General features: G+C 35.4%; 13 protein-coding genes across 22 annotated transcripts; 8 read left to right on the top strand and 5 right to left on the bottom strand.

Moving 5' to 3' along the window:
- The first annotated feature begins 4,091 nt into the window (after positions 1–4,091).
- Positions 4,092–18,514, top strand: LOC129003701 (pickpocket protein 11-like). Its single transcript, XM_054431999.1, has 8 exons — positions 4,092–4,154; positions 5,348–5,490; positions 5,899–6,032; positions 6,796–6,849; positions 9,759–9,870; positions 11,193–11,287; positions 12,804–12,909; positions 18,290–18,514. Exons 1-8 carry the CDS (start codon positions 4,092–4,094, stop codon positions 18,315–18,317), a joined length of 735 nt encoding a protein of 244 aa, XP_054287974.1. The 3' UTR covers positions 18,318–18,514.
- Positions 18,493–60,155, bottom strand: LOC129002178 (OTU domain-containing protein 7B-like). Of its 4 annotated transcripts, XR_008491551.1 has the most exons (12): positions 59,950–60,155; positions 54,763–54,965; positions 46,645–46,800; positions 42,010–42,171; positions 37,270–37,418; positions 33,783–33,862; positions 32,915–33,032; positions 32,018–32,180; positions 30,987–31,156; positions 28,401–28,673; positions 26,643–26,779; positions 21,484–21,595 (listed from the first exon to the last, which is right to left on the bottom strand). XR_008491551.1 is itself a non-coding variant. In XM_054429787.1 (11 exons), the coding sequence occupies exons 2-11, from the start codon at positions 54,938–54,940 to the stop codon at positions 21,320–21,322; spliced, it is 1,725 nt and encodes a 574-aa protein (XP_054285762.1). In that variant the 5' UTR covers positions 54,941–54,965; positions 59,950–60,153; the 3' UTR covers positions 18,493–21,319. The 4 variants fall into 4 exon arrangements, 3 of the variants coding, with proteins under 3 accessions (XP_054285762.1, XP_054285763.1, XP_054285764.1); XM_054429787.1 differs by lacking the exon at positions 26,643–26,779 and having other exon boundaries at positions 18,493–21,595; positions 59,950–60,153; XM_054429788.1 differs by lacking the exon at positions 26,643–26,779 and having other exon boundaries at positions 18,493–21,595; positions 28,401–28,631; positions 59,950–60,152.
- A 3,680-nt stretch (positions 60,156–63,835) lies between these two features.
- On the top strand, positions 63,836–66,773 carry LOC129003031 (aspartate--tRNA ligase, cytoplasmic-like). The gene has a single exon (XM_054431232.1). It carries the CDS (start codon positions 64,043–64,045, stop codon positions 65,648–65,650), a length of 1,608 nt encoding a protein of 535 aa, XP_054287207.1. The 5' UTR covers positions 63,836–64,042; the 3' UTR covers positions 65,651–66,773.
- A 5,372-nt stretch (positions 66,774–72,145) lies between these two features.
- On the bottom strand, positions 72,146–125,336 carry LOC129003794 (probable ATP-dependent RNA helicase DHX34). Its single transcript, XM_054432095.1, has 19 exons — positions 125,307–125,336; positions 123,936–124,272; positions 114,524–114,895; positions 107,455–107,621; positions 106,152–106,355; positions 102,902–103,034; positions 99,424–99,572; positions 98,122–98,326; positions 95,113–95,327; positions 92,391–92,585; positions 91,907–92,095; positions 88,868–89,110; positions 88,355–88,471; positions 85,008–85,174; positions 83,376–83,486; positions 79,138–79,259; positions 76,241–76,472; positions 75,086–75,207; positions 72,146–73,274 (listed from the first exon to the last, which is right to left on the bottom strand). Exons 2-19 carry the CDS (start codon positions 124,264–124,266, stop codon positions 73,141–73,143), a joined length of 3,408 nt encoding a protein of 1,135 aa, XP_054288070.1. The 5' UTR covers positions 124,267–124,272; positions 125,307–125,336; the 3' UTR covers positions 72,146–73,140.
- Positions 125,337–132,999: 7,663 nt separating this feature from the next.
- On the top strand, positions 133,000–218,267 carry LOC129002077 (zinc finger RNA-binding protein-like). 6 transcript variants are annotated; one of them, XM_054429603.1, is made up of 21 exons: positions 133,000–133,137; positions 142,235–142,398; positions 142,983–143,126; positions 152,699–152,877; positions 156,562–156,739; positions 158,284–158,513; positions 171,225–171,398; positions 174,213–174,387; positions 180,502–180,648; positions 182,306–182,383; positions 186,720–186,861; positions 187,835–188,039; positions 189,309–189,516; positions 189,854–190,085; positions 190,432–190,615; positions 202,676–202,826; positions 204,837–204,934; positions 205,656–205,751; positions 209,278–209,487; positions 214,771–214,924; positions 217,742–218,267. In XM_054429603.1, exons 1-21 carry the CDS (start codon positions 133,088–133,090, stop codon positions 217,810–217,812), a joined length of 3,270 nt encoding a protein of 1,089 aa, XP_054285578.1. In that variant the 5' UTR covers positions 133,000–133,087; the 3' UTR covers positions 217,813–218,267. The 6 variants fall into 6 exon arrangements, with proteins under 6 accessions (XP_054285578.1, XP_054285581.1, XP_054285583.1 ...); XM_054429606.1 differs by having other exon boundaries at positions 214,771–214,909; XM_054429608.1 differs by having other exon boundaries at positions 174,213–174,339.
- A 5,269-nt stretch (positions 218,268–223,536) lies between these two features.
- Positions 223,537–250,810, bottom strand: LOC129003100 (interferon-related developmental regulator 2-like). The gene is made up of 9 exons (XM_054431335.1): positions 250,628–250,810; positions 245,082–245,192; positions 244,225–244,396; positions 243,495–243,696; positions 242,689–242,903; positions 237,977–238,220; positions 237,016–237,111; positions 224,236–224,358; positions 223,537–223,726 (listed from the first exon to the last, which is right to left on the bottom strand). Exons 1-9 carry the CDS (start codon positions 250,656–250,658, stop codon positions 223,640–223,642), a joined length of 1,281 nt encoding a protein of 426 aa, XP_054287310.1. The 5' UTR covers positions 250,659–250,810; the 3' UTR covers positions 223,537–223,639.
- A 2,551-nt stretch (positions 250,811–253,361) lies between these two features.
- LOC129003702 (extended synaptotagmin-3-like) lies at positions 253,362–255,117 on the top strand. The gene has a single exon (XM_054432000.1). It carries the CDS (start codon positions 253,474–253,476, stop codon positions 255,115–255,117), a length of 1,644 nt encoding a protein of 547 aa, XP_054287975.1. The 5' UTR covers positions 253,362–253,473.
- Positions 255,118–269,168: 14,051 nt separating this feature from the next.
- LOC129002805 (ATP-dependent (S)-NAD(P)H-hydrate dehydratase-like) lies at positions 269,169–282,595 on the top strand. Its single transcript, XM_054430876.1, has 2 exons — positions 269,169–269,365; positions 280,854–282,595. Exon 2 carries the CDS (start codon positions 280,868–280,870, stop codon positions 281,894–281,896), a length of 1,029 nt encoding a protein of 342 aa, XP_054286851.1. The 5' UTR covers positions 269,169–269,365; positions 280,854–280,867; the 3' UTR covers positions 281,897–282,595.
- An 8,037-nt stretch (positions 282,596–290,632) lies between these two features.
- Positions 290,633–361,101, bottom strand: LOC129003011 (uncharacterized). The gene is made up of 8 exons (XM_054431198.1): positions 360,745–361,101; positions 321,274–321,422; positions 320,493–320,650; positions 298,574–298,730; positions 296,998–297,147; positions 294,842–294,988; positions 293,110–293,428; positions 290,633–292,471 (listed from the first exon to the last, which is right to left on the bottom strand). Exons 2-8 carry the CDS (start codon positions 321,419–321,421, stop codon positions 291,652–291,654), a joined length of 1,899 nt encoding a protein of 632 aa, XP_054287173.1. The 5' UTR covers position 321,422; positions 360,745–361,101; the 3' UTR covers positions 290,633–291,651.
- A 7,351-nt stretch (positions 361,102–368,452) lies between these two features.
- LOC129003703 (uncharacterized) lies at positions 368,453–370,983 on the top strand. The gene is made up of 4 exons (XM_054432001.1): positions 368,453–368,517; positions 368,701–368,858; positions 370,495–370,620; positions 370,858–370,983. The coding sequence occupies exons 1-4, from the start codon at positions 368,472–368,474 to the stop codon at positions 370,981–370,983; spliced, it is 456 nt and encodes a 151-aa protein (XP_054287976.1). The 5' UTR covers positions 368,453–368,471.
- On the bottom strand, positions 368,795–394,819 carry LOC129004401 (45 kDa calcium-binding protein-like). 2 transcript variants are annotated; one of them, XM_054432972.1, is made up of 7 exons: positions 394,376–394,819; positions 392,555–392,694; positions 390,921–391,034; positions 379,004–379,153; positions 378,193–378,356; positions 377,012–377,194; positions 368,795–368,877 (listed from the first exon to the last, which is right to left on the bottom strand). In XM_054432972.1, exons 1-6 carry the CDS (start codon positions 394,672–394,674, stop codon positions 377,018–377,020), a joined length of 1,044 nt encoding a protein of 347 aa, XP_054288947.1. In that variant the 5' UTR covers positions 394,675–394,819; the 3' UTR covers positions 368,795–368,877; positions 377,012–377,017. The 2 variants fall into 2 exon arrangements, with proteins under 2 accessions (XP_054288947.1, XP_054288946.1); XM_054432971.1 differs by lacking the exon at positions 368,795–368,877 and having other exon boundaries at positions 376,690–377,194.
- A 9,074-nt stretch (positions 394,820–403,893) lies between these two features.
- LOC129003704 (proton channel OtopLc-like) lies at positions 403,894–417,594 on the top strand. Its single transcript, XM_054432002.1, has 11 exons — positions 403,894–403,987; positions 406,151–406,313; positions 410,524–410,632; positions 411,053–411,170; positions 412,038–412,184; positions 412,622–412,797; positions 413,413–413,587; positions 414,089–414,208; positions 414,832–415,045; positions 416,233–416,482; positions 417,024–417,594. Exons 1-11 carry the CDS (start codon positions 403,894–403,896, stop codon positions 417,339–417,341), a joined length of 1,884 nt encoding a protein of 627 aa, XP_054287977.1. The 3' UTR covers positions 417,342–417,594.
- A 22,676-nt stretch (positions 417,595–440,270) lies between these two features.
- LOC129003705 (baculoviral IAP repeat-containing protein 7-B-like) lies at positions 440,271–440,792 on the top strand. Its single transcript, XM_054432003.1, has one exon. The coding sequence runs from the start codon at positions 440,271–440,273 to the stop codon at positions 440,790–440,792; it is 522 nt and encodes a 173-aa protein (XP_054287978.1).
- Positions 440,793–459,231: the final 18,439 nt, after the last annotated feature.

Genomic DNA, 459,231 nt, shown 5'->3' on the forward strand with positions numbered 1-459,231 from the left:
ACGTGCTAGAGACTTGGAATTTGGTACTATTGTAGTAAGGGATCATAAGTTTATGGCAAATTTTGCAAAAGTCCCATTTTTAAATTTTACCCACCTTAAAAATCCAAACTGGCGGACCTCTAAAAACGACAAAACCCATTTTTTTTCAATCGCCTATAGCTCGAAAACAGTAAGAGATAGAAAATATTTGAAAGGATTTTCATGAACGGGAATCAAATTTTCTACAAACCTTTAATAGGTGTTTCCCGGAAATCGCACTCCTTAACCTTCAAAAAACGCCCTACTTTCAAAATTTGGTAAATTTCTTTACATTTTTACCGGTTTTCGCCATTTTTCATACTTAAATAATTTGTTTTTGCAAAAATTAATATTGCTTTGTATTCTCCTTACTTAACTTTAAATTTTAAACACTACGTGTTTTTTCGTAACTTTACTCCTTGACCCCCAAAACTTAGGTTTAATGTCAAAATTTGGGGCCCCCCAATATTATTCCTACAGGTGCATCGGTCTAAATCAATTTTAACCAATTCTAGATTAGCTAAAGATGTGAAATTTGGCTCAATTGTAGGTCTTGCGCCATGGCCCATTTGTATTTACCCCCAACCAAAAAAGGAGACCTGGGGGCGTCGTATTTTCAACCCCCCACCCAAATATTGAATCCTCCCCCCCCCCTAATGTTATTCTTACAGGTGCATAAGTCTAAATCACGTTTACCCATTTCTAGATTAACTGGATATCTGAAATTTGGCATGATTGTTGATCTTGCGCCCTTTTCAAAATTGACATTTTACAAATATAACTCCCCCCCTCCCTCGAAAATTAGAATCCCCCGATGTTATTCCTACAGGTGCATCGGTCTAAATCAATTTTACCCACTTCTAGATTAGCTAAAGATCTGAAATTTGGCTCAATTGCAGGTCTTGCGCCATGGCCCATTTCTTTTTATCCCCAACAAAAAAAGGGGGCCTGGGGGCGGAGCCCCCAGCGAGCCAAAGGCGAGTATTATGTATACAGGCCTAAATGGGGTGTTATATGCACTAATGCACCAATATTATGGAAAATGAATAATGATTAAGAAATGTTTATTCACACTGCAAATAGAATAACCAATAAAGTGGACTATATCACAGCATCACCTGGCTTGTTAGGACGACAATTTCAGAGACAGCGAGGGAGGGTCGGTTTTAGTTCCTTCGTAAGAGAACAGTTTGGAATGACTTTCTTAAAGCCGACAAGTGTCCCTAGCAAGAATTTGTAACTGAATTTGCTACTTGAAAATTCTAAAATTCTATTCTACATATGAATGATGACAATTGTAACAACCTCTTACAGTCTTGTGCAGCATTTTTTTTGCATAAATTTGTTACAGATGATTGCAAGCTGTAAAGAACTTCTTCACAATTGTAGTTTCAATGGAAAAAACTTTGACTGCTGTGAAAGATTTCAACTGTTACAAACAAAGAAAGGGATCTGCTACAGTTTTAATTCTGAGATGACAATGTAAGGCTTATTAAATAAGTTTTTCCTTTTATAAAAATGCCTTAAGCTTACAAACATGCTGTCAATTTGTTTTTTCGGGTACCATAAACAAACAAATACATGTTCCAAGACCCTAAAATGACCAATTCATTGATTAGCAGAAATAAAATGTTCAAAAATACGTAATATGCTGATTGGGCATTCTACATTCTACCATTGGTTGATTATATTCCCCTTTTTCCAAAATAGTCTTATCATCCTTATGGATCAACTGAAGATAATTTTAGTAAATGTCTGTCATGTTTCAGTGTGTTGAAGTATTTTATTTTTCAAATTTAAAGTCCATGTTTTTAGCTCCTGAGCTGTTGGATAATGTAAGATTAAATTACTTAGGCGATTCCTACCAGATTTTTCAAAAACAATGAGCGCGTTCTGGAAACACTAACCGGTGTAGCGGTACAGGACCGGTGCAGAAAATGTGTTGTTTAGGTAGACCGTTGAGTTAACATGGCAGACAGCTATTTCCTGTTTTTTCCTCCACCGGTGCAAGATTCATGCACCGGAGAAATTGTACGGTTCATATACACCAGCGGCCTTTGATTGGTGAGTTTTTTTGTTGTAGCTACGGCTGATGGCGGGTCCATAGAATAAATGATCAATTGTTTATCAGTTTGATGGATTAAATTAGGTAATAAGTGAATAATACATCAATAACTTATTCTGTGAGGGCAAGTTTGTTGAATTTTAATATTATTAAGTAAATAGTAGGTTGATGTGTAAATTACAATCCGATGAGCACCATTCGGTGACTAACCGTTCTGGGATCCCAAGACTCTTGCCTTGAGGCAGTACCCAGAATGCGCCCATTATGCTTACCCAGGGCATGTTTCAGTGTTATAACCATAACATTATTTATGAACTAATGAACAAACAGTGTCTGACTGTATGTGTTAATGTGTTTATCCTTCATGACAAGGATTCCAATTTAGCTACTTAACAAAAATCGGAAGTTGACAATGGTGTTCTAAGACCGAAACATGTCCTGACCAAACATCTTTTGTTTTTAGGTGTCTGGCAGGAATTGATTAAGTAATCTTTTGTTACAGTATATTACCTTGTACCTTGTTTACAAGACCCTCAATAACACAGGTCAACCTTAATAAGTGCACTTTTCAACTCCCCAAAGCGCAACAGTACATAATGTTAAGTTGACATCATATAATGTTAAATTAACATTCATACTCAGGTAGACTTACTAGAACAAGTATAGACTTTAAACTCCGACCCCAAATGACTTTTTTGTCTGGTTGGTTTCACTGTGTTTTAACGTAAAAATTAAATGATGGTTTTTATTCACAAACCATTTTGGGAACCGGAGTTTATAGGGGGTTTTATGGGGTAAAAATTGGTTTTTCCTATTTTTGACCCTGAACTGAACTGAACTCCTTGGCCACTCAAACCTAAGAAGGTTTTTGGCCTCGCCAACAAGCTGCCTCCACTGCTGCCGGTCTGCCGCCATGTACTGGTCAAATATTTTTGACCCTAAAAACATAAAATTTTGCAATTTCTTTCCAAACAATTTTGTAGAGCTTAAAAAATAAATAATTTAGTATATTGATGTGTTTTTATTCGCTTAACAGTTACGGAGAAAATAAAAGTAAACTGTAAATTTAAAATTCCCATTTTATTCTTATAAATAAACTATTGTAGTTTGCTTGTTTATTGATGTATTTCGATAACATTTGGCAAATTAATTAATTTTATCCTATACTATTAACATTTGATCAAAAAACGCCTTTTCCCTTCCCTTTAGCAGCAAACCTAAGTACTCGTTAAACTAATGTTATTTAGATAGGGAATGAATATGTCTTTTTAAGGAGATATTTTAATGAAAATTCCATCAGGCAAATGGAAATTCACTTAGTCTGCAGGTTTGTTGCGGCAGGGGTATTTGACTTTACTAACAATATTAACAGTAGTGCTCTGTAAATTATAATTTAAAAATAAACGTGTTAGCATAAGTTTTTCTCTGAAATTAACTCATTATTAAGATACACAGTGCTATCAGTAATCTTGATAACATGACTGCTAGCTTATTACCATGTTAACACAACCCTCAACAAGAAGGTCATCACCTTGATGACAAAACTGATGCCCTAATCTCCTTGAGACACTTATAATAATTGTAAACCACTGCTTGACCTCTAGTATTACAACAGTGCTCATGCGTGCTCATGGGACGTGTCCAGGCGGCAAACAGACATGTTTTGGGGGTTTGGGGTGCAAAATAAAGGAAACAAAACAAGAGCATTTATTTCTCAGAAGCCTAAGCTCAAGCACATAATTGAATCAATACTTGGCGAGAGTGTGGATGTCCTTTCAAGAATGGCTACTTACACAAAACTAGTCAGTCGCCATACAGGAGTTAGGAATAGCTGGAATAGTTGTGAAGTGCCGGTGTCAAAATTGAGCTTGCTTACTGGGTTGGGACGTTGGGTCCTCGAAGACCATAATTTGCGGACAACCTCATTTGTTTAATATTTAAGCCTTAAATTGTATTTTCATTTAATCAACATGCAAATTACACATGTTTTTTTAGAAATACCTTCAAAATGTCAGTCAGCCAATTTGCAAAAGATGCTGCTCTGGACTTTTCTGTAAATTTCCCAGTTCAGGTAAGTTTTCTATTTTCAATAACTTGAGTAATTTTTGTTCGATTTTGGTGAAATTTGGTTGAAGGTGTAAGGCAGGATAAACTTGAATGAGTTTGTGAACCAGCATGATCGGGCGATGGGAACGGGGTTTATAGGGTAAAAATTGGTTTTCTCATTTTTGACCATCAAAACATAAAATTTTCCAATTTCTCTCTAGACCATTTTAAAGAGCTTAAAAAGGCAAATAATTTAGTATATTGAAGTGTTTTTGTGCAGTTATTTGTTATTTGGCAAATTTATTTGTTTTATACTAGGCTATTAATATTTTACTAAAAACACACTTAATTAGCAAAACCTTTATGTAGCAGCAAACCTAGGTACTCGTTTAACCTAATGTTATTTAAATAGATTTAATTGTATATCAATTCAGGCAAACGGAAATTCGCTTAATCTGCAGGTTTGCTGCGACAGGGGTATTGGATGGCTTAGAACTGGACCCTGCTCAGCTATATTGGGATTACATAATAAAATTTCCTGGCTAAAGAAACAACTGATCTTAGTCAATAACAAAAGCTATACAAGACTCACCCTACACAAAGTGTGTTGTTGTCTACTTGAAGTTATTAGAAAAGATCTAGTCCCATTGTCTTTGTTTATGTATATTGTTTTGTATATTTAAAAACCTAATTTGTTCACAGCATAGGGTCAAAATTATAATGCTTTTCTAAAATATGCGAGGATTTAGTTGATGCAGATCTTAAAGCCACCTAATGTTTGGGCCATGTGATGAAAATAACTGCTATTGTATTTTGTAACAAACTATGATTTTTATTATCTGTTCTCTTATTAAGAGCAATTGATTCAAAAAATTAAATTTGAAGAAAGAACAATTATTGCATTTCTGAGTGTTTCTAGTGGTTGGGGTCCATGCCTTCCCTCCTTAAGGCACAAGGTTCTAATCCCACCAATCACCAATGGTTTTGACCTGAAAGATAATGCCGAAAAATGGGGATTTGGAGCTCTAGCTGTAGGTTCACAGTAACAAGATATCTCTCTGTATAGAAATCCCTCCACTAAAGGAATTTCCAGCTTATTTAGTCAGTTTAGAGTTAAGTAACATGATTTAACATTGTAACTAACTGAAGAATACATTTCTTAGCAATATTTTCCATATCCATAACACCTGAAGCTGCTGCTACTCAAGTGTTTTGTAGGTGTTTATTCACGATGTCAAAGAAGTGATGTTTCTAAACAGCAAAGCCCCAGTCTTAGACCCTGACAGCTCTCTAAGGTTGCTCTACAGTGTGAGAGAAACTGTGGTGGACATTTCAGCAAGAGAACTCTCTACTGAACAGAGGTATCCATACAATCTTGTACATTTATGATTTTATACACGGTTTATCAAAAAGTTTTTTTAACAATTAACTTTTAGGTTTAGAATAACCTATAAAACATATCATAAACGCTCTCAGGTGTTGGGGGTTTTCACCATTAAAACCTCTCAGTATTTCCATGAGAATCTTGTTTAGGCAGCAGTTATAAACACTTCTGGGAACAACAGTATTAAGAGGTGTAGTTGCACACGTCTTTACAAACTTACTTTAAAACTAAACAAGGAAATGTATGAGTCCTCGCCCAATGTACATGTAAGCCTGCTCTTCCTGTCCAAAACAAAATCAAACCTTTTCTGGCATGGATACATTTATCATGTGCATTTAATACACTTCAATACTTTCTTTAAGAGCCCCTTATGTAATGTTTCAAGAGGGTGTGTGGTGGAGGGGGAGAGAAGTGTCCGAGGTTACCCAGTGTACAGTCGCAGCAGCTGTCAGACGGCTTGTCTAGCTCAACATCAGCTGTCTGTGTGTGGCTGTCATCATCACCTGATACCAACACCAGGTCAGGTAGCATTCTCATTCATCTATATTTCGTTTTTAGATAAAACTTACAGCTATTTAAAATAGATATAGTAGATCCTCGTTTACACCACACCTTCAACTACAAGGGCACCTTAAAAGTCCCCTTGAAAGTGCTGTTTTAATAAACTAAACCTTTAAACATGACAATTTCATTCAAAACAACCTCAGTAACACACCTTTTTTTTTAAATCACAAAGCAATTCAAAACCTTTTGAGAAGTCAGCCTTAATAAATAACAGTCGTTACGAGAATTCACCAGTATGTATGTTTTCGTTTTGGAAAAAACACCATAAATTCAGACTCATAGGTATTAGAACAAGTCTGGGCTCAAAAACCTCCACTCCTAATGCAAAAATTTATAGTCAGTACAAATAGATAGGATGGTACAGTAAGACCCAGACCCAGGACCGATTTAATTTGATGTCCCCATAGAAGCCAGATCACTATTCGTTCAAATCCTATGATGCCATTGTCCTTCAATGGCACTGGTAAATCTTGCCACTGATAAGTCATTTTATGGTTCTGGTCAATCATTTGCAGTCATACTCAGTTTAAATATGTAGACAAGTTACACAACAATTATTGGCTTTTTTAGTGAAGTTTGAAGTTATCTAACATCAACTTGTTCCTAGAAATCGTCATAAATAGCATTAACAACACCTTTAAATGAAGGTTGTTAAATTGAAATCAATGAAGGTATTTATGCATAACCAACTCTGTCAATTATTTTATTTTGATTACAGATAACTCCAGGTATTGTGACCTGAAAGGACTTCAATGTATAGATGACGATTTCAGTAAGTCCCCTGTAGGTTATATTTAAAACATAATTTAAAAGTTAAAAAATGTACAGTCACCATAATATTTATTATTGGGATATTTTAAAAGTTTACTGAAGACACAATGAGAACAATACACATTTTAATAATATTTTTGATATTATTTTATTTTGTATGACCTTTAAACCAGGACTCTAAATTTTCTCATATAAGCTAGCCAAACTTTGTGTCCCATAAAAACTATTAAATCCGGATGGCTTTTCTTTAAAATCTGTATAGTGTAGCTCAAATTGTTTTGGACTGCCTAAATTAAAGGTGTAACTATGTTAAACACAGTGTTAAATCTTTTACAATTAAAGATGAGATTTTTTTTAAGAAAAAAAAGCTCTTTCTATTCTGAACTAATCGATGGGATCATACGTTGTTCAGTTTAGCAGAAGTTTGGAACAGATGGATTTAATTTGGATTAAAATAAATGGTAGCAGGGAACTGACACATACTTTCTCCCATTAGCTTGTCAAAAAACCCTTATAATGGGTAAGCAGTGGGAGTTACTTTGATATTTTGTGGGTAAAATCACAAACATAAAAATAGTGTTTGGAGAACCATCATTTTTAGATACTTGGGGCTGTACAATTTTGTTAAGAGGATTTGTTAAAAGGACCATAATTCTAAATTTAAATCAAAATTGTTTGAGCTGTTTTATGAAAATCTGATTTATGAGTTTTATGGGGAAATCACCATTACAGTAGACTCCCTCTTTTCCGCCGAGTATAGTCCGGTTAAACCAATGTCCGGTTAAAAGGTGTCCGGATAAGAGGGAGTCTACTGTATAAAAAAAAAATTCCCTGCCCAAAAACCTGCAGACTAAACGAATTTCCATCTATCTGGCTGGAATTACACTAAATTATTCCCTTGAAATTGTCAGATTTATTTCCTATTTAAATATTATCAATTTTAATGAGTACTTAAGTTTGCTGCTACAGGGAAGACATAACGCATGTTTTTTATTTAAATATTGATAGCTAGTATGAAGTACCGGTAAACAAATTTTCCAAATTCTATTAAAATATGTCCATAGACAAGCAAGCTGCAACAGTTCATTTATTCTCCAAAACAATAACATTGTAATTTTAAATTTAAAATTTTTTTCTATTTTTTTCCGTAACCATTAGGCATACAAAAACGGTTCAATATAATAAATTATTTGTTTTTTAAAGTTCTACAAAATGGTTTGGAAAGAAATTGCAATTTTTTTGTTTATCTCCATAAAACCCCCCATAAACCCCTGTTCACATAGTCCGATCGTGCTGGTTTGCGAACTCGTTCAAATAAATGTAGGTTAACATGTTTATACCACATTACATCAAAATCGGATAATTTTTGCTTGAGTTAACGTGTTAACGGACATATATATGAATTTGAGCGGATGGTGTTTTTGGCCTCTGGACACCTCAAAACGAAAAAGTAAATCGGACATGGGTCCAGGTCTTGCCATGAGACCTATGGTAATAGCTAGGGCGGGGCAGGACGGACAAGATGCCAGACTTGCACTTCCGTGCTGCTGACACACACCGAACGAGGCGCGGCACGAAAAGTTAAAATTTAGCCCCCATAGACCTGAAAGAAATATAGGAAGTTTTATTACTGAGCTTCGAGCCGACTCAGCAAAATTTTTAAATTATTGCCGGATGTCAATTTTGACATTTGACTTAAAAGTTGAGAGCAGAATAGAAAAACAAAATACCAACAGTCATACCTCCAGAGAAGCGGCTTTTGATAACCGTAAGGAATGTACTTGTATGTTGGTCCTCTATTTCCTCAGTGTTAAAACCAAGATTGAGTATTAGTTATTCAAACACTGTAGTAATAGCACTGTACAGTCATATAAATCTTGCCTTACATGTATGGATCATCAGTAGCCATACATTGTATCAGCTGTAAAATAATCAAATAATCCATATCAAAGTTAGCCTGTGAGAGAATAAATCACGTGACCGTGCATGCACAGAAAGTTTTGCCCGGCAGCGACTTGCCTTGGGGTATAATCTTGGATAGCTTCGCATTTTGCCCTCGGGCGTCTTATCCACACCCTGCCTCGCCTGGTCCTGTGTGTGGCGCTCCATAAGCGCCCGTACAATTCCCATCGCACGATACGCCCCAGGGCAAAATCCCCTGTCGCGCCCTGCCCAGCCCGGTTCTGTGAGTGGCCAGACTAAATGTTTTGGAGACTTTTTCCCCTTGATCTGCATTTAACATGTGTATATTTATTTATCATATGTTATTATTTCTTTCTGTTTACTTTTTTATTACATTGTTTTTATTGCTCAAGTCAACATGGTTTCTTTTTTATAATCTTAATTTTACCATTTCCCAATGCAACACTAAACATTATTTAAAATTGCTTAAATGGAAATGTCTAAACCATATATTAGTGTTATTAGTATTGGATTCAGGCCAGTTACGTCATGTGTTTGTGTTTATGATCCATACCGGTTTATGTTCTAATATTCGTGCCGCAAACCATAATGTTGTTTGGACCACAGGTATAGGCTGTAGCTCTGTACACATCCACAAATACAAAAACCACTTTTTGGGGTTCAGGGAGACCCAAAACAGATATTTCCACCAAAAACTCGAGTTTTTACTAAAACAATACTTTCTCTTTAGTTCATACATTATGTGTAGGGGGGAAGGTAAAGATTAACTTAAATGTATAAAGTTGTTTGACATTGTATAATAAAATGCTAGGACATCTGATAGTCAGATCTGTACATTATCACCATAACAACGCTGTGTTAATGCGACAATGGCGGAACATGGATATTATTATTATTTATAGTCTGTGAAATGGAGCTTTCATTTTCATTGTTCTTTTGACATCTTTCCTAAGCATAGGATAATAAGATGCTGCTAACTATTTTTAGGGAATAAAAACCAAACAAAAACAAGGAAAAGATCAAACATGTACAAGAAATGTGAGTGTCTACAATCCTGCGACCAGCAAGAAGTTAAAGTTATATGGGGCAGATTGAAACGGTAATCACTTTTTAAAATTTATTTTTACAAAGGTTAAGTTCAGATATATATGAAACAACTAATTTTAACTCCAGTAGGTTTATATCATCATTGAAGTGACTGATGAGACTAATCTATTTGGTTTATAGTAGAACTTTATAAAAATAAACTACTGTAATTATTATTATATGTATAACAGAATAAAAAAATGTAAGGTCACATCTGATGTGTATCTGATTTAAACCTGATAATCTGATTACAGCATAGGACTTCTGCCCTGGAGGCTCGGGTTGAAATTTTAACATTCATTTATAAGTTTTAGCTATGTTAGACTGTTCTGCAGATGATCGTAAGAAGTGAAGTAAGTGTAGAGTAAAATATCCCCTGATCTATTGAACACTCATCCTTCAGTAATCTTTACCTTAATAATCCTGGTATGTAGTCGTACAAAGCTAATAAGTGATAATGCCTTCACCCAGGAGTTTAGATCCACCTTAAGCTGTAGTTTATCCATCTAGCAAACAAAAAAAGGAAAGGGCTCTCAAATGAAGAGAACTTTTTTAAAGAGGTTGGTGGCCTCTTTTAACCTTGCATTTGCCCGTCCACATAGGCTGGATCTGTGCGTGGAACGTATCCAGCAAAGCAAGGGGTGAGCCGGTACAGTACAAGGTTGAACTGTACTGATAAAAAGTAGCGGCAGCCTTGGACCCGAAGTCTGTGACGCTATCGACTCACCAAACTGACATTCTTTGTATTGGATAAATCGCACCTCTACAAATCCTAAGATATTAGTTCTGTTTTCCTGTTGGTTTCCATTTGAAAATAATCATTTTAGTAGACCAAAACTGGATATAAAATATTTAGTAGTAGGAAAACAAATAATTATTCCTAGTTTCTTTTTCATGAAACATTGAGTATGGCTAAATAAATTGGACGCATATCATATTTCTTATTAATTTCAACTACAGGACATCCAGTGGTCGAAAACTCAACCAAAAATATGTAATATACAGACTTCTCTATTTTCACCCCACTCTGTAAATAAAACATGTGATTAGAACATCTTCCATTGGTTTTGATTTTCTGTTTATATTTCGTCACCAGCATGGCTAACCATAAGGCCCATTTAAATTTTTTTTTAATTTTAAATTAATTTTTTGTGCATATTTTTTAGTCTATTTTAATTTATAAAGGAATTCTACACATCTACAGCAAAATATATTTCTAACAGTATGCGTAGATTTTCTCTGCATTGCACACGAGCAGAGAAAAAAGGTTTTCACAAAACATGTTTGCCTATTAATATTTAGGATATTTTTTTTTTAAATATATTTTTTGTTTAGAAATGAATCTGATGCCACCATCCATATTCAACTAGCTGCCCCACCAACAGAGCGTTTGGTTCTGAAATCTAGAGTTAACTTCTTAGACATTCTGGGTGAGTTAACTTATTTGTCAGTAACAGTGTCAACTTTGATCCCCAACAGATAATTTCAGGAAGCACTACCTTCACAAGGTCACAACTGATATCATAGATATCACGGCTCTTATTGCTTTTCATATTTTTCACTATTTTAGCCACTTTGTCACTTGACACTGGTCTAAGCGTGAAGGTTCGAAGACCGTTGACAGGCCGTTGAAGGCTTCTCGAACAGCTGGGACGCCTCGGTTACAGATGTAATCTACCGAGGAGAGGTCAAAGAAGTCATTAAAGATCTGGGGTGTCAGCGAGTCAATCGAATGGGATGTCACTCTGCACTTAGACTTGTTTATTAGCTCCCAAGCCCTTTTCCACTGGTTCAGTGCTGAAGCAATCGATTCCGCATTAAATTTTAATTTAGCTTGCTCAAGAGCTTTCTTATATCTGGTTTTGGCTTCAGTGTATCTTCACTTCATAACATCGACCAATACATTATAATTCAGTGCCCACTGCCAAAAGTCATACAACTTCTTGGCTTCCATGCACATTTGAGAAAGTCAGTATTGTACCATTTCACTGCTGATTTCTTGCGGTACCCCAATGCCTCAGGCCTAACGACCTATTTCGGAAAACAAACTTCCATGGCATTTATGAAAGTGGAGAAAAATACGTCAAAATCAATGAAATTGCAGTACTAATTCCAGTATATACTATAGTGCTAATTTGAAGTAGTTGACATTAGATGAGTTAAAGCTTCTAATAATCTTCGTCTGGTGCTGTTTGGTACCACTCATGGTGTTATTGCTATCGACCAAAAACAAGTCAAGAGGGCTTTTTGGTCCGACAAAGGGGAAAGAGAACAGTAGTATTAATGTTCCCCACTGGTAAGTTGGTGAAAACGTCTGGGCAGGTCGACCCTCTAGTAAGTTTCCAATTCAGGCACTGGCAATCCAGGGAACAAAGTAAATCAAGAAATTGTAAAGAGTGTATTAAAAAAATGTTTACTTTATGTTTGTAAGCAGGACAATTACCATTTAAGGGTATAATTCTATTCTATATTGTACTTCCCGAATATTAATTCTAAAATTTTAATTAAATGTTTTTTTTTTTACTGTAAAAGTTAACTTTACTAGTTTCAACTACTGAGCCTAAGACTTGGACATTAATTCTCCTCAGTTAAGTTTTAGACACTACTCCACTAGTTCTCAGATGCTAGATGCTCTTGACGTATTGAACTTTTTTTATAAGGTTGGCGGGCCTCTTTTAGTCTTGCGTTTGTCCGTCCACATGGGCCAGTGCGTGGAACGTATCCAGCAAAACAGGGGACTCGCGGGTAAACTGTACTGATAAAAAGAAGTGGCAGGTACTAGGATCCAAACCCACGACATCGCTGACTTGGGCCCAAAGTTCGTGGCACTACGGACTGAGCTACCGTCTTACCCCCTCCTGTTGTAACAAACCATTTAAAATAAACCCAATTTACGTTTCTGTTTCAAAGGCATATGTTTTTTAACGTTATAATTGTCTGTTGCAGTTGGGTTTGCTTGTTTCACGCGCCTGTTCACTAGCATCAGTTTACTTGATGTCATCTTGCTTCTGTTCACATGGATGTATCCTAGAAAAGTGTGTGTGTCTTACAGGCATGTTTTATTTTAATTAACATTATCTAATCTATACTAATAAATAAAAAATAAGAAAAACCTTTTAAGAAAAACCTATTATGTATATAGTATAGATAAGTTCTTAACTGATCAGAATGTGTAGTAATTAATTTGTTTTTAATTTTAACCATAAATTTATTTGTTGTTTTTTTTACTAGAATTCATGGAAATGGCAATTTTTTTATGTGTCAAAAGGAGTAAGTCTTAGAAATGAAATATAGGCTACCATTAGACAAATTTATGATTTTGTTCAAATATAGATGACAATTCCCTTTTACGGAAAGTAAATAAAAGAAACTTCTTATAACACTTAAAACATATATTTACGCTTATACTGTTACTCACAAGACGGTAAATATACAAAAAAGATGGTAAGTGGTGATCGATTTCGATTGGACACTCCAACCATCATCAGACCCAATAGGCGACAAACTACATACACCTATTGGGTCATTGGGTCTGATGACGATTGGAGTGTCCAATCAAAATCGATCACCACTTACCATCTTTTTTGTATATTTACCGTCTTGTGAGTAACAGTATAAGCGTAAATATATGTTTTAAGTGTTATAAGACGTTTCTTTTATTTACTTTCCGTAAATTTAATAACACGTACAATGCTGATCAAGAAGTTATTTAATTCCCTTTTCAAAATAGTCTTCATATTACTCCACATTTTTGTCAAATAAACCAGTAACAGTAGTTATCATGAAGTTTGTTTTAGTAGAAAATGTTTTCTGTCCAAATATTTTTTTAAATGGAGTTTATACTCAAAAGATTAATAAGACTATCATGTTAGAAAACAATGGCTGGTGGCTTTTCTTTTTTTTTTTTGTACATTTTTCAAATATTATAAAAGAATTCATATGCTCCTTAGCTTTTTCTTTCATGACTACCAAGAAAGATATATAGAGCATGTTCTTTAATAACTTGAAAACAAAAAGGTACATAAATGTAAACAATACTTTCTCCATATACTATAGGCTAGTACTAGTGTACATGTTGCTCGAATTCGAGCAATTGCAAAGTATTACAGGAGTTATTTCAAAACGAATAACAGTCATATTTACAATGTGTTTAAAAGAGTCAACTCAAAGATTACCAGTGTGTAACTCAGACCATGTTTATCTTCGTTATTGATAAACCTAAAGCATTCCGGCCGGTTTTCTCCTTCCCAAAATGCCTCGCTATACAGACAACACAGGTCATTGATAGAGGGCCAATTGAGAACGAAAAGTCGTTTTGAGGTAGTGTTAGGGCGCATTTGTAACCTAATAGTTGAGATTGTCCAGGTTCAGGTGCTGACTGTGATGAGTTAAGCCTATTACGCGCCACTGTTCTGTAGTTGCGGTCGTTATCACGATTACGCCTCCTGTCTATGTTTCGTTGTCGTCGCGTCGGAGGCATTAGAAAAAAAAAAAAAACAACAAATAAACAAATTATAGCTACACAAAACAACGACAAATGCACAAATTTAAATTACAATCATGCTAACACGATCCGTCATAGCGACACAAAACAACGATAAATACACAAATTTAAGATACAACCATACCAACACGATCCGTCTTGGGGGTTATGTTTACACAAACTCAAATAGTAAATAAATGTACTCAATGCGTTTCATTGAATTTAAACAAAAATAACAGCAATTAAATTATACAGCTGATCAAAATGTAAACAATTATGTTCTTCATAAGGATAACATGGGAACTTCCATGGGAACATGGGAACATGGGACAACATGGGAACAACGCCACTGGGGCAGAGCCCAAGGGAATTTTTCAAAAATGTAAGGCCAGTTTGCAAATATACGCGACACGCTCTTTCCAATGAGACGTCAATGGATAAAATCGGTTAAGAAATGGTTGAAGTTTCATGCAGCGTATTAATTACATAGATAGGGGGAGAAAGTAAAAATTAATGTTTGAAAAGGATTTGTAAATAAGAATAAGTAAAATGTTAAGTAGACTTTATTAATACTCTGGACCTGTACAAACTTTGAACATTTTTAGCTGGAAGCTATCTCTGGCAGTTACAAATCACTATAGAAACTTCACGGTATTTTATTGTAAAATAAAACAATCTTGGATATAGCAGCTGGAAAATGATCTTTTCGTCATACTGCAGCAAAACAAACGTTTTTAATGCATGCGTTTCAAGTCTGAAGTAGCATTTTTTCACTCTCAAGTGAGTAAAAAGCAATTTTAGCCCATAGGGAGTAAAAATCTGCTGTTGTCAACTCAGTTGTAAATTTCAATTGTAAACAATTGCATGTATCAAAAGTATGTATCGATTGTATAATCGATTGTAGTTAATTGTTGCCTTATTGTAAAAATTTTGACATATTGATAATATAATAGTACACTAACACAATCGTAATAGAGGAAGCGATTGAATCACTTACTAAACAGCTGCTTGTTTCCATTAGCAAATTAAAATTAAAACAAGCTAGAAGTAGTTTTGAAAGGTTTATCTATCTTTGAATGACAACTATTTCAGTTTTGTAACATAGTTTGTTCAAATTATGGTGCAATATGACGAAAAATATAGTTCACCACACGGGCAAAAAGTGTCTTTTCAACCCTCGCTTGTTTTACGGAGCTCGGGTCGAAAAGAGTCACTTTAGGCCCTAGTGATGAAATGTCTGGCAAAGTACAAAAAGGAATCAGCTGAGTTTCTAAAACATGTGCTGAAAGGCTGGTAATGTTGTTCTGATGAATTGTTATCAGAAATACTGTATCAAGTATTTTTTGCAGTATTATTTTGCAAAATATAAATTCAGTAATTCCTTATAATACACTCCCAGACAATAATAACATAAGTAACACAGAAAAATAAATAAATAAAAATAACACAATTTTCTCACAAATTTACTATATGGAAATTGTAACCTATGGGAGTCAGACAAATCCTTACAGTAAAACGCTATCAAGAAAGCGGAAAATATTGTTAATTGTTTCAAAAATATGTGTTAATTGAAAAATGAAAAATAGTTACAAACTAAAGTGAATAAAAAAATGTTTGTATTTTTATTTTTTATTATATATGTATAATAGCAGCAGTTTTTACAGTCAACAGTTTTTTTTTATTTAAAGCAAATTTACATTTTTAGCGAATTTCCCATATAGGGAATAAGCTATTACCGTAGTACTCATGGTAAGACCTGGACGCGGGACCGATTTTTTTTTTCGATTTGAGGTCCCTAGAGGCCAAAAACACCATCCGTTCAAATTCATATATATATATATATATATTTATATATATATATATATATATATATATATATATATATATGTGTCCGTCAGCACGATAACTCGAGCAAAAATGATCCGATTTTGATGAAATTTGGTACAAACGTGTAAACCTACGTTTATTCGAACGAGTTCGCGATCCAGCATGATCGGACCATGGGAACGGGGGTTTACGGGGGGTTTTATGGGGTAAAAATAGGGTTTTCCCATTTTTGACCCAAAAAACATAAAATTTAGCAATTTCTTTCCAAACCATTTTGTAGAGCTTAAAAAAACAAATAATTTAGTATATTGAAGCGTTATTATGCGCCTAATCGTTACGGAGAAAATTCCAAAAAATTGTAAATTTAAAATTCCCATGTTATTCTTATGGAGAATAAGTAAACTGTTGTAGTTTGCTTGTTTATGAACATATTTTGATCAAATTTGGAAAATGTTTTTATTTCTTACTAACTATTAACATTTTACAAAAAAAAAATAGTTAAACCCTCCCTGATGCAGCAAACCTAAGTACTTGTTAAACTAATTCTATTTAAATAGGGAATAAATGTTATTTTTTTAAGTAGACATTTTAGTGTAAATCCAATCAGTCAAATGGAAATTATATAGTCTGCAGGTTTGCTGCGGCGGGGGTTTTGTATGGTTATTGGTTACGGATAAAATTTTAAATTAAAAATTCCCATGTTATTCTTATGGAGATTAAGTAAACTGTTGTAGTTTGCTTGTTTATGCATATATTTGGATCAAACTTGTCCAATCTATTTATTTTATACTAAGCTATTAATATTTTACTATAAAATATGTGTTTTTTTTTTAAACACACTTTATTACACTGTAGGCAGTAAACCTAGGTGCTCGTTCGTTATACCTAATGTTATTTGAATAGATTTAATTGAAAATCAAATCAGGCAAAATGGAAATTCGCTTAGTCTGCAGGTTTGCTGCGGCGGGGGTATTTTTCATATAACAGCCATTTCAATTTTTTTCTAACCTCTACGTCTGAAAACAAGACTTAACATTAGAATGCCAGCTTGCAGTCATTTGTTGGTAACTTTTGACTGAAAATTTGAAAACACAAAGCTTACTTGTGACTCTACTGGGACCACCTAATAATTCCTCAAAAGAAGGGAAAGGGAGGACATTTTTTAGATTGAATTGTAATCCAAAGCAAAGTTTTGTAAACTTCAAAGAAAAACATAAATAATTGAAAAGCAGTTTCAAATATACAGAAAACGCCTTGCCATACAAATGCCAAGATTACGGTAACTGGCCAAACCAACAATATGCAGTTCAAAACTATCTCTCTCTAAGGTAGTTAGAAAAATAGTAATTAGCGGTTATTTGAACATGTCTATAAAAATATTATAATTATTTTGATAGCTACAACATAATTTACACAAAACATTTGTAATATTAGGAAAATATTTGAATCAAGAGGCACAATTGTTTAACACAGCTTACACAATAAAATATTTAACTGTAGACATTTGCAGCTATGATGTACAGTACAACCATAGTTCAAACTACACATATGGTGTTTATTATGCAACTATAAATTGGATCAAAGAGGAGGAAGTGGTAATATAAAAATGAGTATGGCACTTATTAATATATACAATACACAAAGCAAAATTGAAATTAGAATTTTCAGAGACAGTGGTAGTCTAGGACGAATTTGCTAAGTATTATATCAAATGTGTTTGTGATTCTAACAAGCGAAATTCAATAGACAAGTTTGAGGTACTATACTCCGAACAAGAACTGTAGGTGGTTTTAGGGGAAGAAATCTATCCCCTACACTTGATACTACCTGCACCACTTGTCAATCAGCTGCAACATAACACATTAACTGAAACCACCTACATTTCGTGATGAACATACATCATCTTGTGATTAGAAAGAGTGTATATCACTTCTATTAAAATCAAAGGCAATTGTAGTAGGGGATCTAAATACTAATAACATTCAACAACTGTATCAAGGATTGAACAACCAGGTACAAGCAAATCTGAAAAAAAATCACTTTTGAACCATTTGCAACTTATCTTGTAATTTTTATTTCTTTAACTTTTTAACCTATCTACATTAATGAAGTGGTTGTACAGGGAATGTTTCAAACACAGCATGGAGTGAGATGAAGCAAGGACAAAGAGGAGTGAGCATTGTGTAGTGGTTGCTATATACACACAGGAATTTTGCTACCAACTTTTTATATCAAGTAAAACAAAATGTAACATTTCTTATTTATCCTTCCTGAAATTTGTAAAGCTTGTATATCTTGCCCCAATACACCCCTGATGATATGGTTAACTTCCATTTATAAGAAATAAAAAAAAGTTTAAGCCTTTTCATAGTCGCCTTAGTTGCGTTTTGTTAAAAACATGGTCCAGTGCCAAGCATTTAAATAAAAAAGTACAAGCTAAAACAACAACATTAACAATAACAAATTGCAAAACAATAGTTAAGCAATATCCTAAATTCTATAAATAAGTGCAAATACTTGCTGTTAAAGTAAAAGAAATAAAACCAAGCAAAAACATAGAATAAAACCAATATCCTAAGTATAGAATAATTTTGTTTCCCATCAGAAAAGAAAAAAACTTCCAAAATATTACTTATTTTTCACCTTACAGCTCTATTGCTTAGTAATCAGAATACAATGTAGGAAATGTTTTAGGTGTAAACACATGTATTATTACAACACCAAATTAAACTGGAAATATTGTTGAAAATGTTTACATTAGAATGAAAAATTATTAAACTCATTAGTAAGTTTACCTAATTGGGCAAATTTGCCTAAGACTGGTTACACGTTGACATAGCATTCATGCATAACAGTGCATTTATAGCGCCATTGAAACTACTCACTGATTCAATGCAAAGGTTCTCATTCATAAACAATTAGACACTTGCAAGATGAAGGAGCGTAAGTACATATTAATATGCTAAGGACTTATACCCATTCATCTTGCAAGCGACAAATTAATTGTCTAGCATGAATTCACTAGCACTGCATGCTATTCCTTCAACATGTTATCTGACTTATACCATTGTATTGTGTACCTAATATACCTTTATACTTTCTTTAATAAAAAAGTATAAAGTATAATCTAAATAATCTTACCGTACACTAATGTAAAAAAATAAGTGAATTAGTAAACAAATATTTCGTAATTAAGTAGTAGTCCTACTTTTTTTTATAGATATCAGTTTTTTGATACGCTTGCTTTTACTTGCAGCATAAACTAATGCCCCAGAAAAATGAAAAAAAAATTGATCTTATCTTCTACTTGTACTTACATGTATTTACATCAACACTACTGACTAGCAACAAAAAATGTGATGGTCGACCTAAGCAATGCAAAACGATTCTGTAAAATATGCAACAAATAGAAATAACTGACCAAGTTAGTTGGGGGCCAAACTTTTAAGATCCAGAGGATGAGAAATCTATGAGTATGTTTAATCCAAGGTATTATCATTGACTATTGGATACTGAAGTATGTAGACATCCTATCTATATGAACCAGTTATGGCCAATTTTGTATTAAAAAAGAATGTAGTTGTCTTAGCTAGTCACAGAATGCCTAGTGTCTAAAATTCAATTTTCTACCTTATTTTTTCTTGCTGACCAAGTTGGGTCATAAAAGTTGCTATAGCTTACAAGTAATTCCATTAGTTTGAATTGGTAAAAAGGTCTGTGTATTCGTCAGAAATTAGTAGTTTGGATCATCACAATCTGTCTGTGGCTCACATCAACTATGCCGATTTTGATAAAAAATCTGCCGACAAATTGAACATGGGGATGTTTCTAATTATGTTGCTAAAACAAATGTTAACAGCGAACTAGGGATTTGTATGGGCTCAACACATAGTAAACAGAAGTACTGAAACACAACTGCAATAGTACAGTTTGTACTTTGTCTGTGAACGTGTTGTAAATTTAAATAGCAAAAATTAGTGAAAAAATAATTTTTTTCATTAACAAACCGATTAATTTTGTTTCCAAATTTTGATGTGGGAAAAACACAATGGCAATGAGCCATGGTAAACAGCTTCCAAAACTTGACCATGAGTTGCTGCAAAACGATAAGTTTCTTCTTAGATTTGTTACTCTGTATTATCAACTGACGGTTGATGACATATTATTGGTCTGATTATGCCTGAGATTATAAATCTCACAGATATTTCATCCGACCTACAAAGTTTTAAGTTTTTGGATCAACAAAGGTTTCTAACATACTCCACACCTACCACATAACAAAGTAAATAAATACCCACACAACAGAGTGATTTATGTTTAGTTTAACTACAAAAATATACTTAACACAGTTTAACATTTAACAAGAAAACATTTATTTTAAATAACAGATTTTGAACATTATCACACATTTGGTGATAAAAAAAAACAATAAAACAATAAAATATACAGACTAAAAACATCCCAAAATATTGTATGACACAATGAATATATCTGAAAATCATTAGTGCAATGAAAAACAATATTAGAGACAATACTGTGATATGGTAAAAAAAATTAAAGTTAAATAAATATTGTCAGTAGTTTTTTTTTAACAAACTACATAAAAGTTGAAGACACATGTTGATGTGTTAACACTGTGGCTTGGGATTTTTACTTTTGTGTTCAAAACAATTGACTTATTTCAAATCTCTTCTTGATAAAAAATTGTTTAAAATCATAATATTTTAATTCAGTACAACATAATTGAAAAAGCCACAGTTTAGTTTGAACTTGATGCTCTTACATTTAACCTGATGATGTCTCCACGATTGCACTAGATTCTCAGATAAATAGGCTATAAAGCAGGGATTTATGTACAGGTTAAACACCAGCAAAATCTGACAGAAAATCAGGTACAGCGTACCGCAACACCGGAACATCCACTGAAACACTTACGTCTCTTTAAACTGTTAGTTGTTTGAATTTATAACTCTTTACATTAGATCAGTACTATACACTTATGACTTGACACACTGTAACAGTTCTCAAAACATTCTTTTTACACTGTAACGGTCCAGTACTTACTCTACACATTAACAGTTCTATACACTTACGACTTAAAAACTGTAACAGTTGTTTACTTACAACCCTACACAGTAACAGTTCTTTACACTTACGACTCTTTACACTGCAACTGTTCCCGGAAACACTTTGAGCAGTAGTTCTGTGTTTGAGGATTGCCGAAGAACGGACATCCTTCTGCCCGACACATCTCGCTCGGTTGGTAGAACGTTGAGTTACAGAGGTACACAGTGTCGTCAGAATTGGTAATTGGCTTTACGGGAGTCAGTTGACTTATGCGCTCGTGAGACTCTAGGTCTGCCTCTGTGTAGAACTGGCTTTTGCCTGCGCCGTAGCGTGGTGCCGTCGCAATGCCGCCGTCCTTGTACTGCAAGAAAACGTAAAATATAATACATAGTCAATCAAGTATTTTGTTCCTCATTTGTAAAAGATAACAGTATGGAACAGAGTAGAACTTGTATTCAACTCTCGGACTCAGATATACAGTTCATCATTAACTATGTAGACAATACACAAACATGTAAAATACTGTGAAAATATTTTGTTATTGACATTACATTCATTAAAAACTCAGACGCATGCAAAGTTTTTCAATACTTCCTTTTCAAATATACTGTACTTGTCGTGTAAAAATGAAATTATGCAAAATTATTGTGTCAGTGTCATAACTGCACCAATTTACTGTGTTGCATACAGTCTGTATCTTCTACAACACCGTTCTGTACAATTTAATCTAAAAAAATAAGAATATATATGGTACGGAAAAAGACATACACAGTTAAATTAGTACAACATTGTTAATGTATTTATTAATTATGTTATAGCAATATGGTACAGGGTTCCCGCGGACAGTCTGGAAAGTCAGGGAAATAGGTATAGGGTCAGGGAAAATTTAAAAAAAGGCTATGTTAAGTTAGGGAAATTTACTAAAAACTTCTATAGATTGCGTTAACTTTTTTTATGATTAGTTATTATTGAAATGAGATAGTTGCGGAACAGATTACATAGTTCTGAAAAATCTGTGGTGTGTATGTAATTTTTATTTCCATTTTTTTGTTTTATTTAGAGCTGTAAGTATTTTGAATTTTATTTCTTATTTGGTATTGTATTAATAAATATCCCCACCACAGCAACTTTCAGATTAAGTGAATTTCCATTTACAGTAGGCCCCCTATTAACCGACCCTAATGGGACCGGACCTATGTCGGATAACTCAAAAGGTCGGTTAAAACGGGCAATCCCTTAAATCATAACATAAAGAAGTGCTATTCATTTGGAATTATATAATCATTATTTTGAAGTCATACTTGATAAAATAAACTACTCTTATCTCCTTTTTCGTATTGATAGAAAAGTCACAAATAAACACCAAACACGGTTAAGTCAAATAGGCCTACTTTCAGTGGAATATATTATAGTACTAGGCAAGAGTCAATAAAAATTCCTATTTAAAAAGATGTAGTACCGTACTGTAATGTATTAATTGATGCTTTCCAAATCCATTGTAATACAGTACAGAACCTTTTGTCAAAGATAAAGATACAAGCAACCATTTTGTTACAAGACAGGATATTTATTTATAGCCTCTCACTGGAGGCTCGAGGCACAAAAACTATCTTGACCTTGGAGTTGTTAACCCCCCTTCCCTGCCCTCCCTACAAGTTGCATTGTTTGTTTACTCCAGCTATAAGATAATCAGTTCTCAAAATAGTAACGCACTTTACGATGTTATAAATTTGCCGCACTGATAACAAATTAGATCAGATAAGCTCGCACTATGAACGATGATGACAAACTGACAATATGCTATTTTTTTGTGATCAATATAAAATAACTTTTTCTTAGTCATATCCTGTAGAGATAAGCGTATGGTTCAGTTCTCATCACCCAGCGTGGGAGCGGAAATGTCAAGATTCCTAGAAAGCGGCGGTTAAACCGAACTGCTCTCAAAGCAAGGTCGGTTAAAACACACTGTATTATTTTACGACCGAAGGCGGATAATCCGATTATCGGTTAATACGAGGTCGGTTAAGAGGGGGTCTACTGTACCTGGCTGGATTTTTAAAATATTCCTTTAAAATTATTTCCTATTCAAATAAAATTAATTTTAACAAGTACATTGGTTTGTTGCTACAGAAAATATAATAACGAGTGCTTTTTATTAAAATCTTGATAGCTTAATATGAAATAAACAAATTTGTCAAAACAAAAAAAGTAAATCGGTTGGCGGTCTAGGTCTTATTATGAGACCTGCGGTAATAGCCTTATTTCCTATATGGGAAATTCACTAAAATTTGGTGTAATGGCGGCTATGGGGATGGTGGAGGCCGTATTAAATAAAAAGTTGTTTTTTTAAGCGATAAACTTATACCTAAATATTAAGAAAAAACTCACAGTACTTAAAATATGCTGTGGTCAGGGAAGGTCAGGGAAAGTTAGGGAATTCACTTGGAACCCTGGGTAAACCCCTATTAAAACTGACTCGGGAGAGCCATTTCATAGCAGTTAATCAAAGTATTAATCAGCTATGCTAGAACTGCATCACTTGCTGAAAACTACACATTATTGGTCCGTAATATTCTGTTTAATAGTCATGTGTGTGTGGATTCAACTGTACGATTGAGAAGAGTTTGCAGTAGGCCTACCTGCCTTCGTCATGGTTACTATAAACTAAAATGTTGGACATTTACTTTAAAATATTACTGTTTGCATTTTAAAATTACAAATACACTAATATTTTTGTTGTTGTAAAAAGTATTTTACTGTACAAATGTGTTTACCCAAACAGTCAAAAAATAGTCCCGATGTTTGTCATAGTTACGATTATTCTATTTAATCCTAAATTAGTCTGCATTAATAATAGAGTTTACTGTATATTCGTTTTTAAAACTAGAAAAATACCATTTCAAAACAGATTAAAAAGTAAAATAAATTTAAATCTATATCTACAAAAGAGGAACTATGTATGTATGTATGTATGTATGTATGTACCTTATGGACTCCGAAACCGCTCGACAGATTGTAATGAAACTTTTAGGCATTATTAAGCATTATTCAAGGATGGTTTGTGTGAAGTTTCGTGCAGATCCGTCAAAAGGGCTCTGCCCCAGAGGGTTTTATGTGGGCCATTGTCAGACTTTTTGAACTACAATGTTTACAAATAAATATAACTAGCTGTTACCCGGCAACTGTTTGTAGGTTTGAATAATCACAACATGCTGTATTAGTCATGATTTGAAATAGTGCCACAATGTTTCCACAGAGTTCAGCACAGAAACTATTTTACTTTTGATTTTTTTTTTACAAGTATTTATTTACAATTTATTCTATACTAGAACAATAAGTAAATTTCATGACAGTTTAACATGGGTTAATTACACTCCATCAAGTGCACTAACGTCAAAAAGCTTATAAAAAAATTAATTAGAAACAATTTGGAAGGTCTATTGGATTAACTCTTTTGAGCCTATATGTAGCTTCACTATTATCGAGGAGGTCAACTACCAGGAAATTTGGATGGCTTTCTAATTTTCATTGATATTTTTCGCTTTGTTTTTTATTTCTTCTCTAATATAGGGTAATTTTGACATTATTTCTGTATTTATATACAATATGAATAATGGTTTTGGATTCTGATTCTTTTGAGTTTAATCAACTTGCGAAGATACATGTTCATAGGATCATCTATTAGTCTAAAATTAGCCAACAACCAAGGTCAACCATCCACCTTTCACAATCACAACACATTTCCTCATCAATTGTTCTTTAATCTTAATGGAACTTATCTTTGCTCAATGAATTCACAAAACACATTTTCATTTAATGTTATTGTAAATTTATACCTGTTGGATACTAATATTGTAATAATAGGATAATAGGTTAGGTACACAGTTGTTCACTGTGACATACACCTTGAAATTGTCTCAAGTTGTTCTGTAATGATAATAATTCATTCTATGGGGATGTGTGTTAGAATCAGCAATCACATGAGACCAATAGTTGGAGCACGCCTATCTAACTAACATTCAAGCAGCTGAAACCAGGTCCGCCATCTTACTGTAGGATAGAAGCTTTAGATGCTGATGAAAACAGCAGCAAAACTCAATGTCCCACTTCAAAATAACTTTACATTTAGCCTAGTTAGACTAAAGGTAAATCGTTGAAACTTCGTATGAAAGATGTCAATAAGTCTAGGACACTATTGGTTCTAATTAAAAGTTAATATTTTAATATTGGTTAATATTTTCTATTTTAAATCTTCAAATAAAGTCGGTTCTTTTAAATGAGTTTTAAAATATGACATGAAAAAGTTCGTCGGCTGCTAATTTTTTTATTTATTGGTCAGGTAAGTTAAAAACGGTGGATTTTGTAGCTAAAGAGTTGAATTTTTTTGATCATATTTATTAAATTTTTAGTTGGCGTAGTTTGGTTGTAATTTAAATTGTACTATAGGGGCTACCCGCCGTGCCACGTTGCGTCATGCGGGCAGATTCTATCCGATCCTGCCTACAACCTCACTTGTAATACAGTTCAGATACTCAAGTTTGGAACTATACAAAAAAATTACTAAACTAATTAAAAAAACACAGAGTTCATATAAGTGTTCTTCGTTTTATTCTTTGTATTCATCTAAAAATTTTAGCTCTTTCACAAAAATGAATACGACAGTTAGAATATAAAGGAGAGTTGTATAACGAGTTTCAGAAAATGTCTTAGACTTTGAAAATTCGTACATTGTAAACGAAACGCCAGAACTTAATCAAACTTTAATACGAAATAGATATATTATAAATTAATTTGTAGCTTTTCAGAATTTTTCTTTTGCCCAAAAAGTTTTTGTTGTTAATTATGTAAATAACTTTTTCTAAGAAAGGGTAAACGCTAGAAGAAAAAGCGTATTTTGAAGGTCATAGTGTTAGTAATAGAAATATTTATAATACAAAGGCGTATTGTCACGGATATCATTGATATAAACTAACATTTAATTAGTTGTGCCTGCTATTAGGGCTCCATCTTTAGCTAGGGCCCCCATGTTTAGCCGCCATCTTGGTGAAGAATAGTCGGTACTTACGTATTAAACGGAGGCCACATATTTTACAGCGCGCTGCAGCGGTTATGTTAGGTTGGGTTATCATAAATATATGTTTTTTTATCAAATTAAACTATCTTAACCTAACCTAACCAACCAAACTTGCTGATGGTGAAGGTTTACTAATCAAATCGAATCTGTAGGTTAGGTGGCCTCCGTTTAATACGTAAGTACCGAATAGTCACTGGCTTCACGTCGCGGCCAAGGTGCTCCATCTATTGGTCTTATGTGATCGTTGTTAGAATATATGGTTTGACATAGAATTATCATAAAAACCTTTCCCAAAATTAACTTACTAACAAACGGAAAAAAGCAAAATTAATACCTGATGATTAAGTGTTCCAGTGATAAGCCAAATACTTCATAAATGTTCATCCAAACCCAGGCTCAAATGAATATCATACAACAAGGGGTTTAAGCATACAAAGATCAGATATATATTGCAAGAAGAAGGGCCGATGACTGAAAAGGAAAACATTTCAGGCAAGAATGTGTTATATTTACAAGGCAGTAAGCATGCTAGGATCTTTGTCTTAACACTTTAGAAGTTTAAGTACCGGTACTAACTTCAACTTCACACAATAGAAAAAATCAACTTTATTTTAAACTGCTACTATTTCTTTGTTATTACTATACTAACATTTGTAGTGAAATAAGAAATTTCAAATTTTCTTATTTAAAGATTGTGTAAGTAGAAAATTCTTTTTCTAGGCAATTTTATCAAACGGCTATTGGTTCTTCATTTTATAACAATAAAAGAAAATATGAGCATAAAATAATTCTATGAGAGACATAGAGTTATAGTTACAAACCATTCCATTTAGCCGTAAACATTTAGCAGACATGGCTTGATCTCCATATCAAATTTTATCTTACACAAATCTTTCAGACATTAATATTACAATCAGGCTATTATCAGTTGGTGTTAAAATTACAAATGTCATCGTTAACTATTATTTGACGACACTACATTTCAAATTAAACTGACACATTAAATTTATATTGGCAAAAGATTTTTTTTTGCTAAAATGAAAAAGGCCATAATAATATAGACCATTTACTTTCGAATTCATATTTTAATTTAGCATCCTTTATCATTTCTCAGCTTTGAATCTCTTCTCAATCCTACATTTGTTCTACTAATACAGTAGACTCCCTCCTGTTTGAATTTGTTTTGTTTGAACTTAGAACAGAAAGAGGCATATGACTTGCACACTCACACATGCTTCTTACATAGCCTTTAAAACCATCAATTCACAACCTTAAATCCAACCTACAGTTTCATTGTTATTGTTAAGTATAAAAATATAGTACAGCATGTGATTTTAAAACGTATCCATTCATTTTTTTTTTTTTTTTTTTTTTGTACAGTAGAGCATGACTTTGAACTGGGATATGACCAAACCAACCTTAAATTCTTTTGACTTACTGAAAAAATAGCAGAGACATAATGTACCCTTAAAGTTTGCAGTATGTGCAATCGATTTTCAAATACTTTATTGCCACCATACTTATCTAACTCAAATGTTGAATTATTCTTAATATTTCTTGATCATACAATTATTTTTCGGTTTTCAGATACTTTATTGCCACCAAACTTATCTAATTCAAATTTTGAGTATATTGTTACAATGATATCATGATGGTTGAACCATCCAAGTACCACTTTATTATCTTCTGATGGTTTAGAATTTAAAACATTCTGGCAAGGGTCTGGTCCCGAAGTGTGGAAGAGGGAGTCTATTGTAGATAATTTTTCAAATTTGCAACTAAGCACCACAGTAAAATGTGACTGATTTGCCATGCAGTGTGAGGTTACAGGCAATACAAAGCTTCCTCATATCACCAACTTGATAATAAAAGGCCTACTTGATTTAAAGCCTACTAGTTGGTGATAAATGTTAAATTACTGGCAGTGAGTCAGTAGAAGACTCCGAATAAGCAGTTCAAATCCACTACGAAGTCTTCTTCTGACTCGCAAACTATTGCTCTGTTTTGCAATATTTAGTAGGATGAGGGTTGTGAGGAAGATAGAGTGAGGATGGTGACCATGCTACAAAGATGTAGAGGGTATGTTGCTGACCAACTGATCCTGTTGTTGGTTGAACCGCACACGCGCTGTGTGCAGATAGTTCTTGATCATAGTATCGTGGTACTCATGTCTCTTATCTGTGTGCAGCTGCGCACACAGTATCCCAGTGTTCTTGCAGCCTCTCTGAGAGTTGCTGCGAGTCAGCTTCAGCCGCAGCTTCTGCCCAACAGACTTTCCGATGCTTCCCAATTTCCCCAGGTTCTTCGCTAGACCTTCTCCTTCCTGCAGCAAAATATTCTCTTGTTGCAAAGTATTTTCTCCTTCCTGCATCAATGTAATGTTAGATATCATTTTAATTGGTAATAAAATAGGAAGTTTCTAAGAATTAACTAAGTTACGTACACTAGAGATCTACTAATCCGAACCACATGTTGAGAAAAATGATTGCCGTATTTAAATTAAAAACAATAGTTATTTGTGCAACTAGTGAGAAAAGTGAGCAATTGACTCACTCGAGAGAAATCCTTACTCACGAGCCGTAGGCGAGTGAGGAATGGTTTCTCGAGTGAGGCAATTGTACTTTGAACTCGAGTTGCACATTATACTTTTCCTACAGTTACCATAAAACAAAAACATTTGTGAAGAAACATGAAGAAACATAACCTATTTTGTACACAGAAGTGAACTTTTAATATAACATTTAATGTGCAGTGACAAATACAACAGTACAACAGCTGACCAGCTGATTTACAGCCAGTGCTGCCAACGTATTTCGCGCGCATACGACGTTGCCTGCATGTTACGCGCTCACTATTTCGTGCCTTCACGTTGCAAATCTGGAGTGAGACAAAGTAATTAGAGTGAGACAATGTTAATATTGTCTCACTGGTGAGCGAATTGGCCACTTTGCTTTCTCAAATCAGTGAGAGAACATGTACATTGTTAGGTAACTGTAGGAAAAGCTATATGTTCTGGATACTAACAAAGGTGTTCAGCCGACAGGGAAACCAGGTACCGTTTATTTCATACCATAGGAACCAGGAAAAAGTATGTGAATTTGTCATGGAAGAGAGAAATTTGGAATCAAATCAATCTTTATTCAACACATACAAAGAAAGAGTTCATGAATGTGTCATGTTATTATTTTTTTTTTTTCTAATAACAAAACTAATATATACAAGAATATTTACTGCAATTTCTTATACACAATATTGAACATCATATAATTTGTAGAACATTTTATACAATAAATTAATTATATAGGCCTAATTTAAAAAACATGTTTTAAGCTATGTTTTTATTAGTTCTTCTAAATTATAAAATTCATGGCCAATCAGCAATATTTTAAGTGTTTTTTTTTATTATTTGTTGTTTTAAATTTTTTATATAATTGCCAATATCCCATGGCCAAGTGTCCATCATTCACTAAGAGTGTTCCGTTGCGTTATCTGTCAAGTGATTTGGAAAGATTCTCTTTTAAGGTAATCATGCAGTAAAATAGCACTAATAAAATAGGAGATGATGATATATTGCCAAGATTGCAGGGAATGATCATGATTTTGTCGTAATTCATTATGTGTTTCAATTATGTGTTCATAATTGTGGGATTAATTAATTATATAGGATATTTAAGGTCATATAATTTTTGTTTATGCAGTTTGACTGTATTTATATGACTGACAAGAACAATTAGGTTATCCAAGCAGAGTATGGTTCCGATAAGTTCAGATAAGCGGGACTTTAGTGTACCATGCTATTCATTGTTATAGGCCATAAAACTGCAACCAACCAATATACCTGAAGTCAACAGTTCCAATCGGTGCACATAAGGGTATGGTACTGGAATGTCATCAGCAAATGAATGTTTAAAACACCAATGTTGGCATATAACTACTATTCTATGAGGAAACACAACTAGGTGTACTTTTACTCAAATATGAATGGAAGGCAGATGAAGGACGAATGAGACGCCTTGTATAATAGCTTTGTTCAGACTAATATCAATTTGGACCATTTAGTACTAATATTATAAATGTGAACGTATGGATGTTTGTGTGTAACTCTGCAGTTCCATCACATGAAAACTAATGGACCGATTATACTTATATGCCAACCCCGTATGAAGGACGGGTACTCTGCTAGTTGATTATATGGTAATTACTATTCAATGTACTACAACACCGAGTCACGCCAGGGAGTGTAGTCTTAGATGAGTATTGAAGGAATTATGTGACATCCTCGTTAAAGAGTAAGTTTAGTTCTTTAGACTTGATTCAACAATGTTCTTTAAACAGAATCATTTATTAAAATCTAAATTTTTAATAACTACTGACTTATCCCATAATCAAACTGGCGTTTTGATAACACATGTTAGCGTAAGTAACTTGTAGCAAAAGTAAAAAAAACTAGTCTGTTATCTCAAGCCTAACTGGCTGAAAAGTGTAGGCCTTCATTTGACTACACAATTAATTGTGCTGCATTGTCCTATTTTTATCTTAAGTCAATTTACAAATTCCATTTCAAATTTTCAAGCTGCCACAGAAGAAGGATTAAAATGTAAAATCTGCCAAAAAGACAAACTCTTACTCAAAACCCAGTTACGTTAATTACAGTAATAGTTTTCAGCTAAACACTCACGTGCAGATCTATTGTGAGGACATCCAAGTATTCCTTCAGTAGGCCAAGACACTCTGCTTGGCCCAACTCCATCTTCTCTCCAAAGTCCTCCCTCTCACCAGGGTCGATACAGAACTGAATTGGCAACAACTCATGTGTTACGTCTACCAGGGGGATGGCTGAAGAAAGCACTGAAAAAACAGACAGTCAGAGAGACTATATACATACTGTAATAATATAAATCTCTCAGGGAAACTATTTTAAACTTTTTGTAAAAATTTACTGTATTTTTTATAAAATGATTTATAAAAATACGCCAAGGACTACAAAAAAAAATAAAGAAAAACAAACTTTTGGATCAAACCAGGAATCTCTTAAATCTTGGTCTACTGGATTTGACTGTGTCGTTAAACAGGCTAAACAAAAATATTAACATCCATCAATTGATAGAAAGAAATATGCCTTTATCAGTTTAGGTGTAGTAACCTGAAGATGAATTACAGCAACGCATCTGAAGCGTTAATCAGTATTATTGCTATTTCCGTAAAGTGGTCAATCTCTGGAAGAGATGAGCCAATTTTTGGTTACCATGAAAGCCTTCTTTATTGTTCACTGTATATAACTATTTTCATAATTTACTCACTCAAGGGCTAACCAAACTACTAACTACTAACTCAAAGATAGATCCTCTCATAAAATAAAGCTTTCTAAGGGATTCTACAGTTAACTTTGACTATGAAAGTCTATAGAGAATCTAACCTATTTTTTTACCAAATACCTATTTTTTTTATCAGATGTACAATGTTGCAAATCTGTTAACTCTTGTTTTTTAACTAAGCTCTAGCTCAAGATTTGTTTTTCACATTACTTCAGGTTAGGCCTAGTGGTTGTGGCATTATCACTTAGATAGAATCCATAGTAAATTGTTGGGATTTGAACCCGGCACTTCAGATCACTATTTTTTGTTTTTTGTAACCGAAGTCCCATGCTCTCCACTGTAACCTACAATAGAGATATGCTTATTTTTCTCAGCATCTGAATGGTTTACTCACCAGTGGTGTTGTCAGCTGGAGTGTCCATGGCCACCAGAGCACTGAAGTGTCCTCCGTCGTAGGCCAGCAGCAGCGGGGAGCGATGACACTCACTCGGAGAACACTCCAGAGGCAGGTAGATGCCACCGAATGGGATAGGCGCTAGAGGCTCTCCATTCATGTCCTACAGTGATAAATGATAAACATTCCATCAGAACATTGAAAACTCAGAATATTGAACAGTATCTCAAATACAGTAGGAACTTGAATAGTTCAAACAACTATACCAGGGACTAGTAAGAAATATAAGATTGGTAACAAATAGATTGAAAATTAAAAAGTGACATTCTTTATTGCACAACTGTGCTGGCAACACAAGTGATGTGTAAAGTTAGAAGTTTAATAATTTGGCACATTAATCTTCGTTGTCAATTATCAATGGTCATAGTATTTGAATTAACCAACATTATATTCAATTAACCCATGATATTTCTAGTTTCTACCCTGACTTTATATGGTAGTTATAGGGACCAAGAGGAGATTAAAATTGAAATAGTTTTTGAACTAGGGGGATTTGAATCAAGCACATTCCACTGTAACAAATCAATGATACAAAATGTAGTCCTCAGTTTACACGTAGAAATGTAGGCTAACCAATATGTTGCTGGCAGCACCAATCAGTTCTTTTTTTGCAATAATTCCTTCTTTGCGGCACTTCATTGTAATATATATACTGAGAAAAACGAGAGCCACCCATAGTGCTGGTTTACATCTTTCATTAAGAAATGTGGAGGTTTAACACATTGCAATGGCCAATCTTAACTGACTGATACCAAAAGTATATACTAATATCTCAAGAATGCCCTCAGAATGCTACTATTCTACACTCAAGTAAAATACAAATTCAGAATCACTCACCCTCAACATTGTGTCTGACACAACAATGATCGGACGTTTCAAAACATGAGCCAACGCTAATACATGGATCTCTTCCAAACTCTCGTAAATTGCTCCAGCGATCTCGCCACTATGGTCGCTAAATACACAAACCAACAGATATTACTAAAGGAGGTAAAGAATTAAAAGACAAAATGGAATTGTGAATATAAATGGATTGCCTCAGAGTCCAGAAAATAAGGAATTGAAAGACTTCATTTCCATGTCATACTATAACCAGTTATCCATTTATATTAAAAAAATAAAAGATATCTACGTTATGACTCGCTACATTCTTTCTTTTAAATTGCTCTAGAATTGTATCAGACAATGAATTGTACAATGAATGTTGTACAATGTTGTACATGTACATGTTTTGTACAATGGTACAATGAATTGAAGAATTGTACATTAAGGTAGCAGAAACAGATACACAGCTAACACAAATAAATCAAGAGTTCCATACAGCAGGATGAAGAACTCCCCAAATGCCCAATAACCCAGTCCTGCCAATCTTGAGTTGCTAATACTGATTTAGACAGCTCAAACAGAGTAAGTGATGTAACGTACTGCCATGGTGCAAAGATATCCAAAACCAATGTCACTGCCTTGAAGGGATAAAATATGTATAATCGTATAAACGGGTTTATTAACTATAAACTACTTTAAAATCTTTTCTCAGGTAGGTGACTTGGCTGTGAATCCATTCCTTCTTCCTTTATGCATTCGTAATTTTTCTTCGAAAAATCAAAGTTAATAATGTAGTTTATTCTACACAATAATAACATCTGAATGAATGAACCTTAATAGAATGAATCACTGATGATAAATTTCCCTGTCATTCCCTCACCTGGCAACACTGAGTCTCCGCAACCTTGGCTCAGTAGAGGCCATGTTGACAATGGCGTTCCACTCCCTCCTCCACTCCACCTGATCACATCATCAATTAAAATAATTTTTTCAAACTCATATCTTTAACAAAACAAGTGTTCTTAGGTTATAGTGTTTGCCTTCAAACAGGGTTCCCACTATTTTTCTTCAACAAAATTAATGGTGTTTTCACGGTTCTCACAGTCTGCTTTTATAAATTTCACGGTCCCCAAACAATGTAAGTTATAATGACAAAACTTTATGTAATGCATTTTCTAACCAGTACACAAGGTTTTGTAGCCAATTAATATGACACCATTATTAAATTTAACATTGCTTGGATCTATACATGCAGGAAAACACAAGACCATGAAATCCTTTGACTACTCTTTGAAATGAAAAGTTACGCAATTACTTTTGACAAACGGCAAAATAACAGATGACTAATCGGTTACATCTTTCAACCTAAATCGAACGGTCGGTATACTTTATTTGGACGGTAAATATTATTATTGGTTATTTATGGTTGTTGTAGGTACACTTGTTAATTTTAAAATCATTGATTGATAGTATAGTCAATGGTGGTATACTCTGTTAGACAAAGACATAGACATATTTTATTTGCACATAACATTCTTTACATGTGTTGGTACATACAGAATAGGTGCATTGTCAGAGTTAAATTATTAGAATATAAATAATGAAATAGTAATCAGGAAGATAATTTTAATTGACAAAATTGAATGATAAAACTATTCTAAACTAAAGGGTTATTGTGAAAATCTGCAATTAAATAAAAGGCTCTGTCAAGTAAGTGTTCACCTATTTCATCTTTAAAATTATTTTCACTTAACAATTTATAGTTTGCAAGCAGCACATTGTACAGCCTCAGCCCAGCATATAGCGGACTTTTTTCATAAAGGGCTAAACGGTGCCTTGGAAATCTAAAAATGTTTTCATTTCGAGTATTATATCTATGGTTGATTTGAATTGATTCCGGGCGGAAGTTTTTAGCTGAATGAATGTAGTTTAGTGATTCCAAAATGTACAATCCTGTTAGGGTGTGGATTTTTAAATTTCGAAAAAGGTTTTTGCATGAATTACGTGGATTTGAGTTGGTCATAATACGGATAATGCGTTTTTGTAGCCTGAATATTGATTTGACTCCGGTAGCCTGAACCACAGAAAATGTACTACTATAACCCAGAATGCCAACCGCATAGTAAAAAGCATTAAGCGGTTTGAGAGAGCTTTGCCTGTCAATCCGTAGGCAGCGCCACCAGCGTTGCCATGCAATAGCATAGCAACGCTGGTGGCGCTGCCTACCGATTGACAGGCAAAGCTCTCACAAAACACTTAATGCTTTTTACTATGCGGTTGGCATTCTGGGTTATAGTAGTACGTTTTCTGTGCCTGAACCCATAAGATTATACTGTACCTCAATACTGATTCTACATAAGCATGATAAACCATTTTCAGAGTTTCATTAGGAACAGAGTCCCTTAAAGTGCAGAAATACAATTGACATGGATCTAAGTTTACTTTTTAATTGATTCAGATGTACATCCTATTTAAGTGATTTATCTGTGTAAACACCTACAAATTTATGAGACGTTGCCAATTTAAGGGATTCAATTTTATTACCATTGTTTCTGACAGAAAATTTTATTGTTTGCGTTTTTTCAAGATTAGGTTTTAATCCATTGTTCAAGAACCAACCCTCCATGTCATGAACCACATTTTCAAAAGAAGATAGCATTTCAGAGGTACTATTATTTTTTATCAAGGCTGTTGTTTCATCTTCAAAAAGAATTAGTTCCTGATCAATAGCTTAAGGGAGGTCATTAATGTAAATTAGAAAGAATAGAGGACCTAAGATTGAACCTTGGGGCACACCTGCCGATAGGTTTTCCCATGGCGAATAGTACTTGATCTTATCCAGTGTTATTACAGTTCTTTGTTTTCTATTAGAAAGGTAAGAACTCAATAGAGAGTGACAACTTCCCCTAATACCATAATCACTCAGCTTGAACTGAAGGACTAAGTGATCAACACAGCCAAAAGCTTTGGACAGGTCACAGAAAACACCAGCTGTAGCCTGTTATTTAATCAATTTTTTTAATAACATATTAAATACTAAACATCAATTCAATCCACAGTCGAGCGTCGTTTCGATTGGGAACCGTATTATGTAAATCGTACGTTGTCTGTCTAGAGTCTACACTACAGTACAGTTCCGCCATTGCTTGCTACACGAAAAACAAACACAGATAATAATAAATACTTATTGCGGTCAAGTCAATACCGGCAATAATTGCTCGCACTGAACTAGGGCTACAACCGAAGGCAGTACTGAATGCGAGAATTGTGAGACGTTTGCAGCCATTTGTACTGTAGTAATAGTACTTTGGAACTAGGATATTGTGGGAATGCAATTAAGCCAACAGCGAATGAGCTGGTTGATTCTTTTAGTGGTACCAACATAACAACATTTTACAACGTCTCGGTTTTCTAGCAGAGTTGCTGTGCCAGTGCTACATCAATTTTGATGTTTTTAGTCTATGACTATTTCGTTTCGTAAAAAGCAAGAGCGGTTCCCTGATTCCGTTTACTTATCAGACTTGGATACGATATTTAACTGAGAGTGCACGATAATTTTGGGCTGGCATGAGCTCGCTCGTTGTCTGATTCAGAATTTAAACGAACAACAAAACATTGACCATGGCAACTTCCTCCTTAAATATGAGTTTTTATATGGAACCGGTATCAAGAATCGTGGAGTAATATTTCAGAACTGGTATCAAATAGAGAAATTATGTTATCGGCCATTCCCTATTTAAATACAACTAGGACATAATTCAAGCCATGGCCTTGAGTTTTGAGACCACTATGAGCTTTGATGCACTAAGACTAAACTGTCTCTCTCCTCTGGCACTCTCTCTCTTTCACTCGTTCTCTCTCTCTCTCTCTCTCTCTCTCTCTCTCTTTCTCTGTGTATCTCCCACTCACACACACACAACAGTCTCGATATCACTGCATTCAGTTTCACACAACTTGCCCCTTGTGTCGTCTCCAGGTGACATATTTGAGGTTTTAAGGTTTCAAAAACAAACTCACGGCTAAACCAAGGTCTTTTCACGGTTGACCTAATTCATGGCTAATTCACGGTTTTAAGGTTTTCAAGGTTGAGTGGGAACCCTGTCAAATCTGAACATCGCAAGTTTGATTCTAAGTGAGATCGCTCCTGGACCCAGATGCCATTTTTTGTCATTTAACTATCAATTGATGACAGATGCTATTTAACCCTTTGGCTATTGTGAAAATCTCTGCCCTCTCCAGTGCTTGCTCATGTGACTTATCAGTACTTTTGCTGTATTCACAACACAGACTAATTGTCTGAAGTGCTGGTGCTGGTTGTGTATGTTGGTTTATTTTCTTTTTAAGAATAATGACACCCTTTGCTTTACCTCTGAGTAAATGAGGCCGGCTTGGGCGTTCAATGCGCTCTGTTGTCTTCTCCAGCGTCTCCATAAAGCCTCGTGACGAGGTGAGGATGACAAGAACGCATGTAGAGACTTGCGCAGAGTTAACAGTCGGTCATGGAACCCCCACATACCTTTGGAGCAAATGTTCACATAAAGCCTGAATCATTCAATAACCAATAACCCTTACCATTAATCATTATGTTCTACCATTAACTCTGAAGAAAAAGTCACAGACAGTTAACATGCTCAAAAAGGTCACATAATATAACTAATATTTTCTCCTAAAGGTTTTTCTAATGTTAAGTGTAGGAGGAAATGGTTAGAACATTTTCATAGAGGGAATAAGCTGTAGTTCTCATGATAAAACATGGACCCAGGACCGATTAACTTGTTTTGTTTTGATGTCCCTAGAGGCCTTAAATACCATATGTTCAAATTCATATTTATATACAGGGTGATCAACTCAAGGAGGCCACCATTGGGATATCGGAAACGGTAATAATTAGAGAAAACTTTAAATGGGGGACATTCCTTTATTTTTTGTGGCAGTTAAAAATATGATTTTAGTTTTTCAAAATTCAGCCGCCATTTTCCAAAATGGCGGCCAACTTTGAAATTTCTTATGGAACACCCTGTATTTTATCATGTTTTCGGATAGAACAAGAAATTTAAAAACTTTTTTATTCTTGACATTTTTTCGATAAACCCACTCGTTTAGGAGTTACAGCCTATGGAAAAATTACTTCCGGTGTACATTTTACATCATGTAGCTCCAAAAAAAGTAGGTTTATAGCGAAAATGCGAAGAGGAAATAAGTCAAATAAGTCTTAAAATTGCATCCACATTCCATTAAGACCTTAAAATACACAGTTTTCCTTTTTTTCATTTTTGCCGCCATTTTGGAAAATGGCCGCCATTTTGGAAAATGGCCGCCATTTTTTAATAATAGAAAATATATATTTTTAACGAATTTTATGGACTTTTTGGAATGTGGATGCAATTTTAAGACTTATTTGACTTATTTTCTCTTCGCATTTTCGATATAAACCTACTTTTTTTGGAGCTACATGATGTAAAATGTACACCGGAAGTAATTTTTCCATAGGCTGTAACTCCTAAACGAGTGGGTTTATCGAAAAAATGTCAAGAATAAAAAAGTTTTTAAATTTCTTGTTCTATCCGAAAACATGATAAAATACAGGGTGTTCCATAAGAAATTTCAAAGTTGGCCGCCATTTTGGAAAATGGCGGCTGAATTTTGAAAAACTAAAATCATATTTTTAACTGCCACAAAAAATAAAGGAATGTCCCCCATTTAAAGTTTTCTCTAATTATTACCGTTTCCGATATCCCAATGGTGGCCTCCTTGAGTTGATCACCCTGTATGTGTTTGATAGAATGATAATCCAAGCAAAAATCATCCGATTTTGATTAAATTTGGTACAAACATGTAATTTTACGTTTATTCTAACCAACGATATAAACAACTCATAGATTGCTGCTCCCCCACTCTCTACTGGCAGAAGCCGGCGCAGCCCATACACTCACCGTATAAAACACACCTTTTTAGATGCTGCTCTGTTTAAATATGTAGAGATGAAAAATTGGTAATGCATGTCAAACTCTTTTTACAATTAAAAACTTAATGTATGTTTTGTTTCTTGCATAGAATGAATAACCCATTTGAACTCTTTAAAACTACACATTCACTAAACTTGATTTTAGATGTTTTTTCACACAACTGTCATGACTAGTTCAAAACTATACATGGTAAAATAATAAGTTATTGCAAAGAAAGGATAGTAAGTACAAAATTTGTCATTTCACACTCAATTAACTAATGAAAACATTAAATATTTTTGAATAAAATAATTTTGGTGAGTTTCTGTTGCAGACCTATGTTAGGCGTAAACGTGATACTTTTTCATTTAGCTGAGTGGTGGCAATATATTTTAATAAAAAGGTCACAAACAAACTTAATTAATTGCTATCACATGATAGGTGTCTTCCCCAAAAGAAATATTCTCGACGTGCCTCTTAAAAATAGTGCCCACAAAATGGGAACAGGCGGCTACAAATAGTCTTTTTGTGTTAAAGTTTCCTTTATGTTGAAGCTGACGAGTTGATACATTGTAAACGTACTTAACTACCTTAAAACATCTTTGTGTACCCTAATGAGCTTACTTTTAGTTACATAATCAGTCAGTTGTGTATAATAACTCAAATTGCCTTTTTCTTTTTTTTTCTTTTTGAGTAGGGATATATTGCACAAGATGTGAATAGTACATTATACCTAATGAATATCATTCCGACCTAGCATCATATAACGTATAGTGTTGACTGACCTCTGAGAAAATGAGCCCGGACGCAATTATTTCATTGTGCATGTTTTACAATGTACAGTTTTAGTTTAACCCTATCAACAAAATAAAAACAAATTTCAGTTAAGTAAATTTCAGTAGGTAAGTTTCAGTAATGTCATGCTGTATCGAGTTAAGGAATCACTTACTCAGACACCTTGTTTATAATCTATTAGATTAGGTACTTTACACGTGAAACGAAATGCCACTGCCTTTCTGTACCTACTCTGTTGGTGCAGTTGTAAGCGGAACAAGACACAACCATTTTAAACACATACTTAGCGTACAATTAAAGATATTGATAAATTTTAATCACAGTTTTAAAAACCGCACACTGTTACATCAAACAAGTGTTGAAATGGGTGCACGTGAGGTACGCCGCCGCTATCTTGCCAGTAGAGAGTGGGGGAAGCGAGCCCGAAAACAGCGCCCACTACGCCACTGAGAGCGCAATCCAGTAGTTATTTACATCGTTGATTCTAACGAGTCTGTGAACGCGCATGATCGGACCATGGGAACGAGGTTTTAGGGGATGAAAATGGTTTTTACGTTAGGTAGGTAGCTAATAGAAACCTTTTTATTAGCTCGCTTTCTTATCTGTTTGGTACAAATTTTGCAATCGATTTTAAACTATCTTCCCGATGAACTAGAGACTTGAAACTTGAAACATCGCTCACAAATGGATGACAATGCAATACTAAATCATTTTATTTTAATATTTCCCTTGGGATACGCCCCATGGGCTTCCAAATTTTTAATGTTTACATTTCAATGTAAATATATCAATTGAAGTCAGCTGTGAATACTTTATTAGCAGCAGTTCCACAAGATTATATATAATGCCAAAATCAGGTCAGGAGAACAACACCATGTTTGGAGGTTTGTGTTTTTATGTTCACCAAGATTACTAGGTACCTATATAAAAAGTACATAAAATGTAACAATATAGTTTTACCAAGTCTTCCTCATTTATGTTCAAAATAATTCAAATAGCTTTCTATAAGTATTAACATATTGACCAGATTTGTTTTGACGCATCCCAAATTATTTAATTTAATTAATTGTTTAATACGGCCAAACCGTATGATGGATGAGAACGAATGTGTGCAAAGTAGATATATTTTAAGGTTTCAAAGATGTATAGAAATGACAATCTTTTTAGAATAGAATTGACCATGGTAGTCCCAACTTAGGTGGCAGTCAATGTTAATGGGGTGTAAGTCTATGACTGACAGACAAATAACTAGGGATGTTTGAAGTCTTGATACCACCGATTTGACGTTGGTATCAGTATCGGGAATTGATCATCCAAAGGTTAATTGGTGATTGCACAAGACGACGATAACGTTTCCGAGACTGCGAGAGTTGATAATGATGTCTAAATGGCCGCACGAGATTGTCAGAATTTTGCCGCGATTGCGCAAGACTATGGTAATGTCTACATGACTGTGGGAGATATTTGTGATCGCGGGAGACGTTGATAACGTTTCCATGACCGTGTGAGACGATGATTGCGTTTCTGTTACCGCTGTAGCAATATACAAGATTTTGCGGGTCTGCAAAATATAGTGATAATGTTTCCGTGATTGAGGAAGATATTCGGGATATGGCATTGATCCCAGAAGATCATGGTGTCACCAAGACCGTGTTTGAGATCACAATATTACCCCGAGTTAGACTTGACTGAAAATATTAGGCACATCTGCAGTAATAATAACATTTTCATTTTGACTTTAGTAGTTAGATCTTTATTTACCTTTTATATTGTTGGTTATGTATTTATAATAATTAAATGTGTTTATAAAGGCTTAAAACTTCAATTGGCTAGTTAGTAATTTGTATTGCTTCATAAATTTTTTCTTGACTTGAAAAATACCCCATTATCTCAAAAATACGTTATAGGAGGATATAAAGACAGTGGTTGGTGTAGTATAGCCAATCCATTCAGAAAATTTAGTAAAAACTATAAAAAAAATTGTATTGGTATCGAGAAACGATTTTACAGGTGTGTACAGTATTGGTATCGAGAATCGATAGATTTTGGTATCAACACATCACTACAAATAAACTAAGTCTTGCTTGAGCCACCATCTTATGTAAACGTCCATTGTGTTTGTCTCTCTACTTGTATTAATTGTCGTTTTATTTGAGGATTTTTTTTTTCTTGTTTAGACTACAATTTAGTTCCCTGTGTTTTTTATTATGATTGTCCAGCTTTGACTAAGTTTAAGAACTGATTGTTATGTTTTACATACTTCCTCACCAGAAGACAGGATAAGATTCCAGATTCCAAAAAAACACAAATCTTGTTTTCACTGATCATAAAATGTCCACAACAATCCCTCAAATAAGATAAACTTACCAAGAGACGCAGCATGCAACAGACAGTTTCCGTCACCAGAGGTAGACAAGGGCCACAACCTCTGACATACAGCCGACCACCAGTTTAGACGATTGGCCTGCTCCAGCGATTGCTGTGTTGACACAGCAATTAGGTCCTTCTCTAGGAACTGTCGAAAATCCTCTGAAGAAGAAGAACAAATTACATTGAAATTTTAAAATCATCCCTATAGCATTATTTGTCATTTATTATCAACCACTTCCTGTTTAGGCAAAAATTAAGACTTGTAGATTTTTTTCAAGATAACGTATTTTACGAGACTTTGTCGATCACCGCAAATGTTACGCACACTAAATATTGTTCTAATTATGATAGCAGTTATATTGATCTGTTAGTGCTACTAGGTTCGTTTATATATGAAAATAAGAGCTCAGAATCTCCTCTTTCCAACGGTATCAAAATTATTACGCTTCTGGATAATTTTCATTGCGTAGTAAGCGTTTGAAAAAAAAAAAGCACAAACTAACGGCAAACGGCAGTTGGGCACCGAGCGCACACATGAAACCGCCAGCTAAACGGCGAAAGGCAGTCCTAGGGTTTATCGGGAATGTGAGCTATCACCATACCAAATTTCAACTCAATCCGACCAGAATCAAGAATCAAGAATCAAGAACTTTATTGTCATTGACCTTTTACAAGGAATAGACATAGTCAAAACTAAAACTATAAAAACTATAAAAAATACAGTAGTGGGTTCTATATTAAAAATCAATGTCAACATTAGAAAGTAAATATTCTGTTATACAATAAAATGGATTTTTGATGAGCCACTCAAACATTTTTGACCTAAACCTATTAAAAGGAACCAGTTTGGCTGCCAGACCTAATTTATTAAAAAACCGTATACAATTTATTTTATGGCAGTTATGTGTTTTGGCCAATCTATGGGCAGGGATTTCTAGATTGGATTTGCCTCTTGTATTGTAAGAGTGTATACTATCTCTACAAGTGAATTGATGTAGATTAGCTTTAGTGTAGAGGAGTATGTGAAAAATATACAAATTTACTACAGTCAAAATTTTAAGGTTTATAAAAAGAAGTCTACAGCTATCCACAGGGCCAACCCCACAGATTGTTCGTATAACTTTTTTTTGCAATAAAAGAATTTCATGGGTGTGGGGGGAGTGTCCCCAAAGTATAATCCCGTAAAAAATATGGGATTGAAAAAAACCAAAATAAGTAGTCCGAAGGTATTCATTACTAACAAAATCTCTGAGTTTCCAAATTAGATAATTTACTCTGGAAATTTTTTTACATGTGATTTCTATGTGTTCTTGCCAATTTAATTTTGAATCAATTTGGAATCCTAACAATTTTACTGATTTTAATTCATTATCAAGTGGGGATAGACTCAAAAGAATTCTCTGTGTTTTTTCTTGATTACACATCAATTTATTTGAGGAAAACCAATTTAGTGCTGACGTTATTGATTCATTAGTAATTAAATCAAGCTCATGGATATCTCTATGTGTTGCAATCAAAGTTGTGTCATCAGCATACACAACAGTGTCTACATCAACATTCTTCGGCAGGTCGTTTATCGAGATTAAAAACAAGAAGGGTCCCAAAACTGAGCCCTGTGGAACACCTACTTCAACCAATCTTAAGTCAGAATGACTGCCTCCAACAGATACATACTGTTTTCTAGGGATGGTCAAGTCTCGAAATTTCGGGAAATTTTCGGGAGATTTTAAATCTCGTTACACGAGACGAGATTTCTTTTTGGCTGAGATTTTTATCGAGACGAGAATAAAAAAAAAAAAATAAAAAAAAAATTTTAAACGCCTGCAGAAAGTCAATGCAATACCCGCAATACAGGAGCGTGTTGTAGTTGCGTTTCCTTTGCGAAGGCGTTCTTATTTAATTAATTCTTTAAATGTAAATATTACTTTAATTATTTTAATAACATTACTTTAATAACATTTGAGAAGTTTTGTTGCAGTGTGAGGAATGTTTTATTACTATAAAAAGTCAAAACAAGTAACTATTTTATCAAAACTAATAATTGCTTTTATTTTATGATTTATTTTATTTTAGGATAAGTTGAACTCTATCCTAACTGATATCACTATGTTTCCTAATCGTAGGCATTTTTTATAAGTTAAGCGTGATTAATAAAAAAAATGTTATGCTGATGTTTTTTAATAAAAGATTGTAAATATTCTTGCCTATTATCATTACTTTTGTATTTAAACAGTCATCTAACAATGTTACAAAATCAGGTAAAAATTTTGAACGTGCATTTCCCGTTGTGTATGAGAAGGGAAATCCCGTCTCGAAATTTTATGAGAAATAAAAAATCTCGTCTCGTCTCGTCTCGAACTAAAAATCCAATCTCGTCCATCCCTACTGTTTTCTATTGGTTAAATAGGATCTTAAAATGTTTAAAGTTTCACCTGTAATACCGTAAATTCAAGTTTTTTGAATAAAATATTAAAAGGTACAGAGTCAAATGCTTTTGTAAGATCAAATAAAGTTAATGAAACAGTTTCTTTATTTTCAAATGCATTTAAAGATTTATTAACTACTTCTAAGACAGCTGAAGTTGTTGATTTACCCTCACGGAATCCAAACTGTGAATTTGTCAATAAATTGTTGTTTTCAAAATATTCATTAATTTGTTTATGCATGAGACATTCAAAAATTTTGGAAAAGATTGGCACTATTGAAATAGGACGATAATTACTAGGAAGATTTTTATCGCCTTTTTTATATACTGGAGTAATTTTAGAAATTTTGAGAAGGTCAGAGAAATAACCAATTTTCAGACATTGATTAATGCGTAATTGAACTTCAAACAAACAAACACATAAACAATTACAAACACACAAACTTTCACATTTATAATATTAGTAAGAGCATAAATAAATAATACCTTCACTTCATACATAATAATGACTAAAATATTATTTTTATTTAGTACATTAACCCTTTGGCCGCCACGGTCCGATATATTGGACGTTGAACAGTGATCATGTACGTTTGTAGATAACTTTTCAAGATTTGTTAGTTGTTCTGAAGCGTTTTTAGTTAGTAAATTATGACTAAACTTGGTCAAAATAAGTTGTCAGTGAGTAGAGACACAATATTTCATAACTTGACAGAGATTGGTGTGCAATTAATTGGTATGATGGGTTAGCCTCTGGATCAAGATTATGCAAAATATAAAAGGTTTAATTTACCTGTTGCGTCAATTGATCCTTGTGTTATAAAATAACTATAGCTGTTTTGTGCTGCTAAGTGAGCCTTGAAACTGAACCTACCTTGATACTGAGATAAACACGTCCTTACATTTTTTGGACGTCACAATTACAAGAACCGACCATTGCCTGGATTTTAGAATTTATAGAAAACTTACCACAACAGACCAGACAATTCATTTTACATCCCATCATCCACAAAACAGCTGCTTATAACAGCTTTGTACATAGGCTATTATCTATTCCACTCTCACCAGAAAACTATAACAATGAATTACATATTCTAAAATATATCGCAGTATCCAACGGATACGAGAGCTCACTAATAGATAAACTTATAAACAAACAGAAAAATAAAATTAAAGAAAACCAAGAAAAAGACCCCAAGAAATATGTCTTTGCAGAATACGGAGTTGTACTTAACAACACACTGAGGAAAGAAATGGCGAAACATAAAGTACAAGTCGCATATAAAACGCCTAACAAACTTTCTTTCCTCCTCGGGGAAAGAAGAAAGAAGACACTTGATAAAGTAAACAGCACAGGTGTTCATAAAATTAAATGTGACGATTGTCAGAGTTTTATATCGGACAAACTGCCCGTTCTTTCACTACAAGGTTCAAATCTACCAAGGAGAAACTCCAAATCTGCTTTTGCTAATCACCTCATTAATTCAAACCATAACTACACCGATCTACACAATATGAGTAATTTAGAATCATACATCTGCATAGGTCGTAGACGATGTTAGACCATTTAAATTTGTTAGGCTAAGTGTATGTATATAGTTTTATGTTGTAAATAGTTGGTGTTATCTTTATTCTTTGGCATAAAGAAAAACTGTAGGCTTCTTTCCTTTTCTTGTGCATGATATGGCATTAGACGTTATATAGCGCATTTGAGTGACGCGAAGACATCAAAACTCTCTGAAGACAATTTATTTCAAACCCTGAAAAGAAGCTTATTTTTCAAGGTAGGATTTTCAAATTTCGTATGCTTGCTAGCAAATGTGTGAAGTAATAAAAATAACAGGAATATTGATAAACTATTTTTTATTTATATAGTTACCTTGGTTGTACTCAAAGTTGTATTTATTTATTTTTATATTTTTTACTTATTTGGTAACATAAAAAATCCATTCAAACCTTTATAAATATTATATTTTTATAAAGGCAATTTTATTACAATTCTAGAAGAAAAGTGTTACCAAAATATTTGCAAAAATAAAAAAGTTATAAACATTGCGTTTAAGTACAAAATGGCCTCGGCGGTTCTTGATTATACAAATGAAAAATGCTGGCAGCGAAAGGGTTAAGTAGATACAGACCACACTCACTCATACCAACAAATTTAAATGAGACACAAAATCATCCTGTTATGAATTGACCCTACTAACCTGCATATACTGCAAAATCTGGCAGTGTAAATGTATGGATAGGAGTTTCAATGAAGAAATCTTGTTCAATGTTGTCCAAGACAAGTTCGCAGCGCACTTGTGAAACGAGATTCACATTATCTGTAGCACGGGATATTCCTCTGTTGAGCTTCTTATCTGGAAATAGTAAAATTTTGAATTTACAGAAATTAGCTAGGCTAAGTATTGTTACCCTAACTTAAGTGTTAACCAATTTTTTAAATTACTCTTGACGCCATTCCTGTATCTATGTATTGTACTTTAATGAATAAAGTTATATGAAATGAAATTAAATGAAAGTGTGTCATCAAGTTTTTCAACAAGCTTCCTCGATATGATTTGGTTCTTCAAAATGGCTGTGAAAGATAGTGATAAAAAAGACCCTACATCACTGCTGAGTAAGCTGGAGCAGGGCAATTAACTATTTATGGCTGTAGCTCAGTGGTTTTAGTGCTCCTCCGGCATTAGAATAGAGAACAGAATCCCTTGCTCGTAGTAAGAGTCGACTAAAAAGGGGGGAGCACCCCCATTTTTTTAGTGTCCCCTCTGCATACCAACATATCCCATTTAAAATCAATAGACCAAATTTTTCCTAATCACTCTGGTATATTCTTGTGTATGGCTCTGTGTCCTTTTGTCTCCCAATGTGTAGGAAGTCCGTTCAGGGAGAGGATACAGCTTAAAAACTGGGTCATTCTTGCACATCCCAGGCTGCTGGATAGTACAGGGGCCCGGGTCAGCTTAGCCGGCAATGACCTGGCTGCCCTATCATCCGGCGAAAATTTCTTTGGCCCCAGTAGTGCCGGATGGCAACCGGATAGGGCCTTGCTGCGGCCTTGGGGGGGCTCTGCCGAGGCCACTGCCTTGTCTGGAGCGTTCTGGGTTTTGGGGGGCGCAGGGCATGGAGTATTGCCATGCACGATGTGAACAAGGGTAACATTCTCACGAGGGCACAGCATAGGGGGGAAACAATTGAAAAATGGCAGAACACAACCAAAAAGAAAAACTTTCGGGTTTCCTAACCCAAAAAAGAGGCAGAAACGACACCTGAAGTGGACTTCGACCCGTTCAGGAAGAGCTCACGTTTGAGTTGCTCCCCTGTTCGACCCCGTTCTTTCACCCTGAGTGCCGATCCATTGTCGCTCTCAGAAACTCTGCCAGAGCAGGGCAGTAAGAAATCGGCTTCGCCATACGAGGCCGTGAACCTGGCGAGGCAGGAGGAGGAGGACCTCCTGAGGAAGTGTTTGAGTTGATACTCTCAGTCAGATGAAGTCTGCGACACGCAGACAGAGACGTTGAACCAAGACGTTAAGACTGGGATTACCAAGCTGGAGTCCTATCTTAACCACATCCTCCACCTCCGCAAGTCTTGGAAGTCTTCTTGTGAAAGGACCCTCGTCTCTTCGTCGACGCAGACTTTGCCACGACAACAGACGACAACCGTCCTCAACTGCGGCCAGCTCTAAGCGAGCCACCTCAAGCCCAGCTGAGCCTGTCACTAGGAAGAAAAAGAAGGTCGACAAAAACAAACCAGAAGAGTGGGTGACAGTTGCCAAACGGAAGGGCAAGCAGAAGAACCCTCCTCAGCAGTCAATGTTGTCCAGCCTGGTGACGAGACGGCAAAGAAGCCCAAGAAGAGAGCCTCTAAGAAACGCCTTGACGCTCTTCTAATCAAGCCGACAATACGTCAAAAGGCGAAGCCCGAAGAGAAGGGAGCTGTCATCAAATCGCTCAAAAAAACCAGAGCGTGTGACCCCCTAGTAGAGCTTGGCCATTCCTCCGGGACGAAGGCAGATTTCGGAGCCGATTTGCAATCCATCCTTGGTGCAAACGTCTCAGTACGAATTCTCGAGCCAAACGTTGGAAGTAAGGGACATCGACAAAGTCACGACTGAGGAAGAGGTCTCCACTGTAGTCAAGTCTGTCCTCGGGGAACCCATGGTGATGAAGATCTTCGTCTCGAAGACCAACTCTCGAGGAAGGAGATGGTGATATTGACGTTGGGAGCTAGAGATGGGAGAAAACTCCTAGCTGAAGGGCTCATGAAGGTCAGATGTGTGAGATGCCGGGTCTGCGAGAAGCTCGTAGCCCCCAGGTGTTACAAATGCCTGGGGTTCAACCACATAGCTAATCGCTGTAAAGGTCTCGACAGAAGCAATATGTGCTACAAGTGCGGCGGCCAGGATCACAGGGCCAGTGTTTGCAGCTCCGCTGAATCTCGTGTCCTTTGCACAGAGGCCGGCTTGAAGAACGATGCCATCAAGCACGATGCGGGATCAAGCCGTTGTGCTGCTTAAGCAAGCACTGCAGAAGATCCGCCAATCCACCCAGAAATGATCAGCGCCGTTCAGGTTAACATTCAAAGGAGCAGGACAGCTGACGGTCTGCTGTACCAATTCGCAACCGAGCAAGGCGCCGATATTTTGCTGATGAGTGAGCAATATCAGAACTGACGCTTCATCAGTGGTTGCCTGATGTTTCCAGGACGGCGGCCATCTGAGTCCTCGACCCTGGGAAGGTACTGATCTTGGATTCTGGTGCAGGAAACGGTTTCGTGTGGGTGCGGAGCAGAGGTCTAACTTTCTTCTCCTGCTACCTCACACCCAACCAGCCCATTGCAGAGTACTGCCAGATGGTCGACTCTCTAGAGGACGAGATTCTAAACGTCGATGGTGGGGCAATTGTTTGTGGAGATTTCAACGCTAGGGCGGTGGAATGGGGTCTACCCCAAACAAACACAAGGGGACGATATGTTTTAGAGATGGCAGCCAGGCTGGGTCTTCATATCCTAAGCCCGGGCAATATCTTCACTTTTCCGTCGCCTGAGATATAGAGAAACGATTCCTGACATCTCTCTGCCATCTGAAGGCCTAGCCATTGGTATCTCTGACTGGCGAGCCTCCTAAGACTACTCTGCAAGCGATAACCAGGCAATTGTTTTTTGGGGTACTTCCTGAGCGCAGGCGTCCATATGCCAACTCAGCCCATCTGCCTTGACGTTGGAACCTCGGTCGTCTTTGCCAGATCGGCAAAGCACAAGGTCACCGGAGTAAGGTCAGGTGCTGGAAGCAACTGTGACAGAACGTCGACAACAACCCCTGGGAGATGGGCTACAAGATAGTAACCCAAAAGCTAGGGACTGGTTCACCAGCCTGTAGTCATGGAACCTGCTGCCATGGCTGCTGTCGTCGACTCGTTGTTTCCAAAGCACCCAGCACGACCAACTTGAGATTTCAGGGATCTTGTCGCGTTCCCAGCCTTTCAGGAAGAGGAACTTACCTCCGCTGTCCAATCCCTGAGAAATCAAAGAGCACCCGGTCCTGATGGCATTACTGCGGAAATCTTCAAGCTCTTTGTTGAGTACAATCCAAAGCTACTGTTGGATATGTTCAACGCCTGTTTGGCGGAAGGCGTTTTCCAAATGGCGAGGAAGGTGGAAGAGTGCACCGGGCCCCTCTTCTTACCGCCAACTGTGTATACTTGACACCGGCGGCAAAGTGAGGGAGAAGTTAATTTGTGTCAGACTGACCGAGGCTATTGACTCTGCGGGTGATTTGTCCCTGCAGCAGCATAGTTTTTGTTCTGGTCACTCGACCATTGATGCCATCCGAGAGGTAGTTGAGCAGTGCAGAGTGCGGTGAACTACAGTCATTGGTCGCGCCGCTTAGTTCTCCTCGTCACTCATGACGTGAAGAACAGGTTCAATTCCGCCAGGTGGAGTGACATGCTTCGGACGCTCGAGCACTCATTCTGCGTTTCTCCTTACATCTTGCGAATAATTGAGTCCTATCTTTCAGACCGCGTCTTGCTTTTTGACACCACCGAACGTCAGCGCCGGATCTCTGTCACTTCTCGGGCTGCACAGGGATCGATCCTCTGCTAAGACTCGGAATGCCAGACGAGACCCGCCTCGTTGGCTACGCTACGCTGACGACGTCGCTGCTTTGGTTGCAGGCAGAAGCGTGGAAGAAGCAGAGCTTAAACTTGGTGTAGTTATGGTCCGTGTCAACGAGTGGATGCAGGACCACGGCTTGTTGTTGCGGTCAAAAAACAGAAATTGTGGTCCTAACCAAGAAAAGAATTCCCACCGCTCTTCCTTCCTCCGCAAGTAGGCTATGCCCAGTTAGAGAACAAGCCGTGTGCTAAGTACCTTGGTGTTATGATTGACAGAAAAATGTCTTTCGGCGAGTAGATTAAGCGAACTGTTGACAAAGCCGCTAAGGGAGTTGTTGCCCTTAGTAGGCTTTTTCCAAACGTCGGCATCCCCCGCTCCTGCAAGCGCCGCCTACTGATGTCTGCCGTCCAATCAGTTCTCTTGTACGGCGCTGAAGTCTGGGCTCATGTGCTGGAGAGGTGTGTCTTCCGTGACAGGCTCTCCCGTGTTCAGCGTCGAGGGGCCTTGGGAGTTGCTTCCGCCTACCGCATGGTCTCCGAGCCTGCAGTCATGGTGATTGACAGTGTCATCCCCGTCTTCTATCTCGCGAGGGAGCAACAGGCGATCTACCGCAGGAGACCTAAAGTATCTCTGACTGCTGCCAGAGAAGAATGCGACCACAGTTTCGACCGCTGGCAGCGCGAATGGGAGGCCGAGTCTCGGGGACGTTGGACCGCAAGGCTCATTCCTAGCATCCGACCATGGGTGGAACGGGAGCATGGTGAGGTTGGGTGCTCCGTGACTCACGAGGGACTCACGGGGTCACGAGTACTTCCGGGCCTTTTTGCTCAGAATGGGGAAGGCTGCCAGCCCGGACTGTCTGTACTGTCCCGGCATTGCAGACACGTACCTTCTTATTTTGCAACAAGTGGCATGTCCGCCGAGCCTCAAGATCTCTGAGATCGCCGTCGATATTACTCCTGACAACATTGCTGGAGCTATGCTCCAGGGCGAGAGAACCTGGAACTGTGTAAAGCAGTTAATCGAGGCCATACTTTGGAGTGCTCTGAGGAGGAAAGGAAAGCGGTAGTGTAAAAGGCGTAGTTTAAACGGCCTAGCCCGAAGTAATGTGCTAAACAGTTCCAGGCTAGTGTCCTACGAGATGAGGGGGTTGTATTAGCCAGTAGTCCGTGGACATTGAGCCCGCCGTCCAGCACTACTGAGAGGCCATTGAGCATCTCAGTGTGCGTAAATGCATTTTTACCTCCTCCTGCCTAGTAATCAAAAGGTGGCTGGATCGATCCTCAAACGTCAGTAGCTTTTTGATGGTTCGAAACTAGACCTAATTATTATTTTTACATAATTACATTTTTTATTATTTAGTTTATAATTTTTTGTTTATGTTAGTTTAATGGCGCTATTGAAGACATATTGTCTAAACTTGAATAAAGAATATTTGAATGATTGATTGATTGATTGACCCAGCTGTTCCTGATCATTGGGCTTTGAATAAATTATCCTGACTGATGAACCAGCTGATCTTAAGGCCTATTTTTCTTGGAGCGATTGCAGCAATAGTCGCGTAGAGATAGTAGTTGAGCACTTTTCTAACGGAGAATGCGTTGTCCTGTTTTGCTTAGAGCAATGTTGCAAGAGTTGCTAGCTACAGTCGTGGACCACTGCCCTGAGTACCAGTCTTGCGATAATCAAGCCGCGACTGATACGCAGCGACACATGTGCAGAACCTCAAAACAGTGCTATTCACTTAGTAGGCACATTAATAATAGGGGTTAAAATAAGCATAGTTTACTTTTTGTTCAAATTAATTTTTCTATTCATGTGCTATTTTGATTGTGCAGTTTTGGTTATATTTCCTTACACATTCATTTTGTTTTTTACATTAAATTGTAGAAGAAACAGGCGACTCTTTATTTCCAGCAAACTTTGCATTAATTGGTCATTGCTCAAATGGTTGTTTTTAAATTTTTTTTTTGGTAATCCTCATCTTTTCAAATTTAAATATAAAATGTTTACTGTTTCAAGTTGACTTTGTGTTATTTACGTAGTGTGGGTGTTAATACTGTGTATCAGTTTTTTTTTGTATGAATAAATCTTTTTTATTTAGATTCCAGGTTTTATTTTCTGACATTCATGTACTCTTATTGATATCACTAATTTTTTAATTGATATAAATTAGGCTATATATTTTTTTAATTGATATCACTACAGTTTTCTATTTATATCCTATCTAGTGACGTCTAGTGATATGTATCCGTCCCAAATCCTACGTATCACCATTATCACTATGTATTTTTTATCGATCAGTCTATTGATACATCCACTAGGGTCAAGTAGAGCTTCGTCTTCTAACTCCTCACTGAGGAGTATAATTTTAAAAGGTTACAAAATGGACTCAAAACTTCACAAATGTGAGTGCTGGTATTCAACAATCTATGAAACATTGTGCGGCGACCGAAAATTAATCGATCTAAGCAAAACGGACGCCGCAACAGCGATATTAGCTGAGCGATAATCGCTGTGCAACTATCGCTACAGTCGCTCCAAGCAGAGTATGCCTTTAGCTAGTAACACAGCTACAAAGATCATCTCACAACATTCCAATGCACAACATAGAAATTTCTAATAATAATATAGGCATAAATCAATATGTTCCCATGGTCACAATCTCCTAGATAATTACCACAGTTTTCCCCCACCCAATAACTCCTGTCCCCTCATATCCAGCCACCACAGGACCAAGCCCCTGGCCGGATACGGGACATAACAATTTGGCCGGATAAACCAAAATGCTTTGGTTTAAGAACCAAAATACTATGCCAATGACAATTCATACCTAATAATAATATGTAAGACAAAAGTATCATTCAAGTCTGCTCTATTTGTGGCACAAAATGTATATAAGTTAGAGTTATACAGTCTAACCTTAATATAACAAACCTCGATACAACGAATTCCTTGATATAACAAATTTTTTAAAATCCCCTAGAACTCTCCATAAGACACAATGTATATTTTACCTCTACATAACGAACAAACCATAACAACGACCTTGATTTAACGAAATTTTCATGATTTCGGCTAAAATAAGACACCTCAATATAGCGAATTTATCATTGTCAGAACCTCTACATTGCGAATTTAACCTCTGCATAACGAATTGTCTACGTCTTTCCCTCGATATAACAAATCCCCCACCCCATTATTGTTTTTAAAAATCTGTTTCTTTATCAAATGAAATAGAAAGGTGACGTAATCGCTTGCGCTAACATTCGTCTGCTCCGTTCTACACATCTCTGTCTGCTGTCGCTGCGCGCGCTATGTTGCAACTGAGAACTGATTTCATTCACTAAGGACTGATGACGACGTAATGTTTAGTAAGCTGTGATTGGGCGATAAGTAACTATGGTGAATTGTACAATTTTTGGATAAAGAGAAACCTAAGAAAGAATATAAAAAAAAACCAAAGAGAAAGAATAGCAACATCGTTATTTTAACATTCCTTTTTCGAGTGTTTTTATTACTGGTATCTTTAAGTTGGCTATGATTATACACTTTTATAATGACTTATCTAATAATTTATTGTTTTCAATACGATTTGTTTCAACTAGCAACACCAATGCTATAGTTAATGATTATTATTGACATTCCTCTGTTGTGATAAATTAGTACTGTACTGTAAGTAGCCTACCGGCCTATCGCGAGCAGTAGCTTACAAAACTTTCTACTACTGTTTTGTTTGTTCTTTACATGGTTTATTACTACGCAATAAAGTGTTTGGCTAGGTTTTAGGAGGGTTAGAACAAGCTGTGATTTTTAACTTACAGTTTTTTTAACCTGTACCAAGGTCAATGCCATTTTCATGATTGCGCAATATTCAAGATCCCTCCCCTTTTTTATGCCGGATAATTTAGGTTCTACTGTACAATGTAAACACTGTACTGTAAAGTATTGTAGCCTATGCTACTTTAATTGTGTTTTAATGAATGTCTAATCCCGACCTATATTGACCGACGCTGGTTCTGAACCTCGACTTAGCGAAATTCCTGCAAACATAACCTCTATATAACAAACCTCGTTTTAACGAAATCCTTGATATAACGAATATTTAGTTCGGTCCCTTCAGATTCGTTATACTGAGGTTGGACTGTATTATCAAAGAAATTACAATCAAAGTTTAAATTGACTTTCCCTTTACTCGTACTTACAATCAACAACCTCCACACTCTCAGCCTTCTTTAGGGAAGGTCTAGGCGGGGAATTTCCGTTTGGCAGCATAGTAGCTTCAACCGTGTTCCCATTCTCTTCATCTTGAGTTGTTCTCCATTGGCTCAAAACAGGAGATGGTGTTGCAACAAAACTTTGGCTTTCAGTGGTTCCGGCCATTTTTTATCTGTAAGTTCTATAATACCTGCAAGGAAATCATATTTAAATTAAAAGTAAAAGTCTATACAAATTCAATAAAATGAATTGCAAACAGAGGATGCTGCAGGCAGTGCATTAATTCCTTCCCCAATGGGTTAGTGCAAAAAAGTTTGTATGCTGGAAAAAGTATTCATAGGAGGATTAAGTCATATGTCTGTGTAACTTTTAACCCTTAGCGGACGGGTAACGAATATATCCGCCTAAGTCTTTGGCGATAAATGACGGGTGACAGATATATCCGCATATGTTTGTTGATGTTCCGGACGGGAAACCAAATTATCAGCTGATTCTAATATATTACATGTATACTAATAATGATATATACATGTTTGTAAAGCTAATAAAGTAAGGAATCCAAAAAAGTCAAAAAGTTTATGGTAATAGTTATTTGTGTAACTAGAGGTGAAAGTGGCACTTTGCTGCACACGAGAGCAAGAGGCGAGTGCGGAATGATCTCGAGTGCAGCAAAAGCCTTTTTCACTCGTGTTACACATTATATTTTTCCTACAGTCACTATAAAGCATATAAATAATTAGTCTTTCAAACACTATAAAACACGTTTTTAGGTTCAGCTGGCAACACAAATGGTGCCCTAGAGAAAGTAGTACCCGCGGTCCGTATCACTCCGCTATTTTTCCTCGGCAAGAAATGTGCTCCGCGTTTTGAGAATATAGTTCCGTATGTTTTTGTAATTTGAAGTGGTTTCCGCGCCTAAAAAAATGCTTTAAAGGTATTTTCTTGTTTATTAAGATCGTAGGAATGTTTTAAAAACGTTTAAAAGAAAAGTCCAGAAAGTTGAGAAATACCGAAACTATAAACACGAAATGACAGGTTAAATCGTAGTTATAATAGTCAATCAGCTGCTCATATTATTATTATCTTTAAGTGTTGCCAACCTATTTCCAAGCGTACACGGATTACGTGCATAATAGAACCACGCTGTTTTGTGTTGTTTCGTTGGAATCCTGATGTGCAGCAAAGTATAAACCGTACGGCAAAGTATAAATATGCAGCAATTAGTAGCTTTCTGTACTATAAACAGTACAAGGAAACCAACTTTGTCGGGTGACTGTAGGAAAAAACAGTTTTTTATTTATAAATAAAATAATATTTTTTTATTTTAGCGATTTTGTAAAAAAAATTTCATAGTGTAGGCCTATTTAGTATAATACTTTTGTACAACATTTTTTTATTTCAAACCAACATAATCATCTTGTAGTGTATTCAATTAGGCTACCTACATAAAAATGTATAACACGTTCGGTAAAAACTTTTTTTTTACGTGTTAGGAGCATAATAATATAAATAAACGGAAAACCGCAAAATACAACCGCAAGAAAAATCCAAACTTTAATAAACACAATTCCCCACTATTCAGTAAATATTCATGCGTAGTAAAATGAATGAAGATTACTGTTATATACACACACATTTCCCTAACAATACAAAATAATAACGAATTTAATAATAAATCGCGGATAAAACTAGAGCGACAACTCACCGGCAGCAACAGCAATGGCGAATACAAGGCACTTTGTGTATGAGACCTTGACAGTAGTGATGACTTGACTTTCGTTGTCTTAGTGAGAGAAAACGGAAATAACCCTGAGCGCAGGGCTGCCACTATCACAAGCTACATTTCTTCCTCTTCAAAATTACATATTATATGACTAGTAATAATAACTTACGGTAGGCCTACACTGTTTGTCATTCGTATTTTCCGTTCTAGCGTATTACCTACGCTGGTTGGCCATTTGTTAAAAATTTAAAACACAGCTGTTTTCATAAAATCGGACCTATTGTGCAATCAATATTTCGTTCTAAATCAATACCACAATGAAGATAAAATCAATGGCTATCCAGTGGTACCACTTGCAACATTCCAAGACGAAAATACCCGAGCAGGGTAATGCCAAACGAGTTGTGTTTTGACAGTTCGCAAGTGTCAGCTGCTAAAGTCGTGCCGCGCCAAAAATTCATTTGATTTCTAATCGTCCTGACAATAGCCTACCTGCTACAGTGTTTAAGTGTATAAGTTAATAAAATGAAAGTTCAGAATGTGATCTTTTGAATGGTATATTGTTCATATCAGAGTTGATTATAAGCGTAAAAAAAATTTCGGCCCATACTAGCGTATTACGCTGGTGGCCATTCTAGGCGTCACGGCGAACGAGCGTATTACATTCGTTGGCCACTGCTAGGGTTAATGATCGGTGCAATTAGTAAGTTAGTTGGTGTACGAGTCATTGCATCATTGTAAGTGGCAATGAGAGGTTATAAATGGAAACATAACCTCTCTTAGAAGCTAAGAGTGATTGTTAGTAATTAAAAAACTGTTGTAGGCCTAGGTAAAGCAAGTTAGGGCTGCACTTTACTTGACGTCCTACACTCATTCGAATGAAAATATCGATCGATATATCAATTAACCCTAGGAGTATGTGCCGCTGGAGTGGCGGGCGACAGAATATGTCGATTTATGTAACGTTTTTTTCAGTTGCATGTCAAGCACATTTAAAGTCGGTGAAATGTCATAACCCTTATACCAATGGAAAGATAAAATTCCGTAGTTTCATTTTATTATAAGAATGAACCTTTATAACATAAATATATCGATCTTATAATGAGTTACATTTAAACGAAAAATACGCGCGAACTCGCGAACGCCATGTTTTGTTGCGCAATCGTAAATGATGAGTCATTTCAAAAATAAATAGCAGACGTAATTTTTGTCTCTGACAAAAGCAAGTGGTACCACTGCATCAAGCATGAAGAAATCTTTTATTCTGTATAAAGTATAACGTCATAATACATTCCAACAGCTGATAAAAAATTTTTGTAAATAGCCTATTTTTACATATTGTTCATGTGGCGGATCGACATAAAATGTCGATTTCTAAATCGCATATATATAATGTGAAAAGTACAAAAACGTTGTTTTATATACTCTCTTGTAGACGCAGGACAGTAGAATTCAATGTTGTTAGGCTTGTCACACAAATAGAAGCTTTTGATTTTTCAAAGCTAAAGGAACAGAACACTTGTCATCGTCTAACCTAAAATGGCGGCGTCGTCGTGAGTTTTTGTCCGATAACAAAGACGAAGTGTGGGTTTATCCCTAATTTTACATTGTAATGTTCGTTTTAGTTTATTATTTTGTATTAGGCGAAATATTTATGCATTATTTTGCATAAATATTTATACATGTGTGATCCAAAATAGGATAAAAAGTCAGTGAAGTTTTGTGGGCTATAACAGCTGATCAGTTGTTTTGTTTACATTTTTGCTTTTGTGAAAACCAAATATTCTATTACTTATCTTATTTAGTTATTCTTATATAGAATGATATTATTGGCTTCAAAAAAATTTATGGTTTTATCATATTGATATAAGCATATTGATTGTAGGGGGCATTTGTGGATCTATCAACGTGTAGTTGAAGAATTTGACGTATTCCAATTTTCCGTATTATTGCTAGTAAATCTAATTATTTTGTGTAAATTATGATATGTCTATGTAGAAGAATAAATTCTGAACAAAATGCATATTTTGAATTGTGCAATAAAAAATTACGTTACATGTGACACGTGTTTGCTTTTGAAATAAAATTTGATAAATTTATAAATTTTATTTTTTTTACTTTTTTCTAAAAATCTACCTTTCTAAAATTGGTTTGTATTATTATTTTTGAATTCTATTGACTATTACGAACAAAATGAATATACGGTTCAATGGTTTATCTCTACATACTAATTTTATACAGATTTTTGAAGAACTCCCTTACAAATTCACCAAAATGAGCGTGCCACTCCACAAAGCACATACTGAAAATCGGTCTCGCCACTCCTAGGGTTAATCGATTGCTTCATTCGATATATCATTTGGTTAGTTAGGTAAGGTTAACCTAACCTAACTAACCAAACGATATATCGAATAAAAGAATCGAATGAAAATATCGAATCAAAAAAACCAATCGAATGAGTGTAGGACGTCAAGTAAAGTGCAGCCCAAGTTAGTGTAGGCTACGCAACTTGTGTAAATACAGTAGAGTCCCGCAAACTCGGCGTAATGTGGACTGGAAGGGTGCCGAGTTTGTGAAATGCCGGGTTATCGGGAACTAGGGTTAAAAATAAGAACAATACAATTTTTATTCCTTTTAGCTGCCTTATTTATTTACATTTATTTCACAAGTAGGTATTAAGTCATCAGATATAGTACAACAAATCCTTGGTACGAGTTGCAAATGCTTTGACTTGAGCCCATGTTTAACTTAACTCGGACTCAAAAAATCAATAATTTTCTGAGCCAGGTGATGGCTGAGTTATCCAGACTGCCGGGTTATCGAGTGCCGAGTTTGCGGGACTCTACTGTAGTCTTAAGACTTAACGACGCTCCGCTCGGAAAAGTTTTTAAGGCACTCGCCATAAATATCTAGGCCTACTTGTATCGTTAACACCATCTTTACGTGATTGTTGTGTAAACTAGGCTGCTATTTCAGTGCATCTTTAAATTGGCAAAAATTTAAATCAATCCAACTTAATTAAGTTATCTATACAGTATTATGTTTAATAAGGTCTTGCATTAAAATTACAATGACTAAACATTTAAACACAGTAAGTTAGGTATAAGTTAGTGAATTTTACATTAACTTAAGTGATTACTGCAAACTCCAGCAAATTGGAGCTACAAACCCTCAAGGTAAAAAATTTAGGCTAGGTAAGTTACACTTCATTAGTTTAACCTTGACATGAACTAGCTTTGAGAACATAGATTCAATTTGAACAGCCAAACCAAAACTTTCATAACAATTTTAAACACAATGATAAATTGTAAAACATCCAAATCATTTAGCTCTGTGTGTAACAATTCGTAAACAAACAGTTGAAGGTTACAAAATTTTGGGTGTAAACATTAATGTGACAAGAGTAATTTGTTTACAAATTTTAAGATTTTATTTAGGCTAGGTTACTTACTGAAAGCGTAGTCCCTAACTTATTTCCAAAACATAATAATCTTGCTTGTGTTAACTGATGCAGCATAGATTCCACCAGCCCAAACGAGACGAAATCGAAATAAAGATGAAGACAAGACTGAAGAACCGCCCAGCGCAGTTTACTTTACTTCTCGTTCTCACTTCAATCAATCGTTCAATCAGTCAGTCAAGCCGTAACTATCACGAATCACGACGCTGAATCTCTACTGTATCGTTTATCGTTATCGTTCTCCCTTTGCCTGGTTGGTTTTGGTTAGTATTCGTATTGTATATTACAGTAATTGTATTGTAGATTCCACAACAGACGGCGTAGTTGGAGTTGGCACTTGACACTGGCAGTGGCAGTGGCAGCAGTGTTTCCACACGACCAAAATAATAATCCCGCTTACTGGGTCGTGAAATCCCGTTTTATCCCGCTTTTAAATTGGTGAAAAATCCCGTTTTATCCCGCATGATTTTTTTGGTACAATTCCTAGTATTTAACTTTACGTATCAATTTTATATGTTGTTTAAACATCACTATTATATTTTGCTACAGTATTTAAACAATTTCAGTTAGTTTTTCTCTGAAATTGAATAGAAAAAAATAAAAATAGTCGTCACAGCCGAAAATCCCGTTTTATCCCGCATCCCGTTTTAATCCCGCTCAAGGTCTAAAAATCCCGTTTTCGGGATAATAATCCCGCGAATGGAAACACTGAGTGGCAGGCCTTGGCCAATAAATGGCGCGCGGACGCGACCGCGATCACATGTCTCAGGTTGATAGGTGGGCAGATTTTCCCATCCTTGTTAGTCAGTCGTGACGTCATCGTTGATGCGATGCAGTTATCGTACTGGTATCGCATAGCTCCACAAGTCAATAGTCGATATCGAATACCCCTAATTTACTTTACTTGAGAATCGCTGAAACGAAACGCTTCCATCTTCTTTCTCGAATCTTGCTTGGTTAGGTTCAGGACTCTAGAGATTCTCGTTCTTTGGTTCTTTCTTTGTTTTTGTTTGGTTGGATTGCATGTAATGTCGACAAGCGTAACGAAAGAAAAGTTGTTAATCGTGTTTTCAGATATAACTCACTAGTTTAATTTTTAATTTATACCCGTACTTAACTTACGAGAAGTTGTTTTCTGGATAGGCCTAGGCCTAGTTTAACTTAAATTATACATTTTTATATTTATATGACTTAAGTATTAACTTAGGCCTAGGCCTATTAGAGGATTTTAAATGGAGGCAACAGAAGCTAATAATGATGGTGATCAAGTGGAATCGAAATTACACTTTGTTAATACATACGACCAATTTTCTATTAAAATTGCAAGAAACCGAAGTATCTACGTATAGCAAATTTGTTTGCAGGCGTGCTTGTAAGCAGGATTTTGGCCATAACCTGTATAATACTATAATAGCTTCAAGTTCTTGTTTATCTTTTACTTGGTCACAAGCCAAGTCCAACTTGGTTATAAGCTCCTTATTACCGATAATACAATTAGATTTGCATATGAGCGGTAAATTTAATTTACAGACCGTTCTATAACTTTAGTTTAAAAGCGTTTTCTACTGTGACTATCACAATCATACTTCATATTCATAGATTGTAGAGAAACAACCTAAACCTACATTAATAACAACCTACAACCATAACCATCAACCATGATGTTATGTTAACGAATTCGACGCGAATAACGATCAAATATCGATAGACGATATTTAGAACTACATCGACTTCCCGAATCGATCGAATCAACGTGACGTCACGACTGACTAACAAGGATGGGAAAATCTGCCCACCATACAGGTGGATACAGATGGCAACTATTTTTAATTGCGCAGCTTAATAAAAAGCTTCGGATGTACTATGTAGAGAGGAAGCCAAGAAAATCAGTTCAAGATGTATACGTAACAGAGTACATATTCATATCTTATGAATTAGATCCTGTCCGAGTGGAATGGAATGTAACTTAGGTAACTTATTATTATTGGATTATGTTTCATTGATGGTGTTATCAAGGTAGTTATTTTTATCAAGTAAAAAAAGTGATAAGTCAAATCATTTGAGTCAAACCATCAATGAAATAATCTGCTGTTACTCTCAAGTCAAAACAGTACAAAAACGTTGTTTAAGTGTCCTTTGTACTTTTTTCTGACTTAGCCAATGGAATTGTTTTGTTAATTTGTAGCGAAATAAACGAATTTGAATATTTATTGTAGCAACACATTTACAATGTATGACAACGACAAAAATACTGTAAAACAAATTGCTTACAAATAAAACACATCAGTCCATTTTACAATAATTTTCAATTCATTCGAAGAATATACACTGAGCTGCAACAAAATGAATTTCAACGGTTTCATACATACATACATACATACATACATACAGGTTCCTCTTCTCCTTAGCCTTGAAGGAAGGTCGGAACATGTCGGCCTTAGTCACTAACAAGACTACAAGATCGCGCCACTCATCCTACACTCATCCTTCACTCATATTTTGGTTAAAATACGCACATAGTGGCGTTCCCATCTTAAATAATTGATAATTGAAGACCAGGGAATTGTCAATCCCCAGGTGCATTCTCAATCCCCAAGTTGCATAAAGATCTACAGGTTCTAGACTTTTAAGGCGAAGTGGTGACATATTAAACGAACAGAGTTCGTTCGAATCAGAGGTTTATTTTCAAAGCAGACGACATATACCCTTGTATAAATTAATAATTAATGTTAAAAAAAAGTGTTGACACGTAACGTATCTAGTAAACAGTAATTCAAGACTTTTTTTATGGAAATTTCTTTCTTAGCTGTGGGCGGAGAGGAGTATCCACTATTCAACTGAGTACGTGTTTATCAAAAAATCAATTACAGTCAACGTAACAAAGTGTGAGAAACCTTAATTTCTTGTTATTTGTGTATGCCAGCTATTATAAGGGGGTTTAAAGGTAGCTTTTTACATTGTTAAAAACGTAATAATATTAGTTGGGAAATCTGAATATTATAGTTGGGAAATTTGAGTAATAGTTGCGAAATACGCACACAGTTGGTAAATTCCAAGTGTCCGCATAACGGGTTCGTTCCAAATTAACAGAAACAGCTATTAGCCACAACTTGTGTTACGTTTCCCAACCGTTACATTACATTAAAAGTAACCGGACTGTTTAATTGTCAATATTGTCATTTCTACAAACAGGCGCTCCTGCTAGCGCACATGCGCGGCACAATACATCCAGACGCTCCGTAATGGAATGGAGTTTTTGGGGTTCACAATCACACTTCACTGTTTCACCATAGATAAAACTTGAATCAGGCAGGACGCTGAATTTTTATTTCAGGACTAGTTTTGCCAACAGTGTCATTTGGAGGCTTCTGATTGGTGTTCTGGGGGGGGGGAGCACCATTACCGCAACGATACGGTGTAACGATATCGGTCTCGGTGGTCTTCATTATCAGCAAGTTTGGTTGGTTTGGTTAGGTTATGACAGTTTAATTTTATAATTAAAACATTATCAAATTGAATTTGAGCCATTTATAGTTTTATTTTACGAACAAAACTATTTTTTCGATTAATCCTTCATTCGATTTTTTATTATCATCAAGTTTGGCTAGTTTGGTTAGGTTACGACAGTTTACTTTTTATAATTAAAAAATATAAAATTGAGGCATTTTACAATTTTATTTTATGAACAAAACTATTTTTTTTTAGTAAACATTCATTATAGTCAATCAGAAACAACCAAATGACACTGCTGGCAAAATTAATCCTGAAATAAAAATTGTGCATGCAGCACCCACCAGCACCTCACTACTCACTCGACACTCAGTCATTCCATTCCATTCCAGGGCCAGTTAGCCTCAGCCAAGCCTCAGCCGTACGTATCAGAACAGAATCAGATCAGCCATCAGATCATGAGATCATAAGTTTATTAACAGTCTAACCTCAATACCTTAACCTCAAACAATTTTATCATCATCACCCAGTGTGCTATTTTACACACTCTACCGTATGTTACTTTTATCTATTTGTCCTTAACTTGTATTGTAATCATAATTCATAGCTTGGTTATTGTATTCTCTTGCCCAAGATGGTTGTGGAGAGTAAAGTAGAAGATACTGTGAGTGGAACAGAAGACCCAAAGTCCAAAAAAGCTCTAAAGAAAGCAGCCAAAGATGCAGAAAAAGCAGCCAAGAAGGAAGCAAAGAAAACTTCAGGACAAGGAGATATCAACAAGGTAGAAGAGGATGTCTCAGAAGGTAAATATGGTTCGCTTGGAATCATTCGAAGTAGTGCAGAGGATATGAAGAGAAGCAAAGAATTTTATCATATCAAAGACCTTACACCCTCTATTGAGAACAAGATAGTATTGGTTAGAGGAAGGCTTCACACCAGCCGAGCAAAAGGTAAACAATGTTTTATGGTACTCCGTCAACAACAGTTCACTGTGCAATGCCTTGTCAATGTTTCTGAAACCATTAGCAAACAGATGGTTAAATTTGCTTCAAACATAAATAAAGAAACAATTGTAGATGTTGTCGGAAAAGTGAGCAACGTCCCCAAAAAAATTGATTCTTGTAGCCAAAGCCTGGTAGAGATACATGTAAATGAGCTGTGGGTTGTAAGTGAAGCCAAAAGCCAACTTCCTCTCCTGATTGAAGATGCGGCAAGACCGGTTAAAGATGATGACCAAGAAGGCCTTAATATAAGAGTCAATCAGGACACGAGGCTGGACAACAGAGTTCTTGATCTAAGAACACCAGCCAATCAAGCTATTTTTAGGCTAGAGGCTGGTGTTTGCAAACTATTCAGGGATATTTTAACCAACAAAGGATTTGTTGAGATTCACACTCCAAAAATCATTAGTGCAGCCAGTGAAGGTGGAGCAAATGTCTTTACTGTATCATATTTTAAGACATCTGCATATCTTGCACAGAGCCCTCAACTGTACAAGCAAATGGCTATTGCTGCTGACTTTGACAAGGTATTTACTGTTGGTGCAGTTTTTAGAGCTGAAGACAGTAACACTCACCGTCATTTGACTGAGTTCGTTGGACTTGATCTGGAAATGGCATTTAAGTACCACTACCACGAAGTTCTAGATACAATTGGAAATACCTTCACTGAAATGTTTAAAGGACTTCGAGACCAATATAAGACTGAAATTGAAACTGTTGCTCAGCAGTTTGCAGTTGAACCCTTCAAGTTTCTCGACCCTCCTCTCCGTTTGGACTTCTCTACTGGCCTGAGCATGCTTCGAGAGGCTGGAGTAACCATCGGTGATGAAGATGATTTGAGTACACCTGATGAAAAGCTGTTGGGAAGGCTTGTCAAAGCTAAGTACAATACAGATTTCTACATTTTGGACAAATACCCTTTAGCTGTGCGTCCTTTCTATACAATGCCCGACCCTGAAGATTCCAAAAGATCCAACTCATATGACATATTTATGAGAGGAGAAGAAATCATGTCAGGTGCTCAAAGGATTCACGATCCTGAAATGTTGACTCAAAGAGCTCTTCATCACAATATTGACCTTGAAAAAATTAAAGCTTACATAGATTCATTCCGATATGGATGTCCACCTCATGCTGGAGGTGGTATTGGCTTAGAACGAGTTGTTATGCTGTATCTGGGACTCGATAATATTCGTAAGACATCCATGTTCCCCCGTGACCCGAAGCGTGTTACTCCATAAACACTTTACAGTAAGATGAGATTCGCCACTTATTGTTTTGGTAATGTAGGCCTATAGTTTTTATTTTAATCTCATCCTTAAGTGTATAATAAAGTACATGTATGGCCTAACTGTTTTCAATCACTGCATTTATACCTCTGTATGTGAAGTTAAATTTGTAAATTATAACTCAAGTAGGTAAATATCAATTGCCCTACCTAAATAAGGTTTTATGTTTTTTTCACTCCAAGCTAGGCTATGTCTGCTTTAGACCTACGCTCTTTCTAAATGTTGGAATGGGTATTAGGCTATTTTTATAAATTATTGTGAGGTATGGTAACTGTTTTATAAATAAATATGGCCCTAAGCCAGAGTTGTTAAGGATTTTGTGGATAGGTTTAACAACAGGCTGTCCTTTCTGACAGAAATAAATGCACAAAATGTTATAGCCTATATGTCAGAAAACTAATGGGTAAAAATTTTAGTAGGCCTACTTACGTAATATACTGACCACACCGATAAACCGAGTTCCTGATGACCACACCGATAAACCGACTTCCTAATAAGTTTTTAATTAGTTTAAGTAACAAAATCTTCATAACCTAATCCAATTACGTCATAATTATTAGGTTTGTTCGATACAATACGTAAGTACCAAAATTTCAATCACAAGATGAAAATGCTATGTATTTATTTGCACATTTTCATCTAGGCTATTTTTGTCAGTAAGGTAGGGAATCCTAAAACCAGTTGTGAGTTATCTTTTTCATTATGGAAAAACTTCACATTTTTTATCGGTTTTTTAATTTATATCAATTTTGAGTAAACAGGGAGAAGGAATTCACTTTATATTTGTAAATAACTGTACAGTACCAAACTTCAATGAACTTAATTCAATAATTTTATTTAATTGACAGAAAATGATTTATTTCCAGATTGGTTATCTAACTCTTACTGTGGATTCAAGTTAGAATAGTTAAGCTACTTGCATGTCATTTTTATTTGTTTTGAACTTTATTTCTATGCTATTTTTTAAAACATTCTTGTTTCATTATGATTATTTCAAGCTTTTCATATTTTGGGGTTGTAATCCTAACCATGTGTGTGTTTATACTTTCTGTTCAATAAACAGTTTATTATTTTATTCTTTGGTTTACTTTTCAAACCACATCCTTTGAGACAATAGAGTTTTTCTTGCAGTCACCCGACAAAGTTGGCTTCCTTGTACTGTTTATAGTACAGAAAGCTGCTAATTGCTGCATATTTATACTTTGTCGTACGGTTTATACTTTGGCGAACATCAGGATTCCAACGAAACAACACAAAACAGCGTGGTTCTATTATGCACGTAATCCGTGTACGCTTGGAAATAGGTTGGCAACACTTAAAGATAATATTACTATGAGCAGCTGATTGACTATTATAACTACAATTTAACCTGTCATTTCATGTTTATAGTTTATGTTCTCTTTTCGGGATTTCTGAACTTTCTGGACTTTTCTTTTAAATGTTTTTAAAACATTCCTACGATCTTAATAAACAAGAAAATACCTTTAAAGCATTTTTTTAGGCGCGGAAACCACTGCAAATCACAAAAATATACGGAACTATTTTCTCAAGTCGCGGAGAACATTGCTTGCCAAGGAAAAAATAGCGGAGTGATACGGACCGGGGACTACTTTCTCTAGGGCACCTATTTGTGTTGCAAGCTGAACCTAAAAACGTGTTGTAGTGTTTGAAAGACTAATTATTTATATGCTTTATAGTGACTGTAGGAAAAATATAATGTGTTTTAACACGAGTGCAACATCCTCCCTGCTCAGGGGGGCCTTTGCTGCACTCGAGATCATTCCGCACGAGCCGCAGGCGAGTGCGTAAACGTTGCTCTCGTGTGCAGCAAAGTGCCACTTTGCTCACTAGTTACACAAATAACTATTTACTATTCAGCCTAATCTGCTGTGACAATCTTGAATTTGAGCTAAAGTGTCAAATTAGAAAGAAAATAACTAAAACCATTTTTTTAAATGTTAAATATTATATTTAAATATCAAAAGCTTACAAAATAGGTACTTGTTAAAAGCTACGTAACAAATAGATTAAATTCAATTATTTTTGTTTCATAGCTATCAACACAAACTTATGTCAGTACGAAGTAAGGGTAGTAAAGATTCATACACACGGATTTGATGGACTTTGATGCGTTTCTAATGTATGTTGGTATGCAGCATGGGAAAATATAGACAAGAGCCACGGCTGCTTTTAACTCCAGGCCGCGTCCTTCAAAGTGGCAACGTCGCAAGTAGGGTTGTTATAGCTGTTTAGTTTGGAAGCAGCTAATAGTATTCGTGTATTTACGAAAGCTTGGTTACTGGACAGTGAAAATATTGAATCCACTTTAAATGTACAGATTATATATTTTCAATGCATATGGTTTTGGTTTTCAATTCCGTATGTTTGATTTTAAATATTTTAATAAATTTATGTTCATAAATTTAAATCAATAAAATGTGAATTAATGAGCTGATGTCACTGTCTGCCATGTTATCGTATGGGACTTCTCAAAGTCAAAACATTCTTTATTCATTATAGTTTCACATTACATGAACTTGAATAGAGTCATAAGCTAAATTCAAAATTGCTTACTGCTAATTAAATACATAAAAAGAGTACTAAAATTACTTTACTTTTACTTTTAACAAAACCATGACTTTAAGGATTACAGTATTTGGAATTCAAATTAAGTTATGCCTAACTGTTTTTTACTAATACTAAAGAATTCTGTTACTGAGTAGCAGGGAGTTCTTAAAAAATATTCTTTTAAGAGCTGTTGAATTTATTAAATTTTGTTGCTTTACGGATGTGAGTTGGTATAGACTGGAGAAATTTTAGCCCTATGTAAGATGTCTTTTTAGTATACAATTCGAGATTATGCTGAGGTAGGTTAATTTTTAATCTGGTGTTATATACTAATTGTTCTGTTGAGATGGATGTCTGACACTAAACAACACTACTTGCAATGTTGCCAATTCTACCAGGCCGCGGCCTGGAGTTAAAGGTTGCCGTGCAAGAGCAGGGGCCTAAAGCCATGTGTATTTTCTAAGTACAGTCTGCAGTTGTATTAAAGACTGTCTCAATTCACCTGTTTTGATGTTTAAAATGATGCCATTAGGAAATAGCTTGTGATCTCATAGTGGGCAATCATTTACAGGGAGGTCAGATAACAAAAGTTTTGATAGTGATGATTAAACCGTAATGTTAACCAAACCTACATCGTCTGTGAATTGATACTTAGGTGCCAAATTTCCAAAATATCTGGTATGGTATTTAGGTATTTTAAATTCCCTAGAATATTGTCATATTGCAATGATTTTCCCTCAGACGTTAACCTAATTTATGAAACGCTGTTCAGGTGAAATAAATTGCCTTATTTAAAGTCTTAACATCCTTTATTCACTGCCTCTTAATAAAACCTAAAACAAAAATATATACTATCTTCAATATCCAAGAGTCAATGCTTAAACACAGCAGAGGTAATAAACCGTAATAGACCGTAACAGTCATGATTGATGACTCACAAATTGAACAAGTTCATTCTTTTAAGTTTCTGGATCACCATTGACCGAGGGCTCACTTGGAGTAACCACCTTGACGTCTGTACGAAAATGTCTTCAGGCTGTTTTGCCTTAAGAGTCCTCTCAAAATGTTGTCCAGAAAATGTTTTGCTAGCGGCCTACTTTGGCCTTATTTACCCTCATCTTTCTTACGGCATTGCACTCTGGGATGGATGTGCAGAAGCGGACTTCCAAAGGTTGTTCCGCCTTCAAAAGAGAGCACTCAGAATAGTGGCTAAACTACAGGTGAGAGTCTTGTAGGGCTTCAGGGAGCTGGGCCTACTTACTCTTGCCTCTCTAGGTAGCTGCCACGTTTTCTAAATTTAAATGCAGCCTAATACAAGGCCAGGCAGGGTGTCCACATTCTGGAAAGTCATGGAAAAAAATTCTGGTTATTGAAAGTCATGGAAATCTCCAATGATGGATGGATTTGAGGGGACCATTCAATGCTCTAGTCGGCCGTAACCCCGACTATTGTAGCATTTTTCAGGATTTTTCACAAATGTTTGACCATTCAATTTATTACTGTTGTATTAGTTTATGAGTTTTGAGTTTGTAGTAGTTCATTGTTGTACAGTAGAACCCCGGTTAACCGAAATAAAAGGGAGAGAGCCGTTTCGGATAACCAATTATTCTGTTAACCCCGATGCTAAAAATAGCCTTTCTATTACCATGGTGTGTAGGAAAAATGAATTCAAAGCAATGTCTCTGTATAAGCAGCCATAAGCTTGCCGCCTCAGACGGGGGTGAGATTCCTGAATAGGCTTCCTGAAAAAATAAGAAAACAGAGGAACGAAAAACAATTTAAAAAGCTTTTAAAAAGATTTCTGATTGATAAGGAATACTACACTGTGGGTGAGTTTTTTTTTAACACAAATGAGTATAGATGCGTGTTCGGCTGCTCTGAGATTCTTAATCAATCAAATGATAAGTTTTGAGTAATTTTTTAGTGATGAGTATTTTGAATTGTTGTATGCTGTTATATTTATTTGTTTTGCTATCATTTGTTATGCCTATGACGGATGCCATGTAATTGTTATATTTGTTTCACGGCAATAAAGATATTATTATAAAGTAAATTAATCATATCTCATTTATATTGTCTTTTAACGTGTAATGGTTGATTGAGATTTTCAATGGTTTCTTATGTCTAACAATCAATTTTATTTATTCAAATATAGGTAATCCAAAATAAAATAACATGGTATGATTTTCAATGCTTTCAGAAAGATACATTGCTCTATTAACTATTTGTATATTTTTAAATTCCAGATTAAACAAAGACACTTCAAACTTGTTTCTACATTATTGTAGTTTAGCAAAGTTTTCAGGCTGAGTGGGAAGTTTTACATTTACTACTAAATCCTCATACAGTTTATCCAAATATTCTGCCAAGCAGTTCATTTTATCTATAAAGTTTAAGATAAGATTTAATAAATTTGCAAACTGAAGTGTCTTATATAAGCATAGTTAAAATTTATACTGTAATTGAAACTGGTTCAATTACATGCTGATTACATCTTAGTACTTAATTAGTGTAGAGTTCAAAAGTCCACAATTAATTAAACTTTGAACAGGATTTTCTATTTATACATTGTTTCAATTTCTCTATCCATTCTTCTTTCAATTGAACGTTGAAGATTTTCTAATGACTATTACGAAATTCTATAGTTGTTGTAAATTTTATTTGAGAGGATTTATTGAAGTTTATTAATAATGCTAAGACTGAATTGGATTGTAATTCAAATCAACAACTTTTAAACAAAAAATAAATAATAAATTATACAATAGTAAATCTTAAAACAAAAAAAAGTATCTTAAATAGTACAGTGAAAGCTTAAAAAAGAGCACATAAAAAAAGTTCCAAACCAAAGTTGGTGACTAACTCAGAGGGTTTAAAATTAAAATGTAAATGCAGGTCTCCAAAAATGCCTAAAATTAGTAAAATTACATCTCTGTATTTTTTTACTCCCCTTTATTACGAAACAACGTGTAGCTAATCTAATTACATCAATATTTATCTTTACACAAATGTTCTCTTAACTTAATATTGTAAGTAAAAAATAATTATGAAGCTCGATGGTGAAGATCAATAAAAATATACAGTATATGGAACCCTGATGACTCCACTCAATTGTCTCTGCGAATGCCACCTAGTTATTTAGAACAGTGGGTTTAGTTTATTTTAATTTTAAAATCAATATAAAGGAAACTCACAATTTATTTACAACTAGTTTTAGCAATTACGTTTCAGTGGAATTTCATTTTATTATGATGGAAATTTAAACCTGACAATTTTCAACACATTAATTTATTTTACAGTCAATGGTGCGGTAATATAAAATCACTTGTTATAATAGCAAGTTAATTTGTTTGGATCAGCTCTGTGGAATTGTAAAACAAAGTGAATTTTAAAGTTCTACTGGTTTACATTTAAATGTCCATGAAAATGTTAACATTGTGAGTTGTTGACATAGAGACCAATCAATATTTACTTTTAAAAGCCTCACCTCAGAACTTTTGAAAGCCCAGAGGGCAAAGCCTTAAGTCAGACAATATCAAAGCAGGGATAGCTCTAAACTGATCCTCGGTACTGTAATCATATATTTATTATTTGTGAAATTTAGGTCCAATCCGTTTAGTAATTTATGAGTTTATCCTGTACAAACAGACATACACACACAACCATCACTCTACTTGTTTTTTCAGCGTTTTAAAAATGGCAGCGCAAATCAAACATCTTGCCATATGTGAAGTACGGAGTGTAATCAGCTTTCAAAAAGTTAAGCCCATTGGAATTTATAGGCAAAATAAAGCTGTCTATGGTGAAGATGGGATGAATGAGTCATCAGTAAGAAAGTGGTGTATCATGTTTAACCAAGGAAGGACTAACGTGTATGATGAATATCAGTGCGGGAGGCCATGACTAGTCACAGATGAACTGAAGCAAAAAGTTGAAGAAACCGTTGAGTAAATCAATAAATCAATATTTTATTTTGACGACTTTACATGACACTTTTCCACAAATTTCACCACCACTCCTACATGAGATAGTGACAGATCATCTTGCTTAAAAGAAAGTGTTTGCTCGGTGGGTGCCTAAGAACTTGATGGACAACCATAAGGGCACCCCTTGAATTTTTGACACAATATGACAAATATGGAGTATTAGTACAGTATTAAGTTTTATCATTAGGGAGTAGGTGACAATACCGACAAGACTTTTAAACTATTCTTTACATTTAATAGCCAAATTTTCTGTGTCTGATACAAGAGGAAACTCAAGCTTAATCGGTGCCTTCACCCTTCTCTTAACAATTTTGTCATAAAAGAATACTTTACCTATTACACAGGTAAACTGAATTAATTTTACTCTTTGAAACTTTTTAACAACACTATTTTATTGTTATATACAAGTTTATTTAATGTAAATATGTATATACACGGTGAGTTAAAAACTATGTACATACTCTTTTTACATAAAAACTTTACTAGAACTTTTTTAAATTCTTACTGTTTGTTTATGGCTTGCATGGTCTGAGACAAAACTAAAGAACACAAAAAAATAAAATCAATAATTGGAGGAAAAGTGTTTTTTACAATTTATACAAGAAAATTAAAATGGAACAAAATCAAATCTTATTAAAACGAAAAAAGTATTAAAGACACTCTGGTACTCAATTGGGCTACTATGAAGCCACCGTACAACAATTTTATTTATTTTTTTTTATATTTAGTTAATAATCTAAAAGTTAGAATTTGATAGAATTTTTAAAATTAAAGTCTATCTGGTAATCAATATACCACAGTTGTAGACAGGATAGTTAGACAATGAACTAACTTGTCATTAAGACAATAAAACAGGCCACACTGTAACTTATCCATCTATACAATGTGATGTTAAGATTTAACATGAGAACGTTTGTGCTTCAACACTTCTACTGGGGTGAGATGCAAGGTTCTATCACACTCCGGACAGTTGTACGGAATACTGTTGGGTTTGGGAGCTGAAAACTCTTCAACTTCTTTGTTTTCTGAAACATATAAATAGTATGGATTTCATGGTCAGCCACTACAGTAAATAAAAGAACAAATAATACTGGAGGTATATTGTATCGGCATAAGTGAGAAAATCTATAACTGCCTAACTGGTTATAAATAAATAACATAAATGTATTTATGTTGGCAGTGGCAAGGTTCGATAAGCCTATAAAGGTAGGATAACATGTAAAATAGAAATAGCCTTTGTAAACATGTTAACAATAATAAAGTTACTGATATTGAAACCTTTTAACTCAAGCCCTGCCACAAATAATACAATAAAGTAGTGCAACCATGCGGCTATATGCGCCGCAAAATTATTAAAAAAAGGAGAATAACAACTTTAATTGAACAAAAATGTTGTCAGTCAAGTAGCACTTCTTCGAACACCACGTACGTTAGATGTGGAAAAACATCCATCTGGAAATACCCCCCCGGAGTTACCGGTTTCGTCGATGAAAACTTTAGTGCCATTGAATGACCTAGACCTACTAAGGGCAACATAAAGCTGGCCATGAGTGAATACAGGCTTAGGTAGGTAAATTGCAGATTTGGTTAGCGATTGGCCCTGTGCCTTATTAATTGTCATAGCAAATGCTAACAGGAGAGGAAATTGCAATCTTTGCATCTTAAATGGTAGATTTGTCTCTGATGGACACATTTTGATTCTGGGAATGAATATTTATGTTGTTCTCCCTCATTGGTTCCTGTTAGAAGCTTGCATTCTACAATGTTTTTGTGTAATCTAGCTAACTGTAGGTGTGTGTCATTTATTAAGCCTTTTGCAGTATTCAACAAAACGACTGCACCAATTTTCAAACAAAGATGGTGTCTTGGGAGGCCACTAATCTCAACACTGTTGAGTAATTTCGTTGAACATTCCAGTTGTGCATCCATGTTGTCGGCCAGCAATGTGTCAACACTATCGTAAACCTTAGTTTCGCCTTGAATGGTGGATAAAACATCATTATTTATTATGTCATCAAAAGTTGGCAAAAACCTTTTCCCCATCATATACACCCATATTCTTTGTAAGTTTCACTTTTTTATGCAGGGCCACAATGGGTTATTTTTTAGACAATTCTCAACTATGACAGTACGTCCTGCATGAGGTACCAAAGGTAAAGTTTGTCGAAAATCCCCTGAGAATAACACCACTTTTTCTGCAAATGGTAATTGCTTAAGATTTGGATCCAATGACAAATCTCTAAAAGCCAATCAATTGCTGTAATAGCATTAGATGGCGTCATGCTCATCTCATATATTATGAGTAAGTTAAACTGAGTTTAAGTATCAGCCATGGTGAGAGTTTGTGTCAAAATAGTAAAAGTATTGGTACCTAAAGTGTGAATATGCGATTTCCCTGGACACTAAATCATAAACCTAGGCTCATTAAAATAAATGGCCTAAGTTTATACTTTACTGTCCAGGGAAATCACGTATTTACATAAAGTTTCAAGTCAGTAAGTTAGTAGCCTATTTCCACCAGAACCGGAAACCAAAAATGTATTCAACTGTTGATCTACCCTGGGATCAACCCAATTATCAATCACTTTTAGTCCTATTATAACACACCCCTACTGGTATTTTCTTGCATTTTACAACCATATTAGTTCTAAATTTTCCTCCAAGGTTGAACCCCATGCCGGTGATTTCCTTAGAAGTTTTTATTGGCTTGTGCTTACATATACGTAAGTGAAAAGTTAAGGTTTTATTACAATGGCAAACACTTGTTCTTTTGTCTCACTTGTCACACAATACTCTCAACGTCTATTAAACCAAAAATTTGAACACATTCACTAACCAGAACTCTGAGTAGTAGGTTGACATTCCATCAAGTGCTGCTCTTTCTCTAGGAAGCTAAGAGCTGCTGTAAGCTCACACTTGTCACAGGTCCAAGTTTCCAACATGAAATCATCAACCAAGCTGAAAACAACCTTTTAATCAGTCTTCATGAAAACCCCTAGTTAAAATTGCTGATGTAGAACATTCTGAAAACTAGAAATTTCCACTCTGCTACTTGTAGTTTATAACGAACTCAAATACAACAAGTTCAAGTTAAATATTAAATGTTAGCAAATTGCCTAGAAAAACATACTGAACTAACGTAGTGGGGGTTGCGCAACTACATCAATTGATGTAGGCCGGTAGGAGTGCTCGTGGCGCAACTACATCAATTGATGTAGTCAGCACTGAACGTATTAAAGGACTTTATTAGTAGATTACAATGCCGTAAATTTTAGCTCAAAAGAACAACTAAGTAAAAAATGGCACCCGTTCAAAGATTCAAAATAGCAGATTCAAGAAATCTTTTAACGGCTACCATTTTTTACTCAGTTGTCCCTTTGATTTCGGGTTTGCGGCATTGTATTCTACTAGTAAAGTATTCACCTTTAATTGCATTTGCTTATCAACTTATGCTTACATTTAAAATTTCTTCTGACCCCTATAGTGGCCATCCCCCTGAAGAGGTAGCATCACTTAATAATGTGTGTGTGTATTTCAATGCTCAGTAACTGTGTACAAAGTTTCGAAGCTATTTCTTTATTACTTTTTGAAGTATTCAACTGCCTCGAGACTTTTCCCCCCCTTTATATGCTTATAAGCCCTGTTAGCGCCCATAGGGTTCAATGTGTTAAACCGATCCTCAGTAATGGTTCTGTCTTCTCCGATGGAATTCTGTCCTGACAACGAACAGACAGCTTTATTTGAAGTATATAAGTTTTGCCACATTTATAAAAACTGTTATAGGCTTTGCCACATTTCTATGGTTATAAGTTATGAACAAATTTCTATTTCCATTATAAGCTATGCCACATTTTTACGATTACAAATTATGGAACAAATTCTCAATTATAAGGTATGCCATTATAAGCTATGACACCCAACCTGCCGCTCAGCTGTAGCTTTTTTTATACCCCTTGCCCCCCCTTCCATAACGAGATATACAATTACTAACCAGTTGTATGTGAGATACGGAGTTAGAACAACTCCACCCAACTTAGGGTGGTTGGTGACTTCTTCTCCAGGACTGAGGGGGTTGGAACCTGATGCAGTGTTGTGACCCACACCCACAAACAGCTGTTTGAGATCAGCTGCTAACAGACGACGCATGCTGTACACCACCTGACTATTCATCAGGTGAACCAAATCCTCTGTCAATTCCTTCTCTAGGCTGCCACAGTCTTCATCTGTAATATATAATTATAGTAACAAAATTGACAAACTCAATGTTGGAGAGAATTAAATTTGTCGTAGGTGTAAACATAATTATACTACAGTAGCATTCCCCTAGATTGGTGTTCCTTAACAGCTTAACACTTCATAGTTAAAGTTGTGAAAGTTAGTAAAAAATTCTAACTAGTTGGAAGTTATTAGTTAGTCCCGTAAAATGTAACTGATAGAAGTTATTAAATAGTTTAAAAACTAACTGATAAAAAAATAAAGTTAGTTTTTGTAGAATTTAGCTGTTTGTTGGGTGGCTGTTTTAAAGGATTTCGTAATGACACATCTTGGTTACTAATCTATACTATAATATGAGTAAAGTTTGTGCACAATGATTAAAAAATGGCTTCTACGATTTCCTCTAATTGCAATGCTATTGAGAATTGCTTTTATAATACATTTGAATTGTATGATGTATTACTAACCAAAGGGATAATTACGACTGTTCAAAAACATTAAGTGTTTTACCGCAAAACATTAATCACTGATATTGAACTAAAAATCTAAAGGAAAGGCCAAGGACGTTTTGTAGTTTTCGACGATGCGCCGCACGAATTGATTCCGCGATACCAGTGACTTAATGCAATAACGGTCTACCGATAACAGATGTTATGTATCATGAGTTTTATATTGATTGATGCTTATTGTAGGCATTTTTTAGATTGCTCGTCCACATGAAAAAGTTTGTAAGGTAAATTAAGGATGAGTGGATGTCTAACGAAAACGAATTGACTTTACAACTTAATTCATCTTAGTAAGACTAAAAATATTTGTAGGCTTATAAGCTTTATTTTTTACCTCTTGAACAAATCAAACACCTCGAGCAAGCTCGGTCCCCTGGTACTTGTGTTTTAATCAAACATTGTCACATTTTACATTACTACAACAGAAACAAATGACTTAAAACTTGTCAGATAATGAACATCAACTGAAGACAATGTTTTGACACTTGAGATGATATATCAATCACCAAACCGACATTCCCCCTTCCCACCCCTCAGTGCTTGGGGTGTTGGCCGTCACTGCCCTTCCACAGGCACACTGTATTCCAAAGCAACTGGACTTTGACTTTCTCTTTCCCCACCCCCCACGTTGTTTGTTTACAAGGGCGCTGACCTCTCACGGCTGCACGCCACCCTCACTGATCACGTGAAATAAATAACCCGAATTTGAGAGGCTTCCGCATAGTTGGGAAAGTTAGTTAAAAATTCTAACTAGTTAGAAGTTATTAGTTTCTCGTGAAAAGTAACTGATAGAAGTTATTAGTTAGTCATATTGCTATTTGTTAGAATTTCTATTCGTTATTCCCCAAGTATGTGTAATACTTTGTGTAGTTTAGTGGGTGACTGAAAGCGCTAAAGTAGAATTGGTAATTTTAATTTTGGCTCCCTTTTGTTTGTAAATACATTTTTTTATTAACGATAAAGAGCGAGTTGGGTTGCTGTTAGGACATGCTAGGTTTGTTGTGCTAGCTCGGCATAGTTAGCAGTATTGCTACATAGGTTGCACTGTACTTTGTTCAGTAGGGATTAAGCAATCTAGTCTAATTGTGTCTAGCAATACATACTTTGAGGCAATGTTTAAACAATTCATGTTAACACAGCGTTCTGCTATCACACTTGTGTGATTTTAGCTGTTTAGCAATAGGTTTAGTGCGTAGGTTTATGAAAATGTAAAAGTTAGTTTTTAAGCATGGATCTAAGTTTGTCAGATATTAAAAATTTAAAAAGGGATAAGGACAAGCAATTAAATTTAAATTAAATATTTTGAAAGGAGCAGATTTGGAATTTTTGAGATCTAGCCTTACAGTAGGTTAATTAGATTAGTGACCCAAGAGGGACAGAATAATCAATTTTGACAGTTTTATGAGGATATTGCGAGGTGGAATAGGAGGGCTAGTTTGATTCAAGAGAGATTTGGTAATAGTATAGAGTAAACGGAAAATTTCTACAAAAATGTTTATGATTATGAGGACGTAGATGATTTTAGTTTGTCATCTATTTCAATCGATAGTCAGGGAGAAGAAGAAGAAGAACCTGTGGAAATGGCGGTAGCACAGAATAAGCTCCCATTTTTTCATCCAGGGAATTATTCAGGGACTCAGTCAGAGTCCATTGTATCCTTTTTTTTAATACGAAAGGGCAGCGACCGTTAACAATTGGGACGATAGGAAAAAGAAAACCTATTTCCCCATTTATTTAAAGGAGACGACCCTGGATATTTTTGAAAATATCGAGAGGTACTGGGTGCGTAGCTCAGGAATAAAACTCAGCACTCGCTTACAAAACCCAAATTTAATAATACCCAAAACAATACAAAGTACTCAAAGATAAATATCAAACTAAAAGGTAGAGTAGGCTGGAAATATCATTAACTTAGAAACTGAAATCCCAATTTGGGAAAGTCTTCCATACAAAGTCCTCCAGGGGACGAAATATTGTGTGTTCAATTTATCTTCTGTTGTGTGTTCTGCCTACCTACACCTTTTCAAGGCAAGCTAGCTGCTATCCTCCTTATTCTACAATTATAAATCCTGGCCTAGAGCCTCTACTTGAACAAAACTACACAGGGTTTGACTTGTTTTATGCACAGTTAAACATTAACTGCTTAGATAGGATGGATGATGAATACCTTTGAACCGCATGTTGAGTAGGTTGTCCCAGTGCGTCCTTGCCCGCACTACTCTCTTTACTAAGGCCTGAGCCACATCTGGGGCTGGGAACCTCACCTCCAGCCAGTTGTCACACACCACTCTGGCCACACAACACCAACATACTAATTAGTAAAATTGTAAATTAAATATTTATCCTGTAAAAATATTTGACACAATATTTTCACATGTCAATCCATAAAAGATTTCCTTAACCCTCCAAGTGTCCGTAGTAATGGTATTAATGTGGGCCCATTTATTGCGCAATCACAGGGTTTTTTTTTTAAAATGTATAGAAACTTAAAAACACTCTAAAGTATACTGTTTTATATATAATTTTCTTTGAATATAATTTTGTTTGGAAAATTATGGGCTTCAATGTAATGTACAAAACCTTACAAAAAAAATTTTCAGCAATTTTTGTGTGGTTAACATTTGTCAAAAAATATTTAAAAAATGAAAAAAATGTATGTTTGCGCTCAATAAGTTTTTATAATTTATAGGTCTACAAATATTTTAAAATAGCCACTTTGATCTTAATTTTATAAGGATTACAAAAATATAATAATAGCTAAGAATGCATAGCCTAACCATAGCTAAGAATCTGGCGGATAATTTACATAATATCACTACCTACTTCTTCAGGATCATCAACCAGCCCTTCAAAATCACTTTATTCTTCTTATAATGCACCACGTATATAACTACTTTTTATTTTTAACACTAAAACAGTGTTAAACGTAATAAAACACATCAGTCATCGGTGCGAGGTTAACCAAGTTGTTTACAAATACGCACGTCAGCTGTCTGCTACAATATTTTTGGAACTAATATGAAAAGTGTCTATAAACAGACATCAGGAGAAAGCTTAGAATATGCCGAAAATAGCGATACCAATCTCGATCGAGTTCAATCTGATTCAGTCAGTTCCAGAGCCTTCGCCGTAAACGATGTTTGTGTGTCACAAAAGCGACGCATAACACCACGGCAGGTGTGTTGTGCGTCGATTACGCAACGCTTAACAATCGGAGGGTTAAATCTTGTCACTACCTTGTCTGAAACTGATGAACAACTGAAGCCGACAACGTCAGGCAAATGGTAACAGCCTTCTCTAAAACTACCTTCACAACTCACACAAATTTGTTCACACCGTGCACCTTTTCTCCATTTTGAAACTCTACAGTTGGCAGTGTATTTCAAACGTATGTAAAGTGTATTTCAATTGGGCGGCCAGTTAAATTCATTTCTCAAGGTCTCAGTGGAGTTGAACAGAGATACGCTCAAATAGAAAAGAGGCTCTGGGTTTAACATGGGCTTGCGAACGACTTTCTCAATTTGTGTCAGGGTGAAAGTCTTTTGATTTGATTACTTACCGCTTGTCCAAATTCTTGGTGATAAGCCCATCAACAGTCTTCTTGCCCGCCTTCAAAGGTTTCAAACGAAGTTGCTACCTTTCGCTTTGATATCCATCACGAAAAAGACAAAGACGTCTTTATTCCTGATATTTTATCAAGGAACCCGATGGCTCTGAGGGATGAAGACAACACTGGAGATATCCTAAACGAAATGGAAATTCACGTTTTTCAAGTAATGTCATCCATTTCTGTCACTGACAGGCGATTGGCAACAATAAAGAGTGTCCAAGCTGAGGATACCTTGTGTGGGGTATTGAAAGATGCGATTCAATTTGGTGATTGGACGAAATTGAAGAAAAATGCATTTTTTAAAGACAGAGGTGATTTGGTGCTTCATAACAACTTGATTCTCCATGGCAGGAGATTATTTGTTCCTAGTAAAATCAGAGCAGATGTTCTGAACATCATTCACACTGGACATCAAGGTGTTAACAGGTGTATTTCAAGAACTCGTGATGCCGTCTGGTGGCCGGGAGTAACTAATGATATCAAACAAAAGGTGGAGGGATGAGGGATGCCTTATTTGCATTAAAATTCACATATTTCTTGTGAGCTCCTCCCTTCACTTTTGCCTGATTGACCGTGGCAAGTATTGGGAGCTGATCTGCTTCAGCACGAAAGAAAAGCTTATCTAGTCATTCAAGACTATTTTTCCAAGTACATAGAATTGGTCTAAGTGAACAAAACCAATGCCCCTTCAACAGCCCATTCTATTCAAGAGAGATCAGGGAGTTTGCTAAGGAATGCCACTTTGAACTGATTACTTCCAGCCTGATGTTTCCACAAAGCAATGGACAGGCAGAGCAAGTAGTTAAAATTGCTAAAAACATTCTAAAGAAAAATCAAGATCCTTATGAGAGCCTATTAGCATATTGTTCTACCACTAAGTTACAGTCCAGCTGAGCTTCTTTTTGGTAGGAAAATCAGAAGCACTGTTCCTACTTTGGACAAAACATTGGAGCCAAAGTGGCCAGACTTAAACAATAGGCAATAAACTCCTCAGTAAAAGAAAAACAGAAGCGAAACTGCGACAAAAGACACTGTGTAAGAGAGCTACCCAAATAAAGAGCGAGTGAGTTTTGGTCATGGGTGTCTAACTTTAAGCGATATGGACTAGTGGTTGGAACAAATTCCAACACTAGAGATTATATGGTCAACATCGATGGGAAATTGTATAGGCCTAGAAGGAATAGAGTATTTTTAGCTCCCACCAACTCTTTTTAGATTCCAAACATATGAACAGGGAAAATAAATGAAAACAAATTTAGAGAAGGGAAAGTGTAGAGACAGCTGGATTAATGTTTTTCATTTAATTTGCCAACACATGTTATGATTATTGTTTGTTGTTTATATTTAAGTTTTTACCTAGTTAAAAACCTTAAAAACCACAAAAAACCAGGTGTACATAAAAGAAGTAACAACTTTGTACATCAATTTAACACAATCTACGTTTTGACATAGCTATTGGTACCACTGGGTTTTTCTCCACACAGCTGTCTGTTGTTAACATTGCCAATAATTTTGAGAAATCGTTATTTATTGATTTAGTTAAAAATGGTCGATACGCTTAAAGAAAAGTCTTCTTGTGTGCTGGAGTTTGAAAGAACTCGATCTGCTACCAATGTTTAACATCGTTTTTGGAAGAGTTATCATAGAGTCCCTCCGAATAGAAAGTCAATCTACGACTGGCATCGGAAGTTCAAGGCCACAGGTTACTTAGGAAAAGGAAAGAGCTCCGGGAGACCAGCAACGTCCTAATGATCAGCTTGAGTTCAACTTTAAACACTTTGAGATATCAACGCAGAGGGTGGGTATGGATCTTCATCTTAACGTGGGCATGATTTGCTTGTGGGGTAATGTCAAAGACACAGTTTTTGTACCTTCTTTGCTGATAAATCTCTTGGGATTTAACCATCGCTTTACAGCTGTAGTGCAAATTGTTGATGAGGCCACTCTTTAAAACGTTTGGTCAGGAAATAGATGTCTGCAAACCAAGCTGTGGTTCACATATTGAACACTTGTAGTATATAGGAAAAAACTTGAGATTTAGTATCTTTCTTATGGTGTATGTCACTCTTTCTAAGTTAGGAAAACTTCACAGTCATTTTTGAGCCAAGTTGTTGTTTACTTATTTTGTGTACACCTGCTATAATTGAAGAACATTGTTTGTTCATGCTTGGCAAACAAAAAAAAAACAACACATCAAAAACAAAAGTCAAAAGTCAATTTTCCTTTTCACAATTCCAAAGCTTCTACCACGATACTGAGTAGTTGAGTATCCCACATAGATGTGTGCTTAAGTAGTGATAGGGGAATTAAATAACACAATGCTACTGTCAGATTTGAAATAGCTCTCTCTGCTGAGACGGGAGCTTGTCGGAGACCTAACTGATATTTCAGACTCAACTACACTTTCCCAAAAACATACTGGTTTTTGTGGTTATTTAAAGGCAGTTAAATAGGTTATAATGTAACTTGTCTTAGGGGAAAGCCAGAGATAACTGTAGCAATGAGACAACAAAACCATCTCATCTTGTACCACCTAAGTCTTAACTCGAGACGGTTGATTATCACTGAATTTAAGAAAATTCAAAAAGCTTTTTTGTTTTATAATAAAGTTTTTAAAGTCAGAATTAATAAAAATTTGGAAGACATTATTTTTAATAGGGACTAGGATATACAAAATTGAAAAATCATCCCATTGTTTTAATTGTTGAAGTAAAACTGTTCAATGATGCTTAGAGAGCTTTTGTGATTTAAAATAATAAAATTGTTGTACTAATTATGAGCTGAGTATTACTGACCTTGTCAAATCAATGTTGGTGTAAAGATCGTGACAGAAGATAAGCAGAGTCTGGACGGCTGGCATCCTCAGGGTGTTCACCAGAAAAGCCTTTGTAGTCTCAAGCAAAGACCTACACAACAAAAAATGACAATTTACAAACTTACCTGCAATGCAACTGAAATAAACTCAAATAATAACCAATTCTATAGGTAACACAATCCAAAATTATAATGTATCCCTCTGAGTGGGAGTTCTCAGTTGCATTGAAACACATTTACAATACTTTGTTCTTCACTTGGACCTTGAGGTGATGTTGTGCGGTACACCTAGCGGATTATAATCCAGTGATTTGGTGATTGGACGAACTGCTAGGGCTTTTGTAAAGGATGTGTGGGGTGGAAATCTGGAAGGAAAAACCTCTAGGACGACCTAAGAAGAGGTGAAAAGACTGAGTGCATAAATACAAGATGAGTTTTAATTTAGGTGGTCACGTAGTAGGGCTGCTGATATATTAAATTATAGTAGTAAATAAAGAACAACTGAGCTCCCTGAATATCAAGATGAGATTTAGTGAAGAAGATGCTGAGGAACAGAAGATATGGAGGTAGATTATTTGTGTTGAAAAATTGTTGTAATTGTAAGAAATCAGTAATTTACAATAGTGCACTGTGTCAGTGGCTCTATTCAACTTTGTCCATTTTGATTATAAAACTAGCGATAAGCTTAACATGGGAATGGAGTGTCTAGTTCTTCTATCCATAGACAAAGATAACCGGGGGCGGATCAACCTTGGTCAATAGATGGCTCTAAAATGACGTATCATAAGCTCATTGTCCAAGAAAAAGACCTATACCTATAAATTGTGTTTCGTTAGTCTGTGTTGAGACTATGTGTTTAGTATATTTAACCATTTCTGCCCTTTTGAGAAAAGTAAAATGGAAGCAAAACAAAGAAATGTCAAGCATAGCTTCAAGGTCAAGATTTCCGCTTGCACTGACAATCATCTGTCTGCTGTGCGCTTGCTATGTCACAACAGTTTGTGATTGGGTATTTGGTAGCCATGACAATTTAGTAGCCTGTGATTGGGTGATTACTAACCATGGCAACTTGTTGAATGTGTGGATGAAGAGAAACTCAAGAAGGAATAGAAGAACAAAGAGAAAGAATAAATGTTTTCATGTCATTGTTATCTTCATCGTGTATTTTACAACTTTTGTTATCATCTCTAAGTAGGCTACGATTATTTTAATTTTTTTTATGTTACAGCGTAGCAATAGCCTATTACTAGCAGTAGCAGCTTACTATTGTTTCTTTCTATTGTTCTGTACTTTATTTTGCTGTACAGTGTTTGACAATTTTGTTGTTTGAGTATAAGTTTGAGAAATATGTGATTTTAAACGTTACAGTTTTTACTACTGAACCCAAGATTAATGACTTAACACATTATCATGATTGCCCAATAGCCTACTAATTATATTTTGATTATGTAATAAGCAAATTATCACATTAACATCAATTTATACAATATTAGGAGTTGTTTATGGGTTAGTAATAACTGTTTTATGTCATGTTGGATTAACCGTGGTTTTCAGTTATCTGTGGTCTCCCTCCCCCCATTATCCCAGATAATCGAGGTTCTACTGTACTTTACATGTAACAGAGTAGCTGATGTCGGTGACTGAGAGGGTGTTTCCCTGGTCCTGGCACAATATCACCATCCTCCAGTTGTAGAACAGAGGAGTTGTTGCCAAACATGCTCAGAGGGTGCAGTGAGACAAACGGCTTAGTCTGGCAGTGGAACAACTGCTCACTTACTGTCTGTCAACATTGTTATTTAGCTTTCAGACACGAAACACAACACTCAATTCATGTCCATGGAGAACAGTGAAACAGAAAGTGTCACAGACAATTTATAAGTAATTTGTTATGAATTGAGTTGAAAAAGGGTAGAGTTCGGCAAGCTTACTAGCTAAAAAATCCAACTGTACACTGTCTTTGTATTAAATGCATTGATATGCATTTTGACTATTACGATTGTGTTAGTGTATATTATATGTTGAACATTGATGAGTTGAACTGTTAAAAAGAATGCAATTATAAGCTACAACCAGTTAATACTAGCGATACATACTTTTACATGCGATTGCTTACAATCAAAGTTTACAACTGTGTTTAAATGCTTTTTACTCTCTCGGGAATAAAAATTATTTTTACTCCCTAGAGACTAAACGACCTACTTTAGACCCATAACGCATGCTTTAAAAACGGCTGTTTTTTGCTGCAGTATGACAAAAAAGTAATTAAATGTAATACCATATGATCAGTGTTGGGAAGTAGCGCGCTACAAGTAGCGACGCTACAGTAGCGCGCTACTTTTTTTGTAGCGTTAGCTGTAGCTACGCTACTTTTAATATTTTGTAGCTTTAGCTGTAGCTAGCTACATTTTTAAAGTAGTTGTAGCGGAATTTTAGCTACTTTTCTCGCTACATTAACATTTGTTTGAGATAGTGATTTTTATCATAACCTCAACCTTACGTGAAACAACCTCTTTCAAACTGAGATTTTCAAAAAGATTAGGCCTACTTTCTTGGCTTCAAACAGCTGGTTGCAGCCGCTTTATTCCCTATTACAACGTTGTGTGGACATAGAGGCCATTAAATGAGTGTTATCCACATTTTTGGCTCTCATTTCCTTAATTTACTACTCTATGATTACTGTCAGATAAAATAAAATCGCTAGATGCAGACGACGTTTAAACGGTACCGGTGACAAGAGAAGCTATTGAATTGAATGCTTGCAAGTGATTGACAGGACAGGGGAATTAGTAATCAATTTAGTTTCTTTATTATATCGATAATGCTTCAACTTGGGGTTTAATGGAAACCAACACACCTTGAAATAATGAGAAAGATGGTCTATCAACCTTTTGCTTCAGCTGTTGATTGTGGTTTATCATCACAAGCCCTTCCTTGGTTAGATTACGAAGATTTTTCAAAGGTTTACTAAATTAGCAAAGAGGAAATTACCTGATGAGATTTAAGATATGCCTAGACTACATGATAATTGTAATGAAAAAATCTCCATATAACATGAAACTTACATTAAAAAAAAATAGCATAGTTTGCTCCTGCTAACAGCTCTTGTATAGGACTGAGGCTATGGTTTAAGACGAATACCAAGTTCAATTATTATGAATATATCTGTTTAGTCCTTGCAAGGACAAGCCTACTATAGCCAACTTGTTACATAGCCAAGTAGGCCTACATGTTATTTTTACTTTACAAATTTCATCATATTTAAATTAAAAAATCCGATTTCAGGATAAGTTGCTGAACACTGTTTTCTCTACCAACTAGGTTGAAGCACAATTTGCCCTATGCATAATGACAATAAATGACGATTTCTTGACATTGAAAAGTGTTATTCGTAGAATAAGTAATTTATCACTTTAAAATCTATAGCAATGTTGTTTTTAACATTAAAAGTAAAGAAAGGCAATAAACTCCAATTTCAGTAGGCTAGGCTCTGTAACACAAAAAGTATTTTTAAATAATCTTTTTGCAGTTTTATTGGTGTTTTATTGGTTTTATTGGTTTTATTGGTCTTAATATATATCTATAAAAGAGGAACTATGTATGTATGTATATATATGTGTATATACGTTATGGACTCCAAAACCGCTCGACAGATTGTAATGAAACTTTCAGGCATTATTAAGCATCTTTCAAGGATGGTTCGAGTGAAGTTTGGTGCAGATCCGTCAAAAGGGCTCTGCCCCAGAGGGTTTTAAGTGGGCCAATGTCAGACTTTTTGATCTAGAATGTTTACAAATAAATATAATTTAAAAGCAGATGTTTACTTTCACCAACTGTTTTGTACGTTTGAATAACTACAACATTCTGTATTAGCATTAGTCATGATTTGAAATAGTGCCACAGTGTTTCTACAGATTGCAGCACAGAAAACTATTTTACTTTTGAATAAGTCCAAATGTATTAAACCCCAATCGCAGCACACCTGTGCACTTAACAACGTTTAAATTCTCCAATGTTAAATATTAAAACATAAAAACCTTTATAAAAGTACTGTATTATGAACAATAAAAGGGATGACTTTTTAAATTTATGACAACAGCTAATTTTGGAACCAAAAGGTGAGTGAGCGTAGCGAACGAACATCAACCTGGAGGCGAGTAAGCGTAGAGAACGAGCTAACCTGAAAAAAAGTGAGCGCAGCGAACGATTTCCAACCTGAAGGTGAGTGAGCGTAGCGAACGAACTTCAACCAGGACGTGATTGAGCCATGCGAATACTTATGAAGTTAAGCGGGGCAAAGCCCGCGGGTACAGCTAGTTGTTGATATAAAACATCTATAAATGAATCTATATTAAATTAATAAAATTAGCTTTTAAAATATAGTTTGGTTGTATGTCCTTTGGACTTAATGAAAATTACATTTTAAGATGCTTAAAAATAATGCAATATTTAAAAATAATTACTAAATATGATGGGACACCCAACTATTTGGTTCTGTTGTTGTAATGTTAGGTTTATAATACCAACAAATTAAACAATCTAGGAATAATTTGTTTTCCAAGTAATGTTAGATACAATACTGAAATTTTTTTCAAATGTTTGTTCAATAAAAATGTAGTTGCAATTAATTTTACATTTACCTAATGTGCGTGGAATAAAAATTAACGTCTTTGAAAAAGTAGCTAAAATTGTAGCTGTAGCTACATTTCATTGTAGTTGTAGTTGTAGCTAACTACTTTTTTGGAACTGTAGCTGTAGCTGTAGCTAAGCTACTTTTTTGGAAATGTAGCAGTAGTTGTAGCTATTGAAAGCTACATTTTAAAAGTAGCTTCCCCAACACTGCATATGATCTAAAAAAATTTAAAACAACAAAAGAACTTTTTGTATAAGCTTTGATAAACAAAACTGTGTACATCACTGAAACAGCTTAGATTTTTCAGAATGTAAGAAGCAACAAAGTTACCTTGCAGTGGTTAAACTCATCAGCCACAGCCAACTGAGGGTAGAAACCACTGGTGAGGATGAGCTTCAGCATAGCCAGGTCTTTGTAACTGCAGGCGCTTGACCCTTGTAGCAGATCCTGAAACATCAAGCTACCTCTAGTAAATGAAAGAAAATTAATCAAAGAAAACTAGTTTGATAATTTAACCCTCCAACTGGCAATAGGTAAACTCTGTAGTGGCAAGGCATTTTTGGCGATTTTACAGTCATATTTTTGAAAATTCATATAAACTAAACCAACAGAGCAAACCTATTGAACCGTATACTTTAATCGTTCTTAATGAAATGAAGAATTTGTTCAGCATAATATGTTCTGCATTAGGTAGAAAAAATATAAAAAATTTGTTTTTGAATTTGGAAATTTTGAATGTAAAACTTTGCAAACAAAAGGAATTAAGCCTATTTATTTAAATCAGCACATGAACTGGCAAACCTTTAGGAATGACATTTTTGCTTCACTGCAGTTAACGTTTACCTGAATCTGTGAGTTGTCGTTGCGAAGACGGAAGTCAATATCTCGTAAATCAACCGCAGCTTTGTCCTCGTCTTCAGCAATGGTCCAGGAGTCCGGCTTGAGTGTGCGTCTAGTGCGAGGGGCTGCATCTTGTATCGAGCGCTTTAGAGACTTAAGCAGCTTAACCTCACCATGCCTCAGTGTGCGCTCAGCACTCGACAGACTGGCACTCGGACGCTCACTGGCTTTCAGTAGACCACAGTCCTGTGAACAAACCTAGGTAATTATGGAGTAAATGAGGAAATTTAAGTATGAGATTGTTAAGATTTTCAGGACCACAATAAGAATACTAGGCGACTGGCTTTTTTGCCCGCTCTTTGCTTGGGTAAACTATTAAATAGTAAAATAAATTCATCACTAGTAAAATATAGCTGTGAAATTGGGAATAATTATTGGATGACAGCAATTAACTACCAATTAACTGGTTAACTTATCCTAGCACTTTTAGAGTAGGAATTAAGTTGCTTTCAACAATTTGTTTTTTCCTAAACAAAGTCATCTTGAAAACATTGCTGTATTTCCTTGATTTGCTAAACAACTTTACTCTCAGGGTGATTAGGTTATGAGGGATTTGGGTAGCTTATCAAGGTGGCTAAGGCACTTTCCCGGTGCAGCAACAATCCATTGATTACAAACATTAGACATGAACACTTTGAACCAACAACAACACAATTCTGATGCTCAATTTGCATGTTGAACCGTATGTTAACGGCTGAAGCATTGATTGCTTACGATATAATTATATACTGTATCGCTGGGAGTCCATGATCTCACGCTTTCAAAGTTGTTCAAAACATGGTCAAGACCTCATGTCTAACGTACTGGCTACAATCACTGAGCTACCTTCCATAGATCAAATGTCTAATAGCATAAAGAAGGCAAGACACTGTTTCCATATGAGGAGGTGTACAAACTTCACCAAAAAGGTAAAAATTCTTCACTTCTTCACTTTGTTCTTCAGGTAAAAATTCAAGATATTTATAAAAAAAAATAAAAATAAAATTTAAACACACACATTTAGAGAAGAAATAAAGAACTGTTAGTACCAAAAGTAGAGTTTATTGTTTTACAAACCAGGTACACCTAGATTATCCCAAGTTGGAGAATTGGTGATGAATAAGTCATTGAGTGAGGGCTTTGCATTTTTCATGTTTAGATTAATTCACTATTTGTGTGTGTGTGTGTTCTTTTTATAATAAATATTGTTTTAAAGCATTGAATGAAAATTTGATTTTTTATTTCTTGATACGTACTAGTTCTACCGAAACGGTATTGTTAAAAAAATAAAAATGAAAATGTACAAGGGTCATGGTCAAATTTAACTACACATTATTATTATACAGTGTGCAGCAAAAAAACGGATCTATTTTCTGCCACGCACTGTTCAGCGACAGGTCCTCTGAGGGTGGTGGGGGTAGGCTCATTGGAAAGCCTACACACTGCCATTATCTGTATTTATAGAAGAGTGGTCGAGCTACGTGTGTTTGTCATCAAGTCTTTTAAAAAGTAACAATTCAGTCATTGCAACTCAGCGGCAGTTCCATTCATTCTTTCATCTAGGTTGACATGGAGAGGTTCCGTTGCGATTACCTGTATGGATAATCTAGAAATTTAAATATATTAATTCAAATTTAGTTTATCCATAGGGAGGAATATTATTAAGTTGTGTATCCAATTTGTCAAAAATATTCAAAGTAGCTCTGCTTGTATCGAATGTGCTGGAGTGTCCAGCTCTAGCCTGCAAGTTACAACAACATTTCCAACTAATCTACAGGGTGTCCCACGAGAGGTGTCTCAAATTGATTACGGAAAAACGGCTTAACGTACAAGGATGAAATAAAATTATTTGCTGCTAAATCGACCCCGAGGAATCCCGTAAAAATATTTTTAACTTTTTTCCAATACAGGTGTGCCAAAAACTGAGGGTCACTAGTTTGAATCTCGGAATATTCAAATGTAAAGATATGTCATGTTATACATCATTTTAAAGGTATTCAATAGACAAACATTTTGGCGAAAACATAAATTAATTATCTTTTTCTGTTTCAAAATGGCGGCAGTTTTTTTGAAAAAATCTATACTTTTTTTAATATTCTGTGGGTCCTATACCAATGCATTTAGCCCTTCTCCGGTTGAATTTTCTTACTCGTTATGAAATTAGCTTTACTGTGATATGCGACAAGTAACAGTTTTTTTAAATAATAAAAATTCCCAAAAAGTTTATTTTTGAACATTTGCAAATGCTCATTGCTCAAAATTTTTAAATAGCAACATTATGTCAAGTGGCACTTCATTTTATAGGTTTTTTAATTCATAACAAATTTGTAATTTACACTTACTTCGTATCTCTTTTAGTTTTTGTGTAAATAACAAAAAACCTAATTTTCCTATATCAAATGCATGTTATTGGGTTTAACACTAAGGGCCCCATTTCATTTAGTGTTCAACCACGTCAAACCCAAATAACATGCATTTGATATAGGAAAATTACGATTTTTGTTATTTACACAAAAACTAATAACATAAATTATAATATTTTTATATTGCAGAAAATAAAATCCAGACCGTTGCAATTAGCTTTTATGATGTAAAATAGTTTACACTGGTTACAATATAGCCTAAATTCCCCCCCAAACAAATTTTGCCAGTTACATCGAAACGATTTAGTCGCCACTCATTAACAGTACTTCGATCAATGTTTAACTAAGGACTGACATTTTAGAGTTTAGACTGATTCCACCTTAGCCATCATCTGCAATTTTCAAATGATATTTTTTTTAAACACCCCAAACTATCTGGCGGCCATACAATGATAATATGAGGGGTGTTATGGGATGTAAATGTGACCTGGCCAGATGGATATAGATTCAAGATGATACTATTAACGCATAACCCAAAAGAAAAACTTTTTATCCACCATAGAAAAGAAGACAAGTAAAACACTACAACCATCTTCCTTGAGTTAAAAATAAAATTCTTAATCATGAATCCAAACCTAACCTGTAACAAATCCTTGAACTGCGCCCGCAGCTTGGTGGCCTCATAGAACCGCTGCTCCTCCAGACCTCTCTTACGACACCAACTCCGTGATGCTGCTCTCTCCCCCCGCTTAACCTCCAGCCACTCTCGGAACACGTTCAACAATGTGATTGGGTCTCCATGGTCTGACTCTAGCTGTTTGCGTAGAGTCTGAAACAATCACTGAGTACACTGCATGGGTACAAATGTTGGATGTTTGAAGAGCCAGATTAATTTTTTTATATATATATTTTTTTTTTTTTTTTCAAGAGTTCTGACTTAACATAAATGGCTGAGTAGCTGAGAGGTAATAGTGAATGAGTGGTATTTTTGTTCATAAGTATAGATGGAATTTATACTGTTTGAAACCTCAAATAGTCTTGGACTTTGTGACACTTTAAGTGTCAATTTGGGCACTATGGGAATAATTTACTATTTTTGTCGATCACATGTCAGAAAAAGTTACCTGACAATCGATGTCTCTGTAGGCCCGATGTGTGAAGGGTGTCTGGACGGACAGAACAGCAGCCAATGACAGTACAGGCTCTACTTGGTGGAACAGTGAGCCCATGATCAACATCTTACCTAGAGGTATGTCAACGGGTAGAGCAGATAATAGTTGACCTACCGTTGTAAGCTTCTCTTCACTGGTCAGAGCTCCCTGCAAACCAAAATGCTGAAAATTAGTGACATTAATAATAACGTATTCATCTTCATTTATGTCTGACTGAAAACCAAACAAATTAAACAAGAAAGATGTGGAGCGCAGAATGTTTGTCCTGGAGGTATAGGTTCAACCCCCCCCCCCTCAAGTTCATTAAAATATATAGTTTTATTGGAATGCTGTAACTTAGAAGTTCAGAGCCCACTTTAATCTGAAAGTCTGTTTATCTAGAAAACAAAAAAGGTTGGCCTCCAAATAAATTTATCAATTTGTGAACCCACTCCACTAAAACCACTTGTGATCACATAACAAATAATTGAAAATCCAATCAGGCCAAAGCTTTGTCTGCAAGTTTGCTGCGGCGGGGGTATTTTTTTTTTTTAGAAATTGAGTTTGGCTACTCACATAAAAGTATGCAAGTCATTGGGTATACAGATGCACAATCAGGTCACTAATAAACACTCAGTTTGCCTCCTAGTGTAGCATTTCCTTAGAAAATAGATTGATGAGAAATGTCACACCACACCACAGCAAACCTGCAGATTAAGCAAATTTCCTTGGATTTTCAATCAAATCTATTTCTATTAACCCTCCGTCGGTGACACCACAGAGTCTTCCTCCGGGTGAATTTGTTTTTATGGAAAAATATGTGATATTGGCAGCCAGCAGCTTTAGGACCTCACATGCATCTTTCTAGGAACAAATTGAACATGATTTTGATCTCACACCTCTCCCACTAAACCCCGATTAATCAGTTGAAGCCCGAAGAGTCACGTAGCACGGAGCCCTCCGTGAGTGATGGCGTTGTTGTTTTTGTTTGCTAAATATATATTTTTATAAATATTAAATATGTAAAGTAATAGTTTTTGTTCATTTCATGTACAATTTTATTGATTATACATGTTTTAATAAGTTTTTGTATTGCATGTTTCAAGTATTTTTGACTAATGTTTTAACACCCCGAAAAAAAACTCTGTGTGTCACCGATTGTGTTGTTTTTGTTTGCTATATCAAATTCGAATATATTTACTATAGAAATTACAACAGCATGGCCTCTCCAAGTTTAAAAAACTTGTCGGTGAGGTCCAATTGATGCATAAGGCTAACAAACAAAAAGTTAGATTTTTTTTTCTAGTACAAAGTTTTCTTAAGCACACTAAAAAATCTAAAATGTAATGACATAAGTAATTGCTTTACAATCTACGGAATACTATTTGGATTGCTCATATCTCGTTCTCTATGTTTTTCAAGGTTCGTAGACCATGTTTGAACTGTTTGCACAGCAGACTGGCAGTGCCGGCTGAGCTGAGTTGATTGAGAAAAAAAAAAGAAAAACCTGAAGCTGAAGTCGTTTGGTTTGAACTTGATCATAACCTCTCACTGTGAAACGCCCATGCATGTATGTATTCTCACAAAGCATAGAAAAAATAGTGATAATAATAATAACAATTATAATGTGTCAAAACTTGTATTTCTTCCCTATAAAATATTTAATTGTGTTGTGTCCTTTACATAGTGGGTTTGATGTATGTTTGTTTGTAAAATAGGAGTTTTAATTGATTTCATGTGCAATTTTATTGATTACACATGTCAATCATTTTAGCCTCTGGATTGCTTATCCATTGCAATCCTTATTGTGGTTATCCGATATTAATTTTGGACCCGTAGGTCCATCTTCAGTCGGAATAAAAACCTCTTATTAGGATGGGAACTGACTTGGTAAAAGATTTATTGATGATAGTTGCTAACGGAATTACGAGTTGATTTGCACAGTGTTTTACAGCTTTAGCTGGGATCTCATCAATTCCACATGATAGCTTGGGTTTTAAGGTCGCTATAGCATATTGAATATTCACAAAATTACTGACTGAGTTGGAGATAAAATTTAACAGTCATCTTAAAACTATTGTTTTATGATAAGATAGAATAGGAGAAAGTCGTAAAGGAATAAAAGTGATAAAACTCAACAGTTCTTGGAATTATTGTCGTAATAAAATATTAAAGGATTTGGGATTGCTAATGGGGTTTTTATTGCATCACCATCCTAGTAATAAATTATGAAGATCATAAACAAACGTCTGATAGCCCTTTAATGTGCTCGGAACCAACTAACGTTGACTACGATAGTAATTTATTATTATAATAGGCTGTACAAAACCGAATTCCTACAGCGTAAAATGCTGTACCAAACCGATGACCGTAATTAAGCCAGAACCGTACCATACCCACTTTTTCGGTGTACCGCAGACCCCTACTTATTCTCCATAATAATAACATGGAATTTTTAATTGACAATTTTTAATACTCTCCTTCTTCCCTTAAGGGAAATTGGCTAAAACAAAAAAAATACTTTTTGAACAAACTGTTTACAACAAAATATCGGTATTATGTGGAGTTACTTTTTCTATCTCTAAGTCCCCAGACTCAGGTGAGCTGGCTTAACTCTATCTCTTACCAATAACAACTCCTTAATTAGCCGTTAAGTAATTTCTCAAAAATATATTTTAGAAACATTCACACTTACATGTTGCTTCAGTGATAGAATAGCTGTCTCGATGGTGTCAGTGGGTGGTGGTTCGATGAAAGGGAACTTTCTAGCATCAGGAAGACCCATAGAAATCATTTGTAGCAGTAGAGAGTCTAGTGGAACTCGCTGAATCTCGGGAGTTGTGTAGGCTGACATTGCAGCATAGTCTTCCTCTGAATACAAGCGGTAACATACTCCAGGCCCAGTCCTGCCTAATAGTCGACGTTGATTAGTCAAAGTTTACCACACACAAATTTCCATTCTGATAGTAGTAAAATGATTGTTTAAAACAAGACTAAACTGTTCTTGGTTAAAATTATAACTCAATCACAACCGGCTGGTTAGAGACCACACATGCAGAAGAACTTGACAGCTGGTAGGAGACACATTTAAAAAACGTTTTTCACTACTGTTTTGATGCAGGAATACCTTGCATGATTTTTGCCCCTTAATGACTCATGTTTATCTATTGTTTCTGTCTAATAGATAAATTCATTTCGTGCTTCGCAACGGGGCAAGAATAATTAAGAGAATAATGTAGGTCTCGAAATCTACTGTAAAAAACTGTTACACATACTAATCATGCGAACTATACAGGCAAATCTCAATCGTACTTATTGATTTTTATAGATGAAAATCTTTTATTTGCTTTAAACTGTGTGACAGAATCAAAAGATTAACTCAGGGAAAAAATAAACAAACTATAAATTTAAAGTATTTAAACAAATGTAACAGCTGATGCATCTTCAATATTATTTAACTTTCATATGTTTTGTTAGTTAACGAATCTAAATAAAATTCTTTCAAAATCCCTGACATGGGTAAACCTACTCCATGAAATTCTACATGTGCAGCAGAACCTCGATTAATCGGGGGCGGATCAACCGGGCAGTGGCTTAACCATGGTCAATGGATGCCTAAAAATTAGATTACATTAACCTCATTGTCCAAGAAAATTTTATAAAATATGTATGATTAGACTAATGTGTTGGAATACATTGTTTCAAATTATTTATTTGCAGCAGGCTTCTACAATATTGCTTTTTACTGTCATTGTTTCTTATAGGCTCAATGCTTTCCACACCACAATTTTTATTTTTATTTATTGTTACTGCCCAACTATTAAATTGATTGTGCATTGAATCAATTCATAATCATGTTTGTCTATTTATTTGGTTTTGTCTTGTTTTATTTCTTGGCTGAACTTATAACCTCATTCTTGATTTTGTCATATGCACGTATCTTGCAAATTATGACAATGGAAGTTTCTGATTTCTTTTGAAACATCACAATTCATTTGACAAAAAAATAAAACAGAGGCAAGAGAAAGAAGATGATAGCTTCAAGGTCAAGCTGTCTGCTCCTTACACATCTGTCTGATGTGCGCTTGCTATGTCATAACAGTTTGTGATTGGGCAATCAGTAACCATGACAACTTTAGTAGCCTTTGGTTGGGTATAAGTAGCCATGACAACTTGTTGAATGTTTGTATGAAGAGAAACCCAAGAAAGAATTGAGAGGAAAAAGATAAATAATAAGCGATGGTTTATGTCATTGTTATCTATATTTTATTTTAGGACAATTATTATTATTGTTAAGTAAATTGACTTACTATGATTTTATACTTGTTTATGAGTTATCTAATGTTTTTATTGACATTCTTCTGTCCTAAAACAGCATGAAGCAGTAGCCTGTGACTAGCAGTAGATACTAGAATGTCCATTAATCTGTTCTTTACGCGATTTCCCAATTTCTCTCTAGACCTTTTTAAAGAGCTTCAAAAAATAAATAATTTAGAATGTACAAAAGTGTTTTTGTATGATTATAGGTAACAGACAAAATTCTAATTATTGTAAATTTAAAATTCCCATGTTATTCTTGTGGAGAGAATATTTAAAATGTTGTAGTTTGCTTGTTTATGGATATATTTTGATCAAACTTGGCAAATTTATTTATTTTATACTAAGCTATTAATATTTTACAAAAAAATACACTTTATTAGTTTCCTTGTAGCAGCAAACCTAGGTAATCGTTGAACCTAATGTTATTTAAATCGATTTTTCATAATATGTTGGTGCAAACAAGCTTTGTATGGTTTTTGCACCTATTGTATAATATGCATGTATCCATTATTATTGTTCAATAAATAAATTGATTGATTGGTAGATTTAATTGAAAATCAATTCAGACAAACGGAAATTCGCTTAGTCGGCAGGTTTGCTGCAGCGGGGGGTATTTATTACTACTGAACCAAGGTTAATGACTTAAAATATCATGACTGGGCAATAGCCTACTAATTGTATTTTGATGATGCAATATTTAAATATTTATTACATTAACGTCCATTTATACAGTTTTACGCTTTTTTATGGTTTTAAACATGCCATGATGGATTAGAGTGGTTTCAATTATACGTGGTCTCCATCCCCCTCATCACCCCTGATAATAGAGGTTCTACTTGTATGTACCAAGTTTCGTGGCCATCTGTCCAGCGGTGTCTGAGTTTATCACTGCCAAACAAATATACTAACATACCAACATCCTCTTTTATACTTATAGATTAAAAACTCACCCTTTAGGCATCGTCCCCTTAAAATATTCATCCTGTTGTGTTCACATCAAACAAACCAAACCCAACACTAGAAGGTCTTCTGCATACGACAAAGTCAGAGACAGAAACTTATTACTAAATACTTGGCTTTTGGCCTTGTTGCAGACAGCCATATTCAGAGCAGTTCACCGGATTATGTGTCAAGCGCTACTACTGGGTTAGTGTGTCGCTTCTACTGCACTACTACTAACTACTACAGGTGTCAGTAGTTACTCCTAACACTTGTTCCAGTGAAGCCTTACTTCCTATGTTAAATACAATCATTGACTATTGGATACAGAAGCAATCATTGTTGTATTAAATAGTCAAAGATCCAATCTAATCTAATATATTCTCATGACTTTTAATTGTTAACCAATTAACAAAATACTTATTTCCATAGACAAACACCTCACCAGCTCGTCCCTTGCGCTGCTCCGCACTGGCCTTGCTGATCCAGAACTCTTTGAGTCGCTGCATCTTGCAAACTGCATCGTAACTCATCTCCTTCACCTTGCCAGAGTCCACGACAAAGCGGACACCGTCAATAGTCACTGATGTTTCTGCTATGTTAGTAGACACGATACACTTGCGGATACCTTCAGGCGCATAGTCAAACACCTACACAGTATTATACGTCATTCTTAGCCACTGTAGTACGAACCATAGACTCTCCTGCTCGACTCTCTACATTTGAGTTTAGAATCCCGATGACTTAAAAATCTCTTTTGAAAAATTGTCCTACAAATAAACGTCATGCGACATGGCATTGTATAAACCCACATAATTCTGTAAGCAATATAAATGTGACAGTGTTATCAAAAGCTCTTTGTTAAAGTAAATTGCTAATGCACTTTAATGTCTAGACCTGTACAGAAGTACAGTTACGATAACAATACGTAGGCCAATTAGCCTAGACTGATTGGCCTGAACAGCAGTCCAGTTATAACTAAGCTTACCTGTGATATGATATGATATTCCGTTGATTTTCCCGTAATAAGAAGAATTATTACAGCCAGGAGAACAGCATGTTGACATTTTTTATGTCAGGTTAGTAATTTACTACAATCTAACAGGTTTTACACTAACACAGTGCAGGCTCAACAACTCAAATTAAATGTTGTAGCCTAAAACAAAAACATCTTTTATAATTGGTTTTAATAATTTTGTTGTCATTTATTATGAATGTATTTTATTTACTCATGCTGTAATTTATATGCCAAGGCCTTAACAAACACATCTTCATTTCAAAAGGTTGTCGTGTGATACTTCAAAGTAATCATTAGACTTCTGCAGGCCTCGGCCTATGTAATGGTTACATAGGTATTGTAGCTGACACTATATTTACAGATTTACCTACACAGAAAACTACCTAAAAGATTTACCAAATTTGCATTTTAATACAATTTGAAAAAAAAAACAATTGGACTGAATTTATACTACAACGGGTTGTTGCATTCTTACATTTGAAAGAAGAAAAAAACTGTCTTCTGCAAAAATCATGAAAATCTTCCGCAGCCGAGTAGACATCATCGTATCCCACGGTCACAGAAACGTCATCGTCGTCTTGCGTGTTCACGGTAAGTTTTCCGGCGACGGGTATCAGTATCGACTTTTGATGATCCGTTCTCGATACTGATACCAACGCAGATCGACACATCCCTACTACATATGGAAATGAACCAAATCATACAAAGTGTGATGTAGTTTATGTTTACCTTATCCTGATCAGATATAGACAGAGTGCTGTGTAGTGGCAGGATGATCCAGCCCTGGGTCTTCTCATTGTACTGTTTGGCTGCATCCACAACAGCTGTTATCTCACTCATCCCAGGCAGGAAAATCAGCAAATCTCCTCTCTCGTCCTCTACAACAACATTTTATTAAGTAAAATTTTGAAATTCAATAATAATTTAAATATATCAAGATTGGAAAATAAGACAAAAGTTCTTTATTTAATGTAACCTACTAAAGACTTTTGAGGTTATTGTTTAGCAACACAAAACATGACAATACCATTGAACTATATAACACAACTGGAACACCGGGTAGATAGGAGATTTGGGATGAAAAGCGCGCCGTCTCAGCAACCTTCCCCTGCCACAAAGGGGGACTCGATGCAGATATGTCAGTTCCTCAATCGTGCACGCGGTTGTTAATACGCTCCTGACCGTGCATACAATAGGTTGACTGCAATTAAAGTTATATATTCGGAATCTGCATTAACTGCAGAATCTGACAGTATAAATATAATCTTATTTAAATCGTAATTCGAATTTTAACAACTAAAAATGTTAAACAAATATCACACCTTGACATGAAAAAGTTACTAAGCGAGGATTTTTTTTATTTTTTGGTCAGAAGCAAACTTCAAGCGACAAAATTGTAGCTAATGAGATGATCTTCAGCATATAACCAAGCAATTTCAAATAAAATGTTCTAGTCATGTGTAATGGAGTAATTAGTAACGCAAAGAGGTTTGTTATAAATCGCGCCGCGGGCCGTCCTCCCTGGTTCTGCTGATCTTTATGTTTACGGTACTCCCAGAAACGTTTTATAGTTATACTAAATACATTTTTAATACAGGTAACACATAAGTACATATGTATTAGAACTGTGAACTGTGTTACAACTAAACTGTGTTACAAATAACCCCCTTTGTTTAGTTGTAACAAGGGATCTTTTAATATATGCTTTGTTGGGTAATTAATGAGAACTTTCAAATATTAAGGTTCAGAGCAATTAATTAATAAGGTCATGAATTCTAAACCTAGAAAGTATCTAACGTAAAGGCAATAACAACAATTGAATAGTAAATTTACAAATCAAATTGTTGGGCTCGTTCCTTTGACAATAGGAGTACAGTAGACTCGCTCATCCGGACTAATGTGGCGGGCGTCCGGTCCGGATTACGAAAAATCCGGACTATCGAGAGTCGAGCAAATACACAGTGCTGTATATAGCCGTTTTTTCAATTTAGTTCCAGGTCCACAGTAATGATAGCCGTGCATATGCACTTCCACCGGTAATAATCTTTACGGCTGAATTTTGTTCCAGGTCCACAGTAATGATAGCCCGGGTATATGCACTTCCACCGGCAATAATTTTTACTGCCGTGTTATCCGATTTTTTTCATTATTCAAGGTAGTCTCAGTCCCGTTTTGCTTGGATAATCTGACTTCTACTGTACTGTTCCACTAAAGAAAATCACGATTGCCGATCCGGACTACTGGGAGTCCGGACAAGGCCGATCCGGATGAGCGAGAGTCTACTGTATTTGTATATTATTGCAAAGACACGATTAGTAAAAAAAATGTTTTGAGTGTTATTATTATTCTGTATGTGTTTTAAAATTCATATAATCACACTTAATGGAAAAGGGGTTGGTTAATAATACTAAACTGAACTTCTAAGAATATGTATTAATGTCCACAATCGTGCTTAAATACATGTTGTGAAACAAAACCAATTTCTTAAATTTCTGTTTTACACCTAACTTATTTTTATTACATTCATTCATAATGTTTCTCGCATTGGAGAAACAAACTGTTTTATAAAATAGTGTCCTTATCAGTTTCATTAGTTTCAAAGGGTGACTTTCGTCAGAAATGTCATTGCTTGAAACATGGTTTGTAAACAAATTATTTCCTTGAAATTTCATGCATGCTAATAAAATGCATCTATTATAAAAAAATATTATTATGATTATTATTATTACTACTTACTTACTCCTGTGGCCACACAAATCCCAAGTGATTTTTGGCCTCGCCAACAATGCTCCTCCACTGCTGCCTATCTTCTGCTGCCTCCAAACTTGCTCCTAACCTCCTGAGGTCCTGCCTCACTTGGTCATTCCATCTTAATCTGGGCCGTCCCAGCGGCCGTCGTCCTTCTGGTTGCCCCATCCATACCTTCTTAATCATACTGTTATCATCTCTTCTATATACATGTCCCAGCCATCGTAATCTTCTGCTCTTTACCATTGCTATGATATCTGGGTCATTAAAAAGTTCTCTTAATTCTTGGTTCTTCCTTATCCGCCATTCACCATTGTCATTAATAGGACCAAACACTCTACGTAAGATTTTATTTTCAAAAACTATCAATTTCTTTTCATTTTGCTTTGTAAGTGTCCAGACTTCTGCTCCATATAGTAGAACTGGTTGTATTATTACTTTATACATCTTTATTTTAGTTCTTCTGGTCAGGAGTCTACTTCTAAATAGTTTTGTTAGACTCCAATAGCACCGTTGAGCTGCTGCTAATCTACATTGGATTTCGTCGTCTTGTCTGCTTTCACTTGTTATTGTCACTCCCAGATATTTAAAATTGTCATTTGATTATTATTATTATTATTATAAAATATAGGAATTAGCACACAATTGTAAATTGTATTACGTTGAGTATTTCATTCAACGGAGCGGAAAAGTCGATTTCATAGGGTTTTTTCAACTCAGCGGCAGCCGATCAATATACTGGTATTAGTATTTATCTTCTGCAAATAAATAAAATATATGATCACATCCATAGAATAGTTAAATTCTTTAACTTGTATCAAATATTAATAAGGTTGAAATTTATTTAGCTTTACAATGATCGAGTAGCAAAAACATAAAGAGTTGCTGGAGTGAGGAGGTTGGTGCGACATAAAATCAACCTCGTCGCGCTATTAATCACTATACTACAAACAAACTGCACACTCAATTGTAAATTGCTCGATCACATGTTAAAAATAAACTCTTCAACTACAACTTTGTCGCTTAAAGTTTTCTTCTGGCCCAAAAATAAAATACTTCCTCGCATACTAACTTTTTCATGTCACGATGAAGAAATTTTTGACTCTTTTTAACTATGGAAATTCTATTTCAAATCAAAAGTAAAAATGATTTATACCATTACATTCTGCATTTGATGCAGATTACAAATATATAAACATTGTTGTACTTAATCTTTGTTATAGAAGGCTAGGAGCGAGTTAACAACTTCGCGCACTATTCGATGAATTGGCTAAAATCCGCTGGGTCCCCCATGGTGGTGGGGGAAGGCTGCCACAACGGCGCGCTTTCGTGAAGACGTACCTAGCATTCCAGTTGTTTTATATACTTAACTAACAGAACTAACAGAACATAACTAACAAAAGAAAAATAAAGTAGCTTACCCACTAGTTTATTAGTAACTGAAGGATACTCAACTTACTAGGGTACTTCTCATCAATAAGCTGCATGATTTGAACGTATGGTCCAGGGTTCAATCTCTCAGACTTGGATGCACGTTCCTCCACAATGATTGGTCGATAGTGAAGTTTAATTGGATGTAATCTTCCAGGAACCTACAGTTACAATGCTGTTTAACTTCAACTTACTTTAGAGTACAATAGAAAAGACAAGCATTGTGTTGGTGCTCACTTCTTAGCCAATACATGGACAAAGGTTACCAGTTGTTCAGAGCTAAAATAACTAAACATTTATACAAATTATGAAAGAAAGTGCAGCCTGAGCTATATATTCTTTAAAAAACCTGAAGGGAAGGGATATTATGAGTGAAAAAGTACAAAAGAATAGGCCATTATTTACCCATAGTCCATATCCCCCCCCCCCCCCATTGAGTAAGGTAGTTGGGTTCTACCTCATTCACCAACAATAAATCATCAATACTCTATTACAAGGACCCCAATGAGACGAAAATCACCATAGACTCTTGTGGTCATCTAGATATCACAAACAACTTTAGTGGTGGTGGCTAATTTCCTCAAACTCAATGCTTTTGTAGCAGTAATTACAATCAATGGGAAGTAGTAAATACACATACCTTTGCCAATGGTATTGTTGTATTTAGAACATGTCGGCTAAAGTAAGAATATTGAGTGTATCACAGTTTTGGGATAGGCTACTAAAAAGGTCACATCCCTGTACAAAGTAACCCTGTACATTGTTTTTTAATCTCAAAACATTAATATGAGAGGGAATATTAGTGTCTTTTTGTAAGATAAACTCTATGGCTTTAACTTATGGGTGTCCCATCTATATGGACCAGCTTTAGCTCATTTTTTGTTTCAATAGAACAGTAGGAAAAGTTTTTTGGCTGATAATTTGCATTATTTACAACAATCATCAGCTATGGTGACTAAATTCAACTAAATTCACTTTTAACTTTTATCAATAGTTTAAAGCTTTACAGTTATCTATGAGTTACGTTTGCGCACAATGATTTCAAAAACGGCTCCAACGATTTCCTCCAATTTGATAGAAATATCTTAGTTTTAGGCTAAAAAAAATATCCCTTCTAGGCTCTGTTCTGGGAAAATTTGTTTTTCGTTAAAACTTAAAATGAAATTTAAATATTTTTACATTTGTTAAATGGATTGTCAAGTAGGCCCTAGCTATGGCAGTTTTAAGAAAATGTAAATAAACAAATTGTAACATATGCTTGTAACAAATCATCTACAGTACAGAAGCAAATTACTAAATACAGAACAAAAGAAAAGAAGATTCCAACGAATACTATTTAGCATTGATTATAAATACAATTGCGGTGTATTACTAAGCAAGGGATGAATACAAGTATTCAAAAATGTAGTCTTTTACCGCAAAACAATATACGCTATGCTAACATTGAATTAAAACCCTCAAGGAAAAATAGGAATAGACGTTTTGTAGTTTTCGACAATGCGCTGCAGGCACGGCCACCTTTAACTCCAGGCCGCAGCCTTCAAAGTAGCAACATTTCAAGTAAATTCTTCTTTAAATATGTACAAAAATAGATTTTCAATTTAAATATTTAGGCTAGTCAATCTAGTGTAAAAAAATCTAGTGTAGCATAACATCAAACTTAAGGTAAAACAAATAAAATATATGGGATTTTTTCAATAAAAGTGTCCACAACATCATACTAAAAATCGAGAAAAATCAAAGCGGCGGAAAGCCGCCATTTGGGAAAAAACTTCCGCCATATTGGATTTATGTAAGCTTTTAGTAAAACAGCAATAGTTGGGACAACTAAGCGTCTTAAAAATCTGCGGTTTGCCTTATTAGCTTTCTCATTAAGTCTACTTTAAGATAATAACAACTTTTATACCATTTAATTATTGTTTTATTTAAATGAGACAGCTTTAAATTGAAACAATACCAACATTTGAAATTTTTTTTTTTGGCCATTCAAGATTCTTGTCATTTGCCTATTTGGTCTGATGGTGATTGGAGTGTCCAATCGAAATCGATCACCACTTACCATCTTTTATGTATATTAAGTGTCTTGTGAGTAACAGTATAAGTGTAAATATATGTTTTAAGTGTTATAAGATGTTTCTTTTATTTACTTTCTGTAAATGTTATTTGAATAGTTTGTTTTATTACATATTTTAGACTGTATTCCAATAAAATAAAAACCATTTATTGCCATCAACATTAAATACTCGTACATGTATAGCAACGTCAATGTCCTACTGTTATGTTTCATAATATCATGGATACTAGTGTACATGTTGCTCGGATTCGAGCAATTACAAAGTATTACAGGAGTTATTTCAAAACGAATAACAGTCACATTTACAATGAGTTTAAAAGAGTCAACTAAAAGATTACCGGTGTGTAACCCAGACCATGACCATGTTTACCTTGGTTATTGATAAACCTAAAGCATTCCAGCCGGTTTTCTCCTTCTCAAAATGCCTCGCTGTACAGGCAACACAGATCATTGATAGAGGGCCAATTGAGAACGAAAAGTCGTTTTGGGGTAGGGCGCATTTGTAACCTAATAGTTGAGATTGTCCAGGGTCAGGTGCTGACTGTGATGAGTTAAGCCTATTACGCGCCACTGTTCTGTAACTGCGGTCGTTATCACGATTACGCCTCCTGGCTGTTTCGTTGTCGTCGCGTCGAAGTCATTTAAAAGAAAAAAAACAACAAATAAACAAATTATAGCTACACAAAACAACGATAAATGCACAAATTTAAGTTACAATCATGCTAACATGATCCGTCATAGTGACACAAAACAACGATAAATACACAAATTTAAAATACAACCATACTAACACGATCCGTCTTGGGGGTTATGTTTACACAAACTCAAATAGTAAATAAATGTACTCAATGCGTTTCATTGATAAATAACAACAATTCAATTATACAGCTGATCAAAATGTAAACAATTATGTTCTTCATAAGGATAACATGGGAACTTTCAAAGCCACTGGGGCAGAGCCCAAGGGACATTTAAAAAAATGTAAGGCCAGTTTGCAAATCTACGCGGCACGCTCTTTCCAATGAGACGTCAATGGATAAAATCGGTTAAGAAACGGCGGAGGAGTTCAACCGACAAAGTTTCATGTAGCGTATTAATTATATAGAATTGTAGATATGTAGGACTAAGTTTATTTAACGTCTCAAACAAATTAAGCACAACAAGCAATGCTCGGTCCCCTGTTACTTGATATTAATCACATTACCTGGATAACACGAGTGTTATCTCCAAAGTAATCACTGAAGAGTTTGATGTTGATTGTGGCAGACATGAGTATAACTTTGAGAGTTGGCCGCTGGAGCAGTAAGCATTTGACCACTCCCAGCAGGAAGTCTCCGTGGAGGTGACGCTCATGGACCTCATCCAGCACTAGGACGTCATACTCTGATAGATGTCCTTCACCTGCAGCCTGGTATAACAAGTCCAATTAGGAAACACACTAGGGAAGTCGTTCAACTTGAACTAACATAAGATAATTTTGACCCGATACTCAGTGAGATTTCGGAAAGAAAATATTCTACAGGTTTTCCTTGTGATGTGGGATGAGTGAACCTTTACGTCATACCATTGACTTAAGGATACTGAAGACACATTGCTGATTTTTGATGATATATATCATTGACTTTTACTTTCTCCCTCTATACATAATAGTATATGGAAAAAGTACTGTAAGTAAGTGGTTTTCGAAGTGATGAGTGTGTGTGTCTGTCTGTCTGTATGTATGTATTTATGGATGTGTATAGTGCTACAGACCACACATGTAGTCCTTTCCATGATGGTTTGAAGTATTTGATTCTCTTGAAAAGCATGATGAAACAAATGACTAAGAGGGGAAGCGAGCTGGTCTAGTGGTTAAAGCGTCGGACTTCAGTCATTGAGATCCCAGGTTAAATCCCACCAAATCAATTCACCAATGGATATTAATATTATTTAAGTGACAGTGCCACAACCCCTAGGTCTAGTCTAAAGTAATGTGAAAAACAATCCCGGGCTCGTGCCTAGTGTCCTAAAAAAACCTCAAGTCCGATTTTGATGGGATTTGGTATGTAGGTACTAATCCATGGTATCTCCAGGATTTTTTTTTAAATTTAGATTTTCCCATAAAAACTTATAAAATAACGGAAATTTTTTTTAAGCTGATTATGATTGGGATTTGTCTGTTATGGTCCTTGTAGTTCTTAAAAATATAGTGCAATTCCCCCTTAGTAAAAGTTATGGTTCAAAAGCTTTTGCAACTTTTGTGATTTTCCCAGTAAATATAATAGTTACTCCCGTCCCATCGCTTACTCATGATAAAGGTTGTTGACAAGTGAAAGGGGTAAAGTATGAGTCAGATTGCTGATACTGTTTATTTTAAACTGAATTAGACATCCCAAGCTATAATCTATGTTTTATAAAAAAAGAACATGGCTGAATGAGCCACTCAAAAAGTGTGCTTTAACCTCACAAAGTTTTAACCAATCAAAAGGTGCTTTAGAATTTATTTTTAAGAAACCCCATGGATGTACCTGTCTCAATAGCAGTCCTTCGGTAATGAAAACAATTCTTGTATCCTGGTTTCGACTTCTCTCAAAGCGAATTTGATATCCAACCTTGCTTTTGTACTCCGAAAGAGTTTCAAATGCAACTCGCTTGCATAGGGAGATGCATGCAATGCGGCGAGGCTGTGTGCAAGCTGAATTGAGAAACCAACAAATCATTACACTTTTACAATACTCGACAATTCTAAGATACAACATTAAAGTAGGCCTACCTGAGTATCAAATTTTTTACCTAAGAAAAGCAAGATAAGTATGTCTTAGATGAGCAGAAAATGAACCCTGCAGTCCTTCATCAATGGGTTTTTTAGGAATGGTCCAATCTAAACAAAAATGCTGACCTTATACAGTAGTTGGTAAGAAAGCTACACAAAGCATCATCTCTTAATTTAGAGATTAGATTCATAAGACTTTGACCCACTATTGTGTGTAATTAAAAGTGAAGATAAGTGTTGAATGAGATGATATAATTTTCAACCCAGGACTTCAGACCAGAGCCCCGCACTATAAGACTAGACCGGATCACTCCTCCCATGTAGTGAAAGGGGTAAAGTATTTATACTGTATAAGATCAACTAGTTTATTGGTTAAAATCTATATCTATATCTATACTTATTTAATACGCAAGCAGATCTTTTGTGACAATTACTCCTCCAAAACTACTGAACCGATTGTCATGTTTTTGGTGTCATTGGAAAGAGCGTAATGTGAAGTTGTGCAGGAAACTTTCTTTTTAGGGAAATAATGAGAGAGTGAGGCCCTGGAGCCCTTTAAAGTTTCTTATTTCTCCATAAGATTAACATGGGAAACAAAAATTGTTATGAAACTCCAGCTGTTGTCAGAAATCAAAAGTGAGAAGAAGAGCATAGGTTAATTGTAAACAGTCAATAGGTTTGCTAATAAAACAGTTAGTTACAAATATTTGCTGACTTGGTTGAAGTTCGTTTTAAAATAACGCCTGTAATACTTAGCAATTGCTCGAATTCGAGCAACAGGGACACTAGAACTTATTTAATACGCAAGCAGGATTTTTGTGACGATTACTCCTCCGAAACTACTGAACCGATTGACATGTTTTTGGTGTCATTGGAAAGAGCGTAACGTGAAGTTGTGCAGGAAACTTTCTTTTTATGAAAATAATTAGAGAGTGAGGCCCTGGGGCCCTTTAAAGTTTCGTATTTCTCCATAAGATTAACATGGGAAACAAACATTGTTATGAAACTCCAGCTGTTGCCAGAAATTAAAAGTTAACAGAAGAATATATGTTGATTGTAAACAGTCAATAAGTATGCTAATTTAACAAATTGCTACAAACACTTACTGACTTGGTTGAAATGAAATATTTACTTTTTTGAATTATGGTTGGCATAAATATTACAATGGAAAAAAACGAGAGAGCCTGGATAATTTGATATACTAAAAAGAAAACTGAATTAACACTATGCTGCATTTCATAGTAATTATTGAAAGAGCCGATTTGCAAACTATGGAAACATAGGAAAGTCATAGAACACCACCAAGGAGAAGAAATAGAAAAAATGTATTTTTTTATGTATAATCCTTATTATGGACAACCTAATGCGGTTATGAGTAAGGCTTTTTGTAGAAAACACTAAAAAACAAGATCAGCTTTTGAAAAATGATAAGATATTTACAAGAAATGTTGATTATATCGATCTGTTATATACATCTTGAGTATTGTTATGTATCTTTGAGTCGAATCTTTTAAAGTGAACAGAAATTATGATTATGAAATTATGTTATTCGTTTTACAATAACGCGGTTTTAAAATAATACTTAGCAATTGCTCGAATCCGAGCAACAGGTACACTAGTCATCCTTTAAAAGTTTAAAAGACAAGGGCAGCTGGATTCAGTATCCAGCCATCAAAATCTTAGATTTTGATAATCTACTGGGACTCACTTTTCTCAAGATTGAAGCTGCCACTTTCTGATTTGAAAAAGGTACTAGCCTAAAACCGTCACTTTCCCAAAGCTACTCAGAAAAAAATACCCCCGCCACAGCAAACCTGCCGACTAAGCGAATCACGGGCGTCGCCGCCATAGGGGACATGGGGCACGCGTCCCTCCCAATATTTGAAAAGTCAGTTTTGTAAATTTAAACGTACATTTCGTTCTTAAAACACACAATGCCAAAAAACAGACATCATCAATGTAGTTTTTATTAAACTTATAAGCGATGGCAGGAGTAGTATTAAGTTCCACATGGATAAACTTTGTGGGCAATAGCACAACGAATAAAACAATATTACGCTATGGAAGGTTGTACGCATCATCCAATTTTTACAGCAGTCAGCTGTAGACATGCTAGGGCAAAGGCGAGCGCAGAGCGTGCGAGCGAGGACGGCGAAAAAGCTGATTTCCTGATGTTCCATACTCATAGGCTATTTAGTTAGTTGTGAAATTGTCTGCTAGCCACTGACTTTACACAGGCATCAATCAGCAATCAGCGTACTACCAGTAGACTATTACCATTGACTATATAAAAACTAGTATTAAAGTTTATATAGTCAATACTATTACTGAATTCGATACTACAGTATACATATTGTGACAGATCTATGAAATGGAGAAAAACGTAAGGTTAAAAAACGTGTATCTACTTGCTTGCATGGCTATAACAGGTGAAATGGAAGGTTTTAGGACAATTAGGCACAGTTCTAGCCGTTAGAAATGGCATTATAAAGTCACGATACGGCTTTTAGGATTAAATATATGGCTTTGTAGTCTACAGTAGGCCTATGTTTTGAAATTCATGAATACAAGTTCATAGTTTGATTTTTTAAATGTCTACTTGCTCATGACAAAGACAAATAACAGGTGAAACGGGAGGTTTTTGGACCGTTGGACACAGATATAGACATTAATCATATAGACTAGCTTTAGAAAGTCAGTAAACAGCTTTTATGAGGATACGGCCGTAGCCTACAATATGTTTTGAGATTTATGAATGCAATCGTCATACAGTGCAACTTGGTTATAACGTCATTTAAGGGACCACACAATTTTTGACGCTATATCAGAGTGACACTATAAAAGGGTCATAAAGCTTATTATTAAATAACGTAGGAGAAATAATAATCTCTGTTTTTATAAAAACATACTTTAATGACATTATTGGTGTAAATACAACTGAATTTATAAATTACAGTTAAGTGTATAATAAAAGTTATAAATTGCCAAAATAATGTATTTAGGTTATGGTTTTTTTATCAAGAAATACTTTACAGTACTGTAGGTTTATCCTACATAAAAATCAAATGAATAATGAAGCATAATATGAAATGGTTAGTAAAAATGCAAGCTTACAAATGAAATCCTACTGCTGGAAGAAATCTGTAATTTTCTTCTGCACACCCCTCTCAGAAAAGTAGATTTTCTCCGTCATTTTGTGAAGGTGCTGGGTAGCTTCAAGTGTAGTAGCAGAAGCATCCCTGAAGCGGAAGAAACGACGAAGTGTCTCAGCTGCTTGGAAAGCCTCTTGCGTAGTCGGACAGTCGCCATCTTCTTCCTCGCCTTCATCTTCGTCTTCTTCTGCGTTTTCCTCTGTTTGTAAATTTTGTACCTCGTTGACAATTTCTGCGTCACTAAGTATTTGGAAAGTTTCAACGTTGTCGTCGACTGATGCATAACCATCAAGATCTTGCCCAAAATCAAGTTGGTTAGTCTGAAATTGCTTGATCCATTCTGAGATTGGCAACTCATCTTCTTCTTCGTCCTCAGGAGCAGCAGCTGAAAGTCCTGCTTTCCTGAAGCATTTTGAGATTGTCCTTGGCGTCACATCCCTCCAAGCGTTGTCTACGTACTGGATGGCATCCAACACAGTTATGTTCACTGGTTGTGCAGTGTCCATGCAGAGTATCATTTTTTTCAAAAGCTGCTTTCGGTAGTGGCACTTAAAGCTTCGGATTACGCCTTGGTCCATCGGCTGCAAAATGCTTGTGCAGTTGGCCGGGAAAAAAACCAGCTCGATGTTGTCCAGCTTCAATTTTGGATGAGCTGCACAGTTGTCAACAAGGAGAAGTATTTTTCTATTTTTTGATGACAGCTCCCTGTCCCACTTCCTTAATTCTTCTTCGAATATGGCAGAGGTCATCCATGCTTTCTTGTTGGCTGTGTAAGTTACAGGTAGCTTTTTTACATTTTTGAAACATCTAGGTCGTGCACTTTTCCCGATAACTAAAAGTTTCCTTTTTTCTGAACCCGTCATATTCGCACAAACATAAGCGGTCACTCTTTGTTTTGACAATTTTCCACCGACACATTTTTCATTTTTAAACTGGAGGGTTTTGTCCGGCATCAATTTGTAAAAAAGTCCTGTCTCATCTCCGTTGAAAATGTCCTCATCTCTGTAGTTTTGCCGCACTACTGGCCATATTTCAGATAGCCAGTCACTAGTGACACTTGGGTCGACGGATTTAGCCTCACCACAAATTTTAGCAAATGAAATTGAGTGCCTTGCTTTGAACCGGTCAATCCATCCGTTTGAGCAAACAAAATCTGTTCCAAACATCTGTCCAAACTCCGATGCTTTTTCTTTTAAAAGTGGACCACTCACGGGGATGTTTGAACTGCGGCATTGTTTAAACCATTTTAGAAGAGCTGCATCGATATCACTACGATCACATCCTCTGATTCTTTTCACATTCTCCCCATCTTCTTGAAATGCCTTCAAAATTTTGTCCTTATTCTTCAAAATTGATCCAACAGTGGAATTGACCAACCCAAACTCCCGACACACGTCTGCTATCTTACGTCCGTCTTCACACGCTCTTATAACACGCACTTTTTCTTTTATCGGCAAAACCTTTCGTTTAACACCTGCCATAATTGCCGGACACCTACTGTAATTTACTGTATGTTTAAGAATTCGGCACTGTTCAAAACTAAAAAAAAAACTGTCCAAACGCACGAACAAAGATTTTTACTTGTTGACACGAAACCAGACGTAGTGACACTGACCTAGAGACAACGGTACTGTAACCACCTGCTAAGCTGTCTACGTGCGAGATGGATTCGGGACAATGGCAGTGGGGGTGGGGTGTGTGTGGGGGACAGGTTGATGCAACGGGCAATGACCTTGTGGGGTGGTGAGGGGGGTGATGCCGCGGGACGGGACAGCGGCCGTGTTGGAAGGGGGTGGGGGTGGGGGTAGATGCGATGACGACTGCACAATGAAGTGCTCAAGGCCGTATCCAAAAATAGACTGGTTCGTGACTAATGAATACGTCGGTGATGCACTACATTGCGAGCATCGCTCATTTCAGCCATTTACACAAGGTTACTTTGTTGTTAGAGCGGAATTTCTTTGACGTTATATACGAGGTTTTAAAATATTTTGACGATAAATCCGAGGTTTTACCAATGCTTACACTTTAAGTTTGGCGGGACTTAGGCTTGAATGACGTTATATCCGTGTTGACGTTATGGCCAAGGCCGTAATAACCAAGTTGCACTGTAGTTAGTTTTAAAAATTTCTACTTATTCATGACAAATAAATGGGGAAATGGGAGGTTTTGCACACAGTTCTAGACGTTAAAACTGGCTGTAGAAAGCCACCCAACGGTTTTTAGAAGGATATGGCCGTAGTCTACAGTGTGTTTTGAAATTCATTAATGCAATCGTCATAGTTTAATATTTAAAATGTCTATTTGCTCATGACAAACAACAGGTGAAATGGGAGTTTAATGACAATTGGGCACGGTTTTAGGTGTCAAAAATGGCTTTAGAAAGTCACCAAACGGCTTTGAAAATTCAAAATTTTCCCGGACCCCCAGCCTTATTGGAGGGTGCTACACCACCCAAGCCCCCCGGTAGCCCCCCTGACAAGGTCCTACATTTGTCCCCCTTAAAGATTTGATGCTGACGACGCCAATGAAGCGAATTTCCATTTGTCTGAATTGATTTTCAATCAAATCTATTTAAATAACATTAGGTTTAACCAGTGCCTAGGTTTGCTGCTACAAGGAAACTAATAAAGTGTGTTTTACAGTAAAATATTAATAGCTTAGTATAAAATAAATTTGCCAAGTTTGGTCAAAATATATCCATAAACAAGCAAAATACAACATTTTACAATATTCTCCCTAAGAATAACACAGTAATTTTAATTTTTTTTTTTTTATTTTCTCTGTTTTACCAATAACAAAAACACAAAAATACAAAAACACTTTGATATACTAAATTATTTGTTTTCTAAGCTTTTTAAAAAGGTCTAAAGAGAAATTGGGAAATTTTGTGTTTTGAGGGTCAAAAATGAGAAAAAGCATTTTTACCCCATAAAACCCCATTCCCATGGTCCAATCATGCTGGTACGCGAACTCATTCAAGTTTATCCCGCCTTACACCTTTAAACCGAATTTCATCAAAATCGGACAAAAATTACTTAAGTTATCGCGTTCACGGACGCATATAAATCTATATAAAAATTTCAACGAATGGTGTTTTTGGCCTCTGGAGACATCAAAATGAAAAAGTAAATCGGTCCTGGGCCTAGGTCTTGCCGTGCCACCTACGGTAATAACTACTTCCATTGACTAATCAACACAATTAGACTCCTCATCCCATTGTAAACTTTGAAGCTTGTTTTTTGAGTCTAGTTCATGTACGTCCACATTGATCGCTGTGGTAGACGAAATTTTGATTCTATTATTTTAGCATTATTTTCATGATTTGTGCTTTACTATTTGGTGATATAACTAGGAGACGAGTTATTGTTTATGATTATATCATTTTATTTGGTTAAATGAGGTTTTAAACGGCTGAAATAACAAAAAACAAATTGTAAACAAAACACGATCCCTACAGTTGGACGTACAGAAATAACAATAAAATTGGCTTCAGCTGTTCTATAAGGATGACAAATCTACTAAAGGGAGTATGTTTTATCTATGCTACTTTCCTATAGGAAAATTTGTTAAAAATAGGCCTACTGGACTAAATGAGATGCTAAAATTTAGCTTGAAGAACAAAGTGTACATTTAGAAAAAAAATAGGCCTAATCTTTATAAAATGCTTACCTATTCGTTTGTATCCAGCCTCCATAAGATACTGAGGTACCTGGGTGGACTTTCCACATCCCGTGTCTCCAGCAACAATCACTACCCTCTCTTGAGCTGCTGCCTCCACGATCTCCTGTTTATGGTTGAACACGGGCAAGTTTGCTTGAGTCTCTCTCAGCTTCCGTAACTTGTTGAACTTCTCTTTCTGCTTGAAATCAAGGTAGGAAAGAAGAATCGATCGAAAATCCAAGAGGTCTTGTTTTGTCAATGGGTCGTCATGGTGAGGAGGAAGTCTTCCCTCCAACTCTTCTACTTTAGTTGTCAAGACTAGGTTGATTAGACTGGATTTATCAAAATTTGATTTTTCAACTGAGGATTGTGCAGGACCACCTGTAATAGTATATTACGTTACTAGTCCTGAAAATAAGTGTTTACCGGACGAGTGTGGTCGTTCCCGTGCGAGACGAAGTCGAGTACGGGATTACCATACGAGTCCGGTACACACATTTTGGACGAGTGACGTACGATAGTTTACGCCATACTACTAAATCTGTACAAATCCTTATATATTTCCACCAACTATAGGACTAAAAATCACTAGTCATTGAGAGGTTATGTTTTTGTTTATAACCACTCATTGCCACATAAATACTAAATACAGTACAATCAGCTGATTGGTGTCCGGTAAAACTCATTGCAGCACAGTAGTACGCAATGAAACCCCATTTGAATAAGCTGGCGGCAAACAGCTGTTTTCTGGACTAAATACTTGCGTGGGAAGTTCGTCAAAATAATGTAGTGTGGCGTAAAAATAATTTTAACTATAGAAACTCAAAAATGCTTTGACCCATTGGCCTTGTATCATGGAATAGTTCCGTTATGAGTACAATGCCACATAAATTAATAATTTTGTCTTTGTGTACCACCCAAATATTTTTAATCATGAATAAAACAATGTAGGCTATAAAGACATAAATGAAAGTAGCCTATTAACAGAACTAAGGTTCAGTGTAAAAAATTCAATTAGGCCTAATTACATTTTATGAGCTTGTACTTTTTCGCCTTATTACAAGGCCGTTGCGTTGGTGTGTGGCAGCTTCACATTGTGCATACATTTCATTATAAACTAGTAGTACGCTTATTCTGCGCGTAACGAGATGATTGAACGTGAGTGCAACAAAAGAAGAATTCACTCGCACTAACTTAACGGTGTCACTGGTGAACACAATGTTATTTGTATGGGCAAATTAACCAAATCTCGGTTAACAACAATCCTAACTTCTCGTCCATTAATTAACCAAAGTCATTGGTGATATACGTAATGGATTTCCAACAATTATCGATAGGAGGTAAATCCATCGTTCCTGTACAAAATGTCTTTTGATTAAATGAAGCCTATTTCCTTATTTGTTGAGGCCTATCATAAACAAAACTAAGCCAAACTGAACTAATCTAACTTAAACTAATTGCCGCCGCAAAGTGTAAAGGCCTTATATCGTATGGCTTATAATGATGATGTATAACACATACAAATGATAGAGCTATTATGATGATATATAACAGATACAAACGATAGAGCTATTATATCACCTAAAAATGATTAACAATCCAATATATGTTTATCTAACTAATTTATCTAAATGCCATAAACGGTTCCCACACTCCGCACTGCATGCCTTTACCACTTCTTTCGCCACTACCTATGTCGTGGACCTGTTACCCTCCCTTCCCATATTTAAGTATTATCCAATTTATTTATCTGCCACAAAGGGTTCCCACACTCCCCACTGCTCGCCTTGAAAACTTGCTTCACCACTTCCTTTGTAGTGGACCTGTTTCCCTCCCTTCCCTCAGCATTTTAGTATTGCATGTACATTGATCTAACTGCCACAAACTGTTCCCACACTCAGCCTTTACCACTTCCTTCACCACTTCCTACGCATCGGAGTATAAAACACAACTTGTTTTATATACAATGTTGTGTTGATATACTTCGATGTTCCTACGACGTGGACCTGTTTCCCTCTCTTCCGCTAGTCTTTTAGTATTGCAGATACATTAATCTAACTGCCACCAACGGTTCCCACACTCCGCACTTCTCGCCTTGACTACTTCCTTCACTTCTTCCTACGTCATGGACCTGTTTCCCTCCCTTTCAATAGCATTTTAGTATTGCAGATACATTAATCTAACTGTCACAAAGGGTTCCCACACTCCACACTTCTCGCATTGACTACTTCCTTTACCACTTTCTACGTCATGGGCCTGTATCCCTCCCTTTCAATAGCATTTTAGTATTGCAGATACTTTAATCTAACTGTCACAAAAGGTTCACACACTCTGGATTGCTCCCCTCGACTACTTCATTCACCACTTCCTACGTCGTGGACCTGTTTGCCAACCTTCCCATTGCATATTAGTATCGAAGATAGATTAATCCAACTATCACAAAGGGTTCCCTTCTGTTATTTTTGTAGTTTTACTTTTACTTTTATTACTTTTAATTGTAGCTTTTAACATTTAAATAAGGACATAGCTGAACTTGTAAAAAACTTTATTTCTATTCAAACCATTCTAATTATTTATCTTATTTACAAAACACAAAACCAAAAACATATGATATTAAACTATTAACTATTTGACAGTTTCTAGGAGGCAGAACATTTTGCCATTACACAATAAAGTACTAGGCCTATTATGTAATTTCAACATTCCCACACTCCGCACTTCTCGCCTTGACTACTTCCTTCACCACTTCCTACGTCGTGGACCTGTTTCCCTCCCTTCCCATTACATTTTTAGAATTGCAGATACATTATTCTAACTGTCACAAAGGGTTCCCACACTCCGTATGCTTGCATTGACTATTTCCTTCACCACTTCCTACGTCGTGGACCTGTTTCCATCCCTTCCCATAGCATTTTTAGAATTGCAGATACATTATTCTAACTGTCACAAAGGGTTCCCACACTCCGGACTGCTTGCATCAGACTACTTCCTTCACCACTTCTTACGTCGTGGACCTGTTTCCCTCCCTTCTCATAGCATTTAAGAATTGCAGATATATTAATCTAACTGTCACAAAGGGTTTCCACACTCCGCACTGCATACCTTTACCACTTTCTTCATCACTCCCTTCGTCGTGGATCTGTTTCCCTCCCTTCCCATAGCATTTTAGAATTGCAGATACATTAATCTGTAACGGTTGTAAATTTTGACCGGCTCTAAGTTAATATTTACAACCGTTAGCTTAGCAAGCAAAAGGTGTTAGCGGCGCGGACAATAAGCGGGTTCAGGGACAAAGGTAATCCCGATAACAACCACTAGCCTACGTAGCCGGCCGCTGAACACGGAAGTAGTTCCTGTAATCACCGTTGGAGCTCGCTACTTCTGTGGCGAATAAAACCAGAACTGCTAGCCGTTCCAGGGCAGTCAGTTCAGTTGAAATCGGTTGAAACCAGTTGAAGTCCAACCAACAGTCTAAACATCAACCTGACCAGGTAGGATTAGCCAATTGAAACTCCAGTTAATTTTCTGTGGTGTGCGTATTTTTAATTCTCCAGTCAAGTAAGTTTTGTCAGACTGTTTGTGAATTAAAGGAAGACTTGCAGATTTCAGCTATTGAGACATTTTATTTAGAAAGACCGGCAAATGAGCCTGGCATTAACGATTGGTATTTAGATAATTAAATCTAGGGCTTACCTTACAATCCAATTTATTATTATAGTGGAGACCTAGGTTTCTACCTCAAAACGTTATCGTCAGTCCTTTGTCTCATAGGCCCAACTAAACTTCTTGTTTCTTCTTTTTTTTTCAAACTTCTTGTTCGGAGGTTAGGTTTGATAAAGATCATGGCCATGTATCTAAGTTGTTTTAATCTATGTCTTTGTAAATATTCATATGTGTTCAATGTTTGCACAAATTATACTAAATCAACAATATCTCAAGTAAGAGATGGCAAACAAGAAGTTTAGCTAGCCCATGAGACAAAGGACTGACGATAACGTTTCGACGTAGAAACCTAGGTCTCCAAATAATAATAAATTGGATCGTAAGATAAGCCTTAGATTTAATTATGTTCAATAACGATCCAGAGGCTATATCTCCAAATGGTATTTAGAGTTTAAAATTATTTTATTTAAAAAGACTGGGGAATGAGCATTGCATTTAAGTTTGATATTCAGAGGTTAGAATTGTTTGATTGAAGAAAGACAGGCATGTGAGACTGGCATTAACGTTTATATTTAGAGTTTACAGTAATAATTGTTTGTTGAAGAAAGACCGGCGAATCAGCCTGGCATTTAAAGTTTGATTTTAGTTTATTAAATTCTATCTATTTCAGAAAGACCCGCGAGTTAGCCTGGCAAGTAGGAAATTGTTTTAGTTTATTAAATTATCTTTTATTTTAGAAAGACCGGCAAGTTAGCCTGGCAAGTAGGGAGCTATTTTAGTTTATTAAATTCTTTTTATTTTAGAAAGACCGGCGAGTTAGCCTGGCCAGTAGGGAATTGTTTTAGTTTATTAAATTCTTTTTATTTGAGAAAGACCGGCAAGTTAGCCTGGCCAGTACGGAATTGTTTTAGTTTAATACATTCTTTTTATCTTTGAAAGACCGGCGAGTTAGCCTCTCAAGTAGGGAACTATTTTAGTTTATTAAATTATTTTGTCTTCCGCACTTCTCGCCTTGACTACTTCCTTCACCACTTCCTACGTCGTGGACCTGTTTCCCTCCCTTCCCATTACATTTTTAGAATTGCAGATACATTATTCTAACTGTCACAAAGGGTTCCCACACTCCGTATGCTTGCATTGACTATTTCCTTCACCACTTCCTACGTCGTGGACCTGTTTCCATCCCTTCCCATAGCATTTTTAGAATTGCAGATACATTATTCTAACTGTCACAAAGGGTTCCCACACTCCGGACTGCTTGCATCAGACTACTTCCTTTACCACTTCTTACGTCGTGGACCTGTTTCCCTCCCTTCTCATAGCATTTAAGAATTGCAGATATATTAATCTAACTGTCACAAAGGGTTTCCACACTCCGCACTGCTTACCTTTACCACTTTCTTCACCACTCCCTTCGTCGTGGATCTGTTTCCCTCCCTTCCCATAGCATTTTAGAATTGCAGATACATTAATCTGTAACGGTTGTAAATTTTGACCGGCTCTAAGTTAATATTTACAACCGTTAGCTTAGCAAGCAAAAGGTGTTAGCGGCGCGGACAATAAGCGGGTTCAGGGACAAAGGTAATCCCGATAACAACCACTAGCCTACGTAGCCGGCCGCTGAACACGGAAGTAGTTCCTGTAATCACCGTTGGAGCTCGCTACTTCTGTGGCGAATAAAACCAGAACTGCTAGCCGTTCCAGGGCAGTCAGTTCAGTTGAAATCGGTTGAAACCAGTTGAAGTCCAACCAACAGTCTAAACATCAACCTGACCAGGTAGGATTAGCCAATTGAAACTCCAGTTAATTTTCTGTGGTGTGCGTATTTTTAATTCTCCAGTCAAGTAAGTTTTGTCAGACTGTTTGTGAATTAAAGGAAGACTTGCAGATTTCAGCTATTGAGACATTTTATTTAGAAAGACCGGCAAATGAGCCTGGCATTAACGATTGGTATTTAGATAATTAAATCTAGGGCTTACCTTACAATCCAATTTATTATTATAGTGGAGACCTAGGTTTCTACCTCAAAACGTTATCGTCAGTCCTTTGTCTCATAGGCCCAACTAAACTTCTTGTTTCTTCTTTTTTTTTTTCAAACTTCTTGTTTGGAGGTTAGGTTTGATAAAGATCATGGCCATGTATCTAAGTTGTTTTAATCTATGTCTTTGTAAATATTCATATGTGTTCAATGTTTGCACAAATTATACTAAATCAACAATATCTCAAGTAAGAGATGGCAAACAAGAAGTTTAGCTAGCCCATGAGACAAAGGACTGACGATAACGTTTCGACGTAGAAACCTAGGTCTCCAAATAATAATAAATTGGATCGTAAGATAAGCCTTAGATTTAATTATGTTCAATAACGATCCAGAGGCTATATCTCCAAATGGTATTTAGAGTTTAAAATTATTTTATTTCAAAAGACTGGGGAATGAGCATTGCATTTAAGTTTGATATTCAGAGGTTAGAATTGTTTGATTGAAGAAAGACAGGCATGTGAGACTGGCATTAACGTTTATATTTAGAGTTTACAGTAATAATTGTTTGTTGAAGAAAGACCGGCGAATCAGCCTGGCATTTAAAGTTTGATTTTAGTTTATTAAATTCTATCTATTTCAGAAAGACCCGCGAGTTAGCCTGGCAAGTAGGAAATTGTTTTAGTTTATTAAATTATCTTTTATTTTAGAAAGACCGGCAAGTTAGCCTGGCAAGTAGGGAGCTATTTTAGTTTATTAAATTCTTTTTATTTTAGAAAGACCGGCGAGTTAGCCTGGCCAGTAGGGAATTGTTTTAGTTTATTAAATTCTTTTTATTTGAGAAAGACCGGCAAGTTAGCCTGGCCAGTACGGAATTGTTTTAGTTTAATACATTCTTTTTATCTTTGAAAGACCGGCGAGTTAGCCTCTCAAGTAGGGAACTATTTTAGTTTATTAAATTATTTTGTCTTAGAAAGACCGGCAAATTAGCCTGGCACTAGACATTTGAGAACAACACTGCGTTGACAATTGTTTTAAAAATGATCAATAAAGCGTTGACATCGTTGACCCCCTGTGGTGAGGTGTCACTCTGAGCTTTATCAGACAACAAATACGGTTTGTTCAAAATTAAATAGTGGAAGGACCTTGGAGTTTCCCAGCTCGACTTGAGCAATTCCGAGCATTTTATTTGTAAGGTGATACAAATAAAATATATCTACTGACTGCCCTGGAATGGCTAGCGGTTCTAGTTTTATTATATTTAGAAGAGCCTCAGTACGGGAGAGCCTCAGATAGAAAGGCCGCGACCCCGGCGCGCCGTAGACCTTACAATCAAACAAAATTCTCATGTTCATAATACAAGGAATAAAAACGTTGCTACCATAGATTTTTCCAGACTGTCTAAAACTCTTAAAAGCCATATTGTAATCTCACTAAAAATATATAACATGATAATACATTTAATACAAAAATATCCTGATAATACTTTTAAAACTAAATTCTACAGATGGCTTTCGAACAACCCCTTCTATTCTCTAAATGATTTTTTTTTAAGAAAACGATTATGCAATTGTAATATTTAAATTATGTATTGTAACATGTCTCATTTTGTCTAAAGCTATATTGTATTTATTAACTGACTATGCTATAACTTTAGCTGTTTTATGACATTGTCAATAATTTGGAGAAATTCAAAGGACAATAAGCACATTTCATTTCATTTCATTCTTTCAACCTGATGATGTGCTCCATTTGAAGCATGAAACAGCTGTAGTCTTAACAAACTACAAAGGATCGTTCCGACAATAACAATAGTCCAAGCAAACTAAACAAACTTACATAGGGATCGTTAAAAAAATTGCAAGAAAACGTTTTATGGTTTTATTTTGTAGAGTTGGGTTTGCAGAATGACATACTAAAAGTTGCCAAAAATCGGTGCACGAGAAAACCACTAAAATCACAATTTAAAATGGCAGCTTTTTCCAACATTGGACAAATTAAAAAAACATATTTCACATGCATTTGTTATGCACATTTTTTGAGATATCAAGAGCTCAAATTAAAGCCCTTACATTACTGAATATTTTAAGCCTAGAACGAACTACAAGCGTCAATAAGAACTGGAGATATAAGAAAAATAGTTTTAAAAAAATTATCAAACTACGAAACGTCCATAAGAAATGTATGGTGGAGAGTTTTCGTTTGAATGTATCTTCTAAATGAATAAAGATATTTAAAAACGGATTTCGGCATTGAAATCAGTGTAAAAATGTAGTTGGTAATGATGGGTCACAACACTATCATTACATTGAAAAAAATTATCTATGTCCAATATGGCGGATCGAAGATGGCGGCCAAAAACATGTTCCCTGTCAAAATGAAGTACTAACCATCCAAAAAATACAGGTGGTGGTCCCAAGTCAATATCTCGAAAAATGTGCATAACAAATGCATGTGAAATATGTTTTTTTAGTTTGTCCAATGTTGGAAAAAGCCGCCATTTTAAATTGTGATTTTAGTGGTTTTCTCGTGCACCGATTTTTGGCAACTTTTATTATGTCATTCTGCAAACCCAACTCTACAAAACAAAACCATAAAACGTTTTCTTGCAATTTTTTTAAGGTCATATCCTATATTTCTCCGACTACAAGGTTACTATAGTTATGTATCGTAGTAGTGTTACCGGTACTGTATTTTTGAAACGGCATCAAAGTCCCTTTGCTTTTACGAATTGAATCGTTGTCCACAAATTGTTATTAAGGGTTTGCTTTCACACTGTCAAGTGTAGGTACTTAGTTTTGTTTCTTTTGCATCGGATGTAAACAACTAAGACAGCTGTTTCCACTCCACAAACCTTTCTCCTCTTTAAGTGTTAGTGGCCGCTAGAACTTGGACTTGCCCAAACCACCACTAACTTGGATTACATCGAAAATTAAGTTTGTTAATTATAGCCTAGTTATTTAACTGTACGGTCACTTATAATACCTCCCACTTATTGCATTTTCGGATTCAACGTGCAAAAAACTGTAAGTAGACATATCAAAATTATATTTTTAACCACTGTAGCCATACAGAATAATTACCAGGTAATGGGTTGTACCCTATATATTCACCCTATGTCCTACATTTTGCCAACTTGTGTGACAACTTCAGGGGGTTGTCTTATTTTCATATCACTAACACTACAATCGGGTACTGAACAATACGTACCTAACCATTTTATTTATTTTAGCAAGGAATTAAAGTCATACCGTATTTAAAACATAATAAATGGTTTTAAGTTACCTTTGTCAGTAGCTCAAATGGTCGTTAAAATTCTACAACCAGGTTTCGATGCTGAGTTGCACCATGATCACGTAAGTCAGCAGGATAACTTCTTGCTCACATGTCGGTCAAGTTGACGTCGTTAAAAAGTTTATAAAAACAATACATTACGTAAAAAACACATACATTTAAACACGAACAAGTACAAAACATATTACGAACGAGATCAATCTATCGAACGGGCCCGTCACGGTTATCGGCGGCAGGAGGACTCAAAAATTCCTCCTGCCGCCGATAACCGTGAAGTTATCCTGCTGACTTACGTGATCATGGTGCAACTCAGCATCGAAACCTGGTTGTAGAATTTTAACGACCATTTGAGCTACTGACAAAGGTAACTTAAAACCATTTATTAAGTCTTATAGCTCAGGGGCAGAAAAAACAAAAATGTTTAAATTTAAAACATAATTAAATATATGTATCCAACAAATAGTGATTTGTTTGTAATTTACTGACCTCTTTGCTTTTCTGCAGCTCTCTTTTTAATATTTTCATACTTCTCTACAAACAGCCAAAAATCGTCAATATCTTGAACAAGATCAGAGTCTCGACAGAATACTTTGTTTAGTTCATATTTATATTTATGAAATGAAAAATCGAGTGGTCTTGAACGACTAGGCTTAGTTGGCACTTTTCTTGCTTTTGGGGTGTCCAAATGGTGGTTTTTACTATATAGAAAGTCGTCTCTCTCATGCTTTCTCCTGTTTGGACGACTAATTTCATCTGAAGAGGGAGTCAATGACCTGCTCCTCCTCCTCTTCTTGTGGTTACTTTTTCTTCTTTCCATTTTTGTCTAGAAAAAAGAGACACCTAATTTTAGATATGAGGTAAACCTTCCAATTACCAAACACCCGACAAATACCGAACGTGCTGGTTTTAGCCTCAAATTATAAGCAACTTCAATTTATCAATACCAACTGAAGAGTAGGGGAATACATTTGTTGACATTTCATATGTCCACAGACAAATGGGTTGGTATATTGTCATTCGGTTGCTAGATTCAGTGAGCCTTGATTGGTCAGACCAGACTGTCCTCAGTTTTTAGGTTTAGGCCTACCTTAAATATTCCCAAGGCCTACATATGAGTCTGAAAATCCATTACGAGTAGCTTACAGTTATACAAAAAGTTAACTTAGGTTTCCTGTACCTCAAATATAGGTTTCTAGCAGTTTGGATGGCAGGACGAAGGTAGACTTCCGTATCTGTTGTCAAAAACAACCGAATGAAAATATTGATCGATATATCGATTGGTATTGCAAATTGTTGTCGGTTTCCTTAAGAAAACGGTTCAATATATCGTTTGGTTAGTTAGGTAAGGTTAACCGAACTAACCAAACCCAAACGGTAAATCAAAAACAATCGAATAATCAATATTTTCATTCGGTTGTTTTTGACAACAGATACAGTAGTCTACCCCAGAACGATTACCGTACAACTGCACTGGTTAAATAAGTTTCAGATTAGTTAAGCTAAACTTAGGCCTAATTATAAGCTAGCCTAGTCAATGTTTTTCCGTATTTTATTCTTAACAATTTTTAACAATCATAGGCCTACGTTAGATTTGTGTTATTAGTTAGATTTCTGTAGCCTATCAAATGAAAATAATAGTAGACTTAGGTCCTTTATTAAGTTAACCTTATTGTTTGGGCCTATTCATCATTGGGGTAGGTTAGGATATTTTTGTATTTGCTTTAAAGGTACTCGGTACTCAATAAGGTTTCATATTAAATATACTTATTCATCTTATGTCAAATAGGCCTAGCCTAATTTCAATGAACAAATAAATCATTATGAATTTAAAGTAGTATGAGGGGACTTGAACACAACCTGCACTTTTTAAATGTGTTTCAATGCCTTTAACTTTTCAAAGCTTTTAGCTTATGTTTGTTTACAAAATTAAAAATTAGGCCTAGCCTACGCATTTTATTTCGCCTAACCTTTTTTAAGATGAAAGAATACACAATACAGACTAATAATACAGACAGTGAGACAGTCCAAACACTGAAGAAGCAGAACCGATGATGAAGGAATGAAACCATTGCTTTTATTCACTCGAGAGGTAGGCTTATATTATATGCAGTCTCGTTGTGCACTCTACATTAATATTGACGATTCTGTGGTTTTCATTGGTATTTCAGTAAGGGTTCACTTACACTACAAATCATAGACACTATGAGCCTCCAAATATGTAATTCTTAAAACACATGGGTCACTTACTCTGCAGATCATAGTCTCTACGAGCCTCGTAAATAATATTGAAGGTTCATTTGCACTACAGACTCGTATACTATACGAGCCTATCGAAAATATCAAATAAAAAGAGGGTTCACTTACTCTACAGATCATAGTACCTATGAGCCAAACGTATGAATTATTTTTTAATTCAGGGATAAGCTCTTATTACCTTATTACCTTATTACCTCCTCCTTGGCTTGATACCAGCATAAGCTGGATAGGCTGCGTCAATATTTACAAAAACTATTTACAGTATATACAGACTTTCGTATGGTCATTAGACCAAAAGAACTTAAAAAACTTTATGGCGGTAGATTTAGAGTCCTGTAAGGTCGTCCTCAAAGAATTCCTTGAGTGAGTAATACGGCCTAGCTTTTAGCCAACACTTTAACCTTGCTTGAAACTGATTGTGGTTTAAATCCCTTACTGCAACCGGCAACTTATTGGTCAGTCTGAGGGCCATGACAGGGAAAGCGTCTTTTGTCCTGCTGAGCCTACAATAGGGTACGTCAATGTGATTTTTGCGTCTGGTGTTATGCGCATGCACCTGCTGTCTGGTGGTAAAGGTATTTACATTGGAGTGTACGTAGCTGACACATTGAAGGATGTAGTTACTATGAATGGTGAGTATGCCCAAGTCAGCGAATATAGGCTTGCAGTGCTCCTGTCGCCCGCTGCCAGTCATAATTCTCAGAGCTTTCTTCTGCTGCTTTAGGATTCTGGAGACATTAGCTGCATGACCCCATAGCTGGAGACCGTAAGTAACGTGGCTGTGGAATAAAGCGTGGTAGACCACAACTAGGTAAGCTTTATCAACTAGTCTCGTTAACTTCCTGAGAAGATGTGTTACTCTCGACAACCTCTTAGCCACGTTATCCACATGGTCTTTCCAACTCAGCTTTGGGTCAATCGTAAAGCCTAGCAGATTTACCTTGACAACGTCCTGAGCCAAGTTTGAATTAAGTGAGCACAGGATTTTTTGTGTCTTGTCTTGGTTTAGTTTTAATTTGTTTGTCTCAAACCAGTCCTTTGCTGCCCTAAACATCACTTCAGCTCTTTCTGAGGCAGTTCCTGGATTGTTACCAACAGAAATTAGGGTAGTGTCATCAGCAAACCTGAGTGCATTGCCACTTAGCTCAAGATCGTTTATGGCTATCAGAAAGAGGACAGGGCCCACAACCGATCCCTGAGGCACCCCGTGAGGAACATTGAGAGCTCGGGACTTAGCTCCAGCTATCGAGACGACCTGCTGTCGGTTCTCCAAATATGTCACAAAGGTGTCGTAAACTGCACCACGCACCCCATATTTATTTAATTTGGCAAGCAGAATGTCATGTGAGACGCAATCAAATGCCTTGCTCAAGTCACATAATGTCAAGGCAACAGTGTTGGTATCCTCAAAGGCTTGTTGAATGCGATGTACGAGCTCAGAGACGGCAGTGACAGTTGATCTGTCTTTACGGAAGCCGTGTTGAAGATTGGACATCAGGTTATTGCGCTCAAGATAAGAGACTAGCTGGAGTTTGATGGCTGTTTCAAAGACCTTAGCGAAGCTCGTATAGTATACGAGGAAAAATACTGAATTTATTTAAAGCACAGGAATTGGCTCGTATACTATACTTACTTACTTACTTGATACTTGTATTCTTGATCCTTGACTGACAATGTCAGATAGATCGCGTCATGTCTTTAAAAATGTAAAGACTTGATTTATTTCTTTAAATACTGTAAGTTACTATAATAAAACTAATATTTACAACTACTGGTGGTATGGCGGACGTTTTTACTGTGAAGGGAAGAGTGGTATCTCATTTAGCTCCCCCAGAGAATATAGTGGCCTATTCACGAGGGCCTTATGAACTTTTTTAAAATTCTGTCATGCCCATCTCTCGAACTTGCGACGGCAGCGTGTTGAAGATTTTTATGGCCGACCTAGGGTAGGACTTCAAGGTCCGTTCGAGTCGACAGCGCGGAAGGTCCAAATCCTGAGCTCTTCGAGTGCTGTAGTTATGATGATCTTCCCTTTTCATGAAGTCGCTCCTATTTTCTTTCAGGAGTGTGAGTATGTTGTAAAGATACTGACTGTACACTGTGAGGATCTTCAGTTCCCTAAAGATAGGCCGGCAATGCTCATAATACCCAGATGATGTAATGACTCTGAGTGCCATCTTTTGAAGTAAGAGAACATCCCTTGTAGCAGGGGAATGCCCCCACAGTATCAATCCATACATCACGTGACTGTGGAAGAGAGAATGATAAACCGTTGTAAGGTATGGCTGAGTTATTAAATCCCTACGTTTTCTTAGAAGATACAGCACTCTTGAAAGTTTGACACATACCTTGCTTATATGGTGGTTCCATGTGCACCTCGAGTCGACCCAGAAACCCAGTAGTTTGACCGGTTCACCCTCTTCTACCCCTGCACTCAGAGTGCATTCGAGGGATTGGGTTTTATCCTCGTTTACCTTAAACTTGTTTGATACGAACCAGGCCCTTGCTTCCTCCAGTAAGTATTCAGCCTCAATGCGTAGCTCCACCAAGCTCCGACCTCTTGTGATGAGGGTGGTGTCGTCTGCAAAAAGTAATGTACGACCATTAAGATGTAGATCATTAATCATCACTGAAAATAGCAAAGGGCCAATGACTGATCCCTGAGGCACTCCATGGGGTAAAAGGCCTACGCATGACGAGGTCCCCTCCAGTGACACTACTTGTTTCCTATCTTTGAGAAAACTCTTTATTGACTCTAGCACACAACCTCCAACTCCATAATGCCTTAGCTTAGCCACCAGGATGTCGTGGGAAACAACATCAAACGCCTTGCTGAGATCGCAAAGGCTTAGATGTACGGACTCACCATTTAATATACTAGCCTATTTCATGATAAATATTACAAAAACAGAAGACGGATCACTTACACTACAGTTCATTTAGCTACACGTCGTGCGGTTTGCAGCGCATCGTTGCAGGCGTTTATGGTAAACCAATACCGCCGTTCTGCCTCTGCCGTTCTTCTTTACTTCTGCCGTTTACTAGTCGTGCAGCGTGAAAGAGAGCTTAGCTAAAGCTAAATCGTGTAGCTAAATGAGCTGTAGTGTAAGTGAGCCAACTAATATTATACCGCACATTCCTATTCCTATAATTTATAACGAAGTGACTATTCGCACGTCAAAATGATCTACAGCCCGTTCCCGTTCCAGTATTCTGCTACAGTTCCATTATTACAAAATTATGCAAATGGAAGTTTGAGTTTCAATTACTTTTAAGAAGCCTTGAAACGCTCAAGAACAATCGTTGGAGCCAGAAAGAAAGGTGTTAAAAGTAAAAAAAAAAAACACATAAATGATAATTTGAAATATTATCAATTGACTTACAGATGCATAAACAGTGGTACAAGGTAAAGTATGTACAAGCTCGGGAAAGTGGCCAAATCAAAAATAAGATTTTAAGTGTAGGCCAATTATAAGATTTTACTTGTAAGCTTATAACATTGACTATGAATCCTTAGTCAATGCTTATAAGTTACTGTACAATGTCAAGCTTTAAGCCGATGACAGCCTAATGATTTATTAATATTTTATCCTAATGCCTAGCCTACTTCTGGGCTATCTAGGCCAGCATAGGCCTACCAACCAATATAAGCCCTACCTTTTATAGGCCTAGCCTTTGATTGGTAAAGCGGTAAAGGTAAAGTAGGCTAACATCAGGCCTAGGCTTAAGTTTTTTACGATTCCTATACCGTATTGAATCTTTTAATGTGTATTTCTAATAAACATCGTATTATTGGCCAGCACCTACATTTTTGATTGCTTTATAACCTCTTTGGCTCTGTTCAACTCTTTTACATTTTTTTAGTTTTATAATATTTTTTTCTAATTTTTAAACTCTCATTTTGTCCGTATTACAAAACTGCAGCTGAAATAAAAATTGTGCCGTCTGGAGTCGAACTGCATCATGGGAATGGGTATTCGCGCTGTTGTTTTGTTGACTCTGTTTCAGTGCGGAATCTATGAACTCAAAAAAGGGCAGTATTTTGTTGTCCTTGAATCTAGCCACTCCTAATATTTGCAACCTTGAATTGTGAATGCAAATACAGTAGGGAAGTTTACCTTGAATCAAGGGTCCTTGCTATCTGGGAGAGTATGGAGAAATCACATGGTCTGGGTGGAGGGAAATTTTTCGCTATTTTACAAGTAGCTTAAATCTGGCAGCTTTGTTGTTTACATTCTGACACGTTGTTGTTTATTTATTATTTATATATTATTTTTTATTATATTTATTATTTATTTAGAATTTATTTGGTACGTTTAGGCTATGGCTGAGGCATAATAAAGAAGAAACTTTTAGCCTAATTCAACAAAAGTATTGCTTTTAAAAATATCGTCATATTTTATAGTTAAGATTGATTTTTTCATGAATACAAGCTATTTATGAATTTATTTTTTTTTTATTTGTTTAGGTGCAGTGGTAGAACATGCGATGGCTATGATAGATGTGTCGTTATACTATATCATACGTAAATTTAATGAACAAAATTTTATCCAACTGTGTCCTCCCCCTTGAGTATAACTAATAAGCATTTTATACCACCATGCCAACCCCATACGAATGACGGGTGCTTAACTAATAAATTATAACGCAACTGTAAAATAAAACAGAGTTAAACATAAACTACTATAAATATTCAAACGTAATCCGGAGGCTAACAACCATCATCATCTTGAAAATGAAATCTTACTAATATTATAAATCTGAAAGTATGTGAGTTTGTGTGTATGTTTGTGTGTTGCTCAATCACACATAAACTACTGCACGGATTGGGCTGAATTTTGGCATGATGATAGCTCACATTCCCTTTAACATTTAGGCATATTCTTATCTCAAAAATCCTTTCGGGCTCCGCCCCAGTGGGTCCGTAGTTCCCCATGTTAACCTTATAAGTATTCATATTTAAAGGGAATTAAAGAATTTAGTCAGCTGTTTCAACTTTACAAGTTGGTTCTATAATATGCAATAGCATTAAAAAGTTATAAGGTTTCCCAACGGGGTGCAGCACTATTATTATTTTGTTTGTGCATATATATGACAACAGGTGAAAACTGGGGTAAGACAGGGTGACGGTCTATCCCCTATTCTTTTTAACATTGCCTTGGAAGGAGCACTAAAAGAGATAAGGAAAACTGATTTTGGAGTGAAATTAGGAAGGTGAAATTAGGAAGGAATATATCAGTGCTCGCTTTTGCAGATGATGTGGTATTGATGGCAGAAAGCAAAGAAGACCTTAAAGACATGACCAAAATACTAATTAAGGAAACCAAAACAGTAGGACTTAAAATCAATGCAGAAAAGACAAAATTCATGCACTTCGGACGAAATCAAGACCATTCTAGAAGCCTATCTATTGAAGGTTACAATTTTGGAAAAGTAGACAATTTTAAATACCTTGGCACAATAATAAGAGCAATTAACACCGAACATTCTGAAATTCAAAGCCGAATAAATGCAGCCAATAGAAGTATGTTTGCCTTGATTAAACTATTATCATCAAAGCTGTTTTCTGTCAACACAAAACTAAACATTTACAAAACTGTGATTCGTCCAATTCCACTGAGCTATAATTCTAACTGGAGGTAGCACTGAATGTCAAAGATGCGTGTCGCCAGCCGCCATGTTTGCGTGAGGTGTGAGTTAAAATGAAGCCATGTTATTGGATGAAAAAACTCACTGCTATGCAAACCTAGTTATAGAAGCCATGTTATTGGATGAAAAAACCTGCTGCTATACCAACCTAACAAAATCAGCGACACGCTTTTGACAGACTTCTGCCATGGCAGTGCTACCTCCAGTTATAATTTTAGCTCAGTGTCCAATTCTGCTTTATGGTTCTGAAACATAGACTCTGGACAAAAGTACTGAAAAAAAAAAACTTGTCACCTTTGAAAATAAAGTACTAAGAAAGGGTTTTGGACCAACAAGAGAAAATGGTGAATGGAGGATCAAACATAACAGAGAAATTAGAGACCTGTATAAAGCACCAGATGCTGTGGCGGAAGCAAAAAGTCGACGAATAAGATGGCTCGGGCATGTGTCAAGGAGAGAAGATGATGCATTGATAAAGAAAGTTTAGAAAGAAAACCCTGTTGGAAGAAGACCTCCTGGGCGTCCCAAAATGAGGCGGAAAGATGAAGTGACCAAAGGTATGAGGAAGATAAGAATAATGGAGGAAATGAAATGAAATGAAATGAAATGAAATGAAATGAAATGAATGAAATGAATGAAATGAATGAAATGAATGAAATGAAAAATGTCTTTATTTAAGAGGCGAAGTTAGGACTAGCAAGTCCTCTCTACCACTTAACCTCTAAAAACATAAATAAACTATCCACTTTATAAGTAAAATTAAATAATCTAAGGTACCATATTATAAAAATGTTGAAATTAAATTAAATTAAATTAAATTAAATTTAAACCCAAAAGTCCATTCACACAAGCCGCCAACAACCCGCCACACCAGCGCCAGAGACTCATTCATGCCTGCTACTCAAAATCATAGATTTTATCTCCAAACTGGAGGAAGATGCTGAAGATCGGAAGAAATGGAGGCATTCAGTTGGCGAGGCCAAATACCAACTTGGGTATCGATGGCCATGGGAGTAAGAGTAAGTAAGTATATATGACAACAGCTAGCTAATTTGAACTAAGCAGCAACAAAAAGCTGTGATACACAATGAGAACTGTAAAAGTAGGATTGTTTACAGTTAGGTTTGAGTTTTTAATTTAATGAATAATTTGTGATATTGTGCGAGTGTTTGATCATTTATTTTTTTCTATTGTTTAGGTGCAATGGTAGAACATTATGGCAATGGTAGATGTGTTATACTATATCATACCGTAAATTTATGAACCAAATTTTATCAAACTGTGTCCTCCCCCCATTGCAAACGCAAAGCTTGAGAATAACTGCGATAAGCATTTTATACTTATGCCAACCCCGTACGAAGGACGGGTGCTCTGCTAGTTTAGCATAAAATAGTTTCTTACATATTATTATCCGACTCTTCGGGTTGGGTTTAGTGTTTTCGATTAATATGTTGGCTAGCATGATTTTGTATGATGATAAAAAATGTATTCCTAAGAATTTGTATTGTTTTGTTTAAAAATTCTCTTTTTAATGCGAAAGATAAAGCATTCGAACAAGCTGAATATAACTTTTAGGCTGGTCTTGCCATAAAAATCTGAATAATATTAGAATAGAATAAATTCTAAAATATTATGTAATTTAAAGAGTGCGCATAATCGAGCCTCCATCTTGTTCTTTTCAAGCCGGCATCCATCTTGTTCTTCCAACAGTGTGACGAACCACACAGGGAAGTATGGCAGCCAATAATTATTTTGGATTTACTCATGGAGGAACACAATATGCGTAAGTAAATTTAACATAATTTCCTTCTATAATGATATTTCTTTCAATTTAATGCTTCAATACTGGTCTAAGATTTTATTTTACAACAGTTACCGGTAATTTCCTTGGCCCTCCACGAAACCGGCGCGTGGCCATTATTCTTTCTCCTCTGACCAAATTCTGTAAAGCGTAACAGTACTGCCTTTTTACAGTGCAATCAAACCTACAGTACTTATCACTAATGCAAATTATTTAAATGTGCTACGTAATTTGTTTACTCTTATCAAAGTGATAGGCTAACTTAGTAAGCTTTACAATGCCGTGTTCCTTGCTGGTTTGAAGGAAGTTGGTCAACTAGGCCTAGGTTGGTCTTGTATGCACCATAATGGTCTTGTGCATTGAAACCAAACAGATCAAAGCGTTGTTGTGTTTATATAAACTTAAGCTACGAATGGGTTGTCTATAAGTTATTGAAATAACTTCTGGGTTTTTGGGGTTAAGGAGGTGTTATTTGGGTGTTGGGTCTACTCAATTGTTAGGCCTAAGTTAGTCTAGGTACCGGTTTAGTGAGTCGGTGGCTCAGTCGGTAGCGTCGCGGACTTAAGGCCCAAGGCAGCGATGTCGGGGGTTCGGATCCTGGTCACTGCCGATAACATTTTATCAAACAGTTCACGGTAATTGTGTCGACCTCCAGTCAACGCTCTAAAAATTATTTTTTTTTTAATCTGTCCGTTCTTTAGTGCTGATTCCAAAAATGATATTCATTTTTTGCGGAAATGTCCCGTTTTCCCGGAAAATTGGAAAAACGGGAAACATCTTTTTTGCCAAAAATCCATGTTGTCGGTACTCAAATTGTGCGGAATGTCCTCCTGAACAAGGATATGCAATTTTTATTACCATCGGACCACTAAGTAATATATCACCGGAAAAGCTGCCGCTGGCTAGGCTACTTATGTACTGCCGGATCCGGCGCTAGCATTGCGGGTGACTCTAAGCCATTGTAGAATATGGGCTTTATTTTGGGTTAGGATTGGTTAGGTTAGGCTAGGTTAAGTTAATTTTTGTTAGGTTAGGTTAAGTTTGGTTTGGTTAGGTTAGGTTAGATTAGGTTAAGTTTAGTTTATCAATAACATGAGTATTGTAAGTAAACGAACCTTAAATTGTGGAATGCGGGATTTATTTTAGGTTAGGATATTTTAGGTTATGTTAGGTTAGGTTAGTTTAGGTTAACCCTCCGAGTGTCCATAGTTTAGGCCTTAATGTCCACCTATTTTTGGCCCCTTTGCAAGGTTTTATTAAAACGGATCTGAGAAGCTTAAAACAATGTTAATTCTAATGTTCTATATACCATTTTGTTTGGAAAATCATGGGCTTCAATATTATATATAAAACATAAGGAACATTTAAAAAAAAAAAAAATTTTTAGGTAAAAAAAAAATATAATTTCGAAAATTTTCAAAAAAAAAATAAGTTCGCGCTCAATGAAATTGTATAAATTATAGGCCTATAAATATTTGAAAATAGCCACTTTGTTCTAAATTTAATGAGGATTACAAATATATAATCATATAGCGAGGTAAGTTATCAAATAAATAAGTTATGAGCGAAATACCCCCGCCGCAGCAAACCTGCCGTCTAAGCGAATTTCCATTTGTCCGAATTGATTTTCAATTGATCTATTTAAATAACATTATTAGGTTTAACGAGTACCTAGGTTTGCTGCTACAAGGAAACTAATAAAGTAGTGTGTTTTTAGTAAAATATTGATAGCTTACTATAAAATAAATAAATTTGCCAACTTTGATCAAAATATATCTATAAACAAGCAAACTACAACATTTTACAATACTCTCCATAAGAATAACATGGGAATTTTAAATTTACAATTTTTTTAGTTTTCTCCGTAACCAATAACCGTACAAAAACACTTTGATATACTGAATTGTTTGTTTTTTTGAGCTCATTAAGAAGGTTTAGAGAAAAATTGGGAAATTTTGTGTTTTGAGGGTAAAAAGTGAGAAAAACCCATGTTTACCCAATAAAACCCCCCATAAAACCCTGTTCCCATGGTCCGATCATGCTGGATCGCGAACTCATTCAAGTTTATCCCGCCTTACACCTTCAAACCAAATTTCATCAAAATCGGATAAAAATTACTCAAGTTATCGTGTTCACGGACACATATATATATAAATCTATATATATACCTATATATAGGCCTATATATATATATATACATATATAAAAATTTGAACGAATGGTGTTTTTGGCCTCTGGGGACATTAAAATGAAAAAGTAAATCGGTCCCGGGCCTAAGTCTTACCATGAGACCTACGGTAATAGCTACTTTCCTATAGGGAAATTCGCTAAAACGGATTTCAGTACATAGCGTTTAGCTAAGAATGCATAGCCTAACCATAGCTAGGAATCTGGCTGATAATTTACATCAATATCACTACCTACTTCTTCAGGATCATCAACCAGCACTTCAAAACCACTTAAATCTTCTTATAATGCACCACGTATATCACTACTTTTGATTTTTAACACTAAAACAATGATAAACGTAATAAAACACATCAGTCATCGGTCCGGGGGAACCTAGCTGTTTACAAATACACGCACGTCAGCTGTCTGCTACAATATTTTCGGAACTAAAATGAATAGCGCTTAGAGACAGACCTCTGGAGAAAGCTTAGAATATTACGGAAAGAACGATACCTAACTCGATCCAGTTCAATCCGATTCAGTCAGTCATAGAGCCTTCGCCGTAAACGATGTTTGTGCGTCTTAAAAGCGACGCGTGACCCTACACAAAGTGTGTTGTGCGTCGTTTTTATGACGCGTGACATTCGGAGGGTTAAGTTAGGTTAGGTTTTTTTGATTATGTTAGGTTAGTTTAAGATTGGTTAGGTTAGGTTAGTTTATCAATAACATGAGTTAACCTAAACTAACCTAACCAAACTCAACCTAACCTAAGCTAACCTAACCTTACCAAACCTAACCTTAAATAAAGCCTGCATTCCACAATTTTAGGTTCATTTACTTACAAAACTCATGTTATTGATAAACTAACCTAACTTAACCTAACCAAACTTAACCTAACCTAACCAAACTTAACCTAACCTAAACTAACTTAACCTAACCTAACCTAACCAAACTTATCTCAAATTTTGAATGCTAAGTTTAACTTTTGTTAAAAATAACCTTAAAGGTATTCAATACTTTTATGTAGACAGTGAAGAAGTAGCAAAAAATGAATTAGAACTTCGATTTTAATTCTACTAAACAAATACATCATTGATAGTGTATTATAATATAATATTATGCTTCCTACGCTATTACACATATAATGCTTATTTGAGTACTTTCCAATGTTTCATAACTTCAAAACCAGTTAAGTCCACAAAATAAAATTATTATCGTACAGGATAATACTCTTACTTAGTAGGCCTACTATATCTGAGCCAAATTTGAAATTTTTATTTTCATGCCCAACAGATAACTTAGGTCCCCCCTAAAAACGTTAAATCTGCATTTTCATCAATAAGCATTATTAAATATGTAGCTGGTTGTGTTACAGCTACACCGTTCCTAATAATTAGCCTATACTGAATGTTAATATATATCAAGTTATTGTAACATCTGACATTTGTCAATATAATAAACATATATATATATATATATGTAAACATACTGTTGAATATGTTAATGTCTCTCAAGATGAGTTGGCCGCCGAAAACCGGTCCCGGGCAGGGAGAACTCCCTGCCTGCGAATCGATAGTGGTACAAATTTCACGCACTACTGCGTTTCAAATCTGCTTTGATTATACGTACATTTTAATTATTCAATGCCAATTAGCAAATCTGTAACTTAACTTTTCATTTATATCTTTTTATGAGCTTTAATTCAAGCTTTCGTCGTAGTTTCTTACTTGTTCCGTACCTGAAATAAAATGCCTTTACAAAAACCACAACAGAATTTTTTTAATGGATGAAAAATTCTTAAACTTACAGATATCCATTATAAGTGTGTTCTAAAGGCTGTCAAAGTTTCATGGCGATTAGATCAGTAGTTTTTTTGTTATAAAATTTTAAAGTCGCCCGTTGTTAGAAAAGTGCCGAAAAACGTGTATTTTTTCATTCAACCCGCTGAAAAGATGAGTTGAAACTGCATTAAAAATTATTAACCTACACACTTAAAAGTAGAAATAAATTTGTAAAATTAAGATGTAACTTGTATTTTTATAAGTCTACTGGTTACGTTGCAATAAAAGCTCAAACTCGAGTATCTATACTTTTTGACCCGACAGTAATGCCCAAGCTAAGAATCAAACAGTTCGCTCAATAATAGTACCATATAATAATACAAGTGCACTATAGTCAGAGTGACTAAACCTCTAGTAGCTGGTCTCAATAAATACCAAGCTAAACAAGCAAAACTAGATGTCAATTGCACTACTATTAAATTATTGAGCTAGCCTACTTAGTAGCAGATAAATAAATATTAAATACGTTCCAATCACTAGATAAATATGTTATCTGATAGCTGGTACTACGCTATCCAAGCTACCAATATAACGTACGCTGGATTACTAAACAAGCTCTGTAAATTAAAATAATTAAATGGTTAATCAATAACAACCTTACTCCTACTAGTACTACTGCTACTATATCAACGCTATATTACTTAGCTGGGCTTCTGTTACTAGGCTAATAAAATTAGCCTACTAGCCTACTGGCCGCGTGCTTCCAACTACGCACGCCAAATCGTGCAGCCTAGGTTTGTCGGGCCTCAGAGTAATTAGTAATGTAACTAACTCTTGGTACAACGCAAAGTAATATCTACCACAGTCAATAACTTAAATTATTTGCGCTCTAGCGCCTGCCCAGAACCGTAGGGAATATACTTTAATATTATTCCTGATTAATAAATAAATCCTAACTACCAACAGGCTTTGACCAGCACGGTTGCAACTCTAACTCTCGCAATAAAATCAGAGATTAATATTATCAAACTAATAATAACGGTTGCAACTCTGACTCTCGCAATAAAATCAGAGATTAATATTATCAAACTAATAATATCAACTCCTTAAGCCGAAATGTAAAGAACGTCGTCCACTCACCACTAGTGGGTCTCAACACCCAACTTGATCACCGACACTCACTGTCACACCTCGTACACTCAGTACCACCAACGTACGCCAGCCGTCTCCAAAGGACACTGACACTCACTTCTTCACTCTTTGGGATCCACCACTAGAATGTCTCTGTCCTAGACTGTGCTGAAGTTCCAGGATATCCCAGGCTTATCCGAACTGATAAGCCGGGTCAAAGGGAGCTAGCTAGGTTCGACGCCGCCGCTTGCTTACCTCTACAATCGGTACGCGGCCAAATAGCGAAAATATACCCCCTCTAGGAAAAATAACTCGTTACAAGGTACCTATATAAAATGTCTATATAGACAACACAAATTGCACTGGTGCTGTATAGAACTAATAAACTACTCTGGAGTTAAAGTTGTTAGGCTATAAAATGTCTATATAGACAACAAAAATTGCACTGGTGCTGTATCGAACTAATAAACTACAATCTGGAGTTAAGTTGTTATAAAATTTCTATAGATAAGAAAAATTTTACTGGTGCTGTATCGAATTAATAAACTTGAGTTACGATTTTCAACATAAGGTAGGCTAATTACTATTTTACAAAATCTTTTTAATTATATTGTCAAGTTAATATCATCTAATACTATTCGTGCCTCTACTTAAAATCAGGATTATTATATGCTTAGCGGTAAAAGAATAACATAAAACATAAATGTAGCTAGATTACTCTAGCAGATTACTAGATTACTGAGCAAATAGGTATATAGCAATATAGACAATTTTACTTGTAAAAGTATTTTAACTAGGAACATTGAATCTTTTCTCCATTTAACACACAAGACATTTTTACAACTTGCGTTCTACATTGAGACAAGGGTTTTATAAATATTTGTTACCTATATTTTTTTTACTTAGGCGTGGGCCCGGTGCGGAAGGTTTCTAAGAGTGGTTTGAATATGTTAAAAATATCAACATATGCTTAGTATTAAATGAATAACTTAACATAAAACATAAATGTAGCAATAAAGACACTTTTTCTTGTAAAGTATTTTAACTAGGTACATTGAATCTTCCCTCCATTTAACACGTAACCCTTTTTTACTTTCTTCCCCTATACCATAGTTTGGGGGAGTTAAATAAAGGAGAAAGTATTGTTTTCGTCAACATTTTCGAGTTTGAGTTTTGAGTGGATATATTCGTTATGGGTCCCCCTAGGCCCAAAAAAGTGGTTTTCGAAGTGATGTCTGTGTGTCTGGATGTGTACAGAGCTAGGGACTACACCTGTGGTCCGATTTCGATGAAATTTGGTTTGTAGGTTCTAATCCATGGTATCTCCAGGCGTTTTTTTAATTTTTTGAAATTTTGATTTATAATGGGGATTTTCCCATAAATACCCATAAAAACCCGTAAAAATAGGATTTTCTAAAAAATGGCCCTAACGATTTTGATAAAAAATTAGTATGTTGTAGCCCTTTAAATACTGAACAAAATGGTATAAATCCCATCTCTGTAAAAATTACGGTTCAAAAGTTATTGTAAACTAGGCCTATGTTATTTTCCCATAAAAACCCCATAAAATAACGAAAAATAGGACTTTAGAAATAAAATTCCGTTTTGATTTTACATAGTATGTTATGGTCCTTACAATTTTGATACCTACCTACCTAGTTTTTTTCATTTTTTGACATTTTGATTTTTATGGGGATTTTCCCATAAAACCCCATAAAATAACGGAAAAATAGGATTTTCCCAAAAATGGCCTGAATGATTTTGATAAAAATTAAGTACCGGTATGTTATTATAGTCCTTTATATTCTGAACAAAATGGTACAAATCCCATTTCTGTAAAAATTACAGGTTAAAAGTTATATTGTAAATTATGTTATTTTCCCATAAAATAACAGAAAAATCGGATTTTCCCAAAAATGGCCAGAACAATTTTGATAAAAATTTAGTATGTTGTAGGCCTAGTCCTTAAAATTCTGAACAAAATTACAAATCCCATTTCGGTATATTTACTTTTACTGCTTACACATGATAAAGGTCGTTGACAAACTTATGGGAGAAAGTATGTGTCAGAATGCTGATACCGTTTATTACAACCTGGGTTCTACGTTGCGGCAAGGGTTTTATAAATATTTGTAAAAAGGCGTGGGCCCGGTGCGGTCTTGGTCTCTAAAAATGATTTGAATATATTAAAATTCATCAATACCCCCGCTGCAGCAAACCTGCCAACTAAGCAAATTTCCATTTGCCTGGATTGATTTTCAATTAATCTATTAAATTATCATTTACCTATCTATGTTTAACGAGTACCTAGGTTAGCTGCTACAGGGAAACTAATAAAGTGTGTTTTTTATTAAAATATCAATTAGCTTAGTATGAAATAGGCCGAAATAAATCCGCGAAGTTTGTTCAAAATATATTCATAAACAAGCCAACTACAACATTTTACAAAATCCATAAGAATAACATGGGAATTTTCAATTAACAGTTTTTTAAATTTTCTACGTAACCAATCACCGTACAAAAACACGATATACTAAATTATATTTGTTTTTTAAGCTCTTAATAAGGTCTGGAAAAAAATGGATAAATTTTGTGTTTTAAGGGTAAAAAAATGAGAAAAACCCATTTTTACTCCCTAAAACCCCCCGTTAAACCCCGTTCCCTTGGTCCTATTATGCTGGTTTGCAAACTCATTCAAGTTTATCCCGCCTTACACCTTCAAACCAAATTTTATCAAAATCGGACAAAAATTACTTAAGTTATTGTCCGGACGGACACATATAGGCACATATATAGACCTATATAGGTCTATATATATATAGACCTATACACCTAGAAATATACATATACCCCGCCGCAGCAAACCTGCAGACTTAGCGAATTTCCATTTGCCTGATTGGATTTAAACTAAAATGTCTCCTTAAAAATATCACACTTATTCCCTATTTAAACAGAATTAGTTTAGTGAGTACTTAGGTTTGCTGCAACAGGGAGGGTAAACATTTTTTTTAATGTAAAATGTTAAAAAGTACTGTGGTTTAGTACAAAATGTACTTTCCAAATTTGATCAAAATATGTTCATAAACAAGCAAACTACAACAGTTGACTTATTCTCCATAAGAATAACATGGGAATTTAAAATTACAATTTTTTTGAATTTTCTCCGTAACAGTTAGGCGCATTATAACGCTTCAATATACTAAATTATTTGTTTTTTTAAGCTCTACAAAATGGTTTAAAAAGAAATTGTGAAATTTTGTGTTTTTATGGTCAAAAATGGGAAAAACCTATTTTTACCCCATAAAACCCCCCATAAACACCCGTTCCCATAGTCCGATCATGCTGGTTCGCGAACTCATTCAAGTTTATCCCGCCTTACACCTTTAAACCAAATTTTATGAAAATCGGACAAAAATTACTCAAGTTATCGTGCGGATGGACACATATATATATATATATATATATATATATATATATATATATAGATATATAAAAATTTGAACGAATGGTGTTTTTGGCCTCTGGGGACATCAAAATGAAAAAGTAAATCGGTCCCGGGCTTAGGTCTTACCATGAGACCTACGGTAATAGCTACTTCCCTATAGGGAAATTCGCTAATATATATATTTATAAATAAAAATTTGATCAAATGGTGTTTTTGGCCTCTGGGGACATCAAAATGAAAAAGTAAATTGGTCCCGGGCCTAAGTCTTACCATGAGACCTATGGTAATAGCTACTTCCCTATAGGGAAATTCGCTAAAAGGAAGGTCAAGATTTGCTGTTTAGTTATCAATAACGTTGAAGGTAAACAGAATATTAGGTTTTATATGGTCTATGGACAATAGAACAAAAACACTTTGCATGTTAGGGCCTAAATACAGTATTTTTAAAACCGATCTCTCATAAGCTTTTAAGTCAAAGGTTAATATTATTGGTTAATATCAATGGCTACTTGCAATTGAAGATATATTTTAATAAAACCTATTTTTTTACCAGTGCTACAGCTACTGGTGCTCCTGCTTACCAACCTACTCAGACTGGTTACGCAGTAGCACCTACAGCTGCGGCTGCAGCCACCTACACTACACAGCGCGCAGCTCCTGCTTACGACACTGCGTATCCTACTGCTGCGACTCACACCACTCCTGGCACATATGCAGGTATCTTTGGATCCACATTGTTCAATATGTAAACATATCCTTGTCGAAATCGAGGTCCTCAGATAAACTCTTGCAGTTGACCATTAATTAAGGTAGCCTAAGGTAGTTAATTATATTCTATATAAAGCTAATTCTTAGTAGGCTAACAAATTTCTTGAAATTAATGTAATAATTAATATTTAATTCTATTAACTTAGAATTTATTGACGTCGCCAGTTTTATCCTGAAAATAATTAGGCTTACCAGTAGTCTACAGTATTAGCTTTTTGATGTTTTAGAACTGAGCCTAGCTATCCTTGATCATTGGGCTTAATAAGTAGTCCTGGATAAATAAACAGCTGATCTTAGTCAGTAACAAAGCTAGACAGTCACTCCATTCTACGTGGTGTCCAGCCGGGCGGTGTACGTGAATTTTGATTACCGGGGAAAAATCTGTGAATTGTACGAGAATTTTTAAAATAACCGGGAAATTTAAATATTTAAATATTGGCTGAAATATTGGTAAATCCAATCGATAAAGTCCAAATTAACAATGGGCGTATTGTACCCGAGTGTTAATGACTATATTTAATAAGTAAGCGTAGTGGTGTGTTCAGTACCAGCTGGGTCTACAGCGGCTCCTACTACTTATGATTACGCCTACCCTCGGTCTGCTTACGACGCCACCAAGACCTACTACCAGCAGCCTACTGCTGCGGCAGCAACATACTCCACCACTGACTATCAAGGTTGGTACACAACTCTTCAACTTAAATATACAACAGATTTGTTCCACCTAATAGGCTACTCTAAAATAGGCATACGTCTAAATGTCAATAAAAGCATTTAGGCTATATCTTACAAATGTTGACAAACTAATTATTTTGGATTCACATATGGAAATTGACATGCATTTTGCTTCATTATTCTTTATATTTTACTGCAAATGCTTCTCACTACTTGTGCTCTTAACACTAATTTGTATTAGCCCTCGTGTGGCCTTAAAACGGGTGTTGAGATGTTCCAAATTATCCTCTTTGTTTACCTTTCAATTTGTATGTAATTTGTTTATAAACCATGTGTTATCTATCTGAACACCTAGGTCTACTACTATAGTTCGGCCGCTTAGACGACCTCCTCTAGAATTGGTTAGCATTAGCACGTAGGTCATTTTCTAAGCGACCAAACTATAGTTAAATTAATATCTCTGAATCATATGTTTCCATGCAGTAAAATGGCAAAAGATTTCACATTTTGCAAATTTTCCATATTTCATATACACCTCAAACATTGTCATTTATTATTTATTATTTGTTATTTAATTTATTATAAGCTAAAATTTGTTATAACTGGAAGTTATTTTTACTAAAATTTAAGGCACATACCTTCACGCCCACAGTTCATAGATGTATGGTCAAACCCACTACATGTTTCGCCTATACATAGGCATTGTCAAGTGGTCCTTCAAGAACGTTTCGTCACAGACAATGGAAACCCAGACGTATCACTGCGCGATGCTTAGGGCCCCGTCACATCCTGCCTCTAGCGGAGAATCGAGGAAACACGCAGTCTCGCGCTCGCTTCGCCATTCCCGGCATGGTCGGCGGTCGCTGGCTTGCAATTAATTGCAGCACTAGCAGTTCAACTCAACGCCAAATTCTCGTCTATCATTCCTCCTCCACAACTCGCGCGGTCCACCGATACCGTACTCCCTACGACTACCCGTGCATCCATCTGCCTGCGGACAGCATTTATTTTTCATTGTGTGATTATTTTAATCACATTTGCGACGAAGCTTAGCAATAAATTAAACATGGTGTTCAAAAAAGGTGGGGGACATATTTTACCCCCATATTTTAGTATGGGGATAAAATATGTAGTCCCCATACTAAAATATGGGGGTAAAATATGTAGTAGGGGACATATTTTAGTACGTTGCAGAATTGACTGGCAAATAAGTAATCCAAATTAATGTTATCATTGCTTATACTGGCTTGATGATAAATCACGATCAGCTGTATTGAAGTAAACAAAAATCAGCAGTAAATGGATTCTAATGCTTTTCTTATGGAGAACATTTTACGTTATATCTCGTTTTATGGTAACTTTATGGGAATTCTGCTATTTTTCCCGAGTCCCTGGGGTCAAGACCTTTAATTTAAGACATCTCCCACTTTTCTGCGACCTACCAGACGTCCACAATTTTCTGGTAAAAATTGTGTCTTACAGAATTATATATAAGGATTTTAATTAGTATTATTTTAATTATCCTGTAGCATTTTTAATTATCTATCAAACGATACCAAGTTCAAATAGATCAAATAAAAAATAGCTGTATATTATAATTTTTAGTTGTAAAAGGGGCAAACCTGACTATCTTCTACCTTATTCTACCCCATTTCAGCAATACATTTTTTTAGCAATAAATTTTATTCAGTGTGTAGTACTGTAATAGAGCGGAGCGAAGCGAAGCTCGTTGGGATCGGCTTCAATACAAACTTACCATAGACACAAAACAAAAACAGAAATCACTCAAAATGGCTTAACTTATTTTAGCCAAACTTTCCATGATGCTTTGTTTCCACAACTAGGAATTCGGAAGATTTAAGACCAAACAATTTAAATTGTTGATAATCTATATAAATACAATTACAGTTTTGTCTGTACATTGTGTAGAATCATGCAGTGTTTGGTTAATTTTACGTTTCATAGCCTAAGAAAGCCGAAACGAGTCTTCTCAATTTCTGTCTGTTTGTTTGTCTGTCATTGTGTCATTCTGTATGGACTCAAAATGTTAGTTTTTACTATGAAAAAGATAAAACATAAAGTGAAAGATTTTTTTTTAGCAAACCATCATGAATTTTTAAAACTTTACGTTGTTAACGTATCAATTTTTTGTGGCCTTTGTATTTATTTACTTATTTATATATTTGCCAACGGATTCACACGAATTTTACCGTTGGATTACAAGTTGTGAATTGCTCAATATGACTAAATAGCCTATAAATAAAACGAATATCAAAAGTAACAATAATAAGAATACAGTACATGCAAATACTTGGACAAAGAAAGAACTAAGAGTAACGAGAAGTAAATACACAAGTTGGTTGAATAACAATAATAATGAAAATATGTATACAATAAATGTCACATTGACCAATCTAGGAAATAATAAATAATAAAGATAACAACAACCATGATGAATAATTTCGTGAAAACAAAAATAATATGGCAATGATAAATATTTGAAGTGAATAATTATTGTACATGATTACCCATCTAAATCTTCTTTTGTACTTCGTTTCATAATTTATGCCGTAATTTCAACAACATTTCGAGCCATTTTCGGACTAAGCAAAGCAAATATAAATTGTCATTCCATACGGCATTTTCACTGCAGGATAAGTAGGCCTAAATACGATTATCATAAAATTTGACGACACTATCAAACATTTCAAATAATTATTTTGTAAATACTTTGCTTTGGTTGGTTAAAACGTAGCAAATCCCCTAATTCAATTCTGTGTTTGTGTGTGTGTATGTCTGTTGGTAACGCATTAATGTCCTTATATCTCAGTGTTTCGTGGAAAAGACAAGAGCATTATTGGAAATTACACGACATTTTGGCTGTAAAATGTGGTACAAAGAGAAAATACTATTTAAGCAGCTACTGTCATGACAGAAATATCATATTCCTTTTAAACTAGATCACATAATCCTAGATACGTTGATTAACAATATGTAAACGTCAATATATACTTAACAGCCAATCAACAATTTTTTTGCTGTTTGGAAATGTCCCATCGCCATGTAATCTTTGCATTATTTGTTGACAATGAAGCCGCAAGACCAAATGAACTAGGAGGCCCCTAACAGTTCAAGAATAAAAGCCAACTTCACTTCTAGTATTCCACTACGCCTAACATTCCGTAGAGAGATTATATTGACAACGTTATGTTATTGATAAGGCTGAGACAACTAACCATCGATATATAACTACTTATATAGTTATATATCGATGCAACTAACTGACATCCAAGGAATTCCAGCTTTAACAGTAACCCCACAATCAATTTCTCAAAACTATGCTAGAGGGTTAATTCATTGGCTCAGAAGTACGATATGAACTGACGCGACGTGACGAAGGAAAAATAAAACTTACACTGTAACGGATATACCTCCCTTTGAAGTTAGAATATGTCTTCCCAAAAGATATTTTCTTTTGAAATAAAATTATATTACACTGATGAAATAACGGAAGTGTTTAGCTACAAAAGATCCACCAATACTATTTTAATACTATTTAAAGGTTCTTCCAAAGGAAGAGATACCAGGTAACATACTAATAATAACTTCGATGACGGTATGGGGAATATTTTATTCATTGAATGATCAACCAAATTTGGCCAAAACTAACACAATTAATATCATTATTGTTTTTACACGTATTACTCTTTAAACAATGCTAAATGCTCAAAATATGTATATTTCACCCAATTTATCACAGTTAGATGAATTAACGTAAGCATTGAAAGTAACCGTCGATTTCGACGGGTTTCACCTAGTAACATATATTTTTCCACACCTCAAAATTTTCTGAGCCCTTTAATTGTTTAAAAACACTTGCAACACTGTCTACATTCTGGCACACTACGTGGGTGTCAACTTTTGATTATAAACAATATTACAACATAAAATAATAAAAAAATAACATTATTTTATATGGGTACAAATAACAGTTACCAAGTGCGGTGTTAGTATGAAACAGGTACCTGCCCTGTTCAACTAAATATCATCATTTCTCAGCTGTTTGTAATGGGATCGTTTAAAACTTGGTGGCGTTTGATAGGGTATTTTAAATGCTAATTAAAAGTGTCCATGGCTTTTTTCATAAAATCAGCAATTTTTTTTGTAATTAAAGATATAAAGTTTAAAATACCCGTATTTTGAAACAGAAACATATTTTCAATGACTATTTTTTCTTAAAAACATGACAACGTATTAAAACTGTATACCAAGTTTCATAAACATATCTTAAATATCTTCAAGAAGAACTGGTAATATTGGAATTAATATAAATTTGAAATAAAAACTTCACCAATAAATTCAGAAATATTGGTGAAGTTTTTATTTCAAATTTATATCTTAAATAGTTTTCGATCCCCCACCCCTACCCTGTTAAAGGGGTTAAAAAATATTGTTGATGTAAAAAAATTGTGGAACCTATGTCAACAATTAAATCGACAAACAGAATATTTCTATCATTTCGGTTTTACAAATACAGATTTGTTTTTATATTTTTGAAATTGGTGCTTTTTCACATACATTAAATCGCATTTTGAAATATTTTGTCATTTTGGCTAGGGGTGAGATATCCACCAAGGATTGTGTCATTATGTTTCTTTTGATAAATCCTTCAAAATGAGGGGTCACTCAATAGGGGTTGTTATTTGAAAACAATAAGTCACCCCACACCCACCTACCATGTTAGGGGGGTTAACAATATTTTTGATGTAAAAAAAAAACGGAATCTTTATTAACATTCAATGCCACAAACATAATATTTTAATCTATTTCGGTTTAAAAAATACAGATCTATTTCAAGACTTTATTTACACACTTTATATGAATTTGAACTGTTGGTGATTTTTGACTCTAGGGACCTCAAAACGAAAAATAAATCGGTCCCAGGTCCAGGTCTTACGATAAGTACTACAGTAATAGCTTATTCTATGTGTGGGAAATTCGCTATAACACAGCAATTTTGAAACAGGATCATATTTTTTAATGATTATTTTTCCTTAAATACATTATGACGTATTAAAACTGTATACCAAGTTTCATAAAGATATCTTAAATAGTTTTCGAGAAATATCTCATTAAAAGCGCGTTCATTCAAATTTAAATAGAATCCCACGGCGCCACTCGAGGAGGAAACGCTTCGCGTCTTCCGCTACAGTGGCGCGGCAATACAGCCGCATCATGAAACAGCGCCTAGCGCAGATGCAGCTGACCGTCTGCATTAAAGTATTATATTGTCTGTGGTTTCGTCCATTGTAGACTCGTCAAAAAACATTTAAATAAATACACAAAACACGATACGAAACATTTAACACTTAGTAGGCCTACTATTTACCGGTCGCAGTACGGAGGCAGACTGGCTTGAATTATGTAACCCCGACCCCTTCTCCGTTATCAGTCGTACTGCAAAGGTCAAACTGTTCCTGTCTATTGTTGTGAGCTATTATGGCGTTAAAAATTGAATGAGATTTGAAGTTGAGCTGGTCATTTAAAATATGGTTTTTATTGTGGATGTCTTGGAAACTTTTATAGATTTCAAATTGTTCTAGAGAGTCTAATTTGTTACCTTTGTTACAAATGTGAAGGATTTCCAGGCTATTGTCAATTACATCTACGGTGTGATTGTTATCCAATAAATGTTGGGCAAAAGTGGATTTTTGTTTGTCTGCTCTGGGGTCGGGGCGATGTTCTTTGTGCCGTTGGGTGAAGGTCCTACCAGTTTGTCCAATATAAAAATCAGGACAATCCATGCATTTTAGTTTGTAGACCCCAGACTTTTCAAGCTTATTTTCATCAGTAATTTTATTTGACAGAGATTTTACAGTCTTATTTGTGGTCCTGAAGTTTAATTGAAGCCCATGTTTCTTTAAAACTTTGTTGAGCCCATTGTGAGCTATGTGGCTGTATTCTATACAAATGTATTTCTTCTCGGGTTCATCTGATAGGGGTTTATTTGGTTTGTTCTTGAATTTTGTTACTATTTTATCTACGATGTTTGGTTTGTATCCATTGGAGATAGCAATATTTTTAATTATGTTCAGTTCTTTGTTGTAATTGTCAGGTGAAAGCGGAAATTTGAGTAGCCTGTAAACTAGGCTATTGTAGGCGGCAAGTTTTTGAGAAATAGGATGGTATGACGTGGCGTGTATTGTTTGGTTTGAAGTCGTGGGTTTTCTATAAATACTGAAGTTTAGTTTATTATTATCCTTCTCAATAGTCATATCTAGAAAATTGATCTTATTATTGACTTCTGTTTCTATCGTAAACTGTAGTTTGGGTGCGATGTTGTTTAGGTAGTTTAGTAATAAGTTCAGTTGTCGAGTATTGCCATTAAACAACATAATGGTGTCATCAACATAACGGTTGTAAAGGGTGATCCTGTTTCTGTATTTATTTAAATTAACATATATTATTTTATTAGACTCAAAATTTAAACTTTCATCTTTGAAAAAGTGTCTAATTGCACATTAATTTGTGATGAACATTAGGCCTATGTCTATCAAAAATCACGTAAGTCTGCTTTGAGCCGGCACGATACCCCTAGTACCCTGAGATATAGAGAGTTTCATCGTACAATTTATAATAGCCTATAATTTAGTTGGAGCATTTCTCAAATATGTTGTAAAGCAAGAAATTAATGGAAAACATGGAGACATATCAGAATTAAAAGATACTTTATTGATTCAAACCCTACTAAGTTAACCCTACTTGTAAATTTTGATTAATACATGGTATGTGTTTATTATTGTAAATCCTAAACAATCCATTTATCCATTTATTTATATACCACATATAAATGAATTTTGCAGTGTGTATCCTTTTCTTTTATGTAGGCATAATAAATTTGTAAAATTACATATGCAGTTGTTCAGGTTTAAATGTTTTTGTTTCCTATATATTTTATTGTGATGTATAGGTACTTTTTGCAATCGGAATCTTATAAACTAAAATAATGATAATGCCTTTGCTAAGTACCCTCATTGTTTGTTACTAAATTTTTACAGGACCTCCTAAATAATTAGGTCTAGGCCTGGTCTGGCCTAAAATAGGTAACACCTTGGTCTTAACTGTGTTTCTTTCTTGACACAATCCTGTGTTAGGGGTAAATGTCTTAGTATAGCTCGTGCGTTTCCTGGTGAAGCCTGGGGGATAGGTGGTTAGAGTGGCTGTGAACCGGTTTTGTATGAGCTTTAACCCTACCCCCAGGCTTCACCAGGAAACGCACGAGCTTTAATGTGTGGTACTGTAATTGTATTGAAATTTTAAATAATGGTTTTAAATACACTTCTGAGAAGAAAACAGCAAAAATACTGGTACCGTACCGTACCAATATTTTGCTGAGAACAGAGGTACAAAATATTGTACCGTATCGAACCGTACTGACCTTAAATTTTCTGTACCGCATACCCCTACTATAAATATTTTAACACTTGACTTCCTTCCCCAATGGGTTAAACTAAAAATGTTTTAATGACTTGCTGATTTTGATAGCAAAGTTTATTAATCAAACGTTGAAACTGAGCTGTCAGCCAAACAGATGTTTACAATACGTTTAGTCAAGTGTTATATTTGATGTTGTCTTTGCTGAACTGAATGATGATTTTTAACTTAATACATTTATACTTCAAACTTTTAGTTTTGATTTATAATGTACCAGCAAGCTAAGCTAGTGGTGTGAGCTAAATTTCTTTGATTTATTATGAGTTAAGAATTCTTTGATAAGGTTTGTGTAGCAATTATGTTTTCTTAATCAGTTTAATATTGTTACATTAGTCTGATAAAAGACAATAAGATTATTTAATCATATTATCAATTGAATTAATTTTAAAATGTGTGTCTTTGAAGGCTACATGGACTATTAAAAATTTGAAACATTTTTAAAGATAAAAAACATTGAAAAAAATCATTTTAAACAATGAATTGACAATTATTTTATCATACATTTATTTTAATTTGATATTGACTTATTGTAATAAAATTCAACAAGTGTAGCTAACAACAAACAATTGCTTTTATAGTATTAGTTAGTATTAAAAGATTGTTTATAGCAAGTTTTTATATCCTCATCCATCATAACTTTCCCATTCGAGCTACAATAGAAATGCAATGGTATTAACTGATGGTTTCCTTTTACTTTCTCCCCCTATACATAGAGAAAGTAATGTTTTTGTCAACATTTTTGAGTCTGAGTGTTGAGTGGATGTATCCATTTTGGGTCCCCCTGAACCCAGAAAAGTGGTTTTCAAAGTGATGTCTGTGTGTGTGTGAATGTGTACAGAGCTACAGACCACACCTGAGGTCCGACTTTGATGAAACTTGGTATGTACCGGTAGTAGTAATCTCCAGGTATTTTGAGTTTTTTTTAAATTTGGATTTTTAATGGGGATTTTGCCATAATACCCACAAATTAACGGAAAAATTGGATTTTCTCAAAAATGGCCTGAACAATTTTCATAAAAATTTAGTACCTATGTTATAGTCCTTTAAATTCTGAACAAAATGGTACAAATCCCATTTCCGTAAAAATTACGTTTAAAAAGTTATTGTAACTTCCGTTATTTTCCCATAAAAACTACAAAATAAAACAAAAATTTGATTTTTGGAAAAAAGCTGGTATTGATCAAAATTAATGTGTTATGGTCCTTATAATAAAAAAAAAATAGTACAACCCCCCATTGCTGCAACGATTACGGTTCAAAAGTTATTACTACCATTGTGATTTTTAACTATAAAATATCATATTTACTCCCACCGCTTACCCATGGTAAAGGTTGTTGACAAGCTTATGGGAGAAAGTTTGTGTCAGAATGCTGATACTGTTTAGCCTATTTAAAAACAAATCAACTGACCATCACCTATGACTACTGATATGTGTGGTAATTTAAAGACAGCAAGTATTGTTGCGGTAGTCACGTCAATGCCAGTGATGACAGTAGTGCAGAGAGCGGAAAGTGAACCAGCTTCATCTGGCTTATCAGACAAATTCCATTGATTTGCTGTGGTTTTAACGAATTAACAAGAACGTTTTAACGAATTAACAAGACATTGTACATTGCAAATTCAACTCGTAGTGTTTGAAGTTCAAAGAAATTTTGTTACTGTAGGCTATGAGTGTTGACTGTAAATTGTGGTCCCAAACAAGCTAATATCAAGACAGAGTATATGCTAGTTAAAATCTGGCACTAGAAAATTGTTGTATATTTCCCAGTTAACATCTACTACAACTATACTAAGCGAGTTAGAGATAGAGACCAACTTAAAAAATAGTGGGGGAAGTAACAGAGAACTGAACCAACTTTTTCTGTTTTACTTGAAGCTCATTGGAGACCTTAATCTAGCTAATAATAGGTAGGCTAATACTGAGAATTTGTTATACCAAATGGTAACTGTTCAAAACTCCCTCATTTTTTAAAAGAGAACCACAAGATTTATCTGTTACTTAATTTTAATCCAAGCTTCTTCACTTGTCAACCCCGCTTGTGATTGGCTTGTTGGTTGTAGATTTTTAACGTATGATCAGTGATTGGTGTTACAGCGGCCGGGCCTAAACCTGCGTACAGCGCGACGTACACAACACAGACGACTCGTCCTGTCACGCAAGCCACACCTGTCAAGATACTCGGAACTACGTCCTACAGTACTACCTACCCGTCCCAACAAACTCAGGCTAGCAACCATTATAACAATGTTATTAAAGTTGTGAGTATAGTGCTTTCTTTGTCCGCCGTCTTTGAACAGGTTGTAGGTTGACTGGTGGCAGTGCTGTGTGCTTGCATGTGTGCATTGCCTTGCTGCCCACAAACTGTTTAAAGACAATCCCACCATGCTAAAGATTTTAAAGGAGTTCATGTAGCGTTGATTTAGGCCCCTATTATACTCTGCTGCACGCGTTCGACGGCCCTGTAAGTGTATTGAGTTAAATGGGTGCTTTTATACTCTGCGGCGGCCGCCGCATGATGCTGCGTTTGGCTAGATGCACCACAACGCACCTAGGAGTCGCAGAAACGTGCAGCTTCTAGGTGCATCGCGTTATATTGGAGCTTTTATACTTTGCGGCACGCCGCAGCGGCGCTGTCAAGTGCTGCCAACTGATCAAAACAAACTCAGTTCAACACGGTACTGCCTTGCCTCTCCCCATTTCACTTTCTGTTGCCACTAGTTAGATAGAGAGATCGAGAGAGAAAAATTCTTTATTTACAACAAATTATTTTACAGCACTAGTGATGTGACGAGTTGAGTACTTTCCCGACTCTAATCAATTCGACTCGATACCGCAACTACTTGAGTCAGCACTCAAGTACTGGACTCGATTCTTACCTGTATAGCACCGAAGCTCTGTTGACTCGTAGCTGCGAATCCTGGAAATGAATCTTGTCTTGACTCGAGTCCATTTACTCGAGTCAGAAGTCAGATAGACTTGGTTTGGAATCGATGTATACTCTGTCTGTATGTGTAGATTTAAGATGAGAGCGAGATCAGTTATTCATCTCACATTGAGTTGATCATTAACTATGGGTTTTATTGGTTATTGTAAAACTTTGTTGGATTAACGAAATAGATTTAATAACGAACAGTATCTTGACTCAAGTAAGCCATTAACTCGAGCGCTATGTACTCGTAGCGGATGGTTTTGAAACTATATCTTGAACAGTCAACAGTGTATTATTACGAACTGTCAAGCACACAAGCGCTGTCGACTCGTGGCAGAATCTGGAACAACATTGACCCGATTAGACGAGGATTAAATGCACCCAACCCAAGCGCTATGGACTCGTAGTGGTGGATCTAGTGAGCACGTAAGTAAGTTCACAAGTAATAGTACTCTAGTATCGCCGATTTGGTATGGAGTCGAATCGATACTTCATTGGACTTGATACTTACGAGTAAAGAACTCGACTCGTCACATCACTAGTTGCCACTGTGGTAGGTGCTTTCTTTTTCTTTTTTTCCTTTTCTTTTCATCAGTTTGCATGTTATGTGTATGTATAATTACATATAGTACTCATGGTAGAATTGGCAACGTCCCAAGTAGGGTTGTTTAGTGTAAGACGTCCCAGATAACATGGCAGACACTTCATCAGCTTGTTGATTCACACTTAATTGATTTAAATTTATGAACATAAGTTTATCAAAATATTGAAAATAAACCACACAGAATTAAAAACCAGAACAATATGAATTGAACATCTATCTAATTGTGCATCTTTACATTTAAAGTGGAGTCAGTATTGTCATAGTCCAGTAACCAAGCTTTGGTAAATACACAAAATACCATTAGCTGCTTCCAAACAAGACATCTGTTACAACCCTACTCGTGACGTTGCCACTTCGAAGGCCACGGCCTAGAGTTAAAGGCGGCCGTGATAGTACTACGATTGAAGTAAATATAGAAATCTCTTAGTTAGTAGGCCTGATACTTCCACCGATGCCATGATGCCATGCCGTACAAACATGCGGCGCGGGGCGCCGCAGAGTATAAGAGGAGCCTTGAATAGAAGATTTCTTATTCTGGTGTAAAAATTTCTTCCCAACAAAATAAGCTTGAACCACACAATAGCTGTATGCAAATAATGGTACTGTCAGTTTTTGATTTGCGAATAAACGAACAAGGTAGATTCTGATTATTGTGTCTTAAAATATAGGGGAGGGGCTCGAATCAGTGATAAGCCTATAAGTTATTGAATATTCATCATCAATATTGAATATACCTAATAAATAATTTATCTTTATAAAGGTCATAGACAATGTCAGAGAAAGAATTTAATGATTCTAAAACACAATTGGACACAAGGAATTTTTTCCCCAGGTATTGAAACATTTGACAGACAAAGAAATCGATCACCACTTGCCAACTTTTATATGTATTTACAGTCTTGCGAGTCAACAGTATAAGTGTAGATATATTATTACAAGTGTTATTAGGCGTACATCTTTTTGTTTTTTCAGGTGTTGTTACTCTCGAAACTTCCGATCGGTTAAGGCCTAATTTTCTATAAAGATAAATTTTAATGGAGGAAAACTTTGTTGTGACCCCTATGAAGGTTTAAAATCAAAATTATCGTTATAACGATCAGAATTATTAATTATATACCTCATGAACTCCTTATTCCTGTATCATTAAGATTTGCAGTTTCATGCTCACTTTTTGGTGTTGTAACATTTCATTGTAGTTTCACTCAAAGTAGTTGTATATTAGTGTTTTGTGTCGTGTATTGTAGTATGACAGTTTATTGCTTGGCTTTATCATAAAGTATGCAATTTAAGTTCATTACAATACAATTTTAATATCTCACAATATCTATTGAGATTTAATAAAACCTTATTATAAATTCATATAATGCGCATGTGCCTAATGCTTAAAACTGATGCTTTTTACAATAATTAATTGTCGCTGGGCCTAGTTATAAAGGCAGTGGTTTAGAATCTTTAAATGAGGTGAGCTATTCTAAATTGCTTGAGCTTTACTGACCTACTACTTTGTGAGTTTCATTCTTGAACAAATGTTGTATGCTAAAGCCCAGAAGATATATTTGAGTAGTTTGGTGCTTATTAAAATCTCTTGAAAGCCGGAAGCCTTTTGCACATCTATACACACTCGCAGAGATCATTCTGATACCACTTATCCCTTTCAAAACCCACTTATAACTCAAACATGGAATTGTTAAAATAGGAACATTCCATAGTAAATCAATCGGCAAAGAGTAATCTGTTTCCTTGACCTTTTTAAAATTTATTGCACGTTTAATCATTCATGATAGTAAAGAATATAATGGAACTCCAATCGTATCCGTATTTCAAATATTCAATTTACTTAAAAAAATAATTTAAAAAACTAAAAAATACAGCAATAAGAACAAAAATAGTTTCAGCAATTAAAACTTCAGTAATAAGAGGCAAACTCCTGAACACCTCCCGTGGCTGTGTAGGCATCATCATCATTTCCCGCAGTCACAGAAACATCATCATTGTCTTTGGTGATCAAGGCAAAATCTTGAATATTGGTCACGGGCCCATGGTCATCGTCTCCCGCAGCCACGGAAAATCATCGACATTCTCCGTGATCTTAGTAAATCGTGAATTTTTCTATCGTGAAATCTTGGCAGCCGCGTTCTGAAATCATAGTAGAAAAAGCTCGCCTCCACTTTGTGTATGTTCTATAAAATACCCCAAATTTGGCAAGAATGCAATTACAGTATTAATATTTTTGATTGGGCCTATCTGAATGTGATATGGTCCCAATCGATTTGGTTAATTGGAGTTCTACTTTACATTGAGGAAGAGGGAATGATTATTCATCAAGAGCAATATACTTTTGTGGAATTAATATGTAGGATAAATGGTTTTAATTTTTAAATGCGTGTTTAACTGTATTTTGTTTGACAGGTGAAGAAAACCTTTCACCCTCAGCAGCAAGGCAATACGGCCACCTCTGGCTCGTATGTTCCTCAGCAGACGTACAGCTCACAGAATAGCAGTGTGTCTGTCGTCAGCACGAACTACAGTCAAAGCTACTCTACTCCCACCTCCACACCACCTACCACCACTCCTAAGCCTAAAGCTGGTGAGTACTGTAGTAGTAGTTGGAGGGGAGCTAGAGAGCAAACCCGTAATCCTCCCCTAGAATCCCAATACATGAATAGTAGAGAATATATATTAATCCATTTTTTTATACAACTTTTAGTTTAATTATAAAATATAACATAACAGATATATCATTAAAGTTTTGTCATTGTTTATGGATTATTTATCGTTCTATGAGCCCCACTGATAAAATATACAGGGTGTTAGAAAAAGGTGGGGACATAATTTACGTAGTGATTCTTTGGGTCAAAATAAAGAGATAATCAAGAATAACAATATTTCCAAAATCACTTCGCAGATATCCGCCATTTTGTATTTTTTATATAAACATTTTTATCTTTGGATTTTCTCAACTGATCTTTATGAAACTTGGTATGTATGTAGAAGAGACCAATGTTGGGAAAAAAATTCATCTTGATTTAACTTAAAATTTCAAAATGGCGGCCATTTTATTTGTTTAAACTTAAATTACAAAAAAATGGCTGATTTGATAAAAAAAATGTCAGGAACACTTTTATTTAGCATTTTCAATTCCTTATCAAACAATACCAAGTTCGAGTTGATATAAGTGTGCCAGCTGTTTTATTCAAAAGTTATAGGAGAAATAAAAAAAATGACAAATTGTGCCTTAGATAAAAAAAAAAAAAAACTGGTCCAAGTTGGAAAAAAATTTCTTTCCCTACAGTTACCTAACAATGTACATGTTCTCTCACTGATTTGAGAAAGCAAAGTGGCCAATTCGCTCATCAGTGAGACAATGTTAACATTGTCTCACTCCAGATTTGCAACGCGAAGGCACGAAATAGTGAGCGTGTAACATGCAGACAAGGTCGTATGCGCGTGAAATACGTTGGCAGCACTGGCTGTAAATCAGCTGGTCAGCTGTTGTACTGTTGTATCATTAAATGTCATATTAAAAGTTCATTTCTGTGTAAAAATATGTTACGTTTCTTTACCAATTTATTTGTTTTATGGTATCTGTAGGAAAAATATAATGTGCAACTCGAGTGCAAAGTGCAATTGCCTCACTCGAGAAACCATTCCTCACTCGCCTACGGCTCGTGAGTAAGTGTTTCTCTCGAGTGAGTCAATTGCTCACTTTGCTCACTAGTTGCACAAATAAATATTAACTTTGATTTTTCTTTCGGAAGACCCTGCATTTTATGTTTTGTCATGTGCATTATTTTTATTCTTGGCATTTTTTGTCTACACTTATATGGAGTTCCAGCATGTTACAATTAAGAAAAAATTACTTGCAGTGTACATTCTGCATCATGTAGTTCCTAAACGAGTAAGTTTAGAGCAAAAATGTGAAGAGTAAATAAGTCTTACAATTGCATCTACATTCTAGAAAGACCGAATGTAGATGCCATTTTAAGATTAATTTACGGCAGTTCCGTACATTCTTTCAATCAGGATGACATGAAAAGGCTGCAAAGAATAGTTTTTTTGTTGCAAAAGAAATTTTGATTTTATATATAAAACCTTTAACTTAAGAAGCGTAATACAAAGATTTTTTTGCAGCGACAACAACATACTCTGGGTATGACGCTGCGCTATACAGTGCTGCTACCATGTATGTCGCTCAGCAGTCTACCAACACTACGACTGTGCCTACCAAGACGACCAATACCTGGCAGAACTTCAAGAAGCCGATGGGGTTTGGGTTCAAACTGAACAGACCAAAGGGTCCTGCTAAGCCCCAACAACTTCACTACTGCGAGACTTGCAAGATCAGCTGTGCTGGGCCACAGGTAAACAATCTGACTTGGCTTAAATAGTATAATATGGAGTAGTTCGGTTGTCCTTGTCATACCCAGTTCTTGGTTGAGAGCTTTCGCTTGAACGGGGGATCCACATAACTGCAATAGTTCAGTGCATCTGCCTGTGAAACATCATATGCAAAAAATAGCCTTGCTTTGTTAGGGTTTTTACAGTCTTAAAATAATTGAAGTAGGTAAAAAGTTGGGCTTAGTTTTTGTCATACGGGCTTATAAAATTGATTTTGTACTGAAGGCAGCAGTTGAATAAATTGCCCTTGTAATATTGTTTAGTTGATTTCTAACTGCAGTTTTTGTTTGTCCGGCAAGTTTGCTACTCCTAATATTTAGGAACAAGAGAAAAATAAATATTGGGACTAGTGATGTTTCTACCAAAATGTTTAAGATACAGTAGAACCTCTTTAATCCGAACCCCCGTAATCTGAACGTCCACTAATCCGAACACCTCATTGCTGTACTTTATACACAGTACAGTAGTGCTATATTGTATACTGTATTTAATGTACAGTACTGTTTATTCACTATGTTTACTACTGCATTATACAGACTGTCCCAAAAGTCCCGGACCGATTTAATATTTTCTAAACGACAACAGATAAATCAATAAGATTTGGTACATCAACATTACACCTAAAAATCTACTTTTTTATGGAAATATAAATTTTCTGTCACATCATGGGGACGTCCCGCAAGGAGTCAGAAGGAAATCTTAAATAGAAGCATAGGTTGACATGTACATCAAATTAAAGGGCTTTACTAGCAGAATATAATGCTGCAAATTTGAACTCAAACGGACAACCAAGTCAAGAATGACAGTGGTTCAAAGATTCATTTAATTTGCATTTGGGGGCACAGCCCTAGGAATCGGAAAAAAATTTTTTACGTAAGAATATGTCGATATGCACATCAAATTAAAGGTCTTCACTAGTAGATTACAATGCCGTAAATTCAAGCTCAAAAGAACGCCTGAGTAAAAAATGGCAGTCGTTCAAAGATTCAAAATGGCAGGTTCAAGAAATCTTTGAACGGCCGCCATTTTTTAACGGGTGGTCCTTTCGAGGCGCGGTTTCCGGCATTGAACTCTGCTAGCTAAGCCCTTTAAATTGATGTGCATACTGACCTATGCTCCTATTTAAGATTTCCTTCTGACTCCTCGTGGGACGTCCCCATGATATGACAGAAAATTGATAGTTCCTTAAAAAAGTAGATTTTTAAGTGTGGTGTTGATGTGCAAAATCTTATTGATTTATCTGTTGTCGTTTAGAAAATATTAAACCGGTCCGGGACTTTTGGGACAGTCTGTATAAACACTGTATATTACTTTATAAAGCATTTTTTAACTTTTCCAGTAACAATTACGATCCATTTTAGCCTTGTTTCAGCTATTGTTATGTAAAGAAAACTCTGTTCTGTAATCCAAACTATTCAATAGTCCGAACTACCCCCGGTCCCAATTAGTTCGGATTAAAGAGGTTCTACTGCACTGATAACCTGAAAAATCTATTCACGGCTCCCAGTACCAGAATACCATTTAAAAAGATGTTGCTAAATGTTCTGTACGGATTGTTTCTACTACATCAACTCCTATCTCCTCACACAAAAGTGAGCTGATAGATCTGATTTCCAGCAAACACTAAGCAATTTTAAGGTAATAGGGATGTTTTCTAGCTGAATGAAAAATTCTAACTAATTAATTCAAGACAAAATTCTTCTTAACACATTCAATAAATACCATATCAAATGCAAACAGCAATCTGTAATATCAAATAATTGGAACAAATCCTGGGATCAACCAAGTCTCAATAGAGCACCTGGAACTACTTATGCATACAATTTTCCCTCTAATATTTTTCCAACACAACGATGACAAATCAGTTCCGATTTTTCTTCATGAATATCCCTATTTCCTCTTGAACTCTCTCTCTTGAGTGTTGAATTTATTAAAAAAAAAAATCTCTTAAGTTAAGCCCTAATCCAAGAAGTTTAAATAAAAAGAAATAAATAATAACCCTATTTTTGCTATTTTTAAATTAAATAGTTATTTTGAATGATAATTCTTCATTCCCCCAGGAGATTTGGTGACCTGGGAGATATCAATTCTGGAACCAGTTGCCTGCTGTAACTGGGATGTAGCTTGGTAGAAATGCTTTGAATTTTTAAGTGCTTAATTGTCATTAAATATTTAACACTGTTAGAATAAAAACGTGAGCAATGAACTATTAGGCCTACCCTGAAAATAATTAGCTTATTTTCAAAAAGATCGTTTTATATTAGATTAGATTAAAATAGTTAAATTTTATAATGACTGACTTCAGCTTCTATTATATTTAAAAATAGATTTCCACCGACCTTGTAGTTGATGAACGTTCACGGCTGGGGTACCCCACCTGCTGGCGTCATATCGTCCTGTCCGGGATTGCACTGCACACTTTTTAAAGTCTTTAGAAATAGTTTATGTACACGAACAAATAAACTTAACATTCACTTCTTGTTATAAGGCAAAACAAAAACGATCTTTTATGGCCTAATGAGGGTTGAATTTGATTTGTAATGAAATAATATGAAAGGTTATGATAGCGGTGAGCGTATTGCTGCATGAAAAGTGACTTAATGTCGAGAGGAGTAGTAGCGGACTGTGCCGCGGCCGAACATCGTACGATGGAAAAGTACAAAGGTCGGGAAATTCCATTCTTATCGGCGGACATGGGTTGAAAGATAAACGGTGAAACGAAAGCTCAGGGCAATGGAAAGTATGCATTGAAAATAAAAATAATATACTATACTAAATGAAATTGATATCTAACAAACACTGGTTGGATATTAAAAAGACTACATTTTGATCTGTTGCCATAAAAATTCAAAACTATTCAAAGTATTATAAAATATAAGAGATTTGATCCGAGACAGTAGGAACAAATTAAGGATTGGTAGATAAACTAGTTTTCTTGCAGAAATCACCAACAGAATGATGACTCCTTATTCATCAGATGAATTTGATGAAAACATTTTTTTACTCTTGAACTCTCTCGCTGACTGTTGGTTTTGATAATTGCAATTTATCACTTTATTAAGACAGGTGATGTGTTTTGTATTCACGTTATAAGCTAAGTATGAATTCAGAATGAGTGTAAAATAGTGTGATCAAATTAAAGTGTCCGGTTTTAGTGAGAGCAAGGTTTAAATTTAAGGTTTTAGTCTTTCGGAAGTGACGGTATTTGGTAATGTCACTTTTATATCAACAACGACAATAATATAGTTGTTGTGAACTTTTGCCACTGTCTTTGAAAATACACTTGCGTCCACATATTCCGAACATGAGTAATCCAAATGTCTGCTTAATCTGAACAAGTTCCAGAAATGTGTTCCAAGTCCTAATGTGTTAAAATCAAATTAAATCTAATCAATAAATCTCTTATTTAAAAACAACATTTCTATACATGAATTGTGTCAAGTCAATAATACAAAATAATTATACAGTCGGCATATTTACAGCACTAATTAGTTAAGAGTATCTTAATCTATATGAATACTGTACAGCTTTCTCTCTTACAACTACTTACAGTAAAACCATTACAACAACTATTGATTTGAATTAGTACTATATACGCTACCCAGTACCCCTGTATGGCCAATCACCGGAGAGTAGGTAGGCTAGATTTAATTTGGAATTATTATTCTTCAACACCAAGCTAACAGCTAAGATGAGGTTTGCTGTGATAACCTATCATTAGGTGATTTCCCTCAGATGTTAGGATGCTGCACAAATTACTCCAATGCATGGTAATAACAAATTATAATTTAATTCTTCTAAATAAACGAAAATCCTTTATAATCTTCCTTATAAATGATATCTAATATTACTATATCAGTAATTAAATGGCAACAGTCTTACTTGGTAAAATTCCTACGATTTGACTGGCTTAAATAGGCTGTGATTCCCAGTTCCTACGGACTATGTTCAAGTACAGTAGGCCTAATGCTTGAACTCGTATTTTCACGAGTTTGTACAATTTTTAAGGGAATCAGCCAACTAAGAAAGATTTGAAGAAACAGCTCATTACAAAAATGACTTTAGTTAATTAACAGCTGTTCTCCAGTTCTGCCAACAAGGTGAAGTGTAATAACAGTCAAACTAGTTAGCCATTGATCATGATATTATATGTACATTATATATTCTGTGAATTAAAATAATTTAAATTTAATTAACATTTCCCTTACATCAGTATAACTAATAACCTATTGAAAAAGTCCCCAATCCTGTAGCAGCATTTATCTGACAACAATTTGAATAAATAATTTGAAAAAATACATTGTATATTAACCTGTTATGGCCTATTATTGAACAACCCCATCAAACTCCCCTCTGAACACCATCCAGCAACCTGAAAACTGTAAAGAAAAAAACTCAGACTTTGACTCTTATATATTTAAATGTTATATTTAAATATATTTGCTCCTTGCAATGCTCTAAAATGAATTCTTTACAAATGTTGGTTGCCCCTGGGTTGGAAGAACTCTAGAAAATAGAAATATCAGACAGAGCTTTTTGGCAGTGGAAGCTTGATGTTATTGAAAAATATGAGTGGGCCCTGCAAAATATAAATATTCCCCAAAGGTCCTTAGGGGACGCCCCTGGCACTGTTTGTAGTTCTTCCAAAAAGTAATACCTTTAATGAGATCAATTTACCAGTCTTAATTCTACACTGAATTTACTTGCTCACTACTACACTAGTGACTAGTGTTGCACTTAAAAGGTGAATCTTTTGTAGTGGCTTATGATTTACTGAATTACCTTTTGTTTATCAATTAAATACTATTGCATATACTAGAATACCAAGGTTATTGAGAACTAAAAGTGAGTAACAATTGGAGTTTATTGCACAGAATTTAATAATACACTTATTTCAGATTACAGTCGTTGTTGTGTTCTTTCAAGTAAAAATGACCTAGAGATACACAATCAGTTGGAAATTTATTGAAACTGTTGAATGGATTTATCAAAGGGGAGGTATGGTGCGGTTTCACACCGATCTCGAAAGTATCAATGGAAGAGTGGTATTTAATCTAATGGTTGAGATGACCTGTACCAAGCAAAACCTTTCGTTGGCCAACGATTAAAAACGAAGGTCGTCTCGGAGTCCAACTGATTGAACAATATTGTATTCAACCGTAGTAATGTTTATCAGAATGTTGCTTTATTATTTTATAGCTAATTTGGCACTTTGGTGGTTCATCTATGTTCAAACTGGCACAACTTCCAACAACACTTCCGTATCAATCGAACCAGCTACCTGCTCCCTTCTCTGATAATAATTTATTTCCCCCAAAAGATACTGACTGTGACACTCTTTAAAATAATTGTACCATTTGCTCAACAATGAAAATTAACAATGACTCTGTGTAAAAATTCCAACACTATAAAAATCTTATTAAATAACTCTGAATTGCCCTATAAAAACATTTTTACCTATTTATTCTTAATACTATAGGGTTGTTACAATCTAATTAATAAAGCGGATTGCTACAATATGAATGGATGTGAAAATCAGTGATTTGAATTTGAACCTGTGAACATGTGCTTACTCTACATGAAATGACAAAACAAGACAGGAAAAATTTACAAAAGTGCGACTCACTGAAATCTTAAATTAACAAATAAATAACACAAATTACTTACAGTTTGGACGTCCACAAATATGACACAAATAAAGGGGAAGGGATTGGGAAATGTAACTAGCCGGTATTCTACAAAACGCGATCAATTGAACTCGTGAAACGAACGTGTAATTTTCAAATGGCGGAACTGCGTTAGCCGGTAACGAACTTTTTCACTTTCTGACAATGACACTGATACTAATTTCCAATCGCGGGGCAATTATATCCCTTAGGGATATAGGCTGTACGATTTTAAGGAAAAATAAGATTGCCCGACCAAACGCCGCGAAATGAATTTAATTTCCACGAACGAAAAACAATTTTACCGAACTAGCTACGATGAGATTTGGATAGGAACTGGGCCTGCTGGAAGCAAGTGACCATCCGGCTAGACCTTATCCCCTCTCCTACTTTAGTGCGTGGTGCATTCTGGTCTATACTGATCTATTGTTTAAACCAGCTGACTGTTCTTCGCGTTACCCTGTATTGATTTGTTGCCTTTTTACAACAAAATCGGTACAAAACCAGAATTTGTATGTGAATTTTGATGACCAGGAAATATCCAAAAATTTTGTAAGGATGTGGGAAATTCAAATATTTAAATAATTGTCAGGAAACCTTCCCAAAATCACAACCTGGAAACTCACGATTCACTGACGTTGCTGCGGTCAGAAGAAATTATCATTACTTTGCCGCAATTGTGCGCAATCTAATGATATTATCACTGATGTCGCTGCAATTGAGTGAAATTGTTACAGCATTTTTTCTTAACTTATTAACACCCCACTATTCCAAAATTACTTTATGGATGGACAAATAGACAGGGGTGGTTGGTGTAGTATAACCAATCCATAAAGAAAATTTCTTTAAATAGGCCTAAAAAAAGTGTTTGTATCAAAAATTGATTTTTTTTTAATGTTACAGTTTGTACCTATCTAAACCAAGGTTAATGACTTCAATATCATGAATATACAAAATTAATAATAGGCAATATTGTTATTTTGAGGATGTAAAAATTCAAATAAAGACAATAATGTCTTGGGTTTTTTCTTTATTTGTTAATATTTTAAACCACGTAAGATTAAACTTGGTTTTTCACTATCCGTTGTCTCCCTCCCCAGTTAGCCGAGAAAATCGAGGTTAGACAGCATTCTAATTATTTTAGCTAATCCGAACAATCAGCTAGTGCAATCAGAGTTCGGATCAGCTGAACTCAAATGTAAATTCAGTTACTCAAACGTTAGTAAAACCACCAACAGAATGATGACATTGATTAGTCTGTAAAAACTTGATGAAAACAATTACTTACTCTTGAACTCTCTCGCTGACTGTTGGTTTTTAGATACTGAATCTTGAAATTCTCCAATAAGTATTTGGTGATAAAAAGCACTTAAATAATATACTTACCAATTACAAAATTTAAAGGTACCTCTTGTCGGGAATTTTTGATTTTGAGTTATATATATATTAGGGGGTCTGCGGTACAGAAAATTTAAGGTCGGTACGGTTCGGTACGGTACAATATTTTGTACATCGGTTCTCGGTACAAAATCGGTACGGTACGTGGCTACCCATATTTTTGCGGTTTTCTGCTCAGAACTGTATTTAAACCATTATTTTTAACTTTAATACATTGACATTACTATGGAAATGGATAGTATCCTACATTCATGGTTTTCTAACAACAATTACTGTACCACACTTTATTAAAACAAAGCCTTTTACTACTACGAGAATTGTGTCAAGAAAAATCACAGTTAAGATAAAGGCTTTACCTATTTTACTCTGAGATACTTTGAATAGCCATGATAAAAGTGGTTTTAAAAATAGGATAAGAGTTTTTAGGAATAAACATGTTTGAAACATTTATTGACAAGATAATTTCACACAACTGGTAAAGTATTTCCAACCAACACAATGTCTAGTTGTTTTTTTTTAGCGAATTTCCCATATAGGGAATAAGCTATTACCGTAGTACTCATGGTAAGACCTGGACGCGGGACAGATTTTTTTTTTCATTTTGAGGTCCCTAGAGGCCAAAAACACCATCCGTTCAAATTCATATATATATATATATTTATATATTTATATATTTATATATATATATATATATGTGTCCGTTAGCACGATAACTCGAGCAAAAATGATCCGATTTTGATGAAATTTGGTACAAACGTGTAAACCTACGTTTATTCGAACGAGTTCGCGATCCAGCATGATCGGACCATGGGAACGGGGGTTTACGGGGGGTTTTATGGGGTAAAAATAGGTTTTTCCCATTTTTGACCCAAAAAACATAAAATTTAGCAATTTCTTTCCAAACCATTTTGTAGAGCTTAAAAAAACAAATAATTTAGTATATTGAAGCGTTATTATGCGCCTAATGGTTACGGAGAAAATTCCAAAAAATTGTAAATTTAAAATTCCCATGTTATTCTTATGGAGAATAAGTAAATTGTTGTAGTTTGCTTGTTTATGAACATATTTTGATCAAATTTGGAAAATGTTTTTATTTCTTACTAACTATTAACATTTAACAAAAAAAAAATAGTTTTACTCTCCCTGATGCAGCAAACCTAAGTACTAGTTAAACTAATTCTATTTAAATAGAGAATAAATGTTATATTTTTAAGTAGACATTTCAGTGTAAATCCAATCAGTCAAATGGAAATTCGCTTAGTCTGCAGGTTTGCTGCGGCGGGGGTATTTAATTTTTAAAAACATATAGGGCCTAAAAGCATTCAGTACAATGACAGTGTAGTTGCCAGCTGTTCACAGCAGACGACAATGAAAAACTGGAGGTTATGATGAAGTAATGGCAAAGAGCACTTTTTTTATCAGCTTCAAAACTAGTTATAAGATGGATACAACTCTTGCAAAGTTTTTTTCTGAAACTAAAATTTGGATTATCACAGAGTAAGATTATTTTCTTTTCATTTACAAAGTTAACATCCACAATATCAATCATATCAATCATTAGTTTATCTCAGGCTCAATCCAATTTTCTTAGTATATTTTAAAGCTCTTCCAAAGAATCAAAAGACCCAGACCTAGACCTAATTATTTAGGAGAGCCTATATATAAATTGATTAGGTTACAATGAGTGTAGCAAAATCAGTATCTAGTTCATAAGATTTAGATTGCATGAAGTGCCTTCAACACAATAAAAAATACAGGAAACTAAAAAACATTTAAGCCTTAAACAGCCACATCTAACAATAAAAGACAAGATACAGAACACACGCAATGACATAATTTGAGACCGAGTAGGCTTGAATAATGAAAACAAATTATGCAAACAACAACAACAATGCTTGTGGTTTCGTCAATAGAAAGATAAAATATCTATAACAAAATTTTTACTTATAAAATAAGATTGTAGATTAGTTACAAGTTTAATAAGTAGCCATAAACAGTTTATGGCAGTAGGCAATGGCCAGCGGCAAATTGAATATTCACGAAAATACTGACTGAGTTAGAGATAACATTTATCAGTCATCATAAAACTATTATTTTTATGATAAAATAGAATTAGGGAAAGTCGTAAAGCAATAAAAGTGATAAAACTCAACAATTCTTGGAAGTACTTGAATACAAAAATTATTGTCGTGATAAAATTTTATTGACGTGATAAAATGTTAATGGATTTGGGACTGCTAATGGGTTTTTTATTGCATCATCACCCTTGGTCAAATGCTGTACCGAACCGATGACGGTAATTGAACCGATGACGGTAATTAAGCTTGTACCGTACCGTACCGACTTTTTCGGTGCACCGCAGACCCCTAATATATATTTGAGTCCCTTATTAAATTCAGAATCACTTGGTGCAAGTCCCATGCATATACAGTTTTTTTGTTAAAGTTATAGGACTTTGAAATTTTTTTATGGAAAAGGGTCATTTTGAGAAAAACTATTTTGAAAATTTCAAATAAGTTTACGCATAAAAACAGTTTTTTTCGTATCCAACCCTTGAGGTCAAATTGTTTTTTCCATTTTTTGTTGAGTATAGGTCACTATTCTAGCAGTCGGGAAAATGGCGTATAGGTCGCCATTTTCGCGCAGGTGTGAAAAATAGCGGGCAGCGACCTATACTCGCCATTCAACCGCAAAGGGTTAAGAAATGATTTTGGTATCAAAAGAAAGCTTATAATGTCCTCTTTGGAGGCAATACAGAGTTTTCTCTTAACTCACGGTGGTTTTAATTTAAAATAATTGTTTTATCTGTGCATGAAAAAGATACCTCTTGTCGGGTCTGCAAAATTTGTGAGATATTTTGTTCTCCGTAAACTGAGATTTTTTTTTTTAAGAGGATGGCGGCCTCTTTTAACCTTGCATTTGCCCGTCCACATAGACTAAGCGCCCGTGCGTGGATCGTTTACAGCAAAGCAAGGAGTGAGCCGGTACAGTACAAAGGTGAACTGTACTGATAAATTTTAGTGGCAGTGACCAGGATCCGAACCCACGACATCGCAGCCTTGGGCCTGAAGTCCACGACGCTACCGACTGAGCCACCGACTCACTAAACTTTCATTGAGCGACAAGAGGTACCTTTTCTCAGACCGTGCAATGGCTAAAAAATGAGGTGGTAGGCCTATGACAATCGATAAAAAACCAAATTTCGATATTTTCCATCTTAATAATTACTTATATCGGCCTTACTTTAAATTTTGCATCTCCGACAAGAGGTCCCTTTTACTTTCCACATCACATAAATTTTTTCACCCATCATTCATGGTTGATTTTTATAACTTTTCCTGATTGGCCTGCAATTTTTTTGTAAATACTGAAAACATTTCTGAGATGCTGAGTGTGTTTTTGGATTTTTAGTTTTAATGTTGGATGCTGGTTGCTATTTGACTTGTAGCTAGACCATGTCATAGATATATTCAAAGAATGTTGCAAGTTACATATCTAACTCACTTTTACTTCAGTGTGTTGAGTATTGATAACTAATGACAAAATGTAACTCTTTTTTTCGTTAAATATTATTTACAACTTGTCGACACCATGATGACCTGAAAGTTCTGATTAAGATCTGATGAAAATGATCTACTTACTCTTGAACTCTCTCTCTGAGTGTTAAAAAGATGTATTTCCACAAAGAAGAATGTTTGCTAATGTAAAATGTGCAGCTTGGATCAGTATTTTTGTATTGCTCTTGGCATAGAGTGGTGTAGGGATAACTTTTGGGACTGGAGTGTTGGAATAACTTGTTAAGTGTGCATTGTTACTAGGCCTACATAGCAATCTCAGAACTGCAACCTTAGACTTATAATCACGATAAATATTCAAAAAGAACCTCTTAATCACATAATTAAGACAGCAACACTTTTTCTCTACATATTTCAAATGGAATATTAATGCAGAGGGAGTGAAGAATAAAGTTCATCTCACTTTATTTTTAGCTTTGTTGCTGACTAGCATAAGCTGTTTCTTTCAAATTCAAATATATTTTTTTATGATAATACAACATCTTGGCCTCGCCAACTTTACAAAACTTGTCGGCGAGGTCCAATTGATTTACAAAAATTAACAAACAAAATTTACATTTTTTCCCTTTTTTCTTTTTAACAAAAATAAACTTTTCTAGCGCTACTAATTCCATGGCGGTTTGTGGCAGGCACCTGTCTATACATACAGGGGGGTCTATACAACTTTAGACAGAAGCTTTATTATTTCGATTTTTAGCCTAATTTTCAGGGACAGCTGGGTTTACTTTTAGTGACAGCAAGGTTTTAGTGTATAAGATATTAGTTTTTCAAAAGTGTTTGGTAACGTGATAAGTTAATACACAGAGAAGTAAGCTACAGTGGAAACAAGCTTATGGGACTGTGCGCTTTCAACTCTGGTATGTTTGGGCGGAAATATACAGTACCCTTGACGAGCAGAGAAGAGCCCGAACATTCTGCACTGTGCGGAAATACCTATCGTACAGGACACAGGGTCTTCCTCCACCATGAGCGTTGTGTGTAGTATATGGCGAGGGGAGTGGTGCGGGATTTTACCCATGACAACCACTTAAGTGTACTTGGGAATGTATCCTCTGTTCCTTGCTTCTCTGTGCTTATACATAAATAAAATATAAATAAATTAAAGTAGGGTAGCCTAATCTAGCCCTTTTGCAGCTTCATACTATAAAAATAAACTTGCTTGCTATTTTTATTAAAAATCTCAAACTTAAGTTAAATCACCAACAGAATGATGATTTTCATTAGTCTGATGTGCACTTGAAGAAAACATGTACTTACTCTTGAACTCTCTCGCTGACTGTTGGTTTTTATCTATTTTCTTGCAAAAGTGTTCGCACTTATTAGGAGGCCAGCAAGTAACTCCAACTACTTTCAAAGATCAATGAAAGTTCTACAAATCTGATGTGTTAAAATACATTAAATTTAAAGATTAATGAATAATGAAATAAAAACAAGTCTTAATTCCTTTGACTGTTAAATGGTGATTTTTTTTTAAGGAATACAGTTCAGCTAACTTATCTGAGAGATTTAATAAGAGTCCGTGGGATAATCTACAATAAAAGAACACAAATCACAACACTGATATTTTGTCCTAATATAGGAATTCTTCAGAGAGAAATTTCTCTTTAAACTACACTTTGAAGAAAGTCATACATCAGAACCAAATATCAGTGTTGTGTTTTGCGTTCTTTTGTTTTGTTTGTATCTATTAGACACTGGACTCAGGTGGTAAGCTTGCTGAACTTATTCCTTTTCAAAATAATTCCTTACTATAATAAGCCAATTGGCTATAATTTAAAATATAAAAAGTGACATAGAGTGTTTATTTATCTTAAAGTTTTGGTTTCAAGATAAAAATGTATAGTTTTGCCCATTACTAAATTATACAAGATATTAGTTGCTGGACTCAAATTTTCTTAGGTAAGCTAAATTGACTCTATCCCTTATCATATTTATTTTCAGCCATTCATTTGTTAAAATTTAAACAGATCCAAGTAAAATAAAATTTCTGACATTGTTTGCATAGGTTATTGATGACGGATTTTTGTGCCCACAGACATACAGAGAGCATCTGGAAGGTCAGAAACACAAGAAGAAGGAGAGTAGCTTGGCTGGCAGTGGACCTGCTCCTCCACGAGGTGGTACCTCACTGAGGTGTGAACTGTGTGATATCACGTGTACAGGCACTGACGCCTACACTGCCCACATCAGAGGTGCCAAGCATCAGAAGGTAGGCTTTCTTTAGCTCCTAACTTATCACAGCCCCAACATAGTATTTGACCTTGCCAATGTCTGCCTCCTTGTCCTCCACATCTTCTTGTAAAAAAACCCTAACTCTCATCTTGGTCTTTCCACCTCTTCTTTGGACATCCAGTATGTATCTTTCCTTCCAGGTTTTCATCTGATATAGCCTAACTAGATAGGGTAAAACGCATCATATTTGAAAAAAATCTTATTTAGCTTGTGTGCCATTGCAACGGTATGCTTTTGATACTTCTGCCTGTTTAGATTGAGATGTAAAAATGGACGGGTCTCGAAATTTCAAGAAATTTTTGGGGAAATTTTAAATCTTGTTCTACAAGACAAGATTTTACTTTAATCGAGATTTTTTTGAGACAAGATAAAAAAAAACCCCTGCAGAAAGTTGATGCAATACGGGAGCTCATTGATGTTGCGTTTCCTTCTCGAAGGCGTTCTTAGTTAATACATTCTTGTCATGTAAATATTGCTTTAATTGTTTTATAATTTTTAAAACGGTTTTTAGAGATGGGCCGATTCCTGAATTGGTCGATTCCGATACCGATTCCGATTCTACAACTTTGGTTTCGATTCTCGATTCCGCACTCGATACCGATACCTGTTGAAAATTCATTTAATAACACATATAACTACTTATGATATAACTTTATTTAATCTTTATACAATAAGATAGGCCTAACTGCATTGTATTGATTAAGGTTACATAGATTAGGTTAGCCAATAAGGAAAATAAGATAGGGCTATTTCAAGAAGACATGAATTTTAACCTATTTTATTAAATTAAATTGAGCACAATCACCAATTTAGGTTGGCCTAAAATGTTCACAGAGTTTTTGTTTTTCATAAGAATTCATAATTCGTACATCTAGGCCTACAATGAATGTTCCATATTGCTTGAGTTATAAACTCAAAGTCATCTTCAATATTGTCATCATCAATATCACTTAAAGAATCATATAAAAAAGTCATGGAGTTCGTCACATCACTAGAACGGAGTCCGGAGTCGGAGATCATAATCATAATCCATTTTGAACAACTCACTATGCACACACAGAAAACAAACAACAAAACCAAAACATAGGTTAAACAATTCATTTGCCATTTGCAAACTCATGACAGCTGTTTCAGTTCAGTCAGAGAGAAACAACATACAATAACGATAAAAATACATCGCTAAATGGCTTTCTACAATAGTCACCATGAAGCCCTGAATTAGCTGAACAGTTCGTGGGGTCTCATATCTTATAATGTCATAGCTTATAATCGTGAATTTGTTCCATAGCTTATAATCAGTCATAAGCTATGCCACACTTTCACAAAAAATTATAAGCTATGCCACAATTTGGAGTTAGAAAATGTGAGTTAAACAAATAGTACCATTGACTATATACACCTTATGTGTATTATATGTATATATTAAATGCTTGTACCATCTGGCAACATTGCCTTTGATCTGACAACATGGCGGCAACTAGAGTTCTGTTAATTGACATTGACACTGTTGTCATGTCAACTGAACACAGCTCGTTATACCATACCGTCATTGCTCGTGAAATGCAAAGGCAATCTATTTTGTATTATAAAACTATTATGAATGTGAGATAATGAACTTGGAATTATTTATATTAGCTGACTTCAGATTATTCCGAATAAACTATGATTTGCCACTCTTCACAACCTTCAATGTCAGTTTAGCATTATAATTAACCTCACTTTTCAGAATCGGTATCGAGTACAATGAAGCGAAGTATCGAGTATCGGCGATTCTTCGATACCACTGGTATCGAAGGTATCGAGGTATCGAGAATCGGAATCGGCCCATCCCTAACGGTTTTATTAGCTTGTTTTCTCGTCTGTTTGGTACAAATTTTGCAATCGATTTTGAACTAACTTCCCGATGGGCTAGAGACTTGAAACTTTAACATATCTCACAAATGGATGACAATGCAATGTTAAATCATTTTATTTTCATATTTCTCTTGGGCTAAGCCCCACGGGCTTCCAAATTTTCAATGTTTACATTTTGGAAGAAGGTAAATAGTAGTGATGGGCGGATCCAAGAAAATGTCTGTACCGGATCCGGATCTTGTCCGGATCTGGATCCGGAACTAAACTCGGCGGTAAAAATTATTACCGGTGGGAGTGCATTTGCCCGTCTATTTATTACTGTGGACCTCCATGGACTTACAACCAAATTTAGGAAATTTGGTTGAACTATAAATAAAAAATGGTATTGGTATCAAGAAACGAGAATTGATACATTTTGGTATCGACACTCACTATTTGTTGAAAAAAACTAGTCTTGAAAAATCTTGAATTAGTCTTGAATTTTAAAATGGAAATAAACTAGACACCTTGTCTCTAAGTGATTCAACCCACCTTAATAACGTATTTCGGCTTTAGAACTGAATAATTTTTATCGATATTGAAGTGATGACAAAAATCCCCTGTGTTCAAATTACTACAGACCCATTATTTGAAACTTAAAAATTATCGTATGCAAAAATACGGTGATTAATTGTCCACAGATCCATTGTAACTCAATTGGTAGGCTACACTGAAGAAGGAAACCTAACCTCAATCTCCCTAGCCCGTGTAGCAATGGAGAGCTGTTGCAAATTCGTCCTGTTCCCGTTAGACACCCTGTATATCAATATATAAGTTAAACACATAATATTGTGCTCTTTAGCTATTAAATTTTTGAAATATGGTCTTCATAATAATGCTAAAGATAATGCTAATACAAAATAGAGAAAATTAAGTGGTTATTTAAATTGCATTTCAGGTAGTTAAACTACACACAAAGTTGGGCAAGCCGATTCCACAACCAGATCCCAAGGGACTCCCTAAAGCAGCGACCACCGGAACTACAGCTTCCAAGACCGTCACTACAAACACCACCACTGGCGCAGGTGTCAAGAAAACAGTCATATCCACACCTAAAATTAATTTTGTAGCATGTGAGTTGCGACTGTTACTCAACTGTTGCGTCATCTGCACTGTCATATTCCATACACCCCTTAACTCTCTTTGACACTGATCACACCTCTTGGAGCGCAAGGCCTTGATAATTGGGTTTATAATTAGTTAATCACAATTCTTGTGCCTTGCAGCACAAACTACTTTTGTTAATGCTTTAAGTGTTTTATTCTATTTAGTTTTTTATTACATTTTCAAAGGGATACATTTAACTGGAGGTATTTTGCAACTCTTTTAAAGAAATAATTTCAATTTACATAAATTTTGAAAGCCCTTGTTTTTACTTTTTTAATTACTTTAGACTACATATATTGGGGAAGATAATCTGAAATTATAAAAAAAATTATATAATGATGAGCGATTAAGATAGAAATGTTTACCAATTAAGGTTTAGCTATTTATAAATAATTTATTTGCAGTGGACTATGATAGTGCAGCCTAAACTATTTGCAAAAATCAGTATTTTAGTCTTTGCTAGCTACTTGGTAGACCAGGCAAAATAACTTATTATAACTTGAGGATTGATGAAATATAACTTACTTGTACACGTAAATTTTCTCATTTAAAACTGCTAAATTTCTGTTTTTTTTTAGTTTTTTTTCAAGGACCTGATATTAAAATATTGTAGCCCTTTGTTTAAAAAATTAACATTTTTTCTAAGGAACTGAGGATTGCTGATTTATAATAAAGAAAAAGAAACAACTGGATTCTGCATTAAATTTAAAATTTTTAGTTGCATCTTTTGGTTTAGTAACTCCAAGCTACCAATAGTTCAGTTAGTTAGTTTCAAATTAAATTCCATAAGTTTGTTTAGTAAAAAATAGGCTAGCTTTTTGTACTAATTATTTAATTTGTTGTTCAAAGTCAAAACATTCCTTTATTCGATACAGTGTTGTATGTACAATGTTGCACAAAATTGATTACAGCTACCCTAAGTAAATACATACTATTGTTGGTAGGTCTAAGCCTGTAGCTCTTATCTAACCTTTGTATTTTTAGACCAAAAGAATACAAGATAAGATTACTTTATATTTCTTTTCAACGAAACCACGATTAAAGCATTACTTGGAATTCAAATCTATATAACTAATACGCCAGCCAACACGAAATTTGTCGGTTGAACTCCTCCAGCATTTCTTAACCGATTTTATCTATTGACGTCTCATTGGAAAGAGCGTGTCGCGTAGATTTGCAAACTGACCTTACATTTTTGAAAAAGTCCCTTGGGCTCTGCCCCGGTGGCTTTTAAAGTTCCCATATTATCCTTATGAAGAACGTATTAGTTTACATTATAATCAGCTGTATATTTAATTGCTGTTAATATTTAAGCTGCAATGCAAAGAAATGCGTCCTACAAAAATTAAATCTTTAAAAATTAAATCATTATATAAACCCATTTGCAAATTATGGAAACATAAAAAGTCATAAAACACCACCGAGTAGAAGAAATAGAGATACAGTCATACATACAGAGTCCTGTTAGTCCAAAATGGTTGGGACCGGACCCATTTCGGATTACTAAATATTTCGGATTAAACGTGTTCTTTTTTGTTTTTTTAATTTTTTAAAATAGAAAAAAAAAATTCTTAGGACGCTAGGCACGAGCCGGGGATTGTTTTTCACATTACTAGGCTAGACTTAGGGGCTGCAGCATTATCACTTAAATAAAATCCATTTGTGATTCGGCGGGATTGGAACTCGGGACAAAAATAAAAAAAATGTTAATTAAAAAAAATTGCGAAATATTTACTAAAAATACTCTATAAAACAAGTCTATTTTGCCCAGCCGCTACAGAATACTTTTACCAGGTACAGCTAACTGTGTTAACCCTTTCAGTGCTAGGCCAATAATTCATACGAGAGGTCGTCCAGTGGTCGAAACTCGACCAAATAAAATATGTAATGTACTCACTTCTCTATTTTCACCCCACACTGTAAATAAAACATGTGATTGGAGTTTCTTCCATTTGTTTTGATTTTCTGTTTATATTTCGTTGTTATTTCGTCACCAGCATGGCAACGCATAAAATCCATGTTAATTTTTTCAAATTTTCAATCTCATTTTTTGTGCTTATCTTTGAGCCTATTTAAATTTATAAAGGGATTCTGCACACCTACAGGAAAATTGCTTTCTAACGGTATGCGCAGATTTACCCCACGATGCACACAAGCTGAGAAAAAAGGTTTTAAAGAAACATGCTTGCCTATTAATATATAGATAGATTTTGTAAGACTTTTTTGTTTGCCTTTTAATTCTATTACCTGTTGTTGAATTTTAACTGTCATGTTGTCACTATTTTATTAATTAGGCTAATTTTGAATAATAACACAATAAGAAAATATATAAGAAAGATAAATCCCGGTATTTGTAGTAAACATTAAATAAAACTTAGTTTTTGTGGTAATTTTCCTGGTTTGCCTATAAATTTTTATGTTCTGATAGCATTATTTGAAAACAAAATCTCATAAAATCAAAAGACATATAGTTTACAATGTAATATTAAATTTACCATTGATTTAGTTGGACAAGGTTATCGGAATATAGCCATTTTAGAGAAACTAATGTTTTGCAGCAAAGTCTCAGGAACAAATTTATGATCACTGTTGTGTTCAAACTAAAAGATTTCATCTAAATAGTCCGTGACTAACCGGTGCTGCTACCTAGTAACGCATTGAACAACCATCTGTAGCGCTATCTGTTCACAATCGGTGACGACAGCTTAAATACCGGTTTTTGACTCCTCAGTCTTCAAGCACAGATAGCCGAGAAGGCTAGGGCGTGTGTCACTTGGCCAGTGGCATTCGTTTGCTCGGGTTTGAATCCCGGCCTGTGTGGCAAATAATTGGTGACCTGTGTGTTTGTAGCGATATACTACAACCACTGGGGCCTAGTTAGGTGTTCATAATCGTTGGTTATACATACACCTCGAAATCATCGGATTGGGCGAATCTTTTAGCTAAGTGGTTGTTAGTGTATCCTATGAACATGCAGGTCACCAATAGCCGTTTTGCTATTTTTTTTTTTTAAATAACCTTCCTCTCTATATCCCTTAGAGATTTTTTAAAACAACGATATATCGTTTCATAGCACTGAAAGGGTTAAAAGTTAGATAAAAAAAATAAAAAAAAAATTAAATACAATTTTTGGTTTTGGTTTAAGCGGACTTTTGGATTACCAAAGTTTGGATTATCAGGACTCCACTCGTCCACTGTAATATTTTTTAAAGAATTTTATTATCGCTATTAGCCTAAACACCTACAAGATTCAGATTCCTACAAACGATGAACGAGGATGTTAGCAGAAGTGCTACAAATTTTAGTAGGAAACATGGACTTAACTTTGTGATCATTGCAGTGGAAAGATCTCCACGGCCAAATAAATCTGGTACGCCAATGACATTAATCGATGTTTCCATAAAAGTCAAGTGATTTAGAATAATAGCCTATGAAAATATCCAAGAAACCCTTACTAACATTTTTATTGAAGGCATTTAATTATTATTCATACAAGCTTAGAGAAACAAAAACCAACTGAACAACATCAGGTCTTTAACTCTGCATTTTGTTAGGTAAATATAATTAACGTTATTGCGGCTAAACAAAAATATGCCAATTGAACAAATAAAATTGTGACAGGCAATCAATAACAAAGATAAACATGGACAACCAAGTCATTAAATGTTTGTAGAAAACATTAAAAAGCAGTACCAGGTTATGAAATATGATAAAATATTTACAGGAAATGTTGGTTACTGTTATATACATTGTAAGTATCTCCATCTTTGAGTTGACTCTTTTAAACTCATTGTAATTATGACTGTTGTTCGTTTTGAAATAACTTCTGTAATACTTTGCAATTGCTCGAATACAAGCAAAATGACACTAGTTGAGTATTAATACCGTCTTTTTTTTTACAAAACTTTTGAAGTCTGTTACTGAGTAGCAGGGAGTTCTAAAAAAACGTCTTTTAGAAGCTGCTGAAATTTATTAAATTTTGTTTCATTTCGTAAAAGTAAAATGTTGTTTATGTTTACCTAAATATGTTTACCTAAAGTAAACACCTAAAAATACAAGTTCAAAAAGTATGCCGTGGTTCAACATCCCCCAACCCAAAATTTTTATTTTAAAAATACTTAAGCATAGTTGGTTTAGGATAAGAATTTGTAAGTAATGTTTCAGTACCTAGTTAAAAACGCTTGCATTTTACATCCAAAGCCAAGGTGATGGGTTCCATTTGGTCCATTAATGAATTTATTTTTATAAGTTAGCTTATCTAATTGAGCTTAAAGCTTTTGCATCTTGTATTTCGTCCTTAAATAATTCTTGTTTTTTTGAATGGCCAAGCATGGGAATTTTTCTGTAACTGGTTGTTTAATTTTAACTTTCAAATAAATATTTCACATGTTTTCACTTTTAAATTTAGTTGCTTTTATACATCTTGGACAAGCCATCTAAATAAAATGGTTGTACATTGTTTAATGTTGTATTACTTAAAGCGTACAATAGGATAAAATAGTGTTTAAATGGGTTTTGAAAAAAAATAATTATGTACACACATTATTAACACCTTTTAAAACAACCCTGCATTACAGTTATATATAGCATTTGCAATTTTATTATTTATGGAATCTCAAGATCTTTCAGATAACCTTTAAAGATGACAATACCTTCATTTTCATTAAATAAACTAGTAATGGCCGATTCCAGAATCACTCGTTTCCGATACAGATTCTGAGACAGATCAACTTAATATATCAATTTTACCATAATGACTAAAAGAGAACTATGAAATATTTATAAAAAATAGCAGTTAAGTCCACTGATTAATAACATCTTATAAGACTGGAAGAAAAATAAAGTAGATCAATTCTTATTTTTTTAAATTTGTATAAAGCTACAAATTGCCAGATCTGGTATATAAAAAGCCTCTAAACAATGATTAGTTTAAATTGGTAATAAATTTAAATTACTTCGTTTGAAATATATGACTGTGTATTGTCAATGGCCTAACCTACTTCAGTGTTGCTACTGGAAATGGGAAATTTCACTTTCTATCAATAGCAAAGTTTTACTAAATTTAATTACATGCTTTATGTTATTCTAAAGATTAGAAATTCCACGTGTCTTTTTTGCATAAACTCTACTCTATAAGTTTATTGTTTCATAGTTAGAGTAAAAAATCACCTTTCAGTAATGTGTGCTAATAAGTTATTTTGGTTTCAAAATTTACTTACTCAGGCTTAAACTTGTCCACTAATTACTGACAATTGCTTTTACACTCGCAGATATTTAACTAAATAAATACCCCCGCCACAGCAAACCTGCAGACTAAGCGAACTTCCATTTGCCTGAATTGATATTCAATTAAATCTATTTAAATAACCATAGGTTAAACGAGTACCCAAGTTTGCTGCTACGGGGAGTTTTTAGTGTTTTTAGTAAAATATTAATAGCTTTGTATAAAATAAATAAATTTGCCAAGATTGATCAAAATATATCCATAAACAAGCAAACTACAACATTTTACAATAATTCCCCATAAGAATAACATGGGAATTTTAAATTTACAATTTTTAAAATGTTCTCTTTAACCAATAACCGCACAAAAACACTTTGCTATACTAAATTATTTGTCTTTTTAAGCTCTTTAAAATTGTCTAGAGATAAATTGGGAAATTTTGTGTTTCGATGGTCAAAAATGAGAAAACCCAATTTTTACCCCATAAAACCCCTGTAATACCCCATTTCCAACATCCGATCATGCTGGTTCACGAATTCATTCAAGTTTATCCCGCCTTACACCTTCAAACAGAATTTCATCAAAATCGAACAAAAATTACTTAAATTATCACGTTCACGGACACACACACATATAATATTTTAATGTAATAAAATTTGAATGAATAGTGTTTTTGGCCTATGGGGACATCAAAATGTAAGAGTAAATCGGTCTTGGGCTCAAGTCTTACCACGTGACCTACGGTAATAGCTACTTCCCTATAGGGAAATTCGCTAAAACATTCGTTTGTATAGGCGGACTACTGCAGTTTAACCATAATGGATGATGTTAAGTTGTTATGATGTTTTTGTTTCAGCTGGATCCCTGGGCACTGTAAAAGTAGAGGGAGCCAATGCTGATATGAAGGAGGAGAAGGCTGACAATTCTGATGTAGAGATGCTCTCTGAACCTGAGGTGACGCCTGTAGGACAGGAATACATCGAAGAAATAACCAATGATGACGGTGGGTCAAACAAATAGTATAACTTAACGAAAAAATATAAATTTGGTTTTTTGATTTTTTACTTCAATTAAATATGTATTCCAGCAGTTATAATTACATTACCCTATTTGTTTTGGTCTAAAAACCTTTAATACCAGCTTTCATTTGAGCTATTGATTATTAAGATTCCGATCTTAATAATCCTACCACACTGCTGAATCACGAATCAACAATAATTTTTAATCGTTTTAGTACTTATCTGCAATTAATAACTCAAATTTTATTTAAAAGTTATTTTAGGCTATATGTCTTGGTCTTAAAATACTTCAAAGGCTTTCACTTGAGATATTGATAGTTTTAATCAGTTAAGTAAAAGATATACTGTATCGCTCAATCAGAAAACATAAATTTAATTATATCTTGGATATGGAATTTAGTTTTAGATAAATCAATTCTAATTACGTTATTCTATTTGATTTGACCTAAGAACCTTCAGTGAAATACCAGCTTTCATTTGAATTATGATTATTAAGATTGGACGTGCCTAAAGCACACTGCTAAATCAAGAACAACTTAAATTTTTCAAAAAAATGAGTTATTTATCATCGATTTATAGTCAAACGGTTTTGCTTGCAACCTCAACAGCAACTGTCAGACTTTGACGGGTTTCACCTAGTAAATCTTTGAAAAATCAAACTTTCATTACTATTTGCAAATCCACACGAATTAGGCTTTCCAAATGACCTATTAATTAATAAAATCGGTCCAGTAGAACTGTAGATTTAATTTTACAAAGATTAACAACAAAATCTTTAGTTCAGTTTTTTCTCACCATTATAAATTTGGAGGTTGCTTGACTTTTTTGCAAATAAATTTGGAATGGTAAGGAAATCGACCAAAGTGGAAGATGATATTCTGATAGAGAATAAAATTTCCTACAAATTACTTTTTTTTTTTTTTAAATACTCAATAAAGACAGGCTAAAGTTGGCTACAAATATAAAATGGGAAATATAAACTTGAAAAAAGGCGTTTTAAATGTAATATTGTTTATTTTTATTGTTTCACCTCAAATATGTAATAAAATCAAGCATTCATAATTACTTGCAAATCTACATGAATTAGGCTTTCCAACCCCATTAGTACCCATTAAGTAACAAAATCGGTCCGGTAGAAGTCTAGATTTAGTTGTACAAAGTTTAAAAAATATATATCTAATTCAGTATTTTCTCACCACTATAAATTTGGAGATCACTTAGATTATTGTCAATAACTTTTAAATGGAGGCGAAATCGACCAAAGTGGATGTGATATTCCGAAAGAGAATAAAATTTACTACAAATAACTACTATGCATTTCATGAAAATGCTTAATAAAGGCAGCCAAAAGCTGGCTACAAATATAAACTTGAAAACAGAAACTTGAAAAAACAGTTTTTAATGTATTTTTGTTTTGAGTACTGTATTTCATTTCATATAACTTTATTCATTTAAGTACAATAGGTACAATACATAAATACAGGAATGGCGTCAAGAGTAATTTAATATAAGGTAAGATTACACTTAAGATAAATATAGAATAGATAGCAAAGAATATTGAAACATTTGGCGTGATTAATAAAACATTGTCAAAGCTTCCATTGGCAAATTGATACAGCCTAAAAATGATTTTCTTTTCAGGAAAAGTAATATCTTTCAACTGCAAACTCTGTGAATGTCGTTTCAATGACCCCAATGCCAAAGAAATGCACATGAAAGGTAGGTGTTTCAAGCCAAATACTATTATTTATTGATTTGATAGTTATGATTATTTTGTATTAATTTGTATTTGCATTTTTCCTTTATGTTTTTAATGTTGGCTAAATCTTAATTTGTAATTTCCTTCTATTTAAAAATCTCACATATTTTGATAACATTTTCGTACCGTAGTTAATTCACTGTCCTGACCCTTTCAAGGTAGACAGGGTGTATACCAACCGGGAAAACCGGGAGAACCGGGAAATAACCTTGAATTTGAAGGGACCTGGAAAAAACCGGGAAAAAGCCGGGATTTTTGGACCGATTCCGGGATTTTTATTTTAGCCCCGGTAGAAGATTGTAGTCGTGAAATGCGTCTTGCCGCGATTGCGGCCGACGACGATGACGTTTCCGTGACCGCGGGAGACGACTGTGACGTTTCCGTGACCGCGGGAGACGACGATGACGTTTCCTTGACCGCGGGATCAACGATGATGTATACACTGCCGCGGGAAATATTCATGATTTTGCTGAGATCGCGGACGACCACGATGACGTTTTCGTGACCACGGGAAACGACGATGATTATGTCTACACGGCCGCAGATGTTTATGATTTGGCCGAGATCGGGACGACGGCGATGACGTTTCCATATCTGCGAGAGGCAATGATGATGTCTACACGGCCGCGTGATATGCTCATGATTTTACCGTGATTGCGGCCGACGACGATGTTGTTTCCGTGACCGCGGGAAACGACGATGACGTTTCCGTGACCACGAGATCAACGATGATGTTTACACTGCCACGGGAAATATTCATTATTTTGCCGTGACCGCGGGAGACGACGATGATGTAGACACGGCCGCGGGAAATATTCATGATTTTACCGAGATCGCGGACGATGACGATGACGTTTCCGTGACTGCGGGAAGCAATGATGATGTATACATGGCCACTGGAAATATTCTGATTTTGCCGAGATTGCGGACGACGACGACGATGACGTTTCCGTGACTGCGGGAGGCTATGATGATTTGCCGTGACCGCGAAAGACGACGATGATTTTGTCTACACGGCCGCCGATGTTCATGATTTTGCCGAGATCGCGGACGACAACGATGACGTTTTCGTGACCGCGGGAGTCAATGATGGTGTCTACACGGTCTCGGAAGATTTTCGTGATTTTGCCGTGTTCGCGGTCGATGACGATGACCTTTATGTGACCGCGGAAGTCAATGATGGTGTCTACACGGCCGCGGAAGATTTTCGTGATTTTGCCGCGATCGCGGACGACAACGATGACATTTTCGTGACCGCGGGAGTCAATGATGGTGTCCACACGGCCGCGGAAGATTTTCGTGATTTTGCCGCGATCGTGGATGACAATGATTACGTTTCCGTGATTGCGGTCGATGACGATGACGTTTATGTGACCGCGGGAGTCAATGATGGTGTCTACACGGCCTCGGAAGATTTTCGTGATTTTGCCGTGATCGCGGTCGATGACGATGACCTTTATGTGACTGTGGGAGTCAATGATGGTGTCTACACGGCCGCGGAAGATTTTTGTGATTTTGCCGTGATCGCGGTCGATGACGATGACGTTTATGTGACTGCGGAAGTCAATGATGGAGTCTACACGGCCGCGGAAGATTTTCGTGATTTTGCCGCGATCGTGGATGACGATGATTACGTTTCCGTGATCGCGAGAGACGGCGATCATGTATACATACCCCGGGAGATGTCCAGGATTTTTCTATGATAACGTAACACTGTGATGACGTTTACGTCACTGTGGGAAGCGACCACACAACCGCAGGAAATATTTAGGATTTTGCCGCCGTTGATAATGTGTTCATAAAAAATGAAGATAATATTCAGGATTTTGCTGCTATCGAGAGAGACGATGTTTCCGTGGCCTTAAGTAATGATGATAATGAAAATTATTACTACAATAAGGATTATTACTTTTTAAACACTAGCTCACTGGACTTTGAAACAAATTTGATGTAAGTTTATATTGTATACTTAAGCTGCAAGTCTTAAATTGATTATAGTTTAAGTGGAACCAACAAATACGCGGGAACCTGGAAAAACTTCGAAAAACCAGGAAAAAACCTGGAATTTCACTTTAATAAAATAGTATACACCCTGGTAGACATTCCGCGTTCCAATGGCTAACTTTTTGTAACTATAGAGCACAATAATATATTCAACTCGCAACAATACTTGTCAACAGATGTTAAATATTTTAATGAGTTCGTTATTGAACTTTATTGTAGAAATTTCTAGTGTTCGTCTGTATGGAAATGTTTGTTAAGTAAATTAATAGTGATGGGTCAGTACCACTTTTTCAAAGTTGGTTCCGGTACCGGTTCCTAGGCAAAATCGGTTCTCGGTTTTGGTAACATTGCTACGTTATTTAAAATTTTGGAGATAAGCTACTTCATTTTTTTGATTATTTAATTATTTTTTAATTATGCATATTTTATTAATTTTTTTTTAGTATTAGAGAATTACAAAAATAAAACTTATTTGTAAAAAGGCCATGTAAAAGTTATCATTGTATCCTGCGATCGTGGCTTAAATCATGAACATCTCCTGCGGTTACGGAAATGTCTTCGTCATCGTCCACGATTGCGGCAAAATCATTAACACTTCTTTCATCCTTGTAGACTCATAGTCTTCCACAATCCCAGCTTAGTCATGAATACCTCCTGCGGTTACGGAAACATCTTCATCGTCGTCTACAATAGCGGCAAAATCATGAACATCTCTCGCCGCCGTGTAGACCTCATCATTGTCTTCCGCGATAGCGGCAAAATCATGAACATCTGCCTCGTTCACGGAATCATCGTCATTGGCCCCAATCGCGGCAAAATCATGAACATCTCTCGCAGCCGTGTATACGTCATAATAATATTAAACGATCGCGGCTTAATCATGATCATCTGCCTCGTTCACAGAATCGTTGTCATTGTCTGCGATCGCGGCAAAATCATGGTCATCTCCCGTGGTCGTGTACATCATTATTGACTCCGCGGCCAAATCGGTAACTTTCCGGCATTATCGGCGACAGGATGCTGTACCGAAGGTACCGGTACCAAGATTTACCATCAGAATCAATAATCTTTATTCGGTCTGTATGTACATACATGAATAGAGTCAATACATTCAATACATAGGCTACAAATAGTTTTACAGAAATCTACAGTGACGTTCTGACCCATCACTATAAATTATAAGAAAGAATAGGGGAAGGCTAGCAAAGAGAAATTGGCTTTACAACTTCATAAAACGTTGCAAAATTGAAAATTAAGATGATTAGCACATAAAACAAATAAGGTGTATGGTTTAATAGGTTTACTAGAGCTACAAATTAATAGTTTTATTTTAACATGTTTAATTTAGACTTATTCTAAATGTGATGTATAAAAACTAATCCCTTCACACTTATGTATATCATACGACTAGAGCGTAAAGTAAAGTAATAACAATGAAATTTTGTTGTCTACAAACCCTTCAATTTGGCATTTTAAACTGCATTATATAGCTGAAAATCGGCATATCATATAGTATTCAGTGTGTGATTGCAGTTTTTACTAACTTCTTTGGCATTTTATGTTTACACTATATTTCTAATAGTAGATATTATCAGTGGAATTCATTAGTTTTGAACAAAAATATAGTTTTTAGGCCTAGCACAAAACTGTACGATGCGTCAAATGGCTTAGTTGGGCAGAGGAACCCCTATGTCAAATATAGGCTAATAAACTATAAAAGATTAAATAACTTTTATAACATCAAGTCTCATCCAATGGCTCAGCTTTAAAAATGACAATACTATAATAATAGATGGACTACAAATAATTTTCAAATGCAGATTTTTATTTTGATATTTTTTTTGCTGTCTGTAATATGTGTTTATTTTATGCATACCATGGTTTGCGATAACTTGAGCGACAAGGTTGTGCACAAAATTTTGTACGAATAGGAACTTTAAAACGAAAAGAGATATCACAACCAAATTTGGCATATCATTACTGGTAATAGTAAGCAACTTTTTTGTGTACATGGTGATCGGATATCACCTATAGGGGGCCGCCCATGGGGAGTGAGTTGAAAATCTTTAAGTAGGTAAAACTTAAAACCTAAGCATAGGTTGATATGTACTACATCAAATTAAAGGTCTTGTTGAACTAAAATAAAAAAAAAACTCCAAACTGGACCTCAAATGGACAATTGAGTCAAAATTACCTTAAATTTTCTGTATTGCACACCGCTAAATAATGTTAGTGACTGTTCTTTCCCTTTGAAATATGTTTCTTTATAACATCAAATGGTTTATCGTTCAGGACGAAGACATCGTTTGCAGTTTAAGAAGAAAGTCAACCCGGAACTTGTAGTGGACATAAAGAGTAACAACCGCAATAGGAAAATACATGAGGAGAGGATTAGAGCCAGACTGGCCATGATGAGGAAACGAGAAGAAGAAAGGTTAGTTTTCAGACATTTGATCATATATTGTTATTTATTTTCTACACTAAGTTATTATAAAAGGGTGTCCCACAAAGAGGTTGCTATTTTGGAAATAATATACCAGACTTATTGAATAAGCTACTAAATAGTATTGTGTCAATACCAAAATTTATTGATTCTCGATACCGATACCTGAAAAATCGATTCTCGATACTAATACAAATTTTTTAAAATTGTTACAAGATTTTCTGAATGGATTGGTTATACACTATTTCCTGTCTTTCTGACTTTCCATAAAGTATCCTGAGAAAATGGGGTGTTTCAAGTATAGTTATTTGTGCAACTAGTGAGCAAAGGGAGCAATTGACTCACTCGAGAGAAATACTTACTCACGAGCCGTAGGCGAGTGAGGAATGGTTTCTCGAGTGAGGCAATTGCACTTTGCACTCGAGTTGCACATTATATTTTTCCTACAGTTACCATAAAACAAATAAATTGGTAAAGAAACATAACATATTTTTACACAGAAGTGAACTTTTAATATGACATTTAATGTGAAGTAACAAATACAACAATACAACAGCTGACCAGCTGATTTACAGCCAGTGCTGCTAACGTATTTCGCGCGCATACAACCTTGTCTGCATGTTACACGCTCACTATTTCGTGCCTTCACGTTGCAAATCTGGAGTGAGACAAAGTAATTAGAGTGAGACAATGCTAACATTGTCTCACTGATGAGCGAATTGGCCACTTTGATTTCTCAAATCAGTGAGAGAACATGTACATTGTTAGGTAACTGTAGGAAAAAGAATAAGTTAATACAGTATTAAAAAAATCTAACCAGCCAATTTAAGTTTCATCCCCTCAAAACACAGTAAATAAGGACCATATTTAAAACACATTCTACTAATTGTGATGGAAAGTGTGAAAATAATCTGTTAGATAATGCTTCTAGTGTTTTTGCTAAGTTGGCTGTTATGTTTGACAGAGCCAACTTCTGGACAGACCGCATGATGGAGGCTGAGGAGCGTATGTACTGGGAGGAGAGGAGAAGATATGAGGAAGAGATGGACTACTATGAGTGGTACCGTCGCTCTATGCCTCACCCACGGGGCATGCCTCCCCCTCCCCCACCACCTGGCCACCCCTATGGGCCACCACCACCACCCATGATGCCTCCACCTCCTCCGTCCGTAAGTCAAAAGAATAACTGATACACAACTAAATCCCTAAATAAAAGAGTTCTTGTATAGTTTATAACTATGGCATAAATAATTAACACTAGACATAAATAGTGATGCACGTTTTTATATTCATAGTTAGTTATTGGGTCGGGGGAGGGATCTATATGTATATAATTCGAAACAAGTTTTGTATTTGGGAGTGATTAAATAAGTTACATATTAGTATTTTTTCTAACATTTCTTGATTTTGATTAGTCGATATCGCCTTACTGTATACCTGAAAACAGTGTAATATCAAAAAAAAGGCAAAAAAGGTATATGGAAAAGCAGGGTGTCCACATTATGAAAAGTCAGGGAAAGTCATGGAAAAAAATTCTGGTCATTGAAATTCATGGAAATAGGCAAAAAGTCATGGAAATCTTCAATGGTGGATAGATTTGTCAGGACTTTTCAAAGCTCTAGTCGGCTGTAACCTGACTATTGTAGCAATTTTCAGGATTTTTCAGTTTTTCACAAATGCACGACAATTAAATTTATTACAGTTGTATAGGTTTATGAGTTTTGAGTTTGTAATAGTTCAATACAATCTGTCCCTACTATATCTTATAATTAAATTTAATATTTGTAGAATATTGTTGCAACAGTAGTGTATATTGAAATGTTAAGTCTTTCCTAAATTAAAAGCTTAATTTAGTAAACTCTAAACTCAATCAAATTCAACAATAAAAAGTATATTGGAAGAAAAAAGAAAGTGACTCGAGAGAACTTGGCCAGCTATGGGGACGGAGGAGGCTGGCATTTCTTTTTATTTTGAATACGACATTTTTGCAAAATTTATTACTCCAGTGTTAATACAAATTTCAGTATTTTCTGTGAAATTACTTGTCTAGGCCGTATATTATCCGTGTTTGTATGTTATATATAATTTTCTAGTAAGGTTTGTGAGTCATGGAAATCAATGGTAAATGGTCATGGATAGTCATGGAAATTAATGACAAATTTTCTGTGGACACCCTGAAAAGTCAGGGAATTTTATTTTCCAAATTTAGGACCCAACCCTGTTTATACTTGCATTTTTAAAACCTTATGTAATAATTATCCTGAACAAGTATAATTATTATACTTGTTCAGGATTATTATTATTCATATATAGTGCTCTTTATGTATCTTGTTTTATCTCCACATATTTATGATATTTTTTGATAATATTTTTAGAACACCTACAGTGCAAGTGCAACTACTTTATTAATATTGTTACACTGGGTTTGTTCGTTCCAGAACTTTTACCCTCCCGGCCCTCCCCAAGGTGTGATGAGAAGGCCAGAGAGTTTTGATGACAAACACATAATTGCCAGGCACGCATCCATCTATCCCAAAGAAACTGAACTTCTGGCTGTGCAGAAAATTGTCTCTCACACAGAAAAAGCTCTCAAGTTTGTCTCAGATCATCTTGTTTCTGATGCAGAAAAGAAAACTACACAGCCTAGTAAGTAAATCAGTTTTATTTCCTCTTTTTTGTGTTTTTTTTACTTAGTAAATTAGTCGAGAATAGGATAGGATATAATAATTGGGGAGAAATATAATTGTTAGCCTTTAGTTATTATTTTGATGGCCTTATATATACTAATAGCTCTCCAGAAGCAATCCCCTACTAACAACATGGTTGACACCGTAAACCACAGTGGATTCTAATGATACTGGCCATAAAAGGATTTTGTCATTGATAATCATGATAATATTATCATGATTATTTTCAATATCATAAATGAAAAGTCATAATATAAACAATTAAACATAGTGATATTGTTGTGTGACTTGTGTAGATGTTAAACCAAGCGTACCTCAAGCTGCAGCCAAGCCTGCTGCCCCTGTCAAGCCAGGGGCCCCCGCAGCTGCCAAGCCTGCAACTCCCGCCCAGCCTGCCAAGCCTGCAGGCCCCGCTGCCGTCCCAGCCAAGGGTCCTACACCTCCTGCCAAGAAGGAAGCCAACTCAACCCCTCAGCCTGGCAAGAAGGATGAACCACCCAAAAAGGAGGATGGCAGAGATGGAAACCTGTGAGTAGAAATGTTATATTTGGAGCAGTATGCTTGTTGATAATCAAGACCTTTTGAGTGCTCTTCCTTAAAACATCCTCAAAAGGTTATTTATTTGCTTATTGCTTAAGAAATAAATAACCTGGGGTATGTGGATATCCAAAACATCGGGTCAGATTTGTTAAGGATATTTGGATCTGATCCAAGCCCAAATATGATATCCGACATTGTTTGTTAAATATCTAACTATTTCAGATAGACTATGTCATCCTGGTAAGCCAGCTATCCCAGCAAAAATCCTAAAACCTCGTGCCCTTTGTTATACACAGTATATGGAAAGCTGACTGTATGTTCTGTGGTTTTTCAGGTTCTCGTTCCAAAAGGAGAAGGAGGACGGCAGGGTTCTGAAGGGAGTGATGAGAGTGGGAGTGTTAGCCAAGGGGTTGTTGTTGTCTGGTGACACTCAGGTCAGACTGGTAGTGTTGTGTACTGAGAAGCCTACTCGCTCACTGCTGTCTAAGGTGGCACAGAACCTGCCACTACAGCTCAAGGTAAGCACACATTAAAACGCTATGTCCCACCTTCACGTTATATGACGCTAGTCTCTAGCCCAGAACCGTTTACACATTATTTTGGGCTAGGTCTGAAGGTTTGTGGCATCATCACATAGATGAAACCCATTTGTGTTTGGTGGGATTTGAACCCGGGACCTAGGAGACAGAATCCCTGCACTCTACCATTAGACTAGCCCACTCTCTGACTTTGGATGCTGCTAGTAGATTTTTCATTGTACTGTGAAATTTGAATACTGTTTTAACATAAAGTTGGTTGATTTTGAGTTTGTTGACTAAATGTTTTTCTCTTAATTTTCAAATAGCTTAATTATGTGTGTTTTGTGTTGCTCTTAGTTGATTGAGCGGAGCGAGCGAAGCTCTTATACATCGACTCTTATGCATTTCGTAATACGCAAACTCCTCCTAGACGGCTGAATCAATCGTTTTCAAATTTTGCATAGTGATAAAGACCATATCGGTGAGTGCCAACATCTATATGGCGTTAAAAAAGTCTCTCAGGAATCCGCCCCACTGGGTCTCAAAGTTTCAATGTAATCCTTATGGAAGCAGTATTTGACACATAAACAAAAACATATGATCAGCTGTTGACTTTTGAATGCAGTAGATAAAGAAATAGCTGATAGCATTAATTCACAGATATTAGAACAGAAACTGTATGGATCATGAGGTCCGAGACGTAGGAAGTGGGGAAGGAAGTAGTAAAGGTGAGCAGTCTGGAGTGTGGAAACTGTTTATGACGATTAGATTTAGGTATCAGCATTCCTGAAATTCTATGGGAAGGGAGGAAAACGGGTCCACGACGTAGAAAGTGGTGAAGGAAGTAGTCAAGGTGAGCTGTCCGGAGTGTGGGTACTGTTTATGACGATTAGATTAAGGTTTCTGCATTCCTAAAATTCTATGGGAAGGGAGGAAAACGGGTCCGCGACGTAGGAAGTGGTGAGGGCAGTAGTCAAGGCGAGCTGTCTGGAGTGTGGGTACTGTTTATGACGATTAGATTTAGGTATCCACATTTCTAAAATTCTATATGAAGGGAGGAAAACGGGTCCGCGACGTAGGAAGTGGTGAAGGAAGTAGTCAAGGCGAGCTGTCCGGAGTGTGGAAACTGTTTATGACAATTAGATTAAGGTATCTGCATTCCTAAAATGCTATGGGAAGGGAGGAAAACGGGTCTGCGACGTTGGAAGTGGTGAAGAAAGAAGTGAAGGCGAGTTTTTCGGAGTGTGCGAACTGTTTATGACGATTAGATTAAGGTGTCTGCAATCCTAAAATGCTATGGAAAGGGAGGGAAACAGGTCCGTGACGTAGAAAGCGGTGAAGGAAGTAGTAAAGGCGAGATGTCTGGAGTGTGGGATCTGTTTATGACCAATAGATTAAGGTATTTGCAATTCAATAATGCTAAAGGAAGGGAGAGAAACAGGTTTGAGACGTAGGAAGTGGTGAAGGAAGTAGTCAAGGCGAGCTGTCCGGAGTGTGGGAACTGCTTTTGAAGATTAGATTAAGGTATCTACAATCTTAAAATTCTATGGGAAGAGAGGGAAACAGATCCGCGACGTAAGAAGAGGTGAAGGAAGTAGCAAAGATGAGCAGTGTGGAGTGTGGGATCTGGAAACTGTAGCAGTTAGATTAATGTATCTGCAATGCTGAAATGCTATGAGAAGGGATGGAAGCATGCCCACGACATAGAAAATGGTGAAAGAAGTAGTAAAGACTAGCAGTGCGGAGTGTGGGCAATGTTTGTGGCAATTAGATCAGGGCTGTGCGAATAGTTCGAAAAACGAATCGAATCCGAATCTTTTTAGAGATTCGATTCGGATTCGAGAACGAATCTACTGTTTCTAATTGGATTCGGATTCGGAATCGATATTCGAATTTACCGGTAAGAGATCCGGGTTCGGATTCGATATTCGAATTTTTTGGAAATAGATCCGAGTTGGGATTCGATATTTGAATTTATATCATCGGCCATCGCACCGGTAGTTTTGCAAGCGGATTATTATGGAGCAGTTGATTTGATTCGACAATCGACTCTTTGGCTCCGTCATTGAATTAGTGAACACCCGTTCACTTCACTCGGTCAGTTTTATTTGTTCCGTCAGTCGGTTTTAGAACCAAGAACCAACAGAAAACGAAATGGCGGCAGTGACTCAGATTATTATCCCGAAAACGGGACTTTTAGACCACGAGCGGGATTTAAATTGGATGCGGGATAAAACGGATTTTTCAGCTATGACGTCTGTTTTTAATTGTTTCTACTTATTTTTAGGGAAAACGAACTCCAATTGGTAAACTCCTGTAGCAAAAGATAATATCGATGTTTAAACAACTATTTAAACATGATTCGTCAAACATAAATTTAAACGAAAAATACCATACGGGATAAAACGGGTTTCTCCATCATCCGGAAGCGGGATTAAACGGGATTTCTCGAACCAGCAGGCGGGATTATTTTTTTGGTCGTGTGGTGGATACGGATACACTGAGACTGAATGGCAGACGTGGTTGGGTTTCTTTCTTGCTTCTTGATCAATGTCGACTGTCAGAGTTGATTAATTTGAACCAGGAATTAATTGGGATTGGGACTGGAACATTGAAGTTTTAACTCTTGAGTGACTTATTACGACAACTAATAGAACGGAAACGAAACTACAACGGGACACCGACACTGACAGCACTCGACAGTCGACTCATCCATCAGTATGACAATGAAAATGGACGCCAGACTACCTTAGGTAAATAAATAAATTAATAATTATACGTTAAACTGTGTTTTTTATTAGGCCTAAGTTATGTTAGTGTTCACTTGTACTTTATTGATCTAATCTAATTTATAGTTCTGATTTGATGATGCACTTCTGATTAAATGGACAATATGATGTACTGGTAAAGATAGCCACATTCAAGTATAAGTTAAAGTAAAGTGTAAACATAACCTAAACTTATCTTAAGTAACTTACGTAAAAGGTTTATAAAGGATTTTTTTGTATAGATAACTAATAATTAATTAGTAATAAATAAGTAATTAATTAGTTGGTTTATAGCCTAACTTAGCCTATATCATATAGGTAGTTTGATACCTTTATACATCCACCGCTGACCAGTAATGACTGGATAGATTTCGTCAAAAAAAGTTTAAAGTGATAATACTTTAGAATTGGATTCACTTTTTACTTAAGTTAGGCCTATTTATTTCTGTTTATTTTTTTAAACAAAATTATTGATTAGGCTATTAGTAGTTTGTAAAGCTTCCAGTAAGTTGATCATCCAGATTAGTCTTATCACCTTCAATCTTTTTCATTTTGTAATAGGCCTAGGCCAATGTTGTTTTTTGAGGATCTCAATGAAAACTTAAGTTAGATTGGGTTTAGCTTAGGGTAAGTTAACTTATTTGATTTCAAATTTATAGGCCTAGATGTAAGGTAGGTATTATGCCTAATCTGCAATGGGTCAAAATTGGACGGCTGATACTTAAAACGACTTGTGTAGGCCTACTCTGATTTTTTGTTGCCTGGTTCATAATATGAACCTGACCATAAGTAGTGTTATTCTTTAGGCCTAGGTCGCATTTGAACCCTATCTTGGCTATCAGTACATAAACTTAACCTCACAGTGTGAGGTGAGATGTTAACTTGTAATAGTCATAACTTACGGACTTAGGCTCATATGTCGCATTTGAACCCTATCTTGGCTATCAGTAGGCTACATAAACCTTACCTCACAGTGTGAGTTGCTAATTTGTAAGTCATACAAACTTAGGCTTATGTAGAGGAATAACACTGGGTGTATAAGGTAAACTGCCCTTTTTATTATACAGTTGAACCTCTAAGTACAAAACAAATTTCAAGGGGTACGGGAAAATTGTGCACTATTGAAGTATTCTTAATAAAGAGGGTCGTTTTATCAAAGTTTAATGCTGCTGTTGTTCTTCTTATAGAGGTTTCTCCTCGCTCCAATGTTTTTCCAAACAATGACTGAGGAAAGAGGAGGGATGGGTGAGGGAGTTTCATGTTGAGACAAGCATCTATTTGTTTTGAAAACTACGTACCGTACATACTATGGAGGTTAAGATTATGATAAATTTGTCTTATAGAGGTCACGTTCGTCTTGTAGAGGTTTTGTGCTAAGAATATTCGTTGTATAGAGGGTAATCAGTCCTAGCCCATGTCACAAACAAATTCGTCTTATGGAGGTTTTTAACTTAATTACTACGTTGTATAGGCCTAGAGGTGTTTGTAGCATTGGCCTATATGAAAGTGTCAAGGGGATTTAAAAAAAATTTGTCTTATCGATAAATTCATTTTATTGAGGTTCGTACAAACGAGGTTCAACTGTATTATTTTTAAAAGCAATATTTTTATTATTGGCGAGATAATACGAGAATCACGGTATTTGGACGAGTCACGATATTTGGCAATTTAACTTACCTTAGGTCATCACTTTTAGCGAGTAACTTAGGCCTAGGTGGTAGGCCTATCTTATGCCTAATTGTTTAGGCCTGGTTTCAAAACTTGAAATAACTAGGCCTAGGCCTAAATTAAATTTTATATGTTTTATCCCATTTCAAGGATTGTTTCTTTTTGCACTTTTGTGGCAATTCCCTATTTCAAGCCAGAAAATGTGGGCTAAAAATGTGAAAATTAATTAAAATTCCTGACTTAAAAAATATTTTTTTTTAAATTTTTTATTAGCCTAACTTACATAAGTTAAGTAGCCTAACTTGGTATTATGTGATGGGCAGCTTACGTTTTCATTAACTTAGGTACTCTTAATAGTTAGTTTACCAGGCAAAATTAAAGAATTTAACGTTTAATTAGGCAATGTATCAATGTATCCTTCACCCTTAAATTTATGTCAATAAATTGATAGAGTGCCGGTTTTTTTCGTAATGGTTAGGTTATATGCTATGAAAAATGTAATTTAGGTCATTCTTACCTTATCAGTAGGCTAGGTACACCCTCAGAAAATATTTTTTTTTTTTCAAAATGTAGGAAATAACACTTTGATTCTGAAAATGATGTTTTTTTTCAGCGCAAAACGTCGGAAAGGCTCGGAAAAGCGTGAAAACAGGGAAAAATATTTTTAAGCCGAAATTGGTTGTGTGTGTACTCAAATTAATCGGTAGAGCGAGCTGAACAAGAATTTGAAAGCGTATTCAAGATCTGATGTATTGACGCTTATGAGGTCGTAACTTTGTGCATATTCTTGTTCATCTCGCTCTACCGATTAAATCTAGTACCCACATGACAGATTTCGCCAAAAAAATTTTTCCCACTTTTCCCTGGTTTTCCAACGTTTTCTTGAAAAAAATCATTTATCGGCTTGCCTGACATAGGTTCTTTTTCTACAGAAAATGGATGGTGGCAGCATTCCTGAAGATGATGGCAACATTGCTGAAAACCTAGATGATTATTACAGCATCAACATTCCTGAAGGCCTAGACGACTATGACAACATTACTGAAGACCTAGACAGTTATGACAACATTCATGAAGATCCAGACTACTGTGACCATATAGAAAACCATGAAGATTCTAATAAGAACAAATGCAAGAGAAACGATGCTGATGATAGACAAAATCTAAATCTTCAAAAAAAGAAGCAAAAAGTTGCTCCGATTTTTATAACACAAACCAAGCAATCTAATTCCACTTCCATCAATAAATGTTCTCGTAGTAATGAAAATGAAATCCTCCCATCGACCTCACAAATTCAATCCCCATCCCCACCAATCCAATTGATAAGAAATGCAAATCCTCTATGGAATTACTTTGAAAAACCTAACAAATTTGAAGGAAAATGTAAAATTTGTCAAAAAATGTTAAAACAAGGGACAAGTGGAACGACATCTTCATTAATCAAACATTTGAAAAGTCACAAACAAAGTTATGAGAGCTATACAATCGAAAAACAAAAATATGAAGAGCAATCAAAGAAAAGTCTACAAATACCAACAGACAAAAAAATTCAACAAAAACTAACTATCGGTCTTGGCATTGGCATTCCTAAGTGGCCTTTGGACTGTAAAGAGCAAAAGAAAGTTGATGGGCTAGTCTCTACTTTTATTGTGCAAGGCCTGCATCCCTACTCGATTGTTGAGGAGCCAGGTTTTAAACGTCTTATAAATGCTGGTTTTCCAAAATACAATCACCATAGCAGAACAACATTTTCAAGATCAATAATACCTAAATTGTACAACGAAGAGATGACAAAAGTAAAATCAATTATAAATGAAGACTTACCCTACCTAGAAAGTCTTGCATTTACTACGGACGGATGGAAATCTAGGAGTGGTGACTCTTATTTCTCTCTCACATGCCACTACATAGATAAAGATTTTAATAGTAAAAGTTTCTGCCTAGGAAATAAACTGTTTGAGGAAAAGGCTACTGGTGAAAACATCTCTAATTTCTTAAAAACAGAAATGTATAATTGGGGATTGTCTGAAAGAAGAGAAAAGGTAATACCAATTTACATGGTAACCGATGGCGGAAAAAATATTGTCAATGCGGTTAAACAAACCACGTGGGTTCACAGAGAATGTTTCGCACATAAACTCCAGCTCGTTGTGGAATCTGCAGTCAACAGTGACACAGCAGCTCAAGAAATGTTGCAAAAGTCACGGTCAATTGTAGGGCATTACCATAAGAGCAATGCTGCTACATCAAGATTAAAAAAAATTCAGCAACAACTGTCAATGAACCCAAAACACGTCATTCAAATGGTAGACACCAGATGGAATTCCGAATTCTTAATGCTTGAAAGGCTTGTTGAGCTCAAAATTGCGATAAACACGGAACTGGCAACGTCACATCACTCAATATCAATTTTAAGTCAAGATGAATGGGGTTTAGCAGAAGCTTACATTGAGTCGCTGAAACCAATTGAAGTGATCACAAGAATTATGTCTGCCGATAAATATCCTACGTCTTCTATGATTATCCCAGTATTACATGAAATTGAAACAAAGTTAACAAATATAATTGCTTCGGGCCCAAGCAACAAATCAAATAGTACAAGAAAAAGTGTATCATTTGCAAAAAATCTTCTCAATTCCCTGAAAACAAGATTTCCACTATACAAGGATAACAGTATTAATCAAATCTGTACAGCTCTAGATCCTCGGTTTAAATGTGTTTTACTTGAAAAGAATTTGATTGTAAAAAAACTTGAACAGCTTGCTGAAACCATTTACCAATCGATGAACCGGATGAACCATTCAAGTGTGCAGCAGCCTGATGTCTCCAGAGAAACCCAGCCTTCATGCTCCAAAGAAAATGACATTTGGAGTGCTTTCAACAAAGCAGCATCCAAACAAATGCAACCATCTCTCAGCCCAGGAATTCAGGAAGTAAATGCTTACTTTCAAGACGGCCTTGTTGAGAAAACTGTAAATCCTTTTGTTTGGTGGAAGCAAGCTTCCTCCAAATATCCCATCCTATCTAAATTGGCGCAAAATTACCTTCCCATACCTGCAACCCAGGCCAGTAGCGAACGACTCTTTAGTGCAGCGGGCAACATCATTACGCAGAGAAGAGAATCTCTTACACCTGAACATGCTGAGCAGCTTCTGTTTTTGTTTAATGTTTATAAAGACAAAGACTAAAATATTCCATTTACACGGATTAAGAACAGTTTTTTTAAAGTAATGTAAAATTATCTCATTCACTTGGCACATTTTGAAATGTGCTAAACTTTACACTCTCAAAAAATGCTCTTGAGATATAGACCCCAATAATTTAGTTTTTATTTATTATTATTTCAAAATAATATGATGTACTGAATACCACTTGCGTTGCCAAAGAACACAGTTTATTGAGGTATTATTATTTGAAAAATCTATATTTATTTAAACAATATTGCACATTGTTTATATGTACTGTATTGTACAATAATATTTCATTTGTTTGTTTGCATTTATTTTTGTTGTTTGTTTTGTTTGGATATATAAATAATTGATATGTAAATAAATATGATATAGGCTACTTTTTCATATGATGGAGAGTATTTGTTCAGTATAGTGTTAACAACATAAATTGATTCTCTGTTAAATGGCCAATTTTGTTTTTATTTTGTGAATGAATTATCACTCTGTATTGCAAGTATGAAATATAATCTCAGCTCCTTAAAGTAATTAATATTAAATTGGTTAACATATTTAACTGTACTTAACACATAAATGTAATTTGTCAAACCTTCGTGAAAATGTTCTGTGGTTAGTTAAGTTTAAACTTTTTATTTTCTTGCTTTGGTTTTGGCCTTTTGCCTAGCCTCATATTTCTGTCTATTATCCTACAGTAGGTTTTGTCTTGTAAAATTAAAAGTAAGGAGAATTTACTTTTAGTTATGTTTATTCTTATTCATATTTGTTTGTTTTAAGAATTCATGAATAAAAGAGTTCATTTTAGTACAGGATAAATCATTCAGTTGTTTTTATTCCAATTGATCTTAGTTATTGCCAATTGCCAGGGAAGATTTGGGCAAACAAAACAAAACATACATACAATTCTTATAATTCTAAAATTCTTATTCTTTGTTTTACATTTATATGTCATATTTCTAATTCATCATGTTATAATATTAATAAATTATAAAACCATTTTATATTTTTATTTTATTATTTAAAAATGAGACCCCTAATAATAAAAAATAGTAAACTACAATTAAGAAGTAATATTTTATTAACATAGTAACATCTTGGTCATTCTCATTCTGTGATATTGTTATTGTTGGGGGCGGGTTCATAGGGGAGAATGAGAAAATTTTATTATGGAGTGAAAAAGAAATTAATACTTAAATTTACAAAATATATCTTAAAATATAGGAACATGTCAGAATAATACCAATTTATTAGATGAGTGAGTATATACAAAGTTTCTTATGGTTGAGTCCGTGGGTTTGGTGGAGATGTCTGGTGAGTGGCTGTAGACTGGAGCGTGGAGTGAGATCACCAGGGGCGGACAAAAGTCTTTGAAGGGGTGAATCTTCTCCAAGAGTGGTAGATAGGATATTCCGTAGCTGTAGAATGTCTTATTTACAAAATCGTCAGGAGGTCTTCCAGTTACAACACTTAATATTAAGTATTTAGTATTTTATTTTCACAATTACATTACACTCTCTAGCATTTAGAAGGAAGAGAGATCTTGAGCAAATAATTACATGTTAAACGTTATTAGTTTACTCCAACAGTCAAAATATAATCCACTATATACATATTTAAAAAGAGAATAAACAAGTAGGACATGCTGACTGTGGGTTAACTAATACAAGAGTGGACAGTACAGTCTGGAAAAGTAGGTCAGTTAAGATATATAAGCTATCTTTGGGAATCCTTAGTTGAAAATTCAAATATAGGCCTATTAAGCTTAAACCAAACAGTTATTGTTTTACAGCACTCAACATTTCAAGAATCCTCTCTTGACCAAATTCTGAATAATATAAATGATGACATATTATGTCTTAAAGATTGTCGAGTTCCGAAAGACATTGCCTTTCGGAACTGGTTAAAATATTCAGAATCGATAACAGCTGTAAATATGAGATTCGGATTCGATCCGGGTTCGATAACGGCTCTAAATTTAAGATTCGGATTCGATCCGGGTTCGATAACAGCTGTAAATTTGAGATTCGGATTCGATCCGGATTCGGTAATGGCAATAAATTTTAGATTCGGATTCGACCCGGAACTAATTTAAGTATTCGGATTCGATCCGGATTCGGTAAATTCTGTACAGCTATGATTCGGATTCGGATTCGAACCAAAATTTCTGGATTCGCACAGCCCTGAATTAGATTAACGCATCTAAAATACTAAAATGCTATGGAAAGTGATGAAAACAGGTCTACGATGTAGGAAGTGGTGAAGGCAGTAGTAAAGGCTGGCTGTGCAGAGTGGGGGAACCCTTTGGGCAGTTAGATAAATGTATCTAATACTTAAATGCTATGAGAAGGGAAGGGAACAGGTCTATGACGTAGGATATGGTGAAGGAAGTAGTAAGGCTTGCAGTGCAGAGTGTGGGAACTGTCTTTGGCAATTACATTAATGTATCTGCAATCCTAAAATGCTATGGGATGAGAGGGAAACAGGTCCACGACGTAGGGGGTGGTGAAGGAGCAGGGGGTAAAGGTGAGCAGTGTTGAGTGTGGGAATATATTAATGTATCTGCAATGCTTAAATACTATGGGAAGAGACTGTAGACTGTAAGTTAAAATGATTACGAAGCACGAATATATACATATTTCGATACATGCAACCGTTTACAATAGAAGTTTACAACTGAGTTGACAACAGCTGATTTTTACTCCATAGAGGCTAAAATCGATGTTTACTCTATAGAGGCTAAACACCATTTTTAATCCCTAAAGAGTAAAAATGCTACTTTAGACCCGCAACGCATGCATTAGAAAACGACTGTTTTTACTGCAGTATGACAAAAACAATATAATATGAACCCTTGATGACTCCGCTCAATTTTGTGGATGCCTCTGCGAAAGCCACCTAGTAATACATAGCAACACAACTAGACGTCTCATCCCATTGTCAATTTTGAAGCTTGTTTTTCGTGTCTAGTTCATGTACGGTGGTGACAATGATCGCTAGTGTCGATCAAATATTTAGTTTCTATTATTTTTGGGATGATTTAATTATTATTTGTGCTTTACTGTTAGGGAACAAGTTATTGTTTATGATTAGATGGATTGTTTTGGTTAAACGAGGTTTTAAATGACTAAAATGACAATAAACAAATTGTAAACAAAACAAGACCTTTACAGTGCACTGGACAGAACTAACAATAAAATTGGCTTCAGCTGTTCCATAAGGAAAAGAAATCTACTTAAGGATTATGTTTTATTCATGGTAATACCAGATGATGAGATATATTTTTTTACTTATAATTCATGAACTCACTGATTCAGGAACCGTTATTCATAAAAACAGTATATCATTGCCATGGGTTTCCTGGCCCTTTTTCTGTGATGCACTAATAAATTCTACTAGGTTTTTTTCAGGCCATGTGTATTATTTGTCCATGAAGTATGTTATAGAAGAAACAATCGTTGCCAATATTTTGCTGGCTAGTTGATTTAGCTGGACCAGTTATACGCTTGGCATACATAAACAAACAGAAGCATACCTTAAATTAATTTATGTTACCTGGTGTATGCATTTGTTAACATTTCATAGTTCACAACTAATTGATAAATAGTTGGATTTTTAAGTCTTAGCATTTTAGTAAAGAATGGTGATTTTTAGTCAGGAGAAGATGGTAATTTCTAAACGATATCGTGGAGGATGATAAGAGTTTTTCCGCCATTGCGGATGACTATGATAATGTCCACAGGACCGTGGGAGATATTTGTAATTTTGCCATGACTGCGGGAGTCATTGATAACGTTTCCGTGACTGCGGGAGACAATGATAGTGATTCTATTGTTATTTAGGATTTTGCGGTTGAGAAAGACAATGATAATATTTCCGTGATTAAGGAAGATATTTAGGATTTTGCAGTGATCCCAGAAATTGACTATGTCTCCATGCCTGTAGGAGATGACCACCTCTATTTATAATAAAATTGACCTTTATTTACCTATGTTATAGTAGTAGATGCGTTAAGTAAGAAGGATTTAAACACAAAATTGGCTAGTTAGAATTTTTTATAACTGCATTAATTTTCTCTTTACTTGAAAAACACCTTACCATCTCAAACACCTTATGACATAAAGACAGGGGTTTGTGTATGTAGTATATAACCTATTAATATAGAAAATTTGTTAAAACTACACACAGGGTGTATACCAACCGGTAAAACTGGGAGAACAGGGGAAAAACCTTGAATTAAATGGGACCTGGAAAAACCGAGATTTTCGCAATGATTCGTGGATTTTTATTTTTTTTAATTTATTTTGAAAAAATGAGTCTTGAAAAGTATAGAATTAGTCTTGAATTTTAAAATTTAAATAAACTATGTACCCTGAGTTGGCGACTGGGAAACATATGAGAGTCTGTGGCCACTCTATTACATTTGACCTCCCTTGTTACAGGCTGTAGCTCCAGACGATGCCTACACTGTAGAGATGAAGGTAGACCAAGGATCTGTGTTAGTGACTGCTGCAACAGAGCCCAAGATAGTCGTCACTGTGTCTCTGACATCTCCACTGATGAGAGAACCAGTTTTACTGGAGTCCACTGGAGGTACGCACCTGTGCTTACTTAGACACTTTGGGCGTCAAGACACACTAGACGATTTCACAGGCCACTATCTTCAGTTGTCTGTGGTGTATGTTAATGTGCAGTTGACTTCTTAATTTCATTTAGAGATCTGTTTTGGGAGAAAATTGATTCAGGTTCTTTTAGGGCTATGAAGCTGGATGGATTGTACAAATTAAATTTGAACAGTAGTATGTCTACAAATAAACTTTGTGTTAAGTTATATCTGATTTGCTAATTTTTTTTTATGAAGTTAGACTACATTAAATGTATAGTTCTCAAACAGAGGTGGGTATACAAACAAATTTACAAGAGTTTTTGTTCAATTCTGTGTCTATATCCTAAGAAGATGTATGCACTTTTTACTCAATTAGATTGAATAAATACATTTGGTGCGAGACAATGTGATATGACTAATAACTTGATGATTCTCTTTAAAGAGTTCATTGTTAATGTGAAGACGAGTTGATTTATTATAAGTGGTAATTTACAGAACATAAATCCTCTTACATTAAATGTTTTATGTTAGTGAAATTACACAATAGAAAATGACCTATTTTTAGACATGTGTTTTTTCCATGGCATATTTGCTATGTGGCCTTGTTTTCATATTTTTAACAGAATATAGAGCCTATGTGAAGATCGTCTAGTGTATTATCTTTGGTCTTTGTGTTTTTTCTTTGTATATCAATTTGTTGAGTTTTTCACTGATTCAAACTGCAAGCAACATCCATTTTTCATATTTTTAACCACAATTTTAACTTTTAATTTATTGGCAATATGTTACTGATAATTTTAAAAAGTGGATTAGAATTTAAATATAGGTTTGTTTTATTTAGGTTTGTAAATAAAACTCATTTAGGTAGATCTTAAACTTACAACTAAAATTGTATTAATAATACTCTGTTATTCTTTTGGAATCATCTTAACCATTCGACTTACATAAAATACCCATTTGCATATGTTTATTTGACGTTTCTGAATCCCAAAAAAGTTAAATTATTTTTTATTATTTTTTTATTATACCTACTATACATTACTATAACAAATTGTAAATAATTTTTTTAAATATATGTTTTTGTTCAAATTGTTATACAAAGAGAACTGACAAAAACCTGCTACAATCCAAGGGCCGAACAACCTGTGCATATATGAATGAGAACCGTTGCAATACACGTTTCTATGTACGTAGGCACCCAGAAGAGTGTGTTTGGCCCATGGAAGAGAGAAGAGCCAACCATTACCTCACCAGATTCGTAGAAGGAACTCCTTTATCAGCATTTCACATGTAGTTTTGCTGTCACATGTAATATTGCTACTTTTAAGCTTCCAGGTGTTCCAATACTGGGTCTGGTTGAGGGACCAAGGATTTTTGACCATAAAAAGTGTGAGGCGAATCCATGGCATTAGTGCACCTAGAGAGGTTTAGGACGGAAATTTCAAGTCTTAAAATTATTGCTGTTGCTTTAGGAATAAAGCAAGATAGGAGTTAAAAAACTTGCGAACGTGTTATCACTCAAATTTTATGCTCTAGTTGTTTGTTATTAGGGCTTGTGTGTCCAGAACAGTTGCATGGTTCAGGGCATCAGTTAAGTGTACTTTCAATTTATCCTTTTGGGGAAGGTTAGTTATTCGCTCTTTAAGGTTTTTATTTTCGTCAACAGTAGTGCAGTTGGTATAAGTTTAATACTGTTTTATTGTATAACACCTTTTAAGACTACACGTATACATGTTTTGGAGACTTTTTACCTACAAACATTTGCTTGTGAATTAAATGGGAGAAAAGTTTTTTATTAATTTTTCATTTGTTTAATGATGTTTTTGAAAGATAAAAACACAATAGAAACTTTATAGGAATAAAGAGTAAACTCTGAGTCCATAGACCATGCAACGCGATGGTGTAGCCTCTCACAGTTGAATGGCGTTGGAACGCAAGCGTAGCGTTGGAACGCAATTCACTATTGTTCCTTTATGGTCAAACACCCTTGTCTGCAGATGGTGTCTCGTCGCCGCCAAAGGATCCGCCCGATGTGCTCAGCAAGCAGAAATGTTTGGACGCTTTGGCTGCTCTCAGGCATGCCAAATGGTTCCAGGTTGGCATCACTTACTACTTCTACTTCCGCTTCCCAGCCTTGACTTTTTGTAACTGAGTGATGTTTTAAACCCCCAGCGCTTTCTCAATGTCACACAGTTGTCGATTCGTTTAGACATCCACAAAATATTTGGTCAATGTTTTTCACACATTTATTTAGACGCAAAAAGGTTTGTTGCGAGTTGCGAAGAAAAGTTTTGTTTTCATTTATAGAGATAAATTTTTATATTGAGGTTAACTAAAACAGTCAGACATTAATATCTTTTGATAAAAATGTTTGAAGTCTTGCATTACAATAGTAAATAGCAAAACAAGTGGATTTCATCTGGAACCTTTTTAAATGAAGGTTAGTCCCTACTCGTAACAATTTTTGCTTGCAAAAGCTATGTGAAGGGGTTCAACTCATCACTCTATAAAGACATTCAGTTTGTGTTGTTTACTTAGTGTAGTCTTATGATTAAGAACAGTTTCTTTTTGATTAAAAAATGTTTCAGTACAGTTATTATCTTGACACAATTATTGTATAAACAATTCATGCTGCAAGTAGCCTCAAATGTTCTCAAAGTAATATAAACAAGGCTGGAAAGTATAGTCAATTCTTTTTCAAAATTTAATTTTTCAAAGTATTTCATTAGACCAATTGGCGGTAGAAGGTAAACTAGTTGTTAGAAGTGGTTTGTGACTGTGACGTGTGATTGTTTAACCAGCAGTTTGTTATGCAGGCTAGGGCTACTGGTCTGCAGAGCTGTGTGATGATCATCAGGATTCTACGAGACTTGTGTCGTAGGAACCCCACCTGGGCTCCACTCAACCCCTGGGTAAGTATATCACTAAGCAGTGGGTAAAGTCATGGTAGGCCTACACTACTTTGTATATTATTTCTCATAAAATTTTGAGATGAGATCGAGACGGGATTTCTCTTCTCATACATATCGGGAAATGCACGTTCGCAATTTTAACCTCATTTTGTTACATTGTAAATACCTACTGATTTATGACAGATGACTGGTAAAATACCAAAAATAGTAATAACTGGCAGGAATATTTAAAATCTTTTAATAAAAATCATCAATAAAAACATCAGTATAAGAAAACAAATATTATTTAGGACTACCTTATTAAAAATAACTATTACGCATAGGAAACATGGTGATATCAGTTAGGATTAGGGATGGGCCGATTCCGATTCTCGATACCTCGATACCTTCGATTTAAATAACATAAGGTTTAACGAGTACCTAGGTTTGCTGTTACAAGGAAACTAATTGCCAAGTCTGATCAAAATATATCCTTAAACAACTAAAATACTACATTTTACAATGTTCTCTATAAGAATAACATGAAAAATTTAAATTTACAATTTTTTGAATTTTTTCGTGACCAATAGCCTTACAAAACTACTTTTGTATACTAAATTTTTTGTTTTTTAAGCTCTTTAAAAAGGTTTAGGAAAAGTTGAGAAATTTTGTGTTTTGTGGGTCAACAATGGAAAAAACCCTATTTTTACCCCATAAAACCCCGTTCCCATGCTGCGAACTCATTCAAGTTTATCCCTCCTTACACCTTTAAAAAAAAATCCAACAAAAATAACTTAAGTTATCGCGTTTACAGACACACACACACACATATATGTATATGTTAGGGGTCTGCGGTACATAAAATTTAAGGTCGGTACGGTTCGGTACGGTACAATATTTTGTACCTCGGTTCTCGGTACAAAATCGGTACGGTACGCGGCTAACCTTATTTTTGCGGTTTTCTTTTCAGAACTGTATTTAAACCATTATTTTTTATTTTAATACATTGACATTACTATGAAAATGGATAGTATCCTACATTCATGGTTTAACTAACAACAATTACTGTACCACACATTATTAAAACCTTTTACTCCTAGGCCTACGAGGCTTGTGTCAAGAAAAATCACAGTTAAGATAAAGGCTTTACCTATTTTACTCTGAGATACTTTGAATAGCCATGATAAAATGGTTTTAAAATCAGGATAAGAATGTTTAGGAATAAACATGTTTGAGTTTGAAGCATTAATTGATCAGATAATTTCACACAACTGGTCAATTATTTCTAACCAACACAATGTCTAGTTGTTTTTTAAACTTTTAAAAACATAAAAGCATTCAGTATGAAAACAGTGTAGTTGCCAGCTATTTTCACATTCATCAGATGACAATGAAAAACAGGATGTTATGATGGCAAAGAGTATCTTTTTTATCAGCTTGAAAACTAATTATAAGATGGATACATCTCTTGCAAAGATTTTTCTGAAACTAAAATTTGGATTAGCACAGAGTAATATTATTGTCTTTTCATTTACAAAGTTAATATCCACATGTATCAATCATTAGTTCATCTCAGACTCAATCAAATTTTCTTAGTATATTTTAAAGCTCTTCAAAAGAGTCAAAATACAATATACTCTCTAAGTAATTAGGATGGCCTATATAAATTGAGTAGGTTACAATGAGGGTAGCAAAATCACTATCATAATTCTAGTTCATAAGATTTAGATTGCATAAAGTACCTTCAACACAACAACAAAAATATAGGAAACAAAAAACATTCAAACCTTATTAACAGCCACATCCAACAATATAAGACAAGATACAGAAAATGCAATGACATAATTTAAGACCGAGTAGGATTGAATAACAAAAAAAATTATGCAAACAACAACAACTACTACTACTACTACTACTACTACTACTACTACTACGCTTGTGGTTTCATCAAAGAAGGATAAAATATCCATAACAAATATCTTAACTAATAAAATAAGATTGTAGATTAGTTACAAGTTTAATATGAAGCCATAAAATGTTTTATGGCAGTAGGCAATGGCCAGCGGCAAATTGAATATTCAGAAAATACTGACTGAATTAGAGATGAAATTTACAGCCATCATAAAACTATTACTTTTATGATCAAATAGAATTGGGGAAAGTCGTAAAGGAATAAAAGTAATAAAACTCGATAGTTCTTGGAAGTACTTTGAATAAGTTATTGTCGTGATAAAATGTTAATGGATTTGGGACTGCTAATGGGTTTTTATTGCATCATCACCCTAGTAATAAATTATGAAGATCGTAAACAAACATCTGATAAGACTTTTATGTGCCCAGAATAGTGATGTGCGATACGTATCGTATCATATCGGAATATCGCGATACGCGAGGGACGATACGATATTTAAAAAACGATACGTATCGTATCGCCTAAAACGATATTTGTATTAATATCGGCACAAAGAGCGATACGATTCATGTCAAAACGATATTTTTAAGCTTTTTTGCGCAGGCCGAGCAAACTGCAAAATCTGTACTCTGTGGATGCGTAGTTTGAAATAGGATTTTTTGACTTCTATATTTTTTGTTTTCACTTGATAATGTACCAGTCCCATCCCAGTCCAGTCTCCTACAGTCCATTTTCACTAGCGTCTATATTTTTGGTTTTTACTTGATAATGTAGGCTACCAGTAGTCCCATCCCAGTCCAGTCTCCAGTCCATTTCCACTAGCGTTCTATCTAGCCTAGCTAGCAGTGCAGTGCAGAGTGTGGGAACTGTCAACGCTGTCTGTGGCAATTACATTACATTAATGTATCTGCAATCCTAAAATGCTATGGGAAGGAAAGGGAAACAGGTCCAAGACGTAGGGAGTTGTGAAGGAAGTAGTTAAAGCGAGCGGTGTGCAGTAGTGTGGGAATGGATTAATGTATCTGCAATACTAAGACTATTTTCAGAGTAAACTAATGATTTTGCCCGAGCAAAGCTCGGTCCCCAGGTACTTAAATACATTTGCCGTATCTAGGTTAGGTAGGGGGGGGGGAAACGATACGTATCGTTTTTTGATATTTTTGACGATACGATTCACGTATCGCGATACAGACGCCCGATTCAATACGGCGATATGATATTTTTTTCCGATATGTATCGTATTGCTGTATCGCGATACGCGTCCGTATCGCCCATCACTAGCCCAGAACCAACCACCGATGACGGTAATTAAGATTGTACCATACCGTACCGACTTTTTCGGTGCACCGCAGACCCCTAGTATATGTGTAGGGTAGGCTATATATAAATTTGAGCGAATGACGTTTTTGGTCTCTGACATCAAAATGAAAAAGTGAATCGGTCCCGGGCCTAGGTCTTACCATGCCACCTATGGTAATAGCTACTTCCCTATAGGGAAATTCTCTCAAATTAAATCAAATAAACAGAAATTCGTATAGTCTCTACAGGTTTGTTGCAGGGGAGGGGGTATTTCAATTTAAAATAGGCTAAATGTTGTCCATCAATGCAGTTGCTCAACACAGTGTTGGTTGGCAGGCCATGGAGTTGCTGACAGAGAAGGTGTTGAGTTCTGCAGGAGGGCCGATGCCTCCAGGAGAAGCTCTGCGTCGCATCCTAGAGGCTCTGTCGTCAGGTATCTTGCTGCCAGGAGGCCCGGGACTACTGGACCCTTGTGAGAAGGAACCTGTAGATGCAGCTGGCAGTCTCACTGCGCAACAGAGGGAGGACCTCACAGCCAGCGCTCAGGTAGACTATCCCCTTGACTCATAGTACACATATAGATTATAACTTATAACTTTCAACTGTGTGAAATGCTAATTGCTACATTAAACTATATCAACATAGTTTAATCTATATACATAGTTTTCCACTTTTCAAGTTTGCTGCCATTTTTTAAATAATAGAATCGATATTTTTTATGTATTTTATGGTCTTTTAATAATGTAGATCCAATTTGAAGACTTATTTTTAACACATTGGGTGCGGCGGTATCCATATGGATACCTGGAGTCCATCACGTAGAGGCGGCGGTATCCATATGGATACTTGGGTCCTCCTGAACTTCAATATTTTCCTGTGGCTCAGCCGTTTGATATTTCGAACTAATACTTTGTAGCCACCTGCGTTGACACAGTTGAATGACCGTGGTGACCTTGGTTTCTATTTTTGTCGCGTTATCAGTAGGCGGGGCGGGATGGGGGTGGGCGAGCGCGCCACGTGCGTTTGTTTACGACCCTTTGCAGAATGTTTCCACGTTAGCGTGTAGTGGGTGACTTGCTTTTTGTTGTGTTGTAGGTTGGTAGTAAAATTTCCCCATAAAATCCCCGTCTGGCAAACTTAAAAATCAACTTTTTGTCCCGTCTTTCTCCCTCCAATTGTTAATACGATGGGACCGGCTACGTTCCAAGCAGTGCTGCTATATGTGAGTGTTTAGCGAACTACGTCGACTCTTGTTATAAAACAGGACATCACCGCACGTTATTTGCTATTCGTCATACCGAAATATGAGAGCCAATCACCCGGCAATCGGGTTTGTTCGACGCTGCGGGCTGCGCCGCACTGGGGCTACGCCTGCTGTTTGATGGCCCGCAGCGAACGTGTTAATCTTTGCATTTTCACTCTAAACTTACTGGTTCAGCAGCTACATGATGCAAAATGTACACAGGAAGTGATTTTTTTCTTAGGCTGTAACTCGTAAACATTGATTAGCTTTGTAGAAAAATTATCAAGAATAAAAACATATTTAAATTGCATGTTCTACCCGAAAACATAATAAAATATAGTGTGTTCCAGAAGAAATTTCCAAGTTGGCTGCCATATTGGAAAATGGCAGTTTAATTTCGAAAAACTAAAATAATATTTTTAACTGCCACAAAAATAAAGGAATGTCCCCCATATTAAGTTTTCTCTAATTCTTAACGTTATACCAATGGTGGCCTCCTTTAATCACCCTGTGTATATATATATATATATTAGGGGTGGGCGAGTAGTGATTTTTCAATTCGAGTCAAGCCGAGTCGAGTATTTGAGTAAAAACTCGAGAGTCGAGTCGAGTAGTTGCGCGTTAAGTAGGCCTAGGCCCAGGGTTTATGCTGCGGTAGTATTTTTAGCATCTTGCTATTGACAACTTAAAAATGCTAAGTTTACATTGTTTTGCAGGCTAGGCCTATGGCAAATTTTCTACAAATAAAATTGAAAGATGTAATGTTCAAACAAATGTAATATTAGCCTACTGGAATTTTTTGTTTTAAATGCTTAAGTTATTCAATAATATTTTTTCTACAGTTAGGCCTAACTTAGTTTTTGTCTTTGCAGAGAGTTTGCAGCATTTTGCTGAAAAAATTTCATCCTAGCCTAAACCCTGCCTAGGCCTAAATAGGTAGTTTAAGTACTTATACCAAATTTTCTAAGTTATATGGTTACTAATTATTAGTACCTCCTACCATAGATTAAACATACTCCCTAGTATGTTTAATCTATGCTCCTACCTTAGGCCTAATAAAAAATTTGGCCTAGACTACTTGTTGGCTGCAGCATTAAATTATTTAGGCCTACACATCACTTGTTATTGTGTGTTTTATTTCTTCTTGCCTTTAATTCCTCCTCACTAACATGATAATCAACCTAACTAACTAACTTAATAAGGTACCTAACTTTAAGAATAATTTCAATTCAAATAAGAAACAGAATTTATAAAAATAAAAATAAATTTATTTATTTAACAGAAAACTTATATCAAACTACATATTGTATCACAAGTTAAAAACATCAATGAGGTATTTTAAAATAGGTAATCACTTGGATAAGCACTTCATCTGTCTGAAGTTTGAAGGTTATGGGTACTAGGGCTATCCTCTTCACTCAGTACATTTATAAAAATGATCAAGTCACTCGTCTCTGGCAGACTGAAAAAATCAAATAAAAACATAGTAGGCCTATTATCTCGAAATAAAATCCCACATTAAACACTTAATTTAAAATTAAAACGCATTTCACTGTAGCCTGGTATAGCCTATTTGGCCTTTCTTTATAAACTCACATTTTCTAGGTTAAGTTACAATTCAAACTGTAGTTGTCATGTTTCTGCCACCAGATTGAAAATTGCACAATCAAAATCACATACAGAATATGTTTATTTTACTTTCTATTAAACTTCCACTAACAAAATCAATTTTATTTTAAGTTACAAATTCACTTCAAAGTAAAAACATCCAAAACTGACGTTGACATAACTTCACTCCAATCCATTGTTTTGTTTTGTTCTTGTTGTTGCCATGCGTCACCATCTTTATCTCTCTCTCTCTCTAGTCGGCCTGCTCCTGCTGCCTGCTTCTGCTTTGTTTTCCCATCAAACAGCTGTTTTGCAGGGCTGACGTTGCCATATTTATCATTACACCATTATTGTGAATGTCGGCAAAATTATCATAAAATTGTTATAGCTTTTATTTTGTAAAAATGACTAATTTAAATCATGTTTATGTAAACTCATTAGAAAATTATACTTATAGTTTGTTTACGCCAATACCACAGTTGTAAAAGTACAAAAATTATCGTCCATCTGGCAACACTGAGTTTAAAGTGGAACTGATCTTTTCTTTCTGCCATTTGCCTAGACCCAATGAGATTGCGTCATTCAGATGCATCGATGTTCCTTGCAGTAACTTATCGGTTTGTAAAACTAAACACAAACACCGATTAATTTGAAAAAATATTATGCTACAATAGGTTATTTTTATTTGTTTATTTCTATATTTTGGTATAAAATATTTTTTTATTTCTATATTTTGGTATAAAATATTTTTATGGCAGTTCAAACTAAATCTGATACTGTACTTTATAATATCTTCAAGAATCGTCTGCCATTGTTAGGCCTACTAGTCACGAGACTCCCTTGTTGACTATCGACTATTGCAATTCGATAGATTCATTCAATGCTTTATTTCAACTTACTGTATCGTTATCGAGACGTATTGTTGACTGTTGTAGGAAAGTGAAAGTCTGTTGTTAGTAGTAGTAGTCCTCTTGCTAGCTCTGCCGAATGACGATGGGTGTTTGTTGAACATTTGGTTTACGCTGGTCTAACCTATATGAGGTTAGATAGTTGTTTTTTGTAGGAATGGGGATTAAATAAGGCATCAACACAAAACAAAATATCATTTATTAAATATGGATGTAGAAAATCGTGAATTGGCACTATTTATAACTACTCGTTTCGAGTAGTAATTACTACTCGACTCGAGATCGAGTATTTGAAAAAACTCGAGTAATTACTCGAAGGTCGAGTACTCGCCCACCCCTAATATATATATATATATATATATATATATATATGAATTTGATGAACAGATGGTGTTTTTGGCCTCTAGTGACCCCAAAGTGAAAAAGTAAATCGGTCCTGTCCAGTTATTTTTGGTATAATTTATTGTGAAACATTAATCTAATGAACACTGCTGCTAGCTAATAACTAACAGGTATTTAAATTAAATTATCCCTACATTTTTAAAAACTATTGTTTTAAGGCCTGATATGATTACTTGTAGAAAAGCAGTACATGTTTTAGTTATCATAAATTTGCTATGTGCACCTATCACAATGTCATCATGACTGTAATCCGCGATCTCTGCGCCATCTTGAACATCACGTGCAATCATGGTGTTATTGTCAACTTGTCCCGCGTTAGCAGCACCATCGTCCTCATGTCCTGCGGTTGCCACACCATCAGTCGCAAATCTAAATTAGTCCCCTTTTGTTGATCGGGAAAACACAGAAGACATTAAAATATCCAGGCCCGGAGGCTTTCCTTAAAAAACTGAATTACTTCAGTAAGGACAATTAATTATCCTAAACAATTGCGGATATTTGAAGGTCAGAGTGTCTACAACTGTTAAGTTCCAACTAAAAATATTTCCCCTCATGAAATGTTGCTATGAGTACTCTTTAAGTCAAACCACACTGGTGAGGTTAGAGACACAGTTTAATACTATTTATTTTTAAATGTCTTATTTTGTTCTACAAAAAGTATTTTGTTGAAGAAATGGATTCTAGTATCCAGTTAAAATTATTATTGCCAATATTTTACTGGCTTGCTGTTTTTGATAAGTCCAGTTATACGCTTGGCGTACATAAACAAACAGAAGCATACCTTAAATTGATTTAAGTCATCTAGCGGTATGCATTTGTTAACATTTCATATCAAAACTATTTTATTTATGCGGAAGACGAAACCATAAAGTTTTACTCAAGATTATTTGTGAAAATTTTAGCATAGGAGGGTTACTAAATTTGAGTTAAAGCTTAAAAATGTTAAAATTTTCAATTTTAAACTGAGTAAACTTTTTTCCTGTTCAACATTTTTGTTTTCTATTTTTATTTAACAGTTGGACCTAAATTAACCAGGGACGGATCTACCGTGGTCAATAAATTTTGTTAACGTAGCCTCATTATCCATGCAAAAATACATACAGAAATACATTGTGTATTTAACTAGTTCTGATTATTATTTATATGCAGTGGGTAACCCACATTATGGATTTTTTAAACATCCCAGTTTATTATCGACAGCTTCAAGGCCAAAGCACTGACAATCGTATGCTCATTACACATCTGTCTGTTCTGCGCTTGTTATGTCACAAAAGTTTGGGTTTGGGTGATTTAGTAACCATGACAACTTCAGTATCCTGTTATCGGGTGATTAGTAACCATGGCAACTTGTTGAATGTGTGGATGAAGGAAGAGAAACCCGAGAAAGAATAAGCAATGTAGTTATCTAATGTTGTTATCGACATTCATCTGTCCTGAAACAGCATGTAGAAGAAGCCTATAACTATCAGTAGCTAACTAGACTTTCTATTGTGTTTAGTTTTTTGCATGATTTATTGCTGTACAGTACACTCTCGATTACCCGAGCCCCCGGGTTAGGCCTAAATATAGATTTATATATATCCAGGAAAGCAATAATTACGTTTTTAGGAATGTTTCTGTTGAAAGTAAAGTAATAATATATGTAAAGCTTATTTTTGTTTGTTCCAGACTGCGCTGAGGCTGTTTGCGTTCCGCCAGATTCATCAGGTGCTAGGAATGGAGATGCTGCCACAACCCAAGTTCACTCCAAAATACAACAATTACCGATTCGGCCGCAAGCGCAGACGAGACAACAGCAATGGGGAAGGTAATGATTCTGAAGGTGAGCTCACTGGTTGTAGGTATCCTGCTTGTATCTTGCTGTCCTTAGATTTATTTGTTGTGTTCCTATACAAATTACATTATAGGCTACAGGTACTTGTTTTGTACTCACACTGCTCCAAGAGATGCCATAAACCAGCTACCTATATAAAATATTTCCTAGTAAAAATTGTACTAACAGGACAAAGTGCCATAACATACATTTAAACTAAACGAGCATTTAAAATGCTCAGAAAAATAACCATGCTATGCAATGTGGGTTATCAGAAGGTATTCTCAGCATTGACTGTATGTTGTGGAAGTGAAGTAGACTTTCATCTGTCCTGTTGTATAAAGTAGAGTCCCGCTATTCCAAAAATGTTCATATTGCAAACTAAAGTTTGGACATTACTTATTTGTTGACGTTAGTGGGAAAATCTTAAGCATCTGCGAAATGCGGTCGCAGAGATATCGTCATCGACTCCCGCTAAATATCGACTGGAGCTAAATTTTTTATCTCATTTTCCAGTCGCTTTCTGAATTGATAAAAAACTCCTATAATTTCATGGCGAAATCTTAAACATTTCTATCACCACAAAATGGAAACAGTCACGACGAAAGCATGAACATCTGGGGTATCATCATCTTTGTCTCCCTGAATCGCTGCAAGACTGCAAACATCACAAAGTGATCGCAATGATTGACTGTTACAAAATTCTGATTATTCCAAATTTCTAGCTAATCCAATTAGGGTTCAGGGTTCAGTACCAATTAGTTCAGAATAGTGGGACTATACTGTCATTTGAAGTTGGTGTTGGAATGTGTTTCATGTTGTTCAATACATGGGGGAGGGTTTATGTCAACTAAATTTTTTCTCCTGTTTATGGGTACTCATGGGGATCCTTTGTTTTGGCTTGAATACCAGATCTAAAAAAATTTACTAATACATTTTTCTATTTTTGTTATCAATAAATGAATTTGGTAAAAAATTACTGTATGTATAAATTAACATAAAAAAACATCAATGTATCCAAGACATTAACACACTTTTAATTGCCATCAGATGATCCATGCAGTATGCTTAAATGACTATCAGTTGTAAAAATCTTTGTTTTAAGAAGAATATCACACTCAGTTTTAGTGTTATTTTTCATACTTGCTACAAGTAAAAGAGTAATTATGTTGCTCTTTTAACAGTGTAAATGTGATCAGATCATAAATAATTTATAAATTAAACACTTTTTTTAAATACCAAGTTTCTAAACGCACTAAAAAGTAAAATAATTTATAAATATGTGGAGAGAATAAATACTTGTAAGATTTAAAACAAAAAACCTTTGGAGCATGAAATAGCTAATTTACAAATACCCCCTCTTTATTATTATCTATTGCATGTGCCCAACGTTTTTCGTTTTAAATCTCACTAGCAGTTCTTCTCTCCACATATTTGTTACACTCTATAGTAGGAAGCTTTAGACTTGGATTAGTTATTAATTTTACTTACAAAAATGGAGACTAATCAACAACTATTTACAACATTGGAACAAACACTATTAATATTATTTAACATATGAAATAATACCATATGTTCCAAATTCAAATACATTTAAACAATATTTTCATGGACATTAGAATTGATCTTCAACAATATTTATATATTATTTTCAAATTCCTGAAACTCATTCTCCTGATATAAAGCCCAAAGTACCCATGAACTTTTGAGAAAACTACAAGTCACACCCCCATAAACCATATACTTAAAATGTTCGTCATGACGAGAAACCTTGTGCAAAACTATCCATTATTTCATAAATTGCCCTTTAAGGTCGTAATTCCTTTCTAAAGGGAACTTTCCATATACCTAATGTTAAAATACCTCAGCTGTACTTATTTGTTTGTATTACTGTATTCTATTTTGGGTGGGCAACAGCTAGTTTATTTAAAAGAGTATTTAAAGTAAAACTCTCTTGTCTGCTGCTCTGTTTTTTGCATGTCTGTTTCTGTGCATGCTATAACTTGTAGGTGTTGTTTCTATAATTGTGTGTGTATATAATTCTGTGCTGTGCAGTGGTATGTGCTTAGACTGTTGGTTGGTTGTGTGATTTTGCATTCCATACCTATTTCATAATATTCATGCCTGTGGCATTCAGTTATTGAAAACATGAAACATTTATGGTAAAGCGGTCCTTATGAGACAAGTAAACAGATTTCTTAGGTTTTCACAAAGCTCAAGGAACGGTTTGACCATTAGGGAGTATAGTAATTTTTCAATTCGAGTGGAGTATTTAAGTATTAGGCCTAATTATTTAAAAAATGGCATAGCCTATTTGTTTGCTCCAGAATTCAATTTACACATCACTTGTAATTGTATGATTTATTTTTTCTTACATTTTCTTCCTCCTCATTAACATGATATTCAACCTAGGTAACTAAATAACTTTAAAAAAAAAAAATACAATTTGTAAAAAACAATAACCCCTTTGTTCCCATCCCAACCCTTAAATTTGGTTTATCTTTAATGTTTTGTCAAAACATTGAGAACAATACAGCTTTGCCTATTCATATTTCAGTTCAAACATTAATTAGATCTTGTTAACTGACAATCCACAACTGACTGATCTCTTTCATGTTAGAGCCATACCCCAGTCATAGAAAAAAATTATAGAAGTTCTACTTATATATTATTTTACTTAAATATTTTAGGTTGTTCTGTTCTTATTTTTAGGTTTGTTCATCATGCGTTTATGAATGAAATGGAAATTAAAGTACTTTAAGTGTGGGGTGAAGTAAGTTATCTTGAATAAGAGTAAGAAATAAAATAATGAACCATCTTTTTCAGCTGGTGATGGGAAAAAAGATAAAAAAGACGGAGATGCGGTCGTCGTCAAGATGGAAACTGACAAGAAGTAATTCCAAAAGCTAACTGGAATACACCTAATTATATCTAATATATGTGTCAGTCCACCCAGTATCAATGTTGAGAAGATGCTACTTAGTCAGTGTCCATGTATATTTTCGTGTGCAGTATTGCAATTACTTTTATCTTGGCACTCTTGCTTCCTAGACTTAGCTGCTATCAGGTGGCCAACTATCTTATACAATAACCCATCATTTGTAGTCTATGAACAAAATGTTATTTCACATTGACACATACACCTAGTTTAGACTGTAGGTAGAGTTATACCTCATTAATCATGTTTTCAGTTACTGGTATGTTTTTCTTATTGTGTTATATCTTTGTTTTCCTTTTTAGATAAATATTTTAAGAGTGAAAAGAATAATTTAGTTTTTTAAAGCTCATAGACACTATTCCTATTTGTTATTGTAAAAGTTGTATAATTTCTGAATAAATGACTATTCCTTTTTGTGTGTTTTTGGTTTACAACCGTGTTAAATTCCGTATAAAATATTATTTTTTGTTATTTGATTTTAAAATAGTGACATAACTCAATTCCCAATAATGGGATGGTAATACAATTATCTTCTTCATCAAGAAAGTTCACACAATTGAGAGTCTTTCAGGGGATTGGAGATCATCCATACACACGTTCGCTGCGGACGGGCCAGTACTGACCCAAAACCCACACTGAAGTATATCAATCTGTTGGTCAGTGCGAGCTTAGCGTCGGTCGAAGGCGGACCTATACCACGTTAGCGGGTAGTGGTTGACATGCTTTTTGTTGTGGTGTAGGTTGGTAGTAGATTTTCCCGTAAAATCCCGTCTGGCAAGCTTAGAAGTCAACTTGTTGTACCGTCTTTCTCCAATTGGAAATACAATGGTACCGGCATAGACAAAAAGAGTTAAATATAGACCGTCAGCTGTGTTGCGGTTACCATTGGTTCTGGCGCACACCGCTGGGATCGCCACGGTAGTTACAGCGTACGCGCTACGTAAACTACAGCGGTGTGCGCCGGAACTTATGGTAACCATGGTAACCGCAGCACGGCTGACGGTCTATATTTAACTCTTTTTGTCTATGGTACCGGCTACATCCAAAGCAGTGCTGCTATCTGTGGGTGTTTTAGCGAACTACGTCGACTCCGGTCGTAACACAGTACATCACCACACATTTGCTATTCATCAGACCGATATTTGAAAGCCAATCACCCGGCAATCAGGCTTGTTCGACGCTGTGCCGCCCCGGGGATGCGCCCGCTATAGATGGGCCACGAAGCGAACATGTTAAAAGAGTAGAGTGGGCCAATACCTTTCAGTTTCCTCTTTCTTATGAAGGGACATTACAACTTTCCTGAGATTAATGGAGAGCCCAACTTTGAGACACCAACGGTCCACCACCCTTAAAGCTCTGATCATGAGGTCATTTATAGTTCCGTGGAACTTCCCAACCACAAGGGTTGCAACATTATCAGTCTAATGCAAGGACCCCACATTCATTGAGGGTCCTTTTAACCCTTTCAGTGCTATGAAACGATATATCGTTGTTTTAAAAATCTCTAAGGGATATAGAGAGGAAGGTTATTTTAACAAAAAGTAGCAAAACGGCCATTGGTGACCTGCATGTTCATAGGATACACCAACAACCACTTAGCTAAAAGATTCGCCCAATCCGATGATTTCGAGGTGTATGTCTAAACCAAGGATTATGAACACCTCACTGTGCCCCAGTGGTTGTGTTGTAGTATATCGCTACAAACACAGGTCACCAATGATTTGCCACACAGGGGATTCGAACCCGAGCAGACGAATGCCACTGGCCAAGTGACACACGCCCTAGCCTTCTCGGCTATCTGTGCTTGAAGACTGAGGAGTCAAAAACCGGTATTTAAGCTGACGCCACCGATTGCAAACAGATAGCGCTACAGATGGTTGTTCAATGCGTTACTAGGTAGCAGCACCAGTCATGGACTATTTAGATGATATTTTTCAGTTGAAACACAACAGTGATCATAAATGTGTTCCTGAGACTTTGCTGCAAAACATTAGTTTCCCTAAAATGGCTATATTACGATAACCTCGTCCAACTAAATCAAAGTTAAATTCAATATTACATTGTAAATTATATGTCTTTTGATTTTATGAGATTTTGGTTTCAAACAATGCTATCAGAACATAAAAATGCATAGGAAAACCAGGAAAATTACAACAAAAACTAAGTTTTATTTGATGTTTACTACAAATACCGGGATTTATCTTTGTTATATTGTCTTATTATTCAAAATTAGCCTAATTAATAAAATAGTGACAACATTACAGTTAAAATTCAAAAACAGGTAATGGAATTAAAAGGCAAACATAAGTCTTACGAAATATGAATTATTGGCCTAGCACTGAAAAGGTTAAGGTCGTCTTGCTACCAAATTCCAAAGGAGGGGAGATAGAACCCCACTCTGGGGGCAACCTCGAGTAGTTCTTGCCTCGATTATATCATTATGGAGAGCCTGACCATAATGAAGCAAGGACTTAGGCCGACGACGCACGGGAAGACTGTTTTCCAACTGAAATCGGCAACTAGTTGGACAAACTAGTCGCCAGCGTCCCGACTAATGTAGTTAAGTGGGACAGTACACACGGTGCGACTGCGATGCGACCAGTTGAGGACCGGTTCGGCGATCAGTCGATAAGCAACCGGCATTTACTGTCTCAACTCAACTACAGTTGCGCCCGTGTGTGGATTTAACCAACGCAACTGCAATCGTAATCTCGTCACAAAAAAGTTGGTTCAACTTTAGTTGGGTTTCAGTCTTCCCGTGTGTCGACCACCTTACTGTGAAGCAAGGATTTAATCCACTTGCATATAATCTTGTGAAATCCTCTAGCTCTCACCGCATTAAGAATTCCTGGAGTGCCAGTGTTATCAAAAGCACCCTGATATCAAGAAAGGCACCCAGGGCTGCTCTCTAGAGCTTTCTCAAGTCTACTTACGAGTTGGTGCAGCGCTGTCTCGCATGATCTTCCTGCGACGTACGCATGCTGATTAGTATGAATGGGGTTTGTCCTGAGAGCTGTATCCATCATATATCTTAAGACCAATTTTTCTAGGATCTTCAGGAAGAAAGAAGATAGAGAAATGGGTCTGAATGACTTGGAATCAGTGTAACTATCCCTCCCTGGTTTAGAAATAAATGCAATACGAGAATTACTCCACCCTGAGGGAATGTGTCCCAAAGCTAAGCTTGCTCTGAAAAGTTTACAGAGTGAGAGAATTATAATGTCTAGACCTTCCTGTATGCAAACAGGCCTTACCTCATCAGGACCCGGCGATTTGAAGGGTCGTAATAAACTGACAGCCCATCTGCGGCAAGCAGTGCTCCACATAGAATGGGTGGCATGACGGCCCAGATTTGGCCGCTCAGAACTCACCTCCTCCTGCTGCACTTCAGTAACAATACAACCAGGGAACATAGCCTTAAGTATATTAGTAGGTTCTAAAGCCATAGCACCATTCGGACCCTCATCGGCACCAAGAGTAACATGCCTATTTCTAGCAAGAACCTTGTGTATTCCAGAAGTGTCTAATACTTTCTAAATTACTACATAAGTTATTCTAGGAGAGCATTTTGGCTTTTCAGTACTGCATGTTTATCAGATATGTGTGTTTTCAGATATAAAACATCTAAATTAATAGATAATTTGCGTCCTAGCTTTAATCCTCGGAGGTGCGACTGGCGTGAGCGTCAAGTGGAGTAGCCACTCAGCCAGTCAACCATCCCATGCGGTGTTGCCACTTCGAATGCTGCGGCCTTAGTTAAAGGCGGCCGTGCTAATACACTAAGCTAGTTTACAAGCAGCATGTTAAAAATCCAGCTAGTAGCTTCTTGACTCATAGTGTGTAATATATAGCCTTTAAAACAGTCACAATGATTATTATTGTAAAAACCCCCAACAAATCAAAATACTCTTGGGGTGTGTATGTCAGTTGTCAATTTATTTTAAATTATCAAATTAAGTTAGTTCACCAGTTGTGAACTAAATAGAGCAAGAGCCCATGACTGCCAGACCTTCGTCATTTTATAAAAGCTGAAAGTTTCTCAGCAAATGCTCCCAGTTCAGTTAAGGAAGATCTGCAACTATGACATTTGGATTTTGGTTACTTTGGCAACAAAAAGGTAACAAAGGTCTGAAATTTGCAAATAATCATCGTTATAGTATAAAGCTTGGTTCTTTCATATTTTCTTCAGAGGAATGTTAGAAATCATTTCCCCCATTGCCAGACACTTTGTGCGGTTTAAACCCTCTGCCAGACACCCTTAAAAACTAGGTATGACGAAGATTAATTTTCGTCATTTTATAAAAGCTGAAATTGATATATGTTATTTGGGGAGCTATCAAAAGACGATTTCTCAAAAGCCAGACACTTTCGTTGGTAACTTCATCTAGCCAGACACTTTAAAGTCTGCCGTAATAAGCTTAACTGTTACCTGCAAACAGTGAATTCAGTTCCAGTTTGGAACAGGTTTCTGTGCCAAATGTAAACGGTGAAATCACAACTTATTTCTAATCGTAATTGCGTGTATTTATATCATAGTATAAAAGCTGAATTTGATATACGTTACTTGGGAAGCTATGAAGAGACATTTCCTCAAGAGCCAGACACTTTCGTTGGTTATTTTATCTTGCCAGACACTTTATAGGACTGTAGTAGTATAATAGGTACAGTAGTTACAAGCAGTGACTTCAGTTCCAGTATAGAACTAACTGGTTTCTTCGCCAAATGTAACAGGGTGAAATCACAACTTATTTCAAATCGTAATTGTGTTAATTTACATAATAGTATAAAAGCTGAATTTGATATATGTTACTTGGGAAGCTATGAAGAGACATTTCATCAAGAGCCAGACACTTTCGTTGGTTATTTCATACGGCCAGACACTTTTAAAGTCTGTTGTAATATAATAGGTAGTTGTGGGCTTAACTGCTACATACGAACAGTGACTTCTGTTACAGTTTGGAATAGTTTTCTGTGCCCAATGGTTTTAGAACATAATTACATATTTTCAAAACACTGCAGGATTAAACAAACAATTAAATGCAAATATAACATTATGATTACATCAAACATATGGTTTATTATAAAAACAGACTGTGAGGAAGAAAGTAAGTAATTTAACCGTTTACATTTGGCACAGAAACCTGTTCCAAACTGGAACTGAATGCACTGTTTGCAGGTAACAGTTAAGCTTATTATGGCAGACTTTAAAGTGTCTGGCTAGATGAAGTTACCAACGAAAGTGTCTGGCTTTTGAGAAAACGTCTTTTGATAGCTCCCCAAATAACATATATCAATTTCAGCTTTTATAAAATGACGAAAATTAATCTTCGTCATACCTAGTTTTTAAGGGTGTCTGGCAGAGGGTTTAAACCGCACAAAGTGTCTGGCAATGGGGGAAATGATTTCTAACATTCCTCTGAAGAAAATATGAAAAAACCAAGCTTTATACTATAACGATGATTATTTGCAAAATTCAGACCTTTGTTACCTTTTTGTTGCCAAAGTAACCAAAATCCAAATGTCATAGTTGCAGATCTTTCTTAACTGAACTGGGAGCATTTGCTGAGAAACTTTCAGCTTTTATAAAATGACGAAGGTCTGGCAGTCATGGGCTCTTGGGCTAAAAAGGTAGATACCAAAAAAACATAAGCCAAATAAAGGTAGAAAATAATACTCTAACGAGTTCTTTTTCACTTTTACTTTCACTGTACACTTTGTATAGAACAAAATACATCAAAAAATTAAAACAGAATAAATATTTCATAGTTGACCCCATCAATTAATAACTAGCTGGCAAAGACCGCAGAACGCTTGTCTCGATTCTTGCCCCTTGTTATACATCGTGCCTTGAAGTTGGCTTGGTTCATCAAATGCTGAAAAAATAAAACGTGAGTTAGTTTTATGGAGTTAATTTAGCAAGAATGTTGATTTCGGTGTTTTATAGGCATTTCCTTTCCACCTTAAAAAGTTAAAATATCTCAAGTTTTCACAATGTTCTAGAATCTGGAATCTGATCAGAATTTCAGGCAAGACAATTTCAGAACACAGGCTATTAACATTGTCGGAGACCAATTGTAGAGTATATGATTATGGTACATTATATTATCTCTGGCTACAAAACAATCTACATAAACTCTGTCACAAAAACAGCATTTATTCCTACCAGTGTTGTGTACGTATATTTGTATCCATTTAATTTATCACATTCCTTAATTTTCAATGGTACAAAGAGGAGTATTCTACTATAAGTAACTCACTGAAAATGAGCAATAAATATTACAAAATATAAATTCTCGAGCAATCAATATTACTAAAACAGTTTTCACAGAGTATACTTTGAATAAATGCAGTCAATCAAACAAATACTACTGGATGAAATTACCCTCTCAATCTTGGACTGTTTGTGGGCAGCGAGGTTCAAGTGGACCAACTTTTCCCCCAGCTCAAACACTTCGCGCAGCAAATCATTTTCTGACAGATGGAGATTCATCCCTGAGCCAAGAACCTGAACAAAGATTATGATTATAAAATTGTCTTTAGCAAATTATATACAAGCAACCCTCATTGTTGATTATGTAGCATAGTATTAGTTACCATGTGATTTTGCAATACAAACAGTGGCGGCTCTAGGACCTAGTCTAGGGGGGGGCTCCGGGGGGTTTGGGGGGTGTGGAGCACCCCTCCAACAGAAGAGGGGGGTCCGGGGGTCCTCCCCCGGAAAATTTTTTAAATTTTTAAAGCCGTTTGGTGACTTTCTGAAGCAATTTTAACGCCTAAAACTGTGTCCAATAATAGTCCAAAAACTCCCATTTCACCTGTTTTTTGTCATGCATGAGCAAATAGACATAAGTAGAGTAAAGTAAAGTATATTTTTTAAATAGTTTTTACCAATTTATTTAATAGATCAGATTTATTATCCTAATATAACTAGGCCTATATTAAATATGAATAGATATTGCAAAACATAACAATTAATCCTCTATTGTGGTTTCTATTTCATAATTCAACTTTTTAAACCTAGTTTTAATTTGTACTGCTCAATTTCAGAATTTTGGGGGAGGGGTTTGACCCTCTAACCCCCCTCCCTGCCTACGGCCTTGTAAAACGGGACTACACTGTATTGAAAATATAACTAACAATTGATAATTTAATAGTAAAATATCCACGGCAATAATGAGTAGATAACCAAACGGTAAGGCCTGACATTGATTGAATTGTATAATTTAAACACCCACGGCAATAACGAATAGAAAACCAAACCATGAGGGTAAGGCTTGACTAATTGTATTTTATATTAAAACATCCACGGCAATATGAGTAGAAAACCATACCATGAGGATAAGGCCTAACTTTAATTGTACTGTTTGAATGTGAAATCCATCCTCCTTTCTTTCTGCCCGGCGAAGTGATCTATTACTTTTTCGTTGAAGTTTAAAGTTGACAACAGCTTTTTTTCGATAGAACACATAGCAAGCGCACTTAGTCTGTCTTGTTTCATGGTACTCCTGGTAAACGTTTTAATTCGTTTCAAAGTAGAGAAACAACGTTCACTTTCCGAAGTAGTCATAGGTATTGTGCTTATGATTTTTAAAAGTTTGATTGACTCTGGAAGCACATCTTTGAGGTTGTTGTCATAGACAAAGTTGAGAAGTCTTAATGACCCTGTGGCCGTTGAAAAATCATCCCTATTGTAAATAACATTTAACTCCTGTTTCAATTCAGTTTTATTTAGGCTAAATAGTTCCGCAGCAGCGTGTAACTCTTTTTCGGGAAACTTGGTTTTAAACTCCCCAAACAAACTTGGCTGAAACAGTTTTGCCGCGGACAAATGATTCACAAACGTAAAACGGTCATCAATTCCCGACGTAATTATGTCACACACTTCCTTTGCGACGACGCGTTTTTGATCGTCGTGTCTTCTCCGCTTTTTGCTCGATTCGGGTTCACTATCTCTCGGTTGATCTAACATGGTCGAGTTTCTTACGCGATCTACCACAGTTTTGAAATCGCCGACAAACTTAAACGCCTTGACGCAATCAATTGTTGTTTGCTGCAGTTGGTTGTACAGAATGTCACTGTGGGGCAGTATTTGATTGAAAAAGTCCAGCCAGAAAATAAAGTCTTCGTCTTTTAGAATACTTCTTAGGCCAACAGCTTTATTTATTGTGGCATAGTCATTGGTGTCATCGTCGAGTATGTAACTTAAACATTCCTCCAACTCTCTTTGATAATTAAAAATTGTGCTTACAATTCTGGATTTAAAATTCCACCGAGTACCTGAGCTTTTTGGAATACGACGTTTTACTATCTCATCGAGAACTGCAGTTCTCTTTGTTGACTGGGAAAAGAATGATGAAAACCCCTCGATATTACTGAAGAATATCTTAACCTGCTTATTTTGTGTAGCACTGCGTTCAATGATTAAGTTTAATTGATGTGCGTAACAGTGGACAAAATTTGCATTCTTATATTTAGATTTTACACGCGCTTGTACTCCCGTGTGTTGGCCACTCATTACGGAAGCCCCATCGTAGCTCTGGGCAATGACTTTATCAGGAGTTTTGTCGAGGTTTAATTGCTCTAATACTTCAAAAATTGTTTCGCTAACTGATTCTGCATCATGGCCTTTTGGTCTAATAAAAGTGATAAATCGCTCGTGAATCGTGCCATTCAGCTCGTACCTAATAACAAATACTAGTTGGGATAAAGTGGCACAGTCTGTTGTTTCGTCGGCTTCAATAGCAACATAGTCGGTTTGTGTCAATTCGTCACGAATCATTTGCAGACAAACGTAATATATTGAGTCCAATAACTCGTTCTGTATGGTTTTAGACAGACCCAAAAACACTCGGTTATTTGTTTGATTTATGTGCTGTTGCAATGTTACATCCAGCTCCGCCATAAGGTTAACCAAACCACGAAATATGCCAGGATTTTTTGAATTTTCGCGTTCATCATGTCCTCGTAATGCTAATTCAAACGCTCCACAAAATTTAATTGCATCAATTAGCTTACTTAGAATGTATCGATTTTTCGAAACATCTTCATTTTGTTTTTGTATTCTTAACCTATATGCATTGTCCAATTGGCATCTAATATCAACTTTACCTAAAACAGCATATTCTATTGACGCATTTATGTGTTTTTCACTTGTTTTGTGTTTTTTTACTTTTTCCAGTAGATGTTTAAGGTCTGAAATGCCGTCTACAGTCCATGCTCTATCTTGAACCCCCATGACCAAACAAGTGTAGCAGAAAAATGAATTTTTAATTGAACAACCACATAGCCAATCTGCATGATTGTACATATGTGGCGAAAATTTCCGTGTGAAGCTATTCTTATTCTTTGAACTGTTTTGAATTTGGTTTATGTTCATGAAAGGTCTAGGAGGTCCTAATTTTTTCAAAGAAATTCTGTGGTCAATATTTTTGATCCCTTCATTGATAATCAGGCTAACTTCGTTAGTGACGTTAGCCGTCGACGACAACGAAATGCCGCCGTCCATTATTATTTAGATTTAGGCCTTCAACCCACGGCAAATTTACCCGTAATAACTTATTAAGACTAATAATAAGTAACTATAACTAAAATTGTCCGAGTCACTTTACCTATGGCTAGTCTACTTAGTTTTCGGGTTGATTAGGTTAGCCTATACTAAAACTACAGACGTAACTTATTGACTCAAAGATACCAACTAACTAACTCAATCAATTAAGTATAACTATTAATAATTTCTACTTAGCTCTTTCAATCTTCAACAAACTACCGCTGCCTTCCTTACGCCTCCATCACTATCACTAAACACTATTGATCACAAAACAACAGGTCGTTTGGCACTAAACTATAACTGAACTGTGGTCATGGACATGGAAAGAAGTGAGGTTAGTTAATGTTTATGGTAGTGACAGTGTGGATGATGGCTCCAGCGCTGCCAACATGGTTCTTCCTATCCTAATCGTGTGTGATGCAGAATTATCCAGTTTAGGGTGGCTGCCCTGATTTATGGATGCGCGCGCAGCTTTGGACTCTGCCCCAGAGTCCCTATTGTAAAGCATTGGAATGACGTCACGGCACCCTCAGCGCTGTTAGGTGTTTCTACCATAAGACTACATGCATTGAGTTTGGGACGGAGGTTGCCGCCGTCCGCAATCCACATTATGAAAGCGACTATCGCAAAACAGTCATTACTGGATTCAAAATTTAAAACTATTTCATTTCATATTATTATCATATTGATTAAGTAGTCGTAAGTAATTGTAATTTAATTTTAATTACGACATATTATTTTTTTATTACATAAATAAAAAAAATACTGATTTCTGTATTGTTGGGAGGGCGGCGTCCGAGAGTCCTTATGGGCTAGCCGCTACTGAATACAAATAGTTGATATTGAACAATTTAAGGTTAAAATTTAACTTGAAATCCATCAATAGAAATCTAGGACGGATTTAAAGTATTTAAACTTTTGAGAAAACTAAGCCATACACCTATCAACCGCATACATGAATGAAATGGGGCAAACTCTGTAGTGTGGTCTTTTTATGCTGTGATGGCAAGGGTTTTTTTATGGGTCGCGCAACATCCATATATAAATCCCAAAGTACCCATGAACTTTTGAGAAAACTAAAAGTCGGACCCCATAAACCATATACTTAAAATTAAAATATTCGACATGACAAGAAACCTTGCGCAAAACATTATTTCATAAATTGCCCTTTAAGGTCGTAATTCCTTTCTAAAGGGAACTTTCCATATACCTAATGTTAAGAATACCTCAGCTGTACTTTATTTGTTTGGTATTCTTTCAATGCATTACCTTATTAAAATCAGGTGTGATTATTTATTTGTTTGTATTACTGTATTCTGTTTTGCTTATTTCAGCTTAACCCAATCAACAGTTTTATGAATACTTATGAAGTCAAATGGGAAGCCCGTGGGTAACAGCTAGTTTTTTATAACACATTTTTATACAGTAAATAAGTTTGTAAATACATCATATTACACATAATTTTTTTCAGCAAAAAACAAGAAATAATATTATATAAGTTTTAGATATAAAATTTAAATTTACAAATATTTTTTGTATATTTACTAAGCGGAAATATTTTAAATTTATATGCATATATATTCCGTATAGAGATAGGTCAGTAACACTTTTCCAAAGTTGGTACCGGTACCGGTTCTTAGCCAAAATCGGTTCTCGGTTCCGAACCATCGGTACCTTATTTTAATTTTTTAAAGGCTACTTAATTTTTATTTTTAAAACAAAATATCCACACAGTATTTCAATTTTACAGTGTTTTGCATTAGTATTAGGTTGGTACAAAACTTAAGGGATTACAGCACGTCTTTATGTCTTTCTATTAAGTATTTGTGAGGTAGGCTATTAGGGTGTTTTTCAAGTAAAATAATGTATGCAGCAATGAAACATTCGAACTAGCCAATTTCCAAGTGTAAACCCTTCTTATCACATCAAATAACTACCATATTTAAGGTACTATATATAGCGGTGTGCCAGCCTGATAGTTTCAATCCAGCCAACTCAAAGCAATATTCGTGATAATCGTCGCATTCTGAGATCACTGCAAAATCCGAAATATATTTCTCAATTAAATTACTGAAACATCATCACTGTTTTTAACGGTCGTAGCAAGATCATGAACATCTTCCGCGGCCGTGTAGACATCATCAATATCTTCCACAATTACGGCAACATCATGAACATCACTCACGGTCGTGTAGACGCCATCATCATCTCCCGTGATCGCGGCAAAATCATGAACATCTCCCGCAGCCGTGTAGACAAAATCATGAACTCCAGCGGTCACGGAAACGTCTTCGTCGTCGTCCACGATTGCGGCAAAATCATGAACATCTGTTGTGGCCATATTGACGTCATCGTCGTGTCCCGGTTTGTGGTATCGTCATCATCAACATCCACGATCGCGGCAAAATCATCTCCCGCGACCATGGAAAGGTCATCATCGTGATTGCGACAATATCGGTTATTTTTCGGAATTATCGGTACCGACTTTTCACCATCAGTTCTTGGTTCCGGTTCTTTTGTCTAGAACCGGCAGTACCGACCCATCACTCATTCCGTATTATAACACAAATCAATGAAATCAAAATAATTTTTCAAAATATACAAACTGTTCACAATTTCATAAGGAAAAGAATGATATATAATATATGTACCTTGTTCCTAAAAAAGTTATATATAACGGTTTTTATTACCATAACCATAACCATATACATATTCGTTGTACAACCTACTTGAATACTTGAAGCGAAACATTCAGGTCTAACTTCATACAAGAAATAATTTATAAAATACAGTAGACCCCCTCTTAACCGACCCTAATGGGACCGGACCTAGGTCGGATAACTCAAAAGGTCGGTTAAAACGGGCAATCCCTAAAATCATAACATAACGAAGTGCTAATTCATTTGGAATTATATAATATTATTTTGAAGTCATACTTGCATTATTTATAAAGTTAACTTCTCTTATCTCCTTTTTCGTATGACAGAAAAGTCACAAATAAACACAAAACACGGTTAAGTCAAATAGGCCTACTTTCAGTGGAATATATTATAATAGGCCTACTAGGCAAGAGTCAATAAAAATTCCTATTTTAATAACTTTAGTACTGTTCTATAATGTATTAATTGGTGCTTTCAAAATCCATCGTAATACAGTACAGAACCTTTTGTCAAAATTAAAGATACAAGCAACCATTTTGTTACAAGACAGGATGTTTATTTATAGCCTCTCACTGCATGCTCGAGGCACAAAAACTTTCTTGACCTTGGAGTTGTTAACCCCCCTTCCCTGCCCTCCCTACAAGTTGCGTTGTTTGTTTACTCCAGCAATAAGATAATCAGTTCTCAAAATCGTAACGCACTTTACGATGTTATAAATTTGCCGCGCAGATAACAAATCAGATCAGATGTGCTCACGCTATGAATGATGATGACAAACTGACAATAGGCTAAGCTATATTTTTTATGAACAATACAAAATAACTTATTCTTGGTCATATCCTGTGGAGATAAGCGTATGGTTCAGTTCTCATCGCCCAGCGTGGGAGCGGAAATGCTGAGATTCCTAGAAAGCGGCGGTTAAGCCGAACTGCTATCAAAGCAAGGTCGGTTAAAACAAACTGTATTATTTTACGATCGAAGGCGGATAATCCGATTATCGGTTAATACGAGGTCGGTTAAGAGGGGGTCTACTGTACTCAAGTTATAATATTACATACCAATAATATATTACATTTCAAGTTATATTATTTCAAGGTAGGCTATATTAAATTTCAATAAAAAATCAAACTTGTAACGCCAAAACACTGAAACTAACCAAACACAACGCGAAATAAGCAACAACAGGAGCCCGTAATAAGCAACTGCGTCATCATGACAATGTCGTCAGATGATGCGGGTTTTTCATAGAGTTTTAAGTTTTCCCAAAGGCGTCCAAATAGTCAAAATGCACAACAGTTGACAGATTATTCATTTCTGAACCGAATAAAACTAGGTGGCGTTCGTAGAGGCATTCACAAAATTGAGCGGAGTCATCAAGGGTTTATATTATATTGTTACTGCAGTAATACCAGTCGTTTTTAATGCATGCGTTGCGGGCCTAAAATAGCATTTTTACTCTTTAGGAAGTAAAAATAGTTTTTATCCTCTATGGAGTAAAAATCAGCTGTTGTAAACTCAGTTGTAAATTACTATTATAAACGATTGCATGTATCGAAATATGTATCGATTCGTGCTTCGTAATTATTTTAACCTACAGTCTACAGTCTCTTCCCATAGTGTTTTAGCATTGCAGATACATTAATCCATTCCCACACTCAACACGCTCACCTTTACTACTTCCTTCACCACCCCCTACGTCGTGGACCTATTTCCCTCTCTTCCCATAGCATTTTAGGATTGCAGATACATTAATGTAATTGCCAAAACAGTTCCCACACTCTGCACTGCAAGCCTTTACTACTTCCTTCACCATTTCCTACGTCATAGACTTGTTTCCTTCCCTTCTCATAGCATTTTTGGATTAAAGATACATCAATCTAACTGCCATAGACGGTTTTCACACTATGCTCATACTTTACTACTTTCTAAGCCATTTCCTACATCGTGGACCTGTTTTCATCACTTTCCATAGCAATTTAGTATTTTAGATACATTAATCTAATTGCCACAAACATTTCCCACACTCCACACTGCTAGCCTTTACTACTTCTTTCACCATTTTCTATGTCGTGGGGATGCTTCCATCCCTTCTCATAGCATTTCAGCATTGCAGATACATTAATCTAACCGCTACAAACGGTTTCCAGTTCCCACACTCCACACTGCTCACCTTACTACTTCCTTCACCTCTTCTTACGTCGCGGACATGTTTCCCTCTCTTCCCATAGAATTTTAAGAATGTAGATACCTTAATCTAATCGTCATAAACAGATCCCACTCTCCGGACAGCTCACCTTGACTACTTCCTTCACCACTTCATACGTCTCGGACCTTTTTTTCCCTTCCCATAACATTTTAGGATTGCAGATCCCATAATCTAATCGTCATAAAAAGTTCCCACACTCCAGACTGCTCGCATTTACTACTTCCTTTACCACTTCCTACGTCACGGACCTGTTTACCTCCCTTCCCATAGCATATTAGGATAGCAGATACCTTGATGTAATCGTCATAAACAGTTCCCACACTCCGGACAGCTCGCCTTGACTACTTCCTTCATCACTTCCTACGTCGCGGACCCGTTTTCCTCCCTTCCCATAGCATTTTATGATTGCAGATACCTTAATTTAATCGTCATAAACAGTTCCTACACTCCGGACTGCTCGCATTTACTACTTCCTTCACCACTTCCAACGTCACGGACCTGTTTACCTCCCTTCCCATAGCATTTTATGATTGCAGATACATTAATCTAATCGTCATAAACAGTTCCAACACTCTGGACAGCTCGCCTGGACTACTTCCTTCATCACTTCCTACGTCGCGGACCCGTTTTCCTCCCTTCCCATAGCATTTTATGTTTGTTGATACCTTAATCTAATCGTCATGAACAGTTCCCACATTCCAGACTGCTCGCCTTTACTACTTAATTCACCACTTCCTACGTCACGGACCTGTTTACCTCCCTTCCCATAGCATTTAAGGATTGCAGATACCTTGATCTAATCGTCATAAACAGTTCCCACACTCCGGACAGCTCGCCTTTACTACTTCCTTCACCACTTCCTACGTCACGGACCTGTTTACCTCCCTTCCCATAGCATTTAAGGATTGCAGATACCTTGATCTAATTGTCATAAACAGTTCCCACACTCCGGACAGCTCGCCTTGACTACTTCCTTCATCACTTCCTACGTCGAGGACATGTATCCCTCCCTTCCCATAGCATCATAGGATTGCAAATACCTTAATCTAATGGTCATAAACAGTTCTCACACTCCGGACTGCTCGCATTTACTACTTCCTTCACCACTTCCTACGTCACGGACCTGTTTACCTCCCTTCCCATAGCATTTTATGATTGCAGATACCTTAATCTAATCGTCATAAACAGTTCCCACACTCCAGACAGCTCGCCTTGACTACTTCCTTCATCACTTCCTACGTCGCGGACCCGTTATCCTCCCTTCCCATAGCATTTTATGATTGCAGATACCTTAATCTAATCGTTATAAACAGTTCCCACACTCCAGACTGCTCGTCTTTACTACTTCCTTCACCACTTCCTACGGCACGGACTTGTTTTCCTCCCTTCCCATAGCATCATAGGATTGCAAATACCTTAATATAATGGTCATAAGCAGATCCCACACTCCGGACAGCTCGCCTTGACTACTTCCTTCATCACTTCCTACGTCGCGGACCCGTTTTCCTCCCTTCCCTTATAGTTTTTGGAATGCAGATACCTAAATCTAATCGTCATAAACAGTTTCCACACTCCAGACTGCTTACCTTTAGTACTTCCTTTAGCACTTCCTACGTCACGGACCTTAAGCTAGTGTCGTCATTTGATTATATTTATGATTCATACCGTTTCTGTTCTAATATCTGTGGAATAATGCTATCAGCTATTTCTTTATCTACTGCATTCAAAATTCAACAGCTGATCATATGTCTTTGTTTATGTGTCAAATACTGCTTCCATAAGGATTTCATTGAAACTTTGAGACCCAGTGGGGCGGATTCCTGAGAGTTATTTTTAACGCCATATAGATGTTGGCACTCACCGATATGGTCTTTATCACCATCCAAAATTTGAAAACGATTGATTCAGCCGTCTAGGAGGAGTTTGCGTATTACGAAATGCATAAAAGTCGACGTATAAGAGCTTCGCTCGCTCCGCTCAATAAATACTATTTTAAGTGAAATTAGTTTCATTTTTGTGCAAAAATCGGCTCGGGCGCTGCCATTTTGGCCACGGCGTAAGTCGCTCGATATTGGGCGCATTCCAGCTAGAGGGTTAAATCCTAATCCTATTTTGTTAAAATTAATTGTATTTTCAACTATTCCAGTCTATCAACGATATTCAGTAGGATCCCAAATTATTGTTATTTTGAGGCTGCCTAAATTACAGCATTTAAATAGGCTAAATAATATTTATTTAGTGAAACCAAGGAGGATACTTGAATAATTCTTCGACTAGGCACCTTGTAGGTGGGGAAATTAAAAATACTTTTAATAGAACTGTAAATATCACCCCCTTGTTACAAATTTAATTATACTAGAGGACTGTCCGGTAGTCGAAAACTCAACCAAATATACAACGTAATGTACAGACTTCTTTATTTTCACCCCACTTTTTTTAAAGATTTCATTGTTATTTTATCACCAGCATTGCAACCCATAAGGCCCATGTTAATTTTTTTTTAACATTAAATTAATTTTTGTGCTTATCTTTGATCTTTTTCACTTTATAAAGGGATTCCGCACATTTACAGGAAAATATCTTTCAAACAATATGCGTAGATTTTCCCTGCGATGTACACGAGCTGAGGAAAAAAGTTTTAAAGAAACATACTTGCCTATTAATATATAGATTATTTAGATTTGAATTGTACACTAAACATCATATAGCCTATATCATAAATATAAATGAAGTAAAAAATATCGCAGTAAAATAATACCTAGGCCTAAGTTTAGATGCGGAAAAGCCTATTATCTTAACTGTGTTTCTTTCGTGACACAATCCTATTATCTTAACTGTGTTTCTTTCTTGACACAATCCTATTATCTTAACTGTGTTTCTTTCTTGACACAATCCTATTATCTTAACTGTGTTTCTTTCTTGACACAATCCTATTATCTTAACTGTGTTTCTTTCTTGACACAATCCTATTACAGTCCAACCTCAGTATAACGAATCTGAAGGGACCGAACTGAATATTCGTTATATCAAGGATTTTGTTAAAACGAGGTTCGTTATATAGAGGTTAGGTTTGCAGGAATTTCGCTAAGTCGAGGTTCAGAACCAGCGTCGGTCAATATATAGGTCGGGATTTGACCTCATTAAAATACAATTAAAGTAGCATAGGCTACAATACTTTACAGTACAGTGTTTACATTGTACAGTAGAACCGAAATTATCCGGCATGGCATAATAAAGGGGAGGGATCTTGAAAATTGCGCAATCATGACAATGGCATTGACCTTGGTACAGGTTAAAAACTGTAAGTTTAAAATCACAGCTTGTTCTAACCCTCCTAAAACCTAGCCAAACACTGTATTGCGTAGTCATAAACCATGTAAAGAACAAAACAAAACAGTAGAAAGTTTTGTAAGCTACTGCTCGCGATAGGCCGGTAGGCTACTTACAGTACAGTACTGATTTATCACAACAGAGGAATGTCAATAATAATCAGTAACTATAGCATTGGTGTTGCTATAGGTCGGCCGCTTAGAAAGCGACCTCCTCCAGCATTGGTTTACCATTAGCGCGCAGGTCGTTTTCTAAGCGGCCGAACTATAGTTGAAACAACTCGTATTGAAAACAATAAATTATTACATAAGTCATTATAAAAGTGTATAATCATAACCAACTTAAGGATAATCAAAACAGTCGTAAATGGAATGTTAAGATAACGATGTTGCTATTCTTTCTTAGTTTTCTCTTTATCCAAAAATTGTACAATTCACAATAGTTATCCCATATCGCCCAATCACAGCTAACTAAACATTACGTCGTCATCAGTCCTCAGTAAATGAAATCAGTTCAGTTCTCAGTTGCAACATAGCGCGCGCAGCGACAGGAGACAAAGATGTAAAACGGAGCAGACGAATGTTAGCGCAAGCGATGACGTGACCTTTCCATTTCATTTGATAAAGAAACAGATTTTCCCAAAACAATAATTGGGTGTGGGATTTGTTATATCGAGGGAAAGACGTAGACAATTCGCTATGCAGAGGTTAAATTCGCAATGTAGAGGTTCTGACAATGACAAATTCGTTATATTGAGGTGTCTTATTTTAGCCGAAATCACGAAAAATTCGTTAAATCAAGGTCGTTGTTATGGTTTGTTCGTTATGTAGAGGTAAAATATACATTGTGTCTTATGGAGAGTTCTAGGGGATTAAAAAAAATTCGGTATATCAAGGAATTCGTTATATCGAGGTTCGTTATATCAAGGTTAGACTGTATCTTAACTGCGTTTCTTTCTTGACACAATCCTCTCAGTATACAATTTACTTGTTTCATTAGTGTCAATGGAGATGTGTTTGCTTCATTGTTACCAGCTTGTGTGTAAACAATGTTACAAACAATAATAATGACACAAAAAAAGTCATCATTTTCAAAAATATAAGTGCTAAAACTTCCTATTTCGAAACTGTTGAATCTCGAAACTCACCTATCGAATCTCGAAACCAAAACTTTTCTGAAGTTTTGATGGTTTTGAGATTTGGTTTTGACACCCAATTTTACAGACAGCCAGGCTTCGCTCAAAGCGCTTGACTACTGCGAGTTCAATTCCAAGGTGGTTTGGGACTGCCTCGCTGCAGTATGCGACCTGGACAGCCCCAACACGGTAACACTGTTGGTTTCCTCGACACTCAGGGATAGAAGGGAACGAGGTGGCTGATAGGTCTTTTGCAAAATGTTACATAAAAAGAATAGCAATACCTGACAAAATGCATCATATTGTTTCTTTTTGCACCATGAATCCAGGGCCAGTGTCTCCTGGCCAAACCTCACTTGGATGTTGGGCGGCATGTCATCCTGTAAAACAATAATGTTAATAAATGTTTACTTTCCTTCAAAGCAAACTTAAAAAAATTAGTATGGTCAAAAAAATTCTGACGAAATATTTTAGGCATGATCAAATAATTGAATACACACAAAAGTGGAATTGAACTTTTTAAACGTCACCATAATTACCGAAACTACAATGGATTATGACAAATGAATAATAACTGTGAGATGATGATGGGTAATGATTTAAGTTCGAAGCGAGTTTGGTAATTTTGTGTAAAACATATTGTATTTCCAGAAACTATGTCATGAATACAAGATTAAGACCTACAACTAAGAAGATGAAAAGAGATCTATGTTGAAGATTTTTATTTATTTTTTTTTTTATTCAGGGTTGTAATGAATAATATAGAATCTTTGACTCCTAAATACTCCACTTTGTGATAATTTCCTTTCCATGTTCAAGGCCAGTTTTGGAATGAAAAAGAATATCAGTTAAACTGAGCCATTCAGATACGAGTTCTGAGTTCTGACGTAAGATACAGTTTCCTTGCTAATATACCAAATTATGTGCAAAAGTTAAAGGACAACTACTACATCATTTTCAGGTCCTTATCAACTATTATAGTACGTAATACTAGAGAAAATAGAAACTCAATCAATAGTAAGTCAAAAGTTTAATCCGACCATATACTGTGTACACATAACATAACATTATACCTCTTTCAAAAACTGTACAAAAATTGAGGCGCTTACAAAATATCACAGCAATGTCTTGACAAAATAGATAATGCTTGAAGTTATCACATTTTTGCAGGACATTTCACAAAACAGTGAACAGCTTGAATTTGTAAGCATGTTAAATTAAACACACCAGCCCCAATGGCAGTACCTCAACATATTTTAGTATGTCACGAAAGCTGCTTCGCTGAGTCTTGCGGTCCTTCTTGGCACGGTACTTGTGCGAGTCGGTGGCCAGCTGACGCAGTTTGTCAATCAGCTGTTCGCTGGCCTCCCACTCGTAGTCGTCGTCATACTGTCTGCCTCGCTCCAACATGAGTGCTATCACTTCACCAGCAGCCATCCTCACCTCCAGATGTGGGGAGTCCAAGAGACCCACAATCTGGCCCAGGTTACTGAACAACAGTAGTGTCAATGTAAATCAATATATCACAGCAACTAATTAATAAAGGAAATTCTACCCTCTCCTCTCTCCTCCACAGGGACAGAGTGTTTCTCCTCTCTCCTCAAGTGTTCTCTGACAGTTGTAGATAGCTATCAAAGGTGGTTGATCTGTATTTTTCCTACAGTCACCAGACAAAGTTGGCTTCCTTGTACTGTTTATAGTACAGAAAGCTGCTAATTGCTGCATATTTATACTTTGCCGTACGGTTTATAGTTTGTCGTACGGTTTATACTTTGCCGCACATCAGGATTCCAACGAAACAACACAAAACCGGGTGGTTCTATTATGCACGTAATCCGTGTACGCTTGGAAATAGGTTGGCAACACTTAAAGATAATAATACTATGAGCAGCTGATTGACTATTATAACTATGATTTAACCTGTCATTTCGTGTTTAAAGGTTTGGTATTTCTGAACTTTCTGGACTTTTCTTTTAAACGTTTTTTAAACATTCTTACGATCTTAATAAAGAAGAAAATACCTTTAAAGCATTTTTTTAGGCGCTGAAACCAATTCAAATTACAAAAACACATGGAACTATATTCTCAAAACGCGGAGCACATTTCTTGCCGAGGAAAAATAGCGGAGTGATACGGACCGGGTACTACTTTCTCTACGGCACCTATTTGTGTTGCCAGCTGAACCTAAAAACGTGTTGTATAGTGTTTGAAAGACAAATTATTTATATGCTTTATTTCATAGTGACTGTAGGAAAAATATAATGTGTAACACAGTGCAAAAGGCCTTTGCTGCACTCGAGATCATTCCGCACTCGCCGATTGCTCTCGTGTGCAGCAAAGTGCCACTTTGCCCACTAGTTACACAAATAACTATTGTTTTGGTCATTTTAGTTTTAAGTTAGCGTTAGTAAATTGACAAGAGTCATCCTGTAAAACAGTTTGTACTAAAGAGCGCTTGCTAATAAGACATTTTTATAAAAAAAAAAATATTTATAACAAATATGGCGGATCCTAGATGGCGGCCAAAAACACATTCCCTATCGAAATGAAGTACTAACCACCCAAAACATATCGCCATTTTTAATCCTGTTTTTAGGGGGTTTCCCGTTGACCGATTTTGGCCAACTTTAGTATGTAACACTTCACACCCAACACTACAAAAGAAACCATAACACGTTTTCTTGCATTTTTTAAACGATCTATGTTTCTGTTTTTTTTAGCAAATTTCCCTATAGGGAAGTAGCTATTACCGTAAGTGGCACGGTAAGGCCTATGCCCGGGACCGATTTACTTTTTTATTTTTATGTCCCCAGAGGCCAAAATCACCATTCGTTCAAATTTATATTATATGTAAATACAGGGTGTTTTTAAAAGAATGCCGAGATTTTAAATGGTAGTTGCTTGGATACTATTCAAGGTAACTAAACGTTTTATACGTCAAATTGAAGCTAAAATAACTAAGTTTTGTTTCCCGTGTAGCAAGGGAGGAAACTTTGACCTTGGTATGCGTAAAACAGGTGCGGGGTGATAGGCCGCTATTGTGACTCATACGCCTGACGCCAGTGGCCAGTACGACATTTACGGCGCAACAGAAGGCGCAGAGTTTATACCCATTGCTAAATTAAACTAAATTTAAATCTACTTGATGATAAAGAAACTTAAAGTTGGTTTAATGAGTTTCGTGGCACCGAAATGTTTTGAAAAGACATTCACCTGGCCGGCTAAAAAAAAGCGATGACATAGTCGAAGAAATCAACAATTCTGCATAAGAAGCCCGAAAAAATCGATTGCCCGACGAAGTCTTCAGTTTAACGAACCTAAATTGGTCACTTTATGATGTTATCTATAAAATATAGAGTCTTTGTGCCGAAAATGATTCAGTTAAGACATCAGATAAACCTGCCGATCGCCCTACGCGTACGGACATTTGCCAGTTTTACGCTCATATAAGATTGATTAAAATTTGAATTTTAATCAATCGAATTGTATGAAAGAATGAGAAAAAACTTTATTCTTTTCCCTTCAATTTGACATTCAAATCAAATCGTTTAATTATCTTAAATAGTTCCCGAGCAACGACCGTTTGAAATCCTGGCATTCTTTTAAAAACACCCTGTATATATACACACACGTCTGTGAATTGAGTAATTTTTGTCAGATTTTTATGAAATTTGGTTAAAGGTGTAAGGCGGGATAAACTTGAATGAGTTCGCGAACCAGCATAATTGGACCATGGGACAGGGGTTTTATGGGGTAAAAATTGGGTTTTCTCATTTTTGACTCTCAAAACACAAAATTTCCCTATTTCTCTCTAGGCCTTTTTAAAGAGCTTAAAAAACAAATAATTTAGTATAGCAAAGTGTTTTTGTACGGTTATTAATAATGGAGAAAATTTAAAAAATTGTAAAATTTAAAATTCCCTTGTTATTCTTATCGAGAATATTGTAAAATGGCGTAGGTTGCTTGTTTATGGATGTATTTTGATCAAACTTGGCAAATTTATTTATTTTATACTAAGCTATTAATATTTTAGTATAAAATACACTTTAATAGTTTCCTTGTAGCAGCAAACCTAGGTACTCATTAAACCTAATGTTATTTAAATAGATTTAATTGAAAATCAATTCAGACAAGTGGAAATTGCTTAGTCGGCAGGTTTGCTGCGGCGGGGGTATTTTTAGTTGCTTGGACTAAATTGATTCAGTTAATTTATTTTGAAGGTCTGTATTTCGGCCATTGTTTACGCTACATACTGGTGTTGGGCTTAAACTGTCACAAATTAATCCTCCTTTAATTTAATTATATAATACTAGCTGTAACCCGCGGGCTTTGCCCCGTTTAACTTTTTAATTTTCAAGATGATCTCGTTCGCATGGCTCAATCACGTCCTGGTTGAAGTTCGTTCGCTACGCTCACTCACCTTTAGGTTGGAGCTCGTTCGCTACGCTCACTCACCTTTAGGTTGGAGCTCGTTCGCTGAGCTCACTTGCCTTCAGGTTAGCTCGTTTGCTACGCTCACTTGCCTTCAGCTTAGCTCGTTCGCTACGCTAACTCGCCTCCAGATTGAAGTTCGTTCGCTACGCTCACTCACCTTTTGGTTGCAAATTAGCTGTTGTCATAAATGTAAAAGAAATAATAGTGCTGCACCATGTTGGTAATCCTTGTAACTGTAATGCTATTTAACATCATAGAACAGAACCAACTTGTTTAATTGAAACAGCTGTTAAGATTCATTAATTCCATTTCTTATAAGGTTAACATGGGAAACTCCAGAGCCACTAGGGCGGAGCCGATTGGACGGATCACGAAATTGATGGTGTATAAACCTATTCCATGAAATTCTACACGTATGTACCAAGTTTCGTGGCAATCGGTTCAGCGGTGTCTGATTTTATCACTGCCAAACAAATATATATATATACTAGCTGACCCGGCGAACTTCGTATCGCCTAAGTTATAGGTTTCCCCTAAGACAGACCGATGGAAAGAAAGTACCGTTACGTTTAATTTTCAAGATGATCTCGTTCGCATCGCTCAATCACGTCCTGGTTGAAGTTCGTTCGCTACGCTCACTCACCTTTAGGTTGGAGCTCGTTCGCTGCGCTCACTTGCCTTCAGGTTAGCTCGTTCGCTACGCTAACTCGCCTCCAGGTTGAAGTTCGTTCGCTACGCTCACTCACCTTTGGGTTGGAGCTCGTTCGCTACGCTCACTCACCTTTAGGTTGGAGCTCGTTCGCTGCGCTCACTTGCCTTCAGGTTAGCTCGTTCGCTACGCTAACTCGCCTCCAGGTTGAAGTTTGTTCGCTACGCTCACTCACCTTTTGGTTGCAAATTAGCTGTTGTCATAAATGTAAAAGAAATAATAGTGCTGCACCCTGTTGGTAATCCTTGTAACTTTAATACTATTGAACATCATAGAACAGAACCAACTTGTTTAATTGAAACAGCTGTTAAGATTCATTAATTCCATTTCTCATAAGGTTAACATGGGAAACTCCAGAGCCACTGGGGCGGAGCCCTTTTAAGAATTTCGAAACGGGAAATGGTTTACGTCCGATTCGCATACCTACAGAATTTACACACCAAATTTCATAACGATCGGTGAAGTCGTTCCGGAGGAGTTTTCAGACGAACACTGTGACACGAGAATTTTATATATTAGATATATATTCAAACATCCTCTTTTATACTTATAGATTTTCAGTAAAACCAACCATTTCAGAGATAGAGTGAAAAATCAATGTTAATTTTTTTTTTTTATAAGTTTTCTTGTGACGCGCCATGGTACCTCGAGGAGAAAAACTTAAGATTTTATGTTATGGGCCCAATACTTTCAACATATCCAAAAATCAAAACTACCCCACCTTTTGCACAGCAACCCCCTTGTTTTCTGACATATTTACAGGACAAGTTGTGAGACTTGATAATAAAAATCCACAAATAAATGATTCACTCACGGATCGTTGAAAGCGTGGATGTCAATGATGGTGAGCAGTAGACTCCAGGCTGACAAGGCTGCAGCATGGAGGTTAGCCAAGTCGGGGGTCACAGTGGCAGGAGTGCCATCTCCCTTGCAGTACGAGCCACTGAACACTGAGAGCAACGTACGGTGAGTATCTGCCAGAGGATCTGTGGAGTCAAGGAACGCCAGCATGGCCAGGGTCCAGCAGCACTGAAATCAGAAGCATATCAATTCTATACAACATTGACATGATGTATAGGTACAATGTACGGAATTAAGTGACCTACTGAAAGTTTTTATTGTCTACAGCAACTAAATGTCATTCAATAATTAGGATTTTAATCGGAATTGTCATGGACCTAAACAAATCAATTTCCATAATTATTTTTATTTCCCCCCCCCCTCCCCACTACATACTGAAATCTAATTACGTTATCCTATATGTTTATATCTTCACCTTCAGTGAAATACCAGCCTCCATTTGAATTATTGATTATTAAATTCAGAAGTACCTAAAGCACTCTGCTGAATCACGAACAACCCAAATTGTTTGAAAATGAAGTTATTTATCATCGATTGATAGTTGAATGATTTTGCTTGAAACATCAGCTGTAACTGTTGATTTCAACGGGTTTCACCTAGTATATTTTTAAAAGCAAAATTTAATATTTTATTTCTTCTAAGAGCAAGGTGGAATCAAAATAATTTTAATCAATAGACAAACAAATTGGTACTACATATTATTAATAACAGGCTCTTAAAATACAGCTACAACCATTAGAAAGTTCCAGTACTACCAACCTTAGCCCTCGCAGAAGGACTGCCAGAATTGTCTGTGATGGTGAATGTGAGTAAGGGCTTGAGGTCGTGGCACACCTGATCAGTGAGGTCACTGACTCCCAGCTGTATACACAACAATGCTGCCAACTGTGCGGCGCTCGCCTGCTCAGCCCCTCGTCCCTTCTTTAGGCACCGTTCAATACCATCACATATGGTCAGTCTCCTACAATAATTGTATGGTAAAATATTCAAGTTTGGAAGATATTATCTTTGGAAATTGACTTCTTATCCTGTTTGTATAATCTGAAGATTGTTGTGTGAATTTCATATCCCGTACATAATAAGTGGATTGATGTAGACTAGACTTTATTACAGGGATAATAACTTAACCCTGATTTCCTGAAATTTAAGTCAAATGGAATCTTTTTTAATCATTGAAGGATGTTGATGAAAAGGAATTGAGTTCAGCTAGGTTACCTGAGAAAATTATTGTGCTGGGGCAAATAGATTCACAAAGTGTGACAAAAATAACACTAATATCGATACCTAGCATGGGACTTCTTCAGAGAGTAGATTGTTAGAATCGCCAGTTTAAGCTAAAAATTTATAATAAAAGTAACCAGTATGGGAGTCAGCGGTATAATTTGATTTAAGTGATACCAATTGGTTTTTTTGGTAACAAGAATTAGGTCCTGGAAAGAATATCATACGCCAAATTCAAAAAGTAATTTAGTCTATAGGTAATCCTTACCTGTCAATGATGAAATCCGGTATGTACTTTTTAGTCAGAGCCTGACTAACTGAATCTAGACTGTTAGTACGGCCCTGAGCCGACTTCTGTGTTATGCCATCAATGGCTTCACACATCTTTTCCTCAAACACCTCGTCTTGCGACTGTTCGTCTACTTCGTCTCCAGCCACACCTGTGTGACATTAGGTACAACTAGTATAAGTTACCAAACTTCTTTCTCTTCCTAAAAATCTTGGTAGCAATGACTTATTTTTTACTTTCCCTATAGGGAAGTAGCTATTACCGTCTATTATTAGTCTGGAACCAAATTACTTTTTCATTTTGATGTCTTGTAGTCTACTACCTGCATCGGGACCGTCCGTGTCGTGTGCGTGTGATAGGCCTATCAATGTCAATTAAATGTTTACTTTCCGTAATTAAATGTTTGTATTCGTGTATTTATTGTGTGCGTGTGACATCGATGTCTTCGTTTTTGTAACCCTGACGATGCCGTATTTACGGCGAAACATGTAGGTTGTTAACCTCAATTAACAATAGGATTACTTGACGAGGTATTGTACCATAATATTGTAGGTTAAAGCCATTCTCACCAATAAGCTAAAAAACGAAAAAATAACCAAAAACTTCATGATTCCACGTAATGTAGGCCTACAGACAAAATTTAAAATTGTATATTACCTACATAAAAATGTACCTACCCTTTAAGAAATGATGGATACAATATTTTAAAAACAACATAGGCCTACTGTATGTAGAATGTTGGCATATTGAATGTTGCATTATTTTTTAGAGCGGTAAGCTTATCAGTATTATTGTGACAGGTAAAAGGCTATTTAAGCAGTGAACATGCTATATACCTTCTTCCATAACTGTAGTTTCAGAGGCCATACTGATAACACTGGCATTGTCATTGATTGAATCTTCATCGCTAGTGCCGATGTCAGCTTTTCTACTAGCTGAAACACCTCCTAAAAACAGTGAAATAACTTGGTTACAACATTTTAGTCCCAATCCTTTCAGTACACATGGCAAGCATGCACTAATTAACGGTGTATGCAGAGTTACATAGAAATAGGTTATTAAGAATGAATATTTAAAAGAAATGTTTATCTTAAAGCCACGTTTACAAGAGGCCAGTAGAGCAGGCAGGAGGCTAACCTCTGGTGTATTCCAAGAGACAGGTGACTTGCCCGCCAACTGGCTTAGTGTAATAAGTGGGATGCATTATCATGAATAAGGTTGATATTGTAACAATTGTGTCTGGTTTTAGGTTTCACAAAGATTTAGGTTTCACAAAACCTAAATCATTTTTAGGCAATACATTTTCATTAACTGCTGGGTTGGTTTTACTTAAAATTAAAAATTATGAATGATTTGATAGCCTAAGGTGGTAATTCATATGATAAAAGGGTACATTCCTGTAAAAGGGAAGATTCGTTATTACTTATTATCAATGATTTTTTTCAATAGGTACATCAATATTTTATTTTTTAATCCGATATATTGATATCGAATGATTGAAACATCAGTTGACAACTACGATAAATAAAAATATTGCAAAGTAAATAAAAGATAGGTCTAATAACACAAAACATATATAAGTGCAAGTTTATATGTGTTATTAGACATATCTTTGAGTTACTTTCCGTCAATTTCAACCACATACAATGCTGATGAAGAAGTTTTTAAATAAAAATTGTTCAGTATCAACAAACAATATAATAATTTGAGTAACAAAATGTTAATATGAAATTTACCGTCGAACGAAAATAGTGCCTTTGGATTTTTTAAATATACCTAAAGGTTTATTACATAGTGAACGTCAATGTAGTAATGGTCATGATATATACCGGTAATATTATTTTGTTATTGTTTGCTATAAGTCTTTTACGATACAAAGTTGATTCATTAATGTATGTTAGGCCAATGTTTTTTTTTTTAACAATTAACATTTAAAAAAACTTTCACTACTTGTATCAATAGCCAATATATAATTTAATAGGATCAATGGATACAAAATTCATTTGCTATTAACTTCAAAAGATCGCAAAAGTGCTGTGAAAAAATGTGTAAGTAAAGGCCAGTTGTAAACAATTAAGGAGCTCGGCAAAGGTTCAATGTACCTAATAACAATTATATTTTTATTGTGTATTAGCTTATAGTTTTAACTAAGTTACAGCATTTTTCTTGTTGAATCAGACAATGAAACTCATTTTTGTAGGGAAAAGTTTTAAGTGTAAAGATAAATTAAATAAAATGTACGATAAGGGCTACATGAAGCATGGTAGAGCATATTACTCACTGAAAGAGTTCTTCGAGGACAACTTAAGCGACCTCGTCTAGCCAACAAACCATTGACGCAATCAATCCAGCAACGCTGGTCAAAGATGAAGACTTCAAGTATCTGGTATTATAATCAAGCAGGTTGAACAAGAAGCTTAGACAGGCTTTAGGAGAGGACAGGAGAAGTTAGCAGCGGGAATGGCAGAAATATGAGAGAAATAATGAGCAGAATAAAGAAAGAGGAAGCTAAAGCCGAGAGAAAAAAGAAACGAGAAGAAAAGAAGAAGAATGAAGATTGATTCAGGCAGTAAACGTAGGGTAGTTAAAAAGATACTGATCGACGGTGAGGATTGGGTGTGCTTTCCACAGGCATTATTCAGCAGAACTTATTTTTAAAAATGGATATTGAATGTGGTTCCTGTCAAGTGTACATAGTGATCGAAAACATCAAGATAAATACGGAATTGAGGAAGACGATGAAGAACTGGATTTTTTATGCCATCAATGTGTTTCCGACAGTGACGATGATCCGTTAGTGCTTAGGACCCTTACTGTCGAAACTAACTAGGCTTAGTTGATTTAAGTGTTTTTATTGTTATTTTCTCATTCCACGTTAATTTAAGAAAATGTCATTCACTAGATTTTTCAGTGTCAATAACTAAAAAATAGTGTTATTCCCTGATCAACGTGACGTTTTTGTTTTATGTAATAATAAAACATAACTTGGGCTACAGTACTTACTTTTGTCACTATAAAACATTTTGACTTTATGTTATTATTAATCAAAATTCCATTCTAGATAAGTAACTAAAATAAGTACTAGACAACTTACATCTTTATAGGACCTTTGGTTTTTAAGGACAAATTTTCAAACTCATAACAAGTCTTAAAACTGTCATTGACTAGTATGTCTACCCAATGTTGATTTAGTTAAAAATCCATACTTATGTCCTTTATTTTAAAAATTACAAAATACAATCAGTTATGTTATAAAACTAAGTAAGGCATTTGGAATGCAAACGTTACCAATTGTCAAAGGCATCTGGAAATACAACTAATGGTTGATAAAAAATGCTTGCATACTCTAAATGGATTGTTGTAAGTGTATAAATTTATGGATATTACAATTCAGTAATCAAGAAGGTTCAGTTCCGGAACATGAACAACAACTTTTAAGTTCTTCACTGCTTACCCTTATAAGATGAACCTCCACACTATTCTTTATTTCAAAACATGGGTACAGTTCCACAGAGAACCTGCGATATATTAACTTATCGGATTATGATTTGGTTCAATACCGCATCAAATTTAATTCTACAATTTAAAATGATATAAATAAAAACAATAAAAAAATTAAATTAATAAAGTTGTTTGATTATTTAACCTTAGTTGTATTCTAAACTCTTATGACTAGTTAAAAAGGGAAGACACTATAAAGATCCACCCTTGAGAATTCCTCTACAGGCGTGTAGTTTTAATTGCTAAGGTCAAGATCGTTTTCTCCATTTCCTAAAGGTAGGCCTAAGGTAAACAACCCAAATACCGTGACTACACCAAACTCCGTGATTCTTGTTTTTTCTCGCAATAACAATATTGCTGGTCATAGACGTTTAAACTTCAAACAAGAAGTAAATTCAACTTTTGGAGCTTATTTTAAATGTCTTTGTCTGCTGATGCCATGTCGTCTGGCTCATTTAACAGTTTGAATGTTGACATTTCTTGAAACAGCTGTTTTTCTTAAGGTTCTTAGTGATTCAAACTACGAACTTTGGGGTGTGGAATAAGCTTTAGTTTAGTATATTTTTATATTACATAGGTAGACAAAAGACGTATATTTTGAATTAATGTTTTGTTATAAACCTATTTTAAGCCGGTTATTGAAATTATACTGTAAAAAACTACATCACTGAGATTAGCCACGTAAGATTACTATTTTCTAAATACCGTGACAGGATCACGGTGTTTAGAGTTCACATTATATTTTTTTAATGCAGAGGAAAATAATAATATTTTATAAAATAAGAATATTAAATACATTTCACTACTAAAGTCTGTTTTGTTTGTCCAGTAAATATGTACAACCAAAATAAATCAACCTCAATTCTTAGGCTAGGCCTATTTAACAGACATGTAATGTAAGCTGCAAACGTGAATTAAAACACTTTTAGTTTAATTGTAAGTTCAGTAATATTTTTTAACTAAACTTATTTTTCTCTTAATAAAGTGGTGTAGACTACTATAGTTTTATGGGCATTTTATGAATTTTAATGCATTTAAATGTTGGAAAGTCACATCCACGGAAATTAATAAGCAGAGAACGATCGTTTTTTTCCCAATACTGTGATCCTCTCGAGTTTATAGTTTTTACTCTGTTGATTTTACGTTTTACTAAGAAATTTATATTTTAGCCTATTGTTTTGTTTCAGAATGCCAAGTGAGAAGTTTTCTCCCTTAAACCAGAAACGGACCTATTCCCAAGATGCACTGGCAGGGCCATTCTTGCTGTGCTGGGGGCATAATGGTGACGGGGCTGGAATGCTACACCCCAATTCCCTCAATATGAGTCACATTCCATTGGTGACATACTAACAAATACTTAAGATAAATTGAAAATAAAATAGCCTATGTCCAACATACCAGAGCTCACACCCCAATTCCATCCTACATGAGTCACTGGTGGCTATGCAATTTAGGATGTTTAATACTTTCTATAGTGGAGTGTATCATATGTATTATCTTGTTAAATATTTTTAAATTATTCATCCAATATAGTTTGGTCTTGTCCGTGATTTGTTTGGTTAATGTTTAGTTAAGTTACCAAGATATTGTAAACTTCCCAATAACTAAATTCTTTTTTTCACTTGCTTAAAAAATGTGTTTTGTTCGGTATCGATATATTGAAAAGAAATCATCGATAATAATTAATGTTCCCCTTAACAGGAAAGTACCGCAAAATCAAGAGAACCTTTCTGAAGGTCACGGTATTTGGGCAGTTTACCTTAATTAAGAAATTATAGGCTTCCCTGGACCGTGGGATTTTAGTTTAGTTTGTTTTTGTTCGTTTCTAATTTGTTTAGGCCTATTCTTAATTGCTGTTTTATCTTAGTAATTGTTCGGTAAGATGTGTACCGGTACCTAAACTTTAACTAAATAACTTTTTAAAAACCTAAACATCAATAAAAATGTTGACAGGGCATAACTCAATCTGATGTTTAAACATCAGTAAAAGTTAATTTATAGACCTAGGCCTTATATTGAATCAAATTAAATATTAATGTGGCTTACTTCTATGGGGGTACAGTTTCTTAACTGGGCTATGCTAATATTGATTGGAATTATAGAATTGAAAATATTGATTAATAATCTATATTTTTAAATATATCTATTACTTATATAATAAAACTATTATAACCTAACCTAACCAACCAAACTTGCTGATGGTGAAAAAATTGCATGAAGGATTACTAATCGAATCAATAGTTTCAATCAATATTAGCATAGCCCAGTTAAGAAACTGTACCCTTATATGGTTCTCTGCAGAACTGTATTAGGGCCTACCCCAAAACGTTAGTGTCGTTTGAAGTAAAAAATCCACTAAGTTAGGCCTACACAACAGGTGAAGTAATATCTACCTACCTAGTCCTACTTAACTTATATTGGCTTAGCAATCCCCAAACAATAAGCTACCATGTAAAAGGTTAGCATTCAACTTTTGCCTAGGCCTAAGTTAATTAGTGTTTGTGATTATCGATGCAATTAGCATTTAAAAACTTATTTCATGAGAGACCTACGGTAACCTTTTCAGGAAGTTATGGAATTATTAAGTATTGCTGGGTCAGCTATTGAAAAAATATTAAATTAATCGTGAAACTATCAATTCACTTTTCTTCACGTTTGAAGATTGACGTTTGTGAGCAGAACGTTAGTGAGGCTAGCCTTGTCGAGAAAGGACAAACACTGTTGAATGTTATTTCGAAATGCACTGATCGAACAAATCAATTGTTTTGGTTTGATTCACTTTATTAAATTTCATTACAAATGACATATTGCACAATATCAAATGTTATATCAGTAAACGTTGCACAACTGTTACCAAAGAATCAAGGAAGAGAAAACGTACCTGATTTTCCTTTACGTTTCCCTTTAGGCATGATCCAATTATGTTAAAATTTATCTAAAATTTCACTTAATCAAGAAGTTAAAATATTGCCTATAGATATTCTGTTTCGTATACTTAAAACTCCGGAGTGTAAATGAAAATTTAGTGAAAAGTACATAAATGTCATGGTCTACTCAGAGCCAAAGCAAAGCATGCGAAATGCACCCTGTTCGTTGGCGGGGGCTATCATCCAGTCGATTTTAGAGCTGTCAGCATTGTCTGCAGACAGTTAGGAGAGCACATGACCTTGCCACATGACCAAGACTATAATCCTTGGACTAGTTAATGATGTACTGTTCAATGTTTCTAGATTGTATGCGATTATATAGGAAGTTTAAGCTTAGAGTTGTTTACGATAACATTAAAATTTTTTCTTTACACTCCTAGGCAAATAAAATACTCCCACCACAGCAAACCTGCAGACTATATTTACATATATTTACAGTTGTCTATAACACGATGTTTTGCAATGGAAACTGAATTCACAATTATTTAGAAAACGTCTCTCCGATAATAGAAAAGCCCCGTTATGGTGGGGAGTCGGGAAGTAGCCGCAATCTTGGATTTTAGGTGCAATTTTTAAGTTTTTCCTAAATATCTCGAAAAACTACCAAATTTTTGTATACTATATTAAATTAGGAAATTAAAGAAGATAAAATGACCTACAAGAAAAGTACATGATATAACTATTTTGGTTCAACTATCTACAAGATATAGGTAATACATTAGGGACTAGTAGGATCTATCTATCTATATATTAATAGGCAAGCATGTTTCTTTAAAACCTTTTTTCTCAGCTCGTGTGCATCGTAGGGAAAATCTACGCATACCGTTGGAAAGCTATTTTCCTGTAGGTGTGCAGAATCCCTTTATAAATTTAAATAGGCTCAAAGATAAGCACAAAAAATGAGTTTAAAAATTTGAAAAAATTAACATGGATCTTATGCGTTGCTATGCTGGTTACGAAATAACAACGAAATATAAACAGAAAATCAAAACTAATGGAGGAAACTCCAATCACATGTTTTATTTACAGTGTGGGGTGAAAATAGATAAGTGAGTACATTACATATTTTTGGTCGAGTTTCGACCACTGGACGATCTCTCGTCTATATATTAATAGGCAAGCATGTTTCTTTAAAACCTTTTTTCTCAGCTCGTGTGCATCGTAGGGAAAATCTACGCATACCGTTGGAAAGCTATTTTCCTGTAGGTGTGCAGAATCCCTTTATAAATTTAAATAGGCTCAAAGATAAGCACAAAAAATGAGTTTAAAAATTTGAAAAAATTAACATTGATCCTATGCGTTGCTATGCTGGTTACGAAATAACAACGAAATATAAACAGAAAATCAAAACAAATGGAGGAAACTCCAATCACATGTTTTATTTACAGTGTGGGGTGAAAATAGATAAGTGAGTACATTACATATTTTTGGTCGAGTTTCGACCACTGGACGACCTCTCGTACTTATTTAATACGCAAGCATGTTTTTGTGACAATTACTCCTCCGAAACTACTGAACCGATTTACATGTTTTTGGTGTCATTGGAAAGAGCGTAACGTGAAGTTGTGCAGGAAACTTTCTTTTTAGGGAAATAATCAGAGAGTGAGGCCCTAGGACCCTTTAAAGTTTCGTATTCCTCCATAAGATTAACATGGGAAACAAAAATTATTATGCAACTCCAGCTGTTGTCAGAAATTAAAAGTGAGAAGAAGAACATATGTTAATTGTAAACAGTCAATAAGTTTGCTACAAACATTGCCTTGGTTGAAATGAAAAATTTACTATTTGAATTCGGGTTGGCGTAAATATTACAATGGAAAAAAGCGAGAGAGCCTGGATAAATATATATATTTTGTTATGTACATCTGGAATATTTCCATAATCTTTGGGTCGAATCTTTTAAAGTCATCAGAAATTATGAACGTTATTCCGTTTAAAATAACACCTCTAATACTTAGAAATTGCTCGAATTCGAGCAACAGGGACACTAGTATCTTATTAATGTACTCCTTCAATTAGGAATAAATGTAAATTTGTACGTAAAATAAATGCTAAACGTGGCAAAGCCTATCCACCTAAGGTCAATATAACCGATATTCATGAAATTTTGACAAAATTCCCAGCAATTTGACACCTTAATCATCAAAATTGGTCCAAGATTAAGGCGAGGATAATCACATAAAAAAGTTTTAATTTAATAAACTAGGTTAAAATAATGCGGTTATTGTTAGCTATCTAATAACCAAATTAATTTTTATTTTTTTTATATTGTATACAAAATGTTTATGGTTTTCTAGATATTTAGGAAAACCTAAAAATGTCACTTAAATCCAAGATGGTGGCCATTTCCCAACCCCCCACCCTCGGGGCTTTTTGGTATGTTAAAAACACCTAGGACGACATTTTAAATCAATTTCCAGAACTATAAGATTTTTCATTTTTTAAGGTATTAAATGACTGGGCAACTGATGCTATACAGAGAATAGATATTTCTTGTTAAAGAAAATATCTTAGGGAAAATCCAATCAGAAAAGTGGAAATTCACTTATTCTGTAGGTTTGCTGCAGATGTGGTTTTTAACACTCTGAGCAGATTTTTGGGTGAATTTAGTCAGGTGGAGATGTATGGGTGTGCATTCACAAGTCAAATAAAACCCATGTGTTATGGTTCCTCGATAATTATGAAAATAAACATTGTGTTGGGTTAATTATTTCAATCAATTTAATTAGTGTTTATAATTACTATAACAACATAATCATTCAATAATTATTATCTGACTCCTTCATGGTACATTTACATCATGGAAGAAATTAAGATCAGTTTTAAAAAGAAGAGGAGTGCATTTGATATATTTTCGTCGTTAGCATCCAAAACTATTTTGTCGGGAATGGTGTTTTATACAGGCTATTTTGACGTAACTCCTATTTGGATTTGTAGTATTCTAATCGGACTAGCGTACAGAAATCATAAGAGATTAGAAAGTGTGTTTAACCAACAAGTGTCTACTGGCATCTTTTACAAAACGGGGAGGAAAATGGTACTAATCAATACAAATCCTTTTCCAAAGAGTGTGAATTTTCCAGAGGAGGGAAACTGTGAGTTTTTGAACAAGATCACCCAAAATATGTGGTCTAAAATGTCTAAGTATACAGAAAATCTGTTGAAACAAATTATAGAACCAAAAATAAACGAATCTTTGAAAAAATACAAAAATGGTCCTGAATTCAAGTTTCACACAATAAGGCTAGGCTCAATATGTCCACGTTTATACGGATTAAATGTTAAGAAAAAGTGTTCAAGACAAATGGAGTACATCATATTCGATGTAATGGTATTTTATGCTGGAGACACTGAACTTTATTATTACCTCATGTCTCTTGGTGGAGGCGTACAACACTTGGAATTCAGTGGCCATATTAGGATTGTCTTAACAGTTATGAAACTACCGATTCCAATCATAAAAGGGGCAGAGATTTTCTTCGTACACAAACCAAAATTCGACTATGACTTCACTGGTGCAATGGATATCCTAAGTGTGCCTGGTGTAAGTGGAATGTTAAGAAGAACAATAGATGATCAATTGAGCTTAAACGTTGTTCTTCCAAATAAAATTACAGTTGGAACAATTGCTATTGTAGATTCGATCTGTTGTAAGTGCTTGGATCCTGAAGGTCTTCTTCGTTTGAAAATTATTAAAGCCAGTGGACTAGGAGACAGTGGTTCGGGTGTATTTAGCTCTGGATTCGCTGAAACTTACATTACCGTTACGTTTGGGCCTCAAACATTTACATCTCAAACAGTCAACAGCTTTCTCGATCCAGAATGGAACTTTTGTGCCAACCTAATGGTAGATTATTTGTCATTTGATGATAAAATTACAATTGTCGTTAGTGGAAAAAATGGGAGTACAATTCTTGGGAAAGTAACATTGGATCTAAATTTGACTGTAGAAAAAAAACATTTATGTTCTTGGGTTCAGTTGGAAGACAGTACTTCCGGGATGATCTATTTAGAAATATTCTACTACAACCTTACTTGCGAATACCAAGATGAGCAACAGATGGAACAGCCATGTGTACTAGTCGTATTCATACATGCTGCCTTTAACTTGGAAATTCCCAACAGTAGTGGAAACCCCGATTCCGCTGTGTATTTAAGTATCGACAATGATACCAAGTCTTCTAAATCAGTGTCATCAAAGAATCCAATTTTCAATGAAGAGCACATATTCATAATTGAAAATAAGGCTAAAGACAAAACTCTAAAACTGAAGTTAGTGGACCAAAAGAGTAATTATTATCTAGGGAATGCTAACATACCTTTAAAACGAGTATTTGAAGCGGAATTTTTAGAAGTAATTGATCTTATGTGTCCTCTCATAGGAGCTGCAACAGAATCCTCACTTCAGTTATCCATCCGAGTTAGAATAGCAACAGTAACGTAATAATATGTTACAATTAGATTTGAATTTATGATTAAAAAGTTGGTTATTGTAAAAAGATTTGTATATAGATTATAAAGTTGAAACTGATAACAACAAACAGCACACACAGTACACTTGATTGTTGATTAAACAATTTTTGTAATTGTTCTCACATTTCTACGCACACTTCAAGAAACTAGACTGCTCTAGAGCTTCTATGATTTATTTACCAACCCAAAATCGCCGCCCATTTAATGATTAAAAAAACGCAGAACCTGAAATGTTGAAATTGGTCAGCAACTGTATTGAAACACTTTTTACTTTAATTTATGATATTTTATTTGGTACTTTTTAAGATCAAGCCTTTCTTCAAGGTTTCAGAGCAATGTGTGTGTGTGTGTCTCCTATACTCTGAAACAAATGCGTGTACGGACAAACTTTTATTTTCGTCAGAGGATTTGTATTTTTTTTGCACATTATGGGGTATTTGGCCACGAGAAATCGATTGGAGCTGGTTACTAGGCTAGGAAAATCCAGTTTCCGCCCTACAGCCATTGAAAGTGCCCAAGTTATCGCAAAATACATTTTTTTGGATGCAGTTAATAAAAATACCCCCGCTAAAGCAAACCTGCCGACTAAGCAAATTTCCATTAGCCTGGATTGATTTTCTATTAATCTATTAAATTAACATTTATGTTTAGCGAGTACCTAGGTTAGCTGCTACAGGAAACCTAATGAAGTGGGTTTTTTATTAAAATATCAATAGCTCAGTATGAAATAAATAAATACACCAAGTTTGATCAAAATATATACATAAACAAGCCCACTACAACATTCTACAATATTCCCCATAAAAATAACATGCGAATTTTAAATTAAATTTTTTTTTGAATTTTCTCCGTAACCTATCACCTAACAAAACACTTTTATACTAAATTACACTGTGTCCAACTTAGTTTATGATATTTTCCTTGCTTTAATTTAATCAGCGGTGTAGCAAAACACAAACACTAAATTTATCGTAATATAATTAAGTTAATGGTATTGGATGTGTTAAGATAAAAAAATTAGAGTAATAACCAACATCGGGGCACTCAATGGTAACCCATACATGAAACGCCTAGTAAAATATCTTTAGATTTTATAATAGAATACATGTGGGTAAACCGAAATGCTAAAAATCATAATTGCTGCAGTATCGAAAGTCAATGATATAAAAAAGAGAAGTAGTAGCTAGTAGCTACCTTTGAATGAAAAAATGTGTTAGTAATAACAAAATATCATTACTTAAATGTATACCGGAAAAATCAAATAATAGTGTGAAATTAGTTCTCTTGTATTTTAAACAATATGTACATTCATTTAGTTTAGATAACAGATATGTATTTTCAATCCTAGTCAAAACATAATTGAGTTTTTAGTTGTTAGTTGTATTTTTATCAACTAACAAAATGTAAAAATATTTTAAAACATCTAAACCTTATAGTTTCCCTGCTGTTAAAATTAAAAGGCTGTTAAAAGGCCTACCGTTTTGAGTATTTTATAGCCTTAAATGTTCTTTTTTATGTCCGTGTACGTGTTTGTGTTTTGTTTATTTATTTACTATTTATTAACGACCTTCGAATGAAGCGAGAAGACATCTTAACTGCCTGAAGATGACTCCAATGTGAGCTGAAACCGGTAGCAACTCAGCTACAAACAAGATCGCATAAATGCAGGTATTTTACACCAATTTATAGTTTGTTTTTTTTTCTTTACTACAGTGCTTTATGTTGTGCGATTAGTTTTCCTTATTTACTTTATATGTACGTTTATGAACGAAATAAATGTTTAAGAAAGCTTATCGTTTGAAAATTGAATCGTATGGGTACATTATTTCCATAAATGCATCAGCGCCTCATATCATTCGTACTAGGTAGTCTTATAAGTTAGCCTAGCCTTATAAGAAAGATATTTGTCAAACTAAGAGTTTCAATTTAGTTATGTTCCTGAAACCAAAGGGGAATGTGTATTTTATACAACAGAATTCAAGATCAAATTTTTTCGCTTCAGTGTCCTTTCCGTTGCGAAGCACGGGTACAACAGCTAGTATTATATATAATTTGGTTGGATATGCTGTCTGATATTGTGAAATAATCAATATTGACAGTTCTGCTTATTTGCACTGAGATGCCATAGCAAATGTAATTGTGAGCGTTCTCATTTGAGCCATGGAGACCAATCAATACAGTATTTATTTTTAAAATCCTCACCTCAGAACTTTAAAGCCAAAGTGGCAAAAGCCCAATGTCGGTATCGAAGTGTGAATAGTCCTATTACCATTCTTGGTATGGTAGCTATATTTTTGTAAAATTTAAGCCCATTCGGTGAAGTAGTTTTTACGATATTGAGTAACACACATACAGACAGACACCATTCAAGTCGTACTAGATATATCTACGTTATATTATGTTATTATGATATATATAATATTATATGGTATATATTTTCCCTACTTTGGGAAATTGGTGGATACCTATACTATTTCTAAATTTCTTTGAAAATAAACTCCAGAGTTTGGAGAATAGCTGAGATATTAGTCACAATGATAATATGTCAAAATACAACGTCAACAATTTTACAAGTGGTGTGTGGAATGCGAACGACGACGGCCAGGGCTCGAATTTTGATTAGGACTTTGCCAATGCATTTCTGTAAATCTGGCTAAATAAATTGCTTATGACCTAGGACACATACTTAAGACATGCGTGTACAATTAATAAAAGCCTCACCCCAATGATGATTTATAAAGGCGAAAGATTGTGTGCGTGGAACTCAATCACGACCACTGTGGTCTGGAATTTTGCATGATTATATAGCTCAGTCCTATTCTTATCTTAAAAATCCTTTTGGGCTCCACCCCAATGGATCTTGCAATGGTTATTGATTTTAGAAATAATCAAACCATCTTGACTGCTGTTCAACTAAACAAATCAGTTGGGTTCTATAATATGTTTTATCTATAGGTTCTATGATGTTCAATAGCTTAAAAAATTTACAAGGTTTAATAACCGAGTACAGAACTAGGTTGGCGTATAAGCATAAAATGTGTATTGCAGTTATACTAGTGCTTTTCATTTGTAATGGGATTTGTAGTTTTAGGAAATTTGGTTTACTATAATTTACGGTACCTATGCTATAGTATAGCACATCTACCACAGCCATAATGTTCTACCACTGTCCCTTAACAACTAGGGGTGTGGTCTCAGGTCCGCCAATTGAGTGGAGTGAATAAAATAGTTAACAAATTCTTTTATAATGAAATGTATAATTAAATTTACAATTTCAAACTTGTAATGTATAATTAAATTCTTATTCTTATTCTTAGTAACATTTAAATTTAAAAAATATACTACAACATAAACACTTTTAAACAACTTTTAATTATCAATACAATACAGTACTTCGTCGTAGAACCTAACGTCCATTTACTGTTTGTAACTCTCCCCTTCCTATCAAAAATGGCTCATAGTTAGCAATTCCTTGATAGTTCTTGTTCTTACTCGCGACAGCAATAAAGTAATCCGAGTAGAAATTTTGATTTTTCCAGTTCGACCACTTGAGTGCATCCTTGACTGAGGCTGAGATGTACCGAAATTGCACAGGTAAGCTTAGTGGGGTAGTGGGGACTGCCTATGTGGACATTTTCTCCATTCAATTTTAAAGGAAGCAGAATTATAAAGAAAAGGTAACAGGACATCAGTAGGAAATAATTCCAAAGTGACGACATTTTTTAAGTAAAGAGGTGTTGTTAAGGTATTTGCACTACTAAGGCCGGTAGTCATCTGATGTCGCGTTAGCAGCAGTCATGCTGTTCATGGTAGTAGGACACGGTACAGGTAGGCTACATTAGCTTGTTCTTATTATACAACATAATAAAATGATTTGTTTACAATAATACGTATATTATTTTTGCATTTGTTTCTCTTTTTAACATTACAGCTCATAAATCTTGAGACAAAATGAATGGAACATTCATGAAATATCTTACGCACATCATATAATAACATGTGTAGATTAGATATGTATATGTATATTTTTTGGTTGCGTTAAAAACAAATTTGTATGCCAATATAGTGCAGGTTCTGATTTTTAAGAAGTTAGCGGTCAATTAACCAAGCTGCATTAACTACAAGCATAGATAAAACCAAAGATTACATATGCTAACGCATATGTAATCTTTGATAAAACGTACTTCTCAAGTACATACTTTTACATTTACATACTTGTGGAGTTTGATTTACCTATGCTACAAGTCTTTTGATAAAAAAAAAAAAAAACATGCGTAAATGTACAACGAAAAGGACCTTAAAATCAGCAAAAGTTGGGAAACATTATATAAGCTGATATAAGCTCCTCACCCCCACCCTTCGTGCACCAGCCAATCGCGGCACTCGCTCCGCCCATTTTACCCCTTCCATTGTTGCGTAGTGCTTTTATAAGCCATGCTTACATCATTTGCAGTCAGATACGTTCTGTGCCTTAGTTTGTGATTATCTCTGGTGTCACAGCAGTTTGGTTAATTCGTAAATAACAGAATGGACAATCCTACGTTTCTTGGGGCTGATCTTCTAGGTGACACAACCATGCTGAACTTCAGCCTGCTTCATGCAGATTCTAGACCTCACTTCTGCGGTGAGTTTGATTTGATATAATTATTATTTCGTATTAACATATTCCCTCTACCGCTTATATTGGTTGATTATGTACGGTGAATAAATCTTTATACTGTTAACATATAACGTGATTTTATATCAAGAATTGTAACAGAGTAAATTTCTCATATTATTCTTTATTTATTCGTACATACGGCAATCGCCATTTTACAAAATATGTTTGATTAAATATACAGAATATTATTATACATTTTCCTTTCAAATTCTAATATGAGTTGTCGGCCTATTTTTTTTTTTAATTTTAACATATTGCATTGTTTTTGACATTTTAATCAGTAAAAGAACAGTAATTTCCATTTTTATTCTAAACTAGCAGAGTACCCGTCCTTCGTACGGGCCAACCCCATACGAAGGACGGATACTCTGCTAGTTTAGAATATAGTTTAGGTATAATTAAAATGCTTATTGCAGTTATACTTGGCTTTCAGTTTGCAATGGGAAAGAACACGGTTTAAGAAAATTTGGTTCTTTTAATTTACGGTATGCTATGTTATAGCACATCTACCATAGCCATAATAACAGTAATTTCAATTTTCATTCTAAACTAGCAGAGTCCTACCCGTCCTTCGCACGGGCCAACTCCATACGAAGGACGGGTACTCTGCTAGTTTAGAATATAGTTTAGGTATAATTAAAATGCTTATTGCAGTTATTCTTGGCTTTCAGTTTGCAATGGGAGAGAACACGGTATAAGAAAATTTGGTTCTTTTAATTTACGGTATGCTATGGTGAGCACATCTACCATAGCCATTAGCCATAATGTTCTTCCACTGCACATAAACAATAGAAAAAAAAAACAAATTCTCATTGAATGTCACAGCTTTTTGTTGCTAGTTAGTTCAAACTAGCTGTTGTCATAAATGCAAAAAAATCATAAATGCACCCTGTTGGTAAACCTTAAACTTTTTTAAAGCTATTTAATTAATATCATAGAAATACTTGTGTAGTTGAAACAGCTGACACAATTTTGTATTTCCTTTTATAGTACAGGTAAAATAATAAACGTAAAAACAAAATTATTCAGGAATTACCCCCCTCGGAACAAAAAAGGACCCGAAAAGGGCATTAACACCAACATTTTGGGGACTCATCGGATCTTCATTTGTCATATTATTAGTAACTCACAGGTAAAATTTCATGAATGTTCAAATTTTGTTGTTTATAAAACCCTATTTTAGCCTACCTGTACTATTTATGAATACCTCTATTGTTAATATGGGAAACTACAGATCCACTAGGGTGGAGCCCGAAAGGATTTTTAAGGTAAGAATGTGTTTATGTTTTAATCGAAAATTTAATGTGAGCTATCATCACACCAGATGTCAGTCCAATCCCACCAGTATTTTTCGCGTTTACTTGTCACAAACATCCATCCATCCAAACTTTATCACTTATTGTATAACTAGCTGTTGTACCCGTGCTTTGCAACGGGAAGGGGACACAAAATAGAAAATTTTTGGTCTTTACATTAATTTGTTGTATAAAATAGTTACACCCTGTTGGTAAGCCTTATAACTTGTTAATGCTATTTAATACCATAGAACCAACTTGTGTATTTGAAACAGCTGACGAAACTATTTTATTCCTTTTAAATATGATTACCAGTGCCACTGGGGCGGAGCCCGAAAGGACTTTTGCGATAAGAGTGCGTCCATTATGTTAATTGGGAATGTGAGCTATAATCACACCAAATTTCAGCCCAATCCGACCAGTCTTTTTCGCGTTTACTTGTCACAAACATACATACATCAAAACTTTCTCATTTATAATGTTAGTAGGATATTAGTGGGATTTCCATTAAACTTAGTCTTGTTTAATGTTAATTTATTTTAAATGTGGCAGCAAAACATTTCGTGTTTTTATCGAAACCCTGTGTTACAAGACACTAGTGATTTATTTAACATATCGCGCTTGAATAAAAATTACGATTTCAATTTATAAATACTTAATGTCTGAATCACATTCGATAAATCCAGTGGGAATTAGTGTAGGAATGTAGGATGCTGTGACGAGAATATTTTGGGACACGTCACTAGGAATGCAGAGTTTGTGAAATGACTGAAATGAGTAAAACGTTTATAATAATTTATAATTATTTTGTAATATACCCTTTTTTTACTAACATGTTAATAGACAGTGTTGTCAACGAATTCCCTATATAGGGAATCAACTAACTACCGTAAGTCTCATGGCTTAACGATACCTGATCCCGGGGTCGATTTACTTTTTCGTTTTGATGCCCAGAGGCCAAAAACACCATCCATTCAAGTTTATAATTTATATTTTATACGTGGACTAATACGTGTGTGTCCGTAAGCACCACAATCCGATTTTGTTGAAATTGTGTACAAACGTATATAGCCTACGATTATTTGAAGTACGCAAACCAGCATGAATGAACGGGATTTTATATAGTTTAAAAATGGGTATTCCCGATTTCCACACTCAAAATGAAATTTTTCAATTTTATTTTTCTTCGGACTTTGGAGTGTTACTAGATGTAGATAGATTTGTAATAGATTTTGGATTTATGAGGCTTAAAATATGTATATAAAATTAAAATATACATCTTCTTCCAACTTTATACTTAATACAATAAGGGGTTTCTCCGTTACAGCCCTTTTCCAACCACAGAGCCGTCGTCCTTGATTTTTATAGGATAGAGGTGTCATTTTAAAGCTTACGATCTAGTGGAATGACGAATGGAGACTGAAAAGCTTTAGGGATTTACCCCCCTTTTGATTTATTTATACGCTCATCTCCATTCATACATGGCTTAAAATACCTACGTTGTATATGGTCACCATTTCAATGAAAAGTATTAAAGTAAAGTATTAATTTGCTTTCACAGATCCAGTGATGGGAGCGAACTTTCTTCTTTGGTTTAGTTGTCAATTGGAGGTGACCATTCAGTTAAAATAATATTCAACCACAGTCATATGTAGAAAAGAGGCAAAACAGTTTCAATTGGAGTCTAAAAAGTCAAGGGTGTAACTCTTTTCAGGGTCAACAACATCTTGGGGATTGTGCCAGAAGGGGAAGACGGCAAGTGAACTGCTTCAGGAGATCTGGTGCGACGACGACGAGGGCGGTAAACGAGAATGTGCCGTCATCATGGTCGGCACTCACGATATGCTTCATTTCGTGCCTAATAACTACTTGAGTCTCGTAAGTACTGTCTAGTTTAAGATAGGCATAATTTCCCGAAAGCACGTATGAGCTTATACTTTTCAAGGGTTTGATCTAAAGGTACCGGATGCTACAGTGAAGTAGACATCCCGTTTCCCGACGAAGCTGTGCCCACTGTTAGAAAATAAACCATTGAGCCAATAACATATTGTGCTGCTATAACACTCCATTTTTATTTTCTTCCCAGCTTTTTTCCTGCCAAACTGAAATTAGCTTGTGAACTAGAATTTTGGCCGGATATCAGTGTGAAAAAACTAGGTATGCACAGTTAGCTTCTATACTATATTCGCGATTTGTTTGAAGAGGGTCGACGAGGAAATATCACAATTATAAAATTAATGTAATAAATATTATAAGTTTAGTTATAGCTATGAGGTTCCTTTTGTTTGATGATTTTATATTATACCGAAAGCACGTATGAGCTTATACTTTTCAAGGGTTTGATCTAAAGGTACCGGATGCTACAGTGAAGTAGACTGCTTTGTTACATGAAACCAGTTTATTCTGGATGAAGTGTTTATAAAATTCATTTGTACAAAAAATACAATTGAAGGCAAAAATTACGCATTTATATTACATTAACCATGTTGCAACATTCACAATAATTATTAGCGACCCAACACAATTAACTTACTTCAAGTTGGTGGTTGAAAAAATATATAGGCTACATATTATATTAAATGCATTTCTTGAATATAATTTTAGTGAAGAGATAAACATTGTGTAATTATTGTGTATCAGTTGCAATTTTAACAGCACAAGGCTGTATTATTCTGTGACCTGTTTTGTTTTTTAAAACACGGAATATGACTACCCTACCTGAATTTACAAACAGTGCAAATGTTGCAGGCTAAACAAAGGGACACGCTGATGGATACGTTGAGAAAAATCAAAGACAAGGCTTTGACAAAGTACAACTGTGTTCTGTTTTGTACAATTCCTGAAATACCATATTTGGCCGAAGATGAAGATCTCAACGTTAGAAGACGCTACATTGATACACTGAGATTTGTGAATAAGTCCATAATTGACTTTGGAAACAAAAACAATCATGGTGAGTTGTTTTTTAAATGCAAGAAAATAAAATGTCTCCGCCACCGCAGCAAACCAGATTGGATTTTCCAGTTACGTACTGGAAAAATAACATTGGTTTATATAACATTACATTATTGTAACGAGTACTTGGGTTTGCTGCTACAGGGAAGGTAATAACGCGTAATTTTTAAATAAACACATTTGCCGAATTCGATCAAAATATATCGACAAACAAGAAAACTACAACAGTTATTTATTTATTCTCTATAGACATAAGATGAGAACTTTAAATTCGCAGTTTTTGAAATTTGCTCATTATTCGTTATGCATACAACGACGCCCCAGCTTACTAAATTTAAATTACCGGTATATGTTTTATAAACTCTACAAAATAGTTATGAAACAATGTTTTCATCACTCCTTAACGAAACTATTTTCGATAACAGCTGATATCAATGAAAGTAGTCGTTTCCCAAGCTCTAATTTAGGGCGAGGGAAAATCGATCAGCTGATTTTCCCTCGCTCTAAATTTACTTTCCCTCGCTCTCAATTAGTTCTCCATTTATTCACTACGCGCGCCAGTGTTTTGTTACGGTTTAATTTAATGATTTTAATCAGCTGTATGTATTTTTAAAAGTTGTGTTATTCTTTTATTTTGATGTTTAAACCAAATTTATTGAGAAATATACGTAGGTTTCTTTTTAGAAGATTTTATTTTATTTTGATGTTCAATCAAATTAATTGAGAAATCAAATTGTTTTAATATACTGAGGTCTGCTATTCTGTGTTTGTGTATTTTTGCGTCGTGATGAAAAGTATCGTTCATAACTCGTACCGAAAGTTATTATCCGGCACTTGCTCCATTATTCCCGTCCTCGGCTTCGCCTCGTACGTGAAAATAGCTCTCACATACTCGGCTTCGCCTCGCACGTGAAATTGGAGTTCCCTATGTTCGGCTTCGCCTCACACAAAAACTTGGGCGCGCGACGGAAAATGCCACTTTCGGTCCTAGTAATGAAATATACTATTTCATTACACTGTCTCAAAAACAGCTGTCTTACTGATCGTTTTGAGTCCCTATAAAGATAGCTTTTTGCGGACTATTCCGTAAAGTTTTAAGGACTCGAATCATATGGTTATTCAAAGCTTATCTCAAATACAAATCAGCTGTTCTGATCCTTTAAAATGCTTCAACAATATATAAACAAATTGTGTTTGTTTCTTACATAACCTGATTCATTCAGTGTTACCTTTGACTATTGCATTTTGGAGTAGTGGCAGTGAAAATGGACCAAATTAGTCTGCTATAATAAATGACAATGTAATGAAAAGTATTGTTCATTACTCGTCCTAAAATGCTATTTTGTGCCTTGATCGAATTTCCACGAGTTAAACACGATATCGTCCCAAAAGAGCCTACTTTAGGGACTAGCAATGAAAACTACTATATTGAATTTCAATTCTATACATCAAAATATGTTTTTGTGGTCAATAATGGGGAAGCCCAATTTTTACCTCATATAACCTCCTGCCATAGGTCCTGGGCCTGGGTCTCACAATGTGACATGCGGTAATAGCTCATACCCTATATGGGGAAATCATTATTGACCCCCCCCCACCTTTTCATCATGCACGGCTTTCGCCCAGTTATTTTGAAAGCTAAACTGTATCCATTTTTTGGTGGGGTTAAATTCCAGATTTCTTGTTGTCCATCATTTCTCTAACCAAAAGCTCCATAAAGGAGTAAGTAATAAACTTATTTATGAGCGTGTTTAATTTGAATATATTTTGTGCATGTTGAATGTTATTAACGCGTTTTCTTGTCTATTTCAGGTTGTGTTACACCAGTTCACATGGCTGGGATGTTCAGAGAGGACTGTTACGAAAGGTATTTATAATGTACACTTATATAAATAACTAAATTAGCATCCCTTATAGTGGAAGGACACTTCCATTTAAATAGTGATAGTGAGACATTTTAGTGTACAAGTACACAGAGTTTTGTTACTTTCAGTACAACTAATAATGGGGGGATAGTGGTAGAGAAAATGTGGAAATAATCAACGTATTTTCTTCTTTTGCGTTCTCTATACCATGATGATGGGGGTTTGAACTACGAGAGTATTATACAAAACTGATAAATAAGAATTGACACAAGACTCGTTTTGGCATTTCAGGCCATACGTAAAAATAAAATCCCCGCAAAACCTGCAGACTAAGCAAATTTCCATCTACCTGACTGGAATTCCACTAAATCACTACCTAAATTACTCTTTTAAGATTGTCAGGTATATTTTCTATTCGAATATCATTCATTTTAATGAGTAATTAGGTTTGCTGCTACAGGGAAGGCAATAAGGTGTGTTTTTATTGATATAATGATAAACGTGTAAACAAATTTTCCACATGTCATTAAATATGTCCATAGACAAGGAAGCTACACAACAGTTTATTAACATAAGAATTTCATGGTAATTTTAAAATTACACCTTTTTTGGAATTTTTCCCGTAACCGTTAGGTAAACAATAATGCTTCAACATACTAAAATTTGTTGTTTTGAGCTCTACAAAATGGTTTGTAAAGGAATTGCAAAATTTTACCTTTTTTGGGTGAACCATAAACTCCTGTTCCCATAGTCCGATCATGCTGGTTCGCGAACTTGAATAATTAGGTTTAAACACGTTTTATACAATATTGCATCAAAATCGGATCATTTATGCTCGAGTTGGCCCTTAGAGGAACAATGTAGGGAGGGACCAGTATCTCAATTTACTCACGTAAGTTAATTAGAGAAAGTAGTTGATGTGCACTTTCTTTATTATTTTTGTCTCTTAATCTATCTGTATCTATATGTTTTAGCTCCCGCCAGTCCGTCTACAATCCATTCATAGTACAACCGGGAAATATTTTTCTCAACTCCAAAGGGTTGGATATCCTACGGAAGCTCATCTCTGAAGAACTCGTGGACCATGACTTGAATGGAAAATGTACTGTTCATGCTTGATGTTTGATGTGATGCTCATTTCATGATGTAAAAAGCTTAATTTAGTGACGATTATTTGTGCATTTTTTTTGAACATATGGTCAGGGCTAATGTTTTTCATAGTGTGAATAGTTTAAGAATATCAGACTATAATTCTAGTTTGTGTTTGTATTGTGCATAAAAATTATATCGCAATAATTAAACAGTTTATAGTACTTTTAATTGGTTAGTTCATTTTTGTAATTTCCTTCAGACCTTTATTAGCAAAGATCGCTAAAATAATGGATTAACTAGATAGTTTGTTCTATGAGCTAGAATCAAGCCTTAAAACTATGTAGGTAACTGCCTATACCAGCTTTATTTGGCTTAATTGGTAATTTAATAGTTTAAAGACCAGTTGAGTTCAATATTACTGTTAACCTTATAAAAATCATCAAGTGGCAAAACATGAAACATAATTAACAGTGGCATTATTTGGTCATAGTTTCGCTGTTTGGCATGTTATTAATCATTGACAAAATATACGATATGTGGGATAAGATACTGCTTTCGACTTGGTCTAAATATTTCAAAAAATACCAATCGGGTTTTAAACAATGAAAACTTTATGCACCAATGATTTAACATGGATTATTCTTATTTTTATACAACTTACGCAATTTTATGTTAAATTCACATTTACGTTTTTGAGATGATACATATATAAAATATATCTTATTATCTATTAAATTATTATAGTAGGATTTTTGCAGACATTTGCCAAAACCGATTAGTAAAAGCAAAGTAATGGTAATGTTTGCAAAATTCAAAGTAATAAGGTAAAGTTGCTATCACTAACAATACGTCTCTTTATGAACAGAATAAGGCTTTAACACTAAAGAATCACACTTGAAACATGTCATGTCAGGGATTATATGCTAACAGTCAATAAATAACATGGGATTACCAATCTATACCACAAAGTAAAGAAGGAAACCCAGCGTATAAAATATTATAACACAAACGTGTCTACTGTGTATTCATACGAGTCCGCGAACTAGCATGATCGAGTGGTGGGAACCATAGATAAAACATACTCCCTTAGTAGATTTCCCATCCTTATGGAACAGCTGAAGCAAATTTTATTGTTAGTTCTGTCCGGTTTTCTGTAGATGTCGTGATTTGTATTTGTTTACAATTTGTTTCTTGTTACTTCAGTAATTTAAAACCTCGTTTAACCAAACAAAACTATCTAATCATAAACAATAAACTCGTCCACTAGCTATATAACCAAACAGTGAGACACAAATACTGAGTAACTAACCCTAAAATAATAGAAACAAATTGTAAACAAAACATGACATCTACAGAAAACCGGACAGGAGAACCAACAATAAAATTGGCTTCAGCTGTTCCATAAGGATGGGAAATCTACTAAGGGAGTATGTTTTATGTATGTGGGAACTATGGGGGAAATGCAAATAGTCAAAAATATTTTATATATATAGTTTACTTATTTTCAAGGAAAACCCCCATAAGAGTAAGAGCACAGATAATATAACCCCTAGTAGGGGTTATATTATCTGTGGTAAGAGTCAGTGATATACAGTCAATGATGCAACTAGAGTTTCATGGTAAAAGATGCAGCCATAAACAAACACGAGTTGGAAAAACTACTCGTGCTACGACCGTCTCGCCGCAGTAAAAATAATACGGTACTGTTTTTTGGAACCGTTACATTTGCGATATTGTCGCTCTTTGGATCAGATTGGATGGAACCGTTCCTGATAAATATATCAGCCAAAGCGGCCAAAGTATGCACATTAGTAGTTCTCTGTTAATTAATGTTATGTTTTACAATTTTCTCAGGTCCCTTCGATACCATGTAAATATCGGAACAACTGATACCGATACGATACCAGCAGTATCGCAATAAAAGTATCGATACATACTGGTATCGATTCGATAGTATCGCAAAATCCCTATCCCTTGTCCCCGTTCCCGTTCCCGTGGGCCGTGACAAAAATTGTCGTCTGCTCTGCTGCTGCTCTGCAACTGCAATTGCAAGCAAGCAAGGAAGCAAAGCAAGTAAGTGCAGGAAATGCTAGTGGCAGTGGCTAGTGCAAGTGCAAGCTGCAAGCAACTTTGAGATCAAGATTAGATTACCGTACCGATTGTCCGATTATTACTACTAAAACCATAGTTATGCTAAAACTAAATAAATATGTCATGTCACTGTCAGTGGTCATTCGAATATTCTGATGATAAATTGAAATTAGTAGATACGTGATTGTGCAAGTTTTTAGGCTAATACACATTTATGTTGTGTATTTTGTTTTATCAAATGATGTCTGAGGAACTTTAGAGGTACAGGCTATCTTATCATAATTTTGTGTTATTTAAGTTAGCCTGGTATGATATTATATGTCTTTTAATTCCCTCTTAAGTTTTAAACATCGATTTGAGTTATGATTGGTTATTGATATTTAATAAATTAAATTTAATGCGATATTAATATCAAACCGAATAAATAGGTATCGATACATAGGCTAAGAATATAATATATACCGGTATACTGGTATATCATTATTTACCCGATAATATAAGGCCAATCGCAGGCTCTCTGCGGAACTGTTCCCCCTAAGAATTCTGTGATAGGAAGTTAAATAACATTCTTTTGGTCTTAGACCCAACTTTTAACTTATTTACAAGTTCTAGGTATTGGTGTGAACCTGGCAATAACTCCAGCCATAAGTAGTGCGCGCGCCCGAAAAAATCTATTGCTGGCCGTTTTGCGGCAAAATGCGACCGCGTAACATGAAACCGATGATGTCACCAGATAGAGGACAGTTTAACGGACACAACAGTATCAATATCATGTACCTGGGGAATAAGAAAGGGGGGGTAAAGTCAGCAATAAGTAGTGGGCGCGCCCGAAAAAATCTATTGCCGGCCGTATTGCGGAAAAATACGTCCGCGAGCAATAATAACGACGATGCCAACAGATAGAGGACACTTCAACGGACACGACAGTATCAACATCATGTACCTGGGGAGTAATTTAGGGGGGGGGAAAACCAGCAATAAGTAGTGGGCGCGCCCGAAAAAATCTATTCCCGGCCGTATTGCGGAAAAATACGTCCGCGAGCAATAATAACGACGATGCCAACAGATAGAGGACACTTCAACGGACACTACAGTATCAACATCATGTACCTGGGGAGTAATATAAGGGGGGTAAAACCAGCAATAAGTTGTGCGCGCGCCCTTTCAAATCTATTGCTGGCCGTATTGCGGAGAAATACGTCCGCGAGCAATAATAACGACGACGCCAACAGATAGAGGACCCTTCAACGGACACCACAGTATCAACATCATGTACCTGGGGAGTAATATAAGGGGGGTAAAACCAGCAATAAGTTGTGCGCGCGCCCTTTCAAATCTATTGCTGGCCGTATTGCGGAGAAATACGTCCGCGAGCAATAATAACGACGACGCCAACAGATAGAGGACCCTTCAACGGACACCACAGTATCAACTTCATGTACCTGGGGAGTAATTTAGGGGGGGTAAAACCAGCAATAAGTAGTGGGCGCGCCCGAAAAAATCTATTCCCGGCCGTATTGCGGAAAAATACGTCCGCGAGCAATAATAACGACGATGCCAACAGATAGAGGACACTTCAACGGACACGACAGTATCAACATCATGTACCTGGGGAGTAATATAAGGGGGGTAAAGTCAGCAATAAGTAGTGGGCGCGCCCGAAGAAATCTATTGCTGGCCGTATTGCGGAGAAATACGTCCGCGAGCAATAATAACGACGATGCCAACAGATAGAGGACACTTCAACGGACACGACAGTATCAACATCATGTACCTGGGGAGTAATTTAGGGGGGGTAAAACCAGCAATAAGTAGTGCGCGCGCCCGATAAAATCTATTGCTGGCCGTATTGCCGAAAAATACGTCCGCAAGCAATATTAACAATGATGCCAACAGATAGAGGACACTTCAACGGACACCACAGTGTCAATATCATGTACTTGGGGAGTAATATAGGGGGGTAAAACCAGCAATAAGTTGTGCGCGCGCCCTTTCAAATCTATTGCTGGCCGTATTGCGGAAAAATACGTCCGCGAGCAATAATAACGACGACGCCAACAGATAGAGGACCCTTCAACGGACACCACAGTATCAACATCATGTACCTGGGGAGTAATATAAGGGGGGTAAAACCAGCAATAAGTTGTGCGCGCGCCCTTTCAAATCTATTGCTGGCCGTATTGCGGAGAAATACGTCCGCGAGCAATAATAACGACGACGCCAACAGATAGAGGACCCTTCAACGGACACCACAGTATCAACATCATGTACCTGGGGAGTAATATAAGGGGGGTAAAACCAGCAATAAGTTGTGCGCGCGCCCTTTCAAATCTATTGCTGGCCGTATTGCGGAGAAATACGTCCGCGAGCAATAATAACGACGACGCCAACAGATAGAGGACCCTTCAACGGACACCACAGTATCAACTTCATGTACCTGGGGAGTAATTTAGGGGGGGTAAAACCAGCAATAAGTTGTGCGCGGGCCCGATAAAATCTATTGCTGGCCGTACTGCCGAAAAATACGTCTGCGAGCAATAACTTATTGCTGGTTTTCCCCCCCCCCCTATATTACTCCCCAGGTACATGATATTGACACTGTCGTGTCCGTTGAAGTGTCCTCTATCTGTTGGCATCATTGTTAATATTGCTTGCGGACGTATTTTTCGGCAATACGGCCAGCAATAGATTTTATCGGGCGCGCGCACTACTTATTGCTGGTTTTACCCCCCCTAAATTACTCCCCAGGTACATGAAGTTGATACTGTCGTGTCCGTTGAAGTGTCCTCTATCTTTTGGCATCGTCGTTATTATTGCTCGCGGACGTATTTTTCCGCAATACGGCCGGGAATAGATTTTTTCGGGCGCGCCCACTACTTATTGCTGGTTTTACCCCCCTTATATTACTCCCCAGGTACATGATGTTGATACTGTCGTGTCCGTTGGAGTGTCCTCTATCTGTTGGCATCATTGTTAATATTGCTTGCGGACGTATTTTTCGGCAATACGGCCAGCAATAGATTTTATCGGGCACGCGCACTACTTATTACTGGTTTTACCCCCCCTAAATTACTCCCCAGGTACATGATGTTGATACTGTCGTGTCCGTTGAAGTGTCCTCTATCTGTTGGCGTCGTCGTTATTATTGCTCGCAGACGTATTTCTCCGCAATACGGCCAGCAATAGATTTAAAAGGGCGCGCGCACAACTTATTGCTGGTTTTACCCCCCTTATATTACTCCACAGGTACATGATGTTGATACTGTCGTGTCCGTTGAAGTGTCCTCTATCTGTTGGCATCGTCGTTATTATTGCTCGCGGACGTATTTTTCCGCAATACGGCCGGGAATAGATTTTTTCGGGCGCGCCCACTACTTATTGCTGGTTTTACCCCCCCTAAATTACTCCCCAGGTACATGATGTTGATACTGTCGTGTCCGTTGAAGTGTCCTCTATCTTTTGGCATCGTCGTTATTATTGCTCGCGGACGTATTTTTCTGCAATACGGCCGGGAATAGATTTTTTCGGGCGCGCCTACTACTTATTGCTGGTTTTACCCACCTTATATTACTCCCCAGGTACATGATGTTGATACTGTCGTGTCCGTTGGAGTGTCCTCTATCTGTTGGCATCATTGTTAATATTGCTTGCGGACGTATTTTTCGGCAATACGGCCAGCAATAGATTTTATCGGGCACGCGCACTACTTATTACTGGTTTTACCCCCCCTAAATTACTCCCCAGGTACATGATGTTGATACTGTCGTGTCCGTTGAAGTGTCCTCTATCTGTTGGCGTCGTCGTTATTATTGCTCGCAGACGTATTTCAACGGACACGACAGTATCAACATCATGTACCTGGGGAGTAATATAAGCGGGGTAAAACCAGCAATAAGTAGTGCGCGCGCCCGATAAAATCTATTGCTGGCCGTATTGCTGAAAAATACGTCCGCAAGCAATATTAACAATGATGCCAACAGATAGAGGACACTTCAACGGACACCACAGTGTCAATATCATGTACTTGGGGAGTAATATAGGGGGGTAAAACCAGCAATAAGTTGTGCGCGCGCCCTTTCAAATCTATTGCTGGCCGTATTGCGGAAAAATACGTCCGCGAGCAATAATAACGACGACGCCAACAGATAGAGGACCCTTCAACGGACACCACAGTATCAACATCATGTACCTGGGGAGTAATATAAGGGGGGTAAATCAAGCAATAAGTTATGCGCGCGCCCTTTCAAATCTATTGCTGGCCGTATTGCGGAGAAATACGTCCGCGAGCAATAATAACGACGACGCCAACAGATAGAGGACCCTTCAACGGACACCACAGTATCAACATCATGTACCTGGGGAGTAATATAAGGGGGGTAAATCAAGCAATAAGTTATGCGCGCGCCCTTTCAAATCTATTGCTGGCCGTATTGCGGAGAAATACGTCCGCGAGCAATAATAACGACGACGCCAACAGATAGAGGACCCTTCAACGGACACCACAGTATCAACTTCATGTACCTGGGGAGTAATTTAGGGGGGGTAAAACCAGCAATAAGTTGTGCGCGGGCCCGATAAAATCTATTGCTGGCCGTACTGCCGAAAAATACGTCTGCGAGCAATAACTTATTGCTGGTTTTCCCCCCCCCCTATATTACTCCCCAGGTACATGATATTGACACTGTCGTGTCCGTTGAAGTGTCCTCTATCTGTTGGCATCATTGTTAATATTGCTTGCGGACGTATTTTTCGGCAATACGGCCAGCAATAGATTTTATCGGGCGCGCGCACTACTTATTGCTGGTTTTACCCCCCCTAAATTACTCCCCAGGTACATGAAGTTGATACTGTCGTGTCCGTTGAAGTGTCCTCTATCTTTTGGCATCGTCGTTATTATTGCTCGCGGACGTATTTTTCCGCAATACGGCCGGGAATAGATTTTTTCGGGCGCGCCCACTACTTATTGCTGGTTTTACCCCCCTTATATTACTCCCCAGGTACATGATGTTGATACTGTCGTGTCCGTTGGAGTGTCCTCTATCTGTTGGCATCATTGTTAATATTGCTTGCGGACGTATTTTTCGGCAATACGGCCAGCAATAGATTTTATCGGGCACGCGCACTACTTATTACTGGTTTTACCCCCCCTAAATTACTCCCCAGGTACATGATGTTGATACTGTCGTGTCCGTTGAAGTGTCCTCTATCTGTTGGCGTCGTCGTTATTATTGCTCGCAGACGTATTTCTCCGCAATACGGCCAGCAATAGATTTAAAAGGGCGCGCGCACAACTTATTGCTGGTTTTACCCCCCTTATATTACTCCACAGGTACATGATGTTGATACTGTCGTGTCCGTTGAAGTGTCCTCTATCTGTTGGCATCGTCGTTATTATTGCTCGCGGACGTATTTTTCCGCAATACGGCCGGGAATAGATTTTTTCGGGCGCGCCCACTACTTATTGCTGGTTTTACCCCCCCTAAATTACTCCCCAGGTACATGATGTTGATACTGTCGTGTCCGTTGAAGTGTCCTCTATCTTTTGGCATCGTCGTTATTATTGCTCGCGGACGTATTTTTCTGCAATACGGCCGGGAATAGATTTTTTCGGGCGCGCCTACTACTTATTGCTGGTTTTACCCACCTTATATTACTCCCCAGGTACATGATGTTGATACTGTCGTGTCCGTTGGAGTGTCCTCTATCTGTTGGCATCATTGTTAATATTGCTTGCGGACGTATTTTTCGGCAATACGGCCAGCAATAGATTTTATCGGGCACGCGCACTACTTATTACTGGTTTTACCCCCCCTAAATTACTCCCCAGGTACATGATGTTGATACTGTCGTGTCCGTTGAAGTGTCCTCTATCTGTTGGCGTCGTCGTTATTATTGCTCGCAGACGTATTTCTCCGCAATACGGCCAGCAATAGATTTGAAAGGGCGCGCGCACAACTTATTGCTGGTTTTACCCCCCTTATATTACTCCACAGGTACATGATGTTGATACTGTCGTGTCCGTTGAAGTGTCCTCTATCTGTTGGCATCGTCGTTATTATTGCTCGCGGACGTATTTTTCCGCAATACGGCCGGGAATAGATTTTTTCGGGCGCGCCCACTAATTATTGCTGGTTTTACCCCCCCTAAATTACTCCCCAGGTACATGATGTTGATACTGTCGTGTCCGTTGAAGTGTCCTCTATCTTTTGGCATCGTCGTTATTATTGCTCGCGGACGTATTTTTCTGCAATACGGCCGGGAATAGATTTTTTCGGGCGCGCCTACTACTTATTGCTGGTTTTACCCACCTTATATTACTCCCCAGGTACATGATGTTGATACTGTCGTGTCCGTTGAAGTGTCCTCTATCTGTTGGCATCATTGTTAATATTGCTTGCGGACGTATTTTTCGGCAATACGGCCAGCAATAGATTTTATCGGGCACGCGCACTACTTATTATTGGTTTTACCCCCCCTAAATTACTCCCCAGGTACATGATGTTGATACTGTCGTGTCCGTTGAAGTGTCCTCTATCTTTTGGCATCGTTGTTATTATTGCTCGCGGACGTATTTTTCTGCAATACGGCCGGGAATAGATTTTTTCGGGCGCGCCTACTACTTATTGCTGGTTTTACCCCCCTTATATTACTCCCCAGGTACATGATGTTGATACTGTCGTGTCCGTTGAAGTGTCCTCTATCTGTTGGCATCATTGTTAATATTGCTTGCGGACGTAGTTTTCGGCAATACGGCCAGCAATAGATTTTATCGGGCGCGCGCACTACTTATTGCTGGTTTTACCCCCCCTAAATTACTCCCCAGGTACATGATGTTGATACTGTCGTGTCCGTTGCAGTGTCCTCTATCTGTTGGCATCGTCGTTATTATTGCTCGCGGACGTATTTTTCCGCAATACGGCCGGGAATAGATTTTTTCGGGCGCGCCCACTACTTATTGCTGGTTTTACCCCCCCTAAATTACTCCCCAGGTACATGATGTTGATACTGTCGTGTCCGTTGAAGTGTCCTCTATCTGTTGGCATCATTGTTAATATTGCTTGCGGACGTATTTTTCCGCAATACGGCCGGCAATAGATTTTTTCGGGCGCGCCCACTACTTATTGCTGACTTTACCCCCCCTTTCTTATTCCCCAGGTACATGATATTGATACTGTTGTGTCCGTTAAACTGTCCTCTATCTGGTGACATCATCGGTTTCATGTTACGCGGTCGCATTTTGCCGCAAAACGGCCAGCAATAGATTTTAGCGGGCGGGCGTACTACTTATTGCCAAGTTATTGCCAGGTTCACACAAGTCTTCAACGGACACGACAGTATCAACATCATGTATCTGGGGAGTAATTTAGGGGGGGTAAAACCAGCAATAAGTAGTGGGCGCGCCCGAAAAAATCTATTTCCGGCCGTATTGCGGAAAAATACGTCCGCGAGCAATAATAACGACGATGCCAACAGATAGAGGACACTTCAACGGACACGACAGTATCAACATCATGTACCTGGGGAGTAATATAAGGGGGGTAAAACCAGCAATAAGTTGTGCGCGCGCCCTTTCAAATCTATTGCTGGCCGTATTGCGGAGAAATACGTCCGCGAGCAATAATAACGACGACGCCAACAGATAGAGGACCCTTCAACGGACACCACAGTATCAACATCATGTACCTGGGGAGTAATATAAGGGGGGTAAAACCAGCAATAAGTTGTGCGCGCGCCCTTTCAAATCTATTGCTGGCCGTATTGCGGAGAAATACGTCCGCGAGCAATAATAACGACGACGCCAACAGATAGAGGACCCTTCAACGGACACCACAGTATCAACTTCATGTACCTGGGGAGTAATTTAGGGGGGGTAAAACCAGCAATAAGTAGTGCGCGCGCCCGATAAAATCTATTGCTGGCCGTATTGCCGAAAAATACGTCCGCAAGCAATATTAACAATGATGCCAACAGATAGAGGACACTTCAACGGACACGACAGTGTCAATATCATGTACCTGGGGAGTAATATAGGGGGGGTAAAACCAGCAATAAGTTGTGCGCGCGCCCTTTCAAATCTATTGCTGGCCGTATTGCGGAAAAATACGTCCGCGAGCAATAATAACGACGATGCCAACAGATAGAGGACACTTCAACGGACACGACAGTATCAACATCATGTACCTGGGGAGTAATTTAGGGGGGGTAAAACCAGCAATAAGTAGTGGGCGCGCCCGAAAAAATCTATTCCCGGCCGTATTGCGGAAGAATACGTCCGCGAGCAATAATAACGACGATGCCAACAGATAGAGGACACTTCAACGGACACGACAGTATCAACATCATGTACCTGGGGAGTAATTTAGGGGGGGTAAAACCAGCAATAAGTAGTGGGCGCGCCCGAAAAAATCTATTCCCGGCCGTATTGCGGAAAAATACGTCCGCGAGCAATAATAACAACGATGCCAACAGATAGAGGACACTTCAACGGACACGACAGTATCAACATCATGTACCTGGGGAGTAACTTAGGGGGGGTAAAACCAGCAATAAGTAGTGGGCGCGCCCGAAAAAATCTATTCCCGGCCGTATTGCGGAAAAATACGTCCGCGAGCAATAATAACGACGATGCCAACAGATAGAGGACACTTCAACGGACACGACAGTATCAACATCATGTACCTGGGGAGTAATATAAGGGGGGTAAAACCAGCAATAAGTTGTGCGCGCGCCCTTTCAAATCTATTGCTGGCCGTATTGCGGAGAAATACGTCCGCGAGCAATAATAACGACGACGCCAACAGATAGAGGACACTTCAACGGACACGACAGTATCAACATCATGTACCTGGGGAGTAATTTAGGGGGGGTAAAACCAGCAATAAGTAGTGGGCGCGCCCGAAAAAATCTATTCCCGGCCGTATTGCGGAAAAATACGTCCGCGAGCAATAATAACGACGATGCCAACAGATAGAGGACACTTCAACGGACACGACAGTATCAACATCATGTACCTGGGGAGTAATATAAGGGGGGTAAAACCAGCAATAAGTTGTGCGCGCGCCCTTTCAAATCTATTGCTGGCCGAATTGCGGAGAAATACGTCCGCGAGCAATAATAACGACGACGCCAACAGATAGAGGACCCTTCAACAGACACCACAGTATCAACATCATGTACCTGGGGAGTAATATAAGGGGGGTAAAACCAGCAATAAGTTGTGCGCGCGCCCTTTCAAATCTATTGCTGGCCGTATTGCGGAGAAATACGTCCGCGAGCAATAATAACGACGACGCCAACAGATAGAGGACCCTTCAACGGACACCACAGTATCAACTTCATGTACCTGGGGAGTAATTTAGGGGGGGTAAAACCAGCAATAAGTAGTGCGCGCGCCCGATAAAATCTATTGCTGGCCGTATTGCCGAAAAATACGTCCGCAAGCAATATTAACAATGATGCCAACAGATAGAGGACACTTCAACGGACACGACAGTGTCAATATCATGTACCTGGGGAGTAATATAGGGGGGGTAAAACCAGCAATAAGTTGTGCGCGCGCCCTTTCAAATCTATTGCTGGCCGTATTGCGGAAAAATACGTCCGTGAGCAATAATAACGACGATGCCAACAGATAGAGGACACTTCAACGGACACGACAGTGTCAACATCATGTACCTGGGGAGTAATTTAGGGGGGGTAAAACCAGCAATAAGTAGTGGGCGCGCCCGAAAAAATATATTCCCGGCCGTATAGCGGAAAAATACTTCCGCGAGCAATAATAACGACGATGCCAACAGATAGAGGACACTTCAACGGACACGACAGTATCAACATCATGTACCTGGGGAGTAATTTAGGGGGGGTAAAACCAGCAATAAGTAGTGGGCGCGCCCTTTTAAATCTATTGCTGGCCGTATTGTGGAAAAATACGTCCGCGAGCAATAATAACGACGATGCCAACAGATAGAGGACACTTCAACGGACACGACAGTATCAACATCATGTACCTGGGGAGTAATTTAGGGGGCGTACTACTTATTGCCAAGTTATTGCCAGGTTCACACAAGTGTTCTAGGTAATGTTATTTTAAATTATTTCAGATTCAAGAACTTAAATAGGCAGTAGTTAAGTTAATTTTTACCTTATTTTTCCTGGATAGGCTTCCACGGTCACTTAATATAGAATCGTGGTCTTCTGGCGACAACCGTGTAAAAAACGGCGAAACACTACTAATGTACTCACCTACATTTCGGCCTCGATACAGAGTGCCATCTTCAGGGCGACTTGACTCCACACAGATGAAAAATCAAGTGACTTGATAGTAATACTCATCTGGTATCATTCGATTCATAACAGAACGAGGAAAGTCCTACAAACATATTTATGTTAACCCAACCTAACATAACTGCCGCATCGCACTGTGTAAGGGTGGCCTCCAGATAATAGGTAGGGCTACCAAAGTACCGTGTAAATATATGTTTTAAGTGGTATTAAGTTAGACTTATCTTTTATTTACTTTTCGTAACATTTTAAGCTAGCCATTCTTGATTTGGAACTTCAAAAATTGATTTGAGACTTGAAGTAGGTAGGCCTATTGATAGTGCAGTTCCGAAATGGTATTCGAATACCAAGTATCGTAAGGTTGGTGGTATCGCAACGGCCATACCTAGTGGGAATGGTTCCTTACTTTAAGAACTAGGCATAGTATATAAACCTGTTTCTTGATGTATCTGACTTATTAAACAGTTTTTAAGTTTTGGTTTTGATGTTAGGCTACAAGATTTTAATTTGGTAAACAATACAAAATAATCTGAATGAATGCTAAAATATGCATAAGAGAGTTATCAACATCTATATATTAATAGGCAAGCATGTTTCTTTAAAACCTTTTTCTCAGCTGGTGTGCATCGCAGGGAAAGTCTACGCAACTGTTAAAAAAGGTATTTGCCCGAAGATGAGCAGAATCCCTTTATAAATTAAAATAGGCTAAAAAAGGACAAAAAATGAATTATAGATATTTATAGGCATGCACTGTGGATGCAGTACTCCCTTGTGTGAGTTAACGTCGGCACTAGTGAGTACTACGACCATCCGCAGAACTATCCTGATAATTAGACCAATTCGTTAATACCAAGGCAAAAATGTGGTTCGGATTCCACTATAAACTGTAGGTCCCGTAGTTGTCATTGGCTGTATGGGCTACTAACTAACAGCTGTGTCTAAGGAATATGTCAGCCTTAGTCACTAACAAGTCTACAAGATCGCGCCACTCATCCTACACTCATCTCCATTCATACTTGGCTTAAAATACCTACTTAGTATGGGCGCCATTTCAATGAAAAGTCTATAAGTAAGTAAAAATAAAATAAAAAGTTAACATGGGTCTTAAGGGTTGCCATGCTGGTGACAAAATAACAATGAAATATAAACAGAAAACCAAAACAAATGGAAGAAATTCCAATCACATCTTTTATTTACAGCAATTCCAATCACATCTTTTATTTACAGCTTGAGGTGGTGGTCGAGTGCTATTTACAGTGGTCGAGTTTTCGACCACGAGGCGACCACTATTATGTATATATGTGGAAAGACCATCTTTAAAACTTCAGTATTTATTAGGCATACAGGACCTATGTTTTTTAAGTTATAATTGGTCTTTACTATGCTGACATTTTCCAAGATTGAACTTCCCATTCAAAGACTAATTAATTGGAACAGACTGTATAAGCTATAATTTATTTTATTTCAGGTTTACTGCGACTTATGATAAAGCCTTCAACAACAAGTATATTTTTGATCACTCATCGTTTAATGTCAGCGATGGCTAGCAACATTGTGAACAGTGAGGTGATCAAACATTGCAAGCCTTTGATCCCTGAACTCTCTTACTCCAAGCACAAAGGAGAAAGTGGAAGGATTGGAGTTTTTGGAGGATCTAAAGACTTCACAGGAGCTCCTTATTACGCAGGAATGAGTGCGTTGCGAACTGGAGCAGACCTAGTTTTCGTCTTCTGCGTCCACGCTGCTGCTCAGCCAATCAAGTCATACAGCCCAGAATTAATGGTGGTCCCGTTTTTGGACGTTGATATGCCTAAAGAAGAAGAAAACAGTTGGTTGAAAAAGCTGCACGCAGGGATCATAGGACCAGGTCTCGGGAGAGATCCTGATGTAATGACACGAATCAAAACATTGATACCAAGTTTAAAAAGTGCAAACATTCCTTTAGTGTTTGATGCTGATGGTCTTTTCTTTTTATCAGAGAACCCAACAGTTTTGAAAGACTATTCGAACGATATTTACCTTACTCCAAACGCTCATGAATTCAGCCTACTTTGCGATGCGGTGCTAAAAGGTGAAGACATAACTGTTGCGGATTATGAAGTTACAGGCAAATTGCTATCAAAAGCCATCGGACCACGCGTGACTGTTGTGATTAAAGGTGAGCGGGACATAATTGTTCGAGGTGATTCGATTTTAAACTACGAAAATACAAAAGGATCTCCTCGAAGATGCGGTGGACAGGGAGATGTGCTCAGTGGTTGTCTTGGGACTTTTGCCTACTGGGCCACAAAGGCTGACCAGAAAGAAGGAAAGGACGCTCCCCAACTATATGCAGCTCTCGCAGCCACTACCATCGTCAAGGTTTGTAATCGGATCGCTTTTGAGGACAAAGGACGAGGTATGTTGACAACCGACATTTTGCAAAAGCTTCCACTAGTTTTTGACAACTTGTTCGACGATAAGTGGAAATATTTGATAGATCAAAATAAATTGTTATTGAATAAAAAGTAAAATTAGCATAGCTTGTGTCGCTTTGTTACAGAAACCATCTAGGATGAAAAATGAGTTAATAATACACGAATTGCATTACTTAGAATTTCACTACCTATTCAACAGTTATTAGGTCAAGTTTCTTTTTGATCCAATAATAATAATACCTTTGTAGTTACCATTTCAAAGATCTTGCCAAGTATAGGCCCTAGTAAAATAATAGGAATGCTTGTGTCTTGTGTAAGTCTACCAGTAATAATTAATTATAAAGTAATCTTCCACTGTCTTTAATCGTTTTCAATAGAATATCTTTCATTCCCCAAAAGTATTTAGCTATCCATCAGTTATTAAGTGGACAACAGCTTTCGACTAATTAAAACATATAGCCTAAAAAACGTTCACTTTTAAATGTGTTTTCAACATACTGTACCTTGATAATAATATATTTAGGACCAATTTTACTGTCTTAAAACTAATTAAATTTGATTTGCTATTAATATTTGGTTTGGATGAATAATAATTCTTTCCTCAGCTTCTTCAAGCCACATCCAAACTGAAGATGTCTTACAGTTGTACTTAAGTAAAGGAGCATTTATTTTGTATTTTTCTATCTTTAAACTACTTTAGAACTAGAACTTATTAGATCTGGTGCCAAATATAGTTGTAAAGGAGTTGTCTATTACTAATTGTCTTTTTGAAATAAAATTATGGTTATCAGTATATGATGTGTTCATCGTCACACCTTTTAAACCATATAGACTTGTTAGCTGGCAATAGAAAAAATTACGTTTTTCAAAACATTTGAAAAATCAAACATAGCTGAAAACTATACCTTAATTGTGCTGCTACAGCATTTTTCCAAGAGAATTTTAAGGAGGTAGTTTTAGAATTTAGGTAAAAAGGTAAAAAAAAATTAAGATCTCTAAAGTTATCTTTTAATTGTGTATCTATTGGCCTCTGAACTATTTTTCTCACGTAAGCCACCTCAACTACATCCCTTTTTTAAATACTTCCGTAGTTTAGTATGTTTTCTAAGGGCCGGAGCGTATGAAACGCCGCCGATAGTACGGGCAAAAATGTCTAGGACTACATGAAGCCGACAATCAGCAGCGTATTGAACGCAAGAGCATTGACTACACGAGCATATAGAACGCCGCCGACTGTCCTTGCCCAATGTGACTGACATTTGGACCGTTCCAATATGGACACGATACAGGTCGGATGTGTAGCTGGTATGCTATTGTTGCAGGCTGTTAAGAAGAAATGTCGTGCAATGAGGCGTTGGTAGTCACACCAAACATTATCAAGCCGTTTAGTAACAGGGCAGTTTCAATTCAATTAATGTTTAATACCCATATAATGTACCCAGACAAACTTTTTCAGCAAAACAAATACAAAATATTAAGGCACAAAAAACAATCAGACGCAGGGCCTGATTACCCATTAGGCTGGAGCCTAGGGCGCCAGTCAGCCAAGTGTTTTAGGGGGGGCGCCAGACAGCTAAGACTTAAAGTTGGGACTGGGGGCATAAAGGCCCCATCTAAAGGCCCTAATAAAATTTTTTTAGGACTAGGTGATTAACAGTTAATTTAGAAAGTACGTATATTATTGTTTAGTTTTTTGATAGGGTATTTTAGGTTAGGTCTACTTTTGATTTAATACAATCACATGTTTAATAAACTGTAAAATAAATACATTATTTTAAATAAAAAAGTTTTACATTCCTTGAACAACCGATTTGTTACTATTTTAAGCCTCGTTCACACTAGTGCAGCACGACACCGATTGGCGGCCATCATGGCATTTGTTTAACATTGAACAAGGCGAAAAATTGCAGGTTGTCCTTTGCCGGCGTCCCTGGGACTGCCGGAATTTTCCATCATATGTTCAATGTTAATTGTGTGATGGCTGCCCGTGCGTTCCGTGCCGCCCTGGTGCAAACGAAGCTTTATAAGGTCGTACTGTGAACTTAGTTTAAACAATGTCTTTACCTTCTGTATCTATACTCGACCAGAATTAATAGTGCCTATGACTATGTCATATTGTTTAGCTCTTAAATTTAAAATATTATCTCAAAGTCAAAAGATTTGCAGTTTTAAAAGTTCCTAATCAAACCATGCATTAATTTATGATCAGCTTTCTTTTGTTTTTAAATAAACTGAATATTAGTATAATGCCTTTGGTAATTTTTAATTTTTGAATTCAGAATTAGTATTCATACTTTGCAATTTTGAAAGTGGTAGCAGAGAGGAGGGCTAGTGGTAGGAAGGAGGGGGGGGGGCGCGAAAAAACGTCAGCCTACTGGCGACTAAAGCCTTAATCAGGCCCTGATTAGACGACTCCAATTACAACAAGTAGTGCAGATGTAAAATTTGACTTGCCCTAGTGAGGGGAGGGATGTATTAGGAATGTTAGAATGTAACATAGGAATGTTAATATGTAGGAGAATGTTAGTTGCCGCTACGTGTAGTCCGGTGCGCCGACGATCTGCCCGAGTATTTTACGCATCCAGAGGCGTTAGATCTGCCGAACGCCTGAATTACGCGTCCTCACCAGGCAGACAAAACGCTCGTGTAGTCCACATCATATAACGCTATTGGCTCTGCAAAAAATGCAGACGGTCGGGGGCGTTTCAAACGCTTGTGTAGTCCGGCCTAAGAAGAAAATGTGCAAGACTTAAATAAAAAAAACAACACTTCAGTTTGATTTTGAAATTTGTATATAGCTTGTTAAAAATGTCTTAGTAATCATTGAAAGAGCCGATTTGCAAACTATGGAAACATGGGAAAGTCATAGACACCAACAAGGAGAAGAAGTAGAAACAATGTTTTTTTATTATTTATAATCGTTATTATGGTCAACCTAATGCGGCTATGAGTAAGGCTATTTGTAGAAAACACTAAAAAACAAGATCAGCTTTTGAAAAATGATAAGATATTTACAAGAAATGTTGATTATATCGATCTGTTATGTACATCTTTATTATATTTCCATAAATCTGGGAAGGGAACTTTAAAGGCTTCTGGGAATTTACTTTGTTTTTCTTTTGATGGCTCATCTACAGACTGAGAACTTTCTTTGGACACCTCTACCAAGTTTCTACGCCCAGCCGTTCTCTCAAATTAGTGGAGACAAAGTTTCCAATAAAATATTTAGATTCCCCCACGTCAATCTTATGGTAGAAAACCCAACTTTAATGTAAGATCCTGTCCAAACTAATTAAGATTTCAAAAAATGAAAAACACTTTGCAAAAGTACAGATCAGGGCAATTTTTTTTTATACTTTAATCATCGGTCCAAAAATGAGGGAGGAGTTCTGTTTACAAAAATCAGCTTAACGTATTATATATATAGAAGATAGACATTATCGGATAGACCAAGAACAAAAGAGGAAAAGGTTATACAGCAAAAGTTTACCCACCAATTTGTAGTTTTAAATGGAGCTTGTGCTACTCTCACTGGGTCCCCTGATGGAAATTTGGCTCCAGCTGATGTAAAATTAATTAAAAAATAGGCTACATTATGCTTTTGCTCAACAAAGAACAACGTAAGTTTATTTTTGAACAAAATAGGTATCCAAATAACCAAGAAATACCACATCCTCCATTTATTAAGTTTATTTCAGTTAATCTCCTAGACTAAAATAAAATATGGATGACATTATGCATTTCCAACAGGTTCAGATTAATGAGGGTTTACTCTTGTCAAAAAATTTACCATTCTGTCTTCTCAAACACTTGTATAAGAAAAGTATAGGAATATATAATTAAACAGGTATCAACAAAATTACTTTATTAGTACAACTAATGGTTAACAACACAAAACACCTAAATACCAGCCTTACAAGTATTATCATCTTCTGGTAAAAAACTATAAACATCTATGGACCTAACATATTGCCTCTATTTCAAAAGATCAAGTGAACCAATAAAATTGTTCATATTTTTTTAAAATTAGATAATGTTTTAGGTGGAAATTACTTTTATATTAAAAAAGTACATAGCATAAATAAACAATTTTCCAAACAAAAAGTATCTTATGTTTAATCGAGTAAAGTGATAGTTTAACTGATAGGAAGACATTTTTGGATAGAAATTAGTAAATATTTACAAAACACATATTGAAACCCACTTCTAAACTCTATATAAATTTACCTCTTGGATCTGTCAAGTAAAAAAAGTCTTTTTTGATTCTTAATTATTATGATAGAACCAAATTATAATTACTGATTATGTGTGCTCCAAAAATTCATAGCATCCTTAACATAGTAAATTTTGTCAGAGGGCGTCAGAGCCAGCCTGGGCCAGCCTCAGGTGATACGAGGCCCAGTGCAAACAATTAGAGCGGGGCTTACTACCCTTATTTCTACTAAAAAGTTGTTAACCAACTATACCAATCAACAAAAATTTATACATAAAAGTAATACACCCCTTCCAATCCCCATATCCTTGCTAAGTAGGATGATTTTTTTCTTTCTCAAATAGTCATACAATTAAGAATGATAATAACTGTCTTGGTATGGTATAATTGTTTGTTTTATATTCTTATGTCTCAGGTAGACTGCAAAATAGAAACCTACAGTTTCCTAGCGTGAACAGTAGGATTAAAGTATTTACTTAACAAGTAAAAACTTTATAGTCCTAGTCTCAAACATTGATTAAAAGTTAGAAATTTTTAAAATACAATATATCGAACGTACCATGGATATTAGATCACAAAAGGGAACAGTATGGATCATAAACATATGATGTTACTGGCCTGAAAGTAAACAATTTGTATTATTATTTAAATGGAACTGTCAAAAAAACTTTCAAACCAGCTGATACAGTCATTAAGCAAAGATTACACATCGGGCCAGTGATGTAATTTATTTATGTTTCTGTTCTAATATCCGAACGTATTATAGAAATTAGATTGTACTGTTATTTGCTTTATTTTTAAATGTGTATTACTGAAACTGAATGTCATAACCTACGTACTAGCAGTAATGTTTCACGTCATCGCAGCAATATCCGTGATGATTTCTTGGAAATTTGGCAACAGACTTATCCTGTTTCCATTAACAGGCATCTAGATAAGAACTAGGCTCCAAACAAGAGGTGATGGTCTTATCACATGGCCAAAGCCTCATGGGATATGAGTAGGATTGGGGCTTGGTCTTCCGACTACCAGACAGCAACACTCCAAGAGTAATACGGAGCACAGAGATTGTTGAGTAAACAATATTGAAATGAAGGAGAGACAATAGGTTAAGTCCAATTAACATTTAAACACTAGTTTAAATACAGTATGCAAAACAAGTAACTATCTACATTGTTATTACCAAATTATCTATATTGGAGCTCAATCGGTATTCACAATTTGTTAAATCCTGCATAGGACTTGATACAGTATTTTTATTTACATTTCTTTTCTTAAATGTTGTTCTTACTTGAGTACCGTAGCTCAAATACATTACTAGATGAGAAATGGATGGATTCTGGCCGGATAGATAGTTTGTAGATTTATAATTATCGATACAATCAGTATATCCACAAAGATTGTACCTGTTAAAAGATAACTAGGCCAACATGCCTTTTTACTTGGCAATCAAGAGCAAATGATTGGACAAGAGTTGGTTTATTTTCTTGTTGATTAATATCAGTTTAGATGCTTACTTTGATCAGTCGTTCTACTAACTTGTTCTCCCATCTATATCTAGTAAATAGATTCTGTCAATTGAAATCCTGATGGTGAACTGTTTTTGATTTGTTATATTATACTGAAGCTTTCAAATGTTTCATGTTGACAGCCTCTGAATCGCTTTTTTCAATAAGTCGTGAATGAATGGTTTAAATACCTTTACTGTCAAAGCAATCCTTGTAGTCTTAGTAGGCTACTGCAGTTTCGATAACCTTTTCATGGTATCTTCTTCAGGCTAGGACATCATCTTAGACCAGCCGTCCGCACCGCTACCACACACTCTTGCCGTCCCAGTATTTGTACAGTTTATGTTTAATGTGTCGTATAAATGTTTCGTGTTCGTGTCCGTGTGTTCAATGGATTTTATTCAAAATGACGTGTTTGTGAAAACGAACGAAGATGATGTCCTAGCCTGAAGAAGATACCATGAAAAGGTTATCGAAACTCCAGTAGCCTACTAAGACTACAAGGATCGCTTTGACAGTAAAGGTATTTAAACCATTCATTCACTTATTTTCAAATGTTGAAAATATTATCGTGTTTGCAGGACCTGCGAATGGAAGATGAAGAGTTAATTCTGCCACAATAAACACAGAAAACCCTCTCACTGAACCCAGAAATTATATTTTTTTTCGTTAAATATTCAAGTGATTGTGTATATTTTACTATTTATGTTTCTTGTGTCAGAATGGATTCTTTCATATAGGCAAGCTTGCAATCCCATCACCCTAGATCCTGGGCCCTCGTGACCTATGTTACACTATATTCAGTTGAAACATTTAAGTATAATACAAACAACAATGAATGGATACAACTAACTTACCTAAGAAGAGAGTCTCAGGCATTTGATAGCACATAATAAGTTCCCAGCACAATAAACTTGATATTTCAACCCTATAGAACATATTTCTAATTCATTTTTTCTCATTTATATTTCTACTTCTATTTCTCTTGTAGGGGCAAAATATCAAGTTTGTGTTGTGAACTTTTGTGTTCTTTCAACTGCCTGGAACTCTATTCTTAAGTTAGTTGTGTATCCATTTCTGCTTCATTATTGTACTCCTTAGTTAATTTTATCCTAAAAAAAACTTGTCTTATGTAATAATAAAAAACTTAGGTAATAAAAACAGAAATTGTGTTTTATCAACATAATTTAAGAAATCAAGCAGTGTGTTACTTTACTTCATCTAAAGAATATTCTTTAAAATGTCATAACCGAGCAATATCATTGACTAGCTTCACACGGATAAATAAAAGATACCATAAATTGATATTTTTAAAGAACTATCTCAATACCCATTCATAACGACTCCAACTAGGATAGAACTCCTTGAAATTCACATTTCTTGTTATTGGCCCTGACCAGCTTCAAAAATCAATCAAAAGGCTACAAAACACTTAATACACATAAATAAATTATTACAGTCTTTATACATTTTTCTTTACCGTCTCATTTTTATAGAATAACTACAGTATTCAATATGCCAGTCTCTAAAGTGACCTATTCTAAGACAAATTGACATTCGATAAAACAAAGCTGGGTGAAAAAAAATGCTATCAATGGATTTCTCGTATTTTCTAACTATTTTAATGGAATAAACTCCATATTCCTTACGACTATTTATTCAATTTAATTTTTACAACTGTTTCAAAATGAAAGACGAGAGATAAATTTGTATATTGACATGCTTAAACTTCTAGTAATTTTGACAATCGATTCTAAAATATAAAGCAAAAGGATAAACAAGATCATATAGGTGATGAAAGTTGATTAATCAATATTAGTTGTCAAAATTATAAACAAATTGTCAATAAAAGGCTAACTCTATTGTTGACCAATAAAATTGACATTTTGCATGAAGGTGGTGGTGTGAGGATTTTATAATCTGACAAAAATAAATTTTACCATACAATTTTCTATACCTTTACACTTCACAATTAATTCAAATAATTCTTGCTCTCAATACCAATAGAGTTGTTGAATTCAAAATGTTGACAACTGTAAAGCTGGCTTTGATATCCACACAGACGTTTATGTACCTATTTTGCAAAAATATATATTTTACTCAAGCCTAACTGCAATTAACAATCTAGAACCTGACATTAAGTCTTTAATTATAAGATACATGAAGTCAAAATTTCAAATTGTATAGTATTAAGCTTTTTAATAGAATAACTATTTTGTGCTAGCACCATATGTCTAATCCTCAATAGGAAAAATTTCCCCAAATTTCTCTTCCCACCCCACCACACTTCAGTTAAATCTATTTAAATAATGGTTTTTATCAGCTACTTTGTGACTACTGTAGTCTTGCTAGATCTGTTAAACATTTTCTTCAGCAAAAATATATAATTTTGTAGACAACTCTATAATTCATAAGCTGTTGGATTTTTTCACTTGATCTTTTCATAGCCTATTTTGGTTATGTACCATTTAAAATGTAATTGACCTTTGACTAAAGATGCTTGACCATTATTTAAACATTCCATTTTCCCACTTAGTTGTAGCCAGTTTGAAAAATAAAAATAGCGACTGTCTTATACAGGAAATTTGCTGCAAGGTCATAATTTTATTTAAACAATAGCAGAATGTGCAGCTAAGAAATACTGTTTTCTCTCTTTACACCTCCGCTTAATGCTATAATTAAAAGATAACTTATTAGAGCATATTTTGTGTCCCTGCAAACTGTCATAGTATGATCAATTAGAAGGGAAAATCTGACTCAATAATAAATTGTGAGAAATAATCTCTATACGAGAGACCTATTCAACTCAAACTGGCTAAAACCTGGTCAATATGGATCAAAAGTCAATGGTTCAACTTTGCATAATGATGGTATCAAACAAACAAAAACTTAAGCAAAGCTTCAAATACTAACAACTTCATCAACTTAACAAAACAGGATAAAAAATAGCACTAGCTAATAATCTAAATAATAATAAAAAACTACCTAAAAGCTCTACTGTAATTGGTGTTTTAATAAATTAACACTAAACCCAAAATAAAACATAAACAGTCAAAAACTTTGGTATCAAATGGTAACATTTAACTTACACTATGTCTTGGAAAACAAAAACAAATGTATCCTATATATTTATACTTGAAACACTAATGAACACAGAATTGACTTTTTTGCCTCATTCCTCATTTCATTGTTTTAAATAAATGAATAACGAAAAGAAATTTGTCAACTGTTGATATTGTAAGCGGTTTACTTCTGTTTAAAAACATAGGTTCAAGATAGTAGATTCATTTCATAATATTTTCAAATTTATTTAGGTAAGCTAATCAATGATTAATATTGCAACTTTGAAAACTATTTGTTGAAGGTAGGGGATTTGGATGCGGTCTAAATATACTTCTCGACTAATAAAATGTGGAATGAGCAATACATGTATCACAGAAGACACTAACTACAATTAACACTACATACTACAAGTCTAATGGCAGCTATTTCAACATTCCCTGATCTGTTGAGTTATGATCAAGTTAAACGATAATCTTTAGGATGGTTACTGGTACTTGGTATTTTTGGCAACAGATTGATATACAAAGGGTATTGGGAAGTTCAAATAAGTAGTCTAGTACCGGTATAGTTTGTCATGTTAAACTAGGGAAAAGAAAAATTAATTCACAAGAATACAAGTTTTTAAAGTTTATCAACTGTAGAACTATTGATTGTATATGTATAAGGGCTAAAACATGCGGCTATAGTTGGAAATGTTAAACAGTAAAACATATTGTCTGAATAACAGTAGTTTTTAAATAAATTACAAGTTGAAATAATATAGGGTACAAACATTAGGGTGACTATTTTTTTTTCAGAACTCAGAAATGGTATTAAGATGAATACTGGAATTACTGAAATTATCAAGGTGAATTCTGCCAATATAACTGAGATTTAGCAATATATTACTGAATAAAATGTGATATTCATCATTCAGACATTCATATAGGAGCTTTGAGGACTTCCAAGGTAAAACTTAGATTAAGATGGAATGTTAGTTTAAATATGTAAGTAAAACTTCAATACATTTTGGGTTCTTTACACAACGTCAAACTACTCATGGGCTGATTCCTTACTTCCAAAGCTTCAATGAATTTCAGAAGTCAGAATCAACTTCCAAACTGAAAGTGGTCTTTTGAAAACAGTGACTTGCCCAGTTTCTTTCCCTCCAAGTACAAAAACACTGAAAGATGTGACAGGATCTTTGTCAGCTCGACTAGCACTGCTTGCTCGGTGGTTATCTCTAAAGTTCTTCTTCCTCTTCTCATTTACGTGATGATTATAATGATGCGGAACTATCGACAGGGACTTGGGTGGAACAGGTTTCATTTCTAGCATCTCTTGTCGACTGTTACTGCGGCCGAAAGCATCTTCCAAAACACTGTCAGGTGGACTGCTCAAAACCTTGACGTATTCTTCTTTCTTCAATATTTCTTTGATGTCAGGACCCATGTAGTTTGGGTTGGAGAAACTGTAAGGTCCTTCTTTGGTGTATGTGACTCTGTTCATGGTTTCTATACTCGCGTAGTCCGACGTCTCATCCGAGGGTTCCTCTGGAGTAATGCGGGGATTCCCGAACCGCACGGAAGCTGACTTGGGAAGTCCTTTTGAGTTTTTGGGCCTAAACTGTTGATGGATGGAAGAAAAGTCTTGTCTGGGTCCGGGGATGGGAGCTTCTTCGTCGTCCAGGTAGACGAGTTTTGTCACCTCAACTGGAGTGAGTGTACAGGAGGCGAGGGAGGTGAAGTTCGGCACAGACACGGGGTCTCGTGGAAGCACTGAGGTCACATGAGGGGTGGTCACACAAGGAGAGGCGAGTGTCCGAGCTATCAGGTTTACACTCTGTGACTTGACCATCTCCCCTGTAGAACTGTCTGATCCGATGCTCTCATTGCTACTCAGAACACTGAAAAACACAAGGGACTGATCAAACCAATAAATACTAAACTACTTAACCCTTAAACTTATATCCTTATGATATTGTTAAACATATTGATTTCTGTGGATGTTTTTCTATAAGTTACCCTTTAATTTAAACTGTAATTACTCATTTCGTATCAAGTGAAAGCTTTTACTGCCTATATGTGTGTTGGAAGTCCATCCTCAGAGCTTTGCCCATATAATATTTTAGAAAGAGAACAAAATAAGAATATATATTTTTACCTTGTATGCTGGCACCTAAAATGTACTATTTATATCGTCATGAATATTAGAAATTCAACAAATATTCAACCTCTTATTCAGTTTATTAGATAACTTAAAATTCACCAAAACTGCAGATTCATTCTAAGGATGGTTAAAATAATTAGATCACCTTCAGCTTTAATTCTTGAAAATTCACCCTTTATGAAGGTGTCAAGGATTTACGAACAGTAACAAGATTCAATAAAATTGCATTATCACTAGGGCACTCCTCTCTTCAAATAACCACAGTGAAAAGACTATGAGTGACAGATTATTTAAGGTATATGCCAACATTTTACTCTAAAACATTATTTAAAAATAATTATATAGGTAAGTTGTTTACACAGCAAATGAATTCACCTGTAGCTACATTTGGTGGGACCCAGTCTACTCAGGTTCATCTGAGACAGTTTGGTGATCTCGCGCAGTATACTGAGGTTTGCGGTCGGCGTCGTGGGTTGTTTCCGCACTGGGGTACATCCGTCGTAGCCACCTCCGCTCCACCTATGGTACCGTCGGTCGACTGAGCCGCCCGCGCGCAGTCTCCGCTGGACAGGGGGCGAACTTCTCTGCGTAGCACTCTCTCCCAGTAGCAGATCTGATACTGTCAGTGCAACACTCTCAGACCTAGGCTGCGGCTTTATACCTTCTGTGTGTAACCGCTCCCAACTCTCCGTACCTGTATGAACAGTAGATTATCTACTTAACCTATGCATTGATTTTGATCTCTCGGTATTCATTTCCCTCACTCTTGATTTCATTAGCTTGTAACCGTACAGAACCTAAAACATCTGCCTACACAAGTTTATCACAGCGATGTTCTGAAGATCAAGACGATACATTTAAGTTTATGTTCTAACTTCGAGAAAGCTTATTGAAGCCGAGCATTTGGACAAGCCGAGCATTCCGGATGTTCATGATTCAGCAGCGTGCTTTAGATAGGCCTACGTCCGATCTTAACCAATAATTCAAATGAAAGCTGGTATTTCACTGAAGGTTCTTAGATCAAAATATAATTTAGTAAATATATCTAAAATGAAATTACATATCAGAGAACTAATCAAATTTATGTTTTTTGATTGAGCAATACAGTAAATTTATCTTGAACTTAACTGATTCAAACGATCAATATCTCAAAAGCCTGTATTTCTAGGAGTATTTTCAGACCAAGACATATAAAACAGGAAAATAAAAATGGAGGTACGTAACATTGATTGCAGATAAGTCTTAAAATAATAATTATTATTATTTATTCGTGGTTCAGCAGCGTGCTCCAGGTAGAGTACGTTTGATCTTAATAATCAATAGCTCAAATATAAGCTGGTTTTTCACTGAAGGTTCGTAGACCAAAACATATAGGATAATTTTATTAGAACTGGTGAAATACATCTTTAATTTAAGTAAGACTTTGAAAAAAATAAAATTTATGTTTTTTGATCGAGTAATACAGTAGTAATACATCACCATTTGAATGGTGATGCAAATCTGTGTGTGCATCCCTTTAATTTAAGACCAAAAATATGAATATCAGTTGGGTAGAAGAGCCAAAACAAACTCGTAAAAGAAAAACCAAATTTATCTCCCATAGGAAATGTACAGGGAGAAAGTTGCTTTTGTGCATGACTATTAAAAGTTAAGCCATTAATAAATGAATGCCGATGCTTGATAGCAAATCTGTGTGTACCTTATTTAATACTAAAATTATGAAAATCAGTTGGATATAAAAGCCGAACCAACTCAGAAAAGAAAAACCAATATTTTTAATATATAGGTAAATTTGGAATCCCAGTAGGTAACATTTACATTTAGTATGGCTTTGGCTTGGGAAGATTTTCTTGTCCAACATATGCTTTGCTACAAGCTATTGTGGTTTAAACCATAGCAAGCTAATCGGCTTTTTTTAACAACTACACTTCAATAGTAATATTTTGCATTTACTCTATAAGTACAATTCTATGAACATGCTATTCAAACACTCATGGTTTTCAAACACAAAATTAGCAGCATTAGGATCTTGTATAATAGCAAAATATAACCTTAAGTTACATAGATTTGTTTGGTTCAAGACAATATCTTATTGTTTTATTATTACCAAAATGAAATCTCCACAGCTCGTTAAGTGGCTGGCCGTCTCTTTCTCCTCCGAATACTATCATGGACGACGGCAGCTTACACGTGGCGTGGCTGTGTAGTGGCCCTGGATTCACCTTTGTCTTCACAGAAGTCCAAGTCTTAGATACTGGAAAATTATGAAATTATTTAGTATGCAATTTGTTATAACACAAAGATCCTTATTGGTAAGAAATTAAACCAGCTACAGTAGAACCCCTAATATCCGGCCTCAGAATTTTGAGTGTTCTCGCGGTTTATCTGTTTCCTGTTCATATACATTTTTAGCATGTTCACTACTCAGTTGAGCTGGTAGATTACCAAAAGAGACTTAAAAACTACTTTTAACAAATCACAAGTTGTTATTACGTGAGTGAAAATTTAAAAACGCACGTTTTCATGTCCCTGGCCTTTTACTTCGTAGATACTGGATTTGTACTTTATTATTATGTGTTTTAATAGTTTTTGGGACGGGGGCAACATGTTACACACATTTATTTGGTTTTAAATAGGTTCTAGGTATTTTTTTCGTATTTTTAAAGTCTCGAAATTCACGACCATGACGTGTCCCTAGGGTACATTTTCCAACTTTCACGCTGTTTTTAGACTAATTATTCATGCCAAAATATATAAAGCCATATTTTTATGTCATCAATAGTTATTAAACTTACAAAAAAGGAGCATATTATAATTTTATTGTCATTGCAAACTGACTACCATGACAAAATAAGTCTGTCTCTCGATTTGGCGTCACGACCATTTGGGAAAAATTTTCAACTTTGGAGCACGACAGTGGCAACCCTGGCGTCGATTGCGTCAGTTCGTTTTAGAGACTAGTTTGGGGTGTACGTCAAGTTTTTTGTGCCAGTCGTTTTGTGTTGAAAGAAGTAGTTACAAGATTAATAAAGGTAAGTTTGTGTTTTTTGTAATTTTGGTGTGTCCATGACCGTACGTAGTCATTTGATGAAATAGACGTGGTGTTAATTTTTGTTGATATGATATTTCATTTCAATTGCTACATTAACCTAGAAGTCCACTTTGTATCCTCGAACATGAGGTGCAGGGCTACAGAGCCAAATAACAAGTAATGTCACGACCAAAGTTTCGCGACCACCGCGGTTTTTTTCACGACCAATCCAGCCTTATGGATTATACTATGTGTTTAGTCGTGACAATAACTTAAATATCATTCTAAATTGAACAGTTTAGTTCAATTGAAACACATATTTTTATTATAACTAACAATATAATTGAAGGATTGTTTAGAAATATTCAGATTATTCCAGACAAGTCACGACCGTAGTGGCTTGTCCATGACCATCGAGTTTATGATTTCTATCATAAAAATTTCAAAAATTAAAATATTATCATATTTTAATGTTTATACACAAAAGAAGCACACCTCTATAAAAAACATAATGATTTTTCGGGTCTCAGGTAAGTTTTTTCGGAGTTATACAAACTTAAAAAAGATGTTATTGGTTTTTTTTTCAATTTTTTGAGTGTTTTTATTTTTTTCTAGAAGGACCAAATATACCAAAAGCTTAGTGAGCTGTTTATTGTATAATGGCCATAAAAGTAAATTAATTTATAGCAAAACATAGTTATAAAAATAATATTAACTATTTTAATATTCAGTTTTATGTCCGTGATGGTCGTGACAAAATTTCGTGTCTTTCCATCAAAGATGCTCTATTAATAAAAAATCACCAAAGATATTGCGTTACCATGGACATTTAATAAATTTTCAAATGTCAATGAAATAAAAAAAGTTTCAAAAAACGGAACAAAAAATTTTAAAAGTGCTTTCCCTGAAAACGAACGTTTAATTTTCACTCACATACAAATTATCGTTTTATTAATAGGTTGGTTTATCCGGCCAAAATGTTATCCGGCCAGGGGCTTGATCGCAAGAAGGCCGGATATCAGGGGTTTTGCTGTAAAAAAATACATTATTATGCTTACTTTTACTATTATGCTTGGTGATCATAGTTCACTATCACTGATCAGTCATCCTTTCCATTTTCAATTCAGATGCCGGTTGGCAATATCTATCAACCAAAAGGTTACAAGACCGTTCCCTTACAAAACATGTGAAAAACGCAAATAGCATAAGGACACATACAGAAAAAGAATTACCCATGTTGAACCTCCATAGGTCAGAGCGCTCGTTGAGATCAGTCATTCCTCCGTAGATCCACATGGAGTCGTCATGGACCACAGCTGAGTGTTTGTGTCGCGCCGGTGGACAGTTCTGACCAGAAGACAACAGGTGCCACGACTCTGACTCTGTAGAAACAAATGGTTCTGCACTTAATGCAAAATATAAGTATAGTGTAAGAAGCTTGGCGGGATAGGACCATCTAAAATAAATGGTGGAAAGCTTGTCTGAAAGCTAACAAGAGGGTGGAAGGTAAAATAAATGGTATCAGCAATCTGACACATACTTTCTCCCATAAGCTTGTTGACAACATTTATCATGGGTAGGAGTAACTATGATATTTTATTGGGAAATATCACACAGTTGCAACAACTTTTGGACTGTAACTGTTACAGCAATGGGGGGTTGCACCATTTTGTTTAGAGTTATAAGGACCATAACTCATTAATTTTAATCAAAACCGACCTTTTTCTTAAAATCAAATTTTTTGTTATTTTATGGAGTTTTTATGGAAATATATCATAAGTTACAATAACCTTTGGACCGTAATTTTTACGGAAATGGGATTTATACCATTTTGTTCCAGATTTAAAGGAGCAAAAACATACAAATTTTAATCAAAACCGGCTTTTAAAAAAAAAAAAAACGATTTTTTTTGGGGGGGGGGGTTTATGATGGGAAAATAACATAGGCTACCTAATTTACAATAACTTTGGAACCATAATTTTACAGAAATGGGATTAATACCATTTTGTTCAGAATTTAAAGAACTAGGTACAACATACTAAATTTTTATCAAAACCATTCATGCCACTTTTATGAAAAATCAATTTTTCCGTTACAATTATACACCATTAAAATCAAAATTTGGAAAAAATTATAAATAACGCCTGGATATACAATGGGTTAGTACCCATACATAGCAAATTTCATCAAAATCTGTTTACAGGGTGGGGTCTGTAGTAGCTCTGTACACATACACACACACATACAGACATCACTTTGAAAACCACACATTTTTAACCACGTTTTTGGGGCCAGTCAGAGGAACCCAAAACGGATATATACACTCAAAACTCAAACTAGAATATTTGGACAAAAAATACTTTCTCCATGTGTACTGTATAGGGAGAGAAAGTAAAAAAAATTCTTTGCTCACAAATCGTTTCTTTGTTACCTTTAACTATGGATTGAGGATATGGCTTATTAAAATTGAGGCCACTTTAAGAATAAAAATTAATGTAGTTGTGAGTTGCTCTCTGAAATAGTGTGTTAGTGTGTTGGAAGTAGGCAAATAAATTACTAATTTATGTCAAACATGCTGATGTTTAGATTAAGTCAAAAAGTGAGGTCAACTTACTGTAAACTAAAGGCTATTTAAATCTCATCAACTATCTTGGAGATGGCTAAATTAAATTATTTGTGAAGAAAAAACTTTATAAACATATAAATCATTGTAGCTCATAGGGTTCCAGTGGTACTTAGTGGCTAAGGTGTCATCAATAGTACCGGTACTCTAGTCCTAGTCTACAGTGCTGCTGTAAGCCTACTTACCAAAGTGGAAAGCCCAGAGTTCGTTTGATGAGCCTCGTAAGTCTCTGTAACCGCCGTAGAGCAACATAGCTCCACGATGTACAAGGGCTGAGTGTCCACGTCTACCTTTAGGCACGGACACTCCCTTCTGTGACTTGATCTTGCGCCACTGGTTAGTCTACAACATCGCACCATGTGAAATGAAGTATGGATAACTAGCTTTTATGAGTGTTACAGGTTAGAACAATGAACATATTCTTTTAGATTAAATATACATGCCGTATCCTTTTCACCATCACTGTACAGTATTGTCATATGGATGCCTATTGGAGGTGTTATCTATTGTTGACTGGAACTCAGCAAAATGTGTTGTTGGATCCCCTAGTTACGGCTAATTGGAATAAAAAGTCACTGTGTAAAAAATAAAAAAAATATTTATCCAATAGTTATAGCCTTACTGTTAGAGTAATAAAGCTATGTAGAAAACATTTCGATGTATCTAATTCTAGATGTTATAGAACGTAAACAAACTCCCATAGTCTGTGGTATGCAAGGGTGTCTTCGCTTAAACCAATTTAAAATAAACAGTATTTGCAAACTGAGATTTTCTACCATTAGCTTGTCAACAACCCTTATCATGGGTAAGTGGAGGGAGTAACTATGGTGTTTTATGGGTAAAATCACATAGATTACAATAACTTTTGAACCTTGATTTTTACAGCATGGAGGTACAGAATCGGTACCCACACAACCACATAAAAAAATGCATCTAAATCAGACCACAGGTGTAGTCTGTTATTCTGTATACAAACTTATCCTTTATGAAACCACTTTTTTGGGTTCAGGGGGACCCAAAACCGATACTTCCAACCGCCAAAATTCAAACGCAAACATTTTGACAAAAAAAAAACTTTGCTAGGTAAAAATAATGACACATTTTATCATAAACTTAATGGTTTGTATGAAATACAGAACAGAGATTGACCGAGGATATCTATTCAGATTATTATACTTTGTATGCGCTATTTGTAAAACAATTAATACGGTAATTAAAATCAAACAAAATAATTCATAAAGAAATTGTTAAGATCAAAGTCTAGATGAATAATCCATGCTAAGTAATTCTGGTAATCTTGGTCCAAAATAAAACATATCACAGTTTGAGTCAAAACATGACCCAATTCAAGACGGGATGGGTCATTACTTGCATGCAAAGGACATATAACAGCAGTAATATGCAAAGAGCGCCAACTTGGCTGGAATAGTGCAGAATATAAAATCTTCACTGATAGCCTAACTTCAGATGCCAAAGATGCCATTAGGAAAACCATCTGAATATATATATCTGACCATGTTTTTTTTCACTTTTAATGAAAATTTTAAGTCCATTAAAATTTTAATTAAGTGGAAGACTGTAGAATAAACTAATTAGTTCGGTTCCTTTTAACTTTGCATTATTTTTGGAAAGCACAATTTTTTAGTAGGTAGACTACACATTTAGGAAGAACTGTATTAAGAATTAGGAAAAAAACTACATAATTTAAAATTACCTTAATGTAAAACATGACTAAAATCCTTTCCATACAATTTTATAAAACGATACGTTTATGACTTTTATATGTAACTAGCAAACCCGTTGTGGCTTCGCTCACGAAAATTTCAATTAAATAAAAAGTTAAACATTTTAATCTGATAGGCCAACAAAATAATTATTGTTATTACTCAATAGGAGAATGCAGGTGCCACCCCTTAGCCAAAAACTGTTCCTTTGACATTGACTGTTATTCAATAATAGAGAACCTTACCTACCTTAAAATCCCAACAAAATTAATAGAGTCAGGGGTGCCCACAAGGGGGGGGCTGTGACGCAGACTGCGTCATTGAAATTCTTGGGGGGGGGGGCTGCAAAAATCAAATGGGGGGGGGGGGTGGCTAAAGTTAATTGCAACAGTGTTCAACGTGACGAAAATCAAAAATATATTACAAAGTCACCAGATAGAAAGTCGATTAATTAATAACAAAAGTTATGTTATTGAATTCAATTAGTTAAAATAGGATTTTATGATAGTTTAGGATTTGTATAGGAAGTTATTATTCAAGATTAGCAAGACATGAGATATAAAAGGGAGGGCACGGAATGGCTCAACTGATGCTGAGATAAAGATAATAACGCGGGACACAGACACAAGCTACACCGCGTCTTAGCACGGAACGCTTTGTTGACATAAAGCTCGTTAAAAGGGAGGGGGTAATGAAAAATACGGTTATTCCAAAATAGTATAAAACAGATGACAAACCCATTAAAACGCTGTAAACAGCCATTAACGTCACGATTTGCATTTTTATAAACGAAATTCAATATTGCTCAATAATTATTATTGTGCAATAACACTATTATTATACATTTCAAATCATTTGTCTTGGTTTAGTTGTACAAACGGCAACGTTTAAAATTATAGCTAACTCAAACTTAACTAATAACTAGCCAAACAGAAACACTGCATTGCTATAAATAACGTAAATATTAAAGGAACCTTTAGAAAGTGTTATAAGCGACTGCTGTCTATACAGATAGGCTACCGTACCGGAAGGTGCTGTATCACAGCATAGGAATTGATAGATAAGTGATAAAAAGTGTAAAATTATATTTAGATATAATAAAAACACTCTTAAAGTAACGAGAACAATCTTGTTATTCTCTTTCTTTGTTCTTCTGTTCATTAATAGGTTTCTCTTCAATTCATACACAAATTCAACAAGTCGCCATATTTAGGCCTACTCATTGCCCAATCACAGCCTTACTAAAGTTACCACGGTTATCACTCAATCACAGTTTACTAAGCATTAGGATCGTCATCATTTCCCAGCTGTTGTATCTTAGATCTGTTGTAACATAGCGCACAGCAGACAGAAGTGTAAAACGGAGCAGACGATTGTTGGCGCAAGCGTTGTTTCCATTTTATTATCACCAAAGGAGCTGTGATGTTTCCAAAGGGAGGGAGAGGGGGTCGTTTTATCAACATAAAGAGAAAGACGCTGACGATTCGTTAAGCAGAGGTTACGAACGCTATATAGATAGTCTGGCAATAAAAAATCCTTAAATTGAGGTGACTTATAAAACTCTAATTTTAGTTATATAGAAAGATAAGTTTTCCAGTCCTGTACAAAACTGATTCACGGTCTTTTCCCGGTAATCAAAATTCAAGTACAACTTGATACACACAGAATCTCCGGTTCCTGACCTGGATGATGGCTAGTTTTTAAATTTAATTTACAGTTACATATTAGTACCCGTGATAAATCAAACCCGTTATGTAAGCCAAAGCCACACAGTTTTTAATCTCACTTGGTTTTGGATTTGCTTACAAACGTGATGGGAAATGGTTACAAACGTGATTGGAAATCGTTAGGGCATACACAGTATTCATAAACAACATTTATGTAAACATATCAGTGACAGCTAGAAAAGGGAATCTTTATCAAAACAGATGTTCGTAATTTTATATGTGACGTGTCCTCTCAACAGATTATTAATAAATGATGTATGTAGTAAACATGGAGAAAAAAAATAGAAACATCACACAAAATTGGGTTTTTGATCTTCCGTTATTTTATTTCCAAAATAGTGAGGCCATATTTTAATAGCTAAGGACACTATCGCTAATCCTGTGAATACTATTAAACCATTAGAATCATAATCGGTACTCTAGTTTTCTTTAGAGTATGCTGCGTAAAATACCTACTGGGCTGTGACAGACGGACATCAATTTAGATAAGACATGTTTCAACTTCTTCAATGTATAAAACGAAAAAATAACCCAAGATATGTATAATTCCTAGCAATGTGCAGACAAAACTATAACTTTATTAATATATTTAACTGGGTTTGAATTTTCAATATCTTAAAAAATTTATAAAACTTATTTAATTTTAAAAATAGTGCTGGGAGGGGGAATAATGTTTCTCATTTGTTGTGTACCTCATTAATGGAGGGGGGGGGGCTGTTGCTCAATTGGGGGGGGGGGGTGCGTCATGAGTCTAGGGGGGGATGGGCACCCCTGATAGAGTTGTGACAAAAACACATCTTGATTATATCATTCATTTAACTACTAAAAATGTGTTATACAGTAAAACCAAAACCTTTGACTATTATTACAACAACTATCCAATAGTCAATGATAAAACTTTCAAGCAACAAAAATAATGTAAATATTATCATTTCACCTATTAAAATATAACCATCAGCTGTTCTCTCTTAATTATAGTTCAGATTCAAAAGTATTCATATGTTCAAATGTAAACAAATATTTTCTCCATAGGGATAACATGGGAATTTTAAAAGCCACTGGGGCAGAGCCCTGATGGAATTTCATGAAAACGCTTCTTATTGTATACCGTACCTAGAGGTTGATTGGAACCTCCATGCCCATTCTTGAGATCTTACGGCTAGTAGTTTTTGAGATACAGTGATCAGTGAGTCACTAGGACGGTGGCGTCGCCTGTAATCCAACTACTAGGAGGAATTTTGGATATTTATAGGCATGCACTGTGGATGCGATACTCCCTGGTGTGGATTAACGACTGCACTAGTGAGTATTACGACTAACCGCAGTACTATCCTGATAATTAAACCAATTCGTTAACAAGGCAAAAATGTGGTTCGGATTCCACTATAATTAAACTGTAGGTCCCTTAGTTGCCATTATCTTTATGGGCTATTAACTGCTATGTCTAAGGAATATGTCGACCTTATAGTCACTAACAAGCAACAAGATCGTGCCACTCATCCTTCACTCATATTTGGGTTAAAATACGCACATAGTGGCGTCCCCATCTTAAATAATCGATAGTGAATGGTATTTGACTTTTATAAATATAAAATAATAATAATCATTTATAGAATACCAATTTGATGTTCCGAACCACTTACCCTTAAAAAGCATATTTGTGATCATTTTATTTGTAAATGCCACTAGCTTAGACACTCACAAGACTATATACTATATACACTATAGAGACTATATACGTTCAACTGCGGCTCGGGCGTACACATTTCTCTCATGTGCAGCAAAGTGCCACTTCGCACACTAGTTACACAAATAACTATTGCTCTTCCTTATTGTAACCCAAAATAATTGACATTTTAACCAAATAGGCCAATTAAAAAAATTACACTCAAGCAGTCATCAACCAAGGGAAAAAATTACCACAACAAACTAACAAACTACAAATTTTTAGCTCAGATGCTAAACCTGCCCCCTTCTGTGTTTCAACTTAGCAAGACAATTATCACCCCTGATCTAGCTTAGGGGGACGTAAAGAACCTGAAACTGATTCCAGAATTCAATTTGTCCCTGGAGCAAGAGTGGAGAGTAGAGGATGGTATTTATTGGTTCTTCCTCCCTCCTGCAATCAATCTGCTACTGACTCGCTACTTCTCATTGCTCGATGGGATCTTTCATCACCTCCATACCTTACTTCAATAGTAGCAGTAGTTTTGTGTCTGAACCACAGTAGCTTTACCCATGCTTAGCATTGGGTTGTAAATGAGTCTTTTTAAGCTGCTAAAATAAATAGCTAGCATTACCACAGACATTGGATACGTTCTCCCTTGTGGATTTATCATCCTTTTTTATGCACATTTTATTTTATTTATTTATTACTTGGTACAGCATATAATATACAATGAATTTATAATACAAAAACTGCATAAGCCTAATAAAAAGGCTTGTCCGCAGCGTTTCTTTAATACTAATTGTCTTTTCCATCCTTATCTTGATCTTGAGTCAGTGTGAACTTAAAATATATTTCCTACTTCTTAAACATTAACAAGTTTGGCTTATAAATATTTAACATGATTATAAACATTTATTAAATTAATACTATATTTATTATGTTACTAATTCAATAATATGCCTATATACATTTCTCTGATACATGAGATGTTTTAAACAGCCAGCATTGTTAATTAGCATTATAACGGGTGTTTCAAAATTAATGACCCGGTTTTAACGCTTACTAACTTTTATACTATTAAACTTACCGCTATAAAATACACATCAAACGAAAAAGCAACTCAAAGAGTTTATTCCTTCCAAAGGCACATTATTTAACAAAATCGATCCAGCAGAACTGTAGATTTAACTGCACAAAGTTAAAAGTAATCTCCAACTTTTTTACCACTAGAAATTTGGAGGTCGCTTGACGTTTTTGCAAATGACTTTTAAATGGTAAGGAAATCGACCAAAGTGGAAGTTTAATATTCCGAAAGAGAATAAAATTTTCCTACAATCTACTATTATGCATTTCTTGAAAATACTCAAAAAGGGTACCAAAAATTGTCTCAAAATAAAAAAAAATTGAAATCCCCGTCTTTAATGTAGACAATAGACATAGCAAACATTAAATTTCACACTTTTTTATTTTAAGGCAAATTTAGGCTACATTTTGACTACAGGTCAAATAAGCTGTGTAGAGAAATGCAATTTTTCCTGAGGTAGTGGCTGTAACCAATCACGTTTTTGGGGCTATAAGTCCCTAATTCCAAAATTTCCAAAATCATAACCCTTCTTCTGGTTTTCAAGATATATATTACAGACAAACAGACATAGCTTGTATAAGAGTACAGGATTTATGTTTAAAGACTTTTAGAAAGCAAAATAAAACATATACATTCACTACATACAGATTAAATGTTCGATGGGAAAGAGTAGTATGATCTAATCGTAAAATTTAAAAGAAATGAAAGACTTCAAAATTTGTAACTCTGAAAAATATTGATATTTCAAAAATATTATTTAACTATTACATTTTTACAATAATCTGAACAATATGTGTTCACTTGATCCCGTTGATGCCTAGATCCATCAGCAATGTTTTTGCTATAAGACCCTTCCCTTTCCCCCAGAACTTAGGGGGGACAATCTATCAGATCCGAGGGACAATCCTGTACAAAGAAATGCACTTTGTCCTGCTTTGTCTCTAAAGTGAGACAAATACTTGGGCTTTGTTCTGGCAACTCTTGATTGTACTCTGCTCTCACTGATACTTACCTAGGATTTATGAGAGTGTGATTTTTATCAGTAATTCTTGATGTTCTCCCAAGTTTTAGACAAACTTAAAGCTGCAACTGGTTTGTAATACGGCATGAACTCGGTATAGCGATCATATTTGTTAGCTTTCTCAGTCAATTGGTTTTTCAGATTTTATGTTTGAAACCAGAAAGTTCATTTTGGAACTTTGATTAGTTTTCATTTCTTGCAAAAGAGTTGTTCGCTTAAATTTTTTTAAATTTTAGTTTTTTTTAAATTTTTATGGTATTTGTTTTCTTGATCTTTTTAGTCTTTTATGTATCAACGATATTTTAGATTTCCATAATGGATCTAAGCTATTCGTTAATATACTCAATACACATTTTGGTCATAAATTGAAACAAATTAGTCCTCATAATATTATTTAGAAAACTAGCAACTATACCCGAACTGGGACAGTATATGCAAAAGAGACAAGGTTGGTTCTTTGAAAATGCATTAAAAATTAATCAATGTATACTTGACTAATACAAATATTTATTGGTGTGCAGTGTGGGAAATGTTTTAGATATCCTACAAACTACAACTGCTGATCCAGAAACCTTTACAGTCTGACTTTGCAAGACAGGATCACAAGAAATAGAGTAGACCATGTCTCGGCAGGGGGTCTGGCACTGTCGGTCCAACAAAGAACACATCTCTCCCTTCTGTTAAATCACAGCATCCCCCACTGACAGAACCATTCAATTTGATCAGCCCCTGCCCTTCGTATGCACTGCTGATTGCAAGTTAAAAAATTCAATCCTCATTTTGCTTTACAATGATTAATTTCATAAGCACTACGAAAATAACAAGTTTATTCTTGTAATTGTCAGGTTGTTGATTCAACGATTGTAGAAAATATTAAGACAATAATATAAAGGTTCGATAAGCTTGTTTGTGTTTTATTATATTTGGGTTTAAAAAATTAGAACCAAAAATGTTAAAAACCAAACAATTAAGAAATAGATGCCATTTGTCATTGCTCATTGGGATAGTTAGTTAATGATGATAAGTTACAACAAAAGAACGTTAAACAAAAAATCTTCTGTTGTGAAAAAAGGATTAACTCTGTTGTAATGTTTCAATTTAATTTAACCATCGTAGGCTATGTTATGCCTAGGCTAGGTTAGGTTTTTGTTAGATCAATTGTAATAAAAGTTAGGCCTATCTCGCATTTTCATAGTTAAAATATTTCTTAATGTTCTTTAAATTAATAATGTAATAATGTTTCTAATAGTTTATTTTGTGAATAGGTGTAACCAATAATATTTCTACCCAATTACCGTACCTAGGTTAGCTTACCCACTTACCGTATTTAGGTTAGGTTATCCATTGAAAATATTTCAGCAACACAATTACAGTTATAAATATATATTACTATTTTATTTCACACACAAAGGGATAAACATGTAAATATAACACAACAAACTAAATAGTTAAAACATATTTATTTATGAAATTTGCTTGAATGTTTGTTTACTAGTTTACAATAGCTTCTCTGACAGCTCGAGCTCCAGCCGACAGCAGCTGATGGATCAACGACGATCAAGCGGGCAGCGATGACGTCAGGCTGCCGGAAAAGGAAGATAACTTTTGGTGGAAACATCTGGGTTTAAAGTTCTAGAACATTCCATGGTCACCATAGCAACCAAATCGGGTATAAATACAGCAGTCCACGGGCCAGTCTTCAGTACACTTCACGAGTTGACAGTCAGCGCTGCGGGTTTAAACCATTTGCCAGGCGCAAATAAAACAATAATCAATAGTAATCAAATTTGTATTTGTAAAAGAAAATAAAAACAAGGAATAAGGTCAGTCCCAATTGTGTACTCATTTGAAATATTAATAAGGTAATTTGAATTAGACAAGTAAGTAGGATAGAAATTAGAATAGGCCTACACACAAAGCATTTGTCAGGCCCCGGCAGACCGCTGGTGCTGCGGCTTTAACACTCAACACTCACGCACATTCGGTAGTTGTCTGGCACCTTTTTTAAAGAGTGCTGCGACCGAAATAACACTTACAAGTAGTGGCACTAACAATTTAACTCCATACAAAGCATTTGTCAGGCCCCGGCTGACCGCTGGTGCTGCGGCTTAACACTAAACAAGCACGCATATTTGGTAGTTGTCTGGCACCTTATTTTAAAGAGTGCTGCGACCGAAATAACACTTACAAGTAGTGGCACTAAACAATTTAACTCCATACAAAGCATTTGTCAGGCCCCGGCTGACCGCTGGTGCTGCGGCTTAACACTAAACAAGCACGCATATTTGGTAGTTGTCTGGCACCTTATTTTAAGAGTGCTGCGACCAAATAACACTTACACATAGTGGCTCTGTATAACTCAACATTATATCTCACATTTCACACATTCTGCAGTTAGGATAAAATCAGTCACGTGGCAAAGAACCCATCCCTGAGAAACTTTGATAAAAATACAAAATAAAATAAATACAATTAAATGAAATTCAGAGTTAAGTCATTGAGACGTTACAAATTGGCGCCCAACTAGGTGGCTTGATTTTATCACGGCTATAGATTATTTTAATGCAGAGATATAATTTACGAAAATATATAACACCTACACTTAGAGCACAAGAAGCACACTTAAATATGAGCCGGCAATTAGACGAAATCAATATGGAAGAATTATTAAACCCTAATAATGACAATCCCGGAGATGACTTATACAGTATCGATAATCAAAATTTAGCGTCTGGCGACAATCTAAATCATAGTAACGTAACAAGTCCCAGTAGAACACAGCACACAAACATGGACCAAACAATAATTAGGCCTATATTACAGACACTTGAAGAGTTTAAAGAACAAGTATTGTCACAATTTAAACAAACTAAACAAGAAATAGAAAAAGTTCGGAAGGATCTGACCATCGAAATAAGACAAATCGAATCCAAATTTGATACAAAAATAACAGAATTAAGGGAAGAAATACACAACCATATTGAGGAAAGAATCACAATGATTCAAGAGAATCAGGAAAGAATCAATAAGGAATTTGAGGCAAAGTTAAAAGCTGGGAATAGTGGGAAACCAGTAGGCCTACATATCACATGTCCTAGCACCATAGCTAAAGACTTACCAAAATTCAATGGAAAATCAAGAAACCCAAATCAATTCCTTTCTAGGCTGAAAAACTATTATAACAGGGAAAATGAACGAAGGCTTTCACAGGATGAACAATCACTGAATTTAGAAGAAATCCTAGATGTATGCTTAGAAGGAACTGCAGCACGATGGTGGGATCTAATTAGGACTTCAGTACACGATATTGAAGACTTTGAAAAATATTTTATGGACAAATATTGGAATGAGGAGATTCAAGATGGAATTAAAACTAAATTAGACTTAGAAAAATACATACCAAGAAGGGGACTGACAAGAACAGAGTATTTCATCGACAGAGTAATACTGTTGCAAAATATGACACCAAAATTCACAGAGAGGGAAATAGTTCGTCGCCTTGTTCGACATTTTGACGAAACAATTCAACAGGCCTCCAGAGTGCAAAACATAGTTTCAATACATCAAATGGAGGAACTATTAAGTAGAGAAGATACGATAGAAATTAACGAATCTATACGGAACGAGGCAGAAAGGAATGTAGAACGAAGAAGTTCATACAGTCACAGACCATCAGGAAGAAACATGGATCAACGAGGTTCATTTAATCACAGGCCATCAGGGGACAGACACTATTTTGAAAAGAAAAATGAAAATAGGAGGGATCATTTCCAAAATAATTATGGAAATAGAAACAGCTATGATCACAATCAAAAACCAGGAGATAGTAACCGAGAAGAACCTAAACAAAAATATTTAAACTAGATAGCACTGGAAATAATGCAGGCCTAAGGGAAATTTTGACATCACCGGACAAGACACTTAAATTTTCAGTGCAAAATGAATTAGAAAATATTAGGCCTAAAAATAATATTTATGTCGACAAAGAATTCTTACTAAATGACAACATTAATAATGTTGAAGAAACTAAACACATGTATCATGTACCAGAAATTGACATTAATTTTGAAAAAGTAAGTACAGTGTGTATATTAGACACTGGAAGCACTGTTACTTGTATGCAAAGGGAATGGTTTTTAAAAAATAAACACAATTTAGGAAAATATGAAGAATTTCCATTAACAAATACTATAATAACTACAGCAGTGAATCAGAAGTCCCAGCGAGTTAAGAGTATTATCTTAATAAATGCAAAAATAGGCTCAATAAGTACACAAATTCAATGTTTGATTATACCAAACTTGATTAAGGAAATAATAATTGGAATCGATACGATGAAAGAACTGAACATGGTTATAAATTTAAATAAAAACTATGCTACTATAGGAAAAGAAAACATCAAATTCAACAATAATTTCATTCAAAGCATAAGGTGCAATATATTACAAAAAGAAGATTTCACCCCAAGTATGGATGAGAAGGAAGACAATCTATTAAGTAGAGAAGAAATTTCTGAAGAAATTAACAAAATTAGTCATATTGATGAAGAAGATAGAGAAGAGACAAAGCAATTAGAAGAAACATTAGGGTGGAAGTTAGAATTGGAACAATATTCAGAAATCATAGAAAATGAAGAGATAAAAACAGCCCAGCCAGAATTGAGGATGTTAGAAGAAGAACATAGAAAAATGAAGAACTGAAGACAGGAGAAGAGAAGAAAAGAAAGGAAGAAGAGAAGAGCAAATGGAAAAGGAGGAGAATAAAGGAAATAGAAGAAGAACCAGAAATGAGGAAAAGAGAGGAAGAAGGAATACATAATTTCAAAGAAAGAAATGGTGGAGTGCTAGCAAATACTTCTTCGAAAATGATTCTTAATGTGAATCTAGTGCACTGGTTTGAGCCACAAATCAATAAATACAAATTGATAAAAATAGATGAAGATGACGACGAAGACATTTTGGACTTAAGACCAAATTATATGGAAATAGAGGAGTAATTTTCAAAATAAAAAGGACTATGTATTGTCTAATGTTTTGTATATATGTAAATATTTTTTTATTTTTCAAATTAGGGGACAATGTAATGTTTCAATTTAATTTAACCATCGTAGGCTATGTTATGCCTAGGCTAGGTTAGGTTTTTGTTAGATCAATTGTAATAAAAGTTAGGCCTATCTCGCATTTTCATAGTTAAAATATTTCTTAATGTTCTTTAAATTAATAATGTAATAATGTTTCTAATAGTTTATTTTGTGAATAGGTGTAACCAATAATATTTCTACCCAATTACCGTACCTAGGTTAGCTTACCCACTTACCGTATTTAGGTTAGGTTATCCATTGAAAATATTTCAGCAACACAATTACAGTTATAAATATATATTACTATTTTATTTCACACACAAAGGGATAAACATGTAAATATAACACAACAAACTAAATAGTTAAAACATATTTATTTATGAAATTTGCTTGAATGTTTGTTTACTAGTTTACAATAGCTTCTCTGACAGCTCGAGCTCCAGCCGACAGCAGCTGATGGATCAACGACGATCAAGCGGGCAGCGATGACGTCAGGCTGCCGGAAAAGGAAGATAACTTTTGGTGGAAACATCTGGGTTTAAAGTTCTAGAACATTCCATGGTCACCATAGCAACCAAATCGGGTATAAATACAGCAGTCCACGGGCCAGTCTTCAGTACACTTCACGAGTTGACAGTCAGCGCTGCGGGTTTAAACCATTTGCCAGGCGCAAATAAAACAATAAATTAATAGTAATCAAATTTGTATTTGTGAAAGAAAATAAAAACAAGGAATAAGGTCAGTCCCAATTGTGTACTCATTTGAAATATTAATAAGGTAATTTGAATTAGACAAGTAAGTAGGATAGAAATTAGAATAGGCCTACACACAAAGCATTTGTCAGGCCCCGGCAGACCGCTGGTGCTGCGGCTTTAACACTCAACACTCACGCACATTCGGTAGTTGTCTGGCACCTTTTTTAAAGAGTGCTGCGACCGAAATAACACTTACAAGTAGTGGCACTAACAATTTAACTCCATACAAAGCATTTGTCAGGCCCCGGCTGACCGCTGGTGCTGCGGCTTAACACTAAACAAGCACGCATATTTGGTAGTTGTCTGGCACCTTATTTTAAAGAGTGCTGCGACCGAAATAACACTTACAAGTAGTGGCACTAAACAATTTAACTCCATACAAAGCATTTGTCAGGCCCCGGCTGACCGCTGGTGCTGCGGCTTAACACTAAACAAGCACGCATATTTGGTAGTTGTCTGGCACCTTATTTTAAGAGTGCTGCGACCAAATAACACTTACACATAGTGGCTCTGTATAACTCAACATTATATCTCACATTTCACACATTCTGCAGTTAGGATAAAATCAGTCACGTGGCAAAGAACCCATCCCTGAGAAACTTTGATAAAAATACAAAATAAAATAAATACAATTAAATGAAATTCAGAGTTAAGTCATTGAGACGTTACACTGTCTTAAAATTTGAATTGATATAAGCACAATCTAGAGTTCTCATCCCATTGTAAATTTTTAAGCACGTTTTTCATGTCTAGTTAATGTACGGTGACACTGGGCGCTAGTGTCCACGAAATTTTGTTTCTGTTATTTTAGGGCTAATTTCTTGATTTGTGCTTTACTGTTTGGTTATATAACTAGGGGACAATTTATTGTTTATGATTAGATCGTATTATTTGGCTAAACGAGGTTTTAAATGACTGTAATAACGAGAAACAAATTGTAAACAAAACACGACCTCTACATAAACCGTACAGAACTAACAATAAAATTGCCTTCAGCTGTTCCATAAGGATGAGAAATCTACTAAGGGAGAGGCACAACTGAAATCTATAGCCAGATTTCCTTGGAATAAACTGTTCATTCATTCAATCATTCACAAAACATTGTCAAAAGCTAATGGGATGGATTCATAAAAATAATAATAAAACAAATAAGACCAAAATAAATTATAAATAGCAAATATAATTTAATAGCTGTGTAAGTTATCTTACACTTAAACCAGAAAATTTGGTTTTTGTACCTAACTTGATATATAAAAACGCAACCCATCAGGATCTTAAACTCCACACGGCCGTTACGAATTATAGTCATTTAGCAGTAAAATTATGGCAAACATCAGTGTTTAACAATTTGTGTCAAAAGTACTCCTGTTATAGGTACTTCTAATGCAGAAATCCCAAATTTTATTAATTGTGTAATAAATGAAAGTCGATTGGACAGTACTGATTTCTTTAAACCATTTTCGAACAACCTGTATTTTTGTCCACAAAAAAATCAGTTTAGTGCTATATCATGTCACAGGAAAACCGTGAATATCGTCTACCCGAATGTAATAACTAATGTTGGACATAAAAGTTTATTAGGACTAAAACATCTTAAAAATATATTTTCTTCCACCCTATGGATTTATACATGTAATGTTTTGTATGTTACACCACTAGAAATTTCCTATAAATCCTGTGTATTTTTATTGTTTAAGCTGTCACACATGTTAAGTGTTGAAGGTGTTAAACACAGAGCCAGATCTAAGGCTATACATTATGTGGCAAAGCACTGTACGGGCCTCGTGTGGTGTTTATTGCTACAACCCCCTTTTCCTCACCCTCTCTACCTGTTTTGTGTGGTTTATACCCTTATTCTTACAGAATTACTTTTGTCTGGGTATACGTTAAAAAAAATACTCTCTCTCTCTCTCTCTCTCTCTCTCTGTTCTTACTAAGGAACAAGACTTAACAAACAGATTTTTTTTGTTAATTTGAGCCTATAATCCTTGAGAAGAATAGATGATTAATTTACTATTTGCCATTTGTAATTGAGCTATTAATTAATTGTGCTTTATTACACCCAGTGTGTTGATAGGCTAGGGTTAAGATCAAGTTTCAAATGTTTTCTTGAATAACTGTAAAAGATGCCATTAGCACAAAAATAATATAATTAATTGTTTCTACATAGTAAGTAAGACATGCATTCATGGTATTCATACTATATTCATACTTGGCTTAAAATACCTACATTCGTATGGTCGCCATTTCAAAGTAAAGTATTAAAGTATGGTCTATAGCAATAAGCAATGACCACAGACTTTTAGGTTAGGATGTACTTTGTGGATGTTTACTTAATGGAATAAATAACAAATTTATTACATACAAGTGATAGCTAAAAGTTATTGGTAGGACTGATAAACCTTGGGAGATAATACCGATTTATCTGGACCAGCTGTAGCGTAAAAATACCTAGGCAGCAAAACTTGCAGACTACAAGCGAATTGCCATTCCTAGCTGGACTTCCACTAAAATAGTTCGAATTGTCAGATTTACTTCTATTGTTCTATTAAATCATTAACCTAAGTACTCATTAATACTTAGGTTTGCTACTACAGGGTAATAAAGTGTCTTTTTTATTAAAATGCTGTTAGCTGAGTACGAATAAAAATATATAATTTTATTAAAATATCCTATACTCTATGACGAGCTATGTCTGTTTGTCTATCTGTCTGTCCGTCTGTAATTTTATACATCTCGAAATCCAGCAGAATGATTTTAACTAAATTTTAGAATTGGGGACTTATAGTCCTAAAAAAGTTATTAGCAAAATGCACCACCTCAGGAAAATTCGTATTTCGCTACACAACTCACTTCAAAATTTAACATTGGCCTTATGGGTTGCCAAGTAACTACGTTGGTTGAACAAAACAACAAGGAAAACGTAAACAAAAGAATTGTTACATGTGTTTATAACAAGCCATCCACAGTATACTAGCAAATTACAAAATACAGTACAGAGGGAAAACATCAGTTTTAACTATTGAACAAAGAATACATTGAAGATTACTCGATATATGTGCACAATGGATATAAACTATACCGTCCCAGTTACTCATGGTAATGAAAGGAAGTTCCCTTACGAACTAAATATAGCTTTTGTAACATAACTGATGTGGTACATTTTATGAAACCCCTTACTTTATTTTCATCTGATAAACTCTCTGGCCACAAACAACAGAAGTTCTACCACAATTGCAATTTAACCTCCCTTGGCCAAATTTTGGTCCCCTGTAATGCAAAGGTGTCGTTTGGGCTGAGTTAGTAACTAATTTCGTTTATTGCCCTCCCTAGAATTCAGAGTAGGTTGCAATTACTGAATTTGTTTTACAGAGCATGATTTTACAACTTTGTAGAAAAGAACTTTGAAAGATGGTTAGCTGTACAAGTACAGGAAGGATATAGTATATTTCGTACCTAGGGCCGAAAACCATTTTCGATCCGTGGTACGAACACTATTTTTCACCACACTACTACTATTCACAATAATAATAATAATGAAATCTGATATTCAACGCAACTTTAAGGTTATGTGAAGAAGTAATTTCAGGAATCAGCAAAAATAATAATAAACAGTTGCTAGGCAACGGTGAAAATAAAACAATTCTATTTCAATGCTATGGATACTGTTTGTGTAATTAATATGCAAGCGGACAGCTGATTTTGCGGCCCCGGGATGTAAAAACCTGCTCGGTCCCCAAATTACGATGACAGCTGGCATGGCCAGCAAAACGTAACTTTCAGCCACCAATTAACGTATGTAATACAGCCAAAAACATCATAGTGTAGTGAAATAGTATATTTCGTACCTAGGGCCGAAAATGAGGTTTTGCCAGCTCGAGATAGTTTTTAAGTTCGAGACGAAGTCGAGAACTTAAATCGATCGAGAGCTGCAATACCATTTCGGTCCGTGGTACGAACGCTATTTTTCACCACACTATACCCTATTACCACTATTCACCACTTATAATAATGCGCACTGATAGTCGACACAACTACAACTTTAAGGATATGTGAAGATATAATTTGAGGAATCAGCAAAAATAAAAATAAATAGTTGCTAGGCAACGGTGACAATAACACAATTCTATTGCAATGCTATGGATTTTGATTGTGTATTTAAAATGCATTCATGTTTTAAGTAAGCGGACGGCTGATTTTGCGGCCCCGGCCTGTAAAAACCTGCTCGGTCCCCAAATTACGATGACAGCTGGCATGGCCAGCAAAACGTAACTTTCAGCCACCAATTAACGTATGTAATACAGCCAAAAACACCATAGTGTGGTGAAAAATACTTTTTATTTGTCATCATATTTTTATATCACATAAAAGTAAGACTGAAAAAAACATATGAGTAATTTATTAATTTTGAAAGTGAAATTTATTTATCTTAGTAGGACTATCTTTACTCTTTTGGTATAATTAAAGCATTTACCACCTATATTGTAGGTTACAAAAATACAGTCTACTAGTCCAGGCAATACAGTGGTGTGGACGAGCACATATTAATCTAATTAATTTATGTATTGTAATAATCAGCAGATTGCAAGTTATAAAATTGGACATAACTTTTTAAGCAAGAATACAAGTTGTTAAAAAAGTATCTAATAATATATACGTTTATTGTTTTGCTTCATTGACCACATTGAGAAAAAAAGTATATTTGTCGTTGATTTCAAGCAATATATTTATTTCAAACACAATTCTTTCAGTAACAGATTCATTTATGAAATTTTTGTTGAGGGCAACAGGTTTTTACTGATAACTTTTTTTAGTTTTGAGTGACAGGTTTATTTTTTCTTTTGTTTGAGCAACAGTTTGTGCTTTAAATTTCTCCCCCAGAACAGGTTTTTTTTATTACTGTAGATTTTAATTTAACTTAACCAAGTAAAAAAGTATCAAGTGAGCACTATCACAAGTCAGCAAACTTGCCAAGCTGAAGGATTAGCTGAGTCAAGCCATCAGATCCTATCTCAAGCTCTTCAGCTTTGGCAGACAAAGTTGTTGACCTGGTTACTTTACACACTGCTGCAGTCAAATACACTGTTTTGTCTTACCTTCAATGATCTTTGTGGCATACTTTTATCCTAGTTTAATCTAGTTTTAGTTTGAATCTGTAAATTACATATATAAGCATTAGAGTTTTTACAACTGTAGGCCTACATTCATGTTTTGGTTTGGTATTGATTTTGTTTTAGTGATTTATGCAAAGTACATAATTATATGCATTCAAATAATGTGTTTAATTTGATTTAAGGTGTGAAGATACAATTTACATACAGATTTAGTTGAACTATTGCATTTATTTTTTTATATAACATTTATTCATTATAAAAGCCTTATTTTTATGTATGCATATGTAGCTTATATAGAGGCCATAAACAGATTGTTTTTCTGGGGAGGGGAGTGAATTGGGGATGAATTGCATCATCATTGTTTAGGCTACAATACTAGAATCTTAAATCTCATTTGAGCTGGTAAAATTCATTAATTTACATAGAAGCATCGGTAAAATACACAGAACTCCAGAACTTCTAAAGTTTTTAAAGTCACATGTATACATTCAAAGTATTCAAACCTAATTATAAGTGCGGCAACAGTGATGCCTTAAAAGTGAGTGGCCAACTTGCAGGGCTTTATGGCCTGAACTAGTGGCTCAAGGTCAAATATCAACCCCAGGTTAATCTGGAGTGTAATTAAAAAGTGTGCCAGGTCATACTAATCTTACAACTGCTCTCCATTAATATGATTAGAAGAGCCGGCAGGACCACCGTTCATCTTGGATTTTCTGCACATAGTGACAATTTTAATGGTTGAATCATAATACGGCATTTGTTTATTAAGATAAAAAGTTGCAAAACATCTCATTTTAAAGCTACATTGAACATTGAGGTTATAGGCCACCTTTTCTTATATCATGATATTTGTTAGCCAAGTAATGTTTTCAAATACAACAAACATGATCTAAAACAGAAATGAAGGAAGTCACACATTAAAATTTTGTATTCAAGCAAAATGCAAATTTGATGCCTCTGGGGACATCAAAATGAAAAAGTAAATCGGTCCCGGGCCTACTAGTAGGTCTTACCATGAGACCTACGGTAGCTACTTCCCTATAGGAAAATTCGCTAAAACAGCACAATTTGTAGATAAAAAAATCTAGAGATAAATTTATCTTTTTTGGGCTTGTAGATGTTTTAACCTCTTCTGGCACATGTTTTCCCTTTTAATAGGCTACTATTTTCTTCTGATGTTACAAATACCTTTATTTGCCGCCCCTATTTTTTTCAATTGCTTTCATGCTATAAGCATGTAATGAGATATAAGGGCCTGTCAGCATATCTAAATATGATAAAAACTAATATAATTTTAAAAAGCATTACTAAAATATACAGCTAAATAAAAAAAATATAATCATAACTAGTGTTAATTTTGCAAAGGTGGTGTTAAATCTCGAGTTTGTGGCTTTCGTGAGTAAAAGAAATAAATGTCTGTTCTGTCTGCCTCAGTCTCCTCCAACCCCCTTACCATCCCTTACCATCGCTGTCTCTTACTTAATTGTTCTACCTGACAGTTGGTGTTTTATATAAGGGGTTTTGCTGTTACCTCCTGTGCAAAACTTGATATTAATAACACCCTTTGTTACGAGTTCACCTTTTATTTTCAGCTCTAACTCTTAATATCATCCGGGTGATATTAGATGGATTTTATGACTGCCTATAAACATGTTTTGTTTGATTGTTTCATGATTAATACTTGTAAGCATAAACAAAATAGTATATTTCGTACCTAAGGCCGAAAATTAGGTTTTGCCCGCTTGAGTTTGTTTTTAACTCAAAAGCAAAAGCATTTCGGTCCGTGGTATGAACGCTATTTTTCACCACACTATTACCACTATTCACCACAATAATAATGCACACTAATAGTCAACACAACTACAACTTTAAGGTTATGTAAAGAAATTATTTGAGGAATCAGCAAAAATCTATGTATTAATAGGCAAGCATGTTTCTTTAAAACCTTTTTTCTCAGCTCGTGTGTGCATCGCTGGGAAAATCCACGCATAGGTACTGTTAGAAAGATATTTTCATATAGATGTGCAGAATCCCTTCATAAACTAAAATAGGCTCAAAATAAGCACAACAAATTAATTTAAATTTGAAAAAAAAAATTAATAAGGGCCTTTTGGGTTTCAATGCTGGTAACGAACTAACAATGAAATATAAACCGAAAATCAAAACAAATGAATAAATTCCAATCACATGTTTTATTTACGGCGTGGTGTGAATAATAGAGAAGTCTGTTCAGTACATTACATATTTTTGGTCGTGTTTTCGACCACTGGACGACCTATATAGTAATAATAAATAGTTGCTAGGAAGCGGTGACAATGAAACAAGTCTATTGCAGTGCTATGGATACTGATTGTGTATTAATATGCATTAATGTTTTAAGTAAGTGAACAGCTGATTTTCGGCCCTGGGGATGTAAAAACCTATTCGACCCCCAAATAACTATGGCAGCTGGCATTGACAGCAATACGTAGCTTTCGGCCTCCAATAACAAAGCGGCTAAAAACACCGTAGTGTGGTGAAAATGTTATTTTGGGGTGGTGGATTTGGGATTACATACCTTGTTGAAATATTTACTTATTCATCATAAATACCTTAAAATTTGTTTACTTTAAACAGAACAATAAATACTACAAACAAATTGTTCTATAGTGAAATTAGCTCGTAACTATAGAAAAATAATTGCCTTGACAAATCTCCGCTGTGTAAATAAAAAATTACATGGAAAATTCATTTCTTATGATAGAGCTAGAAGTGGCATAGCAAAAGTGTTATTCTGTTGCAATCATTGAGGATTAACTTCACAAAATTAATATTAGTTATTTAGGCCTACTTAAATCTTTTTTAAATTATTTTTTTAAAGTTGTATGGTAGGGTATATGTGACAGTAAAGGTACAAAAGGAGCGTATGGCAGTGGTTTAGTTTAGGTGATATTTTAATGAAAATTCTTCTATAATAATTTAAGAAAAGGTGATCTTCTAAGAGAAAAAATCCTTAACAGTCAGGAAATTGAAAAGGCTTTCAGTTTAATTGTGGGCGTAGCTTAAGTATTGTTTGCGGCAACGTTTCTTTAGTCAACTTGCTTTTGATGATAAACGACTCTTGGTTTCCTGTGACATGCAAACTTTGCTGAGGAACGCCTGCCGTTTATCTGGCCTCGCTTGTAGTGCATTTCTTGAGGAATTACAGTAATATGAAATGTATGAGAGACTAGAATAAAAACTTGGACGAAACATGCAAGCTGCTAAATTCAATATACAGTAGTATATATTTTTTTATTTTTTGTAATTGAAGATAAAAACTGGTACCAATAGTTGTTTACATTTTTGCTGCACCAAATCAATTATTTGGCCATGATTGAATGCTGTATTAATAGAACATTACCCAATGTGGAAAATAAGAGAGATGGCTAACGAGGTTAAAATTACGACATTTTAAGGATTTGAGATGTTTTCTCAAATCACCAGGAGCAATGGATCGCTGCTTAGTGCAAAGCATATAGCAAATAACACAAAAAATAATAATAAGGCAGTGGATAAGTCATGCCCAACGAAAAGAGCAAGATGCCATAAAATTACCGGTCCTGGATTCTAATCAGGGACAACGAAGAGAAGTCTTAAGCCAACCTGGAGAAGGACAATTGAAAGGAAATAAAAGAAGAAGGAAAGAGGTGGAGTGGAGGGAGATGAATGAGGATGGAAACCAAGTTTGATGGTGCTGTTTTGCTGAGGTCATCTGCACAAACTAGGAACTACAGGAATACACTGCAAAAAATATAGAGCAAGTTGAATCTTCCGTTATATCGTGGTAAAATTGTCAAGTATCATCTTACAAGGAATTTCAATATATTTTCATGGTAGTTTTTTTACTTGAAAACATATTGAAGACGTGTATAAACGACACTACATTCACTAGGTGGAGAAAAGTTGTACCTTGATGTTGTAGATCCAGAGAGGTGTCTCATTGCCAGCAGAGAACCCCAACTCGCCACCAAAGACGTAGAGACATTCTCTGTAGGCTACAGCGGAGTGTTCCTGCAGACAAGGTGGGGAGTCACCTCCTGGCTTGAGAAGCTCCCATCGTCCCTCTTCTGTAACAAGTAAAGAGATGTGTTACACGTTAGACAGTAACAAGATCATGGTTTGGGCTGTTTACTCACAAAAAAACGTAAACAAATGCCTCCAGGTAAAAACACAAAATAGATATGAAGAGGCAGTCACAGTAAACTGTGGCTATGTAACTTATGATAAGCGGTTGTTAACTCAAATTTGAAGCCCATAACTAAAATCTACTAAAAGCTATGAATGGCCCCCTTTCCATCTTATTCATCTCTCTAGTATCATCACACAGATTATTCCTGTGACAGTAAAAAACTAGGAATAATCTGTTTGGCAGTATTTGTTTCTTGTATGGGAATTCCTATAAAATGGTTTAACAAAACAGATTCTTCAAAGAAGGAGCGGTCGACGACCATGTTGGTGAACTGACAAAAATACTGGATGTGTTGCTGCAACAATCCATTTTCAAGGCAGACTTCAAATTTAACTGATTCAACTGTCCCATAGTACTCGTACAGCACAGCCAACACGTCGGACAGTTTTTTTGTCAGTTCATCAATAATATCATCAACATTCAAAAATTAACAAGTACAAACAATAACTTACTGGCTTTAATGTTTGACTGTAAATTGAACCTTTGGATTGCTTCACTTACCTAGGCTGTACCTCCACAGGTCCTTGAGAGGCAAGTTTCCGTTCCTGCCGCCCAGGAGGTACACGTAGGTGCCGAGGAGAGTGGCGGAGTGTTTAGACCGAGAGGGCGGCGTTGCGGCTCCAGGACTCGTAGCTACAGCCGACCACATCCTGTGGACAGATCATGTACTGTTTTTTATCTATTTACTTGAAACAAGCACTATTTTCATATAAACTTATAAGTTTTATCAAACCACTTCACCTTAACACATACAATGTACCGGGTGTCCCACGAAGAGATCCCTATTTTTGAATTACTATATTAGACGCACCGAACACTCTACAAACCTCAAACTCAACAGTCCTGAACAACCTGAAACATACTCATATGTAAAAGAAATGCCCCTGAGTATCAGTTAATTCTGATACATTAGGACAAAATGGCGGGATATCAAAGAAATTATTCTAGAAGATATTTTAAATAAAAGTAGGTTTTAATTCACAAATAGGGACCTCTTCGTGGGACACCCGGTACAATTAATTAAAGTAAGATATTATGTACGGTTGACTACATTAAGCTCAGGTTAGAAAACTCATTGGAAATTCTAGAGTCGGGAGAGTGACTTTAGTTGGGATGCTTGAGTTAAACTCCAATTGAGGATGCAACGTTGGGGTTTGGGTGTAGCGGGGGGGGGGGGGGGGGGAGAGACTAGGGGATCAAAGAACCCGAGGCAATCGCATTATACGCGAACTTGGGGCACACTTTTGATCGATAGTTTAGCATACCTAACCGCTCAAGTATTGTGCAGTTAAAAATATAAGTTTTTCTTGATAACATGGTGGTTTTGTCAGTAATGTTCTATAAATAATGAACATCTAGACAATCACTAAATCCAAACGAATCCAAACGAAATAGTATGAGGGTTACAATGAAGGCAGTGTGTTTTAAAAATAAATACGGTATTCCACAACGGAAGGCTTAAGTTAATTTTTCACTGTAATCATTCTGATATTTTTTGTGGGGTTTAATCACTACTAACCCCAACAGTTGCACATTTTATGGCGAATGGAAATTTGTATCCGGAGTGAAGGTGGTGGTATAGAATGAAATGTTGTGGTTTTTTGTAAGTGAATTTGTTAATGGCTAAGTCAAGTTGTTTCCTTAGCTAGAATAACCTACCAACCCAATGAATAATATAGGATTCGGGGCAGCAGGAGAATGCTAGAAATTCTGTTGATGTTATTGGTGAAATCTCTCACCAAACTTTTACGTAACGCAATGCAGGGAATTTCGATTCTTATTAAACGTCGAAGAAACGTGTACCGGTCTACCGGAGTTGATTTTTCTACCCCAAACATCTGTTTTTGGGGGGTTTCTTGTAAATATCAGCGATGGTTCTGGAAGTTATAACATCAAATATATGTCAGTGTGATTTTTTTATGTCCCCCGTTCCCCGTTCATATCCTAAGGCGTAGGCTCTACCCGGGAAACACTTTACACATTACTTCAGGTTGGGCCTAGAGGGTTGTGGCATTAACACTTAGATGAAATTGATTGTTATAATTGGTAGGATTTTAAGTTAAACATTTTTAACATGGGATTCAAGGACCGAAGTCATGCGCTCTACCACTAGTCCAGCTCATTCCCCATAATTAATTATTAGTAGTATTAACGGGGTTTGTCTAAGCTTTCTTTATTATATTAGGCTAATAAAGAATGTTGCAATGCACTGGGGTAGTGACCAGTTGTTTCATTCATACAGTTAAAGAACAAATTTACATGTGTAAACAATTTATAATATAAAAAAGTTGCCTAAGTTTTTTTACATGATTCTTCTTCGTATTTTCAACATCGAGACAAACCATACACGATTTATTTAAACACTTGAGCGGTAACCTGGGAAAGCACTCAAGACTTGCCTGTTGACGGAAGCTTATTGGGCAATAGTTATCAGTGTTGGCAACTGTTGTCACCCTCTGGGCAACCCTCGCCACCGCAGGGGTGCAAACGTGGGGGAGGAACGGGAAATGGGGGAAATAAAAAGGGACATGATGGAGCGAGGGCGTAGTCCCAGGTGGCTTTTAGTACAATCAGTTTGACTGTGAAAACATATGCTTCCTTATTGACTGTACTGTAGTCATTACGAAGACATTCACGTTGCTGTAAAATACAGGTGTTTTACTATTTGTGCTGAGTGCTGCCCAATTTTATTAGCTCTTTAACGATAGCTCGTTAGTTCTTTAATAGTCCTTAATTTACCTAAATTTTTTCAAGTTATAGTTCGGTAGCTGAGAGGTTGTAGGCGCTCGCCTGATAATCAGATGGCAGGTTTCGTTTCGAGAAAAGTGAAAAGTCATTCAACTTTTTGATGGTTCGAAAGTGTAACATTGTCACTTATGTCCATGAGGTACGCATATACCAGGGCAATGCCATTTGCAATGATATACAGTATAGTTATTGGCAATACTGTATTATAAAATTCACCCAAGTAATGACTTAGAAGTTTAAAAAACTAATTAATTAGCTACCGAATTGTTATGCATGTAATGGTTACGGAGAAAAAAATTACAAATTTAAATGCATCTAGCATCGCTAAAACGCCGAGTAACATTTTAAGTAATTCATACGTCTTATAGTACCTATGCTAACTATGGTTACGTTTTAGTACACACCTTCTAATCAGATAGCTGATTCTTTTTTAAGAATGCTCTTCAGAAAACGAAATATTCAAAAAGCAAGTCAGCAGCTTTTTGATGTTAAAAATTGTGCCCAACTACTCTTGAACAGTAAAAAAACACAAAAGGCGTCTTGCATTCTTCCTTCAAACCCATTTCACAACTTTGTATTTATGCTTTTGTTTAGTGGTGATATTTCAGAGGACTTCTTATTTAGGCCTATTTATAGGCCTAAACAAAATTACTACACTTACCACCCTTATGTTATGTAAAAGCGTAATAGTATATTTCGTACCTAGGGAAGAAAATGAGGTTTTGCCGGCTCGAGATAGTTTTTAAGTTCGAGACGAAGTCGAGAATTTTAAATCGATCGAGAGCTGCAAAACCATTTCGGCCCGTGGTACGAACGCTATTTTTCACCACACTATACCCTATTACCACTATTCAACACAATAATAATGTACACTAACAGTCAACACAGCTACAACTTTAAGGTTATGTGAAGAAACTAAATTTTAGGAATCACAAAAAATAATAATAAATAGTTGCTAGGCAACGGTAACAATAAAACAATTCTATTGAAGTGCTATGGATACTGATTGTGTATTGTAGGACGTGAAGATTTCGATAACTCAAGAAGTTCGCTGCAGGGTTTCCCACAACGAAGCTACATTTCAGCAGCACGAGCCTATTGTTGGACATTGATTGGCGGCAGAATATCTGAATCGAAATTGTAACTGTATTTGTTCAATACTCCACTGAGAGGAACTGGTATAAATAGTTAAAACAGGTTTTCAGGTAATGAAATACGATATTATAAGTATTATGGACATAGCAAGTGTTAATAAAAACTGTAATATGACAAATTATTAAAGAAAATGATTAAATTTCTTACAAATCTGGCATTTTACAGCAATGACCCAAAGAATAATGTTGATGGAGGTATATTACACCATAAGGAAGAATTTTATTGCATATTTGTTATTTTTCCCTAAATACAGAGAGGGTACTTCGACCCTTATAAAACGTTGAAAAAACTACTAGATAGGGGATGTGTTGTATGTTTATTTTCTAACATACAAGATAGATGGGCTTTAAGCTTAATTTGGTCCTAGCACCAGTTATGGCATAACCATACATAAAAGTTGGCGATTGGCTGGACTTGAGCCCGAGCCTCCAGTCTAGAAGCCCTGTCAGACAAACCACAAACTATACTTCCTAACTAAACCCTTGTAGGTTTACTAGACCGAACCAACTCAAAAATACGGAATTTTAATCAACTCTAAAAACCCAAATTAACTTCGTGATGAACTAAGCCTGCTGTTATTGTTCTTGTATAAGCGATACATTTTAATATTGCTTTATCAAATTAATTATATTATTCTAATAACCTTCTCTAAAAAAGTCAGAAGTTTCAAATAAATCAACGATGTATTTATTCTCTCCCTCTCGTCCATTTCCTTTTCCTGATACTTTCCGTTTGGGAGTCATCAATATTGACTGAATCAAATCTCACATTCAACTTACTTCTTTGAGCGGTTGTAGTTTTCTAATGAAGACCCTAGTGATGAAATATAATATTGTATATGCAGAAAACGATGAAGTTTGTATTTATTTAGCCATTTATCAAAAAATAAATGAATTTTCACAAAAAGGTAAAGCATTTAGAATCAAATAAGCTGAAAATTGAGGTTTGAAATGCAATCATTTGACATTGTAGTCAAGTATTTATAATAGAAGCTATGGGTAAGTTGGTTAGCAAGGGACTAAACACATTTTCCGTGGTACGGTCACAGGTACGGACAACAATCTTCACAAAAAATCTATTTCATTGTCGCGTCAATGTGAATATTGAACGATTTACAGTTGAATATTTTAGATTGCATAGCTGCAAAAAATAATCATAAAAATTAAATAGAATATTCCCTTGAAAATAACTTGTTAATTCAATACACCTCGGTTTAACGAAGTTAAATACGTTGTTTTCAGTTTTCGAAGAAAACAGCCACGCAAGAGTACGCCTTTTAAGAGGTAAAACTTGCAGTTGCATTTTGCCACTCCAAGGAAAGAGATATAAAGATTTTAAGCCCTTCATTCCAACACGATTTACCAAACCTTTTACCAGCCTTTTGGCTGTGAAACCTGGCGTCTCATCACTTTGAGTAATTCTTTCAAGGGAGGTTTTCAACATTTTGAACACAAAGTCTAAAAAAGACGCAGCTACACAATCGTGTGCGGTTGGTGTTTGTTTTCAACAGTCCAGCATTTCATCACTTTATGTAATTATTTTATTGTGGATTGTATACGTTTATACAATGTTTCCGAAAGACGTAGAGCCAGAATAATAACTTTTTTACAGAATCGTGTTCGTTTCGTAGCACGGGTTTCATCTGATGTATCAACAAAATGTTGTATAGTCGGTTGTTTGTATATTTTTGTACAAACAATTCCACATGATTCCAATGAGTAAGCCCAAATATTTTAAATCCACAAATACTTTTCGCGGGTATTTGGCGTCTAGTTTATATTATAATCAAAAATGTATTGTGTTAAAGTTATTTTTACATTTTATATACCTATTTAAAAAACAAATCCTATACTTTCGGAAATGTAGTTTTGAATTTCGAACTACATGTATGATAGAGATATAGACTAGATATTTATATCACTATATAATGGAATGGGGATGGAACTAAAGTGGTACTTAAGTACCAGCCACGTTCTATTCACCATTATAAACAACTGTTTGGGAAGCGTGCCAAAAATATCCATTTTCTCATTATTTTCAATATTGTTTCAACATTATTTACAGCTGCAATATTTTCACTCCAAACGACACAACACACTTTTCAAAATTCGTTTAGTGTTAAAGGCATCCCGTTCCTGGAATAAATCAATATTCAATTTTACTAACCAATGCTAGTTCAAATCATAGTTTTCAAGACTAAGTGGTTGCATCCCTAACGAATTAACAGATGCAGTTTATTAACGAATATTATAAACTGTATTGTGTACTAACCTAATATTTTGTTGAGTTGTATTGCATTAATTGTATAGCCCAATGTCGTGATAATTTTTATTATTCGTATGAATCGATGAAGGTATATACTAAAAAATAAATTGCTCTTATATTTAATTTTTAGATTTTCTGTCTGTAGTTAGTTTTATTTTGTAATCTGAATCAATTCACATGCAGCATGACATTAATGCAACACAATGTTGCATAAATTGCATTGCTTGTTTACAAGAATAAACAATACAATTAATTAAAACCACATGGTACATTTCAATAAAAGCTCACTTTACCCTCTAGCAGCAAACCAAAGTACTTATTAAAGTACTGTTATTTAAATAGATATGTGGCAATTAGTTATGACAATTTATGACAAGTACCGGGGACCGAGCCTTGCTCGGTTGTAGTTAATTCAGTTTAATAGTTAAAATAAAACAATAAGTTATATGAACAAACATTATATAATTTACGAAAAACATTTTATTACAAAAACCATACATTTGACATTTGATCTCTGAAATAATAACAACTCTGTAATGTAAAAGCATGCAATTAAACAAAAATAAAATACATTTTAACATTTTGCTTAAGTTTATTGCTACTCGCAAAGAATTCTTCTCCTCTCTAGTCATTTAAACTCATTGTTCGACTTTTACTCTCTCTAAAGACAGCAGATAAAAATACGATACAAACAAAATCATATTAGTTTTTACGTGGTTTTTACTTTTTCTGTTTGAATTCGGTTGATCATTTCTTTCCTACCAATTAAAGCAGTTTGCTTAAAATTGCCTTCTACTAAATTACTAGAGGATTTAATCACGGAAATTTATCCCTAAGATTTTACCAACATCAAGTAAATCTGTATTAGATGCTGAGTAAAGGGAGATAAATTAAAATTATCTATATATTAATTTGAAACTGTTTTTCTTTGTCACAGCTATTTTGAGAGAACGGCTGGGCGTAGAAACTCGGTAGAGGTGTCTAAAGAAAGGTCTTGGTCTGTAGATGAGCCATCAAAAGAAAAACATGGTGAATTTCCTTGGGGCTCTGCCCCCGTGGCATTTAAATTCCCATCCTATGTTATTCTTATGGAGGAAAACGGGGTTTTTGTCACAGCTAATTTGAGAGAACGACTGGGCGTAGGAACTTGGTAGGGGTCTCTAAAGAAAGGTCTTGGTATGTAGATGAGCCATCAAAAGGGGAAAGAGGTAAATTCCCTTGGGGCTCTGCCCCAGTAGCCTTTAAAGTTGCCTCTTCAGATTTGTTTACATTACAACCATATGCATAATTCTACACTACTTTTTAATGCAACAGCTGTTAATATTTAAATTGTGATTTAATGAGTTTGTCAAAATGAAGTACAGTATTTGTAATGGATTTTTCTGATTTTAAAATTGATTTTCTTCTGCATCGTGTCATGTTTTGCAATATAATGTTCTATTACCAAATCAGTGAAAAATCCTAATATTGCAGTAACTTTTAAAATTATTTCTTATGGAGTTAACTTATATCTATTGTATGGGTTGGTTTCTGCCCAAGACGAAACTTGGGTTGGTGTAATTATTACAATGGAAAAGAGTGAGAAATCCTGGACAATTTGATATAGGCTAAAAGTAAAACTGAATTAACACTGTGCTACATTTCTTGAGCAATCATTGAAATAACCGATTTGCGAACAATGGAAACATAGAAAATGTCATAGAACACAACCAAGTAAAAGAAATAGAAATAATGTTTTTTTACACTAAAAACACTAAAAAAACAAGATCAGCTTTTTGAAAAAAGATAAGATATTTACAAAAGATTTTGATTAGGGTATATCTAACTGTTGTGTAGATCGTGAGTCTTTGAGTCGCCTGTAATGCTTCGCAATTGCTCGAATTCGAGCAACAGGTACACTATCATCCTTAATTTGACTTTGGAGGCTTTCATTATCCACCGTGACGTTAGAGGTATCAAACAACACCTGAATGTGGTTGCCTAGCAACAACATGTCTGCCTGGCCGATGTAAATACTAGTAAAACAATCTTTTCCCAAATTTATCGTGGTTTTGACTTTGGTCAAAATACCAAACTATAATATATTTCTATTTACCCGCATACAATTTTTTTCTGAAAGTGCAAAAAATAAGTCTAATAACAATGTAATAATATATTTACACCTATACTGTTGACTCACAAGAAGGTAAATACTTATAAAAGATGGTAAGTGGTGATCCATTTCGATTGGACACTCATCATCAGACCCAATGCCGTCTTGTGAGTAAACAGTATGAGTGTAATATATTATCACAAGTGTTATTAGATATATGTATTGTACATTCAGGTAATTTAATAACATGTATGGTGCTGAAAAAGAAGCTAATGTATTTTATATATTTTTTTATTTCCCTAAGTTAAAGTCATACAACCCCTGAAAACGAAAGTCCTTTACAGCAAGAAAACCATTAAATTTAGTTTGTGTTGATCAAATGTGTAACACCAATGATCACTAAGTTGTAAATAGTGATGCATCGGTACCTAACCGTGATTCTTGGTACCACCGTTCTTAGGAAAGATAACGGTACCGAAAACCGACGTCGAAATGACGTAACGGCCGTAATTCGGTACCAAAAGGGGATGGACCTATTGGTGGCTAAGTTACATTTTAGTGGCGATTCTAAACCGAAGATCGAAACATTGAACACGCGATTTCAGCAGCATTCATAAACAACAAAAGATGCTTAATGCTTTGCTAATGTTTAATGTTAATGTTGCAATCACGATGACATCGTAAAATACCGAGATCGCAGCAATGGGTCGCCGGAATTTTATCCCCCTGGGCACAGCTGACGTCACTATGACGTAGGAACGTAGGAAAAAGTTTGTTCGCGGCCGGAATTTTACCCCCGCGGATTTGGAAGTCTAATGAAAATAGCCAGAGCGTGATTAATTAGATTAGCGATAAAACCCGGAATTTTACCCCCTGTCCATATAACCAGCGTTTAGACAACTAAAGATGTACGGGCCGGATTTTTACTCCCGGAATTTTACCCCCCGGAATTTTACCCCCGGATTTTTACCCCCAGATTTTTACCCCCCGGAATTTTACCCCCTGGCCGATTTTAGAAATTTAATGATTGATTTTCTTATTTCTGTTTTTAATTAATTGTAAACATTTAATTATTTAGTAGCCTAACTTTATTTATTTATTTTGTAAAGAAATGTTTGAAACAATTATCATTAAGTTGATTGTTTATACGTCATATTAACCAACTGTTGGCTTCCAAAATCGAATCCTAATACTAGAATCTATAAATTAAAATTACAAACTTGTTCGATTAGTGAATGTTACAAATAAATTACAGTAATATACAGTAGGCTACTTAATAATAAAATTTTTACTATAAAATTAAAACAGAATGAAGATAATTAATCATTCTCACTAATTTATATATCTATCTGGCCAGGGAGTAAAATTCCGGGGGTAAAATTCCGGGGGGTAAAAATCCGGGGGTAAAATTCCGGGGGTAAAAATCCGGGCCGTACACTCTAGGTTTTTATAATTTGATGTGTTCTGATTAAATTCACAACCGTAAAAATATATGTTTAATTCAGCGTTTAATCCATCGAGCTTATATCGCGAAACTCAAAAGTTCGCGGCCGGAATTTTACCCCCTGGTTTGTGATGTCACGTTTGCCCAGGGGGTAAAATTCCAGGGGGATAAAAATCCGCTACCCCCCGTAAATACCACGAATACTTGAACCCACCACAATCGTGATTCTTTACCCACCTCTTCTGATTACTAAAAGAACAATATATCCATTCAGATAACCAGTAATTAAAACGTATTAAACCTTTAAAAAAAATTACAGCCTTGAAATGAATTTCACTGTACATCTCCTCACATTGTTCACTTACTCTTAATATATTAAAACCAATAGCCTAAAACTACAATAAACTATATTTATGAGTAACATAGGTATTTAGTACTTCATATGGGTATTTGCAAATGAAACTGCATACTTCCCCAACGTTGGATCATGAAGGGTTGAAGCCATGCTGGGTATTGCCTGATTAACGTAATAGCTTCAACCGAGGGGTGGGGGATTGGACCCTCATTGGGGATGGGGTACTAATTTGGGTCTAAACAATGCCGGGGCTTTGAAACATCAGACTGTGGGATACAGGCTTGTATCATAGACTAAGCACTTGTATACTGTGTATCGAGCCAGTCTTGAACTTCAAGGTACGAAATGGAACCGAACACTCTTTCAAAGGAGAACTAGTTTTTAAAAGGCCGGTTGACAAATTACTCCATGAAATTATGGATAGCGATAGAGAAAAAAATTATTAACTTAGTGATGGATACCACAATGTATCTCATGTTAATACATCCGAAGCCTGCTTGGTTTCGTTTCATGTTCGGAATTGTTTCAGAATGCACTGTTGTCAAATAAATGATTCTCTTTAATTTTAGGGAGATTTTTCCAAATTTGCTTTACAGTTTGGCTATAAAACCTACCCTCTGGTTAGCTATTTTTTAATTATATTTTTTAAATTGGTTTAAATGGTTTCAATAAGTAAAAATTACAGAACACTGAAAATCTAAACAAAAATTCCATCTTCATGAAGCGGACGGGAATACTTTTCAGATAGCTTATAGACGATCCACTAGGTATAGGAGTATGTGATAGGCCTACTGTATGCCTGTCACATCTATTGTGATGTTTCATGTTCGGTAAGGTTTGCGTGTTCTGGCATGCATTTTTCTAACTGACCTGACAGGGACGAGTAGATAAACAATGTGTTTTGCCATCTACTGTATTTATAATACTCAAGGGAAAAATAGCAAACAATTTTATTGATGGTTGATGGTAGATTAATTATTACTCCCTTGTGGATCAGCTGAAGATAATTCTTATGTTAGTTCCGTCCGGTTAATGTAGAGGGCGTTTTGTTGTTTTTTTCGTTTCTTGTTATTTTAATTAACCAGCTTTGACACTTTTGTAATCGACACAACAATCTATTTTAACAAAATAATACGATATACTTGTATTGTATGCATTGCTTGCTTATCCTACTGTGATTATAACTAAATCGTAAAATAAATATCTACCCTAAAACAGGAGAGAAACAGGTAGTCTACATCAGCGCACAATTAATAAGGGACAACATTTAAAACTTTATAAAATGTAATTAGTCCATCATCCTACAAGTTTTTCAGACACTAGATAAAATATAATGCCAATAGAGTTCCAGTAATGAAAATGTGAATGTCAATAATGTTGGAGTTACAACATCATCCAATTTACTTATTACCTGTTTTATAAAATCATATGTTATATATCTAGTTTTGTTATGATATAAAAAGTAAATAAAAGTTATTATTGTGTGAGCGTTATAAAAGAATAGTTGATTCAATTTTAACAGATTATGAGACTTAATTAAGTGAGGAATATGGAAAGAAATATGAGTAATCACATTGAACTTTTGAACAGAAATAATTATGACACATGGAAAATGCAGATGGAAGCAATTTTAGTTAAAAATGATTTACTTGGGTATGTGTTAGGAACCATTAAAAGGCCTCTAGAAGAAGGTGAAAGAATGACTGCTTGGCTAATCACTGATGCAAAGGCAAAGGCAGATATAATCCTCTCTATCAGCCCAAGCGAATTAAAGCAAGTGAAAGGATCTTTATTTTTAAAGTTTCAGGAGAAGGCAGTGCATCTCTAGTTTCAATAGCAATTCTAAAGTTTTCAAATTCATCTGACAGGGAATACAAAAGAATAATTGTCAAAAGATCCATGCGAATAGGTTAAATGGACTTTATTACGTACAAGAGAGTAGTGAAGAAATGAATATAAGCTGTGAAAAATCAAGTCTATTGTCTTGGCACCAACATTTTGGACACTTGAACTTTGGAGACTTGAAAAGAATAATCAATTTAAATATGGTTAAAGGTATTAAAGTGAACACAAAAGAGCTTATTCCACAATGCGAGGTGTGTATTCAAGGAAAATTTACAAAAAGACCCTTTCCTAAAAGTGAAAGAACATCTGAAGTGTTGGACATAGGCCTAATTCACTCTGACATCTGTGGACCAATGAAAACTGAGTCACATGGAAAATCTCGATATTTCATTACTTTTATTGATGATTGCTCAAGATGGGTTGAAGTTTACTTTTTGAAGAAGAAAAGTGATGCATTAGATTCTTTCAAAAAGTACAAGAACAAAGTAGAAAATTTTACTGGAAGAAAAATTAAATATCTTCAAACAGACAATGGAGGAGAGTATGTTAACAGAGAGTTCGATGGATTTTTGAATTGTAATGGTATTCAGAGAAGATTAACATGTAGCGGAACGCCTCAACAAAACGGAGTGGCTGAACGGATGAATCGTACATTAAACGACATGGCAAGATGTTTGCTCATTGAAGCAAATCTTCCTCAAACGTTTTGGGCAGAGGCAGTTGCAACAGCAGCTCATGTTAGGAATAGATGCCCATCAGATGCAATTGATGGTGTATTACCATATCGATGGTTAGAAACACACGTATGATATGTCCGTTTTACCAAACTTTCGGGAAACGCAAAAAGAAGTTTTGTTTCTAACATTATTTTAAAATCCTTAATTGTACTTAAAATACTAGGGTAAAATATGAATGCCTATTTAATATATTTTATGTTTTAAGTAGTTGTTTACCGTTATTTAGTCTATTTTGAGAGAAATTAAATTATATTTTGGAAGAAGTCGGACATGTAACTCTTGTGCACTAAGCAAAACCTGGAACCACGGACATAAAACATCTGTGCATAACACAAAGTGTCTAAAAAGAGATTGTTTAAAATTAATAGTTAGGATAACTCATGTTTTTTATTGAACGTAAACAAGACTTCTATTTTACCATATGACACTTTCAATTACTAATCATTACTGTAATAGCAAGTACCCTGTTAGTAAAAATAAAACATGTGACTAAAAACAGTAGAAAAAAAACGTAATATTAAATCTATATCTATATATTAATAGGCAAGCATGTTTCTTTAAAACCTTTTTTCTCAGCTCGTGTGTATCGTACAGAAAATCTACGCATACAGTTAGAAAGCTATTTTCCTGTAGGTGTGCAGAATCCCTTTATAAACTAAATAGGCACAAAAATAAGCACAAAAAATGAATTTGAAATTTTAAAAAATTAACATGGGTTTTATGGGTTGCTATGGTGATGACGAAATAACAACAAAATATAAACAGAAAATCAAAACAAATGGAAGACATTCCAATCACATGTTTTATTTAGCAGTGTGGGGTGAAAATAGAGAAGTTTGCACAAAACATAGGTACTTTTGGTCGATTTTTCGACCACGGGGCGTGCTCTCGTAGAGATTAAAGGGCTGGTTTGCCAGTTTTACACAATTCATTGCAGAATAATTATGACATTTATTTTAGCATGAAAGTTAAAAAATAATTTTGAATTTATATTTTATAACCAATCAATCAGTAATCAATTAATTTACTGATTAATTTACAATCAATTTAATTTATTTTAATCAATTAATTGTCAAACTTAAGCCATTTCAATTTCAACCAATTAACTGTTTTTCTTTTGATATTGATTGTCCTATTTTGGATGGCAAGTTTGCCTAGGCTTGTTAGATCATAAATGTCATTACAGTATATTTTCGAATTTTAACATTGTAAGGCTTGGGTTTTTTCCTAGACATCTCAAGAAGTACACCCCATTCCTCAGTCGTGTAAATCTTTTTGTGTTTACGTGCTCTCTCAATTGTAGAGTGCATGGAATCTGCTTCAAAGTACGTGTGGCCAGGTTCCATGTACTTCATATCCACATTTTCTTTCAATGTTTGTCTTATTTACAATATACAACATTGCAGAGCCTATGAACTGATTTCTGTTTTGCCCTCCACATGTGTCAGAATAGGTTGTAACATGTTTGACATGAGTAGGTAGGTTTTTCATGTATATGATAAGGCCTGTACGGATTTCACTTGAACCATTCATTCCAATCCTCTTGTCCCATACATGACAGAATCCATCTGAATTAGAATCTAAAATTGTGAAATTGTAAACAGAAAGTTTCCGTTTATAGTAAATTTTACAGTCCCCAGTAAATGGTACCATCAACACAGCTTGTAAATCAAAAGTAGCTGTTACTTGATCTTTTTCTTTAGAGTTCATGTCTTTCTTCTTCATGTCCATTGCTTCTGTTTTTCGCCTTGCATGTGTTCCGTAGTTCTCACCAAATTTAGTTTTATCTTCAGCAGCCCGATACTGAAGCACAATACTGGTTACATTTGGAACATCGATCTTTTTTAGGGACAAATGTTGTCAGGGGAGGATCATAGGATTTGAAAACTGAATGAAACACGCCATTTTTTACAGGATTTACGTTTTCCTTTGTGCAAACTCGTCACATACTATCTGTAAAGTTCGGAAACATTTAACTCTGGAGAGAGACAGAGTTTTTTTTAGTCCTTCCTACAATAGTGCGACTCCATCCTTGGATCCTTGCATCCTGTCTATGTGTTTTTTTAACATGTTCTATTTCCTCAGGCTTTGAAGCATTTGGAACGGGCCTGCCTTTCCTACCATCTTCTCATAAAAATACTCTACTTGAAGATGTTTTTTCCAAAGCCAGTTAAATTATTTGAGTGCTTATCTGAAATAAGGCACAAAGGAACTTTTGACATACATTTCTGTGTTTCTTTTTAGCACTTCTGGCTTACCTGTAGGGGAGCATAGCAAAGCTGAAATATTTTCCACCTTTGTAAATAGTTTGTGATGAGCATTTCCATCTGTTTTCTGCTTTAAAATCTCCAACATTTTCAATCCTCGACTTTTAGGATCCATTTTTAAACAATCCTTTCTTTAAAAACTGATAAAGCCAACATAGAAGAATAAAATCTTATTGCATAACAGTTCCATGTCCAGATGTTTAACGAACTGTTGGAATTAAAGTACAAGCGTATTCTGCACAACAGTTTTATGTCCCGGACATGTGGCATGTGTGCATAAAAATAAATCTGGCATGTACTTACAATCAGCTGCTTGACCACAGAGGAATAAAATCTTACTGCACAACAGTTCCATGTCCAGTTGTGTAATACCCTGTGAGCAACACAACAACATATTCTTCTGCACAAGAGTTTTACGTCCGGACATAAGATGTGTGTGCACACAAACCAAGATACCCAGTAATAAAGCTACTATTACTCTGTAAAACTTAAGGACATAACACAGGTGTGCACTTTATAATGAGTCAATACTCAAGACTCTGTATTTTCTTTTGTTATTTATTTAAAATTTTTGGGTTATATTGGAGATATAACGAGTGTGCAGTTGTAAAGATGAAGACTCCACCAATTCAGTGGTAGCGGTATCTCATTTTACAAAAAAATGGACATACTACATGTGTGCTTCTAACCATCGATATCATAGATGGTATAGGAAAATTCCAAATGTTTCATATCTAAAAAAGTTTGGTTGTAAAGGTTTTATCCTAGACAAGACAAATGACAAGTTTCAATCAAGATCAAAAGAAGGGATATTTGTTGGTTACTCAGATGTATCAAAGGGCTGGAGGATGTGGTTACCCGAAGATAGGAAAATCATTACAACTCGAGATGTAGTTTTTGACACATCTTCCTTTCCACATGTCGATGCAAATCATACTAATTCGAGCTTTAGGGTATTGCCTGTAGACAGTTTACTCCAAAGACATGAAAAGGTCGAAGAAAATCAAAGAAGTGTTCAAGTTGATCAACCAAAAGGTACTGATGAGAAAAATGTACTTGATGATAGGCAAACATCAACAAATGAAACTAAAGAACATATGTCAAATGAAATGGAAGAGATTGAACATGACGAGCCATATATGATTGATGGGGATAATAATGGAGATGATCATCAGAATAATGATATTAACTTGAAAGTAAGAAAATCTGAAAGAAAAACAAAAGGTGTTCCTCCTAACAGACTATCATTAATAGCTCAAGGAAATGTGATTGAACCAAAATCTTGGAAACAATTGGAGAAATTGCCTGAACCTGAGAAAAAACAATGGGTTGTAGCAGCTCAAGAAGAAATGGAAGCCTTATTAAAAAATGATACATGGGAACTTGTAGATTTACCTCCACAGAAAACAGCAGTTGGATGTAAATGGATATTTAAAGCAAAGTATGGAGATGACGGTATGGTTGAGCGCTATAAGGCACGTTTAGTAGCCAAAGGTTACTCACAGAAATATGGAGAAGACTATGATGAAATATTTGCTCCTGTTGTTAATTCAACAACAGTAAGAATTTTACTAACCATAGCAGCGACAAAAGATCTGACTGTGCATCATTTTGATGTAAAAACAGCCTTTTTAAATGGAAAGTTAGAAGAAGAAATATATATGCAACAGGCCGAAGGTTTTGTGAAATCTGATAATGAAGATAAAGTTTATAAATTGAAGAAATCAATTTATGGGCTAAAACAAGCAGCTCGGGCCTGGAATGAAACACTGAATACAACAATAATGAGCATAGGATTTGAAAAAAGCAATTCTGACCCTTGTTTATATACGAGTAATACTGATGGAAATTATACATATGTAGTGGTTCATGTTGATGACATTTTGTGTGTTGGATCAATTGAAAATGTCAAGAAAACATTTCAAAAACTGACACAATGCTTTGAAATGAAAGACTTAGGAGTTGTTCACAACTACTTAGGAGTTGAAATTGATAAGATGGAGGGAGACTTTTACATCCACCAAAGAAGAAAAATAAATAGAGTCATAATTGGACATGGACTGGAAAACAGTAAACCAGCAAGAATACCAATGGAAGTTGGATTTATCAACTCAACAGCTATGTCACCAGATCTGCCAGATAACAAAATGTACAGGAAGGCAATAGGATCACTTCTTTATCTTGCTGTGACATCAAGACCGGATATTTTGTCAGCTGTTGGAATTCTAGCTAGAAGAGTTGAAAAACCCACCCAAAGTGATTGGAATGCTGTAAAGCGAATAATAAGATATCTGAAAAGTACCATTGACAAGAAATTAAAATTAGGGAAATTAAATTAGAAATTAAAATGAAATTCCATCTTCATGAAGCGGACGGGAATACTTTTCAGATAGCTTATAGACGATCCACTAGGTATAGGAGTATGTGATAGGCCTACTGTATGCCTGTCACATCTATTGTGATGTTTCATGTTCGGTAAGGTTTGCGTGTTCTGGCATGCATTTTTCTAACTGACCTGACAGGGACGAATAGATAAACAATGTGTTTTGCCATCTACTGTATTTATAATACTCAAGGGAAAAATAGCAAACAATTTTATTGATGGTTGATGGTAGATTAATTATTACTCCCTTGTGGATCAGCTGAAGATAATTCTTATGTTAGTTCCGTCCGGTTAATGTAGAGGGCGTTTTGTTGTTTTTTTCGTTTCTTGTTATTTTAATTAACCAGCTTTGACACTTTTGTAATCGACACAACAATCTATTTTAACAAAATAATACGATATACTTGTATTGTATGCATTGCTTGCTTATCCTACTGTGATTATAACTAAATCGTAAAATAAATATCTACCCTAAAACAGGAGAGAAACAGGTAGTCTACATCAGCGCACAATTAATAAGGGACAACATTTAAAACTTTATAAAATGTAATTAGTCCATCATCCTACAAGTTTTTCAGACACTAGATAAAATATAATGCCAATAGAGTTCCAGTAATGAAAATGTGAATGTCAATAATGTTGGAGTTACAACATCATCCAATTTACTTATTACCTGTTTTATAAAATCATATGTTATATATCTAGTTTTGTTATGATATAAAAAGTAAATAAAAGTTATTATTGTGTGAGCGTTATAAAAGAATAGTTGATTCAATTTTAACAGATTATGAGACTTAATTAAGTGAGGAATATGGAAAGAAATATGAGTAATCACATTGAACTTTTGAACAGAAATAATTATGACACATGGAAAATGCAGATGGAAGCAATTTTAGTTAAAAATGATTTACTTGGGTATGTGTTAGGAACCATTAAAAGGCCTCTAGAAGAAGGTGAAAGAATGACTGCTTGGCTAATCACTGATGCAAAGGCAAAGGCAGATATAATCCTCTCTATCAGCCCAAGCGAATTAAAGCAAGTGAAAGGATCTTTATTTTTAAAGTTTCAGGAGAAGGCAGTGCATCTCTAGTTTCAATAGCAATTCTAAAGTTTTCAAATTCATCTGACAGGGAATACAAAAGAATAATTGTCAAAAGATCCATGCGAATAGGTTAAATGGACTTTATTACGTACAAGAGAGTAGTGAAGAAATGAATATAAGCTGTGAAAAATCAAGTCTATTGTCTTGGCACCAACATTTTGGACACTTGAACTTTGGAGACTTGAAAAGAATAATCAATTTAAATATGGTTAAAGGTATTAAAGTGAACACAAAAGAGCTTATTCCACAATGCGAGGTGTGTATTCAAGGAAAATTTACAAAAAGACCCTTTCCTAAAAGTGAAAGAACATCTGAAGTGTTGGACATAGGCCTAATTCACTCTGACATCTGTGGACCAATGAAAACTGAGTCACATGGAAAATCTCGATATTTCATTACTTTTATTGATGATAGCTCAAGATGGGTTGAAGTTTACTTTTTGAAGAAGAAAAGTGATGCATTAGATTCTTTCAAAAAGTACAAGAACAAAGTAGAAAATTTTACTGGAAGAAAAATTAAATATCTTCAAACAGACAATGGAGGAGAGTATGTTAACAGAGAGTTCGATGGATTTTTGAATTGTAATGGTATTCAGAGAAGATTAACATGTAGCGGAACGCCTCAACAAAACGGAGTGGCTGAACGGATGAATCGTACATTAAACGACATGGCAAGATGTTTGCTCATCGAAGCAAATCTTCCTCAAACGTTTTGGGCAGAGGCAGTTGCAACAGCAGCTCATGTTAGGAATAGATGCCCATCAGATGCAATTGATGGTGTATTACCATATCATAGATGGTATAGGAAAATTCCAAATGTTTCATATCTAAAAAAGTTTGGTTGTAAAGGTTTTATCCTAGACAAGACAAATGACAAGTTTCAATCAAGATCAAAAGAAGGGATATTTGTTGGTTACTCAGATGTATCAAAGGGCTGGAGGATGTGGTTACCCGAAGATAGGAAAATCATTACAACTCGAGATGTAGTTTTTGACACATCTTCCTTTCCACATGTCGATGCAAATCATACTAATTCGAGCTTTAGGGTATTGCCTGTAGACAGTTTACTCCAAAGACATGAAAAGGTCGAAGAAAATCAAAGAAGTGTTCAAGTTGATCAACCAAAAGGTACTGATGAGAAAAATGTACTTGATGATAGGCAAACATCAACAAATGAAACTAAAGAACATATGTCAAATGAAATGGAAGAGATTGAACATGACGAGCCATATATGATTGATGGGGATAATAATGGAGATGATCATCAGAATAATGATATTAACTTGAAAGTAAGAAAATCTGAAAGAAAAACAAAAGGTGTTCCTCCTAACAGACTATCATTAATAGCTCAAGGAAATGTGATTGAACCAAAATCTTGGAAACAATTGGAGAAATTGCCTGAACCTGAGAAAAAACAATGGGTTGTAGCAGCTCAAGAAGAAATGGAAGCCTTATTAAAAAATGATACATGGGAACTTGTAGATTTACCTCCACAGAAAACAGCAGTTGGATGTAAATGGATATTTAAAGCAAAGTATGGAGATGACGGTATGGTTGAGCGCTATAAGGCACGTTTAGTAGCCAAAGGTTACTCACAGAAATATGGAGAAGACTATGATGAAATATTTGCTCCTGTTGTTAATTCAACAACAGTAAGAATTTTACTAACCATAGCAGCGACAAAAGATCTGACTGTGCATCATTTTGATGTAAAAACAGCCTTTTTAAATGGAAAGTTAGAAGAAGAAATATATATGCAACAGGCCGAAGGTTTTGTGAAATCTGATAATGAAGATAAAGTTTATAAATTGAAGAAATCAATTTATGGGCTAAAACAAGCAGCTCGGGCCTGGAATGAAACACTGAATACAACAATGATGAGCATAGGATTTGAAAAAAGCAATTCTGACCCTTGTTTATATACGAGTAATACTGATGGAAATTATACATATGTAGTGGTTCATGTTGATGACATTTTGTGTGTTGGATCAATTGAAAATGTCAAGAAAACATTTCAAAAACTGACACAATGCTTTGAAATGAAAGACTTAGGAGTTGAAATTGATAAGATGGAGGGAGACTTTTACATCCACCAAAGAAGAAAAATAAATAGAGTCATAATTGGACATGGACTGGAAAACAGTAAACCAGCAAGAATACCAATGGAAGTTGGATTTATCAACTCAACAGCTATGTCACCAGATCTGCCAGATAACAAAATGTACAGGAAGGCAATAGGATCACTTCTTTATCTTGCTGTGACATCAAGACCGGATATTTTGTCAGCTGTTGGAATTCTAGCTAGAAGAGTTGAAAAACCCACCCAAAGTGATTGGAATGCTGTAAAGCGAATAATAAGATATCTGAAAAGTACCATTGACAAGAAATTAAAATTAGGGGTGGAAAAAGAATTGAAATTGTCATGCTATGTAGATGCTGATTGGGGGGGGGGGTGATTTAGCAGATAGAAAATCAATCAGCGGAATGATGTACAAGTTAGGAAACAGCACTATAAACTGGATTAGCAAAAAACAGACCAATGTCACTCTTTCTTCAACAGAAGCTGAATTCATGGCCGCAAGCTTAGCCACTCAAGAAGTAGTATGGTTAAGACTATTGTTGAAAGATATGGGCTTCCCCCAAGAAAATCCTACAGTAATATTTGAAGACAATCAGAGCTGTATCAAGTTTATTGAAAATGAAAAGATGAGTGCTAGAATAAAACATTTAGATATTCGAAAACATTACGTCCGAGAAATGATAAGTAAGAACGAAGTATTTCTGGAATACTGTCCAAGTGAAAATAATCAAGCGGACCTTTTAACAAAGCCACTTCTAGGGCAAGTGTTTAAAAGATCACTCTTTTACCTAGGACTTTACTAGCATGATGTTGAGAGGGTGTGTTGGAGTTACAACATCATCCAATTTACTTATTACCTGTTTTATAAAATCATATGTTATATATCTAGTTTTGTTATGATATCTTTATCTATCTATCTATCTATATATTAATAGGCAAGCATGTTTCTTTAAAACCTTTTTTCTCAGCTCGTGTGAATCGTAGGGAAAATCTACGCATACCGTTGGAAAGCTATTTTCCTGTAGGTGTGCAGAATCCCTTTATAAATTTAAATAGGCTCAAAGATAAGCACAAAAAATGAGTTTAAAAATTTGAAAAAATTAACATGGATCTTATGCGTTGCTATGCTGGTTACGAAATATAAACAGAAAATCAAAACAAATGGAGGAAACTCCAATCACATGTTTTATTTACAGTGTGGGGTGAAAATAGATAAGTGAGTACATTACATATTTTTGGTCGAGTTTCGACCACTGGACGACCTCTCGTCTATATATTAATAGGCAAGCATGTTTCTTTAAAACCTTTTTTCTCAGCTCGTGTGGATCGCAGGGAAAATCTACGCATACTGTTGGAAAGATATTTTCCTGTAGATGTGCAGAATGCCTTTAAAAATTAAAATAGGCTAACAAATAAGTACAAAAAATTAATCTGAAAAATTCAAAAAATTAACATGGACCATATGAGTTGCCATGATGGTGACGAAATAACAAAAAAATGTAAACAGAAAATCAAAACAAATGGAAGAAATTCCAATCACATGTTTTATTTACAGTGTGGGGAGAAAATAGAGAAGTCTGTACATTAATTATTTTTGGTCGAGTTTCGACCACAGGACGACCACTAGTACTTATTTAATACGCAAGCAGATTTTTTGTGACAATTACTCCTCCGAAACTACTGAACCGATTGACATGTTTTTGGTGTCATTGGAAAGAGCGTAACGTGAAGTTGTGCAGGAAAATTTTTTCATAGGGAAATAATTAGAGAGTGAGGTCCTGGGGCCCTTTAAAGTTTCGTATTTCTCCATAAGATTAACATGGGAAACAAACATTGTTATGAAACTCCAGCTGTTGTCAGAAATGCTGTTCTGCTATTTAATTTGATTTGTTTACAAGGAGAATTGTTTCTTAGTGACATGTGGTCAATAAGTTATACTTTTGCATATATTTTAAATGATATACACTATATAAAATGATGGTACTGTATACATTAAGAGATATTCATTTAAATAATCAGTAAGTACGATTGAGCCTTTGCCTATATGTTTCCTGGTAAGTATAGTATCTTAAAGTAAAACCAAATTATTCTTTTCTGCATTCTCACCCCGTAGCGAAGCACGGGCAGAGCAACTAGTAAAAAGTAAATAAAAGTTATTATTGTGTGAGTGTTATAAAAGAATAGTTGATTCAATTTTAACAAATAAAGGATTAAAATATTAAAATAAAAACTTCCTAGACATATTCTACACTCGGTTTGTCACTAAATAAGTTATCACTAAGAATCGTAATTTTATATTCGTCGATGAAAATTTTGGTACTAAATACAGTAGAAGATATTGATCAAAATTTAAAAAATAAACATCAAAATTAACCAATGGTAAGCCATCTGGACTGTTTAATAAATTCAAAGTAAGTGTTAAAAAATTCACAATTTGGGTCTCAAGTTTTGTGAATTGATTCGAACTCACCATAAGCTACAGTGTTTCTGTGAAATTTATTATTACGTTACGTTAAGCTAAGGTTTATAGTTAATATTGTCATGTCTACTAAAAATAATGTCCGTAAAACAGACTGTAAAGGAAATCAGTCGTTAAAAAAATAAATCAACTATAGGTCAACTGCACACATTCAATGCCGACTTAAACTAATCATGTTTAGGTTTTCAACAGCAATCGTTAAATTGTTTTGCCATTGCTACTGCAAACCTAAACCTAATTTATTTGTTTTATTTAACTGTAAAACTATTTACCATTCATTAAATGTGCTGAAAATAATCCTTTTCATCAACGAATTCCAAGCATAACAGCGAGATAACTGCAGTTATAAGAAGTTAATAAGACATTGCTGAAATATCACCGGGTTTTGTTGTAAAGGCAAAACGAGGTACACCTTAATTACATCAGGTTATCTAGCTTACTCTTATCCAGCCTTATTTCACAACAAAGAATCGTGATATTTAAGCTGTTTGTTAAACTAATTCTATTTAAATAGGGAATAAATGTGATATATTTAAGGAGACGTTTTAGTGTAAATTCAATGAGGCAAATTGAAATTCGCTAAGTCTGCAGGTTTGCTGCGGCGGGGGTATTTTTTAACGTAGGTGTCTTCAACATACATACATACTAAACCAAGTTTCATAAATATTGGTTAAATCAATCTAAAGAAAAAAATGTTGGTGTACAAAATACAAAATAACGGATATCTGACGCTATTCTTGATTTTTTTTACTCACAGAACCATTTGCCGGAGTTTGATTGTTTAATGCATTCTGTATAACATGACGGATATTCTGCATGACGGAGCATTCTGTATATATTTATTAATTTCTAATATTGTAAAAATCTGATTCATCATAGGTATTTACTTGTCTCATTTATTTGTCTGGTATCGCGTGCAAGTAAAACAATTGAGATGCCAGTGTCTACACTATTACTCACCGTCTCTGAACTGTCTGTCACTTTTATCTGAGGTTCACCAAAACATGTTACAGTGATTTATTTCAGAACTACGCTAGGGTAATTTATCAAACAACTCACTGCAAATTGCACTTTTTAGACCATAGTTTCGTTTACCAACACGTGATCCGAGGTTAGTTCTCTGACCCAACTACAGTAAGAAGGTACTGGACATCACGTTGTGTGATGTGGCTGTAGATAATCTATTATATTATTAAAGTGATACAATCAAATTTTATGTAAACGGTTAAGGCCATTTACCAAATAAAGGTATAGGCATATGGCACATCAAAATGATGCTTAGAGTATGTAGATTTGCCGAAAAGTATTGATATGGATGAATTTCCTAAGGGCTCTGCCCCACAGGCTGATTTCCGAAGGGCTACGTCTGGCATGCTTCTAAAGTTTAGATGATTTAATTTAAGTACCTGGGGACCGAGCTTTGCTCGGGGGAAAATATTAGTTTACTCAGAAAAGTATTGCAGATACATTAATCAACTCCCAATCTCCACACTGCTCACCTTCACTACTTACTTCACCACTCCCTACGTCGTGGACTTGTTTGCCCTCCTTCCCTATACCATTTTAGAATTGCAGATACATAAATGCCACAGACAGTTCCCACACTCTGAACTGCTAGCATTACTACTTCCTTCACCACTTCCTATGTCGCGGACCTGTTTCTCTCCCTTCCAACGGAATTTTAGGATTGCAAATACCCTAATCTAATATTCATTAACAGTTCCAAAACTTCGGGCTGATTGCCTTTACTACTTCCTTCACCTCTTCCTACGTCGTGAACCTGTTTCCCTCCCTTCCCATAGCATTTTAGGATTGCAGATTCCTTAATCTAATCGTCATAAACAGTTTTTACACTTCAGACCGCTCGCCTTTACTACTTCCTTCACCACTTCCTACGTCGTGGACCTCTTCCTATCCCTTCACATACGATTTTAGGATTGCAGATTCCTTAATCTAATCGTCATAAACAGTTTTCACACTCCAGACTGCTCGCCTTTACTACTTCCTTCACCACTTCCTACGTCGCGGACCTGTTTCCCTCCATTCCCATTGCATTTAAGGATTGTAGATTCCTTAATCTAATCGTCATTAACAGTTTTCACACTCCAGACTGCTCGCCTTTACTACTTCCTTCACCACTTCCTACGTCGTGGACCCCTTCCCTTTCCTTCCAATAGCATTTTAGGATTGCAGATTCCTTAATCTAATCGTCATAAACAGTTCCAACACTCCGGACAGCTCGCCTTGACTACCTACCTTTACCACTTCCTACGTCGCGGACCTGTTTCCCTCCATTCCCATAGCATTTTAGGATTGTAGATAACTTGATCTAATCGTTATTAACAATTCCCACGCTCCGGACTGCTTACCTTTACTACATCCTTCACCACTTCCTATGTCGCAGACCTCTTTCCATCCCTTCCCATAGGATTTTAGGATTGTAGATTCCTTAATCTAATCGTCATAAACAGTTTCCACACTCCAGACTGCTCGCCTTTACTACTCCCTTCACCACTTCCTACGTCGCAGACCTGATTCCCTCCATTCCCATAGCATTTTAGGATTGTAGATACCTTAATCTAATCGTTATTAACAGTTCCCACACTCCAGACTGCTCATCTTTATTACTTCCATCACCACTTCCTACGTCGTAAACCTGTTTCCCTCCCTTCCCATAGCATTTTAGGATTGCAGATTCCTTAATCTAATCGTCATAAACAGTTTTTACACTCCAGACCGCTCGCCTTTACTACTTCCTTCACCACTTCCTACGTCGTGGACCTCTTCCTATCCCTTCCCATAGGATTTTAGGATTGCAGATTCCTTAATCTAATCGTCATAAACCGTTTTCACACTCCAGACTGCTCGCCTTTACTACTTTCTTCACCACTTCCTACGTCGTGGACCTCTTCCCTTCCCTTCCCATAGCATTTTAGGATTGCAGATTCCTTAATCTAATCGTCATAAACAGTTCCAACACTCCGGACAGCTCCCCTTGACTACCTACCTTGTTTTCCCTCCATTCCCATAGCATTTTAAGATTGTATATTCCTTAATCTAATCGTCATAAACAGTTTCCACACTCCAGACTGCTCGCCTTTACTACTTCCTTCACCACTTCCTACGTCGCGGACCTGATTCTTTCCCTTCCCATATCATAATAGGATTGTAGATTCCTTAATTTAATCGTCATAAACAGTTCCCACACTCCAGACTGCTCACCCTTACTACTCCCTTCACCACTCCCTATGTCGTAGACCTATTTGCCCTCCTTCCCTATACTATTTTAGAATTGCAGATACATAAATGCCACAGACGGTTTCCACACTCTGCACTGCTAGCCTTACAACTTCCTTCCCCATTTCCTACGTAATGGACCTGTTTTCCTCCCTTCCCATTAGATTTTAGGATTGTAGATTCCTTAATTTAATCGTCATAAACAGTTCCCACACTCCAGACTGCTCGCCTTTACTACTTCCTTCACCACTTCCTATGTCGTAGACCTGTTTTCCTCCCTTTCCATAGCATTTAAGGATTGCAGATACCGTCGTAATCTAATCGTCATAAACAGATCCCACGCTCACACTGCTGCCCTTGACTATAGAATCGAGTAATCTTCAGTATAATCTTTGCTCAATAGTAACTGATGTTTTTTTCCTTTTGTACTGTATTTTGTTTTGCTAGTATACTGTGGATAGACAAATTACAAGTCTTTTGTTTACTTTTTCCTTGTTATTTAATTCAGCCAACATGGTTACCTAGCAACTCATATAAGACTAATGTTAAAAAAATGTGATTTTCAGTTTAATTTTTCTACGTAATTAGAATTTTGTTGGCAGTTCCAATTGCAGTAAACTCATTTTTAGGCCAGAAATAAACTATATACAACATTTGAAGAAAATCGTCGGAGCCGTTTTCGAGATCTTGGTGCAAGCATACATACATACAAGCAAACTTTGCTCGTATTAGAGTATAGGATAGGATTTAGTTGATGAAACAGCTGGTCCGTACAATGAACTGGTGTTTGTTTATTTACTCGAAAAAGATGTTTGTGGCGCTTCATGTAGATTGAGGAGGGTTATGTTTGGTTTTAACGAAAGGTTGTATACGAGTTGTTAAGTATTGCTCAAAGTTTCATTTTGTAATTCATATAGTAAGCTAAGTATAAAGAGGCTTGACTAAAATCGAAGAATTATGGTAAAATGTCATTCATGAAGCATCAATATGAAGCAATTGATGCTATTGCTACACTAAGGTATGTTGTTATATTCTTTTGGATACATTAACACTAAAAGTAGGGGTTTGAAAGTAAGTAGGTTTACACTTTTAAATCAGTTTATATTTTCATACTAAATCATAGAGTTGTATTTTAAAACACACATCAGCACCACTTTAATAGCTCTCTGGGTCACATTGTCTTCCCGTTGCAAAGCACGGGTATAGCAGCTTGTCTATTATTACCATCATACAAGTATCGTTTTTTCGCTACACAAAAGCTATTGGAACAATTAAGCTGAAATTCCACCTCAAAATACTACACCTCAGATACACTGTACTGTTAAATGAAATTAGCCCTTTTCGTTTGTTATTTTTTACATACTGGTTGGCCCAATATCTTGAGGTATTGAAAGTAAATACTGATTGGTCTTCATAAATACAACACTATTTATTTTTACAAATTTTTATAAAATTATCTACTTAATCCTCTTTTAATTAGCTCACTGTTTTTTGCCGTTCATTGATCAATTAAACAACAGATATTTTATGGAACTTGATAACATGATCCAAATTCTACAATCAACATTAAGGTTGTATAACCATTTTACACAACGATTTTACAATAGCTTTAAAGAACCATATTTTTCCAATTGCGTCTAATTGCATTATTAAAACCAACGGTTTTCAATAACTGCATCGAGTTACCGCAATACCAATTACTTTTACATAACACACGCTACAAATTAATAAAACGTCTAAATTGAGCCAGCAATAAAATAGATGAACGATGTTTAATTACAAGGGGACTTAAAACTTCCACTCGTCGCGAAACGCGGGGTTTGATGGTGAATTTTAATGTTGAATAATTTATTAAGTGCTTCGCTCCCTGAATCGCGTTGGGGGTTTTACGTGAAGGAATGTTCAAGATATTCCAAAACAAAAGCTGTAGCACTATATGAACATACAGGGTCAACCGGGGCTAATATGAACACACCAAAATATTGGGGCTAATATGAACAATGTCTTAAAAAGTCATTTATCTGGTATTTTTAATCATGAAAATAATATAATTAGAAAGGAAATTTATTGTATTTTTTGTGTCCATAATGAGAAAACTTCAAATTTGACTTTTAGGTACTTTAAAAAAATACTTTGTTAAAACACTTTTTTCCGCCCAAAAAACTTTTCCGCGCAAAGTGAAAACTTTTGTTTAACAATTTTTACATTGGTTGTAGGAATAACCTTAAGCCTGAATTTTGTTAAATAAGAATTGGGGATTATTTTTCTTTTCCCAAAGTTAAAATATATTAATAACAGCCAAAGTTATAAGCTTTCAAAGTTGGGGGGCTAATGTGAACAGTGAATGGGGGCTATTATGAACAACAATATATACAGTATATATTGTACTATATATACAAGCTCAGGCTGACGGGGAGATCGAAGTGATGGGATTTAAATCCTGTGATGAGGAAAAAAAATCATTCCTGAAAAAAGAAGATGATATATTTATTGTTTCTACCACTGACATTTTGGGGAAACTTCCAGCCCCTAATGTATGTGGAACCAGTGATAGACATAAGTATGTCTTCGACAAAATTGTCGAAGTTTTTGAGGCGTAAGTTCATCAATAAACTTCTTTGAAGGCCTTACAGTGATAAAACAGTTTTAATTTTACAAAGACAACAGTTAAGGTGTTGAATAGGCCTAGCCCACATTTTTATATTTACCTAATAGACCTAAAAGTGCAATAAACTGTCATTTGCCTAAACGAACAATTTGCATTGTCTTAAATTATTGTTTTTTTAAGTGCTTTAAACAATTTGTATGTGGAAGAAATTTTTAATAAATAGGTACAGCAGGTATGTTGACAGATAATTTTTTTCTTGTTTATATCTTATTATTAGCCTTGTATAATATTTATAAATGGTTTTAAAAAAAAGGGTTACCGTAGGGCGACCCGCGGCTCTCCAAAGATACCTTCATACAGTATCTCAAAAACTATTTGAGATAAAATATTGAGACTTATTGCAACTGGTAGACTAGACCCTAGGCTTATTCACAACAGCCCCTACATATGCCTAGTGTTGTAAATAACAGAGTTATTAAGAGTGTTCACATTAGCCCCATGGGCTGTTCACATTAGCCCCTTTTAGCGGGGCTAATGTGAACAGTGGTTTTTAATTTTTTTTTTATAATGGTTACATTTATGGTTTTTGTTAGTAAATAAATAGATTCAGCTAAAAGAGCTGTATACACTACTATTTTTTCTTTTCTTCTGTCATTTACCATTTTTGAGTTAATGTCAAAAGTTTACTTTTTTTGTTCATATTAGCCCCGGTTGACATATATTCTATTGAACATATAATAATTTCATCATTCAGGGAACTTAAAACACCTTCCTGGGAAATATCTATAATTATCAAAATACAAACTCAATACCCTTTTACTTTTTAAGGATTGCTTCGCAGCTCAAGAAAATTAACTTTTTAGGAAAATCAGTATCATTCGAACATAAAAATTATATTAATATTTCTATAAGGCAATTGTAGATTAATAAAACTGTCAATGTAGGTAATATATATGTCGACTGTGGACATAATTTAAACAATGATTTACCTACATTAATCAACCTATTAATAAAAGTAGCCCATTTAAAATCTTAATTTCCATAAACTATCTCGTCTCTGGTTTACACTTTAAAATGTGTTTAAAAATTGAACTGAAGGTAATCTGGGAAATTAAGAAGCTGTTAAATTACGATTTACATTTGAAACAACTATAAATCAAGTTGGTAAGCAGCACTTGAACATTTAAAAGCACACTCTAGAAATAAATCAAAATATAGAGGGGCGATGTCCTAAAAGAAATCTTTTTAACTATTATTCATCCCTGCACTCAATTATAAGCTTTAAAATTATACCTCAATCGTAAAAATGAGTTGAGTATGACAGGTGAAAAAGGGATGTTAACGATAAAATCTTATTGTAATTAATTACTTTTCATTAATTATTGTTATCGTTTGTCGTTATTTGCATTATGAAGTGTACAGCTCGATGCTATTTAATATTCGGAATTACAATATGAAAAGCTGGAGATAAAACCAAAATTGCTCAACTCTGCTAACTTTCGCGTTATGTTTATTGTTTACAGCCAGTACGTTATATTCTCACGAGAGTTCATTTGTGGTATCAGCGGGCTTATTACAGTCTCAGAAAATGTTTAGTTCTCGTTAATATTTGTTCAAGTTTAAATTACTTTCTGAAGTTTATATTAATATTCATGAAAGAACAGCCTTTGACTGTTCCCCTACCTATGGAATCACACAGTCAATGATTTATGTTTGAAATAAGAATAGGTGCCGTTAGTTGAAAATCAAAGCGGGATAGTATTTAAGGAAACTACGAGCAAATTTTCTTTCTTACTAACCTGATTCGGGAAAATTTAATTGAAAACGTATACTCTAATATTAAAGTCGTTTTTGAGAACTCTAAATATTCCACTGATCCAATAGGCCCTATAACCTTTTTTAAATTATCAAGCTACGTTTATTGAAGAAAGGCTCCACACAGATAGTTATCCTCCTATAATGGGTTTCTTATTCCTTTTGGGTTTCTATACAGTGCAAGTAAATACAAAAAATCAGGAACAGGTTTAATGGAAAAAAGAAAATCAAGAATAACATATTTTCCAAAAATGCCTCGTTAGCGAAATATTCTCAATTTTTTCGTGTGTTTAAATTTATTTCTCAAAACCCATAAATATCTTTATGAAACACGGTAGGAGTTTTTTTACCGATCAAAAATATTTTTTGTTTCAAAATACCATAAGATGTCAACAAACAAAGTGCTGGATATCTGGTTAACGACGCGATTTGGGGAAAACATTTTCTTCTTTTTTTTATTTTGACCCATGAAATCATTTGCCGGCTATGCTTCGAATATCAAGGCATCACTACACAGAGCCAGTGGCGAATAGCGTCTGGGTTTGAATCCAAGACTCCAGTACTGAAGTGATGCGCTCTAATCTAACCACTTCAGTTGCGCAATGTTTACAAATTAAAAAGCCTACAAGTAGATTTAATTATCAGTCTACTATAAAATTTGAAGCCTGTTTCAGTGTGTGTATATCATCATGGATAAATATAAGTTAATTAAATATTTAATTCTTTTTGTCTATGGTATTATGTTGATGCTTGGGTGCACTGATGTCGAGTAAACGTTTTTATCTTAGGTAGTGGATTTGTGCGATTTATTCTCAGATTATAAACAGCATTTGTTTTCAGTTAGAAATTGTTACATTCCGATCAAAGTAGGTTAAGAAATTAGAAACAAATTAATCCTAATCGTGTATTGATAACACACTCTCGCATTATCTTCAGCGTTCTCATAAGGATGATAAATCGAGAATGTTTAATAGAGTATGAAAGACGATTCACAGCTAGAATCTTCTTCTTTTTTACGAGAACTCGAATGAGTTATGAAACTCCAGCGCCCTCCAGACTCCAGAGAATCCCGAGATCCACTTAACTAAAATCCTCGCGAAACTCCGGCGCGAAACACCTGCATAAATGATAGACCTCGAACTACTGTGTCTGATCTAATGTCTGGCTATTTCACACCCCTAACTGAAGCAGGGATATTACGGCAGCCTACGATGGTTTCTTTTACTGTTTTACATTTTTAGCAAATTGTCTTAGGGGTTTGGAAAAAGGGATTAACAATTTGGTGATAGCAATGTACTGTATTGCTATATCTTTACTTTCTCTCCCTATAGGCTACATAGTATATGGAGAAAGTATTGTTTTTGTAAAAATTTTCGAGTTTGAGTTTTAAGTGGATATATCTATTTAGGGTCCCCCTGAACCCAAAAAAGTGGTTTTCGAAGTGATGTCTGTGTGTGTGTCTGTGCACAAAGCTACAGACTACACCTGTGGTCCGATTTTGATGAAATTGTGGTATGTAGGTACTAAATCCATGGTATCTCCAGGCGTTTATATATATGTTTTAATTTTTATTTTAAATGGGGATGTCCCCATAAAATAACGGAAAATCATATTTTCTCAAAAATGGCTATAATGATTTTGATAAAAATTTAGTATATTATAGTTCTTTAGATTCTGACTGAACATAATGGTACAAATCCCATTACTCTAAAAAATACGGTCCAACAGTTATTGTAACTTGTGTTATTTTCCCATAAAAAATCCAATAAAATTATTTAAAATAAGATTTTAGAAAAACCTCGTTTTTGATTAAAATTAATGTGTTGTGGTCCTTATAATTCGAAACAAAATAATGCAACCCCCATTACTGTAACAATTACGCTTTAAAGGTTACGAATTAAGGTTATATTACAAATACGCTTTACATAGCATTGCAAATTACTCGTACAAAGGAAATGTTAAAATAGGCAAATGCTTTACAGTTTACATCGTAAGTTGTGTATTTTACGGTGCTTCCTTGAATGGAATATTTAATGTATCATTCTTAATTTAAATTGAAAACATTGCAATTAATTTATATTAAATGCAATTTACACTTTGATTTTAACCCTTCAACGTTTTGTACTAAACTTATTTTCAATCCTACACAACTTAAAGGATTATGATCATATACTGCTATATATTTTTAAATATTACCTAACTCATACTGTAGTTTCTTGTAAATAATTGTACAATTGCCCTGGATTCGTTAGAACTTTTGTATTTTATTGGCACAAGAGGTAACACACGTACCCAGACAGTGATGGATTGCTGGTAAACAGACTCTAATTTTCCGTCTCGTTCCCTGCAAAAAGTACGACTTTTGTCTCATTTGTTGAACTGGATTGTCCTCTCTGACATATGTTTTATCACAAAACATCAGCTACAGTATATTTATCTACCACACAGTCGTAAAATAAGCTGGAAACAATAATAGGCTAAGCTGCCATTAAGATGTGAATATAGAATGTGTAACCAATAACGTTAAAATGCAATAGTTTGTAAATTAATCAGTTTTGTATTAGCGCCTAAGTTGTGAGTCAAAAGGTACTTCATTAGTTATTTTACGAATCAATAAGTTGGGAATCCAGATTCAGTAAATGTATAAGTTGAGAATCGGCAATTAAAAATCAGTCAAATTGCAAAACATACTTAGGATTGAATAATTAGTATTTCTATTTACCAATTTCGATATTACCGTTTATATTTAGAAAATGAAATGAAAATTCTTGATTTATACAGACAAAGTTAGGCCCATATAGCCCTCTCTTACACTTAACCTGTGATATTTTGTGTAACAATGGGGAAAGGAAAACTAAGATCAATTTAAAACAAAGGGCAAACTTTTATTCAAATCGCCCTAAAACAATGTAAACAGACTTGGCACACTAAGTAGAGAGTAATAGGGATTTTTCTTTAAGATTAGTTGTCCTGCCTTACTGCAGTGAGATTAGACTTGGAAAGTAAACATTTGCTGAAATCTATGTTTTGCCACAAAGTACAAAGTAAAAATGTAAGCGATTCATGACGTATATAGAAAATATATAGAAAATAAATAAACTTTTGATATTTTGCTATACATATATAATTTTTATTTTTCATTTGCGTTACATTCAACTAAGTTAGCCTAATAAAACAACCTAATTTAAAGCTGTTATTATTATAACTAAATTTTTACGATTGGTGTTCTATTTTTATGATCTTTGATGATAACTGAAGAGCAAAAGAATTTCTTATAGGTATACAGTATCTTCAAACAAGGGTAAAATGTAATCGCTATCAATGCCCTCTAGGCTCGCCGGACATGAAATTGACGTAAAAACAGGTTTCGGGCCTTTGGCTATAGATTAGGGCGAGACGAGTATCAGCGATATAAAAACTCAATGTCCTCGGTAGCTAAAGATTGATCTCACTATAATAACTTGCTCCGTACATCATTTCAACATTATTCCATACTGTGTTATCTGTTGTATCATGAATTTCACGAATTTTCACGTATTTTCATGAATATTTAATTCAGTACTCACAACATCAAAAACAAACCCACATAAGTTTCTTTGTAAACTGGACTCACTAAACGGACTAAGTTGAAAGAAAATAAATTATTACAAACGAAATTATGTATGCAAAATGATAAGAACTAAGAGAGCCCCATAAATCTCTAGAACCCTTCAAGGTGGTGAGGGGGAGTAAATTATACTACGGAGGAACCCCTAAGGCCTCAGGGTAAAAGGGTGGGTTTAAATAAGCGAGAGGAGGAAAAATCTTGAAGGGTGTTTCACTTTAGTAAAGTGTTAAACCTTTTACTATAAACTACATTGAAGTAGACATTCCTTTCCCTTGTTAAGTTTTTAGTTTGGTTTAAAGGTAGGCCTACTTAGGAGAAGAAAATATAACAAATAATGCTTGTCAAGCCACAAAGTGTGAAGATGTAAAGTACCCCCTGATATTTTCTTATACAGCAAATTTTAATCGTGCGAAATTTAAAGGGCACCGTACTATAAACCACAGCATATTTAGTTTAAGTTACTGGCATAGTATACAATCTGAAGGGATATAACTCTTAATGTTATCACACTATGTAAAAAGCTCATTCAGCTGCATTCTTTTTTGTTGTAAAAACGAACCTATGAACACAGTTGTACGCCAAGATGTAACAAAAATTTGTCCTCTCAGTTACATATATTAGTTGAAAGGTTAGCATAAAAGAAAGAAAAAAACATAAACAAAGTTAGCCTAAAATTTGTTCTATGGTCCAATTGAACCTTGAACCAAGTTAATTAAAAAGTTTGAAATCCTCGGGTGACGACAGAATCGATATCAATTAAACTTATCCATTTACCGACGTTTTCTGCGAGTTCCTCAACTGTGCGAAAGCTTGTAAATTCATTCCACATGAGGCTGAAGCGATTTTCAATGAATAGTGTTTCAAATAGTTTGACATGCGTCGTCCGAAGACTAAGAATCTACAGTATGTGCCCGTGGAAGTCTACCCAGAAATTCAGGGAAGCTATTTTCAACCCTGAAACTTCTACGGTACAACAATAACATGGAAATTTGTGTCTTCTTCACAGTGTGTACGAAATCAAAGGTGTTACTAACAGGGATTACTTGAAATTAAATATTCACTACTCCCAATCAAAATTGACTCAACAAACTGTATCAACTATCACGCAGTCTATGCAATTCATCTTTCTCTAGCAGTGTGTAGCGTCAAGTGCTCGTCAAAGCGGTATTGTCTATACCCTGTAGACTGTGCTACTCCACTCAGGGATGGATCTGATTGGTAGTATGTAATGAACCGTGGTGTTTTTGAAGTTCCCTACAACCCCCGCCACGTGGCAGCTCTTCTGCAAGTAGACAGACTGGGGGAGACACGTGCTATGTAGTGTTTGTGTTGCGGTGGCGAACACAATGGAATAGGAGACAAGTGCAGTGTTGTTGAAGAATAGGAATGTGATGAAGGGCTGTATCACTTTTGTTCCGCGGTTGAAGGCTGATTTCTTCACATCACTTGTTCCAGGGGTCAGCAGGTAGATTTCGAGACCCGCCGAAACATGGGTTTTGTTCCGCGAACATCTCTCCTGTTCCGCGGGGGCTGCACTCTCCTCCCCCAAATCCTCATTTTCGCTCTCCTCCTAATTCTTTCTTTCATAGGTTAGGTTAGGTAAGGTTAAATTATTGATACTTTTGTTAAGGAGAAAATGATAATTTAACGAGTTTTAAACCCCACATGACTGGTGACCCCCGGAAGAAAAGCGATGTGAAGAAATAGCCTTCAACCGCGGAACAAAAGCGACACATGCTGATAACGCTTCATCTTTGTGGTGCATCAGTTTATAACACAGGTTGTAGATGTGTACCTTAAAGAAAACCTCATTGATTATGGATAGAACTCATTCCGTTCCCATTTCAAAGTTGTAGCATTGACTTGCTGATGCTGAACTAGACATCCCATCTACATGGACCAGTTTCGTCCTATTTTTAACAACAACAATAAAATAATAAAAGTTTAAAGACCAACACAGAGAGTGTGCAACGTATAAAAATTATATTTTTGACCTTGGTCGATGTGACATAATAGATGATACAGCTTACAATAAGTCGTCTTCAGAATGACTTGGAGCATGTACGTCATGCGTAATATAGGCATACGGCGAAAACTATTGTACAGTATTAATCAACAGAAAAATATAATGACTTAAAAACCATAACGTCACTATCATGACCTTCCCAAACAGAGTCGTATAAATAAGTGTATACATACGTGTATTTATTTTAAATTTTGCTTTTAAATTTTGAAATGATAAAAACGCGACACTAAAATGAAGATAATCTAGATGATTATAAAATGTATAAATCGTATCGTAGTAAGGTATCTTTTCTTTTATCTTTTCTCTTTCTTACATAAAATTGTTATAACCGTCCACGTGTAAAATGGTATACATGAATTCATTCAAATCCCTTTTCTCCTACCTTTAACATTATCCTGCTTTATAAATTGTTCAACCACAGCGAAGGAACCGAAATACCATAAATATAGAAACATAGTAGTCTATTATATTTCTTTAAGAAAATATCTACAGCACTTTCCATGTATAAAATCATAAATGTTTGTTCATTTACACCCTTCTCCTTTCTACTTTCCACCGCTGATTATTTAAAAAGATAAACAAAACAGTGCAGGAATGAGGAATGAGCAGTGAGCAGCAGTGAGTGGTTCAAGTGGTGGTGTTTGTGGACTTGTTACCAAGCTAAGTACATCGGTTACGTTAACCATAACCACCCTCGCTGGGTAAACATCCCTCTAGCGACTGGAGACAGGAGAGGCGGATACCGAGGGGGTGACGCTTATTGGGACAGCGAGAGTTATGTCCTGCACCTGCACTGTTGTCCTCCTGTTTATCCCATGGATAAAACAAACCCTGTACAATTAGATTTATCGTCCTTACGGTTTAGCGGAAAACCTGTCTTGTTGATGATTGTGTTTTACTGTTTAAAATCTCTTTATGGTTAGAGTAAAAATCATTAGTTGTCACAAGCCCTCAAACGTTAAAACATAAAAAAATGTCAAAACAAGTTTTAGATTGTACAATTTGATGAAAATATGGTCATAGACTAACCTTGTTTTATATATGATATGGCTTATCTTGTACTATTGAAAGTCTATGTTTTCCTTAACTGGTATCTTATAGGTATGTGTTACCGTATCGTTTGAGTACTGTAAGTTTATATTATTATATAGGGGTTCAGTTAACTCCCAAGTGGTTCCCTTCTGTGAATTTGTTCTCATACCGTGAATTGCATGTATGAATCATAAACAAAATTTTTATGCAGTGTGGACTGCATGCTTTAACCAGCAAATATCGAAACTGTAGATCAAACCTTAAAAGTCAATCAATTTTATTACTTAATCGATCAATTATTAAACTCCTGTAATTCGAAACGCTTGTTTGTAGTATAAACGCGAGATACACAAGTTCAAACAAACCTCGACGAGTGTTTAGTTATTCCATAGAGTATACACATTGGGGTTAACCGCGGAGCGGTGGTGGCAGACTCAATCGAGATTTGTATTTATAATTTTCATTTTTATAAAATTTCTGACACTAAACCCTCGTGGAGTAAAGTGTAAAATAAGAAAGGTGTTTTGGGATTATTGTGGATTTTATAGTAGTGTACTGAATGCGTCTGCATATAATTTTTTCCCTAAGTTTGATTTAACTTTATGTAACGGCCTATGAAGTAAATCTTGACTTGAATAAAGAAGGGAAATGAAGAAACAAATACGCACTAAAGGTATTAATTAATCATAAATTGGTACCGATACCTATTTCACACGTATACTCTACTAATCATGGTTTTGAAATGGTTCACATATCGACTCAAAATGCATACTTCTTACCATTGATTTTATACAATACCCATGATCAAATTAGTTACAAATACTATTAATTGTGTCCAAAGACTTAATTTGTTGCCAAGCTGACATGATGCTGCATCATGTAACGAAACTACAACCAATGTGGGAGGTATATCAGGTCATCAACCTCATCAGTCTCACACACAAAAATGGTTGGCAAACCGTCAACATGCTGTGTCATTGTGGCGAATCAACAACTATCCCTGATATTAGGTAATCAACCTCATCAGTCTCAACGCTAACGTTGGTTGGCAAACGGACAAGATGCTGTGTCATGAGACTAATCAACAACTATACCTGGATATCAGGTCATCAACCTCATCAGTCTCACACACAAAGTTGGTTGGCAAACTGACAAGTTGCTGTGTCATGTGACGAATCAACAACTATCCCTGATATCAGGTAATCAACCTCATCAGTCTCACAGAAAACGTTGGTTGGCAAACTGAAAAGATGCTGTGTCATGTGACGAATCAACAACTATCCTTGATATCAGGTCATCAACCTCATCAGTCTCACAGAAAACGTTGGTTGGCAAACTGACAAGATGCTGTGTCATGTGACGAATCAACAACTATCCTTGATATCAGGTCATCAACCTCATCAGTCTCACAGATAACGTTGGTTGGCAAACTGACAAGATGCTGTGTCATGTGACGAATCAACAACTATCCTTGATATTAGGTCATCAACCTCATCAGTCTCACAGATAACGTTGGTTGGCAAACTGACAAGATGTTGTGTCATGTGACGAATCAACAACTATCCCTGGATATCAGGACATCAACCTCATCAGTCTCACAGAAAACGTTGGTTGGCAAACTGACAAGATGCTGTGTCATGTGACGAATCAATAACTATCCTTGATATCAGGTCATCAACCTCATCAGTCTCACAGATAACGTTGGTTGGCAAACTGACAAGATGCTGTGTCATGTGACGAATCAACAACTATCCTTGATATCAGGTCATCAACCTCATCAGTCTCACAGATAACGTTGGTTGGCAAACTGACAAGATGCTGTGTCATGTGACGAATCAACAACTATCCTTGATATTAGGTCATCAACCTCATCAGTCTCACAGAAAACGTTGGTTGGCAAACTGACAAGATGCTGTGTCATGTGACGAATCAATAACTATCCTTGATATCAGGTCATCAACCTCATCAGTCTCACAGATAACGTTGGTTGGCAAACTGACAAGATGCTGTGTCATGTGACGAATCAACAACTATCCCTGGATATCAGGACATCAACCTCATCAGTCTCACAGAAAACGTTGGTTGGCAAACTGACAAGATGCTGTGTCAAGTGACGAATCAACAACTATCCCTGATATCAGGTCATCAACCTCATCAGTCTCACAGATAACGTTGGTTGGCAAACTGACAAGATGCTGTGTCATGTGACGAACCAACAACTATACCTGGATATCAGGTCATCAACCTCATCATAATCTCACAGATAACGTTGGTTGGCAAACTGACAAGATACTTTGTCATGTGACGAATCAACAACAACTATCCTTTATATTAGGTCATCAACCTCATCAGTCTCACAGATAAAGTTGGTTGGCAAACTGACAAGATGCTGTGTCAAATGACGAATCAACAACTATCCTTGATATCAGGACATCAACCTCATAGGTGTTTTTATGAGACGAGACATTAACCAAAATTTATTCATAATAATAATTTCTAGACTATTTTCTTCATTGGTAAAAATATCAAAACCACATTATAAACCTGTATATTGTACGTATATTTTTATACGTTTTTCGTCCCAATATTTCGTTTGTTCTGAGTTAGTTTCTGGTGAGTTAACATAATCTACGGCCTTACCCTTAAAATAAACCAATTCATGTGCATTCGATTATTCCAAGGGATCACACACTTACCTAGATAATTGGAATCCAGTAATTCATCTTATTCGTTAATCGATGATCAATTTGAACAAATCACAACACTGACACAATTAGGTGCCCTGAGACCGACGAAACACAAACAATACGTTCGATCAAGTGATTCATTAGATTAGGATTAGATTCCGAGACAACCGAGGATATACGTCACCTCACAACCCTCAGCTCGGCTACTGCCCAGTGCCGGGGCCGGATCAAAACATCCGACTCTGTTGTTGATGACAATCTTAGTTCGCAAATTTTCCGCCAGAGCTCAATCCGCTTCCGAGTTTTGTTTGCGTCTCAAAGAGTGTGAGAAGTTATGGTGTTTGCGCCTGTGCGCGGGAACGTATGCAATTGGTCACCATCGCCGTATTGATTCCTCCTCAACCCCCGCACTACTACTCGTCTCGCAAACATTTTCTCTGCCACTAGCAGTTGAAGAAACATTGGCCCAATTAATTTTCACAAAGACTAGAGGTAAAGTAGGTCATGTTTTGGTGTGCTGAGGCATAATGGGTGCTAATTGTTACTTCTCTGGGGTTTGTGATTTTTTAATACATTTTACCCATAATTGAGGGTTGACAAAATTAAAAATACAAGCTATTTTAAGTTGTAAGATTACAATTTATAAAATTAAATTTGTATATTATATTATTGTTTAATTTTAATCTATTATTAACTAATGCCACTTACATAAAATTGAATCAAAATATTTGTATACATTTTGATTTGAAAGGTGAAAGGTGTAAATGCCATTTTGATAGGAAAAGGGAGAATTTTGTATATTTTTCTCTCTTTTAATTTGGACTGGTTATTGCTTTGTTACTATGAATAGTATTTTATCAATTAAACTACTTAAAGATGGTTTAAAATTTTGGTTTAAGTAAACAAGAATATAATTTAACCGGCCTAATATTATTTTGTAAACATTTAGTTCCATTATATATATATTATATTATTCCAATTCCGTAAGGATTTTCTTGTGCACGGCAAATAACTCTTTTATTTATGAACCGATTTTGATGATTAATATGTCAAATTAAAGGGAACTAGTGTACCTGTTGCTCGAATTCGAGCAATTGCGAAGCATTACAGGTGACTCAAAGATTATGGAAATACTCACAATCTACACAACAGTTAGATATAATCAAAATCTTTTGTAAATATCTTACCTTTTTTCAAAAAGCTGATCTTGTTTTTTAGTGTTTTCTACAAATTTTTCCCTCTCATAGCCACATTAGGTTGTCTATGATAACGATTATAAATGGAAAAAAACAATGTTTCTATTTCTTCTAATTGGTTGTGTTCTATGACTTTTTCTATGTTTCCATTGTTTGCAAATCGGTTATTTAAATGATAGCTCAAGAAATGTAGAACAGTGTTAATTCAGTTTTATTTTTAGCCTATATCAAATTGTCCAAGATTTCTCGTCCTTTTCCATTCTAATAATTACACCAACCCAAGTTTCGTCTACAGATGCAATATGCCAACGAATATCACCTATGTACAATCTCCAAGAAGTGGTAAAAAATTTGGAAACCAACCCATACAATAGATATAAGTTAACTCCAAGAGAAATCATTTTAAGAGTTAGGCCTACTGTGATAATAGGATTTTCCACTGATTTGGTAATAGAACATTATATTGCAAAACATGACACGATGCAGAAGAAAATCCATTTTAAAATCAGAAAAACCCGTTTTAAATACTGTACTTCATTTTGACCAATTCAATAAATATCACAATTTAAATATAAACAGCTGTTTCATTAAAAAGTAGAGTAGAGTTATGCATATGGTCGTAATGTAAACAAATCTGAAGAGGCAACTTTAAAGGCTTCTGGGGCAGAGCCCCAAGGGAATTTACCTCGTTCCTCTTTTGATGGCTCATCTACAGACCAAGACCTTTCTTTGGAGACCCCTACCAAGTTTTTACGCCCAGCCGTTCTCTAAAATTAGCTGTGACAAAAACCCTGTTTTCCTCCATAAGAATAACATGGGATGGGAATTCAAAGGCCACTGGGGCAGAGCCCCAAGGGGATTCAACATGTTTCTCTTTTGATGGCTCATCTACAGACCAAGACCTTTCTTTAGACACCTCTACCGAGTTTCTACGCCCAGCCGTTCTCTCAAAATAGCTGTGACAAAGAAAAACAGTTTCAAATTAATATATAGATTCTCTGTAGAAGTCATGGAATAACTTTTGTCACGCTCAGTTCAATGTGCTTTGCTCCATTGGACTTAACAGTTTTCATGTATTTTAAATATACAAGTCAAAATTTGTTAAGATTACCTAACATATGATTCATTTCTTAAAAGTAAGCATCTGTCTTCATAAAAATAGCCTGTTTCCCTTCTGTCATTTTAATATTTACTTTTTCTGTTTACCTATCAGTTTACTTTCAAATACAATGATAACTTATGAGATGGGATAGTTGATTTATGCAGTTCCATTCATAGAAAGTAAAAACCAGTCTATTACATTATGTGATTGTATTTTATTTTCAGATAATGGTGTGTTTAACGTTTTCATAGATATTTTTATGTGTTGTGTTTTCCAAATTTTAATTTTGATTATCATAAAATTCTACCAAGAAGAAACATTCCCGTGTTTGCGATTCGGCGACGTATTAACGACAGAGATGGTATGATAATAAATTGTGAAAAGTTACCTATTCTGGTTTTTGAAGTTTTTTTTAATATTGCACGGACAGATGATGTCACAAAACAGATCTTAGCGTACGTACAGTACAAAACAGATTTAAATTGAAATGGTAGAAAATTCAATAATTATATCACTTTTATGGTCAATGTTTAAAAATATTTCACTTGCTAAAAACGTGAGAGCAAATCCAGGGGAATCAATATTTGATGAATATCTTTTACGAATAAGGAATGGCCAAGAGAGCTACCTTTATGGTCTTTGTGAGACATTGATAAGTCTTCCACCACAATATATTAGGAATAAAAATATCATTGACGAAATCTTTAGTGAAGGATTCTCTGAAAATGCTTAAAAAAAGACAAAAATCATGCAATAATTTAACCAAAGAATGAACATGGTGACCAAATTAATAATAAAATAGCTAAGCAACTAAATAATGACAAGTAGAATTTACTACTCAGTAGACACTTTGATTCAAGACGAGGAAGACCGGTTACATGTCCCTGATGAATTTCTCCACACTTTTAGCACCAAATGGTTATGTCTCACAAGTTATGTTTATAAAAAGGTGGAATTGTAATTTTACTAAGAAATTTAAATCCATAAAAAGGACAGGTTAAATGGAACCAGAATAATGAAGTCTTAGATATGAAAATGATTACTGCAAGTTCAGCTGGAAAACGAGTACAGTATTATTATTCCAATTAAGTTTAGAATCGTCAGAGGGAAATTTTCTCCTAAAAATTCAAACATCTGCAGTTTCAATGCCAAATTGCTTTTGCCATGACCATCACAAAAATTCAAGGACATACACTTGAAAAGTTTGTCTTATCTGCCATAGCCCTGCTTTCAGCATGGGGGTACCACGCTTTTGATTAACTAAACATAATGGTGAAAAAACAACGAAACCAAGGTCTTCTGGTTAAAGTCGTTATTAGTGTTAGCGAAAAAAAAAATCGTATGGAAAGCGTTTCACCTTTAACATGTCAAAAGTAAGATGTAAATGTTAACTGTTCTGTCAGGCAGTATTGTGTACTCTGTTAAAACCTTTATTAAAACAGTAGCCTATTGAGTATTGACATTGACTATATAACACTACATTATATTACGTTATATAGTCAACGTATATTACGTCATTATATTACGTTATTATGTAGTGACGAGATAAAATTGTATTTAAATTATTGAAATGTAGTTAATATTATTAACTGGAAACAACTAGTTTAATCAAAAGAGGAGACTGGTGTGCAAATTGCATAGTTCAATAGGGACTAAAACTTGTTACAGAGGCAAAATGAATCAAGTGTAATAAGTTATACCTTTTCGAGATAATTTTTGTTTAGAACAGTAATTAGGGAAATAAGTAACTAGCTGTGTACCCGTTCCACGCACGGGGATCTTTTAGTATTCAGTTGAAACCTTCATATATACAAACAGCAGTTGGTTTGCATATTTTCAGATATGCTGGCCAAACTATTATACATATAACTTCATTTTATGTTGTTTGTTGTTGTTCCGGATCGGTAAGACAATTAATAAAAGGTAAAATTACCTGTGTCCGCCGGTCGATCCTAAAGTATCCTATTACAGGAGATGCATTTCGGCAAAATTAAATCGCCATTATCAGTCCTAATAAAAGGTCTTGAGCTTCCCCATTAGGTGCGTCTTGGAGTTTTTGAAACACATAAACGAACTGTACACTTATACACATGACGAATAAAACATAAATACACGGTATACCTACTTTTATTTTTACTATGGACTTGTAGACGCTCGTTGGTCTTGTGCCGAGTCTCGACTGAATACGCTCGTTTAAAAAAATGTAAGTTTCCCAGCCACAACACTGATTCAAAGTCTTTTTCTCGGTTATGAAAACTCAAGAACAGTTTTATACACAAAGAACCTCTATTTTCATTTACGGATACCCTACAAATTATTGCACTTGCGATTAATTAAATCCATTATGTAAGGAAAAACGTTTTAAATCTTACTTGGTTTGGATTTGCTTTCAAAACGTGATCGGAAATGGTTGCGGTATTTGTAAACAACATTCAATGTAAACATATCAGTGACAGCTAGAAGAAATAATCTTGATTCGAACAGCTGTTCGTTATTTCATAGATGAATATGTGATAAATATTGTGAAAACTTTACAAAAAATCGCACAAAATTGGGTTTTTAAACGTCTGTCATTTTATTTACAAAGTAGTGATGCCATATTTCAATGGCTAAAGACAATCTCACCAATCCAGTGAATACATTAAAATGATTTGGAACTTGATAGGTACTCTCGTTTTTCAGGAGAAGGCCGCGTAAAATGGCTCTTGGGCCGTGACAGACAGGAAGACAGACAGAAATTTAGATGAGACTTGTTTCGGTTTCTTTAATGTATAAAACGTAAAAATAACTCAAAAGTTTATGATTCTGAGCAATGTACAGACAAAACTCTAATTTTATTTATATAGATAACTTACAACATTAGCTAAAAATTTTCAAATAAGAAGTATGGTCAATTTTGGTATCGTTTTACAGGTCTTGACAAAACTAAACAATTAACATAAGTAAAATGTAAATCGGACAATTAATAACAAAATGGCAGCTCAAAATGATTAAGACGATGGTTATTAAAAGTAATTTTTAACTGCCATTTTTTTATAGTAGTCCGATTTATTTGATGTTAATTGTTTAGTTTTGTTAAAACCTGTAAAATTTTATCAAACCACCTGCCATACTTCCTATTTGAACATTTTGAGCTACCCTCCCCCCCCCACTGCCTAAGGGCAAAATTTTCAAAATTAACCATAGTTATTGTAGCCCCTCTAAGGGGGGGGGGGGTGCAAGTTACTTTTCAGCCACCCTGTATATTTATCTAGGTAGCAATGTTAGTGCCGGCCAAGGTTGCTAGTTTGATTCCAAGGAAGATGGATTTTGGAAACTTATTTATCCCATTTATCATTAGGCCTGGCTACCAATTTGATGATGCCTTCTACAAAACGTCCACATTAGATGGTGAAGATCAAGATTGGTTCCTTGCAACAAAATGTAAAAATACCTATGGTGTAGATTAACAAAATAAATAAGTAGCGTTGGGCTGTAAAATTAACCACTGGAGCAAAGGCGACTTACAGGAGCAGTTATTTAAAAATAACAAGCTAACAACCCTTACGTTGATTAATGTTCTAACGACAAAGGCTGCATCTCAGGAAGGTCAAGTGGTACCTGTTGACCTGGAAACTCAACTCCGAACTTGTCTGGGATTTAATTAATACTTGAGTTTACAATTTTTACTTTCGCAAACATTTTCCAAATTGCACTTTTTGTGAAACTAAATTGTGGTTGGATATAGAATACATTATTCATTATAATTAAAAAAAAATAATGTTGATGGAGTGACAGATTTGGGGGGGGGGGGGGCTATATCTAGGGGCAATACATTTTGAGTGGGTTTTGATCATTGCTTATGAAACCAAAATGATATTCAGAGGATAAAGATCGAAATTAACCTTTAACTTGGAGATAGCAAAATAAAATGCTGCGGAACCTTCAATTATGAAGACCCTCAATAACAAGTGTCATTTTCAAATACCATCTACCTCATACTACCCTTACTGCAATTGCAAACCTCAATAAGAAGTCAACCATGATAACAAGTCTTAATTGATCATCCCCATCAAAGACTTGTTATCGAAGTTCTGTATAGATTGATGTAGCGGGGTGGGAAACATATACAAATCTACATCTGGATTTAGTATTGGATGGTTATGTATCTGATGCTAAATGCAATACTGCAGTATTTATAGAGGTTGTAGTTCGCATAATGCAATTTTGTACCCCTTGCATAATATTTGAGAAGGAAGGAAGGACATATAATTCTGTTGCAAATTATAGCCATGCAGGTAAACTATTATACCAAACCATACATTATTCATTCGTTATTCTGTTTCAGCTACAGAAGCCTGAACCTCTGACATATTTACTTAATAAATAATTCATATAGAAACAGGTTCAATAAATCATCATGTACATTGTTGGCTAAAACAGTAATTGTACACATTTCTTATTACTGACTGAATATATTATCTTGTTAAATAATACATTTACAACCCTCTTACAATCCTTTAGAGATTACTTCACGATATAAACTTAATATAATGGCCATTTCCATTTTTGACTCTAACAACATACACATTCACAATTTCTTTCGAGACCATTTTGTAGAGCTTAAAAAAAAATAATTTTGTATATTGAAGCGTTGTTTTACGTGGGTACATACTTAACCCGTACGAAGAACGGGTACACAGCTAGTTTTAACTAAAATCAATTCAATAAACTCTTATGTGTAGGTACAGTAAATATTAGATATTGAATATATTGGTTTTGCTTATAGAGATTTTTGAGGTTTTTTGTTAATTCAATTTTTTTATACAGTCATTGGTTTTTAATTGAACTAGAATGCAATTCAATAAGAGATATAATCAATTTTAAGTTATGTCTCTTGTGTTCCACAAAAACTTATCTAGCAAGAAAGATAAAATGAATACTCCTGAAATATCACATGGCAAGACAATTTCTGAAGACAATTTTAAGACACTTTTCGTCCAGTATATTATGGAGAGTGTGTTTTGAAGTTTTATATTGATTTCTGGTAATTTAATACATTTTAAAACTATTTTAGATAAATAAAACAATTAATTTGTAAAATATGGCTTGTCTTTGGGTAGTTAATGAGTAATTACACTCTGTATATTGTTTCAAAATAAGATAAAAATATCAGTGCACCCAAATATAACCCAGCATGAAACACTTCAAAACAATGGGAAAAGTTGTCTAATTACAACACACAAAGACAATATTAGCAGCTAGTCATACTTAGTTTACGGTTCATTAGTGGGTCACTACTTGGAAACAAAACACAATATTGTAAATAGTAAACATATGACTTGGTAAGGACTTACATCAGCGATTGTGAATCGCAAGGTAAGAACTTCAGTCCCTTGCTAGATGCTGATATTGCACTACTGAATATATTTTGATCAGCACCTTTTACTCCCAGGAATATGAATGTAATTTTCGTGGTAGCTATTTCTATATCTTCAATATCAGGTAAACTTTTTAATTAATTTAAATATCTATATTACTTTTAATTTTATTTGGTATAAACTAATAATTTTGAATCATTTGTTAAAAGGACAATTTCAGCGTTAATTTGATTCAATGAGAATAACTTGTTTAAGAGTGTAGTAGTTTACAAATTCCTAAAATAACCAATATTCTTGTTCAAAACAGGTTTAATAGATTCATACTTACCAACGAGATATGAAGACGTAGTTTGCGCCTGTGGTGTGGGATACAATGCAACGTTGTCTGCGTACTTCCCAGTGTTTGACTCTGACGACATTGCAGATTACACTGACAGGGCTGGGACTAAGCTGCATTCACTACAGGTACTCAAAGTTTTTCCCCCTTTAAAAAGTAAAGCCGCGTTTACACCAGAGTTATTACAAATATGTTATCAACTTTTTATGCTATTAACATTTTGTTTGTCTTGTAACTTTTGTTATTAACATTTTACCACTTCCACATCAGTTCCCTTGACAATGTCAGTCAAGTGAGCACTAAGTAAGCAGCATGTTTTCTTGCTGCGGCTGCCTGTTTGATTTTGACGAAGCAGAGGAAACCAAGAGGAATCTGGGTTAAGCCTTTCCTTAAGGCAAGAACTAGATATAGTGGAAGTGACATGTTTCAAGATTTAAAAGATGAGACATAGATTCTTTGTCGGGTGAGTTAAGGTGTGACGGGAGCTTCTAGAACTTCCTACGAATGACTATTTTGACTTTGACTATTTGATTAAAAACATGTTGGGTCAGCAAATTTCCAAACAGAGCACAAAGAATTGGTAAACAATAAGGAAAAGTCAGCAGTTAACATTTTTGGATGCTAATAACATCCTAAATGTGCAGTAACTTAACAACTGTAATAACAAATGTAATTAAAATTCTCCGAAGATCAAAGAATGTTATTGACTCTTGGTGGGTAACAAAATTTTTGTTAGAAACACAGGATTTTTGTTAATAACACGAAATGTTTCTGACAAATTAGATGTGTTTTTAATGTTAATAACAAATGTTATTAGCTCCAAAGTAAACGAGGCTTAAGCTTCAATTTCCAATATATCGGATGTAAGACTAACCTAACCTAATTTTCAATTACAAGTATCTATCTGATGAACTTAACAAAACAGCAGAAAGCTACTCCTGATGTCCGCTGCGACCTGAGACTCAAGTCTAGAAGCACTACCATTGTGCTTTAAGTTGACAAGTGCTGTTACTATGGTAGACTGATCAATGGTCAAACAGTTTAAGGTGTTGTTTTTCTGGTTAGTAAACAAGACTGCAGATTGAGGGTTTAATTTAATTGAATCTTGCCTCAGTCAGGTAACTCAAGAGGGGTTCATCTATTCTTGGCAGAGGCACAAAAAAACTGCTGCCTTATACAACTTAACTAGTTGATGGGTGAGTTATTTCACCCCAAAGCAGGCACTATACTACTTTTTGGGTATACTTCTTTTAAAGTAATGATATGTTCAAAGGAGAGAAAATTTAATATAAATGGGCATAACTAAATCATCTTCTCTTTAAAAACATTATTCTATTACCAAAAATTATTTTTAAAATTTATTCAGTCAAAACTACATTTTTAAGGCTCTGGATGCTTCAGGCTTTCAACCTTCAGAGAAACCTTTTTCGAGAGGAATAGCATAGAGTTTTCATAGGAAGAAAAATTTCAAGTTTTTACTCAAACCTTTTTTATTGGTTCCTGAACTTTGGCTACTTACTAGGTATTTACGCTACCAAATACCGGCTATTTACGGTTAAGGGTCTGTGGACAGGTGAGAGCATTTAAAAATACCCTAAAAGGAAAATTAGATTCCAGTAAATTCAGGATTCGAAAATTGGGTGCCTTACAACTTTTATCATTTCTACCTATTTGTATAGTAAAAATAAATGTTTATAGTAGGGAAATCTTTGTCAACTTTTCCAAATCAGAAATTTTCATCTTTGATGATTTTTATATTTACAGGAATTTTTGGATGGTAGATCACCTTATGTAACAGCATCCATGGACCGAGGGTTAAATTTACCATATGGAACGGCACTTTGTATACCTGAACTGAACAGACATTACAGACGCCGTATAAATATTGAGGTAAGTCTTCATTCTATAAAATGTTCTAAGTATTGTTTGAGAGAAATAATTTATAAGAGAAGCACTAGATGAGTTTAATACAGTCAAAAACAAATTATAAGATGTCTGATTCTAATTGTTATAAAAGGAGAACATTTAACAAAAAAAGTTGTCCTTTGGTCAAGCTAAACAAATTTATGTGTTGTGGTTTGACCAAAAGTATTTGGCCAAAGCTTTTAACCAAGATATATTTTGTAGGTGCGGGACACTCATGCAGATCTTGATGGCTTTGGCACCTCAAAAGTTGTAATTTGTGTTCGATCAGTTGCTGATAGTTATGACCTCGCGGTAAATAGACCTGTTAGTCTCATAATTGAAAAATAAATGTTTTACAGCATATTTTATTTCATTCTCTCATTGTGAACCCCTTTAGTACATATATGAAAATGTTATATACATCAATGGTACAGAGTTTAGGACATCTCTTTCATGGAAACTTTTGTTTTAATATTTTCCCAACCCAAGGCATTAGCACTCCTTTCTGATATCTATCTCTGTTACTCTATATTTTATTTTATATTATATTTAAACGACGTCAACGAACATGATAAATATTTCAATGCAAACATGAATGAAGGACAAGTCAGGGTTAAATTATGGTAGGAATTTTTATTTTACCTATTTTACAGATTTTTGGAATTTTCTCCATAACCATTAGGTGTTCTCCATAAAAATGTTTCAATATACTAACTAATTGCTTTTTTAAGCTTTACAGGATGGTTTAGAAAAAAATTACAAAATGTTTTATTTTGAGGGTCAAAAATAGGAAAAACAAATTTCACTCTCATTAAATACCGTTCCCGTAGTCCGATCATGGTGGTTTGCGAACTCCTTTCAATAAACATTGGATTATAGGTTCATACAAAATTGGATGAATTTCTCTTGTTATCGTAATAACAGACGGGTTAGATTAGAACAAATGGTATTTACGGCCTCTGTCGACATAAAAAAAAAGTAAATCGGTTCCTGGTCCAAAAACTGCCTGCTGATACAGGTCCGTGAAGTTAGCCCCCCCCATAAAAGCACTAACAATTAAACTAGTATTAATGGTTAGTGCTTCGTTAGTGCTGGTTAGTGCTTCAACTCCCATCGTTAGTGCTCTTACGGTTCAGGAGCTATAACCGAAAAACTGTGGGGGGGGGCCAACTTCACGGAAGTTAGCCCCCCCCCAGTAGTAATATGTGAGCACTAACTTTTAAAACTGTACCAACGGTTAGTGCTTCGTTAGTGCTGGTTAGTGCTTCAACTCCCATCGTTAGTGCTCTTACGGTTCAGGAGCTATAACCGAAAAACTGTGGGGGGGGCCAACTTCACGGAAGTTAGCCCCCCCCCCAGTAGTAATATGTGAGCACTAACTTTCAAAACTGTTCCAACGGTTAGTGCTTCGTTAGTGCTGGGGCCCTATTTTTGAAATGGTTGACAGTTGACTCTACAGTCAACACTCAACTAAACCAACAACAGGATTTGGTATTTTTGAAATCCAACAGTTTGGAAGTGAGTTGGAAACCACTAGTTGAGTGACTCGTTTTGGAAATGTAGAGCATACGACCGCCCGAAATTCAGATGACGTAATTTTAAACCAATCACAATGCAGAGTTGAAGCACTAACCAGCACTAACGAAGCACTAACCGTTGGTACAGTTTTAAAAGTTAGTGCTCACATATTACTAATGGGGGGGCTAACTTCCGTGAAGTTGGCCCCCCCCACAGTTTTTCGGTTATAGCTCCTGAACCGTAAGAGCACTAACGATGGGAGTTGAAGCACTAACTAGCACTAACGAAGCACTAACCGTTGGTACAGTTTTAAAAGTTAGTGCTCACATATTACTACTGGGGGGGGCTAACTTCCGTGAAGTTGGCCCCCCCCCCCCCACAGTTTTTCGGTTATAGCTCCTGAACCGTAAGAGCACTAACGATGGGAGTTGAAGCACTAACCAGCACTAACGAAGCACTAACCATTAATACTAGTTTAATTGTTAGTGCTTTTATGGGGGGGGGCTAACTTCACGGACCTTGCTGATACCCACATTCCAAACTTAATGAAAATCGGACCAAATGTGTAACTTTTTGTCTGTACACATCCGCACACAATTTTAATGTCAAGCTAACTGGGGAATGTATAAGATAATTGCCAGTTTGCTGAGCTGATGCAGTTTATTACATTTGCCTTCAAAAATGTTGTGAGAAATGTTGTTCAATTTGACTATTTTGTGAACTTGCTTTACTTGCTATTCTTTCAAAAAAAGATTTGTACTAGCCAATTTAATAACACCTTCAAATTTAGCACACATAATTGCTAAGGTTCCCAATAAAGTAGTACATAATAGTATCCAAAAATACATTATATTAGCAGTGCCTATACTCAGTCCGGAATTATAATATTTCACAAATAAAACGCAACACGATGGGTTAAAAAATAGCCCAATCTAACAAAAAAGTGTATTTAAATCAACATTTTTTTACAAAATATGGTAAAAAAGAATACTTATTTCATTTCACTTAATCTAACACTCCACACAGTGGATATACAATACTAATTTACGTATGGCAAAGAAAATATTTTGTTCAAGTCAGGATTGTCATCGACTAAGGATACTGATATGGATACATTTCACATTTATATCCATAGTCAATGATATTGCATTGTGATTGTGATTAATTAATAAGTTGAATATAAAAATAATATGGCGGTAAAATGACACATGTAATTAGAAAATTAACTAATAAAATACACAAATTAGTCCAGTGAATAGAGGTATGTTAACTTACAAATAAATAAATATCTAATCTAATCTAATCTAATCTAAATACATAAATATCTCTAAAAATTTTGAATAAAATATGCATGTGGTATATTTTTTTCCAAATTTGTCCAATGTTGGGAAAAGCCGCCATTTTTAATTGTGATTTTAGGAGGTTTCTGTAGACCGATTTTTTTTTGCAACTTTTAGTATGTCACTCTGCAGACCCAACACTACAAAACAAAACCATAAAATGTTTTCTTGCAATTTATTTAACGTTCCCTGTGACAGTTTTTTTAGTTTGCTTGGACTAATAGAGATTTGGAAAAATAACAAACATTTTGACGTTTTATTGTAAAAGTTTTTAAATATTTTCGTATCCAGAAGTCTTAGAACCAAACTGTTATACTTATATTATAGGAAATTTAATTGTCTACAACATTGACATTACATATCTTTCGCTAAAACGCACCAAAACAGAGATATAGGCAATAATCTTTAGAAAGTACCGATTTTTTCTATTTTTCAATATGGCGGCGAGTGCGGAGAGGGGAGAATTGTGCATTTTTCATTTTAAACACCTACTTACCATCCTAGACAACATATAAAAAATTTAGACTTACCGGACTGTTTGTAAGTAAACCCCACTATTTTTGTCTCTATTTACTGGACTAAATAAAATATCAACAAATTTTAATTAAAAATACTAAGTTAAAAATTACTTCCCTTTTGTATAAGTTCACAGGAAAGAGCATTTTTTCAGTACTGTACTTCTTTTCTTAAGCCCCCCATACACGGGCGAGCATGTTCGCAAGCATTTTGGCGAACATGCTCGGCGTTGTCAACAGACGGACGAGCATGCTGGAGAACATGATCGCCGCTACCGCCCAGTAGGCCTACTCTTGCTTCTCTTGAGCTATGACAGTCAAGTTGTGTTAATTTATTTAAATTTAATATATTAAATTAATTTATTTTGATTAAATTCAAATGGATGCTAATGCTGTTGTGGCCATTTGTGGTGACTATATTATGGCGACGAGCCGAGCACCGAGCCCAACATGTTCGCTGGTAGGAAGGCTCGCGGATCCCACACACGAGCGAGCATGTTCGCCGCCAACACCATCACGAGCATGCTCGCGAACATGCTCGCCCGTGTATGGGGGGCTTTACAGTAACGTATTTACAGCTATGTTTGTGTCCATCTTTTGGAAAAGAGAGTAAGTTAATCAGTTACCATCACGATTTTAGTTTGTTAAAAATGTTGAATTTTACAAACATTGTAAAATTACTGTAGGCCTACTGTATTTTAAATTAAGTAAAAATACATTTGCCTTTACATAAAAATATTTGGAGAGTACGGGATGTGGTCATGAATTGAAGCATAGATAAACAGAAAATCTATTACCCAGTATGGCAAAAGATGACTGGATAATGTGTTGCTTTTGGTTTTGAAATCATAACATCATACGGAAGTAGCTAACCCCTGACAGGGTAGACTGTGGTTAAAGCGGCCAATTTAAAAATGGTCAGTTAAGAATACTGTAGTTTAGAAAGAAGTTAAGAAACATTACGTTAACAAGTTTGCTATATAGAGAATTGCAGCACAGTAGGACATCCTTAGGTTAAAATCCATACATAGGTGGCGTCCCCATTTTAATTAATAATGATAATGAAAATAAAACTCTTTTAAATGTCTCCATCAAGACCACAAAAAAGTTAAGATAGCGTGGAGAGCAAGTACCAAAATTTCTTTACTGTATAAATATAAAAGTGGTAACAATTTTAAGAACAACAAATAAGGTTTACAAACGTAACAGAACATTAATGAAAATTGAAACACACATCATGACAAATTATTCAAACTCGTTCAACTGAAATAAAAAAGTAGTTCATAACTACAAATGAATTTACCCTCCTACTTGACAAGACAACTTTAACATAATGAATAAGACTAGAGAATATTTGTACACTAATGCAATGGAATCAAAAAATTTACATGTTTGGTGCACATCATCTAAAGCGAGGTTTCATTGTCATTTTATTTTCACCTAAATAACTATTTGTCTTAGAACGTCTTAACAATCAAATTTACAATTTAAAATACTACTAAAAAGCATTGATGAATTCCTTAAAAAATGTATACAAAATGTTAATCACTTGAGATTTTTAATACTACTACACACTCAAACTGCCGTTTTTACCATATTTAATACCTAACACTTCAACTATTAGGAAACGTGACAAGTTTAACAATACAACTAACTAACAACCTTAGACAAGAACTGTACAGTATTGGCGTTATGTAAATTTCTTTCACAGTTATTAGTGGAACGTAATTCTGGTTCTGCATTTTTTAATTGTGTTTAAAGGTTTAACTGGAGTTCTCATTATCAATATTAATATACCTTATTAAAATTTTTGGATTGTTTGGAATATCAAATCTGGGAAATTGTATTCACTAAAAACTAAAAATTGATATAATGAATATAAACATGTTTATTTTTGTTAAACAAAAATGTATTATCAATTTGTTGACAACTCCAGTTCAGTGCCAGATTTAGGGTACTGATGGCCATAGGCCAAAAACACCTGAGCGGATCCCGCCCCTTTGGTGAAACTGCTTGCAATCGCAGAGAAATTGTGAACATCTCTCGCTATCACAGGACATCATCATCGTCCCCTGCGATCGCGGAAAATCGTGAACATCTCCAATGATCATCATCATCCGTGAGTGTAGCAAAATATTAATTTTAGAAAATATAAATTATGGATTTGTTTTTAACAAGTTTCTGTGTACAAAAAGCTGTGGCCCAAGGCCACAACCTTGTCAGTAGTGGTAAATCTGGCACTGCTCACGTTAATACATGATTTAGAAAAAAAAAATTGTTTTGAAAAATCAAAATGTTGGTGCTGGTGGAGTGTATCAGCCAAGCTTTCATAAGCCTAGACTGGGACGGAGATCACAACTTATATTCCTATCAATGTGAAAATACTAGTTACAGTCGGAACAAAACTTATTCAAATATCAAAACAATATTCTTTCCTTCTTTATATTTTTTAAGATTAAGTTGTTCAAAGGATTATTGTAGAACGTCATATAAACTTTTGATTATTTATCATGGCAAAATCTGCAAAAAGCCCTCAAATAAGTAGAATAAATAGTTTGGATGTAACAGTCTGTCCTGAGATATTGCATATTGCAAATGTGGAAGGATATTTATATAATCTATTTAAAACAGTAATAAGGGATAAGAAAAATTAAAAATCAAACAACGATTAGGAAATGTGCAAAAATCTGCATTTGATTTCATAATCGTCATTAGCATTTTTATTTCCTTACTAGGGGAACAGTCCAAAGCCTTGTCTTGTTACTATCTATCGTCAATTTTTTGTTGAACCCAATGGTCAAGGAAAGCTAAGTTCAATCTCAAACCTTTAAAATGTTATTGATTTTTCTCAGGATTAAACTAGTGACTCTCCAACAACAAGCAAAAATACAATTGGGTGAGCCCTACAGTTACTCAGCTACCTACAGTAGATATAAGTTATAAACTTATAAACAGAAAGTCGCCAGGATCCTTGGGATTAGCATTATCACAAATCTTACTTACCAAAACTCAGAACTCGTCATGAAAGCTTTTGGCAGTGTCAACCATTTTGCTGCCCAGAAATAGGTCCATCTTGCTGAGTACTTCTGATAGGCTGAGTTTTCCATCGTGGTCGATGTCTGACAACGCCACTAGGGTCTCTGCCTCCTCCCGCGCGTGTCTCGGGTGTTTGGGGTCCATGTACATCTACGATATTGACAAATGGGGTCACTTTCATTTCTTCCCAATAACACAATCGTTAAAGAGCATGTAGCTCAAATTTCATCTTACACAACCTACTTTATGTAGAAGGACTGGCCAATGAACTAAGCTTAATACAAAACTAAAAGTAGCAGAATTATAATCAATAAAACCCCACAATAGTGCTCTAACAAACTCAAGACCTTTTTAAATTCTGTTTTTAAAAAGCTAGACTTCTATCTCTACTGGATGGATCTGGTGATGGATAAAAGTTAAAATGTTCATAGTATTATGAAGAAGGTAAATTATACAGTATATTACACTATACACTTTCCTAATGGGAGTCCTGTTGTCATTAATACCAGCACTTGATTGCACAAAAATGAGGAAAACCATACAAGTACACTTAATACAATAAGGGTTTTCTCTGTGTTATATCCCTAATCCAGGGGCGGGCGCTTCGGCCAGGGGGCACCGTGAGTGCCATGGTAAACGTAATGCAACAAAATTGAGAAAATTAGGTTGGATGTGCATTTAAAGTATTTTGAAAAATTATATATAACTGAGTTTTGAATAGTACTTTGTATGTATTTAACTAATCTTAAATGTCACTTTATATATTTGCAAGGTTTTCCCAAGATAAATATTTTATGAAAATTGAGTAGTTGGATTTGCTTGTATACTATTTTTAGTTTAGCAATAATAGCCTAATATTGAACCCCACTGTGTAGTTGAAGGCCTTGTCCCAACTTAATTATCTTAATATAAATCAATATTGCAATGTCTTATTTCACCCGACCGGCCGACGTCTGACCTTGGGACTCTGACTATGACTCATGTTGGAGACAATGACTTCAAATATGCACGTGTTGACGTGTCACCAACAAGTATAGGTAAGCGTCTTTATTACGTTACCGGTATAGCAAATGAACATTGCAAAAACTGTTTAGACAACACTACATAAACATAAACTAACAAATATAAAAGCAGAATCTATGGCTCACCACTATTTCTTTCCTGTCGGCTTTACCATCGTGGTCAATGTCTAGGAAACTGCGGAACTCAGCTCTACGCTCCGTCTCTCCCTGAGACAACAACACCTCTCCCCCCTCCCCCACCTGAAGACGAGCAAACTCTTCTTCTGTCAGCAACTCATCACCATCACGATCTGTAAAAACTAATGACTGAGAAACTATGGTCTCAACTCGCAACTGTGTTTCCAAAACATTAAAACCTACAGCATAAAAGCTGTTGTATCAAAGTTGAAACAAAGTTGCAAGCGTCTTCAGAATAATAAAACTACAAGACCTGTGACATACTAGACATCTTACTAATATTATAAATGTGAAAGTTTGTGTGTTCGTTTGTTTGTGTGTTTGAAGTTCAATCACGCATAAACCACTGGACGTATTATTGGGATAGAAATACTGTAAATTTAAAAAAGCAAATTTTATCAAACTGTGTCCGCCCTTTTTGAAAACGCAAAGCTTGATTATAACTGCAATAAGCATTTTATACTTATATTCCAACCCCGTACGAAGGACGGATACTCTGCTAGTATCAGTATATGCTCAAGCTGTGAATAATTTGTAAGTTTGGCATAGCTTTCACATTAATTCTAGTCTTGTAAACAGGTTATGCTAGCAAATGCTGAAGCTATGTGTAAAGGCAAGTTTTAACAGATTTAGGAACATGATAGTCAGAATGTAACTAAATGAAGAAATACTTAACAGCTGCTAATGTACATGATGTAAACAGAATTAAGTCTCTTTCAATTGTTACCACAGTATTTTTTAATCCTCGATTTACACTTACCCAGCTTATCCAGAAGTTCATCTACCAGAGCCAGTATGGTCACATGACTAGATTCAGGGTGGCGGAATGCTAAAAACTCGTCCAACGTCAGTGAATCTGGATCTGACCTTGCAGCTTCTGACCATGACGCTTTATCTCTTGCAATGATTTCTGTAATCATTTCACCACTAAATTAAAACATCAACAAACTTAATATTAACAATAACATTTTGAATTAAATCCTGCAAACTCGACAAATAATAGCCCGACAGTCAGGATTCCGCTCTGATCCCATAAAGATGTTTTTAGCACATAGCCTTACACCAGTATTAATTACGACCCTGTGGTCAAAATTGTTGAGGATCATCAGATCAGAAATGGGTAGTTTCAATCTGTTATTCAGTAGGCTACATTGCTATTTGTACTATGAACTCACGGGCAAAAAATTAGTAAAAAGTAAAAAAAAATGAAACCGAATTATGCATACCTGACAACTATTTAATAGTCAATACCATCAAACAACATCAAATTAAATCATACCATGAAAGACCTTGATCAAACATCTGATATGTTAATTAATGCTCTTGAAAGTCAATTAGCATATTTCAAAAACACAAATTTGGTGATTGCAACCATACCATATCGCTATGACTTAAATAATGACAAAGAACAACACAAACTTATATGGGAGATAAACAACAAAATAAGATCTTTGGTTTATAACAATTCTAACACCTACCTTTTGGACTTGCACCTATTGGAAAGATCACATCATAATGAACACGGATACCACATTAATAAGAAAGGTAAAAGATTTATTTCTAACATCATGCGCAGTATCTTTGCAAGTAAATATCTGAGCTCTGCCTTGAAAAAAACACCAATTACCACAGACAAATCAATAATTGTTTCTGAGCAGAACATGTTAAGTGTTATAGAAGATAGGTGTAACGATGAAAAAGTAGCTTTTGCCCACACTATATCCGGAGACTTTGGTCATGAGAGGCATATGTCTGCAGGTGTGGCAGCTAAGTTTGGGAAAAAATTTGGTAAACCTTCTGTTTGGGATTGTGCTTCTAGTCATCTGGCATACCAAAAAAATAAAAAAGGAGCAGCTGTTTACAGTTTGATTACAAAGTTACATTATAATGGCAAACCGAAAATTATCGACTACAATAAGGCTTTCCAGCAACTTACAACAGATTTTAAGAAAAGGAATTTCTGTCACCTTGTTTGTTCAGCAATGGGATGTGTAAGGGACAATATTCATGTTGAAACCTTTGTAAAAAACATTGTTAAGTTCCAAAGGCAGACAAATGCAACAGTGAATATTGTAATTTATGATGAGCAGACGAGACGAATTTTAAGAAATGGATTAGATCATAATCGCTTTAAAATAAAACTGGAAAAGACTTTGGAAAAAGAAATTTGTCAAGTTTTACCAAAAGGTCAACCTGCACCACTCTCTTCAGCTACTCATCATTCACCTGACAGACATGCTCCACCTGATGCTGATGTTTCGATGATGTCAGACTCATCATCCTGCCGTGGAATGCCTAATCAACTGCCTAACGTCGAGAGTTCACCTCAACCACAGCCGATGACGCACGACAACCCTACCATCAGCATCAGCAGCCCACCAACAGTTCCAGGTCATCTTCTTTTTAGTGAAGTGCTCAAGGTATCAGAAAGTGTTATTAAAAAGCAGAGCAGTGAAAGTCTAAATATTGAAACCAGTGAAATTATTGTAAATAGTAATAATGGTTTTTTATAAATAATGCTAGTACTCTATCCAATGTGAAAAAGATGAATTTTTTCAACAGTTTAAATAGTTCTGACTGTCCTGAGTTCATAAACAACGTTATGAGTCAGAGTGCACCTCTTGGATGTGATATAATAAATAAAAGAAATATAATTAGTTTTAATGATATAGATTCTATAGATTTAACATATAATTCATCTTTTTCACAAAACAAAACTGTGCATCATAATATGAATTCTAGCTTAAGCCACTTAAAGGATGATAATTATTGTTTTATATGTAAGCGTTCCCATTATGATGTATATAAGAAAAGTGAACAGTGGAAAAGTTGTACAGGTTTTTGTGAAGTAAGCAATAAAAATAATGTAGTTTGGATGATGCATTTAAACATTCAAGGAGGGTTTGCTAAAAAATGCCATGAACTGGAGATATTTTTGCAAGATTCAAATGTGGATATAATTTGTTTTAATGAACATTGCCTAGGCGAAAATCAAATTAATCTTTTATCAAGTCTTAATAATTATATTGTTGGGGCCTACTTTTGTAGGGGTGTAACTGCAAGGGGGGGCTCGTGTATTCTTCTGAAACATGGTTATGTTTTTAAAGAAAGGACAGATTTGTATATTTACAATGAGGAACATGTTTTTGAAGTTTGCTGCATTGAATTACCCTCTTTGAATGCTATTGTAATTTCAATCTACAGAACACCTTATGAAAATAATTTCAGAACTTTTATGGAGAAACTAGAGTTACTTTTAACTAAGTTGCAAAATTACTTTAAAACTCACCAGATTTACATAGCAGCAGATTTTAATGTTGATATTTTAAAAACCTGTAACTCACTGAACCATAGAAATTTGTTTTTGGATTTAATTAGTATGTATGGTTTTAATGCAAACTTTTGTTCTCCGACTAGAATTACTCAAAATTCAGTCACATGTATTGATAACATTTTAACTAGTGATTTTTTAGAATGGAATTCCCAAATTAAGAGATCTAAAATGAATATTGAATTAGGGGTCTCAGACCATAGGGCTCTTTTTATAGATATTTCAAATTGTAATACCAAACTGCATAAAAAAATAATAAGTAAGAAGAGATTATTTTCAAATAAAAATAAGTTAATGTTCTATAAATGCATTTCTGAAACTCACTGGAACATAAAGCCATCTCAGGATGCACAGACGAATTTCAATTGTTTCTTCAATCAATTGTTAGTTCATTTTGATCACTGCTTTCCACAAAAATTTTTTTCCAGTAGGTTGCGAAAGAATACAAGTAGAGGCTGGGTGACTAAAGGTATCATTATATCAAGTAGACGAAAAAGAGAATTAAGTGTTATTTCTAAGACTAATAAGGATGTGAATTTTCAAAACTATTACAGAAATTACAGGAAAATATTTAAAGCTGTTTGTGATAGAGCCCGGAAAATGTTAAACTGTAAGGTAATAACCACAGCTGAAAACAGGAGCCAAGCAGTGTGGACTGTTGTCAAGTCTGAACTTGGTGTCTTGAGATCTAAAGATTTGGACTTCCCTGATTTGTGTGTCAGAGATAAGCTGATAACTAATGGTCAGGCTATTTCTAACTTTCTCAATGTCAAGTTTGCAAATACCTCTAAAGACATTAATTGCATACCCTGTTTAGATACTGCATCCAAGTTAGTGAATAATTTTATGATTAATCATAGAGTTAATTTCAAATTCAGACATGTATCTGTATCAGAAATTAAAACTACAATAAAAAAATTAAAAAATAAAAAATCAGTAGGATGGGATGGGATTTCAGTTGAAATAATAAAACATATTATGAACTTTATAGCAGAGCCACTTTGTCTGATTTTAAATCGATGTTTTGATGAAGGAATTTTTCCATACCAATTAAAAAATGCTGAATTGAAACCACTTTTCAAAAAAGGTTCAGTAGAAAACCCAGAAAACTATCGTCCAGTTTCAATTTTACCAACTCTATCAAAGGTTTTTGAAAAAATAGCATATGAACAAATGTACTCTTTTTTTGAAAATAATAATTTGTTTACAGATAATCAATTTGGCTTTAGATTAGAAAAAAACACAATATCAGCTGTCTCTGATTTCATCAATCGTGTGTCGAGGGGCTTGGATGGATCTCAGAGTACTGCAGAAGTGTTCTGTGATCTGTCCAAGGCGTTCGATTGTGTGAGCCATGATGTATTAAGTAATAAACTGAAATATTATAACTTCTCTGATCTGGCACTGTCTTGGATACAATCTTATTTAAAAAACAGGCAACAGAGAACTGTCATTAAGAAAAATGGTAAACATTTCATTTCAAAATGGCAAACCATTGATTGTGGTGTACCCCAAGGATCAATTTTAGGTCCCTTGTTATTTTTAATATTCATAAATGATGTTCCTAACAATGTATCATCAAACCTAATATTATATGCTGATGACACTACAGCTATAGTAAAAGCAAATGATGTACATACTCTTAGATTAGAGCTTGATCGTTCCATTGTAGACTTAACTAGCTGGTTTGCGGCGAATGGTTTAAAACTTAATAATTCTAAAACCAAAACTCATATTATGCAATTCCAAACACTACAAAATAAGCAAAACATAATTTTTGAATTACCATATGAAAATGATATTTTAGCTTTTGTCGAACAAACAAAATTTTTAGGCTTAAATATTGATAAAAATTTGACTTGGAAACATCACATTGAAATATTAGCTAAAAAATTACATACAGCTTGTTTCCAGATGTATGTTTTAAGAAACATAATAGATTCTAAAACAAAGGTCATAGTTTATTATGCCATATTTTTTTCCATTATGCAATATGGTATTGAGTTATGGGGCTCAACATCATATGCCTCAACTATTTTTAAGATACAAAAGAAGTTTTTAAGAATCTTATCATTTACACGCAAAAAAAAGTCATGTAAACCGCTTTTTGAAACATATGGAATGTTAACAATGCCTTCACTTTACATTTATAAAATTCTGGTATACTTCAAGAGTAATGCACAATTATTTATAGACAATCAATTTATTCATCAATACCAAACACGTTCAAAAAATAATTTGCAGTATCCAAGACATCGGCTATGCCTGTATGAAAGATCACCGTACTACATGAGTCTGAGGCTTTACAACGGTCTACCTGCTCATTTTAAAAATATCAATAGCATTGTAAAGTTTAAGAAAGAATTAAAAACATTCCTTATAAAAAAGAAATATTATTCAATAGAAGAGTATTTAAATGACTGTTTTTTAAAAAGTGACTAGTTTAATTTAATCCTTAGTTTTAATTTTTATTTTTGTAAGCTAAGAAATGACAATGTCATCTGTTTCACCAGCTTTGCTGGAAATGTGAAATGTTTTATGACAATAAAGTGATATTATTATTATTATTATTATTATTATTATTAATAGCCTAGCTAGTTAACCAGTCAGCACCCCCGTGCGGTACCGGGTTAGAATAGGACCGCAGCCTCCCTCGGCTTGTCGTAAAAGGCGACTAACAGGGGGTGGGAGATCCTTCTCTTTATGCTCCCAACTTTCTCTGAGGCCAAGTTTGCTTCTTACCTTTGGCTTGTACCTCGAAATCTTTCATCTTTCCTTTTTACACTTCTTTTTTTCAACCCCGGTTTGGGTGTTTTCCTTTCTTCTTTTTCGACCGGCGTGCACTATTGAGCCTTGGGAGTGCCCTTTCTGTGCAAAAGGGCTGTTTTGTGCCTCGCACTGCCGATGGGACCTCTCTGGTGTGTCGTCAGGAACCAGCCCCTTCGGGCCCTAGTCAGGGAGTGCGGCATGGGTGCAGAGGTCGGGCTCTGCACTGCCACGGGCGACCCCTGGTACGTCAGGATTCTCGGTACTAGGCAAACGGAGACCGGGCCCCAGGGAACTGGGGTAGGGGCTACGTCCCCGAGGGTATACCCGTTCCTGGTTATTCCGGGCCGTCCCTTGCCGCACGATGCGCTGGCAAACATTTTTATGGCTTTTTCAACCCCAGGTAGCATGGAGGGCTTGCTTGGCAAGCAGTCAGAGGAGAATGCGTTTAAGAGGGGAGGGTGTGTTTCAAGGTCACCCCCTCTGACGGCAGAAAATATATCGTTGGCACCTTCGCTGGTAAAGGGAGCGACTGTCTCCCCTCCACCGCTGCCAGCTTTCAAGTCTGGTGAAGGGCTGTTGGAGGAACACCTTACAACAACGTTGCAGTCGGAGAGCTCAGGGATGGTGCTTCTGCGTCAGAAATACCTTGACGCAGAGAGTAGCATCGAAACCCGGCTTCGAGACATGGAGGAGACCATTAAAGCTATGCTGGACACCTTTCGGACCCAGAAAGCTGTTAACCAAGTGGTCAAAAATGGCATGGCCAAGCTAGAAGATGACCTTGGATTCGTTTTTGCCTGCCGGTTGGTAAGCAAGGCGGCCATGGAAAAGATTGCGGAGAAGGTAGTGTCTATGCCCGACGACAGGGCGCTGCCTTCCAAGAAACGCAGAAGGCCATCCACTACGGAAAGCCCTCCAAAAAAGGAAGAGGCTGTTCAGACCACAAGGGCTAAGGTTAAGGCTAAGGCGACCCAGACAGACCTTTTGTCTGCCGGGCCCAGGTCTTCCCCAGATGTAGCTGCTTTCCCAACAAAGCGTCTACAACCTCAGCAACCCGTGACCCCTCTTAGGGGAAGCTCCCGTAAGGGATCAGTTGTTGAGACACCATCTGGGGCTGCATGGGAAAAGCGTCTTACCCGAAAGGAGAAGAGGCAGCAGAGGCGGGCGGAGGTCACCTCCAAGAAAAATGTGGCGGTAAAGGCACAAACGACAAACGTTGCCCAAATTGGGCCCGGTTTGGCCCCCGCTCTTAAAAGGTCGCGGTCAAAAAAGCCCAGGACGGAGGCAATCTTGGTTAAACCCTCAGGGGGGAGATCATTCGCTGAAGTCTTGGGTATAATAAAGGCTAAAGCTAAGCCGGAGCAGACCGATACGGTTGTGCGGTCGATTAGGCAAACCCGGGGCGGAGACGTCCTCCTTGAACTGGGTAAGTCAAAGGACAAATCCGCTTTTGCTGCTGAACTAAAGGCAGCCGTGGAAGGCCAGGGCACCGTCCGTGCACTCGAGCCTAAAACGTCAGTTGAGGTTCGGGACATAGATGGTGTGTCGACAGAGAGTGAGGTGGTTGAGGCCCTAAAGGAAGCAGTCCCCGAGCTTGCCGGAACATCGGCTGTTCTTAGGGTGTGGCTCACAAAACCAAATAGAAACCAGCAGCGGATGGTGGTCGCCGAAATGGCAGACGCACACGCTAGTAAGGTGTTGGCACTCCAGCATTTGAGGGTCGGTTGGGTCAACTGCAGGCTCAGACGGAGGGTGGAAGTAACCAGGTGTTTTAGGTGCCTCGGTTTCGGTCATTCCTCCCGAAATTGCAAGGGGCCCGACCGAGGCAAGCACTGCCTCCGGTGCGGAGGGGTGGGTCACGCTCGTAGGGACTGCCAAGTCGAATCTTGCTTTCTTTGTAAGGAAAATGGGCTCACGGGACAAAAACACCAAACATATAGCTGGGTCTGGGCAGTGCAGCGCTTTTAAAACTGCGCTTCAGCAAGCAAAAGCCCACCCTCGAAAATAAGAATACTCCAATGTAATCTTGGGCGATCCAGGACAGCTGACGCGCTTCTCAGTCAGCTTGCCCTCAAACACGGTGTCGACGCGCTCTTGGTCAGCGAGCAGTACCAGTACCGGAATAGGGTCCCACCCTTTTGGTTCCCCGATAGTCTTGGTACTGCTGCTTTCTGGATGCGTAATACAGCTCAAGTGCAAGTGCGGGGTCATGGAAAGGGCCGTGGATTTGTTTGGGTTCGGTGCAAGGACGTCACCTAGTACAGTGTCTACCTCACCCCTAACGAGGCTATCCATGACTTCCGCGAGAAGATAGACCGCTTGGAAGAGAGCGTGCAGGACACCACAGGGCATGTAGTCGTGGCTGGTGATTTCAATGCTAGGGCCGTCGAGTGGGGACTGACCCTCACTAATTCCCGGGGGAAGTACATCCTGGACTTTGCTGCCAGGGCCGGACTCGTTGTAATCAACGAGGGCAACACGCCAACGTTCCGGCGACCCGGGATGAGGGGAACGATCCCAGACATAACCCTCGCATCTGAGTCTCTTCTGCCAAGGATCACAGCCTGGAGAGTCTTGGAGGATTATACGGCCAGCGACCATCAATACATTATTTTCAATGTCTTAGATCGCATCCCGAGACAAGTTGCTGCATCTCGGGAAGTGCCCGTTCGGTGGAACACCAAAAAACTGGACGTGGCTAAATTCACCGAGGCCATCCTGCGGGGAGTGCCAGCGGTGCCTGCCGCACCTGGCATGGCTCATGCAGAGGCTATAGTTACATCGATGATGGGGCTGATTGCCTCGGCTTGTGATGAGTCAATGCCCCGCAAGAGACTCCGTTGCGATAGGAGACCCGTATACTGGTGGACTGCAGAGATCGCGGATTTGCGCCGAGCTGCTTTGAGAGCTAGACGACTCGCTACCAGGGCCAGGGTACCCTTGGATAGACGCCGTAAGCTGGAGAGCTACAAGGTGGCGAGGAAGTCTCTCCGCCGGGCCATCAACCGGAGCAAACACAATTGCTGGAAAACACTAAGGGATGATGTCGATTCCGACCCGTGGGGCCTGGGTTACAAACTAGTAACCCAAAAACTCACCACTCGCTCTCCACCTTCCGTCATGGAGGGGGCCGCTATGGAGAGGGTCGTCAAATCCCTTTTTCCGGATCATATTCTGCGCCCACTGCGTGAGTTTGAGATGATGGACGATGTCCCACTCTTCACTCATGAGGAGCTGGAGACTGCCGTTTTATCCCTAAAAAACAACAAGGCTCCTGGACCTGATGGGGTACCTGGCGAGGCTCTTAAGAAGGTTTTTTCAATCAATCCCCTGATTCTTCTGAGCATGTACAACGCCTGCCTAGCAGAGGGGGTATTTCCGTTGTGCTGGAAAAAAGCTAGGCTCGTGCTCGCAGGGAAGGGGAAAGGAGACCCAGAATTGCCGTCCTCTTACAGACCCCTTTGCATGTTGGATACGGCTGGGAAAGTCCTAGAGAAGTTGATCCGTTCCCGACTGAATCAGCCGTGGTTGCTGCGGGGGACCTGAGCCCTCGCCAATACGGCTTCAGGAAGGGGCGATCAACGGTCGACGCTATTGAGGAGGTGAAGCAAGCCGTGATGAGAGCTGAGGATTTTAATCACTACTCTCGTAGAGTTGTGCTGCTCGTTACACTCGATGTGCGAAACGCATTTAATTCTGCAAGATGGTGCGATATGCTGGACGCTCTGGAGAACAACTTCCACGTCCCGGCATACCTCATGCGCATTATAGAGGATTACCTCCGGTTCCGCCTCCTCATGTATGATACTACAGAAGGCCCGCGGACGATGAGTGTCACTTCTGGTGCTGCCCAAGGTTCCATACTCGGCCCGGACCTCTGGAACGTTGCCTACGACAGCCTCCTTAGGTCTGAAATGCCTGAAGAAACCGTTTTAGTTGGGTACGCAGATGACATTGCAGCTTTAATAGCTGCTCGTAGTGTTGAGCTGGCCCAGCTAAAATTAAACCGAGTCATGCGAACTATAAACGCATGGATGGCAGATCACGGTCTCTCACTCGCGCTGAACAAAACTGAGATCGTGATTCTGACCAAAAAGCGGATTGACACCATTGTGCCGTTGAGGGTGGGGGACGTCGAAGTCCAGTCCGTTCGTGCCGCCAAGTATCTTGGTGTCATGGTGGACTCTAAGCTTAGCTGGCGGGACCAGATATTCCGAACGGCGGACAAGGCCGCTAAGGTGGTCTCTTCTCTTAGCCGGTTAATGGCCAATGTCGGAGGTCCTCGTTCCAGTCGCAGAAGGCTGTTGATGTCTACAGTTCAGTCTGTGCTCCTGAATGGTGGGGAAGTGTGGGCAGACGCGCTCAATAAGGAGGTGTATAGGATGCGGCTTGCCAGAGTGCAGCGTCAGGCAGCACTCAGGGTAGCATCCGCCTACCGAACAGTGTCTGAACCTGCCATCTTGGTGGTTGCTGGAGTAATCCCCGTCAAACTTTTGGCGGCGGAGAGGAAAGCGATTTATCAGCGGCTTGGAGAGGACCATGCAAAGATGGAGGAGCGTAACCGCACCTACCAGCTCTGGCAGGAGAGCTGGGAACAGGAGTCGCGGGGACGCTGGACCAGGAGACTGATTCAGCAAGTCCAACCATGGGTTGACCGACGGTATGGTGAGGTGGACTATTACCTTACCCAGTTTCTGACAGGTCACCGGTTTTTTCGGTCGTACCTGTTCAGGATGGGCAAAGCCGTGTCACCCGATTGCATCTACTGCCCAGGCACTCCCGACGACGCGGAGCACACCTTCTTCCGCTGCCAGCGTTGGGAAGGTTCCCGCCTGGAGGCTGAACAACATGTAGGGCAGTTGTTGGTGGACACGGTCATTCCGATGATGACGGAGGGTGAGGACAATTGGACCTGTATGTCACATTTCGTCCAGGATATTCTCCGCACAAAGAAGCTAGAGCTTGACCGAGATGCGGTCTAGGTCATAAAGAAATTGAATGCCAAAAACGGCGCGAGCCCTGAGGGCTTAGGTCACACGTTGACCTGACCTGAAGTAATGTGACAAACAATCCCAGGTCTGTGTCCAACAGAGTAGAGGGGGTTTTTTAGTGAGTAGTCTGACAAGCTCAGGAGTCTCACACTACAGGCTGGCTACCTGTGTGCGTAAAAGCATTTTTACCTCCTCTCCCTTATAAAAAAAAAAAAAAAAAAAAAGTTAACCAGTCAGCACCATAATCTTACAATTAATGGGAAAAATAAAAATACTTCATGTACAGTCTTTTCTTTACCATGTAAAATTTGTCTACGGTATTCCAATATTATGGTGTTGTAAATGTATGTAGATGAAAAAAAATATATAAATATAGCCTACTAGCCTATACAGTCTAACCTTGATATAACGAACCTCAATATAATGAACCTCAATATAACAAACTCCTTGATATAACCAATTATTTTACATCCCATAGAACTCTCAATGAGACACAATGTATTTTTTACCTCTAAATAAGGAACTAACCCTATCAACAATCTTGAGTTTAGGTCTAAAGAATTTTGGACGATCCGGATAGTCATATAGTGAATTTATCATTATCAGAACACAGAGCGAATTTAACCTCTACTTAAAGAATTTTCTTTGTATTTCCCTCCACATCATTGATTTAGAAACATGACAGTTTCTTTGATGAAAATTAAATAGAAAGATGACGTCAACGCTGACAATCATCTGATACGTTTTACACATATGTCTGCTGTGCGCTACGTCATAAAAGATTTCACTGGCTGGGGACTGATGACGACATAATTTGATTAGTAAACTGTGATTGGGTTTTAAGTGACCAAGGTGAACTGTAAAATTTGAAGAGAAACCCAAGAAGGAATAGAAGATCAAAGAGAAAGAATACCGACATTCTTCTAAAAAGAATGTAAAATGGTGTTTACCATAGAGAAATAAATAAATTGTAACATTAATGGCTGGTTTACATAATTATAACAGTGTGAATATGGGTTTGTCATCTTTTTTTACCATGTTTGAATAGCCATGGTTTTTCACTATCAGTGGTCTCCATCTTCCTCTCCCTATTACCCCGGCTTGTCGAAGTTCTACTTTACAAAAAGTAGCGTAGAAAATGCTACTTACTGTAGTTGTGTTTAAATGAGGTCAATTCTCAACATATATAGTCCGATGCTGTTTGTGAATCTGGACTAAGCGAAGTTCCTACAAATCTAACCTAAATATAACAAAAATTGTTTTAAAGAAATTCTTGATAATCTTATAACAAATATTCAGTTAGGTCCGTTTAGATGTGTTTAGAATTAGATGAGTTATACCATGGTTAGCCTGTAAAAATGGTTTTAGTTTGAATTTTTTTCCTGTTTTTTCTTAAAACCCAGCTTTTGTTAACCAACCTGGTGCTCTTAAAGTAAACATTATGCTAAGTTTAAGGGATTGTACCATTGAAGAATACTATTTTGTGAAATTTACTTCGAATTGTGTCACTTTAAATTTTTTAATGCTGCCTGTCATGAGGATGATTAGTTGCAGCTCTCAACACATATTAAATATATATCACATACCTTTGACAGAACGCTGCAGTTCTCTATGTTTTTCATTGTGGTGATCAGCATAATCTTCCCCAAGCCCATTCTTAAGCAGAAAGTATTTATGGTACTCAGCCCAAGAAACAACACCTGTTAAACATTCAAAAAGATACTTAATCAGTTACCGAATGTCTTATAATGACATTGTTTCTACAATGCAGAGTAAGTTCTCCCTGATTGATAGGTCTAACTTTTTCATTTTCTAGATAAGTAAATACATTAGATGTGGTGTTAGCCAAGTGGTTAGCGCCTCTGGCTTTAGTGCGGGAATGACAGGTTTAATTTCAGCACATCTACAAAACACGGCTTGCCTGAAATCCTTATAGTGCTGTACACAGTGCCGTATTTACCACTAGGCCGATTTGGCCGCGTACTTGGGCCGCAAGCAAAAGGGGGCCGCAGAGGATTGAGAAAACATTTTTTTAGAAAACAAATAATTTATTTTAAACCACCAGTTTGCCGCGATCTTAGGTGACCATAATGATGTCTCAGCGGACCGAGGGAGATGTTCACGATTTTGACTAAGCCGCAGGTGCCGGTGATGATGTCCCCGTGATTGCAGCCCGCGGGAGACATTAACGATTTCGCTGCGGTCACAAGTGGCGATGATGATGTCCCCGTGATTGCGGCCCGCGGCAGATGTTCATGATTTCGCCGTGACCCGGAGTGTTGATGATGATGTCTCCGTGATTGCGGCCCGCGGGAGATGTTAACGATTTAGCCGCGACTAAAGGTGTCAATGAGCATGTCCCCGTGATGGCTTCCCTAGTAGGATGTTTACGATTTCGGCACGGCCGCGGGTGACAATGATGTCCTCATGATCGCAGTCGACGGGAGATGTTTTTAACACGACTTTGCTGCAATCGCAAGTGTCGATGATGATGTCCCCGTGATTGAGGCCTGCGGGAGATGTTCACGATTTTACTGCGGTCACAGGTGACGGTGATGATGTCCTCCAAGCCACAGCTCACGGGATATGATCAGACTTTCGCCGTGGTCGCGAGTGTCAAGGATGATGTCCCTTTGTTGCAGCCCGCGGGGGATGTTAAATATTTTGCCGCGGTCACGGATGCCTATTATAACTTTGACTTGTTTTAGGAGGGATGTCCATCATTTCATCCACGATCACGGGTGTCGATGATGATGGCCCCTTGATGCATAGGAGATATTCACAATTACTTCCGCGGTCACAAGGAATTTCCACCACAGGGGGAGGGCCGCTCAAGTAATTTGGTCTAGGGCCACAAGTACCCTATATCCGGCACTGGCTGTACAGTAACAATGAATACTGATACAAACTCTTTAAGAAGCGCAATGTCTTTGTAAAAAATTCAGTCTGGAAATGCCTTACTTTTCAAGCGAAGCTTATTTCAGCTGTAAAATTCCAGTCTGAGCATTTATCCATAAGCATTTCGCTTCTTAAAGGGTTCGTATTCATTGACAGTAACCTCTTTTGAAAATCCCATTTTTTAAGCTTAGCCAGCTCAAGGTGAACTTAGAACCACAAGGTCTGTTACTATTTATTTTTGTTTCTTTAATAGGCCTACTCCAACTAGGCCTACTAATATCTTAAAAAAACCACTCAATGTAAATAAGATTTAAAAGCTCACCATTAGCTGGGTCCCTATCAATTGATATGAACAGTCCATAATTTTCTTGGACACCCTGGTTGATGTGTTTTTGAGTTTCCAAATGTATGTATTCTGAGAGCTCCTCAATTGTCAACAGTTTGTCTGCATCCTTGTCAACTCTGAAAATAAAATTAACTAGGTACAGCTATTTACATATTTATCAGTATTAGTGAAACCGGTACTTTCCTGTTAAAGGGAACATTCATTATTATGGATGATTTCTTTTCGATATATCGATGGTATTTTGAAACGATAACTTATCATAGAGCAAGTTTGGTTAGTTATGTTATATTAGTTTAAAATAGTTTAATTTCTTAATCCAATATATAGGCTATTATTTTTTCCTTAAACAAGATAAGTTCTTAATCCTATTCTCTATACGAGCTATAACTCAATAACTCGGTTATTGAACCAAGTATAACTTATAAATATTTGCTATGTCTGTTTGTCTGTCTGTCTGTAATTTAAATGTGTTTAAAGATATTAAATTACAGATGGAATATGGATCGTAAAGGAAAACAAAAATATCGATATAGGCTATCGAAAAGAAATTAGGCTAATAATGAATGTTCCCCTTAACAGGAAAGTATCGTGAAACCCAAAGAGACTTGACTACCTATATAAGCTACAATAGGGAGTCCCTTATAGGCCAGGAACACACCCACCTTTCCTCAAACGATTTTTTCACAGACATTAAACTTACCCTTAGGTTTGTGCAATACATAAAAGTAAATTGGCCATGCCACAGTAGAGTTAAAACGTCCGTGAGGGAATTAACCTGCGCATTAAGTTTTTTAATGGCCGAGAAACTTAGTGGGGCATTGCAGCTTAAGGTCCGTGAACATACTCGCCTTACAACGTATGATTTTTTACCCCCCAAAAATCTTGTTTCAGTAGTCCGATCATGCTGGTTTGCAAACTTGTTTGAATAGACATAGGTATGTACACATTTGTACCAAATTTAATCAAAATTAAATTCCATTCATAACCATTCCACCATTCTTAGCTAGTCTACTTGAGTTGCTATTTGCTAACGGTCACATACACACACATTATGTAGCCTATAGAATTTGAACAAGAGATGGTGTTATTGGCCTAGCTCTGAGGTCCCCCCCCCCCAAAAAAAAAAGTAAATTGGTTATACGACCTTCGGTTTAAGCTTATTCGCTAAAATGGAAATTTGCAAAACTAACTTAGCTTAACCTAATAACATGATTAAAAGCACAATAAATAAGACGTTAAGTTTAATTATAATTTGTCCTAGAATCAAACTCAATTGATAACAGCATGTAGTAAATATCAATATCAATATGGAAAAATCAATAACCAATTGATTTAGGCTTACTGTAGCCTATATCAAAGTGTTAACAAAATTTTTATTTGTTAAGCTAACTTATTTAACTTAGTTGAATAGGTACCTTAACCTAAACATTCTAAGAGCAATAATCAAGCAAAATATATACAACAAAGTTTACTGCGGCATATTAACTGTGGATTAACGTCCGCACGAGTGAGTACTACGACTATCCGCAGTACTATCGTGATAATTAGACCAATTCGTATATACCAAGGAAAAATGTGGTTCGGATTCCACTATAAACTGTAGGTCCCTTAGTTGCCATTAGCTGTTTGGGCTATTAATTAACAGCTGTGTCTAAGGAATGTCGGCCTTAGTCACTAACAAGACTACAAGATTGCGCCACTCATTCTACACTCATCTCCATTCATACTTGGCTTAAAATACCTACTATGTATGGTCGCCATTTCAATGAAAAGTATTAAAGTAAAGTATTAACTCACTTCAGGAATATAGATGCTAGCAGTTCAGTGGGAGGAAAATTCTTCCGGTCTTCATTATTAAAATTACGTTGGAGACTATCCTTGTCCACCACATTTACACTCAAAACAACACTTTTATCTTTGTTTTGCACAATTGTCTTTTTGAATAATTTTTCTAAACTACTCTTTTCTGATGATCTCAATGGTACAGAAGAAAAATTGAGTACAAAAATAAATATTACATAGACCAATAACGGAATACATACTGAAAATCTTTGGACGGTGAAACCACAGTTAACTGGTTTGGAGAAAAATGTCATGGTAACATACACACCTTATAAATACAACAAAGTTTTTCATCAAATTGATTTGATTCCTTATGACATTCAAATTCAATGCCGATCTCAACTTCAAGTTTGCTTGTTGCTTCTTGCATAGGCCAATACTAGAATTCAAGTAGGCCTATTCATGATAGGCCATCAAATTAGGTCTGTCGGTGTATTTACTTAGCAAACAATGACAACAATGAGCAAATACAGGTACTGTATTTATCTTCTTTAAATAAGCGCAATGCTAATGATATCCTTCAGTCAAGAGACAAAATGTTTCATAAAGACTTTCACTAATCAGTTAATACCTATGATTTCTAAACTTTCTATTTAGACCTAAACTTAACTGTTAACTTGGAATAAGTTAACCTATAAACTTGTTTCTACATTTTAAAACAATCTCATGACACAAAATATACCTAAAAATTAAACCAAATGAATGTTCAATATAAGGTTATTAACTTAATTGTTTAATAAAAATACATCTAAATTGGAGATTTAAAAGCTCCTGTTATTGATGTTTACATCTTTCGAATGCAGAAGACAGAAGAAGAGCAGCAGCAGAAAAGCAGCCCAACAATTTTGTTTGACTGATTGCAGACTGCAGAGCAGGGTATTTACTCAGGGGAGGTACGGAAGAGGCTACGATGACAGCTGTGGGCTTCTTATTAGCTGAGGGAACGGCTATTACCGTAACAATACGGTTTGTGGACAACGGCTTCGGTGGTCTAGTGGTTAGCGTGCCGGGCTGGCGTGCAAAAGGTCCCGGGTTCGAATCTCGCTGGTTGCATTAACTTTTTGTCTCAGATTTTTTCATTATCAGCAAGTTTGGTTGGTTTGGTTCGGTTATGACAGTTTAATTTTATTATTAAGTCATTATACAATTTTAAAGGAGCAATTTCTAGTTTTATTTAATAAACATAATTATTTTTTCTATTACTAATCTTTTTTATATTATTTAATTATCAGCAAGTTTGGTTAGTTCGGTTAGGTTATGATAGTTTAATTTTATGATTGAAAAAATTGTAAAATTGAATTTGATGCATTTATAATTTTATTTTATGAACAGAACTATTTTTGCGAATAGTAAACCTTCATTGACAAAGTGCTCTCTATTACAGCGCTGTTCGCGGAGGAATTTTGAACTAAATGCCTCATTCGTACCTCCCCTAAGTCAGACCCGCAGAGCAGCAGCAGACAAACCATTCAACAAAAAATAGTAATATAAGCTTCATAGAGTAATCTGGAGTAATCGAGTAATCTGACTAATTCGTTGGTGGTTTTATACACAAGTAAAAACATAAATAATTGTGGAACAATTTTGCCAACGTACTATCGTAGTGTATAGTAATACAAAAATAATTTTTATGGGTCAATAAGGTGGCGAGAAGATTCCACGAGGTGCGTGAGGTGGACTAATATTACAGTATGTACTTACTAGAGCTCGCCCATAGAGAGATGGCGATGGCTCGTCCCGTGGCATAGACAAATCCCCGTGGTCGAAAACTAGAAAACTCGACCAAAAGTATGTAATGTGCAATACTCACTATTTTCACCCCCACGCTGTAAATAAAACATGTGATTGGAATCTCTTCCATTTGTTTGATTTTCCTTTAGCGAATTTCTCATACCTATCGGGAATAAGCTAATTATATTTTGTTATTTCGTCACAAACATGGCAACCCATAAGGCCCATGTTTAATTTTTTTTAATTTAATAGGTAGTACTGTTAATGTACACGCATTGACTATTGGATACTGAAGTAGACATTCAATCTATATGGACCAGCTGTCGCCATTTTTATTTTATTAAAAAACATGTAGTTGTGTGAGCAAGTCACAGAATGTGTGTCTAAAATTCTATTTTCCCCCTATTTTTTGTTGCTGACAAAGTAGATGGGTAATAACAGTTGCTATAATGAGTTCATAATGAGTCATTCAAAAAGTTTGATTTGGTAAAAAGGATCATGTAATCGACAGAAATTATTCATTTTAGATCAGAGAAATCTGTTGGTGGCTCACATCAACTACAAGGAATTTAATTAAAAAACTGGCGACAACTTTAACATGAGGATGGAATGTCTAGTTGTAAGTCAAAGGTACAGACTTCTCTAATCTAACCCAACGCTGTAAATAAAACATGTGATAGTAAATTCTTACATTTGTTTTGATTGTCTGTTTATATTTCGTGTTGTTATTTTGTCACCAGCATGGCAACCCATATAAAGCCCATGTTAATTTTTTTAAATTTCAAATTCACTTTTTATGTGCTTATTTTACCCTATTTTAACCCTACTTTCATTTTTAAAGGGATTCTGCACATCTACAGTATAATATCTCTAGGTTGTAGGCCTTTATATTTTAAGGTAAGATGAGCTTTCACATTACGTTGGAGATAAGTTTACTACTTAAGTCATTTGGAACAAATAATACCAATTTAGTAAGATTGAAACTTTTGTTTTACACTTGCCTGATGATTATTCAAGAATAAATCTAAATGGTAAAACAAAGAGTATACCGGTCATCCATAATTTTGTGATTTATTTAAAAAATAAGTAAATTCGAAAATCCATTGATATCCTTCAGTCAAGAAACAAAATGTTTCAAAAAGACAAAATCATGATTTTTCTATTTTATCGTTGTGATAGAAGCTCCTTATGAAGAATGGTCCGAAGTTTTGTATATTAGTGAGAAATGTTCCGTCATTGAAAAAATATTTAGCTATCACGATTTGGTGAAATTTTCATATTTATCTTTTTACTAGCAAAAATCTTGCAAATAAGTGAACACCTATTACCGTGTTTTAGCGAATTTCCCATATAGGGAATAAGCTATTACCGTAGTACTCATGGTAAGACCTGGACGCGGGACCGATTTTTTTTTCGTTTTGAGGTCCCTAGAGGCCAAAAACACCATCCGTTCAAATTCATATATATATATATATATATATGTGTGTCCGTCAGCACGATAACTCGAGCAAAAATGATCCGATTTTGATGAAATTTGGTACAAACGTGTAAACCTACGTCTATTCGAACGAGTTCGCGATCCAGCATGATCGGACCATGGGAACGGGTGTTTACGGGGGGTTTTATGGGGTAAAAATAGGTTTTTCCCAATTTTGACCCAAAAAACATAAAATTTAGCAATTAATTTCCAAACCATTTTGTAGAGCTTCAAAAAACAAATAATTTAGTATATTGAAGCGTTATTATGCGCCTAATGGTTACGGAGAAAATTCCAAAAAATTGTTAATTTAAAATTCCCATGTTATTCTTATGGAGAATGAGTAAACTGTTGTAGTTTGCTTGTTTACGAACATATTTTGATCAAATTTGGAAAATGTTTTTATTTCTTACTAACTATTAACATTTTACAAAAAAAAACAGTTTTACCCTCCCTAATGCAGCAAACCTAAGTACTTGTTAAACTAATTCTATTTAAATCGGGAATAAATGTTATATTTTTAAGTAGACATTTCAGTGTAAATCCAATCAGTCAAATGGAAATTCGCTTAGTCTGCAGGTTTGCTGCGGCGGGGGTATTATATTTTATTACAGCCACCAAGTAGAGCGTAACAATTTTACATTGACGCATATAGCTACACAGAAAATCCCCCAAAAATAAAACTGGTAAAATTTGCTTATTTAAGAACATTGTATTTTTATCAAATCTGGCAAATTTATTTATTTCATCTTCTAATATTTTAAACATTTGATCAAAAACACTTTTCACTCTTTCCGTAACAGAAAACCTATAAGTACTCGTTAAATTTAATGTTATTTGATTTGGGAAAATAAGTATGACTTGGTTATGGAAATATTTTAGTTAAAATTCAATCAGACAAATTGAAATTCGCGTAGTCTGTGGTTTGCTGTGCCGAGGGTATTTTTATATCAGAACATTTCCTCAGCTTTTATGTTTAATTATTGTGGATTTTTTCCATTACGTGAACCTGGTTCTCATGTTTTATAATTTTCAAAGACGGCAGAACTGACTACATTACTGGCAAATTCGGTTTAAGCGTTTAGGTTAGGTTGCATTATCCAAGGATGGTTTGTGTGAAGTTTGGTGCAGATCCGTCAAAAGGGCTCCACCACCTCAGTGGCTCTGGACTTTCCCATGTTAACCTTATGAGTAATCACATTTAAATGGAATTAAAGAATCTTAACATTTGGTTCAACTAAACAAATTGATTCTGTGGTAATCAATAGCATTAAAAAGTTAATAGGTTTACCAACAGGGTGCAGCACTATTATTTTTTAAATTTATGACAGCAGCTAATTTGCAACCAAAAGGTGACTGAGCGTAGCAAACAAACTTAAATCTGGAGTCGAGTTAGCGTAGCGAACGAGCTAACCTGAAGGCAAGTGAGCGCAGCGAACGAGCTCCAACCTAAAGGTGAGTGAGCGTAGCGAAGGAACTTCAACCAGGACGTGATTGAGCCATAAGAACGAGCTCATCTTGAAAATGAACGATCATTTGACATAAAACCACATTAGGACAGGACGACGTCTGTTGGGCCAGCTAGTTTTTTTTTATAAAATGCGTGTAAATATTAATTAGTCACTAATTAACATTTGGAACATTTGGTAACATTTGGAAGAATCAGTTTGAACAATCAGTGGAATTGAATTTGAGTGGAAAATCAGCTGTTCCTGCCCGCCAAAACACCCGCCATTCCCGCCACGTGCCGCCACTCTGTTTTCACGTAGTCAGTTTCCCGCTGAGGTGCGACTTTCCATTCCTATTCTCCCATCGCGACGGACGTCCAAGGAAAGTTACGTGTTTTGTCGGTTTGACAGACAGACGCGCGCTTCTACTGCTAGGAGACAATTTACAACGGTAAGTTTTCTCCACATTAAATAAATTTGTTACCACGTAATTAAAATAATATCTTGATTATCATTGTACTTATCGGTGCTATTATACAGATAAATAAACGTATTTAAACTTAAATTAATATAGCTTAGTTAAGGGTGATTTTAACTATCACAGTTAGTGTAAATTGTAGATATATCAAAAATAATACTGGGAGATGTATTTTAATTTATCCGTAGGTATAATGTTGTTCCGTCATGTGTCTGAGTAAAAAATATGATATTTTTTACAATGTACCTCCCAGTATAAAATAGTCTGTTATATTTATGTTTTTATTAACGCTTAAGGTATAATTTTACATAGAAATATGTTTTAATTATTTAACAAGCGTATTGTAAGAAGGTGCCCGTGTTATTGCATAAAATCGAAACTAATAATGATAATGCTAATGTGGCATTTGTTCTATGATAAATCAGTATGTTATTTGTTTTAATAATGTATGGTTTTAATATTTTATCATTCATTATAATATTAATTGAATGGCGTATTCTGTATTTCAATAATTTCAAAATGTTTGATTTAGTTCCTAGCACAATATGCTATAATAGGTTTAAAAAGGTTATATGCAAATTAGATAATGTTAAATTACTAGGGTTAAAATTTCTTGAAAATAGGCTACTTATTAAATAAGAGTTAATTCTTTAATTTCTTCGGCCGAATCCTCATCTCGACTTGTGTGTAGCCTATATAAAAATGAATGTAATTTCGATGTTGGTACGGTCTAGCGGTCTATGTACTCCAGTTTAGCCAACGTAACAACAAAATAATTTAACTAGTCAAACTCAAAAAGTTATAGTTTAATTATTAAATACTTAATATTATTTAATACTTATTTTGTTGTAAATTGCGACATATTTGTATTTTTGATGGTTTGAAAGCAAATATGTGTTTCGAGAGTTATTAGACATATGTTTATTTACTTTTCATAAATTGAATAACACGTGCAATAGCAGATCATGAAGTTATTTTAAAGGTTTAATACATTTAAACAACTAACATAAGTAGACAACTAAATCATGTACGCACGTTTGTTCTTTATGCATTACTAAACAGTATTTGATTTTCGATAACCTTTGGGAAATGTTTCCATTCGTATGCCTAAGATGATCTATGTGTCTCTGTCCGGTAAGCTACCATTATTATTGAGCACACTTCCTTGAGATCGGGCCTTAAAAAAATATGTTTAGAGTGTACATTGAAGCCTGCAAAAATTTCACTTTAATAGGTCCAAGACTAATATATATAACGGAGTTATTATAATTTCAAAAGTGAATAAAATCTACTATTTGGAGAGTTATTAAGATCAACAATTTGAATGTTAGAAAACACTGCAATTTGAAAAGGTGTTAGCCCAATTTGAAAGTGTATATACAGCAAAGTTGAATATTAAAAGATTAATTGAAAGGGAAGTAATTTATGTAATCTAACGGCAATATTAGCAGCCAATTTGATTGTGAACTGTGCGTGAAAAAGATACACTCGCATGCACGGGAAAGCCATTGATTGAGGATCGACAACTCGTTGGAAAGCTATTTAGCAATTATCGTTGATAAAGAATGAGTATAACTTTCTGTTTCGTGTGTATAACAATACTGTAGTGAGTTGAGAAAACGATGCACGTCAAGAATTTAATCGGGAACGCCATTGAAGCGAGCAATTTCTGAATTAGGTCTAACCGTAGTTCAATTAGTCTTCCGGTAACGAAGAAGGTATCATTTGGTTACTTCATTTAGCCAGCAACACATTTCGCACATTTAAAGAAGTTTACTGCAACATTAACTTTGAAGACTACAAATACAAACTATTTTGTATATTGAAGCATTGCTGTACAATTAAAGGTTACGAAGAAAATTTAAAAAATGGCAAATTTAAAATTCCTATTATCCTTGAGGAGAGCAGGAAAACTGCCTCAATTTACTTGTTTAACGATATAGTTTGCTCAAATTTGACAAATTTATTCATTTAGTCCTATTAACATTGAAAAATACCTTTTCCCTTTCCAGTAGCAGCAAACCTAAAACATTTAAATAATAAAACCGTTTAGATAAAAAATGTTATTTAAACGGGTGATGCATTATTACTTTTTAATGGAAACGTTTTAGTTGAAATCCAATTAAATTGAAAATCGCTAAATCGCTTAGTCTGGAGGGTTGCTGCAGCGAGGGTATTTTTGGAAACGGAATATTTTCTCATCTTTGATGTTTAGTTGTGGCACAGTTTGTTTTGCTTTTTGAAAACCTGGTGCTCATGACTGAACAGGAACTACAATTTTAGCCTGAATTTGTAATTTAGCTATTTTCAGCTAGACTGGGAACTGTGAGGATAAGTCTACAAGGAAATTTATCTTACGATAGCGTTGCTAGTTTGAATTTTTATCCCAGTCCTATTTATTGCTATACCCTAAGCCATAAGCAATCTTCATGGTTTTAATATAAAACATTGCATTCTGAGGTTTTCTGCGTGTTAGTTGTGAAGGAAGTAATTGCGTCAACCGACGACCGGCGACCGGGGCGGCGAGAGAGCGAGAGTAGCACGGTTGATCGCCCGCGTTGCTTGGCGTCTGTGGTGTAATGATGGAATGGTCCGGTGCTCAACGCTAGAAACAACACAAAAACCCAACCAGACTGACCATGTGACGTCATGGAGGCCGTAGTGTCGAAGCGGTGTGGTTTACTACACCATTGACTATAGTAGACTTTCGTCATAAATTGATTGAACATTATTATTTTACACATTTTTTTTATTTATTTATCATCATAGACTATTTATTTAACTAACTGTTTAAGGTTAGTTGAGTTCGGTTAAGTATAAGAGAAGGCATAGTTTACTATTTTGTTCTTTCTTGCTATTAAAAAAAAATGTATTTTTAAAATTTTAAAACTATTGTTTTTACTATACAGTTGTAGACTGTAGGTACTAACTGAAGTACTACCTAGTAGGTACTAACGGATTGGTATAATAAGTAGATAGCAAATTACAAATCGAAAATCGACCCCACAAAAAAGAAACATTAGTCAACACGCATTCAACAAACAACCAAACACATGACAGTTTTAAAAGGAATTTTTATAAAACGAAACACTAAGTTTTTAACATATTTCGTAACTATTAACTGAAAACAAAGTTTCCATTACATTAATATTTGGGGAAATACTATTTTATTGTTAGTTGACAATATAACAATTCAATTTAAATTAATTGGCCAATACAGGCTCACATCCGATTCAGACAGAGCACAGTCAAACTGATTTATCACGATAACATACTTTTGTGTTCTCTTTCTCACGCCATAGAAACCAGGTTGACAAAACATTTCACCATCACAACATGTTGCAGTATCATTGCGAGCAAAACTACTAGATTTTAATGACTTTCATCTATTGTGTATCTAATAATAAAAATTGATTCTTGATTGGACAGACCTTACTACCTTGCCTTGGACAGACCCACTAGTTAGGATTTTTTATAGAACCGTAAATAATGTAAATCAAATGCTACAAACTAGAAGATTTAGTTTGAGTATAGATTAAGGCTTTCATACATGGGCGTTCTCAGGAATTTTCTTCCAGGAGTTAATAGGGAAGGAGTCAAACACCACAGTATCCTGTTCCAGAGATTTGATGAAAATGTCCTACTCTATAAACAAGTTAATGAGATACACTTTTAAACATGATTGTTAGCTGTCCAAAAGCCGGAGTTATTATATTTAAATGAAAATGTTTAAGCTAACTTTTTCAACCTAAGCTTACAAAACATAGTTCTGTTTTAAATTAGTTTTTCTCAGGGGGGGCATGGCCAACACCCCCCTGCAGGGAGGGGCCTATGCTTTTGTGAAGTAATAGTTAAATAATAAAAAAAAAATTATGTAACTAATTAAGAAATCACGAAAAATTTTACTTTAACACCATATAATTTAATAACATGGGTGTAACCATGGATGAATATCAATTTTTAAAATTTGACTATGGGGCTACCTTTGTTGTGTTTGAGGTGGCTGTGGCCATGCACCTCTGCAACCCATTATGTCACAGCAGCTTTCACAATTAGTGCCTCAGAGACAAAAAACCGGTTGTATAACTTAATCAAATTAATTGTTGTCTCTTCCTTCCATAGTGACACTCTTCCTTCTTTGCAGATATAAAATATAAAGACAACAAACTAAATATGTTAAATCCATTGATTAAACATGTATATAAAATAAAACAAAAAGTCCTAGCCGAAGACCACACAATGATGACTAAAATAAATGTATGACAAATAGAAAACTGTACAAACTATTTACAGAAACTGTTGGTTTAGGAGAGATTAACTACAAAATGCCCATGACGGAATGGTCCTCGAGTTAAGTTGTGCTGAGGGGGTGCAAAAAAACACCCCTTTTGGCTGCAGCTTCCACCTTGCTACCCCTGACTACTCAAAGTTTGGTAAGTAAAAACTGATATATAAAGTATCTTCACTTAAGTAAAAAAATCTATATTCTGGAGACAAGGGTTTTGTCTATTAAATTTCTTTTCCAGCCATCCTACATAACCGATTGTTATGATTAGATGTTAAAGCTTGATCTAGCACACCTGTCAATTAATGGGAATAAAAACTAAAAAGGAATTTCTTGGAGGGCTTCGCCTCCCTCAAGTTTATTTATTTCTAGAGTCTATGTTCAAAGATCCAGTTATGCTTACCAAACTTTTTTATAATAATTTAAATGTGAATTGTAATTTAACAGTTGTTCCTTCATTTGAATGTTCAACCACAGTCAGGTTGTAAACAAGAGATGATAGATACGGTTTATGAAAATGTATTTAAAAAAGGCTAGGATACTTTTTTGACATATTTGACCTGATTGAGGTGGTTAATAATCACGCTTTATTGTGTTGATCTAAAATCAACAAATTTACTGTGAATTAGTAGTTCTATTTAAAATTTTTATAAAAAAAAAACAAAAAAAAATTGATAGTAAATGGGTGTTGCAATGAATTCATTTTGCCTCGGAAATAAGTTTTTGACTCTATTAAACTGTGAAATTTGCACATGAGTACCCTTACAAAAATTACTTGTGAAGGAAGGTGGAGGCTGAGATAATCATGAAATCATGCATTAACTTATGCACAGACATTATGTTAATGCATAGCTAGATGTCTAATTTAATCAAACATAAACTCGTAAAACACAGTACTTTGGATGATAATAGTACAAATTTGTTGTTTTCACCCAATATAAGCTCTTGACTAAATGTAAGTATAGACTAACCAACCACAACTCATATGGTTTTATCTATGATGTAAGTTAAGCTGAGAATCACATCAAACGTCAAACATGTTAACTTGATGATCTATGATTGATGTTATACTTCACTATAGAAGTTAATGTTTAGCTGGAATTCTTTTCTTGTCTTTATTGAACTATATATTCTAGTGGTATTGGCAGTGTTTCCAATATGCCAATGAATGACTTAATTACCATGTATCTAAATTTATTTATTTACTAGCTGTACCCGCGGGCTTTGCCCCGTTTAACTTCATAAGTATTCGCATGGCTCAATCACGTCCTGGTTGAAGTTCGTTTGCTACGCTCACTCACCTTTAGGTTGGAGCTCGTTCGCTGCGCTCACTTGTTTTCAGGTTAGCTCGTTCGCTACGCTAACTCGCCTCCAGGTTGATGTTCGTTCGCTACGCTCACTCACCTTTACAGTAGGTTGCAAATTAGCTGTTGTCATAAATTTAAAAAAGTCATCCCTTTTATTGTTTATAATACTTTGATAAAGGTTTTTATGTTTTAATATTTAACATTGAAGAATTTAAACGTTGTTAAGTGCACAGGTGTGCTGCGATTGGGGTTTTATACATTTGGACTTATTCAAAAGTAAAATAGTTTTCTGTGCTGCACTCTGTAGAAACACTGTGGCACTATTTCAAATCATGACTATTGCCAAAGATTACAGAATGTTGTGATTATTCAAACCTACAAAACAGTTAGTGAAAGTAAACATCTGCTTTTGAATATTATATTTATTTGTAAACACTGTAGATCAAAAAATCCGACATTGGCCCACTTAAAACCCTCTGGGGCAGAGCCCTTTTGACGGATCTGCACCAAACTTCACTCAAACCATCCTTGAAAGATGCTTAATAATGCCTGAAAGTTTCCTTACAATCTGTCGAGCGATTTCGGAGTCAATAACGTACATACATATATATATGTGGGACACACATACATAGTTCCTCTTTTATAGATATAGATTTCCTCTTCAATCCAAAACATTCTTTATCAGTATAATTTGTTCAGAGTTTTTTCTCTTCCTTTTTTTCTTTAACTTCTTTTTTGCTACTCCTTCCTCATACTGTTGCTTTTCTTCACCTAACCTTTAAAATCGTACTTCCTCCTTGTCTGATTTTATTAGGTAGTTTGTATTCGTGTTTAGACTTTAGCGTAACCAGGAAGATCCAATGCTGTGTGGTAATGGCATGGTGTGTCTACTAAGGATTTCTTCACAAAGTTTTTCAAATTGAACATTGTTTATCTTTTTTTTTCGGAGTAACTTAAACATTATTTATTTGTTTAGACTAAAATAAATAATTTGTGCATTCTAGCTCCATCCCTCCTGACTAACCTGACCTCCAAGCACAAGCTGTGGCTGTTGAACCAGAGGGTACAACCTGTGCTGAGGAATGCAGACGTTGACCATGGTGGAGTCAGCAAACCCTTGGGGGAGCCTCGTCCCTCCTCGACACAGGAGAAGGTTTACATGTTCAGGTTAGTCATAGCGCTATCTAAAAAATCTATACATAGTTAGATGGTTCACCCAAAATGTATCTTTACTTACTTTTTAAATTACAAGTTGGCCAGGGACATTTTCTGTACGGGAGATTACTTTGTACTCCTGGCTGGAAGATGATATCTATACTTCTGACTTTTTGTCTTAAGAGTAAAACTTTAAGAAAAAAACAACAGTTGTGTATTTGTATGTATTTTGACAGAGACAGTGGATCTATTATAAGGTCTAGTCAGCTAATGTCTAAGGTTCACAAGAAATTGCTTAAAAGAAATCAGTTCAAATAGTAGTTTACACAACGATTGCTTACAGATTGTGTTAACGACACAAGTAGAAAATTTAAGGCACGAGCCTTGGGGAGTGCCTTAAAACCTCCTACGAGTGTTGTTATAGTAGTTTACACGATGATTGCGTAAAGATAGTGTTAACGACTGGAGTATAAAATTTAAGGTAAGAGCCTTGGCGAGTGCTTTAAAAACTTCTACGAGTGTTGTTAACATTTAGCGAGCTGTGTACATTACTTTTATATACAAACGACAGTGTTTTAATTACTAAAATTCACTTCTTCTAAGAGAGGATATGTTTTCGTTTATAACCTCTCATTGCCACTGACAGTGATGCAATGAAACATTATGTACCAAACACTAATTTCACCACTCAACATAAAAATTGGCCTGAACAGCTAATTAGTTGATGTATGAATCATTACAATTTTACTTCTTCTCACTCAATCCTTGAACCTCATTGGTCCGTTACCTGTCTTGTTATGAGTAAAACTATGCTGTTATGAAAGTAAACAATGCTGTGTTATGAGATACTTTTCAATTCTAAGAACTGAACTGAATCGATTACTTTAAAAAACTGTCGTAGGTAAATACTGTTTATAACCTCCTCAGTTCCCACGTAACCTATAGGTTACAATATTTAGCGAAATCTGTACAATGTTCTGTTAGAGTTAGATGACTGCAAGTAGTTCCCGCTGTCTCCGCTAGGTTGCAGCACATACTGGGAATTTTTATATTTCATTATTTCATCATCTTCAGTTCATTTTACAGAATGAAAGATGGCGGATCGCGAGTTTCAGGCTTATCCCAGTTCTACTCAAAGTAAGTAAATTATTATTATTGTTTTTAGTATGTGTAAATCTTTCAACAAAAATTACAATAATCTTAAACATATGGTTGTGAAATAGGAACTGTCAAACAAAGAATAAATATTTATTTAGTCAGCAGTAATGGCCCTGAAAGTTTGTTGTAACCGATTGGTTACGTTGGAACTCTATGTTTCGGGCATCTTTACATGTAATATTATTATTATGGATTTTTGTCATGTGTTATGTCTGATTTTTGTGTGTGTGAGTGTGTGTGTGTGTTTGTTTATGTGTATGCTTTTATCCTATTAGTAATATATTTTTATTTTACAGGGGTTTTAGAGGAGTTTTGCGACAACTACGACTTTAGCGAGCTAACAGACGTCGAAGACCTATCAGACGACGATGATGGAAGATCAATTGAAGTTTCTGCACCTCCGAGAATCGATATCTTACTTGGAATTGAAGAGGACCAAGACCTTCTTGAAGAAGCTGTTGACGAACCTGATGAAGTCATCGTGGAACAACCTCATGTTGACGAAGCTGATGGTTTGACACCAACCGAGGTAACACCAACCAATGAAGGTAACACACCTCTGTGTTTTCAACCGACTCAATCTGTAGGGCCAGTCCCTGGGCCTTCTGGTGAAAATTTGAATAAATCTAAAAGATGCCCAGCACCATCTAGAGTTTCCAGTCGGAAACGGGCTAAGGTAGGCCTACCCACTAAGACAAAAAAACCAAGAGCAGAGCGTCGTAAGTCAATTCGACCAAACCCACGTGAACAAACGTTGAGGGCAATGGAACCGTTGCCAACTAATGGTAAATGGGAGGTAAGCAACAACTTTTACCCTTTGCCACCTGCACCTTATTTTGGAGGCCATAATCCTGAATATAACATGTCGTCGCCATTAGATCTTTTTCAAAAGTACATACCTGATGATATACTATGTCAAATTGCTACAGCAACTAATGAAAATATAATTTCTTCCACTGGTAAAGAAATACAAATCACAACTACAGACATGAAGAAGTTCTTTGGTATCACAATAATGATGTCGTACTTGAAATATCCCAGGATAAAGATGTACTGGGCCTCTCGAACAAGGATTCCGCAAATTAGTGATGCCATGCCGAGAAATAAGTACTTTCTTATAAGAAATCACATAAGGTGTCGTGATTACACTAACGTAAGCGATGAAGAAAAGGCAAGAAACAAGTATTGGAAAGTGTCTCCAGTAATTGACAGTGTCAGAGCTAGCTGTTTGTTGAACCCTCGACCCAACGAGGTATCGATGGATGAGCAAATGGTGCCTTTCTGGGGTCACACACAAATGAGGCAGCACATAAAAGGAAAACCTAACCCCTGTGGCCTAAAAAACTTGGTTGTATGTGCTCCAGACGGGCTGCCACTGGATTTTTTCCTATACGAGGGCAAAGGAGATAGTATTTTGCACGAAACTGAACTGAACTATCCTGGTTTAGATATAGGGGGTAAAATTATTGTAAGGCTGTCAAAGAATCTTCCGCAAGGTACTTCAATTTTTATGGACAGGTATTTTACCTCTATACAACTACTTGATGAACTTCACATCAGGGGTTTTCAAGGTACTGGCACACTTATAAATGACAGAATGCCAGAAAACAGAGAAATGTACTCTGACGCTGAGGTGAGGGGAGGTGGTCGAGGCTATATGTGCCAAATAGTTCGAGATGATGGACAAATAGCCATCGTCAAATGGTTCGACAACAAACCGGTGCTATTGACATCGAGCATACATGGCTGCGAGCCAAAAGATGTTTGTCGACGGTGGTGCAAGAAGGAAAAAAGGTATGTACAAGTCGAAAGACCTTACATAATAAAGAAATACAATGAATGCATGGGTGGCGTCGACCTTCTAGATAGGATGATATCCTATTATAGAATTGCTGCTAGGACGAAAAAATGGACCACTAGGCTAATTAGCCATCTGATTGATTTCTCTCTGGCAGCTGGGTGGATTGAGAGAAGAAGAGCCGATCAACAAGCTGGAACTCCTCGAAGAGACAGGTTTGATTTTTTCGACTTTCGTTTTGATGTGGCTCAACACCTGCTGGCGTCAGAAACTGAAGAACCAGTGGACGATGAGGAGATTGAGGATGATCCACAGCCTCTAACCTCTTCCTCGGGAAGGAAAACTCCTTTGCCAACAGATGCTGTCCGGAAGAGCAAGGTTCAGCATCTACCGGAAATTCCTCCAGATGTGAAGCCTTCTAGATGTCGGTTCCCAGGATGTGACAGTCCTAAATGTCGCATTAAATGCAGCACCTGCAATGTTTTCTTATGTCTAAATTCTAATAGGAACTGTTTTAAACTGTTTCATGAGTTATAATGACCAGGTTCCTAAGTTAAAGATTTACGTGTGTAAAAAAATGAGTTTGGTCGAGTTCCGATGTAACCAATAGGTTACATGCTGTTTTGTACATTTCTAATAAAAAAAAAATTCCAAAAAAATTTTTTCTTGTTTACTTTATTTATTTCCTTTAAATATACACAAAAATTACAAAAATAAAATTCTCAGTTTTCCTATGGGTCTGAGGAGGAATTGAAATATTATCCATCAGTCACCTGAGGCTAATTACAGGACAGAAAACGACAAAAAATCTGTTTTTGATAAACAGCCATAGAGGGACAGTTCAATTTATCAAACATTTTTGTGATTGTTTTTACTACAATAAAGTTGTGCCCTCTAACATTGGTATGTGATGACTCATCACTTTTATATAATTAACATTCATTAATCTGAAAATAATAAATAATAGCTGGAGAGCTGATTGGTTGTAGTTCTCACTTAATAACCAGGTCCATGGACCATTCCTGAAAAAAAGTTTTTTTATGGTTCAAAACTGGACCCAGTTTTCCTTTATTATTTTCCTTTTAAACAATCTTCGCTAAATAAACAGCTGATCTTAGTAAGTTACAAAGTTACATAGAACATCTCACTCCAATATACTCCTACACTGCCCTTATATTCAGCACTTACTCAAAGTGTGTCGCCTTCTTAATAACATGCTTGATTCGGTAAAAATTATATAATCTAATTGTTATGACCATTTTCTAGGAGCTCCCTAACTGGTATACTCAGTTGTGTCTATGCTGTGTTCATCGTTACTCTTGGAGTGGTCATTTACGTCAGTGACATGGTGACCGGGGAGGCACCACTAGCAGAAGTATGTCGTCGTCACAAACAACCCAGTTTTCTCAAAGAAATTCTTATAGTCCATGAATTGACAACTAAAAATTAGTACTGCATGCTTATCTTGGTAACTTGTATACAATGGAACAGAATCTAGACAATTTACAGTTTATGTAATTGAAATCATTGTTATAATGATATATTATCATCACAATCTATTCATACCTGTATCTTTAGGTACTTATTTAATTACTGGCACTCAAATTCAACATATTGGATTATTATTATTCCTTTTATTTCATTATTGCTATTAGTCAGAAAGGAACCTCCAAATTTTAGGACATAACTATTTTAAGTAAATATTTAATCATGGTATTTTAGACACTAATAAAATCGTTGTATTTCATCGATTAATATTACTAATTGATAGACTTACTAAACTTCATGTTGGCAGGTTTTCAGCATCTACTTAGTAGTTGTTGGACTCATATACTTTGTTTTCCTCTATGGTGATATTCGAAGATATCTCAACAGGGTAAAAGTGCAAGACAGAGGTTCCCCTCAAAAAGATGGTAATTTTTGTAGATTTTAAGATACAAGTGAATTATTAACTAATGATACCAACTAATGAGACCAATACATCATAAAACAAACAAATGACAAAAATTTTTGTATTGTACCAAAAAACATTGTCAGTAGGCCTATGTATTTCCTAATCATATTGATTCTAACACAGTTTATCTAGATTACAATTCAGAAACTAATTGGCAAATGCTGAACAATTACAAACAGTGTAATCTTTATTGGTCTCAATAACCTATTTTATTATATTTTTGTACTTATATATTGATACAACTAGAGAAGGCCATATGCAAATTCTCGGTTAAAAGTTGATTCAATCTTGCCAAATTTCAATACTAACTGTATGAAATAAAATATGAGTATAGTTTTTGCTTCAATTTCCATCAGAACATGTTTGTAGGGTTGCTGTAAATAATAATTTTATTATACACTTTGTATACTGAGGTAGAAATACAATTCATATGGACCATGCAGCTTGTAACTGGGTTTTAATCAAAGAGAACAAAAATAAACAATTCACTCACAGCGAGTGTCATGCTGTACGATTTTTCTCCATTATAATGTTCAATACTGAGATAGTTATTATCAGTTTGTCTTGTTGGCTTGTTTAAAAGTTTTTGGGTTTAGTAATTGACAACACTTTCTGTTGGAGGCCTTTATTAAACTTCAATCATTTCTACTCTAAAATTGGACTACAATGCTAACTCATTAATGTAGTGTAGAATAGGAAGTTCTACATTGAATGTAAAAAGAATGGAAGAATGTGTCTATAATTTGGTACAGTACGACCTAGTTTTTAATCTTCTCAATCTGGTCTCTACCACAACTTGCTGAGATCTCAAGGTTTCCAGGTACAGATCTCTCGCTGACTGTAGAGACTCAACCGTCCTCTGTGGAATGGACTTCCCTCCCCTCAGCTGACAGTTACCCCCCACTACCCCACCACTACTGCTTCAGCCAGGGGCGCCACTCCGGCAGCTTCTATCTTAAAATTGGGGCTGCAGGTATTTATGACATCTAAACTTAACTAATCCTAGTTTTTTGTTAATTTCTTTGTGTCAGTCTTTGTGCAGGATCTAGGTTAAAATTGAAGGTTTTTTTATGTGGGAAGGGATTCAGGGTCCTGGCCCGTCAAACGTAGCTTATTGTACATTGACCTTGATGTAGACGGATGATCAGTTTTAATTTAGTTAAGATAAAAATGCTTACAAACAAAAGTCATATAGTAGACTTCTTTTACCTACTAAGTTAGATTTCTACTACGGTATAAAATTACTTTCTGCTACAGTAGATCCCTTCTCATTCAGCCAACGGACCTTTACATGAAAAAAATTAACCCTCAGATGTTAATACAACAATGAGTGGTCACATTTCAAAACAAAACATGTGCAAAATTTATAAACTTACTAAACTTTTAATACTAAACTGTTACTTAAATCAGGTTTCTGCCTGGGTCACCTGACTCACAGCGGGTTGTTGTTGGCGTATCAGATAGCCTCGCTGCAGGCTGACCCAGCTGCCTTCTACCGCTGTGCCAGTGTCGCTACCCTAGCTTTGGACGTCCTTTACCCTACCTACTCATTCTGCCAACTGTTCTTCATCTTCAAGTACTCAAATGTAAGAGCCTTAACTAAGAATAGAACTAGACATTATCCACTCTCATGTTAGGGTTGTAGTCAGTTTTAGAATAAAAATGAAAAAGTTTATTTGAGTGAGCATTAGAATTAAAGTGCTGATGTAAATGACTGATTTCTGTCTAATATATGTCAATTTTTTAGCCAAGCAAAACTGGCTTATAATAGTTATAATAGTTGATATAGTTGGTTATAATAGTTATTAGAATATTATAACTAAAATCCTTTATGTTACACCAACTATAACAGTTACTTAAACTATAAGAGAAAAATGAAACTATGGACTATGTAGTACTATCTGTGGTTGATTTTGGATTTTAAAAATTGGCTGATACTGTTCCATATAGATGGACCAGATCTTCTTCCTGATTCAATGGTCAACTGTCAAAAATAATGAATTTAAAATGTTTTTTTTATATTTTTTTTATGGAGCTTACCCATTGCCCTTATTTTTATAACCAATCAATAATACTGCAAACAGTGAACATATATGACATTTGAAACATTTTACAAGTTGAATACCGTACACATTTTTATTATATTAACATTATAATGAGCTAAGGATTCAAATTTAGGAACTAATACTTTTGTTTGTCAGGTTATAATCAACCACTGCCAGGAGCTAGCTAGGTTCGCTATGATGCACTGCATAGCAGCCTCCCTTTGTTTCTGGGTATGGACCATTCTCAGAGAGACGCTGGACTCTCTACACCATGTGGACCCGGAACTACCTCTCACGCCGTACGCACTCCCTCTCAACACCTATCAGATTAGTGAGTTCTTAAAAGTAATTTGTTGATTTTAAAATATCTTCAGAGTTCAAAGTTGTCCTTTTATCATTTCAACGCCTGGCATTTCCTTTACATTTTTGTAGAGGAAAAGTCCAAACCCTAATCTGATTACCATTTCATGCAACCACTTTTTGCACTTTTTTGCATTTACATTCTGCTTTTTCTTAAATTCCTGTCTATTAAAAGGCAATAACCTGTAATTTTCCTGGGACGATTGTGAGCGTTCCTGCACAGGAAGGAATCTTTACGACAACACCACTGCTAATGCCTTCAAAAAAATCTACACTTCTAGGTACCTATCAAATAAGGTGATTCATCAAACCAATCATCTTCATTACTTAACCGTGTAGAAGGTATGGCATCTTCATCTATAGCTAAAATGTAATGTATAGGACCATGAGGTTCTAAATTTGTTCCCTGTAATACAATTTATTTGATTTTATATCTTAAATATTGTTGCAGAAGAGACTGCAGAGCTTTTAGCTTTTCTCAATACAAGTTCATCAGTCAACAAGTGTAGAGGACCTACGCAGTTGTCTGAGGTCTTTGAAAGTTTCTCTCCGTATCTCTATCCTTTCACCATCGAGTATAGCATACTTGTAGGTGAGTACTTTGATGGAGCACCGAACACAGTATTATAAAAAAATGTTATCTTTTATTAATTTAGTTTAGGTAGTGTAGTAGACATTTCCACTTTGGGCCATAGTCCAGCTGTATCCAATCGCTTATGCAAAGATAATGTGGTTGAATGAACCTCTCATACTTGTTTTATTTTACTTATAATGTCTTTAAATTCGTGAATCTAGGTCTCCTAGGATTAAAATGTATGCTATGACATGATTTTGAGTCTCCCATAACCACCTTTTTCTTTCCATGATGAAATATCCAAACCAAGCACCAATAAGCCAATTTAGCGACTGGGAACGTGGGAACCACACAAGCTTTAGCTCTGTACACCACAATGTTATGTTTAAATAAAATAATTATTTTAATAATAAATTAAATGTAAAAAAAGGTTGCAGAAATACGAATTAGTCGTGATGGTTACTGTATAGTAATAATGTTCTCATCTTATAAGTGTCCAGTGGGCTGATACAGTTTTTTTACATAAAAGACTTAGAAGATTGCAGAGCAAAAGATATGGATAATCCTGTTATCGGTAAAATCAGATTTGCTAAGATGGGATTATCTGCTGTACAATAATCAAGTTACCCTGATGTGTCTAGTTGGTGTACTGTTCATGATCTGGCAGAACATCGGCCACTGTGAGAAGTCAGAGTGGTGTCACCCTCCTCCGTTGTCCCGAGGTAGTGGCTTTGTCAGCAATGTTGTCATCTACGCGGACTGTCACTCCTCCAACAAAGGATTGTTTGCTGGCCTCATTGTATTGGCTGGAGCTTTCCTCAGCATAATACTCTTCTTTGTCGCCATGGCTGACAGGTTTGTGTTTATGAATGACATTTGATCAAATAGGGCCAGGTAATAGTGGTCTCTAGGCAAAACTTTTTACTTCGGTTCAGATTTAAAATGTTGACCTCTGTTCTTGGGGGGGTTATCGGGTTGAACTGAGGCGTACAATTATACGATAAATCCAGATGAAGGGGTTTGCGGTTTTGGCCTGCCCCTTCTAGATGATAAGATGTGCTCGCCTAACAATCAAAACGTAGTCGGTTCGATCATGAGAAAAGTAAGTCGTTTTTGATGGCTCGAAACTGGGACCCAGCTGTTCCTGATCATTGGACTTTAAAAATTATCCTGACAATTGAAACAGCAAACAGCTGATCTTAGTCAGTAACAAAGCTAGATCAAGGCCCCGCTAGAAAAACAGTCCATGCTGCAGAGCGAGCAGCGCAACGCTACGTCACAGTGGTGGATAGTTGTACTAAAATCTTACCATTAAAATCTGGCAAACAGCCAGCTTATTTACCTAAAACATATGGGATATGGCAGTGAATCTATCCACTAATGTGACATCATGGATGCTGGAGCATATGGCCTGTTTTTTTCTAGTGGGGCCTTGGCTAGATCCCCTTACACCATTGTACTCTCATCCTTCACTCAAATTTGGATTGAAATACTCACCTAGACGCCCTTATCTCAGTTGATAATGATTATGATAATAAGATAACCAGCCAAAATCGTATTGCATTGGAAGGTACCTATTGACTTTTAAATAATTGTTTTACAACGATTGGCTTATAAATTATTGAACATCACCCATTGTGGTCCCAGTGAAATCGTGAACTTCACCAGTGGTCTCAACAAAATCCTGTACATCTCCTATGATTGTGGCAAAACCGTGAACATCCTTCACGGCTCCACTGAGATATCATTCATTATCATTATTGTCTCCTACAATTTCAGGAAAATTGTGAATTTTTGATCAAGCAATATTTATAGGCACTTTCTGCGATCACAAATGGCTCAAAAATTGAGCTCCTCCCACACTTCTAATTTTTAATTATACGGTTGGAGTTTAGCCCGAACAGTATTTCTGGCCCAAACCAATCTTTCAGGCTTATACTGTTGGATAATTACGGTAACCCGTAGGCCCCTGCATGTTCTCTAACATTCCTCTACAAAACATTATCAAAAATGTTACCAAATTAACATTCGCTGCCCCACAGACGCTACATAGACGTAGGTCTACAAGTCAACGCTGCCACAGAGTTGACCCTGCTAGTGCTGCTGACTGGTGGCACGACCCTGGCCTACCACAAGATCACGCGACTAGACGTCAACCGTCGCCCTGTGTCTCAGCTGGACGATCTGTTGCTGTTTGTGTGTATTCCTGCATTCTTCTTACAAGCTATCCTGGGCCTTACCCCAGCTGTGCGCAACAGCCAGTACATCCCCATCCTCACTATTCTGCTACAGGTTTCTGACAAGTTTTGTATAATTTGTAAGAATGTTTTCAATTTTTGACATTGGGATGGAGGTGTTTCTTGTGCCATAATGGATTCCTTCCTGGCCATACAAAAACATATACCCGTAATGTAATAATGTTTCATTTACTAAGCAATTAACTGTTTTTATTTTTAGACCAGCTTTCCCAGTTATGCTGCACCCTGGCATATATTGTTTTTTTAGTTGTCTAATGTGCACAAGCTTCCAATGAAAAAGATTAAATAGAATTTAAATTCAATGTACAGTACTTGAGAAATATAAGATACATTATGGATTAATTTGAATAATAGAAATATTTAATTTCATGTTATTACCTGATAGACTACCTCCATAAGGATAACATAGAAATGTTGAAGGCTTACAGAATGTATTATTTAAAGTGGTGGTCTCAACTGAGTTATCCATAACATAAACCTTAATTCAAGAACAACAACCTTCATTATTTTTAAGATGACTATCAACATAGTGGAACATTTAGAAATGTTTTAGTAACCGTACTTTTGTTCCTTAGGTGGTACAAGTTCTACTCCAGACACCATTTATCATGGACGGATTGCGGAGATGCAGCAACTCTCGCAGTTTGAGACTGGAGAAGCCCGGGAGGGAACTGGTAACTTTCCTGATTGTCTGCAACGTAGCGATGTGGATCACAGAGACTTTCGAGATCAAGTCTCAGTCTACCAGTAGAGACTACCGCTCGCAATTCTACGGACGAGTGTTGTGGACGATGTTGAGTCACTTGACACTTCCTCTTACGATGTTTTATCGCTTCCATTCCTCCGTTTGTCTTGTCGACATATGGAAATCCGCTTATGAGAAAGGCTACTGAGAATGTGTTCATACATTGATGGATTGGTTAGGTAGTGACCTGTTTTGAAAATTTACATATAGACTAATTTTAATGATAGGATAGTGATGAACCATAAGAAAGCAAAATTTATGACTTTCACCAAAATTTTATACCAATGCTTCAGTGCTTGATATCCAAGTAGAGTGCCTACCAGCAGGGAATTCTGGAAAATTTTGGGAAAAGTCGGAAATTTTAAAAAGCTTGGAACAGTCGGGAAAAAGTAATGAATTTATTGGGTAATGAAAACTTAGCAACCTTTCCATAGTAATATTTTCATATATAGCTACTTGTTTCACCTTCGTCTCCATTTTTTCTTATCTAAACTGTATTATTTATTTTTGCCATTTTAAATTTCAAACTTGAAGTGTTTAATTTAAATAAACAAATTTTACTAGGTACATCAATCTCATTCAACCAAATCACAAATCCTTTAATCACTCACAAGTCACAAAAAATATCGCTATGCCTTATCAATAGTGTTTCGAAATATATAAAGAAACAATATACAGTATATAGGCTCCATCGTCCATCCATTTACAGACTTACCATTGATTAAGAAACTCAGTATACCAATGTTTAGAAACAAAAGACACTGTAAACAACTTAGTTTGATGAAATTTTCCTAGGTTAAATTTAATATTTATGGAAGTAGAAGAAAAAGCTAATACCCAAACATCAACAACACAAATGGTTAATCATATAGCTGGGGCGCTGGGTGGGTCCCAGAAGGCTGCAGGTGTGCTGTGCGACCTATCCAGCGCTTTTGACTGTGTTAACCACAACATTTTAATTGAAAAGCTAGGCAAAATTGGAGTTTTAACAAAAGAACAACACTGTGGTTTTCTTCCTATTGAACTAATAGATATCAGAGAACTAAAATCAGCAAAAATTGTCAACAAGTAAATTCATCTTGGGATAAAGTGCAATGTGGTGTGCCACAGGGGTCAATATTGGGTCCCTATTTGTTTTTGATCTATGTAAATGATCTGCCAAACATAAAAAATGAAACTTTTTCAATATGCATATGACATAATGCTTTTGTGTAGAGGACCCACTATTGACTTCCTGCATTCTAGCATAGACAGAGAATTCTCTGCTCTGGGTAACTGGTTCCGGGCAAACGGTCTGGTACAAAATGTGGAAAAAACAAATATCATAAACTTTTCGGCTAACTACAGGGCAGATGATTAAACTCACATTATACACTAAATCATCAATTATCTCCACAACAAAATGTTAACTTTCTCGGATTAATTTTGAATAAAAATCTTAACTGGGCAGTGAGCACCCCAAATTGAAAATGTAAGTAACTCTTGCATTTTTTCAATAAGAATAATGTCACAAGTAACGAATCTAGAAACCCAGCTAATAATATAGCATGCATATTTCTCATCATTAATGACAGTAGTATCTTGATCTGGGGTAACTCTCCTCATTCAAAAAAAGATGTTTAAATTACAAAAAAAAGTAATACTGTACAAATTATTGGCATAGTTCCCCTAGAACCCCTAGTAAAAGACAGTTACAAAGAAAACTGTATAGAGTTTTATTACTTATTTCCTATGATAAATAATCAACAAACCATCAACATATAAGAATAAATAAACCTGTCACTTGGTTGTTCAAAGTATATGCATTTAATTTTTAAAACAGCTGTGTGGGATTGTGAATTAATGTGCTTTGATAGTTCTGCTTGTTTTTTGGGTGGCATAGCAAAATATGAACATGGTGAGTGTTTTCATGGCAGCTATGGAAACCAATCAATATTCACTTTTAAAATCCTCACCTCAGAACTTTTAAGGCCAAAGTGCCAAAGCTCATGGCCATTATCGAAGTGTGAATAGTCCTATTCCCATCCTTGGTATGGTAGCTATAATTTTGTAAAACTTAAGTCCTGTCAGTTCAGTAGTTTTTACATTATTTAGTAACACACATATATACAGACACCATTAGATTTGTATATAATAGTATAGATTGTTGTTGCACTTTAAATTAGTTAAACTTTTAAAATATTTTGATTGCGAAATAGGTTCCTGAACCTCGATTTCAAACTTGAGAAATGAAATTCTCGAGAACAGCAGATTAAAACCCAAGAAAACCTGAATCAGAAACAATATTGTACTACACAATATAGTTTGGATGAGGCAAACAAATTATGTGACAAAAACAAATTATGATAGGTTTTATACACATATTATGAGAACACATAATAAAGATGCTCAATTGATGATGATGATAAAACAGGTCATATTATTACTAAACCAATCTCATTATTACCTGTATAATAGTATAACCTTTTTTTAAATCTGAAGTTGATCTTTTGTCTTTTGAAGAAAGAGCATTTATGTTTTGTATTCTATAGATAAAAAAGTAGTTACCAGTGCCTTGAGAATTGCATAGCAATAATTCTACGAAGTACCTTACTTTGTCATTTAACATTGTTATTTATTTTTTGTAAATGCTATTTATTGTTAATTAGTGTTATGTTTGTTAATTTATTGTTTTCAATAAAGTTAATTATATCATGGGTGAGAGGTAAATAACATGTATTTATGAGATAAGATTAAATGTTTCATTGGTTTTTACCTTTCTATTTATTTTATTAATTTCTTTCATTTCCTGCTTTAGACAGTTCAACAAAAAAAGTAAAAATACCCCCATAGCAACAAACCTACAGACTAAGCGAATCTCCATTTACCTAGCTGGATTTCTACTAATTTATCCCCTTAAAATTGGGGGGCCACCAGTTGACCGACAAGATACTTGGTCGTTTTGCCACTAGACCGTCTTTTTAAATTAAATAGATAAATACTGAAAACCAGTACGTCGACAAGTTATTTCATCGTCAGTCCAGTTGACCGGCCTGTAAAACTAAATTATTATATACGAGAAACCAACTTGTCGTCAATCGACCCGGCCGACATAAGTAGTGGATACATAGGGCTGCTGAGGAGTGACGTCACAAGAGCCATGTGGTGCTTAATTGACGGTTAAGCATCTGGTGGTAATGGTGCGTGACCTAGCACGTGGTGTGGTGGGTTACGGTATGGTGACGTCATGATGACGACATGCTGAGGTGTGAAAGTTAGGTGGATCGATATTTTCAAGGTTATTGTTGTGGTTTAAAAAAAAACAGCATATCGGTAAAGGGATAAGTACCGATATGCTGATTTTTAAATTCTTTATTGAAAAATCAAAATTGACATACGAGGAATATAATTGTTTTCAAACTTAAACCTAATACAGATCTAAGCTAAACTAAACATTTGGATCATAGAAGTTATAGGAGATCTACTACAGTAACAACAGTTGTCAAATTGTCATCCACACATGTCGCAAGCGAAACAGTGTTTGCATTGGTAAGAAGAGTAAATTACGATTTTTTTGTCCATGCATATTATACACTCAAAGTTTGCTTCTTTTATTGGAAACATAGTAGGAATTTTGTTAAATTTGAGAAATTAGCTATATATACGACATAAAACTGTTGGAGATAACTATTTGTACATGTTACCTTTGCAATGTTTGCGATATAATTTGTTGTTAATGAGATGTTGTCTTTAGCTAGTTCCACTACAGACTAATGAGAGACCCATCATACACATTCTTTTATGCTGTTTATGATTGCTATCTGGTATACAGCAAACATTCGCAATTGAAATATTTCCACTTTTGTCTTTGCATTTTATAAGATCGTCAAGTGAAAAGTTTGTTATTATGTACATATTACGAAAAGTGTTTGGATTTTGGTTTGCAATGTTTCTGTGAGAAAACTTATTAAAAACCACTATTTTATTATGTCACCATTATAAACATAAATTCAGAACTAAACTAAAATATCACTTTAATCCTGCAAGGTGTATCAGCTATTTAACTGGTATGGAAAAGTAATGTACACAGTGTTTCTACTTCTTCGTGAACAGTTGGCGGTACATGCGGGCAGATCATTGTTCCACTAATTACAACCATGTGCCACATTTGCAACATAGTACCTTATATTTCTAAGACTTGTTTATTCATCCAAATCGTTATGTTTTTGAATGATTTTTAAAATAACAAACATTTGGTATATTGTACATTGCTTAATGTTAGACGTACAAACGATCAAGCTATATAAAAACAAATTTCCCACTCTTTACCCTATAATTTACTATTTATTTAAAGCAAATGTTAACTCTCATTAAATACTCTTGGTTGTATTGTAATCCAACGTATTTCTGTTTATCGTTTGTCCTTTTGTGAAACTGTTTGAATGTTTTTTTATTGCTAGTTGTAGTACAGAAAACTATTCAATTTAACTAATTTCACTGTTAAATATGTTCAAATGTTAGGTAAGGCTTCTTTCACCGTCAACCAGTCTTTCTAATATATCCATCACTTCCTTGCTAAATATGGATCTTTTTACACTAGATGATATTATATTTATTTGTTCTGGAATGTCTTGATGTAATGCTCTATTGTAGCTCAGATAAGGAATATTATCTGTAGTGGATGAAATAGTGTTATCTTGTATGTTGTTATTATTTAACTTTGAATTGTTGGATTCCATTTGTCTGTCTCTAGTGAAACCACTTTATGCGAGTTTACCAATCAAACAATATAGATGTATTGTTACATGTATTGTATAAACAACCAAGGTGTACAAAATAAAATCCCTTCCTTCAATACTGTTATCTACAATTAATTTTAAAGCAAATTAGCGTTTTTTAGCAAACAATCTTTTACATTATATAAACTTACTGCGAGATATTTATATTAACACTATCACGTAAGCTACATCGTGTCATCAAGAGGTTGTGTACAATCCCTAACAAAATTGTTGACTTGCAAATTGTTTGTTATTTTAAAACCAATTCGGAAAAATATCCTTTTAATTCAAATGAAAACAAAATGAATTGACAAAGCGTGTAGACCAAAACTAATACGGTTACTGGTAATTTCATTGTTTCAACGGTAGCTTCTCCAGTTAGTGAAGATCCCTGTAACGCCCGCATGTGTTTCAACGGTTCGTTCTTCGTGATGTTCCAATCCAGAGAGCTGAAACGTTCAATCACCCCACTGTCATTGAGAAAATACTCTTTACTTGGTTCTTTTACGTTGAAGTAAAACACATCGCAGCAAGCTAGATCTTTAAAGTTTTGTATTCAGAACGTTTCTATCTGGAACATTATAAGGTAAAACTATTTGACCATTGCAAACATTCATTAGTTAATTGTTAAATAGTGAAAGGATAGAAATACGTGGTCTATATGTTAAATCCAATGATTAAACTTAAAAAGCTTTATAGATCTAGATCTATGAGGCATTGTCCTAAGGTAAGCCTACAGTTGAAAGTTACTTCCCACAATGGTTAAAAGTATTTAAAGTACTACCTCAACCTCACAATTCACTTTATTAGGGTTGACATTTTCATTATCAAGGTGCTCTTGTCCTTTTCGTGACATTGAAAAATAAGGAAATTATTGCGTTACCAACAGACATACACACAAAAATACAGAACTTAGTGAGAGAATTTGCTACGTTTAAAGCATAACAAAGTATATATAAAATTTAGGCAAAATAGGCCACGAACTATTGATACATAAATAACGTAAATCGTAAACGATTCATGATGGTTTTCTGAACAAATGTGTTACTTAAATGAGTTATCATTTTCTTAGCATTAACTAACAATTTGGAATCTAGATATAAAAAGCAAAACTTATACAGTTAAGACATCAATTAAAATTGAATACGGTTGTAATACGACTGTATAAAATAAGGTGCAACACCGATGATAACTAATTTTTAAATTACAGTGATGTGTTGGTACGTAAAAATTATTCTTGCTGCTACCAACGATTATAAGGAAAAGAACAAGTACCAAAAACCAACGTTTATAGTTAAGAATTACGACCGACAAATGAAATGCGTTAATCAAGTCTCAAGGTTAGTAAATTCTTGGTTTCGGATTTTCTCGTAAAAGGTTATCAGCAAACAAAGTTATTTCCTATTAATTGCTTTATTCGTAAACAACTTTTAATGTAAACTTATTGATGTCAGTTTGAAAAAACCTTATACAAACAACTGTTTGTTATTTAATAGACTATGTATGTATGCATATTCTCTAAACAATGATTGGTATGTCTTTAAACATCAGAATGAAATATGACAAAAATCACAAAATGCTGGGTTTTTGGACGTTTGTAATTTAATTTCTTAAGTAGGGAGGCCGTGTATACTAGGGAAAAGTACCGGTATCAAGGATTGTCGTCGAAAAGGTTATTATGAATAATTTGGTACGCGTAAGTACCCGAGAGATATTGGTTATGGGCCTAATGGTTGTATGGTGCAGCGATTGCATCATACGGTGAGTATGAACAGAAATGACTAAACAGTTAAGGGTCCGCCAGTTCCTCCAAGTTTGATTGATAAACTTCAACCCGCATTATAGTTCTATCTTTGTCTAAAACCGTTGGCACATGTGCAACGGCCATTTTTCGCAATGGTCATTGTTTGGTTGTTCATTTGTCCAGCTTTTGCAGTGGTCATTGTTTGTCGTTAGTTTGTCCAGCGTATTCCAGTAACCGTTGTTTATGAGTGTATGATAAAACTATATTTTATTATTTATATTGTTTTGTAATTATCATTTTACTATGTTCTTTTAATAATTGTTTTTAATTATTTATAGTCAGTTTATAATAAACAGTGTAAAGCAAAGTTATATAGTTAACTTGTTTGGAGATAGATTCAATTGTATACTTCAGTTTATAATTTCTGCAGTTCTCCAGACATTTCATTAACACAGGTAAATATTTGTTGTATATAAATAGACATAAGTTTAATAGTTAGATTTTCTTTTTTTTGCTAGAAGCTTTAATATTAAGGTTGGTTATTATTTATTCTACACAATCTAAATGTTATTATTATTATTGCAATGCAAATTTATATTTGAGTAACGAGCTTTTCACATGTTTATTTTTTGTAGCTCTATTCCCTCCTACTGAGTGAAGGTGATTTCTACGAAACACTACTCCTCCATTAATAATGAACGATTTTTTTACAAACGAAGTATCAAAATTAAGAATTTTTTGTGTAGACGCCCTATTTTACCAATTCCTGTAATAAAAGTGCTCAGGCTTAACCCCCACAGGTTATCAAAATCTCAATGTATTTCTTATGAAGAAAATATTATGTTTACTTAAACAGACGAATAATTTGTAATAACTAGCGCAAATGTTGCTCGAAATCGAGCAATTGCAAAGAAGTAAAGTAGTTACAGTATTTTAAAACAAATAACTTATTTAAAAACGAATAAAAGTTATAATTTCCGATGAGTTTAAAAAGACTCAACTCATAGATTACGTACCTAACAGTTCCACACAATCATCATTTCTTGTAAATATTTAATCATTTTTCAAAAGCTGATCTGGGTTTTTAGTGTATTCTACAAATCTTTCCCACTTATAGCCACATTAGGTTGTCCATGTTGATCTTTGTCAATAATAATGTAGTCTACATAGTCCTACCGTGGTACTACCCGTTGTCGTCAGTACGTTTACAAATTTCAGTCAATTTTTATAGCGATAACATTTTTTACAAAGTAGTAAAATATTTTAATTCAATCCTTTCTTTAATGTACCCAATGCGTTTTGTGGAATTGAAAAATAAATAACTTCAATTAAATTATACAGCTGATCAAAAAATGTAAACAATTATGTTCTTCATAAGGATAACACGGGGAACTTTAAAAAAAGCTACTGGGGCTGAGCCCAAGGGGGAATATTTACCAAAAAATGTAAGGCCAGTTTGTAAATCTACGCGACACGCTCTTTCCAATGAGACGTCAATGGATAAAATCGGTTTATAAATGGTTGAGGAGTTCAACCGACAAAAGTTTCATGTAGCGTATTTCGTATTAATTATATAATAATTACAGCTGTTTGTAGTAAACACATGATACACACAAAAACGTGTGTTTTCAGTTTTTGATAACAACTGTATCCGAGTGATTGATTACATCATTTTTGAGTTGGAAATTACGACTGTTATTCGTTTTAAATTAAGGCTTGGAATACATTGCAATTTCTCGAATTCTAGCAATAGGTAGGTACACTAGTATTATATAATATACTTAACATTTGACCGTCATTATTTAAACCTCCTGGTTCAAATGCAAACATATCATATATTTTATCGTTGCTATCATGGTAACTCACAAGTAAAGTTAAATTTCACTGTAAGATTAAGGTGCGCTATCTTTGTACCGGTATAATTTATTCTATGCAATCTTTAGGATTGTTATGCACGCCATGCCCGCATTTCATTGGTTGAGTAGACCACGCCCACACCAATAGGGTGACCCTGCGCACTGAAGTGCCCCTCGCATTAATTAGTAAAACCACGCCTACTGTCTATAAAGAGACTGCGCAAGCCATCATTGTTACACAGTTCATCGTTTGATAGTTGAGGTCGAACATCAAAAGGTGAACTGTGTAAAATGTAAGAATTATTGCAATGTCTGACCAACATTGTAATACTTACTTACTATTTACCTGTTAAGTTTAATCGTAAAATATTTATGGCTAGGTTCTAAATTTAAATAATGGAATTGTACACGAAGCCATTCTATCTTAAAAGTTTACGTATATTAACAAATAATAGTGATAGATTGGACTTCAACCCATGGAAAAATTAGAATGCTTTAAATGAATTTATAACTAAATTGCTATCAAACAAAAATTTGTTTAGTTTCATCAAGTCTTACAATTGAAATTTGCGAAAATATAACCGTTCATAGTGAAACAAATATATAATTATCAAACACTGGATCCTGATTGGTTGAGGTGAAGTCCCTCCCCCTACCAGGAGCATTAAAGGAGGATCGCAAAATCTAAATGTACACTTAGCTGCATGTTGCATTGTAGATAGCATGTGCTTGGGTAGCTAGTACTAACAAATAATCGTATGGGTAATATTAAGTTAAGTAAGCTATGTTTAGTTTATAAATGTTATTAAGATGTTTTACAAACATTAATTTAGCATATGAGGTTTTCTAATAGTTTATTTAGTATTAGTACTTTTGTTATGTCAATTGTTTAAGTAATATTTAAACTTTAGAATTCAAAGCATAGGGATGTTATAATTCATGTGGAAAATATTTTGCGGAAACGTAGCTCTAGCAGCTTGTACATGACCTATGATCTTTGAAACATGAATAGTTTCAACTCATATCAAAAGTTAAATTATTTTTGAATGAAACAGTGTTAATCCTTGTCTAAAACCCAGCGGATCTAAAAAAATCCTTAGCGATTTTAAGTGACCAGTGGTTTATCAACATGGAGAAATACTAACATATCTTTGAAATTGTTTAACTAAATTAAAAAGTAAAACAGTGTTAATCCTTGTCTAAAACCCAGCGGATCTAAAAAAAATCCTTAGCGATTTTAAGTGACCAGTGGTTTATCAACATGGTGAAACACTAACATATCTATGAAATTGTTTAACAAAATTAAAAAGTAAAACAGTGTTAATCCTTGTCTAAAACCCAGCGGATCTAAAAAATCCTTAGCGATTTTAAGTGACCAGTGGTTTATCAACATGGTGAAACACTAACATATCTTTGAAATTGTTTAACAAAATTAAAAAGTAAAACAGTGTTAATCCTTGTCTAAAACCCAGCGGATCTAAAAAAATCCTTAGCGATTTTTAGTGACCAGTGGTTTATCAACATAGTGAAACACTAACATATCTTTGAAATTGTTTAACAAAATTAAAAAGTAAAACAATGTTAATCCTTGTCTAAAACCCAGCGGATCTAAAAAAATCCTTAGCGATTTTAAGTGACCAGTGGTTTATCAACATGGTGAAACACTAACATATCTTTGAAATTGTTTAACAAAATTAAAAAGTAAAACAGTGTTAATCCTTGTCTAAAACCCAGCGGATCTAAAAAAATCCTTAGCGATTTTAAGTGACCAGTGGTTTATCAACATGGAGAAATACTAACATATCTTTGAAATTGTTTAACAAAATTAAAAAGTAAAACAATAATTCATGTGAGAAATATTCTGTGGAAACGTAGCTCTAGCAGTTTGTACGTTAACTGTGATCTTTGAAACATGAATAGTTCCAACTCACATCAAAAGTAGAATTATTTTTGAATGAAACAGTGTTAATCCTTGTCTAAAACCCAGCGGATCTAAAAAAATCCTTAGCGATTTTAAGTGACCAGTGGTTTATCAACATGGTGAAACACTAACATATCTTTGAAATTGTTTAACAAAATTAAAAAGTAAAACAGTGTTAATCCTTGTCTAAAACCCAGCGGATCTAAAAAAATCCTTAGCGATTTTAAGTGACCAGTGGTTTATCAACATGGAGAAATACTAACATATCTTTGAAATTGTTTAACAAAATTAAAAAGTAAAACAATAATTCATGTGAGAAATATTCTGTGGAAACGTAGCTGTAGCAGTTTGTACGTTAACTGTGATCTTTGAAACATGAATAGTTCCAACTCACATCAAAAGTAGAATTATTTTTGAATGAAACAGTGTTAATCCTTGTCTAAAACCCAGCGGATCTAAAAAAAAAATCCTTAGCGATTTTAAGTGACCAGTGGTTTATCAACATGGAGAAATACTAACATATCTTTGAAATTGTTTAACAAAATTAAAAAGTAAAACAGTGTTAATCCTTGTCTAAAACCCAGCGGATCTAAAAAAAATCCTTAGCGATTTTTAGTGACCAGTGGTTTATCAACATGGAGAAATACTAACATATCTTTGAAATTGTTTAACAAAATTAAAAAGTAAAACAATAATTCATGTGAGAAATATTCTGTGGAAACGTAGCTCTAGCAGTTTGTACGTTAACTGTGATCTTTGAAACATGAATAGTTCCAACTCACATCAAAAGTAGAATTATTTTTGAATGAAACAGTGTTAATCCTTGTCTAAAACCCAGCGGATCTAAAAAAATCCTTAGCGATTTTAAGTGACCAGTGGTTTATCAACATGGTGAAACACTAACATATCTTTGAAATTGTTTAACAAAATTAAAAAGTAAAACAGTGTTAATCCTTGTCTAAAACCCAGCGGATCTAAAAAAATCCTTAGCGATTTTAAGTGACCAGTGGTTTATCAACATGGAGAAATACTAACATATCTTTGAAATTGTTTAACAAAATTAAAAAGTAAAACAATAATTCATGTGAGAAATATTCTGTGGAAACGTAGCTCTAGCAGTTTGTACGTTAACTGTGATCTTTGAAACATGAATAGTTCCAACTCACATCAAAAGTAGAATTATTTTTGAATGAAACAGTGTTAATCCTTGTCTAAAACCCAGCGGATCTAAAAAAATCCTTAGCGATTTTAAGTGACCAGTGGTTTATCAACATGGTGAAACACTAACATATCTTTGAAATTGTTTAACAAAATTAAAAAGTAAAACAGTGTTAATCCTTGTCTAAAACCCAGCGGATCTAAAAAAATCCTTAGCGATTTTAAGTGACCAGTGGTTTATCAACATGGAGAAATACTAACATATCTTTGAAATTGTTTAACAAAATTAAAAAGTAAAACAATAATTCATGTGAGAAATATTCTGTGGAAACGTAGCTGTAGCAGTTTGTACGTTAACTGTGATCTTTGAAACATGAATAGTTCCAACTCACATCAAAAGTAGAATTATTTTTGAATGAAACAGTGTTAATCCTTGTCTAAAACCCAGCGGATCTAAAAAAAAAATCCTTAGCGATTTTAAGTGACCAGTGGTTTATCAACATGGAGAAATACTAACATATCTTTGAAATTGTTTAACAAAATTAAAAAGTAAAACAGTGTTAATCCTTGTCTAAAACCCAGCGGATCTAAAAAAAATCCTTAGCGATTTTTAGTGACCAGTGGTTTATCAACATAGAGAAATACTAACATATCTTTGAAATTGTTTAACAAAATTAAAAAGTAAAACAATAATTCATGTGGGCAAATATTCTGTGGAAACATAGCTCTAGCAGTTTGTACGTTAACTGTGATCTTTGAAACATGAATAGTTCCAACTCACATCAAAAGTAAAATTATTTTTGAATGAAACAGTGTTAATCCTTGTCTAAAACCCTAAAATTAGAAATACAAAATACAGATTTTAAATTTCTCAAATAAAAAAACATCAGGATTATTTTACAAATGCGCGTTCTTTGATATAATTTATACTAGTCATTTATGCTTTTGGATATAACTTAATTACTATTATCAAAACATTATATATCCAAATCGAATATAATAAAGTTAAATTACCTAATTTAATAAAAACTAAACGACTGTTACAGTAAATTATATTAGTCTTTTAGGGGCACTGAGTAATCTTTCTTTTGCTGTTAATTAACATTTTCTGGTGCACCATTTGTTTATTATACTATCATTTAAAATAAAGTTAAAATCAGCAAAAGTAAGAATACTTTTAACCCGAATGAGGAACACGGTGGTTTGTGTTACGGATCCACCTCATTCGGGTTTTATTTTTTTAAGTCTGGAGTGACCTTGACCTAGATTCATTTTATAGACAAAAGAAACAAATAATGATAAACTAAACTATTACATAAGTTAATAAGTTAAGTTAATTCTAATGTTTTGATAAACAATGATTTCTGAAATATGTGAGTTTTAATCCTTACATTTTATAAAAACCCTTTGTGTTGAGGGTGGGGGAAGTGAGGGAATCATATATAACACAGCATAGGTAGCTCTCTTGTCATTGTGTGCTGTGTTTCAGAGCGTTCCGTTTCGATAAAAATGGATGAAGACCCATGCCTTAGAAAAAGAACATTGCCTAGGCCAGTATTAGCACCAATGAAGAGGCTACAAGAACAAGCTGAAGAATCAATTCCTAAAAAGAAGAAAACTCAATTAGAAGAAGATTTAGAAGTTAGTGATGTAGAAACTAGCACATCAGTGCAAAATTTACTTGATATTATTGTTGAGGAAGCAGTAACTATAGAAGAAGAAAAACCATCAGACAAAAAAAAATCAAAATTTACAAGTAACGAGTTCGTTTTATCATCATCTTCTGAAGATGAAGATGACGTTAAATCCACAAATGAAAGGGCTAAAGAAAAAGCAAATGAAATTTCAAAAAAAGACAAACCGGTAGAAGAAAAAAGAAAAATTATTGTAATTTCCCCTCAACCAACAAAAAATCTTTGTAAATACATCTATGTGAAAAAACCTAAGAAAGGTGAAAGATGCCAAACTTGGACGAGAGGAGAATTCTGTACCATACACACAAAAAAAGAAGAAGAGAAAAAACCTAAAACAAATTATAGCAAAATTGATGAAAACTTAAGAAACATTCAGACTCATTCTCAAGAATTGGAGTCAAAAGTTGAGCATTTGCTTCGAACTAAAAACAATAATGAAGATTTGAAAAAGAAGATTAATGAAATTGAAAAAAAATTAACAATGATACAAACAAGTCTTTCAAGTACTCCACAAAACAATGCTGTAAATAACAGTCAGAAAAAAGTAAAGAAGCTGCACAAGCTAAATAAAAATTTTATCTATAAATTGGTCAATTACGACGCAAATGGTAATGCAAAATTTCAATCGGCAGAAAAAACTGTATGGATTAAGCTTCCGAAGTCATTAAGAACATCTGAACCAAACGAACTATTAAACAAATTATTTAAATATGACAAAAATGATAATAAGTTCAAATTTGAATAGTGATTGCCAATCAATTCAAGAAACTAGAATGAAATATTTAAAATATATAAAAATGTAAAAAAAGTAGAAAAAACAAAAAAAAACAAAAAAAACTGTCGTGTGAGTGACATTTTACAGCTGTTAAATGTTAAATTGTAAACTTCCAATATTTTACGCAGTTTACAATTTATATATTTAAGCTGTTTGTCTATCTCCGCCTGAAGAGGCCCAAAAAGGCCGAAACAGTTTTTACCAATAAATTAATCTATAAAAGTTGACTAATCATATATATTTTATCTTATTTTTTTCTATTTTTTAAGAAACATTTAAATTTGTTTTTATTAATTTTTACTAACATCAGGAGTGTTTCAATATTGCAGAAAGAGTTTGCTATTCTTATTTAAATTTTGTATTAAGAGAGGTAACTTAAAAACTAACCAATTTTTTAATTAATTATTAAGAGACATTGGTCGAACTTTCTTTTGCTGTTTTAACAGTAATAATCATTTGCTGCTGCAGCATTTATAATTTGTATACCCATGTTAAAAGTAAGGCTAATGCAGCAAAAGTAAGTGCAAATTTAACCGAATGATGGAACACCGTGGTTCGTGTTATGGATTCACCTCATTCGGTCAACATTTTTTTAGTCTGGTTTGAATCTATTTTGACCAGTAATCTACTCTTGACCTAGAATCTATTTATGTAGTAAAGGAACAAATAACATTTAAGTAATCCAAACTACATTCACCATTTAAGGTCTAATGACAGATGTATGTCATCTAATTAAAAGATGTTATAACTAATAATTGTCATACAGGTTTTGTTAACTGACATCACAATTCTAGTGAAGCATTGAATCATTATACTGGATTAACGTTTAACCGATATTTTTTTATAGGATGGTATTTTAATTAAAGATTTGGGTTTTTACTTTTGACATGGCAGTAAAAATGCTTAGCAAGTATTGGTTTTGTATTCTTTGAGTGATGATAGAAATGGAATTAGAACCTAAAAAATTTAGTTGTTCATTTCTTATACAATATTTATTTAAACCACACCATTTTTGAATTACAAATAAAATGTACGTATACGGGAATGAAAAAATATTTTAAAACAGTTTAAAGCTGTGGTAAAACGCATTAAAAATCATCAAACGTTGCAAAACTTGTTGCGTCCAATTGCATAGCATATATACCTATTAATCCCCCCCCCCCCATTTTCCTCTCAACCCCCTTCTCTTCCACTGTTACGTATAAAAGCACAGCTTAAACTGTATGATATCATTCTCCCTTTGGCACCTACACCTACAATGCAGATCAACAAGATGATTTACAATATGGATGGTGTATGTGAGAGTTTCTTTGACCTGGCAGTCCATGGTTCTCCTTTTTTTGGATGCATATTTCGATTTGGCATTTTTAGTGAAGAAACATTATCCCCGATATTCGAAGATCGAATATATAATGCGTCTCTCCGAGAGGATTTAATGGAATACCAAACTTTTATGATCGATACTGTCAATGCTGGACTCATAGGAGTGTTATCCTTAACTGTAGATGATGATTAAAACTGATACTAAAGTTAAAGCGAAAAGAACGCAGAGCGGGTAATAGATAATTTGTTGGTTTATGTTCGCAATTACATTAAAAAAAACACAAAAAACACAAAAAAAAAAACAAAAAAAAAACTGTCGTGTGAGTGACATTTTACAGCTGTTAAATGTTAAATTGTAAACTTCCAATATTTACACAGTTTACAATTTATATATTTAAGCTGTTTGTCTATCTCCACCTGATGAGGCCTAATTAGGCCGAAACAGTTTTTACCAATAAATTGAACTATTTACATTGACTAATATTATAGTTTTCGTTTTATTGCTTTCGAAACCGTCTGAATAAATTTTATGAAAACACTAGACTAAAAAAAAATACAGAGTGGAGAATAGATCATTTTGTAGTTCTTGCGTCTTAAAAACAAAATGTCAACAGTTTGTATAAGTTATTCTTTTAAATATACATACGTTTTGCTACCGATTACATCGACATCTAGCGACTATGTTGGAGTTGCACCATGTTGTTTAAATACCATAAGGATCACAAATGTAGTAATTCAAACATAAACGGTTTTTATCAAATCTATTTTTTGTTTTTATTTCATGTAGTTTTATAGGAAAATAATAATTTAAGTTACAATAGTTTATGGACCGTAATTGTTACAGGAATGGATGTTCTACCATTGACCATATAACATTAGTTAATGCTATACATAAAATACATAAGACCATAAAATATACACAGTTTTCCACTTTTCAAGTTTGTCACCATTTTGCAAAAAATGGTCGCCATTTTTGAAATAATAGAATGAATATTTTTAACGTTTTTTATGGTCTTTATGGAATGTGGGTGCAGTTTTAGGACTTATTTGACTTACTTACACTTCGCATTTTCGCTACAAACCTACTTGTTTAGGAGCTACATGATGTAAAATGTACATCGGAAGTTATTGTTCCATAGGCTTTAACTCCTAAACAAGTGGGTTTATCGAAAAAATGTCAATGATGATAAAGTTTTTAAATTGCATGTTCTATCCGAAGACATGATAAAATATAGGGGGGTGTCCTATAAGAAATTTCAAAGTTGACCGCCATATTGGAAAATGGTGACCATTTACAAAAAATATTATTAAATAATTTTTGAATGTCTTTAAAAACAAGGGAATCTTCCGCATTTAAAGTTTGCTGTAGAATCATTAGTTACTGAGATCCCAATGGTGGCACACTTAAAAAAAACACCCATATAATCAAAGGTTCTACTATTTTGTTCAGAATTTAAAGGGTAGCTACAACATACTAAATCTTTATTATAATTGTTTCGGCTATTTCCGATAAAATCTGTTTTCGTCTTTTAGTTTTGTTTAAGAATATCTGTAGTAGAACAAACCTTCACAGAAAAAGCATATAACTCAAATTTATCAATACTTAGGAATAGATCTGTAAAATACACAAATATCATATCTGGAATGTTTACATCAGAAGTCAGAAGAGTTAAACGAAGAACAATGTAATAAGTCGATATTGATCCAATTTATAGAAGAAAAAAGAAAAGAGGATACCGGACTTTAACTCGTTCTGGAGAAGGATTATTTAAAAAGAGTCTTCTAACACTAACATAATATATAATACAACAATGCAAACAAATTAATTAACTTAATGCGGTTAATACATGAAGCTATTGGAAGCCGATCATACTTTTTTGGAAAACGAATGAGTAGCTTTAGTTGATAAACTACGTAATCGGAGGATAATTGCTTAAAATTGAGAAATGTTGTAAAAATAACAGCATGTATATAGTCTAAGTTAATAAACAATATTAAAACTATTATAGAGTGCACTCATTGTTTGCTATAAATAACAATGTTGAATGTAAAAAGCAGCAGAATTATCAGTAACTTCAAAGGAACTTCGAAAATATTTCTAAATACTTTAAACCAGTCAAGAACGTATTTTATAATTATAATAGACAACAACCACTAGATGATACGTTGATCTGTGGTAATTTATGTTTCATTTTTTTAGTAAAAGCACTAGCCATCTATAAATAAATATTGTTATGCTTATTAGTCATCAGTTATGTCCAAGACACTGACACTTTCAGGTAGGAGCTCAGTGCTCTCCGTAAATTATTTCCCACCTATTGAAATAGGAAATATTGATGAATATGAAATAGGTCTTCTTAGTTTTGAATCGTACAACTCAATACCAAACGTTGATGAAACAAACAACCAATTTCATTTTGATGGTGATAAAGTGATTACTATTCCAAAAGGTGCATACGAGGTGCAGGATATAAGAGATTACATACAAGAGAAGTTTCACAAAATAACAACAAAGGAAAAGAAATACTACATTCAACTAGGAACTAACAACAATACTCTTCAATCAATGATCAAATGTACTGTGGAAGTAGATTTTTCCATGCCTAATTCAATTGGAAAACTTTTAGGATTTGGAAATATTGTAGCTAAACCTGGAATCAGTTATTATTCTGAAAACATTGTAGACATTTTTAAGGTAAACACAATAAGAGTTATTTGTAATGTGACGACAGGCTCATATCTAAACAACGAACAATCTCATGTGATTTATCAATTCTTTCCTGCTGTACCACCCGGCTATAAACTAGTTGAAATACCTAATCCTGTCATTTACTTGCCATTAACAACCCAGACAATTAGTAATATTACGCTCAAAATTATGGATCAAGATAACAGACTGGTTGATTTTAGAAACGAGAGAATAACAGTTTGTCTTCATTTGAACAAGATCAAGTAAACACTTATTAAAAATAGCTTAAGTAGAAAAATCATTCTTATCTGTCCAATATTTTTATTGGAGTATAAGTATTGCTAGGTTCTCGGATTATACTTATTTGGTTTACATATACTCTACAGTAAACATCTCCAATGATAAAACATCACATTATTGATAAGTTTGGCCACTCTCTGTACACCCAAAAACGAGAAAGAAAAGATTTGGAAGATGAATACGAAGATTATGACGATGAAGATACTAAACGGTTTAGGGTTTCGTCGGATCCTGAAACCGCACGTCAAGCAGTAACAAGAGGTTATTTAACCCGTTACTATATTAATAAACTGGAATTGAAAGGATTGGAAGAAAGACTTAGTGACCTAAATAAAAAGTTGGAAAAACTGCAGGAAATGAGTAATGGTTTTTCAACATTAACTGAAAACTTGAAATCCTCCAATAATGACCTTAAGTTAACAGTAAAAGAAGTCAAGGAAGCTGTTTTTCCTCCAGAAAAATGTTGCTACGATGGTAAAAATAAAAGAATTACTCATGTAGCCAAAGGTATTAACAAAGATGATGTAAGCACTGTCAGTCAAACGTTGACATATGATTTCGAAAAAGATATATTTAAATGTGGTGATGTTGAATTTGATTTGGTTGTAAATAGTCCTTCAAAACCTGTAATAATAGCAAAAGCTACAAGTATGAGTGGATTTGCAACATATCGTGGTGGAGATTACAAGTTTCGCACACACGTATATCGCGTTGGTGGAAAGCTTATAACACACATGGGATCAAAGTTTGTTTGGAATGAGGAAAAACGCTTTATCACACCTTTGTATGATGGTGAACAAAGAAAAAATCTATCAACATTTAAGACCGTAGTGGTGGATAGTGAAGAAGATCTCTAACAAATTAGGTGTCTCAAAAGCTCCAGTCGTGGTTATAGATTGTTCCAAACAAAATGAATCTGTAAAATCTTCAAGCGTGGATATAAAGTTGTAATTGGAGTTGGATGAAAATAAACCTGAAGGAACATCCGCTTATTGTTTGATTTTGCATGATAAGATTTTAACATACACCCCTCTAAAAGGAATTGTAAAAGTAGTGTTGTAGATAGAAACACTCGTTGTGGGAGGGTATAAATAAAACTCGGAGTAAACGGAAAGCTTCAGTTTATCCATACTCTCAGTACGGAAAACATAGCTTTCAAAGATGGGATCATCGCAGTGTGCAACGGATACAACAACAACGATGTTATTAAAAGATAAAGAAAACAAAAACCAATGTAAAGAAGCGGTATCTGAATTTTTATATTTTAACGAAGAAGAATCACGTACAGAAAATGATGTAAACACCAACAACGTAACGAAGGTAATCGGAAAAAGGAAAAGGAAACAAGAAGAGGAAATGCCACTACACAAGTTGATAGAAGTATTTCTTCGTATATCATATCCAGTTTCAAGATGTATGACAAACATTATATCTATCGGTATGTACAAACCGTTGGATTATTCTCCAACAGTGCTATTGAACCATGGTGCTAAAACTTTGTTGTTTTCGGAAAATGCTTGGGAATCGTTTATTAAACATTTGCATTTGATAGAATGTTATTTGGAGAACAATCTGTTTGGAAGAAAAACTGCAATCAGGCTCTCAGACTGCGACATCGAGATAGATGTTGTTAAACAGCGAGGGGAGCAGCAAGTTAGATTTAGGGAGCTAACCAAACACGATGAAAGAATTTTACTTACCAATTCTGAATTTTATTTATTGAGTTGTGCTACATCATCGATAACAAGATACATGAGACAGCTAGTTTTTTCTTCCCCTGTCGTGAAAGATTACTTAGTGGAAACGATGGAAAAACAACCAGACGTTCAGATATTGCATGGACCTGTGGATACATCGATTTTCAACCGGATACCAGAAGAGGTGGAAATGTGGAGACAAGTTAACGCGTTGGAACAGAGGGAAAACATCGACGAAGAAAAGATAGAAGGATCTAGTTCTGTGAGTGTAACGGAGGAACAAGTGACGGAGGAAAACCACGAAACAATTTCAACAGTAGCAGAACAGACGAGTGATGTTAAAGGTGTAATGAATTTGCAAGACGGAGAAAAATAGAAGAAATAAAAAAGGAAACAACAGATAAGCTGTAGCCGATGTAAACAGGACAGCAAATATGTTAACATCACGTGGGGTAGGCCTACTGGGGGGAAGGTGCCCACGTTAAATATACACCAACGCGCTGACAACTGTACGGCCTGATCTATAAAAAAGGGATCTACCGTGGTGTGGAAACCAGTTGTTATCTTAAAACGATATGGAGAGGAAGATTTCCTTCGCTGACAGAGTTGAAGAGATTCAAGAAAAACCTTGTGTAGTGGAATTTCAAGCTTTTCGAGGAAACAAAAATGAATATATCATAAAGGAACTAGTATTCCTAGATTTAAATACAGGAATTGTCTTTCCATTTCTATTTGAACCTCCATTCGCATTTAATAATCTCAACAGTAAAACGAAAAGAACCAATAAATGGACTACGAGATACTTCCATAGTATCGATTGGTGTGAAGGGTTTACAAACTACAAGAGTCTCGAAAATATTATGTATCATTTTTGTAATGAGTTTACAACTGTATACACAAGAGGATTAGAAAAACGTAATTGGATACAAGCATATACGACTCGGCAAGTTTACGACGTGATATTGGATAAGAATTTCGAATCTCCCAAGTTGGAAAATATATGTCGACTAGTAAAAAACAAACAACATACACAATCACAGTGCGCATTGAAAAATGTATACCGATTAGCAGCTTTTTTGGAGCCAATGAGGAGTGGTGGGGGTAGCGATGGGTATAAATACGAAGAGCAAACCTTGACAATGCATGAGTATTACTCTAGACTCCAAGCTAGCAACAACGACGAACTAAATAAATCATGAGTTCACATTTCCTACAAACGTTTGTTGATCAATTCAACGCACAGTCCAAATCAAACTGTTTACTTACTAAAAAGTGTTCAGAACTAAAAGAAAACAAACATTATACAATTCACAATATCAAGAAGATTGACACTTCCATCGGGGATGCCATCGTGGTTTCTTTAAGTGATGCACCATTTACTTCGGGGGATGAACCGAAGTTTCAAGTATTTCTACCTAAACGATTTGTACATCTACTACAAAATGAAGATCTGAGAAGCATCGAACCCGGATCCCTGTACCTGGTGTCTCGTGGGTCAAGCGGAAACAACTCTACAGAATTATCTCTTCACATGTCACAACGTCCTTAGATTTAAGTTCTGTTTGTAGAATGTACTTTTGTAAAAGATTTAATAAATAAATAAAGAGTAAAAAAACAGCATATCGGTATTTGTTTTGATACCGATATGCTGTTTTTTTTTAACAAATTTGGATGACCTTGAACTTTACAACATAAAAGGGGGGTGTAACATCGGTCGCTCATCAGTCTGAAGTAGAACCAGCTAAAGGAAACCCATCATGAACAACGAATTGTATCGAGTTTTAACACATCCTGCACTAGGGTTGGTGAGTTGGAATTTAGAAGCTGTACTGAAGTTCGAAAGAATAATCAAAAACATTATTGAAATCCAGAGAAAAATAGATAGGCATGGTTTGTCAGCAAAAACAAAGTCCAAATATGGTGAGCATTATAAGGAATGTCCATGGTCAAACGATGATGCAACTTGTGGTCCCGATACTTGTGTTTGTTGTAGCATTGGCTTAAACAGAAGTAACATCACACGTTTACTTAATGAGCTAGCTTTGGTTCTCAAACCATATGAAACCAGATCATCTGAATAACAAAAAAATATCTCTAGGTTTAAATTTTCAAATTTAAATCTGCAAACATCACTACACCTAAGTTTGTTACAATCATATAAAAGGGTTGCCACAGTATTCCAGCGTTCAGTTTGCACACTCTAAGGTTCACGATAACACGATGGGTACCAACGTGAGTGCTTGGAGTTTAATCTCGCAAGAACCTCGATTTCCTCACGGAGTGTTATCCGATAGTTTTGTGCAACGTTTCGACACGTTTATGGACTGGGAACTTCTTTCTTTGCACTACATTTTCACTATAGAAATGTTGAGGATGTACTTTCACAGGGTGAATTGGTTTCACGTTTTAAAAAGACAACGGTTCTCAGAAGAAATACTCGTAGAGATGATTCCTACTTTCAACAACTGCTGTTGGAAGGAAATTTGTAAATATCAAAACCTTTCTGAAAGTTTTATCGAAAACTACAAAGATCATTTAGATTGGAATTTAATATTTGAACATCAACAAACGAGGGGGATATTCTTAAAGGAGCATGGACAATATTTACCATTTATGAACTTTAGTGATTACAACGGGTCTGACTACGACGAGGAGTGCTCTACCCCACCGCTACAATCAGAAGTCTACACCATTACACCTAATCTTTGCAACGAGACTAAACACAATCAATCTACTCCTTCAGTACGAAATAACTCCATAAATTTACGACCTGACCACAAGTCAAAACAGGAGCATTCTACACCACCATCATCGGGAACCCTCTTCATTACACCTCACCTTCATTTGATTTGTATCTTAGGTTTAGTTTTTGCAAATGTAATAATTTAGCGTAGTCAAAATAATGTTTATTGTAAATATGTTTATCTAAATGTTTGAAATAAATATGGGAAAAATAAAAGCTAGATCGTATCGGTATTTTGTTTCAATACCGATATGTTGTTTTTTAAAATTTACTTTGGATGACCTTGAACATTGCAACGTCTGCTGTAATCAACCAATCAGAAGCTGGTTTTCATTCCACGAAAATAAGGTACCTACCGCATAAAAGGACGATGCGAGACCTACTACTATCCACTTTACTCTCATCGGAGCTCGAAGTAACATGTCGTGGTGTATAAAACATCCTGAATATTCAAAAGAAAATGATAGGATCAACTCGTACATACACGCCCGAACGAGAAGTTTTGTTAGCGAATGTAGAATCGAACTCGCTGAAGCAGGATTCTTCTACGCAGGAAAAAAGGACCAAACGATTTGTTTTTACTGCGGTGGTGGACTACACCATTGGCAAGATATCGATGATCCTTGGGAAGAACACGCGAAATGGTTTCCCAAGTGTCCGTTCGTATTGGTACACAAAGGACAAGATTTCGTCAACGAAATGAGATCCAGAACCGAAAGAAACGCCCTACAAAAGAAAAGGATTCCAACAAACAACATTGCTGTACCCCCACCGATAGAAGAATCAAACATCGAGTGTATAATATGCATGAACAAAAATCGTAATCTACTCTTCTTGCCATGCAAACACTGTTTCGCTTGTGACATATGCGGATGGAGATTCGATAACTGTTGTTACTGTAGAGCTCCTATAATTTCTATGATCCAAGTGTTTTTAGTTTAGATCTGTATTAGGTTTAAGTTTTTAAAACAGCTATATTCCTTATATTGTGTGTATTTTAAATTTTCAATAAAGAATTAACAAAAATCAGCATATCGGTATTCATCCCACTACCGATATGCTGATTTTTTTTAAACCCAAACAACGACCTTGAAAATATCGATCCACCCTAGCTCTGACACGCCACCATGACATAACCCACTACACCATGTCCTAGGTCACGTGCTAGGTCATGCACCGATGCTTATATAATATCATCCAGTGTAAAAAGGATCCATATTTAGCAAGGAAGTGATGGATATATTAGAAAGACTGGTTGACGGTGAAAGAAGCCTTACCTAACATTTGAACATATTTAACAGTGAAATTAGTTAAATTGAATAGTTTTCTGTACTACAACTAGCAATAAAAAAACATTCAAACAGTTTCACAAAAGGACAAACGATAAACAGAAATACGTTGGATTACAATACAACCAAGAGTATTTAATGAGAGTCAACATTTGCTTTAAATAAATAGTAAATTATAGGGTAAAGAGTGGGGAATTTGTTTTTTTATAGCTTGATCGTTTGTACGTCTAACATTAAGCAATGTGCAATATACCAAATGTTTGTTATTTTAAAAAAATCATTCAAAAACATAACGATTTGAATGAATAAACAAGTCTTAGAAATATAAGGTACTAGGCCTATGTTGCAAATGTGGCACATGGTTGTAATTAGTGGAACAATGATCTGCCCGCATGTACCGCCAACTGTTCACGAAGAAGTAGAAACACTGTGTACATTACTTTTCCATACCAGTTAAATAGCTGATACACCTTGCAGGATTAAAGTGATATTTTAGTTTAGTTCTGAATTTATGTTTATAATGGTGACATAATAAAATAGTGGTTTTTAATAAGTTTTCTCACAGAAACATTGCAAACCAAAATCCAAACACTTTTCGTAATATGTACATAATAACAAACTTTTCACTTGACGATCTTATAAAATGCAAAGACAAAAGTGGAAATATTTCAATTGCGAATGTTTGCTGTATACCAGATAGCAATCATAAACAGCATAAAAGAATGTGTATGATGGGTCTCTCATTAGTCTGTAGTGGAACTAGCTAAAGACAACATCTCATTAACAACAAATTATATCGCAAACATTGCAAAGGTAACATGTACAAATAGTTATCTCCAACAGTTTTATGTCGTATATATAGCTAATTTCTCAAATTTAACAAAATTCCTACTATGTTTCCAATAAAAGAAGCAAACTTTGAGTGTATAATATGCATGGACAAAAAAATCGTAATTTACTCTTCTTACCAATGCAAACACTGTTTCGCTTGCGACATGTGTGGATGACAATTTGACAACTGTTGTTACTGTAGTAGATCTCCTATAACTTCTATGATCCAAATGTTTAGTTTAGCTTAGATCTGTATTAGGTTTAAGTTTGAAAACAATTATATTCCTCGTATGTCAATTTTGATTTTTCAATAAAGAATTTAAAAATCAGCATATCGGTACTTATCCCTTTACCGATATGCTGTTTTTTTTAAACCACAACAATAACCTTGAAAATATCGATCCACCTAACTTTCACACCTCAGCATGTCGTCATCATGACGTCACCATACCGTAACCCACCACACCACGTGCTAGGTCACGCACCATTACCACCAGATGCTTAACCGTCAATTAAGCACCACATGGCTCTTGTGACGTCACTCCTCAGCAGCCCTATGTATCCACTACTGACATACCACTTGCTCGTCTTTTAGGTGGGGATGTGTTGAGCAGCAGTGCCAGCGGCGCGCGCAGCTGTGGAGGGCGCTGTAGGCGTACCAACTTCTGTATGGATCATCTTCAAATGGTCCAAAGTCGTTTGGTCCACAGTTTATATTGCCGTTCGTTTGGTCCAAAATCGTTTGGTCCAACAGTTAAAAACTCGTTCGTTTGGTCCAAAATCGTTTTATCCAATTTCATTTGGTCCAAAGTCGTTTGGTCCACAGTTTATATTGCCGTTCGTTTGGTCCAAAATCGTTTGGTCCAACAGTTAAAAACTCGTTCGTTTGGTCCAAAATCGTTTGGTCCAACAGTTAAAAACACGTTCGTTTGGTCCAAAATCGTTTGGTCCAAAAGTACAGGCCAAACTAGAAGTAAAATGTTGCATTGTAGAGTAAACTTATGAAATATACTGTACGTTTATATTGCCGTTCATTTGGTCCAAAATCGTTTGGTCCAACAGTTGTAAAACAGTTCGTTTGGTCCAAAATCGTTTGGTCCAACACATTAATACGAGTTCGTTTGGTCCAAAGTATAAAGTATTGCGTCCCTCACATTGAAGGCGTTCAAATATCCGCCGTCGTATACAATAATAATATTAATACAATTTTTGCTTTAAACATGTTGACTTTCTATGTTTTTAACGTTAAAGACGCCATGTTTTGTTGTATTCAAACCACTAAAGCGTACATAAACAAACTTATAGCTCAATAGTGTATCATACGGTTGGAAATCTTATAAATTAACAGTTTTTATCACATTTGGCGACCTTCTAATATACAGAGTGTTCAGTGGACCAACGTGTTTTAAATGTTTATCATACACCTTAATTTGTATTGTTGTACCGGTACCTATTTACAATGGAGTGTTTACTATTGATCATGGTTGTCTATAATTCTTAATCAAAAGGTTAAAATAGAACATGAAAATTACATTAATTAGCCTACTCATATTTTCTGGACGTCCACAATTTCCTGGTAAAAATTTTGTCTTACAGAATTATATATAAGGATCTTATTTTCTTATTTTAAAATTGATGTTCTTAATAATGTCATGTTTAGCAATATAACGTTCCATTACGAACAGTTATATAATCTTAATATTACAGTAACTCTTTCAATCATTTCTTATTGCATTATGTTATATCTATTGTACTGGTTGGTGTCTGCCTTTTTGACTACTTTTGCCGATATTTTGTCTTATTATTCAATACTGACAGATCATCACGAGATTATTGTTATACATGTGTATTTAATCATTGGACAATTTCCCATTATGTAATACGATACAGAATAATAAAAGTGCAGAAGGCTTTTACAGTCTATGAAAATGAATGTTAAATAGGCTACTTTTATTTATCATAGACATATCATTAAGGTACATCAATTATAGGTCTACTCTTTGTGATATGCATAATTGTCTGAGACAAACATTCAGGCACGTTGCCCATATTTTTTTAAAAATAATAGTGGTTTTCAGAAACTGGATTAAATTTTTAATAATTTTATGAATAAATGCATGATAAGTTATAGAAAGTTATTAATCCTAAATTCCAGTTTATTACATACTTTTAGAGAGTTTACTTTGATGCATTCATTCAGCTTAGTGAAAGAATACACAATGGAGTCAGTGAATGTTATTCAACTAAAGATGTGATGGTCGAACAACGGATCTAAACCTCACTATACACAAACAATTCGGAAACACAACAGTGTCATCACATCTCATCGCATTTGCATAATTTTTTACCAAGGCTGGACTAGGTTATGGATTTGGTTCAGCAAATGTTCAAGATTTGTGGTCAAACTTCCTACAATTATGGTTCATTCCATCCACGAAATACATGCACAGCTTTATGTGATCGATATGGCCAAGGCAAAACTACCCCATAAATAAACGAATTATCAAGTAAGACCAGGATGATTAAATACATGGGTCAATATGGCAAGAGAAGGAATAAAACCAACTATCACAATTGCTTATTGGTAATTGATTAGATCGAAGTAAGAATGTTACTGCTTTCTGGAGAATCAGATATTTGTATCAAATAAAAAAAACTAATTTAATATGCTGATAAAATTCTGTATTTTTATGACCAAAGATGAAGATTTACTTATAAATCCGGATACAATCTGAATGATTTTCCTAAAGCAGATGGAATTAGTTGTTAGTAATAAATATTGACTCTTTCCGTAACATGATAGACCAATTATATGAACTCATTCTCCCATATAGTGAAAGTGGCTTTGACATGAAACAAACTCATGAACAAACAATTATAAGACTCCTAAAAAACCTTTTGGGCAACCAGCCGATAAAAAGGTAGGAAATATTGTGTTAAACGAATTCATCAATCACGTTTTTTAGGGAACACAATCGTCACCCTTACTATTGCTTATCCTCCCTTCATTTAACTAAGATTTTAATGACCACTCTATCTATCACAGGAAGCTGAATTTGCATAAAACCTCAAGATTAACCGTCGATTTCGACGGGGTTCCACTAGTATATATTATTTAGAAACATATCACAAAACAACAAATAATAGGCCTCGGAAGGCAGGCGGTTGGGTTGACGACGTGACGGCGATTATTTGAACGCCTTCTATGTGAGGGACGCAATAGTTCATACTTTTGGACCAAACGAACTCGTAATAGAGTGTTGAATAAAACGACCCGATCGAATGGTCCACAGTGAAACGTACAGTCTATTTCATAAGTTTACTCCACAATACACAATCGTAATACTGGTTTTGCCTGTACTTTTGGACCAAACGATTTTGGACCAAACGAACTGTTTTACATCTTGTGGACCAAACGATTTTGGACCAAACGAACTGTTTTACATCTTGTGGACCAAACGATTTTGGACCAAATGAAATACTCCCCAACTGGATCATAAAACGATTTTGGACCAAACGAACTGTTTTAAAACTTGTGGACCAAACGATTTTGGACCAAACGAACTGTTTTACAACTTGTGGACCAAACGATTTTGGACCAAATGAAATACTCCCTTCTGTATCTTGTAGCGGCGGTTTTTATTCCGACGATTTCCAGCTATCACAATGCAGCGGACTAGTGAGGTTTTTTATTACGTGTAATTGTTTGTTTCTCAATAGATATTTGTTTATATACAGTGCAGTGAATATAAATATGCCTATATTAATTTACTTCAATTAAATACACGTTTTTTAGCTACTACATTTAAATTATTTAAGAATTACATGAAATCTAGAAAACTAGAGTACCGTTCAAATCATTTTCTGTATTTACTGGATTAGTGAGAGTGTCTTTGGCTATAAAAACATGGCTTCGCTTCTTTGAAAACAAAATAACGAACTATCAAGACACAATTTTGTTCGATTTTTGTCAAATTTTCTTTCAATGTTTACTATTACATTTTATGAAATAACGATCAGCTGTTTGGATTAGTTCCCACTTCTAGCTGTCACTGATATGTTTACATTAAATACTGTTTACAAATACAGTACCGCAACCATTTCCGATCAAGTTTTGTAAGCACGTCATCCAAACTAAGTGAGATTAAAAACGTTGTGCCTTACTTAATCGGTTTAATTAATCGCAAGTGCAACGATTGTACTTGAGTTTTGATACCCAAGGAAAAGACCGTGAATCAGTGTTGTATAGTCCTGGGAAACTTATATTTTTTTTTTAAATCGTCACCAATAGCTTACAAAAAGGTTTCCACTCATTGACTGCGTTTCAAGGACAGTTGTGTAAAATGCAAAGTATAAAAACACAACTGCAAGGGTGATCGTGGATGTTGCTGTGATCTTTCTGATTTCGCTGTGATCGTAACAGAGGTTTAACTTACAGATGTAGTTAAACTCGCTTTTCCAATGTGTCACTTTTAAATTCTTCTTACCTCTTTGTGCTGCAATCGCTGGACCATACCGCAAATCTTGGCACATAGCCCATCTCTTGGGCAGGCCCTACGTAGGCCGAATTATTCACAACCAAATTTCGACAACGATATCGGTACTTTTAGAATACATAGCCTTCCTACTTAGTAAGTAAAACTACAAACGTCCAAAACCCCAGATTTGTGCGTTTTTTTGTCACATCTCCTCCGAATGTTTCCTTGATATACCGATCTACGTTAGGTTTAAAGATTACGTAATCTTTTAAATAAGAAACCTTTGGTTGGATAAAGGTGGTTTCTTCAAACTGTCATTAATATGTTAACATTAAAAGTTGCTTACAAATAATGCTATTAATGGGAAATAACTTAGATTTTCGAAAACTTAAAAAAAAACCAAGGGAGATTAATAACTTCGGTACTGATACCACATCAAGTGAAAGATTTTTTGAGCAAACCATCATGAAATTTAAAGCTTTACGTTGTTAACGTATCAATGTTTTGTCCCCTGTGTATTTATTTATTATTTGCCAACGGATTAACACCAATAATACAGTTTGATTAGAAGGGCAGTTGGAATTGGTCGTAAGTACTAATAGTTCTTTTCTTAACTGTAAACGTTGGTTTTTGGTACTGGTACTTTTTCTTAGAACCTGTGGTAGCAGTAAGAATCATTTTTACGTACAAACACTTCCCTATTTACAACTTTGTTATCTTTAGTGCTGCACCTTATTGCTTTTTAAGTTTAATTGATGTCTTACTGTATATTTTTTGGGATTTCTGTCTGGACTCAAAAATATTAGTTCAGCTATGAAAGTAATAACACATTAGTGAAAGATTTTTTCAGCAAACCATCATGAATTTTTAAAGCTTTACGTTGTTAACGTATCAATGTTTTGTGGACTGTGTATTTATTTATATATTTGCCAACGGATTTACAAAAATTTTACAGTTTGATTAGGCCTAAATACGATTATCATAAAATTTGATGACACTGTCAAAACTTTCAAATAATTATTTTGTTTGTAAATTGCTTTGGCTAAAGCGTAGCAAATCACCTAATTCAATTCTGCATTTGTGTGTGTATGTCTGTTGGTAACGCATTAATGTCCTTATTTTTTTGTGTTTCGTGGAAAAGACAAGAGTGCCTTCGTTAATGAACATTTCACCCCGAATAAAGTGTACAGTAGTGAGGTTGAGGTAGTATTTTAACTACTTTTAACCAGTGTGAAAAGTAACTTCCAATTACAGGCCTACCTTAGGGCTATGCCTCATAGATCTATAAAGCAATTATTTTTATCATTAGATATAAAATAAGGACTAACACGATGGGGTGACTTTTATTTGCGAAGCATTCATTTTGGCTTGAAACTGTCAGATATTGTATTTGCGAAGGTTTATATGTATTCCTATACAAAAATAGTTTTTCCAGCATATCTGGAAAAATGCACTCTAAATTTGCAAACAAACTCCTGTTCTGAATATAAGAAGGTTTCAACTTACTACAAGATTCCTGTACGTAGAACGGTACTCTGCTAGTATAAATAAAATCGCTGTTTGTATAAATAAATGACGTATACAACTGTAATAGATCGTTAATCAGAAATGTGTAAACCAGTTTAGAAGTATATTAAATAAATAGCAGAGCATATATACAATTCTAATAAATCACTTATAATTCATTAATTACAAACCAAAAAACATACTATAGATTAAAGCAAATTAATTTGTCCCTATAATAATTAAATAGATATCCTTATATATAATACGTGAAGGCGATTTATACGAAACACTACTCCTCCGATAATAATCGACGGAGTTTTACAAATGATGTGTCAAAATTAAGTATTTTTTATGTAGACGCCCCCTTTCACCAATTCCAGCAATAAAAGTCCTCGGGCTTTGCCCCACAGACCATCTAAATCCCAATGTATATCTTATGAAGCGAGAATTTTGTTTACTTAAACATATTAATAACTAGCAGAGCACCCGTCCTTCGTACGGGGTTGGTATATAAGTATAAAATGCTTATTGCAGCTATACTTAAGCTTTGAGTTTGCAATGGGGGGAGGACACAGTTTGATAAAATTTACGGTATGATATAACACATCTACCATTGCCATAATGTTCTACCACTGCACCTAAACAATAGAAAAGATAAATTATCAAACATTCGCACAATATCTCAAATTATTCATAAAAAAAAATCAAACCAAACTGTAAACAATCCTATTTTGACTTGACAGTTCTCATTGTGTATCACAGCTTTTTGTTGCTGCTTAGTTTAAATTAGCTGTTGTCATATATGCAAATACCCCCGCCGCAGCAAACCTGCAGACTAAGCGAATTTCCATTTGACTGACTGGATTTACACTGAAATGTCTACTTAAAAATATAAAATTTATTCCCTATTTAAATAGAATTAGTTTAACAAGTACTTAGGTTTGCTGCATCAGGGAGGGTAAAACTGTAATTTTTTGTAAAATGTTAATAGTTAGTAAGAAATAAAAACATTTTCCAAATTTGATCAAAATATGTTCATAAACAAGCAAACTACAACAGTTGACTTTATTCTCCATAACAATAACATGGGAATTTTAAATTTACAATTTTTTGGAATTTTCTCCGTAACCATTAGGCGCATAATAACGCTTCAATATACTAAATTATTTGTTTTTTTAAGCTCTACAAAATGGTTTAGAAAGAAATTGCTAAATTTATATGTTTTTTGGGTCAAAAATGGGAAAAACCTATTTTTACCCCATAAAACCCCCCCGTAAACCCCCCCGTAAACCCCCGTTCACATGGTCCGATCATGCTGGATCGCGAACTCGTTCGAATAAACGTAGGTTTACACGTTTGTACCAAATTTCATCAAAATCGGATCATTTTTGCTAACGATCGAGTTATCGTGCTAACGGACACACACAATTTGAACACACATGAATTTGAACGGATGGTGTTTTTGGCCTCTAGGGACCTCAAAACGAAAAAAAAATCGGTCCCGCGTCCAGGTCTTACCATGAGTACTACGGTAATAGCTTATTCCCTATATGGGAAATTCGCTAAAACGAAATAATAATAGTGCTGCACCCAGTTGGGAAACCTTATAACTTTTTAATGCTCTTGCATATTAGAGAACCAACTTGTAAAGTTGAAACAGCTGACTAAATTCTTTAATTCCCTTTAAATATGAATACTCATAAGGTTAACATGGGGAACTACAGAGCCACTGGGGCGGAGCCCGAAATGATTTTTGAGATAAGAATATGCCTTAATGTTAATAGGAAATGTTAGCTATCATCATGCCAAATTTCAGACCAATCCGTCTAGTAGTTTATGCGTGAACACACAAACATACACACACACTCACAAACTTTCAAATTTATAATATTAGTAAGATTTGTACAAATTGCATACTAACACAGCTGTTCAAAGTTAACACATGATACACACAAGAGCGTTCGTTTTCAGAGTGAGTTCGTTTTGAGTTTCGATAACCGGAGTGGAGTGATTGATTACATTATCTTTGAGCTGACTCTTTTAAGTCATCGTGAAGTATGGATGTTATTAGTTTTGAAATATCGCCTGTAATACTTTACAATAATTGCTCTAATTCGAGCAACAGGTGCATTAGTATATAGTCATAGCAGTAAAAATTTTACTAAAAGCGTTATTAAGAGCCATAATTGTTAATAGTTGGCCTACTTTAAATTTTAAATGTTTTGCGTGCGTTGTGTTTGTGTATTTATTTAAATGTTTTTTAGACGACTATATCATGTATTTTTTTCTTGAAATGTATTGAATGTGTTTATGTTTCATTACATAAAAATTGTATTTCGGAAAAATAAATTTACAACAAAACGCATTAAGGAATATTTGCAAAAGTCAAATAAGAAAACCAATAATCCTACACCTTGAAAGGTGAGTTGCCTAAAGTAAACATGTCAATTTCAAAAAAACTGGCTATAGTGCAGCGTCGCAATTAAGTTAAAATTTGTATTTTGGTTTAATCAGACTAAAAATGTTTTAAAAGGGCAATACAACAAAAGGGCCTATTGCCATACAACAATAGCATTTTTTGTATTATCTAGGTTTATTCAGAAAACCCGCTCTTTGGTGTTTTAAAAAACATTGATGCAATTAAAAAAAGTAGCCATCTTGGATGAAATTAATAACTTCACCCTGCAGATCGATATAACTAAAATTTCAATGGTGGCAAGAAAAGCCTCTAACGTGAATATGCAACTCAGAACGTACCAGTCGAAGGTAGACAGAAGTTTTGTTATAATATCACCCGGGCATTGTTAAAGCTAATTCCCTGATTTATGGCCCTCCCCGGCACATTAGGGGTGCCAATCAGTCGATGGTTCCGAATGGGGTAAAAAGTGAAAGTAGTCTCGGTGAGAAAGCGCGAACTGCTCCGATGTTCCTAGAAGGATATGGATGAAGTAGGCCTACTACACAGGGTGAATCACGTCAGGTGCCCACTATTGATTTCAGACAAACCGTTTCTTCCACAGTCATGAAATAAAAATTTTCCCACTAAACAAACTCAACTATAACTTCAAAATATTTTAAATGTTTTTTATACAGAATGTACCAAACCCAGAAGTTATCCCGTTCAAAATATCACAATTATTGTCAAATGGGTGAAGCAAAATGTTTTATTTTTGGTTCTCTTTTTGGCCCTAAACAGGTGGGTCAACATTGTCTACAATATTTTCACCAAGCGGAATTTACACACATAAATAAAAGTGGCTTTTTTGAAATACCGAGTAAAAAAGAATGATTAATCCTCGATATTATGCATACATTTCACTACGAAAAAGCATAAATAACTTATTCCTTGTATGGGAAATTCACTAAAAGCAATTTGTAATTCGCTACAACCGCTGATACTTGACATATAATCCAAAAACATAAAGCAACAAACTCATCTGCAATTGCATGATTGTGACTTTTTAGCCTTTATGTAAGGATGTAGGGATGATCGAACTTACATCTGATCTTCTCACTTGAGCAAACATTATAAAATAATCATAAGGTGATTAACATCATAAGTGAAGAAGGCAGATGACCTTCCCTAAAAATACTAGATAAACTCTAGTGAAAATAATCGTACCTTTCACGTATTCTGGACACATTGAAAAATATAGGCCTACTGTTATTTAGTTGTGTGTAAACGCTGATATTAAGAACCACAACAAATAGTGCACAAATGTTGATTTGTAAATTCATTTAACGATTTAAAAAAGTGTTATGCTGTAAAACACGGATTTTCAACCAACAAAACAATGCAAATATTTCCATTCAAACCAAATAAATACAACCATCTCTATAAATAAAATAAAATTATAAATTAAATAATAATAAGATAAAATAAATAAAATATCTCTATAAAAATATCACATTTATTCCCTATTTGAATAGCATTAGTTTAACGAGTACACATAGGTTTGCTGCAAGAGGCAGGGTAAAAAGTGTTTTTGTGAAATGCCCCTCCGTAGTTAGGTGTAAAATAAATGCATTTCCAAATATTATCAAAAATATTTTCCTTTTAGAGGAAATTACATCAGTTTACTTATTCTCCATAAGAATAACATGGGAATTTTAAAATTACATTTTTTTTCATTTTTCTTTAACCGGTCACGGCACGGAGGCAGACTCACTCATTAGTGGAAGTTTGCAGATAAAGCGAAGTCTAAAACACAAAATACAGTATAGCGAAACAATTTCAGCAGCATCCGTGAACATCCATGAAGATCACGATGACATCGTAAAATCTCCCGTGACCTTAGCTACATTTGTGAAACCCTCCACAATCATTATTTTTACTTGACGTGAAGACGTTAAAAAGAGAGCCGAAAGAAACACCGTTGTGGACGCATGATTGTAGGTTATTACAGCTGATTGTTCAAAATGTACAACTTTTTCAGTTATATTAATTAAACGAACGAATATTTATTTATTTAACCTTTAATCTTCATTTTTACATACCTACCAACTATTCTATATATATTTAACAAACCCATCTTCAAATAATATCACCTCTTATCTCTTCTTTACAACAGGTTTCAATGAATGGTTATGTTGGGTTGATTTCGTTACCGACAGGAAACGGCATTTATCAGTTTTGATTCGGTTATTTACCAAGGGACGTAGAACGCTCTGTTGTATGCATTCGAGTTTTTAAGCCCCTTAGGTTAGTTACCTCATTACACGCTAAAAAGAACTCTATTGTCATGTTGATGAGAAACCTAAGCACGATATAAGATTGGTTGTAGCTCACTTACACTATCAAAGCGAAGTTGACCAACTTCGGTCAAATTCTCATACTACGCAATAGTCCGTATTATGAGAGGATGTCCAAACATATCAGGTATGCTGAGTTTAGTTTTCCTGCTATAACCTGTTAAAAAGTTAATAAGGGATATTTCAAAATGACTGCCATTTTGATTAGGGATGCGATATTGACCTCTAGTTTGCGCCATTTAATTTGTTTTGAGAAACCCTTTGAAATGAGGGGTCACATGATAGGTGTTTACATTTGAAAATTTGGTGCTGCCCCCAAAATACCCCATTTTGTGGGCCGGGTACAAGTTCTAACTTGAATGAAAAATCCCATTTTTATGTTTTAAACATGTGCCGAGTTTGATTTTCCCACTACCACGCTTTATAAAGTTAAGGGGGTGTCCAGGCTTTATCTTGGGCTGCCATTTTGATTACGGGTGCGATATTGACCTCTGGTTTGCGCCATTCGATTTGTCTTGATAAACCCTTTAAAATTAGGGTTCACATTATAGGTGTTTACTTTTGAAAATTCGGGGCTGCATTGTAAAAACTGGGGCAAAGTTGTAACTTAGATGAAAAAGTGCCATTTATTATGTTGTAAATATATGCCGAGTTTGGTTTTTCTACTGTAACGCGTTAAAAGATTAACTGGGGGGTTCCAGACTTTTGCCTAATCCTGTATTCGGCTATAGTTCTGTACGGTACTGCAGAGGCCGTGTTTTGTTTACAATTGGTTTCTTGTTATTTCAGTTATTTAAAACATCATTTAACCAAATAATACGATCTAATCATAAACAATAACTCGTCTCCTATTTATATAACTAAACAGGAAAGCACAAATCAAGATATAATAGAAACACAATTTTGTTGACACTAGCGCCCAGTGTCACCGTACATGAACTAGACACGAAAACGAGCTTCAAGATTTACAATGGGATAAGAAGTCTACTTGTTTTACTCCTAATGAAGAAATTTGGAAAGTATCAAATTCACTCAACCGGGGAGCGACCTAACATAACATAGCATATAACGTATATAACACAATGTGTACCCTATATCGATTCTTTATCAGCACATATGTTTAATACCCCCGCCGCAGCAAACCTGCACACTAAGCGAATTTCAACTTGTCTGATTACATTTTTACTAAAATATTTCTATAAATAAGACATATTTATTCCAAATTTAAATATCATTAGATTTAACGAGTGCTGCTATGGGGAAGGTAAACAGTGTGTTTGGACCATATATGTCAATAGTATAGGATGAAATAATTAATTTGCCAAATTTTATCAATATATACCCATAGACAAGTAAACTACAACAGTTTTCATTTTCTCCATAAGAATAACATGAGAATTTTAAATTATACTATTTTTAAATTTTCTCCGTAACCGTTAGGCATACAACAGCGCTTCAATATACTAAATTATTAATTTTTTAAGCTCTTCAAAACGGTTTAAAAAGAAATTGCAAAATTTCTTGTTTTTAGGGTCAAAAAATGGAAAACCCCATTTTTACCCCATAAAGCCCCCCATAAACCCCCGTTTCCATGGTCAGATTATGCTGGATCGCGAACTCGTACAAATAAACGTAGGTTTACACGATTGTACAAAATTTCATCAAAATCGGATCATTTTAGCTCGAGTTATCGCGCTAACGGACACACACATATATATACATATGCATTTGAACGGATGGTGTTTTTGGCCTCTAGGGACCTCAAAACAAAAAAATTAATCCGTCCCGGGTCTAGGTCTTACCATGAGTACTACGGTAATAGCATATTCCCTATATGATAAATTCACTAAAAACAAACTAACTTCGTTATAGTTTTAGCTGTTCTGACAAATACATATCGTAGAAGTAGAACACACTTGCATGGCATGTCCCACGTATATACTCAATTCATTATAAAAATATAAACTAAACAGCACCATTGTAAAAAACCACACACCCGTGCTGACGACGTACAGATATACGTCGGCAACCTCAGTGGTTGACCGGACTATGGTGTCTGGGCGTCCGCGTTTTGGCTCACGTAGCGCGATCCATTGTGTTACATATCGATGGGAGCGACATGCTGTCACAATAGCAGCCTCTCACACACTGCCGTAGCGGCCGACACGACGTTGACTTACTACGGAAAGAAACTATTTAAGCGCTCCAAGCGCCCGGTGTCTGGAACTATCCGAGGCAAGATACACCAACGAGGAAAGAGAGAGGCTAAGATACAACAATGAGGAAAGAGGAGGTAAACTGAGGCAAGATACACCATCGAGGAAAGAGAGAGGCATCTGAGGCAAGATCCACCAATGGATCTTGGTGGATATCCACCAATGTGATATCCACATATCACATTGGATATCTACATATCACACACATCAGTGACAGCTAGAAAAAAATAATCCATCCAAACAGATGTTCGTTATTTCATAGATGTCGTATTCTCCAAACAGATGATTAGTATTTGATAAAGACGTATGTGGTAGACATGGGGAGAAAACTTGACAAAAATCCACAAAATTGGGTTTTGAACGTCATCAGTCAGGTTATTTCAAAAGTAGCGATGCATGTTTTAATGGCATACACTCTTGCCAATTCAGTGAACACAAAAAAACTATTTAAATCCCTATCGTATTTCGTATTCGTATTTCAGGAGAAGAACTCTTGTTCATTTTTACATGCAAAGACTACGTAAAATGCCTTCTGGGCCATGACAAACAGACAAACAGAAAGTGAGATAACACATTAAAAACTTTTTAAAGTATAAACTCAAACATAACCGAAAAATACATAATCCTGAACAATGCACAGAGAAAACTCTAATTTTATTTATAGATATTTTATATACACTTTCACTTCTATAAAAGATTTTCTTTATCATGACGCTTGATGAACGGCTTATACACGTAATAATAACTTTCTTAAATAGATAATCCTAACGAACTACTGTTGCAGTAAACTTGCGAATATTTCTTACTTTACTCTTACACATGTTTGAAATTTACATCTTGCATAATACACTACTTTGTGCCTGTTGGCTACTATGAATCGTTCGGATTAATTTAAGATATTAAACTTTGTTGATATACACGAGGTAAATTGACCTCCATGATACCCATAATTATACACAGGTACCATATTACCACACTACAAATTAGATTCAACAATATACGGTACGTAGTTTTATCCAAACAAACGATCAAAAACCCCGAATGAAATTGTTATTTGACTCAATAGTCAATGCATATAAGCGAGTCTTATCTTTCGATACAGATTAAATAATACAAAGGCAGAGGAATGCGCGAGACCAAGGACAAGGTCACGGCACGGTTGCTATAGAAACGACGAAACTATCTATTAGAATTGCGCGCCAACGTAAACTAAACGCCAGACTGTACAATAAACACGCCGCGTGTGTAGTGTTCAACGGAGCTATAGTACTTTCAGTTGGCAATACTGGCTTCTAGCCTCGAGCGAGGTGGTTCAACCATGAGAAGCGCCTCAAACTCCTGGGTAATCCCCGGTTAGCTCCTCCCACTCTGCCCCCTATCCCCACCTAAAAGACGAGCAAGTGGTAAGTCGGTCGGGTCGATTGACGACAAGTTGGTTTCTCGTATATAATAATTTAGTTTTACAGGCCGGTCAACTGGAATGGCGATGAAATAACTTGTCGACGTACTGGTTTTCAGTATTTATCTATTTAATTAAAAAAGACGGTCTAGTGGCCAGACGACCAAGTATCTTGTCGGTCTACTGGTAGGCTCCCCTTAAAATTGTCAGATTTATTTCCTTTAAAAAAAAAAACAAATTTAGTGAGTACTTAAGTTTGCTGCTACGGGGAAGTTATTAAGGTGCGTTATTTATTGAAATTTGTATAGCTTAGTTTGAGATAAACAAAATAATTGCTAAAATTTGTTTAAAACGAACAAACTTGATTAAAATATATCCATAAACAAGTAAACTACAACAGTATATTTTAATTCTCCGTTAGAATAGTATGGGATTTTTAAAATTTAAATTTTTTTAAACTTATCTCTGTAACCGTTGGGCATACAACAATAATGCTTCAACATACAAAATAATTTCTTTTTTTATGCTCTACAAAATAGTTTGGAAAGAAACTATGAAATTTCGTGTTTTTAGGGCCAAAAATGGGAAAATCAAATTTTACCCCATAATACCCCCCATAAACCCCCATTCCTATAGTCTGATTATGCTGGTGATCAAATAAACACAGGTTTACGTGTTTTGTACCAAATTTCATAAAATCGGATTATTTTTGCTCGAGTTATCACGCTAACGAACACACGCATATATACATATTAATTTGAACGGAGAGTGCTTTTGGGCTCTGGGGACCTCAAAACGAAAAAGTAAATCGATCCTAGGTCTAGGTCTTATCATGAGACCTTTGTTAATAGCTTTATTCCCTCTATATGGGAAATTTGCTAAAAGAAGCAAAAGCCCTTGCACTGGTGTATTAATGTATGTATTAAAATGGTGGTGGGCTTCGTTCAAAGAAATATTTTCATACTTGGCTGGGTAAAAAAATAGCTCCGATGTGATAACATGTCTTTAAATGGTTAATAAATAAAGTTTCTTACTCTATAATTAAGAACACTATATTGCATGCACTCTAGGTCCATTAAATGTAACTTGCATTATGGGTATTATTTACATTCCTCTCGCTTTTATCGGCCTTTTGAATGGTGCAAACTTACTGAGGATTTTGAAAATGACAATGAAGTCTAAATAAAAACAATTTTTAGTGCACTTATGGCCATTTTATGTAAGCAAATACAAATATTTTGAAAAAATATTAAGTTGTTTGCTATCCCCGGGTATGGGAATCTAAATTAGTACCATTTTGCCACTAATACTAAGTAGTTTAACACATAAACAACACTAACTTCGTTCCACCCTGTAGCCTATTCTACAACTACCATTCAGTTGCGGTTCTAGGACCTTGTCAAAGAGGTGTCTACGGGGGGGGGGGGGGGCTCGGGTCTGGAGCCCCCCCCCACCCCCAATTAAGCAGGGGGGTCCTACCCCGGGAAAATTTTGACGAGTGCCTTAAAAACTTCTACGAGTGTCGTTAACACTATTTACGTGAGTTGCGTACACTACTTTACCGACAGTGTTTTAATTACTAATGCTAAAAATCACTACTCATAGCTTCTATAGTTATTTGTGCAACTAGTGAGCAAAGTGAGCAATTGACTCACTTGAGAGAAATACTTAAAAAATCGGCCAAAAATAAATCGCCCTTGATTTATGTCTAGGCGCACACGTGGCGATTTTTTAGTCAAGAAATGGATTTTTTGAGTGCGTTTAAGCTATCCTAAAATGGACTTTGTTGAATTAACTTAATTTTATAGTGGGTTACAGTCCTTTTAAAGTCATGCAAAGTAATTTTGTCGGAAAGTGTCGGAGACTTGACGGAAGGTGTCGTGTCGGAGAGTGTCGGACCAGTGGGTTTCCTGCTTTGGCCTAATGTTGTTCAGATGGATTTTTGTTTCTCTTAAATGCGAATAATAATGTGAATTATGCGAATCCTTCAATGAAAGTTTTATCATAGATTAAACATACTCCTTGGGGAGTATGTTTAATCTATGGTTTTATTAAGGTTTCTTGGATGTAGTCATATTCTTTTAAACTCACTTGACTTTTATGAAAACACATATTTAATGTCCTTGCCGGCCAGTTTAATCCAACTTTAGAGAGGTTTCCTCAACCAAACATATCATAAAGTTAAGTCCATGTTTCCTACAAAATAGTAGCACTTTGGCTAACAGCTTGTTCATTGTTTGTGGGAATCTTCATATTGTAGGTGTTCTTCATTATATAGGTTGATAACGATAGTATTTTTTTAAAATCTCTATATTTCTTCTACTTGGTGGCGTTCTATGACTTTCCTATGTTTCCATGGTTAACAATTCTGTTCTTTCAATAATTGCTCAAAAATACAGTACCCTGACAATTAATTTTTCTTATTTGGTAAAATATATCAAATTCAATAAATTTTCAAGGCTTTTTCGATTTTTTACATTGTAATATGTACGAATGTAAATTGAAATAGTAAATATTTAATTTCAACGAAATCAGTAAAAATGTACAAATGCATTTCATTGAATTGAAAAATAAATAACAGCATTTAAATTATACAGCTGATCAAAATTTAAACAATTATGTTCTTCATAAGGATAACATGGTAACTTTCAATGCCACTGGAGCAGAGCCCAAGGGACTTTTTCAAAAATGTAAGGCCAGTTTGCAAATCTACACAACACGCTCTTTCCAATGAGACGTCAATGGATAACATCGGTTAATAAATGGCGGAGGACTTCAACCGACAAACTTCGTGTTCGCGTATTAATTATATAGATGGAGAATCTTTTGTTTAATTTATCAAATTTGTTTACTAAAACTATGAGAAAATAAAAATTTTAACCGCCTCCGTCACTGAATAAAGACCTTTAA

This window comes from Macrosteles quadrilineatus, unplaced genomic scaffold (genome assembly GCF_028750875.1).
Source record: "Macrosteles quadrilineatus isolate MER2022 unplaced genomic scaffold, UCM_ALF_1.0 Scaffold_9__3_contigs__length_116548681, whole genome shotgun sequence".
NCBI lineage: Eukaryota > Metazoa > Arthropoda > Insecta > Hemiptera > Cicadellidae > Macrosteles > Macrosteles quadrilineatus.

Excerpts from the sequence above, each read along its gene's own strand:
- LOC129004401 (XM_054432972.1), bottom strand. The coding sequence starts at position 394,674 with ATGACATTTTTCTCCAAACCAGTTAACTGTGGTTTCACCGTCCAAAGA. Across the intron at positions 379,154-390,920 it reads ACTGCAGCGTTCTGTCAAAG|AAATCATTGCAAGAGATAAA; the intron begins GTATGTGATATA and ends AAATGATTACAG. Across the intron at positions 378,357-379,003 it reads TGAACTTCTGGATAAGCTGG|ATCGTGATGGTGATGAGTTG; the intron begins GTAAGTGTAAAT and ends TAGTTTTTACAG.
- LOC129003011 (XM_054431198.1), bottom strand. The coding sequence starts at position 321,421 with ATGTGGTCGGCTGTAGCTACGAGTCCTGGAGCCGCAACGCCGCCCTCT. Across the intron at positions 297,148-298,573 it reads ACTCTGGGCTTTCCACTTTG|AGTCAGAGTCGTGGCACCTG; the intron begins GTAAGTAGGCTT and ends TTGTTTCTACAG. Across the intron at positions 292,472-293,109 it reads CCCACCAAATGTAGCTACAG|TGTTCTGAGTAGCAATGAGA; the intron begins GTGAATTCATTT and ends TGTGTTTTTCAG.
- LOC129002805 (XM_054430876.1), top strand. The coding sequence starts at position 280,868 with ATGATAAAGCCTTCAACAACAAGTATATTTTTGATCACTCATCGTTTA.
- LOC129003704 (XM_054432002.1), top strand. The coding sequence starts at position 403,894 with ATGGTCCTCGAGTTAAGTTGTGCTGAGGGGGTGCAAAAAAACACCCCT. Across the intron at positions 411,171-412,037 it reads AGGTTCCCCTCAAAAAGATG|ATCTCTCGCTGACTGTAGAG; the intron begins GTAATTTTTGTA and ends TTCCAGGTACAG. Across the intron at positions 416,483-417,023 it reads TCCTCACTATTCTGCTACAG|GTGGTACAAGTTCTACTCCA; the intron begins GTTTCTGACAAG and ends TTTGTTCCTTAG.
- LOC129003705 (XM_054432003.1), top strand. The coding sequence starts at position 440,271 with ATGTCGTGGTGTATAAAACATCCTGAATATTCAAAAGAAAATGATAGG.
- LOC129003100 (XM_054431335.1), bottom strand. The coding sequence starts at position 250,658 with ATGCCTAAAGGGAAACGTAAAGGAAAATCAG. Across the intron at positions 245,193-250,627 it reads GAAACGTAAAGGAAAATCAG|GAGGTGTTTCAGCTAGTAGA; the intron begins GTACGTTTTCTC and ends CACTGTTTTTAG. Across the intron at positions 224,359-237,015 it reads AATATGATGCATTTTGTCAG|GTTCTTGGCTCAGGGATGAA; the intron begins GTATTGCTATTC and ends ATCTTTGTTCAG.
- LOC129003702 (XM_054432000.1), top strand. The coding sequence starts at position 253,474 with ATGGAAGAAATTAAGATCAGTTTTAAAAAGAAGAGGAGTGCATTTGAT.
- LOC129002178 (XM_054429787.1), bottom strand. The coding sequence starts at position 54,940 with ATGGCCGGAACCACTGAAAGCCAAAGTTTTGTTGCAACACCATCTCCT. Across the intron at positions 46,801-54,762 it reads GAGTGTGGAGGTTGTTGATT|ATAAGAAGCTCAACAGAGGA; the intron begins GTAAGTACGAGT and ends TACTATTTCCAG. Across the intron at positions 33,033-33,782 it reads CGGAGACTCAGTGTTGCCAG|CGACCATAGTGGCGAGATCG; the intron begins GTGAGGGAATGA and ends TTGTGTATTTAG.
- LOC129003031 (XM_054431232.1), top strand. The coding sequence starts at position 64,043 with ATGGTTGTGGAGAGTAAAGTAGAAGATACTGTGAGTGGAACAGAAGAC.
- LOC129002077 (XM_054429603.1), top strand. The coding sequence starts at position 133,088 with ATGGCAGCCAATAATTATTTTGGATTTACTCATGGAGGAACACAATAT. Across the intron at positions 186,862-187,834 it reads AGGAAACGAGAAGAAGAAAG|AGCCAACTTCTGGACAGACC; the intron begins GTTAGTTTTCAG and ends TATGTTTGACAG. Across the intron at positions 214,925-217,741 it reads GGAAGGTAATGATTCTGAAG|CTGGTGATGGGAAAAAAGAT; the intron begins GTGAGCTCACTG and ends CATCTTTTTCAG.
- LOC129003794 (XM_054432095.1), bottom strand. The coding sequence starts at position 124,266 with ATGGAAAGAAGAAAAAGTAACCACAAGAAGAGGAGGAGGAGCAGGTCA. Across the intron at positions 92,096-92,390 it reads ACAGAGACATCGATTGTCAG|ACTCTACGCAAACAGCTAGA; the intron begins GTAACTTTTTCT and ends TGATTGTTTCAG. Across the intron at positions 89,111-91,906 it reads AGTTCAAGGATTTGTTACAG|GACTGTGGTCTACTGAAAGC; the intron begins GTTAGGTTTGGA and ends GTTTGTTCACAG.
- LOC129003701 (XM_054431999.1), top strand. The coding sequence starts at position 4,092 with ATGTCAGTCAGCCAATTTGCAAAAGATGCTGCTCTGGACTTTTCTGTA. Across the intron at positions 5,491-5,898 it reads GAACTCTCTACTGAACAGAG|AGGGTGTGTGGTGGAGGGGG; the intron begins GTATCCATACAA and ends TAATGTTTCAAG. Across the intron at positions 6,033-6,795 it reads TCACCTGATACCAACACCAG|ATAACTCCAGGTATTGTGAC; the intron begins GTCAGGTAGCAT and ends TTTTGATTACAG.
- LOC129003703 (XM_054432001.1), top strand. The coding sequence starts at position 368,472 with ATGAATGTAATTTTCGTGGTAGCTATTTCTATATCTTCAATATCAG. Across the intron at positions 368,859-370,494 it reads CTAAGCTGCATTCACTACAG|GAATTTTTGGATGGTAGATC; the intron begins GTACTCAAAGTT and ends TTATATTTACAG. Across the intron at positions 370,621-370,857 it reads GACGCCGTATAAATATTGAG|GTGCGGGACACTCATGCAGA; the intron begins GTAAGTCTTCAT and ends TATATTTTGTAG.